This window comes from Accipiter gentilis, chromosome 9 (assembly GCF_929443795.1).
Source record: "Accipiter gentilis chromosome 9, bAccGen1.1, whole genome shotgun sequence".
Lineage (NCBI taxonomy): Eukaryota > Metazoa > Chordata > Aves > Accipitriformes > Accipitridae > Astur > Astur gentilis.
Genome location: NC_064888.1, coordinates 15594481 through 16171196, shown reverse-complemented (window position 1 = coordinate 16171196; position 576716 = coordinate 15594481). Strand labels below are relative to the sequence as shown.

General features: G+C 41.0%; 2 protein-coding genes and 1 long non-coding RNA gene across 21 annotated transcripts; 2 read left to right on the top strand and 1 right to left on the bottom strand.

The window, feature by feature from the left end:
• Positions 1 to 176929: 176929 nt before the first annotated feature.
• Positions 176930 to 539841, top strand: ZMIZ1 (zinc finger MIZ-type containing 1). Of its 17 annotated transcripts, XM_049809831.1 has the most exons (25): positions 203536 to 203754; positions 228460 to 228619; positions 301739 to 301821; positions 318930 to 319075; positions 320013 to 320134; positions 374897 to 375006; positions 392201 to 392314; positions 405183 to 405288; positions 485477 to 485621; positions 501370 to 501484; positions 504343 to 504560; positions 506004 to 506202; positions 507187 to 507477; positions 509620 to 509802; positions 512097 to 512271; positions 513552 to 513738; positions 517104 to 517314; positions 518527 to 518632; positions 519196 to 519356; positions 519678 to 519745; positions 521588 to 521656; positions 522191 to 522438; positions 525475 to 525638; positions 531448 to 531696; positions 535354 to 539841. In XM_049809831.1, exons 6-25 carry the CDS (start codon positions 374947 to 374949, stop codon positions 535459 to 535461), a joined length of 3177 nt encoding a protein of 1058 aa, XP_049665788.1. In that variant the 5' UTR covers positions 203536 to 203754; positions 228460 to 228619; positions 301739 to 301821; positions 318930 to 319075; positions 320013 to 320134; positions 374897 to 374946; the 3' UTR covers positions 535462 to 539841. The 17 variants fall into 17 exon arrangements, 16 of the variants coding, with proteins under 16 accessions (XP_049665787.1, XP_049665803.1, XP_049665788.1 ...); XR_007507221.1 differs by lacking the exons at positions 318930 to 319075; positions 320013 to 320134 and having other exon boundaries at positions 535354 to 537995; positions 539161 to 539841; XM_049809832.1 differs by lacking the exon at positions 318930 to 319075.
• LOC126042579 (uncharacterized) lies at positions 440957 to 442992 on the bottom strand. The gene is made up of 3 exons (XR_007507224.1): positions 442890 to 442992; positions 441901 to 442372; positions 440957 to 441813 (listed from the first exon to the last, which is right to left on the bottom strand). It is a non-coding gene; the product is annotated as an uncharacterized LOC126042579 (long non-coding RNA).
• Positions 539842 to 550250: 10409 nt separating the features above from the next.
• PPIF (peptidylprolyl isomerase F) lies at positions 550251 to 557631 on the top strand. Of its 3 annotated transcripts, XM_049809861.1 has the most exons (7): positions 550426 to 550503; positions 551580 to 551726; positions 552417 to 552819; positions 553710 to 553798; positions 555921 to 556017; positions 556822 to 556897; positions 557325 to 557631. In XM_049809861.1, the coding sequence occupies exons 4-7, from the start codon at positions 553790 to 553792 to the stop codon at positions 557458 to 557460; spliced, it is 318 nt and encodes a 105-aa protein (XP_049665818.1). In that variant the 5' UTR covers positions 550426 to 550503; positions 551580 to 551726; positions 552417 to 552819; positions 553710 to 553789; the 3' UTR covers positions 557461 to 557631. The 3 variants fall into 3 exon arrangements, with proteins under 3 accessions (XP_049665817.1, XP_049665818.1, XP_049665819.1); XM_049809860.1 differs by lacking the exon at positions 551580 to 551726 and having other exon boundaries at positions 550251 to 550503; positions 552789 to 552819; XM_049809862.1 differs by lacking the exon at positions 551580 to 551726.
• The last annotated feature ends 19085 nt before the right edge of the window (positions 557632 to 576716 follow it).

Genomic DNA, 576716 nt, shown 5'->3' with positions numbered 1-576716 from the left:
GAGCTTTAGATCAGCCCTTAAGTAAGCACAACCACCAGCTTTAATATTTTTAAGAACATACCAGCTCAGTTATGAAGAAAAAAGGGCAGTATTATTTGATACATAGAATGCTTTCTGATTTTCTGAGTTACTGGCCAGCTTCTGAAATGTCTCAAACTAACAAGAAGCATGCCTGAACAAAGGAAGCTGTAAGCATTGAGAAAGGAGTAAAGTCAAGACTTAAACACAGACAAGCTGCTTTGGAGTTACTAATACATTTTCCCTATCAAAATGATGTAGCTGCCAGCTTTTTGTGTTTTTCTTGCATAAGCACTACCAAATGGGGAGATGCAGAGATGCCCCATGTACCTTCAGATAAACTGTGCGCATTTGGAAGTAATTGAAATGGAGAGAAGGCAGAGATTCTGTTGGCATTTACTGATAGGTCTGGTTTATATTAGGATGGAATTTCTGAGATTGGGAATATATTACTCTAACAAACAGTGGTTGCTATAGGAAATACATGATCATCTGTATTCTTCATGTACAAAAATGGTATGCATACTGACAATTTCCTGGGATTTGAGTGTGCTGGGGGAAGTTAATGAACTCTAGGAGTGTTATACTTGTAATTTCATATCTTTCATTCGTCGTCTTTACTCTTGTCATTGTAATAATTATGCAAAGTCCTCAGGAATCTGTGTGGGCTGTAAGCTGTCACCAGTATACCATTTTGTATTTTCCATCATCAGTTCCATCTAGGACAAGATGGTGATTGGGAACAGCCAGAACAGATTTACCAAGGGCAAACTGTGCCTGACCAATCTGGTAGGCTACCTACTAGGATGAAATAACTGGTTCTGTGGACTAGGAGAGAAGTGGATGTCTTTTATCCTGACTCTAACAAGGACATAAGGGAAAAAAATTCTGCAGAGAGGTCAAACGAACATCACTGGATATTTGAAGTCTACAGTTTGTTCAGAAAATAATATGGAAAACATCTGTAATGTAAATCTGTAGTCCCTATTAATGTCTGCAGTACCTATTAACAGTTTAGTTTTCCTCAGCCTTTACTTGGGTGTCAGGTGGCAGAAGAGGCTCACTGGGGGAAGGCAGTACCATACAGCTTGCAGTTCTGTCTGTGCCATGAAGATGTGTGGTAGTTGCAGCCTTCTGATACATCAGGCAACGATTGCCATCCTGTTTCCCAAAGACCAGCAGATTTGAGGGGTTTGGCTCCAGCATCAGGTGCATTCAAGCCCCACTTCAAGTTCCCTATCTCAGCAGCTTGTGCTGCATGCCAAGTGCATTCACAAAGTGCTATAATACATTTGATAATATTGTCTCTTGAAGGAATCTGTGTCACTGAGCCAGCATACAGTGACTGCATACACTGAAATGCTCTGTATTTTTCTAGCTCTGTGATATAGATGACAAAAGAAAAAAAGAACAAAAAAAAAAAAGTATAAAGAAACAGGAGAGCCTAGACTCAGGACACTTGCTACTGAAACAGTACAGAAAAACTGAAAATATGCTAGTACAGATAGAGCCTGAGAGTATACAGCATTTGAATTTTGATCATCTTTTCAAACATGCAGCTCTCAAAGTAGCAAGCATATTTATGAGGTTCAGATTGGATTTACTGTCACAGCCATTGTTTCACGGACACACTCCAACCCTTCCCTACCACTGTGCAAAATCAGCTTGTTCTAAGAAGACTCAAAACAGTGCTCAAAGTGTATCGAAGGCCAGTTTTTCTATGCTCGGTGCACCCATAGGCAACTGAAACTGTGACAAAAAGGTGTAGGGTTTGTGAAGTGGAGGTGGTGATGCTGAGCTTCCACTAACATCTGGTCATTAATTTCAGCTTTGGGGACTTCCAAAATGTTGGCAAACACAGCTCCAGCTGGCCTGGGGACTGTTGCTTCTCCATGAGCAGGTAAATAGGCCAGATGGTCTCTAATTTTACTACTGTTTCTAGTATGGATGATGAGTCTTGGTCCCTGCAGAGCAATACGCCTTCCAAACACTGAACATTTTTATTCACCTTTTGACCACATAGAAACAATGTAATTATTAGAAGAGTAGTAAAATGATTAGAGCAGTGGCTAAAAGGAAAGTCTGATTGTGAAAAGCAAAGATAAGGCAGCAATGATCATCTTGCTTTCCTCTTTCCGTTTCAGAATGGCAAAGTCTAGAAATCCATTTTGAACAGCTGCACTTCCATTTGTGTTTGCTATGAAACAAAACTGTTTCACTTGCAGGAAGAAATTGGGGGAAGCTGTTTAGTCTTTGCCATTTCTGTTCCTTTCAGCAGACAACAACAAAAAAAAACCCAAACAAAACCAACCAGGCAACCAAATGAGAACCCCCAAAATCCCATCAAGCAGTCTTTAGATCTGTAGTGGTAAGATATGCATTAGAAAGCTGGGAGAATCCAAATTTAAATGCTTTATCTTCAGTACTTAGTGGAGGGAATTTTTGCCATAGCTGCATGCAGCGTGAAAACTTGTAACAGGGTGGGAGGATGAGATTTGGAGAATCTGGAGGTGGAACCCAAGGCAGTATTCAGGCAATGATTTTGCAATTGTTGCATAATATGGAGAGTGTTTGCATGAATAATCCTATTAACATTAGAGTTTCACAATCAGGCAATTGAACGCTGCACTGTTCAAAATCATCTGCATTGAGGGTGGAAAAATCAGCAAAATCACCATTAAAAAATAGCGGTCTCATAAATATAGTCTTTCTCAGCGGGGGATTAAGAATGTAAGAACATCAGAGGAAAACATTTTCTCAGCTTAGATATAGTAGGAAGGATTAGTTTTAATGGTTTCCCTTGAGAAGGGGAAAAGATGGGGAAAAGGTATGGAAGACTATTACGGGTTGTCGTTAATTGATTTGTTGTGCCAGAGAAGGGCTGTGAACAATGGGATTAACAAAATTGAAAGGAAAGGGGGAAAAAATGTAGCAGTCACCTGAATAATTTGCAACCTTTTTATTTGTATCTAGAAAGTGCCAGAGCCAGCACAGGCAGAAGAACTCATTCCCAAACATTTGACGATCCTTTGTGTTAATGAAGCAGTAACTGGAGCAGCAGGTGCAGCCTCCTCTCCCTCCCAAGTTGCAAGGCCCCTGTGACTGAGAGGAGGCACCCACTCCCGGGGCGCTCGCAGCCCACGCGGGGTGAGGAGCCTGGGCTGCCGGGGGGCTGCTCCTCCGCCTGCTGAAGGTGAGGGCCGAGGGCTTCCTCCGCGAAATGGCGGGCGGCAGCGGTGGCACACGCAAGCAAACCGTAGTGTCCGTGCCACGGCTGGAGAAGTTGCGGCGTCCCTCCATGCTCCCAGTGGGAGCACACAGACGCCGATCCCGTGCTCATGCCAAGGGCAGCCCTGGGCTGGGCTGGGGCTGCGTGGGGGGTGGGTGGGAGCTGTGCTCCTCTGCGAGACCCGCATGCCGCCGCCTGCAACCCTGCCAGCTACAAAGCAGCCGCGCGTTTCTAAGGAACCTCTGCGCAAACACATAGGTGGCAGCAGCAAGGCTGGTGCCAGCGATGCTGTGGAAAACAAGTCATTAAATATCTGATAGATGAAGTTTAAGCTACATGCCAAAGCAGAAATAAACCTCTGTTAGGCTGCCGTTTTTCTTTTTTTTTTTTTTGCAGAAGGTTTAAGGCTACGGAAAATGGGTGGGTCTATAAAGATGCATCTCTAGGCATCATGGACAAGGCAGAGTGACAGCTGAAATTTAACCCGAGTCAGTGTTGCCAGAAAGAATTTGAATGTTTAGGTGCTGATAGCTAAAGAATTTGTATAGTCATCTGTGCAAAAAGACTGAGATAATCTATAGCTGGTTGAGGAAAGTCACTGCTTTTCTCTCATGCCACAGTATTTGAAAAAGTAAATCCAGTGCCCTAGACACCAACAGCTGCAGAACACTGGAGCCTTTCAAAACTAGTTTGCTTCTAGCTGGATTTATTCATTAGCTTTGTAAATCTTTTGACATGCCAGAACTTAGGAGCATTTCCAGACCAAATAGGACTGGTATAAGACAAAGAAAAAAAAATATTTTTACGGTTGTTCCTATGTGACAATCCACGATGAATTCTAGTCTGGAGGATAACTGTTAGGCAATCTTCCCTATTCTGGTTTCTCTTTTCCTGTATGTAAGAGTAGTTGTCTAGTAGTCTTCCATGCTTGTTGGTTTCTTGGATATATGTGGTAGATTTGGCTGCGGCAATAGTCTTGAAGTTTTATTTCTATGGGGAGATACATCTGGAGAATATACTGAAGGCACAGTTCCTTTCTTTGTTAGCCAGCATGCTTTCTTTGTGCTTTCTAGAGTGCAAATGGAGTTCTCAATATGTTCTAGGAAATAAATCGGCAAGAGCTACTAAAGGCGTATCCCTTTGCTTTAAAAACTGTATTTTAGGGTATGGCAGTTAGCATTTTCATTTGGGGGGAGATAACAAAAATTGGTAAGAAGAGGCAAATCTCCACTAACATCAGTGCAGCTGCATTCATTTAAATCAGTTGAGGATCTGATTCACTGTATGACAAAATGTCTCGACTAATATAATTAGCTAAAGCTGCAATCAAAGCCCAGCAGGGATGTGGGCTGTTGCAGCAATGTAAAATAGACAAAAAAGCAAAGCTGAAAGTTTCTAATATATATGAATATGTTCAGCTACATCTAGTGTTCCATTTTTTTGTATTTATTGATGTGATAAGTGGGCTACTGTGCTGGGATGAGAGAAGGCAGCTAGCTAAGTGGGAGAGTTTGCCTCATAATTATGAAAATTACTTTTTCCTTTGCCTTCATTCAAGTAAGAGACATGTACATGTAGACCTGTGGCTGGCTGCTGGATAAGCAGCAGAGAGAGCTGCTATCAGAGCTTACATTATCCATTTTCTTATTCACTGTTTGCAAGGCTCTATGTTTGGCTCACCTTAGGCAAATCATTATCTTCCTCTGTGCTTCAGCGTTCTCATTCCCAGACCTGTCTGGCTAGATTTTTGAGGCAGAGCTTGGTCTCACTCTGTGCCTATCATTGTGCCTCCTGCAATGAAACTAGCCCTCATGTAGGTGATGCTTTCTGCCCCTCTCCAGCAGCACCAATTAGAATGAATGCAGTAATCACCAGGCATAAATGCTTACCAGTATAGCCCAAATCCTCTAACTATTAAGAAGTACAAGCTTGACAAGGACAAAAATTTCCAACCCAGCCTTTGACTCAGTCTATTAAAGTGGACCTTTGCCTCCTATGGTCAATTTTTTCCAGACTATCACAATATCCAGGAGCCTCAGTTTTTCTCTTGGCTGCTGGTCTAAGCGGGAAGGCAGATGAGGAGCATGAAACGCTTTATCACTGCCATTGTAAACAGTTTGTGTATTTGCTGTGGAAATGTGTTTCTATGAGGGGTCAGACTGCAATACCTTGTACCTTGTCAGCAGAAACACGCTTCAGTGCATCCTGCTCCCACTAAACAGGGTTCTTTTTTTACATCCAGTTCTGGGTAAGAAAGAGTACGGTTCTTTTAGTTCTCAGTAGTATGGTGGGTACAAAAAGAAAGCTTCCCCTGGTGATATTTGCACATAAAATACAAACCACCATTCAAAACAATGCATTGCATCTTGGTGTCAGCGAACTATCACCAAAACCTTTCAAACAAAGATCATATTATAATGATGCCATAAGGGACAGATGAATGGATGAATAACGAATGAATGTTTATTATCCGTCTTATTCATTCCTGCTCTCACAACAGAAAGAAACTGTGCAACAGAAGAGACTCCAGAATGGAGGAGTGTGAAAGCAGAACCCCCAGTGCCACAGGGCAGGAGACAGCAACTTCTGCTGGAGTGTGGGTCCTCTTCTTTTCCTCCAGGGTCCAGGTTTGGTTCTCCCAGGGTTCAGATTTCCTGGTAATGGATAGAAATCCATGGCTAATGACAATAATGGTACGTGGGGAAAACTACCCTCCTTAGTTGAACTTTAGAAACTAGGAGGCTGAAAATAAAAATATCAAACCTACAAATTTCGAGACCAAAAAAGTATACCTTGAAATACCATCATAAATATTTCCTGTTTGGAGCAAATTTCTGTCCTAGGAATTCTGGTTGTGGTGACTGAGGGAAATGCCTTAATTTCTCCATAAGTCTATAAGAATATTGGTCTCAAATTTTCTGTTGCTACCATTTCTTAGTTTACTTACTCTCAGGTTCTCTTTGTTCAAAATACCTTAATTCTTTAATGCCTGAGCATCGTATGAAGTACAATCTGCGAATTTCATCTCAGTTTCACATTTAGTAGTATTATTTTTGAGGATGGCTAATGATTTTTCAGATATCACACAGTTTAGGTAAGAATATTAATGGCTAACAGATTGACAAAAAGCAAAAGATAGTACAAAGGTAGGAAATGGTGGAGTACATTGCTCAAAGCTGGCTCTAATATGTTCACCAGGCTTTAAGAAAAACAAGAGAATCTGAGACATTGTCTGGGAGTTACAGGTTTATTGATAGTACAGTTTTCAAGCTATAAGGCTTTAGAACTGTGTGGCTGTTTTCTATCCACCACACACTTGCAACCTGAGCAAAAGTGGACCTTCCACTCTTCCACTTCTTGCTGGCTAAAAAAAAAAGTTAATTTGGTCAGGGATTTGCAAAATTAAACAGTAGCTGGTTTAATTAGTACTGTCTGCTAACATCAGTTGACAGGAAGTTTTTCAGATTAGGTTTTTTGGTTTCATAATTTCAGTAGCAACTTTGTGTCAGTAAAATCACCAGAATAAACTGCACTTTACTGATGTGACAGTGCATTAGAGTCTAATAAAAATTAATTCTTCATGACTAAGTTGTGTAAAAAGTGTATTGCTTCTAATTTACAAAAAGAAAGCAAATACTTTCAATTCTTTGCAGTGTCCCACCCCATAAAAGATTCTTCTTTCCTTCAAACTGCAGATAGGGACATTTAAACACCTTTGTAACAATAATGCTATTTTTTAAGAGCCTGAAAGATAAACTCAGAGAACAAACTTCCACACATGTCAGGTTTTCTGGTTTATTTTAAAGCATTATGTTAAGCAAATGCTTCAGTTCCTGTCTTTGTTCTCCTCAGAGGACTCTCTTGAGTGTGACTGTGTAGTCTAGAATCCAGAAAAACAGGAATACCTGCATTAGAGACAAATCAAACACATGCGTTTTTCTACCAAATATCTGGAGACATTAGCTAGGGCACTTGAAAATATTTTTTTTTTTCATTTCCAAATTAAATGAAAAAATGGTTACGAATGATTCAAAGATCTATATGGATTGAACATCAACTATCTGTCTGTCTAGGATTTTATCTTCACATCTGTTAACTTGGATTTGAGAAAAGGCTAAATTTTATTTTATGCTTGGATGTTGAAACTTTCTTGAGGTGTTAGCTGACAAAGGGTAACAAAGACAAATGGTAATAAATGGTAATAAAAACAAAAGCTGGAAAACTAAGGACAAGTTTCCCAAATGTAGTCTAAGTTGTATTCCTGAAGTAACTGAGATTCAGGTTTCAGAGAAAAGCAAATAGAGCCTCCAATTGTATCCCTGTGGGATGGAATCAACTGTTGAGAAATTTTGACATTCCAGACATAATTTCTGGTTCTAAGTCTGAAAATGTTTGCAAAGAGCAGGTATCTTTAGGTGATGATACCTGTCTTGTGGTGGGGAAGTTAAGAGCCTTTTGAAAGAAAAAGAATTGTCTTGAGACGCTCGTATGCTCTTTAGTGCAAATAACTGTCTTGGAAGTGCCAGGGAATTTTGGCTTCTCTATCAACAAATTGAGAATAGGATTGAGAAGTGCTACATTGTGACTCATCAAATAACAGGGATTTTAGGTGGCTTTTGACCACAGAAAATTAAAGAGAGAAAGTCACTCTGAGGGCTGATCACTCCTTCCCTGGTTTACATTCGCACAAGTATCTAGCATAGGAACGGGGATCACCGCATGGTTGAGGTAGGCAGGGACCTTTTGAGATCATTGGTCCAATACCCCTGTTCAAGCAGGGTCACCTAGATAGAGCAGGTTGCCCATGACTCTGTCCAGTCAGATTTTGAGTATCGTTAAGGATGGAGACTCTGCAGCCTCTCTAGACAACCTGTTCTATCCTCAGGTTGTGGTTTCATGGGGGTTTTAAATTCAGATGGAAATTCATGTGTTTCAGTTTGTGCCCATTGCCTCTTGTTGTGTCTGTGAGCACCACAGACTATTAACTATCAGTCAATAGGTTTTTTGCTAACATTATGCAAAAATAATAGTTTGCCTCACTGGAAATATATTGCAACTCCCATTGCAACTCCAATAGCTTTGAACTGGCCTAAGCAAGACGGGCAACAAGTTCAGCTTTCTAGGGTAGCCCTGCTGACATTTGGTGAAACAAACATCACAAAAAGTATATAAATCTAAAGCAGAAAATCTGTCATTTCAAGACTAACTGTTTTTGTCCAGAACTCAAAGTGTTTTCCAGATGAAATGAGGTCATGCAAAGCTGTGGTCATGCCCAAAGCCAAGGAGCAGCTGACTAGAGCTGAGAACAGCTTTTGCATTAGACCTCCAACCCAAACAAGCCTAGAGTCAAGGGCTGATGTGTTTGTGTAGATTCAGCTATCCTGTTGGAAACATTGCAGACATGAGCCTGCTCTTAGATACCTTAGCTAGCCTTTTCTGCCCTTTCCCTTTGCACAGGTTGGGAACTATTTTCCACAGCGGGTGTAAATCTGTCTGAGCCTATGAGCTCTCTGCATGTGTTTTAATCAGATCCCATACTCCACTATGAATATTCAGCTCTTCATTCTCTGGTTTTACCTTCATGATGGAATACTAAAGGCCAGAGGCAGAAAACTCATAGTGTTGAGTTGATAGCTACCCCTGAAATCAAATCAAGTTAAAGAATAGGCAAGCTCTTACCTTGGAAAATGGATTTGTTATGGGAAGACATCACTTATCAACAAGGTTGTGCACTGAGGTCTGTGCTTGCATTGATATGCTGAGCAAGCTCACTTGATGGCAGACTGGAACATGGCAAAAGGGCAAGAGCCTTCCAGTTCTGGAGGCCAGTTTTACTATTTTATGGTGGAGATATTCCAGGAGCCTCATAAAAAAGGGTGTATCCCTGTCTTTTTGAACTCAGTCAGACTCACTGGATCTCTGAGGGAAATATACGTGAGAGAGAGAACTATTGCATTCAAACTGCTTTTCTAAAAAATCGCTACTTTGAGGCGTCCTCCTCTTTATTTAAAAAGCAAGTTGTCTGGTCAGACTCCTGTGCAAAACATGCATGTGAGGTGAGCTGTGTCTATAATATGCTGACAACTACCTAAAGCTGGCAGTGCTGATCCAAGTCTTTCAAGAAGGGCAATGCAGCACCCTCAGGTGAGGCACTGCTTGGAGACAGTTTGGCTGCTAAGACTAGCCCGAGGCTTGGTCACAGCAGGGTGGACAGTCCTCAGCTGGTCACTGTATAGTAAAGACAGGCCTCCCAAGGCAGGAGCTCTATCTGCTCGCAAAGCCTTTAGGACGCATACACTGGAAAGCTCAGTTGGCAGGTAGAAGCAGGGTATATTTGTATTAGAAAATTAAGATTTGACGTGATCAAACTACCAAACAGAATTTGAACTGTGGGTAAATAATAAGTATATAACATTGTGAAACAGGTGAAGAAGAAAAGAGCTAAGTGCCTACATGAGCTCCAAGATGAATTTTCACTAGAATAATAATTTTTAAAGGCATCTATTTTCCTTACAATCATAAGCTAATCGCATAATATGCTTCTGACAGGTATTATGAAGGTGGAAAATAGCTCCAGTTTTTCAGACTGTCAAACTGACTGATAAGCCATGCCAGTGAGTTCACCAAACCTGTCTTACTTAAAATGCTGTTTCATTGACATATGCTACTTACTGTTACATGTACCTATATTGCTAAATAAAATCAATTATGTATGTATAATCACATATTATTTATTAAGCACTGCAACTGCTTGCATTTTCTGGTAGGCACACTGAGAATCTATTTACTGTAGTATGTCTTTGTGAACAATAGCTGGAGAACTGCTACTGTAGCTATTTATTAGGACAGCGTTAAATGCGAAACTTTTGGGACCAGAGGAAAGATAATATTTATGTTTGTTTAGGTTTGTTACCATGGTACTTAGAATAGTTTCTATGGGAATGAAAACAAATTGGTAAGTTAGCATTACCCACTACTATCAGTTCTACAGGGGGGGTGTTTTTAAAAGCCACTAACCTCAACTTCATTGATTTGCCCAGAACCCTTTTTTCTTGTTTAACTTCTTCCTCTACATTGAAAAGAAGAAAGGAAAAGGTTTCCCTGGTGGAAACCATTATTAGAAGTTATATCTGGATGAAAGCACAGAAAATGACTATAAGATAAGAGAGAAAAATGCTCACAATGATTGATCCAGGTAAAAAAAAAAAAAAATAAATAGAAAATTAGACCAAATAGCATTCACCATCTAGGTTATTCAGGGTTAGGTGTGTGACTGACGTAGTCCTTAAAGACAGGGTCTTTCTGCTGTTTCATTGCCTTGGGAGAGTGCTCAAATGCACACAAACACGTTCTATAGAGTCTATTTCATTTAAGGCTAAGACTGTTCTAGTCTGTTTTCCATATGCCGAATGGCTATCTTCCACTCAATGCAGAATTGCAGTGCGATTATGACAATTCAGATTTCAGAGAGGGATAACTAGAAATACTACAGATGCAGTACAAAATGTAAACACATCAAGCACAATGAAATGCAGGATCATATAAAAGTTAAAAATAAGAGGCCTGATAATATGTATTGTTCCGTCTTGATATTTCTTTGTTGCTCTAAGGTACAAAAGGAAATATTATTTCCATTTATTTTTCTTCCCTGTGATTCCAAATAAACCCATTGCTTGACCAATTTCCAACCTACTTAGAGGTGACCAGCGTGAGAGATATTCTTTTAAATTTGCAGCTCCTGAAAGCATATGGCTACCTGAAAATCTCAACAATTTTTCTTTAACACCACCCACCCACCCACCCTCCCCCCAAGTAATTCTGGGAGTGAATGTCTTCTAACTGGCTCAAAGGAGGGAACAAGGAAAGAGAATTTCATATTTACATTATAAACCATTTTTAAGGCACTCATGAATGTATGTGATTGTTCTTTTTAAATCTCTGATTAAGTGCCACTTATGTGGCATTTTTTTGCTTTTAAAAAAAACAAACAACCTGAAAATCTTCTTCATAAGACTGAGCAAGTAACAAGTGTCAAAGAAAAAGTCTATGGCTGTCATCCCACAGCATCATCCTAACACCTGTCCTGGTCTGCATTAACTTGCTGCTTTTCTTCCTGAATCAATGATTTAAAACATACCACAAGAAATGCTTAGGAGAAATCAGACATTGGGAAATCCCTGACAATGCAGCTCTTGTAACAACCCCACTTTTAAGAGATAAGATTCATCATAGACAGCATGCAATTTAAATGAAACTGCAGAACCTTGTTTTATATATACCATGTGTAGTATAAGTACTCTGTGATGGTCATGTGCAGATTTTAAACAGTAGTTGGTTTTCTGTATCTGCAGTGTGAAATGCATGTGTATCCATTTGCATTATAGATCTCTTGGTCTCCAAATAGATGCATCTAGTTGGTCTTCCTTTTGTATTAGACATTCTTTCATCTCAAATTTTCAGGAAGAATTGCTAACATTAATTAGGTTTTAGAGGCAGCTTCAGCTGATTTGCAGTGTTGCTTCTGAAATTACATGTAAGGTATATTTGGTAAGTTTTAAAAGCAGGACTGGTGGAACTTGCCCTTTCCAAATGAGCTCTTCTTTGAGCTTTTGAAGTCACTTAAATCCATACAGACTGGAATTAAAGCAAACATTCACAGAAAGTGCATAATGAAGGTAGTGGGAGAGTTGAATTTTACGCAACTGGGTTTCTGTTATGAGTTTTACTACAGTCCAGATCCACGAATGCCCAGAGCTGTAAAGGGTCATAACCAGATTAAACTACGCTTGATGTCTTCAGCAATTGGCAATTTTTTTCCTGGATATTTTGTAACACTTTGGTATAAAACTCAAACCTTTTCTTGTTAGGTGTTCCATGTAGGTTTGCAGAATTGCCAGCTTTAGAGATCTTTGTTAACAGCCAGTGGTACTTGGACTAGAGCAGTGCCTTCCAGAAGGGCTCCTCCAGCTCCCAGCTCTGCCAGCACCAGCAAGCCTTGCTTTACAGTAGGACCTCACTTTTCAAACAGAGCTGGCTGCTAATTACACACATACTGTGTCTAATCCTGGGGACAGGAGACAAATTTTGTGCTGAGAATCAGGCCCATGTTCTCAGCTGCCTCAACCAGAGAGAGAAAAACTGAAAAATATGATGGAATTTGAGCCTAAAGTCTCTAAAATCATAGCAAAGAAAGAGTTTCATTATTTGAGAATGAATGTGATTTTTTAAGTTTTCTTTTGTAAGCTTCTTGATATTTGGCATCTAACTTGGGATTTTTGGCTGCATGGGATCAACCGTACACTGAAATTTTATTAATAAACCATCATGGTTTTCCCCAGCCACACTCATCAATCAAAGAGTTAATTTTCTTCTGCTTAAAATGTATTTATTGAAGAGAGTTAATTGCCGCTTCACAGGTTTTATCTTTTCAAAGGAGAATTATGATTCTGCCTGACATCAAAAAAAAAAATTGAGCAAACATCTGAGCTTGTGCTACAATGCAAGTACTCCCAGGGAGAGCACCATTTCTGATCCTCGCACTTGATTCCAGTGGTCTCCAGCAGTGTTTGGGAGGGTTACCTGGTGACCAGCTGCACAAACACTCTACCTGGCCCCTCCAACCAGCAAAACCCTGCCTTTGCAAACCTAAAAGCCTTCTGTATAAACAAACACCACAAATAAATACCAGAGTGGGGACTGTCCCAATTAAACAGCTGTAAAAATAAAAAATAAAAATTAAAAAGTCTTGCCTTATGACCAAGCCGTGAAACCACAAAGAAAGCATCTGCAAGCAGCAGTTAGAACAAATAATACTTTCCATTCAGCTGTACAGGCAAAGTCACTTGCAGGCAAGCATCTAGGATGCTGGTTGTTACATTTAATAGTTACTTGCAAAAACGTACTGTCAAGCTGTCTTCCAGGCTCACTTTCAAACAACAGGCCACCTTAGTCTGAAACATCATTGAAAATACACTTTTTTGGGCTAAGAAGCCTGGTTAATTACTTTAGAATCATAACAAAGTGAAAGGTTTCATATTTAAACAAGGTCTACTTGCTTAAAAGATATAGACCACATAAATTCAGAGTACTTCATCCTGCAAAGAAGAAAACTGCTTTCAAAAATTACTTATACAGTTATCTTGCCCCTGATAGGAGATACAGACTTTGGAGAAGAAACAGTACTTGCTACATGGGGTATGATATTATTAAGCAATAAAGAAGTACAAATTTGCAGGATGTTGATTGTATCTTCTAAGTATAATCCTAGGAATTACTGTGTTTGCTTTTCTTAAAGATTATTGATGTTCATTCTATAGTTTGTATGGAAGAATATGAGAAGTTTAGGCTTGATGTAAGGATGTCAGTTTGTTGTGAGAATTTTTCTGACAGTAAAACACATTTTCTTTTCTTTTATCTTTTTCAACATTCCTTTCTTGAACTACTCATGATGATACTAATTTTCCTCATCATAAATAGGTATCATCAGAGACATTCCTGTTTTAATTCTGAGCATTGCATCCTACTAGGGGTAGGGCTGCCTTTTTAATTAATAGAGTCAGTGTACAAATAATACACTAGAGGTGAATTTTAGGTAGCTCTAAGACTTTCTGCCATCTGACTAGCTTTTGCTCTGGTAATAACTTTTCAGAGATCTTGCCAATGAAGCTTAAGTTATATTGACCTCAGTTATATAGTCTGCCTCTCTACCTGATACTTCCCTTTACTTTCAGCAGAAGGATTTTAGTGCCCATATTTTAACTTTTCAGTAGGAAGTCCAGGGTCTCAGCTGAAAATGTTGGCTGAGGCAGGCAGAGCTGCTGAGCTTTGCAGTGGCACATACGCAGGCACGTGTTCTGCTTCCTTTTCTCCTGTTGCGGCCGTACCTGGAAAATTATATGAAAATGCACAGTAACTCTGCAGCGAGGTGCAGGGGTTCCTCTGCCTGTGCCACTGCTGGCATCTGGAGCCAGCCCAGCTGACTGGCATTTCAGGAGAAACTTCTGCACAAGGTGAAGCATCAACTAAAATGTTGTCCGCTCAACTCTGTGGTCCTTTGGGTTGTTTCAGAAGCGTAAAGCAGCAAAAAAGTAAGTGTGTCTCTCCTCAGTTAGCTGCTCTACTGGAAGTGGGTGTAGACTGCGGGAGGCAGATCCCAAAGGCCAGCACCAAAATTGCCCTATGCCAGGGTGTTCATCGGGGTTAGATTTCTGTCTAATCTGTCAGCCCTTTACTTTGATTTTTTGCTACAGCAAACCACTTGGTGGTATGAAACTGGGTTGTTGCCTGCAGTTTTAAGTGGTTTTATCCTAGTGTTTTCATGGCAAACACATGGTATGGTCCCTATTCATTATTTCTCATTAGTTTCTCTGGGTTTATATGCAATCACCTTTTTTTTCCAGTGAATGCCCTGGTTTTTCATTGTTCAGGCTGGACAGTATCATCCACCCAAAAAAGAGCGGATAACTTCTTGAAATGTAAACTTGAAAATCATTCTGCCTGGCACCTAGTATCCTGAGGCTTTTCCTTGCTGCTTCCATGCTGCTTCAGGATTTGTCTGCCCCAGGCTTTGCATGAGCTCTATTGCCCACGTAGGAGGCTTTTTTTCCGCTTACACTGCAAAACTACAAATTGATTTCAACCTGCTGAATATTTTGGCATACCTTGTATTTTCTCATTTAAAAACCAATAAGCCCCTAAAGGTTTCCTTCGCTAACTGTAGATCTATACTTCAGATGAGGCTGTGAGCTAATTCTTAAACTGCCATCATGTTCAAGATTATCTGGGTTTTCTTATAGTCAAATGACTAGGAGATGAAGGGTTTTGGAAGGGGGTCAGCTTCTCACTCTCTGCAAGCTCTGAGGGCACTGACCCTCACAGAGGAGAGTGGGCTCTGTGCATAGAAGGAGGCACACCTCTCCCTCCTGCTGCCTCCAGGTATTGCATCCAAAGGGGGATCTGTCTGCCCAGACGAGCCTTCTTGTCAGGGATGGGTTTGAGGAACAGCCCAAGTCTCCAGAGCTGGAGTGAGAGCAAATGAAAAGACATAGAGACACGACTTCTGGGCTGCTGCTCTCATTATCGCTAGTGTCTCGTATGTGTGTGTGTATGTACACACACATCTCTGACACCCAAGAAATTAAAAAAAAATGGGTCACTTCTACACTGAGGAAACTTTGGTGGTTCTTTTTGCATCACCTCAGGCCAACTGGCCCGCACGCTGGCTGCACCAGCTACTGCGGTCCAGCCCAGTGACAGGGCTTGTGATCAGACTTAGACCTACATCTGCTTGCTCAGTTATGCACCAGGACACTGCAAAAGATAAACCCAGAGATGTGCCCGGTGCAGGGGAAAAAAAAAAGTCTGCCTAAAACTATCCGAACCTCATTAAACCTTTTTAAGAGATCAGAATTCAGATGCAAGTGGTGTAAATAACTTGTTAGTAAATAGAATCAGAGGCACTGTTCAGGAGGTTTAAACTTGTATACTTCAAAAACAATTAAAAATTCCAAGACATTTCAGCAGATTATACTCTAGGTAACAAACACACTTTGAAGTAATTTTCTGCCTAGATTGGAGTTAGGAACATTCACTCTAAAAAGAAATTACAGTTTAAGAAGGTGTGAGTAGAGCAAAAGACTGGGAAATACACATTAGGAAGTCAAATTTTCTCCTCCCTTGCAATCTCTGTTTAAGAACTTCAATGCCCTTTTCAAACACGGATAAAATAATTTATATGAAATGAAGAAGCATCATGACCACTGGAAGAAATTCAGACACGTAACTGATTTATTTTTCCCATTTCTCCACATGTTGTGAGTCTTAGTGTTCAGACCATCTTACCTTTTCTATGCCATAGGATCACACTTGGCAAAACCATCTGAAAAACTGCAGTGGCTCTTTGATTCTAGCTCTCATAAACAAAAAAGTCATTCTTTATTTGATTGCAGTATTAGGAGGGGTTTTTTAATTTAAACATTAATGTTCCCAGTTTGGGTAAAGAATTTATGATGATGCCTGTAATTCCAAATACATAACAGTAATTGCAATTCTTGGGGTGTTTTTTTCTGCTTATTGTGAATACATAATTTGATCTAGCTTCTTAAAACTGCTTCTGAAATCCAGGCTGCAAGCTCATGCCTGCTGCTTGACTGAACACTACATCTGCTATAAGAACACATACAAGTATTTGTTTGAAGCCTAATGTGGGCACTATAAAATACAAAATTGCCAGCTTCCCGAGACAAAAATTATTTCCCTGGCCCTGTGTGACCCTGGCAAAAGTGGCTAACGACGGATCCTGCCACATTATGCTGTGAGGTGCCCCGCAGCCTCCCTGGGAAGCAGCACAGCACCAGGCAGGATGCAGGGGCAGATCCTGCCCCCCCTCCACAGTTTTTGAGCCAGCATGCTCCAGAAAGGCAGCCTGAGTAGCAGCGGGCAGCATTTTAATACTTCAGCCACACAGGTTTAACCTACCACAAAAATATGTGTCAAAATGCACAGGTTTTCCCCCATAGTAGGGGTACAGTGATGCTGCCTGTCTGCCTGCCTTCGTAAAATTTTCTTTTAAAATTTTGGAGACTTTTCTGAGACGTGGAAAAACCCAAACCATTTCCTATCTGTAATTAAAGGAAAGACAAAGGTTTGGGTTTATGTTAGATTTGAGCTTTTTTATGTGTATAAATAGTGGTCCATGAAAATTAATTGTGGTACTTTAAATGTAACATTTTCCATTAGAAATATTTTCACGTTCAAAACTGAATGTCTGTGAAAAAGCATCAACAAAAAAAAGTTTCTATAGGCACTCTTTTGCCATCTTAGTTGAAATCATATGCAAATGCTAGCAAAATGATCATAGAAGTCCTTACTGTACTGAAAATACAGATTTTTGGCCACAGCAAAGTATTGTTATTTCCATAGTATCTTCAAAACATTAAAACAGTCGCTGTAACTGAATTGCAAAAATGTTAAGAAAGGAAATTTTAAAAGGCATTATTTTTGAACCTTCAATTGAAAGTATCTACATTTTGAACTAAATGTGTTATCTTTTTTGATCATGTTACCTGTTGCATCATTTTTATGCTTTTAAAATCTTGTACAAATATGAGGATAGGCTACAAGATCATGCCCAGGAAAACTGGGGCTTTCCTTATTCCAGCCTTGCCCACTTCCAGGAATAGCTCCCAAAGTCTTGGAATACATTCCATAAATCTTTCTGAAGAAACTCCTCTAAGATCTACCTGGGAATCATGCTGGTGAACAGTTCAACAACAGCTGGTCATATCTGGCAACAATATCCTAAAAATGAGGAGGTCCTTCTGTTAGTGGCATAAATTATCACTGTTTAGAAGTTTGGACAAAAATATTTATTTTCTTAAGAAAACACTTCTTTTCAAAAAGTATTTGAACAAGTCATTCTATATTAAATGTTTTCTTTTAAAACTAATAAATAAGTAAACAGTGATTTGTCCAGCAGAGAGCAAATCTGCATGCTTCTAAAGGTTCACTTTTACAAAGAAAGCCAGATATCTTGCCTGCCCCAATCTGGAGCTAATGTAGAAGATAAGATATCAAGAAAGGGCCAGAAACTCCTTTTAATGAAGGGAAGAAAAATCAGATTAATAACTGTAACACATTTGAGCAACCATTTGTTTGGGCTAGCATCAAGATCACACAAGCCAAGTGCTATTAGGAACTTCACACAGCAATATAGACTGAAGCTGGCGTGGCCAAATACTTGAATGGAGTAGCCTCAAAACTGCTTTGGGAATCAGTTATGTGAGTGCTGGTCTATGTAGTTTGTTTGACTATCACTGTGTTCTACAGGAATATTCAGATTATTTTTTTTCCTTTGTTTTTCTAAAGGCTGGCAACAGAAAATTGAAGATCACCATATTTGATTTAGTTTTTCTTTGTGATTCTTATTAGCTTTTTAACAGATTTTAAAATAAACTGCATTCTGTCATTTTTGCTGTACACATTTTATATCTATTCTAACTTCTGTAAATAACATAAAACATCTTCTTTAATGAGCAGTTGAGTTTACAATTTAAGTTCTATGAAGAGTCATGTGATAAGATAGTATTTTCAGAGAAATTGTCTCATGTTATTTGCAAAGTATTCAACAGGTAAAATATAAAAGGCCATAAAAATAGTTTGAAGAAGAAAGCCACATTACTCCTAATTTAAGATAGGATCCTATATGAAATTCTTGGACCTCTTAGAAATAAATAAAGACAAAGCTTGATTAATCTGATATGAAAGGCAGACAACAAATATCAGACTTTATCTTAATACAGATAATGGTATTCCAAGATAGATGGCACTTACATACAAGAATGTGCTACACAAGCTTTTGGATTCCCTCAAGATCTCTTTATTAGCAGGTATGCTAAAATTGCATATGTAGTAGGATTATAAATATTGTACACAGCCTTGCTTAACCAAAATAAGTTGTCTTATTTACTACTGAAAGTTGACGTGTTGTCTAATAAGCAAGCTGTTGGGAATAACTTGCTTTTTTTTCCCTCCTATAATTATATCTAATGCCTGGTAGTGCAATGACACATCTCAAGAAAATCAAGTTATGTTGATAGAGCAATAAAATAATAAAAATAAACAATAAATAATAAAAAGTTATGACTATGCTTGAAGTTTCACCTGTGACAATAGACAATTCTACAAGAATAAATGTTCCAGCTTCTCTTTGATAATTAACTATGGATAGTGACAAACATAATATTCTGTACTACTAAACCTGGACTGCTCATGAATTTACATTATAAAGTAGTTGTATGGATCAGGCTGTGTAACTTAAACATATACATCAGCAATGTATAACGAAAACTTGTTAGCATTTGGAAACTTCTGTCTCAATCCCTGCATCTCAAGACCTGCATCTGCTACTAGTCAGAAACAGGAAGGCTTTTCTGTCTGTCCTGAATGTCGGCTAGGAGAATAACATAATTGGTTTATACCCTTTGAACTGAAAGATATTGTGTTAGAATATAAGCAGTTCAGGAAAAAAGTTATTAGGAATTGGCCTGACGTTAGCACCGTGGGAACGTCTGGAAAACAATTTTAAGAAATCTGGGAAAGCAGCAGAAACCAAGACTGTCTCTAATCCAAGAAAAAAGTAATGGAAATCTCTCCCCTTTTTCTTAAGGATTCCAATCAGTCAGCTATTTCCTAAAGAAATATTTCTTTACACAGAACTTGCTCTTAGACATCATTAGAAGACCAGGGGCAAATCTCTCATTTCCTGTGCTCAGGCCTACTAATACACATGGTCTTCATTAAGCACTATCAGTTGTTGCTTGGCACATGTGCCTCTGTCCTATCAGCTGTTTTATGGGGGAGTCTTGTTGCTGCATGAGTCTGGTCACAGCAACAGTGTTGTGGTAGCTTTATTCTTCTGAGCAGGTCCGTTACATTCACTGGGACTGCTCTCCTGAGTAAAAATTCCCATGAGTTTATCCTGGCAAGATTGAGTCCTTTATCTGTGTTAGCCTAGCAGACCTTAAACCCGCATGTCTATACCTTTATTTCACAGCATCAGTAAAGACCCAGGCAACAGATGCGTACTTTCAAGCATATGACACAGAACAGACAGCTTTGTTAATACCTGTCCGTGGTATTTTTCAGCTTTTTTCCATCTTTCCTCCTTCTCAGACTGAGCACAGTATTCCTGCCTGCTCCCCAAAAGTCCATAAATATAGTAAGAAATAAAGACCTTTTCAGAGTTGGAAGCAACTTTAGACTACAGATTCAATCCAAAACCTGTGTCTTTGTTACATTCCTCAATTGTTCAGTAAGAGGCTCTGATTTGGAGGAGATGCAGAATAAAATAAGGAACAACTTTGGCTCAAGCTCTAGGCAGTGAGACTATTACTGATCCCTGTGGATGTGGACTACTTGCAACAACTGTGAATGATTTCCCAACTCTTTCTCTTGCTACTGTTGTATGAAAAATATACATAAACATATGTTCTACCACTGAGCATTTCAGGATATGTCAGCTTTCTTTTATTGAAAATCGATCAAGTTTTAAGGGATAGTCCTAATGCACAGAACATCTTGATAAGAACATAGTGAAGAGGGGGGTTTTCCCCTCTCTCTCTAACATTTTTCTCTGTCTCCTGTTTTCAGATTGCTTAATTTAACCATAAGCTTGGCCATCATTTATATTTTAAGTGCTGTATAGCCAGACAAGAGATTCCACAGAAATTAAATTGGGAGGATTTTCCTTCTCAGCTAGTTTTAATATGGAAACTCCTTGATGGAAATGAAAGGATTACTTTTTTCTCCACTCCAGCTATGACCTGAGAACAGTACTCTTGTGTTTTGCACCACAGCTAGTAAAAATGATAGTGCAGACAAATCATCATTGGAAAGGTAGTGAGTTGTGTAATAAAGAGTAAAAGCAGGTCAACCTTTCATCACCACTGCAGTTCCAGAGCTTGATAGAATTTTCCATTCCATTCTACTGACAAATCAATGGCAGCAGAGACTAGAAGTTATAAAATAAAAATTTTTGGTTTTTTTCCAGATAAATTAAATACAGTTACTGAAAAAATGGGAATCACACAACCTCTGATTGACTTCAGTCAACTGTATAGGCGGCAATGGCCTCAGGCTACGCTCAGGAGGAAGCCTTGAGGCTCATATGCGCCTGTGTGGGACAGAGCAGTTTGAACTTGGGGGGAGGGGGAGGCTGGGGTTTATAAATACGAAAATTTAATAGTAAGTCAGCATAGCAAAAGTATAGATTATTTCAAAATCTTGGACATTCTCTAAAATTAAGACTTTTTGAAAGAACAATCTTTGTTCTTAGCTGTATTGTAAAGACAACTGGCTAGCAGGGAACAAGTTTTGTAGGCTGGCAAGATCAGTCTCCACTGAACTCAATAGGAACCTCATTGCTTTTACATGGAAAACTACAGAGCACAGCTCATTGAGCTTTTCCTAATTCATCTATTTTTGTCATTAACTAGTTTGAGAACAGAAGTGGTTTTGAGGTGTAAATAAAAGAATATGATATAAAAATACAATTTTTTAATTGGAATAATGAAAGTAAATATCTGAAAACCTATTTGAAAGTTATGCTGAGTACATATCTGTAAAGATCCCTCTCCCTTAAGCATTTAGTGCTTTCACTCAAAATACTGAATCTGCAGATTCACTAATTAATAAACAAGGTCACCAATCTGTCAGAGAAGCTCATGCCAATGTTGGTGCAATGAAAGGCACAGGCTCTACAGAGGCCATGTCAGGAGTAAAAAGGAATGAGAAGGAAGCCAAGGGAGAGTCCTCACCCCTTGCGGGGAGCTGGGGCCACAGGCACACTGGGGCTGGGGAAACGCTGTGCCTCCTCCTGCCCGCTCCCAGTGCAGCTCGGAGACCTCCTCATGCCCAGCCATGGTGTGCAAACTCTCCCTAGGGCTGGGGAGCAGGGAAGGAGAGTGCTGGGTGCTGCTGCTGCGCTGGGGTGTCTCAGCCCCCTCAACGGCATTTCAAAAGGTATGGCAAGGCTGGCGGGTCTGGCCATCCTCTGGAGCGGAGCTTAGGTCTACCAAAGCCTGCAAGGCGGGGTTGGGTCACCGTTGGCTAGGGAGGTTGTTTTAAGATGTGCTCTAGTAGAACTTCAGTTTTAAAAGAATAATTTGAGCACTGTAATGGTATGGGAACAGCTTAATGCTGTTCTTTGTTTGAATTAAAGGATACAGGAATTGATCTGAGGTAACAGGAACATGTGGGCCGGAAATAGTAAGGTGTGTTCTTGCTGTGATCGGGAAGTGTTTAGTAGCTTCCCTATATTTTTCCTTGTTCTTTTAAAATAACCTTTTTTCCCATTGTAAAATATTCTAATTTCTAAATTGAATATTCATATCATTGGGTCTCATGCTAAAACATCAAAGAAAAATAGTAATTTTCTTATTTTGTTTAACTTCCATAATTTTAGACGATTAATTGATTTTGTTGCTCTGGCAATGTGGTGGCTACAGTGCCTACCCATATGAAATCTATTTGCTTTTTTACTTGCTTATTTAGAGAGTTGTTACTAGCTCACTCTCAATTTATCAAATGGGTTAGTGAAGAAAATGCTTATTGTCAGCATTCTTTACACTCTGTTTGAACTATTGTTTACAAACAAATTATTATCTTAAACCAGCTCTCTCTACTTTTAACAGATATCTTAGCCTCTATATGTTTATTATTTATGTTTATTAAACAGGTCATAAAACGTATTTCTACCTCTGGGCTATTTATAAATTTCTCTTTTTTGGTCGGTCTTATAAGTGAAACAGGTTTGTGTTTCTAGCTTCTGATTTGATCACTCAGACATTTTAAACACTGCGTTACTAATTAAGGAAAGATGCAGTAGCTCTTATGCCATTTTGGGGACCAATTTTTGAATGATTACTTACTTAGAATAAATTAAATTATATTCTGTAGGTTTACAAGATCATCTCAAATAACCCAACAGTTAACTTAATGTCTCACAAATGACAAATAATGAGAAATATAGAAAAGTAGAAAAGTATCTGCTTTGATCTTTTGACTGGCTCCATTTAACACATAAAATGTGAAACAGTTCCTATAAAGGAGAATACTCCATACCCAAAAAAGGAGCTAGTTTATTTTGTTTCAGTTTTTTGGCTCTACTGCAATAAGAAAGCAGCATTTCTCAGATGTTTCTCATTAGTCCCAGTGCTAGCTACTTTCCAGATAATCTGAACTCTCTCTTGAAATTGAGAAAAGCAGTATCATGACTATGAGGCCGCAGAAATAGCTCTCCTGTTGTGAGGAAAAAAAAAAAGAAAACAATCCAAAAAACAGCATTCATATTTGCCTAAAAAGGCAAGGACTCAGCAAAACATTTCAGTATCTATTAAACTTTAAGTATATTCCAATGTGAAACATTGTCCTTACTCAAGGAATGGCAAAAGTTACACTGGCTTCAGGACAAGAGAGACATTCCACCTGAATGTACACTTTGGTGCTTAATTGCTGTGATGAACATAGGGCTGAAGTACCTGGGGTGGAGGTGATCCTTTATTTTAGGTCTCACTTGGATGCTTTTGGATATCTGGACTCCCATGTCTCTGAACAGTTGTTCCCAGCCAGAACAGTACTTTGTGGAGCACATATAATATCCTATGGTATTTTGGAGGAACCTGGCTTGTTGCACTTTTCGTTGGAGAGGTGACACTGCTTATTCAATGGTCACTTTGGGTGAGAGGCTCCTTGTCCAGGCAGTATCAGAAAGAAGGGACTATATCTGAAGAAATAGCCTTATTTCTAAATGACATTGACATCGTAATAAAATGCTCACGTAAGAAGACTAACTACTCATAGTGCCTTGTGTGTAGGATAATTGTTCATGCCCTGTTTCAAGGCAATCGATGTATAGACAAAGTAATGCATACCTAAAATGCATAAAGAAGCATCACTTTATTGAATTTTTCTACTTTCCATTGTCTTTTTTCTCTGCATAGAAATATTTACTAACCTACTGGTAGTTAGATAGCGCTATCTTTTCTCCTTAAAACAGACACGGGTTAATGACCATCTGTTGTTATAAAATTTACTACTCACACAGGATGCTATAAAAACAACCAGTGGAGCATACTGAGAAAGAATTTTTAAAAAATAAGCCCCATTTACTATTTTGCTTTAGGAGGAAGGGAGACCTTTTTAATCGCATTTCTTTTCAGGTGTTTTTGGAGGACAGCACCTCTTTCAATGAGATGGGTTTGATTTTTATAGTATTAGATTGAATGTCCAGGAAGGGAAGCAGCAGTGAAATAAAACTAACTCAATGAGGCCACAAAGTGGTTTCATATCTAAACTCAAAAGCATTACGTGTGCTTTTTGCTCAAGTCATGGTATCTTCACTGCACATAAAATAGTTTCCTTTCCATATCAAAGTACATCCAGAAACACCTGGATTTCACTGCCATTCAGCTTGAGAATGCTGAGCATGGTTTTGGTCTAGATCCTCATGTGGAGTAAATTAGCGTGGCTTTGTCAGCTTCAGTAAAGCTTCAGTAAAGCAGTAGCTATTTACACCAGCTGAAAGATTTGATGCATATTCCTTTCCCTCCCCTTTTTTGGATAGTCTCTTGCTTGAAATCAGTATGAATTGCAACATGGATAAACAATACAGAATTTTTTAATAAAGATAGTTGCGTGTTTAAGATCATGGATACTGGGAGCAAAGTTGAGTGAAATACTATGTACAAATCACTGAAGGGTTTCTGACCTCTTCCAAGTCTCTTTCAGTCTAAAAGCATTTCAGTATTAGCCCTTACACATGCTGCAGGGAACAAATACGTATCACAAGCTAAGCTGCAGCTAAACTTTGAAGTCTTGATGCTTGACCTCTAGGAGTCTGTGAAAAGGTACAGCTAGCCAGATGAGGACAGCAAAAAAGAAATGCATACATTTACTTGTCGATTAGCTTTGAGACAAAAACACATGAAAGTAGAAGAGATTGGATATGCTGGGAAATGCAGGGATAGAGAGTTGTGTGCTTTAAAGTAGATGTATGTTAAGACGTTTTTGAAAATGAATAAGGACATACCTTTCCACATCTTTCCTTTTTGTCCCCTCCTAGAAAACAGCATGAGAAGGGTCCGTGTTTGTAAAACTGAAGCTGTTCTTTATTTAAGAAGCCGTCTGCATCTACCTTTTTAGCCCTTTGCACATGTTCTGATTTCTTGGCAGAGACTCTCCAGACTCCTTTTCCTTGCAAGGTGTGTTCCTCCTTCATATTCCATATAGGATGTTACTACACTTTCCTTGCTTTTTACCTTTTATCCCACCAACTTCTTAAAGGACAGAGATCTCTTATTCCTTCACAGAATAAGTGAATGAATAAAACTCCTTTTGCAGAGCCGGGTACAGCAAAGCTCAACTTTGCACAAGTAGAGAAACATCTCAAAAGAATCCTTGAGCCAAGGACAAACAAAGAAAACTAACTTTTCAAAGAGCAAAAAATGCAACCAAGCAGGATTTTTGCAAGCTAGTTCTAATGGAAAGGGAAAGGAAAGATGAATACGGTCAGTCAGTCATTGGTTGAAGCAGAGGAAAGTTTTACATAAGAACTAGCTCAGTGGTCTGGAGTAGGAAGGTAAGAAGGTGTTTTGCAGAGAAGTGGAAAAAATAGGATGAGAGCAAGCAATAACCACTAGCCATGGGGGTCCTATAAAGACAAAAAAATTATAGGTCAACATTATCACGTGGTGTTGAAGTGATACAAAGCTGGAAAAGAGATGTAGAGATAGTTCAAGATGAGTTTTAAAAACGAGAAACAATTCTAATATGTTTTAAGATATAAGCAAACTGTGGATAAACTGGCAATACCTTGAAGTACATTAGCTAGTCAAGAGTAAATCTCCATGTGAATGTTCTCACAGGGTATTTACTACCATCCCTTTAGAGGAAGACCTGGGAAGCTCAGGCCAGCTCAATAAGCCTTTGGGTTAGAAGAGCAGGAGCAGTGTAGTTTTCCTGCAGGGCTGTGTGTGTGGAATGTGCACATTCTCTGTCTGCTCTGTGCCTTGCTCAACTCATTGTTATTAGTCTGTCTCTTTCAGGAGCAATGCCTTCATATGGAGTACAGACCGTGTAAGAAAAAAAATCAAGCCTTATCTAGGATCGAAAGCACACACATTTTTGCTAAGGCTCCTCTCTATGTGCCCCTTGGATTCTATAACTTTGTCAGCAATCTAAGTCCATACCCATTGCAGATTGCAATTTAAATGAGTTTCAGCAGTACCTGATGTTCCTTTCTTTTAGACTTTCTTTCCCCCGTCCCCTGCCTGCACTGATACATTCAAACAAAGAAGGCACAAGGGCAAAGATAAAACTGAACTTAAACCAGACACCTTCTGCACTCAGATAGCTGTGTCCTTTGTTCACAATTCACTTACAGCCCTCCCCCTGCACTAAGCTGTATTTTTCATTCTCAGCAAATCACAGGACCAGATGCTCCTTTTGACATGTGGAGACAAGTCACAGATTTGGAGGCTTTCTCAATTTGTGTTGGCTAATGTAACAGTTATTATAGCTACATTCTCAATATTGGAGAAACACGCTTCCCTGACTTGCTTTGATTTCTTGTCAAAGTAGTTTACAGAAAATACAAGCAGCTATTACTTATTTTACTCTCTCTTCTGTTAAGTTTATTTTTAAAGTGGCATGAAATTAATTTTTCCACTTTGGGTTATATCTTTTTTATTAGTTTTCAGTGTGAAATGGTTGAATCTGACTTCTTTCTCTAAAAATGAGAAGCTGACAATAGTGAACATACTGCTGGGATGGAAAGTTGATGCACTGACAGTTCCGGAGGCCAAAGGTTATTATTAGTACCATAGTGTGGGTACAGTTTCTGCAGTACACTGTAGCCTCAGTCATGGAGGAGGACGCCGTTGTACCCTGTGTACTGTAGAGACAAGAAGCAAGAATAGACAGTGGCGAGGTAACCTTTGGTAATGAGAGAGTTGTTTAGACTCCAGTGGGCAGCTCGCCTTGACACACAGAGTCAGCACAGAGCTGATGAACAAATGCTGTTTCAGTGTTTTCAGTCAAGGTATTCTCTCTGAACATGGCAGTTCATGAAAACCTAAATGTGTAGTTTTCAGATAAAACTCCATGTTATCATGTTAGCTTCAGCTGAATCTCTGTGGTGGCGATTGTGGCACAGACCTTTTTGGAGGTTAATTTATTCTGATATTTGACTTGAACATTATACAGTTACTCTGAGTAGTAGTAAAGAAGCAAGAGGAGGAGACAATTTCATGTGCATATCAGGGCATGGGTGAATTGTCAGCAGTCTGAAAATCTCTTCACACACAGTGTAGAGAACTAATGTTTAGCGCTGGTATTAACAGTGTTCCTCATTTTTCAGTGCAAAGCATGTGTTCATTCATATTGTAACACACGTATTACAGATCCACCTGTAATATCTATCTGTATATATTTTATTTATCTGTAAATGTATTTTATCAGCCAGATGTAGGTAAATGCACAAATCTGTGGTGTGCAGGTTGCTACATAACACCAGAGGGTGTGAAAATGTGAGCAGGGACCTCAGCTTCTTTCAAATCCATGTAGAACAAGTAGGCCTTCATTTTTAAAGGCCTCAGTCAAAGGACCAGATGTGGTAACTGCGTGGCACTTAATTTTTCTTCCTTGGAACGATGAAGGGCAGAGATGACCTTGTAGTTTCAAGGAGTCTACAGCAGTGATTTCAAACCTGACACTTAGATCAATCACTAAATCATTCCCCTTAGCTGAACTGACTCATTGCTTATTTGCCCACCACTAAAAAAAGAAAAAAGCAAGGTCCTTTAATGCCCCTCTTGTATTTCAAAGCAAGCCACTCCTGTGTAAAACCTGTCCTACACTATATGCTCTCCAGGAATATACCAACCAACCTTTCTAGTACAGAAGCTGCATGTAATTTAATAAATTATTCCAGAAGCAGCAGGATTAATTAACCTACATCTCCTCCACTCAGTAAGCCAGCCCGTGACAGCTCTGCCTACAGTATCTGCAGGTCTTCCCCATAAACCCAGCGGCCCATTTCCTCCCCCTCTCCCCAAGATGCTTACAATTCCCCCCCCCCCCCCATTTCCTGAATCCCTGTCCATACTCTCCATCTCATGTTCCTAAAATCACCCTCTACTGCAATGCCGCACATTCTTCCTTTGCTCCCTGCAGTTCTGTGACCCCTCCCACCCTCTCCCTGTCGTCCCTCTAGATACCTTTTGGTTTTCTGCTGTGACAAGTCAGAAGTACTTATATTTGTGCTGACTGGCACACTGTGCTGATCAGGTAGTCCACACACACATGCAACTACCCAGCTAGCTGCTGCCAAGTGAATGAAGAAAGCCTCCTTTCTCCATGTCTTTTCCTCAGAGAAAGGATTAATATGGTCATTTTCTCTCCTCTACCAACTCTTGATTTTCATTAAACTCCTAGGAGAGGAAGATTTTTGAGACCTCTATCCCGAAGGCATTGTCAGATGTGGTTGAAATTGGCTGGCGGGTTCAAGATCATTAGGGTCAGGACTGACAGACAGGCTGGTAGCACGATTGCATTATTTCTTTCCTTAGAAACCAGGCTAAAAAAAGTGGGTTTGACAGTGTAATTGATACAGAGGTATGTGAGCAAAATAAGCGATACTGACAAAAGTACCTTTAATTTGATACTGGTTTGTCTGTAGTAGGGCTTTTGCTAGTATTTCTTAAATCTCTCAAATGATCATGTCCTCAGTACCAGGAATAATGCACTCTTGGGCTAATTTTGATTAGCAGATAAAATGGCTTCCCAGCAGCAACAGACCACATCGTAGAGAACAAATAAGGGCAATGACTTAATTGGAAATTCTGTGACAGTAAAGTTGTATTATTTCCAATCCAGTCCAGCACACAAAGCACTCAGTGTTCCTTGAAATTTCCTCTTCCCATAACACTCGTCAGGAAATGCTGGATATATGGCATATTGACTGCTGTGGCGAGCATACTCGGTGACGTTCCTCCCTCTGCTCATCATGGAAGGTGCACCCACCCTGAGGTTGATGTGGGCGGGAGAGGGGCATAGGAAAGAGTAGTGAAGAACTCAGTTTCATCACGTGGGAAAAAAAAAGAAACCTTTAACTGCAGAAATGCAGTGCAGTGTGAGAAACTGTGCAGACAGACCAAATGACTTCCTGAGTAACTTTAATCCCGGGTCTGGCAACAATTTAGTTTTCCCTTGGAAGCACTTTTCAACTCGGTATACCTTGGTTATCCTTTCATGAAGCATTCATAGTCTTTACCTGCTTCACATGGGTGTTGTGAAGTTTCATTAGTTAGTACTTGAAGATTCTAAAGTAAGAAAGTGCCATGTAACTACAATGTATTCCTTTTATTAATTCCACATAAGCTATTTTGATCAGACTCTTCAGCTGCAGAGCCATCAGGAGATCTCACAGCAGGCAACTGTGGAGGTAATTTTTCTTTTACTGAATTGAGCCCCTAGGAGTTAATGATTGACTGCTAATAGGTTTATTCCATTAAATAAGGGGAGAAGGAAGGTTTTGCGTGATGTGCAACAGACAAAGAAGGAAAATATCCAAAGCAAAGTGAGCTCTGTTGAATGTAAGTAAGTGACCATCTTATGGCGTGTGTTGGAACTAGATCCCAGGAATGGTAGAAGGTTTATAATATTTCATACAGTCTGAAGGTTTGCAGTGAATTTTGGGCTACACATTGCCTGCTTTCAGTTTGCTATTTAAGAAAGAAACCTCTATAAGAACAAGCAATGAAATCTATCCTATTGCTAGTAGAGAAGTTTTGCAAAGTAAATGTTTATAAACCTTTCATATGAAGTTAATGATGCTTATTAAAATGTTAAAAGCAGTCATTCACAACGACTCCCATTTTTAAGAGCAGTTTTATTATCACACTCTGCTCTCTGAATTAATGGGCAGCTTAGTTACTTATTTGGTTTACAGTAAATGTTGGCCAGATTATACAATTTAGTTCATGAAATATTTAGAGGTTTTTGAAGTTGTAATCATTTATAAAGTCTGCAGTGTCTACAACATCCATGATACTCTGACTTTAGCCCCTGAAATAATTCCTAACAATGATATCCTTTTCTGTACTCACAAGATCCCAGCTTTCCTTACAGAATTACATTTATATTACTTTTTTTCTCTGAAATATAGCTACTTCTAGGTTTGTGAAATTTGCCATTTTATGGCTAGACAGGAGTTCAGGGCTGGAAGCAGGGACATCTCAGGGAATATGTGGCCAGACACACCTTATGCTTCCACAGACTTGATTTGGGCTAGGACACAAGCTATTACATGCCTGAAATTACCATCTGAGTAGGTGAGGAATTAGACCTTTAAACTCTGCGTATTTATGGCTGTGGAAAATGCTAACAGTTAATGTTAATGCCAAATGCTAACAGTTTCGGGTTACTTTGAAAAAGCGTCCCTAACTAAAAACCTCTAATAGTGTATGTAGTATGACTACAATTTCACAAAAAGCATAAGCTCATTGATATCACTAGGCCTTACATATGGGCCTAAGTTTAAACATATGTTGTTTACTGTATAGGAAGAGACTGTTGAATCAGATATGTAAAAAGTGAACAGATAATTTTGGGGAAAAGTACTAAAAAACTGCTAGTAAACACTTCTGGCAGTGTTTCTTTGTCTCTGGTTTTATTTTTAGTTCAGGCTGGTTTTGAGAGGAAGAAGGGGGCAGTTTTCTTTCTTTTCATTCTGCACAACACAGAGAGCATCAGTCCATCCTCTTATCATCCCTACCTTTCCTCTTCTTTCCCCTTCATTTTCTAGAAATCTCTTTGTACAAAACAGTCCACTCATGCACACTTTACTCGTCGGGCAGAGAAATTCTGGGACTTCAGTAGTCTTTAAATAAAGGGACATTGTAAAATATAGAAGTACTTTAGCATTCAGGCTAAACTTTCAGTTATCGATGGCATATTTCCAGGAGAAAAAGCATGAGGAATGAAAATAATTTTCCTTTAACTAAAAGCCCAGAAATTTCCATGGGAATTTTTGCAAGTGGGGATGGTACCAGAAATCCTGTTCTTCCAGTTTTTAATGAAGTTTCTAGTTTGCTGTTAAAAAAGAGATTCCTTACAATTGCTGCATGACAAATTTTCTCCCTCTTTTTTTTTTCCCTCCATGTTCAGTCAGTTAGTATACTCCCAGTGGTCCAAGGTGGGGAGAGGGGGGACATAGAGGACAAAATTGTTTTTAAATAAAGAACAAAAATATGGTTGCAGGCCAAAAACATATCAAGGGATTCTAGGGAAGATATGTCAGCTGAAAATATTTTTATACTAATAAATAATTAATTGGACTTAAAACTAGAAAAGTTTTAAAATTTCAATTGCACTCTTACTGCAGTGCAAAAGCAAGAACAATCTACACTTTTTTGTTCTACACTGTCTGTCGTCCTGACTTCTAGTTTACCTTTCTTTTTTTACTCTCACCCCCACACAAGTGGTGTCCTATCGCTACAGTAGTAATTGAAGAGTAATTTGTTTCCTGAGTTCCTACATCACTTCACACAAGCCGTTAGTGTAAATATATATAATTGTATAAATATTGAACAATTTGCCATTTCATAGTTATTTACACTGTGGTTTTCTACAGAACCAGTGAGGGCAAGACACGTGTTAAAACTGAAAACAAAAAGATGCTTTTGTATTCACTAGCTTTCAGAGTATATGGCTTCAAGACAAATGCTATGTATTACACTGTGTGTGTAAACCACAGTGCTTATAGTACTGCAACTGCGTGATGCAGAGCTGAGAGCAAGGAGCCGTGAGCTATGGAACAGTGTGAATGTTATCCAGCCTTCTTCAGTTTAGTCAGTTAAAGCACCTCACCAGAAATTGAGATCTTATAAAATGCCTTGATATAAACTGTAGAAGGAGGAATCATTTAAAACCAGACAAGGGGAAAGTAAGTTTAGCATTAAGAGAAGTTCTCCAATGCATCTAGAAGATAGTAAATACTATTTATGAAGAACTGCCTTTGTTATTAATTAACTTGCTAGCATGAATATAAATTTTAAAAGATCTAAAAAGTAAAAAGAAAGTGGCCTAAAAGGTATTATGTAAAAACAATAACTGCAAGAGAAAGGGAAGATGCATCTTTACAGTGCAGGTAAGCAAATAGCTAATGGTGTAGGCAGATAAAAACCTTCAATGCCACCTTTTCCATCTTCTCTGAGGTCTATTCTGACCAGATTTTTAACAAAATCATTTTAACATGAGAAGCTGAAGAGAGAGAAAGGACTTTAAAGAATATTTGGCAAGATTTGAGTCAACAGAGGATGTTCCTTCTAGAGTACTTAAGGAAGCTAACCAAAACAATTTCTGAGTAATTTTGCAAACTTTTGGAAGACTGGTAAAGAATGAACACAGAACCTCACTTTCAAAAATAACAAGTGGAAAAATGATTATATGAGTAATTCTAGATCCTTCAATCTCCACAAATATTGTAAAATGATCTGTTTATAAGGAACTATTCTCTTCATGGAAGAAAAAGTACTATCAAAATACAGGTGGATACGTTCATGTGAAAGAAGTGGTATCAAACCAATCCATTTCCCTTCTTTGTCAGACTGTGGTAAGTGATTCAGAGGAAAGTGGTAGATAGGATATATCTTTCATAAAGAATCTGATATTTTCTATCATTGCTTTCTCAAAGGGTATTGGAAAAGTGTAGTCCTGATATGATGACTATGATGGGAATGCACAGCTTGTTAAAGGATTCTCTCAAATACTACGGAATTTCAAGTGGATCTCTACAGGGACCTGTTCTACACTCAGCTCTTTTATTATTTTCACTAGTACCTTGGACAACGAAATACAGAATAACTTACATCACTTGTGGGTGACACCAAAACACAAGGGTTTACTTGCAAGCACTTTGAGAGACAGAATTGTGATTCAAACCCGTCTTGATAAATTGGAGAAATGGTTTGGTGTCAACAAGCCTAAAATCAATAGGTGCAGCCAAAAACAGAGCAGTTACAAAGTTCAGAATACATGATAGGAGTTATAATGGATTACAGTCTAAGTAATAAGCAAGGAACATGATGCTGTTGCAAAAAAAGACAGCTCTTGTTTTGGGGTATACTAGCAGAAGAGTCACATTAGAAATAAGAGGTATCTGTATTGTGCTGATAAGCATGGCAGAGGCTATAGCTGGTACGTATTTCTGGACACCACACTCTACAAAAGATGTATACATTTAAAAAAAATTTGTAAGGGAAGCATCAACAATTATAAGAGGTTTAAGAAGCATAGCATATGAAGAACGTTTGAATAAACACTGCTTAATTATCACAGAAAGTAGAAGACTTACAGGAGATAAAGACCTTTCAAATATTACCCAGATGTTTTTAAATTGAGAATAATTATGCTCAATGGCCTGCAATGTTGGCAAAAATAAATTTGCTTAACTTCTGAATTCTGGGTGTTCAGAAATTGCAATGGTTCACATAGCAACATTCTGGTAAACTTCTTAAGCAGCAATTTTAAGAACAGATTAAATATGTTAGGGATTATTTAAGTATTCTTGAGTCTTCCTCCGTGCAGGGACTTTGACTAAGTGCTCTCTTGAGATCCCTTCTAGTCCTGTGTTTCTGTGATTTTAATTTACATGGAATTCCAAAAAAATCTGGGTCATTCTATTAATTTTTTATACATCAAATGAAAATCTTAGAGACGTGAACAACTCCATAAGCTATGATACAAAAACTTTTTAAAAACTGTCTTGCCATAATCATGAAATGAAAGAAATAGTGTTTTCAAGATACTTACCATTATTTCTTATAGTCCAGGAGCTAAGAATTGTATTTCATTTGGATGCTGGGAAATAATAAGTTATTTCTTACTGTTTACTTAATAAAAATTGCTGGCAGTTGTCAGTTCTCTCTTTTTGCAAATACTGTTTTGTCTAATAATGATTTTTGAGTCTGAGTTGTTTGCTCTGGGTTCACTAGATCATATTTGCTCCAGATAAGAAAGTAAGACAATGGTGACTCCATCTTCACATCAATCAGGAGAAAAAAAAAATCTACTTTCTCATTATACCTTTTACACTTCAGAGTGAAAGTCTCTTGAGTCCTTACAGGAGTCTGACTTGACCTGCTTTTTGAGGGTTTCCTGTAGTCGGAAACACTTTTCTTGTTTCCTCTTGTCATCCACATGAGTAGGACACAGGCCTACTGCCTTCTAGGTAAGTATTGACACTGGAGTTGTTTCTGTTGCTTGTACAAAACAACAGTGTTGTAAGTACATTGAATTTAGTCTTTAAATTGTGGACACAGACAGGAAATCACATGCATAGGTTGTGATTATCCAGTTTGGGAGAGCTCTCTTGGAAACTGCAGACACGAATGAATGTGCCCATTGGTCCATCCATCTTTTCAAAATTATAGGTAAGACTGTACTGTTTGATACTTGCATCCAGACTTTCTGCTGGTAGAAATCAGCATGGATTTCACAAAAGGAAAGACAATTTATACTTAACTGGGTCCAGGATCCTTAGGAAAATGTTCTGTGTTTTTATAGGTGTATAAATCAGAGGAAGAACAACTGAATTTGAACCTTTAAAACCATGCAGTGAAATGGTTAAATCTTTATGTAGCCTTAGACTTCAGTTTAGAAATTACTATTTGTGCTGATTAAAACATGCTAAAAAGCAGCCACTACTGGGCTTTTTCAAGTCTGTATGCTTATTAAAACCAGAGAGCATGTGAAACAATGATATAGTCCCTTAACTAACAGTTTATCTTGCATGAAGGAAAATACCATTATATCAGTCTTGATGAAACCTAATTGCTATTTGACTGTGATCACATTAACTGCTTTGTGCTTCTAGAGTTACATTTTAAAGGTGAATTCCTGGGTGCATTAATAAGCTTAGTTTAGATCAGAGTCTTGTTGAGAAGAAGTATTTTGTAAGTTGTGTTGATCAAACATCATTTTGATCACTTCTACTTGGTATTAGACTTGATTAAATTCTACAGAAGTCATCTTCCTGACAACAACCTTTTTTTCTGCTCACACACAAAAAAAAGAAATCCCTGGATCCCAACTGTGCCTGTAATGAAGGTGAATTGTGTTTAATGACTTAAAGAGTGCTATTTTGTGCTTAACAGTTTACATATTGCAAATTACCCTGTAAATACCCTGTTTCTAGATCAAATTAATTGTATAACAAGTTATGCTGAGAGGTAGTGAATTTTCTTTGCCATTTTAGTTCTCGGAGTCTGGCAGCTTTAAATGGTTTTCTTTAAATACTACTCATAATCTTTATCTTACTACCTTATTGTCCTGGTTTCAGCTGGGATAGAGTTAACTGTCTTCCTAGTAGCTGGTACAGTGCTATGGTTTGAGTTCAGTATGCGAAGAATGTTGATAACACACTGATATTTTCAGTTGTTGCTCAGTAGTGTTTAGACTATAGTCAAGGATTTTTCAGCTTCTCGTGCCCAGCCAGCGAGAAAGCTGGAGGGGCACAAGAAGTTGGCACAGGACGCAACCAGGGCACCTGACCCAAACTGGCCAACGGTGTATTCCATACCATGGGACGTCACATCCAGTATAGGAACTGGGAAGTGGGGGCAGGGAATCGCCGCTGGGGGACTAGCTGGGTGTCGGTTGGTGGGTGGTGAGCAATTGCCCTGCGCATCATTTGTACATTCCAATCCTTTTATTATTGCTGTTGTCATTTTATTAGTGTTATCATTATCATTATTAGTTTCTTCTTTTCTGTTCTCTTAAACCGTTCTTATCTCAACCCAGGAGTTTTACTTTTTTTTCCCGATTTTCTCCCCCATCCCACTGGATGGGGGGGAGTGAGTGAGCGGCTGTGTGGTGCTTAGTTGCTGGCTGGGGTTAAACCACGACACTTGCGAGCACTTGAACACAGACATGGAATCCATGATGGATGCAGATGTTGCCACTTGATATTTAAAACAATAAGCTGGTATGACATTTAGTGGACTTTTACTTGCTTGCCTTTGTTAATAAACCAGTGCACTGGAAATTGCATGGCTTCACATTTTATGCCCATAACTCATTAAATTAACGATAACTGGCAGAGTTAAGCTCACCTGTAATTACTGTGGGCTTACATGGAGTTATCCCTGATTATACCTTGCCAAAATGCAGTTTACTCTTAAAGTGCTTGATCCAAAACATTTTCAACTGTGCCAGAGTCCAACATCAGTCGACTTTGAAATGAACATTCAGACTCAGGGACAAACAAGATGTGAAAGGAAGCAGCAGGGAAGAGGAAGTGATATGCCCATAGTTGGGAAGTGAGTGGCAAGACAGAAATTTTGCTTCCTGAGCCCTTGTCCTCTGCTCATCTACCCACCATTCCTTCTGCTTTAGTAATATGCTTGTGCATTATATATCTTCTCATGGGTCAGTTGCTTCATTTAAAAATAAATAAATAAAATGTATCATAATCAAGATGGTGCCTAGATAAGCATGCAAGGTCAAAAAACAAAGCATGTTTTCATTTCAAAGTATTGCATAAGATACTTTATTTGTCATTAACTTTGAAACTGTACCAATTGTATGAGATTCAACAAGGCCTAGTGCCAGGTCCTGCGCTTGGGTCACAACAACCCCATGCAACACTACAGGCTTGGGGAAGAGTGGCTGGAAAGCTACACAGCAGAAAAGGGCCTGGGGGCATGCTGGTCAACAGCCGGCTGAATATGAGCCAGCAGTGTGCCCAGGTGGCCAAGGCGGCCAACAGCATCCTGGCCTGTATCAGAAATAGTGTGGCCAGCAGGAGCAGGGAGGTGATCGTTCCCCTGTACTCGGCACTGGTGAGGCCGCACCTCAAGTCCTGTGTTCAGTTTTGGGCCCCTCACTACAGGAAAGACATGGAGGTGCTGGAGCATGTCCAGAGAAGGGCAACCAAGTTGGTGAGGGGCCTGGGGCACAAGTCTTATGAGGAGTGGCTGAGGGAGCTGGGGCTGTTTAGTCTGGAGAAAAGGAGGCCGAGGGGAGACCTTATCGCTCTCTACAACTACCTGAAAGGAGGTTGTAACGACGTGGCTGTTGGTGTCTTCTCCCAAGTAACTAGTGATAGGACGAGAGGAAATGGCCTCAAGTTGCACGAGGGTAGGTTAGATTGGGTATTAGGAAAAATTTCTTTACTGAAAGTGTTGTCAGGCATTGCAACAGGCTGCCCAGGGAAGTGGTTGAGCCACTATCCCTGGAGGTATTTAAAAGACGTGTAGATGTGGCACTTAGGGACATGGTTTAGTGGTGGGCTTGGCAGTGTTAGTTTTATGGTTGGACTTGATGATCTTAAAGGTCTTTTCTAACCCAAATGATTCTATGATTCTCTGATTCTATCCCTAATAACAGAGGATATTTCCTCTTTTCCCCATTACCCAAAGGACATTTTCCTGAAAGCTGTTACTGTCTATCTGAGAAGAACCAAGACCAAAGGCAAAGGTGAAAACATTGTTGTGGTACTTAAATGATCATTAAGGAGAAGCTCCAGGCCATTGATTTTGGATCAATATAAAATCACAGAAGTCACTGATGACTAAAGCCAGTCTTCATGTTCAGCAGTAGGGAGGTGAGCTGGGTTCATAGAGGACATGAAATTAATTCATTTGGAAACTATCCCAGAAACCTCTGCAATCTCCTACCTTACTAGCAATTTTTGTGTTCAGCCGTTGGTCTGATTTTCACTGTGCTGTTTTCTGGCAGCCACCCCTTTATCAAGGGCTGTGTCAAATTCATGTCTTAAACATCGTGGCTGAACTGAAGTGCACTATGCTGCAGGTGTATAATGCAATGCCAACCTGAGCTTCTGATCCCATGAGGCTGGAGCTTCCAATGACATCTACTCCAAAAGTACTTGGAACAGGAACACTGTGATTGATATATTGGCAACAGTCTCATATCAGAAAACTGGCTTTAAGAAGAGAATAAAGAAACTATGGGCTCAGGTAGATTTGAGTAAGGCAGTAATGATCAAAGCTAGAAGTGGAACAGCTTGCTTTGAGTACTTTGTGGAAACCTAGTAACTGATGTAAGTGGAGACTTCTGAAAGTAAACCATCTTGCAGGGTGTACACAGAGTCACAACAATCTAGCTCAATTATGCAATGTTTTTAAAATGTATTTTGGTTATGGAAATCCTTACAATAATTTGAACTTTCCTTATAGTGGTCTGAAATAAAAGCTGAGGTGTGAATGCCAAAGAACGTTATATTGGTTGTTGCAGAAGTAATAAAAATACTGAAGGGCACTTTACCACTGTGATGATGTCCAGATAGCAGTTTGCACTAGTTTACCTAAATTGGCATTTAACCTTGCTTTCTCTGTTTGCAAAATAAGAGTGATGCAACAGTAACATTTGGCTCAGTTGAAATTTCACTTTCAGTATTCTGATGGTTAAATGGACTTCTGTGCTTACCACCTTCTGATTTAATTTGTGTACACAGTCAACAAAAGAAGGGAATTAAAAAAAAAAGAATGAAAATATACACATCTTGAACCAGACCAAAAAGTACGGGGTATTTTGTGCTTTACCAATTCTTGTACCACTTTTGCATCTGCAGTCTGGCTCGTTCATTCTCATACCAGGGGCGTGTTGTAAAATTAAAATCCTCTTTGCCAGTGGGACACCTAGATGACAGTGTAATAAGCAAGATAGAACATCCCAGGAGAAAATTAATAATTCTTTACAGCAGGGCTATACTATTATGCTGTGTGTAACACATGGGCCAGATATTGAATAATACAGGAAAAAAAAAAAAAAAAAAAAAAGAACAAATAGCTTCTTGTTAAGTGAACATTGTCTATTTTATGCAGTGAAAGGGGCAGGGGTCCAGGAGAAACAGTTGTATGTGATCATGTAAGTAAAGACTTTATTGTACCATATATCCACAAGAGGACCTCCAAAAAATTGCATAAGCAAATTTAATTTTAGTGTTTTGTAACTTTTAAAGTACTTGGTTTTACAACCTTGAGGATGCCTTTCTAATGTATGCTTTGATATGTAATTTCAATTTTTCAGCCTCTGTGCTCATTTCACATGTTTCTGTTGCTATCTGAAACTGATCCAATCCCTTCTCAAAAAATAGCTGTACTCATTGGCTATAAAATGTATATTTACACTGTATAAATAAGAGCCATACAAAGAATACAAACAAGAAGGGGTTATAACAGTGGTGCTGAGCTACAGCAGTATTGAGATAAAACAGATTGGCTTAATTGCAAGAGCTTTGCATGATGAGGTTCTGGTGGGAGAATATCTTATTGCTTAGCCAGATGTTGTAAGTTTGCCCTGCATGTGAGAGAGATGACACAGCTCATTTGCTGTTCAGAGCCCTGTAGTGTAAGGCAGAGAGTTGGAATACTTTAGTTACCACTATCTTGAAGGTAGGGGTTAATCCTGAACAGATTTCTGTGCTTTTCTCTGTGTGTGCTTTTCTAACACAAACAACAAACTTTACTAAAATATCTAACTTTAATTGGAAACCACTCTGCTGTAGAAGAAGATGGAAGGCTGCTAGGGCTGTAAGTAATCTGTTTTCTAACTATCTCATCAAACTGTTTGTATCAATTGTTTTTTTATTTGGTGCCCTTCCGGTAGGACCAGTGATACGTTTGGCTGTGATACTTATTGTGGAATACTTTATGTTGTCATATGCCTTTTTTTTTTTTTTTTTTTTAAACATGACAGAAATCAAGCTGAGTAAACTGGAAGGCTGTAGAAAGTCCAAGTCTCTTCAATTCTCATCTTAAACTGTTGTTTAGCCTTTAACAGTTGCTTGTTGAACAGTTGCTGTTTGCCCCGTGAGGTGGATGCATTTCAGTGGGAATAGATGTAAACACTTTCTGCTAGAGGCAAAGGTGAGATGTGTAGACTTTTATTGCATATATTTTTGTCCTCCCTTGAGATTCTTACTGACATCAGTAGAAGCACCATGCGCTCTATCAGTGCAGGACATTAAAGCAAGTGATATCATAAGTGGGTGAAAAAAACCCATGTTGACCATAGATTTAGCTAAAACTGGCTAAACTCTTAGTCATAAATAAATTAGATCTCTCTGTTCTTTTATCAGTGACCTCATAGCTTTAATAATAATGTTAGAAGTTAAAATATAGATATGAAAAAGCATTTGCTGATATATTACTGATTCATACAGTACTGATCCTGATGGGGAGCTAGTCTTGCATCACCTCTTCGGGATACGTCTGTAAGAGTGGGCACCAGGATGGTATAGCTGTCTGGACCTCCAGCCATAAGGGCTGATCGTGGAAAAGAGAGCCCAGGACACACAGAACCAAGGGGTGGGTGCATGACTGCTACTGCATCTTCTGCTGATCTTCAGCCTTATGGTTGCTCTCATTCAGATATACAGGTCTTTCCCAGAGCTAGCAAAACTCAGTATTAGCCTCACCTTTTGCAGACATCAGCCTGCAGTGCTCATGGAGCAGTTCTGCTGTGTCCATGCCCATCAGCGCATGTGTTAACCTGGAGTCTGGGCCCACTAGTTCAAACAGCTCTGCTGTGATGCAAGATGGATTTCACTTGTGCAAACTGCAATTTACAGATACTTTAGTGTTACATACAAGAGTAAAATTAATCTTGTGTGCCTTTAGGATTTCAGTTATATTAGTGTCCCTTTACTTCCTCATAACTAAAATTCTCCTTTCTAAACTTGTAAAGCTAGTGTGTTTAGCAATTGGTGTTCTTTCAGGTTAGGAACTGTGGAACATCAGACTTGTAACTTAGAGCTGTCAATTTAGGGAGCAGAGCTCTCTGCTTTCTGTGCTGCCTGGATACTTGTCAGTTGCGTTAGTACCTTTTGCTCTGCGCATAGGCTTTGTCACATGGGTTAATACATCCATTCCTGAATCAATAAAAACTTTCTTAATGACTGACAGCATCTATCTGCATAGTCAGGTAAATGAAAGGTTGGCTATATGCTCTGTAATTTGGGCAGAGCGCGCCACAAGACAATCCAAACATAACTGCCAGTCACATTAAATGTAAATGCAGGCTACCGTTCAGCCAGTGCACTGGGCTAAGATCAAGTACAAATAGTAGAGAAACTGGAATTTAAGGTACCTCCACCACAATATTTTACTAAGCGTAGTACCTCTGATTGAATAAAGCTCTCAAAAAAAAAAATGTAATTACATGTTGAAAAGTCCATGTAAGAAATAAAGTTTTCCTACCTTAAGCTGATAAGGAAAGAGTTAACGTGGTCTCTGCGAGCAGCAGAGGGACTAACTGGCATGTGCTTAGGGGACTGTGAGGGTGGTTGGGTCAGCTGCTGTGAGTCTGCTTCTCTCATCACAGGGTGGTTGGCCAGGACTGGGACCTAGAGTGCCTCTTGGGTAAAATGCAGGTTGCTAAGGCTCACCTGTGGTGGGGTTTTACCTTGCGCTTTTTTTTTTTCTTCTTTTTTTTTCCTGTCTGTGCCACAGTTCAGTGGTGTACAATTCTTTTAGCCTTTCACTTTAAGTTCTGAGGAGATTTATTTTTACTGGTGCTAGATGCCTAGAAAAAGGGAGTCTTCTGGCTGAGTGAGAACTGAAAAGCCAGATGTACGTGATTTGGCTGAGATCTGAGAGTCTGACCACTGCCTTGGAACCTGATACTGGCCCATGTGCCTTTCTCCAAATCCATTCTGCTTTCATCTGAGGGTCTGCAGTGTGCCCCATTGTTTAAGGGAATAAGGGCAGCATCAGTGATCCATCAAGGCCTTCTGTGAGTTTATTACTGCTGGCTGATGCAAATGTTCTTTACAAAAGAATTTGCTTCCTTCTTAAAAGGAAAACAAAGTCAGTCATGCTGCATCCTGTGCTCACTGTGTGTGGCTTCACAGTTTCATAATACGGGTCTCCCTTCCTATTCTGTAGCCGAGCCTCACCTTCCACTCCTCACCCTGCATGATAATGAAGGGTTGTTTCATTATAGCCCTTGCCACTTGAGCGAGGAAATGGAGATGCGGGGCTTGGTGAGACCACAAGGCTGTTGATCTTTTTCAGGGGCTTGCAATTCTGGGTGCTCAGGTTGAGGTTAACTTGCCTGAGATCTGGCAGACCTGAATGCTTTTATTTCCTCGTGGCTCCACTGCCCAGTAATAGTGGATAATGGAAAATCAGCTGCGTCCTCTGTGTGCCAGTACTAAATTTCTGCTTCTGAACAATCCAGACTATCTCCAGGAGCAAATAAAAGATTTGCCTCCAAACTCTTCTGTGTCTGAACTGCCAGATCTTTTGACTACATCCAGAACTCTCTGATGATGAAAACACTTGATTATTTCTTTTTCTTTCCTCCCCAAAGACTTTGGGTGTCTTCGATGCACTCCATAAAACAAAAAAGAAACTGTAATCAAAAGTAAGGGCTGTATTTCTAGTTATAGAACTTGACTCTATTTTACAGGATCATGCTAAAATAGTTTTTTGGAGGGTTTTTGTTTGGTTTTTTGTTGGTTTTGGGTTCGGGGGGCTTTGGGGAGGGTTGGGTTTGGTTTGGGTTTTTTTGTTGTTTTGGGGGGTTGGGTTTGTGAGGGATTGTTTGGGTTCGTTGGTTTGGGGCGGGTGTTTTGTTTGTTTGTTTTGAAAGCAGCCGTTGCTACTGTTAGTCAATTTAGACACAAAACTAGAATGACAATTGGAGAAATTCAACTTTTTTTTAACTGATGTGAAAATGTTTTCCAAGACTAGTATTTAATTACAAGTTTACGGCACTGATTAATGCTTTAGTAATCCATGTTCTTTCACTCTTTGTCCCATTTACCATTTTAATCTTTTCCATCTTCACTGATTGCATAACAATTTATATTAAATTTATATTTTCTGTGGTTTGTGTAATTATGTTCTGTAACTGTGAGATTGCTGTCTCATTGCACCTTATGTTTGTAATTTTTAAAATGTATCCATCTCCAGCATTGTCTGCTATGATTGTCCCTGAGCAAGAGTACAAAGTAAGAGAAATCAAACAGAAACAATCAGAAAGTTTCACGTTTCTCTATCTTCTCTTCTTTCTTCTGTGTAACTATGGTCTGGGAGCAAGGCTAGTGTCCCATCTTCCCTCCCACGCTGTGGCCTCTAAATTTCACTTTCAGATTAGCTGTGCCTCAAAAGAAAATAGGAATTCTTCTATGTGGAACCTGCTCTTAATTTAAAAAAAAAAAAAAATAAATCACCAAACAGTTCCCATACATTTACTGTAATAAAAATGGCCTACTCTTGCAGATGTTAGTCTTAAAGTGTGTTCAGTTTGTTCTAGCTGTTACAGCTTTGCTCAGAAGTGAGAAGCATTGTGGTTTTGCCTCTGAAGTGACTCAGTAGTATGTAAAAATCTGGTATTTCTCAGGTTTTAGATTTCAGTGTTGCAAAGAGGAGGGAACACTACTAAGTCTTCAAACCAAAAGACCTTGTGAACATAATATTTAACAGCTAGTGGAGTTTTCTCAGACCATTAGAAATTAATACTTTTTTTTTCTGAAGAATACACTAAATACCTGCTGAATACAAACATGAGTCAGGCTCTGTACTGACTAGTCCTGACTATTCACTCAGTTCGCCTTTTCATTGCTCCCCTGGTTTTAAATGCACATTTTGGTCCCTTCAATTCTTCTGTCTTGTTCTTTTTTTCATGGCTTCTCTGAACAGTGACTCACTATACACACAATACTGAACCCTGGTTCAGAAGGCGCAAATGAAGGTTTTCTTGCATTGCTTGTTTGTTTGGTAAAGGCAGAGTGAAGTGATAAAGCTTGCTGTGAAAACCAAAAAGCCACAGAGTTTTCAATGTCAGGTCGTGTGTTGGCACAAGAACGTACAAGAGAGGCAAGCATCAGAAAATGTTCCTGATTTACATGGGAGGGGAGGGAATAAGTGAAATAGTATGTAGGTTGGAAACATCTGAGGATACAGGACAAATCACAGACAGCAGTTACCTGAATGAAAACCAGGGATGTAAGTCTCCAGAGTACAAAAAGAAGTGTAATTGACTCCTAGCTCTTGAGGAAACTAAGGGTAGTAGGAGTGGAGAATAGCTTAAGGGTATAAACTGGAGGACCAATTGTTGCTCTTCAAGATGACAGCCACAAAATATTAGTAAACTCTAGCACAAAACTGGCATTATTAGGATGCTTGAACTGTCATCAAATATAAGAATTGCTAAGAACTTGTGATTGCAACAGTGTTGGGTGCTCTGGTAGATTTTCCAGCATAAGCCTACTTGTGATGGCTATGATTTGCTTTGATACACCTTTGCTGGCCACTGTCATGGTGCAATTCCAAAAACTACACAGACCTCAAGTCAGTTGGTTTCTACATTCCTGAGGAAAACTGTCATTATTCCCGGTCACCACTTACTATTCAGTTACTGGTAGGCACTGACTAACAAGTGAAGCAAGGTGTCTGTCCATGCCAGCTTTCATCTAAAACTAATGAATGAAAATACCATTGTATGAAGAGATGCAGAGGATTGTATGGCACCTTCACATTTTGGCCAGAGTGGTAATATCAATAGGGAAAGACATAGGTTATCATTTAGAAGTGCTGTGGCAACAACACATATTTAAATGAAGAAAGGCTTGTGAGTCTCATATCCTGGCATGAGAAGAGATTTTTAAAAAGCGACAGTCCCGCATATATAATACATCCGTAGGAATGGTCTTGTGACCATTGCAGCCATTCATCCCTAGCTGTTTCTTGAAGCCTTTCATGTTTATGTTAGGGACTGCAAAATCACAGCACGTGGGGAAAATCTTTCATTTCTGAGACTCTAGACTTGCAGTTGATTAAGCACTGATCAAAAGCCTGTTGATCGTGATTTAACATTCTCCAGGCATGGACTGAGAGCATCTTTGGATCTGGAGCTCACAGTGAGCTGAGAGCAGACACACCTCGGAGCAGGAGAGTGTAGATCTTGGAGAAACCAAGATGGAGACGCTCTACAAATGGGGGTGGTGTAGACTGCCATGCACAAACCAGGGAGAAAGAATGAGGACTCATTCTGCCTTCTTGCCACCCCACTCTGGACTCACTGCCCAAGAGCAGCAGAAATAAGGAAATCACTAAAATTCTCAGAGGGGAGAGCGCAGCCTTCAGCTGCCTGTGTGCAGTGGCATGAAAAGAGTTTCTTGCTTACTCACCCAACCCATGCCAGGCTGTCTCCCTCAACAGCAGAAGGCTGACATACATGCCCACCAGGATGGATGCTACTAGCTTTAGTGGTGAGAGGATTTAGCTTGGGAACATGTCCTGGTTTCAGCTGGGATGGAGTTAATTGTCTTCCTAGTAGCTGGTACAGTGCTATGGTTTGAGTTCAGTATGCGAAGAATGTTGATAACACACTGATGTTTTCAGTTGTTGCTCAGTAGTGTTTAGACTATAGTCAAGGATTTTTCAGCTTCTCGTGCCCAGCCAGCGAGAAAGCTGGAGGGGCACAAGAAGTTGGCACAAGACACAGCCGAGGCACCTGACCCAAACTGGCCAACGGTGTATTCCATACCGTGGGACGTTACATCTAGTATAGAAACTGGGAAGTGGGGGCTGGGAATCACTGCTCGGGGACTATCTGGGTGTCAATCGGCGGGTGGTGAGCAGTTGCCCTGCGCATCATTTGTACATTCCAATCCTTTTATTAATGCTGTTGTCATTTTATTAGTGTTATCATTATTAGTTTCTTCTGTTCTCTTAAACCATTCTTATCTCAACCCAGGAGTTTTACTTCTTTTCCCGATTTTCTCCCCCATCCCACTGGGTGGCGGGGGAAGTGAGTGAGCAGCTGGGTGGTGCTTAGTTGCTGGCAACAGAACACCAGTCATACTTGCTGAGTAAGCCTGAGTGGGTTTGTTCAGGGCTTAATTAAAGTAAATTGAAGAATTACAAGAAGGGAGGGAAATAAACATTCACAAAAAGAAGATTCACATGTTCAACATTCACATGTTGAAGATGCATTATGTCCCTAGCCTCTTTCCACTAATGGATTTGAATCCTTAATGAAAACAGTTTCACTCAAGAGAAGATGGATCAGAAGTGGAGCATGTGCTGCCCAGCTTAAAGGGGTCACCTGGTCCACGCAATACCCTCTTGTTGGCATGGTGAAAGGGCAACAGCAACTGTGAGAGCAAAGCAAGGGAGAATACTGGAAGTCACTATCAAGTGCTATCAGAGACCCACCATCATGGTGAGGAGCAGCATGTAAGAGCTGATTAGGAATAAAATGGGTAAAGACTGTGTATCCAAACGTGCTGGGAGTTTGGGTGAGGGAATTTGAGATCCAGATGTGAAAAGAGCTATTGGTGACTGACTTTTTAAAGTGGTCTGAATCCAAAACCAGCAAATCAACAGCACCCTGAATACTAAGAGATTTGAAATCCAGGCCAGAACCTTTTGATGTGTCATCCCATTTTTCAGCTCTGGTTGTAAGAAAGAGCAGAAGAAGAAAAGCAGGAAGACCTTTGTTGGCTGCTCATACAGCTACAGAGGATCAGCTGCCAGTTAAAGAGTGGGTGCTGAACTGAGGCTGAAACTGGAAGGGATAAGATTATAAAAGTGCTTCCAATAGGAATGGCAAGTTTAAAAGGGAGCTTTCCATGCACACAGAGTGAAGAAATTGCTGAGGCTGTACTAGAATAAGTCTGATTTTGTGGAGCATGCAAGTCCTTTAAGGATTCCTTACCTTCTGAGCTGACCTGAATAAATGTTGCAAACAAAACCATTTCCCAGGATTCTGTGTCCTTCCTCTGGCTGCCTATGACTTTCCACTCAGTTCACTCTTTTTCCCTTACACAGATGATGGTGGCTCAGCTCCTGGGAGAAAGAGCTGATACTAGTTATCATTTTATCATTGAACACAGCTGCTCTGAATTTTAATAGGTAAGTCTTCCGCATCTGCAAGTAACATATGGCTAGCACAGAGCTGCAGCTTCAAGAGTCTCTTTCTGCTCACATCTCTATCAGGTAGCTGTGGAATGGAAACCTGCCACTTCCACAAAGGCATTTAAAGCAGACAAGCTGTGGGAAGATATACTGTGTAAACATGTTGTAGTTAATGTCAGGTGTCCTAGTGTGTGCTTAATATAATCTTTCTGACTTTGCATTTGTGTGCAGTAATATCCTCTAACACTCTGCTATTAATAGATGAAGTGCTTCCAGGGTGAGGCAATTGATAACACATATGTAGATCTTTAGTTAGCAGGAAAGGTCTTCAGTCAAGCAGGAAAGCTCATCGAAGCCTGCAGCTTCCCCAGAAGGGAAGCATCGTAACTAGAGGGTGTATTTTAGCTGCAGTGACTAGAGCCGTAGGAACTTCATTGTCTCAAAGGCAGCTGAAAATAATACACCTGAAAATGTTATTTACATGGTCTTGCCACTCAGACCCCTGTCCTCCAGGTCTGCCGCCCCCATACTCATGCACCCTGCCCTCCTAGGAAGTGGCTGTTCTTTTTAGAGCGTATTTGCCATTTCAAGCACATCTCTCCGCTATTGCATAAAAAGAGGTATCGAATTGTCTTGCTGTCTCAGAGTAGGAGATCACAACATCCTATGTAGCTGAAAGCAGTACCTCGGATATTTGAAAACAACTACCCGTTGCCTTTAGCAGCATGTGTACAGCTGTGGCTCCAAGAGTCAGAGTCATGGGAGATGTAGGCATGGAGAGAAAGATGATGATTGCTTTTGGGGGGGAGGGAGCGAGGGGTTATTCCTCTAAACTTTGACCACTTACAGTAAATGTTCCTTACCCCATTTATTACAAATTGCAAATGGGACACTTGTCTAGGTAAGCAAAATCTGCATGGATGTACTCCATGTAGGTAGAATAAGATAATACTTGGGTTGACACACTGCATTGCGCTGGCATAATGATATATGGTTATAGCTAGGGTATATCTCTCTCAGTTGTATGTGCTCTGAGGCATAAAGAGGATAAGTGACTTGTACAAGGCCATTCAGCAGATCAGTCATCGAGCAAAAAATGCAGAGGCCTTAAAAGCTAATTATCGGTCAGGAGACAAAATTGTTACTCTGAGAATTTTATTTTTTTTTTTAAATTTGTTGTGGTTTTATTCTAATTTAGAATAATAAGCTGTGTCTTTCAAAGACACAGTGATATCCTCTTTTCCCACCTGCCCTCCCCAGGTAGTTTATACTATGGAATAACTTCAGTTTTTATAATGTCACACTTGAACAATTTCTAAATGACTGTCAAATAAATTGTATAAAGACAAAACACTTCTAGAATGTGGGGGAAATGAAAAAGTCTTTGTTGTGGTCTGGGTTTTGTGGGGTTTTTTTATTGCCACCCCTACCTTGGGTAAATATTTACTGTCCCTGGGGAAAAAAAAACTTTGCATCTCAGTTAAAGAAGAGGTCCACATAGTAACTCTTTTTGCTACAGAATATTTCAACCAGTCCTACTAACTAGACAAATGTCAAAATGGATTTTTAAAATCCAGGTAAATAGGATACTACTTAGTGGTAAGCTACTTTCTGAAGAAACTAACTTTTCAAAGTGTTACATTTACTGTGACTGCCTGACTATGTCACTGCGTTTTCCCAAAACAGCATAGGAAGGGGTGCATTACCTTGTGGTGGAGGTCCACAAAGTCCCTGTACAGTGTAGCAATATTAAACGCACTATTGCTCAGGTATGAATATGACCTTTTCTGAACCAGAATTAAGTGACATGGGTTTGCAGTTAATGTTCTTCTGAACTTTCTTTTTAACTGGATTATTTGACACCCTCTATTTCTCTTTTTTTTTTTTTTTTAATGTACTTTGGTGCCTAACAGCTGAGCAGTAGGAGTGGCACACAGTAGGAGTTCTGAAAGACAAACTGTAATTTCTAGAGTACTGGAAAAGAAACCTACACAGCTGTCAACTGTGAGCTGTAGCATATTTAAACCAATGACTGCATCTATATGAGAGAGAGGGGAAAATAAAAACAAACAAGTTTTTTCTGTCCTAAACCACTTAGAAATCCCATTATAACTGTAATAAGTAAAATGATAAGAACTAACTGTGACCTTCTGGATCCTGTGGAAAAGGCTGCACCAACCAAATGAGTACAAAATGAAATTCAAATGCAAGCAAGAATGATGGAGTATGTTATAGTCCTACTGATCTTTGCAGTAATGGCACAGTTGATCCAAGAAAGCATTCTTAAAGTGCAATGAGCACACAAAGTTAATATCAGTTGAACAACAGAAGTGAGTATATTGTTTCCCCAAGATGTTATGTCATGTGCCACATGGCACCGGTACAGACTGTAGCATATGTGTTTTGGGAAGGGGGGAGATGGAGCTGATAACGAGGTGTGCTTTACAAAGGGAAGGGACAGCAGATGGCTGATGAGAAGAGGGTTTGCTTCCACATATTCCTTTCCTCCCGTGGGGGAAAATGCACTGCCCCTCTTCAGTAGATGTAGAAATCCGCAGTCACTCCACCCTGCACTGCTCACTCTACCAGTACCAATGAGCTCCAGAAGGCATTTTGCTGTCTGAGGAGCTATGCCTTTGCTGCTGTTCCTGGGCATGCATTTTTATACTCCCTCCATGAAGCAATCAAATGCTACCCTGGCCTGTGTGACTCTTCTGCTGAAAAATTCTTAGGTCTAATGTATTGGTCTAACCAGTGACTTCTTTACAACGTATCTTTCAAGTCCAGTGGTTTGGGTTTTCTCTCTGTACATTTGGAAATGTCTGTGGTTTCCCTTCCCCCCAACCCCAGTTAAATGCTGCTTCATCCCTTGCTTGTAAGCTGAGTGAGGTTTCTTACTGGAATAAGCTGTGTCTTTATACAGGATGAATCTAGACTTGTAGCTGGCATAAATCACCACTGCTCTCTTTGCTTCAGTGAAGCTATGCTGATTTGCTGTTGCTGAGTTTCTGCCCTAATGTCTCTTCAGGATGCAAACAGCAGTGAGCTCATCAGTTAGGAGTGGCCAGTTTTCAAGAATAGAGAAAGCTACTGTAGTTCACACAGGGTGGAAAAGAGAGACCTTACAGGCGGGGGATTCCCACACACACACTGGTTTTTTTCCTTCTTTCTTTCATGGAGAGAAAGAGAAACTCTGTTTTTAGTACTGCTACCATGCAAGAATTCAAAGATTAATACAGTGTTTTGGCAAAAGCTGTATTTGTGTCTATGTCCTTTGCAGGCACTAGCATGAGATAAGATGATACCAGTCAGAAACAGGACAACACAAGTTACTAACCAGTCCCGCTCATCACACTTTCCATTTGAAATAACGGCAGTTGCTGGTTAGCACAAGCAGCTTGCATCCAAAAAAATGAAACAAGAGCCTTAAATTTCCTTGGATGGCAAGCAGAGGAAGCAGCAACTTCAGTTGCGCTCTGCTGCAGCGTGACATCCTCTTCTTGAAAGGTCGGCTTCTGCCTGTGCTGAAGAAAGGTATTGAAGAATAGGGAACAGTCTCCCCGACACCAGTGTTGCCATTTCAGGCTCAAGCAATTAGCCCAATAACCTACACATGCCTGTTAAATGGAGAAGGGGAGGATTCTGTGTGCACACCGGGTGTGTACCTCTCGTGTGCCTCTGTTTATTGACCAAAACTAAAGATAGTGTCTTGTGCTCTTGGCTTCCATGTTCACTTTCTCAACCAGTTTCATGCTACAGAGCTGCCCCTCCCTACCCTTCCCTGGGGTCACGCTCGTGGCTACTGCTTTCTCCACATCTCTTTTCTCTTGTTTGTCTCAAACATCCATGGGGGCACCAATACAACTGTAAAAATTCCAAATCTGAAAGCTTTCCAAAATGGCTTTGCCATAGCATCTGTTGTCTTGTATAAGCATCTCCGTTATTTCTAACCCTCTTATTTATTAAAGGGTCTTGGGTTTCCCTCCTGCTTAGAAAGGGAGTATGGAACTCATCCGCCAGCTTTCACCTCCTCTATAGGTGAAAGCTTTTCCTGTTGGAAGCCTTGCTCAAGAGCACCACTTAATGTTGGTCAAGGCATGTTTGTGCATCCCCTTGTAAGAGCTATGGCAGGCTATGAAGAATGTCAGAGTCTCATCAGGATGTGTTTTGACACTTTAACCAAGCTGATGCAATGATGAGTGCTATCAAAATGTGAACTAATGATTAGTACATTGGTGTCCTTGCCCCTTGGCTGGCTGCCATGGCACCAACACTCGGCTGAAGTGGTGGAGGGAGGAAATCTGGCAGAAACCTAATCAAGTTTTCATCTCTTCATTTGGTAGAGTGAGTTTTCTGCCAGTGTAGTGCTCTGAGCAAGTTTGCTGTGGGGTTAGAGGAGTGCAAGGTTTGGCTCAAGCCAAAACGACAGAAATACACGCCAAGGGTGGGGAGCAGGGTGAGGCACATCGTTAGTCTGGCTTGATTGCACGCCGGCACACTGTGCTGCCCCGCCGCTACCCCAGGCTGTGACAGCAGTTGCGATGATCCCTGGAGCTGAGGCCGTGAGGCGTCAGCCTCTCCTGGCGCGGCCGAGGCGGGAGCACGACGGCTCGGACGCGCGTTTGCACCTGCCATGGCTGCACCGCCGTCCGAGATTGCTTGTGATTCATACGCACACCAGCCTGGAGACTGGCCCCAGGTCTTGCGGCTGTGTTTTAATACATAGTACTAATGAGGAACCTTCTATGCCAATAGGAAAGTGTTTTCTTCCTAACACACGGGGTTTAAGGGAGTCCCACCCAGCAGGGAATTCCTGTTTCATCAGGTGCTGGAAGGTTACTAGTGGAAGCGCAGGCATGCCTGTTTCTGGTGTGAGACCACAGCACTCGCTACAACCAGTATACAAATACACCCAAGGTAAATACACTGGAAAGCCAGTCTCTGACTCACAACATGTGGTGCCTTTGAACTCAATCACTTTGTAATTTCTGGCAAATGGAGGAAAGATGACCGGACAAAACAAGTCAAGGGAAGAGTATGTCTTTGCTTTCCACTAACCAATTTCTCCCTCATTATCTGCCAAGAGTAAACTTTAGTTTTCAATAGAAAAATAAATCTAGCTAGACTTTACATACAAAGAATTGTTTTTAAAATGAATTCTTGTTGAAGGAAAACATTGTCTTATTACAGTCATGTTTTTAAGCTATATTAGCAGGAGAAATTAGATCTTTAGAGTAGAGGCAACGGATGAAACACAGGCAAAGAGCAGAAAGGTCTTATTTGGCTAGTGAAGCCCCTGTGTACCCTGTCTTTCAAAGATGAGGATGAATACATAGCTAACTGTAGCAGATTGCTTTAGCTGATGCTCCCCTAGTGAGTTAGCAATGCTAACATTTGAATTAGGCATTTTATCATGTTTCACTGCTTAGCTGGCCCTTCTTAGACTGGGGAAATCTCACACAGGCAGATGAAGTTAGAACCAATCTAGGATAAATCTTTCCCTTCCCTTATACTGAGCCAGATCCAGAACTGTTATAAATTGAGATATCCCATCATGTTCTGCATGTCACAGTACTGCCAACTCTGCTGGGGCTATGGTCTTCTCCTCCACATTGCAGAGGCTGTCACCAGTCAGCTTGTAACCGGTGTGATAACCATTACCCCTTCAGATGGGCCTGCTCTGGGGAAAGTCTTGGGTGCCTTTTGAAGGGAGCAGTGCTTCAGGAGCCAGTGACTGCAAGCTGGCTATTGCTTTGAATTTGGAATTTTCCCTATAGAAGAATACTAGAAAGGCTTTTCTTTCCATTTGCAGTCAGGCAGAATTTAGGCATTCAGTAGCACTACACGTTTTTGGGAGGTTTTTTTACATTTTCCTTCTTGCATATGCAGAGTGAACAAGTTCAGGAAACTGGTTCATCCAAAAAAAACCCATTTTCTCCAAATTCAACCAGATTGCACAGTAAAGTGAACTGAGAAAATCAGCTGCACAAATGGTTGTGCTGGCATCAGAGGGGGGTAACACAGGGGCAGAAATGAATAGCTAGGAGCAGCAATTATATAAACTAGTACAACTATCAAACCACTACTGACTGAATAAAACCCTGTAGTACAAATGGAGCAGGGTGGAAAACTGGCCAAAGAAGATACCCTAAAAGTAAGACTCACTTATAGCTAATGTGGATTGAGGTATTAGAAATTAATGTCCATCATCTTCTTGCCAGTTTACTGCATCAGGCCACCAACTCTCCTGCTGCCCCCAAAACAAAAAAAATTCAGTTGGTCACCTCTAATTCAGAGAGTTGGTGGTAGCCTTTGCTGGCTGCCACTTGCTTAGCAGGCTCTGACAACACTGCTGTCCTAGTTGGAGCATGAGATGTGACTTTATGTCCTGTGAGAAGATGTGTTCCTTTAGAAACCTGAAACATTCGGCTAATAGGGAGGCTGATCAAAGCAATGGGGGCTTATGGTACAGTTATGGAGCAAATATTCACACTGTAAAGGAGAAAGTCTGTGCTGGGGGTTATCTAATAAGCAAAAGTTATACTGAGGATAAAAGAGAAAAATTGTTTTTAAACCATTTATTCAGTCTAATAGATGATGTATTACATAGTGGTTTATTTCTTTATGTTAAAGATTTAACTATACATCATGATGATGATGTGTCTCTGCTTCTTTTTTTAAAGCTGACTTTCTCTGCTTGTATCCTTTATTGGTATTCAAGGAGCTAATCATCCCTTACTGTTCAGTATCATATTTTCCTCACTTCAGCCAGGTGAGCAGTCTTTATTGTTTTACATCTAATTACCAGCTAAGGAGTAACATAGTTCTGAATAAAATGCATGTGAATGATAGGCAGATTTTTATTTTTTTTCAATCTGAAAGACAGAAGCTGCTGACAAAATAAATATGGTCTTTGAAGTCTCTCAATCAGCAGAAATTTCAGAGTAAAAACCAAACTAGTGACCATGATGATATCGGCTTCACTGTCATAGGTAAAACAAATATATGTAACAAAATTTGGCCCCAAATTACTTGAAGACAATGCTGATCTCAAAGTAGAATGTCTTATCTTTTCTGTCTACTTGATGGAAGATTAACTGTCTGTGTAAAATAGTGTGAATAACTTTTGCAGACAGCAGTGTATCTGTTTTCTCTTGAAGGCTTTTTTCATAGTTTTGTTGCTGAGTGTTCAAGCTTGCATTGAGGACTCATACTAAAAGTTTCTTAGGTTTGAGGGGCAGACTCAAATACTCTTGTTCAGGAATGTCTTGTAGAGCACAACTTCACTGTGCATAAGAATACTACACTGTAATGCTCTGCAAGTTTTAGCTATTGAACAGTGTTTTCTGATAGTTCATAGACATTTCCAGCCCAGCAATTCTACAAAGAAATAAAGCTATTACAGAAAAGAAGGCCTGTTGTTACAAGAGTTCCAGGCTCAGTTTTTTAAACATAAGAAAACACAGACAAGGGACTTAATTTGGTGGGGGGGGGGGGGGGGGGGGTTGTTTGTTTTAATGCTGTTGAAGAGGACTCAGTTTTAAAAATCCTTTGAAATACTGGGCATCTGTAAGTTTCTTTGCCTTTTCTGGTTCTTCTATATTAATCTTAATTTGTGTATCAACTGCAAGACTTCAGACATTGTTTTGTCACTTTCATGTCTCTTGAAATCTGCTTTTGCTTACAACACTTTGCACAAAAAGTAATGATTTTACATGTCCATCATGTAAATGCTGAGATCTTGCCAACATCATGAATTTCTACATTCCCCACACCCTTTCCTATTCTATTTAAACCAGCTAGTATCATTTTCAGAACTGTGCAGGGTAAGTGTAAAGGAAGATTGCCACTTCTATCAGTTATAACACACCGCTGTGAGAAAGAAACAGAGTTGGGCTTCAAGGTTCTCTTGTAGATTGAAAGGCTTGACCCTGAATCTTCTAACAATTTCATTAAGATACTTATTTTAGGAATGCTGTTTCTGAGTCAAGGTCTGATAGAAATGATTATAAAAGGTCTGAATAAGTCTATTTTGACTACAGGCTTTCCTTATGCACTGAATCAGGTTTCGTCTTTTGAAAGGTATAGTAATGTTTACAAATTATAGAATATTACAATGGCAAGATTTCTTCAGGTATGTCCTACAGATGGTGGAAAGCATGCAGAATACGGGAGACTGATTTTTCTGCTTGAGCAAATGAGTTTAGCTATATTCTCTATATTACCTATATCACTGAGGACTGAAAAACATTGTAGATGATTATATTGATTTATAGATGAAATTTGGGGTTGGAAGTTCATATCTGTAAAGGAAACATGAGATCTGGATTTCAAAACTTTTTTTTTTTAACCATAGTAATTGAATTGAATAATGGGTTGTATCTAATTACTTTACCTGCAACACACACCAAAAACTGAATAAATATACTCCAGCTCTAACTTTCCCAAAGCAGAACTACACAGTGTTTTGCAGGTTGAATGACCACATAAGCAACCAAGCATAATGACTAATTCTTTTGCAGTAACATTTCATTATTAACTCATTTTCTGTTCAGAATCTCCTCTAACCCGCACACGCCTTTCCAAAGAACTCCCTCTAACTGTTCCTCAGCCTATTCAGGTGAGAGAAAGCAGACAAAAGAGAACTAAGAAATCTTTTGGCAGATTGTCTAGAAGTTGTGAAGTGAAGGATTTTAGTGGCTTAGAGGAAATCTCTGTTCTTTGACAAACCTTTTCCTGGATAAGCAAAACTTCAGTGGTCCTTTCTCATCAAATTTCCTTCAGAACTTGAAATACTTGAATCCAATATACTAGGTCTAGACCGCTTCATGTTTTTATTAGGCACTATTGATTCTAGCAGAGGCAAATTATCCCTAGCCCTGGCCTGCAGCACTCTGTTTGTTAGCAGTTATTTGCCTCCCCTATACAAAGAAGTTGTTAATTCAATTAAAACGTGCCATACTTGTATAACATGTTTACCAGGCAAGGTATTAATTTTAAGGCTGCTAAACCTATTCTGTTTTGTGAAGCCATTTCTGAACTCTTTTCTGTTAGGAGGAAATATTAGTTGATAATTTTAGGTAATGAAGTGAAAATATCTACTAGGGCAATGTTAATTGAGCAGCTTGGCTTGACTTGGACATGAAGGGAAAAGCAAAGCTATTACAGTCGTAACATTGATAAACAAGTACAGCAACATGTCTGGGATACTGGGAAACTACTGAGACTATCCTAGCTAATGGTAATAATGCTTCCCAACCTCAAAAATCTGTGAATGCCTAGAACTACACTCCTCTTATAAACCAGTAGCTCTAACTAGTATAGGACTAGGAGGCCAGTTGTGATAATGGGTTAAAACTGTTTTGCAGCTTAGCAAAACTGAATTCAGTTGCTTGACCTTGCTTCAACTTATTTGTGCTTCAGTACATCCACTTCGCCATTAGTAACATGAAGGAAGTAATTCCTTTTCCCATAGTTTTGCCTGACTGCCCTACTTAGACTGTAAAGTCTTTGGAACAACTGCTGTCTGATCTAATGTGCATGTACGGAGCAGAACACAATGAAGTCCTGATCTCAGCAGGAGCCCCATCTGCTACTGCTGAGATAAATGATCTTTTCAGTACTGGTTGTTTTTTAATCTCTTTAAATTACCATAAATACATTTTTAAAGCCATATGCTTTCATTCTATATCCCACTCTACTGAAGAAATCTGGGTTTCTGTGGAAATATAATTATGTAACCATATAATTAAAGACTGCGTCATACCTCATACATGCCATGGGGCCGAGTTGAGGTCAAGTGCCAGATTGATCTGCCACTTTGTAGGTTTCAAGTACCTAAACTTACTGTAGAAAGGTTGTTTTAAATATATTTTTGTGTATGTAATTTTATACTCTTTCAGGGAAAGAATTTTCTGTCAAATTGCAATTAGTTCAATTAAACTGAAATTGATTTGCAGAAGAAAAAACTGTTATTCTGAAGAGAACCATTAGGTTCTGGGATTGGGTGTCTAGAGTTGGATGCTTGTCAAGGAAATCCAAAGGAAGCTACTCACTTTGTGGGGGGGGAGAGAGAGAGACAGAACTTCATAACAGCATAAGTATCGCCCACAGGATCAGATGTGTCAGAGTGGCCAGAAGTTAGCAGAAGCTTTGGGGTTGCGGGGACATTTTTCATTTCTCTCTCTATCTCTCTCTGCTGCATCAGTGTCCAGGTGTTCCCAGTTTAGCATGTGGCACTGCAGCTACAATGTTTGTTAGGGTTTTGGCTGAATACCCAAAATTTCTAGACTATTGCAAATGCTTAAAAGGAGGTGGCAAAGTTCAAAAGTTAATAACTTATCCAAAGTGGAAGAGGAGTATATAGGCTGAGCAAAGAGCATGTCTCTAACCATAGGTATTTTGTCACTGTCGACTTTTAGCATTTTGTCTTAAGTGGTGGAAATGTTGCAGCCTTTCAGAAAAGACCATAAGTTTCTCTAACAACAGAAATTATTATTCAGCCTGGATGTCACAACTACCACCATTTCCTGTGTAACAACATCTAGGGATAAGGGTCATTATCTCTTGACAGAGCTTTCTCTTTCATGCTTTGAAGAATGAGGGTTACTCTTGTATTACCTGAGCACTGAAACTTGACCTGTTATAAACTGCTGCAGGGGGCACATGCGCAGAAAAGCAGGTGGAGAAAGATTTCTTGAACCAGGCCCTGCAGTATGTGTTTGCATAAACCAGAGACTCAGAATACTGATATTTATTTTGGTATTCCTCCCCCCCGCCCCCGGCCCTGCCTTCCTGAACAGAGAAGCTGTCTACACCTAGAGCTCTTCTGCTTTCATGCAATTTAAGTTAGCTCAGGATTTGTTTTGTCATGGTGGTGTTTTAAGAGTTGTTTATGGTTTCTTGTAGTTCTTCTGCTTTTGTTGTTGTTTTAGGTTTTTTTAACTTCAGGAGAGATTAGAGATTTGCATACAGAAAATCTTTCTTTCCTCAAGAAATCCAACTAACAAAGAATCCTTATAAGCACCAGGTGCAAGAAAACCAAGGTAATTGTCTGTAATTGTGAGATTCTTGCTAACACAATACTTTGCTCAGTTGGATATGTACACAGCATCCATTTCTGCCAATGGAAGTTACATATACAAATTGAGGATAAAATAGGGCCATTTATGTTTAACTTCCTTTACATAAAACGTATTGATTTTTTTTTTCCTTTGGTAGGGGACTGTTTTTTAAACAAAATCAAACATTTACATGTATAAAATGTAACATTCAGAATTTTTCCCAAGTTGTTAAAGTCCAGTTAGGTTTTTGCAATCTGTACTTACTTGGTAGTAAGATAATTTACCATTATCAAAAGAAAATGCATTTGATGAATTTCATATGTAAATTAATTTACTTCATTGAAGAATTAAAAAAAGCTTTGGAAGTTGATGCTTTTGCTAACATCAACATTTGCTTATCTTTGGATGGCTTTTCATAATAACGGAATCTTTGGCACTCCCTTCTGGCCTTCCACCCAGTCTCAAGGTACCTCACAAATATAAGTTGCACAGTTCGATGTCATCCCCATATTGCAGATGGAGCATAGATAAATCTCTGCCTGTGGTCTGATTTAAATTGGATGTTGGCTTCAGTTTCCAGCGATGGTGGCCAGCCAGCTTTTTTTGAGACAACCAGTGTAAACTTCCCAAGAAGCTTTGCCTTGCGCTTGCTGAGCTGCTCCCGCTTTCCAGCAAAAAGGTAAGTTCTGCCAGCATGTGCAGGGTGCTCCCCTGCTTGTGCTGAGGCTTCCGACCTGGTGGGTGCCTCGGTTGCTGACTGTTCAACCCTCACATGAAGCTTCACCACCTACGCAAACAAGATGCCCAGCGTTGTGAAGAGTGGAGGCTAGAGCATCCTTTAGCTGGGCAGGATGTCTTATGCCTTGAGCAGTCAGATAGGCCAAATTGAACTACCTGCTCCTCTGCGAAAACTGATCATTCTTTCATGTTCACTGTTAGCTCCTCTTTGGAGGACAAAAATCCGGATCTTTTTTTTTAATATTTTCAAGCACCCATTAAGAACAGAAAAAAATGAGATTTTGATGATGGGCGATGAACCCTATAAATCTGACCTCATTACTTTGAATAGTGTCTCAGATGTGTTTAAAATTAGCCTACTAAAGTAGGTATGATATTTAACAAAGAAAGAATGAACTGGATTTAGAAATGCTTTTTATTCTGAATAAGGTTCCTCTCCAAATACTTCTTCCAAATTATAAATATTGGACTGTTTTGTTGATATGTTTTATCTTGCAAAAGGGCAAATTACTTTATTTGGTGTGACTAAAATCTCTCTCACAAAATTTTATAGCTATAACTATGGAAAATGAATGTTCACTTCTTTTATATGATCTTCTCTAGGTGATATATGGAACAGGAACATGGGCTGAAGTTATTGAGCTAACAAACTATATCAAAACACTGAAACTTAAAAGAAACAAAATATTCTTTTGTTGTTGTTTCAAAAAACGTGCCAATATAGCACACAATCGTAACATCATCTAATTAAAATTCAGTTATGTGCTTTCAGATGGCTTTAATAGTCCTGTTCACACCTCCTGGTTATTGAGGATTAACAAATCAAGGGAGAGATAAAAGTTTGTATCTCCAGTTTATCTGCCCTAGAAATTTCCACAAGTCATCTTGCCAACCATGTAATTTTAGTATTGCAAAGTGGTTCTTTTAAATCTTTGAAGACTAACTAAAACTTGGCCTGCTTGTTTTAACCAGTGACCAACTTGCATTATCTTTGACTGGTGATGCTGTCTCTGCTTCTTTAATTTGGTTATTTGGTATGGTCGCTTCACTTCCGCATAGTCTAGGACAAAGAAAGAGAAGCTTATTCCTATTCCGACCTATGGGATAGTTGCTGGAAGTCACCCAAGGAAGTCTTCCACGTTGGGGGGGGGGGGGGGGGGGGGGAGCAAGAAGCTGTACCCCATATACCCCATAAGGGATGTCCTGATCTGCCTGGGATAAGACAGAAGGGAAGTTGGAGCAGAAACTGTAGCAGGTGATTTTTGGTGTCTGTCAGTTTGCAACACTGTCTCGAAGGGAAGTACTCACAGTATGAAGTGAAGGGGGAGGTGAGAAACAGAACAAACACAGAAAAAATGCCTGCGGCCACATTACCTCAGGCTGTGATCTTGTGAGGCCTCATGTACTACGTTGGGTTGGGAGATCAGTAGCTGGACTGGAGAGCTTCAGCGGCTGCCCGGGAGCTGGTGGGCATGCTGGAGCACACAGCAGTTGTCTCTCTCTGCATCTGTGTTGAATCAATGTCATAATGTATTACTGCGTCTGTGTGTGTGTGATGCAGCTTTCATGTTATGTGAACGTTGGTTGATTTGTATGCACCTGAGTAGCATGTTGTCCTCTGAATACCACGAAGAGTACTCACATGAGACACTGAGGGAAAGGAGGAGAAATCACAGAGAACTTGTGCATTATCTCTTAATAACTTCATAAGTTACTGCAAGTGCCTGTAAGTGTAATGGGAAATACTAGTTACTGAGTCTAGGCTAAAGCTTCTTTTCTAATTACTAATGACTGTTTTGCATTGCAAAATGCTAGAGGCAATGGGTACACACTACCAGCAATTGAATACAGGGCTTCATTGAAATAGGGCAGCCAGTTTTAGTTATGGTATTGTTTTAAGAAGAGGATAAAACATCTGGAAATGGCCAGAATACTAATTTTTATTCCTCCCATGAAAAAATAAATTACCAACAGGTTTAAATCATCCTGGTATAAATTCATTTCTAGGTTGTGAACTGGCTAAGCCAGTTAAAGTCTGAAGCACTGGTTTGATTCACTTTTCATATACAGCTGAAGAAACACTGACACCTCCCTAGATGCCCCAGGTAGCGTTCCTGCTGTGCTGCACCAATGAATAAAAGACCACGTCCACTTCTTCCATGCACTTCAATATAGTCAAGATGTAATCTGTTTAGATGTCCACACTAGGCTTTCCTGATAAACTGGCCAGAGGAGATACTGGAAAGGTGTAGACAGAAATGGAGGAGAAAACACAGATCCCCTCAGGTTGTAATTGCACTGGTATCTTCATTAGGCTGATTGCTGTGTCTGTGCAGACTTCCATGAAGCCAGACCCCACAGTGCAGATTAGCAGAGCATTCATCTGGCTCAGGTTGCATGTGCCCGGTGACAGGACAGAGGCAATGGGGACAAACTGATGCACGTGAAACTCCATCTGAACACCAAAAAGCACTTCTTTCCTGTGAGGGTGGTCAAACACTGGAATAAGTTGAACAGAGAGGTTGTGGAATTTCCTGCTGTGGAAATATTCAAAACCTGACAACAATGTACTGGGCAACCAGTTCTAGTTGGCCCTGCTTGAGCAGTGGGGTTGGACTAGGTGGTCTCCTGAGGTCCCTGCTAACCCCAACCGTTCTGCGTTCCTGTGCCTTCTTGAAGATCTTCTACTGAAAGCTTAGGTTTCTTTCATTTTGCACACATGCACAACTCCATACAACACCAAAACCCCAACTCTGGCTGCCACCACTCACACCGTTTCCTTTACGCTGCATAATCTAGCAGCAGCAGCCTTTCTTTTTGCCTGCTTTTACTGGCATCAACCATCCACACCAAAGCAGACAAAGGATGCAGAAGGGCCTTGTCGCACACACGCAACGGTCTGTCAAGAGTACCATTAGAAACTCTGAGCTAAACTGTTGGTAAGAACTGACCCCAAGCCGTGGGGCTCCACTGTAGAGCAGTCTGGCCCAGTGACAGGTATGGCCCTGCACATGGGGGTCCAGCGTGGGAGGGGGCAATCCACATGCTTGGGGAGACACCCTGGCTTGGGAGCTCTTGTGGCTAGTGGCTCACTCCTATTTTCTTGGGCCAGTGGGGATAGAGAGGCTTGTCGTCTTCTTAAAGAGCGATCGTTTCAGTGCTCTGGCTTGTATTAATTATTGCGCTGGCGTATGTATAGCAAATTGTAGTGCACAGCAGATGTGACTGTCCAGAGGTGGGAAGGGTGATCCTGTGGCATTAAAAGAGAAGGTATCCTTGAACAACACCTGCCGTGTCACAGTCACCATTTCTTCAGCCGAGGGCAAAAATCTCAATGCAGCGCCCTTGTTTGTTAAAGCCTCTTGCCAAACAGACAGAGCCTGGCATGCTTTCTGTTTTCCCTCTGGCAGAGTGCTCCACCTCGCCAGCTTGTTCCATGCATGGCTGCATAATGGTTATTTTCTCTGGGAGGTGGTTGTGTATGGGTATGTACGTGTACACACACACACACACACACACACACACTTGCACAGAAGGATGTGTTCTCCTGAAAAAGAAAAAACTTTGTCAGCAAATTATCTCATCTTATTTTGGCTATCATAATCCCCTTCAAGCCTCAACAAAACACCCATACATGTTTGATCAAGTCGCTATTAAAGAGAAATATTATGCTATTCTTGCCAACTGGACCACCTACACCTTGGTATCACTATAATTATTGTCAAATATTATTGTTACAAGGGGGCACAAAGTGTGCAGATCTTTCTTTAATATGACAGTGGCCAATTTAATGGAACATTACTGATTAACACAGCCGGCACAGAATATGCTAGCATACCTTTAACAAAACTTTATGTTACAGTTGAATGGATTACAGAACACCTCTTGAATGCCTAGTGGCTGGCGTTGTGCCAGAGCCTTTAAAAAAATTGAAAATGCAGCTTGCTTTCTCCTTTTTCATAAAGAAATCTGAAAGCAGAAGCACTGACCTTGGCAAGCTTCTCGAACTAAGTTTTCCAGTAGGCAAAAGCACTATAAATCAAACCAGAATAATCCTGTGTATGTTTTTGTTTTCACGCAGGCTGCTAGGATTGCACTTAAGGACTTGATTTTTATTACTAGAGGAATGTTTTTAAATCATCAAGACCTAGAGCATGTTGTGAGCTTAGTCCAAATTTCATCATCATCTTTTGCAATTTGCCTAACGCCCTGGCTCTGTGCTCCCATGGAAATACAATTTATTTCTCTTGCAAAAGTCATTACAATCTATGAGCACAAAGAAAGAAACCTGCAGAACTGAAAATGAGCAATAAAATCATGACAAAATCTGCTACCTGGATTCTTTCCCCTAAAGCAGAAAAATAAGATAAACATTGCTTCTCTTTCTCTCTGAGTTATTATTAGTTCAGTAGTATTTATCACACAGCTTGGAAATCTTAAAAGGTTACAGTTTATTCTTCATACATGGCTTTGGGGAGCCTTTTGACTCTGTTGAGAATTTTAACATGACATTGTTTTGGAAATGAAAACTCTGAACAGATTATTTTCCACATTATCTAGATAATAGAGGTGATAGATGGGACAAAGTCTAGCTGGTGTAAGCAGTTGTAACTCATTTGAATTATGGAAATTTGCACCAGCAAAGAACCTGCCCCTGAGGAGGAAAGTCTGGAGGAAATGTTCTAATTTAAATTCCTGTTGCTTTTTTTTTTTTTTTTATGGACATAGCTTGCATTTAGGTTTATAATAAAGAATATTAAAAGCGAACAGAAGTATATGCTAAACCATTAATAGATATGTTCCCTAAGCCTGTTTGCAAGCTTCATCATTCTGTACATCCAGGTCAGCTAAACACCTACTTAGATCAGAAGCGATTGACAAAGTCTCCGTTAACATCAGTGGGACTCACTATGTGTTACAGTAAGCTTTGCTAAATATTGATCATTATAAATGCATATTTAAACTTAAAAGCTATACTGCTTTCCTGACTGTGGGCTTCCAAGCCCTCCTAAAATGTTGTATCTTCAACTTGAACTAATTATATCTCTCTCCATGTACACATGTACATACTTATATGTAATTTTTTAACTTAACGACGTTTAATGGAATTACTAAGCTGTATGTGTGAGCAAGAAGCGTAGGGTATTGTTAGCATTTTCCTTTCTCTTCCTCCTTTTTCTCCAGTTTTTCAATCTGCATTTTTTACATGTTATTTCTGAGTTCCAGCACCAGTTGGCAAGGGCAAGTCCTCAAACCCACCCACAGCTGTTTCTGTCAAAGTTATTGGATCCGTAGGGCTCTGAAGCACACAGTTGAACCATGAGACACAAGTCTGTAGGGAATGGTCTTTTTCCCTTCTAATTTTCTGAATGTGCTGCTGGAGCACTTGCAAAGTTCATTAATAATTACAAGTGTATTGAGTGGGCCTAGTTTACAATGGGCATAGTTTACAATTATCGTTTTTCTTTCTTTTCATGCTATAAGTAAAAGTACCTTGTTTCTACAAGTTCCCAGATGACAAACAAACATATGCTTAAAAGTAGTTGGGGCAGCCACACAACCCTCAGCCTAAGTTTTTTCCTGAAATTCTTTTCTTTCTTTGTGAATCTTCTTTAGCTGGCTTCTTTCCTTTTGTTTCCCACCACCAAAATAAAGGTTTCTACACCCTTATGTACACTGTGAGAAACCACCTGAACCAACACTGCAAGTCATGAAAATAACTGCACTAAGGGCTCTTGTCTACTGCTTCATCGGCTGCATTTTACGTTTTTCCATGGAATTGGTTCAACAGATGTAAATCCCCTAGATTGTACTGTAAGAGTAGCATATTTTACCTTAGCCAAAAACAATTCCTAAGGTATTTGGCTTAAAATAAAAGTATCCATATGGGGTTTTGTTGATTTAACTCTTCTGGTTTCAAAATGTAGTTTTACTTACATCTCTAGAGAAGCAAGCTCTAATTTAAGACCTAGTTTAAAAGCATGTCTAATGGGGGGGGGGGGGGGGGGGGGGACATGGAAGGGGAAATAGTCCTACCCTGAAATTGTCATATATCAAAATGAAATAGCATTCAAAGCCAAGAGCATCTTAGCCAGCTATACTTTCTAGTTTGTATTCACGAGCGTAACAATATGAGGGGGACTTGTTGGGCTGGGGGCGGGAGTGGTGGTTGTGGAGAATATTCTGGTGTATATGATAATAGCAATGTCAGATTACGCCTAGCTAATTTTGGCCAGTTTAAAGCTGACAGGCACCCTGTAACTTCCAAAGATAGATGGTGGTGTAGCTGGGGGCAGGGGTGTTCCTCTCTGCTTATACACCTTCCCACGTCTCTTGGGGTGCAGCATGGGGCAGGGAGCTGTGCCAATTCATGTTGCTGGATATAAATGTGCATTTTCCTGTAAGTGTTCTTGCGTGGTCAGGAAAATTATCATGTACAGAATATCTATGAAGTGTCTTGCCCAAATGCATGCAAAAATGCTTCTGTAGCTTCTGTAAATTATACTGGTCCACAAATGTCTCACTGCCTCACAAATGCCTCAGCACTGCTTGCATACCAAGGTGATAGATGCCTTATAAATACTTAAGCTGATTAGAAATGGCACTGGCTAGATTGCTGCCTCCCATATGCAGAGTTGATAAGCTTTTTTAGTACCCCGTTCCACAGTACTCAGTAATAGCTAGATGGATGCTGTCTACATGTATGCATGTTTTGGTGGGCTGGAGCATCAGCACACAGAGTTTTTATTGGTAAAACACTGCTTAAGGGCTTTATTTAGTAGCACTTCGTGGAGACTGGAACAGCAGCATCAAATCTCTGTCTATGAACACCTGCATGTGGTTATCACCTCGCAGGAAATAGGTGGTCTGGTTCAGTATACAACAGCAGCTCAGCTGACAGCATTCTTATATCTTAATTAAGGGAGCCAAGTTCAGTTCCTACTCCCAGCACACCTGTTGAAATACCATTGATGGTGTTATAGTGGTGGCCGTGAAACATTGAGTAGGTCTCCTGTACTCTGTTTAATATTTTTACGGTGTTTATATCTGTCCAGGGCAATTCCTGAAATGAATGGTAATGATCATGAAAGTGTGGGTGGTTTGAGGTTTTGGTTGGTTGGGTTGGGTTGGGTTTTTTTTAATAAATACACGAACTCTGTGCAGGAGTTCTTAGTAGAGGGCATGTTTAATAAACTACACTTGATGCATGCTATGATAGCATGTCATGTCTCACCAGTATACCATTAATGTCTTCTGCCTTACAGTGTAGATATTTTGGGATGTGGGGTATGAAAGGTCTTGTAACTAAAGCCTACTCTTTTCTACAGAGAATTGTGCCCTTACTGTCAGTCTCATTAAAACATGCACATTTTAGTCATCTTCCATAATTTGGGAACCCCATATTTTTTTACATCCCTGTGGTGTAATTTCCTCATTCAACCCACTGCACTGGTAATCGTTTAAAGACAATATGTTTTCAATAATTTGACAGGCTGCTAGCCTAACCAAGTTGTGCAGTTTATAATTTCAACAACGAGAGACAGGTATAAGTGAAGGACTGGGGGCAGGGGGGACCCAACCCTGCCAAGTCATTAAAGTTTCAACACTAACATTGTACCATTGGACATACAACATTAAATGAATGATATTCAATGTGCAGCTTTTAAACCTGTGCTTACGCTTTTGCTTGCTGAGTTTGTATTAATTGAAATTATTTGGCTTTTGTTTCAGACCTTCAGTGGATATGGTCTAGTACAAATAGGTAGCGACTCCACTTCTAAACACTCATTTAGATCAGAATCATCTGGTTTCTTTAATCTGCCCAGGTTGTAATTTTACGATAATTTCTTTGAAGCTTTCTGTTTCTGTATTCCTTCATCTGGAATTCACTTCCTTTCAATATTTATAATACTTAGTTATATTAAATGTTAAATGTGTTCTTCGAAGACCTGATTAACCACATTGGAAGTGTTCTTCTGGAAACAGTTCTTTTGAAAGGAAAAGAAAAGAGCTAATTAGATTAAGTAAAGGCTATTAAAATGGACCAATAAGACAAGGCAAAAATAGACCATTAACATCCAGAAGGTCAGTCTGGGGTGGAGATGAGCTATATCTGCATGGCATTGGCATGATTACCGTAATAAAATGATGATGGGGAACAGTCTTGCAAAATTGTTATCAGGTGAGCTTCTATTTCCACCAGAGAGTTTGTGCATGGGTCTTCTGAGAAATGCCTTTTTAAATCTACAAGAGATATGATCTTTAAATCTGTGGAGATAACTAAAAGGTATCTAAAATTATTTGACTAATTGTTGAATCTTTTTGCTTTTTTTTAAATAAGCACTGTAAAAAGCAAAACATGAAAAAGGTCATCCTCTACGATTACATGCAGCCAAATCTGAAAATAAATGAGCTGGGATCCGTGCAGAGAATCCTGTACACTTCAGCTAGTTCTCTAAAACATATGTGAAGTTCTTAACATTGCTAATGCTTTAAAATCAAGCTGAGATTCTCACCAAAAATTCAAGAAAGATTTGGCTACAGAGTGCTTCTAAGATTGGCTAAGGCTTCACAGTAATACTGATTTCTTTCTATATTGTATTCTAAAACAGTCTTCACTTCATGAGCCAATCATATATGCCAGAGTGCACAAAAATAGAAATTAATAGTACCTGCTAAGTGTCCTGCACTCTGATGGGAACATGGAAGAGGATGATGATTTTGAAATTTTCAAAGTGACTTAAGAACCAATAACTTGATTAATGCTGATGCTGGTTGAATTCTGAAAAATTTTTGCTGGCTATCTCACCTTTTTCTTCAAGTCATTCTTGACAAGTTCCATGAAAAATTCCTACTTACCCATCTGTGTAAAGCCCTATGAAAGCAAAATTCAATTCTTTACAGAGAATCTGTTATAAACCCACAAAAACAAAGGAACCAAAAACTCAATCTGAGGACTGCATCTGATTCTCCATCCTTAACATGCTGAGATGTGTCTAGAGATTACAGCACATATGGTCTGTAAAATCACCCAGCATTTCAATATGTCTGAAATATATAGTAGTACATGGAGCATCACAAGTTACAAATGAGGTAGAAGAATGGATGTTAGTGTTAAACCTACAGAAATGCAGAATTATACAGTTCAGACTAAATATCTGTTCCTTTGTTCCAACATTGCACCCTTCATTCCTCTGTCAGGCTGAACTGGAAGGGTTCTTCAGGTAGTGGGCGTCTTACCAGCAGCACCAGATGTGCTGCACCACCAGGGCAGAGTCAAGGACAATGTGTGTGTTGGAGGAAAACTTCAGCAAGGAGACTCTGAAATGAGTCATACCAATGGCACTAACTCTCTCAATTTCTTGCTATTCTTAAAAGCCTCTGTAATTTTTTCCTTGAGGATCGCTTTAGGTAGTTATTTGTGTGAGTAGTTTTGCAATACTTTCATGAAATATGATATGCTATTATAACAGTTTAAACCAGTCATCAATATTTCAAGTAGAGAAATGTAAGGATCTTCTCAAAATAGGTACTATTTACTGTACCTACTCAAACAGATGCCCTTCAATGGGAATTACAGAAGCACAGCAATATAAAAATGCTATTCTGATAGTAATACAGATCACAGTCACACTGATGTAAATCTGAGGACAGCTGCACAGTCTTGTTTCCTGCACTGCATATTTGGCAAAATAGAAGACATTTAATTCCTGGTCAGAAGGAGCTAAAAGAGCCAGGTTTTGTCTCTCAATAGTTCAGCAATACTGCTGAAATTGTCTTTACCAACTTGCTTTTAACAGCTCCTCAATCGTTCTTTAATATAAGTGGGACGGGAATCCTGTTATTGATTGAGCTCCTTGCTTTTATCCAGCCTACCTTAAGCTTGAAATAGATCTCTCTTGTCATAGAAATAATAATACAGCTTGCTCATAGTGGAGAAGGGGGTCCTAGGTGCTGTGAGAGTTTTTGTTGCTCACAAAATAAGGCAAATCTGTTTGGATAAGCAATGGCACCAATGCCAGCTTCCACACGGTGACAACTAGTGCTGCACAAATTGATGTGCCACCTTAATGCTACAGGATTGATTGAACATTTCCCTGCTGCTGGTTGGGTTTTTTTTGCTGTTGTCTTTCCTCAAGAGAACAGTGTTCTTAGCATGACCCCTTTTTCTTTGCACGTCAAGTGAAGGAAAATCACCCCTTGCTGTACTTGTGGGGACAGATATTGATCTCTGACACAAGGATGCAAACCAAAAGTAACTACTTGGGAGCTGAAGGAATTGCTCCAAACATTGGCCTGTGGAACTGGGGTCAGACTCCAGCCACTGGCTTCCAAGCTTTATTTCTTGCCTAATGAGAAGCAGTATATCTAATATAGTAGTGCTGCAAAGAGTGCTGAGCCAGGTGGCAGAAGTGAAAATTTATTATTATTTATTATTGATGCTTATAACACAAAACATTGATGTATGTCACAGTCTCAATACGTTTTCTTAATGGTCATATGTATGCCAAATGTATTGATATTTCTGCAACACATTATGAGCAGTAATACCAACATTTGATTTTCATAAAAGCTTTTTTTTTTTTTTTTTTTTTTTAAGGAAATCACATAAAGCCTCATCCCATAACGCAGCTACCACTTACTGTGCAACAGATGTTTATGCTCAGTTTGTCACTTCAACTCTTTTTAGAAAGTGCCAGATATGGACAAAGCTAAACTCAGGTGTGCTGAAATCCCTTCAGCCCTGCCTGTAAACCTTTCTTTGGTTGTATAATATACCCAAGGTGAAAAGGTGGATTAAACTTGAGCTGAGATAAACATCAAAAGTTTGTGCATTTAAAAAAAAGAAAAAATTGGGGAGATAGAGGAGAGACTTAAGAAAGTCTTATCAATTAATGGATGATCTACAGACAGGTGATGTTGTACAAAATATTAGAAGCTATTTTCTCTAGAATTCAAATGGAAAATGCAAGTTCTCATACCAGTCACTGGTGGTTACCTTATTTACAAAAAATTAGAAAATGCAGATCTTCCTTAGTGAAATGCCACAGCAGTGAATTGCCACTGCACTGAATTAGACTATGAGTACACTTTCTGAAATAAAGCTTGAAAAGAATTGCAAAACTTGTAACCAGATTTACCTAGAACCTTTAAAAATCTGAAGCATTGTATTGACGTCTGCTGGCCAGTTGGGCTTTTTTTTTCCCATGAGTGGTTCATACACATAGGAAGATTTTTCTCTATAGAAAAACTACAGAAATACAATCATTACTACCATCAGTTGTCATTAATCCTTTATAGGCAGTCAAGACACTTATAATAAGACCACACAGTCCAAAGAAAAATATTTATTATTACTTAGATCTGTTTTCTGCAGATTCTTGCACTCATTGGAGGTTTAATATTCATAGGAAGCTTTTTAGGTATGCTTTTGTGGCAGAGAAGTGGGTTCCATTACTGCAATGAAGACAAAATAGTAGTTCATGTTAAGGGGGGGGGGGGGGGGGGGGGGGGTGTCATTGTTTTCTTTCAAATCTAGCTCCTTTTGATTTAAAATTAGCTTGCTGATAAACTGTTTTTACAGTTTATCAGTTGTGGTACACCATTGATCAACTAAGGTAGATGATACTTTTCCTTCTTCATGAATAGGAGACAGTTATTGTATTTTTTTTAACAGAAAAATGATGACTGGGGATGGGTGAAAATAAGGAATACATGGTGATCAGCCAGTGCCCATGGTCATAAACAATGAATATATGGGTTTGTGTCCAAGCGAGAGTATCTACAGAGCTAACAGTGATTCCAGACAGGAGTCATACAAATACAATGCTATTTGTGAGTATAAATTTAGAGAGGGACAGAAGGCTGTACAAAGCGAACAACCATTTGCAGTTCAAACATTTTTTCTCAAACACTGTTAGTACAACATTTAACCAGCTTTGCACTTAAAAAGTAATTCAGTGCTGATGCTTTGCCTCTCAGAGGATGGAAAATATTTTTGCTGTCATTTGCCTGAGATGGTACTATTTCCTGGTGCTTTAAAGTAAATAATTTATTGTAGCTTGGGGCTTTCAGTCTAAGACTTTTCATATATGATACACTGCTTACCTTAGCATTCCTGTTTATATATTTACATTGCTCTCATCTCAGTGGTACTCGGGCTCCTATGTACCAACACGTTTTCCACTCCCTGCAGAGGAAGAGTATAAGTCATTAATGCTTCCGTATCCCTGATGATTTTATTAAACGAAGTTTAATTACTTCCACTGCTTTTGTATAACATAATCTAGTGCTCATTTACTCTATTATTAACATTCAGAGGAATTAAAATAGGGTGCATTTGCATCAGTACACATTGAGCATGGTGTAAGGCCAGGTGTAATTAATTTCTCTCACAGCTATGGAGATCGTTAATTTAATTTAAAAAAAAAAAAAAAAAAGCCAATATGTAGGACTTGATTTTTATTTGCATTATGGCTACTTTCTATCACTCTGGAGTTGTAAATCAGCATTTTGGTTAAAAGTGTTCCTATTTCTTTTTCAGCACTGTGTACCAGAGTGCTGTCAAATGGTAAAATGTAACAGTGTAGCTAATTCTTTTTGCTGCAGGGGACAGCAAATGATACTATGCATTCGAAGTTAAATAACTGAACTACAGATCTAGCTCCTCTTATGAATGGCAAAATTTTCACCGGCTTCAAGGACAGAAAGCGTGAGTTGCTCAGTCAGTGATTCCTAACTTTCTGGAGAAGATAAGAAGTTCTACATAGGTACCCAATCAGGTTCAGTCCTCCCCCCACCACTGCGCCAGGGCTTTTACCCCATCCACGGGTCCCATCCTTGTTGGTCCCAAGTCTGTCATCTCCTAGCTCTGGCTGGGGGTTCTGGGAGCTCTACACCTCTCCTGTAATGTGATCACACCTTGCTCATTGGGAACCACTGCCCCGAATGCCATCATTTATAGAACTGCCCGGTTTAGGGAGTTTTAAGTTCTGTTTCACTGGTCCCAGTCTGACAGAAAGCCAGTGACCTATTTCTTTACAGAAAGTGCTGAAAAAATGGTTCTTCTAAAAAAAATAAGTTTCTTTAAAAGCTTGCTAAAATGGGAACCCCAAAACCAAGGAATACCCAAATCCTCGAGCACTTTTTTGAAATATATTGCTTGTGTAAGAAGATTTGCTAACAGAAATTAGACTGATATATGTTACTCTAGTAGCCTTCCCTGACGCTTTGCAAAGAATCATCTGCATGTGTTTGCTCAAGAATTTTTTGGTAGAGAAATGTTGTTGCCTTTCTTATTTAATTCTTTACTGTTTCCACATGGTAGGATGTTAAGAGGTTGCTTTTTCTGTCCCCTGTCGATAAGTGACCTGCCTTAACCAGGCACTCAGAAATGAATCATAACACTTGTCAGCATGTGCGCCAATGATTGCTAAGGAGCTAAGCACTCCGAGGCCATCTGTAGCAGCACTTGCTGTTCATTTCACAGTACAAGGGTTAGTGCGGTTATGTCTTTGGCAGTGAATGTTATTCACGAAAAGTCAGAGATGAGGGAAGTGAGAGAAAAATACTCCATCAGCTGTATCCATTTTGTTATTGCTTCCTGGTCATGAAATCAGAATGCACATAGCAGTACAGAACAGGGATGTAGCAGCTGAGATGGAGGTGGTCCTCTGGGGGCAGGGGGAAGAAATTGGGTAATTTTTTTCAAAAGAGGCTTTAGCAGGTGTTTTGGGAGTATTCTGTTAGTCCCTGACAAACTCAAAATTGAAGACAGAGTGAAGGTAGTCAAAAGAATCCAGGAACATCACCGCTGATGTAAACCATTGCTGTGGACTTTATTTCTAAGGAATTTGGATCCCAAAGTTGTAGATATCATGTACCTGTCTCAAAGATAAAATCTTCTCTAGTTAGTTTTCAAACCCAAAGACAAAGTCAATGGGGGAGCAAGAGGTCTTTTCCCTTTCACACTGAGAAATTCCAAGAAGAGGAGGAAAGAAAAAGGATACAGGGAAAACTTACCCCAGACCATTAAAAATCCTTCTTACATTCCTAGTGAAGGTCTAGTAAATGAGGTACAAGACAGCCACTAAGATCTCTGGTGAAGAGGTACTGATTTCCTGTAAGTGCTGTGTTTAAATTCTTAATTCTCAATCTTGGTTAACTCTGGAGTTACACTGGAATTCCTGGTTTATGCATTGATTTCAGATTTTGGAAGAAGAAATAGTCATTGTGCTTTAAGAGTTTTGCTTGCTGTACTAGAAATGAAGGGTTCAGTCTACTTTCTCTTTGATTTTAGAAAATTGTGATATAATCCTAGGACATTTGATGTAAAGAAAGAAAAAAAAGTTCAGGGGACCTTCCTGAAATGTGATTGAATTAGATCTATTTTGTTAACAATATTTAGCCATGGGCCTCTTCAACATCCTTCAGAACTGGATTAGAGCAGTGAAATAAGTCATACTGTACTGTGAGACTTAGCATGTTAGGGCTTTTGCAATGCACTGTTTTTGAATATATGGATAACTGAACAAAATGGAAAGTTCCACTTGAAAGAATCAGCAGTCTTGTTGTTTCAGTCTATGAAATACATTTTAAATTCCACAGATTTAGTTACTCTCACAAATAACTTGGGAGCCAAGATAAATGGTGTAAGAAATTGTTCTTGAGAAAAGCTCATAATAAAGTATATCAGTACTACTCCTTTTCTTCATGCTCCCAAACCTTGCTAAATGCATTCTTCAGGCCAATAAGTAGTATGCATAGTGTTAAAATTAGATTAATGTTGGATTAATAAAACAGTAACAGGGCAATAGCTTGAAGTTATTGATGGTAAATTTTAATTTGAGGAAATTCAAAAGACTGAAACAGAAATTAATTGTACCTCACCATTTGTTCAACAGACTTGGTAGTACCCATGTATGATAAAACATACAGAAATAGAGTATGGTCAAAGGAAACCTATTGAAAGTGAACGGAATATAGTGGGTCTAGAGCCTGAGTCAAAGCCCATTGAATTTTAAGGAAAGATTATGGGAGTTAATAATCCTTAGGTCATATTTTCTCTCTCTAGCATATTTATGTATGGTCATGAGCATGTGCTTGAAAAGATGATATGCATTAGTAACTTACCCCTCTGAAATCTGATATGGGAAGTTGCAGGGGAAAAATAGCATCATCACAAAAGAAAATTATAAATGTTTCTATATTTCATCACCTATAGTTTTTTTAAAATCAAATTTTATTCAGACTATGCATTTGTTGAAAACAAATGAGTGTTTATTGGAAAATATAGTAGAAAGATGTTAAATAAGGCTATGGGAACATAAGAAAAAGCATTTAAAGCAAGAAAAAGTCATAAAAACCTCTAGAAAAGTTATCGGTACGAATTATGATGTTTGGATGTGTTCTGTCCAATTTAAAAAAAAAAAAATAGACAATATTTTTATCATTACTAATATTTTCCTAATAACAGAAGTTCTGTGTTCAAATTCCAGGATACTGTGTAAATTTGGGGAAAAAAAATGTTTCTGTAACTTCTGCTATGCACAAAGCTTTACCTGAGAGACTGTAAAGTTATGTGAATTATCCTGTCTGCATTTTTCTTCTTGCTGAAAATAATCACTAGCTTTCATCATATCAGAAGGTTTCTTGCAGGCAATACAGTAACGTCTTTCTGTCCAACTTTGATAGGCCACAGAATTTTCAATTTCTTCATTCAAATAAGCATCACTATTGCAATCTTAACCCTTTTTTCATAATAAATTTAATATTCCTAAAAAGAAGGATGTCATAGCTCCAGTTTTTAGTTATGAAATTACACCACCATACAGACAGAGTAGTAGAATCATCTAGATTATCATCTTTTATGTTAAAAATTCCATCCATGCTCAAGAAATTAATCTGTTTTTCATATGGAACATTTCACAACAAATCGAGTAAGCTTTGTGAAGCATCTAAATGAAATGGATGGGCAGTTACAGTCCTTAAACTCCACAGAATTTCCAACAATTAGTGACTGATTAGAACAGCATTTCTAAGTACCTTATACAAAGCAGTTACACTGTCCCCTGAATATCCTTGGCCTGAAGGAGTACATTAGAATGGACCATATCTCTCATCTAGTACAGTAATTCTTGTCTGTACTAACAGAACAAAACAGCGTGAGCAAATTTAGTAGATTCTTCTTCAGTATCTAACTGCAACTACGAGGGATCTGATCCTGTATTCTTCCATGTCTTAAATGTTAATCACTTCCATTTACCCTACTTCCATTTAAAAATTTGAGCTTCTAAAAAGAGTGTTTTCTAGGAATGCAAGAGCCTGAGCAATATTCTTCTGTATTTTTGTTATATAAAATTATTGCTATTCACACTGATACAGAAACTATTGGTTGATACAAGAGTAGAGGTATTGCTTACAGTGTGGGAGTAATACCAGGGATTTCCAGTACAAAACATATGCAAAAAAACCCCATCTTGTTTTAGAAATAACAATGAGGTCATGATCTTTTGCTTTTTTCTCAAAAGAAAGCACATTATAATTATTAATGGTAGGGCTGGTAAGTTGTGGCAACAGACACATGAAGTTTAATGCTTTGTAACATATCAAGAGGAAACTGTTGCTAGGGACTACTTTTAGTAATTTCTAATACCAAGTAATTATTAGTTCATTCCTTCTATCTTGTGTGTCAGGAAGGAGAGGCATTACCTCATCACTTCAGAGTGCTATGTCAGGATCTACCCCTACAGGGGTAGGAACTATCCCTATTAGTGACAAGCAATGGTCCCAGAAGTGTCAGAGAGGAGGAACTACATGCGCATCTGTCTAGGCAGTTATAATGGAATATGAGTTGCCATATAGATAATGTGCACATAAGAAGATTTTACTCAGGCCTTATGTAAAGGGAAAGGATCCCCATTGTATGAACTTTTAGGTCCTTTAGCTGAACGTCTTCACCTCTGCCTTCCTGCTTTGTAATGCCTTCAAAATTCAGGGTGTGATTCTCTCAGAAACACAAGCAGAATACGAAGTCAATGTACTGCCCTTGCATGGCTAGATGCACCCCTTGCAGGAGATGTAGTACAGACCCTCAGGCTTCTCACTCGTGACTTGATACTGTCCTAGTCTTTTCCGAAAGGTCTGATAGTCTTCTCTTTCAGTAACCAAGAAGGACAATACAGGATCAGTTGCTGGTCTCTGCTTGTTGGCCTCCTGCTACCCGCTACTGTCTAGACTAGGTCTCCAGGGCAGCAAGTTAGCGTTGTGCACTGTTTTTCTAAAAGATGTCTTAGTTGGTGTTGAGGCACTTGGTTTAGTTGCTGGATTAATTATACCATATCCTTGGTACAAGTAAAAACTGCTAGATTTGGGGAGGGGGGGGTGGGGGGGGTGAAAAATTAAGTCAGTAAGTATTTTTTCTTTGACTCCACACTGTTGAAACACGTGCAATACAGGTGTCAACCTCAATGGCATCTCTGTCTAGCATCATCAATATCTCACAACTTGAATAGGCCAAGATTAGTGTGTTCATATACTTTCATACATAATTCTAGAAAGTCTCTTGACCAACTATTTGGTTTTGTTTCATTTAATTACGACTGGCCGTAACCTTAATTATATTAACATTGGGGTTTTTTCTTCTCAATAATTTTACACACCTTTGCTTCACCTGCAAATTTTCTCATTCTGAAATAAAGCACATTTTGATAAATGCATCTTCTTTACATTGTCAGAAATAAACCAGTCTTGACAGGGTTTGAGGTGGGGGGGATTTGGGGGAGGGGGTGTCATTCACAGGCTAGTTAGAAGGTATCTGAAACTGTTTTCTATTTTTGTGATTGGAAAACAAGTTTGGTTTGCTGTCTGGTATTAGATCTCTCCAGTTTCCTTCCTGTGATGATTCTTTTCTATACATATGAATTTTCAAGGTGGATTGGTACGTCAGACTCTAATGAAGTTGCAAATGGTTATCCACTGGTAACAGCAGTGTTTAAGCACAAGATCATGGCAGGTAAATCTCTTGATTTGGGCCTACTGGACTGCATGCAGGAGGTCTGCTTTGGGCATTTATATTCTGGAATTTCCCTCCTTCCAGAAGCTACATTTCTCATCTTTTCTGGCCTTATGTGTCTGCAAAGATCCAGGTGGCTTTTTAAGACCTTTGACTTTCTCTTTACAATGAGAAATCTGGCACTCCTCCTAGCTGTGTGACCCAAAGTAAATCCTGAATTCTCTGGCTTTACTCTGGTAATGACCCACTGTCATGATACCAGATGGGATAAGTAAAACCAGCAGTAGATCCCCATTTTTCCTGACCCTTGTTCCTCAACTAAGAACTCGGTAGAGTTCATGAGCCGCTACAGAGCACCCTTGACAGACCCCTTCCTCTTAGGATGGGAGTATCACATCAGTTCCTCCCATTCTTCCTGCATTTTGCTTTTGAGCACCATGCTGCACAAATCCAGCTAAGTGACCTCATCAAAGCAATTTATTCTTACTGGGCTTTTAAAAACATTAATACAGCTGGCTTGGTCTCAGCTTTGCCCAGACTTGTCCAATTTCTTCTCTAGCAATTCAAAGGAACGTATTGGCTGTCAGGGCATTCATGTTTATCCAGAAATACATCTCTGACACCTTTCCCTGTAGCCTCCAACCTGTATTACCATCACGCTAAATAAAGCTACTCAGTGTTGTTAGGAGCTACTCTACATAAACTAGAATAGTCAATAGCTGAAGTTCTTCAGCTGCTAAAGGGATCCTATTGATTCTGCCCTTCAGGGTTCAAATAAACATTCAGCTATCTCGCTTCTGTGAAGAGACAGTTTGACATCTTGCTGTGGTCAAGGGGCAGGGGGAGGAAGACATGGCAGGTATGTGAGCTTATGCAACTTCATGCACACATTGGAGTGGCTGCTTGGATGTGTATAGCTGTCTTTTGAAATTCTGTAGCCCTATCTCACAGCTTCAGCATCTTGTTAGAGTACAGACTATTTCCCCAGGTCTTCAGGGTCCTCAGATAACTGCTCGCCCTACTTTTAGCAAAAGCTCCTTCTGCAGTCGTGACCAAGAACATGTTTTTGCAAGCATTTCACAGACATAAACCTATTAGGAGCACGCATAGCCATCTTGCAATGGTGAGCAATACAAAGACTCAAAGCAGAAGCTATGTTAGCTGTGAAACCAGGAGCAGTTTAGCTATTGATTTTGAGAGTAAGCTAATGAGGGGTTTTTTACAGTGCTTTATCGTGCTGTGAAGATATGTTAGCCTGCACATGTCTTTATTATTGTGCAAGCTGAGTACACGTTGCACGCACACCCTAGCTTAGGATCATCCGAAACTTCTACTTTCTCTGCCAATTGATGAGGTAAAGAGAACATGCAATAGATCATTAGGAAGGCTGAAAGGACAGGTGACTACCTACCTATCACCTTTATCACAGAGCCAAACCCAGCAGAGAAATGCCATCAGTCAGCAGAGGCTCTGTCAGTTCTCCTGACCCCAGGTCATAGACAACCCAAGTAAATTTTCATTTCTCTTTCCTTGGAGTCAGCTTAGAGTCTCTGTGACTGAGATTTGGGGTTGAGAGAGGTGTTCATTTTTGCATTAGTATGCAAAAATAAGAAACTTCTAAAGGCATTAGAGAGCATGCTTCATCTCTAACAAACTCCTCTGTGTTGCAGTGTAAGACCTTGTCCTTTCCCCCCTTCTCCAGGTTTTGGAAGAGAGAAAATCAAATCTGATTCTCTGAAAGAAAGAAGCAGAAGACAAATTAACTGATTGTAATGTTAATGAGATAAAAAAAAATCTTTGAGTTCAAAAACTGTATTTATTCAGAATCCCCTGAAAGACAGAGAATAGCCTGTAACATCTGATGGGGCAAAAAGGAGGTAACAGCTTACTAAGAGAATAATCTGGGTATACATAGAAAAAAGTTACTCTGAGAGGAACCCCTGGGACAATTCCTACAAGTTATAAAACAGCTAATAGTCTAAGATATTTTAAGTGATTTATAAATAGATTGTGGGTTTAAGACAGGCATTATTTTTAGCCATACCTTTTATTTTAAAATTAAAGAATTTATTTTACTAGTAAAAATATTCAAGACACAACTTCTGTTTTTTATAAAATTAAAAAAAAATACAGAACACATGATCAGAGCAGTCAAGATGAAAGCCTTTGACTTACTATAATCCCCTCTTCCATGATCTCAGAGAAGTGATTTTCTCTCTCTAGTTACTTTGAAGAAAGATTGTATTACTTATACATAACATTCATACACTTAAAGATTTCTAAAGGGATAGTGGATGCAGAAAGGGTTTGGAGATCTTGGATTCAGTTTGAAAGTGCTACCAAGTCTACATGGCTGATGTAACAAATGAACCTGGATCTGGTCTCCTGTTTGCAGTAAGAGGGAAATGGTAATGGTGTATTGAGTCGAAGAATAGATAGGACTAATTAGAAGAGCCTCTATGTATTTCAATTCCACCTTTGTTATTTACTTGGACTGTTTGTTTCAATCTCTGTTTTGTGGTTGTCTGTCTTTTAAAATGCATGAGTATTTTTCAATGAAAGGACTGCATAAAATATTTAGAGTCCTATGTTGCCCTGCCTGGTACAACTAGCACCATGGGGATAATATTCTGGGGCACAGTTTATTTTGTTTGTAACATTAAAATTGTCATTAGCTCACAGTTCACAGCTTGTAGTATCATTCTCTTGCTCAGTCATTAGTATTTCTTCCAAAGAGAGGGGAGCCTTTCTTAAATCCTGTGTTAATCTCTCTTCACATTTCTGTCAAGAAAGATGCTGCTAAATACAGCTCCCTACCCAACAGTTTTGCACCTTACCTAATGTCTCAGTACCAAAGCCAGTAATCTCTAATCTGGAACTGAATATCAGATGTTTCTTGAAAATCAAAATTTACAGTGACCAGTATCTGTTCCATGTTTACTGTAGCAGTTATCACTGGAAGGAAAACCTCCTTCTATATTAGTTAAGCTTGTCCTTCCACTGACAATAAACCACTCATGATTGGTAAGTAGGAGGTGGCTTTCAAGGCATTCTTGTATTCAGTCTTGTAAAATTGTCCCCAGCAATTTTCCTGTCCTGCTCAGCTTGCTTCCCTATAACGGAGTTGATGTGCTCTTTGTTTTCCTTTCCTTTTTGAAGTAGGTGTTTTGCGTTTGTCACTTAAGAGTTCTCTAGGGTCTGTTCTGAAATTATCGAAGTTTATAGCACACATTTTCAAATTAACATTCTTAAATATGCCCACAAAATCTGTTGCTGCTCCCCAAATGCATCTTTCTACAATAAACTGCACATTAACACATGTAAATACCCATTTGCATTCCCAGAGAATGTAGAGATAGATGCTCAACAAATTTTGGAAAGATGTTCCATGAAAAGTTTGACAGTTATTTAAGGCAAATGTTTTCTAATCTAATAGCATATGTGTGAACAAAGCCAACAGGATCTTGGTGTAATTTCTGGATTATTATGATGCAGATGACTCTCATAGTTACCTGCTCAGAGAGGACCCTCTAAATGTAAATCTTCCTCTAACTTTAAATCTGGGTGTGGATTTCAGCACTCCAGTAGCACTTTTTTTTCCCTCCAACTATTTTTAGATTTCAAGATCTGTATATATGCAGGGTCTAAAACCACAGTAAGAGCAAAGAGGAAGATTTCTCAAACAACCCTTAAATTAACAGGTATGAAGTATCTTTTTAATGCATGCTCATATTCAAGTTGCTTGTCAGATCCCACTCTATCCCAAAATCCAAGGATTATGGTTTTTTCCATAGATTCTGGCTCTGCAGACTCCATGAAGTATCTAAAAACCAATCTGCTTTCTTTCTGTATTGGAAATTTTTACCAAAAATATTTATCACTTCCAATCTCCATTGATAATTCCTTTGATGTGAAAAGCAGAACAAATTCCACTTTGCAAGTCTGCACTTGTGATTTTTACATGGGACTATCTGTTCTCATCCTAAGACTTCACTCTTAGGCTATTTGATTGAAGAACACCAAGAAAGGGACTTTGCATGTAACATATGTATAATTTTTGCATTGTCATTTTTCAAGTATTTTTCTACTTCATATTCTTTGACGTTCATTTTTCTTAACCAAAAATAATCTGTAAGATGAGAGTGTATAACATCTCACAGTACATTTAAAGTGGGTTTTTTTAATACTAAATATCATTGGTGATGTTATGAAAGGGAAAGAAGTTGTTTGTCGATACGTTCTTCAGACATTCTAACATTTTCACCTTCTGACTATTCCAGAGTCATCGCTAGCAGCATTGATTTCCCCCTGAAGTAACAAGCCCTGTATTTCAAAGCAGAGACTGTTGATCACTTTGATAGCAACCTTTTCAAACATTCAAAAAATCCTGCCCAGTAGAAACCTCCATCCTATATCACTATTCCATACTAAGAAAAATAAGTAGGTACACAGAGTAAGAAGGATTATTATGAAACAGTTGGGGGCTTCTTTCTGAATGCCTCCCTTTTTTCCATATTGCACCTGTATTACAATATGAAGTTTATTTGCAAAATCCCAAAGGTTGCCAGGAATCTCTTTCAAAGAAACATTTATGCTTACATAGAATTTAGTGACTTTTATAAACATTCTTTCTTTTTTTTTTTTTTTTTCCTTTTCTCTCCTCTTTCTTTAGTTCTGTCAGCTTCCTTATCTTTTAGCTTCTAGCTCCCTTAGGACAAAAGAGTCAGATGAACACAGTCTATCTTTGTCAGATAGACAAACTCTACACCTTTTTGAATGTCTGGAAGGTGCCTCATATTTCAAAGTGTGCCCACAAAAGAGCAATAAAAAGTGTGTAGCTGAATTTCTGACTTCAATTTTGAACCAGAAAGAAGCCTGAACTCCACAATCTGAATGCACTTCTGGAGTGCTGAGTTTAACTGTTTCATTTCAGCCTGTCACAGGGAGGTTGAGCTGTGGAGTTCAAGTCCCAAACTGTGATCTGGCTCTGAGCACCTGGAAAGTTCACAGAAGAGTTTGGAGCAGACGCTTCTGCTCTAGTCACGCATTGCATGAGCCCAGACCTTGAAGCAGGACTCAGTCAAGCAGACCAGATTGAACATACCATGTGATGGCACAGAAGTTACTTAAACTGGCTCCTCCCCACCTTTTTTTTTTTTTTTTTTTTTTTCCCTCTCCCCTCTGTCCCCCAGGTTCTCAAAATTTAGCATGAACCTTCGTAAAGACAGCGTCTGAGTTTCTGGTTCGTCACAAAGCTTTGGAACCAGGCAAATTTCCCAGGGTTTGTGGTTTCATTCCAAACATTTCATAGAGCTGTAAATCATATCCAGGAGCTCTCATCTGTGTTTTACAGAGAACAAAAATCACAAATCTGGCTACTTATTGAAATTGTAACTGTTTCATTCACCTATTGAGTACAGTATATTCATCATTTGCAGGCAGCAAACGAATACCTTAACAGATGGGAATTTATATTGTTTCCATGGTTACAATAATAAATACAATGCTGATCTGCCCAGAGTAGCTCTTGTTTTTCAAAAGTCTTTAAATTACTTGCATTTTCCAATGGATTTTAAACTTCTTTTTTATGATGATAATCTAGAAGCTATTTTTTTATCACAACAGTTTACACTAGACACTACTGTTGTTGCAAGACAATGCAATTTCTTATTTCTTTAAAGCATATAATTAGTGGGATGAGTTAAAATAATGCTGCATTCTGTGCTCATTCTAACCATCACTGTCCTGAAACATAGAAAAAATTTTAAACCAGCAGTTGAGTTATTGCAGCATTCTTGAATTTCACCCTTTTGATTCTTATTTATGGGAATTGCAGAAGTTAATTTGCCTCAAGAACTGGTTGAATACTGACAATAGAACTGATGAAAAATCAGTAGGTTCATCTGGAGGGAAAAAAAAATGTTTATTTGTAGGTTCTATGAGACTGACTGTGTTGTTAGATGCATTTGAACAGCACCTCAAATAATAGGCCATGTAGTAGGTACTCTAATCCATGAAGAAATGTTGTCTGAAGCAGTAAAGTCATGTTTATTCACAAACCCATTATTTCAAAATTGATAGGAAAAGATTGCTGAATAAATTGTACATCAACATTATCCATTCTTCAGACCATTCTAGGTGTCATCACTAGAATCTTTGCAATACATTTTGTTACCTAATTGACCTAAAGGTAAACTTCTCTTGAATCTGCCTGTATTGTGATCAAACTCTTTGCAATGGCGATTTTAACAGAAATTATTTATTTCAGTATTTCTCTTACTAAAGACTTTAAAAACTCTCTCTTTCTGAAGGAAGCAGAATTTCTTCATATGTATTTTTTCCCCTTGGAATCAAATGGAGATGCTGTTGACGTACACTGCAACAGTCAATTTGAGCAGGAATTTTGCTTCCTAAAGTAAATAAATACTGTATCCTGCTGAAATGAGAACAGACAGCTTTGGAAGGGAGAATTTCATGAGCTGCACTGAAATATGGCAGATTAGGAAAGGCACCAATACTCCTGGGAACCGGTGCTCCTAATGACCGGAAGCACTCAGCGAGTACACTCAGCAAAGCTCGTACGTCCTAGTAAATTTTTATGGTATCAAACTGAATCCCAGGTTTCATTTGTAAATTCTGGGTTTTAATCCTCTGTTTGGCTGTCTGTGAAAAGCCACTTGGGTATCTTTTTGTTGAAAAACTAGCTAGATTTGGAGGCTGGACGAAGGAGGGGCAGAAGCTGCGAGCTGATGCTAAGACATTGATTTTACTGAGACAGCCTGGCCCAATGCATCACTTATGAAAGACTCAGTAATTATTCTATTGGGTTGCTTCTCCAGGCTCAGGATTCAAATTATGCAGGCTGAATATGTGGCAAAACAGGATTAAAAAATGCATGTAAGGCAAGGTGCTGGCTGGGCTGAATACAGACCCACTGCAACTTGCCAGAAAAACAGCCAGCCAGAGCAGAATTCAAGAGGGAGTCTGCCTCAATTTAAGTGTTGACCAGGCTTTGGGCTCATATATCAGCTGAAGGGCTGCAGAGAGAAGCAGCACATCTCAGGGATCCTTTTTGTTTTGTAAAGATTAGTAACTCCCTAGTGTTCTCTTCAGTGTAAAGATAACCATGCTTAAGAAATTACTTGGCTACACTTGTTTTCCTAGCCTGTCTTCCACATTGATTTTGAGTAATCTTTTCAAACAAGACATGAAATTCAGAGGGAATATATTTTAAGCTGCTGGGTGCTTGAAGGAATAAAGTGCTCGCTGATGATCTGAGGCAGCGACAAGGCAGAGCAGTGCTCCAGCAGAGAACCCTGGGCACTGCTGTGGCCAAAAGCCAGGTCCCAGCCATGCCCAGGTTTGGCTGGGTGTAGGAGCACTGGTATCCCAGTGCAGGGATTTGCTCAGAGTGGTTGGTGTCTCCCTGGAATAGGCTTGCACGACCTTTTGTCACCTACTGTGTGTGAATGATGCCCACAAGTGCAATGGAAAACTCTTGGTAGCGGGCTGTGACCCTATGAATCAAACACAAATCACAGTCTCAAGTCACAAACCCAAAAATTGCAGTAAAGGATTTGGTAATGTTGTGTGTGAATACAGGTAAAATTCTTAATTCTTTACACACATGAATGCTGTCTGTTAATGGTATTGATACTAACACCAGCAATTAGTGTTGTTTTCAAGCAGAGATCGAGGAAGAATCGGAATTCTTGGATGCATGAGGCTCAGACGCTATAATGGAAAAGATAACTGCAGTTGCTCTCCTGGCAACACTTTATTAAGCCTTGGCAGCTTAATAAAGACCAGGACAAAGATTCTTATTCATCCTTCTGAGAGTCTGTTGTTTTACACACTGTTATGACGCTCAGTTTCTCAGACCAGGGTGCATTTCTGAATCTTACTCTTTAAAATGCACCATGCATTCTTGAGAGGCCATAACCTTCGAGGCAGCTTGCAGCATTCAGCCTGCCTCAGCCTGCTCTTTTAGTGCAGGCAGAAGTAACCAAATTTAAGTGACTCTGTGTCTGGTAAACAGCTGTGTACTTGCTTTGTTTGCTTTAGTTTGGTTTTAACTCAAAGATGTAATAAAAAAGAAGCCCCAAGGACTTCAGGAATTACTGAAGAAACTGAAATAGTCGCTTATTAGCTGAAGAATTAATCCTACAAAACAAGATTTTTAAGGAGGTCCATAACAAGATATTAATTTGTATGAATGTGTTCTTGATTAGCAGAATACCCAATAATCACAGGGAAGTTACCAGGACAAATGTTTTTAGCCTTTCTCCTAAAGTCTCTTTTTAAGCACCTGATTATTCTCTGAAAGCGTGCAAGATAAGAAATAATCAAAAAAAGTTGCACGGTAACCACTAAAAATCTTTCTCAGAGCACTGCTAACTTTTTTTATTGATTCCAGAAAGGTCATTATAATTTGGGGATGGGGGAGTGGAGGAGCAGGGACTAGGTAGGTAATTTTACCAGAAAACCAGCTGTGTTGTGCTGTTTAGCATGAAAATATGTGCAAAACATGTTGATGTCTTGATCATTAGGCAAATTTCAAAAGTAACCAGTGTCAGTTAGCATTGATCATTTTAGTAATAGTATTCTGAAATATATGTGTCAACAGGCATTATGAAGATTTGGTAAATTTGAAAGTCTTTTTGTTGGTACATAGTTTTACGTCCTTGGCTACTAGCAGACTTGGTCTCTAATACACATTGTAGCATACAGTTTGGAAGACATAAATGTAAGCCTTCCACTTTTACACATTTATATCTTATTTTCATGCTATTGAAAAGGCAATTACTTTTTTCCTATCCCTTTTATTATCAGTTTTATTATTATCATTTATATGTATTTTATTTAAATTGTCTGTGTTTTCCTAATGGTGAATTTGCAGTTCAGAAGAAAAGTAGTCAGGAGAACTAGAAAACTTTGCTAAAGCAGGTTTTGATGCAGCTCAATAAAAAGCAATTTTCAGTAGGGCCTAAGGTTTGTCGTAGGCCCAGAGCCCAGCCATCACAAGGGCTCAACAATCGCTATTTTGTACTGCTAGTCCATTTAGAGGCTTTGAGGTGCAAGAGTCAAGTCTGAGTGACTAATCTTTATACGACCTACATATGGAGGGAAAACCACTGAAAATGCATAAACATTAACCTAGCTTTACCATGTGATGGGCTCATGTCCTTTTTTTCCACTGAACATGGTCCAAGCACAAGTTATATGGCTCTTGATTTCATTTTCTCTCTAGCTTTTCTAATGTCTCTTTGGCTGACTAAAATACTCTGAAATACTAAATCTTGTGACCTGAGTTATATACACTGGTGAACAGAGATGAAGCGGACAGCGGACTTCTGTGCTAAGGAATATGAAGGATACTGTTCCTTCACTCAATGATCTTTCCTGAACTGCTGCTGTCCTCCAGAATACAGTGTCAACATCTGTAAAGTATTGTAAGCTGATAATTGATGGGTGGGAGAAGTGCTGATGAGCCAGTCCCAAGCTGCAGATCAAGAGCCTGTTTCCTACAGCAAGAATCAAATACAGTAACATAGTGCTTCATTCAGCTTTGACATTAATGCTTTCATTTGCAGTACCATCCAAATAACATCCTTATTTGGTAAACTCTAAGTACAGAATAGCACAAAGTAGTTCTCCTCATTTTTCCATTAAAGAATAATATTGTGCTTTGATGACTTGGAAGAAAAGCTAAGCATTCTTTTTCTTAAGCTACTTATTTCTAAAATAATAATCCCTCTCCAGTGGATATTTTCAGCCTATGGTACACTTTGCTCCTTTGGCACTTCTTTTTTCTTTTTTTATGTAGAGTCTAGATCAGGGACAGATAGTGATAGTTGAAATGTGTTTCACAAGATAGGACATATCTAGGCTCAGATACTCCAACCTGCATTTAAAAAAAAACAAAACAAAACAAAAAAAACCAAACAAACAAACAAAAAAAAACGAAGAAGCAAAACCCCTGGGGAATTCAGGAAGTCATGCTTTGATGACAGGTTCTTCTCCTTTCCCTTCTCCTGTGGATGTAGGTGTATTATTCTTAGTAGGACACTGACACTGTGTGATTTAACTAGTTTTTTGGTTTTAACACTGTGCAGTAAACTGCAGTTTCAAACCAGATGATGTTTGGTGCAGCGGGCCAATAACCAACACAACGGTAACAACTGTCCACACTGCTGTTTCATCACAGCTCAGCTGGGTTGGAAAGGAAACCCTGAAAATGGGAAGTAGCTGGGCCTCTGGGCAGCTCTGCTTTTATCTTTCTTCCATTCTGCAGATTTGTTTTGCAGAAAATATTTTGCTCTACTTAGTATTTTCTCTTCAATATACAAGATAGACTTCTCTCAAAAGAAACATGACAATAGGGATGCAGAGGAGTTCTATGCACTGTGCACAGAGATTAGATGCTGCCCACCAGGGATGGTGGAGGCAACACTTCCTAGACAGTCTTGTGCATTTTACATTTGCAAAGTGAGAGAGATTTATTCCCTTGAAATTTATTCCCCTCCTTGAAACAGAGGAAGCTTTTTGTTTTGAATAAAAGCAGGTCTTTGAGTATAGTCCTATGTATCTTTCTGTGGCCACAGTGGGATGACCCATGGAAAGAGCCACATTTATTGTCCCTTAACATAACCATTCCTGTTGTTACCTAAATCACCATCTATTTGATCTCACTGATGGAATGAAGTAACAAAATTCCCGTGTCATGGCTCCTAAGATGGATATTTTTCTCAGTGACAAAAGCAGCTTGAAGTTCTGGAATGTGCTTTAAGGTTTCATTATCAGTCTCTACTGTCACCACTGATGAGTTACTCCCTTGACTAATTCATCAAGACAGCAAACTTGGATAAGTTCTCACACAACTGTTTCTTTAAGGTACCAAAATATACCTAATATTAAGAAAAAAAAAAGTATATAATATTTCAGTATCTCAATGTTTTAATTTTGATAAATAAATGCAATGGCTGCTGAGGCAGCACACAGAAGTAATTCTCATTTAATTTAGGTGGGGTAGGGATGGGGGGTACTTCAGTATGCGGTGTGAGGTTTCCATGTGGGAAGTACGTCTTTTTGTTCAAAACTGTGATGTTTAACTGTACACCTGTCAAGTTTCCTTTAAAACACTCCAGTTATGCCATTTTGGTTGCAGTCCTGAAAGTGGGTGGTTGTGACTCTCCCTGTTCTGAGCAGAGCCCAGAGCAGTCATATCAGCATTAGGTAATGACACCTTAGAGCTGACAGGCTTCCAAAATGTTTTTTGTCTCACAACTGGTACAAATCTTCATAATTGATTTGGATTGTGGGGCTGGTAATACAGCACTGAGTAGCAATTAATGCTAACATTTTAGTTTCATTTCATTCTGTCAAATACACTTGACACTCTTTTTATGTGCAAGATTGTCAGGTATAAAGCCATGTGTCTCATTATATGCCTATTTGTCACCTCCCTTCAGATCACTGCCACAAGTGATGCAGGTAAAGCCTCCCCTACTCTTAATTCTTTTAACTCACTGGTTTTGCAAGAAGAATTTATAAAAGATGTGCCTATAGATTCCTGTAAATCAGATCAATTGCCACTACTGCCTCATTAGAAGTAAACACACGGAAAAAAATTTTGTACTTCCATTTAAAATAAAAACATATTTTTAAAAAGGCCTAAATAAAGATATTTCCTTTGTTATGGTGCCATTTGGGAACTGAAATATAATTGTGAATTATGTACGCTTCTGCTGTTTTAAAACTCAACAAAGTTATGTCTGTGCAAATTGAGGCTGGCATTGGTACCTGCAGGCCCAGCGAGCCAAGCCTCCCGTACCACCAGCACCAACAGATGTGCCGCAGTACAGTTTACATTTTCCTTGACTGTTTTTGAGTTAGGCTGAGATTCTTTTGACATCACATTAAACCTACTCACAGAGCACCAATTTAATAAAAAATTATCATAAGAAATTTCTCATCCTTCAGCTGTTCCTTTATTTAGTGGATGTATCTTTTGTTTAATTAAGATTTTGTCTTGGTGGCCCAGGATGTACTATAAGGCTTCAGGTTTAGGGCTGCTGGATAGATACTGTAATCATTGGATCACTATGAAACCACTGGTTGTTTCTTTACTGTGAAACTACTGATTCTCTAACAAGTGTTTCCAAGTCGTGGAAAAAAAATTTCATGGCCTATTCAGTGTGGTAATACACGTGTTGACTTTGCTCTTTTTAGCAGTGCTGGGAGTTTTTATGCATATGGTAAAAAATACTGCTCTTGCTATCTGCTCATCTTATACACATCGACTTGGGGATATATCAATGTCAAATAGGACATGACAGTTTCAAAGAGTACTTAAAAGGTAAACCTGTGACATGACAAGTAATGTAAGAATGCCTGATCCAAAAGGCATCACGAAAAGCTTCTAACAAGTGTACGAATCCCTGCTATCCAGATTTCTGTTTCTGCATAATAAGGGTTTGCACACAAGCTGGAAGGCAGCTAACAGGATAAATCCCACCTCGGTTGACAGCTTCATAGGTGCAGGTCCCACAGAAAGCAGCGCTACTGCTTTAGTGAGGAACTCCTTCAACCTCAGAGGAGACTGGGGTACTGCTAGCAGAGGCTCTCCTCCTTTTTTGAATGCTCTAGGCCCCCTTTACTGAGGTTTCAAAGAGACGGCGGGAGGGAGAGCTGCCTGGGGCTGGGCAGCCTTTCCTCACACCCTGCGTCTTCCTCCGAGTCAGTGCATGGGCTGGGCCAGCAGGATTCGTCCTGCTGGTGAGCCTGGTGTTCAGGCGACTTATTAAGCAAATAATCTAAATAGAGATGCCTAAGCAATGGAGAAATTAGCTATGAAGATTTCCCAAGACTTTTCTATCTCAATTTTTAAAAGTTGAGCAAGTTTCAACAGATTTCATCATTTGTTCAACTGTGAAATGCAGTCAGGATTGAGAGTGAGCTTTGGGATTCCTTATGCCCCTTTTTCTGTCTGTCCAGCCATCCATTCTTCCATTTAAAAAGAAGTGGTAAACTGAAAACTCACCATACAAAATTGGAAAAATTGAAAATCTGGAAAAAGTACTGAAATTAAAGAACTAAAAGCCTTTTTCTTTTTTCTTTCTTTTTGTTGTTGTCATCGTTTAAAGCACAAAAGCTGTTCTTTGAAAAATATTAGCTAGCACTATTGTCTCGTATACTTTGAAAGCCGTCAAACTGCAAAAATATTAACTGCGTGTTAAAGAGTTAACTAAGAGTTAATCTTATTGGCTCGGCAGTTTCAGTCTTTCAGTAATTAATAATTCTGTTTCCTCAGGATATGTCATTTCTCTCAGCTTTTTATCCTAGCCTAGTTTGTGCCACGTTGCTTTGCACTTTAAAAAGTGTCTTAAAAAAAAGAAAAAAAAAAATTCTTTCACTGTTACCAAATAACTGAATGTTAGTAGTGGGATCACTAAAGAGAGACCATGAATACTAAGGCCATCGCTTTAGAGCTTTTTGTATTCTACATTTGCCAGGGTTGTCTGTGCAGTATCTTGGACAAGGTGGTTGGTGTCATGGCTTCATTACGACCTCTTAAAGTGTATCATGCAACATGAATGAGTCTTTTGCAAATGTACACAGGCTGAGGCGGGGGGAGATTGAATTAATATATTATTACATAATTTTTAAGTCTCTCTAATCTCTTTCCTTTTTAGGCAAGTTTAGCAATTTTACAAAATCCCGTTTGAGCTAAATCATGTTCGAAGGAGCCTAATAACAGCTTTATTTCTTGGTATTGAATCTTATTTCATTTAAAAAGCAAAAGCACCACAAAAACATTATTAAATAACATTGTGATGCAACTGTGTGGAATTCACCATGCTCTTTCTCTGTGCCATGCAATTGGTACCTGCTTGGAGAACTACTACAATACAAAACAGGTAATAGATGCTCGCAACATCAGCGTGTATATATCTGTATGTGTATGTATCTATAGATGTATACATACTGATGTCATAAGCATATATACATATTGTGGTGTATTACTGTTACAGCATAATCCTCCTAAAAGCAAGATTCTTCTCCCAGATGATCTCCTGCTAGCATTTATCAGTTTTATTCTTTTAATGATTGATACTTTTTTCTATGATGTGCTATTTGGTACATGAGACTTTATGGATTTAACAGTTTTATTAATTTGAGAGGTTTTCTCTGCACAATAAAATGGCTCAGTATGACAAAGGAAGTATCATAAATGAATTGGTTTGTCACCTATCAGAATGTAATCCAGCAGTGATTTCATTATTGTGGTTATTTCCCTTCAATTATCTGCAAACTTAAAATGCTACATAACATCCCTGTATCAACTGACAGAGGAAAAAATGCAAATGTGAATGGGTTTCACAAATGCCCTTCAGATTATTGGTGCTTTGTATTAATTTTTATTCCTGAAGGCACAGGAATATGTGCCTTGAAAGAAACTAAATATTTATTCAAGTATTTTAAGTGAGCTTGGTCTCCCAGGAAAACAACAGATAAGATGTCAAAAAAATACAACAGTATTTGAACATGTAACACTGTTGTTATGGAGGGCTGCATGCATCCAACATGCTACGGTTTCTCTGTAAGACAGACTTCCTCATACCTATCACTAGTGGGGTCATAAAAGAATTGTATAAAATACAAACTGTTCTTATCGCTGTGCATATTTAAAAGGATATAGGGTAAGTTCTTCAGCATACATGACTGGGGTTTTCAAAGGAGTAACCCTGCAGAAATGACATAAAACTGTGATGCTAAATTCTCCCAGGTGTCTTCGAAAGCCCCAACCTAAAACTCTATGGCTTTATTCACGTATTTACCCCTGAAATAGCTGTAGCCATTTAAAAAGATATTCTCCTTTCAACCGCTGTAAAAAGTTAATTTAAGCAATCTTACTTTGTGCTGAGATGGACCTGGAACACTCATGTGATGTGTTACCACAGCTCAGCTATAGGGTGGTGATTTCTTGAACGGTGAATTTTTAATCTTTGAAGTCAAGCGAGTATTGTGAGATGCACTAAATTCTCTGGGATTCTGATTGCCTGAGAGTCTGGTGGAAAGTATGAGAAATGCTGTTGCTGGGGATGCTGCAGCTGATCTTTTTAAATAAAAGTAGCTGATTATACCCTATTACATTAAATTTCTACGTCTCTTCACTAAATGTTGTGCTTCACATAATATTAGTTAGTGTCATTTCTCTAGGACTGCTTGATTTTCAGGTGAAAACAAACCCCAGTAGTGGTCATCAGGATCTGTCACCTCTTTTGTACTGCAGTCATGCCTGGAGGCTGAAGACCAGTTCTGCTGGGCATCTGCCCAATGATACACAAAGAGTTTGTGGCTTCTTGTATAAATATTGAAATAGATGTTAAATGGACACAACTTTCAGGCAGTTTAAAGAAGTATATAAATTCATAACCAGAGGGACAGCACGGTGCTACATTTTGAGTCCCTTTTATTAAATCTCACTCATTAGTGCATTAAGTTCTACTTCACCTGTTAGAGATCTCTTAGCAGGACACCAAATATTGATTTATGGGCTTTGGATATTTGAACATCTACCACATTCCCAGGTAAATCAATCCAATTGTTAATTATCTTGTAAGTTTAAAAGCTCTACTTCTTGTTAGTCGGAATTAGCCAGATTTCAGTTTCTAAATGCTACCTCTCTGTATACCTGTAATGCATACTTATATACTTCAATCATTTTAGCACCTCTTTTCCAAATGGTTTCCAATGGTTTTCAGCATCCTTTTTGAAATGCAGATGCTGGGCCAACACGTCCGGCAGGTTGCCATACAGAGTACACCAATATTTCAGTAGAAGATAAATGGAAGTAGGTGGAGTTTACCCAATTCTAGCCTAAGTAGTAGAAGAGGATTTATCCTGGTCACTTCTAGACTTCTGCCCACTTAGGGTTTTCTTTAATCTAGAGAGTTTAGGAAGCGTATTTTCTTCATTTTTCAGTTTATTTATAAAATTAGCGTCAGGCTATGAGAAAATTATAAGATCATAAGATCATATCTCAGCAGAAGCCATGATTACACAGACACAATTATGAGTTTTAAAATTGAATAGACAGAAACTGAACTAACTTCCTACCCCCATGGTCCCAAGCCAGAGCACTCGATGCAGGGACGATATTCCTAATGTTATACAGAGCTTGAAATGCTGCAGGGGACCAGGGGGAACAGAGAGTTGTGTTTGTTTCTTCTTCAGGGCTGTAGCTTTGCTGCCGTTTGCCAGCTCTCTTAAACCTGAGAGCAAAGGAGTGTCACAGAAGATAGTAAAGAAAAAAAAATTATCTCAAATTATGGTAACAGTTTATTGATATCCCACAGTTTAATCTTTAGAAGCATTGAAAATAACTAAAAGTAAATAAAATATCACAAGTAAAATATAAGAAGGAAAGCATGAGCAGTTCCTTGATTCAGTGTATTCTTTGTGGTTAAGAAACCGGATGGAATTATATAGGAGCACATAGTGCCCAGAGCATTGCACTACAAAGATAACATTTTATCAGACCAGCAGAATACATGACATTTAAAGTCAGAAAGACAGGTGTATTCATGTCGTGTTATTCTTTCTTCCTGGGTTTTGCTTTCACATATTCTATGTGGTTACATCAAATTATTCATGTGCACTAATTCTAGGTTTCATTCATGGGTTTGCAACGTGGAGAGACAGACTCAAACATGGGAAAAATTACTAAACCTGAAATAAACTCAAGGTGAACAAGTATTCCTGCTTTCTACCTTGACTGTTTCATTACCACTCTGACCCATAATCACTAATAAAGGTTTACAGTATGTCTGGCATTAAAATAAGCTAATATGTGCAAAGCATATCTTTCAAATTAATTCTGTGGCAAGAAACGAGTGTCTCCATTAGGCTGTGTTTGCATGGAGGGGAGGCTACAAACGTACCTGCAGTAGGCTAATATGTCGGAAAACTTACAACTAGTGAAAAAATTGGGAAAATATGAAAGTGACTGGAATTTTTCTCAAAATTATTTCATAACCAAACTTTTAAAATTTTTGAAAAGGTTGATGATTATCTTCTGCTTAAATATTTCCATTTTTGCTATGATGAAGACTTTTCTCTGGTCACTCATTTTGCATCTAGTTATGTAATACAATAGTAAGGATACCAAATGGCACAAAAGATTAAGATATATGCTGTATCTAAGTGATCATAGCTCTTCAGGTCAGAATCACCTAAGAACATATCCCATCTTTTTATTTTTTTTTTCTTTTGCATGTGGTTTTTATATTTTTCTTCTATGTTATACAGCAAAGAATTAAGTGGTTTATGGAGATAAAGAAACAGGATCTTTTATTTCTGTGATCTCGTATCACTGAGTACATAATTTTCAAAATAAGATCAAGCAATGTGAATTTCATGAAGGCAAAACTGGGAAAAAAATAAACTGCATGAGTTAGCTTTGTCAGCATCTCAGCTAGAACAATATCTTATTGCTCCCCTTCAACATAACTTTGGCATGCATATCTTTGCAGACAAACTATCTGAAGATACCAAAAGGAAGATCTGAAATGTAAAGTCCAAGCCAAGATAAGTTTTCATTATGAAGAATAATAGCAGCACACTGGTGTCTCATTGTTACAGACCAACAAAAAACCACAAACATGAAAAGAGCAAACTTAATATTGATTAATTCTTTATTCACTCACAACAGCATCAAGATGCAGTTCTGACCTCTGTTATGTCTCAATACAGCCAAATTAACTCGGCAAAATTACACCAATTTTAAGCCACAGTGGGATCAAAATCCCGCCTTTGGTGTTTGTAACAGTAAATTCTAAGCAAAATAATTTCAAAGTACTTCATCCTCATCAATGTATTCTTCTTTTCATTTGTTTGAATAGTCATTTAACATGCTCTTTTTTCAGTTTTAAAAAGCAGTAAGGATTGGTTTATTTTTTCTATTTATGGGACACATTATAGATCATACAAACAAGTAAAAGCAACAGAGAAGAATATAATGAAGAAGAAAAATATCACTCCGGTTGAGATTACATAATCAGTTGTGATGTTCTTTGGTATTCAAGATGTCCAGTTTCTGCATGTTGAATGCAAAAGCTGTTCCAAAGAAACTAAAGGAAACACTGACTAGCCCTTTGATATGAGCTGCAAGTATCAAGAGAGTTGCTTGCCTATAAACATGTCATATTTCATTAGTACTTCTCCAGATCTTAAGGAAATCCTGCGTCATGTAATGGGAAGTGTCTATGGTAAATTATCAGCCATTTACAGAAAAGTATGGCCTGCAAAAAAAGTTTTTTCTAAAAAAAAACAACCCACACCCCACCATTTAATATATTAGGCTTACATTCTTTCAATGTGTAGGATTTTTTTCCTTAAGCACTGAGTAGTACAACAGAACATTAAAACTTTTGAATATAGAAACAAAGTCTTGTCCAACTGATTAAAAAACCTTTGCGGGGTGAGAGCCCAAACTCCTATGGGAAAACTCTCCCCAAATACTCAATTCTAGTTGCTTTAAATTTCTGGGTATGTTTTGTGTAAAAGTAGTTTGATTTAGATATCTCAAGAAACAAAATATGCTGCCATCTACCTTCTCTCCAATAAGACATAGAAGCGGGTGATTATTATTTTTTTCTTCTTAACCATATCGTATTTGCTGAAACTATGATTTCAGGATAACTCATCCCATTTGGAGAATTTACGTTGCACTTGCCAGAAGAATTTGGCTCTTAAAAAATTCTGTGGATGAGCGCCAAAACACAGAGATGGAAGGGATGACAGTAGTGTTATTCTCTCCCTTATGATGAATAAATTACGCAATGGGTTCCTATCCCTGTTCTAGTTAGTGCTAAAGAAATACCCAGAATATTTTATAATGTGTGTGTTTGCATCTTTTCTTGGTAGCTTGGAAGGATGCAATTCAGATGTTTGCTCTGATTTATGTAGGTGCTGGATTTTTAGGCATGTCTCTGAAATCTTGAAGTGACTTGACTACCAGATTATAAGGGGAGTACTTGTCTTTCACTTCTTTTCTCACTAAATGAATATTTAAGAAATCTCCCTATAGTGTTGGACAGCTTGAAGAGAAAATGCTAACAGCAATTAGAATATTTTATAATACATTATTTACAATAGTCTTTTGAAAATGGACTTGTAAACTGAAGTCCTATTTCGCTAACCTGGGTTTCCAGCATCTTTGAGTTGTATTCTACTTCTCCACACGCTTGGGGTACTGAGCACAAGAAGAATTAGAACGCCCCATTCCAGCTCTGTCTTGTGATTGCAGTGTAAAATTAGCCTTTCATTTTCATTTGTATTAATTATATCAGGAGCATCTTTAAGAAAATATTTTTTTTTTCACGCAAAGTTCTTCTGTGTTGAATGAAAGCAAAGTTTTTTAATGCAAAGAAAAACATTTCTTTCTATTCAAAAGTAAACTCGGTTGTTCTTTTTACTGGTCCATCAGATCAAACTGTAAACGGAGATGCTTGCACAGTGGCAGTTAGGGGACCACACTTCACCGCACCCCATGCGGTCCCCAGCACAGGGGTCAAGTGACCGTGTCAAGCCTGCGGGTGTGAGTGGGGATGCATAGGGAAGGCCAGAGGTCAGCCAAAGTCCTCATCACAGGGTGATAAATGTGCTCCTGAGCTGCCAGGCAGCCCGTATTTGTCTATGATCCTTGTCACAATCTCATGGTAAATTTACCACTGGTAGATTATAGTTTTTGGTGCTCTCCACTGTACAGTGAGCAAGTGTCACTACTTGCTCTCCTGTGAGGCGAAGGAGGTAAGTGTCCATGATTAATGATGTGGACACTACCTAGCAGCAGGAGCCCATCAACCTGTGACAACTTTCTATTCCATGGGCATTAAACTCCTAAATGCTGTCACAGTCCTGCAATAGATTGTAACAGACAGCAGGGAACAAGGAACAGGAAGGAGTTTCATAAACCTTTTCTTTTCTCTAAAGTAGATGACTTTTACTAGTAGTTCTTTTTGCCTCCATTATTTTATTAGACCCAAACAAAAGTTTGGAAAAAGGTCAATTTCAGCTGACTCCCAATCTATTTGGCAAATACTGATTCCCTCCTGGCTGTTCCTGCTGGAGTGTGATCATTACCATGTTTTCTGTTTGCTACTTACTTTGTTTGTGAACGTGATCGACAAAGGCCAGCGCTGTTCTGGGATCGGGGCGTTTATGAGCATAATTACTGCAAGAACATACAGCTTTGGTCCTGGCTAGGCTTGATATAAACAGTGGCTAATTCTGTCTCTTCTAAAGTCACAGAATGGGCAGGTATTTTAAAAGACAGAGGGGTTTTCTTTCTTTCTTTCTTTCTGCAGATGATCTTTTTAAATCAAACAGAGCTGGCAAAAAAGAAAGGAGTGGAAACCACTTACAAAAAATCTTGAGGTGTTCGTGTGCTTTGAACAAAATAATCAGAATTTGATCTGTAGTGATCACTCTCACAGCCATACAGCATGAGGAAGCTTAAGAATAACCAAGCGACAATATTAAGAGGAGACTATCTGTGCCTTGTTGGAAATGAGGAGCTGCGAGGGGGGGAAGGCCTGGGGACCCCATCCCCTCTCTGCCCGCCTGCTAAGAGCAGAGCTGCTGCCGCTCACGGTGCCTGGCTGTGCCGGGCCACGGACAGGGGAAAAGTTGGGTGCCACCAGGCCAGCAAAGGCTCCTGTCCCTGAGCATTGCCTGGAGGGAGGGAAGAAAAGACAAGACAGGGGAGGCTTTAGCATCCAGCAGAAGCAGCTGATGGTGAAAGGGCAAGTTTGCTCTGCTCTGGGAAAGGAGGCTGTGAGGGACGCAGGTCTCAGCTCTTTGAGTTCCCCTAGAGAACTGCACTAGGTCTTGAAGATACAAATGAGCCTCAGTAAAGCGCCAGGCACATGCAGCAAAATCTACAACCCCTTCCTCCTGGCCTAAAAAGCAGCGAGGCTGGGGATGCAGCGCAGCTCCTGGGAGCGCTCCCTGCCCTCGCGGTGCTTTCTTTCACATGTGCCATCTTGTGCGTTTCATTTCGAATCACGCAGGTTATAGTCAGCAGTGCAGCATTCTCTGAGAAAGTTAATCTCAAAGCAATAGTTTCTCATGTGCCTAACAGATTATTAGTTTTCCTAAGAGTGCAGCAACCTGTGGTTAGAAAGCTGAATTTTCTTTTAAATCACTGTTTCTTTTTCCCCACACTCTACCTTTCTATTTATGTGGTACAGCTGTGGATGAGCACTGATAGAGAGCATTATATTCTGTCTCAGGTGTGAAAAAACAGCTGCATGAGTTATGAACATGTCATCTTCACTTGAGTATATTGATATGTCCCGTATGTTATTGACTTATGAAATGAATACTGATTATAAAGAAGAAACATAACGAATAAAATAATTCAGGAAGATCCTAGCTGTAAAGTTTGCAAATAAATGTGCATGCTTTTTTCCAAAAGTCAGGGAACACAGTCCCTGATTTTGATATTTTAAATGCAGGAGTCAGCTGCAAAGTTCAGATCCCCAATTCCTGCATTTCACACAGGCTTATGTTCAGGGTTTTTCTACTGACCTACCTCAGAACGTTCATTAAAATACATCGTAGCAGAGAGAGTGGAGAGAAAGGAAGAGATCACATTCCTGTAGCTTGTCATGATTTTTCGCACCTTCAGTAAAGAACTTCAAAGCAGATTCAGAGATCCCAGCACTCCAAAACATCTCTTTGGGCAGGAGCATGGTAAGACAGGCTGGGACTCTGTGAAGAAGTTAAGCATGATATCTGACACATCGCCTACCACAGAGATAAGTAGCACAGGGCCCCTTTGGGAGTTGCACCTGCCAGAAGCTGCCCCAGCCTCTAATCATTTCCTTGATGCGTGAAAAAAAGTGTAAAGAAAGAAAACTTTCTTCTGGTTTTGTGGCATCTCTGACTGGAAGAAACTGTTAGAGATACGTTCTCTGAGGCACTGACTCATTGTTTTGTACCCCGAGGCACTAAAACCCCAAAGACCCTGAAATTGTTCAAATACAATACAAATAAAAAAGCACCAGCTTTTGCCGCCAGAACAATCCTGTGTTTGTGTATATTAAAACTGAAACAGGATCCTTAGATGCTGAGAATTCAAGAACCTGTGTTAGTATATTCCCCGTTATTTAAGAAGTCTTTGACAAAAACAGCTTCTCTCGGAGGTCTGAACAGAGGGTTGAACTTGCTCCAAGGGAAATCTACTGTGACTGGAGTAATTCTCTCACTGCTTCTGGAAGCAGATGCCATTGCTGGTTATTGCTATTTGGACATATTAAGACAATAATAATATCGTACAAAATGTGGACATTGTGAATTTTGAGCATGCAGCACAGTGGATCTCTAACGCTATCTGGACCTTTTGAGGTTAGAGCCAGCAATAATATTGCCATAGTTTAGTAAGGAGGCATCCAGGCTGGACTGCTATTGGTAACAAGAGTCCAGGAGGCTAAGAACTGTGGCCTACCTACAACAGCTACCTCCATCAGCATGAAAAGGGCTTTTAGGAACTTATCCCGGCTGTAATGTGTTAATTGCACCAGCCACAGACCCTGGGTGATGGGTTGGTTTGTTACAGAGGGCACAGGGAGATGGGACCTAGAGACTAGTTCTCACAGCAAAGGCAGCCAGTAGAAGAGAAGTGCTAGAAATTTAGAGTGAGAGACTGTGTGAGGGTGTTAAGCCAGGAATTCCTTTGGTTCTGTCAATCAGTTCCCAAAACAATGTATTTAAATTTCTAAAAATGCAGAAGTGACAGAGGGCCTTTGGGGGGAGGGGAGGAAGCAAAGGCGAATTATATTCCTTCTGCCGCGGTGTAATTCCAGCGTCCTTTCACAGCTGTAAATCTCCCTCAGAAAGCTTTGAAAGTCTTTTTGAGTGTTAAAAGCTTGGGTGGTCAAGGTCAGGTGAGTTCCTTCCTCCCTCTTTCCCCAGACAATGAATACTTTTAAGAGGCCTACCCTTCTAGTTAGGTTTCGTTATCTGCACTTTTTATATCCCTCTCCCTACAGGAAACAAAGAAGCACATACAGCCAGCTAGGGGCTCCACTAGAGGACTGTGTAATTCCTAACACAGATTTAAAAGGGAAAAATCCTTCTTTTCTTTTCTTGCATATTCCCAGAAGACATGATCAATATCTAGTGAACCTATGTAGACACAGATCCATTCACTCCTATACGTTACGATGGTATCTTCTGAGTCATACCTGAGAATATTATGTTGCACAAAAAATAAGCACCAACAAAGAGCTTCCAAAAGAATAAAATGCTCTCCTCTTAAAATACTGAAAGTCTTTCCTGGCCATATTGACATCCTGCTCCATTCACATGCAGAAAATTCTGCATGTGACAATTCTACTTTTTACTCATATATGTCCAGTTCTGAATACCTGCTTTGATTTGTGAAAGAATAGCACACACTGTTGCAGATAATAGGACACATTAGGCATTTTGGCAGAGATCAGCTTGAAAACACTGGCTTGTTCCAACAGCAATTTTAAAGGTACAGGATGATGTTCTGAAAGGAAGTTGTGCCTTCCTTTCCCGTTGGTTACCTTAAAAATCTCTCATATGCCTCTGTAAAAATGCTGCAGATACCTATGTTTCTCAAAGATTAAACTACAGTCTGCAGCATATATGTCACATTAATTCCCTTGACTTTTAAAATTCTTGTCTCCTTCTTATTGTCTTATATCAACAAAATTTCTGTACCTTTGAAAATAGAGGTCTGATTATTAGGACCCTTCCAAGTCAGGTCTTGAGATGCTTGTTGGTATTATGAAATAGGGCCAGGGTTTAATCAGAATTACCTGTTATGCTGAATGTGATTTGCTTAGATCTACACTGACAGGTCAGTTATGGTCATCATTATGTCAAGTCCAAATACAACAAAATTTCGTAATGAAGGCAAGCGCACAGATAGTGAGTTTTAAGAAACAGAGCGCACCGTTTGTTGTACGTGTAAGAAGAGGTGTATCATGGAACTGTGTGTACTGGGCATGTAGAAGGAGATAGTAAAAGCTGTGAGTGTTCAAACCATTTCTGTACTTTATAGCTAAATCCCCATTTAAGACAGAGGCTTTATTATCAGCAGCTCTGTTTTTAAGAGGTGCTATTCTTTCAGTGGGGTACATTTAGAAGCAGGTACATTTGTAACTGCTGGAAGTATCTTCAAAAGGATGAACTTCCAGAAACTGTGTGAGTTTCTGGACCTCTCAGAAAAGACATCACAGCTTTTACAAGAGCTGGAACAGTGCCAGAACTACCTGCCTGCAGGATTAATTCTCAGCTCTCAAGAGAGTCTTACCTTGTAAATCTAAACTGAATTAAGGACTGGATCCTAAATTCCTTTGGTTTCAGCAAGACTTTGGATCTAAATAACCCTATATATCAGGATTTTAGTGTTGGATAATCTAACTTATTGAAGAATCTTGTCATTTATGGCATCATGCCAGTAACTGATCAAATCAAAACCTTCAACTTCTTGCATATATCTACAGAAGAGCCTTTTTTCCTCATTTTTTCCCTTCCAGGAAAGAATCCAGAATACTTACAATACAGATAGTGTTGTTTTTTCCCAGGTCTTTCTTTCATTTTTCAGATGTCAAGATAGTTTCAGCTTGGCCTTGACTTTGTCTCTCGTTAAACCTATGAAGCCTTCCCTCTCTTTATAAGAGCTCAGTTTCTGTATGGGTTGTGATAGTCGAGACAAGCATCTGTTTCTTAAAGCCAGGTTTATCATTTTGGAAGACTAAATCTGAATTTCTGAATGCATGATGCTGGAATGCACATATACCTCCTGATCACAGAACTCCTCACTTACAGTTTATATTTGAACTGGTCTGTGTAATGAAGTTATAAGAACAGGGTCACCACTTCCATAGTTGAAGTCCCCCATTTTATGGATGCTTGCCAGAAAATTAATTTTAATAGATCACTTTCAGGACCTCCTGAAAATGAAGTGCTTCCAGTGGAGAGCAAAAACACAGCAGCGCCCAAATTGACATTTTGGGATGAGAGCAGGGTGCTGAGTGAGAAAAAAGCATGGCATATATAAACAAGTGGGCTAGAAAAACTTGCTATATATTGTCTATGGTTTTTGCTTTTGTCTAAATTTAGGTTTTTCTTACAACCCAGCTGCATGAACACATCCAGTCAGGCGCAATTCCTGCTGTTCTGTTAGGTCTCGTTACCTGCATTTATTAAAAAACATGTATATTATTGTTCTAAATTTACTCTGGCTTTAAGTAGGACTGCTCACAGTAACTATTCTGTCTCCTAAATAGTGTTTCAATAGGATTTAGTCCCAGGCTTAAAGTCAAGCACATATTTCGGTGTTTGAGTGACTCGGACAAAAAACACTGTCTTCCTAAATCAAGGTCAATACTACAACATGATCTATTGGTATGATAACCATTCTGACTTGCCTAAAGCTTAGCCAGCCTCCTGGATTTGCTTGGTTTGACTCTGTGGCTGGCGGTACATGAAAAAGAAGTTACATGGCCAACATCTACCTCATTTCCAGCATGGTGACCGTGGCTGAGCGCAATATCTGCCACGCATGTGGAGCAGGGCCCAAGCTGCTGCCCCTGAGCTGGCTGAGAGCCACCTTTCCCCCTCGCTTGCTCCGCCTCACCCTGCAAACGATGCTCTGCAGGTGCTGCCAGCCCAGTGTGGTCACAGCATTCACCAGCTGGGTCCCCACGGCAGACTCTCCCAGCAGTTCCCATCTTTGATTTCACTGGGAAACTGCCAACATCCTACTGTATTTTCAGTTCATTTCTAATTACTCTAGCACATTTGCAAGGCAATAGAGGCAGATATTTCTGCTCTGGGTGCACAAAAACTACAGAAAGCTTAAGCTGTACAACAGGAAGGTGAATCCAGGTGCTGTCCTGATGGTAGGAGAAAAATGCAAACGTCAGCAAGGCTATTTGAGTGGGAGAAAATAATTATGGGGTTTGCTTGAGATTTTCCGTTTGTTTCTTGTAATTATTTTTTATTTATTCCTTTGAACTATTGAGATGTTGAAGGCAAAGCCTGAGTAATGTCCTTCTCTGTCATACCCAGCAAGACAGTAGGAAAAGACATCACATTTTTAGGATAAAGAATAACCACAGCGGCTCTTAAAGGCTGGTGTCAGGCTAGTAAGTGAACCACACATTAAAAGCTCTGCCTCACTGCCAAAGACAAAACTCATCCACTTTCTGGTATGTCTCTTACACACGAGTCAGAGTGCAAATTCACCACTCATATGTATTGACAGTTAAAAACAGGCTGGCATTTGCATAGGGTGAAGCAAGTATGGAAATTTCAGTATGAACTCTCAGAACATGCTAAAACCAAATGCCCAGTTACAGTAAAAATGTAGATGGCCTAGGCAACCCTGGCCCTAGTGTTGTTAAAACCATTTTTAAACATGTCAGGGAATAATACTTCTACCGCTCCTTTTCCACCCCACATTTCTGTCCCTAGCTTCAAATGTCACCAGCACCTCCAAGTATAAAAAAAACCCTGCCTGTTTCTACTGCTGGCAGTTTCTTCAGTCTGCACAGACGGGGTACTTCTCTCTGAAAAATCATGCCATAAATTGCACAGACAGTCAGCTGTTGTGAATCTGTCCTTGCTGCCCATTTCCCTACTCCCTCTCTGCTGGAGAAGATTCCCCTTTTCTGAAGCAGTGTGCAGAAACTCCTCTATTTCTACCAGAAATAAGAAATAGTGAATTAACTCTCTTTTATGGCTATTTAACAACCTCCTTTAGCCAAAGCCTACTAAACAGCAATGCTGTCTTTCCCACATCCAATCATTCAAAACTTTGGAAAGAGGAAATCTGTCCTGCTGCAGAGGAAGCCTCGTATTTAGCATCCCTCGGAGGAATTACAAACCCAAAAGATGCCTGCTTCATCCAAGAACATGGCTGTCAGTTGAGTGTTTGCTCATAAATGGCATGTGCACGTGCAGAACTATGTTCTAAGACTCTTTGAGCGCTTAGGTTTTTCCACTGCAGCTGAAAACGTCCTGCATGAGGTTTGAGTGTTATTTGTATCTCTTTCTGTGTGTTAGGTAGTGTCTGATAACACACTGGACTGGCCACAAGGGGAAAAGAATAGATCCTCCTGTGACTGTTGATAAGTGACTAAGGTTTTCAGCAAGGGAAGGAATGGATCTGTGGCTCCTGGGAGAGACCATGGACCAGAAACACAGCCAGAGCCCATGTGGGTAGAGGCCGGAGTGACCTTCTCTGTGCTCAAACAGAACTGCTTTTTGCGCACACTCCAAAGGAGCTCAGAGGTGCCAGGGCACGTGCCTGGCCCTCCCGAACACAAGCTTAGGATTGATGAAATTGTCTGTTTCACTCCAATCTGGTTCTGGGAGCTTTGCTTTCTACTTCATTCTCTCATTTAAGTGTCTATATTTAGTACAACTAAGAATTTCTGGATTATCTTTCTCCTAACCATGCATATTACATAATTGTGCCTGCACTTCTGTGACCTTTCTATGGCTTGTTACATTTACTTTTTTCTCTCTCTCTCTTTCTTTGCTAGATTCCCAGGTTGACAAATTAATTGCCTTTTTCAGATTTATGTTTAAATGATATGTGCAACACTTGATTGAAAAAATGTCTTCTCTAGTTCTGAAATGAGATTCAATGCCAGAAATAAATGAATGCTACAATTTCCTTGTCCTTCAAAATGCAATTGGAAAATTGTATGAAACTCCTGCCTTGCTCACACTCAGAAGCTCCCAAAGAGGTGGTTACATTTTCATGTCAATGAACTTTAGGAATAATACTCTCACCAAAAGAGATGCTCTGGGTTAAAGTTAGTTGCCAAAATATTCTTTCCTTTCCATTCCACATCACAGAAGCTTCTACTGCAACCACAATTTTATATAGTTAACTTGTAGTCATGCTAAAAAAAATAAAAATAAAAAATTAAAAAAAAAAATGGAAAACAGAACAGAAGAAAGAGCTCCCTGAAGAATCTCCACTGGGTTTTGAACAAAGGAGAGCGTGTTTTATCACTTTGGTTTGTTTTGGTGATAGGTGATTTCGAAGAAGGGATAGGAGTTTCAGGTAGAAAATCAGGGCAAAATAGATGTATCTGATAAAGTTACTGAGTCTTTGCAATTTTTTTAAGCTGTTAATAATCCAAGATTCACAACTCATAAGTTTTTAAATTATTTCTCTGTATGATACTTGTGTTTTCTGCTGGACTGATGTTTTGGTTAAAGGAATTTGTGAAATTGGTTGTGTTTCTTCATCTAAAAAAACAAATGTTCTCTTCAATTCTTTTTAAAACTGCTACAAACATTCTAATCTGTAAAGGTCTGTTAGTACCGAAAATTCCTATATTAAATTCTAAAGGCTAAAATTTTTAAGAATATTTTGTCCAAGTTTCATGTCTGTACTGAAACCAAAAGTCAGATGTGTTTATTATGCTTATAGATTTCATAGAAAATGACTTGCACAGCTCAATTCTCAAACTTGGATTGTTTAGAGCATATGTTTTTCAACTTGAGATGGATCTTTGTTAATCTGGTGCTAAGGTGAAGTATCATGTGATAGCATTAATATTATGATTTACTGGAGCCCATTAAATCCAATTCATGATCTTAAGTATTTCCATTTCAGATTGTGTGTCTAGTTTCCACTATAGCTTAGTTTTCAAGCATCTTGAAGTACTGGCAAAGCTAAACTACTTGCATACTTTAAATACAGAAACTTTACAAACTTTAAATATATTTTTTTATTATTATTTTCATGATTACTTTGCCTAGGTTGATGGGCAAACTTTCAAAATGGGGCTGAAAAAGAGCTGCCCTTAAGACAATAATAAAGCCTTTAGGTCAGTTCTTTACGAGGTATGAAGAAACTTTCACTGACTATTTGGTACTCTATGATTTTTAGCCTACTCCATCAGGTTTGTCCATGAGAAAATTCCAGCAAAGTAAATTAAATAATCTGTGTGAAACTACAGAGCTAGTGAGAAGTGTTTTATCCAGTTTCATTTGCCATGATTACCTTTAAGTTCAAATAAGATACAAGATGTGAAATGGATATGTGATATTAGAGATTTTTTATTTTAAATACACTTTTAGTGCATGCATTTATAAGAAAAGCATTTATGTGCATTGCAAAAGCCTTAATACAGAGGCTGCAAAGGTAACCATTTAAGTCAGGTCAGCATCTGTCCTCCTCATCTACTCTCAAAATATGTGGTCAGAGAAGGTTAAGTATCCCCAGAAATTCTCATTACACATTCACGAATGAAAGAACGAAACAGCTAATGGACCAGTGTTGGAATTAACATCTATGGTTTAGAACAAGTCAGAGAGATTCATCACTGGAGCCAATTTTTTTGTTGAGCATTTCCATATGTTAATAATAGGAGTAATAGGAATACTTATATTATTATGTGTAAAAAGTAAAATAGAAAATAAATGGAAAATAACATGGATTTTATGCTTTTTTCTTCCCAAAGAATGATAATACTTCTTTGTATGGTTCTAAGGTAAAAATGTTTTTTATCAAATTACTTTTTTCTCTTGTGACTCACAAAGAGAAAGTATGAGGGCTGTTATGAAAAAGCTGCAGGTCTATTAAAATTACATTCATACCAACGTTAGCATTAAAGACTTTGGGACTCATTTCTCATTTGCTACGATGCAAATGTATACCATATTTTACAAACACTTCAAGGCTGTTTTCTACTGCCAGAACTGTGAAAAGTGCCCAGAGGGTAAACAAGAATCAACCATTAGCCTGTAGCCAAAGCCTCCAGCCTCCAGTCTGGATTAGGACCATTGAGAAAATATCTGTAACAAGTCCTTAAGATCACAGTCTTTGCAATGTATTACTCAAAACTTGTATTACTATCAAATTGTCAGGGAGAGAATGGCTGTTTGAGGGTTAGATGTGAAAGTGCCAGTGCTTGCACCTCCTTTTCCATACTTGTAGGTAACTTTCTAAATTTTTGAAAGAGTCCTAACAGGCTTTCTTATATTTTGTTTTATTATTCTACCGTACTTTCGCTGATGGCTTGTACAAATGACCAATAAATTACTCAAGGCGGAACTGGTGGTTGTGCCAGCAGGTTCTGACGTTACCTGTAAGTGCTGCAACTGAAGACAGTGTGCTTTGGTAATAAAAACCTGGGGAATTCTAAGTTTAATAATGAATTTGGTCTAGGTCTACAAGAAATATATTTTCCATACAAAAGATACCCTCCTTCATTCTTGGATAGTGTTTTTATCATTTAAACTCTCCTAGGGCAGCAGAGTTTTCGAGCCCTGTTTTCCCATGTCTCACTTGGCTGTGTCCATCCGTGATATTTGCAAGTCAGAATGAGCATAAATAGCTATTAGCATGCGCTGTGCTTCCCTCCTTGGGAGAATTATAAAGAACAAAGGCAGACACTGACTTGCCAAACGGTTTGCTCTTGATTCCGTACCCAACCCAAACAGCCTTCCTCTGGGGTTATCCGATACTTTGGGAAACACCCAGATTCAAAATCTCTTGTTCCAGACAGAGTTGGGCTGGAGAAGAGATTTCTAGTATCTCTACATCTGGCCACTGAAGATGGCATTTTAACACTTGTGGTTAGTACTATTTGGTCATATCGAGGATTAAAAGATTTAGAAAAACTGCCCAATGCAAAGAGAAACAAAAGGTTGGGGAGGGATTATTTACTTATTCATCTAGGGTTTTCTGTTTTCTTTTTTGAGTAGATTTTTATTGAGAAATTAAAGGAATTAAAGAAAACAAAAAAAATAGTGTTAAAACATGCAGGTCTTACTTTGGCACATGCCTGAAGAAAACAAAACGGTATCCCAGCACAAAAAGCGCATGTTCATTTTGCAGTCAAACCTTCTGAATAATAAAAGCCATAGAACTTGACCAAATAATTGCAGTGAGATATTCTGTAAATTCTCTAGTTCCTGCAAAGTCCTGAATATTGTGGAAGAAAGTAGCAGAAAACAGAGGGCAACTCTGAGCCCTTCACATCTCAGAACAAACTCAGTTCCCACCTACGCTCCTACTCATTTCACCTTTCCCATGCGAGAGATGGAAGCCCCATCAGATGAGAATCAAACCACAAGTTAGTGAGTGAAGTAGCAAATAAGGAAAAAGGACTACATTCCTGTCATTTTCTGTTGCTAAGAACCTTCTCTTCAAGACTGCATCAGATGTGATGTAGAATATACCAGATAGGGCCCTTGTGAGAATAAAGGAATTGAATATTGCAAAGTGGTGCAATGGGAGCTATATATAAATACTAAGATAAATACAGATTTGATAAATTACTAGCAAAGGCACTGGAGGGAACAATACAAGATGATGCAGTCAGGCTTTTTCAACTCTGAGTCTCATGACCCTTAGAGAAGGCATGGGGCTTTCCAGAACTCTGCACCTGAGGCAAGATGTTTTACTCATTTTATAAATAATTACCCCTTGAGACCTCTCAGATTCTAGGATAATAAAATGTAGCTGTAGCTCTTCAAGTGTGCTGATATACAGATGTCCATTTAAGAATACAAAATAGGTCCACATTTCTTAACTCTGATTGCCAGTGCTAAAGGGTGTAAATGTACTGAGAAAGTGTGGTATCTGTACAGACTTACCTTCTGTCCTGGTTTCAGCTGGGATAGAGTTAATTTTCTTCTAGTAGCTGGTACAGTGTGTTTTGGATTTAGTGTGAGAATAATGTTGATAGCACACTGATGTTTTAGTTGTTGCTAAGTAGTGCTTACCCTGAGTTAAGGATTTTTCAGTTTCCCATGCTCTGCCAGCAAGCAGGTGTACAAGAAGCTGGGAGGGAGCATGGCCAGGACAGCTGACCTGAACCAGCCAATATTCCATATTCCATACCATAGAACGTCATGCTCAGTATATAAACGGGGAGAGGGGGTTGGCCGGGAGGGGCAAATCACTGCTTGGGCATCTGTCAGCAGTTGTGAGCAATTACATTGTGCATCACTTTTCTTTTCTTGGGGTTGGTTGGTTGGTTGGGTTTTGTTATATTCCTTTTTGTTACTATTATTATTATGTTTTTAATTATTATTATTGTTAGTATTATGTTTTATTTTACTTTAGTTATTAATCATTCTTATCTCAAAAAAAAACCCAAAACCAAAAACCAAAAAAACACCTTCTTGGCTGCACCTCATGCCCAGCACTGCGAGGGTTTACTCCTAAAGCTTCCAGCATGATGGAAGGAGAGAAATGCAAGTCTTTCAGATTTGCACTGAAGACAGCTCCTATAGAGCTGAGGATTTGTCCCAGCTATCTGTGCTGAGCAGCCATTTACTTTAGCTCTACATATACCAGCACATAAAAGCTAATTCAAAATAAAAGATTTCAAGCAACTAGTGAAAGGACAATAGTAATTTTTGCTCCTGACGTCCTTGTTTCTCAGAGCTGCTAAGCAAAGAGATAATTTGCTGCAGAGGAACTATAGTAAATAGAACACATTTTTACAGGAACATGTTTATTAAGGAATACCTCTATAAGGAAGCATAAATGCATGCACTCTCTGAGAAATGCCATCTTATATGTGTTCTCACAATGGTTCATATTCATGTCTTGTCACTTAACGCCCTCTTAAAGGTCTTTCTTATATCTTCTACAAGATGTTTTGCCTTGCATCACTTTGCCTGACAGAAATATTACTTACACTAAAATCCTTAATGTGAGATGCCCTATAAAGAAGTTGTTTCATTTAATAACATTCATTGTATTAGTTCCCCCTAAAGTAATCACTTTGATGAGAACACACTCTGTGTTCTTTTATTTGATCTGGGAATAAAATTATCTTGTCTTTACCTCAGTATCTCCTTCTTACTTTTTCTAGAATAAATAAACATGAAGCTGTCACTGCAGAGCAGGCACTGCCTCTCCCTGATACAAACCTTTTGATTTCTGCATTGAGAGAATTTTTCTGCACAATGATCCTTTTAGAATATGCTTGAAGCATTACATTTTCTTCCTTTCTTGTTTCCCATGTAGATACATGAGTAATGACAGAGAGTTCCTGCTGTCCCAGTAGATTATACGTCCTATCAAGTCTTCCGTCCTTCTCATAGAACTGGTCAGATTATTTATCATGAAGAAATTATTTAATGTATCAGGCACTAATTTTAGTATAATTGTTATTATAGCAATCAAAGCCACCAGTTGTGAGATCTGAGCCCTTTTATACCAGTAAAACATACTGCAGCCCTCTGTCCCATAAAGTCTTACTTAAAGTGTTTGGCTTACACACTATTCACCTACATGGCCATCACTAGCTGCTAAACCCTTGTTGTGTAGCCGGGCCCTCGGACTTGTCTCCTATACTTTGGTGAGGCCACAACTTCAGCTCTTCTGTAAGTCTTTGTAAGATGGAGGCTTCAGTGCAAAGGCTTTATGGTATGAGCTTTTCTTCTGAAGTGAGAAGACACTGAGGTACGTCTACTTTCTCATTTTCATTAAGTAAAGGCTTGGGTAATTAATATTTACCCAAGCATTTGGGTTAATCAAGTGCTGGGGGATGTTAACGACAATGATTGCACACTGTTTTTTCAGGCCAAAGAAACAGGCACTGTAGTCAGCCTTAGGCAACACCTAACTTCACCACAGCTTCTTTCAGTGTGGAAGGAATGTAGTCTGAAGAATAATGCTGATAACTTATACTACTACATTTTTATTATTATTATTATTATTTGGAGGATCAAACCACAAAACTATTCACGCTAAATCTTGTCACCTTCTTCAGATGGTTATGCCACTGCCTGCCACATTCATCAAGGGGCTGCAACATCCTCTGTGTAAATATTGGAGAACCTGAGTAGAATGCGGTTGCTTCTTGGCAGTACAAGCCACAAGTCAAAAATTATAAAAAAAAAAATCAAAAAACTGTGGAAGAAATGTGTCTGTCATAGACAGATTATTGTTATCTGTTCTACAGCATGGTGATATCACTTTGAATCCCAGCTCAGTATTACATCAACTCACCTCCATGTCTCTTTAACTGTGGACTTTCAAAAAAGCTGTAAACATGGATTACTGTTGTGTATGATAAGCTCTTAATGTACTAAACATCAACAAAATTCTCTACTAGAAAAATAGAAAATCCTGGCTTTATTTACTACAAAAGTATCTATCAAATTGTGAGACATAAATGTTGTATGCTTCTAATTCTTTGCGAACATCAGTAAGAAACACTTGCATGGTTTCTGAAAGTCCAAACCGGTAATCTATTTGAAAGACCACCAGGGCTTCAGGAGGTGTATTTAAATGAAGTGTTATTATTTGCAAGTTTCCTTCTAGCTTAGAAGACACCAAGCTCCTTTTTGCAATGTGTTATGTTGGTGACTGGATAGTTCCAGGGGCTGATGAGGAGATATAAAATCGCAGTGAACCCAGTGACCATTTCAAATCTAATCCAAGTAAGTATTGTTCATTTGATCTTTAATCTGGTATCTAATCGAAGTAGGTGTTGTTCATTTAGTCTTTAATCTGGTAGCTATCTGATAAAGGCATATGAGAAATGAGTTGACTGTGTCACTGCAATTTGCCAGACAGTTGTAAGAAATCATCTTCCAAACTGATGTATTTATTCGGTAGCACCTGTGAAGAAGCTAGCAACTCAACAGGAACAGAAATCTTGTCACCGTTAGTCAAAGGACTGACACAGTTGAAGGAAGAGAATAAATACACTGGGCTTATTTCTGGTTTTCTTGCCTAAATAACAGCACCTCTTTGTTCAAATAACATTTGAGAGCTTAGTTAAGCAGTGGAAAGGAAGTGGCTTTACAGAGCAAAGAGAAATGCAGATGCTAGGCATCTTCAGAGAAGATGGAAACACATTTATCACCCAGGTACACAGCACCCGAGGCCAATTTCAAGCCCTGGGAAAAACAAAATACCAGAGCCTCTAGCACCTCTGCCTCCCCCACCCAGGTTGTCAACAAATAGAGTGCAACTGTGAGGTTAAAAATAAGTGGGCACTAAGATCAGGCTTCTCATTTATCATAAAGAGAACGTTTAATTTTATTTACCTCTAGCTGATTTTCATCACTGTTGAGAGGATCACCATCAGGAAACAGTCAAGCACTCTTCTCACCCTGTGTGAGACTTCAGTGTTTATTTCAGCTTGAACCTTTTGTTGCCATAATTCAGAGACATGTACCTCCATCCCCTTCTTAAAACTGGAAAAGGAGGGTTCATGACTCAATGTGTTTCTTTGGCACCTTAAGAGGTTTTCAGGACCCTGCCCTGTGCACTGCCAGGAGTGGTAGACCCTCTGCCCTGAGATTTGGTGCCCAAGCCCCACACACTGTCACTTGAGCCCCACCAAAGCCAGCCCCCCACCCCACCAGCCCCCCACTGCCCCCCCACCACACTGTCCCACAGGGTGGCTTCGCCCTGGCTGCAAACTTCCCAAGGACTGAAAATACAGCTAAGTGTTGACAGCTCTTTCAGGCTTTTTAGCCCCAAATCATCCAATTCTAGTGAGGGGAGGGCTTGCTTTTTTCTTTTTTTTTTTTTTTTTTTTTTTCCCTCCCTAATTCCCTTTAAATTAGACAAACTGTAAGTGGATTAATATAAACAAAGAGTGAGCAGTCTGTGTAGTATAAGAGCAAACATTATAGATTATGAGCTGAGGGACAGGGCTCAAAAGGCGGCAATTCAGCAGCCAGTCAGAATCACCAACTAAATTTTTCTTTACTTACTTTACGGTTTTTAGTGCCCTCTGGAAGGACATCAACAAGATTTAGACACAAGCATATCACTACTGTAATGAACACTGACAAAAAAATTGAGAAACTGGAACTGGAAATGCATTTGCAATACTCCTTCTTTGGGAATTACTACCATAATTACACCAGTTTAGAAAGCAATACCTTTGTAAGTGCTTTTACCCCATCATGTATCACACTAGGGATTATAGCATTTTAATGACCTTGGTGGCAAAATTGTACAATATCTATAATAGTATGAAATCTAGGAGAATTTTTTGGCCCCATTGAGGCCATAGAAAATCTCCTATTGACTTTGTTACAGCCAGCAAAATCCACCCTAATTTTCCAGGTGTGACCAGTTCCAGTCACAAAAGGGGCTTGTATTTTCCTCATACTCTTAACATATGAGTGAACTGATACTTTTCATATACGTATACTACAAATGCCCTGAATTTTATTTCACGAAAGATGTTATGACATGGAATACACTGTTTCTTCATGAAACATGCACCTTTTAATAGTAGTTACTGAAAGGGTGATATATACATCCCTATTTCCCCTGTCACCAAATAAAATGAAATTCATAGACCTGCTCTTAGCTAACGTGATACACGTTTTATGGCTAAATAAGGCCTTGAAAATGAAAATCTTCTGCCCTTCTCATGAGGTATATAGATCCAAATTAAATGAGCAAGTTACATTAAGGCACCTGCAAACCTTGAAAAGGGTGTATTGGCTTGTTCATTCTTCCTACGGATAATAAACTCACCCGTCAAACATCTTTTAGAGAACAAGCCAAGGAAAGCATATGTCGTCCTGTCTTAGCTTCATTTATATGTTTTCAGTTTTATGAAATCGGGCATATCTTCTGGAAATAGGACTATAAGAGATTGATAGATACCTTAGGATCAGTTTGCACATGAAAAGGTAATAATTGATCCCTGGCCACTCCATGAACCACCATTTAGTGTGTGTTCTGCAATTTCAGAAGTAAATCAGAATAACTAGTTGAAAAATAAAAGGAGGTAAAAAAGCTCACTTTCCTTCAGCTTTAGAAAATATATGTTGTGTTCGAAAAGGTGTTAACTGACAACATGTTTTAACTGACATGGTGATAAATATGACCAAGCACCAATGTTTTCTCCAGTGTGCAAACTGCCTTTGCAAGAGCCTGGAGAGATTCCCGCTGGTCTCTGCAGGATTTGGCTTGAGCTCCTCTGCAGGAATTAGTTCATGCCAGTGGAAGTAAATAGGCCCTTGGGGATGCTGCTGCTGCCACTGAGGTATTTATTTTTATAATAACTTGTTGGCTGGTGCAGAGACGGGAAGTCACAACCACAGCTCCTGCATGCAAAACTCCAGACCAATCATCCTTATCAGTTAGAGCCCTTTGCAAGGACAGAAATGGTTAGAGCCATAAACTTGGGGGCCTGGCTACCAAACCATTCCTGCACCCTGATGACCACTTGCCATGCTTCTGGGAGCAGCTTCTGTCCCGGTGCTCTGCAGTGCCTGCTGGTGCCTTCCAGCAGCAGAAGGCAAAGCCGACCCCTTGAACCATGGGGTAACGTAGGCTGAGGGCATCAGAAGATCACAGGATTTTTCTGATCGTAACAGAGCCGACAAAATGCACTTCTTAGGAAGAAGCCTCCCTCACTGTTCACAATTTCCAGTGGTTGCTCCCACCGTGTTATCACTCAGCAATCCTTTCTCTAGCTTGGCACCTAGGCACCTCCGTGCTAACATAGCCTAGCACCATTTGAGGAGCTCTTCTTGTAGCCTCCAAAACTGTCACCAATTTTCTCTGTTCTTGCTTTCAAATTAGGTAGAAAACAGGAGGGAAGCGCAACTCTCTATCCACCACCTTGAAGGAAAAGAGGGCAGATTAGTCAGTGCCCACATCTCATTAGTCCAAGAAGAAATGAGGTTATTCTCCTCCCCTTGCCAGACTCCAGCACTTGAAGAAAACTGAAATGAAAATAAGACTGAAAGGGCCTTTGATAATGACACAGCACTTTCTCATGACGTGCGCTCTTTTATCAGCACTTACAGACATTTGAGCACAGAGTGGAGCCCTGTAGAATTGGCTTGTTTTCACATTTTTAAGAATTGTTTTCTCACTTTTTTCCTGTTTTCTTAGCAGCAGGCCCAACCACATCCAGAACATAGATAGTAGCTGGCGTTGGTACCTCTGCCAGCTTTGTTTAAGCTCCCTTTTCTCCTCTTTAAACAAGCTGGGAGCTCCACTTACTCCCCTTGTGATACATAACTTAAGCAAAACTTGACTTGAGGCCAACAATATCTAAAAAAGGAGGCAGAAAGCTTGGGCAGAGTAGGACAAACAGGTAATTCTGCTGCTGTTGCAAGTGTTGGAACATAGACAGCATTTTCTAATAACTTTCTCCAGCTGCCAGTTACTTGTTCAAAATGAAACACATATACTGCAGGGGGAAGAAGGTTGATGTGTTTCTAAGTTAAAAGAAATGTTGTCAAACATCTGCGTGCCACCTGGTACCCTTAACCAAAAATTTTCCCTCCTCCCAGCTGTAAGCTTGCCTTGCTATGCCTCCGTTGGTTGCCACGTCCACTCCAGCAGTGGTTGCATTTCAGTGGTTTTGCACCTATAGCATGATCCTTGGTTTGTAGGCTTCGCTTCACTTTCACCAAGTCCAGACTCCCATTGGAGCTCACCTGGGAAAGCAGTCAGTAAAAGTGACCAGGAGCCTCAAAACACGGTTCGGAGCATCGGAGTCCTCTGGGATGCAGCAGGAACGGAACCCCTTCTGCAGCACGTAGCCTCCATGGAGAATCGTGAGCCCCCTCAACACCCACCCAGCCGAACAGGAACGCCTACGTTAGCGTTGGGCAGCCGCAACACCTTCATGGGTTGTGAACAGAAAACATCAAAGGCCACTGAATCTCAGAGTCCTAGCTCCCTCTCCTGGCAGAGCACTGTAGTGGTAATAGACAGGGGGCCGTGCGGGGTGCTCCCCCCGGCACACGCCAGCCTGAACTCCGAGCTGCAGCTCCGCAAAGGGAGGCGCAGGGCAGCCGTGCCCCCAGTGAGCAGTGGCTCCTCGCCCCAAGGAGCCCACTGGTAATAATGCAGATATAGCTCTACCAGCAGATTAATACAGGATTAGCGAAGGCAAAATCTATTCTGGTGAAGAACATCTGCGACATAGCTTTAGCTGCATAAAAAATATGTACTTGAGCACAGATAAAACTTCATTGTTGCGCATTATCTGCAGCCCTTAAGGTTGGGGGTAGTGCAATTTATTCTCTAATACTTTGATACCAGACTGACTCGCGCAACTGTGCCGTGATTCCTCTCCAACACCACAGCCATCTTCTGTTTGCCGTTTTCTGTAAACATGGAGCCTGCAGAGTGCTTCCCCAGACTGCAACTTACTCCTTGAGAAGCACACATCTATCTGGCTAGATATGAACCTGTCACTGCAGCAGGTGATGTACAACACAGGGGCGCTCATTAGTAGTCTCCAGCCCTTCGGAAACATATGTTGCTGTGAAGGCACAGCTATTTGAACCCTACATCCCGAGAAGCATCCACGGCATCCCTGCTTAGCGAAACATCCACTGGCACCAGGTCCTTGGGCGTGACATCTGTGGCAGCACCAGAGATGGAAGCGTGACACCTGCCATCTTGGCCCAAGGCTGAGCCAGGGTCCTTCTCGGCCAGCAGCACGTGCCCCTACTGCTTCAGAGAACAAGCTGGCTCTTAAAGCGGCAAAAGACAGCAGGGGTTCAGCCTGAGCTCACAAGCCACTGAGAGCCACCCGACCTGCAAGTGCTCCACTGCACAGCCCCACAGCCCGGCAGCACTCACCCCTTCCACGCTCAGCACCAGCACGGCGCAGTGGGAGCCCAACTCGGCACTGCTCCTGGTGTATAGAGGTTCAGGCAGTTTGGCCGTCTCAGCCTTTGGCCATTCGCAACTTGGGTTGGATGCATCAGCAGTTTAGTTTTGTAGCGGTTTGATTCAGTTATTCTATGTTTCTGCACCAAGGGTGGCTGAAGTCAACCGAAAGCCTCCCTAGCAAGTGGGTGGGCTCGGACTGCCAGGGATGGGGCCTGTTAGCATCGGACCTTCTCCATTCCTGCTATTTCTGTGGAGAAAGTGGAAACAGGGTTTCCTGTACAAGTCAAACAGCAGCTCTTTTGGCTGTTTCAAGTGGTCTATTTTAGAGGATTAGTCGAGGGCTTTTTCAATTTTTGGCAATGAATTTATAGCTCTTGTTTATGAGGAGCAGGAGGCAGCTCACAGATGTGCATGCTGGTTTCTGTTGTGGTTGTGTTTTCTTCTAGGTTTCGCACCATTGCAATTTTCCCAAGGCGACGGTGTTTTGCAGGTCAGTAGCTTGCTTCAGGAGGCCCCCTGACTCTCCAGCATTGACTACAGCTCCTGCTTAAATCGTAAGGCCTTAAGTACGTTCTTACAGGTCCGTAAAGCAAGGCTAAAGCTGCACAGAAGGCATTTAGTCAAAACGAGACGGTGGCTCATAAAACATCTCATTATAAGTTAACCATCCCGGTTGTAGGAGACTTTCTGTATATTAGTCAGAATTAAATTATTGATTCTTCCTCAGGGAGAGAAAAGGAGATATTGAAGAAGAGAGAGAAAGACAAAGGGGAAAGTACGCTTCTGGATATTGCAAAGATCTCTAAACTTCACTACAAGATTTTTACCAGCTCGCTCATCGATTTCACATTAGGTACCGTAAGCAACTTTACCTTTGCATTAGTATAATGCAAAATTTTCTTAAAGAAACAAAGGTTCCCCTCCTGCAAATGCCCTCACATTTCCTTAGTCAGCCCTCATTCCTACACTCGTCATCAGGCTGCGGTTCTATGCTGTCCTGCAAAGTGCTAGGTTAATTAGTTGCTCAAAACCGACTTCAGTTAAAGATACTGTAAGAAAACCTAAGACTCTTTGTGACCTGAAAAACAGTGGTTTCATTTTCTTCCTTTACCTCTCTGCAGTATTTTGTCCCTAGCAGTTATTATGTTCCTGTGATAAAACCAAAGCTCAACATTAATGTACTATATTCTGGAATATGTCTCACAACCAATCATTAAAGGTTGCCGCTTACTCTGGGCTTACATAGCACTACTAACGTTATATCTAGTTATGTTTGTTCAGTCTGTTTTTCAGACTGAGGATATATTTTCAGACATCTGAATATGCTCATGATTTTTCTCATAGCATTATCTTTTAAAGCTATACCTACTTTTCTCAGTTTGTACATGTTTTCTTAAAGTACAGAAAGAATATTTATGTACTTCAAGTTCTGCTTCCCCACAGTTCAGGATTTGGCCCCTTGTCTGATAGCGTCTCGCGACACAGCTAGCATTGAATGAAGGGGATGTTACACGTAATGCACTTTTCATTTTTATTCATTTATTTTCATCTGCTCTCCAACCAGAGTAGGTAAGCAGTTTAAAATTTGAGAAATAGTTTGTGGTCTCAGGTGGAGAAAGGGAAGATGAGTCAGTAAGCACAAAAGTTTCCAACACTGAAGAGCACTGGATGAAGCGGTGGTGTCAGTCCTTCTGACCAGCAGCAATCCCAGGCTGAGTTCCTCCTCCGAACCTGAAAGTCTGCATTTCCTGAATCAACAGGCCTAGCACAGGGCTTGCTCTCACCGCCATTGCTCGTGTAAGAAGCCCCATTCACATCGCTGACTACACATGTGGTTTATGTCAATACAGAAGATGGCCGATAAGTGTTTTGTAGCCATGAGAACTGTGAGCAGCCAATTTTGCTAAACTTTGTAATTGATCACAAAGGGGTGTGGGAAAGTTCTCCATCAGTCAGAGTCCTTAAATCAGAAACGGTCGTCTCTCAGAAACGGACAGTCCAATTCAGCTAGAAGGGGTTGGGGCTGATACACAAATTATGGGGCAAAATAATTGTATGGCTCTTTTTATGCAGTAGACCAGATTAAATGCTGGTCTTAACCTCACACTTCTTTACCTGAAGAGGATGGTATGTATGCCTATAGGCATACATTGTAGACTGTAACTGGGTACTAACTCTTTTTTTATTATTTTGCAGAGCTGTGCATCTATGGGTAGAGCTGTCATTCTGCCTCCCAAATACCTGTTCGGGAAGAGATCTTAAAATGCATTGTTTCATGTAAAAAACATTCAGTCCTTTGCTTCCAGCAGCAGCTAATGTAGTAGGAAAGGGCTGCCCACCCTTAGTTTACAGATGAGTTTGGCCACACAGCTTGCTAGGTAAGGACAGGCCAGCACGCTCATACTGGTGCCAGGAATATTGCTACTGATTGTGCTCACTGAACCATGTTATATCCGCTGCATCCATGTCAGAGGAGCATGTCCAAGAGTAGTTACAGCTAACAAGGCTCTATTTGAGGGGAAAAATGAGACCAGAGTGAGATTTATGACGATTTCAACTACAGAATAAGCAGTATGAACAGATGAGCCCTGAAGAATGGTAAGGTGCTCTTTACATACAAATATTTTCAGTGGAGAAAAAAAAAAAAAAATAAAAAATTAGACAATAATAGAATAACTATAGCAAACACTTTTTCTAAGTAGATTCTTTCTGCATTTCCCACGGGATTCAGTTGAATGGGGGAAGATAAAAAAAAAAAGGAAGAGCAGAAACTGCTTGCAACACAGAACAAACCTTGAGTGCCAAGAACATGCTCCAGATTTTTTTTAAAGATGCCTGGCCCTTATCTCAGCCCTGATTCATTACAGTTTACTCCCAGAATTACTCAGAATTCAAGGACCTTGCTCCTATGCAGTTAATGGGTTACATTCAGCATTGAAACCCATGACACAAATAGCTGCTTAATTATTCAGTCCAGACTGGTTTTAGTGGTTAATGGAAATAAAAATAGCAACAGGAACAATGACATTGTTTTATATTTTGTAGGTGAAATGATTTTTTCTTTTAGCTGCATAATCCAGGACCGTGCACAGGGAGGAGGGGGTCCATATAAAGGAGGGGTTGTGCTGCTTGTGACACAGAAGATTAGCATGCCCATGACTGAGGAGGAAAAGGAAAACACTGCCATAAAAGTGACAGTAGAGGTGAAGAATTGTGGTGAATGTATAATGCACCACTGAAAAGATGCAGGAGAAAACATACCAAACTGAAAGTCTTATCATATCTATCCTGCTATTCCAAAGCAGGAATTAATTTGAAGGGAAGAAGCTGCTGTTCTCATTGGCTCATATCGCTTGTTCATAAACACAGGCAAGAAAAATGCTAAAGTGATACGATTACCATAATTACTATCTTTGTTCAAAAAAATGTGGTGTTGGTTTTTCCACTCTGAATTTTGTTCAAGCAGCCATTGTGGCTAGTACCAATCAAGAGCTAATGGCACATACTGCAGCTACTCTAGGAGCAAACACAGTAAATCTCACGCTTCAAATGCACCAGCCACACAGCATGTCAATGCATATTACAAACACAGGAGCACTAGAGGTATTAGCCAGTGTTCCTGTTGCAAGGAATTTGTGTGTAGCTAACCAAAGATACAGTGTCAGACCAACCCTGGCAAATGTACGCCACTCTGATAGCAGACAAAGCCAATTTAGAATCAATGGGTCTAAACATAGTGTGTCTGCAAAGGGTCAGACTTAGCATTTAATTAATTGAGCCCTATCTTGAAAGCATGCTGTGGCAGTAGGGTGGAAATAGGCAGGCCAAAGAAATAAACAGGATTATTTAAAGCCCAAATCATCACCAAATGCAAAACTGCTGTGTAAAGAGGATATCAAATGAGGGTACTCATGTCCTGGCCTTATCAGCTTCTTGTCTTGCTGCAGCTGCCCAGGGGATGAGCTACGGACAGGGCTCTCCTGGCTGGAGGAGGCTCTAAAGCCCTGGTTAAACAGGTATCTGTTTGAGTTTGGATAAGGCTTAAAGAAAAGCAGGCTGAATGACTTGTTCCGTTGATGACACTTAGCAGTCCTGGTCACTAGTCTTTTGCCTTCTCACTCTGAGTTGGTGTGGTAACTAGTCTGCTGCAGTAGAAGGAGGGGGGGTTAAGCCAAAACATTTTTTAACTTTAAAAAAAAAAAAAAATCTTTCACCTTGTAAAGCACGCAAGCCAGAGCTATTTAAAAGACTAAGTTTGTGTTCAAGTTCTAAGTCACCTCCAGCTTTCTATTCCTTCCTCCTGCTCCCCTCCCCCCCTGCTTTTTTTTTTTTTTCCATTGTATCATTGAAAAAGAGGGGAGCAAAAGGGGGAGAAAAAAAAAAAAAGAGTAATGGGGAAAATGCTAGAATATCCGTATACTTGTCTTTGCCTCTTTCTTCCAACATTTGAAAAAGTTGGGGTTATTTTTTGAAGTTTTTCTAAAATATAGAAAAAAAAAATTTGGGCTGTATACCTTGCTTTTTTAACCATGGTATTTCATACTGCTAGCTGGTCGGATGAAGGTTAATATTTTGATAAATTGGGAATAAAAGGACAGCAGTGTGTTCTTTGTAGAATTAACATAAAGGCTGCACTGTCAACTTTATGCTGAAGGAAAGCTAGAGTGTGATCATTTTGTGTCCGGCACAGAAGAGAAAGGGTTGCTGCCTGTGTGCCACTAGAAGTAAGGGATTGTTCTGCACATGACAGTGGAGGAAAGGGAGTTTTGTGCTTGTGTCACAGAAGGAAAAGGATTACTGTGCAAATGATGCTCAAGGAAAAGGATTAGACTGCATATGACGTGGAGGAGAGGTCTTTGTACATGCATCACAGAAGGAGCAGTGTAGTCTGACACAGGGCAGAAAGGATTCTTTGACAGTCAGAAAGAAAATGAAAAAGAGAAGATGGACCACAATTGTGCAAGTGTGGCTGGAAGACAAGTTTTCTTATGGGCAAAAATAAGTAAAGCAAGAAAGAAATGGCAGTATTCCTAAGTAAAGAAGTACAGCTTATTCTACAGCCAAGTACCTGCATTTTTGAGACAAAAGAGCACTGTGTAACTCATTAGTTTAAAGCAATACACCATTTTCACAAATACTTTGAACAATAATTTAATAATGGTATCTTAGAGAGATGCTTTGTCATCTTGACCTCAACTCCCCTATAGACAAGGAGTTGGCTCCCTCTTAGAGGTTGGGTGGGTTTTTTTCCTTATCCCTCTAATGAAAACTAAGTGCCTCACAAATCACATATCCTTCTCAAGAAATAAGAGTATTGTTCCCAGAGTAAACCACAGGTGAGACTGGGTGCAACATGCAAGCACTTCAGGACTGCTGGGCATCCAGTGTTTTTTTTCTTAGTTAGAAAACCAAGTCTGCTAGCTCTAAGATAGACGGTTCTTATCTACATATGATTAGAGAAGTAGTGCAAGCCTAGGCAGATGATTTTTTGTTGTTGTTTCCTTTAAAATAAGAAAATTTAAAAATACCTTGCTCCATAAGAAAAATACGTGTGAAACAAAAGGTTTTCACTTTCCTTGTGACACCAGGGAGAAGTGTTCCAGACGTTCTCTCTGTGCAAGTAGAGACCTACATTTCTGCATTGCAGCGTCCACCAAATCCCAACGTTGGCTGTGCTATTGTAAGACGTTGCAGGTAATGGCACACATTTGGGGTTAGGGCTGTGGTGCACTGCATTGGTTTTATACCACAAGAAAGGAGAAAATAGGAATTATTTCTATCTTTATTATGCCAATTTCTGGTTCAAGACTTCCCAGTTATTTGGGGATTTGTTTGTTTTCACATAATGATCCTGACATCCAGTTACTCATAACACGTCGCTCTCAAACGCAGTGCAACACTTTGTACCAGGAACTGCATTTCAGAGAAGGTGAAGCTGGGGTCAAACGCATTCCTGCTAATTGTACCAATTGCAGGAGAGTTATTCCATGATTGAAATTGCTCTCTGATGTTAGATGGGGTAGCTGGTAATTGCTTTTAAGGAGGACCCAGAAAAATGACTGGGAGCTGGACAGTAACTCCCTGTCCAAGCCTGCCGGGTATATGCGCACCTGTGCACACACAAGATAAGCATTGCTAATCTTCTGGGGGAGTGTGGTATGCAAGGAGGGTGTGCAGGTCAAACTATGCGAGGGTTTGGAGGGGGATACACTAACAACCAGTGATGGAAAATGGGTTTCTGTATGTCCATTCATTTTGTACTCTTGGTACTGACCATGTAGAAGAAATCTTCTATATTGATCTGATTTCTTCAAATCTGCCACCAGTGCAGTGGCACAGCCACTGGCTCATTTCTGCAGTGTCCTCAGGCTCCACAAAACCTACATCTACTATTACTATGATCTCACCAGGCAGCATATAGGTTTCCTTCCTGATCTTTTTCATAGAATTTTCTTGTTTATCAAACCTGTAATCAATCTTTGAGTTGAAAAAATCATGCTGAGGGCAAGGAGAGCCACACAAGGTCTAGTTTTTTGCAGAATATCACAGAGCAGTCCTAGCCCATTGATGTGCAGTGTCACAAGGACAACCAAACTCTGCCCCTCCACTGTAATTTATGATATATCAGAGTAAGCCTCATCTCATGATGCTGTTTTAATTATTTCCTTTTTTCCACTTTCCTCAGAAATTCTTGCTCCCAAAACCTTTCCTAGTCAGAGGTCCAAGTTCTGAAAACTGCCTGGAATGGGTATCTTGTTTTGTAAATATTTCTGTTGGCCGAGTCATCCTGCATCCTTATTGCTGAGAATAGTGCTGCCCTGCAGAGAAAAGGTAATTGCCTGGGGTTTCGAAGGTTTGCCAGCCTCCTACACAAGGAAGCATATGGGGAAGATCTAGAAGGATGTACTTGCTGAACTTCCTTGAGCTTGGGCTGAAATTCATGAACTAAGAAACCTGACAGCAACTTGCAACAACCCGAGATCGCTTGGTTTGCAGAGCTCTTACTAGTGGCCACCTTAGGAGATGGAGAAAGCTGCAGTCTACCTTGTTTTAAGAATTATTCTACCCCTGCAGGGGAAAAAAAAGGAGTCTGTAAATAAGATTTCAGCTGACAAAAGCTTTGCTCTGAGTACTTTGGGAAGATGTAGCAAAGCTGTCAGACTGACTTTCTGTATTGAGCTCCAGCTGCCATTTTCCTTTGCTTGCTGTTTCTTGCTGCTGGCTGCAGGCTCCCATTTGAAGCTCTTCGCTTTTGAGAGGGTGCAACTCCTAATGCTCAAGTAGACTGCTGCAAGTATGCTGCTTTCAATATGCCTTCACCGAATGAGACCCTGAAGAAGGAAGGCAATTGCCCTAACAATTGAAGTTTAGCAGGTCTTGTTCACTGCTCAGCGAAGTCAGTGGGAGACTTTCCATTGGCCTCAAGAGGAAGGGAACAGGGCATAAGGACCAACACGAGCAGTGTAACTCTATGCAAAGGAAAAGATAGAGTAACACCAGCTAAGAATCGGAGTCTGAATGATACACGTCAAATTTGAAATGTACTTGTAACAGGTAAAGGTTACATGTGAGTGACTTAAATAAGATTGGCTTCTAAAACTATTCCTTATAAGGGCTCTGCAAAATATCCACAATGCCATTTGCAGCCATTCCCCCATGCCAGTGGGTGGCTTGGGCTCCAGCCTCAGTACGCATTTCCTAGGAGGCAGGTGGTCACTGTGGAGAAAGTTTTGCACTGGAATCGGGAGAAACTTGAAGTTTTCACTTCCAGCTTGTCTAGTTTAGAATGAGTCAATGTTGACTTGAACCTGATATCTATAAGCAAAATCAACATAATCCTCTCAAACGAAAAACGTGATCACCAACCACATGCAAACAGCATCAATGCTGCATTACAAGCAGAGTGACAAACTATCTGAGGCAATGTTTCTGTTGCTACTGCAGGGCACCCATGGCTGGGGCAAAGTGGTTTGCACTGGCCCCATGGAAGCTGTGGTTTGAGGATGAGAATAATTTAGCTTGCCATTAGGTCCAACCCTTATCAACACTTCTTCCCCAGGTAGAAACAGCAAAGACAAGCAGTGATATGGCTGCTTTTCTGTTAGGTAAATGTCTAACAAGGTGTGTTTGCTTGCAAAGGAACCAAGCATGACCTAATTAAAGGTGATCGGGTGGCACAGAGTTCTTCCCTGATTTTGCTTTTCCCACAGGCTGGTATTTTGCAACCCAAGGTTTCAGTTCGGACCCACTGTTCAGAAAGACATTTGAAAGAAGGCAGAGGGAAATAATTTTCTCATTAACTCACCTGTGTTGTGAGGGATTCTGTTTTCTCTGTTAAAGATGATGAAATTGCTAACCCCAGCAGCTCCCTGCCCTTCATTTAGGGATTAGTGACTTCATCAACACAAGCAGAACAAACACAGAGTGCTGAACTTAGATCTTGGCAAGTTCAAGGCCTCCCAGTCTGAGATGAGAAAGCAAGGAAACACAGCAGTGACAGTATTTGAGCCTTTTAACAAATGAAGGGACCTACAAGCTAAGGATAAAGGCTTGGGAGCCAATCGGCCAAGCCCATCCCTGGTGTAAACCTGGTCCTCTTCCAATTCAAACAATGGAAAAGGGGCAAACAAGAAAAAAACCTTGGTAGTAAAGTGATTAGATGAAGCAAACGCAAACAGTAAAGACTCTCCTGTAACTGCAGTTCATCACGCAATTAGTTTCTTAACAGCTTCACCATTCAGACAGCCTCTTCCCTGGCGCAGTGCCATGCCAGCCAAATAAATCAGCTTTACATACACGAGTGTCAATCAGAACTGCAGCTCTGGACCTCTGAAGCTAACCTGGAAGGCTCAATTGAAAGGGAGAAGGAAGAGAGGCCTGAATAGGTAGGTGGAAACAGGGCAATGAGGAAAGGAGGATGTAGCAAAATAGCACTGGACTAATACCTGGAGGTATCCAAGAGCCTCTACAGAATAGAAGGGCTAGTCAAAAGCAGTTTGTAAGCAAAGGCCCTCATATCTCTGGCCCTGTCATTGAGATTAAATGGGATCATTGGCAATAATGGTGAAGCAGAATGCATATTTAATTAGAGAAATCAATGAACCCAAATGATTGGGATGGAGGAAATCATTAAGACCCAGCTCCTGCTGCCCCTACTCAGCAATATTTCAGACTGCTGGCATTGTGAGAGGGTCTGGTGCGTGGTACATCACTAGCAAAGCAGAGTGGACTTCTGTGATTGTTGCTTTGCACATGGAAGCGCTGTGAAGGGAATAGGGAGCAGGCTGCTCTGCTCATGTGAAAGCTACCATCTTCAGAAATGAGGGCAATTGCTACGAAAAAAAAGCGATCACTCAGCTCCGGGCCAAACCTGAAACTATCAGGCTCTAGGGTTAGTCACAAGTGGGCATGGTCACAGCACACAGACATATTGGGCTCTTAAATAGAGCAAGATAAAATAAAAAAACGCTTTTCTTTTTTTTTTCTTTTTTCTTTTTTTTTTTATCCACAGCAGTGTTGCTTTTGGAAGCTAGCTGAACATTATTTGACAGAATCCTTTTTGCCTGTAAACATTATTTTGTCAAAAAAATTTACCACTGCTTATGTCAATTACAGGGGAAAAAAATCACAGTAGAGATTTTTTCTGAAATGTTTTGAGGTTTATTTCAATATTGTCATCTCAGTGTTTATCTTATCTCATATGATTTTAGAAAGGGTAGAGCAATAAAATGAAAGTAAAAATTCGCACCAAACTTCTGACTGAGTCAAAGCAAACAATGCCAATATTTCATTACACTGGGCATTTTCACTTCATTTTCTTTTGGTTTTATTCTATACTGAAATTTTAAAAAAGGATTATTGCTGGACAACCGTGTTACTTAGTGTTCAGGTAACTCTAGGAAAATGTCCCCTGACTTCATACAAGCAGATTTAAAATGGAGGCCAGATTATTTTAGGTGCTTACAGACAGGGAAGCAGAGTTGACATTTTCTGTAACGTATGCAAGAGCTAACTGACAAAACCATGGAGTTTTGCGTTAAGTAACCTTGTAAATATGTTTGGTTTGTGGTTGTGGGGCTTGGGGTGTGGGGCAGAGGGAAATATGAAAACTAAACAATAAAATGCTTCACAAAACTAGTCTATTGATCTGAAACAAGAAGAGAAATTATATAAATTCTTTGGAGAAGCTTGACTATGTAACATGCCTTATAGCTCCCTGAGAACACTGTGGAAAGGAAGGCATTTTCTTGCAACAACATTTTGGGATTAACCGAGCTATTTTGCCTAAGGCATGATTTAAGGTACTTTCTTATTTAATACAATTTGTGTTACTGTTTGCATAAGAAATCCTACTCCGCAACTATTTCTAGTGTAATACCACTGAAGTCAGTGATTTTACACCCAGGATGAATTTGCCCTCATCCTGTTTTCTTCACTTTATTTATTTGCCTTGGAAATGAGAATTACCCACAATTACTTATTTATCAGGTCTAAATATTTGGCACCACTTTGAAAAAGCATTAAAAGCTGATTGCAAGAGCTCCTGCTCAAGTTGATACCTGTCAACCTAAAGCAGTGCAACAGGATCATTTCAATTGATACTTCTAGATGAAATGATCTGGCCTGCAAACCAGCTGAATTAAAAATAAAAAGTAGGATTTGCATAGTAATACCTAATTTCTCCACTTGAATCCATGCAGTGGAACTACCGTTGACTCATAATCCAGATCCTGAAGTACTTCTGATAATACAAGACCTTGTACCCTGTGTTTGGCTTCTGCGCGAATGGCTCGTGGCTTTCTGAAGGCAAGACGCTCACCCTATCTTGTGGCAATTTTTGTTCTTTTGTCTAAAACAAAGGGGTATCTTTTTTAACAAGTGAAAGAGAAAATATATTGGTTTACAAATAAATCTAAAGACTTCAAAAGACTTTTCAGTATTTCAAAGAGGCTGTTAAACTCATCTGTCATCAGATCTAAAGATATTTTAGGATACGTTTAATTTACTGGAAGAAATGGACCTACCCTTTAAAATTGTTCTGTATAACACTGATCATTTTCAGATTATAGCTGATAAAAATATAGTTGTAAATTATTTTTAAATACATGGCTGTATGTTCTTACTTTTAATTATAAATTCCCACATTTTGGCGTGTTCTGACCAGCGATACTGAAACCAAATCCACGGGGAGTTGGAACTCTTCACAGCAGTCCCAACCCAGAATCCATGAAGCCTGATGTTTTGAGGTTTTTTTCTGTATGTACCTAGAAGGCAAAGATATTCATCACAAAAACCAACCACACAGACTGAGATTTCAATCTTATTTACAACAGTATAAATCAAAGTAACTTCACTGAGGCCAAGGGAGTTACTCTGGATTTACTCTCATCAGTGTAACAAATATAAAACATGAATTAGTGCCAGTTAGGGCATTGTTTGATTATTTTTTCACTGAAAACATAATGGAAGATTTTTCATTTGCAATAAAAAAAATTTCTACCCTTTTTTCATGCATCTTCAGTGAAGTATATATTAAATTTTGAACAGAATTCCCATTTTCTATGGAAAAATGGAATTTTATATTTTTACAAGGAATTCCATCTACCTGAAAGCTATGTTCTTTGGGAAAACTGTTCTGATGGAAATTTTCTGACCTGCTTTAAGCTGAACTCATAATTCATAGAAATAAGACGCTGCTCAGCAGATGTTCAGGAAAGAGCAAGCCAGTGAGGAAGCACACATGCATCCCCATGTGGTTACACTTGAGGTTCTTGGTACAGAAAACAGGAAGGATGGGACAGTAGCTGAGGTGGTATGAGAGCTATGAGAGTAATTGGGGTTTAGTTCAGTAGTGCACCTAGTTTTTGCTTCCAGGAAAATAAAACCATACCAAATTTCATTTTGGGTGAAATGACACAGTGCTATTTTGATGCTTAAGAAAACCATCCTGAGCATCCTTTACCTGGGCTGTTGTGAAGTCTAGCTCCTTTTTAAAGGAGAAATGAAAATTTTTAATGTTAGAAAACTTTGAACTGCATAGCTGTAACTATTCATGAAGTTTGAACTGAATTTTGTAGATGCTTTTCCCGGTGAATAAGCCGATTGCATAAGAAAAATCTGAATCTGAAGAAGACTCTCAAACCTTGGCTGAGGATCAGGCTCGCTCTGTGAGTGAGGATAAGTCACCTAGGCCAGACCTTCACCGCTATCTGGCTCCCGGAAAAGCAGTATTTTGAAGATCTCAGCCACAGCGTCTCTGTATTAATTCTACAATGATATCATTGGATAAATATATGAAGGACCAGCTGAATTAAGGTATCTGCACAAATCTAAAGAGCAAGGCCCGGCCTGAAGCAGGGCTTTCTTCACTGGCAGCAGTGCAGGCAACACCCGACAGTGTTTCCCTGTAGACAAACCGCCCTCTTTCTTTCCCCCAAAACACAGGATTTCCTACGGAGTATTTAACCCCCTTATTTTCCCATGTCATGCCCAACTCCCCTCCCATTTTCTAGAGGCAAGGACTGCCACCACATCAGCATTGGAGCCTCGCTTTGCGCGCTGCCGAGGCCAGAGGCCGGGCAGCATTCCCGCCGAAGGGTCGCTGCCTCTCGATGGTGATGGACGGGCTCCGCTCCCGCTCCTCCGCTGCCGCTCCTCCGCTCCCGCTCTGCCCAGCCGCCTCTGACCGCATACGGGAAAGGGCCGGAGCCGCTGAATTTCAGCCGCTGATCCCCTCCCCTCCCTCCTTCCTTCTCTTTCTCCCTCCTTCTTTCCTGCGTCGCCTGAGGGTTCGCCTGGCTGGCCAAGGCGCTCCCTTGCTGTGGGCAGCCTTTGATGGCAGCTCCTGGTGCTGGGGGGAGAGGAGGACGCCGCGAGGGCTGCAGGCTGGTTTGGGTTTACAGCGTGGGCTTTCTGTGAATCGAAGTTGTTAAAATAAAAATTAAAAAATAAAATCCAGCGGCTGTAGCTGCTCTCGGAGCCATTCCATAGTAGCCGAGCGCATCTGCTTTTTCTCACCTCCAAAGCGAATCAATGTGGCTTTAAATGATTTCCCTGATGCCTGGATTTCTTACCTTGTGCTGCTGTTAGCCCAGCCGCGCAATTGCCTGGTCATTCCTGCCTTGCCTTTTCAGTCTCTCTCCCCTGGCTGCTGCTTGTTGCCTTCTCCTAAAAATATGTACAAAATATTCACTGGAGCAGCTCGGGTTTGCTCGTGTGTCTTTTTGTCGCACGCACACTTGCCATCACTTGCAGCCACACACACACTCACCACAGTGCCTTAATACATGCGCTGCCTGACTGTATCTCCATCCCTCTCCCCCATACGCACACGTAATGCCTAGCTGATCGCTGCCTGAGCAACATCTGCTTATCAGGAGTTTTTCTTCTGATGCGGTGGTTGGTGAGGAAGCGTTCATCTTTACTTGCAAGTCCTTCTGTCAAAGATATTAATGCTTAAAAAAAAATTAACAATTAAATAATCTCTTGAGTTCTTGGGGGGGGGGGGGGGGGTGTCTCTCCTATACACCTCCACTCCCCCTTGGGGCAGGCATATTTGAGTGTAAACCTATCACTGTTGCTAAAAATAAAAGACCCCCTCCACACAGATAAACCCATGCTTTGGGGACTGCACCATTTTTCTAGATCCTGCCTAATCTTGGATTTGGGTTGTTCAGAACACGAGGTATCGCTGAGAGCATAAAAAGCTTTCGGAAATGCTTATGCATCATCTGAGTATATTGACGTACAAGTGATATGCTCAAAGAAACCCGCAGTCCGTCAGTGCAGCTGGCTGATGCAGGAGTCCCCTGAATCCCCTTATCACTTCAGTGGTGCACATAAACACATTAGCTGCTTATTCCAGGCAGAACCCTCAGCTTACAAATCCAAACTGCTTTTGCCAGCATCATCACCCTTTTTTTATTTATTTATTTTTACCGTGTATTGCTCTCTCACTAATTTTGCATTTAGAGGTGCTTTCATATGTCTAGTTGCCCACTTCAAGTATCTCGGAGATCATTACTCGCTTCTGATTAGCGCAGTGCATTGGAGTGGCGTGCCAGAGGCAAAAATTTAAAATGTATCAAAATGCAAATATGCCCCTATTGACCTCTGGAAAAATGTGTTACATTGCAAAGTACTTTCAAAGAAAGCCAGAAAGAAAGAGGAGAGAGAGTATGAGTTTGCAGAGGTTTGTGATATTAAAAAATTAATCGCGAATGGTTACTTAGAAGTTTGCGTCCTGCGTAATGCAGAAAGCTTTTTTTTTTTTTCTTAAGAGGGAGTAGAGGAACCAGATGATGATACTTCTGCCCACTTAGTGTCTCACTCTGCTTACTTTGCTAGAAGAACCACTGAAGTGAATGGGGTTGCTTGTGGTGCATATTTTTTCAATCTGCCAAGATTCAAATATGTAGTCTAATACATGGCAATGGCCCAGAATGAGAGACACAGAAATTATTCATGATCCTTCTTTCAGCATGAAAGACTCCTTCTATAACCTCAGCTTAATGACTCTGCATTTAAGAAGTAAATGATTTTCACCAAGAAAAGTGAAAGGCAGCCAAATTTGCCGGGAGAAAATAAGGGTGGTATTCAGACAAGTGACATCCCTGCCGTGAGGTGTGCCTAAGAAATGCATCGGGGAACAAGATGCGGTGTTACCCAAGTTATCTGAGCTGGTTGCTCTTGTAGCCTCACCAGTAACAGTGAATATACTCTTTCACTAGAGAAGACTGCAGCTAGATGTTGGATTATGCTAGGAAAAAATTAGTCCCTCACCCCAAAAAGGAAGCTTATGGCCTGGCCTTAGCCTTAGTCTCCACATGCTTTTCTGCAAATACGTGTTTTCCTGAAGGCATGACTTCTCTCTAATGCCCTGGCACCGAGCCAGAAATGGTGGCATCCTCTCAAAGCAAGTAAAATGCTTTCAAGTAACCTACCCTACCCAAGCAAGAGTTTGTATGAAAGTTTAGTATTAGCTCAGTGTTCAAATTAGTGCTGCTGCTGTAATGAGGGAAGTCGTTAGATCATCCTTTGACCCATCCCCTCACTGCTGCTGTTCAGTGTCTGGGGATGGAAGGAAAACCACATAGAGGAGCACAGCTGCTTCTGACTGCACTCAGTAGCACATATTTTTATTCTTCAGGCCTTAGGAGTATCTAATGTGATAAACACAACAGACCGGCAAAAGGAAAGGAAACAGCCATAGCCGCAATGATTACTAACATATAAAATTCATGCGGAAGAAGAAGCAGCATATGACACACCCCACACCCCCCCCCAAGTCTCCCAATGGTTGTTGTGCCATTGCTTGGCTAGTTTCTCCATCTCTGGCTGTTGCTTCGTTGCACTTGGTCATAAATGAAAGCTATCTAATGCTAATGACCATGGTGCCCACCCTAATCAGGCATTTGAAATATTAATAAAAATAATTTATGTCATGTGACTGCTTTTTAACTAGCTGCTTTCAGGACTTTAGATCAGGATTATAAAAGACGTGCATTTATAAATTATTAGCCTTGAGCACATAAGCACTGCATACTATGGGGAGCACTTTTGTAGCACTTTAAATTAATTTATTGTTATTCATTCCAGCTGTCTGTGATGTAAACCTTTGGCTATAAATTTGTACCATCATCCAACACACCATTAAACTAAAGTGGTGCCCGTGCTGGAGCATATAATAAAACATATGAATAAAATTTCTGTGGGGACACTTTTTTTAAACTCTCTTCTCAGTTAATGACACAAGAAAAGTGAGATAACATAGTCACCCTGTAACTATGCATTCATTAAAATATGTCTGGTGGGGGGAGACTTTTAAATTTGCACTTCTATTGAATTCTGACTCAATGTTTTTCTTTACCAGATTGTTTCAATTCATATCCTATCTCAGGCAAAAGGCTTTGTCTGAAGCCATCATGAAGTCACCAGCTAAGACTGCCAGAGGATTTTTGTTGGACCTGAACTTTTCAGTAGTGGAAATAGCTCCTGACCACTGAATCACAGCAGTACAAGAGCAGAGCAGTTTTACTGTCTTATCTCCTCTGCAGGCAAACATTCTTTCTCCTACAGATCACCATAAGGGTAACAAACCTTATCTGCATGACTAACACCATAATGTCTTAATCCACTTAACGGTATAGACATATTTTGTACCAGCCCGTTGGGATACAATTTCCCAAACTTTAAAGCAGGTTGTGATCATGCAGTGCTCTACCAAGCACAGTTAGACCCCCCCATTGCTTTGCTCTTGCCATATAGATCTCATCTTACTCATGTGCTTGTTAATACTTTTTGTCACTTTTGTGACAGGTGATTTTTATCAAGCCTGTTTGAGGGCAGGCCTGCCCATCTCAGTCTTCCACTGATATCAGTAAGAGTTTGACTGCTAATTTCTCAGATTTAGACTCCTGCTATTGAATATAGCGATATGAAAACAGAGACAAATATTTGAATGTCAGATTCTCAGCTGACATAATATAGCACAACTCCTTTAATTTGTATCGGCTGCTCATATACCCCATGCTTGTCAGGTCTAAAGCTTTCTGAGTTATTCATCCAGTAGCAAGGTTTCTGGAAAATTGGCTGAGAGCAGAAAATGGTATTCCTAAAGATTTTTTATTATAATTAATCTCATTAATATAAAGACTAGTTTGATGGAACAAAGCTTTCTTTTCCTTTTTTTTCTAAATCTATCTGAAATCTCAAGGTTTGGGAAACTGAGTCTCTGGGGATCATCTCTAAACAATCGACAAGCAGGATGTCTGAACTACTTGGCAATACATGTACACCCGTATCTGCTCTTTATATGCAAAAACTAACATTTGATGATAGGAAGATTATATAGCAAGATATTACCTTGCCAGGGAATTTTATTTTGATACAAATATCTAGTTCAACTGTCCAAAATTATTGAAACACATTTAATAGAAACTTCAAAAAGGAGCCTCTAGCACACCCCAGAACTGAATTCTGCTCTAGATGGTTGAACCACATGGGTGCTCTTACAAAAAGATCGGTACTTCTTGGATGAAAGGTACCAAAGTGTAAATAACATATGGACAATCTTTTTGAGTCCCATTTGCATGCCACAGCAAGACCCACCTGTGGAGAGCTGCACAAGAAGGAAAGATAGCGCTGGGGTGGAGCATACAAAAATAACCTAGGCTTTATTTACACTTCGGGGAAAAGTAGGTGAGAGATCAGATTTACCTATTCATGTTATCCTTGCCTCTCCGAACAAAACATAAAGCACTACCAATTTGCACTTTTATGTCACTTCCAATTGAAAGAAAACACAGTTATGTCAATCCTCTGCCTGGTTACAATATGTCTTTCAGCTGCTGCCTAGACATAGGGTCTTCACCTAATAACTAGCAAACAAGGAGTTAATAACAGTTTAAGCTTTCCTGGCAGAGGAGCTTAGGACAAGGGATATAAACCAGGTGCCTGAGATGCAAAAGGATGCTGATTCCTGAGCTAGAGGGTGGGCTTCAGCTGTGAGTCTGAAGACCTGGATGGTTACAGCAGTCAGTGGTGTTTTGGGCTCTCCCTTCCTGCAAAGACTCTCTATGCATAATGCATTGCCTTTGAATGAAGATGTGCCCTGCTACTTCCAGCTGTAGGGTTATTCACCAGCAGTTTTCACATTCTGTCTGAGGGTATATGCAGACTAGCTCCTGGTTTTTTAATGATGGACTGATTTGGAGCCATTTTGCTAAGATAAAATGTTGTTTACTTGATTAACATTTTCTTTTAACTTAGTACAAAAGAAGAAAACTTGGTTGTGTGGGCAAAAAAAATGGTATATAGAGCTTTTCTTTTTATTAATTGATTTATTACTGTCACAATGTGTTTCAAATTACTTAAGGAGAGCTTCCTTTCTTGTTACATGTAGCTTATAATTACTCTGTAACTTAGATGGTCTCAAAGAATGGATTGTGTTGTGTTTAAGTTGCAGCAGCTAACATGATAGTATTCATCTCCCAGCCGCTAATTAATCTGTTCAGTTATCTGTGCCTCCTTTTCCTTACTGATTACATAGAAAGAAGGTGCCTTTCCCTCCCCCCTCCCCTTTTTACTTAATCTGTAATCTTTTAGGAGTTGGCTGTATTGACTTCATTCTACCAAAGTTTGCTCGAAGTCCTCTAAAGGTGCCTTATGGAGGAGAAGAGGTGCTTCCCACTGGTTTCCGTGTTCCCACTGACATTGGAGATACCTGCTGTACGTGCTTTTCCATCAACCCTTCTTTGGTAGGACCAAGCTCCTTAGTCCATTACAGAGCCTAGCAGGTCCAGCCAAGCATGAGGACCTCTGTGTGTGCCAAGCAGTTCAGGAAGCCCCCTTTACCTAAACAGTGCAGCTTGGATATGACAAAAGATAATGGGTATATGCCAAGAGCTAAAGGCAGCAGAAAGGTATAGTGGCTGTACCTCCACGGTTTGATGAAAGTAGTCTCCAAAGTAGCTGGCATGTGAGTGGTAGACTCTATCTTACATCCACACACCTGCCCCAGTCAGCTGTGGAAAGAATGTCTGAGGAGGGCTGGTAGGCTGTCCATCCCCTCGCTGAGCTCACGGACCCGGGGCCTTGTGTACCCGGGAGGGCATTTGCTTCTATCTGAGTCTTTAAAGTGATTGCCATGCCTGCCACATCGCCACCTCACAGACATATGCTAGCATTTGTGGTACTGTCAAAATATGCTTTAATGCCCATTTCAGCAGCAAGCTTGCTTAGATTCCTTGCCAGGAAATGTTAATTACTGTGATGCAGTCTTCTGTTCTTCTGTGGTGCACTAACAATTAATTTACACCATTTGGAAAAACACACTTTTTTTATTAAAAACCAATACAAGCAAATCAATACAGTGTAAAGTATACAATATCAAAATGAAAAACTCTTGTTTTTATACGTGAGCATCCCTAATAAAATTTCATTGTTGATTCAAGCAGCTTGTCTATTCTAATCTAATGAGAAGCTGTCAAGTTTCTTTTTAGCATTTTGGAAATGACTAAAAATGGCTGCCCCAATACATGGCAAAAGAAGGCGATAATTAACCCCCAAGTTGTAAGTCAATATGATGATGCAAATGCTGCTGCATTCATCTCTCTGCATTGCAGCACCTACGCACCTGACAGTCCATGGAATCCATTTTGAATCAGGATGGAGGTTAACTTTTATTTATAGCTGTAATTAGAAAAACACTAGCACTAATGGAGACTGCTCCATTGCTAGAACATGTCACCACACAGTAAATTCCACAGCAATTTTTGCATTTTAACAGGTCAAAGAGTAAAACAAATGAATTGCTTCTTCCTGGGACAACCAGTTTATTCTTTAGTATCTGATGATTTACTGCAACGTTGATTTCAAAGCTTCTTAGAGAAAAATCCCACGGTTGTTTTTTTCTGCCACTGCTCCAACTACGCTAGGTGCTGCAGAGCCTGGGAAGGCAGCTCATACCACTAATCTCATGGTTCCCAGGCTCCCTGCAGCAACGGCTGGGCAAAACCAAAGTTTTCGGGTGGCTTATGTCCCAGCTCTTGCCCCCCCTGCCACTGAGGGGACCGAAGCTCTGGGACTTGCCCAGTGGTGATCCAACCCAGCAGCTCCACCAGGTAAGTGCCCCCTCAGCCCACGGTGGCATGTCCCCAGGTGCTGCGGTGAGGGACACTTTGCCCTTGACAGCACAGTCTCTTTTTTCTGTCACCGTGACCCGCTGCCGTGGCTTGCACGTTTCTGAGTGCATCCACAATGATTATAGCTGAGTTTTAGGAATTGACCAGAACAGAAGGAAACAGGGTAACTTTAATCCTGTGGACGGGCAGATCACGATTTCCTTTCTACAGACAGAACTATCACGGGTTTGAGTTTGATGTGGGGTTTTTTTAACAATGAATTGATAGATGGTCCTTTTAAATAGGTGAAATGATCCAGACATGACAATAGGTTTTTCAAAGCTGTTAGACAACTCTAGTAGCTCATGGCAGCAGGCTGGGAGGCCAAGTGTCACTGAGACAAAAATGCATTAACTAGACCAATTTAAAAGGGATGGAGAACTCGCACAAACCCACCAGAAACTCCTGCTTTGCTACAGTGGTACTGGGAATCTAGACATGATAAGTGAACAACAACAAAAAAAGACTTTGAAATAAAATCAAAGTTTTGCAAATTGGTATGTTTGGTTTGAATTGTCTTTAGAAATTCCAAAGTGTGGCAATCTGTTGCTGAGATACCGCAAAATGTTGTAATCTGTTGTCTGCACATGGCATCTGTGTATGCACCAGCGTTCCCCTCTGCAGCAGGAGCTGTGATGTAACCACCATTCTGTTACCGCGATGAATGAGTCTAAGGTTTCTCTCTACCACAAAAATTTACATTAGTCCTTCCTGCTTTTTGTGTGTGGTGTTACATGCTTTTTAAGTTCTGTTCTCTGTGTGGTAAAATGTAACTGCTCCTGACTGACTTTCTGATGCTTGCTCCAGCTAAGCTAAGACAAGCCCTGCAAAGGTAGGATGATTATTTACATTATATAAGCTTTTCAGACTCTTGAAATATGGGTCTTAGGCATATTATTAACTTCAGACATATTAATAAGTCCCACTGAGGCAAAGAGGATGTGCTTTAGGGCACTGATGACTATCAGTTAAGAAAAAAGCTCAGAAACTTGTTTCCTTCACAAGGGTAATTGATTACTTGTGGAATAACTTCTCTCAGAAACTATCGCTTGATCTGTATTTGAAGTGTATAGGAGTGAGCTTTATGTTAGTAATCTCCTCCTACTGCAGAATTGATGAGTTTCAATAACACTGTAGTATTTTCAAATAGAAACAGATGTTCTGTTGGACATCCTACAACAGAAAATCAATAGTAGGTGAGCCACAAGTAGACCTTCCCTCTGAGAGGGTTCCGCTGTGATAGCTGTGCAGGAATGAACTCACCATTGGGCTGAACTAGCAGAGTGACATTAAGACCAGAAAGTTTTCGGGGCAGGCTTATCAAATTCCTGCTGTTTGGGAATCAGGTAAATTAGATGCTTTGGATGATGTTCTTTAATTACCCTCCAGAGGAACTGTGTACTGTATCCATGTGGAGCTGAAGTAGGCTGCCTTTCAGCTGTTAGCATGTATTTGTCCTGCACTTTTGGATGGATACACCAGGTACAAATGTAGCGGGAGAGGCTCTGGAAACACACAACATAAGGTGGTACCTAGCCCAAAGAGCTTATTGCTCATCTCAACCTGACAAAGGATGGCTAGGGTAAGAGGCAGGGATGAAGTGCTATTTTTGCTTTTGTTCAGAAGCTTATGTAGAATGAGGAGTAGAAGTTGAGTTTTCCAAATGTCATAAACACATAAGCACATTCAAAGATCCTTTGGAATAGAAGATGTTTTCGAGGCTTTAAATATTTCACTAGTCCTCTCAATTGAGGTAACATAGCATGGCAGCACGTGAATGTGTAAGAGAGATTTTCTGATGATACTCCTCTCTTTCTTTTAATGGATGTCATAACACGGAGAGAAATATTAGATGCAAGCAAGCCCTATGGTTTTGATTGTGGTTAGTCTGACAGTTCTGGTTTGCTTTAAGTGGAAGCTGATGAACAATGGTTTAAAAGGAGAAAAGGAAAACAGCCCCAGCACTGAGGTCAGCCAGCCACTTCCTACACCCAGCTGTTTCAGTTTATTTTTTTAATTAAGTTTGGCTTAAATTAATGATGACAGTTTAAAGAGAACTCTTTCACCTATTTAGCTTACTTTACATCTGAAACCAAGTCCCTTCTGTCCAATTGCATTTTGTTAGAAGATTTGCAGTTAGGTTCCTAAAAGTCCCTGGTTTCTCCCCACTTTATTTTGTCATCTCTCTGCTCTGCTATTGCCCTCTGCCCTTTCATGCCCTTTCAAGGGAGGGCTAAAGCTATTGCTGCTGTGGTATGGAAACAAAGTGCCTCCTAATTGATCGTTAATACTGCTGGAGTGTGAGGATGTTGGGAATTGCTAGATCAAGCCCATTTACTCCAGCTTCTGGGTCAGCTCTTCAGATGGTATAAATCAGCGTTCCATCCTGCCTTTCTCACAGCTTAGTGTGGGTTTGCACTGTGGAGGGGCTGGTTCAGTGGCCCTAGTCTGCAGCTCTGCACAAGCACCAGATCCTGCAGGGCTTTTCTCTAGCAAGCCAAAGTATGCTCTCTGCTTCAGAATAGTGGTAGCTTATTTCCAGAAGCCTGGGAATTAACAGCTCCTGAAGTAACTGCTATGATTGTCTGCAATTTAGGTGATGGGGGAAAGAAACAGAAGTCTTAATTTTTCAGAAAGACTAACAAGAAATTTTCTGATCCTGTGAGATGCCAGAGTCACAGGTGTGTGCATGGTCCCGGTGGTCTTTCTAAGCCAGTAGAGTCCCTGCTTTTTTCAACAAACTTCACACTTGCTGTAGAGAAGGAAAGTATCATCTGCCCTAGGGGGTTTGGCTTCATCAACATGGGGATTACTTAAACCCCTCGTAACTATCAATTTAAGCCTTCTCTCCAGGCTTGACTACTTTTCTTTCCTGATTAGAGCAATTTTTTCTTCGATGAGGAGACCTCGCCTTAGTATTTAAGGTAAGAGCTGATGACTCATAACCAAAGCAAGAAATGATGTGCCACTCCTTATACCTCTCCCCATTTGCTAGGAAAGCAATAAGAATTGCATCATCACTCACTGCAGACATAAACATGATTGCTGTGGGTGCAGTCCTCTGTAAACAGTAAAACCTTAAAGATTTCTTAAATTAAAATGAATCCCATGGCCTGAGTGGTACGAAGTTTGGCGAGTCATACAAGACTACCCAGGGAACAGTCCTTAACTGCAGTCTCGAGAAGGCTTTCAAAACCAGACTTGTGGTGGTTTGGTGGTTCGTGAGTTAGAACTAGATTGTGTCTCATCCACTGCGCTCTTCCCAGTGAAAGTGAGCAGAGGTAGGGCTGCACTTACTAATAAGATAACAACAAATCAGTCCCACACCTGATCTGAAGCCCTGACAGAAATCAGTGTGAGCCTGGAAGAATGACAGAGAATGCTCTCCTGGGTGAGTCTTTTGCTTCTTTGCAATACGGTTCCTAAGTTATAGCTCAGCAATGGTTACAAATGTTTTACGATGCCTAATTATAAGAACGTTGTACATTTTTTGCCATCGCATATTCTTACTGAAATGACTGCGTGGCAGGCATGAGATCAAATGCAGTCTGCAGATATCAGGTGAAATCTCCTGTAGAAGTTTCTGGGCCAAATTCAGCTAAGATAATAAATAGCTGTGTATGTGTCATATAAAACTGTCAGGATTGAGATGAATGGCGAAGGGGCACAACTTGCAGCAATTTGCTACTTTATATGTGTACAAGTAAGGATCTAAAAAAAACAAAAGCAGTTGGAAAAAAAGGTCCCTATCTCTGTCTGCTCTCCTTCAAAAGTTCCTAAACCATCCAGTTTATTTTGGCTGTCTTTTTCTTGCTTCATTATGGAGATATTTAACTTGTGTTTTAAACAAAAATAGAAACATTCGAAGAATGTAATCACATGTTGTTTTCTTCCAAGCAAATCTGCAGAACCTACTTCACTGAACTTTGCACAAATTCACAATTAACTTTGACACTGAACTTCACTTTTTTTAATATTCCTCTGTGATAAAAGTCTCTTCTTCACTTGAAAAAATTCTCCAGCTTCCAGCTGTATTTCTGGTCTTTGTCTGAGGTGTTAACAACCAGACACTAGCACCTTGTTTTCAATTTTGCCTCTGTTGGAGACACTACTTTAAATTTAGGCTTTTCTTTTACTGGCAGTAGCTACAATGGTCTAGGCTTTAATCACCAGCAGCTGTAGAAATGAGAATAGGATTGCAAAAGCAAACATCCCCTTGAAGATCTGTTGAATTCACATCTGCATGTGCACTTTTTTCCTAGTATTACGCTCCAATTTAGTAAGGTTTTGTATACCTTGGGAACTGGTTCTTGGCTTTTTTCCCACCTCTGAGTTAAAATCATGCGTAAAATACTTATTGTGCAGGGAATGGTGATGTGAGCTGGGAAGAGTATCTTTTGCCTGGCTTATTTCAAAGTAAAATTATACAGAATTCAGCTTATTGTTTTGCAGAGCCATAAACCTCCACAAAACTCCTCCTGAATCAGCCAGACTAGTCGCACTAGCCAGGCCTAGCGGATGCAGAAGTCTAACAAAAAATCCAGCTCAGTCTGATATTTAATATCCAGCTTTTCACACTGTACCTAGATGGTACACAGAAGGGGATTTGTAGCCTCTGGACCACTGCAAAAGCTGTTGCTTCCTGATGGCCATCCCACCCCTCTGGCAGAAGTTACTGGAGCAGTGGTGGCAGAAGAGGTAGTTTCTATGCTCTTGGGCCATAGCAGTTCACAGCACGGTGTATTAACTCCAACAGCCATTGATTTCAATTTATGTTAACGTGCTGGGCTGTGAGCCACTGCAGGAGGGGGTCTCTGGTTCATGACTCCTGTCGGGTTCAGAAGAGCTGAGGTTATCACCTCGGCAGTAACCTCTTTAGCCACCAAAGTTGAACCCAATTCAATCATGAATCAGCGCCCTTAATTAATTCTCCTTTATAAAAGCCCAAAGCAATCATACTGATGTCAATGAAAAAAGTCCCAGATGAGAGTTTGATTGTTTCCTCAATATAAATAAAAAAAAAAAAGTAGTTAAAAGGATAAAAACCAAATGGCTCCTTGGGGGAATGGATTGGGTCATTAATATATCACATGTGTATTTCAAAAAACTTGTGTGTTAACAATCTAACCCTCACAGCTTCTCAGGACTAAAATAATTACTACTCTGAAAGAATTACCTGCCTTCTCAGTATTCCTTTAAACCAAATTACAGTAGTTTAAATGTAAGAATACATTTTTAGTGAGAAAAATTATGCCTAAGACAATTTCAAATACAGTCCCATATTTTAATGCATTGAGGTTTTCCTTCTTTTAAAAAACAAACAAACAAACAAAAAAAAACCCAAAAAACAACAACAACAAACAAACAACAAAACACTTCACAAGTTGGCCATAAGTAGCTCATAAACATCACGGCTACCTACCAACTCTCCCCAGTTCACATCTAAATAAAAAAAATCAGTCTGAATCGTTTTCTCTAGATCTATGTATAGAATAACCTCTCTTAATACCTGGCTAGATCTCTCCACTCTTGACATAGTCTTATTTATGCTCGATTCTGCATATTTCAGAGCTGTGAAGACATGCAAGCTATAAAGCACTGTTTAAAGTTTTGGTAAAGACTAAATTCTGAAGACTACTGTGGTTAGGTCAACATTGTTTCGCTGTTCAATGCAGACATATCAAAAGAGGTTGGAAAGGAGAAGTGCTGCTCCAGAAAAAAAATCTTTTTACTTTGGTCCTTGGATGTCCTTACATCCTCCTGGCCTCATTAGAATACGTCTGGAAACACTGTTTCAGTGTCTGTGCTGAGTGCAGGAAAGGGCTTATGGAGGTCTAGGTTGGAAGAATCGATCACAACAAGCAGGAAAATGCTCTCACCCCCCCATCCCAAGTGACCACACCAGAGAGGGAAGCCAGGACCACAGGTCAACTGGATTGTGCTGAAGCGTATCCACAATGCTGTGGGCTTCAGTCCTTTGAAGTGGATTGGCCATGTCAAAATACGTAGTTGTAGGCCTCACCGGGCTGTCTGGTGACAACATCAGTGACTTCAGCACGTGCACATAAAAGAGATGTTTCGGTTCAGAGCCCACAATGATGAGAAGCTGCACTGATGGCCACCAGCACGGTACAAATACAGCTTGCTTCCATGGAGGTATGGCGTGCGGCATGCGAAGATGTGGAGGCATTTGAGGGCACAAACCCCACTGAGGGACTCTTTGCCCAGCCTCAGGTTAGGGAACAAACTTTGATATAGTCCAAGTTCTTTCGTCTTTGGTGTGGCGTCTGGGAGTGAAGCATGCTGTCCTGTAGGGATTGGCGCTCGGAAGATCTCGCGATGTACGGAAAGAGAAGGGTTAAAGGAGGCGGGATGACCGACAGACAGTATATAAGGGCGTGACGCAGTTGAATAAACGCCATTTGCAGCATCCTCATATTGGTGTCAGTGCTCGGTGGCCCAGGGTATGATGAACCCTGTGCCGAGTCCCACGGGGTGATCAGACGAATGTCTACACTGTCCACTCTGTATGGGCTTCATCTTCACAAAGGAGTGCAGTAGCAAATGGTGTATGTCACGGTGGGGGAGACTGGAGAAACAGGGTCTAGGAACAAAACAGAGGGCCAAGCAAGTGCATGGCGTAGGTGCACACTCATTCAGCTAGAGCAGCTTCACCATAGTGGGTTGCCTCCCATAAGTATCTGCAGGATCCCTGGCACTGAGCAAGCAAGTGACAGTTAAGCAAGTTAACTGCTGTTTGAAATCTCTGATTTGTAGCTTCTTTTTTCTTTCTTTCTTTTTTTAATAACCGAGCTTTGCCATAGCACCTGGGAATATTTGTCCTGGTAATGATTAGAGAATGAAACCCCTGGCAGTAGGCGTCTGCGGGAGGGAGGTGGGGGCAATCCGTTTCTCATGCAATGGCCCCACAAGCCTGGGTTTCGTATAGCATAGCTAGGTGTTTGAGTGAAAGCAAAAGAATTCTTCAAGTTCAAATTAGGGCATATTGAATCTTCTTTGGAATTAACAACAAAAAATAAGATGGCGTGCTTTTAAAGAGAAATCTAATAGAAGTAGATGAGCACATGCCAGTGAGCCCTGCTGAACTTTGGCCGTGGCTGTGCCCCATGAACGTGTTTCATCCTGGCAGAGCTGCTGGGAGCGTGGCTGTGCACATTACTTGTGAGCAGAGCCCCTGCAGAGCCATAACCGACAGGTTGTGGCAAACGAAGCTAACATGAAAAAGGCTTAACAATGTTTAAACTGGGCAGGGAAAAATCTCCTCTAAAACAACCTCAGCCTGGTCCATCCCTAAGGCAAGCGTGGGTTCATCAGCAGGCTTGTCCCACAGAGGCAGGGCACTGGGACCTGTCTGTGCCACCACCGTTCCACACAGGATTTTTCCCATTTACAGAACTAAAGAAAACTGAAACATTTTTGGCTATTGGCTTCGCACAAGCCTGGGACCTGCCAGACACAGGGCTACCCTGAGCCTGGAGCAGACCCTGCCCAGCTCACGGCTCCGGGCTCATGGGGAGTGATGTCTGGGGGCACCCGCCTCGTGAGATGCAGAGCTGCGGCTGCTTACTGCTGCCCCTGAGCCCAGGAAAGCCCCCAGAGAGAGTCGGCTGGGCTGGCGGTTAGCAAAAGAAAAAGCATCGTTTGGGGTTTTTGCCCTAATTAAATACAAGCTGTTAGAATCTGGCTGGTTTTTTACAGAATGTAGTTGTGTGCACTTACGTTACAGCTGCTTTTTAAGCCGCCGCTTTTGTTGCAGTAAGCCACACCTGAAAACTTGAGTTCAGAACCGGTGCAGAAGGAGCTGTGCCTTGGTCCACCCGTGGGGAGGAGCCGCTCCCTGGAGAGGGGAGACGGGCGCTGCCTCAGAGCACCTCTCGGAATGCCTCTGCGGGACCACTCTAGTGTCCCCATCCGAGCTGGCACGAGGCCGGGGAGCAGCCGCGGCTTTGACGTGACTCAGCTGAGATGCTGAGGTCTAGGGCACCTGGGCTGAAGTGCGAAGAAGTCTGAGGGCAGGACCGTGTCCTAGGCATCCCAGAGCTAAGGACAGCCACGGGCTGCGCCGGGGTCCCGCCGCTTCGGAGATGTGGAGCGCAGGCCCTGTGCTGCTTGCGAGGGGAGCACAGCCCCTGGCTCCGGCCACTTGCCGGTGATGCACGTGTGCGGGTCCTGGCGAGTGGGTCTGGACACCGTGACCTCCAAGTTCCGCTAGCCACATCAGCACAGCAGAGAGCATTTACAAAGCGGGGAGCGGGCTGGATGAAATGGTTCCCTAGATAAACCGCTTTCTCATGGGAAGAGTAGGGGAAGCCATTTGCAAACTGAGATCTGCTAAGCTCCATCTAAGAGAAAAATCATAATGCGAGCTGGGCAATAAGACCCAGACAGGATGCCGGGTTGTGGGTTTTTTTAATGGGTTAAAATGGAGCCAGTTGCAGCAAACAACACTGTAGATTTATTCAGCTGTAGAAGAACTGGCACACAGCAGGTGCCTTGGAGGGACAGAGGGAAGGAGCAGAGGAAAAATGAAAAAGGCTGATGAGAGCGAGCAGCCAGGGAGAAAGCTCTGGAAGGTTCAGGCATGCAGGCGGCTGCACTCATGCTTTATGTCACTGCAGAACATTAAATGAGCACTTAAAAAGGTAATTAGCACCTTTTCATTGGACCAGAAATCAAAGGTGTAATTTACCAGAAGTCAGTGAACAATGTAAGAGATCTAATTTAATCACATTGCGTAGCTTAGCCTGGGTGAGAAATCAGAAGCCTATCTTGGCTGAACGGCTGCACTTGCAGCAAAGCCATTTTTGTTTCCCTGACAGGACAGTGCCACTGTCACCGGACCCACGCCTGGTGCAGGCAGTGAAGCAATACAGGGCATTTGTGCTATTTGAATTCTGCTGCATCATTTTCATTATTTCACAGTAAAAGCAGAGGGTCTGTGATATGTAGAAGAAAATGCTCTTGCCTAGAAGAGGTGGCAATTTGTAGCCAAGGTTTGGCATCGCAGTTCAGATGTTCTCTGTCACAGCCTATACACAGGCTGACAGGATCAGACTACTTCAAAGTTCAGGAAGACGGGGAGGAAACGGAGGTTTTGGTTTAGCCCTTTGTAGATGAAAGGTGATCTTTCAATATTCAGATTTCAGTTTAGACTGTGGACTGTCCAGTCTTGCCTTAAGGATTTGGAATGGGTGATTCAGCTTGCTTCTAGTTTTGGTATCAAATTAAATGTTCAAAAGATCAATAAAAGAAAAAAAAACACTATTAAAGTTTAAGTGCCATATAAAGAAACTAAGCTTTAACTCAGTTATTTTTCAAGCCATAGCTACAGCACAAAGCATATTACTTTTATTGGGATTTCTTAAATAAAAATGTGAACTCTATGTGAGCGCAATTGTAAAATCAAGCTGTTAGCTGACTAACAAAGCTGCAGTACAGCAAATCATGTTCAACATTATACCACCTAATAAGGATTAAACTTTGTCCCCTGAACACTACTGCCTTTCCAAGATTTCTTTTTTTCCTCCCTGCTAAATCTTCATATGTGTTTCTGTGGCAGCTTGGAAAACCTAGAAATCCTAACCACAGTAGTCAAACCTCTAGATTAAAATGGCTAATCATACTGGCCACCTTTTGATAAACACAGGCAGATGCCCTGCCTCATCATCCCTCCGAAGGGCTTCACAGTTGCATCTGAGAATGGAGGCAGCAGGATCCGAACTGCAGAGCAGGACTGTTTGTATCCATAAGCAGTTCTTCTGTTAGTGACCATGGTGTGGCCAGCAGAAGATAACGAACTTGGAGGTGATGTGGCCTCTACTAGACATGTCAAGAGGACAATTTCTGCTGAGTCCTACATGATAGCCCTGGCACAAAGATCTGACCTTGCTTTCTTAGAGCTGTAACCTCAAAAACAACCCCAAAACCCCAACCTGTAATAACCATAACATAATGGGACTACACAAAGCAAAATTTCAAACCCTCAACTTCAACAGTATGTCTAGTTTATCTAAGGTTTAGCTCCTGCAGAAGTGTAGGCGACTGAGATTTGGATAGAGTAAGGAATAGTCCAGACAAACTGTAATCATTCCAGTTCAAGAAAACTGAAAAAGAAGTAATCAAAAAGTAGGTGATCTGGCAATCTCTAAGAAAAATCCAGTTTGCTTAAGGAAAATTCAACAAGCAAGAAGCGTGTCTCTACTGTAAGACGCTCGCTCAACTCAAATAATATATTACTGTGCTCCTAATTATTATATCTAATTATAGATTGTCCTAAGCACATTGGCAAGGGAAATATATTGTAAAATGTATGTTGAAATATTACTGTGCTATTGTTGAGTCAGCTCCTGGGACATGAGGCGTTAAATATCTGAATCTCTGGCTGATTTCAGTGTTTTTATGTTGCTTAACCACACTGTTAAGCTGTATTGTTGCAAACTTCTCCTTGTTGATTAAATTTAGCTTCTCTGTTCTCCAGGTGCAATCTGATACCTCCTAAAGAACCGGCTTTCCCCTTCTCACACTTTTCCTCCACCAGACATTTGTTTCCCCAACCGGCCTTATTTCTTTTATCTTTTTTTTAAAAAAAAACCCTATTCTATAAACATTGATCATTTCAAGTTTCACTGTAAAACTGTGCCATGTGTTGCTTCTTGCTTTGTATTGCAGCCTGGTTTCACTCTCTTGCAAACCCTACTATGCTTGTGCATGCCTTGCACTCTTTGTTAGTGGATGTGATACACTGTCACCTATATTCATCACTAAATAATATCCTACAAACCACTTGAAAGATTTGGACCCTGAGGGTGAGTCCAGATTAAGTGATTTAGGATATTAAGCCATGGGGAAAAGGTATTTGGCTGTAAAGCATGGAAGAGAGAACCCTAGAATGCAAGAATTATTTTTTACTGTATCTGTCCATGAGTGGATAACAAGAGAGAGTCTGACATAGGCACTGTGTTTCAGCACCTACATAAAATATATTATGACTTTTCTTTAAAAAAAAAAAAAAGAATAGCAGTGATTAAATGTTAAAATTAATTGCTCCAGGTTTTTGTTAATAAAATGGGAAAGAGGCCCCTAAATCATTGCCTGTATTAATTTCTAACAACTAATCTTTTAAAGCAATCCCCTTAAAACACCTTTGAAACGCTTAAAAAATCTCCAAGAGAGTTTCAAGCAATTACACAACAAATGATTTCAAATAACCATTGTATAGTTACCTGGTGACCTGCAATACAACTCCTGTTTCTTTGTCTCTTCATGATGATCATGTACTGCACTTGACAACTGTGTTAAAATGTACAGAAGGCCATGCTGCCAGAACAGCCATATACTGTGAATGGTGGCATAAGGATAAGCCAGGAGGCCAAAGATGTGATTGACATGACTAGTTCTTTGGTATAAGCCTTTTTAGGTAATTAACAGACGGAATTTTCAGCAAACATCACAAGCACAGTTGCATATGGAAAGATAACATAGATGGGACAAGGAAATTACAGTACTATTGATGTCCCCAGTCTTGGGACATATGCAGAATAGAGGGTAAAACTATTATTAGAAAGTTAAGAAAACACCTTGATTTTGCTGTTTACACAAACCACACAGATCTGCCATGGCATGACTGCTGGTTTTAGTGAAAAGGAGAATGAAAAGCGAAAGAAAAAAAATCTCTATTAACTTCAGGTTGTTTAGTCTGAATCCCGTGCAAAAAGCTGAGGGAGTGCTGTTCTGTCCTTGGGAAGTCTGCTTTTATCTCTCTGTAAAAACAATGGATCTTTCCATTGTAAAGGACCCTGATGGTGTTTTCTCCTGCCTCAGCTTCATACTAAAATGTCTTGAAGTTCAAATACTCCGTGATGGACTTTAATTGATTTCCAGTCAAGACTTCTTAAATCATGTTTCTGAAAAATCCACTTATTGGCAGGCCATTTCCCCCATTTTCACTAGTCTGTGGTTCTTCAGTTTTACAGCACAGGGAGCAAAATATATTTACATGTAAAAGTTACCTGAGGAAAAAAAAAAACCAGAGAACAAAACCGGTGCACCGGAGCCGGTGTGGTACGGCTATGCTCTGTGAAGTGCTGCAGCCAAAGAGACCAGCAGCTGCTTCTAAATATAGACACGGATATTAAAATGTGAACAGTTCAATACACAGAAAACAAAGTGGGGATAATTATAAGTTTCAAACAGCCCCTTTCTCTTTTTCCCTTGTGCATGCTGCGGCCACAGCAGTCAGACCGCAGGTCTATTTGATATTTATAAAGTTCAATTGAGTCACACACCACAGAAACACCGAAGACAAAAACCCCATGCACAAAACCTGTTAAAATGGTCTGCTGCATGGTACCTAAGGCTGATGAGCATTGCATGTAATGATGGCTTTGGGTCTTCTCCCCTGGGCCTGGGTCAGACCTCTCCTTGTATTCAACAAGAACATTTTCACCAAGTCCATGGTCTGTGAATTGGACCCTTAGATGTTAGTACAGGTAAAACTTTCAAAGGGAAAGGACTCTGGGGAGAAGAGCATTTATTAAACCTCTTCAGTTCTTCACTCTGATAAAGAAAAAATCTTCAATGTAATAAAAAATCATTCAATCTTTTGAAAAGAATTACTGGCACAATCTCACTTACTTAGAAGTTCAATATATTAGCTGTTAAAATGGATTCCAGCAGCCCTCAGTACTTTTGTCCCAAATTTCCAAAACTCACCTGCCCAAGCACAACGTTAAGAAATGTAAATATGCTGTTATATTTTTCTAAGCGGCTAGCAAAAGTTTGTAAACCTAGTTTCCAGAGCGTGCTATTGAACAGAGAACGGTGTGCCCTGTTCAGAAAAAAAACACACCTTGCCTTCTCTTTAACAGAGAAAACTTGGAAAGGGACATGACTTACAGCAAATTTCTTAATCTTTTTAACCATAGTTCCTTTAATTTTCAAGAGGACTTCAAGGCTAGAGCACACCTGCATCCCTGCCTGACAGCCGGGACTGTAGCAGTTAGGAAAGCCCACGTCCCAGCTCTCACGCAGTGTGGTGCCAGAGTGGGCTGCTGCGGTACGGCCAGCGTCTATGCGCGGGGGGGCTGCTCTGTGCCCCACAGGGTAGTGCTGAGATGTGGCCTTTTAACACCTCTGTCTGCACGGGCTCTGGAGTGGCGGAAATCTAGCAGGGATGTGGGGCAGAGCAAACTGCTACACCGCAGTTGTACGGACAGTAGGAGGAAAAGAACCTCTAAAAGTGATCATAGAGGGGGGTGAGAAATAGCCTGTGGAAGTGAATGCTGTTGTCAGAGGGCATAGCAACCTCAGCAACAGATTTGTGCGGGACAGTTCATTTCGATGATGTGGCTCTCCCTTGCAACCAAGTAAAGCTTTGCGCATTCAAATATTTCAGAAGTGTTCGACGTTAGCTTAAATCTAGCACTGACGTAAGGAGTAAAACTTACATTGATTTCCAATTGATTTCATTAATATTTTATCAGAACGTGGCCAAGCACCACCTCGCAGCCTTACATGCTCGTTGCACTCCTGCTCCTTCAAAACCTTATTTTTTAAAAGCACAACCTGCAGAGCAGAGACCACCACTGCTGCCTGAACAGAGGGCATCGCACGTACGATGCGTGCTCCCCAACACATTTAGTAAAGTTCAGGGAGGCACGGCTTCATGGTGTAGACATGCAGGAGACCTCATGCATGACTGGATGCTGAAGAATACATTCAAGAATGCAGACTATGACAGCGTGAACCAAGATTTCTTCTGCAATAGTGTCTTACAGGGCATGATAAGGTCACACTGCACTCACCTCACTTAGATGAAAACTTTTGATCCTGGAATAGATGCAGATAAAACAGACGAGCATTGCCTGCACCAGGTAATGCATGCATTACATCTTCATGATTGTAACACACTTATGGGAGTCTTAGACGTGCTGGTCCAAAATAAACAGAAAATGAGAACAGGACCATCTCTGTTAAAGAGAAGGTAGAGCATTTTCCTGAGCAGGAAATGATGTCCTTACATAAGTGCTAGCCAGAATGAAACTGCAGAATGAAAGCCTTATTTGGGGGATTTTACTTCTTTCCGTAACATCCCAAGGACACCGGATCTCCAAGAAGGCAACCCAAAATTTTCAAAACCGTCTTCCTCACTACCGTTTCTCAACATTTCAGCTAAGCACAAAAATGACAGTTCTTCTGTGAAAGCTGTATCATGTGATTTTTTCTTCTTCTCCGATGAAATGTTTTTCAGTGAAAAAGTGAAACCTGATAGAAATGCAATAGTAAAATGCACATATTTGGATATTAAGTATTTTTTTATTTGAGAATTCTAATTTCATTTACAAATCAGTATTGTTAGTTTTATCAGGTTAAAAAAAAATCAAGTAAACTGTTTCCCAAACTGTATTTGTTTCCTACAAATGCAGACAAATGCTGTGTAAGAACTCCTTAACACTGACATGAAAGCTGTCAGAGGAGACGAACTATCTTGAAATCACAAAATAACTTTTCTTATCTTATCAGACACCACCACACAGAGCCTGTTTGAATTTTATACTGCTGTAATGCTGACAGTTTCCACAGCTGTAGATATTCTGAGTGACGAGTGCAGAGTTAGGCCAAAATTACAAAGCTAGCTGGAAACAAACCTTGATTCCTGGTATCATTTGAAGAAACAAATGGTTTTGGTGCCTAACTCCCAGTGAGTTGACTAGCTATTTAAAGTAGTCTGCACCTCCTGAGGAAAGGATGTGTTAGAAGTTAGCAATCTGCTAATCCTTCTGCGATGACAGGACTGAGTTGAGTAAACAACCATCATAAAAATGTTACAGGTGAAATAAAGGATCTCGCATAGTAGGCCATCCTGGGCAACAGGGAGAGGGAGGTCCAGGTTTCTTTGCTGTATTGGGGAAGTACCAGGTCACAGTGAACGTGAAGTTTTTGCCAGTTTTCCTGCTTTTATTCCGGAGGCTTTTCTTATGCAGCCTCCATTTCACATAGGTACAAATCTTGCTGTGAAGACAATCTGAAGGTGCCCCTTAAAAGAATTTAAAAGGTTCATCCCAGCACCACAGCTCTTTCAGATATGATTGACTTCTACACGCACAAACAGTTATGTATACTGGCATGCTAAAAGAAGGTGACCCTACCCAAAGACATTTAAAATAATTCATGGGCATAGTGGACTCCCACAGAGCATGGCAGATTAATTCTTTGATTTCATAGTTCATATATATATATATATATATATATGCAGCTTATTCATATATTATTTGAGGTTAAATTGTAGTCAATAGGTCAGATCCATACCTATTTACTTCCTTTCTGAATTTGGCCCAGTTACTTTTAAGTACTAAAAATAATGATTCTGATAGTAAGTATTTTCAGAAAAGTTAACATTGTTACTGGGGGAACAAGGCTGAAAGAGGAAGAAATCATTCTGAACAATACCAGCAACTTGATTCACTCAGCAGCCAAAAGGCAAAGAAATGGCAATGTAAACATCTGGGACAGTCACTAAAAAGGAGGAAATTATCCAGAAGACCAAGACGATGCAGGGTTTTTTCTGGTGTACATATCCTTTGCTCCATTTGGTCACGATTGGAGTAAAGTTGGAAAGTGAATGTGGTATAGTCCTTGGGGACAGTATATATCAGCATGGCTTCGCATATAGTGTAATATGCAGAGAACTCACCAGAAAGGCTATTTATTTATTTATATGAAAGAGGCTCCAGTAACAGATGGGTAGCTGAAAATAGTTAAACTTCCAGACATTCAAAAGAGCCCTATAGCCGCAAAGATTTAAAACGAAATACAGAAAATGAACCTACCCATTAATCATTGCAAGCTCCATGACTGTACAGGTAAAATCTCATGCTAGATGACTGTTTGCCTGACTGCAACTGCAATCACTGTAATTTTAACCCTGCAAAGATGCTGGAAGAGTGCAGACCTCTTGCTTTCTTCTTGGAAAAGACCTCTTACAATCTGCATTGCTTTGCGCTTTCCTACTTTGTAAATAACAGTGGTTCCAAAGGCTTTGGAGTAGAGGTACTTGAAAGGTATGCAGAGAGAACCTGAAGTTGCAATTAACTTTGGAACAGAAAAAATTGCCCTCCTTCCTGCCCATAATTGAGCAGGAGCTTTTCTCTGTGTTTCTACTCCTCCATCCCCAAAGGTGGGAGACTGACCCGTGTCCTTCCTTACAAGCCACGCTCAGTCACTGACATGGAGAGCTGGTGGTTGCTGCTTCCCAACAGGCTCTTGATTATTACAGCGGAAGGGGAAAAAAGCGCTGAGCTATGTGATGTTATTGTTCTGTTTATGTGTATTTTAATGGTTTAGAAAGGGAAACTAGAACATGCTGATTTTTATCTATATATCTGTTGTGAAAGGCAGAAGCAGTCATAAGAAGTGATAGGAACTGTGATACTATGGATGAAAGAGTGTATCATAAATGGAGAGTCTAAAACTTTTTTTAACAAGTGAGCTATATAACTCTCCAAAGGCATTGTTTGGGGTGTGGAGGATTGGTAAACGAAGAATGAGAACTGATACCTTCTTCAAAGTACTCTACAAAACTCATTTTTTTCCTCCAGCTTTATAAAGAAAGAGAGGATTAGAACTGACTAGAAAAGGATAATTTTGGGAAAAAAAGACCCAACACTTTTTAGATATTAATTTTCTACAGTAATTTTATCCTTCTACACCTAAAATCATTACGGGTTTCAAAGCGTATTGAAATTCTTCTATATTTTTAATACCCATATTCATGAAAGTATTACAAACTAATATTTTATGGGAAAAAGCAGATAGCCAGGGTCGGCTAAAAATTACCCACAAGGCAGTTAGTGCTTCCATTCCTCCCTTCAGCTGTCCAAGTCTGCTCTGCACCTTCCTTGGCAAAAGGATTATTCTCGTTTTCCTCACAGTCTGCCCATGACACAGCAAATGTTCTGCCAAGAACAAATAACTGCCCAGCGGTGGCTGTTGCTGATGCGCAGGGCAAGTTTGATACAAAACCATTTTTGTTACAGCGATTTGCCATGCTAGCATAAACTTTCGTGTGGAGAACTTTATCTATGCTTAGTGAGATCACGGTAAAGCAGACGTAAGTAAATTAACCGGCACAAGACAAATGTCAGTGAAGTTAGTTTAAGAAATTTAAGCTGATCCAAAATGAAACATGCTCCCTTTGGACTTGCCTGCTGTAGGATATTTGTGTAGCAGATTTGCATCTTAATTTTAAAACCAAACTTAAATGTTACCTCCTATTTGATTTTCCCTTTGTTTTGCCATGGACTTTGGCAGGCGGCAGAGAAACCCCAAGTGGCCATGACCATGCCTTGACCAGGCAGTCAAAGAGTTTGTCCATGCCGGGAGGGCTTTGGCCAGTGTCCTGTCACTTCCACTGAATTGCCTCCTCCTATCTCTTGCACATATGGTGTTTTATCTGCCAGGAAACAGGGGAACCTGGTCACTCTCAGTGTGGTCCATAACAATAATAACAAAAGATATAAATCAGATGAACTTCGTTTGACTTGCAAGGAAAGGGTTATAGTTTTGCTATAAATGTTTATTCAAGCTGAGGCATTCTTCAAGATTACTCTGCCATAAGGGAGTTTACTTTATTTATGGATCTATACTATGAGGCTAGAAATAAAGGCTAGACTGTGGCTTTGCTCCAAGGCCTCAGGATGAGTACTCAGCTGCAATAGAGTAGAAGTAAAACAAAGCACCTTTGGAAGCTCAGAGGAGGAGGACGTGGAAGAAGCAATATTCTATAAGCTCATACTTGTAAACAAAGTCAGATGCCTCCTTCTCTCTTCTTAATCATCTCAGCTGCTCTGACCAGGAAATTTGGGAACTACAATAACATTTCAAATTGTTGTCTCTAGCCAACCCACCTGCCCAGGTCTTACTTCATCTTCTGTTTCTCATAAACTCATATTCTAACAAACACTGGAGCACGTGTCTGCATGTCAGCTGCCCATGCACAGCATCCAACACCACAAAACCTCAAAGATGGTCCATGGAGCAGTTAACTTACTGCAGTGGATTCACAGGCAGCGAGGGGGTGGTTCTGCACAAGGCAGCATGTTCCAGCTCCCGTGTTTGCTCACTATATCCTGTATATTTCTGCTAGAATAAAGTTCCTCTTCATTCCAGGCAGCAGTATGAAATGCCTAGTGGTCAACAAAATCCTTCACAACCTCTGGGATGGCCACCACTGTTACAAGGTGCCTGAGGGTCTGACCTGTCACAGTTTCAGTTAAAAAGGAAAAAAAACCATCTCTTTCTTGTAATGACACTATGAAGGATCCTCCCTTGACGAACTTGGCTTGACGAATTAAGTCTTCTCAGAGTTATGCTGTTTAATGAATGTTTTCCTGTTTATCAATAGCAGCAGTGTTACATTAAGAGCTGTTACGTGCCTTTACAGGCCCAGAAGTAAAAGAATGACATAAAACTCGATGCACTACACCATAGACTTTCTCCTTTCCCAGCATGCAAACTATTGAACTATCAAAGAAATGATGGCATTTATTGTTCCTGTTCCCTTATTAAGTGTGATGTGCTGAAATAGGGCTGACCTTAAGGTCCCTCTGTCAGTTCCAGTTCTGGTTTCTTCTGCCAGACAGGTTACTAAAGTTGTCAATGGGGCCTTAGAAGGCAGGTCTGGTCCTCTCTTTCAGAAAGAACACTCATTTATGACAGCTGCTGCCTTACTCTGTAAAAAAGCAGTGAGTGAGAGGGTCTCGAAGCCTCCAGAAGCCTTGGCCACGCGCAGGCGACTTCTGGGCGATGGGAACAGGAGCGCTCTCTGTGCTGGCTGGAATTTCCTTTTTCAGGAGTTGCAGCTGGCACTCTGGGCCTCCCAAAGATGACTGCAATGAAGTCCGTTTTTGCCAGACTAAATAATCATGCTAATGTAAGCAGCTCTCTCAGAGGCTTGAATATTTTTAACAAGATTCTTTTGATTCGAATCAATTAGGTCTCTTACCTCTCACTCTTCCAGAAGCACAAAAAGGCTTGTGGGACTTCCAGGAAAGCAGTGAGAGGAGAGACTGCTATTTCTTTCTCTCCCGTGATCTCATTCACAAATGTCTTTACCATTTTCTGTGGGTTTGGATGAACCTTCCTGCAAGCTCATTTGTTTAAATGAAAGCCTCACCTACCTCCATATATGAAAGAGATTTTCCTATAGACTTGAGGAAGTTCTGGATCAAGCCTCACACATTTTAAGCGGCCAGTTCTTTAACAGCAAGCTGCACAAGTTGTATTTAAAGTTTTTCCCAAACTATCAAGACTTTCTTCCAAAACATTGGCAAGCACAGGAGCCTCTTGAGGAACTTCAGTGCTACTAAAGGAAAGAGACTTGCTATAAACTATATTAGTGGATGTTAGGTTTTAGTTTTGACCTGCATTGCATCATTTCAGGATCTTCCTCAGTAGCTATTTAATTGAAAAGTGCTCCTCTAGCTGGTAAAGGCTCAGAGATGCCCCTTCTAAGCTATTTCTTCTAGGAGCATCTGTGGATGCAGCTCTTGGATTTCAGCAGAGGGACCTTTCTGACTGAGCCTATGCATTATGTGAAGTAAGAAACACAGTGCAGCTAGATATGCCCTTCTTCAGGTGAGCTGTGAAGCAGACCCACTGGCCACTGTGGGCACTAATTAAGCAAACTATTTGTCACTAGCAAAGTATTTTAAAAGTCTTCAAGGTCTGGCAACTGCTGTAGTACACAGCATCCTAACAGGAATTGAGTAGGAACCAGTAGGTTGGATATAAAAGACGAGTGTAACCATCTTGGTAGCTGATGACCTAAGTACTGCACAGAAACAGTCATAGGACTAAAGTCGTTATTCTCAAATGTTGAAAGTATAAACTGGGTTCTTACCTTCTCAAATTCCTTAAGCATTGTCAAGCACTGGGTTTTTGGGGGTTTTTTCCACACCTCTATTGATAATGTGGTTATGTATCTGCTGCACTGCAGTAAAAGGTAAAGCAATTATCATATATTGTTTATCCTTCTGTTTTGGAGTACTATGAAACTCAATTGAAGGGTAATCTAAATGCATGAAAGACACTACTGACATACAAAATCTTGCTATTACTTTCAGGACAGAAGAAGGACAAAAGACAAGACAGTACATCATTTGTTAAACTCTCTGGCTTCCGTGAAACCTCAAAAGCTTCTTTTCATATTTAGAATTTCTGGTAAGCCATTCCTTAAATCCATACTGTTTAGCAGTTTTGCTTGCATCCCTATATGTTTGCTTCTGTAGTATCCAAAAGAGGCCAGTCTGCACTAACTATGGAAATTTTGTCTTATGCCTTATCATCAGAACCAAAAGAAATGATAGAGAGCCCTTTTGATTCCCTATCCCCATTAGATGTTAAGCAGCATTTCTATGTATTTTGAGTGATGTTAGTGCTGATACTTGGTTTCAGAAGATGAATGCTCACCCGTACACAGGATTCAATTAATGTTCTTTTATGGCTGCATCCATATTATTCTTAACGAGCATACTCCTTGGTGAGAGTGAATATTTACCTCGTGGCATTAAATCCACATTTTTCTACCACAGTCATTAATGATCATACAGCAAATGATCACCCCAACGTGCTGGCTACATTCCAGTTCAAGTAATTATATTCTGCCTCTCTTAATCTCCTTTCAAGAGTAATTGGACCTGATAACAGTCTTCACTTGTTATCCTAAACTGCTCTACAGCCTGACCACATCTCAAAGCTTCAAGGACTTAATCACAGCTCCCAATAGGTGAAATATTGATAGATGATCTCTCTGCTCACCCCATCTTTTTATCACATACAAATCCATTAATTATTGTAACACCAAATTAAGGTATCTACCAAATTCAGCTCTGTAGGTACTGTAGACTATACCATCTGTGTATTGCTAGCTGCCTAGAGACATAAGTCAGGAGCTTAAATGATCTCAGAAACTTATGAACGCAAGGATTTTAGGAAGCTGCTGTATCTTTTATGTGCTTCTAACTTCGTCTATGTTAGCAAGACATTAGGCACAGTAAGAGCAGATCAGTAGGACAGTGTAACTGGCTGTGAGGGCTCTACATCTACAGTGCCTGTCCTGTGATTTGACATTTTACTAGAGATTATATTTAGTTTGATTTACTGGACTGGACATCCCAAATCCACGTGGTTTAAATATATCATCCGATGGATCTCTTTTGTCTCTGCTAGGGCTTGAAGCACCACTGGTGTGCACCTGAAGCAGAACTTCCGCTTTAGTTTTCTCCAAAAAGGAATACAATTCATATGCACCAAATCAGCAAATCAAACCAGTGCAGGATAAATGGGGGGGGGGGAGAGGTTTGCTGCAAAGCTGCTCTACTGTTCTGAATGTTAACATGGCTGGGGATCCACTGTACACTGAAATGGATTGTCATCTATTCAAGGGCTGTTAAGGGACAACAGATCTTAAGACGGGACTGTTTTCTGACCAACCGTGAGACCAGACAATAATAAGGAAACACATAACTGACTCATAATGTTCAAAAGGAAGTTTTTGGGGAGGAGAGAGGAAGAGACAAGCACGCTTCAGCAGCCTGGCAGGGGTGCAGTCTTCAGGAAAAAGACTCTTGAGCCCTAAGGAAACTGCTCCTGATGGTGAAGAATCTGAGACAGACAAAACATGTAGGGTTTATTTGATATGTGCTGGTTTATTTTTCAGTTATTCCAGAGAGACCAGGCGAAGAAGCAGTGGTGTTGTCCTTTTATACTGCAAAGCTGTTAGAACATGGAAGAGTTGTCAGTATGGCAGGAACTGCCACAGCTGTGACAGTGGATGGGGGGCTCCAGAGCCACTCCACCTCACAAACCCAAAATATTGCATCATAGCAATATGAAAACTCTTTAGCATCAGGAGGAAGCAATGAGAAAAGGTTTCTTTCACTTCTCATTTAGTCAAATTCCAGATCCAGATCTACTTTTAAGTTATTTAAACTCAAAATAGTTATGAAAATATTTAATTTTAGCAAACTTTTACCAGAAAGGAAAAGAAAAGCAAAGAGAGGGTGTTACCACTTTGGGTTTTTTTTTTCTCTGTGAAGTTATTGTTGTGGGGGAAAAAAAACCCTGACAAAATAATCTATAGCTTTTTTTCTGCCCTTTTTTTTTTTTTCTTTCCCAGAAAAAGAAATATGTCTATGCAGAGAGATTGATCCAGTCTGGTTTTTAGTTGAAATGTGCCCAGCAGTTCTCTGCGTGCACCATATACCTCAGCAATTTATTACATGATGTGAAAGTCAGTCTCTCAGAAAATAAATAGCTCAGAGCCAGCAGTAGCCAAAGCTGAGGTGTCCTAAAATGAACATTAATCTGGAAGGGAAAAGGTAACTAGTTGGAGATTTGAGAGCTGTGCTGCAGAGACATGTGTGGTTCCTAGGGAAGCGCACGCTCATGTTCTTGTGAAACACGCCATTTGGCACTCGCTGCTCTCCAGTCACATTCTTTCACTTCACTGTTTATACTTACTCACCTTTTTCTGCCTTCTGATCTTTGCCATAGCTTTATAATTTTCAGTTCACTTCACTAACATTAAGTGCAAACAGCATGCAATTGCATAAGACGTGGTCAGGAAAATGACAAGGAACGTGGTGTCCTAGGCCAGGAGTTACCCTGAGGAGCCAGGGAAGATTTAAATTATTTCAGTCATTGTCTCCTCTATATCCCTATGGTGCCCCACACTGAGGACCATGAGAGTGAGCTGAGGCCTTTCCCTGTTACCATATTACCCGATAGGTAACATCTCCCCTACCTGGGGACATGGGACTAGAAGGGGACACCCAAGTCATCCAAAGTGATCCCTGCAATGGTGCGGGAGATACCCAATGACAGGAGCTTCCCTGGAATGATGACTCCACATCCTCAGCCAAGGAAATGCTTCATAACATTCCCCAGGAAAAATAAGACTTCTAGTTAAAAAGGAAAGAAAGGCTATTTATGATGTATCGCAGACAGACGAGAAGGGGATCAGGGGTACCATGAACACCCTCTGTCACTGCAGTAGCAGAGGACTTACTGAATAAAACTTCCCAACCGTTATAGACAGCAACTGTGTCCCGTGTTACAGAAAAAAAGCAAAGGAAAAGCCAGTTTTAAATGGAAGAAAAATTTCTTATCGCCCTGAAAACTACTGATCAGTTTAATTCTGAGGATGTGAGCAGGACACATTGACTGGATACCTTAAAGGATGTAATGCCAGCCATGTCTTGGACCCACTGACTTCTCCTCTGATCCAAACACGTCTGCTATGAGAGAAGGGCAAGGGCAAGCTATCCCATGTGGTATGAAATAACCTGTCCCTTGCCTCAAGAAAGGCAGGGTGAAATAGGGTAACTATATAACAAAATGGTGCTCTATCTGCCCATCTTGCAGTGCGAGGTCTGTTGCCATTACTCCATCAAAATTAGAAAACAAAGGTCTAGGTGCCAGTAGCATTAAAAATATGCTTCTCTCACAAATTATAGGTTGCAGATAACCATGGCAAGTGGCTGCAGTGCTTATTAAGGGTCTTCAGCTCTGTCAGAGACACCTATGCTCAACCAACTGTAGCTGCCCGTTATCGTCTAAGAGCTGTTGAAGTCCTGTTCATATTTACAAGCTTTCAGTAACAAAACTGCGCCTTGCGGTTGGGCATCAGCTGCGTGCTGGAGCTGCTCATTCACAGCACGTAACCCTCTGCGGCGTGGTGGGGTTTGCGACCGGCCCTCTCTGTCACCCTTCTGAGCAGGGGTCAAGCTGTTGCCAAATTGCCACAGTTCTTCCAAAAGATACAGATGAACAGACAAGGGTGAACATGCTGTTTTATAAATCCCACACTGATTATTTTAATGACTGCGGGCCCTTCTGGAAACCTCGTGGGGGGTACAGAACGTCACAGATGTGGCAGGACCCCAGCAGCTGACTAAAAACAGTCCTGGGGGACTCACTTATTCATGGACAGATGCATAAGCTAACAACAGACATCCCATCATCCTTACTGCTATCACAAGTTGTAACTAGGAGGACTCAAGGTAAACCCCTGTAGTATTCAGTCATAATTCCCAGTCAATGGGAATTGTCCCCATTAAACTGAGAGTGCAGCTGATCGAGTATTTGAAACTCCACTTAAAAGTAAATATTGACATGGTTTAAAGGGATTAACTAAGATGACTGGATTCTTGTTAAAAACTTTCTGAGATAAAAAAAGAGCCTTTTTCAAAGTCTTCACAGTGTTTTGAGATGTTATTTCCTGTGATAAAATTTGAAAAAGGGGAAAACTTGCTCTGAAAGTATATGAAAATCTCATGTTCCTAAACACTTCTCTTTAAATGACCAGCTCTTAAAATAATAGCTCTCATAAAACCACACATCAAGTAGCTCTGTGTGTGATTTATTAATGGACAGTAGATGATGTCACACTGGCAGCAAAGAGGTAAATAGATTAAATTTCCCAAACTCATATTCTTTAGCATTAGCAACATGAAGTTGCCGGTCCTGAATTTTAATTCCTTTTATTTCTGCTAAGTGCAGATTACACATTTTACTTCTCTGCATCAGTCGCCCCATGTGTACAATGGGAATAATACCTGTAACATCAGCCACAGAAGAGTTTTACAGGGAGGAAGGGACGGATGGATTGATGGATGGATGGATGGATGGATGGATGGATGGATTAATCAGGGCCTTGCCGCATGTTCCCTCTCTCCGGCAGGAAGACCAAGTTGCCACGCTAGAGCCCGTGACTCAGCTAAAACCTGGGGGCGGCTTTCCCCCGGCTGCATAGTGGGATAACCCCTGCGGCAGCTCTGTGCCTGACCCCGTGCTTATCTCCCAGCAGAGCCGGAGCCTGCTGTTTCCCCACAGCCATCTGCGCATGACAGCGGGTATCAACTTTGCCCAGGCAATGCGATAGCCGGAGCGGGGGAGAAAGAGCATCCCTTGCACTGCCTCACCTCGGGGGCAGCCAGGCACAGCCAGGGTGAAGCCGGCCCTGCCAGCTCCAGACGCATATGCAATAAACCGCAGCACACTCCGGTTGCTGGGGCTGGGGAAGAAGCCTGGGCTATTAAAGAAAGAAAGAACGTGGAGGTAATAATAGATAGATATCAAAATTACAAAAGTCTTTGAAATCAAAACAACCTCAAAAAAAGCTCCCAGTTTTCTCTCCGCAAAAATCCTGGAATTAAATCTTTGGCTTAGTAAACTGTTTCTTTTAGCAAAGCAAATTTAAAAATGCCACAGTGATGAACAATGTAATAAAAAAAGCCATCATATTATTCTTGAATGAGGTTTAATAAAAATCAAATAAAAGCAATTATCTGAATTTTCAAGAGGATCACCTCTTCCTTCCCTGAGGTATGGAAGAGAATGAATTCAGGAAATCATTAGAATCAGAAACTGGCACTGCACAACAGAGCCAGTGTTTGCTGTAAAAAGACAAACAGAAATCTCCTCCCAGGCTAACAGGCTCCTTGCTAAAGCTGTTGGAGTGGAAATTCCACCTATAGGTGAAGAAGGGTAATTAAAGAGGCACAAGAATTTCTTTGTAGTAGGGCTGGCTTTTCTGCTCCAGAGCAGGCTTCGGCTTTTCAAGTATTCATATTCTTCGTTACTCATACAGAAAGAAATTGGATATATCACAATATTCAGAGCTGCCCACGGATCTCTGTAAGCAGGTACATGTGAATTAACACTCATTAACACATACCGTATAGCACTTTCTGCTCTCACGTACTCCTGTGTAAATCCAGAGGGCCCGATTTATCGTTTCCTTCTACTTCCTGCAGCCGTTTAGGTTGATGGAGAGCATAGCATACACTTTTCAGTTGGAAAATGCACTTTGAGTGAAATCCAAATCTTCTGTGAGAATGTGTTGATTTCAATGACATTTTCAAAGGCAGAGAGCAGAAATGCATTATTTTAACATGCTCATTTATTTTGCTAAGAGGAAAACATTTCACGCTGACTCATTTCAGTTGCTTTTGTTTCCAATGTTATGGTATACTAAGTATTGCAATATTGATACAACTGTTTAATATTTTGATGACAGGCATGGTTTTTCAAATTTTCACAAGAAATCTTCAAAGTGCCAACTCTTTTCTTCAGATTCTGAAGGAAAACAAATTCTGAAGTAGAAAAATTACCGTCAAACTAAAATGTATAGCTAGATTAGACATATACCACTTGGCAGTCAGACTCAGAGCAACTCCACTGACTTCAGAGGAGTAGCTTTAGCTTGCAGCATTGTTCCAGGAGAGCAGAAGTATGTCCTCTGTGTTATCAAGCACTTGTGGGTGGTAATAGACCATTTAAAAGGGGCAGATCGTACTCCACTTGGCTGATATTCATAAATGCTCTGACCTCTGTGGAAGGAGGATGGCTCAAGTTGGATGCCACATTTTCACCGTGAATGTCTCATGACTTTGCTATACTCTTGGTCAACTCATTTAGGGCTTGATTGAGTCTTGCAGATCTGCGTCCTTACATATCTCATACAATATAGTCACTTTTTCTATGAGCCTGAATCTTGCTCTGAAGTCAAACACTCCACGGCTGATCTTTGGCAGCCCAACAATTAGCAGAGCGGACACTGATTTAAAATGTGCCAACAATTTTTGCTTTACTTCAGTCAAAACCATTTAAAAAGAAAAAACATAACAATGGAAAAATAAGACCCAAGGAGGTAGATAGACAGGGAGAAAAGAGCCTCTGATCCTAATCTTGCAACAAATTGTATGTAAATGGCGCCTTAGGGAAGCCACTGGGCTGCACAAGTTTCCCTGTTGAGCATTTTGTAGAATTTGGGCCTTAACTTCATGTCACAAAAGCAGACAAGAACCACTGAAATGGAGGGAGCTTTGACTCTGCTGCCATTGGTGCCCTGTGGGATTCATTGTTCAGCTTCTCTGAAAAAACAAGCAACAGCCTTCTTGTTACGTATGTTTTATAATACTCTGAATATAAGTACCATTGGGCCAGACTGCCAGGTTTTTTGGCATACGTTTTCCCCAGAGAAATAGCTAAGTTCTTCAGTAGTCTCAACAGCAAAAAGACTGAGAAATGCAGGCTCTTCAAATTAAAACAGGAAAAATAATCTTACTACAGGTGTCTAAATATTACATGAATTACATGAATTCAGCTCTGGCAAGATGTGTCTTCCACATGCCTATAAAATAGCAAAAAGAATGTTCATATATTTTGAAAAGATCAGAGTCACTTCCCCCTACCCTTTCCTCCAGATCAATTTAAAACAAGATAGGAGAGATGTTTAATATCAGGCTAAGGGAATGTTTTTATCGCTCTTTTGCTTTTTTCCGTCTCCATCATTTGAGAGGCTGGTTGTTCTGCTTGTGTCTTCCCCACTCTGTAGGGCCAGACAAAGTCTCCCTTCAGTCCCTGAGGACTGATTCTAAAATACCACACAAGGAGGCAACACTGACAAGAGGACGGGCTGCGTTAGCGCAGATTGCCCATAACTGGGACTTCTCTCCCCTGTGAAAATGATAGAGCAGTACAGGCAGCACGAGAATTTGTACTTTCTTCTCACTAAGATTGCTTTTAGCAAAGGTGCCTTGTGATTTCAGGACATTGATGAGGGTACCTTTCCTCTACTCATCTAATCTCCAAGTCCTACCAAGCCAGTGTAGGACACAGTGTTGGAGGTGTTATTAATAACCTCTGCACTCCCCATCACAGGAGATTATGGAGTCTGAACAGAAACAATTTTAGTTGCTAGCTTCCATCTACAAGTTTTATTAAGTATTTAAACAAAACCCAATTTTAGTGGCCATACATTGCATGCTGTATATGCTTCCAGATGGGTTTGGGGATTTTCCAGGGTTTTTAAAGGTGAAGTCTCTGTAGTAACAGGTGGTCTTAAAGCCACTTCTACATATTAGGACTATTTTGGCCCCTGCCTGCCAGATAGGGTCTAACTGCTGCATGCCAGCTGCCAAAAGAACAGAAAAATTCCAGAAAGGAAATATGGAAAAGTAGCATTCCAAAAAAAAAAATTCATTAAAAGTCAGGAAGCCATTAATTCAAGTCAAACTTGCTGCATAAGCCTCTGTTTAAAACAAAACACAAAAAAATGTAGAATCATTAACAATAACAGGAAATCAAATGGCTGCTGTTTCAGCATGTATACTGGAAAAACCTGTATGTGTAGAGATTAAATAAAATAAAACCCCACAGCTAAAGAAATGGATTAAATGATTACTTTTCTGCTTTTAAATTTTTGAGGGCAAGGGAAAATGGAACAAGTGTAATTCTGCTTGGAACGATAGCATTATTATTCTTCTTTAAAAGAACAAGCAGAGCAAACAAACAACTGTTAGTATGCTTCCCTTCATAGCCACATACTGTGATACAGCAACTAGGAAATAACTGCCCGCTTTTGGGTCAGGCTAGGGATGAACTTACAGGGCTGCACCTGCTCCACAAAGGGAAAACTCCACAGACAGTTTGTAGCAGGTTAGTAAGGATAGCAAGCTCAGGTGGTTTAAGTTCCATTTAAATGACGATGACTCAACACAGCGATTTAAAATATGCAGACACTGTTGCCGACTTGTTGGAACAAGGCACTTGACAATGCAGCTTCCCTGTCAGGGACAGGTTCAGGTACAGGGACAGGTACAGGTTCTGGTCATGCATCTGCCACTGATTTTTGAGTCAATCGTGATGCCTAGATTTGCAAGAATATCTTCTGTTGCTGGTGTTGGGGTTGCAAATATCCAGTAAAAGATGCCTTCACCACGGACAGGCTTGGAACACCCACGGTTCATATAGTCCAACAGTCCCTACGGAATACCCTGCTGTGTCAGCATTTCTCGTGTGAGGATCTCAGAGCAACCAGTTTGTTTCACAACCACCACCTGTGATGTACATTGATATGCATATATTTGTATTTGCTTAGACCTACTTGTATTTAACAACATTTATTTGTATTTTTCATGCAGGTTAAAAGAATCCCACAGATGTTTAATTTCTAAATCAACTGTTTGCTAACTGCAGATATTTTCCTGTCCAAGCTATCAATTTGAGACACTGTGGACATGATTTTCAGAGAAGTTAACAGTGAAACTCTTTTTGCTAAGGAATGTGAATGTCCGCTGTACCAGCAAACTGCTTTTGCTAACCTGATTAACCAAAACTGTTTTCATAAATTAGGCACTGGCCAGAGGGATGCTTCACAAAAGAAGGTGCTTGCACTGGAGCAGTAAAGAGGGAGCAGGACTAGCACTAAAATATCTACACTGCCTTCTTCTATTGGTCTTCTAGGTGGCTGTGGTCATTTCCCCTTTCGATGATAGATTTTTCCCTCCTGTGAAATGGAGATGCTGGTGCTGACCTCACTGGTAAAAAGATTTTTGAAACATACTGGAAAAGCAACAGTGACATTTAGGCAATATGAAGAGAACAGCTCTGTGTTTGCAGCAGGCCTGGCATCACTAGCATTGCAGCTCACAGCTGGAGTATGAGATACTAAAAGGATATATATGAATAATATTAGTAGATATCACAAATGCCTTCAATTCACTAGTACTTTAAAAAATCCCTAGGGCCCAGACAAATTCATTCTTCTCCTTATGACCTGTAAATCTTCCCCAAACAGAGGTATTAGTTTTTTCCTGCCTATGCAAATGTATGTGGGCAGCATGAGGAGGAGCATCAGGTCCAAGGGACCTTACTGGATTGCAGACTTACTCAGCTTGGGTAGTCCTGATGCTGGAAGCAAGTGTTTATCATACAAGTTGCCGCTAGACATAAACATCCGAAAGACCTTTGGTCCTGCATTAACACAAGTTAAAGCTCAAACTTAGCCTCACAATGCTGCTGTACAACAAAGACAAGCTGAAATAAATTCCCTACAGACACACAGAAAATGTGCTCCAGCTGTAACACAACTCGCCTGCTTTCCATTCATGCCCACAAACCCCATATTCTGTGCTTTTAGACATCCACCATCCATTATCTGAAGAACAGATGGATTTACTGAAAAATTAAAGGAAATTAATACAACAGATCACTGTTGTAGCAATACTTCCCTTTTCTCAGAAAGACTGCATTTGTGTGAAATCCTCTGGACTCCTACAAGATTCTCAATTAAAAAACACTTTACTGCAAATTGAAAAATTTAAAATTACACCTTACCATGTTCAAGCCCCATCAAGCATGAGTGCAGGCATTCTTATTAATATAGGAAATAAAAACTTTGAAAAATATGTCTATTGTTAGAAATAAAGTAGAAAATAGTTTCTGTCCCAGGCAGCTTTTGTTTGATGGAACCCCACCAATTAAAATAAAATTTAAAATAATTTTGCTTTTAAAATAATTTTGTACTAGGTTTGATCAATTTTTATCACATTTATTAGTTAATTTTAGCTTAAAATTTAAAGACTATCGTCAAAATCACATTTTTTTAAAAAAAGCACCTGAATCTCATTACACTTGCTTAGAGCATCAGGAAAAATATGCTATTTCAATTGAACCATAGTTCTAGTCATTTCTTTCCTCTATGTTTTAAGTAAATGCAGAAACATTTATTAGTCCTATTCTCAGAAGCAGGGGTTTGGACATCTGGGAGGAGAAGGGTTTGTTGGGTTTAGGTTGGGTGTTGTTTTTTTTTTTTAAGACAGAAAACAATTGGCAGATTGTACATTCAAAAATGAGTTTAAAAAGCAACAACAAACAGCTCCTGACAGCTCCTCCAGCCCAGGAAGTATTAAAGAGAGAACTAATTATTGCCCCAGCTGTGGCTGAGTTGCCAATTTGAAACATCTGTACTAAAAACACACCTGAAATTAGCAGTGGGGTACACTGTACCGAGCCTCAGGGAAGGGTTTGTAGTACAGGTTTGGAGGCTTGTAGTACAGCCCTATGGGTGTATCAAGGTTGCAGAATGTAGTTTTGTATCTTCTGATACCCTGGAGGAGCCTGTCTTCAGTCCCACACATAAGAAGTGTGGCCGGTGGTGTGCTGGGGTGCAGTAAAGGTAGGTGCTATGAACAGAATGCTCTTTGACCCCTGTATGTAGGGTTAGGTTTAAATAAGTAATGATGTGTGATTATGAGTACTATAAATCTTGTGAAAGCTTTGTTGCAAATCCTGAGGAAGCTCTCTTTTGTGTCTTGGGTTAAGCTATTAGGCCCTGGTGGCTTAAAACTCTTGGCGTTGACTCTCTGTTGAGGTGTCTGCGAGTGAAGATGGGTAGCTGCGTACGAACAAGTGAGACCGCAGCTGCACCGTGGGGACCAACAAGCACCCCCAAAATCAAATGGGGGGTGGTGGTGTAAAGAATATTTCTGCATTAAGTACAAGTCAGGTTGATGCTTTTTAAGGGGTTTAAGTCTTACGAATGCAGATAGTTTTCAGTGACTAAAAAACCAGCACTTGACTTAAGTAATTAAGATCTCAAACAATGTGTTTTGAAACGGAAAGCTTTTCAGTGGGAAATGCTCAGTAGCGCTCTGAATTCAGAGCACCTTCTGTTTCGTTGCTGTGCTTCTTGAACAGCCCCTCGTGCTCCTGGCAAAAGGATAAGGGGATTGTTCTAGGGAGCTGCTCCGGTTTGCTGTCAGAGGCGACTAAAACTACCTAAACAGCTGGACAACGTGTGTCCCTGTTCGTTTTGGTAGGAGGAGACGTACACTGTGTGTTCCTAACGCTGCGATTCCTTCGCACGCCTGAAGTCGTTAAGGAGGAGTTAATTCCCCAAGACCCTAAGGGTCCACGGAGCGCAGGAGCAAAGGCTGTGGCGAGCAGCTGTGCCGTGGCGTGGGGTGGAGGGGAGGAGAGGAACGGGCGGCTCCTGCCTGGTGTGCTGGGGAAGCGCCCGTAGGAAGGTCTGGGTGCTCCCCAAAGGGAACCTGCAAGCTCGCCCCGGAAGACTTGGGGGGGTGGCTGAAGTCTCAGGAGAGGGTAGAAAAGGGGGAAGACGCTGAGGCAAAAGCAACTTGAACCTCCAGTGTACGACTCCTGCGCTAAGGCAGCACGCTGTGCTGGGAGATCGATCCAAATCCAAGCAGCGCCAGGATATTTCCACTGACGTATTCAGTGGAGTGTGATAAGGCCTCTGGGAGAGGAAGCAAACTGGTAATATTAGCAAGTGATCACCACAACGGCAAAAAGAGAGCACAAATTCATTTCTCCTCCTGCCCTTCACTGGCTAAATGGGAAAAGCTGGGACATTAAGTGGAGAAAGTGGGGGAATACATGACCTCTAGTTTTAACCTACCATGAAAAACTCAATGTGTTTGGGGTTTTTTCTAGATTTTTTTTTTTTTTTTTTTTTTAAGTCTGATAAGAGGCTCTGAAAGAAACTGTGCCCAGGCATGACAGCTGTGTTTGATGATGAAGTAGTGTCCTCTATCCACTTATTTATTGAAAAATCTGTGTATTTTACTTAAGAAGCATGTCCTCCTGAGCTTCTTCCTCCTCCCCTTTCCCACTAGGTTACATGACTGACACTTTTGCCATGACAAATCCATGAGTGTCTTAAAAATATACCATGAAAACCCTCGAGCTTTAATTATTGTGCATTTACATAATTAGTGCAAATACATGCAATTACCATGTGTACCTACACAATTACCAGCTACAATGATGTACTAACAATCCTTATTAAACTTTAGTGGGGGAGGGATGCATTGATTGTATGCACAAGCAACATCTGTAGTTTCGTCTTTCTTTTTCTTGCACTTATTTGAAATAGCCGTGAGTGTTTGGGGATGGGGGGGGTTAACACGCTGAAAGCAGTGGCATACTGTAAGTAGGTCAATAAGCTGTCCAAATTAGAGTTCTAGTGAGATGAAAATACAAGACGGATATTCCCAGCAATGTTTCCAGGATGTAGTAGCTTCTGCAGTTAGCGTGATACCGTCAATTCTTGATTACCCGTGGGTTAATTATCCAAATTGTGAGGTAACTGTGCTGCATCAGTATCTACATCCTCTATCGCATCTGTAGTTCACCTGAATGGAATTCCCAAATTTCTATCACACCTGCACTTTTCCTCCAGTTACAAGTGTTCACAAGACTGGAGTCCTTGTGACATGCCCCTTGGCTGCCATGTTTAGCTGAATGTCTACTACTGGGGAAAAACAAGTGTTTCCAAATTACTTAATTTTTTATCTTTCTTAACTCAAAGATTAACTGGGGGGTGGGGAGAAGTTTCAGCTCATGAATGCTCTCTCTTGCAAAACATATGCTTCCTTTCTTATAGAAAGTATTTAATGTAAAAAAAAACACCAACCAGCACCAACAACAAAAAAACACACACCACCAAAACAAGCATTAGGAAGCCTGCTAATTCAGTAGTTCTCTGGGCTCTTCTGATCTCTAGGGATTTCAGTGGCCTTCTACTTCTCTTGGCTCACAGACAATAAAATACAGCAAATGATGCATAAGGGACCACACCTCTTCCTGTTGTCTTCAGTTTTGCACTTATTCTCCTATTCAGCTGTAAGGAATTTGTTGCTCTGTGGTACTTCTGCGAGAGCCTTATTACAAAATTCTTCACTGCTCCCTATGTAGTCCCCCAGAATAGAAAGGAAAATTGTCTGCTGCTTTTTGTTTCTTACACTGCACAGATCACAGTTCAAGCCTTGATGGTCTTTTGTGCCACTTGCACATATGCCTGTGGAGTGTACAGCCACACGGAAGAGCCTGGGTTTTGTTTGGGTTTTTTTACCTCTTCTTAGAGAGTAGAAAACCATACTGTTTAAGGCAGTGAAAAATTGAGAGGCTAATTGTTGCTGCTAAATGCAATAAAATAATACTTTGGGCTCTCAGGCATGTTTTATGACCAATATGGCAATTACTGAATAAAATCCCATGCCCCAGAATGTTTATTTGTGTAAACAACTTATGGTTATTTATTCATATTTTATGAATTTATTTTTTCTTTTTCCAAAATTGTATTAACTATCCCTTGTGGTACAAAATACAGTTGGTTAGGAAAAAAAAAAAAAAATTATGCTGCATGCTAAATGGGAGGCCCTGTTGAGAATCCTAGTCCTAAGTGTGTTTAAGGCTACATTTTATTTAGCATGATTAGCTGCGTTAAGAAGCATTATAATGTTCTGGCAAGCTCTGTCTGATACGAAGCAGTCCTCACTGTCCTTATAATAACATCTTATTTTACTGTTGTTTGCTGTCCTTTCATGTTGTCAGGCTGGCTAGTTTAGACTAAAATCTCTCATGGAAACTCAGACCAGAGTTCAGCCTAAGAGTTCTCTGCTTGGTGCTGGTATTACTGGTTATCTCTGCCTCCTGACTGGGTCAGATAAGAGCTGAAGACAAGGGGAGAAACAGAAGTAGAACTCAGACTTCAACATTCATGCTCCACACACGGCTGCATTTGTTGTTCTTTAAATCTCATTACCTCTCTCCATTAAAATTCAGTGAGGCTAAAAGAAGACCTGTTTACTGTCAAAATCTGGCAGTAGGTAGTCAAGTGATAGAAAGACAGAGTAGTATTTCCTCTACCATCTATGAAACAGGAATCCACGCCACGGACATCTCTGCTAACGTACCAAGTGAAATGCTCTTAAGTCTTGTTTTACATAAGGTTACCCAATTGCATTATTTGGAGCAGATTAAAACTAAGGTCCTGATATTTGCGATCATTCAAAATCCTTGGGTATATTTTTGTAAAAGCATGATGTTGCGCATAGCACTCTGGCCATCTTCCAGCTTTGCTAATTATATTCTGCCTGAATACATTCCCCCGAGTTTAAACTTGGATAAGGTTTTGTTTTCTTTTTCACTTTTTCCTCCTGAAACTGTATGGTGTAGCTAGAAAAGAGTTTAATAACAACAGAAGTGACTAAAGTCCCTATTTGCAAATCTCGGTTGCAATGTTTGGGAGTTATTTGCTTTATGGGCAAGGTTTGCACGAGTCAAGTGACTTTACCCAACCAAATTTTGATTTGAGATTTCTCAAAGTTGAGACGTGCTTGGTTTTTGAATTTGGACTTTGGTTTGGCTGTGACAGGGCAGTGTCTTTATCATCTTTAGAAGGAAAGATTGTATGCACTGGGGTGACTAATATTTATGTCCCCATAAAAGTATACTTTTGGCACTATATAAATAGCATGTTTACAATGCTGCATTTCCTCAGCTCACGTATGTTAAGTTCCTTTTCAGTATGTTATAAGCACATGGCATGCCTTCTCTTCCTACCCTTTCAGCTCTTCTTTGTTTTTAAGCTGTATCCTTGACTCATGAAGGCATACATCCTGGATTTCAGTGCCATCTTCCTACACCATGTTTTTAAAAGCTGTATTCTTTTTGCCAGACCAATCAAATCACCTTGCTTAATCCAGCACGGTGTGCACGTGAAGGCTGAGTACAATGCTGTAAACTACAGGTATCCTTCTGAGCCATGGGTGCAAAGTTGCTCAGTGGTTACTCAAGAGTCATAGTTACTCAGGTCTTGTGTTTGCAAGACTAGAGGCTTGTTCAGTGTATATGCTGCCTTACTGGGGCACCCCAAACAGCCCCTAGAAGAGTTTCAGGCTTCGGAGTACACGGAACAATTTGCAGAAGACTGGCATAAGTAGCAGCTTGGTTCAGAAAGACTGACTGTAAAAGGAGGTGTGAGTGTAAATTCCCATAAAAGACATGCTTCCTTAGTGACTAAAAGATGCCTTGATGCTGCTGCTTTCCTCCCCTGTCATGCTGAAGCTTCCTTGGAGGAATCCAGTCCCTCATCTTAGTCACAAGTGACTATGTGACTTAGGCAGTATAGGTTGAGGAGGACCAAAGAGGGATCAAATTTAAGACCATATGCAAATGTTTTCAGGCCTCAAAAGGAAAAGGGAAGGGGAAAAAAAGAAAAAGTCCAAACCTCCAGCCACTTCTCTCTTAACGTCTCGTAATTGTTTTCAATTTGTTTTTCTTAGTAAAAATTGTTTACTTTTTCCTCTAGGACTCCCGTTGCATAACTGCAAATTTCCTTAATGTCTTTGCATAGCAATTTCATCTCTAATTTAAGAATCCAAATAAACCCTGTTTTCTTTCCCATACTATTAAGGAAAAGATAAAAATGGACATAGTCCTCAATAAACTGTACCAGTTTCTCACTGCGCATAGTGAAATGTGAACAGCCTGGCTGCAGTCTCACTTTCACACTGGTGTAACCTAACTGCACGCAGCAGTATTACTCCCGGCATCCTACGCTGTTCCAAAGTAGGGAAAAGACTTGTTCTCCCTCATTTTGAGGCAGTATTAGCTAAACTTCAGCGTAACTATTGATCTGAGTAAGCATTTGCATGAGATAAGCCCATGGGTTAGGACAGAAGAGTAGATCAGAGATCTGTGTTGATGGATGAACAGTTCCGTGAGGGCTCGGAAGACTTCAAAACGTGTGTTATCTCGGGAGCATCAGGTGTGGCGGTGCCATGCGCGTGACTGACATGACTACTGCAAAGAGCTACAGGAAAAGCAATGCCAATGTCAGACCCTGTTATGAAATCGGCACTGATCATAGGCAGTCTTTTGTGCATGTTGTACACCTGCAGTCCATGTTGAGCTTACTTCAGCTAGCTCTTAAACTAGGCAGCTTAGTTACTAATGGCTGTAGCGCCCAATAGCTCAGTGTGGACTTGCAATCTAAGCACTTACTCCCTTTGGTCTCCACGGTCTGCTCTAAAGCCTATGCTGCAAGAAGCTGCACTGATAGCAGTTACTTGATAAAACTTGTATACAAGTAACCTGGGTATGTCTAGACACAATGTCTACATGCCAGCTCAAGCAATTCCATTTTTATTATGGTACAGTATGACTTATGATAGCAGCAAAACCTAATTTGAACTACAGCTGAAGAGGGTTAGGGGGAGGTGATACTCTGGTTTAACATACAATCCTCTGGAGAAAAGAGTTCAGATCTGTCTTAGGTTATATAACAGAAATGAGGTTAGCAGATTTGGTCTAATCCTTTGTGGACAGGCCCACCACAGAGCGTGGAATAATGTGGATAACTGTCTGTCTGCCTGCTCGCTGACGGCTTTGCTAGTGCAGCAGCAGAACGCTGTTAAGCCATGATAGGAGATCATGCGCTAAAGCTTGCACAGCTTCTGTTTTAAGGCTAGTTACAAGAACTCTCCGTCTCAAAATTGTTCAAGAGCGCTCATTTGCAAAAAGCAGCCTGGTCTCCTAAGACAAACAAAAAGGGCCTAATCCTTGATCATGCTGCAAATACCGCTTTTGCTTTGCTCTGAAATTGCAACGGAGTTGGAAAAGGAGGCTGATCAGCCTAATTGAGCGCTTTCCTTGCAGGGGCTTTCTTGGGACAGCGCTGAATAACCTAAGCCAGCCCTGTCATACACCTAAACTCCTAACCTCTTTTTTTTTTTTTTTTTCAGTCCAAGTGGCCAGTCCACCCTTTATGCCCCAGCAGGTGACTGGCAGTGAACTGGGGCAGCTATAAAAGTGCTTTATTCTTTGTTGTGCATTAGCCCAGTCCCCGGCTGAAAGCAAGCACATCAACATGGGTTAGAGGCACCTTTCTAATTTCATGAATTGTATCAGTGGAGGTCAGAGAAAACTAAGTCCCTCCTAATCTTTAGAGAGTTAAATTTTATTTACAAACTGATAAATATACTAGATAAACTGACTGCTGCAACCACTTTTGGGCCAAAACCGAGCGGGTGACTAACACAGCCTGTGGAGAAAATAAGGAATGTCTCCTGCAGCTGAGAAGGTGGAGGGCTCTATAGGGGCAGGCGTAGCAGTTGGGATCTGGCCTCGACACCAGTTAACGCTTGTTGTCACTGCAAGTGCCGTCTGGTCTCTAATGACCGCAGGCGGCCAAGGCTGTTGCAGTTGCGCACCCCCTCTGGACAGGTATCGCCTCCGGCCCCTTCGGTGCCCCTGAACGGTGTGCGGTAACACCGATTTAAGAGAGACCTGCTCTGAGGGCACAATGGGACCTCCTGCTAAATCACCCAACTTGTTTCCTGCAAGACCTTTATTTTCCTAGCCGTGCACTGATCAAGCCACTTAGTTTCTGAAAGATGGCAGGATGATGCAGCTGGTAAATGCTGCACGATGTGGTGATGTGGAAAGTATTCTCCCGCAAAAGTACGAAAAGCTTGAAAAGGTAAATGTGTTATTACCAATCTGCTTTCTGCCTGGATGACATCAGTGGAAGTTATGCTTAAGTACAGTGGACAGGCTGTGCCCTCGTAATTGCTTTTCTGCACAGAGACATGTTTAATTTTCTAATCTTATATTTCTGTAAGATGGTTTCAAGCGATGAAACATCAGACCTACTGCTCGACTTTGCCTGTGTCCGACAGATGTTTTGACACCTTACCAAGGCGATGCCTTAAAAAAAAAAAATAGTAATTGCAAATTAATTTACTATTAAGGTATGATGCAATGACATCTGTGTGATTATCAGGAAATGACTATATTGCTACAGTGCCATTGTCGGTTACTTAAGAGGCTGGGTTTATTCAGTGCCTGTTTTAATAATGGACAGCAAACGCTGCGCGGGAGTGGGATGAATTGGGGGCCGCACTGACTAAACAGTATCCGCTGTTTTCATCTGGGGGCTGCAATCGCCGGGGCTGGCAGGGCTGGGGCTGGGGGGCAGGGCAGCGCACCGCACCGCAGAAGGGAAGAGGCGCGGGGGTCGCTGCCGGAGCGGCCGAGGGCGGCACCCGGGCCAAACCCGCGGGAGGCACTCGGCTCCTCGCCGCCGGGGCTGCGCCGCTCGGTGATCCCGCGGCCCCGAAGGGCCCCGACCTCTGAAGAAGACGCTCCCCTGGCGGGTAGCAGGGCTCCCACGCGCGGCACCTGGAAGCCGGCCCTGCGGCTCCCGCACCTGCCCCTCGGCCTTGGGCCGCGTCGCCACGACCGCAGCCCGCCCCGCGCCCCCAGACACCGCTGCCGGCCCGCCCTGCCCTGCCCCTCGCGGCCGCGGCCTGCCGCCCCCGCGGGGGCCCGGCCCGGCCCGGCCCGGCGGAGGCCGAGGGCTCCCGCCCGGGCGGCCGCCGCGTCTTTGGGGCAGCTGAGGGGAGCGGTCAGGGGCGGCGGAGGCCAGGCGGCGCCGGGCCGCGCGGGGCACGGCGGGGAGCCGTGACACGGAGGATCGGCGCCGCTCCCCGCCCGGGCGGGCGGTGTGCCCCGCTGCGGGGGGGGGATTGGGGGGGCGTCAAGGGTGGGGGGCGCCCGGTAGAGGCGCCCCCTCCCTTCCCCGGCCGCGGGGGGGCTCGGCGGGGCGGCCCTGCGCCTTTAAGGGGCGGCGGGCGCGCGCGGGGCGGGCTGGCTGGCAGCAGCATTGTTCCCTGACGTCACTGGCAGCCTGTGCGGCGGCGGCGGCGGCGGCTGCTCTCAAACTTGTCTTTGTTATTCGGCGCTCCCCGGCTGACACCGCGGCCGCACGCAAAACGCGGAGCCGGAGCCGCGCCGGAGCGGCGGGAGGCGCCGGCCGCCACCGGCTGACCGCCCCCGCGGGGGTGGGGAGGGCGCTGCTCCCCCCCCCCCCCCCCCAAGCCGCCGCGGTACCGGGGCGGGCGGGCCGCCGCTCTGCCTCCTCGCTGGGGGCGGCGGCGGGGCGCAAGCGCCGGGCCCGCAGGGTCCCCCCTGCACCCCCCGAGGCTAGCGGGGGGGGGGGGGGGGGGGGGGGCGGCTGGCAGAGGAGGGAAGAGCGGCGGGAAGAGTTGCTTTTTTTTTTTTTTTGCCTTTTTTTTTTTCCGGGGAAGCCACGAAAGCGTAAATGAGCGGGGCGGAGGGCCGCGCCGGGGGCGCTGCCCTCGGGGGGGGCCGCGGGAGCGGGCGGGCGGTGCGGCCCCGCTCGCCGCCGTCCCCGCGCCTGAACCGCCCCATGCAAATCAGTACGTAAATCAGCGGCAGCCGTCGGGGGGGGGGGGGGGGGGGAATCGGGGACGGGGGGGGGGAGCGCCCCCGGGGGAGGCCCGCGGGGTTACCGACGTGGAGAGCGACATAAACGCGCGATTCCAGCTGCACGCGTTATTAAAAAAAAAAAAAGAAAAAAGAAAAAAAGAAAAAAATCCTCCCCCCTTCCCCGAGTAATCCGACATCCCTTTAAAGTCCAGATCGTTCTCCTCCTCCAACAACAAGACGAATGTGACCGGCGAAGAGCTGCACAGTGCTGTTTAAATTGCTTATCTTAATTGCATAATCTAACAAGCCCCGTTGGAGCAGGGATGAATATATTAGGCTTATTAACAACTCATCATAAAATATTGATTGTCCTGGAAGTGTTTTATCAAGGGGAAGAGAAGTCGAGGGAGTTGTTTTTTAGCAGATTGGTGCTCGTCATACAAGGACGGTTTCTTGTTATTTTCTCCCTGGAAATCGGGCTGGATTTCCTGAGGAGGGGAGGAAAAAAACCAACCGAAACCCAAAACCCAACAAACCCGCCCTATTGTTAGCGCCGCGGGCCGCGCTCAGGGCGGGGGGGCGGCCTCTGCCGGCTCGGCCCGACCCGGCTCAGCCCCCCCGCCGGCGGGGCCCCCTCCCCGGCCCGGCCCGGCCCGGCGGCTTCCCCGGCAGAGCCCCGCTGGCGGGCGGGGACCCCCGGGAGAACCCCGCTCCTACCTGGGTGGCGGGAGCTCCGGGCTCTGAAAATAACAGCGGCCCCGAGGGGGGCGTCGGTGGCAATAAATGGGGGGGGGGGGGGGGGGGGCCTGGAGTGAAACCCGCGGAGCAGCGGGATGTCTCGGCGTTCCCGTGTGCTCCCCCTGCCCGCCCGGTAGTTCCTCCCATCCCCGTAAAAATTCTCCCGTGAAGGCGATGGAGACGGAGGCACCGCATGCTTGAGAGTATATTGGGTCCGGGGTGGTTTCCCCCTGTTTAATAATACAAAAATACAGACGGGAGGATAGATAATCTCCTGCTTTCGGTTGCCAGAGTGGAAGGGTTTCCGAGTGCCTGGTGTTCGGGAGGACTAAACCGAGAATCCCCGCCTTAAAATAGACTGTAAGACAATATTTGTATTTTAAGTCGTATCCAAGATTTTTAACTTTGCGTGATTTGGGGGGGAGGGGGGCTGCGGGGAGGTGGGAGAGAGGGAAAAGGGAGAGAGGGCGAAGGAAAGAACATCCCTGTAGGAGGCAGCTCCCTTTCAGATAGGAATCTGGGACAGATTTTGCCAGCAGCCACAAAGCATGGCCCTTTGGTAATAGAATAGCCAATGTAATTTGACACTTCAACTTGCTGTGCTCTCTGCTAGTTGATTCACTTACTCACCCACTAACATTGAGCTCCTTTTCACTGTCTGTGGGCAAGGAAAAAAAAAGGGGGGGGGGGGGGAGAAAGAGAAAGAAAGCGGGGGGGGAGAAGGAAGAAAGGGGGGGAATAAACAAAATTATATTTTTGAAAATACGCGAGTAGAGCTGCAAATCAGTTGGGGAGAGAGGATTTTGCCTGCCTTCTTCCTTATTATTTTGCTGCTGCAAGGCTGCTTTGCAATCCGTAGGTAAGTTTCGCGTCTATTTGCGCTCCCTGCTCGCACCTCCCCGTTCGCGGCCGGGCAGGGGTTGCGTCTCGGCGGAGCAGAAACAATGGAGCGGCCACGCTGGGGAAATAGGTGTACGGGGGGGGGGAAGGGGGGGGGGAGGGAGAAAAAGAAAAGAAAAAAAAAAGAAACCAACATATTTATTCTGCGAGGGGAGAAAATGTGCGGAGACTTCTTAAAGGGGCAGGCTGTCCCCGCCGAGGGCGCGGGGCGAGGGCGGGCGGGGAGCCGGGGAGCCGGGCCCGGCGGCGGGGAGGCGGCTCTGCCCGGGAAATGCCCTTCCCGGGCCGGCCGCGGGGCCGCGGGGGGACCCGGCCCGGGTCTTAACTTGCAGCAGCAGCCGCGACGCGAGGCGGGCGGGCGTCGGAGCCGCCGCAAAAAAACAAAGGGGGCTGCGGGGGCCGGGGCGGCGGCTGCCCCCGGCCGGGGCGAGCGCCGTCGGGGCGGGCTGGAGCCCCGCGGCGGGGCCGGGGCCGGGGCCGCGGCTCGGGGCGTGCGTGCCCGGCCGCCCGCCCGGCTGCGTGTGCGTGCCCGGCCGCGCGTGTGGGGCTGGGGAGACGCGTGGGGGAGCTTGCGCCTGTTTTCCGGGCTCCGGGAAGCTTGCCTGGGTGCAAATTCCTTGTGTCTGGGTTTTGGGAGCCAGTTGGGACCGGGGCCTCTCTCGCCAGGCAGGAGGAAGGAGCAGCCCCCCTCCCCCCGGTGCATCTGTCCAGGAAGCCGCCGGGGCGGAGGGGAGGGGGCGCGGGGGCAGAGGGCCGGGGGGGGGGGGGGGAGCCCGGCCCGGCCCGGCCGCCGCTCGCCGCCCGCCCGCCCGCCCGCCTTTGTGCGAGGGGAGCGGGGGAAGCGCTTCCAGGGGCGGCTGGCGGAGCTGCTCGCGGGGAGAGGGGGAATGGCAGTCAGTTAAAAGACACTTCAGGAATGTAAACATAAAAATAGGAGCCATCCAGCCACGCTTTTATTCCCCCCCCCCCCCCCCCGTGCCGCTCGGGATAGCGCTCCGAGCTGGCTCGCGAGCGGGGAAGGAGTAAGGCAGCCTAAGGCAGGGGGAGGAAGTTGTTACTATAATCGGGTTTTTAGGCTGTAAACTTTGTTTTGCACGTGTAAAGTTTAATTTCGGTGCTACCTCGGAGGCTGCGATTAGGGGCACGGGAGCGGGGAGGCGTCTCGGGTTTTCTGCTCCAAGTGCAACCCCCGTCACCATATTTATTAAAGGGGAAATGTGCCCGGCGGTGGAAGCGTGACCCCCGCATCGCGGCGAAACGGCTTTTGTCTGGGGTTGTCGGGGTCCCGCTAAACAGTTACGGCAGCTGCACAAATGATTACAAATTGCAGCCGTATAGGCGGTTTATTGAGACTGAAGCTAACTTAAGGAATAGCCCTGCGTTGCCGTCCGATTGTGCGCGGTGTATGTTTTTGTGCTTCGGTTAATAATCTGCAAACGGCTTAATGGCTCTGTAGAGCCAGAGGAATTGGTTTTCTCCATTTACTTCAGCAGGCCTGAGTGAAGCTGGTGTTCTGACTGCTTTTTTCAATGCATTGACATGAGAGAAGAGGATTTAACTTGGCAGCCTGAACAAATGCTCTATCAAAGGTTTCCTAAGAGACAGTAGGGGAGCGGGGGAGATGAATGACCTGGGGTAGTTTTAGGGTGCTACCTATGCAAGCTTTCTTTTAAATATGAAATGGCCATTTAGGACTCTGAATAAAACTGCGCGCATCAGAAAGGCGACAGGCTTATAAAATTTAAAAGGGCAAAAGCCCATTAATGCTGTGGCAAAGCTTTGGCTCCCAGCTCTGGTTGAGTAGTCCCGGCTGCCTTGAAGTGCCAAAGCTTTTAAGGAATCTTTAGCAACAGCTTCTCTCCAGCTGCAATATGGACCTTGGCCTTGCACACTGGAAGGTTAATGGTGCAGCCTCTCCTCCCCAGGCAGGGGAGCCAAGGCGAGGGCGGCGGGCCTAAGGGCACCAGGGGTAACCGAGAGGTGAAGCAAAACCGGGGGGGGGGGGGGGGGGGAAGAGAGCCTCTCGCTGGGATGTACGGCTAAAACCTCTTACTGGCGGGAACCTGTTCGGGTCGTGATACGGGGGCAGTAACGTGGCACAGTGGCGGAACTTGTAACTCAAAAGTATTACCAGCGCCAGCAGAAAAGTTTCACAGAGGAACAGAGCAAAACTAAACAGTGCTGACTGTCTTTGGGAGAAGGATTCCTCTAACAAACATAGTTGGTCTCGGATTCAAGCCCCCACTTCCTTCTCTGGATTGGGGGAAGTGTATGGTGGCATCAATCTTCTCTCGGCGGGGCCTGGTGCAGGTCTGTGAATGCCAGAAGACTCGCTCTGACCTTTTTCTGTTCAAGTTGAGGATGTTGAAACACCAGCCATCAAACAAAAGACACATTGAAAGCAAGATCTGCAGTGGAGCACGTGTGACTTTGAGGCTAGTTGAGTGCATTTGGTGACTGTTTTCCTCGGAGTTTGGGGGGGGGGGGGGGGAAGGAGAAAGAAAAGGCTGCTCGTTTTTAAAATGAGGCTATGGAAAACATGACTTGAAATCCTCTAAATATCACACAGTCAAGGACCTTTCTTCTTTTTAACTTTACTTTTTAAATGTTGTCTTAAAATGTCTTGATTTCTACTTTTTTTTACATGTGTATCTGTAACTGCCAAATTACAAGAAGAGTATTATTTTTCCCCATGGGTGCGAGGAGGACCAGGAATTTTGCAGAATCTCCCGCATGTAAAAAAAATAAAATACACTCTCCCAAAAGTGTCTTTAGGATTATGTTTTGAAACAATGAAAAATTTCTTTGAATTTAATTGTCAATTATGATTTTTATCTACTCAAGATAACACTACTTCAGAAGGTGGCTGATTTAAAGATTATTCTGTAAATTGTAATGTAAATTTACTTTGGGCTTTCAGAATTCAAAAAGAACGCCCTCAGGACCAGTCGATATAGGTATCTAACCTGCCAATGACATTCATGTCAACATGGACAGATGCTTTTATTGTTTACATTGTTTACAGTCCACAATACCTTAAATAAACGTTGATCATGATTAGAAACAATAATTGAGTCTGTGGCAAAGGATCAATGAAAACTTTGTTTCAGGAAAGAAGTGAGTTGCTCTGTATGTATACAGAGAGTGTTTTGTGCTGTCTGAGATGAAATAAAACTGCAATCTTAATGTGGCATACAATTCTGTTTTTGGAATATTTTAAGAAACCCACAAAAGATAATAGATCAGTTTCTGCAGCCTCTGAAAGATTTGTCCTGATCAGCAGCGGTTACAAGGGGTGGAAAGGAGAGGAGGCTGTGTAGCACGTTTCCATTCATAACTTTTCTTGGGAGTTGCTTGCCCTTTACCCCAGATCTTTTCCACTTTTATAGGCTCCAAAGGTCTTGCGTGGACAAAAAAAACCAAAATGAAACAAATCTCAAACCCTCAGGGATGGCAGTTACATCACTGATACTATAGTTGGAGACAATGTTGCTTGGTTTTTAGCAACTTGTCGTTTGTACTAGTAGCCTGGAAAGCCTGGTTTCTCTCCTGAAAAGGAAGAAAAAGAGATCCCAGAAGGGAAACAAAGTTGGAATTCCTTTTGCCTTCCACAATGTTGTTGATAGGCTTCAGGACAACAGGGATCTAGCCTTTTTCCAGTGGCACAGGAGATAACGTGACTGTGAGAAATGGATGTAGTGGCTGGCCAGGCGCTCGTGGTGCCTGCCGTGCTGCTGTAACAACGTGGGTGATCAAATGCTGCGGAGGGAGCGAGCTGGGATTGTTATGGCTTTACCTGGGAAGCCTGTTTGCCATAAATAAGTAGGACTGCAGTTAATGCCTGTGGTAACAAATTTGACCACTATGCAATTGACTGATTTGTTCACTCCTAGTTAGACCAATTTTTGTGAAATCCTATCCTGTATTACGGCGAAGCGGCAAGAGAATATTGCTGAAGAGTTTAGAGTTGGTTTATGCTTGTTCTTGTCAACTGACTGTTGTGGGATGAGGAAGACAAGCACTCTTTATCCATTTAGGTGTGTTTTATGGGAAAGCACAGTGAACAGTGCATCAATACAGATCACCAGAGATGGGCACTGATACACTCCTGCTCAGATATTGTATGTTTTCCTTTCACTGAATTTAGGGGTATGCAAGCTTTCCTACTGATGATAGGCTGAGGCTGTCAGTGGTATTAGAAATCATTTCTGCTTTAAAGCGGTGTCTTTGGCTTAAAAACAAAAGGTTTTAAATTGAAATGTTGCTTTGTCATATTGATTTATTTTTTCCCCCACTTCTTTTTCTAAAAGCAAAAACTTCTTATGTAGCAATTTTCAATTTCTTTATTTCCATTGGGTTTCACATAATCATTAGCATTCAGCTTGATTAATGTTAGAATATTTTAAACGCGATTCAGGCTGCAAGAGAAATGTCCAGGCATTGGGTTGTAATGGATCTCCACAGCTCGACTGTTGGAGGCAGTAGTGTATTATGAGAGTAGGAGATGGTCTTACACTTGTTACGTGTTATTTTTGGTTCTAATAGTTTAAGATACGCTGAAGTTTACGTTGCCTGCAAAGGTGAGGTTTGCCAGCTTCAGTAATAGTGCCTCTACCCTTCCCTTTATGGAGCAGGGCAAATTTGTGTGGATATTATGTATCTAGTAGAAAAAATAAAGTTGTTCTTAGGCAGACAAAATCACTTTCCATCTAATTTCTTCTTTAAGTGTCAACAGGAGTCGAGTTACTCCACAGGGGATGACTCATTCTTAAGAGAACCTGCCTTTCTGAAGGCCCACATAGGTGATTGTTTGATCCGGGCCACCTATAGTTTTTCAGTTGCTTATACTTTTCAGACCTGTAGCAGAGGATAGAAGTAATTTGTACTCCTCTATTGAATCCTGGAACAGCCAAGCGCCATCCCTTCCAATGGGGAAGGGGTGACGGTTCGCACTTGTTTAAAAAAGATTTAGGATCTAATGAAATATCTAAGCTCAAAAAGAGCCTTCAGTCCTTTCCACAGATAACTCAATAAATCGAGCTGTTTTGTGTTTTGTCTAGTGTATTAATATTGAGGTAGTCGCATACAGGCTATCACGTTAACATTCCATTAAGATAAATGTGGGAAGCGTATCCCTTGGTTGGTAATCCTGCGTTTGTTTTGACTCTACAGAGCAGCTTTGAATTGATTCCCAAAGCGAAGCAGGAAGGCTATTGGCTCAACACGGCAGGGAGGGAGGAAAAGAAATCGCTCAAAAGCCATTAATATGCATGATGCTACAAACCTGTGGAAATTTCATAAAACTGTTGATTTGGATTGCCTCTACTGCTCATTGTTTGTCTTCATAAGGAGTTTGTTATTTGATTATTTTTTTTTTATTTACTTCTCTTATTTTGTTTTTACTGACTTAATATTTATATATCAGTAGATGGTGGAGAGCTGATCTATAAAACTGATGTCCTCATGCTAAGACATCCTTCTTCAGTCCTGTGAAACCTACCCAGGCGATCCTCGGGCTGCCTGATCCATAGGTAGTGGTGTTGTCCTCTCCCTGCAGAGCCATATTCCAGTTTCTTGGTAGTCAGTATTGGCTGTGAGCACAGAGGGACTGTGGTTGCTGTAAGCCTTTTTTTGCTGGAGAAAAGCAGCACTGCTGTGGGTCTGACTTCAGAAAGGGGAACAACTCCAGCCTGTAGATGATACATATGTGTCGTCAAAGATAGCATGAGAATGAAAGCCACAGACTTTGTGCATCTGATAGCGTCATGCAAAACCAGGATGGGAACTGTTTGTTGTCTTTATTTGGTCATCTTCAAATCTTTCTTGGCTCTTTCAGTTGGCTCTGATGTTCTCAACTCTGTCTGGTAACTGGTACACTCTTCTGGTGACTTATTTCAGTAGTCAGCTTGGTTAGGATAGTGTTAACTAGAGAATACTAATTGCTTGATCTGGTGTACAAATGTGGATAAACTCTGCCCCGTTTGTATCGCAGCTCTTTTTACCTGTGAAATATTTGCCATCTTTGCTGATTAGGTAAAAACATGCATGTTTGAGGAGTAAGAGAAAAAGCAGTGTGTCGACAACAAGTTTGTGTTGTCTTTTTGGGTTTGGGTTTTGTTGTTGCTGGGTTTTTTTTATTCCTTTGAGACTTCAGGGCTGCCATGACTGACCAACTTGGCAAAGCGAATTGTATCCATCTCGGAGGTTTCTAGATAGTCTCATAACTAATCAGAAGGGTTTATTTATTGGGGCTGCAGTGTCATAGATACATGGCAGAATAGTAGGGGCTTCAATTGGCTATTTAGTAGCAAAAATGGTTCCCTTGATGAGTATCTGCTTGTTTATTGGCTGTATTCCTCATTCCTTCTGAGAACAGCAGAGCCTTTTAGGCTGCCCTGAAATACACACCTCCTGCATCTCCATCAGTACATTCTGAAGTGCAGGTTTCTCTTCCTCTCTTGTTTTTGAACACCCATTCCAAGAACACATGAACTGATGAAATATAGGCTTACTGTGTAAATGAGGGCATCACGGGATGGGGGAGCAGTGCAAGGCAATGCCGACTTACTGCTGGGCAGCTGGTGCCTGAAAAGGTTTGAAATTGGACTTCCCTGGAAACTGCTTGGTCTCAGGCCAACGCTGAGAAGGGGGATTTCCCCTAGTCTGGTCATGATTTCTACCTCGCCAAAGGTAGAAATTGTCTTAAGCTTGTAAGGTGTTTTTACAACTTTTCTTTTGCTTATCACCGCAGCAGAGACCGTTCCCCTATGTTGTTCTCTGGGGCATGGTTGTTGTCCAACATCCACCCGGTAGATGGGCATCCTCCAGCTCAAAGGTTACCATCTGCTTTTGGTTATTTTAGAGGTGTGAGAGTGTGACGGGGAGGTGGGGAAAGAGTTGAGTGACGGTGAGGAAATGCTCGTGTCTTCAGTTGCAGGACCCCCACGCCTCCAACTACAGCCACTTTCTCAAGGAGGCAAGAGGAACTCGCCAACCTGCTGTCCTGCTGCCCCTGTGCCCAGTTTGAGCGGTACTGCTGTTCGTGCAGCCAGAAGATGGGATGCCCCCATAGATGGTTTGAAAATAAGAAATACCTTACATATCATGGCTTTAACATAAACCTTAGTCTTCCTTAGCACTGCACATATTTCTAAGATTTTGGCTGTTGTAAATGACAAAAAAGCCTTATAAACAGGAAAACTTTCTTGGAGAACGTTTTTGCTTAAAATACATTGTAAAAATACAAGTTCCTGCAGCTAGAATAGTTTGACAAAAAGCACTGTCACTTTTTCATTTTAAAACTATAATGTATTCATAGGTCAACGGAAGACCCATTTGGTTATGTCCCTTCCCCCCCAAAAAAAAAGCAGGAGAAAAGCTTTAAAAAGCAGTTTTAGAGGCTTTGTTGACATTGAATTCTCAGAAGAGCAGTTTGTTTATATATCTATCTATATACGAAAGAGAGAAGGGTTTATTATCCTGCAGGTTTGCAGGGGGGGAAGAAGAATGATGTGGCTGTCAGGCAGTCTACCCAATCTTTTGGTGTCCTTCTTGTAAATTCTGTGTTTAATGCTCTTATAACCCTTTTCCCAGCAGTGGGATCACAGAAGTTAAGTTGTTTACAGCTGGTGTGTAGCTTATGTTGGCCTCCCGTACAGCAACCCAATGCTTCCCCCAAGCCTTTTCAAAGAAAGCTTTTCTTCCCTCTTACACTTAGCACAGGTTGATGCACTTTACATTTGATTAAACAATTTTTTTTAAAGACTGGAATGCTTGTGCTAAAAAGACTCTAGGCCAGTGAACTCTTGTCCTGCACATGCTCTTGGGATCCTGACTATCTGCATGTTCAGTTCGCTGTTCTTCGGGTGCTTTACAAAACCATGAAGTCCCACCTTGCCACTGAGATACAGGTACTCTCTCTCTATTTCACAGAAAATGAAGATGCTACGTTGCAGTGGGCACATATGTGCAAATGTGGGTAGCAATTCTGTGACTGAAAACGTGGACTCAGTGTGTGTTGCGTTAGCAGGGCTGTTGCTCTACAAAGTAGCGTTCAACTTCATCCCATTCACAGATCCCTTCTTTCTTGTTTCTGAGAGATCTACTCTGATAGGTCTCACCTGGCGAGACTTAAAGCAGGTATCAGTCCTTCTTTAAGAAATTTGTTTCAGGAACCATACTTCAGTCCTTTCCTGTCCTCCTCTCAAGTATGAGATTTCTCCCAGAATTTACATCACTGTTTTAAAAAGTATTGGGTTCCAGTCCAGCTGGAGTTTGATACCATTCGACATGGGAGCCTACTAGCTTTCCAACTGAATGCATAGCTTTGGCTTTTGGCACTGTAAAACTCTGACATCTCGCACATTAAAATCATAACAGTATTATGTAAGGAGAAGTTATTTTGGGTCACTAGCGGAGCCTTCTAAGACTTGGTTAAAGCACCCTTGTGAGTTAGAACACTTGGGCTCACGTCCTCTTCCTGCAGCTTTTTGACGGTGTAAGCGTGCGGGTGGTGTGTCCTTTCCCGGTCATCTACCCTCGATGTTGCTCAGGCTGCGGCGATGGCTCCGAACCTGCTTCTGCCGCTGCAGTTCACGCCGCTGTGGGGACCCCTCGGGGAAGGCTCAGCCTTGCTCAGCACTGGCTTTCACCCCCCCAGCTGCTTTGGGGTGGGCCTGGAAGGATTTTCTGAGGGGCTCTCTGACCCAGCTGCTCTGGGCTCTGTGTCAGCTCCTGTGGCAGCGGGGGGACAGGAGTTGCGTGGGCAGGTGGATACCCAGAAGGGCTTCAAAACCTGAGTAAAAAAAGTCCCACCTCTGCAGCGGGTACCTGCTTGTTTACGTGTAACTCGGGAGTCGCTGTTTCAGTTGGCCTTGTTATTCTTTACCAAAGGACAAGTAAAACTATGACAGCAGCTGCTGGTGACCTGCAAGCGATAGAGTGCAGAATAAATCCGGGGCAACCTTTGAAACGTTTGTTAATAACAAATACTTAATCCTGGTGTTTAACAAAGATATAGCTTATACAAGAAGGGTGGCGTACTCGGACTTGTCTGAGTGGTATAAATACTTCCCTTCGAGACCAAACCTTGCATACTGTGTGATCCTCGGGTATGAATTACAAATAAAGGGAAGGCCGTTCAGCCCTTGTTTGTACCTTGGAAGGAATCGGCAACGGGACACAAGATAAATATTTTAAAACACTCGCATGAAATTGCCCTGTCCTCCGACGTCTGTGCGGCAGGGAGCATGGAGGCGATAGGGACCGCGGCCGGTGGCACTGACTGGAGCAGTGCCAGTTGAGAGAGCAGAAAGGCCCCCCCCAGGTGCAGACCAGATGGTGCTCAGCGCGGCACAGGCTTGGGCGAAGCGGCGGCTCTTTCTGCAAAGGCTTTGCGAAGGACAGTGCTGTGGATGGCTAGCAGTTCGGGCCCTTTTTGACTAAAATGGGTCCTGAAAATATTTGCAATCACTTTTATTCTACCTGTATTCGCGGCAGATTGTTGTTTGTAAAGTAATCGGTTGGGAGGTGCGGGGTCTGCAGGGCAGTGGAGGAGGTGGTGGCTGGAGGGCTCAGAGCCTGGGTTTGAGGAACTGGATGGGGGGAGCAGATGGGCACCTTAAGTTCAGGACTCTGCTTGTCTTATCCTTACACAAAATATCAAGGTCATTTTGTGTCTAAATAAATAATAAAAAAAAAGTGTTAAATTTAGGATTTGTCTGAAGTTTCTTTGTTAAGTAATTGATACGTTGAACATCCATTTTGAAGAGTTTGGCATGTTTCCTCTTAGCTAACCCAGAGCATAACCGCTCCCACCGAGCGGCGGTTAGTACGCTGGTTTAGTGCACTAGTTCGTAACCTTTGGATATCAGGCTTCAGCACTACGCTTGGCTGTGGTGGGTCCTCACAAGCCCTACGTGGCACTGGGCTGGTACCCCTCATACAGCTCTCGCATCTGTTTGCCCTATAGCTGGGAGCACTAGACGCACGCAGGTAAACATATTAAGCTGAAATGAGGAGTCAAGTAGACGATAGTCAGGCTGCTATTGTGTGGTGCCCAGGCTCTGCCATGGTGACTGAGATGGGGTGATAGTTTCCTTATTGGCCGCCATCTGTCTGCTCCTCGCTGGCGCCTCTTGGCTGGCGCTTGGCCTTCGGGAGCGGGGGCCAGCGCAGCACCCAGCGCTGGGAGTCTCGGGAGAGGAAGGAGGAGGGGAGGATGCCTAGTAGGTTTCTGGTCACAGCTGCATGATAGTTGTGTCATTAGATTTGTTTAATCACTTTAAAAAATAAAAATTCTGAGACGGCGTTTTCACTTTATTCTAAAAGGTTTTGCATCCTAAATGCATGTATAAATTATTTATTCAATGCATGAACTTTTTGCAAAACCTTTTGTGAAAGAAAGTCTTGTACCAGTGCCTATTTTTAGAATATTAGTGTTTTGAAAATTTCAGCGAAACTTCTAATGTTTCTGGGAGTTTTATGGTGTCATATGATTTGAAATTCAGATTTAAAACTTTGAATTTGGTCACCCAAAAAGAAACAGCATGTCAGTGTAGAGTCTTAGTCCTTTGTCTGAAATTGCAGCTATGGCCCTAAATGCCGCCTCCTCAGTAAAGAGAAATGTAAATCAAAAATACTTGTAATGTTGCCAGCATCTTGTCCTAGCAATATCCCAGCATATTAAATCATAAAATGAAGAAATATAATACATATCTCCTGTCATATGAAAAATATACTTTTAAGTATATCTTTGTTCTATTCACACTACTAAGTGTTCATGAATTTATGCTTTATTTTGCTGTAGGAATTGGTAGCCAACTTTACCTGGTAAACTGTTTATAGAAGAAACAAAAGATTGGGGAGTCAAGCTCCCCTTTTCACTATTACACCCGATTTAAGGATAAATTGTAGGAAATGAAAGATGAATGCACATACGTTAGCCTCTCTTAAAGATTGCCTGGCTTCTTTATTTAATAAGGATAAACCCCCCCAAAAGAAACACCAAAGAGGCAGGACTTCTCTGGCGGTTGATCTATTTGTGGTTTTAATGTAGAATATTTTTAGCCTGAGATACAAAAATACATACTTTTTTATCCAAAGAGACTGTTGTTTTCATTTATTTTAAAACCCTGGATGGGAAACAAGATGTTAGACCTATTATAATGCAACCTGGTAATTAACATACGTTGGCCTGTCTCTGCCAAGGATTTCTTATGAGTAATGCAAGTCACACAAGTAGAGGAGTCGCGTTGTTTGTCAGTGAAGAACCATACATGTACGCATGGGTGATCAGATCCTAAAAAGATCATCCAGGGATAGGATGTGAGTCTGTGTTTGAATCTAAGAGCAATTATAGTTTGAATGTCCTCTCAGCTGTGTTAGGTTTTCAAAAAAGAAAAAAGCCTCCTCCCCCTATTGCCAGTAAAATATTTTCTTGTCCAGCATTAAGAAAAATGAGATAATGATTAATGGACAAGTTTCAAGGTGTTGGTTGTATGGGATTTTTGTGTGTGGTGGTTGTGGGTTTTTTTTGTTTGTTTGTTTTGTTGGGGTTGGGGGGGGGGGGTGATTTTTATTTTTATTTTTATTTTTAATGTTTTTTTAAATGCCCCATTTCCTGAGTGATGAGTGAGGAATCTCAGGGATGCTTTCAACAGTAAGGATCCTCTGTCTCTGATTTTCAGAGACATCTGTGCATTGCAGTCACATCAGGTGAGTGCCAGGTAGTTGGATCTAACTTTACCATTTGGATGGACCTTTCACAGCAGAGGAGTGGAGTGACTTCGTTAAAATGTTTTCTCTGTGATCAAAGCTAATATATGTAAAGCACGTACTGTGTGTGCTCTTTATAGTTATGTTACTTCCACCCAAATATACACATTCTGCAGTTACATTTAGGAAGGGGTTCAGGGGGTAGAGTAAAAGCTGAAATAAAAAAACTAATTTGAAAAGAGTATAAAAACAGAGGTGAATTCAGCTTTTGCATGGTGGATTTTTTTTTATTTTTTTTTCCTAACGAAGTGTGTATGACCACTTCAGACCTATTTTCCTAATAGATGTTATGGAAAGACAAATGGTATATTGTGGATTTAAATGACTGACGTGCATCCTCAGTATAGCCTGAAGGTCATATATTCTTGAACTCTGAAATGTGCTCCAATTAGTGTTCTATTTAAAAGCAGATTTTATTTTTTAACCTCAAAGCAGGCTGTTGCACACCAACTAATGGTTTAATGTGGGCTCACAATTAGTGACTGCTCACTTCTGTGCACTTCTCTCAATGTGACCCCATCATATTGGTTGAAGAGAGTGGAACATGGAGAGATAATAGGATTAATCAATATCTGTATACATTGCAAGTTTTAACAGCTTCCAAACACCAGAGGTTCTTTGGTACTTTATCACAATAGAGTAAAATGCATCATTGTTTTTTCCACTTAGAGAGTTATGTGTTTAATTTGTAGTTTGTATTTTGACACTATCTGTTCAGCTACAAATAAAGCTGAACTATGACAGTGATGGCCTTCAGGCTACCTTTTGACTGTAAATTCACAATTGTTGTTTTTGCCTTGAGTGGCATTTTCAAGCGGTGCACTGTGGATGGTGTTGAAGAAAAGAACTTAAAATACAGAAAGCGAGTTTCGGTGCTTAGAGTACTGATTAGACTGATTTAAGACTGCCAGCCCAAAAATATTTGGCCACCAGAAGCCAGGCCTATAGAACAATTTTAAATAACACTAAACTTGCATTCTTTTGCAAGATCTGCCTTTTAGGGTCTTGTTTAGGGTTCATATTTTCAAGTTTCATTCTGAATCACGAGCACTAGAAACTCATTAAACAAACAGAGATGCTGTTATAATCAGTTGACTTAAGGAGTTGGAGCTTTAGAATACACATGAAGGTAGTATTAGGCTTAGCTCCACGACTCCTTTTTTACTTTCTGTTGTGCTTTCATGCCGTGTTTGGTGGTGGTAGGTCCAGTTCCCACCCAGAGGCTGTTAGCCACCCTCCCTCAAAGCAGGGTGGTACAGTTGGTTATCATGCTTAGTAACAGTGCTTGCTTGTTTTACAAATCATCGAGCATCTTTGGCTCCTTAAAAAGTTAAGGAGGGACTGCAGTGGGTCAGAACTTTTTGATTTGCAAATTTTTAATGTCTAGAAAACACAATGAGATGTTTTAAAAGTGGAGTTGCTGGATGTAAAATCTGCTTCCCCTTCCACTACTGTTATTCTAAAATGGGCAGATTCAGCAGATTTTTAGGAGATGTTGGAAAGCCTGGCTAGTCTAAGGGGAAGATAGCTGGCTAGGAAAAATATGTGGTGAGAAAGGTGTAGCTGGATTTACCACCTTACTGACATCTTGCCCATAGAAGTGAAATTGCTGAATTTGTGTTAATATATCTATTGTGCATTCAAATACCTGTCAGAAGGATTTGTGACCTATGGGTACTATTTTTATCTTCATTTACAAATCAGCAGGTGTTCGCAGGCCTGTTGGACATCCATCCTTTTGAGGCATTTATGAGCAAACATTTCTGGCTGTCATAATTTTGGTTGGTCAAGTCCACATTAATTGCTGCGCTCTGTGCAGTTGTTCTAACATTTAAATACTGCCTGCAAGTAGGTTTGATTAAAATTGCATCTCTAGGTGCACGCTAAATACCTTTGATACCTCACCTACAAACAACTGTAGAATTGTTGGTGAGAATGACAGCTGCAGGCAATAAACGAGGACAGTAATAGAAGTCTCAGTGCTGGAGAGAGCATCATAAATCATGAGGCGAGAGCAGTGTGTGTGCGTTGACAAATCAGTGAGCAGCTGCAAACAGCATTTTCCAGGTAAGAATTATTGCACTTGCTCCTGATAACTGCTCAGAAACCATCTCTTCCTTGTATGTGGGCGACTTCGCCCCTGCACGGGTAGTCATGGTGGTGTAAGCCTTTGAGCTCTAATATTTTGACTAGGAATGGTAAGCGTTTTGCGTGGTGTAAGATACTGTTGTATGCTGGACCTTGGTTTTTATCCAAGGTGTATTCAAGTGCAAGTTTCCTCCTTCTGGGAGGAAAATCCGCATGCTTTTGCAGCTGATGAGTTATTTAGTTTTCTCAGAGACTTTGGAGAAGTGTTCTTGACAGGTGGAGGGAAGGGGATGTATTTGGCTGGTTTTAAACTAGCTTGCTTTGTTCGCCCTTTCGGGGGGGGTGGGGGGTGGAAGGAGGTGCATATGCCTCTTTAATAACTAACTAACCAAATAAATAAATAAATAAATAACCTGGAATGATGCCCTTTAAGTAAAGGAGATGACAATCTAGTCACGCAGAAAACAATCTTACTCTTCTACTGTGAGAGAAATGAAAACTATTTTAACGAAATAATGATAGGAAACAGATGGCAAAGAGCTAGCAACTGAAATATTTTTTGAACACTAAAAAATAAGTGTCAAACACATGTCCTGTACAGTAATTATAGCTAAAAGCATAACATGACAGAATATGTTTTAAAATGTTGAAGTCCTATATATATATAATTCAACCTTAATTTATTGGGTTTTGGTTAATTGACTTTAATCTTGATAAATTAAAGGCTTAGAAGTTTTGACGACCAGAAGTTACTGCCACTTTCCTTAGGCAAGCGAGCGTGAGACCAATGCCACGCTCCAGAAAGCTACTGCAGTTGGCAGGCATTTATAGCTTTAATATGCAATCTTGGAAGGCTACCTGTTTGAATTCATATGCTTTCAGATTGTTTGGGACAGGAGAAAAGTTGCTGACACACATGAGCTTGTTAGAATTGCAGTGTGAGCAAGGCAGCCCCAGCTATGGGGAGCTGGGTGGCTGGTGGAGGTGCGAGGCTCCACCTCGCTCTCTGCCTTGGGGAGCACACAGGTTTAAAATGCAGTGGTCTTGTGTACACCAGGAGATGTAACAAGCACTGCCACTTCTGCAGCTGTAGATGTGATGGCAGTGAAGTGTGCCTGGCAGTGGTATCCCATCCCAGCTGTAAAAGCTGTACTTGAATATCTACAAGGAGTTGAGACGATGCTTTCAGTTTTGCTATACTATGCTTATGGTTAGACTGCAGTTGTCTTCCTCTGGTACATTAAACTGTTTACTTAAATCATACAAATAAAACATTCCTAAGAAATGGTCCTTTAAACAGAATTATTTAAATATGGATTAATTGTGGGTCCCAATTTACATATACACCGCCACTGGGCAGCAGGATCAGGTCACTGATTGAGAGAAGGCTCTTGGTTTTTTAGGATGTTTTTAGTTTTCTTTTGTGTGGCTGGATTTGTTTGTTTGTTTGTTTGTTTTCTTGTTAAGGTTCGTTTTCAGCTGAGTTAGCTATGACTTGTACCATTGTCTGTGTGACCGCCTGGTCTCTGTATCGATGAAAGGCACTGTTGGGAACACCCCAGCTAGGCTGGTGGGAGGGCCAGGACCTCCCCTTGGGCTCAGCTCAACAGGCTTCAGGCTGTCACACTTCCCCCAGGGTCTCCAGCCACCTTGCAGTTCCTCCGAACAACAGTGAGCATTTGCATGCATCTCACAACAGTACACCAGCCTGGTTTTCCAGGAATGCTCTTTTTTTTTTTTTCTTCTACAGAATATTCTTCTGAAGTTGACAAGTGTCCGAGAGAAGTTATTTTTATGTGTTTTTATGTAACATACATAATGTGTTCAAACACACGTTTGTGTGCATTTTTGTCTAAGTCCTGTTGAACAGAACACCTCTTTCCAGCCTCACTTGATTTAATACTGAAATTGCTGAAGGGTACCATTCATCAGCTGGTGGCATGGTGATTTTTAGAAAATAAGCTGGAGTACATGCAACTGCTCAAGCTTTGCTGCTAGCAGCACGGGGCTTTGACTGTGTTGTCCCTGGTGTGGCCTTGGTCCTGCCCTTTCCCAATCACCTCTGCTGACAGGAGCTGCAGAGGGAAGGTGTGTGGGTGTGCTGGGTCCCATCTGTGCCACTTGGCTCTTCTTTAGGAAGATGGTGAGAACTTGCATGTTTCGGAGATGGTGCTGGCCATGGCACCGGCACGGGGTTGATGGGCACCGGGAAAGGTAGGGCAACACAAGAGCAAGGGGCCATCACTACGCCAGGGTGGGTAGCTTGAATATGGGGCAGCATCTCTTACGGTTTTCCTCATTCACTTCTCCTGGCCAGGAATAGAAAATACTATTAATACTGTGGGAGCTGTACCATGATGCCCAGTATAAACATGCTAGTCTGTGAGAAAGATGGACAATCCCTGTTTCCATCCTCAGGCTGTGGTTTCACACTGTCAGGACTACTTAAGCCTCTCGGTTCCCGGCTGCGTGTTATTCCCACCCTTATGCTGCGTTAGTATCAATGTTTGTGCAGGTGCACAATAAATCAGACTGGTGAACTGGTGAAGATGAAAACAAAACCCCCTTTTGTGTCTCTGTATAGGTTCTTCCTTCTTGCCCCCAGCCCCTTGGATCAGTTCCCCACTCTGCTTCCCTGTGCGGCCACACAAATCACCATGCAAGTACTATGTGGGTAGCAGCAGACTGGAAAGCTGAGCTGTGCGGCAGGTGTGGAGGTGGGAAGGAGTACTTTAACTGGCACTCCTGCCTAGCAGAGTCAGATGGATCTACAGCCTCACAATTAGCAGAAAATAATAAACCCAGCTCGTAAATAGATTGGATCAAGTGATTAAAACCACAATATTTTGATTTGCATAAACTCGTTTTCCTATTAGTACCAGAGCATCTGTTGCTGGGGGCAGGTAGATTCTCGCTAAATTAAAACATAAATTGCATGTAACCTTCCCTACATCGGACACCACTTGTCATCTGTTAGTACAGCCCCTGGAACTGGTCAGGAGTCCTGAAAACAAGAACCAAACAAAGAGAGCTCTGCAGGACTGTGCCCCTGCCTGGCTCCAGCTGGTTCCTGCCTAAAGCCCTTCATCGAATGTATGAGCTTGGGAGGCTGGAGGCTTCTGCCATCTCCGGCAGTGCAACCGGGAGAAGTGAAGTGATGCTGGAAGGGCTCAGGCTCCAGCTGTATTGTTGGTCTGCAGCTGAGGGCACCGGGGAAGCGTGGCAGGGCCAGGGCTACCCACCACAGAGAGCAGTCCTCCAGCAGCTTTGTGCCTCCCCATGCCAGGCCAGGCTGTGTAGGAGCATCCTCGTTTTGGTGCTGCCTGGTGCTCTCCTGGGGTTGGGATAGGTAGTTTGGGATCGCTGGAGAATGCGAGCCTTCTGACGCTCCCTTGTACCTCCTGCGAGGTGGGAGGTAGTGTGTGAGCTGGCACTGAAACCAGCTGTGGTCCGACTCATTGGTTAGTTTCTCCAGTTCAGACAAAGTCCCCCACACCATGTGGCTCTTAGAAATGTTTGCAAAGGTGGATCTGGTTTCCGCAGACTGGAAGCCCTGTTGTGGATCTTACGGGATCTTACGTTGGGGGTTTTTTGTTGTTTGGGGGGGGGGGGGGGGGGGGGGAGTGGTTTTTTCTTTGGACAAACTGTGTTTCAAGTGAAATGGGTTATTTCCTTTTCTGTCAACCCGGGTCATGAGAAATTTACACTGTACGATCTGGCAGGAGGTGGCACTAAGCTTGAAGCCCATCCTCCCCTATGGTTGGTGTGGCTAGAGTATACCTCTAGCACGCCCATCGGTGGCGGAAAAAGCCTCAACGTATTGTCACAAAGTGCACGGTGAGATTGAAGACTAAAACCTGGAAGGGGGAGCCAGTCTCCCATTTGCAGCGCTGAAGTATTCCCGCTAGCATCTGCTCTTCCCACCCTTCCTGCGGGTGGTGGGTGACCTCCTCTTGGTGCCCGCGCGGGGCAGGCGGTCCAGCGCAGGCGGCTCCTTTCCGGGAGCCGCGGCCTCTGCCGAGGCCAGCTGGCAGCAGCCCCTGGCTCTGTGCCTCTCCCGCTCCCTGCTCAATTTTGCAGCTTTAGAGCCTCGTTTGGGGGCTGAAGTGCCGCAGAAGGAGCTGTGCCGAAATGGTGCCTTTTGCATGTTGCGCAGTGCCTGGCGCGATGGCAGCCCTGGTTGGTGGCTGGAGCTCCTGAGCACCATGAGGATACAAATAACCCTTATTATTAAACTAAGGGTGTTGTCTAAATGCTGGTTGTGATTTTAAAATATTTTTCCTTATGTTCCCTAAAGACCAGGGCATGCCGTGTTTCTTTGCACTCTGTTTTTAGTTTGTTCTGTTGCTCTGAGCGCGGGGGCTTGAGCTAGCAGATCAGCCCACAAGTGGCTGTATCACCTTGGGGATTGTAGAATAAGTTGCTCTGGACGGCTTGTGGGTGTAGATGAGTTATATCTGTGGGGTGCCTTTCGCTGCTATGGAATTAAATGTCCTCCCTGATTATTTGGCACGTGTTAGTTATTAAAGGATGTTCTCTCTCTTCATGCCTTGTGTGAATGAGGTGCCACAGACCTGTTGAACAGAAACACATAAAACGGTCATCTTCAGCTTTTGGAGAAAATTTCCCCAAATAAAAGCAAGTGAGAACCTTAAACTGGCCTGTATTTGTGTGCATTTAACTGTGGACACTTTAAGCAATCTCAGTGAGGTATTCTCCTGAAACATTCATAATACCTGAAGGTAACAAGTACAAACATAGACAGGTGACCTGGGTCTAGGCTTTGTCCCTATATTGTGAACAGATTTTGAGTAGATTGCTGTTTGGGGTACAACACAACATAAAGATTTTGGTGAAGAAAATCATGTTCTAATCAGAATACAGCTGATAAATTTGTATGCGGATGTTCTGTACTGCCAACCTTTATTGTAAAATCACTTTTAACAGGTCCAGTTACTTTTTTGATTATTTTTTTTAATCAAAATTATTCTCAGACCTCAGCAAAAATAAAATTACTTACTGTTGAAAACAGAAATTGTCAGTGTCCTCGTGCCTTGCCTTCATCTTCTGACAAAATTTTGTTTTTATATAAAACATGAATTCCTGAAAAATGCTTATTTTTATAAAGCAACTGATTCTTGAAAATACCTGAAACAGGCTCTTATTCAATTAAGTGCAATAATGCATGCTATTTCTGAAAATTTGATGTTTTCAAATAATATGAAGTGAGGCATCTAAACATCTCCAAATTCTTTGAAGTTTTTCAAGTTTATAGACCATTTCTAAAGATCAAGGGCACAGATTCATTTTTACAAATGTTTTGCTTTTTCCTTTTGTGGTTGGTACTTTTAATCATATTCCAAACAAATCACCATACTGAAATCTTTCTGTGTGTCAAGATATTAAGAGTAACATAGCATAAGCCCCTTCCATTATTATTCATGGTGATATTTTGTAACTGTATCTGTTGAGCAGCACTGATTGAATTTAGTGAAATTGTACTGTTTAAAATCATTTTCATTAATATATTAAACTCTTATAGCATATTATTGAAATCACTTTGTGTACAGACATTTGATTTTTCCTTCTCTAGCCTTATCCAAGACAAGAGATTGTTTGCATCCATTAATGTCATGTTTGGGAAATTTGGGCTAGAACTTGACGGGATGCTGTGTTCTGGTAGCTGCAAGAACTGTACGGATTTCAGAAATTGATGGTGAGACTTCAGTGTATTACAAATTAACAAAAGGTTCTAAAAGACATTATTTATATTCAAGCACAAAATAAATATTGAATTTGCTTTTAAAGAGAAAATTGTTTGGGGGATTTGGAATGTTGGTGAATCACTCTGCCAGGCTTTGTGGTTTTAAAGCCAGAATGCATATCCTTTAAAGCATTTAATTTTTTTTCTGTCTTATTTCACTATCAAAGGCTCTGCACAAACAGAGGAAACTGGCAGATGAGCTGGTCTACGGGAGGAAATAGTTAAAGTAGCTAAGCACAAGTGCTATCAAATGCATAAACAAACATCTAAAAGTAACATTCATATTAACATCATTAACTTACTGTTTCTAATTGTTTCTTATGACTGATGCTGAAGAAGGAAGAGGCTAGAAAGTATGATGTTTAAACTGACTGAGCCTTGTTTCAACACTGGAAAGTTGAGCTGCATACAACAAATTTATTTTTTTTTCTTTTTTTTTCCCCTTCCTTTTTCCCCCTCTGTATTTGACGAGTTGGTGGGGAAGGCGAAGAGCAGGCTCAGCCCAGCTTCCTGGGAATGAAGTTCTGTGCCTTACTCTGGGGATCCGGGAAGGGTATGCTGCTGCCTATGCTCCCCAAACTTCTTTTTGTATCTTTCCAAGTTTTAATCATTGTGAATAAAACTTAGATTACACTATTTAAAAGTTTTTTTAAAAAACTTTTTTTTTTTTAAAAAAAGGGGTTTTTTTGGGTGGGTTGGGTTTTTTGTTTGTTTGTTGTTTTTTTTTTTGAAATCCTGAAACTCATTTAAACCCCCCTGCCTGTAGAGGTCAAGGGTTTATCTGTGTGCACACCAGGGAAATGGCCACTGAGGCACATGGGCTGCCTTGTTGCTAACTCCTGTGTAAGTTAACTCCTATGTAAGTTTTTGTAGGAAGAGAGTAAAATGGTTTTACAGCATCCATTTAGTACCCTGCTCCAATTAATCTGTGTGAGATTTCAAAATATGTACAGTTATTCACGTTTCAGTCTAGTTCTTTGACAGTGGTTTTGCAGAACGCTCACCACTTAAAAGCAGCTTGGGCTTTTAGGTTTTGGATTTTTATGTTGCTCCTCCTCTGTTTGCAAACCAGGCAATGCAGGATAGGGATAATGTGTGAAACTGAGAAAGCAGCTCGCGTCGTTGACCCCAGCCACTCAAGAACCAGGTGATGTACTGAGCACAAGGGAGGAAAATCAAAGTCACAATCCTGTAAGTATTTATGTACCTAGTTAAGGTTAGACATAAAAATGGTTTTTTGAACTTAGTTGAACTCCTTGTGCATAAAGTTAAGAATGTATGTAAATATTTGCAGTGTGGAACCTATTTCAGGTTTTTAAAATAATTGAAGTACTTTCAAAAATACCTTTTTTTTTTTTTTTAAATACTGCAAGGCCCCGTGCTGCAACAAGATGCATTCAGAGAATGCAAAACTGTCCGCATGGGTAGCTCCTCCCGGCAGCAGCTGGCAAAGTAACAGCTGGCTTACCGACCTGCGGGAGTCTTTTGTCTACATGTTCGGGCTCTCTCTGGCAAGAGTTAAGTGTTCAGTTAGAGGGCAGGAGGCTTGGCTTTGGGTCACTGAACTCGGGGCTGTGGTTGTCTGATTCAGCTAATTCTTCCCCTCCAGACTTCTCAAGTAACTTTGAACAGATTGCTTAGACTCTTGAGAGGGCCTGTGTGTCCCAGTAATAAAATGGGGTTAATTATGCAATCTTCTCTCTTTTGCCTGGACTTCCCAGTTCTTGTGCAGAAGCTAGTTTCACAGTGCTGCTATAAGTAATTTATGAGGTCCCTGGAAGTACAGGTGTTGGGCTACCTGGAATTCAGAAGGATTGCATTTTTGAAGGGTCTCAAAAGCTTAGCATATATCAGTCTTTGTCTTGAGAGCTGTGGTTTTTACTTGTTTTATTAGCTCCTGGTGCAAAGGAAGCGATGTTATCCTAGCAACCTGCTGTCTTCATTTGTCCTTTCAGAGTATTTTTTTGTGCGTGTGTGTATACGTATCTATTTTCTTAGTAGTGAGCGACTGAAAACATGTGCAAGCCAGCCATGTGCTGATGTTGCGCCGACTCCAGCTCTCACCCACCCGCCCACTTTCCTTCCTTCCTTCCTTGGAGAGCTGGCAAACAAATTACAGCCTCAGTGTGTGTGCTGCTCAGGCAACGGCCCGCTGGGGAAATGGATGGGGGAGAACATTTGGATGCCAGATCAGTGTCTCATTAGGCATTTCTTAGTGTTATTTTACAAGTCTGTGGACAAACAGTAGTTAAGAGTCAGATGGAGAAAAATTTATATGCTCCCTGCAGGAAAAGCGGGGCTGGGGAGCCTGCTGGGGATAGGGAGGGGTGTTGCTGCCGCACCCAGGCGGGACCCACATGGCCATCAAAGATGCAGTAGTGTGCCCTAAAAGCTGATGGGCAGGAGAGGGTGGGTGGCTCTCGATGACAAGTTTCAAAATGCCAGGTTAATTCATTGCTTTCTGCTCAGAGACGAGGTTTAACAACAGATCCTGCACAAAATACTGGGGTACGTGTGTGGTGCAAGTGGGAAATTGGGCTGAATCTACCCAAAACCTTCTCAATGAATGGTAATTTGCAAAGTCATGTGGCTGAATCAGATGACTTCAAATGTGTTTTTAAGCGAGGGTTAAAGGAAACATTAAGCTTATGTTTCCTTGTTGCTGTCATTGCTGTTTTACCGTATTAGAGTCTTAATGGGAATGTTTTCCTCTCTTTTTCACAAACAAGATGACCTTGGCAGTTAATGACCTGCTTACAGTCTTTGGCATGGCTCTGTTGGGGAGGGGGCATTCGTCGTGTTTATTCAGTAATTCCACATTATGGAAGGAGATGCTCGACACTGGCTGCAAGGAGGCGGCGAGTGAAGCGGTGTAAAGGGACCTCACATCCAGCAGGAGGAGGGTGCCTCCATTGGGGGGGGTGGGTTACCCCCTCCATTCACGGGATGGAGAAGCTGGGGACAGGGGGGAGGGCTGGAGGGCATGGCATGAGCTGATTTCGGGTGGGTCCACACACGGTGGCGGCAACGCAGCTGCCTGGTGCTGTGGAGGCAGGGAAGAGCAGCTGGTCCCTCGCCAGCGCGCTCGGGTGCTTTTCTGCTGCGCAGCTGGAAGCTGAATGGCTTCGCTTCAGGGGGGGAAAACTCGCCCCTCGGCACCCGTGTAACCACACTGTGCAGACCACCACACAGCAAAGGGGGGGCTGATGGGCGGGATGGGACAAGGGGGGATGTGGGTTGGCAGCCCTGCTGCTGTTTCAGCTGCCCTTCAGCGAAGAAATGGTTAAATGTGGCTGTGCATCCTCTATATATCAAAAAAAACCCATAAATAAGTAGTACCAGGCCTTCCTGGCCCACGTTGTGCTTACTGGCCAGAGAAAGGTTTAGCGTGCTTGGTCTGCAAATACTTGGCGCCATGCTCTCCCTCTGCATACTGCAGCTGCGGTGTACAGTTTGGAACTTAATGAATAAAACTGAAGCTCAAAACTTTTGGGTATAAGGTTTTTTTGTTGTTATTTTTGTGGGGGGAAAGAGGGATAATGAGTTGTCCTTTTTTTCTAATCTGGGATTACCGTACAAAGAGGTGTTATGTGTGAATTGCTGTGCTGGTAATCAAGAAGCTGGTGCCTTGGAAAGAATGTCTGACTTTGGAGCAAGTAGTTTGCTTTTTAAGTTGCTTGGTCGTTTTTTCCTTGGTGTTGCTGTGAGGGAGGCCCGGGTAGGTGAAAAAAATCAGGCAGGTCGGTGGAGGGCTCCTGTTGTTGGTGCTGCTGGCCACCGAGGGGGTGGCGGGGAGGCTGCGACCATGTGAGCAGTAATTTTATTTATGTTGGTCTCCTTTCAAACTGTCACAGTAAATCAATTTTCCTTGTCACTTTGTAAATCATTATATAGGATTAGGCCTTTTACCAGCATTTAAGAATTCTGCAGTCATTTTAAGGACTTTCTCCCTCCCTGGCTCAGCCAAGCGATTCCTATTCTTGCTGGTATTCCTCGCTATTTAAATAATGCCGGGCCTGATTAGGAGGAAACGGTCTCTGGAAGGCAACCGACATTTTCAAAAGCGCTGTTCCACGAAGGAGACTTTGAACTGTGCTAAGACTTTAAAAGTTAAATAATATTTTGAATGTTATAGTTCTAATGTTTTCCTATTGTCATGGGAGACTTGGATCGAGTCCCAGGATTGTGGTTAACTTTGCCTCCACGCTTAGGCCTTATTTATTACCACTGAGGAGATGAACTCAAAGCTACTTCACCTCTCTTTTTTTAACTCTTAAAATTGAGACACACACTGCCCCCCCCCCCCCCTTTTTTTTTTTTTGAAAGGGCTTAAAGCTTGCTCATTTTTTCATGGAGGGATGACAAACACAAGCCATCTCTTGGGGGTGGCAGGGGCTGCAACATGGCTGCTGGTGCCCCAGGCACCCCGCACCCCTCTGAGCTGTGTGGCGAGGGTGTGAGGCTCCCTGCAGTGCCTCCAGAGTGAGAGCAATGGAGGTAATTAAAAAAGTCGTGCGGAAGGATCAGACGCCTTATGTGGAGGTCAAAATTAGGCCCATGAACATGAACACCGAGAGGGCAAAGCGTGCCCTCCTGAGGCGCGGGCTGCTGGGCTGCGCTCACCCTCCTGCCGGCAGCAGGGTTTCGGCGCTGTCTTGGCCAAGGCCTTGATCCTGCGTGCAGCCACCTGCGCTGAGCTGGGCCGACGACATTTGTGGGGTGTCGGGGGCTCTGGATGCCTCAGCCCCGCGGGTGCAAACGGCCCTGCGTTTGCCTCGCCAAGTGAAACAGCAGAAACCTCTAAGCTCTGGCGGGGGGAGGCTGACAGGGCCTTCAAAGGGACATGCGACAGGGACGCAGCTCGGGTTTGTGGTTCTCACAAACGAGTCCCTTTTCGTCCAGGGGCCTACTGGAGGTGTGGTTTAAGGAGTAGTTTCGATGGAACAAGATTTTTTTAGGGAAAAAACTTAATACTTTTTATGCACTTACTAAGCACTCGGAAAGCTGCATGAACTATGATAATAAAATTCACCATGCTGTTACATGCTGGTCAAATCGTGGCCTGCATCGTTAGGCATGGGTTTTTCCTGTCGTCATCACCCCCCCCCCCCGGGGGTTTATTTGGCATAAGGTATGATTTATTTGGCATCACGTAATCTGCATGCGGTAGTCATGAACCCTTGCTTTGAGGACACGGGGTCTAGGGCTGCCGTTGGTCGGTGCAGTCTCCCAGGGCCCATCTTCCATTAGTATGTACTTCCTGCCTGTTCCCAGGAGCCTAATTATTAATATAATAATATGTAATAATGGCTTATCAGACCAGATTACGTTAGTGTAACTTGCTTTTACCATAAGTCAATGTACGTTAAAAGTGTTTGTTTGTTTAAGTTGAAAGCTGGGTATGTTTCTCTGCTGAATAAGGGTTCCTTTCCAGCTTTCAAAATGACAGAAATCCCTTTCTATTTAACAATGTTCAGTGTCTGCTCAATGCAAAATAAAGGTGGTTTCATAGTTGCATTTTTGGCCCAGGTAAAAATGTAATAAATGAAGCATGAGGCAGAGGAAGGGGAAGAACCTAATCAGATGGTAAAGAGACTTCATGAATATTAAGTACTTTCCACTTAAGCAGTCTTTAATAATCTGAAACATTAATAGCCGTATGACTGCCTGCATCTACACCAGCTGTATAAGACAGATAAAAGTCCCAGTTTAACGTGATTTTTATCAGTTTGCTCATGCTAGTGTTCAATCTACAGAAGTCAATTTGCATGTTGGAAAACAGCTTTCTAACAAACAGGAGCGGCTGTATGTGCAAATAAACAGTGTAAGTGTCACTTGGGTTTTGACCTAGGGAATAATGGAGTAACTGATGGTAGTTGAAATACTTCAGGTTTTTTGTCTGCTCCCGCCAAGGTATTCAGCCTTACTGCCTAGAGTTGTACTTAGTGATTCAAGAACAAACTTGTAAATGCATGTTGAGTATTTTCTGGTAACTAATTATAGGAATTGTTTGTTCCCAAGCTAATGAATTCCCTATTAGAGTTGCTTGCATTCAGTCTGTTACATGTATTGCAAAATAATGATTGTGTTGTCTTGGGTTTTTTTAATGTGTGTGTTCTAAATGTAAGCTGGGCTAGTAAAGTAAAAAAGGTTTTGTTGTGACTGTCCTCTAAACTGTCTGTGGATATTTAAATTAATGCTCATTGCCACCAGGAAGATACTTGGAAAGTTCTGTTTCCTCAAACCAATTGTGTTTTCCTGCCTGGTTTGCTTGTTCTTTTGGGTACCCCAAAAGGGAATGCTAACGAAGTACCTGTTACATTTGATGCCAGGTAAAAGCATGGGTGAAAGTTTTATACATGCTTAAGTGGATAACTAGATAGTGTTTAAAAACAAAAAAAAAACCACCACCACAACAACAAAAACCCAACCTGCACTAAACCTCCCGCTTCGGGCTTATCTGTTCGATTTCCTGCTCAGAAGGGCTGGTCTGCTCTACCCCTTCCTCCGACATTTCTGCTCCTGTTCGGGAGCTGCTGAACTGTTTGCTGTACTGAAGTGAACCAGGACACATTTCGTTTGCCCTTCGTGTTTGCAGGCTGTGATCTGTAAGGGATTAATAGCAGCTGAACTGTGTCCCTGTGGCATGCGTCAGGTGGGCAGTCTGGAGCAGAGCTCTACCTCTAAACTTGTGAATCAGAGCACAGTTAGGACTGGGATCCATTTTAGATGATACCGTAAGTAATACAGGTATTCTTCTGTCCAGATATGTTCGCTTTTTGCTTGGGTAGAAGAGCCTGGGAGCAGTCAAAGGTGATTATGTTGCATGCCTCTAAAATAGTGAACTACAAGAAAACAAGAAAAATGGAGCAGCGTTTCCTACCACTTACTGGTGTAAGGTCTGGGCTGCATTACACATCTGGAAGCAGCTTGCTACTCTCGGTGCATTCGCTAGTGATTAGCTTTTTTTTTCTTTTTTTTTCTTTTTTTTCTTTTTTTTCCTGTAGTGCTTGTAATTTGAGATCTCGCTGTGGAGTTAGGGAGGAGTTTCTATAGAAGTAGAGCACAGTACTTCTGTAGCAGGTTTTTTAAAGCATTCATATTGATCCGTTTGAAAATCTATCTCCTCTAATAACTCAAATTCATTTCTTACAAAACTCAAAATCACTAAATTGCTGTTGTCGAGTAAAAGAAGAAAAAAGGTAAATGGGAAAGCATCTCATTCTACTTCTGCAGCAGTTCTTGTTCCATCTGATGTATTCTTCTTGTCACTGTGTTGCAGACCTTGTCTATCGAAATAAGTGAGTAAACCACTGTCAGTGGAAGTGCTTGAAAATATTTTGTTTATGACCTTTGGAAAAATTGAAGTTAAGAGATTAAAAATAGAGAAGGAATATTCTCTATGTATTTCTCTTGCTTTTGGGGGGAGATAGGGAGCCTTAAAATAACTTTTCTTAAAACCATGACAGCATTTATTTGTTCTCTTTCAAACCTAAAATGTGACAAGAATAGTTCTCTGTTAGGTGTCATTGCAAGGCTCGCTGAAAGGAAAAAAAGACATAGTAACTTCGGGGACTTCTGGGAATAGATGCTGGGTATTTCATCAAGATCCTTTTCCAACTGATACTGGAAATTTCAACTTAACGTGTGAATTTAAAATATTTGGTTATGATTCAAAAAAGCCCCTACAAGCTTTATTTGTTGTATTGCATTATTGCATCTTGTTAGTAGCTGTGATAGTCGTTTGGTTTTTTTAACTGAAGAAAGCCTTCTAGGATGAAAAGGACAGACTGAAGTGGGCTATTTGCTGCAAAGAAAATGTGTACTCTATGGTACCTGTGGAAACAATTTTAGTCTATATGTCAATATGTTTTTAAGTTATCTCACACACCCCACCCCCCCAGTGATTTTTATCTAGTGTCAAGAATTTATAAGACTTTGGGAAAACTGCTTTTTTGGGGAGCTGAAGACATCGCGTGTCTGTAGCTTTCTTGGCCAAATTAGTGAATATTAGTGGTGCACTGTTTATCGCACCATAATGTGTAAGCCCTTTTAGTTATGGACCAATAACTCGCGGGTTACACAGTGGTGTCTGAGTGATTTGGAGCTCTCCTGGAGGGAGAACGGAGTGGCATGAAGCTGTGGTAACCATATTTCATCCTAGTGTTTTGTGCATCAGCTGTGTAGCATTTTTAGTTATTGCTAAAATTTGTGGTAGGAAGCTGCCTGAAATGAAATGTGAGGAACTCTGTGTAATAATAAAATCAATTGGACTGTTTCCCCAGTAATTCTAGAGACTGATGCATCATTAATGTTGGTAATACAGTGGCTGTCAGATCACAAACTTCTCAATAAATGTGCAGCTGGCAGGCTTTGATGGAAATTGGAGGCAAGCAGAGAATGAGATTTAGGGCTTTGATATATGGGGTGTCAGCCATGTGATGAAGTTTTTATCAATTTCTGTCACTTCTGTCTCTTATGCTCACTACATATGTGGTCTTCCTTGCAGTTTCTGGTGGTGACTGAAATAACTGCACCTTTTTAATGTTTAGTAATAGAGGTTAAAAGAAGAGCCAACTTCACTTTTAAGTACATTGTTCTGTATATGGTAGCATCACATCAGAAATGCAATACAGTGATCGGCCATTACACAGTTAGTGATTTATTAGCCATGATAATATTTCTGATGGAAACTGGAAGCAGAACTAGTCATCAAGGAACTTGCATGAATACAACAGCAAGGCAGTGGTTTAGTATCCTAATTAACAACCTGTACTGAGGAGTCATCAGGAGAACCAGTCGAGTGGCTTTTCCAGTCTTTCCAACTCTGTTTTTTCATGTTTGTATTTTAAACTGCTTAGTAATTCAGGATTTCTCTATCTCTTTTGATTAACCTGTTTGAAAGACTTCCTAGACCTAGACCTAGAGCAGTTACTTGAAAAAATCAAACTGGTATGTTGCAAATCCCTGTCAACGTTGACTTAGGTCAGAATTACATAAACAGCTGGAAAGTGGCACAAATATCGGCAACATAAAGGAAAAATAAACAAACTAGTTTGCTAAGAGTAAATACTGATAAGGATGTTTGAATTTGAACACAATCCACTTCTGCGTTGTGAGGAACACAAGCTTTCATCATGGGCTACACCAATTTACACGTTCACTAAGTTGGGGTGTGAGTTTTTCTCTTTTCACACTCTTACAACAAAATCAGGTCTCCAGAAACACAAAACAAGCCCTTGCCCATCATGGGGATAAGTTTGTGACTTTGCATCGCATTAACAATAGCTTTGGGTGGCTCTTGGCCAAAGTTGGCTGAAACAGTTTCTCAGTTGTAACTCCTTGCAAGCAGTGTAGGACAAGTGTGTGCACTTTGAGCTGCGCTGTTGCAGAGGAGGGCATGCCCGCTTGCACAGAGTGGTTAATTTCTGATCTCAGCAAACTTTGGGGGAAAATGTTTTTCTTGTTTGGATTTTTTACATGAAAAATGTGAGCATGCAGATGCTTTATACATGAATCTCTAAAGCATAACGATTTCTCCCTTGTCCTACCTCCACCCATTCTTCTAGGGAGGATGTAACTGGTACTTCTCATGCCTGAAATCCCATGGAAATTATTAGTAATGTAATCCTGCATAAAATATATTACAGGAGTTTAGTTAAAAGAAATGCCCTTTAAAAAATTGGTAGGCTGATTTCTCTGTGGGCAGATATCAGACTTAAAGAGGAATTTTTTTCAGCATAACCCAGCTCTTTTTCAGTAGTTCAGAGCTGGCTAATGCCTTATCAACATTCCTGGATTTGCTGCCATTTTAGCTATGATGATTCTTTGGGCTGTGGTCAACTGGCAAAAGTTGGAGCAGAAGTCTTTGGCCCACATTGTCCCCTTGGGATTACTTGCATCTGTACAAAGGCAGTTTTTAGTTCTGGACACCTGCAGAGAAGGCAAAGTAACATGCCTGCTGATTCACTGATGCCCAATGTAGCTTAGTGGTGTTCCTGTAGGTTGTGAATACTTAAGACTGTTTGGGCACACCAGCAGTTTTGGGCAGGGCGAACAGAGGATTCAGTTCTGAGGTCTGACAGGCGTTGCTGCATCTGTAAGCCGTGGATTGAATGCCTCAAATGATTTCGTAATTTATCTGTCCCAGGAATTTGCAGTGCATATTGGTGCCAAGCATCCCACAACACCATAAAATGAAGGATTGTGGTTCATGGACAAAAAAAAAAAAAAAAAAAAAAAAAAGGCCCCCTCCATCCACAAGATTTATTTTTTTTCTCCAGCTATTTTATGAAATCAGTGATATTTGACTGCTCAAGTTGTTTGTTTCCTAGATTATAGGCCAACTGCAGAAGAATTGGAGCAAAAGATTCTGATTTTTATCCTTTCTGCAGTGTGAAATGAGTAATATACGAAGTAAAGGATGCTGGAAACAGTATTTCCTGGGAAGATTTTAATTCCAGTTGTAACTAGTTGACTCAGTGTGTTTTTAACTCTTCCTGTGGTCCTAAACCTATCTGCTCACCTGTCATCTGTTCCCACTCTCCTTAGAGAACTAGAACTGGAAGCTGTATTTAGGTAGACAACTACAATGTAAGCCCAAACTTATCTTGCAAATACATGCATGTGGCTGACTTGCTACTTGTTTTTTTAGACACCATTGCTGGTTTAAATGTAGGTGCCTCTCCTTGTTCTACTCATTGATAACTATTTCCTTAATTTGGGATAACTGGACACATACATGGGGGGGGGTGTGTGTGCGTATATATGTATATAACTTCTCATACCATCTACATATCTGACTTTCTTAAAATGATGCTGTCAGAGGCTTTTTGGTATGGTACAATTTAAAATTTTTTCCTCTCTTTCTCTAACCTTTCAGTTTCTCTCTACACTTTATCCCCTGCAGAGGGTCACCATTTAAGGCTTTGCTTCTGTGAATTTGATTAAAGGTTTGTAAGTACACATTATGTATTTAATGTGAGTAGAATTGCCTAAATAGAGCTCGTTCCACATTAGCCCTTTAGAAGAGCTGCTCTAAACTTGCACATGTGACTTTCCAGGAATTAAAGTTGGAGGGGTATTTTGGTGTTGAAAGTCAAGCTTGTCTTTTATGGGTTAAACAGTCGTGTTTGTGTATGGGTAGACAATATTCATTTTAGTAAAAAGGCTCTGCATCTGGCACATAGTCTCATAGGCAGATGAAATCATGAGGAATAGCTGGTAATGTCAAGTAAAATAGATGATAAAATTATTAAATTATGTAGCATTGTCTAATCTGCTCACACAGCTTTGCCTGTTACAAGTGACAAACTAATATGCCATCAGACTTGACAGCCCTCTTAGTTTATTGTAGAAACTCGACACAAACTGTCGTTCATGTGCTCTAGAAGTGATATGTTTCGGATAACAGGAAATACATTCCTCCAGCACCTTATAAAACTGTACAGCTGGCTGAGTGTTACGTGAAAGAAAACATGGAGTCCAGTTCATAATAACAAATTCAGCTTAGACTGATTATACATGCTTGTCCTCTTGCTTTCCTTTTGTAGGAGTTTGTGGAACTGTTCTTTTAAAATGAATGATTTGGTTAGAAGATATGCAGGAAGTCATTGTATGCAGTCTGTTGCAGAGGTGTAGACCCCAGACCATGTGAAGTTACGCCTCAGCATGGCATGGTAATTTCAGTGGAGATAAAATCTGTCAGTCAAATCTCTGACCTGTACAATACTTGAAGTAGAGGTTTCTTGGGGTTCAAGGCATGCCAGTACAGAGCAGCAGACAGGAGTCTAGGTTTCAACCCTCAGTTGTAATGGTTATATCCAGGTTTCAGTTTCTCAGGATGGGATGAACATCATCCCTTTGAAGTAGATCTAATGAGGAGTGATGCAGAGCATGTATCTCTACTGCCTTGGCCTGTGTTCCTTCATCTGGTTACTTCTATCCATATTAATATACGTCTGGCTTCCTTCCTGGAAATACTGCACGTGGTGCCAAGCCATGTGGTGGTTTTGTAATAGGACTGATGAACATGTGGCTGTTCAGCTGGCTTCCACCAGTCACATCTTGGAAAGAAACTTCTCTTCAGAGGCAAAGTGGTTTGCCACTGCACTGACCCACTGCTACGCTGAGATAATACCAATCAGTTGAGAACATCCTTACATCTTAAAATGTATCCAAGTCAAATTGCTCAGACTAGAGTAAATTTGAAGCTGCTTTTCATGTAGTGGCTGATGGCAGCAGATGAGAGTATGTAATGTGAATACAAAATTTTGCATCTCATTGGGTTGAGTGCATTCTCCACCAGTGAGACAGCCACAACAAATAGACCCATCATGTCAGGAAATACAAATCTGCTCTGATAGAATGTTTATTTCACGGTCTTTTAATTTACCTGTGCTATTCTGTAAACTGCAATTGATTAGAAACCAGGTATAAGAGTAAAGAGGATCTCTTCTGTGTTACTTTGTGCAGTTCTCAAGCGCAGCATCTAAGAAAAGCTGTTACAGTGAGCAGTTTTGTATTGATATGTATTTTTCTCCCTTTCTAAGGTTAAAAGCCAATTTATACACAGAATTCTGAAAGGACTGGAGGTTATCCTCCCAAATTCTCTTTTGGGAAGAAGGCTTCCATCCCTTAAATAAACTCAGCTGCTTTATTTCCATCTGTTTGCTCTCTGGTGCATTGTCACAAGATGATCTGATATTTGAAATTTCTTGCCTTCATAATAAAATTTTGCCAAAAGTGCTGATCCAGATTAGCAAGAACATGACACATCCGTGAAGTATCAGACATGATAAAAATTAGTTTTAACACATAGGATCAGGGCCATTAAGATTCCAAACTAATTAGAGACTGAATTAGCCTTGAATTACAACCAATTTTCATATCTTTTTGAGATGGAAAGACAAAGTAACAAGCAAAGAGATGGAGCTTTTAAAACTTCAGATTTCTCCAAGAAGGAGAATGGCTGGAATAAGATGAAGTTGCCTTTGTCTTATTTCTCTTTTGAAAATATATCATTTAATCATTGTTCTTGGAACTTATCTTTAGTTTTCTCTAGGTGTTTCAGGAATGAGAAACACTGCTAAATGATCATTCTTGATAAGCAGAAGATAACACTGAGGTCTCTAAATTGTTTCACTGAGCTTACTGGCACTGCACAACAATGCTGTTGCCCTCCAGCCACTATGCACTCCCATATGCTATATTTTAAGAAGAATGTGTATGTGTGTATGTCTATACTGTATTTGCAGAAGTCTTTGAGGAGCGCATTAAGGATGTTTCAGTTACAGGCATCTGAAGATACACTGGGCAAGAGTTTAGAATTTATTTCTTTTAATAAGGTCTACTATGATATTAAACCAGTGAAGTGTACCTAACTTCTCTTAAAACTGCTTAGAATAATTTAGGTGGTTGATTGCATTTGTTTCCTGTGGAAGAAACTTCTTACAGATTGCAGCCTTGTGTTGGGTGGGAGGAATGAAGTGAGCATTGTTGCCTTGAGCCATTTGCTTGGAGATAAATCCTCAATATCGGATCGTCTGGGGGGTGTATGCTTCTCTTCAGAAACATTTTTACATTAATGTCAGTAGGGAAAACAGGTGAATGTTGATGGTTATCTATAAAAAAAGACAGGACAGAGTCTTTTGCTTACTCTAAAAACTAAGTATGTAGAAAGAGCTGGAGTGTATTCAAGTCTGTTTTGTGTGACTATTAATTCAGCCAGTTTTGAGTGAAATTTTAAGTCTGAGCTCAAGTTCAGTCAAGCACATGTTAATTTTGTCCTTATTCAGAAAAATGCTTACATTGACCATATGCTTAAATATCATCAGCTGCTGAATTAAACTCTGAAATCCCTCAGGTGTTCTGCTGGCTTGCTTTTATTGCAGCCTCTGTACCTCCTAACAGGAGGTTGGTATAGGAATATCTTTGGTGGCATAAGAATTTTAGGAGCAGAGCAGAATTTTTTAAGAATATCGCGCTATCTTGTTTTGGGCTTAAGGGAAGCCAGGGAACTTGGTCTGCAGCTCTACATCCTTCATGTAGTGACTTAATTACTGGTGAAAATATCGGATCACTGTACAATTCAATATTGAAGTTTTGAAGAGCCCTATAAAAATCTATTCTTTCTTTCTAAAGGTACCACTTGCTATAGTTTTTTCTCAAATATTTGTGCAACTGTTCTTTGGAAGATCCAAAGGTTTAAATTGTAATTGAAAGCCCTTTCCAAACTTGTTGCATTTTTTAAAAACCTCCAGTGCGTTTTACACTGCAAATGCTTTGTTTTCCTCTGATCTGTGCAAGTTCTACATGTTAGTAATAAATTATTATTTACTTTTTTTTAACCTGACACAGTTTTGCCTTCGGGCTCAAGTGTAAGAAGAGGAAGGAAGCTAGAATATTAATTTCGTTAGCTTAGCCGAATAGAAGATTAAGGTGCAGAAAGCTAAGTGCAAACAGCTGCTGACTATGACAAGGGGTACTTGGTGAATGCTGTTTTAATGATGTTAAAGTTAGAAAATATGTTGATGAGTATCTTGAGCAAGATTAATTTATATAACTTGTTATAACTTGCAAGAGGGCTTGAGATTTATATCTAATAAATATTGATGGTTTGTAACTGAGTTTGTTGTGCAGATAAATGCCATCTGACTGTTATTATCAAGCTTGTTCTAACCTTCAGAGATAACTTTTTAGGAGAGAAACGTACTGCAAAAGCTATCTGGCAGAAAGTCAAGAATTGGAGTCTGGTGGTCTACTTACAAATGCTACTTGTTTTGTTTGGGGTTTTGTTTTTTAAATTAATATATATAGTTCTTTAGTGGTTGTTCCACCCAGCAAAGCATTTCCGTGAATCCTTAATTCTGCGGGGAATGCTTAATTTCAGGGAATACCGTCATGGCAGAACACTTCTCTGGATTGTTCATCCAGAGTCATCTGAAATCATATGTAGTACTTCTGTTTAAGTAAGCTAGCTTTTCTTTGGGACCCACAACCTGTTTACTGGTGCTAAAGTGCTGTAACATAACATTCATAGGTGTTTCTGGGCAGGCTTAAGAAGTCTTTTGAAAAGTGTATGCTTTAATTAATACATTACAATGCTTTCTTGACCATAGGCTAGGGATAAATGCCCATAGTAAACGAGTGTGGGGAACACGCAGGTAGTACAAAAGGATTTTTACCCTGGAGCATCCTTCTTGCTTCTACAAGATGTGCTGCTTCTGTTTTCTGCCCTTCTCCCTAGCCCTGATTCAGTTATGGTTATCTGAGCATCTGCTTTCAGGAAAATCTGAAAAGCAGTGGAGGTTACCCAAGTCATAGGTTATGTGCCTCAAAATGCAGTATTTATATCCAAGGCATTACTACATTCTGTCTGGGAGAGTATAAAATGTAGCGCAGGATTCTGACAGAGCCGTTAATATGTATTCTGCCATTAACATTGCACAGATGAATGCAATATGAAGGGAAGCAATGTAGGCAGGACAATAAAGTATGTGCTTGGTTCTGCTACTGACTTCTGGGGTGGCTATTGCAAGTCGTAATGATTAGGTCTCTGCTTTCTTCCTGTGCCTCTCTTTCAATTGAAATCTCTTCAAGAAAGATGCAGTTGCTTGATAGGTTGTGGAATACTGTGAATTAAGGCCTTTATAAAATTGTGATGTGACCTGCTTTCATCAATGGTAGTTCACATGTACATGATGAGACTTTACAGAAATTATTTTTTGATTTGACTATTTGACAATTAGATTAACATTTTCACTGTGTTAAAATTAACAGTTTCTGTTTTCTCTTAAAGTCAGGAATGTCAGAGCATCTTACTTGTGCCTTAAAAGAATGGTATAAGAAAAAAACATAGAGGCTCTGAAAACTATTGATCTGATGCAGCCAACACTTGCAATCTGGGTTCTAGTGAAATCAATGCCAAAAATGTGATTGACTCCAGTACAGCAGGGATTTTGCTTGTGATCTGATACGTTAATTTAAGTGCCTGTGTATTCAACAATGTCAACAGAGTTTCCTTGCAAGGAAAATAAAGCTTGTTTGTATCATCAGGTGTTAAACTGTATTTTTAATTAAAGTTTTTCTCAGGAATGTAAAGTCTTCGTCATTTGAAAGCAAAATGCTTTAGATGAACGGTGAGGAGATACTAGAATTGGGAAAGCATGATAAAGGTTCCAAGTATTTATTACTAGGCTCACATTTTCAAAATTATAAGTTCTGAAATTAGTTTTTAGGGTTGCTAGTCCAGTTACCTTCTGGCTGGTGAGCGAAGTAAGCTTTGCTCACCTTTCTGGATGTGTGGCTATGAATTTTAGCTTGCATATAGAAGCTGTGCTTTGGCTTTAGCATTCTTGCAGTGAGATGCTGATAAGAGTTGTGAGCTTGGTTTTTCTTTGGCATGTGTGAGGCTCTTAGGTTGGAAACATCTTGGAATAAACAGTGGATCTACTGATTTTATTTTTTTTTTAATTTTTAAAAATTTATTTTTAAAAGTGTAACTGCAAAATTTACTTTTATATTTTAAGCATGAAATGGAAAGGAAGGACCTAGGAGTTGTAAGAAGGAATACAATTCCTTATATCTTCTCTATTTTAACCAACCTAATGTTTGCAGAACCTGGTTAGGAACTCTTGATTACTATAATTACATACAATAACAAAACTTAAGTCCTTTGGAGAAACCCAAGGCAATTTCCAGTGGTGTTTGTGGATGGACTAATTATTTTAATACATTTGGAGTAATGCCTCTTTGCTTTCTTTTTTTTTTTTTCTTCAGCATTGCTGTAAACAAAAACTTTCCTTGCAAGAGACTTAATTGGATGTAATTTGTTGGATAGATACAAGCCATTGGGAAAAGGACAACAGAGCTCTATTGGATACAGGTTCTGTCTCGTTTTGATTTACTTAAGCATTTTGGGCTTTCTCCCAGGGCGTTGCTGAAGTTTTAACTTCTGAAAATTTGATCAAGGAAATAGTCCATCTTGTATCTGACTTTGAAATAATATTAGTAATAAAAAGGGCTGGAGCAAGACCACTGCTCCTAGGGGACTGAAAACAGTTTCAGAGGCGTGGATCCTTCAGAGAGATATCAATGCTTACTCTCTGTTTGTGCAGCTAATGTTGCAAGGAGTAGAGGTAGCTTATGAGGCCTCAAGACTGATGGATTAATGGACAGCTGTTAGCATTTGGGATGCTGGGAGCTGACATAAAGGAAAAATGCTGTTGACTTTCTGTTACTAGGTTATTACCTCTAGTAATTTCCACTGCAAGTTCCCCTTTCTCTTGTTTCTGTGTACATGAACAAAACTTAAATTGATGATAACTCCTCTACTCGATACAATGATTTTACAGACTGACATTGGTGGGGTTAGAATGAGTGAAAAGACTTATTTTGATTTTAATTGCAACTGATGGAGCCAACCTACTGGGATGTGCATACACTCAGAATCACTGTATTCATAATGCAGTGACACCTGTTATATCGTATTAAATCAATACACTTCTGTACTTTTTGTCGCTGTTTGGGATCTTTGGCCTAGAGTCTTTGAACCTTGGATTTTGTTCTAGGGTTCCTTAAGAAATGGCCAAATACAAAGCTAAAACACAAAAAACCAGCAGCAATCTGATAATATAAGTCCACTGATGGTAATAGGAGTGAGGATGCCAGCTAGAAGTACTATGTCTTGTTAGTAATTTTAATACTCTTCTAAAGAGGGTCATTTAAGGTAGAAGTAAAAATGTGCTGCTAGAAACTAGACTCTGAGGACCCGTGGGAGATTTAAAAAAAAAAAAAAAAAAAGTCAAAGCTAGGTATCAGCAGAATTTGTCTTGGCTCTTTCAGTTCATGTAGAAACAAAATTTTTGATGTCTACATTAACTGTAGAATTAGTACATCACTATACAGCACATTGATAATGTCATGTCAATTTTTGGAAGAAAAAATAGTCTGAATTTAGTAGTCTACAGTGTAACTTCCTTTTCGTTATCTGCAAGTGTACTTGTTTGAAGCCCCCAAGCAAAACTTTGCCCACCTTTGCCAGAGGGTTCTTGAGCCATTCAGGCAAGTCCCTACAAGTGCTTTTTTGGCAGACTTTCGGTTGAAGTTCAGGTATTTGCACAGTAAGCTCAAAAGGAAACATCAGTGTGTGAAACCATATATACATAAAAAAAAAGAGAGAGGGGAAAAAAGAAAGAAGTTGTAAACCACGATTTGACACAGCTCCAGTCATTACCTACTGCTCATCAGCTCTAATCTGTGCGTAGCAGCTTGTTTCCTCTCTTCTCTTGAGGTTAAACTTGTATCAGCGGGGGAATGTGTTAACATTTGAGATCAGAAGGCTTCCAGAGACTGGCTCAGCAGAGCTGCTAGTGTGTAAAGGCTCGCAGTCTGGGTCTAGAGGGCAGCCACTTTAAATGTGGGTGGGTACAGGGATTGAAAGTGCTTTGTTTGTGTTCTTTTTCCATCTTTGCTGATCTAGAAGTTATTTTATTTGGTGATTGGGAAGATAAAAGCTGATAGGAGAATGGGCTCTGTCAAATCAAGGCTTCTCCCTCCCTTGTCTTCGCGGAGACCTGGGTCAGGAAAATGCTGAGGAAGCGAATGGATGGCTTTGGTGAAAGGTCCCCCGTGCAGATAGGCTGCTGTTGTGAGACAGCAGCAGTTGCACATGTGGAAGCAAGCACAGCCTTCCCAGCACTCATGAGCGGTGAATGTAGCTAAAAAGCTGGAGAGTGGGTCTGCCTTCCGAGAAATGATTGGCAGGGCTGGAACATAACTCATTACAGAAGCAGCAGAAGATTGGGAAACGTTCGTTTATGCCAATTCAAATTGCTCTGGTCCCTAGAGACTTGGCAGTGTGATTCACCACTATGAAATATTCAGGTTTTAATCATCATTGCCTAGTGCAAAAACTGTAACTTGGTCGTTTCTAAAATGTTGAGCTTTTATTCTGCATAAACAAGCATGAATGTATATGGAAAGTGCATGTAAATAGGTACAAAGTATAGCTGTATATTAAACCTTTTAAAAAACATGGATATCTCTAAAATGGATACACATTTATATTCACTTGTCTGCAGACTTAAAAGGGCTGTGGAAGAAATGACCTGTCTGCTGGGAATGATTTCTGTATGTTTTGGTGCATGAAGAGTAGGGCACAGAACTGAGCATCGAGTGTGCTAGCAGATTAGCAGTGGCTCAGTATAAAGGATTTAATGTCTGGTCATATATTTTTCACAGTAACTGAAATATATGTCTGAATTGTTCTTAAGCTTTATTTAAAATACAAAAATCCTGGTTTTGTCAGTGTGTCAAACTGCTGGGTCTGAAGGTGAGTTTCTGTGAAAGCTGATGTTTTTGTTTCAGATTTGCCCAGCTATTCCTCATTGCCAGACTTACTGCTGCAGAACAGTCCACAGCTACAGATCACCCTTTTCCTTCAGCTATTTTCTAGGAATCCCAAACCCTAGTACTCTTCCTTCTGAATCTGGCTACTCATACAGCCTGAAGTCATTATGCTTCCTGTTATCTAAATGAGCCGTCCCCTGATAAACACAGACAAGCCTTTCTGTTCTACCGGATCATTGCATCGTCCCATTTCTGCCCTATCATCAAAGTGTGTGGCACTCCTGGAAACACTGTGTTCCCAGCTCTCCCTCTCCACCTAGTCAACATGGCTTGCTTGCCAATTTATTCTCTTTGAATGTGGGTTTGGTCATTCCTGTACAGCTATGCCAAGAATTACTTAGTAATTGCAACGGGATTTGGAATGACCCTGTAACAGAGGGGAAAACAGATTTGTGTACTTTCTGCTTCTTAAAGACCAGATGAATAAGGGCTCACAGGATTGTTAAAACACAACTTGAATGCTTGGTCTTAACAGATGCCAAAGGCCCTCTGGTCTGCTTGATGATCTGTAGATTTCTGGTTTAATATGATACCAAAGGAGATCTAAGACATGGGCTTTAATTGAACAAAAGGGACATTTAAAAACCTAACCTAAGTATTTTTGTGTGTTTTGTTGGTGTGGTTTTTTTCCCTAAGCACCCCAAAGGTTTTTTGGGGTGGGTTTTTTCCTAAGTTCTTATTAAAGTTTTGACACTCTGCTTTCCCCATGTATACTGTCATAGCTATGTAATTCATACCTCTTAAGAATCCCTGAACTCACCCTGAAAGATAAGAATAGTAGGAAAGAGTGAAATTCCTGATGCTATTAATGCAAAAGTAGTGTGTGTGAGGATGACCTGTATTTTGCTCTAAAATACATAGCTTGTATTTTAATTCCTGTCCCCCAAGCTCGTGTTAAGGTCTTTTCCGCTGAAGTATGAAGTAACATATAGATGATATTAGACCCAAGTTGTTTGTATGTATGTATTTTTCTTCTCAGAATTTCATTGAAAAGGTGAGCTTTGTGTTTTGGCATTTGGAAAGAAGCATAGGGTATATTTTAAATCCCAGGTAAAACTGATTTTCCAGAATTGCAGAATCTGAGGTGTCTTTGTTGGACCATAAGGCATCAGAGCCCTGCTTGTTGCAGCAGGAAGGATTCAAATGCTGTCTGATTTTTCTTACAAGGCTTTAGCTTGTTGATTAGTATTGATTGCTGAAGGAATTGGCCACTTGAGTAGATGCTGAATCAAATAATCCCCTCAGTTCTTGCTTTGCAAATCCATTGTCGTGGAACAAGCTGCTGAGAAGCTTTGCATACGTGCCACAGTGTGATGGGAAATTCTCTCACAGTCCGACTGGTAAAAATTGCACCTTTTTTCTTCTTCTTAAAGTACTATTGACAAGGGATATTTGTGCATAAATTTTAGGGTAATAGTTTGCAGTTACATCTAACAGAATAACAACAAAAGCCCAGGAGTAGCTTTTTGATATATCTAAATGATTTAGACACAGTGAGATTTAGCCTTCTAAATCACATAAGTAGTGTTGAAAAATTTCCCCACATCTTTCTATCTAAAAGCTCTCTACCACTGATTCAGCTTCTGACACATAGGCAGCATAAATGGAGCACCTGTAGCTAATGCAGCTTTTAAATTTTGTATTCTGAACTGGTCTCTGAGATGTTGATGACAAAACCATCAACTGTCCCTGCCCCACTGGCTCAAGACCTTTGCAGTAGTGTGGGGTGTGTGACAGGTATGTCAGGATGCTGTCTGGGGGAGCAGGGAGCAAGCGATACCGTAGAAAACAGCCAGGGATTTTGTATGCAAGTTTCAGAGAAATGCAATGGTTCTGGTCTGTGTTAATTGGAATTCTTAAGAGTATGAACTCCAGCTGATACTTGTAAGAGATTACTGCTGACATGTGAAAGTAAGGATGAACCAAATGGGAGATGCAGGATCATCCACGTAAGTCTTGTTTCTGCTAATTGACTTCTACAGAGCCCAGAGAAGTCAAGCGATTCCTACAGTGGTGCTATTTACAGACTTGGAGCCTCGGTTGGTTGGTTGGTTGGGCCTGACTGCTCTGTTGGTTACCTGTTTCTGTCGTTGATCCTGAATTTCCTCTCTCAACTACTGTGGTTTTGGTTATTGTTCACAGGAAAAGCTCAGCTTCTTACTGGAATCCTATTTCTGTGTTTCACATTAGCTATAGCCATAATTATTGTGAAAATACTTGCTTTAGTTGATAACTTGGGCTAACCAGTTACTACATACTTCTCACTTAATCCTATTCTATTTTAAAGTATTTAAAATTCTTTGATTAGAGGAGGAAATAATTGATGTGGGAAATAGGAGCTGTGGTAAAGCCTCTGAACTTGGAGGGGGAGGTTGAGTATATACTGTAAGTCATGAATTGTATCATATTATATCAGGCATCCACATAGTGCAGCTACACTTTTGTATTACGAATAGCAGAATTGTCAGTAATAAGAGTTTCATTCAGGAGATGATCCTTGTAAAGGGTCCTTTGGAGACAGTCAGTTTGCCCTCTGCTTTGGTTTCTGATTAAATTCCTGAGGCTGAATTTCTTGTAATGAGAAATTAGCTCTTGGATGAATTTCCAGAAGAAGAGTATTGATTAACAGCCATTTGTGACCATCTAAGCTTCAGGACAAGCAGATGTGCTACAGGTGGGAAATACAGCCAAATATATATACACACACTCAAATTGTTATTCACTGATTTTAATTCCTCCTCTGGGAGACTAATATTCAGAGGGTCAACCATTGAGTACTAATAGCAGAAGCCCATCACAAAGGAAAGAAACATCAGAACTGCTGAACAGAACAAGAGAATTCATTTTTTTAAGATGCAAAGAAAATATAAGAAGTAGTTAAAATGTAGGTTATTATTAAAAAATAATATGAAGCATTAATATAATAAATACCTGAAAACACATGTGTAATGTAGAAAATAATAATGAAGTTCCTAGCACCATCTTTGAACATGGCACATGAACAAGTTTCAACTAATAGATGAATGTCTTCCATTCTTGAGGTCTCTGAACTTACTAGACCCTTGGGATCATTAGCAAGTCTTCTGAAAAATGATTGAAATTACCTTCCTAGCAAAAGAAGCAAGTTGATACCAACCGCTAATGCTCTAGTCTCTTCCTCACACCCACCATGCACTGGTTTGGGGGAAGCAGATGACTGAGCACCTGAAGCAGAACTGGTTGTCTTTTGCTGATTTTGCAAACCTAGAGCTAATCCATTGGTTTTAAACAGCTCTTCTGTACTACATATGCAACGCATTGAAATCATAATGCTACTGCACAAGTCTTTACTAGTAGTGATATTGTTGCCAAATGATCTCTGTATATTGATAATTAATTTTCTCTGTTATGCGTGTAACTTTCCCTGGGTTGGCACGAAACTATATCACCGAAATGATTTATGAAATGGAAACCTGTTTGAAAGCTCGTATTAGTGGTGGTTTGACAGTTGTTTGGCTTTGTCATTTTAAGTGACTTTTATCATGGAATCAGTTTATAAAAATAAAGGGGTGCAGGTGGTCTGTATGCCCAGATACTGCTGTGTAAGACCCAAACATCTAGTACAGAAAGGTCCTGTCTCTGAAACTAACAGAAGTCAAATAGTTAAGCCTCAAGTGTGGATCTGTGACAGTTCAGTTAAACATGCAATGCTATACTAGAAGATGCACCTCTCTTCTGTGGTAACATATCCCTTATGAACACTGACAAGAATTTGAAAGGCTTTAACTATTAGTTCAGAGTTGCTTTTCATTAGGCTTAGCTGCGATTGTCATGAGACACATTTGGGGACCTGAGAAAGTTTGTTTTGCAGCCTTTGCTTATGTCTTCTTACACAAGCCTTGCTTTTGGTTAGGAAGGGGAAATGCTGGGGACTTGTACACTCCCACCATGTCTTTTGGCTAGAAATCCAGATTGTGGTGTCAAAATAAAAATTCCAGATAATTTATTGGAAGGCTAATGTGCTTTACAGGCTAGGCAAAATTTAATAGCAATTGTAGCTTCTTGAAACGTGCATTCTTGGGTGGGGGTGGGTGGGGAAGAGATGTGAACTCGATTGGTTTTAGAAAAAAAAAAATGGATTAAGTACTTAAAAAGGTTTGGCAAGAAGGATGTATTAAAAGTAATTAATACTTTTGGACCAAAAAAAAAATAATAATCCAACACATTCTACAGGGAGGTGCTTAAAACCAGTGTCAGAACTCCATGGACTTTCCACAAATGTATCTTGAGGAAGGAAGAGCACAAACCAAAGTAGACCTCTTTCCTTGTCTCACCTCAGAGGCTGATGGTGGTGGGGACAGGATGTCAGCCCTGGTGTGTAGTTGGCTTCTCAGCCTGTGGTTCATTCAGCTGCGGCAGCAGCTTCGTGCAGGCAGCCATGGACCTGGTCCAAGCACCTCACGTCAATGCTGTGATTTCCATTTCCCTTATCTTTGCAGTTAGTGCAGTGGTACACTGCTTACGGCCTGAAGGACAGGCAAGCATCTTCTCTCTGGGGTTGATGCTGGTTCCTGGACCAGTGTGAAAGCTGGTAGTGGTTGTGTGTTACATTAATAATATGGGCTGTTACTCTTATAGTTCTGTATATAGATAAGGATTAATATTATGCTGAAATTGATTGTGAATTACTTAGTTTGTTGATATATCATGAAATCGATTCAGTGATGTAATAGCTTTTGTGTTATTACTTTAAATACTGTATTACCTTCCTTGGGACTCTGTATAATGAGACATAAGGATGTCTTAAATGATTTTTATTTTTTTTTACATTATATAGATTTGCAATAATGATGGTTGGAAAGAAATATCTTTGTATTTTATAACATAATTTTCTGTAAACAATCAGGCTAGAAAATGTTTTTGAGTGACAGCAGCTTTTCCTGGCTACTTTCATATCAACATTTGGCATTATCTGGTTGCTCAGCTCAGTGCATTCTTGAATCGGTTTCAGGAAAAAAAAAACCTCCATAGGACTTAGATTTTAGGAGCAGACAAAGATTCTTTCTGTACTTTGTTTCTAAATCTTTAACATTCATTTTTTTTCTGCATGAACAGAAATATTCTTTGAAATATTCTCCCCACTCTCTTATGCCATCATGGGGAGTGGAACACTTTGGTTATGAGGAGTTTTTCCTGCTAGTACTTTCTAAGTGGACTCTGGGTGCAGGCATGTGTCTTTCGAGCAGTTCTCAGCATTGTGTTTAGCTTTGGATGTGTCTGTACTGTGCTCCAGAGCTATTATTACAGCTCATTTAAACAGACACAAGGTAGTTTAAAACAAATTAATTTGGGTTCCAGTAGCAGGGCTGCTGCAGGGCTAAGGTTTCACTGGCTGAACATCTAGCCAGAGCTGGTGTTTCTGTGTGTTTAATGTTGATGTTTTTATGGCTATGTCTCACCTACAATAGCTGCTCTAGAGGTAGATCAGGTAGGTCTTTGCATGCTGCAATCATACCTACCTTGTTGCTGAAGATTGTGTTCCGTCTTTGCTGCATTTTAAACTAATGAACTTCAATGAAATTGCAGGGCATGAAAGTTGAGAGGTCAGCTTTGTAAGACAGGTCTTAAGGCTGTGCATAAAATGGACAAAAAACGGGATTTTACTTCCCCTCACTGTAGCCGGCATATCACAGCCAGGCAAGGTGCCACCAATTGGCATCTGTCTCCAGATTCCCCATATTGACATGAGTCATTCAGAGCTGATAAAAACATTAGGTCTAGTCATAACTTGCCCCAGTAAAGGTTCACAGTAGCTTCAAGAGACTATCTCAGTCTCCGTCATTTTTCTGAGCTGAGGCTGTCAGTTTGACAGTTGGGGTTTTCTGCACATTATCTGTTTTACTGGCTTGCTAGCTGGTGAGCAGCTTGGGGTGAAATCTTTGTCTTGCTCAAGTTGCTGGATGCTTTACTAGTGACCTCAATGCCCCCCCCCCCCCCCCCAGCCCCCATATGCTGTTGAATTAACATATATTTCAAATAGAGATCAAATTTGTAAACACTGTCAGGGTGGCCATAACTGCTTTAGGCTGTCGGGTGTTGGAGATGATTGACGATGTTGTTACTGGCCCTTACAGGAGATGAGCAGAAGTGGATGGGCCTCGGTCCCTAAAATTGCTGCTCCCTCATATTGCTACCTGTTTACTGCAAAAGACAGAAGCCTCCTTTCAACCATTCTGCTTCATGTTTTAGCCTCTCTCCTGCTGCCAAGAATATTTTAACTCTGCGTCAAGAGAAAATGAATTCATGCCTTCAGGATTTGTACTCCTTGCTCTGTGCTATATGATAGCAACCCAGTGAGATGCACAAGTGGAAACTGCATTAATGATTGATAAAAGCTGAGAGCTGTTTAAATTTTTTTCCTGTTTAATGACTATCAATAATTTAATGCATTTACTGTATGTTTTTAAGAAGTAACACCCATATTGCAGGCTTGGGTTTAATAGGCTAAATGATTCAAGCTTCAAAAAATACAGATTTCCGACATGAAGTGTATCCTCTTTTTAATTAAGAACAAGACAGAAAAATATGAAATCAGGCGTGTAAGATGGAGATAGTTCTTGTGAAACATGTTTCTGCATGCCCCCTCTCCACTCCCCTTACCCTTTGGGCTGTTGTCACGTCAGCACATGGCCCACTGATGGTGGCATGCAGGAGCCCATGCTACCACCCTAGCAGGGAGCCCTGGGAAGGTGCTGCTCTCCAGGATGTGGCCATGCACTTAACTTTCCTGTCCCTTATGTCCTAGGTCCCAAGTCTCACAACAGCACTGTTATTTTAGCTGGTTTGTCAGCATCCCGTCATCTAAGTCACTTGGGGAAGGTTGAGGAGCATGGCTTTTGGAGAAGGAATTGCTTCCTTCAAGATCTAGCTTAAAAGGGAGAAATAAATGTTTTGAAAAATTATTCTCCCTCTGTTTCTTGGTAAGGGATCAAATTTTGAAAGTGATGGGCACCTTCCATTATGCTTGGGTGCGTTGGGTTTGGTCCTCAAGGCTTTGCATATAAAATATAGGATATAAAAATTCTACTTCTGGTACGTATACACCTTTTTTGGTGGTTAAGAGAAAATTAAATATTTTTTTCATTATTGGTGGTTGTTGCAGTTAGACTGGTAAGTAAATGTCATGCATAGGTTGGTTTGTTTTAATAAGCATCTTATCTAAATGCATGCATATGAATAGTGCTTCTGTAACCTTAGGTTTTCACACAGACAAATGTCATTTTGGGAAGAGCTGTTTTCAGGATCCAAAGAAAGCAGATGGGGAAATACAGATAAGTGTAACATTTAAGTTGCAGAAAAGAATTGTGTAAAAACCTCTCAATAAAGATACAGAAATATAATACATTTGGCATTTGAATTAAAGGTAGTTCAAATTAATAAAAATTATGCTTCTTGTTTAGGAGCCTATATTTCATGTAAATAAAGCACAGAGTCTTATATTTAAAGATCTATTGATGGGTAGATCCCATGAGTTCACTAAGACCTGGGCAAATCAAAGGAAAATTTATTTAGGAGATCTGTGTTTTGATTCACTCTTAAAATGTTTTCATCCTTTGTCTGTGCTTCTGCAACAATATTTTGATAACTTTTTCTTGGCTATTTGTAATAGATACTTGAGAAGAGCTTCCTGTCTTTGTGCAGAGACAGTTCTGGGAAAACAGTATTTATGTTTGAAGAAGCTTGTTTCTTCACAAATACCTCCAGTACAGGTGTTTATGGTATAAGTGCTTACCCTGTTCTGTGTGTACAGATACATACACATGCACGCACACATATATGCATGGATAATAAGGATATGCTTTTAATTCATATTAAATTAAATGAGAATTTACTAAATTCTAGCTTGTTCTGTTTATGTTGCTGTAGGAAAGCACTGTGTTGTATGCAAGTTTCATTTCATACTGACTCTGTCCCTGCTGTAGATATTAGAAAATAGGTTGGAGAAGTAACCTCTGCTGCAGGGGGAGGTGAGGTTCCTGCCTTCAAAACACAGGGTTTAGGGTCCTGCCCTGAGAGTTAAGAGCGAGTGCCCAAAATACCTGGGAGGTGCCACTGTCATTAGTGGCAGAGACTACAGGCTAATATATTTTAGTAAGGTATGTGAGAGATACTTCTGGTGCTGTTCTAAGAAACATTTTAACTACAGGTTGTACAAGAATATATATGGAAAAAGGTGTGGTTTTTTTTCCCCCAGTTTCATCACGATGGTTAGGAGTAGGTATTTTAATCTTTTTTTTCTTAACTTGCTTGTTTGTTTTTTTACAATGTGAAATTGAGATTACTACTTCTCTCAATAGATACTAATGGAATAGTTATTTTATTACCTCTCCTAGATCAAAAGGTTGAAAAATAAAGAAAATATTTTTTACTGTGATAGAAACTTGGCCTATTTCGATTAGTGCACAGTGAGTGTGCATATAATTCACCTGAAGAAAAGTAGCCATTTGTTAAACGTAGATTGAAGAACCTTGGGAACACTTTTTTTTTTTCTTTTTTTTTTTTTTTTTTGCCCCTGTAAACTGTGTGATGTCATGATGATGTATTTCCTCCCCTTTTAAACCCTGCTTTGCCTTATGTTATGAACATGGTTTGAGGAGGGGGCTGTTACATATAGCAGCACTCTCATCTAATTCCTTTCTCTAGTTCCTGGCGTAATGGAAGTAATAAGCATTATAGATCAAGAAGAATCCAATAAACTAGAAAATTTCCTAGGTTGGTTGTGTATAATGGAGGCTCCCTTTAACAGAGGAGTTCCCCAAAAGGCTGATGGGAGCTCCTGGTAGCAGTCAGACAGGATAAGGTGAGCAAGCTCTTTGCCAGTTTTGCGGTGCAGACTGGAAGTCAGGGGAGTTACTTTCCCAAAACTCTTTATTTGCTGAATTTAAAAAGTCTCTGGGTCAATTAAATTAAGAACTAGATCCTGGCAAACGTCATGCAGGATCTTTGTGTTTAACTGTGGGAAGTGGGTTAGGTTTGGGTAACACCTGGAAAAAACCCACTGTATTTTCATTGTGCAGCAGGAGGAATAAATCTGGCACTGATCATTTAGAAAAAGGTTAATTTTTAGTCAAGATCACATTTCAGAATCCCTGGTCCAGGTTTCAATCTTCAGCTCAGGTACTGTCCAGAAACAGCATGCATAGTGTGAGATTTAATGAAACCCCAGCTCTAGCTGGTGGAATTGAGGATTATTTTTATTAAGCTTGATATAGGAAAGCAACTCGGCTAAATCCACTGCAGAAGTTGACTCACACACCATCTGAGGGTGTTTGTCTTAACATATGCCTCTTCATTTATCTAATGTTGATGTCAATGATTTGTTGGGTTTCGATACAGTGTTTCCCAGTTTTCTGTTTGTTTCCTTCCTGTAATGGCTGTATATCCAAAACATTTTGACATTTTTCTTATACAAATTATCTCTGGCCCTGCCAGAAATTTAGTCAAGTCTTTTGGTATTGTAAGTCATTTCACTAGGTTTCTCTGCTTAGAGTTTTACTTTTGGGTAATGCATTATTTCACTTAATTTTTTTTATTTTTTTTCCCCCCTTGCCTGAGGATTTGCAAACAGAGCAATCTCACCTTCTCTGGGGCAAGTAATGCTGAGTCAAAGCTAAATCACTAAGTGGCACTTGGGACAGATTTCTGTCCTGAGAATGTTGTTAAAAAACTTTCATATTTTGCACTTTGCCACCTCTTGATTTTATGTTTGATTAAAAATATGCTTCCTCCAACTCTTGTACGTCTGCTTTAAATTATTTCTTCTACCAGTAAGAGGATGGAAGTGTAAAATTTTTGAGCACTTGAAATGTAACCAGTGTATCAATTCTTAGCAGACTTTACCTGGCATGCATGGGGGGGGTGGGGTGTCTTAGCAGGGAGAAAAATGCTGTCTAAAGCATCCATTTGATTTAATGAAAAATGAAAATGAAAAGCAAATTATACCATTTGATTTAGGGATACAAACCCAGTGTGTGGTTGGGGGGCAGACAATCTCCGCCCCCCCCCCTTGTATTTTGCAACCTGCTCTGTGCTGGGCTGCTCAGTATGTATTGATTAGCACTTAGCCTCAGGATGTACACATGTCAGGAGCAATTCACTGAGGGTCATTTCTTTTCCTGACCCCACAATGAGGGCTGTAGCACTCTTTAAATTAAAAAGTATAACAATTTGAGTACTCCAGGTGTTGGCTTAAGTTGCTTGGCATTAATTAGTATAAGAGGGCTGAAATCTAACAAAGCAGAAATGCGACTGAGGGGTGTAAGATAGCGAGGCAGTGGAATTAAACAGTGTGGGAAGGTTTCCCTTTAGGGAGGAGGTTGGGGAAGCAGGTTTTTGAGCAGGTATGGTTTTGTGTCAGGATCCATTCTTTCGCATTGTCAGGTGGTTACGTTCACCCATAAATAGGCCTAGCATAAGGCAGAAAAGGCTTTCAATCACTCGTTAGTGTACTCTCCTTAGCGCACATTTTCTGTGTGTCATCTTCTGTGATCTTTATTTAGTTTTTCATTGTTTATTTACACTGCCACTGTTACTTCATGAATTCTTTAAATCATTGCCTATCTAGAGGGGAATCTGGATAGAATTATTCTTGCAGCTTTAAGTCTTGCTGACAGGAAGAGAGGAGAAGAGAGCTTTTGTTCCCTAGAGAAATGCAGGAACTGTGGCCATTTAGAATTGGACAGACATGGTTGGCTTGGAGGGAGGTGCTGTGATGGGAGTGCTGCCTTTTATTTTGTTTCCTATCTGTTGGGGCTCCTTGTATAAAATCTCTTTCAGGAGAATAGGATCCATATGTGGTTGCATGCTGTTAGCAGATGGGATAATTATCTTTTTGAGGGATGAGAGAGGTGTGTGGGGAAATGTAAGGTAGCATAGACCTTTTTCCTTATTTTAAGAACTTGCGCTCAGATTTTCCATGGGACAAAAAAGGGTAGAGTTTTCTGTATGTATATAAGCCAACAGAATGTGACAGAGAACAGACTGGACGTGTTTCCCTTTGCTCATTCCCCATGGAAAACCTTGATTGCCGTTTCCTCAAATACGTTAATGTCTTGCATGCACCCTTTAAAATAATTTTCCACTTGATTTTCCTGCCTTTCATCAAAGGCAGGTACTGGAGGCAGGGAGGGGCCCATTAAATCTGGGTGTCTGTAAGCCTTTAAATTCACGTTAGGAGTAGGGCGCAGAGAGAGAGAGAGATATGGTCTGAGGTGAGGGATTATGGTTTTATGGGAGTGAAGCTGAATTTCTAAGTGGTATCTTGTTATGGGTTTGTGTGGCGCGGGTTGTTTTTTTTTGTTACCGGCTGGGCTTAAACCACAACATACCTTTAGTCATGAAAAGGCTTTTTGGTTCCCTTTCCCTTCATTCTGATCCTTAATATTTTTTTTCTCTTATTGTTACTGAAAGATGCAATATAGCCGGAATAGGTCATCTTAAGAAAATAGATTGTCTTAAGAAAAAGAGTAGTTGTCTTAGAAATAGAAGTTATGATTAGTTGCATATACCTCATAATTCTAGGTATGATCCTTGCAGGGAAGAGTACATAGGCACTTAAATGTCAGTATATACCTGTATGTTCAGTATGCATGTTGGAATTTGCCTTATGCCAACTATTTTGATAGTAAATGTGGTTCATTTGAATTTTTACAGAAGTGGGTGTGAGCTTGACTGAAGCATATTTACTTAATAGAATGAGTGCTAAAGTATATTTTTGAATGGGACTTTATCCCATTCTAGTGTGAGACTTTATCCCATTCTGACATGAATCCATCTTTGTTTTTCTTAGTAGTAGGTGACTTAACCTTCATATTCCATATTTTGATAAGGTGATGATAGATGGAGAAAATACAGGACACCAAGTTGGTATTTTGGAACTGGAGGAGAGGCACAGTAGCCCTTCCAAGGGGTTGTTGTTACCTGTAGCCTCTTCAAAAAGCATGAAAGCTAATACTTGTTTCTTTCTTTTTTTCTTCTTTTTTTCGGCTCCATAGGAAATACCGTTGTGCTGAGGAAGGAAACGGCTCCCTGCTCTTTCTTTCTTTTTTTTTTCTTTCTTTTTTTTTTTTTTTTTTCTCTCTTTCCCTCTCCTTTCTTCTTGCCTGAATTAGAAGCTCCAGGAATGTGCTAATTGGCAGCGGCCTCTTCAGAAAGGTAAGAGGTAATTGTTATCTGCTTTTTGAGGTGTCTTGCCTGCTCAGCTCCTTCTGGAAAGGAGGGTGATGTTAGAAGAAGCTTGTCTACATAGAGTTTAGACAAGTCTTCTGGTTAATGTGGATTGCCCTTCTAACAGTGTGATGCAAACAGAAGCTTTGTGTACCTCTCCCTTTACTTCTATGTGCAGGATACAGTCCCTTGGAAAAAACTAGAAGATGAGATATATTTTTAAATGCTTGCAGAGAAAAAAATTATGTAACTGTTGTATTGCAGACTAATTAACTAAATCTTTGTATGAGTATCAGTTTAGATGAAAAGACAATAGTTAGGTCTGGAGAAGCCAAATTGAAGAATCGTGTCTCAAAAAGTGCTGCTTTTATTATTGTCATACATGTACATCTAATCAGATAAATACAGATTTTTGGTTGTTTTGTTGCTGGTTTTTGTTCATTTGTTTGTTTGTTTTTAAACATGATTGTCTTCTCTGGGGTTCTTCATGGTTTCATGGCTGCTTGTACCACTGACAGATAAGACAGGAATCAGCTGGAACCCCAGCTGTAGCTCTGGGTAGTGTGTTTTATGAAGAGTTGATAACAGGTGGCAATTCTTCACCTCCAGACTTCTTTTAGTTTTGGGCAGAAGTGCAAAATATGGTAGGTGAGAGTTCAAATGCAGCAGTGCCTTTTTTGTAATACTTCTAAGCAATTAAATTTTGTAGTTATCTGGTGATGTGATCCACATGTAATCCGTGTCCGTCTTTCCACTTCAAGACATTCAATTTATGTGTCAGAATGTATAAAGTACAAAAAATTAGTGCTGTGATTCATAGAGCATCCTGAGTTGCGTGAGTAGACTCAAGTCAGTTGCTAGACAAATTGGATATATATTTTAGTACCAAAACTGAATGTTTAGATTTGTATTTACTTAGGAACTGGCTGCAGTGCTTTGAGATGTCATTTCCCATTCCATCTTTGTGATAGATGTTAATGCTTCTTGTAGTGGAGGCAATATCTTCTGTCTAGACCTCAGCCATTCCAGTTCACAGTTGATGTCTTAACTTAAACCAGCTCTGAGAAGGGGTTTATGCTGACTTGCTAGGCTCTGAATTGGGGAGGCCAATGCATGATATAAATTTTTTCTGCCAGATTTGCTCTGTGGTTCTAACCTTTGTGAAGGTTTTGGGAAGACAGTGCGATGCAATAATGTCTTAAATTGCCCCAGTGAGATTTGTCAGAGTTCATTTGTCAGACCCCTCAGACTGACTAAGTACACTAACTTATCAAGGATAAGCTGCAGACAGGTAATGTGCCTTGGGATGTTCTCTTTCTCATTCTCTATCTCATTCTTGGTGGTGCAGAGGCAAGCTAGGTCTTTATTGAACGGCTGCTACTAGCTGCCTGGCTACCTTCTGCAATAAAGCTAATGACCTAATGGGCAAATGTTTCTTGGAAACCTTCAGCTGAGGCAGAGACAGGGAGAAACATACAGACCAGCTAAAGGGTTCTCGAGGAGTTTGCAGTTTCCCCAGGGCTCCTTGTATGTAATTACCTGTCTATCTCTTTGTCTCCTATCTTTTAATGCAGGAGGAGTGTCAGACTCCAGGCCGCTAATCTTTGTTACTATGGAAAGCCTGGTTACACTCCTCTTCTTGCACTTCAAAAATGGCAATCGCTGGTCCCCAGCTGGTTCCCTGAATCTAACTTAAAAATGGATGATAGCTTTTCTCCTTGGTGCCAGACTAAATAATGCAGCTGCCTGTGCTGTTGCAGGCAGGCATTGCCTCTGCCACTGACACTCTGGCTTGCTGAGAGGAGCCTGCAGAAGCTGCCTTGTGGCATCTGAACCTGTTTTCTCCCAGACAAGTGAAGGCTCTGTAGAATTCCTTTGAAACGCAGAATTTTGGGGCACACTGAGACGTGGGAGGCTTGGCTGAGCTGCAGGTGTGGAGGAAAGTTGCTATTAAGATTCATACCTCCAGCCGAGTTTTTGTACAGTTTCTGAATGCCTTCAATCTCCCTGGGTTGGGGGCTGAGGGAAGCACAAGCTTTGCAAGCTGTTTTGCAGGATCGTGGGCATCAGTTGTTATTGTCTCCCTCCCAGCACGCATCTTACACAGTGATGTGCAGTGGAGCCCAGTGCCTCTGCTTGATTCATAGGGTCAACCGAAACGCTGTGCCCAGCCCACTGCCATTTCCCTCTGGCTGAATGCGTCCATTTGTCCCTCTCACAGAGCACTGGAAATTTGGAGGGGACTCCTTCCTTGCCTGCTGCTCCCCTCCTCCTTCCCCTGAATGTGCTTCCTGAGTTGCAACATGTGAGATGGATCGTCCCTCCAAAGCCGTGGTTTGGGAACGGCTCCAGCACAAACACCTTGTCTCTGTGTGCTCCTTTTTGTCCTCGTGAGGAGAGGGAAACTGTCCCCGTGTTGGACAGGGTCACTTTCCAGCTGCTGCAGCAACTTGCGTGCCCAGGAAATGTATGTTGCTAAACTTCTTTATGGTACCTTTGTAAAACATGCTTGAACTGTCTGCAAACGTGTGGTATTTAAGCAGCAGAGTCTGTATCATCAAATGCAACCACGCAGACTGTATTCCTTGGGGTGAAAAGCTTCAGAGATGAGGCTGGATGTGATAGTGAAATTTGAGAACCAATGAACAGGGAAATTCTTGCCCATGTGTTGGACTAGGGCAGGTTCAGGAAAGGTGGAGGATGGGAAACATATACCCCTTCCCAGATTGGAAAAGTTGAAGGGGGACAGAGGGAAGAGGCAGAGCAGGGACAAGGCCCACAGTTTGCTGGGTTTTGTTCGCTGCCTTTAATGCTGTGCTTTCCTCCCCCATTTCCTCTAACTAAATTTGGGCAAAGATAATTTTCTATATTTTTTGTCCCTGGAAAAAGCAACCATACTTCTGTTCAGATTGTTTCAGAAGTTGTATTTCTTATCAGTGCATCTAGAATGATGATTTTGCACTGATTTTTTTGAAAGCACTTTTATTTCCGTCATTATTTCCCCCTGTTTTCTCCCCTCTCTTATTTGTATCGACCTGAACCATCTCCAAAGAAAAGGTGATACTGCTGCTAGCGAACATTTCAGGTGGGTGACACTGTATATGTTAAGCAGCACGTCTGTAATAACTTGCCTGTCAGTGGGAAGCTTACCCTGTTTGTATTTCTCTTTTCATGTATAAATGAAGTCCATAGCTCTTGAGCATTTGTAGAGCATTTCAACAAGGGTGTTTGTTTCAAGTCTTGGATTTTTTTTCCTCTTGAGTCCTTTGAGATAAGTTTTGGGTTAGGATTTCTCATTCAGTGACTGTATTCAGTAAAATGAAGTGTCTGTCAAAGCTATATTGCACCGTATGAGAAGATGACAGGTTCTTCCAGAGACTTCAGTTTGCAAAGCCTTAACAGTCTCCCAGTTTAAATTAGGACTTTACCACTGCTTAAGGCCTTTAAGTACTTAATTAACTTTATAATGAGCCTGTACTCTCTTGTTTTTTAATGAAACCTTTGATTTTTTCTGATTTTCATTTCATGAAGGTTACGGGTTTTAGTTTTTTATTCTGATATGGACAAGATTTAAATCTCAAAAACTATTGGAGAATAAAAACAATTTCCATTCTAGCAGTGCATTGTTCAGGTCATTTGTACATTTAGAATCTGTTTACTATGTAACGTGTTAAAAAAAAAAATAAATCAGAAAGCTGGATGCTTATATTGTACCTCCAAAAAGATGGTCTTAAACACCTTTGACAGTTTTAAATACACAGAAAGTGGAGAGTTCGGAGCTGAAATTAACTTGGTCTTAATTTTTCTTAGACCTTGTATATGAAAGAAGCAGAGTAAAAAATCTGGCATGTCTAGGCACAAGAAGCTAGGTTAGAAAGATAGTAAGAGCTGTGATTTAGAATGTACTTATACTTTCAGTTGTCTGGGTCAGCTCTTTTCTGAGGGCAGACCCACAGGCCCCACGAAGTAAATAAGCAAAGAGGGTTGCAGGGGAGAGGTGGTGAAAAGGCTGCAAGGGCTTGCCTCAAGGCATCTGCATCTGTGTGGAGGGCGAGAAGGTACTGTCTTCCCCGTCCCCTCTGCAGTGGAGTGTAGCTATGGCAATTACCATTTGTTGTCACTGGGTAAAACCCTTCAGTTCTTTAGTGTTAGCAGAGCTAGCTCTGGGTCGCTTGGCTTTCCTCCAGTTTCAGCAGTTATGATCTGCCTGCCTCAGTTGTCCTTAATGCAGTGGAGTCTTTGGTACTCCTCACGGTCATCATGTTTGAGGTAGATGTGCAGACCTACCTCTGAAGATAAAACTGAGTTTACTTATTTAGAAGCAAGTGCTACATGGAGTGGTGTGTTCCCTTGTGCTGGGGCCTCCTTTCCTCCTCTGACACCCGCTGACGAACTGCAGTTGGGTCATTGGTCGACTGCTCTTTGCATTCACTCCCAGGGGTTGAAGGGATGCTTCTGGAGGCCAGATCTCTGCCCACCATCACCCCTGGTGTGTAAGTAATTGCCCTGAGCATGGAGGTGGCTTCTTACGCGCTCTGGAGCTTTGCAAGCCTGCTAGAAGGAGCTCTGGCTTGAGTGACGTTCAGTGGCTGCTGCAGAGCACTGGGAGTACAAACGGACAGTCTGCAGGGAGGAGTTTTTGGAAAGAGCCTGTGGTGCTAATCCATGATTAGTAGCTGAGAGGAACAAAGTGTAACGCATGGGTGTTAGTGTAGGTGGCAGGTTTTGGTATTTTGCTTTTGCTTATATTACCTGTTAGTCCCTCAAAAAGAAAGCTGGAAGGCCCAAATAAGATTTGAATGCTGTTGTTGAGGTTAGCAATGGAAAAAGACATGGTTTGTTGCCTGATTTCCTTACAAGCAATGACTGTCCTCTTCTGGTAGGGAACAACCCGTCTGGGTGCATACTGCTCCATCCTTCAGCTATGCAAAGATGCCTGTGAATTCCTTTTATGTTTCAACAATTTGCTCATTCAAAAATAATTAATAACAAAAACCAAACCAGCAGAATTTTTCTTCCCTAAAACAAGTATTTTGAAGTGTGAACCCAAAAATCATGAGTTGATGTTTCAAAACCACATTTCCTAGTTTTGTTTGTCTCTTTTCTACTGTGCCTGGTGTACGCATGGTTTAAGGTCTAGAAAATGTGGTACTGCCTGGGGCTTTGGGAGGACTGGGTGCTACTTACTTACAGCTCAGGTGGTGGTGGTGGGGATTGTTCATGGTGGTTCATCCCTTTTGGGCTTACCCCATGGGAATACTCCTGTTCAATTAGCCCAGGCATTATGGTAGAGAGCTGCACTAATGTCTTGTTAGCTGCAGGACAGAAGATATTTGATCCTGCAGGAAGCCTTGTGTTAGGAACAAATTTTGTCTAGAAAATTATGTACCGATTTGAACTGGCTAGGTCAATTTATACTGGGAAGTGCTTTGTAACGTATAGTCTGAAACATTTTTGATCTGGTGCTGATGGTCTTAAAAGCCAGATGAAGTGCATCGGTGACTCATGGTCACTTACTGCCCTGCTGTGTGATGTAAACCAGATCTTCCTTTGGTGCCTTCCCACATACAGCCTTGTCTGGCTGGACCTTGAATTTCAGGCTTGTTCTTATAGTCTAGGGTTCATAACCTAAACACACTCTTCTCTTGAAAGAGACCTCTTAAATTGCTTGTAACATAAATACAAACTCTCTAGTCACTTTGGTAATATCCTACCTATGGCTTACCTTGATTGAACAGAAATTTAGACCTAAATGTTAGGATGACCCAGGAACTTTCATTTCCCCTTCCTGTCACCATCTTCTCCTCCACTCCTCCTTCAGACTATGAATTTGTTACAGTTAGGCCTAATGATCTTTCTGTCCTCTCTCTGGGTATTGTTGCAAAAGAATGGATGCTTAACTTTTCAAGGAGGATAAAGGAAGAAAAAGGGAAGGTGGGTGGGTTGGTGGTTTTGGTTTTTTTTTTTAACTTCCCAAGCACCTTTGGGTATTTGTGGCATTCAAAAAAATCAATTGAATAGAGGTGAACATTGGGTATGTGAAGCAAAGCACTGTTTGCCAGCAAAATGAGCAGCTATGATATATTTCAGTCTTCGGATGCTTGGCTAAAGAATGGTAACATACGTTTTTTGCTGTTAGAAATTGAGATTTTGGCGGTAATATCCAACTGTGAAATCTGTAGGCATATACTGTAGCAGAAGCTGTCTTTATTCATATACAGCACATGGTATTTGGCTTGGAAGAAAGTTCTTAGCTCTCTAAGAAAAGTCAGGTTTTTAGATGGAACTGACTGCTGTTTGTGCTTCCTATTTAAAATTATTTTATTGTGGAAAGACAAATGAGTTTTATGTATTAATGGTACTGTTGTTTTCCCCCAGTTCCCTGCAACACAGTGTATTTCCCTGGCTCGCTCTTCTTTCCATGCTGTTTCTTTCCAAGCTTGTGATCATAATTACAGTGAGAAGTAGATGATACCCATCTGTATATTCCAGCAGGGAAATTGAGCCTTGGATGAGTTTTGGACTGTGGGACCTTTCCTTCCTCACCTCTCTCTATAAAAGCGTTTGTGGTATGCTCAAAAGGTACTGGGGGTGTCAATGCAAATGGCCTAATAAGACACTGTTGGTACAGGGAGAATGGAGAATAAAAGGGAAAGGATGGAAGTATGCAAGTGGTAGTTCACCGGTGTCACATTAATAGAATCCTCAAATCAAGTGCTCATTCATTTTAACCAGAGGTTAATTAGTCAGAGTGAGTAGATCAAATGATAAGCTGCTTTTAATGAAGTGAAGCAGCTTTATTAGCAGTAAGCAAAACGCAAAATATTTGGTCTCTGGCATATGTGGTTTTCACGGGGACTGGTTTGCCACCAGCTTTGGAGCGCACTAGCCTTTTTCTTGCTACACTCTGCAGCCAGTGCGCACTCTGTTTCAGCGTGTGGCCAATTCAGAATGCAGGAGATGGAATCAAATCGGAAGCAGGTGTAACATTTTAAACAGAAGAAATGTTCCTTACAGATCTTTCTCTACGCCAGAGACTAGCATTTGCCAACTTTCATACTTGGGATGCTATTATTTTCCTTTGGAGATAGCAGGCTTTATGCTTACACAGCAAGCAAGCAAACAAAAAACCCTGTGTGGATTTACAGGAGAGTGAAGCTGTTTGAAAGGCAGCAATACAATACTGCCTGGTAACTGGTAACATAGCCTGAAAACAATGAGTAGTTGTCTACCAATTTGCAACTTAGGAACAGAAATGCAACAGGGAGGTGCTACTCGGTATATGTTTAGGTGGAAGGCCAAAGCCAGCATGTCACTGGCCATTAAACTGGAGCAGACTTGCTTACTCTTGTTCAAATGATCTTCTGCCCTCAGCAGTGCATCTATGCCGTTGCGGTGTTCCCCAGTGCCTCTCTTGAAAAGCTGTAGAAGCCATCAGATGTGCTACGATGTACACGGCAATGCAGGGCTATAATAGGAAATAACTAAAAAGTCATAGTCGAAGTGAATGACAAAAAGAACGCACGTGTACGAAGAGGGAAGCTTTGTGGAATGATGAAATCACTTACTCTGGGCTAAATTAAATTTATGTAAACGTCTACATTTTGGCTTGAAATTAACTTCACTTATGACTATGTGTAAAGATCCTTTCTGAAGTAAACTCAAATTAGCAATTTGTTCATAAAAGCCACCTTACAGCAGACTACTTACAAACTAGTGATGTGAGAAGGTTACTGTAGTTCTGTGAACTGGAGAAGCTGAGCTGGTAGATGAACGTGATTTGAGGATAGGATGCTGGCAAGTAAATTGTCTTCCCCCCACCAGCCTTTCCTTAAAAAAGACTGTGCTTCCCGCGGCCATTCAAGTGTAAATCCCTTTGCAACAAAGGGGAGGCTGGCAGCTCCGCAGGTTCAAGAGTATAAGTGATCTCGCTTGCTTCAGTTGAAAGGTTGAATCCCTGAAATGGAGAACCTGCTATAGAGGGAAACTCTCAAAAGGCTGGTGAGAATGGCAGGGAGGGGGGAAAGCTGTTGAGATCCTTGGAAGCACACGGGCAATTTTTGTCTTTACCATAAAATGCCCTAGAGACGAGCTTGCAAAGGGAAAGCTGCTGTTCAGGTGAGGTTGCAATCACCAGCTCTAGGAGCTGAATTTTACTCGCTGTCCCCTTTAGGAGCACAGCATGCTGCTCTACTTGCCAGCACTGTATGTGGTGCCAATATTTTGTCTACAGTATGCATTGAGTCCCTCTTAGTTTTCCTGTTTGTTTTTTTCTTTCTAACAACTTTGTGTTGCGAGTCTCAAAGCTTCAGAATTGTAACTTCTGGGTATGAAAAACAGAGTACGAAATCTTGGACTCTGTCTTTATACTGAAAGGATGAGGTTAATCTAGCACCTTCTAAAAACCTTGTAAATATTTGACTGGCTACTCCGCAACACAGCTGAACTGGTTGAGTTAATGCTTAATGTGAGAGCGGTCCTGAAATGCGTGGCTTAGGGATGGGCCGGGGGTCAGGGGGTGAGCAGTAGTTCCTGGTGAGGGCATCCGTGCTCCCTGCTACCCCCGTCCTGCAGGGCGGCCACCCCCCAGGTCTGCAGGCAGGAGGAGGTGTGAGATAGCTGTGTCCACTGCAGGCAGAGTCAGCGGAGTGTGTTCAGGTGGAAGTGGAATTGGTTTGGGCTGTCCCGCCTGACTTTCTTTGCCTTGATGCTTTTGCTGGTCTAGCAACAGTATGGTAATCTCTGATTTTCAAGTGACGGTGAGCATTGAAGGCTCTGATCTGAGGCTCTCTACAACTACATCTGGATTTGGAAGAAGGCTTTTATGCATATATCAGAATGGCACCACTAGGTGGTTGTTAGTAACTGGTCCCTGGGGAGGAGCAGCCTAGAGATCAGCGACAAATCTGGACCTAAGTGTAAGAAATTGTAGGTTCTGATACCTGTCGTACCTTGATGATTTAAAAATATCCCCTTCTTCTGTCGCTGCAGTGTTTTGAATGAAATGCTTTCTAGTGTTGGAAAGTTAGCACAAAGATTACATGGGAAAATGTTTGCAGCTTTATGAGAAAGTTGAATTAAAATCTACTTGTTTAATGTGAACTAATCATGCAAGACAGCTTTTGCTTTTCTGATGTAAAGAGTGCTCATTTATAACATTGTACCACCTCAGTCTTTCCAAGTGGTAAGAGCCTTAAATGTCAGTGGAAATGGGAGAAGATCCTTTCAGAGAAACTCAGTATCATAATAGAGCTGAAGCATCACTTAAAAATAAGTACATTTTTTTTTTAACTAGCTACTGATTGTTTAGGTGTAATGACTGTACCATAGAGTACTTAAGCCCAATGCTGCTGTTGGTTGAGGATCCTAGCAATCTACTAGTCTGATTTAGAGACAAGCATAGCATAATCCAGTAATTGCATAAAGAAGTAGCACTGCTGTACCTGCTGCTCCAATAGATGGAAATGAGCAAAACTTTGATTATTGAAAAAATAACTTGTTACATGGCATTATAATACTATAGCCCTTTCTATAGCTGTGGGGTTTTTTAACTATTACTTTAAAAAAAAAAAATCCATTTGTTAATTTCTGGCAATAGTTTAGTAAGGACTATACTTAGAGTATTTACTCAATCTAGACAGCTACAGAGGCTCTAAAAATACCGTCAACCATTTTCCAGAGGAACTGCTTGCCAGTATTGGCATTGGTAAATTCAGAAAGGAAGAAAAAAACCCTTTTAGATGGAAGAACAAAGTGCATGTAGCTGTCTCCAGAGCAAATACAATGGATGATGAATGTATCTGAATGGTGTAATTGAGAGTGATGGTATCTCGTCATGTGACATTGTGCTGGTTTTTGGTGACTGCTTGAATTTTTTTGGCTCTTGGGGTTCCCTCAGTGTCTCAGTCAAGGCCTGGCATAGAAGACTGTAAACATCTGTGGTTAGGACTCAAATTTAAGTTGTTTGATACAGTCTTACAGAAGTCCCCAAATTCTTGGTTGGAAAGAAATGAAAATAGTTGCATATGGTGCTTGCAGAATCCAGTTTTGATTATTCCCCCCTCTCACTTAGTATAAGGAATCTGAAAAAGGGCATTTTCTTTCAGACATCAGTGGTCCCCATACACTTAGTGGACCTTAATTAACTGTAGCTACTTTATACCTCATAGCAATAACTTGTTAGCAAGTATCTTTTAATTATTTGTGAAATTACTTTAATTTGAGTTAGTGTAACACCTGCCTAATAACAGATTTCCAAGAAGTAAGTCTTTGCATATGGTTAGTATTTCAGATATAAATTCAAAACTGAAGATTGCTACTGGAACAGTAGTGATGATGTGCAGCTGAATTTGGTGTTTCATCTTGATTTCGAAACCATTCCTCACTCACAATGTGTATGGTTTTGGTTTGGGTTTTTTTACATGCTGAGAAGTTACTTTATATACCCATTTACAGAGAGTGTGGTAGTCTCCATTTTCTTGTCGATAGACAAGAAAGTATCTGTGGCAATTTTGGAAATAAAATATTATTGTATTTTGGCTTATTTGACCAAAATGTCTTGGGAGAAAATAAGTGTTCAAGGAAGCACTTGTGTTGGAAAACGTCTGCTTGACCTTGCATCCTAGAAAGGAGGTTTGCCTTCAAACTGGGGACTCCCTTGGGGAAAGCTCAGTACATTTGACTCCCATGCTCCTAATCCAAACAAGCCATAATGGAAGACACTAGAGATTATAAAGTTTGAGAAAATGGTGTTTTGTCCTGATGCTATGTGACCTGTGATCAGAGCACTTCAAACATAAGTGCTAGTGGGCATACACCTTTGTGGGCACTGAGCATAGTCCCAACTGGCAGGTGTTAGTTTAGGTCCTTTTATAGCAGGACACGGTCCTGGAAAAGAATATCAATCTTTACAACCTATTATCAGATGGGGAATTGAGATCTAGGCAGTGGTTCTTCTGAAGGACTGCAGCTTATCATGAGCTCAACCTGGACACAAGCAAAATCTAGCATTTGCTTCCTGAAAGTGTTCAGCAGATGCCACTGTAAAATGAAAGAGTCTGTTGGGCCACTACAAATGTCAACCCTATATTTCTAGCTGAACACATGGATGCACAGAAAAGCAAAGTTATTTCCCTGCAGTCCCCCGGCAAGTAAATGACATAGCTGGGAATAGAGCGGAGATTTCCTGATGTCCATTCCTCTCTTATAATTACCAAAGAGCGCTTTCTTCTTCTTCATTGTAAACATGAATCAAGCCAAATGGCATGCACAATTACCCTTTTTTCCAGCAAAGCTGAGGGGGGAAGAGGGAAGGAGGAGGGGACCTGAGCAATGAAGGGGGAGGGGAAAGTCATTCAGGGACAACTGTACCTGCTGGGGGCACAATTTAATAACCACACGGAGTGGAAGGAGCAGCCTGTGCTGCAGATGCATTGTTATCTGCAGAGTCCCCGATCTGGGAGACTGCTGCAAAAGGTTTAATGCAAATCTGAGACCTCTGCCATTGTGTGAGACAGATTAGGGCTCATTTGCATTCTTTCTCCTATAATAATTACCTAGCAAGGAGTGCCTGTTACCATTAGCTTCATTCTGTTTGCCTGTGATAACGCCATCAGCAATCTCTTCTCCACGGATTACGGACACTGTGAGGAAGGGCAGTGGGCCAAAAAAAATAAAATAATAAAAAAAAAGAAATCTGTTGGAGAGAGTAGTAGAAAAATGTGAATGCTGAAAAATTAAAATGCAGATAATTAGTAATAACCATTAAATACAGCTGGAGAAATACTGCGAGCTCAAGAGTAAAAGTCAATATTAATCCATAATATTGATGAGGTGTATGGTTTCAAATATCAGTTTAGAAAAGCCAGCACAGGATTTTAACTGAGATTTATCTATAGCGCTTCAGTAGTTTTGTTCTTTTTTCAGAATTGGCTCAGATTGTTCTAAAATTAGCACAACTAGAGATCAGGGTTATCGAGATGTAAATGTTAACAGTCTAAAAATTATGGGATGCGTCAGAATTTCAGGTAAAATTCCGCAAACTTAGTGCAACTTTGGGTCCTGGAACTCAAGGAAAGCAGTTTCCCTGGCTTACAAATAAAGACAGATACATGGGGGTTTTTTTCTGTGGCTTTTTGTTTGTTTTATTAAGATGGGAGGAGTTAAACAGGAGAAAAGGAATGCAACTAAACTGTGGAAGAGCGTGGGTGCTAAAAATCAGCTATTCCCTCTGCACACTAATTGCATATAGAAAGAATATGAAATCCTTGTGACCAACAGTTGCTGTTCTTGTCATTTGCTCTCCTTCCTTTGGTTTTTGCCCTTTGCGTCCTGCCAAAGAAGCCGCTGGGGTCGTTCCACGAGAGGCAGAGAGCCCTGAGGTCCCCTGTCCAGCTATGGTTCCTTGTGGCAGCCCAGCTCGTAGCAGCCAGGCTCCTGTCTCGAAGTCGCAGCCTGGAGCCTGGACTGCAGCAGCGGATTGCAGCTGCTGGGGATAGAGCTGATGACCCATTTTGGGGCCTTGTTGTGTGTGACACCATGGAAGGTCCTCTTTGGATCCTGCTAGCGCAGGATCGAGGGGGGACTCCGTTTGGAAGAAGAAAACATGCCCGATACTCCATACGCACATCAACATCAGGGAGGGAGCAGCGTGTGCCTGGGCAGCCTCCGTTTTGGTTCAAATCCCCCCTGCCAGTATTTTTACAGTGAGGTAATTCCATCTTTCACGGTGGTGGGGTGGGGAAGCAGGAAGCCAGATCAAAGCAATCCTGGCTTTAATCTGCGAGCAGCCATCTTAAATGTATTTAAATATATGTAAACTTATTCCTGATCTGGAGCAGGCTACCAAACTGATGAGTCACATAGTTGTGCGGTTTTGGGTGTTTTTGTTTTTGAAAGTGATTTTTGCGGTCATGCTACCATATTCACCTTGTCATCAATGTGGAAGCAGCAGAATGCCAGGGATGCTTCTTGAAAAGTTGGTCGTGGCTCTGTGGGGGGAGAGTGGTGTGGGGCTGCGAGGGGTTGCGTTGGTGAGCTGTTGGGCAGCTAATGAACTACCAGGAGGAAGCTTGGGTTACTGTGGCTGGCACCATTTCTGCCTGTTACGGATTTGGGAGGGTACTGTGTTGCCTGTAAAACTTGACACAACTCTGAAGAGTTTAGAGTTCCTCGTGTGTGAGCATACTTAGTATACCAAGTTTTCTGGTGTTTTCCTCTCTGTATTGGATTTACATTTTACAAACTAAGGTCTGTTCTCTGCACCCTGCCACCCTCCTGCTTCTGCATCACAATAGGAATACCTTGTTTCTCAATGAGAAAACAAGGGATAGTTATTTCTCTGTGAAATCTAAACAGTTGAAATACAAAGCTAGGAAGGTTCCTTACATTATATGCAGTTATTCTGCCCATCTTTTCTGGCAATGGGCTCCATATAATAAATGTGTTGAATAATAGGAAAATATTCAAGGATGAGCAAGGTTGATGTTTCGTATGTACTTGGACCTTTCCCAGCTAGGGGTGGATTGCAAATGGAGGTACAGGTCTGCAAACAAGTAGCCAGCCTGGCCTTTTGTGAAATCAGTTTTGCATGCTTTTTTTGTTTGTTTGTTTATTTGAGGATTTTCTATAGCTGTGGTAGCAAGAAGAGACATTTGGCAACACTTAAAAATGTCAAGATATATGGATAGGGCTAAGCGCTCCCTTCAATGATATGACTAGATATTTAGTGTTAACCAGAAGTTATATTGCTCTAAATGATTAGAGGGAATGACAGGGAACTGAAAGTGTTGACATATTTCTTAAGTCTGATTTTTTTTTTCCCCTTTTTGTTTTGCCCACTATAATAATGATAGAGATCACAAACATGACAGGTACATAAACATAAAGAGCAATGAAATTTCAAAAAAAAATGTTTGAAAGCACGCATTTCGTAAAGAAAACAGGTACTTGTAATTCTAAGTACAAACTGAAGGATACCAGTATGTTTTATTTAAAAGCAGCAGCTTAAATCTTTTGTTCATCTTGAGACCTTTTTCTAGGAAGAGGAAATACAATTTGGTGCATGGCTAGTTCTATATAAATCATTTACAAGTTGAGCCATCATTACATAGGAATAAAACTGCAGTTGATATAATTGGAAAGGTCTAATGTGTATAGTGTGTGGAGAAGGACAGGGAAGTTTTGAAGTGCTATCATGGAAAATAATGATTATGTACCTCTAAGTGTAAGCTAAAACAGATCAACATATTTTACTGTGTGAATAATTCGTGATAATAATTAAAAAATCTGACTACTTAAGAGATGCTGCAGTATGATATGTGAAGCTGTATGTTTATATATAAAATTTGGAACTTAAAAAATGATGTAAAGATAACATAGCTTCTTATGAGGCTTGTATTATTCTTGCAAATTATTTTTCTCCATATGGCCCTCCTTTAATAATTAATTTTCTATAGTCACCATATGTATTTTCAATCTTTTATTTTGATTCCGTAGTGATGCATTCCAACTCATTTGTATGCTAAACAGTATTTAGCTTTTTTTTCTGTCTTTCTTTAACCCACCATCTGCATGGGTATGTTACTGATACCGAGGCCTCCATAATCTGGGAGAAGTGCATCAGAAATTAGTTCTCAAATCCCCTTCCTTCTTTACAGTTGAACTGGGCTTTGGAGCCCTTTGTTCAAGATGCCCATAAAGGCACGTGAACAGATGTGGTTTTGCTGGAGGAAGTGTCACCATATTCAGCTTGCTATCCTCTCAAGTGAAGAGGTGCCAAAAGCTTTTGCGCTGTGTGAGCTCAACGGCGCCCAGACTGCCGTTGCTCATCCTTCCTAATTGGAGGCAGTGGCCAGTCACACCCAGGACCAAGGAGGCGTTCGTTTGCTCAGGCTACATGTGCTGAGCTATACAAGCTGCTCTGAGTTGTTTTTCAGTATGGCTGCATTTAGATGTAAATTTAAGCTTACCTTATCATTTTGGTGAAATGCATGTCATGTGCTCTACCCCTTAACAGAAGTTCAGATACCTGTTTGGAGGAAGGTGAACGTTGCTGGGCAGATAAGCCGCTCTAGGAAACGGACATCCCAACTTGGTAACATACTGTATCTGAGACCGGCACATTCCAAAAAAAAGAAAAAAGAAAAAAAAAAAAAGAGAGAGAGAGAGAAAAGTAGAGGGGCTTATTTGTGCCACACACTGCTTTAGCAAACAAAAGACCCACAGATTTTCAGTATGTTAAGCTGTCCATCAGATGTAAATGAATCAAAGGAACAGTTGTCTATTCTTTGGTATCATTAGGCTGTCTGTGACCAATTGTCAGGTAATCTTTCCTGTTGTAACAGAGTCCAGATGTGAACCACTTTATAGAAAATGCAAGAGAAGTTACTTTTCTAAATCACCAGTAGCAAGGCCACACAGATCTCAGATGTACTTTCATACCTCACCATGTCTCCTTCCTCTCTCTTCAGCCAGTTTAATAGCATTAGGGTACTAGCTGAAAAACTGGCTTTGTTCACTTTTACCTAACAAAAAGGTTTCACAAGCTTTACACAATATGGCATAGGGATATTTTTCCTAAATACTGAAACAAAATGTGCACACAGAGAGCATAGATATCCACAAAAGCATACTTAAACATATGCTTATAAAGTAATGTGGATACCTAAACTTATATAAGCGTAACCATACACCCACACAACTTACAAGACTAGACTTATTTTCAGCTGCCTTATTATCAAAATTACAATTTATGTAACGCAAATAATATGAGTTAAAGGAATTTATTAAGCAGAATTTCAGAATTGTTTTAACTCTCCTGTTTCTGTAGAAAGTTTCCGTCTTGGTAACTGCAATGATAACTCTTTTGGGGTGGGGTGGGGGGTGTGTGTAAAAATATTTTATGAAAAGGGCTGAAACTTGGAAGCATTACAGAAAGCTATGTTTTAACATTTATTGGAAAGCTAATTGCAAAGTATTTCTTTTAGAGCCAGTCTATTATAATGCTGGTAGCAGTAATCTACAAAGCAAATTATGAAGAGAAACAAAGGATTTGCATGCTGTTGTCCAGTGATACCCAAACTAGCATTGAGTGACAGAATCTGGGTACCCAAAATAAAGCAGCACAGTGTTGTAGGTGCAGGGCTCAGTCAGAGGTAATCGGCTTTCCTGAGTTAAAAAAAAAAAAAAAAGGTCCGTTTCTGGGTGGAGCACCATGCAGATATACCTAAAGACTGCAAACATTAATCTCTTTATGTGGTTTTGTGAACTTGGGTTTGTTTCTTAATTTGTGTACAGCTCTGTTAGGCAAAAACATGGTGTTGCCGCAGAGAGCGCGCACGTGGGCGTACATGTTCTTGGCTCAGCCTCCTTGAGGAGGACTGACACGCAGGAGCTGGGACTTGCGGGATGTTTGTATGTGTTTGAGTGATACAGACAAGTCCTCATCTTCTTTGGACTAACTGCGATAGTAGATTTTTAAAAAATTTTTTATTTCTCCCCCTGCTCAGACCTAACGAAGGGTTTTGTATTCAATCCTTGTGACTGGAGTGTGGCTTTGGTCAAAGATCACGATCTTAAACTGTGAAATTTGAGTGGGTTACAACTCCTGCTGAATAAAGTATGCCAACTTCCCGTGTTCCAGCAGTGCGAAGTTAGCTGGGTATTCGAGTAGAAAGGAGTTCGCCATTATAAAAGCAAGCAATCTGGGGAGAATGAGGAAGCCGAGCACAAGCCTTCGAGCACAGCTTGTGTACATATTTGTTGAAAGCTAATTGGCAACGCAGTCGCCTTTCAAAGTTGTTCTTTCACCTATCAGTAGAGCACAACTCTGGTACTTAATGTACTGTAGATTACGTAAACGCTACCCTGAAATATTTGTACAGGCAATTAACTCTTGTTTTTACACTACTTTGAGCTACAAATGGAATCCTGCTGTAGAGCTTGGAATATTTATGTTATGAGATATATTCCATAATTAGATTAAATAATACTTTCATCAAACTGGCTAGCATTAAGATCAGAAAAACGGGATTGTCAGCTCCTCACAGGATAACCAGTCTTTTAAAATTCAGTATCCAAGAAATACAGATGCTGTTTTTGTACCACATTGTGGAGGACAAACGGTATTTACAAGAATTATATCTGGAACAAATGTATCTGCTCGTGGTTATTATATTTGAAGACTATAAATGCTTGTAACGGTAACACTAGTCTGCATTTTGTGTGCCAAAATGTGGTTACTAATGAAGTTACTTAAGGCATGCGTACAGTGTGGCATTACTGTTACCAGAATGACATCCTCATCTAATGTGGTGTGGATGACTCTAAGGATACTTACATAGATGCGTATTTATTTTTCTCCTTCTTGCTTTTTTCAAACTTAGCTTACAAACATTTTGTCCCTGATGAAATTCAGTCACAGCTCTATGATTTGAGCTGAATAGTAAATCTATTAAAATGTAACCAATTGGTAACAACAGTCTTAAAGCCAGTCCTCCATCCTCTAGAGTTTATTCACAAGCACTTGACCTAATACAACCATGAATTCGAATAAAATGTTAATAGATTTTATTGCAATTTGTAGCATGACTTGCTGCCATGATAATAAAACAACATTTATAACATCAATGGCTGCAGCACTCTGGTGCTCATCAAACTGCTTTGTGCCTGTGTTTAACAGAAGTGTAGATAATATGTTCCCTAGTGGAGTGGCGGGGGACCGGTTAAATGAGTTCGGCGGTATTTTACATAAAATCAAACAGGCTAAAAGAGGTAGAAAATAAAACTAATTCAATCAAAATCCTTCATACCTTTCATAAATCAAGACATCGCAGCTAGATTAATTTGTAGTTGATTAAAAAATAGTTTCTTCCGAAAGAGGAAAGTGTAATATATTGTACAGTAGTGCAAAGGTGTTAATGCTGATATCAAAAGACACACTGGATTTATATTGACGCCATTTTTTTGCAGATGAGAAAAGCTAGACTTGACTGGCATTTCCATTATGAAGGCAGCAGCCCACTTGCAGATTTTGGATTTGTTCTCTTAAATGGTCCAAATCAATTGCTTCTGTAGTCAGATATCTGTCTGTTTTCTCTTGCATTTCTTTTCCCTTCCCCTAATAAGGTCTCCTAGATGGAGAATTCTTTAATTATAAATGCAGGAAATTTCAAGCAATTTACCTGAGACTTGTCTTTTCTCAGTCTTTTGTAGATTGTTGTAATAGATTTTACTTCCCCAGTTCCCTAGCAAAATGTCCTTGACACAGGGAATCACATTTTGGCCTGTTCCTATATCCTTTCATTTACTTAAGAGTTCTTCCAGCTTTATCCAGCTCTTGCAGGCATGGAGACCAGTTATTTGGAGGGAAAGGGTAGGTATGTGAACTGGTTTTTTAAATGCCTGATGTCATATACAACCACTCTTCCTATGTGAGAGAAGGTGCTAATGGTAAATATGGATGAAAACAGAAGACTGTTGCAATTACTGATGATTTTCAGTAGTGTCTACAAGTTTCTCTTGGATTCCTTCAAAGTACCCTGTGGCTATAGGAAATTAAGGATGTTTGAAGCATTACCTTCTTGCCAGATGAAAAGAGACAGGAGCAGTTATAATGCCTCCATCCAGTCACTGTCTTCTTTCGGGGGCTATATTTGTTCATCAAAGTAATGCTAGAAAAAATTAGAAATAAATCACCTTAAGAAACAATTTTGATTTGATGCTTCTCTGCTTTGGAAATTTAAAACTAGTACTTAGTGTAAAAGTGAATAGACAGAGGGATTTCTGTTTAATTGGCAGGACAAGATTTTGGAGGTAGAGGGGTTTTAATTAGGTCAGTTGGTGTAGTTGGAAAAATAAACTTTTGTGGATGTGAACATTTCTTCAGATTTACATTTCATGTTTTGATGGAGCAACTAAGTGTTATTCATTTCAGGTCGACAGTCTAACCTGCGTCAGATTTCTTAATACAAGGTCAGGAGTCATTGGTTCTTAATGAGCGTTGCATTGTGTAAAAAGGCCAGAGAGTTTGTAACCTGATCTTCTGTGACTTTGAAAGAAGTTGAAGCCTATTGTAAAGCCTATTTTTGAATAAATGAATGTGATTGCATCGTAGTGGGAAATATGACATTTTTTTTTTACATGCTTTTTAATTTGATGTATTATTTAATCATGGCTGCTTCTGAAAATGTTGGCTGTTGCTGTAGCGCCGTTTCTTCCTTTCTACAGTATGCCTGTCCTTCTTACCTGGAGAGTTGGCACTGCATACCCTAACTTCAGGCTTTTCTCCTAGTTTCTTTAATAGTTTGTGTTAGGGGGTTGGTAAACTACCATTATTTGAACTTGTAAGACAAATTATATAAATGGATGTGAATCGACTGGAACTTTGATTGTTTATAGTGGCTCTGAATCTGATCTGTAGTTTATCCATTTGAGCTTTCCTTCAGCAGATTATACTGATTTTCAGGCTAGAGTGTCTTTTCGTTGTTTTCATAATGACTGTGGGTAGGAACTAGTGCAATTTGGTGCAGTGTTAGTTCATACACCAAGGTAAGTCAAAGTAGCAAATTTTTGTCTGGCAAACGGTCTTCTCACTGCCTAGCTTCCTTTGTCACTGGTGTCACTAATTCTCATTCTCTCATTTACTTGTCACAAACTGTTTGAGCAAGCAGTGAAGCTTATATGGAGTACCATCTGGATAAAAAAATAAAGTAATTCTAGGTGGTGGTGTTTGACCCACTCTCCTCTTAACAAAGTGGTTGCAATAGTCCTAAAGAGTATCTGTGGCAGGACCTGCCTGTTTTATGCCCATTTACTGTGTTATCACTGTGCTAAGGGACTTAATTGTAACAATTAGCAGACTTTAGGTCAAAGACTATCTGTTAATTATTCTTCTAGCTCTTCACAGAGTATAACTTCCATTAAGCCATAGGAGTTGGCTGAATGAATACTTTTGGAGCTGTGGATGCATGGCTGTTGGGGTGTTTTTCTTAGTAATAATTATGTAATACATACCTACAAGTGAATGGTTAAAAGTTTTACTTTTTTACTTTTTTTTCCCTTTATTTCTCCTATAGAGACAAAATATCTAAAGCACATTAATCTGTGCATCTAACTTCAGGTATGGTGGATTTTAAAACCAGGTAAACGTTAGGGCTCTGTCCCCCCTCCCCTTCTTTCCACCCCCACATTCAGAGAAAGAAGTAACCTAGTATCTGAAGAATGCAAGTTATGCAGATGTTCAAAAGGCCAAATAAAACAAATAGATGGGCTGCAGCTGCTAGAGCAGCATAAAGTAAAGAACATTCGCTGCTGTGATAAGAATGGTGTATTTCAGCATGCCACTAGCTTTTGCTTGTTTGAAGAAAATACCATGGTGAATTAGTTCAACCAGTTTTTATCTTATTTTGATTGTAAATTGTGATTGCTTTCATAATTGTTGAGATTTCAGAAAAAAACCCAGCTTTTTGCTTAATGAGGAAACAGGAGAATAAGAAGCAGTAGTGTCCTTTCATATTAAGGAAAGGGGAGTTGTACAGAAGTACAAATGGTGTGTTTTGTTCCTAATCTTTCAGTGAGAGGTGACTGACGTTCAAGGAAGTACTGGGCAGGGGGGAAATCCCACAACTGGAAGAAGTTAGTATGTTGAAGATGCCTTCAAATACCCTGAAATTAAAATGGGAGACCAGACACTCTGCAGTGCATTAAAGATCAACTTTCCATCAGAAGTTTTGGGGTTGGGGGAACCAAAGAAGGTTCACTGCCCAATATACTCTTCCAAACTGGGTAGCATCTGGAGATAAAAAGGTTAAAAAATTATACCAGACTCGATGGGACCAAAACACTTCTCAGATTGAGTAAATCATTGACATGCAGGTTAGTGAAATGGTTCAGCAGTTGATCTGCTATTTTAGGGCATTCCTAAGCAACACAATGGAGTGCCATAGAGAGATGCCCAAGCAAATACTACCCTCCTCTGGTACATTCACATAGCACAACCTTTTTGCAGAAATATTAGTATTGTCCTGGGAGCAATGTGGGCATGTCACAGCAGTGTAGCCATAACCCTGAGGTCTATAGGAGGAGAACTTGCTTGGCTTCTGACAGCATTTGGTATTGCTACTTCAGCTTTCATAGCGTGGGTAAACACACTTCCCTGACAGGGTCCCATGTGTATCTCATGAACCTGGACAGCTTACTTGTTGTTCATACGTTTTAAGGATAGCATATAGGACAACAAGCAAGATGTGGCACCTTTGTCCTGAGCCTTTGGAATTTGGTCATACTGAAGTGTTGGATTCTACTGTGGAACTGCATAGAGTTTTCTACCTACCTCTCTCCTGGTCAGAGATCCTGCTCAGGGTTTTCCATTTCCTTAATGCTACAAAATCCAGTCTGACAGTAGTTAATAACTTCTGAAGAAAAATTACAAGGTCATGATTTCAAGCATTCATTTGAGTTAGTATTTTGCACTTGCTACATACATGTGCAGCAAGTGCATCATCCAAGAAAATTATCAGCTTCTGTGTATTTGGGAATTTGGTTCTAGGACCGAGCTAGATCCCAATATATTTTTTTTGTAGGGAACCAACAGGACCCTGAATTACCCAGAGCTTTGAGTTGGATATGCTTAGACCTTTTCCTGCAGTGAACTCCTCCAAAAAGATCCAGAAGCTTTTAATCACTGAAAGCAAGATTTTATTTGAATAAGTACTGGAATAATTAACTTTTTAAATCAAAAAAATGCAAAGCAGCTAGATAAGAAAAATGGAAATAAAAAGTTTATGAGCAGCTTGCTGTTTTCTGCTGTGTTTCTGCAGGTGGGTCCTAACCCAAGAGCATATTTTATGCAACTTGGTGAATTTCTGAGTCTCTGTGCAGTCCTGTCTGTCCCTGAAAAAAAAACAACCTCCTTCCATTTCCTCTGAGGCTCAGCTGTGTTTGCACTGTGTTCCTCATTATAATCTGTTCTTGAGCTGTAGGCACCAAGCTGCTTGCTATGACTCTTACCTGCTGCAAACACAGTATTTAAACTTTCTTTTTCTTAAGTATGCTTAAAAGCTCTCCATGAAAATGAACAGTCTTCTTGCATAGGGGTCCACTAATCCAGCCACTTCTGAAAGAAACATAATGTGTAACAGAGAAATTAAATACTATCTTGCATGTCTGTAACTTCTTTAGTTCCTGAATTTCTTGACCGAAGAGGCTGTATGATGTTTTGTGTATTCATGAATATGTGTATATGTATGCGCTTGTACAAATGAATATGGTGTTCATAGAACAGGAATTCCTGTTTTTATGAAGAAATGTACCACAGCATGATTATTTCAACAGGCCACTGATACCTGCTTGCAGATACAGAAACCCTGTCTTTAGAGTATAATTAATGTTTAAAAAGAAATTAGCTATGGGATGTAACAGAACACTTTTGCCCACTTAAAATGGTGTTGAGTCATACCATTAAGGCTTTTAACTTGCTTATTTGCATTGCAAACTTGTTATGAAGTCTATCATTTTCTCTTGTGGAAGTATCTCTTGGGGAAATTGAACTCTATTCTTCACTTGATGACATTTGCACAATATGCTCTTCATGTTTGAGGAGTAGTGGGCGCGATCTTTGAGCTTTACTAGTATGGTAATAGGAGGGAAAAAATGATAGTAAAGACATTTGCATCATGTGATAATACCCACTCTTCTGGTTTTATTTTGTGCTCTTTCTCTAAGAATGACTACAAATTGACCCAGAATGGAGGGCAGCTAAACAGATTGGGAGCAAAGCAAACCATTATGGTGGGCTTGGTCACCTTGTTACTGAATGGTGCTCTGAATCTCCTTACTTAATGGTAGTGGAGGCAAAGCTTCTGTGATAAGATCATTTAACCTCATGAAACAGGGGGTGTGGGTCATTTGTTTGTTTGTTTTTAAACTTTTATTGTATAACTGTCATTATTTAACTGCAATACAATATCTTACTATGTAGTAAAGTTTCTACTGCTTCAGGTTAGGATTTGGGGAGATTTAGTAATATAGTTAGTGGAAGAGAATAAAATGGATGTCTGATTCTTGTGTGATGTTTTGAGGATTTTTGTACCTATAATCGCACATGTGTCTGTACTTGTACTTGTTTGTTCCTGTGAGTCAAATGGTTGCCGTTCAGATACATGCTGTATCTGTTAATCACGTACAACACTTCAATGTATGTACTGTCCTGCTTCCAAATGCTGGAACATGTCTGTGCTCTTAGGTGGTGTCTGCTGTTTGATGCCCTTATAAATACTGATACTAAAAGCCATGGAGTTCTGGTACCTATGTGTTGTTTGCCTCAAAGAGCTGGGACCCAAGTACTTTGTTGTATGAAGGATAGATCACAGCTCCAGTGCTTTAGATGAGAAGACCCTGTTGTAGTTCATTCATTACTAGCAGCATTACAACACTGCTTAATCTTCACCTGAGGGTGGACCCCCACTATGGTAATCACTCTGCTCATTCAAAGCACCAGGCAGTCTGTGCCACAAGACTTCATAGTTTGAGAAATGGGTGCTCACAGGAGACATGATTTGTCCCAAGTCAGGCTGAAGAGAGAAGCGTCAAGGACAGAAAACAGCTCTTGACTCCTGCTCCAGTGCTCTGTCTATTATCTGAACCCACCGAGGCACCTACTCCAGGGTGGATTTCTTTTGGGATGAGCTACTTAACTAATAGTTGTGAGTTAAAATGACAGCGAGCTTTTTTGTGACTCATTATGGTTCTCTCTTTTCCATATTCATGTTAGACTCTTTCCATATTTAGTGTTTGAGATTTTATGGAAATATTGCTAGTCAAGTGCTACACTTGTGAGAAGGTGAAATGAGGACAAAACACAGGGGACAGATCAGAATCTTTACTCTTTGCTGCTGCATGTAATTTATAAAATGTATTAATCTGGTTTCATTCATTTACTGAACCATTTCGCACTCCATGTCTCTACTGCTTTGCCTTCATTTTAACTGGTCCAAAGCCAATGTTGTTTAATGAAAAAGACTCAGTTAGTTAGCATAGCAAGGAGGTTTAGCCCTTGTATCTTTTTGTCTGAGATCTTGAGGGTCTGCCCCCTGAAGTTGTGGGGGAGTGTGAGTAGAGGTGTTAGACTTACACAAATCAATTTCATTGCAGAGCTTTCCCTGTCATAATGATCAGTTTGCAGCACAAATCTCATTGATTTTTCACAGCCCTGTGGAAAAAAAAACACCCCACAGTTGATGAATAGCACTGGGAGAGACTCAGGAGACACTAATTTTGTGGCTGGTGATAGTAGCCATGGCTGTTCCCCACCTTTCTTGCTGGCTTCTCTAAGCCTTTTCCATTAAGCCTGGCCTTTAGTTAGAAGAAGCCTGGCAATTTGGTGGTACTCATGAGAAAGTGTGAGCTCTTGAGAAGACAGAGAAAGAGCAGCACTTATCGTGACAGAGAGAATAATCTTGCTGGTGTGAGCGGTGCCCCATCAGCCAGGGCGTGATCATTACCAGAGCTGCCAGAGAGCCCTGCTCTGGGTGGCAGGGCTGGTGAGAAAGCAGGGCTGTCTCTGCTCCTGCTCACAGCCTGACCCTGATGCTTACCTTTTGTAAACTCAGAGTCAGAATAATTGGTGCATCACAGACTGCCTTCTCCTTTTTTTTTTTTTTTCTTCTCTTCTTTTTTCTTCCTCCCCTGCTACAGATGTTTATAGCTCTTTCCAGGGGCAGAGGGGGGGATATGAACTATAGGTTTCTAGAAAAGACAAAACACCACATGGTATTGGAAAAGCAAGGGTTCTCTCCATAAATGGTGTGTTAATTGTACTTCACATTGAAGCTCTCTGCTTTATTTTTACATTCTGATTCTGGCAGAGTATTTTCCCTGTACTGACCCCTTTTCATCTACTCTTATGCAAGGTGTATTTAAATAGCTGGATTGTAAATCTGATTCTGGAAACCTTCCCACCTCGCCTGCCATTCCCCTTGATACTACTATTCTTGTTTAGCCAATGTGGAGAGTTGCTGCAGTGGTAGTGGGGCTGCCGTGTGCCTTCTGGCAACAGCTTGTGCTGCTTTTGGCTATTGCTTTCTGTCTACTATCGATTATCCACATATGTCAAACTTTTATATGCTCTGAGTTTTTTATGCACTACACTTTCTGAGCCTGACTACATTTTGAAGCCTGATGTATCCATACTGGAAACTCTAGGTACAGGCAATCTGTCACTGGCAATAAGACATGCAATATTGTATGTTGTACAAAGAAAAGCTATAATCCTGGAAGCATAGGAAGATCAACTGGACTGTTGAAATTGGTAGTTGTTCTCAACTAAATATTTGTTGGAATTTTAAAAATCATTGGATTGCCTGTTAGAATGCCATCTTTCATTATTTCAAGTATTTGCTTTTGAAAGATTTGCTTTTCTGCTGAGAGTAAATGTAAAGGATTGTATTCTTGCCAGATGGAAAATGTTTTTCTGATTTTGTTCAACATCATAAAGTTCAAATGCAAGAACATAAAAACATAGGGAAGTTTACAGAAAATAAGAATTTTGATCTGATTTTTGTGATGACTTTTTTTTTCTCCTGCACTCATCTTCTGCATGGTGTTTCCAAGAGTAGGAGCTTCAGTGTACCTAGAGAAATCAGAATCCCTTAAGAATTAATGTGAGGATCTGGCAGGAGACTTTTGTTCAATCAGACTGCAAAGGTCTGAATACTCAGAAAAGAAAACCCTGCGGTGATCTCTAACACGTGTAAAGACCAAGTTTCTGACTGGTTTGGTTAGACTGTGATTTGAAAAAAAAAAATAAAAAAATGTGTAGAAGATAACAGCTGAGATGTCAGCTATTTCAGCAAAGGAAATGGGCAGAATTTGACAGAGTTTAAGAACTGCAGATTAGGAAATTTCAGGTACAAAAAGGCTTTAGCTATTCTAAGTGTATTGGTCTACAGGAGAGGAGTTAAGAGGTTAAAATAACTGCAGAAGAACATATTAATGGTGGGAAGAATATTGTCTGCTTTATTGTCAGTCATTTCACATGACTAAAAATAAGGCACTATTGTGCAAGGTGACATATAAACACCTTAGTTGATGTTCTAATACAGATCTGCACTTTGAGGAGAGGTGTAGGATGGACCAGGTAAAGGCAGCAAACCTACGTCATTTCAGTTCTTATTTATATTTTAGGTAGTAGAAGTACTTCAGCTCAGGGCGAAGGAAAGAGTTGTGGGACGGTGATCTCTTAGCACTTATGAGTGAAATTTTGTAAGGTAGCTGAAGCAGTATAAATACCACCAACTAAGGGGAAGATTGAAGTCCTGCCCCTGCATTTCCACTGCATCCCTTGAGTAGGTTCAGCTCTCTTAGTTGGGTAAGTATTTAGCTACCCATGCTTAACTCTTATTGGGTAGGTAATTAGCTGAATCAGCTCACTAAACTGTCAGAAAAACCCACCCTACTGAGTTGGTTCTTTGCTGAGTTAAAGTGAATAGGTTTCTATAGTCTGTCAAGTGCCAGAGCCAACACGAGGTTGGCAGCAGAAGAGCATGGCCAGGAGTAGGACCAGCTTTTAGGACAGCAGTGAGCTATTTGATTGTCTCATTTGCAAAAACCTCACTCTTTTCAGCTTGATTTTGCATGCAGTGTTAAGAACAGGAGCTTCGCAGTATGCATTCTCCATATTTTCCCATATGTGTGGTATGGTCCTCAGAGGCACGGTTGGCCGTACCACAAAGTGAAGACTGCAGGAGAGTGAAGCACAGATGAGGACATGGAGAAACTCACTTTGTGCAGTGCTCTTCTTCCTGCATTCGCCTTCCCCACAGCCCGCCTGTGGCGGGAGTCTTCTGAATGCTCCCAAATCCTTTCCAGAGGCAGGCAGGTTATTTTAAGCTGCTAGCAGAGTTTAGCTAATTTGTCTGGTTTTGCATGTCTGGCTCGGTACTTGCATTTTCTCTTCCCACAGAAGAGTAGGGGGTCGGTGATCGCTGATCTCCAGCTGATGATTTGTGTTAACTAGGGGCAGCAGCATCTCCAGCTGAGCTGAACGCCGCTGAGGATGGCAGTGTGAGCCCTGGGGGAGGCACACACGGTTATCAGCACACATAGTCCATCAAGGCATAAAGCCCACTCGGGGATGTTAGATGTCTGCTGAGTGTCTGGAGAGCCCTGGCTTGCTGCTTCTGCACCTGCAGGCTGGAAACGGGTTTTATCATCTGCTCAAAGCATGGAGAGGGCTTCGGGAGCCGGATTGCCCGGTCCAAATGCATCCCAGGGCGCTCTCAGTTTCCCCCTCGCACAGTTCAAGGGAGAAGCCAAGTTGCATGTGGTCCCATCTAACGCCTCCTCACTGCGTGAAGGAAACCTCCCTGCACATTTCGCAGCTGCTGCAGGGCTCTCCTGCAACATGGCGGTGTTGTCCGTAAGAAACGATGGATCTGTGGGGATCTGTGGGAGGGGGTTATTCCTGCCTCGTGCAGCTTTGTGTCGTCAGCCTGGAAGGAGCACTGAGTGGCTTCTTGTTGAGGCCAGCAGGCAGATTGAAAAGCAGCCCCATGCAGGGGACTTTTCTGTCCATCTGCTACAAACTGTGCTCTTCACAAGCTGCGTTTGGGGATGAGCTCCCATCACTCAGCTGTTCGTGTGCAGCCAGCTCCTAGACCGGCAGCTACCCTTCCCCGACCTGCTCTGGTACAGGAATGGGGCTAGCTGGTGGTAAAGGACTACACACACGCGTGTGCCCCTGTGTGCATGCGTGGCAGAGGATATATTTGGAAGTGAACTTGTCTTAGAAACGAAGAGATCAGAATACAGTGTCTGGTTTGGCAAGGAGAATGTGAAGATGCGGTATCGATGTCTGTGCCTGTCGTAGGCTGGAGCTAATTGCTGCAAAAAACCCTTGCAGGGCCTCAGTCCCTTTAAATAAAGAGCGTACATGTTAATCCTTGTTATTCCCCGCATCTTTTTAATTGCTTTCTTCCACTAAATGTAAAGGATTTGAAATATACGGTGAGGTACAGCTTTTGGAGACATGAAACCATATGCATTTGTGATGGCTCGCTCTCTTTCGCAATCCAAGCATGCATTTCAAAGGATTATAAAATCTGAGTTGATAATGCACTTCGGCAATACTGCCTTGTCAAAAACGCTACCAGTTCCATGGTAACTATTAATTGTTGGATTTCAAATGGCAGGGAGGTTTGAACACCATATGTGATTGCACATGGTGAGCTCAACTGCTGCTGGGGTGGGAGGATGTCAACTGCTTTGGAAAAGAAGTTCATACTTGGGAATGACTTTGCCACTTACAAAGTTAAGAGAGGAGATTATGCATGTTAAGAATCAAATTTCTGGCCCCATTAAGTTGCTGTAGGAATTTTGCCACTGGCTTCAGTCCATCAGTGATTTCACTAACAAATTTAACATCCAAAAGAAGATCCAGTCAGTGCTCTGAGGAGTTGACAGGAGAGGTGTAAAAGATTGATTAGTAAACGAGAAGAGGTAGATATTCCAGTTGTGTATGTGTGTTTCATTTTTCTGTTGCAAAGAGAAGAAAACTTTCTTAATATTCAGTGTGTGTTTTATTCCTTTCAGAGTTTTCAGATTTCACATGGCTGTTGGGGTACCCTATAGTTTTAACATTGTAATTGTAATAAAATGAGGACATTGGGAAATATGCTGTGACATGAAATGTTACTGCAAAAATTCTTGAAGTTTAAAAGTTCTTTTCACTCTATGATATCTAACAATACTATTATACAATTTGTAATTATACAATGGTATTAAATAGAAATTATTTCCATTAAGGAATATTATTACTTCTGATCAGCAATGTGTATATTCCTATATCTCACATTATAATTCTAAAATATAATTTTAACACCGTCAATAAGCGTGTATCTTTTTACTGACACTTTTTTTTAAAGTAGCCATTATTACAACATCTGTGATAAAGAGAAACAGCAAAAACTTACAATTTATGTTATTCTGTTATCGCAAATTCTTGTTTTCTGGTTCAGGTCATTGACACAGTATTTAATACTGTGATTGGAAATTAGGGTCTGAATTGATGCTTAATGATAAAATATATTTACTTTGTATCTTTTCAAATTGCTTCCAGTTAGAAATAGAAATTTTAGCTAATCCAGAAGGCAATAAGGCAATCTCTCAGGCATTTTTCATGTAAACAATCCTAGGTTTACCACTGTGATTTTTATATTCCAGCAGCTTCAAGATTTCTTTGTCATTCTAGGGGCCATATTGGTACCTGGGAACAGACTGCCTTTACCTGGAGTGCTTACTATCAAAATAAGTCGGGAAGAATATTCAAGGGTTTCATTGCTTTTTTTGCAGATGAATACTGCAAGTACAAAAGCATGCTGTAATTTATGTAATAATGTATGGCAGAGCTAGAGCCTGATGACCCCGTCTCCTGCATCCAGACCGTTTGTTGACTTAGCTTTAAAATTTAGAAATAAATCACTGAACCCCGAACATGTCAGTTCCATTGATCCATGTACCAAAACTGTTCTTCCTCTGCTTCAGCCCTGCACTTCTACACGATTCTGCAACCCACAAATCAGCATGGAGTGGTATAACCACTTGAGCAAATGTATATATCCCACTCATCAGACAAATCAGCATCTTTTAAATGCAGCGCATGGCTGTAGCTTATGGAGTAATGTGCCCGTTGTTGTTTTATGTCTCTAGACTAAAATTTTGAAAATGCACTGAATTTTTGTAGAATAAATTGTGTGGAGAAAATCTGTTTTTAAATCTATAAGCAATCTGCTCTCCCTTGATGAGAATTTAGTCAGTATTCCTTCAGCCATAAACTTACTGAGACTGTTTCTATACCTTGTAGGAGTGTGTCTTGGAAAAAGTTGATATCTAAGCTTTTATCTATTACTTAAGTTTTAAAGTCAGATTATAATCTATTCTTAGTTGGGCTATACAGTCAGCTAAATGTACTGTGTTTTGTAAATACATATTGTCTAAAGTGTTTGTGGCATGTCTTTTCTGTAAATATAATGAAAACCTGTACTTAATTCTTCTGCATTTTGTGTTTTTGAGCGCATTTCAGTGCTATGTTAAATAAAGGGTAGCTGCCAAAATCTTTTATTTTCAGTTAATTTTGCATATTTAAAGTTCCATTGAAGTGCTTTCTGTATCAAGTGGAGGCAAAGAAGTTGGCTTTTATAAATAGCATGCTGCTTTATTTCATATTTTAATCAAGTTCAGAATTAGTGCTGTGCTTTTCAGTATTCTTGGTATTCATGTACAGGAGGGGTGTCAGTGGATTTTATTCCCTATCAGGGTGAAACTGTTTTCAGCAGCTGTATTAACTATGGTACAATAAATTGCTGTTGTAAACGGTGTTTTCTTCTTAGTCCGCTAAGGATGCATTCACGCTTACGCTTAACTTTATGCACTGTTAGGCAGATCCCCCTCAGAGAGTTATGCTGAATTGCACCTTTTCTGGTGCATCAAGTTAGTGTTGTCTATACATGCAGTTCTTCATAGGATTCTCTTTTTATGTTAAATACCTCTTTTCGAACTCCTCAAAGAACATCATCCTCTCAGCTCTCTTACCCACTTAAAAGAAGTCTTCCAAGGTAAATGATTTGTTTTGTCTCTATTGCATTTCTAAGGGGGTAATTTAGCCCATTGTAATGAGAATTTCAATAGGGGCAAACTCTGTAACACCTTCAACAGTAGTAGAGGATTGTATGTTATGACTCGGTACTGGTCATGAAACACGATATGGTTATTGTATGACCATAATGTCTTTTGGTCTGCTATCATGCAGTAAATGTATCTGATGATAGGCATAGAACCACGCCTCAGGCATGGTGCTTACATGCTGCATCCCTGGACATCCTCTCCTGGTCAAGTAGTGGGAGCAGGCTGCAAGTGCCGTTCATGGGAAGGGAATTGCTTTCAGTCAAATAGCAAGAGAAAGGTTTTAGAGCTTTGGAAGAGAAAGTAGAGGTCCAAAATAATTTGCCCATCCTGTGGCAGAGCCTCTGTTGCAGGAAGGATGACAAGAAGGAGTAGACATGAAAGCTGAATCAATTCTTCTGATAGGTCAAGTCTAGATTCTCGCCCTGGAGTTTCTCAAAAGAAAGACCTATATAAGTGGGGAAATAAAAAGGTTTTAAAAAAAAATAGACAGCTAAAGCTTTGATATACATGCTACAACATATTATTCTGTGTACAGAGTGTAGTTTTCAATCCAGGAATCAGGCTGATAGTGACATGAGTCTCTTGCACCTCACCAAATACTCAGTTATCTCTTTCTGTCCAGTTTATTAAAAAAAGCAGATAACTTCATGTCTCTGCATAGCTGAAACACATTCTCTCTCCCACCTCCTCTCCCATTTGAGGGTGTTACTAAGTTTGGTCAGAAAAGTAGTATTTAAAAGTGATTACTCATCTGTTATCAAAAGTGAATATGACTATGCTGGTTTTTCCTCTTTTGCTTTTGAAATACGTAGTGACAAAAATCCAAGGTGCCATAATGATCTTAAATGTCTATCCCTGCCTGTGGAACTAATTTGTCTATCCTGCTATCACCTGCAGGGAGCACAGGGTTTGGGAGTGGTAATGTCTCTAATTAATGCTTTAATAGAAAATTTATGGAGAGCTAAACAGCACTTGCGTACAAAACTAATGTTGGTGGTGCCACCCTTGTTCACTCTTGCTTTAACAGCTGCTTGTGCTGCATGTAGTGCTGGAACCGGGACGAGGTTAGCAACAGCTATGCATTGAAATTGGTGGAAATTCATGAAAATCACACTGACTAAAGTTACCTTCCTCAAGTTATTTGATTTCTCAATTAAACATAATAGGGTTATGAGGAAAGAAAAAAGCTGCTCCTTGCAGGGATGCTCTGCATCACCTCTTGTGCACTGCAGTTCACGTGCTCTCAGCTCACCCTGGGGGTCTGCGCAGTCGGTGGGGATGCGCTTGCGGTTGGGTTCAGCTCTCAGCACGGCACGCCTGCCTGGAGGGATTAGCTGGTACCTGAGGCAGTTCTTCCCTCTGCTTCTGAGAGCTGGCCAGGTTTCCCCCTCGGAAAAGGATAGATCTTTAAATGCTGACAGCTGTTCTTTGAAAGCGGAAGACCAGGATGTTAGCAGGGGCCTAAGCAGAGGAGATGCTGCTGCAGAGTCTGCGTTATACTGGCCTTCAGGTGAAGGGACGAGGGCAGAGGGAACATGCTGAAGTTAAATTTCCAGCTTGCGGCAGAGGGTCTTGTGAGGGTGCATAACCACCCTGAGCTCTCGCTCTGTGTAGTGCCCCTGCCAGATTTTTTGTGGCCAGCAGGTTTCTGCTCTCCCACCTGGTCATTTGGTACCTGGCTGAGTGCTCACAGAGACTAAGAGAGGTTTTCTGCCGAGGACCTGTCCTTTACCCCCACCAGCTCTGCAGCCAGCAGAGCCCACGTGCACAGCCCGGGCCCACGGCCGTTGCCCTTGCTGTCCCAAGTCAGACAAGCGAGGGTGACAGCAGGTAAGGGGCGAGGGACTTTGCTTGGCCTTCTTGTTTCCTTTCCTGGTGGCTCTGGGTGCTGGTCCTTGTGGAGTGACAGCTATAAAATTAGATAATCAGTTAATCACTGGTAAATTAGCCTTGTGTCTTTGCAGAGAACAAATACAGTATTTATGTAAAAGTTGTTAGGAGTTTTTCTCTTTTTAATTAGCAGAAATAGATGCAAAATGAATGATGATTAGGCAGCTGATGAATTCAGTAGTACAATTATGCCTAAAGCTATGCCCCAGTACTTAATGATGGATGCTCTGAGCAATCAAAGCAGCTGATTTATATAATTTATTTATTAAAAAAAGTTAGAAATAAAACAAGACTGTGTATATGACAAGTGTATCAACTTCAGTGCCTGAGAAAGCCTTTCTAAAATTCAGCAATATAAATATTTTTAAATACTTTGTTTAATTTAAAAATAATAAAAAAAGAAATAATAACAAAACTGTTACTGTAGCAATTGTTAAGATTTAGGTTTATATGAAAGGCTGTTCTTTAAAAATAGCTGATCAAATCCTGAGCATTCACTAGAAATGAGTAAAGATTCTCCGTGACACAGGGATTGTAAAAATGAATGTCTTTTTCTTCCTCCTCATTTTGGACAGTCCGAGCTGGAGCAGCAGAGGAAATCAGAGCCCTGGGTGTCTGCTCTGGGAGGCTTTAAGAAAATGCAAGTCATGATGAGCAGCTGCCTTGTATGCAGCCAGTTGGGAAGGCTAAACTGATTAGTCTGTAAACACTAGGAGATGGTAAGTGTTGGTGTCAAAGGGACTGTGACAGTCATCAGATTGTGGTTTATCTCAGGCTGTCGTTTGAATGATAGCTCTCCCCCACAGAAGCAGTTTTATGGCTTTGCAGAGGTATAATCTGAGCCTGGGCTGACGGATCCAGCTCTGCTCTAAGCAGCTTCCCGGTTCGCTGTTTTGCACTACCAACCCCAGGCTTTTCATGAACAAGCCTGTTATTTTCTTTTCACCAACCAGGCATTACAAACATAAAATGTACTAGTCCTAACAGAGTCAAAATTGGCACTTGCCCATTTTCAGAAGAGTATTAAACAGCAACAGAGAGTTGCTTTGGGTAAAAGCATGGGGGCCACTCACAAGAGCAGCAAGCGGGCGCTTCCTCTGCCATGTTTGCCTGGTGCAATAGCAAGGTTACAATTCACCCTTAGTGCTCAGAGATGGGTCACAGGAAAAGGCAATCCTGTAAACAGATGCACTTCTAACCTACCGCAGAGCTGGGCAAGAGCATGAGGTGATCGTTTCTGCTCCAGCTCAGTGATGCTCTCAGGAGGGGATGCGACGTGGTCGGGGAGCATGGCGGTGGGTGGTGGGTACGGTCCCCTCTGTACTGGGTTCATGGCAGGTGTTCTCCAGCAAGGCAGCTGAGGGCACACGCAGCCAGGTATGCAGGAACTATAGTTCATCTCTGATAAGAGTTCAGTAGCTGCACTACTTAGGGGAAGTTGTATATAAAATCCACACTGCTTGTTTGTTCAGTGCTGCAGAGAGGAAAGAAGCCCCTACTCCACTACATGTGGACTTCTTGACTATTGTAAGTTTGGGGTTTTTTTTAGTACCTGTTGATGTGGTCATAGGAGCTTATGCTAAAACGTAGTCCACGTCAATGGGAAGAAAAAGGGATTTACTTGCATGTGGAGGGTATGGGACCTCCTGCAGTCTCATACTTCCCAGTAAGGGCTGCCATTTTCCACAGCAGATACCCTCTATTCTGGGTGATGAGTGAGCCCTTCTTGCTAAAGCTTTTCTGGCAGCCCCTGAGGCACCATGATGTGGACGCTAAATTATTATTATTTTGCTAAGGGTCGGAGGGAGAAGTCTGAAGCTCTAAAAGCCAGCCATGGTGGAGCTCCTCCATGCAGCCCCCACAGTTGCAGATGAGTCGAGATGGAGCTCAGGTGGGCAGAAGACCAGTTTCAGATGCTGTCCACTGCGAGATCCAGGATAGGAGGATAAAGAGTAAATGGAGATAAGCTAGAGAAGGTGAAAAGGTAGCTGTTAATCCCTTTACAGCAGGGAAAATTTTTAAACCAAGCAAAATTGAAGAGTATGGAGGCTGAGGGGATATACAGATGTTACTTATAAAAGTTATTCCTGCTTTTGGAGGTTCTGTAGCAAATAAGGAAATTATTTTAAGCCTTTTTTTTTTTTTTTTTAAATTCAGAACAAGAATTTTTAGGGAAGTTGGCTTGAGCTTTGGAGCAAAGGCTGGAGACTGGAATTTGGATGATTCAGCAGAGGACTGATAGACAAGAAAAGGGAGTTTGTGGAGAAGGCTATGAGATATGTAGAGTACCATGTCTTTTTTTATGTCTTAATTACAGGCGTGGTGTCTCTTCTACTCCTTTTTTTTTGTTTCATGTGAGTTAAAAAATTGTCATATTTAAGACCGTTACATAAATGTGCAGCACCTTTCGCAGCTGGTCCTCTACATATTGTATTTAGAACAGTAATTTTTGCTACTGTCCTTTGAATTGTGTAAGAGCATCTTTCCCTTCCTTCCAGTTCTCGAGAGTAAACCATCCCTAGCACATCCTGATGAGGCAATCAAAATGCTCATATTCCTGGTCTGAGCTGTTTGTTTAATGAGGGCTCGTAATGGTATGTCCATACTTGCTCAATGGAAAAACATATTTTAAGACACAGGCTTTGTTTTAAAAGCTGTTGGCAGCTGCCTTGAAATAGGTGTATTTATCTCCACTTTCCTAGCTGAAGATTTGTATGAAATGTGACAAGTAAGAAACCAGTTTTCCTGTTCTGGATGCAGTGGGCCTTGCTAGTTGATCTGCAAGCTAGGAAGGTGGAGACGTTGGCTACTAGTTTGCAAGGATAAGAGACTATTGATTTCTGGCAAATACATTATGGTGTAAGGCAAACATGCATAAAAGCCACGGAGAGAGCGTAATAATATTCAGCAGTGGAAATAAAAAATGCAATTGATTTACCATGCTGCCATAGAGCAGTACTCCTCCCCTCCCTGCTCGCTCTCCCGCCTGCAGCAGGCTCTTCCCTGCTGCTGTGCCTCTGTCCAGGCACCCACCAGGGAGCCGAGGGCGCCTCTGGCTCTAATTGCCTGGAATTTGGCAGCCCGGAGGGGATGCCACTCGCCTTGGCCTGCCTCGACATTTATAACTTGCAGCTGTGCTGTCCAGGCCTGAACTCAGTGTGGTAAACCCATCTGGCTGGGGAAAGCCAAGTTCCTCTCCCTGTTCCCGAAGGCCCCCTCCCAGCCCACCCTGCCCCGTCCCCTCGCCCCTGGCCCACATGCACCTTCTGCGCCCTCCATTGCGCTGGGGAGGTCAGCAAGAAAATGCATCTTCTGCTGGGGCTGAGGCAGCTGGGAAAAATGAAATCAGGATTTTTTAAAATCTTTTTTTTTGTTGTCCTGCATGAAGATTAAACCATTGCTAGCAGTTGCTTGGTGTATCATGTTTATTTTTAAATTCAGTTCCATGACCGCTTCATAAGGAAGAAGGCAAATATGGCAGTGTTGTGCCAGCGGGATGCTGTTTCAGTTTGCTCTTTGTATACCAGCTAGGGGACTTTCTCCTCCACTTCCATAAGGTTAAGATCAACATTGCATGATTTTGTGGATGTTGGGTGCATTTTTCAGGTCTTCTAAATATTTAAGTGCTAGGTCCAATGGGAGGGAAGGGACTTTTTTTTTTTCCCCCCCAGCCTTTCAGTGAAAACACAGAAACGAACGGATCTGCATATGACTTTGTAAGGTCAGAGGGTCAGAGTTTGAAACACTCGTGCCTGAGATTGGGAGGCAGTAGGTTTTTCCCTTTTTTGCTTTAAAGTAATCTTGCATCATTGGGTCTTCAGGTATTTCCTTACACCTTGCCTTTTAGTGGCACAGGCTTTTAAGTCTAAGCCATGGTGCCAGCATACTTTTTGGTTTTTTCCTTCCCCTTTTCATAAGCAAGCCAGCCTTTTGTGGTCTATCCTGTAGGAGTCGCCCAATCTGCTTCATCTCGTGTGGCGTTTCTGTCAGTTCTGGTTTGTCAGCCTGGCCTGCGAATTAGAGGTGGGGAAACCAGGATCATTATGGGATAAATATCCCTTTCTTCTGTCACAGCCATACTAAAACTTGAAGCTCTCTTACTAGATCATGACGGTGCACTGTTGCGATATAATTGTGTAGTAATGCTTCTTAAGAGTTTTGTGGCTCAGTCTTAGTTTTTATGCAAACTGCCCTGTTGTGTTGTTGCTCTAGCTGGCTGCGTCAGTGTTTTGCAACCTCAGTTACAGTTCTTGCTTCCTCTTCTCTCACAACTGGAAATTATTCAGCTTTTCAACTAGATCTCATTTATTCTGACTTAGAGTACTAAAAGAGATTGCTAGGTGTGGAATTTTGGGACTGTTGTTTTGGTTTTTAAGTATATAACATGATCTAAAAATGGTCAAAGTGTGTGCACGGTAGCTAAAATATTGTATGGCTTCCAATGCACCCTGTTAAAATCTGTGCAGTGTTGCTGTTTGCAGGTAATTAATGTTGTGGTATTATTCCTTATATTAAGTAAATTACTGATGAAGTTTTAATCTATTGAAATACAAAAATAAAGAATTTAATGGTGACCTTTGTATATGAAATTAAGTATAATTATTAGATTTGTAGAATACCTTTTGAATTAGCTAACATGTGCTAACTCATGCTCTCACTTCCCAAGGACTGCTGAGTTGATGTTATTTCCAGTAAGCTTGCTGGAAGTGGAAAGAGAGCATTTACAAGAGGTTTCTGCCATGTCATTAACATATATTTTTATTTGAAAGTGCTGTCTAAAATAAATCCATGCAATTGTGCATAAATGCCCGTAGAGTATTGGTAAAAAAAGTTTCAGAGCTAATTCATAATGAGTAAAGAACTTCATGGTAGGTCAGAGTATACAGTTCTGGAGGTGGCTGTTTTTGTGACTGGGTTGGGGAGAGAGACAGCAAAAGCTTTGTATGCTCAGCTAAAAATACTGGTCTCTCCCTCTTACAGTGACTAGCAGCTTCAAGGATGACAGATTACTTTTTGTTTTTCTTGTATAAAATCTGGCAAGTGAGTTAAATCAGTTTTCCTCAGTTTATGAAAAAGTTCTTAGCTGTGTAACACATCATTAAATGAAGATACAGATTGTCTGCACAGAAAGATAGATCTGTGTCTTCTGAAGGAGCAGTTTTTGTTTTTTTGTCACTACTTCTAACCCTTAAGTTTTTTTTATAAAAATCTTTTTTTCGTGTGTGTGAGCAATTTGCTATACAAGATCCATTTGCCCTCAACTTCCTTGTTTTGCCAACAGTGTCTGGCAAGTGACTCAAAACAAACAAGTAGTGTATTTCTAAATGCTGTGTGGCCGAAAGGTAGAGGTCTCTCCCTCTTCTTATAAAAAAATTACAAAAGCACTTGTTTTGCACTTTTATGTACGTTCTGGTTTTTCAGCTAAATTGTGTCTGTGGCTGCCATGCCTGCTGTGTTGCAGCAGTTGTGCTGAGCTCTTGGATTACAAGGAAGAGGGAAGCATTTGTTCCGTTCTGGGATGCCATGCTGAGCCTGGCCATGTTTCAGGGCAGAGTCCCTCTGTCCCGTTCAGGGTCTGGTTCAGGAGCATCTTTAGTCTAGACTTCCATTCCTGCTACACTTCTGGAAAGCTTACCTTTGCCTTCAGACTTACAGCTTGTAAAGACAGCCGTATCTAGGTGAGGGCTGGTACTAACCTTGCCGCTTGTGCACACGTGGAGCCAGTTGCAAGCTGTTTTCTGCAGAGAGCTTCGACTGCATAAAGGGCTGCCTGCAGCGATGAGATGTGGTCGTGTGAACTGAGCCGTGGGCAAGGTAAAGGGGGAATGGATGAGCACTGATATTGCTGCTACAGAGTCTGGGCACTGCAGAGGCCTGAGCAGTTCCTCTGAGGTCCTCTGGAAATCAGTTGGTGCTGAGAGGACTTGGCACGTTGCTGGAGAGGTTCACTATTTTGAGCTGAACCGGGTAAGAGGACAGCAGCAGTGCTGAGACTCAGTGAGAGCAGAGGACTTGTATGATGTGCTTTATGTTCTGGGTTCTTCTCAGATCACTGGATGAGACCTTTATTCATTTTACCTCCTTTGTATTTCTGTTATCTTCTCTATTTAGGGATTTGCGGTAGTGGCTATTGCTGTATTGCTGCAGGTCTAGCGACACTGGAGCCTCCTGTAGAAGTTGTGCTGCTATCCCTGCCCTCATTTCAGACAGGACAGCTTTAAGAGAATAAAAAAATGTGTAACCTAAGAATCTTCTCAGAAATCACAAATTTCCTAATGTGCCCAGGTCTCTTCTTCCACGTGGCCTCCTCAGATATAATGAGGGTTGCAGATAGTTCCATGTTGTCAGGTGCAGCGGTATATGTTTATGGCAGAAGGTTTTCTAGATCACTTCTCACTTTCTCCCAGTATAGAGGAAAGAGGATAGAAAGCCAGTGTTTGGTAACAGTTGTGCCAATAGTAAGTTTGGGGCACACTTGGCTTCTGTTAGTCGTTTGGGTTTGCTGGTCTGATCTGGAAAATGGCATTTCCAATGGAATTTGGAACTGAATTTCCATTGTCCTCACTGAGAAACAGAGTTATGTTGAGTAAGATCACCTCAAGGGAGGTGGCAGTTGTAGGACTTAGCCCATCGTGTCCTCTTGTTCATTTGCTCCAGGAAGCAATTTTGTAATTCTTACCTCTTCTTAATCAATTTTGCTTGGAATGGATTTAGGTACCAAGTGTTTTGTGTTGGTTGCTCGAATTTGGAAATGGAAATCTTACAGTAGGACTGTCTTGAACATTTGATGCGTGGGAAAGCAGTGCTTGCTTCTGATTTTTAGGATATCTTTGCAGATGCAGCTGAGCTGGTTTGGTGTGAGTGAATCCAGCTTTAGAAATAAAATGTAGCATGGTACAGAGACAGCTGTCTTGGTGCTCTGCAAGCTCGAGCCAGTGGTTAGTATCGCTGTACGTCACAGCTATCTTGTTTTCAGATCTAAGCTAATGGCTTTAGTGCAGTTACCTGCTGGCTAGCATGGCATACCCTTGGAAGGGGGAGATGAGGATGGACCTTCGTTGTGCACAGTGGGGTGGTACAGGTGTTAGAGGTTTTGGGAAGCTTTTCCTGCCGTGTCAATGACTTACATTCAGTAATCCAAAGAGGATATTCGAATATGCGGTTTCCCACTCATCATTGGCTCTGTTTTCCCACAACATCCCTTTTCCAAACATATGTACATAAAGTTGCAGCTTTCTTCAGTTTCAAACAGCCTAAAAATAATTAATCTGATAGCTCTCATCCAAAGAAAAATACAAAGCTTGCAACAACTTTACCAAAACCCATCTGTTGGTCTATTTCTGGCCATTCATACTTTTATAAGTAGCCTTAAAAAAAATGCTATGGGTCTTCTCTCTTTATTCATTGAATTACAAGCTTTTTAAAATAAAGTTCATTTCATGTTCATGCATTTGCACAGTGCGTAGCACAACGGACTTGCGGACTTAGCTGGGCCTATAGTTCTTACTGCAACACAATTGTTTTACACACACATTTCCCCCCCCCCCCCCCCGCCCCCCCCCCCCAAGATCTAATTATGTCCTTTTGCCCCCAAATCCAGCATCCCCTTTAGAGTGTGTATTGTCTTCAGGGTGCAGAATGAGGCTAGCATAGAAAAGGCTTTCAGAAACACGTGCCTTCTCTGTGCCCTCCATGGTGAAAGCGTAGTCTCTCTGACCTGGGTCTATACTGCATGTGAGCTGCATTCTCCCGAGTATAAATACACTGTGTTAAAAAAAGGAAAAGCACTGAGCGCAGCTTGCTTTCTGGTGTATCGATGCTCTTCTTGGAACTGATGGGGCAATTCCTTTCTCCTGAGCTCATCGCTCCTGGATGAGCCCGAGGACAATGTGCCTCCTCCCACCCTTCTCTGCCAGTTGGAGAAATCTGGCTGTGGCACAACAAGCTGACCCCATAGGAGGATCTGCTCTGCCAGGAGGGAGATTCTGGTGAGGTTTGTCATGTTACTCACTGTACATCTTACCTGTCTTGCCGTCTACTTCAAGAGATTTGAGCCTTCCTCCCTCTCACCCTAAAGGAACTTCATTTGTGATAATTTCTGTGATTTGATGTAGCAGCAGAATGGGTACAAGTCTCAGAAGGTGGGAAGGAAGATTACCTTAATTTGTTCAATGCCATGGAAAACCTGTGGGATATGCACATCTCACATGCATAATGTCAGATATTTTTTGGATGTGACAATTTTCATGAAATATTTTAAATCTGGTAGTTGTGTGCAACCTTAGCAGAGGAGCAACATTTAACTGGACAATTTAGGTCACTAGTGCAGTTGTTGGAATAATGTCATGCACACTTTTTCCCTAGTGGATGCTAGAGTAAATGCGACGGGGTTCTTTTCCAGCTAGTTCTCTTATCTTTGTGGTATTTTATTGCCTTTCATCATAGTTAGCATTGGTTAGCAAGTGTCATCAGCTTTGTAAGCTGGCTGTCTCCTTTCTAGTCAAAAAAACCCCATGTGTGGAGATGATGTTGGTATTCATGTGCTTAGGCAAGACAGAGTGTTCTGGTTTGGTTTGCTTTTTGTTCTTCTTTTAAAAAAATAAATATATTTTTCAGAGAAAAAAATAGTTCTAGAACTTGTGGGGTTTTGGACAGAGAAAGTAAAGCTGGCATGATTTACAAGTGTTCAACAAATGTTATCTACCAAATTTTCAATAAATGCAAGGAAATTAATCTCTATGTATATATTTTTTTAATGAAGTTCAGCAGCCAAAACAGGGTGAAACACCATTTCCTTGTTCTCTTTCTTACTGACATAAAACCCAAAACAAGCTCAATTTGGTAAGAAAACATGTCTTGGACACTTACACTGTTTAAAGATTTTTCTTTTTAATGGCATAGAAAAATAAAAATGTTGATTCCTAAAGTACAGATCCACAAAACTGGGGAGGAGTGTGCCTGTGGACAATCTCTTGGTGAATGCAGTAGTCCTGTGGTAAGCAGAAAACCTGCAATCTTTGTTTCCCATGTCTCAGAAGAGCTCCTTATTCTGTAGGCTCCAGGATAGTCTGCAGAGCGTCTCCCTTGATTCCTACTCTTGGGGCTTGTGTTTGGGGCACTTTGGGAAATAAAGAATTTGGCTTATAGCCATTTCACTTAGGTTCTTTCATATAAGCGGGAAACGTGGCAATCGGAGAAATCAAGTATTTTACTCTGAATATCCTAGAGCATGTTAATTAAGGTAGCATTGATTTCAAAATCACAATTTCATAGTATCCAGTGCCCCTTTTCATGTGCAGCTCTGATGTTTATCATTCCAAGACACAGAACAAATCTTGCTGTTGCTGGTTTTAATTTGTTTTACTAGATACTACTTTATAGTACCCCAAAACCACAGCAGATATATCTATGGGAAACGTACAAAAATACTTGTGTTGGGTCAGAAAGTCCGTCAGAAGAAACTTTTGTGTTTAATTTTTGTTAACAAAGATTTTGATTAATTTTTTTCTCTTGAGTGATTATTTTTCTTTCAGAGTCACTTTTCCCTGGGATGGACTTTCTAAAGTGTTTTCAGTAGAGGAAGGTAGAGATAGCACCGAGCTGCTATCTAAGTGTTGAAACCCAGTTCTAGTCAGAAACTGCAGTGAGTGGCTGCCTGTACCTGAAGGCAGCTTAATCCGTTGTTGTTTTGTTGTTTTTTTTTTTAAATTATGGACTTTGTCACTTGGTTTGAAAAGCAAAAATATGGAAACAATTACGATGTAAACTACCCCACTGGTTTTATGACATGGGTTTAAGGTTGTGGTTGAGAGACCTGAGGAGAAGACTGGATTAGTTATAAAAGGTGACCAAGCAGGGTTGTTGCTTGCAAGCCTGTTAAACTTTCAACAGAATTAGTGAAGAATCTATGGCTTGAAAAAGACCAAAACATATTTGTCTGATATAAGGAAGAAGTGAGAAATCATTAAGTGAATGGAATCTTTCTGGATTCCTCTGAAATCTGGAATAAACTGAATTTATGTTCAACGTCATGTGTTGTAGGAATTTTCCATCTTGGATTATAATAGTGCATTTCTTATGTATGTGTTTTGACTTGAGTATTTGGAGATGGAACACATTTGGGTAGTTTATATTTAATGTGCTGTTATTACTATTTTCATTATTACTATTTTACTAGTAATACTGTGTGGTGTGACATAGTTAATGATTGAAGTGTGATTCTTCATCACTATCACAAATAGTCTGTGTCCCTAAAGAGATGGGAATGAAATGTCATAGCGATAGATGGGTGTTCCTGAAAACCTTAAGAATAAAACATTCTTTAAGGAAGAAAACTTCAAGAAATCCTGGTTCTAATCAAATTGGGCTATTCCTTCACGTGAAGTCAGAAAGCCCATGCTAAATGGATAGCCCAGGGCCGTGCACTAGTGTTTTCAACGCGTTAATTTATAACAAGAAGCTGTAGAGCACCAACCTGTGCTGGGTCTCATGGCTACAATCCACACGTTGTATTGCCAAGGATTGTTTGTTTATATGCAGAAATCTCAGTGATAGTGGTGTCTCTTGGCAGCCATTGGAAACTGCTGTTATTAAAACCCCTACGTTTCTCATTAGAACAACTCCATTGTACATATTGTTTAAATATAGATTACTAATGAAATGCCTTTTTATTGCTTTACCAGTGAATACTTTCAGTGTAAAGTTTAATTTGCAGTGTTATGTAAATTCTGTTTAACTTCAATCAAGTTTTTAATTATGTTTTTACCACAGTAATTCCCATTTGATTTGTCATCTCCTGTTAGGTATTTAACACATTGTGTGGGCTGGTTCTACCCCCCCCCCGCCCCCCCCCCGCCTTTTAGTCTTTGATGTCACCTGGAATAGAGCCTCACTCTAAAGCTGGGTGAGTTTGATTTCCTTTCATGCAAGTATGATTTAATGAAGAAGAATTACACAAACCCAATATTGGAAATGCTTTATTGTTATGGTATCGATTAGCAAAAATAAAATTAAACAGACAGAACTGCCACTGAGAAGACATCCAGCTATTTCATTTGTTCCGTTCCTTTCTCCTTTCTTTCAGTTGCTCCAGTTCAGTGAACCTTTGATGTTGACAGCCCTTGGATTTCATTAAAAATGTCAGTTGCTATTTAACACCTGATGACCACTCAGTCTGTGGCCGCCTTGCATAGATACCAATTGTCCTCACAAATGTTTGCTTGCCCACTGAGCAGATAAACGGACCCTTTTTTGGCAAATTGTCAGCACATTAATCACTTGTGAGATAGGACTTGTCAGGCAGCATCTCGGCTCTAGATAGATATTTTCAGCTCTAGATATATATTTTTCAGATCTTTTTCTGATGAAATGAAGTGGAAATAGTTGAAGTGGAGTCTATCTTCAGAGGTCATGGCAAAAAGCCTTCTCCAAAAAGTTGTATGATATTTTGTGTCTCTATGTAGAAATCTTATTATATGCATGTGAAAAAATGAGGATTGGTTTTGTACAATGGTATTTTTTTTAATTAAAATACACAGTCTTTTTTTGCTGAAATGGGGACTTCCTTGAACTCAGTAGTGATTTTTGCTCAAAAGTTGTTCATGCCCAAGTAGAAGCTGTGTAAAGGATTTGTGGCACATTGTGAATTCAGGTACACTTGAAGTAGCTCAGTTGGATACTCAAAATTAGCAGCAAAATTTGAAATCTTTGCTTTCGGAACATACTATAAAATAGAAATTAATTGCTGTCTGAAATTACTTTCAGGGCATTTGCATACTTACAAGTTTATTTCTGGAAGGTTGGGATTATAAAGAACTTAACGATAGCCTAACTGTCCTGCTATTTCAAGCACTCAGGATACTTAGCTACTGCTTTTATTAAAAAATGTGGGTTCGAGTTATTTGCAAAATACTGTTCATAGTATGCTTGTACACTTTTCATCCTCAGTTTGTGGTAGTATTCAAGCGTTGTTCCGGTAATACTATCTCTTTGCCAGGTCTCCTATAGGAACGAAAGGGGGAAAAAATCATCGACTCTCCCTCCTCCAAAATCACATTTTATATGTAACTATTACAAAGCATTTGATTGAGGTGGGAATTGTGTTAGTTTCTCCTGGGAGTTGTTTGAATTTCCACTATTTAAAAATCAATTCAACTCGATGAGCAGTGGATTCAAGCAGTGGAACCCATTAGGATGATTTCATATCGCCACTTGCACCCTATTTAATCTTTCTGTTGGGAGGTAATCAAATTGAACTCATTAATTTGCACAGATATTGAGTGTTTCCATCAAACTTGCCTTTCTCCACCCTCACCTGGCCTCTCTGCCCAGGTGTGTGGCACTACCAGCAGCCCCAATGGGGCGATGCGCAGGTGACTGATCTCCTTGCATGGGGTGTAAACTTAAACTCTTCCTGTAGCCAAGGGGAAGTCTTGGGCTCTGAGCTTTGTGTTAGGTGGGCAGGCATAAAGATGACATTTTTTTCTAATTGCCTGAGCTAGAATGGCTCAATCTTTAATGGCATACCTATATGTGGTAGTTCTCTGAGGGCATTTGTTTTGGTTTCTTTCAACAAGTGTCTGTAAACCCTCAACCTGCTAGATAGATTTCTATGGGCTCTGAATACATTTGGTGCTTTATTGATATGCTGGCAAAGAGATGCTTGCTTTTGGTAAGTGATTTTTCTGAATTGCTTTTGGTGTCTCGGTTTAAATCCCTTTGAAGCAATGATACTTCCTCAAGAGAACTTAAGCTGGTAAAAAGCCCTAGTGTCCAGGGCTGACCATCTATATTTTCTTTTACGTATACAAAAGCCCACAGGAGTCCTCGCTACACCCAAAACAATATTGGTTGTGAGAAGGTGCTTTCTGTTGGCTGTCTAGACATTTTAGGAGAAGGTGCAGCAGCGCCTGGTATGCTCTTCAGTCTCTGATTGCCCTGAGTATCTGATCACTGATGCCTGTGGTATGAGCTCTTCTGTTCATTGTGCACAGCAGAGTCCATCTGGCGGGCAACAGACCCAGAAAAGACCTGAATTTGACTAAAAATGTCTTGGGCTAACAAGGTAGATAAATACTTCTCTGTTTTAGCTCCCTTCTTGTTGGTTACTAAAGAAGTGGTGTGTATTTTGCTGTATTTAGCTAGTTGCTAGTACTCTGGTGCCACAGTTAAATCACAGCTAAGTTTTTCCTTTTTTTCTTGACTTGGCTAATCCAAAATTCTGTTCCAGTTTAGAATCTGAAATTGAAGTCTAGATCCAAGTTCATGTGATGGCATCCAGAATTTACAAAATACACATGCTCCCAAAACCTCCTAAAATTGTTTGATTTGGATTTTGCTGGTGTTGAGTAGATTCTGTTGCAGGGACACATAATTGCTTAGAGAAGAAAAGTCTTTTGGCTGATATTTTTAGTTCTTAGTATCTTATTGGTTGCATGGGTGTTATGAGGAAGGATCGGAAGTGGCAGGGGTGCTGGACCCACCACATTATGCTGGGATGACAACGCAATTAGAGTATAAATCTCAAAAGAAAGAAAATGTGGTTTTCTTCCCTTGAAATTAAGGCAAGGTTTGTACAATTAGGAGACATCACAGCACTGTGGCATACCTCTGCTGGACTGGTAAATCCTTGGGGATATTTCTAATTCACGTGCTTGAAATTGTTCTAGGGCATTTCAAAAATGAAAGAAGTGCACAAAATGCATGCAATACATTACCAGAAAGTAGTTTCTCCAGTAAAATGTCTTCTTGTGGAGATGACAGGTAAACAGTTAGAGATTCCTCTGTTGGTGTTTTCACAACATTACGTTAATTGTTGCTGTATAGGAGATGTAAATGCTTTTTATTTCCTACTTCTTTTCCTTTGAGAAAGGCCTTCATAAAGATGGAAAGAAAATAAACATTTGCCGCCATTTCTTTTTCATACTCCAGAAATAAGAGATACTTGGCTTCTTGGCATATGATCCAAGCTTTCTTGAATCCTTTCCAAAGTGAGTGAAATCTTAGCTAGTTGTGTGGCTATTTTTCCTATTTGTTTAAGTAGTTCAGTCTAGGTGGAGCTGGAAGTGCCTGAATTTTTGAGCTCTTGTGTAAAGTGGAGAGGCGAGGCCAAGCAAAAGGGAATGCCATTGGTACGCAGTGACACCGACAGCAGAGCTATTTAGACAGCTGCACGTGTCATATCGTGTGCTTGGGTCTCGGTCATGCTGCTATTTCTGTCTCATTAGCACAAATCATAGCATCTGCTTTTTGTGAGTGTGTGTGTGTGCTGCTTTGCTTATCTAGGGGCACTTTCTTATTTGAGCAAGAGTTTAAAAGGGATGCTAAAAATTTGAAGTCCAATAACGAGCTGTTCATTTTACTGCAGAGCTCAGGGCAGTGCCACCAAGGCCATGGCTGGCCAGGAATCGGATGCCTTGCCCCTTTGTAGACATTTTGGAATGATACTGTAGTGCTTGTCTAGACTCGGAGAGGCAGCATTGCTTACCAAGCAGTATTACCAATGTAAGATGTTTGTATATAGCAAGTCAAGCTATTGAAATTTTTCGAGAGAGATGTCTAGAAGAAAATCCTCTTGTCTACTGACTGTTGCGGCTTCAGTGGGCACATATTCTAGATACTGTCTAGAAAGGCTAAATATGTGCCTGAAATAGAAAGGCTAAAATAGAAAGGCTAAAAATGTGCCTGAAAACTGAAAAACAGTGAAAGGAGTAGTTTTCAGATAACCACCAAACTCTAGGAGGTGTGAGCATTGCTTACAATGAAACTTAAGGTGAAATTATATGTTTGGTATGATAATTCAAAGCAACTATAACTGGTATTATGCTGCATTAAGGAACTTCAAAGAGGATAAGAACGGGATAGTGCTGGGTTGTGTGTTTGGTGGCATTTTTTTTGTGTTTGGTTTTGTTTTTGTTTTGTTTTTTAAATATTTGCCCATGCTAAGCCATCTTGTTTCTTGCACTTTGACTATATTCGCTGACCCTGAGCTGAATTTTTGTTATTTTCCAAAAAGTTTGTGTTCAGTACAGGAGGCATATGCTGTATTTCATAAAGTAGTAATGTGAAAGTATAAATACTATTTAGCTGTTGTTAACTTGCATTTTAATTAAGGCTTATTACCTGCTCAGCTGCCAACACTCTATTCTTTTTATTACATTCATTTCAAGACTTCCTAAATTCTGCCATTGTTGCTAATGCTATCCTGTGTGTTAGACACAGCTCTAATTATACCTGCAATCATGTGTATGTGTGTACATAGGGAGAAATGAGTCTTTCTGAAGCAAGAGTTCACGTTGGATGCCCAGAAATATATCCCCAGGAATTTTTTATGCTAGTTACAAATATATTTCTTGGTTTATGATTTTGCTATGTGTTTACTGTTAATAACAGCTTACAGCTTTAACAAAGTATGTGGTTCATAAAGGGACATAAGCCAAACATACTCAGTGTATTGATTTAATATTTTTCCTCATATGGATTTTTCTGAAAATCTTTCACTTTGTTCAAAATGAAGGAAATTAGAGTTAAGTTTGTCTGTGTCTGACCATCTGTCTTGTGTTCTGCAGGAACGTATGTCCTGCTTTATTTATGTCCCAGTTTTTAGCATCGGTGTAACTTTTTGTGGTTTAATTATTTTCTCAATAAAGACAGGAAATAGAGGAAGATTTTTTTGGATGAGATGAGGTAAAGCATGCAGGTGAGTTCTAGGAGAAGCTTTCCTAGGAGACAGCAGTTGATGTGGTCATCACAAAGACAATTGCCGTTGCTGGCCTCTGAGCTTCAGCTGTCTGTAGCACGGTGCCTGAATTGTTGACACAATAGTGGCTCCTATATCTGTTGTCCCACTGCCTTCAGGCTTCCTACTTAACTGATGCTAAGGGCGTCTATTTTGCTGTCCAGAAATACTTGATAATGATTTAATCTAGAAAAATTCAGTAATGATATTTCTTGATGACATAGTCAACTGATAATAGGCGCTTTGAACCATGACTTCCTTAATACAGTATTTTAAATTTTTCACACAGTAGCAGTGGTGAACTGAACCAAAGCTGTGTATAGCACGTGTTTTTATTCGCAAAGTGAACTACAGGGGGAAGATGGTTTTGAAGGAATTTATAATTTGTGAAATGAGCTAGGCTGATGTCTTTTGATGTCGCTGCCTTTACTGCTGAAACAGCGATGCCAGCCGCAGGCTATAAATGCAAACTTCCTCTGTCCAGTCCTGTGCTGGTCAGAGAGGTGTGAGAGGGGATGGAGGCAGCAGTGCAGAAAGAAGTCTCCAAAAAGGAGACACAGAACTCCGCTTTTAGTGTGTCTTTTGTGGGGTTGCATGTGTGTACGTGTGTCTTGGCTAGGGAGTCACCGGCAGCCTCAGCGGAAGGGGCCAGCGGTTAGACTCCTTGCGCTCTGCTTATACCACTACATGTTTAATGGGACTAAACAGGAATCCAGTTGCTGTCCTCCTCCTTCACCTGCAAACAAGCAGCGGGGTAGCCATGCCTCATTTACAGGAAGGGTAAGTGGAAACCTCCATAGCTGCTCTGTGTAAGGGATGGAATGGACTAAAACCACTTTGTTCAAGCAATTTGAGGAAGAGCCCTTTCTATGGAAATGGTTGGTTTCACATTTTTGTCTTGGGAACCCCTGAAGCTTCCTGCGGGGTTTAGGTTTCTGTCTTACTACTTGCTGTGCATGCAGGCAATAAGAGCTAGTCTTGCTGCTAATTAGCTGTGATTCATTGTGCCTTTACCCAACAATGTCTAATATTGAATAGATTTGAAACCTTTGATATGTCTTCCTTTGTCATTTTGTTTCCACAACTCACTTCCATTAATTTCCAGGGCTGTAGGGATCTTTGTTTTTACGCTGCTGATGCCGGCCCCCATGCAAACACGCAGCCAGTTACGTCTCTGCCTGCCAGGCTTCAGGGGCAAATTCCTTCTGCACTAGTGTGCAGCTCTCTCGATCTCCCTGCTCCCGTCTGGATTACGGTTTCATTAAGGTCTCATACATATGTGATATTTTAACTCAAATGGGCTATAATAAATTTCATCTGAATAAGCAGTGCCTTTTATGTGTCATAAATTTTGCCTTTTCCTGTCCCCACTAATACGCTTCCCCCCTTAACATTTCAGTTATATACTGATAAACTCCTCGACATTTAAATACTACTGCAGCAGGCTCGAGGTGGAGAAATGGGTCACACAGAGCTATCAAGAGAACCGTGACTTTTATAACTGGCTGAATAGGAAGCTCCCGGCTACTCAGATTTTTGCGAGGATGACTTCCATCGCTGAAAGAAGAGAAATAAAGCGTGCTTTCATTTTAAAAGCACTTTACACGCATGAGTTAACCTTTTCAGTGCTTTGGTGTGAGGTGGGTAAATGTTGTTGCTTCAGGTAGGGAAACTGAGGCAGGAAGCCTGTGTGTCCCGTGCTCCTGCATGGCTGCCGCTGGGTGCTGACCCGCAGGCTTTGCTCTGCCTTGCTGCCCTGCTTGGGCTCGCAGCACAGCTGCGGAGTTACCTGATGCGATAAGGTAAGTTTGGCCCTTTCACTGCTGTACTGCTGTGTCTGAGATCCTGTTAGCATAAAACTTCCAGTGCTGTTACATGGTAGCTGGAGCTGGAAAATGTTAGGTTGTGTATCGGCCGTTTCGAGCTACCTATGCGGGTTTTGGTTGGGTTTTTTGCTGTTGTCTTCTTACCACCCCCCCACCCCACCCCCCGCCCTCCAGGTTTTGGCCCAAAATAGGTCTGCTTGCTGAAAAAATAACTGATGGATTTAGTTTACAGTCCTCCAATGAGAGGTCAGATTTTTTCCACTAGAAAAAGCAAATATTTTCATGTTGTAAAAGAAAAAAACCAAATTTTATTTTCTGTCTGTTTTTCTTAACTCATCTTAGTAGGCTTATAACTACCTATAGTATACATATACTTATAACTGTAACAAGTTTATCAGATCTGTCATGTGCTATATAATCCGAGGGTAGTGACCCTACTGCACTATGGCTCAGAGATCCCTGCAGTACTGAATGATTGTTAGTGGCAGTGGAGAGGTCAGTTTAGAAGGACTGCTGTTATAATCTTTTAGGGCCTTAAAAATGTGTTGAAGTATTTTATGTTTATGCACTTTGATACTAGATTGTTTGGAGATTGTCTTCTGATTCGTCTGTTGAGTGTCTTTGTGGTTTGTGCAAATTTAGCTTTATTTCTTTAAAAAGAAAATTTTCATAGGTCATTCTTCCTTTTGAAATTATGTTACTTAAAAAGCACATATGATCATTACAAGACTTCCTTGCTTAATTTTGCGTGCCAAAGGAAAGCTATAAAGGTCATTTGGTAAGCAATTTTATCTGGGATTTTCTCCTGCTAGTTGAAACCACATGATGTTAATAACTGTTTACATAATCCCTAAAAACTGGTAGGCAAATTGTGCATGTAAAAACATGAAAGGTAGTATAAATAGGCAAGTTGATTTATCCTGAGCTGTGTGTTTTGACTGTAAAGCTGTGTAACAGAAGATTGGAAAAAAGTAGAATTCCTCCATGTTTCTTTTGACTTAAGGAGTTGGTGAATTGTGAGTCCTCTTATAGAAAATAGATTTTTGGGGTTTTTGAGTGAATCTATAAAACCTCTTGAAATTGCTAACTTTTGGCTGTTAGCCAGGTAGTTTAATAAACAAGCTGGATTGATTATCTAAAACAGTTGTGGGTTGGTTTTGGTTTTTTTATGTTAATGTTGGAATTGGGATATATAGTGTCATATAATTCACCTGCGTGTCTTCTAAGTTCAGTCCTGTAAGGTATATTTAATCCTGTACCCACTTCAAAAGCTGAAGAAAACCATATTTTCTGGACATAGGTAGAGCAAACTTAGTTAACAGTAATGAGTCCTGTTGGCATCTTCAAGCAGAAAATAAGCCAAAGTGCGGTGCCTTTCATGAAACTCTAGTGTGTCCTTCAGCAGGGGTCCAAAAAATAAGCAACCAACAAGCAAGCATCATGCCTTTTTTTTTTTTTTTTTTTTTTTTTGTAAAACCTCTCCTTCTTTCACCTCCCACCCAAGTCTAAAATGGTTAGAGAGTATTCCTTTTAGGATGATGAAAAATAACATTTCTGCCTCTTGTTAAAGTAGAGAGTTAAAAAAGTGAACATTACCAAAGGATGGGATAGTTCACAGCAACATAAAGATGGGGGGCAGCGGGGAATTTTATCTAGTTAGCCACTGTATCAATGTTTCTGTCTGTGGACCTGGCTAAACCATCAATCTGTGATTTTTAAAATAGCTTTGTGAATGTTTCCTGCTAATGAGAAGCAACTTCAGTGTAGGGTGGTAAGCTATGTAACCTCTGTTTCGATGGGCAATGTACATTGAAAAGGGACTGAGCAATAGCAGTGGATTTGAAATAATAGTGGGGTTAATTCCCAACTTGGCTCTTGGCCTCGTGATGATAATTTTATTTAAACTGTTACCTTCTGGAGTCAGATGATTGTTTAAACCAAACCGATAAGATTGTTTTCCATTCCTGAAGTTCCTAGCAATGCTAAATCCATGAGAAAGATGGAAAATGTCATCTGAGTATATCAGAAGAGTTTAAAGAACAAATAACATCATTTCATGATTGTCTTGGAAGTTTAGATGGCCGATTGATTATTATTGATCATTTGTGGGTTTAAATGCAGAAATAGCTCGTTACATTTGCTTGATTTTGAGACCTTTAAAATAATAGAAAATTACTACTGCAACTTTTTTCCCACCTACCATGGCATTTGAGAATTAACATGTAGCGTAGTAACAAAACACAGAAAAATATATCGTGCTGCCTCCTTTTTGTATTATTTACTATGTATACATCACGTCATTTGTGCGTTGCTGTCCTCTGTTTTTTCACATATTATGCATTTCATTTGTAAGTAACTGTCTTTCTTCTGGCAGCAGCTACCATGGTATTTTCTGGACGCTGCAGAAAACAAATAATAGTTGTAATTATTTTCAGACTTAGTCAAATTGTGGGCAGTTTCTTTCCTTCCACTTGGAGAACTGTAGCAAAAGCTGTAGTTTTATTTGGGCTTTTTAATTAGAAGTCCTTCTGGGTTGGTTTAAAACCAAACAAACCCCAAAACAAGAACAAAAAAACTCCGCCCACATGCTTCCCCCCCCCCCCCCCAAAAAAAAAAAAAAAAAAAAAATCCCCCAAACCAACCCACCACAGTTATTTACTGGTATGGTTTGTACGATGACCTGAGAACAAAGCCGGCTCCAGTGCCGTGAGACTTTTCATCCTGTATCTCGGAATAACACCCTATGGCTTTTGACAAATTACTTGACCTCTGTTGGCCAAGTTGGCCACCGGCGTGCGTGAGGCTGAATCCTCCCAGGCCTGCGGAAGTGCATCAGGTTATTCCAGTCATTAACTGACTCCTGTAGGTAATATATATTTCTCTCCATCTGTAAAATGGGGATGGTAATACTTTTCTGCCTGCCTCTCAGTGGGATCTGTGAGGATTAGTTATGTCTCTACAGCAGTGTGTAAGTGGTAAGCATGATTACAAAGAACAAGATGTGCAATTACACTGGAGGGGCAGCAAGCTGCGGGTGTCTCGTTACACTTACATAGCAGAGCAGCTGGCTGATGAGCTGTCCTGACCTCTGCAGTCAAACCAGATTTCAGCACAGTTGGCTCATTTGTGGGCTACTCTGATTTCTCTCGTCAGGACCTCTGTTTTCTGAAGGTGGCATTAGGTAGGGAAATAGAGATGACAGCTACCCACTGGAGCTGTGCACTTCTCTCTCACTTGCCAGAGCAATCTTGGGCTTAGTGCATGTGAGCACCTGTAGGTGACCGTCCTTGCCAGAAGGCTCTTCTTTCAGCAGTGTGAGGCTTGATGCTCTGGCCACCTGCTTCTCCCGTGACAGTCTTCACACCTTTGCTGGCATCACCTTCTGCACATGGGACACACTTCCTTATAGGATGTCCCTTTCCCTGCTTGCTCCGCTCGCGTTGCGCCTAATGATTTAATACTTCTGCAGTGTTGGCAAGACGTCAATAATAAGTCATATTTATTTTCTTTTATGGGCTTCCAGGTACACCCCGTCTATTTGATTTTGCTTAGACTGTGAGCTCTTGGGCGGACAGCTTCCTGGGTCTTGCCTCCTGGGCGGCTGCTGCTGCTGCTGCTGCGTTGTCAGCGTCGCAGCAGTGTTAACCCCTGCTGGCACTGTGACAACTCTGTCTTGGGATGCTTGGGACTCCGTTTTTAGTTACCTTAAATTCCTTCAGTGAACAAGATTGAAGGTATAAGTGAAAGGCAGTGCAAGTTCTCTTTCATTTGTACTCTGTGTATGCTTTAAAGCCCTTTGAGCGGTTAAGTTACAGTGACTGCTGAAATTAATGAGTGATAAGAAAGAGGATTTACCTGGGTTTCCATTAGGATCTATTAAGACTAACGTAATCAAATGGGACCAAAATGTTATCACCTTCTGAGGGTCATTGTCAGTAAATGTAACAATAGAGTGATTATTCTAGTGTCTTGCCTTAGGGAAAATTAGAATGACTGGGGAAAAAAAAAATGAGGTCTGAGGCAATGTGTTTAGGTGTGTAACACCCATTTATTTGAAATGGATGTTAAACAGTTTTAGTCCATGTGAAACAACTGTGTCTGGTTTTCACTTTGACTGAAACGTTAACAAAGAACTATGGTGCAAATAAAGGGCTAACATTTTAAATAGAAATAGAGCTATAGAAACTAATAAAATTAATCTTCTCTATTAAAAGTACAGGAATAGGAACTCCAGGTTTGCATTTAGGTGCTGATTTCTGAGTTTGCCAGTTTGCATCTCCTAAAGCTTGATTTTTAAAACCAAGGTGCTGCAGCCCTTCTAACAGACATTAATGGCATTTGAAGTCTGTAATCAGTGCAGCAAATGTACTCTTTGGTGTAAATGGTCCTGCGGGATGTTTATGGAATCAACACTGCGCATGTAAGCAGAGTGAAACAGGTGGAAATCTAAACAGTTTAATATCGTGGCACAGTTCCAGTCAAAAGCAGTAGAGATGAAGTGTTCATTAAAATTACCTGCCTCAGTAAAGGATTTGAGATACATTTTTGTCCTTACTGTTGCTCTGTTCTGCCAGTATCTCTCATAAGCAATGCTATCAGTTAGTGCTGGCAGGATAAAGCCCTAAGGATATTAGAACAGCATGATTTTTATCTTGACTATGTCCTGTTTGATGGGAGCTACTGCTTGTGGCTAAAATGTTCTGCAACACTGTGACTTGATTCATGTCACTTAAGTTTTGCGCTAGGATTAACATCATCTGCCTAAATATCCCACAGATTGACCTGGGAATATACCCCATCATTACAGAAGAATACCATTTTGGAGATTAAGGGGACAAACATTTATCTCCTCTAATAAAGAATAGACTTGTATTTTATCCATTTCAAAGCTGTCAGATATGGTGTTTATCTGTTGAGCAAGGATTAAAGTATTCTGCCATTTGTTTGGTGTACTTTAATTTGTATTTGTTTTATGCATATTGAGCTTTCTCCCACATTTTAAGGAATATTTTTAGAGTGTGGATGAGGGTAAAGTTTTCCTAAATCTTATGTAAATTAATGCTGTAGAGGAAGAAACAAAGCAAACGTCTAATTTCCCCTCCATGGTAATAGGGTAAGTTTGGGGATGCTCGTTCCTACAGAACTTAAGCACCCAAGTATTTTAAATGTGAAAATGACCCAACAAAATCAATAGAAATTCTTAAATTAATGAGCTATTCAGGAATAAGTGATAAAAGCATGTGATCTCTGTGACTTTTTTCCTTTTGACATGCAATTATGAAAAAGGACTTGAGCATGATGGGCGGACAGAGAAGAAAGAAAGCAGTCTGTAAAACTTTGAAAATAAGGTAAGATAGATGGCTCCTGATCACAGTGCTTCTCTGGACATGGCAAGGGTTGAGTGGGAATCTATAGGTTATGATAAAATTGACTTCCAGTTTGCAAAGTCCTTTTTTGGCCATGAGGGGTGTCAAGCTGTTGTCCATGAAGAACATCCAGACAGACAGAAGGTCATACCTTGCTGGTTTGGGAACGGCTGGCTGTGTAGCTGTCATACAAATAAGCTAAAAGGCACAGGAAACTTGCGTGGTAGTGTGACTAGGGTACGACCCAACACTGTCTGAAGCCAATGGGAATCTTTTTTGCACCTTAATGGGAGTTAAATCAGACCCTGTTTTAATTCACACCTTTTTATTTCTTGATCTGCAGTCATTTGAGAATGTGCTGTTACATACATAACAAATCTTTAAGTAATTCTACAATCTGAAGACACTTGCTTGCCCAAGAGTAATTTTTGAAGCTCTGTGCTGCCGTGTCATTTTTTCTGCTTTAATTTTCCTGATGTTACTTGTGTGATAAGTTACACTTACCTGTTAACTCGGAGACATACGTTTGGTGTATTTATTGTTATTTATGTATTATGATGAAAAATTACATTTGGGCTCTGAAGGCCCCGAATCAAACATCAAGCTAAGGTCTGTAGGATACCTTAGCTGCATCTGTGAAATAAATAGCAATTGTACCATAACACTTTGTGCTCCAAATCCCACATGCTTTTCTGGGAACATTCCGTGGTTGTGCTCCTGACTTACTGTGTTTGTCAAGCAAGTTTCTCTACACATAAAATCGAAACTATTTTTCATGTTTTCCTAAAAAGGTTATGGTATGTTAAAACATAGGCTACTTCGGGCAGGAGTAGCTTTTACACTGTTTCTATAGAGAAGGACATTGGACATCTTTGGTGTATCAAAAGGGACATGAGTAGCAGCTGCAACTGTTGTCAGTAGGGTCCTTCCTTGTGTGGGGTGTTCCCTCCTGCCAACCAACGACATGAGTCCTGGGCAGGTAGGATGTGCAAGATCTTTCAGGTTGGTCAGGAGGCTAATCTAAAACATGTGAGCGAATGTCTGATCCCTCTCATTTGCGAGAGTGATTTCCGACTACTTTTTTTTTTTATTATTATTATACATTTTTCTGTTTCATGGGAGAGGATCAGGGTGGTTCCCAGTCTGGTTTTGAGACACAGGAAGCAGCGGTTGTTACATTGATCTTGATCATAAGAAGCATCTCATGCTAGGTGTGCCAAGGATACCGTGACCCCTGGGAAAATGGCCTATTGTGGAAAAGTCCTCAGTTTTATTCCTGATTTCACTTGACCCTTGCTGTTCTGCTGATAGCTCAGGATACTCCCGTCTCGGCCTCACTACATGGAGACTTCTAGAGGTGTCACGGAAACTGGTTAGTTATGGTAAAGTACTTCGTAAATAATAAGCAGAAGTAGAAAAATAATTATAATATTGTTGAAGTATAATTAATTCTTCCAGTAAAACTATGAAGAATTAATTTGCAAATTGAGAACTCAAATCTGGGGTTTTCTGTAAGAATCAAAAGACATTTTTGTGGTCATATTTAATTTGCTGTTTATGAAATAACTTATTTTCATGATGTAAAATTACCTACTACGCAAACTCTCTTCATTGAGTACTTGGAAACAAACGTGGCTTTGTAGTAACTTGTTATTTTCCCTGAAGAATATGTGTGCCCTTTCTTGCACTCTGCATTGTACAGCTTCATGTGGTTTTGTCTTTGGTATACAACCCACTGTGCTGCAGCTCCACACTTGATTAAATGGCATTATGAACTCTCTAATTATAATACCTTTACTTTGTTACACTCAAAAGGGTTCCTTCTGGTGGATGGTAGTATGAACAATGTGTAGTATGAATGCACTATTTTGATCTCCTTATTTATGTTATTCATATATGCATTGTGATCTTGCCTTCTGGTCACCTCATGGAGTTAAATATGATCACGGCACTATACATAATTGAGAGATGGTGCCTTTCACAAATGCTTTACTATCCAACTAATAGTTTATCATTTTATTACAGTGGCAAAGTCTATGCTGAAATAGGTGTCTCTCACATGAATGCAGTATCCAAAATACAAAGTAAAGAGCTGGTTTTCTTTTTTGGATGGATACGAAGCAAGTGTTAAGATACAGCTTTTCAAGCAAGATTTTGCTAGGGAAGAAAAATAGACAATAAGGTGTTGTGTATGGTTTTTGTAGTTAATCTGGATTCTGGAACCATAATGACAAGGAAGTTTGGTGTGGTGTTGGAAGCCTGTCTTTGGTTTTCTTTTGCTTTAACTTAATTAACCTCTTGAACAGTAGCAAAGTTGCTGCAAGGTCATTTGTATTTGTGGATTTGTCACTTATGTACAATTTCTTCAACCAGAAATTGTGGAGGTCCTCAATGGACTTTCGCTTCATTGGTGGTAATGTTAAAGTCTATAAAGGTGTTCACATGGTGCTATCTTTAGACAAGGGACATGTCATTTTAATAGTACAATAGCAACAAGGAGAGTTAATGTCCCTCTTGACTAAAACTCTCTTGGTACAGAAAGTCCACGGAATTTGATCGAAGAGGACAGAACAGGAGTCTGCAGAGGCCAGTCTGGGATGAAGGGTGTAGTCTAGATCCTACCAGGGACAGAGGAAAATTAAGGAAAAATCAAAGTTATGGTAAGGACCTTGCTGAGAAGGAAATAGTGTGTTGGAACTTAGATCCAATAGGATGTAGGGAAAAGAAGAAAAAAGCATAAGAAACAGAAATACAGAAGCATGCTCAGTGGAGGAGTGAGATAAAAGTGGCTGAAGTGCTGAAGAAAATACATACTAAGGAGTCATTGCACCAAAAAGCAAATAATAATAATCACTCTGGGTGCAGGAGGAGTATGGCCTCCTGCTTCTTGAGGGCAAGGGGCTCTCTTCCCTTTTACTCTAGGCAGATGCTCTTGCCCCGTCTTTTGAACACATGCCTCAGGTAGTCCGATGCCAGGTTATGTGATCACTCCTCCTGACACTGCTTTTAGGTAGTGTCCATGCAGCCAAGCTCCAGAAGACCCAGTCCCCTTCCCTCCTTCCCAGAAGCGGTGGTCAGCTGAAGTGGGATGCGCGTTCCAGGTGTGCTGAGGCTGAGCCAGTGTTTTGGAACAGCCAGCATGGGGTTGCTACCTGCACCCATACGCCGTGGTGTGAGTGAAATGCTTTGTATTATCTTAAAATTGAACGACAACATTGAGGTATTGTAAAAAGAAGAAGCAATAATTATTTCCGAGTGCTGCAATTATTTTTTTTTACAAATATGTGGGGCTTTTGCAACCAAAAACCTAGTCAGCTTACTTAAAACCAAAACCAAACCAAAAAAACGAACGACAAACCCAAGCCATTGTGTTTACTTAGCGTCATGTTTAGCCTGATCACGGGGGCATCATCTCTAAGGATATTTTGTGTCCTGCAAATCAGAATTGTGGGCTGCTGTTTTGTGTGTCTGCACCAGTGATTTTGAGGTAGGCTGGCAGAGTCTCTGGGTTGAAACCAAGTGTTGGTGGCTGGCAGGCGTGGCGGCCAGCATGTCTAAGCGCAGTTGGTTATAAAGAGCCCTTGTGCGTGCTCAAAAGCGGTGGGATTATGAATGTGAAACTGTTGAAACCATTCTTCGCCTTTGAGTTTAAAGAAATTCCATTTGTTTTAAAAATGGATTCAATACCTAGGTTTCCTGCTTTAACACAGGTTGATGTATATAGGATCTTGTAGAAGGTGCAGGGGGCTAGTTTTGGAGCAAAGCACATCGTTGGCAGGTTTCGCGTAGAGTATGTGTGCACCAAGTTATTCTTAGCACGAGTGGAGCCCAGTCAAAAGACTTGTGGTTTGGGTCCTATTCGGATGCATTTTAAACTAATGCTGTGCATAACTGGCATTAGTTAAAGGGGAAAAATGTAGTGCTGTTTGCTTACATCATACAAGGTAAAATTAGTGACCAAATTAATAATAACTCATTTTTTCAGGCATGGACTGAAAGCCAGTTGCATGGCAGTACTGTATGGGAAAGAAGCAGCCAGCTCAGTTTTTATATTGTGCTTGTTAATATTTTCCTCTTCCTTCTATCCTTTATGTTGACATTAACGTTAATTAGTTACTTGCAGCAACCAAAAGTATTGATGAAAGCCCATGAACCCAATGTGCTTTTGTAAAATTAGTTTCCTGCTTAAGCAGATATTTCTCTAGTAATTGACACAAACCAGCCTCAGACAGGGACACAGAGGCAAGTTGGTGTGATTAATTCACTGTGTTCTGTGGTTATTTCATGTTTATAGTAAAGAGAAGACTGTAAATATAGGGCCAGATGCTCCACCTGTGTCCTCAGCTGAAGACCTGGCCTGAATAATTTATTAAGGTGCTATCGTTTACATTCTCTTCAACTAGAGGTCTTACCGTAAAAGCACTAGAATTATAAAACCTTCCTCTTGTTTTCCTTTACCTTTGTTAAAATAGTGGAACACTACAGGCAATTCTAATACTGGTACAGAATAACAAACCATACGTGCAAATGCTACAGTATGTATACTGCAATATGGGAAAAATAACCACCCATTTGTAACGGTATTCTCTCAAATGCTTACCAATGGCAGGTGTTAAAGTGACTCATCTAATGTTTTAAGGACACATTGAAGTGGTTGGTTGGCTGGTTTGTTTTAAGATTAATAAATAGGCTCTTTTGTTATCCCACATAACATAGAGATAAGAAAATTGCATCACATAAGAACTGATCCCCAGTAACATTTTTATTTTGAAGGGATAAGTCGTTACCTGGTGTGAACCTTGTGGCTTTAGTGTGATCTCCCAAATAGCGTAGAAGCTTGCTACTTTAAATACTGACTTTCAAACAGCTAGTATTCCCTTCTGTCTCACAGGACAGTTCATCCTCCTGATTTTCCCTCTGTTTTGTTTTCTGATTTTCCTTTTTGTGTAGGAATGTCTAAATACTATAAAAGGTCAGGTGGTTTCTGTCTGAGTAATGGATTGCTCCAGGCTTTAAAAATGATGCCTGTTTATGGTCCTGCCATCTGCAGGAGCAGCAGCCTATCATAAAGTTACTGTATTGATCTGTCACTAGTGCTGTCTTGTCTGCCAAATGAAAAATGGCTTAAACTCATAACCTGGGCCAGCAGTTTTCTTATTGTAAGCCAGACAAAAATGCTATTGATCTTCTTTGCTGAAGTGTTCTTTTCACAGCTTGCCAGCATGAACACACTGTTGTCCTTACTCAGGGCTAATTAGCTAATAATTTAATGCAACTGAGACAGCAGTCTCAGTTTGGTTTAGCAGCAAGGGACTATGCTGTAACTTCAAAAGTATGGGACCTTTTTAAAGCATGGTCAGTGTGTGTCTGAAATTTTACACTCTCGCTTGAAGTTTGATTTCCTCAGCACTAAAGAATAACAGTCTACTTAGATTGAGGTGTGCTGTTGCTTTTAGATTTATAGGAAGCAAAACCTAGATGCCGTGTTGGTATCTGTAGTCTTGTATGGTGCTCTTGGTTATGCACTTGCACTTTAGCTTTATGATCACTTATTGAGCGACATCATCAAATAGTTCATTGAATTAATCATGGAACCCTGTGGTTCCTGAGCTACAGACGAGATAGCTTCAGTCATGTCTGAAAACAGCTGACTATACCTTTTTTGGTTGGTTCATTTTGTTGTATTGGTTTTTTGGTAAAACACTAACCAAACAAAAAATCCACTGCTAGATTATTTTAAATCAAAGTTTATATGATGGATCCTTCTTCCTAAGAGATACGTTTTCTTAATCCTCCTACTGCTATACAGGCCAGCAAGTTGCAAGGAGATTCAGGCTGGAAGCATTGGGAAAGATGTCATCTGCTCACACATGTTGCAAACTCATAGGAGTCTTCCACAAGGTTTTTTGATCTTTTCATGCAAATATTTGGAGAATTAGGTGTATGAATGGAGATAGGTTACTTCCAGGCCCTAGCTACATAAAAGAAGCAACTGGTATAACTTCAGATGGGGGGATGGCTTAATGTCGTTCAGCCCATGTTTAATCTTGTGGGTGGTTCTCCTGGCTTGTCTCATACTCTTGTGGTGGTGAAAGATACAGTCTGTACAGCGTTTCTTTTAGAATAAACAGTAATAAAGGCTTCTGAAATACAATTATAAGCATTTTGCCAAAAAGAGATAGCAGACATCATCTAGCAGTTTTCAGCTGTTAAACGTTTTTTTAAAAGTTCTTGACCAAAGGCAGCTTCTTCTGTATTCTTCGCCCAGCCAGCGTAGGCCACGTCTTAGTTTATATTTCAGAATTATGCGTCATTCAAGTTGTATCTTTGTTCTCTGTTCCACATTGCTGAGCACAGTGTGAGGCACGGTGTACAGGAGGCGGAAGAAAACAGATAATCCCTCAGGGACGTTATTCTTTACATTTCATACATTAATTTCTCTCAAGTGTGGGTGCATATGTTAATTTTGTATATGAAAAAGGAGTTTAATCTATGAGGACACTTAAAATTTGCTTGAAATAAGGGAACTTTTAATCTCTGAAAGCATCCCCAAAGTGCAATTAACTATTCTGATGTCCTGATGACTCAACAGATGCTTCTGTAAACTAGAACACATCTGTCAGATTACAGAATTGATATGCCACTATGTGTGATTTAAAACGACTGCCCATAAATGGATGTATTGTGATAAATATCATCTAGATGGCAAGGATGTCCATCTTTTCAATAGTCCTGTAATAATATTTCACAACGCACTATTCATTGTCACTCTCTGGAGGTTCCTATAGTCATGCGAAATGTCCGACTCTTCCTTCGTATCTTTGTGAACTTATTTGAGTTTTTCTGCATCTTCTTGGCTCCTTTTTAACGCATGCAGGCTATTGAGGGGTATTTTTAATAAAACAGTAGAATGAAAGATTTTTCTAAGCCTTTCTGAAGATTCCCTGTAGCTAATTCAACTGATTTTAGACTGTACTCCATCTGTCTAGGAAAGAAAGAAAATACATTAGTAGTCCACACATGAGCAGCTTATTAGTTCATTTGGTGTGTGCAGTACAGTGATTCAAGACTGATCTAAAATATTCATCCACAATTACTGGTGCAGCACAGTTCAAAGTGCTTCAAATCTGTGGGTTTGACTGAGAAATTTAAGGAAAATAGCTGCAAATTGATTCTGTATGTAATTAATGAAACATTTCATTCTTATGTAAATATTAAATGCTTGGGTATTTTTTTCCCCTTTTCTTCCTTTCCTCTTACTGAGCTCCCCCTCCCTGACCTCCATTATATGTTTGTTTGTTTTATGGGATGGTGGGTGGGCTGGCATGGGGGCATATTCTCTTGGGAGGAAGAATTAATAGCCGAGTCCTGTGACTCATTCACTGAGCAAACAGCTGTTCTCCCTCCAATTCACCCCTCCTCAGATGTCCATCCCACCCCGGGAGAAGAGCTGCCAGAAGGCAATTGTTTGCCTCTGCCTCAGTTGTTGAAACTCTCCGTCCACTTTCTTAACGAAAATGCACTTTCCTGGGCCGAACCACCCCACGCACAAGCAAAAGCGGAGGTGTGGATACGAGCCCCCCCCCCCCCCCCCCCCCCCGGCCAGCTCCATGGTGGGGAGCCCCCTCTCCGTCAGCGGGACGTGGCAGATGGCCAGCGGCAGCCACGTCTCAAAGTGCCTGAGCAAGATTTTGCAGGGCTCACCTCTTACAGAGTAGTGCCGTTGCCACAGCAGTACCTGTTCAGAGCTGGGGCTGGATGCTAGTGGCTTTAATATGGGTTTAGTGGCTTTAATATGGGTGAAAAGCTTTTGGCGTGTTGGAGGGAAAGGGCTTTCAAGGACAGGAGAGAGGCGAGGGGAGGTTTGTGCGGATGTAAGGAGTGAAGTCAGTGAGGCAGGGCTGGGGTTTTGTTTAGGGTCTCTCCCTCCCTCTTTCAGTGTCACAGAAAATTAATCAGAGTTTTACAAATGCTATCAGTGGAAGAGTTTAAGAACAGCCTGCAGTAAAACTTAGGAGATCCCGAGGCAAACTTCAGCTTGTTTTGAAATGACTGTCTTTCCAGCTCAGATGTCCGCCCAGAACACAAATTGTGCAACGTTGCCTGCTCTCGGCTGCCTCTCCGAGCTGCCGATGACCTCGAGTTTCAGCGTGGGCAGCCTGGCAGCGCTTGGCATGGGGGAGGCCCTGGACCCTGCCCTGCAGCCCTCCAGGGGACCAGAAAACCAGGATCCAGGGCTACCAGTTTGGGAGTACTTGCATAACAGCTTGTGTGATAGACGGCAAGGAGCGTTCATCTGCTGCGACCAAATGACTTGCAGGGAAGATGGGGGAAAGACTGCTCTGCTTCTAGCTATCAGATCCCAAGATATGACTCTTCCTCTGAGGCATCTGTGCAATTATTCCTTTCGGTGCTTTTATTTCATTAATTTGCATAAAATGCTTGGATCTCTAAAATTGTGTTTGCCTGCATCTTACTTGGGTTGTGGTGTTGCAGCTTTCCTGCTTTGCGCTTCCCTGGCATGACAGCGCTGCTGACGCAGGAAAAGCAGGCGACAGCCCCCGTGCTACCCCATGTGCGTGTACGCACACATACGTGGCATTTAATCTTACAGAAGAAGATGGTTAGACTATGGTGTGTTCGGTGAGCTGATGTGAGGGCGGTCAAGAAAAAGGACTTGGCAATGGATAGATTTGAATTTGCGTGAAATGCTTAGCTTCCCATTTAGAGAGAGATGCGCTCATCCATAGGTTTTGGCACACCTTCTAGGGACAGTGGCTAAAACCAATGAAATTAGTGTTTGTAATTTTTAATTGATGAGTTGATTGGCAGCAATATAGGATGCTAAAATTACCTTTTTTCCCTTCCACGCACATGAACTTGTTTTCCTTAATGTCGGTCTTTAGCAATCACTTGAGCTGCTTTCTGTTCAAATACCTGTTTACTGGTGAGTTCCATTCTGATTTAACTAAAAGGGGCGAAATACCCTTCTTGTCTCCATTGCCATGAGTGGAAGATAGTGGCAGGAATGGAAATTTGTATATTGATCGAGTTTAAAAGGTTATTAGGCAGGGATGCTAAAAAAATCTGCCCTTGATTTCACAATGCTTACCTTTAAACTTTATTTCAGATAGGAGAATATGGGAGAAGGAGATAGGTTATATATATTTTCTTTAGATACTTCAGTAAGAGCTCTTAGATACTGTTCTTTGCTTTTGAAAATGAATGCACCTAATTTTTAACTTCCTCTGTTTTAAGAAGTTAAACTGGAGGGGTTTTAGCTTTCTGCTGCTAAGGTCAGAGCCCTCTTTTGTCATTGTTATTTGAGGCAAGTGGACAAAGGAAAATTTGGGGGATTTCAGCTAAGTTCTACAAAAGGGTTTTAGTAAATGGGGGGTCTAGTTAAAAAATACAGGACAGAAGTCGGGGGTTACTTTCCACATGAAAAAACTGTTTAAAAAGTACTTTTTAGCTAAGAAGAAACGAAGAGGGTTTTTTCCTTATAAAACCTGGGCACAAAGCTCGGAAAGTGTTTAAGGCTTTGTGGGTTTTTGTTTGTTTGTTTTTAAAGTTTTCTTTAAAAAACATCTTTCCCTCACTTTTGTGCTCCCTTTCTGCATTATGTGTATTGCTGTATATGCAACCCTGTTTCATACTGTATTAGGGCAGAACATTTTCTGACAAAGATGAAACAAAACATTTTGTTTATAAACAAAAGATGTTTAGTGTAATAAAACAAAGTGGAAAACATACACCACCGCCATCACAAGTGTAGCGTTTTAAGTTTCTTTCACCCCAGTATTTTTCCCTTAATGCACGTTTTGGGTTCATCCCCCATCCCTGTCCCCCCCCCCCCAGCAAAAATAATGTGCATGTATTACATTCAGCTCTAAGCCATTTGTTGTGCTACTGTGCTTAAGTAGTAATACCATAAAGATTTAAAATAATACTCTACTGCCAAATAGAAGACATTTGTTAGTCTCGGAGATGATGGCTTAATTTTTAGTATTCCTTGATATTTTCTATCTTGACATTTCTTACGACCTACAATTAAAATTACTTCAGCGAAGTCTAAACTTATATCCAGATTGCTGAGTGTGGTTGAGTGTCTCCAGGGAGAGCCTTGAACTGCTCACTAAATCAATTTGTTCTTTTCTCAAAACAGATTAAATATGTTTTACCACTTTAAATTTAAAAATAAATAACCCCATATGACATAACTGCTACATGTAAAATTAAAAATGTGCTCTGTGCGTGTTGAAGGGTAGTAATTTTGATGCCAATGCTGTGCTGATAGTATTCCGCCAGAGAGAGGACTGAATGGTTAAAAACAAGCATGTCTAATCCTGTCTCGCTGTTCTGCTAGTCTCGTTTGAGAATTAAATTGATGGCACACAACTTGGGTGGGTGCTCACTGCTAGATGTGGCAATAATCTTCTTTAGCAGAGCCTGAGACACTCCTGAGACACCCTGCCTCCACTGCACCGCCTCCTGGAGTTAGAGTTATTTATTTATTTATTTATTTTAAATTCATCTTGTTCATGGATACTGCTTTCTTTTTAGGTCAGCCTTCTCCTACCTATTCCTTTAGCAAGATTAGCTGCAGAACTTGCTTGTGACTCACCTGTACCTAGTTGATGCTTCAAGTATAATTTCAGTAGATGACTCCTGCCTACATTTTATTTTGTATCCAACACACCAGAGAAGCAGAAGGGAAATCAGTAGCTTCTGGTGCTTTGCAAATCTGCGGAGGATATGCAGGCAGCTGTACACAGGGAAAGTCAGATGCACTGGCTATGCCAGAAGCAGCCTTTGTTCCTTCAAATCACTTCCATGGCTGTGCTTGAGTGGGTTATTGTTTAAGGCTGTGTAAGTACAATAGGATATAAGGGAAAGGGAAGGGGAAAATTTTTCTAAAATAGAACAAAACAAACTAAAAAAGTTGCTACGGAAATAGATGGCAAATGGTCTCTAATAATGGGATTTTACAAGAGATGTCCAATTTCCAGAACAATGGTTCAGTTTAAGCCAAGGTTAATAGTGCTCGTTATCCTACGCCTGTGAGTTGGCAACTCGGTCTTCTGCTATAAACACATGCAGTCTAATATGCTGCTGTCTGCTGCGGACTAGGTAGGAGCCGTTCCTACGATGGTCGCTTGTGAAATGATAACGAATTGCAGATTTTAATTGTTTTGGATTCATCTGCTCCTGGGCTGATCTGTGCTATTGCCGGCTGCGGTGCTGCTAGGCTGGAGCAAGCGCTGGAGGAGGAGCAGCCGGGCTGGGAGGAGGGATGCAGAGCTCCGCTGGGCTGACTCCCTTGCACAGTGTAGACGCACAAATCTTTCTTATTTCAGCTCGGGCCAAAGCCACCTGCATCTGGTTACTGTTTCACAGCAAAGCTGTGGCGTGTGTCTTCACAAAGGTGCACCGAAGTGCCCGTCCTCCCAGTCCTGTTTCCCTGTGTCTGCTTACACCCCTTCTTCCATCCTGGTGCTGGATCCCTGATCCAGCCTACTGACTCGATGTGCAGCCCCTTAAATCTGGAGCGTGGGACTGGGAGGGAGGCAGGCAAGGTGCGGCGCTGCCCTGGGAGCTTGAGGGTTTCCAGGGTTGTGGCAGGAGAGCAGACATGGACAACAGCGATGTTGGCCTGGGGGCTTTAGGTGTGCGGAGCCCATCTTAAGTTTACACGCAGCGTGGAGAAGAGAGCCAGACTGAAAAAGCGGTTCTTCTAGCAACGCGGTTTTTGTGGAACAAGTTGAGAGAAGCGAAGGATTTTGTTGTTGTTGTAAACTGAAGATCATGATATTGCTTTCTGCGCCTGTTAGGTCTTATATATGGAGGCTATCACACAAGCCTAACGTTCCCTTCCATCTCAAAGTAAAGAAATTACAACTTCATGGCTTTCTATATCCAAGAAAAAGTGTACTCCAGTTACAGTTGGGTTTTGTGGTTTGGTTTGGGTTTTTGGTTTTTTTTGGTTTTTTTTAAATAATGTGAAATACAATTTTGAGATGGATTAATTTCTGTTTATGCAAAGAAAAAATCAAAGCTAAGTTTTGTTAAAAATCAGGAAAACTAACTGAGGAAATGGTGACTGAATAAACAAAACTTATGCTTCTACTCCAGTGAAAAATGGGGGGGGGGGGGGGGCAACAGGCAAAAAATGAAAATATTTACTACTGCGATTTGTTCTTCTTTTGCTCTACCCTGGTAGCATACTGTCTAACAGGGTGAGCCTGGAAAATGTCCCAGGAGATCACAATGTTATACACCAACCACAGGTTTGATGGCATTTCTAAGCGGCTTTGGCGTTCGGCATGGCGAGCTTCACCGTCGCCCCCCGCAATCTGCCCTGCAAGAACCTGTTTTGGGAACAAACTGCATTGGGAAGAAATGCTGTAGCATGGGAGAGCTGGCCAAGGGTTTGCCTGGGACTTTAAGGGGCACAGAGAGCCCTGGTGGGATGCAGGCAGGGAGCTGATGCCAGGGCTTGCTGGGGCAGGGAGGAGGATGTGTTTGGTGGTGCCAGGTGGGGAACATGGAGGGTTTCAGTACAGCGTGGCCGCTTTCTGTGGCTTCCTGCCGCTTGTTTTTGGAAGGAGCGTTCATCCTTTCTGTTCCATCAGATGAATGTCTGTGTTCTACAACCTTGTGGCTGCTGCATTTTGGTGGGATGTGTTCGTGTGCTTTTGGTTCTCAGATTTTAATAAGGATTACTGAGGACCAAGTCTAGGTGTAGGCAAAGTTGCAAGTTGTCGGTTTGAAGCTGCAGTCCCTCTGCCCCTCTTCCTTCTGCTTCCTTTCCCCCAGATCTTTTCTTCCCAACTTTACTCTCCTTCCTTACCCCGTGTCTGCCCAAGAAAGGAGCACACCAACCTGCTTTGAGCTTAGTCTCTCTCTCTTTCTCCCCCCTGCCACCCCAAACCCCTCGCCTATTTTGCATTGCTTACTTTAGCAACATTTTATTCTTCTTTTTCATATAAAACTAGCAGTCTGCCCCTTTTTTTGGCAGAGGACAACATCCAGTGCTCGTCAGGCATACACTCAGTGTTGATTCCGAGTTGCTTTAGAATTTAAAAAAGCCCAAGCTTCTAAAAACTCCCAAGTTGATAGAAGGCTATGATACCTAACAAGGACTGCATATAATATTTAAACACTCTGCAGAAGTTTGTAAATTTTCCCGCGTAGCAGAAGTACGCCTGTTGACCAGTAAGCTCATTTAGGAAGTGCAGCACTCTCTGTTCTTCACTTGTGACCCAGTTACAGCTCTGGAAAAATGAGAGGTTGGGATTGCCGACACACTGTGGTTTTAAAGGAATTTTGAGTTTGAACATATTCTTTAGTTCAAGGAGAATAATGCTGGAACTTGGAAATAACTTGTAAAAGTGGAAAAATACCCTGAAGCGCACCTGCCTTATGTATTTCCATAAGAAGACTGTACAACATAACTATCTTTGCAGTATTTCTGTTTTCCAAGAATTTCTGTGTGTGTGTGTTTTGTATTTGCTATCTCTTCATTTTTGTTTGGGTATGTAGAGGCCAAGTGGTATTTTGTGTATGGAAACTGAAGGTTTTGCTCTTGGTTACCCTTAGAATTTTATTTATTTACAGTTATTTAAGTCCAGCACAGGCTGAGTGCTGAGGTGTAGACAATGAGATACCCTGGGGTCCCTCTTGCTTTCCTCCGAGGATGAGGCTGAGGAAGATCTGTGATAGTCCAGGAAGATCTCTAATAAACCCATCTCTAAGAATTGGCAGCCACCAGGTGGGACCAGGATGTGATGAGAAACCAGGGAAAGTTGTTTATGCTTGACCCAAGTCCATTGCAATGATAGGGCTGAGACATAGGAGGCCTAAAGATGAACTCTTTGTTGCTTCTCTGTTGGGATTTCTTCCAGTTCCCCCCTTCAGTGTTTCTTACATGCTTTAATTTTAAGACTTGCCGTGATGCACAGTTTGATCTGGGTGTTTCCCTTACGTACTTTGACCTTTTCCATTGATTCATCTTGGCAAAGTCACTAAGAACCAGAGTGCCATGTTAAAAGAAAAATGTTGAAACTGCGTGGTATACTGGGCCTAAATCACTGGGTTTGGTGGCAGGGGCTGCAGGGGTGGAGGGCATCACCTGAGCTGCACTTCAGGAATGCCCCCGAGGGACTGTGGCTGCCCCAGACTGGAGTGAGGGCACCCCTGAGGGACTGCAGCCACCCCAGGCCAGAGCGAGGACATCCTTGAGGGACTGGGACCAGTGGAGGAGGAGTCCAGGCTGGGACAGGGGAGATTGAGTGAAGCAGCAAGGAGCAGTGGAAGGACAAATGAGAAGTGAGGAGGAGCAGACAGAAACCACTGCACCCACAACCCACAGCCTCCTGGGCTGCCTGCTGCCTCACCAAAGGCATTGGGCTGGACCCAGCGTAAGGCATGGCAGAAACAAGGGAGGTTAGAGTAGCGAAGGGGAGGAGAAAAGGTGTTTGGCTGAAGTTGAGCCTTGGGATGGCAGAAGAAAAGAGTTTCCCTCAGTGTTTGCTGAACTGTTTAGTCTCCTTTTTTTTCCCTCAACTCCTGAAACAGTAATTAAAAGTGTGTTAATTGGCAATAAATAAAGTAAAATAAAGTAAAATTCCCTGAGTTGAGATTGTTTTCCTCTGACATACAGAGAAAAAATTTGGGGGATTCTCATACTTCTTTTCCAGTTTTTGAGTCTTTGGGGTTTACCTTAATCACCTTTACAGCTTTGCTTTTGAATTTTGGAGGCCTAGGGATACATCCTTTAAAACAAACAAACAAAAATCTGAAAGCTGAAATTTTTATGTGATGATGAGACTTTGGAGAGCTGACTTCAGGAAAAATTCCTAGTATTGCAGGAGACACGCAAAATCACCAGAGTTGGCAGCCCTGCTGTGCTGCCTCTCCTTCCTCAACTTCTGCAGCCTTCCCTGCTTGTGTTGGTCGTCTCCTTCACCGTATTGATTTTTACGGTGTAATCTACTCGGAGCAAGGGTTTTGTCTATTATGGGCTTGTAATGCACCACATATGCATCATCATAGGAATAATCTTGTACAAAGTGCCTGGGATTTCAAGCATCGAGCGGTTCATAGCCAAAAAAGTATTTGGCCAAAAAACCTGCGTTTTTGTGCTCCCTCTGCTGGATCTGGAAGAGCAGGAAATATTCACCAGCTGGAGTGCTGCCCATTCCGCTCCTCGCTCTTCCCCAATTCCCACCCAGCAGCTCCCTTATTGGGCACCGGTGGGCATTTGTGGGAAGGACTTGGTGCTTTCCAGTATCTGCTCGTGTCGCTGCATCACGGGACGTGAACGGGGTACGAATGTGAAAATGGTGGAGATTGTGCGGCATCAAGTTGTGCCGCGGCGAGGAGGCCGTGGGTTTGCACCTGGAAAGGGTGGCTGATGCCAGGTTTAAGGTGTTTCCAGTTGCCTCCTCTTCCCCACCCATCTATTCTCATTTTCAGGTGTAGCCCACCACCCCCATACTGTGCCAGTGAGGCATCTTCCTAGAAACAGAATGAGAGAACGGGTCAGGCTTTAATAAAGAGCTAATTTTATTTTTAGAAACTGATTCCGGTTCAGAGCAAAACCCCGTGGAGTGTGCTGGCAGGGGCCGGGGCTGGCATGAGGGCACGGGAACAGGCTGGGACGGCGGTGGGGAAGACGGTACAGCCCCTGAAGCAGGTTGCATGGTGAAACCCGGGAGCAGATGCTGATGGGGACAGTGCCAGTGTCCTTAGAATAAGCTTGCACCTGATTTGCCAAAGGGGTGGGTGGTCTGTAATGTGAATTCACAGAAATGTTAATGGGATAGCCCTTTTAAGAAGTGCTTTCTAAAACAAAGTAGGAATTGTGGTGCCAGTTTTACAGACGGGCAGAACTAAAGCACAGAGGAGGGGAGCGAAGCTTTGGCTTCATGTGTTGCAGCAGTGCAGTTTAAGCTGGTTTAAGCAGCTTCTGTTCCTACCCTCTGCCATCAGGGCTGAGCACTCCTGCCCTGTGCCCGTTCCCTGTGTTGCGTTGGCACAGCTGTTTACGAGACCATGCAGCTGCGCAAACGCAGGGTTGGAAGCAAGCATCCAGGAGAGAGAAGTGAGAGGTAAAGTTTAAGCTGCCAAGTAAATGCTACAGCCCAGTTTGCCAAAGTCCCATCCCGTGGCACCTGGACTGGTATCCAGCTCCTGGGGCAGACAGAACAAAAGTTTATCCTTTGAAGGAACAAACTTAGAAGTTGGATAAATAACTAATTCCAACTTCATTAAAGACCCAGTCTGCATTAGCTGAGAAAGTCATGTTAACACATACTAAATCTGAATCAATTAACATGTTTTTCCTGGCTTGTATGAGCAGAACAAAAGCACTGGGGAAAATTTCTGGATGAGAATAAATATGTTCTGGGGGAAAACATTTACAGTTCAATGAGGCCTTAAAAGCCAATCATTCACTCAGGGTGCCTGTCAATATGTAACTTCTCTAAAATTGCTGTTTGTTGTAAGACAAGGAAACCAGCAGAGTTCCTGTCTGAAGCAGACTGGCCCCTTGGTGGCACTGTATGTGTCGGGGTGGGATGACTGTTTCCAACATATGGTTTTCAGGCATGTTTTTATTCTTTGTGAATTATCAGTGAACAGAATAAATATGACTGCAAAACAAATACTGGATGTGACTAACAAGTTATTTGTAATAACTTGAGGTTTTTCTTCTGTGTTTTTTAAGTCACCTGTGACTTTTGCATCATATGAGTTGTTATGGAAGTGTCTGCTCCCACAGCTGGTCCTTGGGGAGCAACCTGGACTGGCTGCAAATTGTGTGCCTTTTTTTTTTTTTTCTGTAATAGTTGCTTTTTCGTGTTTGATGGAAAATTCTTTTGCATGACAGTTATTTGGAAGTTAGTCAAAAGAGAATCAAAGTGTAGTCATAGTGCTCCTTTCTTCAATATTTGCTGAGTTTTGGAGCCTAGTAGTATAAGCTTGTAAGGATACCTTGTCTGCCTGCTAAAACAGCATGCAACAAAATACACTCTGCCCATAAACACTCCCCTGTCTCCCCTTGCAGTCTTTCTTTATAATTAAAATGCATTTCCTAGAAGTCATAGTGCTGTGCCAACGTAATCCATAAACTTGCTTTGTTTTGCTACAGACAGGATGGTGGTTTTGAGGTATTTTGGTGTATGCGCTTAAGCAGAGTTTGGGGTTGGTTTATTTTTTTTAATGGCACTTAGCTCACAACAGTCAGTGAATACCCTTTATAAAGAGAATAAAAGAGACTTCAGCATGACCTTTAACTGAAAAAAAAATTACCATTTGGCTCAGGAAATTTTGATCTATACCTCAGCAGAATGCTTATTCGCTTTTCCTCATCTCATTGTTACAGGCAAGAAAACCGGTAAGACTTAAAGTGCTGGAGTGAGTCTCAAAAGCTTGGAGGTGGCAGAGCTGGGCTTGAACCCCAATCCAGCCTCAGATCTGGTCCTCCAGGCTTGGTCCTGGGACTCCTAAATGCTCTTCATTCATTTCAGATCTGCTCAGTGAGCTTCTTCAAATGCTGCCATGTTTTGCAGGAGAACAGAAGCATGATGTGTCTTTATCTTTATTGCAGGAAAATGAATCTTGTTATGTGAGGGCACTGAGGAAACAGTCCCCAGCTACCAAGAGGAAGAAAGGCCAGTGGGAAATACACAGGTAGGAAAGCTTTATGGACCATCAGGCAGTAAAAACACTTGTGGGCCTTCAGTCTTTTTCCAGGCGCTGCATCGTGTTTTATGCTTTAAGGGCCGATCTGGTCACTATCAAAGTTTATTTGTTGTTTTAAGAAGCAGGCCTGTTTGGTCAATTGATTGCAACAACAAAACCCTGCAAGCAAAGCCCTCAGCATAAACATTCCTCAGGCTATCCCTGGTACAATATCGATCCTGATACAGAATACAAACAAATTATTCGTTGCGTGAGCCATTCGAGCTATAAAACAGAGCAATAATATGTTCTACTTGCTGCCAATAAATGTGCATTTATAATAAACAAAGTAGAAATGCTTGAGTAGAAATGAACAGTAGTTTCAATAATGTGTTCAATAGCTCATGTCCAGCTGTTGTACAGAATTAAAAAAAACACAGGGTGGACACTCCAGGGTTTCTGTCGCCTGCTTAAGAAAAATAATCTTTGCAAACTTGTTCTGTTGCTGCTTTTGCTTTATTTGTTGTTTTTTTAAAATATTTTCAGTATTTTATAAAGCAATAGGTAATCTCATCTTTGTCTTATTTCCAGTGTAGTTCAGAGCTTCTCAAGAATTTGATCTACGTATTAATTTTCTTGTGGACCACCTGCCTTTCCCTACACTGTTATGTGGGTCATTTCCACTTTCACTCCTTGTCATATCCCCGTAGCATTTCCTTATGTTGGGAAATAGCATTAAAGACACTCTCATGTATTTGTAGTTATTTTCAATGCAGCTGAAATTGGGGGTGGAGGAGTCGGTACCCTTGTGCCCATCACCAGTGAGGGTGCACGGATAATAACTGAACCCATTTCCAAAAGGAAAAAAGTTAATGATCATCAGAACATAGATTGTTGTTGTTGTTGTTCTTTTTTTAATGTGTTCTACCATGCTCATATACCTCCTCCTCATCCATATTTTCAGTGCTGCACTTTGATGAGCTACAGACAGTTGACCTGAAGGCATTTCTTGATGAACATTTCTGTCTGCTCTCAGCCTTGAAAAACTCAACCTTTTCACAAGCTGTATGGGAGAAAATTGTGTAAGACTAATATTTATAGGCTGAAAGAGGGGGGAGAGGAAAGACTAAAGTGTAAAACTTGCTTCCAGCAGAAATGCCATCCCTCTTTTACCTCTGATAATTAGAAGCATTTCTGACATGGCTACGAAAGCAAGTTAGTGGTGTGTGCCTGCCATTTGCTGTGCTTCTGTACTGCAGGACTGTTTTCCTTTTTGTATGGTGATGCTTTCTTATTTTCTTTTAAGACAAAACACAAATTTCAACTGATGCTCAACTATTACATTATGATTCATCTACACTCCTACATTTTAAACAATTACTACCAAGTACTTACACATGATTTTTTGTAAAAATGGAAGGTTGTTGAATAACAGTTCACATTTTGAGTACTTTTTCCATAATGTTTAGCAAAGTTCATGTGTATAAATCCTTTCATTAATAGTTCTAACTGAAATCACACTGGAATGCTAGAAGGAGGAGAGGTTTTAACTGCCATAATTTTTGCCGGTAAAAGATCTTGGCTATATTAAGAAATAAAATAGTACTGATTGTAACTCTAACAGGAGATTTAGAGGACATTGCAAATAGTTTTTAGTGGTACTTTAAAGAGGATACTGTATTTTATGACCCCAAATATAGGCTTAAGACTTCCGTCTTTTGTTATAAAAATAATGTGTGCAGGCATAGAAATGCAACAAATAATAATTTAAAAAACCCAAACAAAGCAGAAAACAAAAAAAACCCAAAACCCCCACACCAAGAAACCACCCTGTTTTAAAACTGTGTTCCTGAAAATTTCCTGGAGATGTCTCTAGACTTGGATCCTGGTTTAAAAAAATTAAATAAAAATCACTTTTCTGTTCCATGAAGAAACTTGGGAAAGAAGTTCCTTGCTGTGCCTTCGGGTCACATGGCCTCACTGCTGTAGAGCTGGAATGTTTGCCATGGTATTTCCGGAGGCTTCATAAACACACAGAAAGAACAGGGGGTGGGTTAGGAAGTTTTGGGTTTTTTTTGTTTGGTTGTTGGGTGTTTTTTTAAAATTATTAAATCTTCCCCCCCCTCCCCACCTTCTTTGGCAGCCTAAATTCATTACACTTTAGGTGTTGGGGGTGTTTTAGGAATTCAAAAGAGTTTTTATCTCATCAGTCCAAAGAATTTTAAGAATTCATCTATTTATTTTTTTTAAACAAAGTTAAAAGATACTTCAGTTAAAAGATATTTGGCACTTTTTTAACTACTGCATTTGTCTAGAATTACTTCTTACTTCATGTAATACCTGGCAACCTACACATTAAGTCTGACTCTGCTATTTAGTCGGTCTTAATGGTTTACTTTTGGCATGTGTCACTGTGAGTGGCATTCAGTAATCTGACTTGATAGCTGTCATCTTGCAGGCTAGAGTAATGCAAACAAAAGATGAGCACTCAAACAAGGTTACAGTGAAGAGCCATTTCCGAAGTCCTGCTGTGGTGGTGTAGAATCCCCAAGTCAAATCAGAAAAGCGTGGTATTAGTTCTGGCTCCTGGGATATGAGGGTTAAGATTATGCAAACCTTTTCTTTCTAACTGTAGGAATAGCATGTGCTCCTTTTGAGACTTTGCAAACACCAACTCAAACTGGGACTGCGAGGACCTCTGTGTTAGTCTGTAATGTCATGGATATGTTATGTCTTAGCGGCAAGGTGGGCTGAAGGAGACCCTGCAGTCCCTCTTACACCACTGGGCTGGCAGAGATGCATCTTCTTGTCCTCTTCCTCTTCCTCCTCCTTTCCACTTCCAGCCGAGCTGAGCTGCCTGTTGAACAAGGGTAGAGAACTGACCCATTTTAAAAATAACCCGGCAAAAATGGGGAAGAAGGGAGAGGATGAACAGACTATTTTTAGCTTAACCAACCCCGTTCGCCACACAGTGCCATAAAGCTGTCCTAATGCTACCAGGAGGGGTGGGGAGAGGGCAGTGCAAGGGGAGCTGGTAACAGGCGGCCAGAGGTAGGAACTGCTTGTTCCAGCTTTGCCACAGCAAAAAATCACCCCAGCAATGTGGCTGTGTATTCCATGACGCCGCTCAGGGCATGGTCAGTGGAAGGTTTATAACCATATCAAGATGGGCTTGTTGTTGAGTCAGATTATTCATTACATCAGAAGTTACAAAAAGGCAGTACAGTTTGCCATAGAGCTTTCTGGTAAAATACAGAACAGTAGATTTTTTTTCCCAAGTTCAGGCCCTGAACTGGCATACTGAGGAGGAGCCTCGGTAGATCTGAAGTTGAGCAAGGGCTTGGGTTCTGCACATTGACAGCACTTCCTCGCTCCTTCTTCTCACCCCTACCAAACTTTTTGAAGTCCATGTTTAAGTGTGACTAATTATGTAGTGATATTCTCCTGGTGTGGAAGAGTAGCATCACTTAATTAAAGAAAGACTGCTGTTTTGTTTCAATAAAATACATAAAGTCTGATTGCAACAGGTGCCATATCGTCTGACTCCTGCGGTACCCTCACGCAGCTGCATGGACACAGCAACACAAATGTTGGACAACAGAAGAAGGGAAAGAAGGAACAGAAGGAAAATCATGAATTGAATAGCTGGGAAGGTCTTAGGGTAGGAAGAATAAGGCAAAGACAGAGCAGGAAAAAAGGCTGGAGGTTTGAGGAAGGGAAATTGTCCCTCCCCAAACCAGCTTTGTTGACAGAAATAGATGTAAGAAAATAGGGGCACCTTCCTGTCTAAAAGAAGATGGGAAGAACTGGTTGAGGTGGGTTTAGGGATAATTTTGGAAGTGCTCCTGTGCTATAAGGGTAGGCAGGTGGGGTACAGCAATTGCTGTCTAAGCCACTGATGTTTTTGAGTCGCTTGTTTGCATTTCTGCAATTTCAAATCTGTAAAACTGAGTTGCGGCATGCTTTGAATCTGAAGGTAGTGTCCTGGTTTCGCCTGGGATAGCGTTAATTTTCTTTCTAGTAGCTGGTGTAGTGTTATGTTTTGCATTTAGTATGAGAAGAATGTTGATAACACACTGATGTTTTCAGTTGTTGCTAACTAGTGTTTAGACTAAGTCAAGGATTTTTCAGCTTCTGATGCCCAGCCAGCGAGAAGGCTGGAGGGGCATAAGAAGTTGGGAGGGGACACAGCCAGGGCACCTGACCCAAACTGGCCAAAGGGATATTCCATACCATGTGATGTCATGCCCAGTATATAAACTGGGGGCAATTGGCTGGGGGCTGCAGATCGCTGCTCGGGAACTAACTGGGCATCGTTTGGCGAGTGGTGAGCAATTGCATTGTGCATCACTTGTTTTGTATATTCCAATTCTTTTATTATTATTATTATTATTATTATTGTCATGTTTATTATTGTTATTATTACTATTTTCTTTCTTTCTGTCCTATGAAACTGTTCTTCTCTCAACCCACAAGATTGGGCTTCCCCCCCGGCCTCCCCCACTGGATGGGGGGAGTGAGTGAGCGGTTGCATGGTGCTTAGTTGCTGGCTGGGGTTAAACCACGACAGGTAGCCAGCTAAACTGGTAATGTTCCCACTGTTTTCTGTGTGCTCTGCCCCTTGTCGTGTCAGTATTGGAGCGGGAACTGGAAAATGAAGAGTCCCCGCTGCTTACCTCAGTGGTTATCAGTTGAAAACTCTTGGATCCTGTGACATAAAACACATACTATGATAATTGATCAAAGTCTTTTGGATTGGTCTAGTCTAGAATGGTGGGACCTACTGGTCTGTAGCTAGAGCAGTCGACTGAGAGGGAATGGTATGGAGCTAAGCAGTAGTCCTGAAGCTATTGGACTGCTATATGTGGGGAAAAACATACTGTTTCAATGATCAGCTTAAATATAAATGCTCTAGTATTTATAAGTTATCTTTTGTAAAAGTAAGCCATGATTCAAAGGCAAACTGTGTTTTAACTTACGCTTTATCTGCTTGTTTTTTGGTTTTTTTTTTTCTCTCCAAGTGAACTCATAGAGATGTGGAGAAATACCCAAGAAATCTTGTACAGGATAACTGAGTAAATTGTTGGTAACTTCTTACTTGAGTTGTCTTCAGTGTTGTGCTTTTTAGTAAAATGCTGTAACACCTTAAGTTTCAGGTGAAAAACGGCCACAAATCCACCTCTTTAGGTAGTGGAAATAGTGTGCAAGAGCTTCCTTTTTGGGGAGATGTTCCAGTGTTTTATTTTGTTCCTTAGTATATCTCACTGGTTTGTAGCTTCTGTGCCTTTATGAGAGTGTGCAAAGACTTTTTACAATTTTGCAGTGATAATATGTTTTTCTGAATAATACTTTTCATGCCATCTGGCTTTGCCCCTTGCTATCTAAGACTTCCCAAGCCTTTATAAGGAAACTTTGTTTAGGCAGGCCAATGGGAATCATGGTTGAAACTTGTTCTTAGAAGCTCTGTGTTCTTAATTGCCTTTGACAGTGGTTGGGAAAGATGTCACTTCAGCAGAGTGAAAAGCAACCAAAATAAATTATATTTTTAATGAAGGATTCTCTATCTGGATGAATTGATACTGGCAGGACAGTATTGGTCAAAAATAGAAGAACCTTTTCCAGACACCTTGCAGTTTATCTTGGTTTTATTTTGTCTAAACAAAAAGCAATGTACGCATATGGAGTGTAGAAAGGCCTTTTAGTCTGAGGTACTTCCTTTGGCAGATGGCTTCTGTTTTGTTTTGTTTTTTTAAATTAAGTATTGCTTTGAAGGAAGACCAAATAGAATCAGTATTCAAGTATTGTGTTTATCGTGTGACTGCATGGGAGATTGCTGTATCCTGTACTAAACCTATTTTATGGTGATACGGACAAGATTCTTACAGCCTTATAAAGGATGCTAGCTTACATTCCTCTGTGCAAAGAAGTGTTTCCAAAAGAAATAATACACTGATTGAATATTTATTTTTGTTCAATACAAAAGTATTTGTAGCTAACTGGCAAATATTTTACTTCTCTACCCTCCCTTTTCCCCTTAATCTTGTTTATCTCCTCAGTGTTTTCTTCCACATATCAGAAATGTATTCTTCTAGGGTATTTTAGATCAGCTGCTTTACAAGCCAAGAATTTGTATCTTTTCACTGAAAGCATATGTAAGGAAAGGGACTGAATGGTTGATTTGACTTGTATAGCTTACACATGTATATATTAGATATATTTTAGATATGTGTGTGTAAGTTGAGATCTTGTTTCGGAACAGTCTGTTAATGGTTGATGATTATACATTATATATATTTTTAAATGACTGACAAATTTTAAATAACGTTAAATTAACTTGCAATAATAATACTGTTGTGGATTTTTAAATATGTTTCATATTGAACAATATTTAACTAAATTCCTCTATTTAATCTTATTGAAGTTAGAAAATTCAAGGTACAACGTTTTTTTCATGCATTTTATTAGGCCTTGTTATTTCTGATAGCATAGCTTTCTTTTTCAGGCTTTCAAGTGAGAAAAGAGAAAGGGAAACTTATTTCCTTCTTAATACAAAAGAACAATGCAAGTGTAATCTCAGCTCTCAGTTTTTCTTTTGTCTACAGCTAAGTCCATCTCTTAACCTGGTATGATTAATCCGGTTTGACTTGTTCATGTTTTTAGAAGTTTATGAAAGGACAGGGAAAAGAGAGGAAAAAAATTCCTTTGAAGCACCTATCAGTGATTCAAATGCTGCCTTGAATCGTGAAGATATGTATGACTGAGATCTGTGTTACCAGACTGCGGGAAAGTGTGTGAAATGCCAGCAGGTGTATAGCTCGAACTGATGATCAGGGCCAAGTGTGTAAACTAGTTGTACTCTGCTGAGAACGTGTAGTCTGCACCACAGATCAAACTAAGGCTTTTCAAGGAAAAGATCTTGAGCTCACAAATCACAGAAAACCTCCATATACACAATGTAATCTAAAATCTCACAGGTGAAAATAAACCGAATTGAGCTGCAGAATGCAGAATACTTGCTTATACCTGTCCCATACAGCAGAAAGCTCAAACAGCTGAAAAGTAAAAATACAGCTTTACAAATAGAGTGGGAGGAAGAGAAAAACAGGCATGAACGCCACCTTTCAAAGATACTAGGTGTTTGTCACAGCAACAGTCTGGTTGGCAGAGAACTCAACAAAATAATTACATGCTGAATAAGAAGGTGTTTCCTTTTGTTGCCTTTGAATGGGGCACTTATTTAATTTAATGGAATTTCCTCTTGCTCATGTGCTCTCTTACTGGGTGGGCAGAAGCTCACTAACTTCTGTAGGCTGGTTTCTGTTTAATATAGTTTAGCAGTGACCGTTTTATTATTATTCTTTTAAATGTAAACATTCCCAGTCTCTTCAGGCGCTCTTCTTAGAACATGCTTCCCCCTCACCATGATTTTAATTGCTACCCTTGGATTTTTGTCTCATTTTGCTCTGAATCCGTAAGTTTCTCTTAGAAACTATTGCCAACCACCAGATTATCACTGCTTCTTTAATATAAGCTATTGCATCAGAGGAACTCTGTTTTCTCAGGTCCCAGTTTGATAACAGATTTTCTTCTCTGAGCACATTCCTCTTTTGGACTGTTCAAACGTCCACCAAATGGAGTGGATTCTTCATTGGTTGGTGGGATGGATGTCTGCCCGTGAAGAGAGTCCATTTAACATCATGTATATGGTAATGTGGGGTTTTTTTGGTCATTATTGCCCTGGACCTGATAGAAGCTGGGAAGCTAGAGGTGAAGTGTTCTTTATCAGTTTGTAGAGTCTTGCAGTACTTTGCCCTGCCCTTCCCACCTTTGGCATTTCTGGTGCCTGTCTCTTACCTGGTGCCTAACTCCTGCCTGGTGCCTTTTTCCTCATACTGTCTCTGAAGCGCTCACCTGGAGACCCCCGTTCCCTCCATCTGCTCGCAGACCTCGGGTCCTGTTGGTTTGCAGTCAGAGCATTTTGGGAGTTCTTGTAAAGTGAAACAAGTAGTCCTTTGTGCTAGAGGGGTATACCCCAAGAGAACACGTACCTATACGGTATCTCGTGGGCAGATAGGAGCTTCATCTGCTCATCTTCAGCTGGCCACATTCTGTGTGGAGCCAGACCAGAAGCCCCATATCCATCATTAGCATTGTGTTGAGCTTGAGCTAATAAGCTCAGTCTTTTGGCAGGATGCGTTAGATCAGGCTTACTGCTGTGCTAATTGTGCTTACACAGCTTCCAGTTTGGAGCTGGCTCATTTACAGCTGGCTTGGATGGTGGCCAAGAAGGCTCGCCTCTGCCTGCAGTATGCCATGTAGACATACACACATCCAGCACTTGAACTTGTCTGTCAATAGCAGGAAATTATATTCGGAGGGAGGGAAAAATCTTTGGCCTGGCTGCAAGTGTAAACAAGGGCAATATTAATGAAGAGGAAGTAGGTAACAGTTTTAATAAGGAGAAGTATTGATTATTCCAAATGTAGTCTCACTACCACAAGTTGTTTTCGGCCCCTATATTTGGCCCCATCTTGTTCCTTGTTTACCACTGGTTTTATTGGGTTTGGTTTTTGTTGGTTTTTTGGGTTTTTTTTGGGGTGTGGGGGGTGGGGGTGGGTTGGGTTTTGTTTATTACAATATTTCTTGGGAGTATTTCCCCAATTTAAAAAACTTCATTGTGGAAGTGAGCAGCCTAGTATTTTAACTGGGAAAGAGAAACTAATCTAAACACAACGTTAAAAACAGGCAAAATTTCAGAGGGGAGAAATTTGCCTTTACAGTTAGCTCATCCTCTAGTTTTGTCTTCCTTACTTCATATGTTAGCACACTAGTTTGTACATTGGTTATAATACAGCATGAAGGATCTGCCAATCTTAGTGTTGAAGTGTGATAGTTACATAAAGGTACAAAATACTCACTAGTAACAGGAATTACATGGAAAGAAGAAACCCAGAGCTGTAAAAAGCTGAAGTTTCTTTATTTAGGTTTGGAAAACTAGAGCTCAGAATGACTTGAAAGCCACATCCTCGGCCGACATAGATTGGTTTCATCAGTTACCGACAGTTGTGTTGTTTACTTCAGCAAGAATATGTCCCTCAAATATTATGAAATCTTCTCTCTGTGGAGGCGGGTGGTGGTGGACAGGAACATATGAGTGTGTATATATATAAATATAGAGAAAAACAGACTAGTCTCTTCTTGTATTGTGAAATAATAAAATGATTAATCAGCCACATCACGATGAGCTCTCTTAATATTTGAGCCCATTTTTCTCAAATTATTTTCTTGGTCACAAACATCTATGCATCGCTGCATTAATTTGCTTGACAGTTTAGAGGCCATTTCTCTGTTTGAGCAAGCCTCAGAGAGACAGTACCAACCTTTTAGTTCTAAAATTGCTGTTATTAAAACAACCAGGGGAATGTATCTCTGCAAAAGCAGAGCTGAATAATGATTTAGCTCCCAGAATTAATTTGAAATTTCAGCAGCACTAAGTAATATTTTAGTGGCAGTATAATCCTGTACGTTACATATTAAGTCTGCAGACTGCACTGCCAGTGGAAGAACCCTGCAGTATTTAAATGACACTGTAACACCATGGTATTATATTCAGGTCATTAGGGGGCATTTTACAGGATTGAAGTTATCTGGCAGAGTGTCAAGGGTGAATCGTATAATCTCTGTTTCTTTGCCTCTCCAAATATGTAGATTAAGGGTTTAAAAAAAACAATTACACCTAACTCACCAGTGTTCCTTCTCTGTCTCAGCCCACTATATCACCTGTGCACCGCTTGCACTGTCAACCAATGCTGAGAGCATAACTGAAGGGGAGAAATAGATGTAGATGGCTCAAAGGGCTGATGATGTAAGTGGAGAAAACAGTGTACTGAGGGCTGAGGGGGGTGGTGTCTGTGTGAATAAGAGCAATTGACAGATAAGCATAAACCCAAGTATTTGGCTTTGTGGCAGGTGTCAGCAGGTGTCCAGAATGATGGAAAATGCTGAGGCCCAAGATGAGTGTTTTCCAGAGCAGCCGCCTAATGCTAACCTTCTGAAGAGGCAGGGGCACTCTTGCGATTGTATGTACCAAGGGAGGTGGACACTTCTCTCCCCTTTGTGCCTTAGAAATTCCTTCTAAATTCATGTGTGGCCCATCATAACAATTTTGATACCTCTTTTCAAATGTACTCATCATTCAGACAGCTCTGGTTGAATTTAGAGATAGATATTAGGCTGTAAAAAGCATGTGTCCTCAGCAGCTTATTGCTGCCTTTGGCAGAAGTTACTGCCGTTCAGATCTGCTAGCTACATAGTTCACATGATTATTCTGTGTGCCATTAGAGACAAACTGAGCTGCGTTAGTTTAAACATGTAAATAGTAGCTTTGGATCAGTCTTTCTGCAAGAAATAGATAATCATCACAGAAGTAGCCTAGCTGGCTGATAGACAGTAAATCTCACCACGTGAGTCTTCCCTTGTCTTTCCTTCACTGAATTTTAACTACAGCTTTTGGGGTGATGTGAACCCTTGGAAAAAATAAAAACAATAATAATAATAAAAAAGGATCAATCAAGGCAAGTGGAGATGAAGTGATGTCTAACTTTGGATGGCGAGAACGGCAATGGTGACAGGCTGGTTGGTCAGGTGTTGATAAACTTTTCAACCAGCAGAGTGGCCATCATGTGAATAGGACACATGGCTGTGCCCTTTCAGTGCTCAAAGTGGTTGGGGGGGGGGACCCCAACAACAGTTTGCTTAATTGAAGAGTTTGTTTTCCTCTAGCGTAGAATATGGGCCCAGTTCCCATGTGGTAATTCCTGTTTTCTTCTTGCTGCACTCCATGTGATGAAGAGTCTCCGGGGCAAGAGGTGTGTTTGGCTGCTGCATAGCAGTGCTCGAAGGAGTGCTGAGGGTACTGGAAATTATTTTTACATGTCTTCTTTCCAAAAATAGCCTTAATTTCTTATTAGGGAATGGTGCAGGACTCATATTTGTAGAGAAGCACTGGCTATGTGAATGGGAGAACTGCCTTACTTCGCAGACCTGCTGCCGTAGGAGGTTGTGGACACAGATCAGGAGGTTAAACACAGCTATGGACAACAGGTCCATGAACAGACAGCAAAGAGAGCATATGTTCCCACTAACATCTAACTGTGGATACTGGGGAGTAAAGGCAATGAACTACAAATAATGGCTGGGCTCACGTAACCTGCCTGTATAGTATCTTCAGCTGTCATCCTTGGAGAGGGAATACCGAGCTAGATGGATGACTGGATTAACCCAGTATGGCATGTCTTCTGTTCCTACTGCACTCGGGTATATAACAATACTTAAAAGTATTATTCAGGCTGTATTTTATGTTACATCAAGAACAGCAGAGGCATAGGGTATTCTTCAGTCTTCTACTTTTTTTTTTTTACATGAGAAAAGACTGAACTTTTATGTTAATTTTTTTGTGGGTTTTAGAGATACAGCCTACTTTCACAGAGGATAAAGTTTCAGTGTAGATTTTGAGGACTGTGCATCTGGATGTTGCTTTGCTTGTCACTAGCTTTTGTTTTAAAACGTACAGCAGAAAGCCAGTTCTGCCCCACCATTTCTGTTGGTTGTCCTTTCAAGTTAAAGGCAGTGGGCTTTCCTGAAAAATGTCTGTAGACAAAGAACTCTCCAGAGTGGGTCTCTACTGATCTGTGCAGTTAGTAATTACTCCTATGAGCTGTCATTTTAAAGTAAAAATAGAAAATGTAAAATATTGATTACATATGCAAGTACAAGAAATGTACATCTGTATACTTGCTCTCCAGAAGCTTGTAGATAAAAATAAATTTAATTCACATTTTTCCTTCTAATGTGGCACAACAAGTAATAGTTTTGCTCTTGAGGAAGTATGTCTGAACCCATAAGGCTATGAGCTTGTGGAGAGAGCTTTATTCCAGCTATATCGTTAAATGAAGTAACATTGGAAATCTTCTGGGACTCCTTTTCCTAAATAAGGGACATGTGCTTGTTATCACGGCACAGCGGTGAGCAATACCATGAAGTTCAGGATGGGAGAGATCTTTGTTGTTTATCGAATGCATATTGTACACCAGGTATTTACTGTAGTCTATACACACTAGAAATAGTGGCCTGGCACTTAAGTTACTGTGCCACTTGTACTGCCTTTTCAATGCATTTGTTGAGGCTGCAACACTTTTTTGCACGAAGGTTTAGATAATTCAGCATCTGCCTTTCTCAACTGAAATAACTGTGCTGCTCTCACTGGTGGTACACAGCTAAAGCCTGTTTTCCTCCCAGCTCATGGAAGGCAAACATCCGGAGTCCAGGCTTCACTGTCCTTGGCCATTGCATCCATTGTGACTTTTTGGATGCGATCAGTTTGAACCATTGCCAGGTATGGTTTTGGTCCAGAAACTTGTCAAACCAACTTGTGCCTCTAGCTTCTTATAAGGACTGGTCAGGGAGATAGGAAGATTGTAGGACAATTTACATTATCTTATGAGATGATGTGTATATAATAAGCTCTGAATAATTACACAATAAAGTAATCATCCAGCAAATTATTATGTTCCTCAGTAGGGAACCTCAATAATAGGTCTGGCATAAATAGAACTTTTCTTTTAATAGCCATTGTCAAAGGGCTTTAAGTATTAGCAGTGTTTAGCTGAAGTTGAACTGATAGCAAGTTCACTTTCCACTTCTTTGTGGAATGAAAATTCTTTGCTTAGAGTGAAACTTAATGATGAATTAAAGGTTTTTTAGAAATAGGGTCTGTTGTGGAGTTTCCTTTCAATGTTTATTCCCTTCCTCCAAAGTTTTGCCTTATTAAAGATTCTAAGTAACGAGTAACTACTCTGGTTCTTAAGCTGATAACTTTATGGGTTCATTCACACAACCGGGGAATTGACCAAATTTGCTCGTTTCGTTGCATAAAGACAGTGGGACTTCTGCAAACAGTTTAGTGGATTGGATTCAGTTTTGATATTGGTCAAGAATATACCTGTGACAATATCCAGCATTTTTGGGAAGGTTTTGCCTTTGTCTTCTGTAGCTGGTAAATTTATTTCCTGGGGATAAATACAAGCAAAACCAATTTACTACTTGTAACATGAATGTACTCTGCAAGCTACCAGAATTGTAATATTTATAGAAGTAATATTCTCTGATGGAGATGCTGTTCTTTGCAGTATGTCTGCTTTCTTACTTTTTGCAAGCCTGCAGTTGATTTTTTATTTTTATTTTTTTTTTTTTTTTTTTGGCAGTGTGCTTACACGCACAAAGCGTGTTATCAACCTGAAGCTTCAGGCTAAATGTGTGAGCCCAAGTGTCATATTTCTAATGCCCTTTGCATGAAATGTGAAATAATTGCCCAAGTGTAGAAACTGTACGTATGTTTATGAAACGTGAAGTACAGGCACAGTCTGTGATTTCAAGTGTCTTATGAAATTGTGCGTGTGGTAAGGCCACGCTGTCTTCAAAGCAGACTTTTCATGTTCTTGAACTTTGGACTTCTCGATCTTCAAAAACGGAGTGAATGACAATACCTTAAATACTTCCGTATGTGTTTATATTTAGTAGGTGTAAAACCACTTACACTGAGCTAACTTAGTGCAAAGGAAAAACATCTGCTGAATTAATTTTCATTAATTAAATGGTTCTCCTAAGTTTCTGTGTTGTGAAACTGTGGCCTCCCAGCCAAGAGGGGAAGAAACATACGGGTATAGCGATCTGTTAAATAAATGAAGCAAGTGAATCGTGGGTAAAAAAACATGAGTCAAAAAGAGATAATGAGGGAGAGCAAAAAGCGCTCATATGCAAAGAACAGTGGATGGTGCCTATCTCTCCATCATGGTCCCAAACCCCTAGAAGAATCAAAGGCTTTGCTCTTACTGGAGAGACTGAAAGAAGGTAGAGTTCAAAAAATAGCTTAGCTTTGGGTCAAAAAGGAAGGAGGAGAGGGAGATGGTATAGTCACTGAGATGAGTAACTTCGGATAATGTTTGAGTGTCTGAGATGTCATTGAGAGAACTGCTGCTTATGAAGAGTCCTGCCTTAGCTTATATTTTCAATATAAAGCTACATGAAATCAATACCTGAAATAGGCTGCTCCGGGTGCAGGTTGTCATTATAACCTATTTACTAGTCTCTGTTGATCCTCTTTTTCCATGTGTGTGTTGCTAGGACTTCTGAGGCGACGTGCCTTGGTTGTCTTGTGGTGGTAAGCCAAGCCATTCTATAAATCCTTCCTTATGAATTATGGAGGAAAAAACCTGTCCTGTTCCTTAACTGGTTAAGACTTTTAGGAGGACAGTAAAGGCTTTTGTGTAATTTAACCCTTGTACTTGTCCTTAACTGTGTCCTCACTTACAAAGCTACAAATTGGCATGAATGCTGAACGTACGCTCTAATCCTTACCACCACTGTATCACCTTGAAATCATGACTGAAATTTTTTTGGTAATGCATGGATACAAGAGATGTCAAGACAAACTGCACAGAAAACTGAAGTCAAACCAAGTTTTTCTAATAGAAAAAGTTGTTTTGACTAAAACTTTAGGAAGGAACTATGGCTATATCAATATTGCTGCAAATATTTACACTGTTTCTCTGAACCTTACCAATCTTCTTGCCCTAGGAATAACAGCTGAGTGAGAGCCTGGGTAACTTGTAAGAAATGCATATCCTAGAGGTAAATGTCAGTATGACAGCTCTTGGGACTAGATGTTATGTAAGGATTTTTTTTTTTTTATTATTTTTTTTTATTTATTTAGTAGAACATGACCGGCTAGAAAACATGTATTTCTAGCTGTGCCTTACTATTACACTGTTCAACTCCAATCTGAAAAGCCCCTAGTGGGAGTAAAAGAGTAATTTGATTTCTATGCCATTATTTTTGGCTCCCTCAGGTCTGTCTGCCAGAAAGAGTGCTCGTACGGTGGCACCAAGTCTAGTTGGAGACCAGTAACTAGCAGTGTACCCCTGGATTCAATACTGGCTCCGATACTGGTCAGCATCTCCATTAGCGATGTGGATGATGGAGTAGAGTGTACCCTCAGCAAGCTTACAGATGACACAAAATAGGGAGGAGTGACTGATAACACCAGAGGGTCGTGCTGCCATCCAAAAGGACCTAGACAGGCTGGAGAAGTGAGCTGACAGGAACCTTGATGAAGTTCAGCAAAGGGAAAAGCAAAGTCTTTCACTTGGGGAGAGGAACAGCCCCAGGTACCAGTATTTGCTGGGGGCCAGCCAGCCGGAAAGTGGCTTGGCAGAAAAGGACTTGGGGGTCCCGCTGGACACCAAGTTGAACGTGAGCCTACAATGTGCGCTTGCTGCAAAGAAGGCTAACGGTATCCTGGGCTGCATCAGGCAGAGCATTGTCAGCAGGTCGCGGGAGGTGATCCTTCTCCTCCGCTCAGCACTGGTGAGGCCACACTGGGGAGTGCTGTGTCCAGTGCTGGGCTCCTCAGTACGAGAGAGACAGACCTCCTGGAAAGAGTTCAGTGAAGGGCCACAAAGATGATTAAGGGACTGGAGCACCTCACATATGAGGAAAGGCTGAGAGAGCTGGAGCTGTTCAGCCTGGAGAAGAGAAGGCTCAGGAGGATCTCATAGATGTATATAGATCTCTGAAGGGACAGTGCAAAGATGAAGTCAGGCTCTGTTCAGTGGTGCCCAGTGACAGGAGAAGAGGCAGGAAGCACAAACCTCAAACATTCTGCGATTCTGTAACTCTGGTCATGTTTTCAGTGAGGTGGTTTCTCATGCACCAGGACCTAGACTGAGGTATGCAACTGATTTTTGTGTTAGCTAGGTATGGTTTTTAGTGAACTTGGACATGATAATGTCAAAGATTACCACAGAATGAAGTCTGAGGGAAATTGCATAGTGAGCATCACAAGGCCAGTACCTTTGCTGTGAGATAAGGTACCCTTGTAGGTAGTGTGGCCTGAAGAGTGGGGATTGGGTGGTAAGTGGTGAAGCTTTGTAGCAGGAGAAATGGTTTCTTGTTGCTCAAAGTCCTTTCCTATATGCATTAAAAATAAAAGTGATGGTGGGCTTAATCTCAGACATGTGTACAAGTGTTTTGACTAGATACTCTCTGGATTTAGAAACAGGGTAGGATCTAATATGCCAAGGAGGAAGGGTTTATTTAATTTTTTTAAAAAAGTTTTTACAGATTGAGTCCCTGATAATCTTAGCAGCGGATATCTCAGTTAGATTTTGAGAAGTAAGTGTGTTCTGCAGGCGTCTCAATATTTTAACTATAGTTTCCAAAAAAAATAAAAAAAAAGTGAGGCATAATGCTATCGAATGAGATACAAGAGTCTGAAAACCCCCGCTCAATAAACTGATATGTTCTTCAGGAAATTGATGATATATCAAAAGCTGTTTCTTCAGATAGCAATCACTGGCTTAGCTGCCCAAAATGAATGTGAAATTCAAACACTGAGAGAAGGCTGTGTCTGCTTATAATGGTGCTGGTTTTGTGTACAGAGTTCTGGGCTTATCTTGAAAGGGATTCTGACACAAAACAAAACCAATGAAAACTGTTTCAGCCAGCAGTACTTTCTTCTGACCTTAAGCATTTCTTGGTTTATGTGTATGAGATTAATTCAAAGACTATTTGGTGTTTTCTTTCTTTTTCTTTTTTTTTTTTCTTTTTTTTTTTTTTTTTTTATTTAAATGAGCAAACACACTGCATGAAAACAGGTCCTGCAATTAAACGATATATATATTTAAACTGAGGCATATTCTCCCATACAGGAATGAAACTATGAATGTATGTCTGTCTTTTAAATCTTTGTGTACAGGGCATAGAAGGCTACATCTGTGGTGGTGGCGATGTTTTTTTTCTTTTAGAATAGCTGAATGTTTTCTTCAGTTAATCTTTTTTGTGGCTAATCTGGAAGTCTTTGCCACCACTGAGGAAATGAAGCAGTGTCCGCTGGACCAACTGGTATCTTCCATTTAAGTCTGTAGTAGAAGGAACAGCAAGACACACATGACCCATTTATTGTTTGTGTACAATAGATTGTATCTCTTGAAAATGACCATTCATAAGTTACTTCTGTTAAACTAGAAGTCACTGTTGTAAAGCGTGCTCTTCGTTCACAGGAATGCTCGCGGAGGGAGGCCTGTTGCTGTCCCATTCAGTGGGGCACTAGAGGCCCAGAGGTCAGCTGTGGGCACCGGGCTGCTGAACCTGGGACATCCACTGGGAAATGTGAGAAAGCTTTGGAGTGAAGTTCAGGTTTTGAGATGTGGGTAGATGATGTTTGGTCAGTCAGTGTATTTGTGTTTTTCAGCCCTGTTGGGATGCTCTTTATGTTTAGTGCGGTGAGTAGCATAAATGGGCATTGCTTGCCTGCATTGAGCCACTGCCTAGGTGACCAAATACACAAGTGAGCTGATTTTTTGCACTGAGTAGTTTTTTAACAAGCTGGCATAATTCCTGCTAGTTCCACTTTTCATATCTATCTAAGAAAATGAGTGATCTTTAGTGTTTGCGGATGATGTCTTGGAGCCATTAATTATTTATCTTCATGACTGCATGTGTGTGAGAAGGGGCTTGGTTATCCCCATTTTACAGGAGACAGACAGGGCATGAATTGACTTGTAGACTGTGCCTGCGCTATCGTAGAGTGCTCCTTAGAATGACTCTGCCTTAAAGCTTTTCAAAAGCTGCAAGGAAGGGTGTTTTTCATTATGCTATGCTTTATTTTTAGAGGATTCAAGAGCAAACTGCTGCAATCACCAGACTGGAAGGAATATTGCCTTTGCTTACTTTTTGTTTAATCTCTAAAAGTCCTTATCAAAAATTGTTAGTGTTTCAAAGTCTCATAATAGTTTAAGAGTCTTGTGTCTACTGAAGGAAACCCAAACCAGCTCAATTGTTTCTTTTGAGGGCAAGGTGCAGTGTGTTGTTTGTGCAGCCAGCCTTGGCAATGCCTTCCCCTCCCCAACTTCTTTGTCCCCCTTCTTCCCTTCCCCCGCCTCCCCAATTATTTTTCCAGAGACCTTGGCTTGCTGCTTCTGGGGCAGCAGCAGCAGCTGCTAGTGCTGTCCTGTAATTCTTCCATCTCGGTCACAGGGGACTGGAAGGGGAAAGACGGTCTGTCTCAGCAGCAGTCCACCAGCTGCCGCTACAATCTATAATGCGTAAATTTGCAAAATATAGCTTTTAATTTTGCTTTGCAGACAGAATGAAAAACTAGAGTGCACCACCACTGCCATCATTGATTGATTAATAGAAATTTATGCTCCCTGCTCCCTGGTTCAGGCTCGGACAAAAAGTACTTGGAAGTGGCTAAAAATAAAAGGTAAGAATCCTGACAGACTTTCGCACCGATGCAGTAATTAACAATACAATGTTGTGTATGTATGCTTGAGAATACGGTCTAGATAAAAGCTGTTGAGTAACACAAAAATATTCTACTAAATTATAAAATTATGCTTAGGGTCATAATACTTTCTGAAGTACATGGATAAGCAGGGCTTCTTTGTTACAGTGTCAGTGAATGAGGGAGTTCCACAGATTCCAGCCTGAGTAGTTTTCCTGAAAATGTATATTGAAACATATTTTTAGTTTTGAGGCTTTTTTTGAGGGAGAGAGAAGGGAGGATGAAGGAGAACAGGCAGCGTAGTCACTGTTCTTTCTCTGCTGTCTGTGAAGTTAGAGTAGCAAGTACTGCTTGTTTTGTGTCCAGTCATACACCTTGAGTAAGGAAATAGCACATAGAAAAGGTAAGCAATCCCCAAACTGCCGTTAGAAATGGATTTGTAACCTCTTCAGTGTGTATTTATGAATGACGAATCTTTTTGTTGGACCATTCAAGAACCACCAGCCAAAACATGGCTGGAATTTGTGAAAGAGCTTGTCTGCACTGAATAGTTTGACTCAGTGGGTAGTTCAGAAGACTTGAACTATAAAACACTATTAATCCATAAAAATAATTCATGTGGTTGTGGCGCACACTGTTGGCCAACGAAAGATTGTTGTGTGTATAGCTGAGAGAAGGAATTTTACCACAAGTCAATTTTGCAGCTGATGTCCCTAGAGACCCTGTTGCCATCTTTGTTTTTCTTCAAATGGTCTGAAGTCCTTTGCCATGGATGTTGCATGGGAACTGTAGTGCATGAAGGCTAGCCCAGAAACTTTTGTATGCCAAGTCCTTATGGGGACCATGAGACGGTCTGTGTCCAGGCTTCCTTGCTGGTGGAAGAACTCGTGGCAGCTGGCTATCCGCTTTCCTCAGTTGGTTTCACTGGGGGCAAGGGACTTGGAGAAGCCAGCTGCCATGCTGGCATGCCTGCTAGGGGTTGTGCACGAGGGACATTAGTAGTAGTGTCAGTTGCAGACTGCTGCCCTCCAGCATGTGCTACAGAGTAAATCCAAATCGGAGCAATCACAGATTGCATTTTGACAATGTGTCCACACTTTAACTTTTCTGCTGAACATCTGCAAGTATACTAGCATGCAAGTTGTACTTTTTTTGCTAGTAATTAGAATATGCTGGGTCCCAACCAAAGCTTCAGATGCAAATTTGTCTGGATTTGGGAGAGAGCAGATCCAGACCTTACCTTTGTGGAACAAGCTAACTCTACTGGTAAAGGCACAGTGTAGTCTAGCACCCATCCCCAGAATCACCATTTCAGTCCATCTTATGTGATACTAATGTCAACAATCTTATGTGAAAGCATAAGCATACCCTAATCTCACATGACATACTACTTTCAATAAATGCATTGTACCGACATGCTGGCAGAACTAAACTAAATCTAGATGTGTCTTTGGGACTCCAAAGAAAAATAAAATAGTTTAAAGAATCAACAAAGCATACCGCGTGGATGGTGTGCGCACATTACCTTAAATTTGTTGGAATTTTTTAGCATGTGAAAAATACAGCCCTGAGCGTACACCGTGCCTTCCAGCTCCAGGGCAAATACAGTAAGAAGAAATTATATAGTGACCCATTATTCAGGCACTTGGGAGGTAAGAGAAAGGAAGAGGAGTGCTTTGCCCTGAAGTCCTTCCTCATTATTTATTTTTTTTAAATAAACATGGTATGCTCAAATATTTTATATAACAGTGGTGCTCAGTGGTCTCACTTAATTGGGCAGAGAAGTCAGCGAAGCGCACACACTTTGTGTAGTTTGAATGCAACTATGCTACCCACTCGCTCATAGGCAGGGGATAGAAATTCAACAACAGAGGCTGTTCTCAAGTAAACCAGCAGAATTCTTGGAAATACTACTTTAGCCAAACTTTACAATATTGCATGTTACTAGTTTTTCAAAGTATCAGAACTGACTATTGAAAACAATTTGAGATTTAGACTTCAAAGAAAGACTTGAACTGTGTTTTAAAACTTTAGTGGTAGCAAACCAGATTGAAGCTTGCTAACTTCTGACTAGGTGGCAACAAAGGCCTCTAGGACTTGCAGTGAAGTTGCTAAGAAAGCAAGCTTCCTTTTACAATATGTAATTTCATTTGCCTTCCTATTGTGGTAAAGGCATCTACCATATGCCAGTGTTTTCTGAGCTATGCACTGAATTTTTTTTGAAGATTATTGAATTAGTTTTTTCTTGACTTTTCCTTCCCTTCAAAATTAGTATCTTTTATTGTAACATTATACCAGTCAAACTCCTGAGCACAGCTTCTTCCCTACAGAGATGGTTATCTTGGCACTACAAACAAGACCCTTAGTAGATATTGATACTTACAGCACAGGCTGTTTTCCATCCAGTCTGCAAGGACTGATTTTTGGTGAGAACAGCAGCATTAAATTCTGAATGAGAACCAATCCTTCCTCATTTCTTCCCCTGCGGGGATTTGATCATTCTCTGCAGCTTCCTGCTTAGACATTGTATGCAGGGGATACCACTTTGGGGGCAAAGCTAACCTGGGAATAGCTAAAGGAGTGGTTTTGAGGGAATGCTCTTGCAATTTTCGAACAGCTGCAGTCTCACTGCGTATCTCCCGTGTAACTGTTTACATCAAAGTTAGAAGGTGGCTCTTACCATTGTGTCCTGTCTGTGAAACTTTGGCTTGCAGTAAACCCATAGTCTAACCTGTAGATCCATTCTGGTGCTTAGAACAAAATATTTTGAAAAAAGAAAGATAGGAAATTGATATTAGAAGAAGATGTTTCAGAAAAGGGACCTAAAAGCACACTGCAATCTCCCTGAAAGAATATGATATCTGGACAATGGGAAACTTAATTTCTTAATTCCTCAGCCACAAAACTCCATGGTAGTCAGACCTCTTAAAAATCCGTAGTCCCCCAAATCTTTTAAAGGGAGGGAGAAAGAAAGAGGCAGAAAAAAATACAAGTTCTAAGCTTGCCTAACATGTCACTTGGGATATCATCACTTCTGTTTGCCCTTCGTAAACAGTGCTAGATCAGGAGCCAGAGGATAATCTTTCGCTCTAAATTGTTTTCCTGTAATATCTGAGGCTGCACAGTATAAAAGCAAGAGTGGAGAAGGCTATCCTGAGTCTCTCGCTTTGCCTGCTGATACAAGCATGATTTCATTATACAGACATTTGCTCCATTAATTGTGATTATTCCTAATCCTCCATTTTGCTTAATGGCAAAACATTTCACTGGAGGAAAAAAATTAGATTAAAGTAAAGACTTTTAGACAGTAAAGGCTACTAATTGAAACCTGCAAGGGATACCCCCATCATGGAAATTCAAAATTACAGAAGTTATTACTGAGATAACTGGAGAAGTGATACCTGAAAATCCTCAAACATATACTTTGGATTAAGTTTTTGCATGGTTTAATTCAGTAATTTTTTTCTTGCTCTGTAAACATAAGAGCATAGCTTTAGTAAATATGCACACATGTATGTGTTTGTACAGCATGCATTTTTTTGTCTTCTGATGGGAAGTAGAGGTTTTGGTTGTGCATGTGTGCCCATGTGGACTTCTAAAAGGAGATAAATCACAGATGGGGATGCTATAATGTTTTGGTTGTTTCTCTCTGCTTTTCCTTGTGTTTTTTTCTAGGGCCTGTCTTCTCCTGCAGTAACCTGGCGTTGAGGTCTTGGAATAAAATATTTTTCCTTGTGCAAAGCTTGGGGAGGGGGGCTGGGGTGGGCGTGTTTGTTTTTTCCTTCACAGGCTCTGGTATGCAGCAATGTAGCGGTCTTGTAGTTTTTATTCTCTTGAGGTTGGTAATACTTTAACCAACGGAAAGGAAAAGGAAACCAAAGGAAAACTGAGGCATATGAAGGTTTCCCTACCCCCTCTCCCTCCCACAGCTCCTTTCCTGTATGATAAACCCCCGGCTCGCAAGCACAGTTCACAGATGGGTGTTGAGTGAATAAAAATATGAATGTTGATGCTTGTCTGAGAAGGTCAGCCACATCGTGTGCCTTCACTGAGTGTCTGTACAGTGGTAGGACAGCACTTTATAAATGGATTTTGAGGTTGCGTAGCATTTGTTAAGGCTTTTGAAAGGAAGAAAATAATGTTCGAAAAGACAAGACCTCCCCCAAATATTTGCCAACAATTCCTGTTGCTTTCAGGAGTTTAAACCTATATAGTTCTGGGTCTTTTGAGTTATTTTTTGGTTTCTTGATTTAACACATTTTTGGATGCATAGTGTAGCATGTAGGTTGTATTTGTCATTAAGGAACCCCAGTAAAATACAAATTCATAGGGTTAAAATTACTTTCCCTGAAATGATCTATTTTCTGGGCATTTTCTGTTCTGTGTCTCCCTCCATTCCCCCACCCTCAAGTCCATTAGGCATAAGTCGGATTAGCTGAGTGGCTCTTATCAGACCTCTTTTTCCTGTTACCCCCAGATAAATTTATGCGACTTAGAGTCAACTCCAGGCATAACCTTATTCCTGCTGGGGACAGGAGCTGCATTTGCTGAAGCTCTGTGTTGGTGAATAGTACCCCACTGTGCTCTATATGGGAAAGTGTGTGGGTGGCAATTTACATGGTAAACAAAGGCAAGCAGGGAAGGAAGATACTTAAGCTTCTGTTTCTTCATGCTTTAGATCTCCTTAAAATGTGTCTGTTGAAAATTAGCAGCAACAAATATCACAAAAGCAAGATCAGTGTAGATTTTTCTACTTTTAAATATCAATCTTTAAGTAAAAGGATTTTTACCTATGTTTGTTGTGAAATTAAATTTATGATGTAAAATTAAATTTATTAGTATAATTTGTCCTGATTTTGTGGTAATAGCAAATAAAGACTGTATCTGCAACTATCCCCTTTAAAGATAAATGGAAACCTTTTATTTCATCAGCAAAATAGGCTCATAGTTGTCTGTAGGATCATCCCCCAGCTCCTGCCGCCCTGAACAGGTTCTTTGCTTGTTTGTCATCAAAGGTGTAGGGAGGCAATGTGAATTAGATGGCAGGGGACTAGAGAGAGTGTCAGGAAGTATTGACATCCTTATTTGTGCTGTGTATCTACTATGTGACCTTGGACAAGTCTCTTCACCTATGCCATATCCTGTTATTAGATTATAAATCTCTGCTGGGAGAATGCTTGTCGCAGTTTGCTTTTGTATCTGGCAAAGGGTCTTATAGATATTATTGTAAAACAAATAACAGAAATAAGGCTAGCAAGTTTTTTTTTCTGGAACACTAGCCTTTGATGGAGATAAGGATTTCTTTTTAACCTTGCTCTCCTGCTCTGCTGCCCAATTTAGCTGCAAAAAGGTTCCTTCACTCTGTTGCCTTCCTAGTCTGATTCTTGCCAGCAACATCCCCTCCCCCCCCGCCCTTGAAATTTGCTATTTATTCAGATAAATAAATGTTGTGAGTGACTCTGTCGCCCTTGAAAAGTTTTGGAAATGCATTCTAAAATGCAAAAACCAGCATGTGATTATTTGCAATATTTTCTCCTAGATTAAACTAGGATTTTTCTGTGGCATTGGTGTCTAAATTGTGTATTTAAGTTACGGTCACAATATATGGTTCCTCAGCGGAAGGCTTGTCATTCAGAAGCCGATCAATGTGATAACTGTTACCTACGTACATGCTAACAAGCAAGCTCATGCTGCTTCAGGGAAGTGACTGGCTTATTCCATGTGATGAAACTCCTGTTCCAGTTCACCTCTTGTTTTGAACTGATACCCTTCATGCTTGTGTTGATACTGGAAAGGAACTTCACATGGGAGACTCTCCTTTCCAGTTCACTGACTTGCATCCAGGCCACTTGCTGACGCGGCTGTGCAGAGAAGCTGCTGGTCCGCGTGGAAGGAGAGCTTGTTGTGTAACGCGGCGTGTCACAAGGGTTTTGCCAATGCAGTTGGCCACAGACTGAGCTCTTTCCCTATGCTGAGTTTGATTAGCAGTGCGGTTAATTTGTGGGAATTCAGCTCTGTCTTTTGCAGGGTTTAACAGTAGAAATTTCATGGACTTGCATGTCATTGGAAGGGAAACCTTACTTGCTTCCGATTGCAACTCTGTCAGCTTTTCTCTGGAAAAGCTTACAAATGTGGAGGGGCAGATTTTGTTTTGGTTTGGTGTGTTGTTGTTTTTTTTTCTTTTCCTGTTTAAGGACCTCTGGGGTTTTGGGGGTTTGGGTTTTTGTTTTGGTTTTTTTTGTTTGGTTGGTTTGGTTTGGTTTTAGAAGAGTATTTTTGGGTTTGGGTTGGGTTTTTTTTGTTGCCGTTTTTTGCTTTTATGGCATTCAGGACACTGGAATTATATTTTTCAAGGTTTTTGCTACTAACACACTACCAAATTTTAAGAAGAGAGAGAAATAAGATTTCCAGGTGATAGTCACTTAATTCGAGGACTTGACTCTTTAATTACAAAATAACACTTTAATTCAAAATAACATAAGAAAGATTACTTTTTAATTGTTTTATAATGTCAGAAGGGATAAATATGTCAGTCTAATCTATGCTCCTGCATAGAGGCAAGAGTCTCCTTTCCAGTAATATTTCTGTCAAGCTGTTTAATTTGTTGAAGCTTTTAAAAGATGTCATGTGATGCAGTAATTTAAACAGTAAAAAATTAAGACAGTAGAAAGAGAAGATACGTGACATGAATGCAATGTAATGTGCATGTGGTTCCAGTTGCTTTGAATAATACTCCTATGCTGTCCCTGTTTGTTCCTTGGGCGTGACTTTGCTAATAGCAGTGAGGGTATTGACTAAGGTCTTTACTGATAATTACTTCCTAAATATAATTAAATATGAAGGTGGTGCTAGCAAGATGCTAATTGGCTTACTAACAAACTTGGGATTTTCACCTTCCCCGAACCACTAGATTAGAGCACTTGGTGCAGCCGTTCTTCGACAGTGGAGACTACCTCTCAGGTTGCCAAAGCCAGCAAGTAGGGTGTCTTGTGGTGTCGCGGTGGGGACGGGGGCTTTGTGCTTAAGGCACTGGCAAAATACTGCTTCAGTAGCTGTGGGACCTTAGGGAAGTCACTCAGTCCCACTGTCTGAAAGAGGAGTAATAACACTACCTTTGTTTCTTGTCTGTTTAGATTGTAAGCATAGGTGGGGGGGTATATTTCTAAAGAAAAAGTTGCTCGTTAGCTTACAATGTTGCTGTAATACAGGCAGGCTTAATAATGTGTTTGCCATCGTGCAACAAAACCATCGTGCGTTGCCTGTATTAGTGGGGATATGCCATACTGCAACTACACTGACTTTCAGCTACGATCAGCTGTTTGGAAAGGCCCCAAATGTAGCTTGGACAACCCACCTTATTCTTCCAAAAGCCAAAGCTTTCAGGGCGGCAGTAAGTGTAATTTTCAAAAGCAGGCTGGCATAGGAGCACTATGAGATCCAAAAGACAAAAGGAAATGGAGGCTTTAATGAGCACCTTTGTAAAAGTTAGCATGCAGCTGGTCCCCAGCGAAGCGCGCCGCTGTTCAAATACGCGGTGTTTGTGTTGTGCAAGCGTAACTAATGGCCGCGATTCATGAGGAAGCATGGTTTGGCTTGGGACGGCTGAGCTGATTTCACCTCAAGCTGTCTGGTCCCTTTCTCGGAAGCTTGCTCTACTGCAGCAGGGTTGGCAGAGCTGCTCACCAAGCAGCTGCTGGCCTGCTATGAATGACAGGCTGACATATGAAGGTAAACCAAAAAGCAACGCTGCTGACGGAATAGACTTTGTAGTAGTGGTCTGTCTGTGATACCTTACGCATTAAGCCTTGAACTGAGACTGCTGCAGAAGGATGATGATGCAGTGATGGTTTTCAGTGGGAACGCATTTCGGCAAAAGCTGAAATCATTAGTCTGCTGTGAAGTACTTGTAGACAGTTTAGGAAAAAAAAATACTGAGAGTCATTGGCAGCAAAAGCCTCTATGGCTTTTTTAAAGCAACATATTTTTGCTGAAATTTCCTCTCTTCATGGAAAAAAAAGTTCTTGCATTATTGTTGTTTTGTTACAAAGTCAGAAAAAGTTTAAGTTATCCCCTAATTTCTCAAATACAAGGGGTCTATAGTTGAGGCCAAGCATAGGAACATACATCTGCTGAAATTAGTCGTGATACAGTGAAATTTTTTTGGTCTCAGTTGGTATTATATTGGACATGATTTTAAATGTACTTGTTGCCTCACTTAAGAGTTTTTTCAGACCTTTGGGTTTATCCTGTAACTGCTCTCAAGAGCTGATTTTTATCAAAGTTTCATTATATAAATCTTTTTCAGTCTTGGGAAGATAATGCATCCTTGTGCAAAACCTGCATCTTGCTGAAATCAATGAACAGCAAGGCCAAATTGTTTGCAGGGCAGTGGTATTGTTGCAAGGTTATCAGAAGGTTAAAGGTACAAATCAACTATTGGCTCCAATAACTCCTATGAGGGAAAATATGGAAAAGGATATCTCTTTTTGTAAATGAGATAGCATAGCGTGTGACTCTGCTAGATTCTGACCTTTGCTGTAAGAGGTGCAAGTGCAACAAGATTTTGTGACTCCAGGAACAGGAGATTTAGATGCTCCCATTTGGGCTGTAATGGGAGGTGAACTTTTGCAAAGAGTATTTTACAGCATTTTTTCACGTGCCTCTGAACTGCTGGGTTTGTTTGGAAGAGGAAAGAGAAATACCACAGAAAAGACTATTCTTGAAATATTTGTGACCATTTGGGAATCGGGAAGAATTTAAAATCTCCCAGGATTTCTAGACTAAAGTGATGCTGGTAAGTATGTCAACTTCTGGAAGCCAGCCCAAACCTCCAAGAGTTTGGGGGTTTGCATAGTGCTAGTGGCAATTAATGATGCCCGAAAAAAGATATGTGTTTTGGGTTTTGAAAAAGGAAAACTCACTGTGATATATAAAACATAACATATTTTAAAGCATTTTGAGAACTGAAGAATGATTTTGGTTTCTTCTACTCTGTCTTCCCCCCCTCCCCGTTTCTATTCCCAATAAATCTGCAACACTGAATTTATGGAGGTGATTTAAGAAAAGGAGACTGGGCAACACGCTTCCATGTGAATGGCAGACATATTAAGCATACGATTCTGAAAAGCATTCTGCTCTCTTACTTGAAGAAGCATTTCTTTTAACATTTAACCCCATTAGCACCTCAGCATCGTAAAAGATGACGGTAATCTGTTTAAAACGTTCTGTATGTTTTGATTATTCCCATACACGTTGTCATCCTGTGTTTATAACAGAACACACAGTGAGTTTAAAAACCTTGAAAATTCCTTATTTTGTAATTGAGAAATGTATGAGAAATAGGATTTTTCAGGCGGTCTGAGTTTCCATCGCAACTGAACTAGAAATCCAGTGTCTTTCAAATTTCCTATGAACAAAAAAGTTTTAGAAAAAAATTCCTTTGAAACTGGTGCCTCTTAAATGCAGAATGCTGTCATCTTCCAGCTTCCCCGTAGCTTTGTCTACAGCACCATTCTGTAACAAAAATATTAGTGTACCTGCATTGTTGCTTGAGCTCTGAGGAGCTGCAGTGGAAGGGCAGTCCTGACTGAGACCCTGGCTTATCTTGGTCATTGACTCAAGAGCAAGTCTTGATACTGCTAATTATTAGACCTGTGAAGCTTTTGGTATCTAAGGCAGGGAGCCTTAGTATTTTAAAATATTTCATGTTCAACCTATGTTTTCTGAGGGAACTTCACTTCATTGGGAAAGCCTGTACGAATCATCAATCCTGGGTCCTGATCCAACAGGGAGCTGCACACAAGCAGAAACCTGCCTGCATGGAATTTTCATGTAGGTTCAGTGCCTCTGAGTAGTTTCTAAAAAGTTCGTTCAGAAGTTTAGAGCTAAAGCCATTCAGTTTAGGTTCCTGTAGGACTTTTTTTAACCGTTCTGGAAACATCAGCTTTGTGTGGCCTGACCTTGCTGTGAAAGGGCTCTCCATGCAGGGGTCCTGCAGATCCCAGCAGGTAGGAGGAAAACGGGAGCTCCCCAGAAAGTCACCCCTTACCACACTTTTCCTCTCCTGGGTTTTAAAAGCCGTTTGGCAAGCTTGTTTGCTTTGGCAAGATTTGTAATCGATGAGCAATTTTTAAGAAAAATTTTACTAATTACTTACCAAAAGAAATGTTCCAACTGTTACACCATGTTTTACAGTCACTTTTTGTTTGCTTGTTCATTTTTAAGCTCAAACCATTGAGAGGTAGTATGTGTCTGCAAATTAGCTTGTTCTTCTGTGGAGCTTGCGTTTGAAAACAAACCAAACCCCAAAACATTACTGCTCAAGGAGAGCAGGTGTATCTTCTCTTTTGTTCTATTAGCATTTGTTCTGCTTTTAAGACAGAGAATAAACTGCAATTTTGGAAAGTGCTGTTGTATAATGCTCAGTGATAAAATGTCTGCAAGTTCTGGTCCCTTGTGTATTACCTACAGTTATGAAAAGGGAAACATGCTCATATCTTTATGATAACAAAGAAATCAGTATGCTCTTTTTATATAAAATAACTAAATTTTATGCATTTAAAAGTGCCTAAAATGGTAGTGATTGAAAGAGCTGGTGAAGGTTTTAAGATTTTTGAGCTATAAAAATATTTACTCGTGTCACTGTTAAGACTAGGGTTTGGAAAAGCACATGAACACGTGTTTAACTTTAGTCTTGATGTTATTTTGTGGAGTACTTAGTGTGAAACTAATTACATGTGGTAGTGCAGTCCTGACTCAGAGCTATAATGTCAATCAAATAACTGAAAAAGGACTATTCGTGCCATGGAGCCATTAAGCCAGCTCTAGGAACTCCAAGTGTTGGAGACTTGCAAGTCAAAGGACCTTGGCAAAACTCTCTTTTGTGACAAGAGTTAGAAGTAAGTATTTTTGTGATTGATTGGCCTATTCTGACCAGGATATGTAGGTTCAGTTTGGGCTCTATCAGACTCTTTTTGTGTGATTTTCGGGAAAGCACTGGATCTTTCTGTGACTTAGTGTTTGTCCTACCAAAAGAGGTGAAACTATTTCTCTCCTGACAGTTCACAACCTTGAAAATAAAGCTGAGACCTGTAAAGACTTCAGCAGCAGATGGACTTGGATCTTTTAAATATCTCTGAAAATTATTCAAATGTGGTCTTCCAGCGTCACTGTAATATAAGGAAGACTGTGTTATGCTTTTTTGCATTCCAAAGAAGGTTACAGTTGCACTTGTAACATTCAGAAATAGAACTGGTTCCCCTCATCCCACTATCATGTTGTTGGTAATGGTGCTGTTTTGTCAAAGCAGAAGAGTTGCTTGTGTTAGTGCCAGTCCCACAGGCTAGTGCTGCATACCTTTTCTAACAGAAGGTATTTCCTAACAGTTGGTATATTTTCAATCAAAAGATTTGTTGCAGTCTCCTTAAAAATGAAAACAAAACCGCAGGGATGTCCAAGTTGAAAAAGCTACAATTTGTGGCACTGCTCTGTGTGAATTTTTAATCACATTGGGCAACATCCCAGGGGTGCCACTTTACCATTGCAGCCAGCCACTGACTTAATCTTAAGTAGGATTTTAATGAAGGTCCTGGTGAGGATGTGGGAAAACATCCAATAAGGGTACTAAAAGTTACGTTTTTGTCACTTTCCGCTCCTGTAAGGTAAGAACTCCTTTTTCCAAAAGGTACTTTGGACAGATGAGAATCACAACTCTTAAGGTTTTTTTCTTTCCCTCTCTCCCCACCACTTTTTCTTAGGCTTAAACTGAGACTTATTTTTGTTCGTCAGCTAGTCCAAATCCCCTCCTCAGCCTGAGAACAGTTGCAAATGCTGTCCATTAAGATCAGCTTCATCTGTTTCGCCGTGGAGATGAAAAACTCCTACCCTTTCTCCCTCCCTCCAACAGTGGTTGCCTTCTGTAAACCTGTTTCAAAACCTCCTTGTGCTGAAGAATGTAGTCGGGGATGGAGGAGGCATGGGAGAAGATGCACTGGGGAGGGTAGTGGGGGAAATGAGACTGATTCAGTGTCTGGTTATTGATACATTTCTCTAGATACCCTACAAAGCTTTTAGATCTTCACAAGCTTCCTCCCAAGTGCCTTTGTTCTTTGTATAGCTCACTTGCAAACCTGGCATGTGGAATTGTTTTATTCAAACTTTAGTGAAAGACAGGATGTACCTTAGAATTAGAAATATGATGGGCTGTCAGCTGCTTCCCCAAATTCCATCAGATCTCTATAGTTCTTAATAAATGAACTGACAGCTTATTAACCAGATGGTACAACAGGACCTTCGTTCTGTTGTAAAGTTTTAAATCATGTTGTTCTAACAGATGCAATTTATCTCTACCTCTTCCTCTTTGGGAATGAGAAATGAATAAGAAAAATTCGATCTCTCCACCCCCCTGATTTCTGGCAATATTAGTAAAGAATTTGAGCTATGTGTAAAGTTAAGATTGGATATCCTGAAGAAATACTATCGGGCACTGAGAAGTTAAATTACTCTGCTGCCCACAGTTAAGTGAAACTTGGAGTATTAGAGAAGTTTAATGCTTTTTTGTTTAGTTTTGTGATTCCTGGTAAACAAACAGTGTATCTAACAGCAAAAAATTATCTTTAGTTAGGTAAGCTACCACATCTTAATTAAAGTCTCAGCCAATTAGAGGTCTTAGACTTTTTCATCGTTACATGATTTGCTTGGTAAAATCAGTCTGAGGATAAATCAGTAATGAGTGAGTGCTGTTGCTGGCTGCATATTGTTGTGCAGTTATGCAAAATAGTGTTTTTCGTCCTCAAGTTGTGGAAAATTCTTAACATCGTGGAAATTACCACTGAGAATGATTCCTTTGTTTATCTTTTCACTTGGAAGGTCAGATATGAGTGAAGAGAATTAGGGAGTGCAGTGCTTTATCAGGGACCAGTTCTTTTACAGTAATTAAATAATAAAGTGCAAGAAATGATACTTACGGCTGAAAACTCTGCATGTGATTTTCAGAGAATCGGGTTGGAACAAACTGAGCAGGACTGGAAAGTGTTTAACAATTCATTGAAGGTACTAACCTGTGTGACAGTCTGGGCACACCAAAGGGGAAATCAATCTCCTAAATATTTTTTTTTCTCCGTGAGAAACCATGGAATACTTCACCAGTGAGATTTGAGCTCTGTTGTGTCTGGTGGCCCCCAAACAAGGTTTCTGTTAGTGGGAGATAAGGAGGTGCAGCCTGGTTAAAGCTGCTGTGCCCAGGCTGCCTTGCGCGATGCTGGGGGGGGCCTGACTTGGCAGGGCTGGGGCACAGCCTTGCGTGCGGCATGGGAGGTTACTGGGCAAACTGGCAGCGTTGTTTTGCTTCGTCGTAAGCTGCCGTGTGGTTAATAACCTCTGCAAGTGGATAGGTTATGCTGAACTTTATTAATAAGCATATTCATCTGTTGGATTGTGTCTGTCATCTCTGGCCAGGCTTCACTGAATCTTAGACTAAACTGTTCTTTGGGTGTTATTAGTATGTATGCCAAAATCTTCTCTGGCCAGTATACATGAGGTAAATTTTCTACCTTGCTGCTTTAAATAGGAACATCATTTTCCTCAGTACTGCCTTGATCACAGGCAGCTACTAGTGAGAGCTGAGGTGGCTTGCTTTGCTTTGAGAAACACGAGACTTTATCAGCTCCCTTCCAGCAATAACTGGCTGTAGCCGGGAAGAAAACCATGCGAGAGCTGAAGTGCTGTAAGAGTATTTGTGAGAGTGACAAAAATCAAAGTTTTTTTCTGGCTTTATTCCTCTGGAGGCATGTGCTGTACTGTTGCTGTTTATTCCAAAAAGCGAGAAACGGAAAACACTATGTGCACTTTCATCAAGTATTTTTACTAAGCAGGCTTAGTTTTTTTACCTTGTGTTTTAATCTCACTTAGATTTTTATCAGAACGAAGATGTTTGCATGCACTTGCAACTTTTGAATACAGCTGTGTTCCAGATGCCAAAAATTCCTGCACACGCTTAGGTGGTGTGTCTCAGGGCTTCCTCTTGGTGGGTGAGATGACTGTCCTGGCGTGCAGCATTCCACCATCCATCAGGGGAAGCCTGCTGAGCCCTGGGTTGTCCCTAGCGGCCATGGTGCCAACCAACTACCAAATGCACTTTGATATCTAGGGTTTGAGTTGGCCTGGAGAGAACCAGAAAGCTGCAAAATTGGATGTGATGCCTTCCTTGAAATTTAATTCTGGTTTTTCTTTGTAGGAGACTGTTCAGTATGTGTTAGTTTCCTTAAAGTTGCCATGCTGGCAAATAATTAGAACTGACCTTGGGAAATCAACAGTGAACTAAATTAGTGATTATTATTTTTATTTTTATTTTTTAAGGCAGCTGTCTCCTTGCACAGTTGTTGGCAAAGCTGAATGTTAAGCAGATTACTTCTGGGTTGAAAGTCACAACTGGTGGGAATCTTTGGATGCTGAGGTGGAGGGGTTTTGCTGTGGGGTACAAGAATTTGAGACAGAGAAAGAACAAGATTGGTTTACCAGAGTCAACTGATGCAGAGTTTTGTAGATTTCCTCTGCACCAAAATGTTATTTTCAATAGAGACATTTTGAGTTTCATGTTGAGGCTGTTTGCTGATATCCATATGTTTTGCCTTTAGAAGCAAGTGGTTTTTAGCCTAAGTAAAGCTCTCCTCTCCCCCCTCCTGCTTCCCCCTCTCTCCCTTTGGAAATCTATCATCCAGATGTGAATTATTCCAGCATGTGGAGGCTCTAGTATGGTTCTGGAGTCTGAGCTTATGCCTAACTCCATGTCAGACTAAACATGTTACTATGCTTTGCTGTTGCATCCTTGGGAAGTTTCCTGCTTAAGTGCTGGTCGCTTCAAGTAAGTAATTTGCTGTATATGAATTTCTTCAAGAACCCTTGTAATGTTCCAATGAAATGCAAAATCCTTATTAAACAAGTCCTCTTCCTAAGAAATACAATATTACTTTTTCTGCTATAATAGTAGAAATAGTATTTTTAAAAGTGATTTCTCCAGTTAGATCTTTGGGCTGCATCCCACATCCTGGTCCTTTCACATGGTCCAAACCAAGTTCATGCATTTCTTAGGACAAGCAAAGAAATTCAGTGGAAGTTTTTTCTCTGTGTTAAGTTAGTGATTCCATTTATTATACATGGACACTCACACACATACCTAAATTATAATGTAAATTTATAATTATAATGTAGGTTCAGGGTGTATGGGGTGAGCAAATGGGGAGCACAAGAGAGAACATACACTAGTCATTATGTGTGCTAGGAAAAATTACTACAATTTTAAATATTCCATAAACATACCTTTGAAAATGGAAATTAAAAGCTAATGTAACTTTATTTTTATAACCAGAGGACAGTTGTTTTCTGTGTAGGAGAACAAATGAACCACCATAATTTGGTCAATACTATCAATTAGAAGAGGCTGAAATGTAAGCATCCTTCTGTTTTGAGAATAAGTCTGGGTATTGGACTATGGAAATAATAAATAGACTTTATACTATGGCAATAATAATATATAAGGGAGAAATGACTATTGATTCTGACTTACTAATCAATGTCAAGGTTTGAGTATTGCATAGAAATAATAATTGCTTATGGGTTTTTTTCTTTTCCCTCTCTTCATCTTTCTAACCTCTTTATGTCCTTTACCAGCGTATTTGGTGGATGATAGCAAAGAAAATTACTTGAATGACAGCACATGTGGAAGATCTTAAAACCAAAAATGAAACTCTTGACCACATTGTTCAGTAAAAATATAAATCTCTTCCCTTTTGTGTCAGGAGGAATTTAATCGTAGCGAATTGATAAGTTGCTTTGCACTTCCATGTTCAGATACTGCAAGCCTATTGTTCAGTGCTTTCGGAAGGGATTTCGGTCCCTTGATCTCAAAAACTTCTTTCCAGCATTTCTAATAGAAAAGATTTCACCCGCAACAAAATAAGGCACAGAATAATTAGGCCACTTACCTAACAGCATGTTGTGAGTCAGTGCCACAAACAGGTATTGAACTCAAGAGTCACTGAGTTAATAAATAATAATATATTATAATAATAAATAATAATAATAATAAATGCTCTGAGTTATCCTGTCTTTTACAACAAAGGTGTCAGTGAGATGAGCTTTTTCTGGTAGACCTTAAAATATGCTTGTCTTTTAAAGCTGTGTTTTCTTTAAATACATGAAAAATACTAACTAAAAATCACATAAACTTTTTTTGATCTTGCTATATTGGTTGAATGAGAATAAGAATCCATGTAGGGGGGTAACTATGTCAGTAATACATACACTTTACAAACACTGACCTTAGTCTTTTAATTGGAGGTGGTTTGCTGGAGGTATTCAGAACCAATTTTAGCTGGATGGGTTGGCAAAGTCCTACTGGTTCCTACTGGAATTGGCAAAAAGAGAACATGAACTTGAATGTTGGCGGCTGAGGTCTTTTTTTATGTATTATCCAGGTATTTGGAGATACATAGACATAGTTCGGACACCTCTTAACCAGAGAGAGTTAGCCTTTACATTTCATGATGGTGCAGCACAAGCATATTTTCTATTTCTATTAAAAAACCCCCTCATTTAGTTACATACCTGAAAAAAAAAATGTTACACAAGAAGGTGTGTAAATATCCTTAATGGAAATTTCAACTGGGAGAACTTCCAACCTAAAAAAGCTTCTTTACACTCCATACTAACTGCAAAAGTTCACAGAGCTTTAGTGTGTATTTGTTGGTAAATATCAATATGGAAAATTTTTCAGAAAAGCTGCAGAGTGCAGTATTTTGTCAGTCTTGCCTGAAATATTTTGGGTCGGAAAAGAGATTTTTTTTTTTTATTATTTTTTCTTTTAGTGTTAAATCTCAGTGTACAGCTTCCTTATGGTACCTTGTAGATCATTAATAATATTTTTATGTAACATGTGCAATTAAAGCAATTGCAGATTGTTCACTTATATGAGTAACAGTCTAAAAATTGGATTCATTTGAGTCCCAAAGCAAGACCAAAGAGTACAAAATAGAGTAGAAAGGGTTAAGGTGAGCTTTTTTCCAAACATAACTGCTACAGGGAACCTACTTACCACAGCTTAATTATGCCCATTAAAATCTTAACCCCAAAATTTTTAAAAGGGCAAAAAGATAGTATGTTTAGTACAACAGAACTGTCATGGTGTAACAAGGCCAAATAGTATGTATTGCTATATAGGAGATGTTTACCTGTACTGGGGTCACCAGCGCTAAGAGTCTCCACTTCAGATCAGCTGTTTTTCAGAAGTCACTGATATGCAAGTATTTCAAACTTTCATATCGCTCCCATAAGAGATTCCTTATGAAATAGATTGCAATGAAAGAAATTTCAGTAAATTAATTGTTTGGAAAGTAGTTGATTTTGAAAATGCTTTTAAAGCATTGGTTGTTTTTTAATAGTGATTTACCATTTCCCTGAGGTACTTTATTTGTTGATTAAGATGAAGTAAAAAAAGAAAAATAAAAAATTGTTGAACCTCTTTTTGAAAAAAAAGTTAAAGGTAAGACATTTTAACTCAATCTTAATATGTTTATCAATGGCAAGTAGAGTAGAATTTTTTGAGCAGGTCTGGTCATCTAATGCTGTTGAAGACTGATAAGGGTATATTTTGTCTGATAAGTTGTATATTACTCTTATAGTTTATCCTATTTTTTTTGGTACCCAAATCACTAAGTGTATAAGAGTTTGACTTTTAATAGTCACTCATAAAATTAAGATCTGTGTACTGTTGCCTACCTCCATGGAGGAAGCAGTTAATTCTTACATTGATAAACCATTGACCTAAATGTAGTACTTGGACATCTCTCTCTGAGAAGCTTTCTTAATTGTGTGTAACAAAAACTTGCTGCTCTGGAAACTTTTTAGAAATGCTTCCAAAAGTAAAAATTGATCTTCTCTTCTCCCCTCCTCTCCCTGCCCTTCCCTCCCCCGCCCTCCCCTTCCCTCCCTCCCTCTCTCCCATCATGTTGAAGAAAATGTATCCTGCACATGAACTGAAGTATGACTGTAGGCTGGCTGTTTTAATCAACACATGCTTTTCTGATGGATTCTGCTTATGCTAAAAAGATAAATGGTGCAACAGTTAGAGAAACGTATAGCTTTCCTTTGAATTGGTCTTTTGTAACAGAAGTAAATTATCCAGAAGGTACTCAACCACAACACTTTGATAATACAGGTGTTTAAATGGTAATAGCTATTGGAATTGGAATGGGAGTGAAACAATAAAGTCATTAGGGTGTTACAACATGAAATTAAGCTATCACTATTACCGAGCAATATTATTATCCTAAAGTCTGCAACTCGCAGAGCAAATGAAAACAATGTAATACCCCTCTAACAGTAGTTTACATTAGGACTTAGTTTAGCCATGATGTTTGCTAGTGTTGTAATATCTTTATTAGACAGCACTCATAAGCTGGTGCATGGTATTGTAATGCAGAAGGAATAACATAGAGCTACTGAACATCTACCTTTGTAAATCCCTACAAAAAAAAAAATCTGTTGCTCAAAATTTTCATCATCATGGTGACTCTCATGTTATGGTTAGCAAGAATGTAGAACGTTAAGAACTTTGTGCTTAACATTTAAATTACTTAATTACATAATGAAGACTTAGATCCTGTTGACTTCTCTATGTATCTATATAATTTTAAGGAAAATTCTTGTTGTTTGGTTGAAAATAGCTTCCAATTTGTTTGGTAATTTCTCCTGAGATGAGGAAGAATTTATGATGTGAAAATTACATCTATATTTCTGAATATGATGGGAAAAAAGTACTTCTAATTAATTTTACTTGAACATGTCATATTCTGAGTGTACGTTCAGTAGGCCAGTATTCTCTATTCAGCAATTCATTCTAACAAAACCAGTGCAGGGTGAGCCTAATCATTTAGGGGCTAATCAGCTTGCTTAGAGAGAGTTGGAACTTCTTAAATGAAAACTTTTTTTCGTCTGAATTTAAAAATTCCCTGGCAATTTTTACAACCGTTGTAACTTTGTAAACATTGAATCATCAAATGTGTGCTGCTGCTTCTGTTGTTGTTGCCACTTACTAGTGCGTTAGTGAAAAGAACATATCTATTTTCCCTGTTCAAACTGCGCTGAAACAATTCTTTAAGTTATTTATGATATTATTAGGAGGCACCCCACCTATGATCTGACTGCAGTTTGCTAGTCACTATACATGTATAGATGATAAAAGGAAAAGTAGTTTTAAAAATATAAAGAAAATATTTTCTTTCTGAAGAACCTGCAGTGTTTCAGGACAGATTTAAAAACTACTACTGCTACTTTGGGACAGATCGTAAGCCAATACACATTATCACAGTGTCACAGAAGTAGATGAAACGAGGGCAATAAACAGCTGATAAATTACTTCCTTTCGCTTGTATAAATAAGAATTTTTCAGTTCTCCTGTCGTCTACACCAGGAATTCCCAGCATATCTTTGAGGGGTTCGCTGCCACTTTTCCTGCTAAGCAGCTCTCCATCTTTCCATGTTTTGCTCTGTGCCTTCCTCTGCTGCTGATTCAGATCCAGTGTTTCTGCCTCTCCGTCTCCTGCTGCCAGCCTGGGACTGGGGGCTTCCCCCCCTGCTCCCCTCAGCACAGGGGATGCATCCATAGGCCTTTTACAGAAGCAGCATCACTGCTGAGGAAGGCACAGGCTCATGAATTTGGAGTAAAGAGAGTTAGGAATCTGAAATATCTCAAAGAGCAGCAACCCTACTGTGCCCCATCTTCCAGTGATTCCCCTTCTTGTGCAGGGCATAAGCTAATAAGCCCAGAAGATTTTACGGGCATTTGTTTCCCTTCTCCTCACCTGCTGGCAGCGTGGCTCAGGAAACTCTCACTGGCGCAGAACCCGATGTGCTAACTTTGGCTCAGCAGCTACACTGCAGGCCACAGGGTCCTCAGCTGCCAGAGGGAGGGGTGCTCTGCACATGAGCATGTATTAATTAACTTAGGCTTGTTTGCACCTAAACTAACCCTGTTAGGGGACGTGGTCCTAGCTGCAGGCTGGTGCCATCCCTGTGTCGTGTGGCTGGATGTGCACACGTTGTGTTACAAGCTGCAGAGCCACTTTATCCTCTTCCCCACCCTGCGTGCAAAGACCGAGATGGCTGAACCATGGAGAATAATCCCTTGATGTTCGTGGGATTATTCACATTTACAGTCAGGCCCCTGCAGCACCTCCTGCGCTGGTGTGCTGGTCTGTGTTGAGAGCCTTGAGACGCCAGTGTGGTACAAACACTGACAGGTGATACTGAAGTACACAGCACATTCGTTGCTGAATCTTGTTGAAATTGCCTTTGTTTCTGAGGGAATAGTGCTTACTGCTGCTGCCTTGTCTGTGTGGATTAGCCAGGACATTGTGGATCTAGGAAAAACAGCAAATTTTCCCTTCTGAACCCTTTGCTGTTGCACACTCTGCTCTTCTGGTATGTGTCCTGCTCTTTTACAGCTCTGCCCCACTCACCACTGTTTCTACAGGTTTTGTCTCCAGAGGAGAGAAGAGGAAAGAAAACAAATGAATCCTTCAGTGAATAGTTTGACCTGAATGTAATCGTGAAGTTTACCCCTAATGCTTCAAAAGCTTCAACATAACTTCATTTGCCAGTACAGTTACTCTGTAATACAGTTCTTCATGTGGACCCTGAAATTAAAAAGCTGGTTGTGGTTTTGTAACTTGTAGGGAATACAGAGATTTCTGTAAGAACTGGTGTTATTTCTTACAATACTTTTAAGAAACTTGCATTACTGGGTTTAAACAAAGCTACCCTTCAGTTGGGCTGACATTACAAAATGGGTTTGTCCATCGTTTTAGCTGGGGATTTGTAACCTTGAATCTTGACTTAGTTGGCAGGAGCCAGAGAGCTACGTCTCAAGGTCTGAAGTGACAATGAATCTACATTCAAGCACTCTGGACTGGTCTTGATTTATGTTGCTGTCTTCCTTGCATAAATGATGGCTGGTGTTTTGGTAATCTGACAGTTAGTGAGATCAGTGCAATAGCCAGTCTTCACAATAGAGGTTGGTTGTTTGAAATTAGAAGAGGAAAGTGTGCGTGCGTGTGTGCATGTACAACATATCTGTAGTCGTGCCTTAAAATTCAGTCTTTGTCTCTTCTTGGAGCCCAGTCAGGCTTGGTGACTATGCTTTTGATCTAGACAAAAAAAAAAAAAAGTTAGAAATAAAGACGGGGGGGGGGGGGGGTGGAGGGGAGAAGATAAGGGGTGGAGGGGAGGAACGAGAAAAGGCATGCCAGCTAGTGCAGCTGCAGGTTTTGAGCTTTGTAGGAACTGAAGCAAGGCTGTAGGCTGTCAGCACAAGTGAAGAGCCAGAAAAGATCTGACAGACATAAACATGACTGCTTTCTTCAGCTGTAGAAGTGCAAAGGAACAAACACAGATCTTGACGTATATCTTCCTCCTCCTTGCATAGTGTTACAAAATATATGGGTAGTCACCAAGTTTTATAACCTATCAAAGCCCAGCTCACTTGGATAACAGAGAAATATTAGTTGGCTCTGCCTGCATAAACCTTTTATTTGGGAGATAATTGGAAATATCAGATGTCTTACCGTGGATATCTATGTGGAGAATACTATGCTTTGTTTTCAGGAATTTTAAGCAAGCTGGTGGCACAGCTATTTGAAATCCTGGGACAGTTTGTGTGTCGCAGTGAATGTGCATGATTTTACAAATTGCTGTTATGCAAAGTCTGAAATCACCAAGAACAACCAGGATTTCTCGACTTTGATTCCACAACCCTTCCATGTGTGAGGAGACCCTCCTGTGTATTAAAACAGGCCATTTCCTTACTCCCAGAAATCTTAACTTCAGCAGTGGAAAAAAAACTTGAAGGTAGATAAATGTAGGTCCTGTATCCTTACTCCAGCTTGAGGTTAGTCTTTCTTACTTTGCTATTTAAAAAAAATTACATAAATGTGATTCCTAAAAGAAAAGGAAAAAACTTAGTTCCAAACCCACTCATCTTCTTGGGAGTGGAATAAGGAGGAGATAACCTGATTAAATGAAGGGCATGTCAACTGAAAACACGATGTTTCCTGTTTGAAGGAATTTTAAAACACTGGACTTCATTTGAGTTTGGAAAACTGGCTTTCCCTTCAGGAAGCATTTTCACCCTGCTGCTCTGCAAAAACAGTGGAAAAGAGAAATCTTTTCAAGTCACTGTTTCCACTGTAAATAGAAGAACTTATAATGTCTAGTTTCCATTTTCCTCTTTGTTGTTGTTATTGCCAGGGATCTCAAAAATCCCTATTTTATTTTCTTGAGTGAAGGCCACAAGGGTAACTGGATAAAAAGTCAGAAAAAGGCTTGTGGGAGAGCAAGAGAGAAGGAAGGAGAATAGGGAGAGGGAGGAAATGTCCAGACTTCGTGGAACAAAGGAGTAAGCAAGCTTCTGTGATATATGTTTTTTGGAAATATTTGTGTTTGTAAGAATCTCTGTTCAGTAGTGGCCCTTGGTAACGGTACACAGCAGTAATTGCACGGCAGGCCCCGATGGGCAAGAGGAACAGCTTTTCCCCATGCGCCTTCTTCCCGGAGAGCAGAGCCCTTTCTGCTTCCTCTCTCCTGACACATGCTTAGTTACACTTGGTTTTAGTGTAGCTGAGGTAGGTAGAAAAACTTAGGATATAGAAGTGAAAAGTGAATCATTATCTGTATTCAAAAAAACCTTTCTTTAATAAGTCCGTTCCTTGTTTTTGTGAGTAGCGTGGATCCGCAGCACTGCTGTAGAGGGACCCTCTCCACTTTGCGGATGTAGCCTGTGTGGCCAGTATCCCACACATGAGACGACGCAGAGAAAGTTGTAGCATTGGTAGTTCTGCCTATCGCTGTTCATGAAAATTTGTTTTAAAAACAATCGCATACCCACACATCTTAATTGTGCTTTCAAAGTGCCCCTTTGCTTAAGGAAGGAAGGGGAGAGAGAGAGAAGCTCTTAGGTGTCTTTATTAGCAGGTCAGCAGTGTCCAAATTGCCACTGCGCTAGGAAAAAGTATGAGCAAAATGTTTATTTCTGTATTATTCATGGTGAAGAAGGCCTTAAAGAGTAAAGAAATGCAGTCACGCTGTTGATTAATTTGCCTGGTGCTGTAATTATTGTGAAATATCAATGTAACTTTCTTTCTTTCCCTCTATCAGTCGCACATCGTGGTTTTACTGGTACTACAGAAACCCTGATTATATTACCCTGGCATTCTCAGGGACTGTTAAGCAGGAGTCTTCTCTCTTCTGCTCTAAAACTCATCTAAATGGAAAACACATTGTCTTCATTATATGCCAGTGTTGAATGAACAGAGTTGCCATAGCAACAGCCATCTGAGGCCTTGCTGATTTCAGGCCAGTGAATGGGGTAGACAAACAAAGTACCTTCAAAACCAGAAGGGAACAATTGCTATTCATTCAAGCCAGGTTTAAGATCAGCAAATGTCTTTAGCAAAAGAAATGCAGATAAGAAAGTATCAGACATGGCCAGAGAAGAATAACAGAAAATTATCATAATCTTAAACTTTTCTGCCTGGTGGCGTAGCATGAAAGATGATTCTTAAGGTTAAAAAAAAAAATGTAGAGAGAGCTGAAGAGACACACCACAATTTGCCCACAACCTGGCGTAGCAGTGGAGGTGGTGGGGTTGATGCACAGAGCTTTTGCAGTGCCAGGAGTCATGCGACGGGCACCCGACGGACGGGTTGGCCAGGGCAGGGCAGGTACGGCTGGCGTGCCCGCGGCAGAGGCGGCCGTGCCCCCGCTCAGGAGGCAGGCTCTGCTGCAGCAGCTCACGCTGAGGGGGGAAGGAGCGTCTTGCGTGTCCGAGGTTATTATTGGAGAGCTAAAAGGCATGGCTTTGGTCATGAGCCTCCACAGATTACTCGATGGTGCTTGAAGGTGGTCAGGAGGCCCGATATGTTTGTTTCACCATTTTGTTGCTCGTGAAAGACTGTGATATGCAGCTTTATGCATGACATGGTTGACATACTCAACGTAAAACCCGGTTAGACTTAATATATATTCACATAAAACGCCAAGAAACTGACTGTGAAATGCTTGCCTTGAATTAGAGATGAGGTGCATGTATGTGTGTTTGTCTGGTATGTGTAACTGGTTTTGTTTTTTCTCCTTAGTCCTACACAAAAATTTAAATAATAATTTTATGACTGAAGTGTACAGTTTCTGACCTCAGCGTTTTCTAACGTGTAGAGACACAAATAGGCAGAGGCAAGAAAATGAGCATACGCAGGTCCCGTATTGTGTTGGCAGTGTGCTTGTAAGGTTTCTTTTGAGAGTGGTGGGGCGATGAAAGGCTCTCTCCTGGCCCCTGTGTTGGATTTGACAATAGCCGTCACGTGCAGAGGCTGCACTGCAAACAGCCAGCGCAGCAACGGGAGGAAAAGGGCAGGAGCAGGTTGAAGAGTAGGATTGCTTATGGAAGGCTGTGTCATCTTTTACCAAAGTGAGCACTGTGGCTGGAGGCTACCTCAAGCGATCAGCTGGATCGCTGAATCCCTCTCTGGGAGGTCCTGGAGAAATTCTTCTATGTATTTCTTTTTGTGTGTTAGGTGGCTCAAGAAAAGGAAAGTTGCAACAACACATAAGATGCACAACTTGCTACTGTTTAGGCACATTAGTCAGTGTGATAACATAAACTGTGCTCTGTACCAGCTGGGGAGTTGGAGCCAAGGTGCCCTTGTGACAGAGAGATCAAACCCCTCGCTAATAATAGGAAAATTGTTATCTTGGGAAGCTGGTCTTGAAGACGGATTCTGTCAAACTTCACCTGTTTTCACTCCTATGTTTTATATAGCCTGTGTATGTGAAGGGTTATAATAATTAGTGATCAGTTGCAAATGTCAAGGCAACTCTTTAACAGTGATGTCGTACTGGCAATATGTATCACTGATAATACAGTGTATTTTCAGGCTGTTCACAAAGGCATATTCCTGTGCTAATCATTCTTACAAAATGGGAATGGTGTAACAAGGTGAATTTTTCACCAGTAAAGTTTCTGTTAGTATAACGGGTAGCTTTTTTTTCAGAATGGGGAGAAATACTTGAAGTACAAGGCTGTTTCACCTAGAACTTACATGAATTTGGACTGAGGAAATATTCGTAGGATAAAACTTATTTTCTGGTTGGTTATGAATAGACAGGGTAGTCAAGATTTAAATCCTGGCAACAAAATTATTAGTCAGAAGGATGAAGAGAAATTAAAGACCAACATATTGAGTTTAGAAGACAACTAAATGAGAACGGGGGGTGTGGGGGGTGGGGTGGGTAGAATATGAAGCAATTAATAGCACAGAGGAGAATCAAACACCTTCTAGTCTGTCTTTGTAGCATAAGTACAAAGATGGATTTGCTGAAACTGAAAGGCAAAAGGTAAACACATCTAACACAAGTGGTGAATAACACAGAGAATGCCGTCATTGCACCGCCGAGATGGTAGGCAGGTTCAGAAAATTGCAGTTCATTTTATCTGTGTGTAAATATGCATCTGTGTATTTCATATATATACACAGTTTTAAGATTTCACATGAATTCCATTAATTAGATTTGTCATCATCTTAGTAAAACACATAAATTAATGAAGTTTTATATCTAAACTAGATAGCAAAAACTTCTTCTCACTTCTATAACGGAGGCTATTGCCAGATTGTCGACTGTAGCCTTCAATAGGTGTGCCTCTGCTCTGAAGGTACAATGCTGCAATATCTTCCTTTCTGCTTTTGTTTATGGAAGTTGCCAAGAGGCACATGCAAATTAAGGTTTTTATTTTCTTGTTGGTGATACTACCGTTACTTTGTGAAAGCCCAGTGTATTCTAAGGCTTTGGATCCCCTCTTGTTTTATCAATGCCATAGAGAGTGATCCACAGCTATCTGTGCAGCTTTATAAATGGACCAGGATTTGTTCTCTCTGTCTTTACAATATGATCAATACTGATGAGCATTGTGCCTCATGAGAATTTTTGGGAACTGATAGTGGGCAGTTTGGATGTGTACTTCCAGCTATATTTTCTGAGAAGTTTGAATAGAAATATTTAAGGTTCCTCCACAGTGGTGCTTATACAGCATAGTTAGGGCCTGCCTTTTGTGAAGTCTTCCTCACCCTTCTGTACAAATGACTAATGGCTCAGGACATGGTTCCTGTGTCTTCAGCAGTTCATGCTTTCTACTTGTGTTTTCTGGTGTTGGTACCTCAGTGAGCTTAAGCCTCATCTAATACAGAGGCAGAGTACAAAGAGATAGCGTTATAGGTTGAGCAGCTGGGTAAGATGATGGATGTGTGTGCCTCAGAAGCAGTCATTAGACAGATACTTCATTTTCCTGTGTGAGATCTTGGTTAGATGTGGAGCTTGTAATTCAGTAGCTTCACTGAAAAATTACTTATCTAGATAAAATACTTATGGGCAGCTTTTGAGTATTCTCCTCTTTTTTTTTTCATGTTTTAGTGGGGAATTAGTTACCAGATTTTAGAATGTTCTAATGCTTTGGGTAACGAACAGCAAGAATAGTAAAAAGAATAGTTAACTTGGAGCAGTTCTAAACATTAGAAGTTTCTCCTTTTGCTAAACATGACCTGGAGAATGAAGTCAGTGATTCTTTTTAGCAAGGCATGCTGAGTATGTTCTAAGTGGCACAGCAAGCTAAACAATCCAAAACATGGCAGCAAGATCACTTTTATTTCCTGATTACAGTGAGATCCTGTCTTGTTTGGTTGCCTTACTGCTTCAGTGGGGTTCAGTAGTTTCCATGTTACGTTCCAGTGTGCTCAGTCCTGAGGACACTCAGGAGGAGTGTCCAGAGAGAAGCCCTTTCTGAAGAAGGGGGGCCATGCTAAAGCATCGTCATCAAACTTCTTTGGTTGAAATAGAAGAAAGTTGCTCCTAACTCTTCAAAACAGGCTGCCGTGTCCAGTCCTCAGGAACTTGTAATAGGAAGGGATAATCTGGATCATTGAAACTAGCCTGCTGCAGAAATGGGCAGCCATGTCATGATTCTTGACTCATGGGCATCAGGGGATTTACTTCATGTATTGTATTTGTGTCTGATCCATCACAGAATAAAATGGGAGCCAGCAAACTCTGTTGTTATCTCTGTATGGTGACAGCACTCATGGTTTCACTGCTTATATCTAGGAGGTGACAATGAAGATGTCAACCTGTGGGAACATTTCAATTCTCTTTGCGTATTATCCCAGTAACTTGTGAGTTTATTTTCTAATACAACAGTTAGTAGAGAACCTTAGGATATGTTTTATGTGTTATGAGCATAGGAGGCTTCTCAACAGTTTGTGGCCAGGTTGTGTCTGATAGTCTTAAAATACCAGATTGTTCCTGTTCCCAAAGGGGCAGTCTGAATAAACAAGGTATGGGACTAAAAGAAAAGTATTTCTCCAGGATTATGTTGTAGCCTGGAGATGAAGCTGGAAACAGAGTATATCCATTCAACTGTAGTGAATGTGAATAACTTCCAGACCATAACTTGTTAGGAAGCTACGAGACACATGGATTGTATCACAGAAGTTGAAGGGTAAAGAGATGGAAATTCCTTTCTAACAGAAAGGAAGCTTTTCACCCAGGGAAAACAAAATTAAGTGGTGGCCGAGTGGTAGGTATGGCCTGGGCATAAATGATAATACGCTGTTACTCCACAGTTGACCTATTGGTGGTTATCTGGACAAGCAATGAATAGAGGAGTTGTCTGTTTTCTTGAAATTACCAATTTCATCCTGGAGACTGACACTATCAGAATGAAGGCATTGCCCATTGCTGCTACTTCTCAGTCTTCTTTGAAATGTAGATAGCAATTGGAGATAAATACTTGTCCAAAATATTTTTTTATTTACTGAGACCTCTCCTAACTTACTGTATTGACTCATACCTTTACACCCCATGCACTTTTATGTGTGTGCCTTGCCAAACACAGGTATAATCTATGGCGGACAGTTATTTCCCAGGAACTGCATTACTGTCTTCAAGTGTGATGAAAGAAAATAATGGGAGTAGAATTTGTTTCCTTTCTACCTTAAGAAAATATAGTTTACTTGAGTGGGTGTGTCAGCATTGGGTGAGAATTACATAAGCTGCAATTTAATGTGACTTTGTAAAGAGACTAAAAACAAGTTGCCATGTCCTTCTCTTGTTTGGTTTTTTGTTTGTTTTTTTTTAAAAAGAAACTTTGTGAGTAAGAATTTTTGCTTTGCTTTTTGTTTTAAATATTCATATTAAATAATATTTATGAATTATGGAAAGCATCCAAAAGCATGCTCCAAATAAGACAGTGGTGAGAAACAGTGGGAGTTGCAGGGTAGAAGAGAGCACTCTCGTGTTTCCCAAAGTGGTGTTGAAAGCTGTTGTTATATACTATGACAAGGAGACATATCTGATTTGTGAAAAGCACAGCTTCATGACCGTTGTAATACAGGAATTGTTGGGCAAGCCCGAGTAAGCTCCTCCTCCTTGGACGAACCTCATGCTCATGTTAATGTTCCCAAAGATACGTATGCACATACATGCTCCAAATTGCATAGAGCTCAGATTACCTCTCCTGGCAGGGAGGAAAGCCAAGTTACGATCAGCCCAGAATTTTTCAAAGCTGATGCTTCAAGCTATCTTCTCTGAGCATCTGACATCTTCCTGCTTCATTGTTGACTCCAGCACAACACTTACTGTGAGAATCAAAATAAGGTAATTATCATCTGATTTCAGTGGATCTAAGTCGAAGTAAAAAATATATGTATGTGTAGTGGAAAGAAAAACATTTTGGCCTAAATCTATAAAGTCTTAGCGTTTTGAGATACTGTTAGAAATACAAGTACATAAAGGAATTAAAAATAGGCAGCAGAATAAAAGCTAAGAAGATTTTTTTATTAGTATCAATATAAAGAGTTTAGTTAAGATACCTCTGCTAGCACTCTTGATTTGCAGTTGTCAAATTCTGCAAGAAAAGAAAAAAATACGGATTCCCTTTTGTTTATGATCTCAGTAAAAACCAGCACACCTTTCTAGTGCTGTCACTACCAATCTCAACACTTAAAAGCCCAGGTGGCTTTTCAAGCCTATTGCATGAAACACACTAACACTGTGAAATAGCCGTGGCTGTGGCTGTGTCTGCTACCTGTCAAGCTGGAGGACGTGAACACCTCTGAACATTCAGAAGGTTACTGATACTTAGCAGTGCAGTTGTGTAAGCCCCAGATGTGCATACACTTCTGTGTACCTCCAGCTGATGCTAAAGAAAATGGGAACCAGCCTAATAGCTAAATTTAAATCAAATTATAAATCGTTTTATTCAATTCTGTTTCCATTTAAAAATTAATTTCGTTCAGTGATAGGCATGTGACTGCAAGCCCTGAAGACTGAAATGCTCTTTATCTAGACAGCAAGCACACAGCTGCCTTGACCCTTATCTAGAGGGACTCTTTAATCTATTAATTCAGTTTTTATGCCCATTCAGTTCTTGACCTCTCTGACTCAACTTCCAGTTAGTGACACTCGTGATGGTTGTTTCTGTGATGGAGACACCTGCCCATTAACAATAGGACTGAGCTGAACAACCTTTCTCTTCTCATCTAGGCCACTAAACAGGCAGATGGTGACAACATTTGGTCACCACTGATTGGGCTTGCATTTGAACTCTTGACCTAAAGGTGAAGGCCACTGTATCCTATTAGGAATATGAGCCATCAAATTTAGGTTTAGTTGTGATACCTAGCCTGGGATGTGTGTGAAGTCAAACACTTCACAGATATGTGAAGGAAAGCAAGACATTTCTCCTCCATCTGTTCTTTCTTTTATGGTTATATGTTATAGTTAACTCTGTGAACTCTTATGTTAGCAGCCTCTTGCTTAGAGTGTCTTGTGTTAGTGAAAATTAACTATCAACAAAAACATGCTCCAAGATCCTATCTCGGGAAAAATTCTTCATTTTCCCATTGTAAAATGAAATCTTTCTCACTCTCTTTCTCTTCTGTGTACTCTGCGTACTGTTGCTGTCATTTTTGCTTATGTAATTAGTAAACAGTTTTTCTGAGAGATGGTTTCTCCTATTAAACAGTGACCCCTGCGATTCTGTTACTGTGCTCTCTCTGACTTGCCCACCTACAGCACAACATTACTTTTTCTTCAGTGTTGTTATACCTCTTGGTCTCTTTAAATTTAGTGTGTGCTAGACTATCAGTATCCAGTACTGTGCCACTACTTTCATTATGCCGTGGCCTCGAATACATAATTCGCTCTGTCCCTTTCATCTTTATTTGTAAAACTCTCTATACATTTTTTGAAGGCCAAGAGATTATGGCTTTCCACTTCTTTCTTGAAAACCTGAAACAGGTTGGGGGGGGACGGGGAAGCGCTGCTAATCCCTGACTTCCAAAGTATGAATATGTTTCTATTTAGATGCAACAAAGATGGATATGCAAGCTATTCAGCCCTACAAAGAACTGCCATCATGAGCTGACAAAAAATGGTCTCTAAGTCAGGAAATACCCTAAGGCTTAGACTGCAAGCACTGCTACCAGGCACACTACAAGATTCAGGGTTGCCTTAAGTTGGTGATGGGTCAGCAGTTTTATAGGGTGAAACAACAGGATGCTGAATTTCTCACTCCGCCTGTTTGATCATGTGCACTGCATTTTATCTGCTTAGGTGGTGTCTGGGTCTGTTCATTTAGGTATCATTTCCAGTTTTAGTAGTTCTAGTCTTATGAATATGAACAACAGAATAAAGCTGGTTGAAAGATCAGAGACGAGCATTTCAAAGCATATAAATAAGAGGGCAAATATTGTTAGATGAGTTTGTGTTTGATGTCTGTCTGTTAAACTCTTACTCATGTTAACTACCCCTGTGGCTGAGCCTAGGCATTCCCCGCTACTGAGCAAATAGCCCTTCTGTAGTGCTACAGTGTGTACGTGATGGGACTTTTGCGACTGTGCGTTGGTTCTGGGGTTTCCCTAACCAGCCGGTCAGTGCCAGTTTTCTGGCCCATCAGGGTTGTGTAAACCCACATGGTCTGCTCTTGCTTTCCCGTACGTGATGTTGCATTATGGGAAACATGTTATAGTAGTTATACTCCCAAGAGATCAGACCACCTATGAAGATAAAGAAGTGCTAGCTGACAAATGTTAGTCATACATACATGCTCCCTGTGGAGTCTCACTAGAGGGCACTCCTGGGTTTAGCATTAAAAAGATTCTCCTACTAACTTTATTTTGTTTGCTGGTACTGGGGTAAGCTACCCAAGTGGCTTTGGAGACTCCACCGTGACTATGGAGACTGATGAACCTTTGAAAGAAAATTCTCACAAACAAGAAGGTCTTGGGAGATGCTTTCACAGGAAGAAGAGAATTGAACCTTAAAACATTTTAAGTGTGAATGTATGGAGACATCCTGAGCCGGAGGAGGATTTGGATATGGTATTTTGTGATTCATTCCCCCCCCCCCCCCCCCCCCCCGCCCCAAAATTGAGATCTGGAGTAACTTAACTATACTTGTGATAGAGATGCCTGTAAGGGAAGTGGTAAGGAAATTTTTGCTGACTTCTCACACTGAGCATGCTGTCTGAACTGTTATGTTTGCACTGAGCGAGGACTCAGCCTTCCTACTTCCTTAATAATTACTACACACAGTTAAATGGTAACAGGATTAACCAAAACTTGGTCTTAGTGGGCAGAAATGACATTCGATGAGGAATTTAATATAAGAACAAGACCAAGCTGCTAAATTCTGAAGGGAGCAGACCCAGGTTCGCAGTTCATCTTAAATTGTGTCTAAGGGAAAACAGGGGGTTTAGAGTGCCATTAGTGAATATATGACGTTTTGGAAACAATTTTTGAGCTTTTAAACTCACTAGGAACTGCTAAACAATGCAGCCTTTTTTTTTTGTTTAATAACACTGCTCATCCAGATGTCAATAATTAGGTAAAACAGTGTATCATCTTGATTGCGCAGTGGTTGGTAATCAGTGCAGAGCTAAAGACTGCTTTGTAAACAGCAGTTGGTGTATCACAGGCTGCCTTTGCAGGAGCTGTGAGCCATTTGAAGAGAAAAGATGCAGAAGGACAGCTAACCGGCACAAGCGTTATGTTAGCAAAGGTGAGACGAGGTGGTGGCCTGTCTGTTCCTGGGAATTCATTACATGCCTGCATGTCCCAAGAAGGGTGATAAGGAAGATATGTGTGAGAGATTTGCAATTCTGTTTACTTTCAAAGCTGTAAATCAGTAGCACTCTCCTCCATTAAGGCTATACCAGGGCAAACAAGAATGTGCTAATGGTCTTGCCCAAAGTGTCATGTTCTTCTTGCTCTCTTTAAAAATTTGTGCTAGAATAAACTCTCTGATAAGGACAAAGAGCCTGAGTAATCTCAGAGCCTTATAATTTTTTTTGAAGGTGGTAATACATCATATTGGACTCTAGGCTTGTTTTCTTTCAGGATAATCATCTAAGTGAGCTTTTGTAATTTGGCTTTGTGCATAGCTGAGAGATGTATTTAATTTAAAGAAAACACTTGTATTGCAATATCCTTAATCTAGGTACTTTTATGTTACCTGTGTGATGGGGCTAATTCAGTAGTTCATAATTTTTATGTATCTATTCCCATAACACCCTGGGAAAGTGTATTATCCCTATTGCACTGCTGTTAAGTGCATAAGAAGACCTATGACTTGCCCAGGCTTCCATGGGAAGAATGACAGAGTTGAATGCAGCTTCCCAAATCCCTTGACTAGGACTCCAAATATTGGATAAGTCTTCCCATTTTATTATGTAGGAAAAATATGTACATTTGCACATGTTAGTGTAGAGAATGAGGCTTATATAAATTACTGAATATATTACATAAAATATCCATGTCTTACAAAACTCAAGCCTCTGGAAAGGTCTCTTCACCACATTTAATTTTAGTGACTTTTGGAAGTGAGTATACTTAACATTTTACTAATGGGCAAGTAAAATGTACAGTAACATATCTATATACAATTTACAATAAAATGTAAAATATAGGTCTTGTTAATTATGTAAGAAACTCTTCTAATATTTTTGTAATGAGAAACCAAGGATCATGTAATAATTAAGGACTTTCAGATACTTTTAATTCTACACAAATTAAAATTAATGTGCTTTGTAACATTAGCACACAATTTCAGAAGTATCAAGGAAATAAAGTTTCACTCTCAAAAATGAGGCAGGCACTAAACAGTCTGCATCATCCTCCAAGTCAGGAAGACTCTGGTTTCTTAAGAAATAATCTAGACTTGTTCTATAATCAATGGACAGAAATAGGTATCTCAAGAAAGCAATTTTTTGCCACCCTTTTTTGACATCTGTCTTAGCAAGGGACAAATTGCCTTCTGAAAGTATCATTCCCCATTTACTATTGATGGAACCTGGATGATTAGCTCAAGTAAAGCCTGTCTATGAGTTGGCTAACATTAAGAATCCATACCAAAGTTGTTTCTGAAAATGTGAAAGTAGAGTTGTTGGTCCTTTTGCTAAGGTAGGAGAAAAATCACTAACCAAAGAAAAAAGTTTATTTTCTCTCCCTTCCCCCCTTCTCCCCACCCCCGTGCAGAAATCTCTAAAGAACCTAAGAGGATGAGCCAACCATATAACCATATTCTATTGAAATTAAATTAAATTAATTCTCTCTTTTTTCTTTTTTTTTAAAGCTTTACTTGCTCTTAAAATGTTTTTCACACCACCATATAGAAATGGAAATTCTACCACAGGCTAAAATGTTGAGGAGAATTTGAGCTGTGTTGTTTTTCAATTGTTGTTGGATTTTGGATGTATCATCATAGATTAAAAAAAAACCAAAAACAAATAAACAAAACCTTTTTCAATTCTATAAAACACAAAATGTAGGGATCTATTCTATACCATATACTTTCTAACAATACATGTGTTGGAGATCTGTTCCAAAATAGAAGCCAAATATGATAGATTTGTATGATCTGTAACCCAGTCCCTACAGACCTACATTAATTACGCATCTCAGCAAATACTGACTTTACATACAAAGTTAAATGTCTTGTGGCTGTTTCTGAAGTGGGAGCAAATGCTTTCATTTTTCTTAGCTGTTGTGGTACTCGTGTTTAAGTTTGAAAGTAAAATTACTTTTCCCACTGATTTGTCTTTTTCCTTTTATATTGGACAAAATATTTATTGTTTCCTTTTTCTAGTAGAGCTTGAAATTAATTTTTTAACTACATTTCTTAGTGCAAAATCCGTGACCACAGTGCTTGAAGAAAGAGAACTATTTATTTTTAGCTGAGGCTACAGAGCACGTAAAGGTTTTTACATAGATTTCAGGTTTGTTTTTTTAAAAAGCCACTGGTGCATGTGCATTTTCTTTAATTGCTGTTTTAAAAAGTTTAAGTAACCAGCTCAAACCTTACATAATTATATATATAGCACTCAAATTGCAGTAGCATGAACAGTATGCTATTTTGCTATATTTAAATTTTCAGTAGTACCATATCATTAATTCAATTTTTTTCACTGGAACTTTAATTACTCTGTGTGCATTTTATTTATATTTTAACATCCCTATGATGTTTTATCAACAAAGCTTTAAGAATTTTAAGGAGTGGAAAGCTCTTAGTAGTTTGACTGTCATAATTCTCCTGTAAAAATACAGATTCTTTATTTCTCTCAAATGACTTCAAAGGGAAACTTGCCTAGTCCCTGAGACAGAATTCCAGAGGTGCTGCAAACTCAGTCATGGATTTGGTAATCTGTTGATGTTTCTTTGGAGAGTTAGAGTTTCTTTTTGTTGATGCAGTCTGCCTGGTAATAAAGATTGTGCAGTCGAAACACTGCACAACAGTTGACAGCTCTGTCCCTGATATGTCTCGATTTTTTGCAGAGTTATCAATAGTTAAAGTAGCCTTGCTTTTGTTTTTGTAAGTGAAAACAGCGCCAATGTACAGAGATCAGCTGTGTGCTGAAAAAACATAGACCCTTTGCATAGTAATTTTTCTATCTGTAACTTTATTCAAAGTGGTAGAGTTGCTTTTTATCATGGGTTTTAAAGTGCTCCTTATTGTGGGTTTTATGGTGATAGTTTTAGGAGGAGATACTCCCACCTCTGCTGACTTTTAAATATCACACAAAGAGCATCATTTTGCATCACAGTTATAGCTAGTGGAAGGAAAAAAGATTACAACTTTTGAAGAATCAGTGTCGAATAACAGCAATTCTTGATGAAGAACAGTAAATGTTGGAATACTTCCAAGGGGGGGGGCTTGAAAGCTGAAAAGGAATTCATGACTAAGAGCATCTTTGTAAAAATTAGGTTTTGTATGTCTATTGATCAGAGTAAGCTGGATAGTTCCAGGGATAATTAAACCTGGGACAGAGAGACAGCTTTATGGTATTGTGCCTAGTTCATTTTTCACTAAAAATCATTATTTTAAAAATAAATATTTACTTTTGTGTTCAATACTTCTGTTGGGAAACATAGATCTGTAGTAACAGACTTATTTTGAGACCTGCACAAACAGGAATTGCATTTCCCTGCAAATTTCAGACAGAAACCAGTAGTAAATTATCTGGATATAGGTACTCTATGCAAAGTGTCAGTAATTATGAATCATAAAAGCCTGTAGCTTATGTCTTTGACTGTGGTTTATACTACTGGATGCCTCAGTGTTTAGGTTTTCCGATGGAACAGCTTAAAGAAACGTAATTTCAGAAAGCAGAGCGCACCTGTCTTTTGAGGATGAGTCATGTCAAGAAGCACCAAATTTGGACACTTGAACTTGTTCAATATTTCTAATATTTTGCCCTGATCTGAGCAGCAGTTAGATGTGTACTTAGTTTTAAGAAAATATTTTACCCTGCTAAAATTGCTACAATTTTTTTTAAGGAGGAAAAGTTTAAGCATAATTGTTAGTAGAATCACAATGGGCATTTTTGTAGGCTCCCTTAAGTGCAGACAATGTTTTCTGGTTAATATTTTGAATATTTGATGCAAAAATGTAAATTACTAAAATACTCTGCATCAGGTCTTCCATTTAGCATTATCCTTTCACACTGCAGAGTAAACTAATGAATTACAGCATGATTACATAGCACATAATTAACTTTGTAATTAATATGCAACTGCCACTTAAACTAAAGTACTGCTTATAAAGATGTACGGCAACAGTAAATCACAGGTCAGAAGTAGCACTTTGGAATTTTCAAAAGAATGAGAGTAAATGCAGAATCACTTACAGCAGCAGAGTAAGTTAATTAAAAAGCAGATTAATTGTGAATGTCCTGTTTAATTTTAAATACCTTTGCTGTTTCTTTTCCCTGAAGAAAGAACAAGTTTAAAGCCTAACTCATTCATTGTTTTCTTAGATGACATATTTAAAAATGAGCAGTTGTTTAGCTTTAAACTGTCCTGGTTGTGATTAGGAGTCTGTTAGTATTCCTTTCTTGTCTTGCTGTGTAGAAAGGTAGGGTAAAACCAGCTGCTTTTTACTTTGAATTAATTCCTGCTTTCTGCCATGGTCTTTTTTTTTTTTCACATCAAGTCAGTGAAACAAAGTTAGCCAAACCAACTCCATCCTTTGTCCTTCTGATTTGGTTTTAAGGAAGGTGAGGATTTGTGCTGTGCTATCAGAACCAATGAAGAACGAGGTGTAAGTTCAGTTACTTCAGACAAACTATTTTTTAGAGCAGCTGTCCACAATCACTAGTATTTCCACCAACGGTGCTAATGCTGGAGGCCCTCGTGCAAACAGGCCACACGCTTCTACAGGCATCCAGAGCAATGCATCAGTAAAATTGCATGTCTTGTGTCTTGCTGCAGGTTTACAAAGTAGTAGCCGGAGCCCTGTCCTTTCCCACACCCTTTTCCTTTCCATCGGTCTCCATGGGAAATGCTGTTGACCATGGCAGGGAATTAAAATCCCCAGTGTAAGTGAGGCCATACTGTCTTGGTTCAGACTGCACCTGATCAGTGGAAGGCACCATTTAATAAGGTGCCAAATGTAGTATGCCAAAGGTTTGGGTTTTTTTCAAGTGATGGGAATTTTTAAGCATCTCCACGATTTGTTTTCATGAAATATCGCACAGTGTTAATGCGTACTCTTTCTTTAACAGCCTTAATAAGTATGTGTGGTGTTAGGATCATTAGCGTAGACTAAAACTAGATGAAGTTAGTTCCCTGACTCCTCCAGGTGGCGTTCACAGAAGGGGTTTTAGATACCAACTGACCTCAAGGTCACTCTTTTCTGTACTATGCTAGCCTAGAAGTAGAAATGGACACGCACTGGAGAGCTCTGTACCCAGAGGCCGTGGGAAACTAAGTGTTACAGCTCTTCAACACCTTTCTAAAGGTGATGGAATATGGGAACTAGACCCTGCAAGTGTATCAGATGCTGTTGCATGCTATTCAATACTTCAGCATAGTCTCCTTGGTTGGATTGATCTACTGTTGGGTATATCCTGCTTAGTGTCCGGTTAAAAGAAATTAAACAGGATATATGTCACAATCAGTAGGAAATGGCTACCTAAGCATATAATGCATCTTTTAAAAGCATTAATTTGTTTTGTTAATGTCTCTTTTGTGAACCAAACTAATTTTTTGTGTTCAGCAGTACATGACAAACAGTTCTAACTTTAAAGCTGCTATGTTTCTGAAACACTTTGATTTGTGTATTCAGTATTCATGGTGCTCAGTATATTGTTGGTTGTTTCATCCACATTATGCTATTTTTTTTCTTTTTAAATGGCTAACCGAAACTTCTGACCTGGAACAAAGAGTGATAGATGCTTCACAGTTGCTCTTCATTCTGGATAAATAATCATTCAGGCATAATTATGTGCATCTCTTGGCACTCATGAATACCTACTGCCTGCTTGAATAGCTGGGAGGGAATATACACTGCCCTCACAAATCCTTCAGACTTGGCTTCTTCTTGTATTGTGTTTAGAAAAAAAACCAACAAACAAACCAAAACAAACAACAACAAGAACAAGCAGAAAAACACCCAAACAAAAACCAGAAATCCAGAAATTTTTGTTTTCTGTTTGCTGACATTGGTTTTCTTCATTAGTCAGCTGCTCAACAGGCTAATTCCTATGAAAATTGACATGTAAGAATAAGGATCCTGAGTTATTCTCCAAGAATAAAAAAAATTACGGGAAATGGGGGTATGCACCATAAGTGGAGTCTAAGCTAATGGAACTTGCAGGGAGTTTTGTCATTTTAGTTTCATGTGTCACTTACTGGGTCATAACATGAGAAACAGGTCAGTTTATACTCATCGCATTTTTGCTTTAGTGGCTCAATAGGGAAATGAAGCTTTAGGGACGTGTCTTTTTCTGAAAATGCCATGCAGTACATTCTTGGAGGTTCAGTTCTAGGCATTATGAACAGATGCTTCTGAACTAATCTCACATGTCACATTTCATGCATAAACCCTTGGGGATTAACAATATCAGGATTCCCTGAAAGTATTCCTGGAGATTTAGCTTAATACTCTCTCTCAGGGAAGCATCCCACCTACTAACTTGACGAATACTTCCAGGCCTTCCTGAAGGCCTTCTCTCTAATGCTGATCCAAATAAGGCCAGGGGAGAGATGACAAAAGCAATGAATTGCAAAGCAGTGGAGCTTTGAGATGGCAAGTAAAAATCACGTGGCCTCGAAAAGTTGCAGTGCTCTCAACAGAAGTGATATCATGAGGTGATTTTACATTAAAAATGGAGAGTCATCAACATCTGGTAGAGGAACAGTCACAGCTCCATAATTATGACTGAGTTGTAATAGTTGGAAAAAATGCAGATGATTTAAAATATAAAAAAGTTAATTTCCTGTCCAGCAAATGCCTGCCTTTCTATTTTAAATATTTCAGTGACTATTCAGAAAAGCCTTCATTTAAAAATACATAAACCCAGGAATAATTAAAAAAATCACTCTTGCCCAAAACCAGAGGTGCTTGTGATATATGCTTCGATAAACTTTGTAACTGTAGAGGAATCAAGAGTTATGTTTTTTAACAATTTTTCTCTTGCTTGAAATATATATTACATGTTGGGGTGAGATGAAAAAAATGGGAGAAAATATTTCCCTAAGCCTGTGTTAGAATGAGTTCCTGTCTAAACAGAAGATAAGGGAGGGAGTTTTGCTGCAGTTCTCTTCCCTCTGCACGGATTTTTTTGTGATGAGGTTATAATATATGTTAACATTATGCTGACATGGACAGCTCTAGCCAATAGGTTGAAATTGTTAGGTAGTTTGTCTTTTTGACAGATCTTGTCTCCATGTCTAGCAATTTATATGACCTTCCAACTCTGATATTTTCCTTGCCAGTGCGTGTCCTAAATGGCTCCCTTCTATATACCGGCCCCACTTTGTTCTTAGAGACTGACAAGGCAGCCCATGCTTCGCTGAACCTGCGAAGAGGCCCACTGGGTCATCATCCATGTTAAATGCTGCTTTATTCTGTTGAGTGTTAAACTGCTTGTTCAATCCTTGAACATGTTTTGTTAAATGAATGTTTTAAGCTAATTTAAAAATTCAATTACTTGCGGGTAGGGACATGGCAATATGATACAAAACATATCATATTTCCCATTATTTTCCCTTTATAATTTAGTACATGGGATGATTCATAAAAGCCTAGGCCAAAGCTAGGCACGTTCTGTGTGATATGTGAATTAAACTGCAGAACAAAATCCCCATTTCTGGAACAAATCTGCTAACTATCACTTGTGCAAACTTTTCTGCTGTGTTACGTAACACCTAGAATTTGTTGTTCAATCTGGCAAGAGTTTGCAAGCATTTGGATATATAGTTTCTTCCCTAGCATTTCATCCTGTTGTATCTGCGCATGTGTGCTTATGTATGTATTTGTGTGTGTTAATTTAATCAAAGCCTTATAAATAGCAGCTCAGTTGGTTTTCCCAAAGAAAGAGGCTTATTCAAAAAAATTTCATGCTGGTGAATTATTTTTCACAGGCCAGTCAGAAAGCTCCCAGGAACTTTGCTTCTTGGACCCGTCAGAGGTTTTCTCTCCATAGCTGTGTGATAGCATTGCAGTTGCTGTGCAGTCCATTAGTAATTCTCGACTCTAGAACAGGTGCAATGTATTAAAAGCACTTGCATTATGGTACTGAGGTTTAAAGAAACTTGAGTTGCAGGTAATATAAACCAGTCCTTTCTAGAATTTTGAACAAGTCTCTAAACAGAATCTAAAACAAGGGGGGGGAGCAAACATGGCAACTCTGATACACTGACTCTGGATGGGTGGCAGCAATAAACTAGAGAGACTTGAAAATAAACGAGAGAGTCATCCCAGGAAATGGATATCTAAATTGGTTTTAAACCATTTTAGAGAATGAATCTCTATTCCTTGTATCAGCTAGAAAGAGAATAGGACAACCTACGGATTTTTTAACATGTTCTTCATCTTAGGCTAGGACAGAGAGACTTAGGTGTTAGGACACTGTCTGGGGCTTATGTGAAAAGTTCAAAATTGCCTGTGTTGTCACCTTGGACAAGTCACCTAGAGAACATGCAACTGGGCTCCTGCAATGCATCCCTGCTGTAGAAGAGACCGGACTATCAAAATGGTAGTAAAGAGCAAGGTTGGCTCCCTAAAGTCAACCTTTGAGTGAAATACCTTCCCACTTAACATTTTTGAGAAGTATATAATTTTGTTGCTCAGCAGTGGAAATAGGTCACAACATTGCTATATGATGTCTCATGCATCCCACTAAATTTTTTCAGGCCTGTTGAAGGAAGTAAAAAAGAAATTTGTGTGCAAACTGGGTGCCTTCTCATGGAAAGCAAAATGGGAAGATGCTTGAAAATAGTCAGCTTGTTCAATGGATTTATGATACTTGCAGGTGGTAACGGGTTGTCATTCTGTGCAGCCAGGATCCACAGACTTTTGACTGTTACCTGTAGCATTATGGGATATTTTCAGGGACTGAAGCAATCTTAGGAGGGGCTAAATCATATTATTTTTACAACTACAGAACTGGCATTTTAGGGTTTCCATTTATTTGTTTCTGTTTATTGTTAATAAGCTCAAGATTGAATCAGGGTAGGTGCTTAATAAACACTGATCATTTTACTAAAAATCTTACAAAGATCTTTATAATGCATTAATGATTGCAAAGGAAAGTGATTAATTTTGCTGAACTTACACTCTACAAACTTTGTGGCAGGGTCTTTTTTTTCCTTTATATTTCTTTTTTCCCTTGCTTGCTGATACAAATGACTTTCAATCCACATCACCTTGTGTCTTTCTGGGCAGGCCCAGGTCCCCAGTTCTTCAGATTAGGGTTCTGTCTGCACATAATGTGGCTTACTTCTTGCTTGCACGTACAGCTTCCTTTCTGAACAAAACCTTCTGGAGTCAAGAAAGGGTTCATGCCTTGATATTGTCCTGCCATACAGATGGTCATAATACCTAATATTACAGTAATACCTCTGCACTTGAGTTGGTGGGAAAAAGAGAAGGTGTGTCAAATAATTCTCAATTTTTCTAAAGAAGAGAAGTAGTAGCTGAAAAGAACTGAAAAGTCATGCTTTCTCCCACAATATTTCACAGAAGTAGGAGGAGATTGTATTTTGTCATGTCTTCTATTATAGATATCCTATTTGCCTGTACATCTCTAGTATTTGTGCAAACCTGTAAAAAGTTTAGTGAGTTTTGTTCTCTTAGACTTTTCTTTTAAGATTATTTTTACTTGCCTGCAGCTAACTTAAGGATTTGTTTAATTGTTGCTGCTTTGCTGTTTGCCAATAGCCAAGAAGTCAGCTGTTGGTAGAAGACATTTACGTAGTTGTTTGCCTGCCTCTTCGGCTTTCTACAGTCAGAAAGGTGAAATTATAAGCTGAGAAGTGTAGAGATAGAAGATAAGAGCACTGTATTATTTAGTAGTTTACTGTCTGCCTTTTTGAATACCACCATCACCTTAGGAGGAGGAACTACAACTGCCTTGTAACCAGCTGATAGGCAACATAGAAAGGTAAGAGTAGAAATTTCCTTATCCAGGACTGGTGAGTGTAAGGACAGTAGAGTCAGGTTCAATTTTTGGCCTGTGGAAAAGGTAGGAAAGGATGGCTCAAAGAAGTCCTTAATTTGAAGTAGTGCAAGTTAGTGAGATGTTTTTTTGTTGGGAAGTAAGAGCTGCTGTTTACTACATAACTCCTTCATGGCTTGATTTATGTCAAGAGAAGCAAAATCAGAAAAAATAAAAACTCACATCTGGTACTAACTGTCTGACTCAACTACCTTATCCCAGATGGGACAGGAGCAAGTGGGCTCCTCTGCAGTGCAGCCTCTTTTGTGCTAGCCTGCCTTTTCCTTTTACATCCCTGGTTGTATCAGCCATGCAATAGGCAGGAACCTTTTTAACCCTGTAATGTGGCATAGTGGGCAGCTAGGCTTTTTAAAAAATGAACCATGTTTCAAAAGATATCCCTCCAAATTTCAGATTTAATGAACCCCAGTTACTCAGGGAAAAACAGGTGCCAGAATGCAGCCACTCAAGGATGACAAAAGTCAAGAGCAAAGGACAAGGAGAAGTTGGATAGAAGCAGTTTTATTCTGTGCAAGATTTGAAATTGTCACAACAACATGTCTCTCCTTGAGTTCATCAGAACCTTTTCAAAGGGGATACTTGTTTCCTTTTAGGGGGAGCTGTGCCTTCTTTCAAATAAGACGTTACACCTACTCCTGCCTGCTGAAGGCTTTGCTGCATGGCTGCTCTGCCAGCTTTGTATGTGTGTCGCCAGCACGTCACGTTTGATCAGAATGAAAGTCGCTCCAGAGTACGTCTAATCAGGCAGGGCTTCAGAAAAACTTGAAGGTTGTAAAGCTGACCTCTCGAGTCTGTAGTGTTGCCGTTGGGAACAAAGAAGAAAAGTGCGTAGCTTTTTTAAGGTCTGTCACGCTGTGTCGTAATAGCCATTTAAACAAAAAATAAGAAAGGAAGGGTATGAGTAGAAGAAAAGAAAAAGCCATCTGGACTTAAACTGCTTTTATCCAGGTGTCATCTGGATGTACAGTGTAAATTTATCAGGTTAATTTAATTCTGTATTTGGAAGTCTGGCTGAATGTTGGAAATTTTGTCTTGAAATTGGAGGAAGGGTAGCATTAGATGTTTCATCCTTAACATATACTAGTACATACATTAAAGATTTTATTATATCACTTTTCATTGTTTATGTTAAACTAGCATGTGGTAGCCCCAGTCTGAATTGTGATTTGTGTTAGGCACTTAATGTGTATTTGGTGGAGACAGCATCTACCCTGAGGAGCTCTCGATGTAATTGGAAAGCCAAAGGAGCTGAAGAAGTGAAGTGTTTGGTGGTGGTTAGTCAGGAGAAGAGCTCAGGTGTCTGTTCACAGGACTGACTTTGCCCTGCAGTTATGGGAAAAAGCTTCTGGGCAGATACTTTGTAATAATGACGGTAGTATGAAAAACACAAGACAGTCTAGCTGTCTTAATTTGTGGACTGCACTGTAAATAATTCATTAGCAATAGTGTTTCTGTTTGCATTTTCTGTAATAAAAATTGGGAAGTCTGCCTGCTTCAGTTTGTAAGACAGTTGTCATTCACAAGTTGTCAGGTTCGCTCCTGGTCTGTTCCAGTCGAAACAGCAGTGGTGATGATGGGAATTGTGCCTTCCTCTTCTTAACAGGGTATACTGCATTGATTCCTAGTCTTTCCCATCTCAGTAGCTTTTGCTCAGGTCCAATTTAGCATTTGTTTAGTTGCTGCTTTCAAATACTTGAGAGGATTTTAAAACACCTGCTAGATATCTGTGTTGTATTCTGCCAAATGCCATTTTAGCTTTGCTTGTGCTATCACCTGAGGGTGAGAGATGTAGTGGAGGTACAGCTAACAGAGATCTGTGCTCTCAGAAGAAATGCTGTTGAAATCTGTTCCTGATTATCCCAAGAGGTTTGTGAATTGAGCAGGTGACAGATCTTTTAACCATGGAATTCATCAAACCTTTGAAAACTGAATTGTCTGTTAAGATTCTTGGTAAAATGAAACATGTAATTTTAAGAGTAAAATTCTCTTTATTTGCCTGTAAAGTAGGTCTGGGAGACTGGTGATTCTCAAAGACCAGTTTCTAGATATAAAGGTCCTCTCAAGTGATAGTGAGAAAACATAATGGGGCAGTGCAGATGATCATGGGTGTTTCAGTTAAAATCCCTGAAGGCAGCAGACCTTGCTGTGTAAAGCTCCTGCAGTGTTTTGTGATCTAGGTGTCTAGAAGAATTTCCACCTTACTGGAATTATGGGCACTTAGAAAACAGGAAAGGCAATGACTACATTATGGATAGTCAAATAGTAGGGATGTGTGCAGCTTTGACTTTATTGGAATGAAGGCACTGCAGTTGGAACTGGTTTTTGAATTACATTGTTCTCAAAATCAACTGTAGGATGTCAAAAATATCTCTGGGCTTCTTCAGAAAGTTTCAGTAGCAATGGATCTGTCACTTCGGTTGTGTTTCAGGTTCTTGCATATTAGCTGTTGAGACTAACATAAATAGCAGTTACATTTCAAGCCTCCCAATATATTGTGTTCACACAACGCTTCACTGCGTATGTACAAAAAAGTTTTCCTTGAGGGATACACAATCATTTGTTTTGCTTGTCCAATCCTGGATCATTTTTACCCAGACTGTCAGCAAGGTTTGTTATAATTTAGGATATGGTGGTGACTTGAAATACTGGATTTTGTCTGCAGGACAATTCAGTAAAACTAAATGCCTTGGTTTTTAATGTGTATTCTACAGGTCCAGATGGATTAATATGGATGTATCTCCAATCAGCCACCTTACAATGAAGATGATGATAGACTACAGAGCTCACCAAAACTGTAGTTTTGTTATGTCTAGATGTCCAATATCTTTAGTTTAAATTATTTTAAAGAAATGGCACCCTCCAGCACTGAATTGTCATAATTCAAAGTAAGTGGAGAGTCTGAGAGAAGCCATGTTTGGGTAGCCACCAAAAGCAGTGCAGAAAATACAATTTGGCTGCCAGCAACTACTCTGTTTCTCTGGCTACAAAAATTCACATCCATCCAACTTCTACCTTATTTCTTCAGCTATATTGAGCCTTCACAGGTTTTGCTGGCCCTCCTGGAATTTATCTTCCTTCCATTCTGGGAAGTTGGGTAAATCTTTACTTAAATTTCATCAGAACAGGCCAGGATAATGGCAGATATCAAAGTTATTAGAGGCTGTGTCCCAGAGCAGCTATTCAGTTGCTTTGTTCTCTAGACTTTGTTGATTGAGGCAATGCTGCTTTTCTTCCTCCTCTCCTTCCCTCTCCCAGAGTGATTTTCTCCAAAGGAGTGGCTTACCAGAAATCATTGGTCTTGGGAGCAGTTTCTTAGCTCTTATAGGATGAAAGAAAAGGTGAATAAATCTTATGTTTATGGACTGTAAAGAGAAATTACTGTCTACTTTGACTATATGCTTTCTTCTCAATGCTAAACTTACAGGAAAAAAAGGAGTCCAAATATATCCTCATTCCTTTACTGTGCAGTATAGTTTGGGGATGGGGGATTGTTACGTTCTTTCTGTTGCCACCCGGTACTGAGGAATGTAAGTTGTGATGATACACTATCACGAGAAGAAATCAGCAGACAATTTCCTTCAAATGCTACAGTTCAACTTCCAAAACATGCCTGGTTTCATCAGATAAGTAAGAGGGCATTCAGTGTCAGAATGCAAATCCTTCTCATTTCTAATTCACAGTGGGCTTGAGATGTTTCTTGCTAGGAGCTTTTCTTTGGGCTGGCCCAAGAGGTTTTGACCTCTGTTTGTTATGTAGCAGGCTGTCTGGTTCAAGAAAGATATTATGGGAGCATAGCAAATACAAAATAGCATCTTCACTTTTTGATAGGATATTGTTAAATTGTTAAAAATATTTGCTGCTAGTGCCATCTCTATCTTGTCTCCTGCTTCTGAGTCCGTCTTTGTACAGATCGATTGGGTTGTTCCTGGTTCCTCTGGACCTTTAGAAAATGCTTATATTAGGTTGTCTTCTGTAGCTCATCTTTCAGGTTTTAAGCAAATAACTTGGATGACTATGTCCAAACCAGTTGGCTTTCTTTAGTAGCTGATAGATGTCTAGCAAGAGCAGGAAAAAGTTTACAGTTCATATACATTCTTTGTAGCAACTCTATAGGCTCAGCCCCCAGAATGCATGTGAGCCAGATGATGTTAGCAACACTTTATGCATATTGCAGTATTTGGTAGGCAAACACAAAGAATTTTCAACAAATACTTTACATCTTGCCACAGAACCTCTGAAAGAAATGAGCTTTCATTAGGTAAATAAGCGAGCACCACATGCCAGAATGCAAATCCTGTTCAGTTCTTATGCTCACCTGATTTCCTTTGCAATCCTCCCACTGAGCCCAAAAGGTGGGAAAAGAGGCTAGGTTCTGCCTCGGTTTAGGAATTTGCAATTTATCAGGAAGGGGTTTTTTACACCATTGTTGTATGAGTGATCAGGGACGCTGGTTATCAAATTATTTGAGTGCAACCCTGCAAGCTTTTAGGGATGGCTCATTTGCCTGTAGCTGTCCCGATGAGGATTAGCATTTCTTACCTGCAAGCTACAGTACATTTAATAAACCACTGGATCAGTGGATTCTACTGTGGAACTGTCAATGTTTGTTCTAGCAGATCTGTCTATATTGGAGCGTGCAAAGCCTCTGAGAGCACTACAGCAGGTCTGTCAGCCCTGGCTCCCCAGGAGCACACTTCTACGCACTTTTGCCTTTAATTTTGTGTTATTACCTCTTGCTGTTTTAAACTGCAGTGTCCTTTTCCCTCCTTGCTCTCCCTAAAGATAACAAGCTGACAGAGCTGATGACACTAGGAGCTGGGTGGAATGCAGGGAAACCAACCTTGTAATATAAGCATGCAGCAGTGCAATTACCCGAAACTAGGATCTGCAGATGCTGGTCTCGGTCTGAGGAAACCAGTCATTTCAGCCAGCAGGCTGGAGGTGAGGGCTGCCACTGCAGGAGGCAGTTCATGTGCTTTACGGTTAGTGCTGGCCAGTGACCAACTTGTCCAGGCTCAAATGAGCACTCTCCTTTGCTAGAGAGGTGGTATTTTTATGTCCCTGTGATACCATTCTTATACAGTGGGGGGTTTTTTATATTTTTGTGTCTATACTTTAAGCATAGGTCATATCCCAGTGCCATGTGTGCGCTTCTAGCTAGCCCTACCACCTTTGCTTTTGTAATCGGGCTGCAGATGTGCTTCATGATTGAACAACTTCTGCACACTGCCGCTCCTCCTCCCAGAGGAGTCCAGCAGGCTTGCTTATGCAAGCTGTCATGCTGTCTTTTTTTCAAAAGCATGTGTGGGTTTGCTTTTGTGTGTATCCGGCTGGCTGTTCATGCCTGCATATAATAGGCTCTGTATATAAAAATGTTCCCAAGCACACGGCTGCGGAAACAGCTTCCTTAAATCCGACAAAACTGCCAGCCCATGCAGCTCAAGCCACCATAAATTACAAGAACCCGCTCCCACCTCGCTGAAGCTGTGCCTGCTGGCAGCGCACGCACACACGCACGCTCGCTCGCTCGTTTTCCCCCTCTCACAGTCAAAGATGATAGAAAGTCTTCTGGGGATTACTGCACATTTGTAGAGCAACAATGGAAAGCAGCACAGCACAAATATCTATTCTTCCTCACCCAGCATAACAAATGCTGCTTTGTCTCACATCTGGCCCTTTTTAATAGCTCAAAGCCAACAGCAGTAGCTGTTTAGCAGCCTATGGTAAATAAAGCTTTATTAAAACAACTTCCTTTTTCCAGTGTTTAATGATTAAAATGGCCTTTCACCTGACCTTTGATACTTTTTTTTTTAGTACCTTATCTAGCAGGGGAAATAAAATAGTCGTCATGGATAGATATTAAAACTTTTTCCAGAAAATGATCTTTAAGAGCATCTTTGAAAATTCTTTTACTGAAAAGCAGACTTTAAGACCTTTTACTACCCTGTGAGGACATACGCCTGTGTATCTGTGTCTATATAAATGCATACATGCTGAGCTGCATCGTACCTTTGCATTTTGAGGTCTGCCTACAGGTCTGTGTGTTTGGGGGTTTTTTGCTATGCTGCAGAAGGGCACTAGCCCAATACTGAAAAGGAGAATTAAGGCAATTATATGCAATGAGCAGCGTTCATCTGCGTGTGGACACAGAGGTATATTCTGACAGTTCAAGAAACAACTTCTCGAAAGGATGCGTAACGTTACAGAAAATGTCAAGTGGAGTTAGATGGCTTTTGTCTCGGGACTGCCGCGTTTTGCCACCAGGACCGGGCGCTGGGGCAACTACTGATGTTTCTTAAATTTATCGTTGGAGGTGACAGGCTCCCGAGAGCTGCCGGGCTATTCCTGACCCGTCTCCTCAGGGATGCGTGCCTTCAGGCGACGGAACGCGGCTTTTCCGCCCCGCGGCCCTGCCGCGCTCCCTCAGGGCGGCGGCGGCGGCCGGGCCCAGCGCCCCGCGGCGGGCGGGCGGCGGCGCGGCCCTGCGGCGCCCTCTGCCGGCGCGGCGGGGAGCGAGCTCCGCGGCCCCGGCTTCCCCTCACGGCCCGGGCCGAGCGCCCACCACCTGCCTGCGGCCTGGCTTGGAGCTTCCCGCCCAGCTGGTGGCAGCTCCGCTGCTGTGGGCCCCCCTCGGTCCTGCGGGCCCGTGGTCCCGGCCTCCCTGTCCCGCAGTCTCCCAGAGTCTTTCGTTAGCCAGCGCGATCCTCTCTTGCCCTCGCTCTAGCTTGGCTTGTTTCTTGATCAAAGTCATTTGCTAGATGAAAATTGGCTGCCCTCTCGTACAACCCTCAGCACACTGGAGATGTGCAGGAAGCTACTGGTCTTAGCTGACTGAATAAACAGTATTAAACAACTTCTGTTGTATGGTGGGATGGTCCTGGGAGGGGAAGAGGGGCATTTGAAAACTGCTACGTTGAATTCCTGCGTAGGGAACAGTTTCCGTCTTTTCTTCCTCTCACCTACTTGATCACATTAAAAAAGGAATTTCTTGACCAATAAGGGGTTTTTGTGTGTCTTTTTTTCATGTCCTCCTTCCACTGAGTGGTTTGAAGTGGAAGATCTTAGATTAGATCTTGTTAATTATAGCAGCCACCGTTCCCCAGAGGGTGGCTGGCAGTGTGCTCGTCCCCTGTGGAAACAGAAACCCAGTGTAACTTGGTGCCGCTGGCCCTCAAACACCTCTCACACCAGCTGCCTCGCCTGTCTCCCTGGAAAGTCTGCCTTTCCTTCTCTGCTCTCAAATCGGCTTTCTGGTGAAAAGATTACTCACTAAAGACGTGATTTCTCAAGAAATGGCACGCTCAGGCTCAGCTGAGGGGCGGCTGGCAGCGCTTAGGCTTGGTCAGGCTGTGGGGCCTGCACCACCCTCGGCCGGGCGGCAGGCAATATCTTTCCAGTGGGCTCTGCTCTACTTCTGCCTCTGCCCGGCAGTGAGGGAAGAAAGCGTGCGAGAGGGGAGGAAGAGCAAAAAGCACTGCCTGAGGAGTCTCTCTAAACACGGGGAGAAGGTCAGGCCTGTTTCAGTTGGTGATTCAGGCCTCCCTTGGCCACAGGCGAGCAGGTTTCTGTGGTCCGTTGGTCCTGGTGTGGCAGAGCTCTTGCTGTGGATGGCAGTCCTGGCCGTGAGGAGAGCTCATCCCAGAGCAAAACTGAAACCACACTTACTTTCAAACTGCAGTATGTTTTTAGATATGTCAGTGTTTTGAAGCAGTGGTTGATTTTTCTTTTCTTTCTTTTTTTTTTTTTTTAGAGGCTGTTTAGGCTGCCATAGGAACTGGTGGGGACCATGTTTTACTATATTGTTCTTAAATGCATTACTGGAAGTCTAATTTCTGATACAATAACTAGAAACTCCCGACTTGAACTTTCAACCAACACAGAGCGTAGCAGAAGTTTGTGAAATTCTCTTTTCTTATATCCACTACATAATTTCTTTTTTGTTTTCAGTATTGAAGAGGGTTTTGTAGTAATAGTTTAAGAAAAAAGTTCAGTATGTTTAGGGTTAAAAAAAGTCTAACAGGTCTATACATCTGTTCTTTTAAAAAAAACACATTCTCCATTTTTGAGATGTCATAAATATGTAAATGAGGGCTCTTTAATTACTGCCTAGGGCTATAAACTCGCATGCTAGAGGGGAAGGAAGAAGGAAGGCAAAGAATAATTCACATCATTTTTTTTTTTTTCTTTTTTTTTTTGAGAGAGAAAGAGATTGGGTCTTTACCTCAGAAAAGACAGCAGAAGAACGGGGCTTTTTATTGCTGAATTACCAGAAGGTGCTGGAATCACTTCTTTTTTTGTTTATCCTTTTGGATGGAATTAGCATATAAAGCAGTAGCGTAGGACCTTTCTGGCTAATGTGTGCACCAAACAGAGGGGAACTGTTATGAAGCACCGGGTAAAATTCCTTTCTTTATCCCACTCTGCCAGTACCCTTAATCCTGATCAGCAACATCTCCTGCTGTCTCTCGAGCTGCTCCCAGTACCTGAATCTTAGCATGGTTTCTAAGGCGGGTACACCAGAGGCTAGGGAGGGACCTTGCAAAGTCATTTTCACTTTTGACCTGACAAGTGCTCAGCACTTAACTGAATAGAAGTCTGCTCTTACAGAAAGGCCAGCAGAGCTGAGTATCTTAAAGCACCACTATTTTTAAGTAAGGTGATCTTGTTGCTACTTCTAAAACAGCGTGAAATTAACAGAAAAGGTGGGTTTTTTTTAAATTCAGGATGTGGATGTGCACATGGGGAACTATACCAGTGTACAGCAGTACCTGTGTAGTAGGTGTAGTTACTGGAAATTTCTTCTGCTGGTTTTTTTTCCAGGCAAAATGGTCTGGTGTCAAAATGCTTATTCTGCCTTGGTAAAACTGCAGATCTGTATGATAATTTTCACTTTCCATGTTTAATCTTTTAATTCTTGCTGAGGCCTATGAAAGAATAATTTCCAGATAATAATGGTTTCCGACTAATGAGCTCTGCGTTTTTTATAGCAGAAATGACTTAGAACCAGTATGCTCACTGAAGAAAATTATTCTATTTGATGCTCTTCCGATGTATCTGAGAGAAAGGTAAAAATGAGTCTTGCAGGGCATGAGGCAGGATATTTCAAGTACGAAGTGTTAATGTCATTGTATGTAGTGAGGCTTCATATGTACAATTTTGGCTGTTTGGTTCATGCAACAAATGTTTACTGCCTGAGGGAGTTAGTGGACTGAGTGGCTTCTTCTGACTAGAAGAGAATAAATGAGCTTGGGCTGGTGAAAGTAGCACACTGGCGGTGGTAAAGGGCTGGTGGGTGTCTGTCCATGCAGTGAGGGGGAAAAGGTGGAGGGAGCCTGGCAGGGCAAAGACTGTTTTAGCCAGAGAGCATTAGTGACGTGAGAGCAAGTGGAGTTGAGAATGGAAGTGAAAATACTTCTAGCTACTAGGGCAAGGGTGAGAGTCAGAGACCGCTTTTCAGTGGGAACCATTTGGTGTTAAAAGCTGAACTATTTTTGTGACTGAATTTGCTCAGTTTACAACAGAAATTGTATGGTGCGTCTGTGTAGGAGAGCAGGGGACTGTGTTCCCAGTCCTGCCTCCAAGAGCCCTGTCGGGCCCCTGCTCAGTCATGTGAGTTAGTTCTGTGCACTCTGCCCTCTGCTTTTCCAAACGGGCTTTGAGAAGCTATGCCGTGTGGGAGAAATGACAATTTGGACAAGTACAATAGTAAGCTGTGGTTCAGGTAGCTGATAGCAACCTTCAATTTCATTTGTGGTTAAGTGGAAGGCAGAGAATTGGTGTGGTATTATATGTACAGTTCATAAATCAACATGCAGGATAGTTTCTTGGCATGAGTGACAGCACATGAATGCAAGTTGTTGTCATTGTCTCTGTGAAATCTCTCTGCAGCCTCCCAGCCCTGATGTATATTGCCAGTAACACCAGAGACAGCTACCGATGCCACTAGTATTTTCCTTACTGGTTCATTAAGTAAAAATGTCCTGACTACTTAAAAAAAAAGCTTCAGTTTGCATTTCTCCAAATATTTCAACAAAAATCTATGTGCAGGTATACGCTTGTATTTGTTTTCAGCATGCCCTTCGCTATCTGTCCTGATGTTCAATTAAAATGCAGATAATGTGTCCCAGCTTGTAAGATGGATCACTACTGAAGTGGTGTCATGTCTGGGCTAGCTTATCTCTTGATAAATACCTCTGCTGTCCACTGAGAGATTAAACTTCATGACTACTGAGGTCTGTTTGGGGGTCTTACAGGCGGATAAGACTGCCTTACTCACTTTTAATAAAATGTATCAATTTACATTTGCTAGAGGACCTTTGGATGGTATTTGCTATTGAGAAGGTGGCAGTGGCATAATCAAACGATAATACTTGTATGTGAAACTGGCTTTTCCATTTTAGAAGCATTATAATTTATTGACAGGAGTGCTTTATTGAACCCTCTTGTGTCTAGAGTATGAGACCTCATTTAGCTGTCTAGCAGAAAAAATTTCTTTCCTGGAGTCTAATCCTGCAGGAGCCATGGAGGAACATTATCAGCTAGTCGCAGAAATCTCAGGCGGCTTGGGTGTATGGGATGCACATGGATGCTGTGGTCTGGAGTCTGTCTCACCGTGACAGCCGTTCAGTCAGGGTTCCCACCATGGGGAATACTCTTCTCCTTCTGGGGCTTGAATACAGACAGTGCTGGGCTTGTAGAGGTGCTTTAACTGAGATGTTGAGTCGTGTAGGAGTGGTGAGCGGCCTGCTTCTCTAACCAAACAACTATATGAAAAATTTTCTGTCTCTCATGTGTATGTAGGGAGTGGAAAGGAGTTTTGTCATGGATAGCTCTCTGAATAACAAACTGCTCAGAGCCACTGAAGAGGTTCATGAGGGAGAGGTTTCTGCATGAGTCCAGGACCTTGCTTGTGCTGGTGTAAAGTTTTATGTAAATACAGTGTTTGGTTATGTATTTCTGAATCTGTGCCCACTCCCTGTTTGTGAGTGTGAGGGTACAACTTCTTAGACTGTACTGCTCTGTTGCAGTAAAAGGATATGGGAATTTATAGGCAAGGACTGTTTTCACGTTCCAATGTGCAGTATCTATGGTTTCATTTCCTTTTTAGATGCCATGAAAGTAATTGGAATGGCAGAGTATACATATGTATGTGTGCAACATTTCTGTGCCCCTGAGAAGTGAATTCTAGAAAAAAGAACTTAAAGCTGCTCAGCTTACTAAGTACAGGCTGGAGTCTCATGCAGTTCTACTTAAAACATAAATAAGTAGAAGTCATGATGCAAACCATTTGGTGGACTGAAAACGTTGATGAGTTGTTGGCTTCTGTCTTTATGATCTGCTGTTCTGCATCTATAGGAAAACTACAAGGCAAGACCAGAAAGGGGGAATGCGTGGAAGGGGCCCAGTGAAATGCAAACCATGCCCACACCAGGAGGCTTACTTACGCTTACTTGTGCTTTTAGCGTCTTGCTCTTAGTCCAAGTTTGGGTGGCATTTTGGCCATTCCTGCCTTTCAGATCACTAGAGCTGTTTGTGCTATGGCTAACCCCTTACCCCAGTCTGAATACAGGGGTAAGGGAGAGGTAAATGATGAATTCAGTATGATACGTGCATGCTGATTTAGCACCTACCATTTCCCCCTCTTGCAGGCGTTGTTCTTGATTCCAGACACATACCATTATCTTGACAAAGAGCCACTTATGTGTGATTATGGAGTGTAATGCAAAGCATGGCTCTGAAAGAGTTAACAAATACACAGAGCGGGGCTCATCTTGATGGTACCAGTGTGTACCAAGCTGTATCCACAAACATATATTCAGCATGACGAGCATCACTTGTGGGCTTAGGGGACTGCAAGTTTGCTCTTTAGATCATCATAATTTTTTACCAGTTTTCATTTGATGATTATATAAAGCTGTAGCAACATGAATTAGAACTCTTAACACTACTATGAGCCTTCACTTCCATTTTCTACATTTTTTTACTGTCACGGGGAAGTTTTAACTTGCCTTAAGTTACACAGTTTGTTAGAGATGGGCCTAAAGAGTCCAGGGCATGCTTTTCCCAAAGTAACAAGTAGTTTGTTCAGCTATGGATACCTTGAAGAGCCCAATTTTTTTATAAGGCAGGAGCTGCTGCTCAGCCCTTTGGTCTGAACATCAGGCCTCTTCCATATACCCTACATTGTGCATTTGGAATCATTAGTCATTCTGAAAGTCTTGGTCGAGTTGTGAATCCCAATCTTTAACTCACTGTCATCTCACCCATTTCAAGGGCTCATTAAATAGATCTGCTAGTTGGAAAAGAGCAGCACACCTGTTGCTTTTACTTTCAATACAGAAATCCAGAGTCCTCATAACACACATTTTGTGTTATTTTGGGCCATGTAATTCTGTGCCCTATCCAATTCATTCAATGTTTATGGGAGATATTTTCTCTCAGAAGAAGATTGGGAAGAATCCCCATGCCCTTGTCCTCGCAAAAGCCAGACCATCATTGTTATTGGGATTATTATTATTTTATCTCGCAATGTGCTCTGGGTTTCTTGCAAGTGGGTCTGCTCGATTGTTTAGGTGGTAGAAGTGCATGGACTGTGCTTAGTGATCTTTTCTGTCCTTTTTGTCTTGCAGATCGGGGGATTTTAATGGCTTTCAGGTAGAAGAAAGTGGAGACAATCAAAATGAATTCTATGGACAGGCACATACAGCAGACCAATGACCGGCTGCAGTGCATAAAACAGGTAAGCTGAAGGCGGAGATCATTGCTGCTAGACAAGCATTGTGTATTGTGTGGCAAGGTGTGTTATGCATTATGGTTACCTGTTGCTTAATGAATATCCTTGCCTTTTAGAGGGGAGGAGAGTGGTAGGGATGAGACATTGTTAATCTCATTGAAGAGAAGAGAATCTGCTGCAAGAGCTGGTGTAATAAACCTCAAAAGCCAAGCTTTCCCTTCTGTCTTTCTAAGAAATCTTCACCCTGGAGACTCAACAAATCTGTCTCAGCTGAAAGCAGAGTGGTGGTAGTCCTGCCAGCTCTGTCCTGAAGGTGTCACAGCAGGCAGCCATTGTACTTGTACTCCAAGCACAGTAATCCAAAATTTCGACAGGCCAGTTTTGATTCTAATCCAGTTTCTGACCTGAGACCTGCACTGCCTGGAGACTCGAACTTGGATGGTTGGCATAACTCCAAGTGCTCGGGTTAATCGGTTTGTGTGGAGATGTAAAAACTTCTGTTTGCAAGGTAAAATTTTCAGAAGCATCTGTTTGTGAAGATGAAGGGCCCTTACAATTCACTGAAAGGCAGTGGAATCTAAGTCTCATTTACAGATTTCCCCACTGTAACTGTGCTTGCAAATGCTTTTATAACCAAGTGAAACTACCAAGGGAAGGATGGAATGAGCAAATGCCATCTTCCCCTGCTTCACCTTTCTCAGTGAGCTTTGCTTTCTGGTGTTGCAGGCAGCATGTATCCTCCCCTCACATACGTTCTTCTCTGCATGCAAGAATCCTTACAGAAAATTCATAGCAATGGTCCTTTGTGTAGAGGAGGTGAGCAAGAGAATGGTTTCCTATGTTGATGTTTCCTGTTTTTATGTCTAAACCAATGCATGCATGCAGCAAACAGGTGCATAAATGCAAGCTGCATACAGGTATTTCAAAGGTTAGTTATCCCAGCTGGATCCATGAGATGAGCTCCAAAGTTTATCTCTTCAGAACTGGTTGAAATTTTCTGAATTACATTGAAAAAACAGAAGGACATTATTCTGTGAAATAATGTTCCCAAATCATTTTTCCCTGTTGTCTGAGCAGTTTTCTCTATCAGTTCAGGCCACAGCATGTTTAGAGGCCAGAGTCCTGCTGTTTCAGTTTTATATTTGTATTAACTAAGTTAAAAACCTACCTGCCTACTTTTGCTGTGGGACGTGTGCATATTGCTTCTTGAGGGAGCACAGCATTTCTCTGTTCACAGATTTCTTTGTATCATAGACACAAACACCCTAAATCAAAGGTACTAATAAAAAAATAAGCATGGGGGTAGTACTGGATTGGTCTAGATTTTAAAACTTGTTTTATTTTCTTTTATCTACAACTTCTTCAAGAAAGGCAGCGGAAGGGGAGGTGCTGATCTCTTCTCTCTGGTAACTAGCAATAGGACACAAGGAAATGGAACTGAGGTCTCATCAGAGGAAGTTCAGATTGGACATTAGGAAAAGGTTCCTCACTGAGGGTCAGAGTCACTGGAACAGGCTCCCCAGGGAAGTGGTCACAGCACCAAGCCTGTCAGAGTTCAAGGAGCATCTGGATGATGCTTTTAGTCATATGATTAGTATTAGGTAGTCTGTGAGGAGCAGGGAGTTGGACTTTGATGATCCTTATGAGTCCCTTCCAACTTGAGATATTGTGTGATTCTATGGTTATGTTTCCGTTCTCTTAGTTTCAGCAGTGTCCATCATTGTCTTTGGTCATGTTTGCCTAGATATTAGTAGAAGTTTCTATTTGCTAGAATGTGTAGTAATGCAAAGAACAGAAAATGTGTGTTTATTTGTCAGTCTGGCCATGCACATGCTTTGGGGAATATAAAAAAAGAATAGCGTTTATACCTAAGCCAGCTGATTTTTCTCTCTGTTTCCTGTATAAGAGAGGATTTCAGAATAAATTAAACAAAGCTAGTTTGGAGCAGAAATACGAATCTGTCCCTGCAGAAATGCTGGTCATAATCTAGCCTCGGTCTGTGGTGCCTCTCTCCTTCATCACTCTGTGGAGAAAGTTAATGCATCTCATGGCCCTTTAGAGGTCTGAGGGAAATATGAATTTGGGGATTTCATCCCAGTTTCTTCTCAACAACTATCTGGTTCAGAAAAAATACGCCCTTGACTGGCACAAATTTGTGTCCTTTTTGACCATCCTAGCCCATAGGATGAAGAACGAAGTGACTTGCAGAACAATTTAACCTTCAGCTGTAAGAACAGACTTTTACATAGAGTGGAGACAAGTGGAGGATGCTGCTCAGTTCCTTTTTCTAGAGCTGTCAGCTTCTGTAAAGAATTTGTATTATTTTAATTAGATAAAATAATATCAAATTACACTTATTACAGAATTAAAGAGATATTTTTGCCTATGTAATGAGTACTCTGTCAGTTAAACTACTACTTCATTTGTACGTAGTGCTGGTTTACATATGCAGCTACGATATTTCTTCAGTGATGAAGGCCGAGGGGAAGGGAGGAAGGTCAGACTTCACAGCATTCGTGGAGCATTCTCAGTTTTGTTTGATCCTGTCTGGAAGATAGCTCCGGGTTTTCTGGTGGCCAGGGGCATGCTTGCATAGCTGCTCTGTTCTGTCAGACAGCAAAGGATGCCTGACAAGGAGGTTTCCTACTTGGGCATGCTTGTGAATTCACAGTGCCTTCATTCTGTATAGGCCTGAATAAGAGAATAGGGATGCTTTTGTTTTCAACTGATGAAAATGTGTAGTTAACCCAGACAGTGGCCGAATGCCGGAAATACAAAGCAGAAAGCTTTTTTTGTGGAAGTAGCAATACTTGTGGTTTTGTTGGAGAGGAATGGCTGATTTTTTTTTTTTGTTTTGTTTTGTTGTTGTTGTTGAAGAAGAACTTAGCATAGAGTCTGCTCTTTGCTTTTTCATAGTTCAAAAATCTTGTGCTGTTACCTTTGCCATAGTGGAGCAAGAGACAGAAACCAACTCTGACTAGCTTTTTGGAGGAGACTCGCCTCTCTGGCACAGTGTCATAAATTTCCACCTTGGAGACATTTACCTTGTTCTTTGAGACAGGTCATTAGCTGGCAAAATTAACATGGTACCATAAAGAGTAATTTCCAGTTCGCCCATAGAGAACTGGACTGCACACTCATATGTGCATGTTGGTTTGGGGAGCAAAGCAGTACCTTGTGTGGCTGTATCAATGCATCTTCACCAATTTTGGGGATTAACTGCAGGGTCAGACAAAAATCTGCCTGCCTTTTCTTCCCTGGTCTACAGTCTTTTATCCTTTCTTCCCAGCGTGTGAACAAACAGTACTGCTGTTCTCAAGAGACATGTGCTTTCGGGGTGGTTAACACAGCAGTGGCATGGAAGGTGCACTGCAACAGGGGGAGGAAAACCATCCCTCCTTGGTGCCCAGCATCTGCATGTTTTATAACCTTGCTGGCAGCTCATGCAGCCATACCAAGAGCTGTCTGCTGCCCTCCTTACCCCTCACCCCAGCCCCTGAGAAACACTATAAATGGTAATCCATGTGCCTCTAACTAGATCAGGTTTCAACACAGGGTCAGGACAGGCTTCTTTCTTCCCAGCTCTGTGACTTGTGAGACACCCACAATATCCTTGCTGACTTCTGTTCCAGGATCAAGGCTGTGTTTTACCTTCATCTTTTTTAGCACTTTAAAGCTACAAACCCAAAACTTGTATATGATCAGCTAGTTAGGAAATGAAGTGTGTGTGTTAAGAAGTGTTTCAGAATAGATGAAAGGGCAAACTGAAGAGGTGGCTGTGTATTTATGCTTAAAAAAAACCCCAGACTTCTGTGGAAGGCTGGAACAGCTTGTGTGGTCTCTGTAGCGGATTCCCTCAGTATTTGTTAAGTCTATTTGCTTTAAAATCAAACATAGGGTTTTTTTGATGTACAGTGGAAAAAGCCAAAGAAACAGGCCTCCCTTAACACATGCAATTAGTTTGTCATGACACAGGAGACTCTTCAGGGTACGATGAAGGAGGCTGGATCTTCAGGATGCAGACTTTTTAATTCTTTGCACATACAAACAAAAACCACAAAATTATTTTGTGCTCAGCGAAGGTCTGATAGCTCCTGAGCACTGCCCTATTCAAGGCTGCAGTAATAATCTGTTTATCTGCTGAGTACTTATTGCTTGGGTTGCTCGAATGCATCATCCACCATGGAGCTCTGCAGCAGCCGGAGCTGGGTTGAGCGGGTACAGAGCTGAATTTGAGGGGCCCAGGCACAGCCTTCTGAAGGAGCCAGCTTGGCTCCCACTGGATAGGAAGTCCTGACAGGGAATTGACTGGTTTTCTTAAACTGTTCTTTGTAACAGACCAGAGGTACGGCTTTAATCAAATACTGTCCATTATTTTCCTTATGTGATACAAGCAAATAGCAGGCAGAATCAGTGGTTTGCATGACATCTCCTCTCTACTCTTACCCTGACGGGTCCACTTTAAAAACTTAGAGCTATTTTAAATCTAGGGGCTCGTACCTTTTGTCTCTGCTCTCAGTCAGTTTGTAAGGTTTCTATACATCTCTTCTGAAATTCTTGAAAAATAGAAGATGGAGAAAATCTTTCTATGTTTAAGTTACAAGGAAGTCACCCCTTTCAGAATAGGTGTGTGATATCTTCCTGCCGTGCTGAGAATGGTTGTCAGGGTACATACTAAAGCTGTGCTGAAATTTTAGTAACAGGTTAAAAGGAAGTATGAAAAGACTCTCTGCTATCAAAAGTACTTGACTGTGGTGGGAACAGAGAAGGTTGTTTCTGCTGCTTGTGTCATGGTACATCAGGCCACATTGAACGCTATCATCAAATGATGCTGAATCACTTGGGGAACCCCACTTAATTGGAGGCACACATCACGTAGGTGATTTCTAGAAACAGATTAGCATTGCCCCTCTCTTTCCGTCAAGAAAGCTTGCTGAATTGCTGCAGTTGCAATGCTTTATAATGCCTACCCAGCCATTCAGAAAGATATGCTAAAAGTTGTAATTGCTGTGTGTTTTTGTTGACATTTTCTTGCTCAAATTGGAAACAAGCAGGCCCATTTCTTTCATCATTCAGCAACTGGGTTTTTGGTTGCTTGCAATTCAGAGGAAAATAGAATTCTTTGTATATTTACATAACTGTTAGCATTTAAGCCCTGAAATGTTTGAACTAATTCTTCTTCTCTTCAATGTTACTGTTGCAGACTCATGTAAATGCTCAGCAGTCCTAAACATGTCATTCTTAATATATTTTGGACTGGTTAATATGGATTGGTATGAAATTACAGCTCAAAAGGCTTTAATAAAGCTTCATGAAAATTTCTTTCTTGAAGAACTTTGAAAATGAGAAGTAATCTTAGGAAGGGTGCATTTATTTAGAATACATATTTTTGGTTGTAGCCCATATAAGTGTGACAGGTTTTTTTTAGCAGCTAAATATGTAATAACATATAGCCGTAAGGCTAATGGTGAAAAAGACCTTTCTTTTCCATAAAAAGACATTTGATGAGCCTCAAGTGTTACAGCTTATTGGTTGAATCGCCCATCAATGCCATCTTAGTTGCTATATTTTTTATTTTTTTTTTCTTTTTTTTTTTTTCCTGAGACCCATAGCTGCAAATTCTTTGTCTGTTTTCGTGTTCAGTCTGTTGGAATATTCCTCTGCTAGAGTTAAGTATGTTTAGGAAAAACTGACAGCAGACCAGCTTTCCTGGCTCCTCTGCTCCATTTAGAGACTTGTCAATCAACATTCCTGCCCTGTGAGATCCTGCATCCTGGTAGGGACTGCTCTGGCTCAGGCAGCAAAGCCACAAGGGAACGAGCAAAGAGGCAAAGTGCTAGAAGCGCTTCTGGAGGTGGGGGGATGAAAACACCTTCTAGATGTTCACAGTATTTGGCTGGTATGTTCATCTGAGATGAATAGTGGGCGGAATATAACCCATCATCTTTTAAGGGGAGCTGGTAAAGTTGGTGTGGGTACAGTTCTTTCCTTCCCAGTTCTGCTGCTTGTTTCACTGCAGCACTTGTCCTCAAGAGCCGGGATGTTAGTGTTGTTAACTGTTTTTGAAAAGGAAAATATCCATGTTTTAAACTTACACTTAAAGCTTATAGTATCCATAGTATTTAGAACAATTTTATTCTTTTCTGTGCAACTAATCTGGCCTATTGCTTAAAATTGCCTATTGGTAAATAAGGATGAACATTTGAAAATTCTAGAAATCTGTAAATTGGATCTATGGTGTCATCTTGGTGTCAGATGAGCATGTGAAGTCCTTTTTGTCAGTAGCTGGGTCAAACTCTGCAGTAAACATGTGACATAGCTAGCAACATGTCTCTAGCTTCTGTCATGCAATTTCTTGCTCTTCCTTCATATGTATGCGCTTGCTACTTGAGTTCCTTCTGTTGTGTGCATTAGTGCAACAGCAAATCCACAGCAGGTGTGACTTATACAGCATTTGCACATAAGGACCATTGTGCCTATTTGTAAAAGCAGAAGGTGTTTTTATAAAGGCTCTTTGAAGTGGTGATAGTACTGTTAACACCAAAAGCCTTCAGCTATGCAAACCGCTACCATCATCTACTGAAGGAAAAGTCTCCTCACTGGTGGTATTTGCTCCTTATTGCTTCTGTGTACTACTCAAGAAGAGCTGTTAACATCGTACATAGGCAGGTCACAAAGCACATGCTGTGGGCAGTTTTGTAAGCACATGCAAATGAAAAAGATGTATGGGGAAGCATTTTTTCTTTTGACTTTGAAATATCTCAGTAGTGTCTAGCTGGCTGGTAGGACCTATGAGAATAGGTCATGTGAATTTTACATCTTCTACAGTGGTATCATAGTGGTCATTTTAAATAGTCACCTTGAGATTTTATCTCTGCATAGATTAAGAGATTAAAATAACAAAGATTAAGACAGTTGATTAAAAGTGCTATAAAAACACAATCAGTAAGTAAATTAAGTCAAAAAAATTAATTGGAAAACAAAATATGTCCAACAAATGTGCTGCTGTTTGATAGGGTATGCTGAAGATTATTGGTTATTTTTCAAAATCAGTGCATTTATTCTCCTGAAATTTAGAAAATGAATAAATGGATTTTTTTTTAATGCATTTTTTAAAGTTGGTTCAGTACATAAGTCAGAGGAATTTCAGTCAGTGCCTTCCCCCCCCCCCCCCCCCCCCTTGCCATCAACTCACTTTATGCTCTTGGGTAATGTTATTTCTTTTTAAAGGATGCACTAGTGACAATAATCTTCCAGTAAAGTGATGTTGCAGTACTTCATTAATGTCTTTAAAACACCGCGATATGGTAAGAACTGCATGAAAAAACCCCACTGACCCAAACTTTTCAAAATGCTGTGATATGTACCTCAAATTATTAAATGATTCCCAACACAGAATTATTTATGTAGACACCTCACTTTGCCCATATCCTTCACTTAATCTTCTACTAAAAGACATTATGAAGCTAGATATTTATTTTTTTTTTAAAGAAGGGAGGTATACAGGTCTGGAACAAATAAGCCTATTTAATGAAAACCATTAGCAATTTAAGTAAATATTCAGATCATTATTCTAATAGTGCAACAGTACTCTAAGGGAAAGAGCTTGGGCACGTTGAGATATTTAGGACTGAAACTACTGGCTGAAAATTATGGGGGCATTAGAGAAGAAAGCTCCTATATTGTTACATTGTCTAGTGGAATGATAAAGCTAAAGAAGCCTCAGCATCCTTGCTGTAGTCACATACAGAGACGTCTTATGCTCGCATGTTATAATAGGGAGATACTAATGGAAGATGGCTTGTTTCAGTTGCCAAGAAGAGTGAGTGAACTGGTTAGGCAAACTGATTTCGTAATTCAGTTGAGCTGTAATTGCAAATTTAAGGATAGATTAGAGCCTTGTATCACTGAGCATGGCCTTAGAGAAAGAACAAACAGTTGTACCTTTGTTTCTTCACTTTTTTCCCCCATCAAATCACACTTTGTGAGTGATTAAGGAAATATAATTCAGAGCCCTCCAATTATTTTGAGTCTTTTGTAAACCATGCTGTTCTCAGTGCTCCCAGCTGGCATAATAGCAGTCCAGGTGCTGGTGTTAACGAAGGGTACAAAGATTAGACTGGGCACTCTTGTTCCATCTATTGATAGATTAACAAGAAGATATATTGCCATTAGTGTGCCCCATTTCCATCTTCAGTCAGATCTGGATCACAGCCTTTAGACCCCTAAGTCACAGTTTCCCCTTGGGCAGGGGAAAGTGGGGTGGAAGAGCAGTAGATGGGTTTATGACCAAAGAAGTTTAATTTGCTGCCTGTTCCCTTATATAACACAAAGTTATATCAAAGTATATCATAAATATACTGCAGTTACATAGATACGAAAGGTACAGAGCAGGAAGATGGCAATGTAATTCATCAGCAGAGCTAGGGAGTGATTCTTGGTTTAGCTCTTCTAGCTTCTGTGTATAGTGCTTGAGGATCAGGGTGTTGAACCCACCTCTAACACTTTTGTAAAATTAATGGACAAGCCAAGATTGCAATATTTTTCCTTTCCTCCACCATATGCACGTATAGATGCACAATCTTCCTCGCAGAGATCATGGTATAGGAGACTCGGGCAGCAGAACAAGGCTATTCAATTACCAGGCATTCACCTTTTCTAAAACCAATACTGATTTATACACACACTTTATACTAAAAGTGTATGAGAGAAGCATCTATGGAAATCTGCATTAGTACAGGTTTTGTTCCCTTACAGCTCACAACTGGACAACTTGCTTTTTTGGCAGTTCGGTGATGCTTGTGGTTCTTATTTGTTCTTTTTTCTCATTTGTTTAGCGTGTGATCTTCTGTCTTTAGTGTTCACTCCCCTGCTCATCTTACCCAGTATTTTCATGTAGTTAAAACATCTGATAAAGAGGTAGTGGTCTTTGCTCAGTATTTACTGTTTTCCTTTGAAAAAGAAGCTGCAGTGGACAAATGGGGCAAAGGTGACTCCCCTTCATTCTTTTTTTTATAAGTAGGCATGGCTAACATGGTTTTAATCTCTCTCTCAGTGTATCTAGTGCTTCTCAAAATGTGAGGTTAATAAAATATTTATAAAGCCTCTGATGGAATGAGCCATGTAAGTGCAAGATAATTCTATTAATTAGGGATCTCTCAATCTCACAAACACTAAATTGGGAGGGGGGGATTATCTGAATACAAAATGCACAGCTTGAGCCTTTTAATTTTTTGATAAATAAAACAATCTTTGATATTGAAGGGGACTGCAGAGAATTGAACTATATATAACCATATCCAGATAAACAAAAATCGCACTCCCAAAAGACAGAAAATAGCTCAATACTCCCCCCTATCCTCTTGAAAAAGAAAAAGGCCATTTGTTTTGAATCTTCATTGTGGATGAGTTTTTCATATATTGAGCATAGCTGCCTGTGGATAAGGCCTTTGTATAATCACCCTTGACTCTCAAAAAAAAAAAAAAAAAAAGAGAAAACACTTATTTCAAGTTATGGCATTTTCTGTATTTAAAGCGTATCCTTGGTTAATGTCCTATATTTCTGTAACACTCCCTGAGCTCTGTTACAGCCAGTGGAGGGCACACCAGGGAGAGAGAGAATTCTTGGTCTATGGGGATCTGAAGTAGAGGCCTGTGCATAGGAAGGGGAGAGGGGCTTGTGGTTGGGCTCACTCATGGAGCCTGCTCAGGTTTTAAAGTAATAAAGGCTCTATTAATGTATTACAGCAAATGACCCTTGCTGATTCACAGGTCCTCTACTTCTTGCTTATGGTGCTGAGTGAGCTATCAAATTTAGGTCTAGTGGGAACATAATTGTGTGCTGAGTAATACACAGACCAACCTTCTCTCCCCCTGGTTACCCTGTGTCAAGGGTGTCTGACCAGGAATCCTGTTTACATTCTTTAGATAGGTGATTAGTTTTGATCTGGGAGCTGAACGCCCTTTGCCCAACATGCAGGACCACAGTAATTCTGCTCCTGGGTTGTTTCAGTTTTGAAGGGCATGTAATCTCTTTCTGTTCTCTCTGTCCTTTCCCTTTCCAGGTACCTTTCTTTCCTACTCTCCTCTTCACCCTACTTCAGTACAGCAGTGCATTTTCATTACATCTGATTGCAGGCATGTGTGGATGAATATTAAGATAGAAAAAAAAAAAGTCTGAATTGCCTGGCAGAATCTGCCAAAGCACCTGGACACCAAATCCTGTCTCTCAAGGCTCCTGTCAAGAGCTGGTATGCACCAGAGTTAGAAAAGTCATGTAGGCATAGAAGAGAGTGGGTCAGATCCTTCCTCAACCAGTATCAATTGGTTTAGTTTCAAAAGAACTATCGTTTCTGCATTAATAGTTTTGAGCATCCTTATTTTTATATGCAAAGTTCAATAACTGCTGTATGTCTTGTTTTACTTTTAAATTCCTAGATTTTTACAACTATATGAGAATTTTAACTTCCATTGTTGTGAAGAAAGGCTTGAAAACCTGCATGCCAGCAGCTGAAAATAGCAAGCAGATCATGTGAACTTAAGACTTGTATACATGCATTTCAAATGTCACGAGCTCTACGCAAAATTTATGGCATGCTGAATATCTGGCTCATGATTTGGAAAAAAACGGGTTTGGTACTGGGTTTTATATCACTTGAAATTCTGGACCTGTTGCAAGATTTTGCAGAACTAGTAGATGAATCGGTTGTCTAAACTAGGAGTAACTTGGCTGAAGTCTGAGGATTAACCCCAGAGTAAATATGTACATTATCAGAACACTAAAACTCATTATTTCCTTTTGGCACCTCTCTTTGTATGCATTGTGTTTTATGGAGAATAACGAGGAATATGAATAACAAAGTATTTCTCTGGGTTGAAATAATCGAAAATACCATTCTTTTAAAAAGGGGGGGGGGGGGGGGGGGTGTTGTGAGGCACGAGGAGTATTTATATTGTGAACTTAACTTTGTCTTCCTCTTATGTTGATGGTATAGCTCCACCTTCGGGAGAAGTTTTGTGATGCGTTTCATCCAAAGTGTGGGCTGCTAAGAGCAGAGTCCTGGTACCTTCCCAGCCCTACCGTTTGTTTGCTGCTGCTTTCTTTGAGTCAGGTCTAATGATTGTGTGGTCACGTGGCGAATCTCCCAGTAACTGATGACTGAAAATCAGTGTTTGGGAGGTTAGTTCATGGTCAGAACAGCAAGCATGGTCTGATGCACTGAAAGTGGTGGAAGTATGCGGTTTGGGGAAGAAGCTCCCAGGGGCAGTCTGCCATGATAGCCTAAGCATATAAAGAAAATGTATCCTTAGTTTTAGGTCAACTTTGGTCTAGTATTGGCATGAAAGGATGACGTGCTGTAACCTGTGACTATTCCCATGAGCTCCTGAGTGGCCTGTTGCTGGGGTGGCACACGCTGCTGCTATCTCCCCTGCTAGTGCTAAGGTTCAAGGGGCTGCACTGCATGCCATTTCAGAGAGCCAAGGTAGCTGAAATTGGTAGTATAGGATGAGGCTAGTTCACCATGCAGCCATGTGTCCTCTCGTGCGTGTGCAACAGAGCAGGGAGGAGAAGGCAGAGCCATGGGAGACAGGAACCTTTGAGGGCTGGCAGCCACCAGTGCTTGCATGAGCTGGCAGTGCTTGTGGAACAGCAGCCATAGCTTTCTGTCCTGCAGGAGAGCAGCTGCCTCCTGGATTTAATTTCCTCAATTGGTGTACCAGAAGTTTTGCCAAGCATGCAGCCTTGCCACATGGTGTGCAGGAACAGGTTAATTTCAGAGTGAAGAAAAGGCTACCTACCATCTAGCTGTGTTTTTTCTGTACAGTCAAAAGCTCTGTGTATTGCTAGTGTATTCTGTTGCTAATGTAAAATTCCCAGACTCGTTGATTAGTGAAGCTAGACAGTAGACAGGGTCCAAGTGGCTAACCATGTGAGAAATTCAGTGACTGTAGGCTACTGTTAATTAACCTAGAATCTAGCAACATGGCATAGTGTCTATGTGATAAGTTATATTATCTTCAGCAGCTCAATTAAATCAAGGAGTGAGACGCAGAGCAGACATAACTCGGCAAAATAAACAGACAACTTGAGTCAGCCTTCATAATTTGGTGCGACATCACGTAAATAAATGCAATAACTTGTTTAGCATAGTTAAGCAGTTTGCTACTCAAAAACTTATTTGCATGACATCTCATTTTGAATAGGTTAAGTTGTGGCAAATTAGGCCTGTGCCTTCAGTCTGATGTATTCTGCAGAAAAGAGAGAAACAAATCCTCCACTGGAGATATGTCATTTGTGAATTGAAATTCTACATTTGTTTTCTATAGCAACAAACTGGAACATATGGATTCCATGTTTAAATGAATCACTTTCCATACTATTGCTGTCATGTTAGCATTTCTTGATGTGTGTCTGAGATAGTGTTAACCTTCTGTAATTGCTCTTAATTTTGACTGTTATTCTTCCATTAGTAGACTATTCTAAGATACATGAGTGTACATCTGGGTTGCAGTCTTTTATATTTAGAGGAGATAAGGCTGCTGTCCTTGCCATATTTCAATGTGAATAATTGATTTCTGTCTTTAAAATCATATTGAGTCTTTGGTTGCAGGAAGTGGTGTGCACCCACTTTGGTGTGGGTGGGTAGGCTGAAAGTACTCAATTGCACTGCATTATCTTTAAAAAAGTAAGATCTTTACTACATATGCCTATTTTACTCATAAGGGTCTGAATTCGCATGTGGGATGAAGCTTCTACTTTTGGGCCTATTGAAGAGTTTTATTGCATATCAAGACTTCTTGATCACTGTCTAATTGGAAGGGAGTAACAATTTCAAGAAGTGGCTGTATTTTGAAATGTTTGCACCAAAAATTGCCACATATCAGCTGTTGTGTGTAACTCCCCATGTGAATGCTGTTCCCTCCCACCAGGCAACTACACAGCAGCAAACCATGGAACAGGCACAGAGACAGTTGCTGTGAAAGCTAATGAACTGGGGTCCTAGTGTACCTGCGTCCTCTGCCCATATGTCCACTATAATTTACAAAGATGGTGTGTTCTTTAGGTAAATAAAATGTTTAAGCCAGAGGTGGTCATGAGCAGCACGTAGATGTTTATTCCTGTCTTCCCTGGAATCCAGCCCAAATGTCAGCCCAGTCCTCAGGAAGGGCTTTGCTGGTACAATTCACTCTTGCTGGACATGGTAAAGTGGAGAGCCAAAGTCCTTTAGTGTTTTCTCCATCCCCCCACACCAGACTGTTAATTGAAGTGCTACAAAGAACACAAGATTCCTTCCAAGACCGAGAATAAATCACTCCGAGAGACTGTCTCTTCAAAGCACCACCTGGTGATCCCTGCAATAATGATACACTCACATGCATCAAGTATTTCTGTGGTTTCTGTTCCATTCAGGCTAAGGAAATACTAGCTTTTTGAGTTATAAATGATTATACTGAAAATTTTCTTAGGTTTTGAAATAACAGAAGTTGTCATGTTTCACAAATAGCCTTCTAAAAAGCAGATGATACTGAAAGCAATCTGGTAAATAACCGATTCATTCAGTTCATTGGCTTTGTTCATCTCTGCTCCAGATTTTATTAATACAAATCCTCTCCACTTGTTGAAAACACCATTGCTTGCAAGTATGGTGGTGTTAGGTGACCCTTCGCTAGTAGCTTTGAAGATACACTAAGGTGTGTCATAGCCAGATCTGTTTCATTGTCACTTTTTCCTAAACCATCTACTAATGAGGTGATTTTTTTTTTCCTTGTTTACATGAAGCACAGTTTCAGACTAGACTCTTCAGACACACGCCTTGCTTTTGTCAAAATGCTGCCAATAATTTCAGTTGAAGAGCCATGAATGGGAAATGCTTCACAACAAAGCTGATGGATGGATCTGGCATAAGCTTTGTTTTGTACTTATGTTCTTGGATCGAGAGCTAAGAAAATATCTTTAATTTCTTTTTCAATTAATATAGTAGATGTAACATTCTTCTCAAGCAGGCTTTTTGTTGTGAGGATGTGAATGACATTGGGGCTTTTTGCCCCGGGTGCGGTGTTTAAGCTGTCAGTAAATAAAAAAATCACAGTAGCCATTTGGAATGTCTTCTTGCATAACTGAGGGAAGGAATTGCACCTGCCTTCATGGTTTGGTTCATGCTGGATCTTCTCTTTGTTTTCTGCAAAAGTAACCTTGTCCACTGTAATCTGAAAAAGAAAAATCGGAGGAGAACCTTAATTTAAAACTACTAACAAAGTCAGAAAGCTGTGGACATATGTCTCAGACAGAACTGCGTGTGACACTGCAAGAAGTGTCCCCGGAGGACTACCTTTTATCTTGTCTCAGAAACTACTCAAATCCACTCCACAAAGATGGAAACCACTGGTATTCTGACTTCTTATGGTTTATTTGGGGCTTTTTAGCCTATAATGGAATGAATAGAATTGCTTATCTTGCCCAATGAGTTTCTAAACTAGTTTCAGTTGCATAGTTGCATTTAAGAAGTCAGGATTTCAGCATCTCCTCTGTATTTAAGAAGTGGGTTATGATAGTGTGCCTCAGTGCTCAGGCTCGATGCAGTGAAATAACTTGATGGAAAGTTACAGAACAAACAATTAAGTCATTGAGGCCGCCCCTGCTTTGACACAGGCAAGTAGAAGGAGCCTCTTCTTCCACAGGGAAGTGCAATTTTAATACGTGTTGGACCTTTACTCTAGGAAAGGGATACTGCTTTTCAGTGGTGTCATGGTAAGTAGAAATTGGCATTATGGGCTGCTAAACTGAAAATTAAGCATATGGCTAAGGTCCTGCTGTGGTTTTTATTTGTTAGCCTAAACCTATAAAAATTGTTCTGATTCAAGTATAATGTCTGTTTCTCAATGGGGAAAACCCATTGTAAGTGTTAGTGGAAGATGTCATGTGTGTAGCTGGCAAGTGGCAACACTGGTGAAAATAAGTAGCATCTAGCTCTTATTTAGGGCTTTTCATCAGCAGATCTCAATTCATTTCACAAGGAGGGAACGATTATTAAAGGCTATTTCAAGTATAGAATTGAGTAGTCTTCAGTGAATTTTTCCTTATGTTGTTTCTGTGTGGAAAGGGTTTTGGGTTGTGGGGTTTTTTCCCTACTGAGAGATCCGTGACCTGTGTCCTACATGTGCAGTATGTGTTCAGTATGGTGCAATTTGTTCACCAACTTACGTGCCTTTCTTGCCTTCTGGAAATTGTATATTTGATAGTAGCAGAGCTTACATGTGCTATTGTAGAGGAGCTTGAACCAACTTCTGTTTCCCCTGCAGATGAAAGTGGCATGAAGAAGGACCAATATATACTGAGAGATTTGGTGTCAGGCAATCACTTCTCTGGAGGATTAAATGAAGCCTTCAAAAAGGCATCCTTTTCCCTTTTACTTACAAGATTCATAACCCAAACTGCTGGCTTTGTTCATGGGACTTTTTTTTTTTTTTTTTTACAAGAAGCCTTAAAATACGGCTTCTGGCATTTATTTACTTGGATTCTTCTCTCTAATTTGTATATGCAATAGTTTGACTCCTCCAACAATTAAATGATAAGCTGGCAAAAAAATTTTGTTCTGAAATGCAGCCTAGGTAAAGCTATCAAACTGGATGGTAGTGTGAGCTATAGTCTGTGTTTGTAGAGCAGAGGAAGAAAACTGCATTGCACAATGTCTGCTTTTTCAAATTCTGCTATTGTTCTAAAAATCCGTGCCCCACGTGTCAGTCATCTCTTGTTAAAACAAGGTCTCTGACCAAGAGCCTTTACTGCATAAGAACTACAGTAACATCAACCAAAGCTCACAGACTGGGAACTCCTCAAAACCTGGCATGGGAGGATTTTTTTTTTTTCCTTCGCTTGTCGTAAAGTTAGTATATGGGGCTTCTCGGGCATGAGGAGACGAGGGAAAAAAAAAATAGGTTGTGAACATTATAGTTAATCCAGATGCTTAGAAATGAGCAGTCATGTTTTCCCAAAATATCTAACTGATTCAAAAATAATGATGTGTTTTTAAAATTATGCCTTTGGGTTTTGTGCCTTCCAGATAAAATGCTCATCTCATTTTCATGTTTTTCTCAGCAATCCCAAGAATTACAAAACTACTATTTAAAAAGATACCAGCAGCTCCTAAATAGATTCTTTTCTTCTTGTTTCTGGAGTTTTCATTGAAACATCTAGCATCACCAGAACCGGAGCATTTAGTAGCAATATTATTCATGTAAATTGAATTCCTTCTTTCCTGTGCCCTCCCTCTGCTCCTGCTAAAATGTTGGAATACTTTAGCAATGTAGCACAGTAAGGGATGACAGTGTGAATAATAGTATCAGGTAAGTTTACTAAATGCCTCTAAAAACAGGACTACAGGTTGTTCAGTACAAAGGCAGAGATGAATGTAACAGTTAAAAAATTGCATTGCCCATGCAAATTTCAAAACAAAACTAGATTTTTTTTCTCAAAATTGTGCCAGCCTCTTCAGGAGAGGTAGGATTCCACACTGAAATTTCTGCGTGCTTTCTGTGCATGTGAAAAGATTTTTGGTCATGGCAGTATCCCACCACACTTCAGTCAAGAAATAATCCTCCATTTTTCATCATCCCAAAGTTGATGACCAAAATTGCTCATGATGATACATCATAATGAACAGAAACCAAAACTTCTAGAAAGTATCACTATAGTAAGTGTGCTTTGCTCTGTCATTGGTATTTTCTGGGACTGTCCTGTTTGCCTCCTGGCTGGCAGGCAAAGATTAAAATCTTGATAGTTGGAAGGCATGGCTGTGTGCTGGCATGTCCCGACAATGGGGCATAAGCCCAAGGCAAAGACTTTGAACATAAGACTGAAATTTCCCTCAATTTGGGCTCAGACAGTTTTGATTGCCAAGTAGAAACCATTATAGTTTGCAGGTGGGAGAGGTAATGTTATGGAGGAAGGAATTCAGGGGAGCTCTGGTATTGCAGCTACAGTGCGCCTCTAACTAATGAGTTCATATTAGGAAATTAGAAAATCTGCATAAGTATTAATAAGAATGAAGGAGGATTTTCTGTGTTCACTGTACGATTTAAGGTCTTACTCCAAATTATATGCTGTTCCTAGTTTCCAAACTTTTCATTAATGTGATGTAGAAAAGACTATGTCAGCCCTTGTGTATGTTATTTACCATTTTGCTTTGTCTTCCCTCTCCAGCACTTACAGAACCCTGCAAACTTCCATAATGCAGCAACAGAGCTCCTGGACTGGTGCGGAGACCCCAGAGCCTTCCAGAGACCGTTTGAGCAGAGCCTGATGGGTTGTTTGACGGTATGTCCGCTCTGTCTGTGGTGGTGGTTCCTATCCTCTGTTTTATACTGTATGCAGTCTGTCGTGGCCAAGGGAACTTGATTTTCAGAATCTGCATTTTGTGGTGGGTTTTTTTCCATTTTATCTTAAACAGGTGAAGCCAGATCCTGACAACTGTTTATGTGACTCCATTACTTAACAGGAAGCAAGATGCAGTGACAAGAAGTTAAATCATAAAAGGGAAAAACATTTATAGTTAGATTACTTACAAATGCACAGGCTATGTTACTTGATATGCACATACAATATTTATTTTCATGGTTTGAAATTGCTGAGCGAGCTGTGTTCTTACAGAATTAACGGACTTTTCAGCCATTTGTTTTCCTTTGCTCATTTTTGGTGGGACTGGAGGACTACTTGTCTTCTATACTAAGTATGGTGTATTTCAGCTAAACAGTGTTTCTGACATACCTGTTAGGCTTACTTTGTTACATATATTCACTGCAGGTCTAATCCTGACATGCTAATTCCAACAGTTTTATTGACTTCAGTGCTTTTTCTTTCCATTCACTCTGTATTAAGACCACTGCAGTTCTTAAAGCAACTTCATTATAATGCATTGAAAATATATTTTAGTGTGTACACAACAGCATTTTTTGTTTTGAAAGTTTTATTTCCCATGCACCCGGTAGCAGGATCCAGTCCAAAATTGTTACGTTGAGTCTAGACTCTAGAAGAATTAAATTCTGACTGGAGTAGGAGTGTTCAAAAGCTTCACTGCAATTTGCAGAACAAGTTGATATAAATAGTGACAAAGGAGATAGAAATTTTAAAATTACTACTGAAGAGAGCATCATTGTATTTGTTGGGGGGCAGAAATGTATGGGTTATTGTCATGCACTATGTAGCTGATATATATAAAACAGAGACTAAGACTGAGGTTTAGTTGCCAGAAATCCAAATGTTAAGGAATGGCTCCATCTTAATGTGCTCAAGTGTATAGCATCCCTCAGATTTCTGTGTCAAAAAGTTAGAATAAATCCAATGTTACAAGGAGGTCCATATCATTCTTCCAATCAGAAAAAAAAATTAAAGAAAGTTAGAAATGTTAGTAGAGTCCAAAGATAAGATATCTAACAATTCTGTTTGAAGTAAAAGCTATATATAAGCTTAATTGTGCGGAAAATGTACATAGGATCTGATGTGACCATAAATATATTTTATTTATAGTTTTTTAAAACTTTGGTAGCATTTTCAGGTTAGCGTTTGGGAAAGGAAACATTCAGCTGAAGTATACCTCAGCAGCCTGTGCATAGTATTTCTCTGCAGACCTCTGCTAGTACATTGTAAATCTACCCTGCGACTTCCTTGCTGTTTAAATTTTTTCTTTCTATGGAAGCATATCTGCAGCCCTGCCCAAGTGCAGGGTCAAAATAAGGTCAGATGGCTAGTGATTCACTGTCTTCACAGGACATAGGGAAAGCAAGAAGGAAATGCTCAATGAAAAATAGTGAGGTAAAACACACAACACCTGGTTATCAGAGTTTCTTGGAATGAAAATACTATCTTCTGACACGAAAGAAAGAAAAAAATCCTTATTATCTAAGTACTGTTAGGATTTGAACAGCATGTGTTGCTTTGCTTCATACTCCTCCCTGGAACTGGAACAGGGTGGCATGAAATCCCCCTTTCCCAAGCTTGTTAGGGGAGAGCACTATCTGCAGTGCAGGGCTGACTGGCATTAGCATCTTTATCACATGTTGTAATCTCGTTATATTTCTAACAAGTAAAAAACACAGGAACTTAACCAGTTGGCTTGTTTTGTGTTAGATAAATACACAGGATTTGCAGAAGGCATATAAACTGCAATGAATGTGTTTCTTGTTCCTAATTTTAAAATCTCTCTAAGGAAGGTATTCTTTAACTTCTCACTATGTACATTCCTCTTCCTGCTTTCCATTAAACAGGCTTAACTACATGGCTATAACCCAAGAGGTTGATACTTCCTGTATCTTCCTAATACGTATCGGTACAGTGCGCAAGGTCTCCTCCTGCCCCCCCCCTCCCCCCGCCTTACATAAATTCTTCATATGTGAGCTTGCTTGTATATAACTTCTTTCTAAATAATATTTTCTTCAAAATTTAGCAAAGGTGGATGTTGAGGCTTGTTGTCCTCCTACAGGAAAATGTGATTATCTAACTTTATTGAAAAAACGTGGTAGAACTTCAGTCTGTTTCCAAGGGAATTATTCAGAAAGTTGCAAATAAGTGAAAGGCAGGTGATACACTGGAATATCATGAGTAAATTTAACATTAGCTAGCTTAGCTGCATGTTCTGCGTACTATCAGGAGCCAATTTTTCTTAATGCTGACAAAGTTTATCAATTTTCTTCTTTGTGGCAATTATGCTAAAAGGAAGATGAAAAATCAGTATGAAAGTCTGTTCAACCACTAAAACAGGATTATTGTTTTATTTTGCCAGTCTTTAAAATGACCCTCAAAACCAAATTCCCCTAAAATTTCCATATTTTTTTATATGCTTTTTAAAGCAAGTAGTCTCTACCATCATTACATTTGAGCTGTGTCAATTCCTAAAGGCAAGTGCATTTAATCCAGAAATTCTACAAATACTAAAAATGCTTTCTTATAAGGGTCCTCCTCTGTAGTGTACAGAAGATTTTTTCTTTTATTACATTCTGTTCTGTTAACTCTCTGACCAGGGAAAAAGTGGTATTCTAAACTGTTCGGGAGAACCATCAAAGCATAGGAAACCATCATATCCTACTAGTGGATAGTATGGTATATACTAATCCAAATGGAAACATATTAATATGTCATGACTGCAGAAGGGCAAGCTCTCTCAGGAATGGGCAAACCATCCATTTGTACACTGCAAAGTTTAAATGCATGAGATGTAATGATAGAGCATCAAAACAGATCTGTTGTATTATGAATAGCCGGTTTAATGGTACCCGTGGTATAACAGATTCTTCACATCATTTAAGTCTTATCTATAATATTTTTGCAAAAATTAACCAATTAGATATAGTCTTATTAATAAAAAGGAAAAAAATGTTCGTGCTTTAATATTAAGAAGTGGTTCTTAGAAAGTAGTTCTGTTTATCCTACACACCATCTTCATGTCGGCACTGTCAGTAATATCTGGTTCGCTTTATAACACCAGTGTATTTTTATTCCTGTTGCCTGAATGGACCCTGAATGGATGCAGAAGAATGGTCTTAGAAATATTCTGCTTGGGCATCAGCACAAAAGCTTCCAGCTTCACTTACGGAATCACTGGTTTTGATAATAATATCTAGAATAGGCTGTTACAGAAGGTTTTCTGTGCTTAAATTGTAATGCCAGCACTTACAAAAATCTTAATGACTTGAAAATTTCATAAGTTAGCTAGACAGCATGTGTTGAACATCAACATGTTTCTAGTGTTCATTTTTCCTCGGTGATTTTTTTTCTCTTTTAGAAATGTGTACAGTATACACACTGGCTATTAGCAGTAGTTAATAATTTTGCGTATCAGCAGTACTTGTTGAAATTGCTAATATCAAGTATAACTTGATATTACTGGAGTTATATTTGCTACTGTGGGCTCTGGTGACATTGTATGCAGGAAAATAGGAATGGTTTTCTTATCTCAAGAACAAACTCAGGATTTGGTACAACAGCTGAAATTTTACCAGAGGGGTGTCTAATAAGGCAAGTAAACAGGCTTTGTTTAGCTAGTTAAATACTTTGTGTTTGTTATACAGGATCCTTTAAATTATTGCTCTTTTAGAGGTGAAATAACTTCTGTTTATCATAAAGAACTTAGGCTAATGCTGTCAAGGACTATGAATAAAACTGGAATGTTTCTGTGCAGTGCAAACAGTTGAAGAGAAAAAGCTTAGGGTACATGGCTAAACCTATGGCTTGTGCTATAAAAAGAAAATATATTTTCATGAACTAGGCCCCAAAAGCTGTGCCCTTTCTGGCAAAAATTTGTGTGACTACATGGTATGTTCAAACAGTTCTGGCAGACGCTTGTTCTAGAGCTCACCTTTTTGTGTCACCCATTACAGAAAATCACCGGAGTGAGTGGGTCATACAAGTTTATAAAGAAAATGCATTTCAACAGAGAAATAAAAAGTCAAGGAGGGAGGGCTAAACTTTGAATCTGTTTTCTTCCTTGCAAGCTACAGGCTACAGAAAGGTTCCCTTAAAGAGCTTTGGTGGAAGTCACGCAAACAAATTATCATCTTTCTCAGAGACAATAGACTCTCTTCTAACTTGCCAAGGAAAGCTAGGTGTTATTTTTCAACAGTAGTTATTTTCAAATCAAATAGAACTGTCTGTAGGCCAGAAACTGAATTATAATTGAAATCATTGATTCTATAAATTATTGAAATGGTGTTCTTCGGTATGTAACATTACTTCATGCATAGTGTTATGGGGAGCTGATTAAAATAACTTCCACTTTCCACAAACCAGGTGTAGCTATGTTTTTATTATGATTGAAACAATTTCTGATTCTAGCATTCATAGTTTATAAAGCACTTTGGGACAAGATTATGTTATGGTAAGTCTAATAGTCTTGATAAGTTTAAGAACATCATTCTCTAAAATTGTACTGTATATAGCATTACCTTACCGTCTTCTGAAAGAAACAGCTTTGGTTACTACACAGCAGTTTAAAAAAAAAACCAAAAAAAAACCAAACTAGTTTGGTTGGACAATGTTGTCTCACTCTTTTCTGCCTTTTCTCAGATCCACTTTAGTCTCATCCCATAGGTCTGTTCTTGCCAAGCACATGAAAATTTACATTTTCACATGTAAATGATCTTAAAGAGGCATTGGCTATATTTTGTGTGGGTGCTGCAGCAAAAATGGAAACGAGGGGACAGCTGAGAGCAAAATGCACAGATCTACAGACTTATCTTCAGCGAATGATGGTAAAGGCACTGCTTTGTTCTCTTACTGTGCTTCAGCATTACAAGGTGCCAAGTTCATCTTCAGGGCTCTTCAGTGTGTCCAAAAGAGAAAGAAGAGGTGAGAGAAGCACAGCTGTGTACTGTACCTAGAGGCTTAGTCTAAGAAATTAAAATCCACCACCACAATGGTTTTGGACAGTAAGATGAATTCAGGTTAAGCAGGGTGTGCTTACCTGAACTGACTCTTGGCCAAAGCATTGAATGTAACAGAGCTTCTCCAGTGAAAACTGAGGTCTCTCACCACCGTGGTTAGGATCTGGGTCTGTCTTTCCATGCAAAAGATGGCACTTCCTACCCCAGTTTGTCCACAAAAAGCTATGCTGAAATAGTCATTAAAAATGCACTCCCCCTACCCCCCTGCAGTGTTCTAGATTTCCTCTCCAAATGATGACTGATGACCTCAGTCATCAGATGTGGGAAACTCACCCACGTTTGTTTAAGAAATGCTTCTCTTTAAAAGAATAACAACACACAAAGCTGTAGTCCTAGTCGTACTCTATCGGAAGATTCTGGATTTCATTTAAATCTTTTGTGCTGCTTGTAGCTCTTACTAGATCTGTGTACTGCCGCAATAACAAGCATCTGTGTTAAACCGATGGAAGTATCTGCTTTAGGTTCATGTTTTAGTGATACATGGTACAATAATAGTTTGAATTGCATTACTCCTTGGAAAATCTTGGAATTGAGACTGTTGAGACTTTTTTGGTCATTTAAGAAAAAAGAAGGCTGCTCTCAGTTTCATGATACAGAAATCTATTTTAGTTCATCCAATATGTAATGAAAATTATAATAAATTAAAATATATATATATATTAAAAAAAAAAAAAGACAAGAACAGAATCTTTGAATAATATCAAGTTTCCACAGCAGGATGCCTCAGACAGCAAAAACAACAGGCAAGCTAATGCTAATGGGTTCACAAGGTATCTGCTGCTACATTGCCTTCACGCCTGGCTGGGTTCATTCTATTTAATGCAGAAAACTATGTAATCAAAAATCAACATGTGACATGCAAAAAATAAAATTTCAAGTCAGGTTAGGATCTGAATGTGAGTAATTACAGATGGAAGAGTTGGTTAAGCTTATCTATACCCAGAAAATGGCCGGATGCAGCTGCCCATTAAAGCCCTAGAAATGTTGCATTTTGTCTTTGTATGCAAGACTTCCAGAGCAAAAAGTTCACATGGAAGAAATTCTGCTTCCATCATCCTCTCCATGCATTTGTTAAGCACACAGTTTTATGTGTTTGCAGTGCATCACATCACTCCAGGGCTGTGTACATGCTGTACCATCAGAGTACAGCCAGCAGGCACAGAACACTCTGCTTCAGAGCAGCTCATAGTGCTACCAAATAATTCAGGATTACTGGCTGTCATATGACCTCATGGTGTCTTAAAGCCCTGCTTTAAACTGAATTTCATTAGTCAAGACATGGGTTATTTTACAGCTTTAAAATATTTGTTTGAGATGTGTTGCTGTCCAAATTAAAATGCTTTTGGAATTTCTTTATCACTTTCTTCATATGATGTCTGTATGTTTCATCCATATCATTTTTCAAAGTCTGCCAGGACTCAGGTGGCAACAGTATTGCAATGACCCAGTGATCAGCTGGCTTAATTAGAGCAAAATCCCTGCATCTTTCCCTCTGGGAGAAAATTTCAGGTGGAGAGGGTTGAGTATAGTGACCTTCTCTTCTATGTTTATGGTTGTTAGAGAAATGCAGAGGAGCGGAAGAGGATGTAAAGGAGAAGATATCCTTATGCTGCATGGTTTACTTCACTGTTGCAGGCAGTGTCAAGAAAAGGAGTCGTTGGCAGGGACACTGCTTTATTTTATTTTGAAAATATGGTCCTTATCCACCTAATGGGGTGAGAAATATATTTTAAGAAAACTCTAGTTTGAATGCAAGGGCTCTGTAGACTCTCTTGCATTTGCAGAACCTACTTAATGTCTGTTTTCAAGCATCAAAGGCAAGAAACTAGTTAGTGATAATAACTTCACTCACCTCCTTTGATAGTATTGTTGAGGCAGCCATTCTGCAACTGGAATGTAAGAGTCTCATCAGACCAGGACTTCAGATCACAAAGATTTCCTCTTCCTTATCCCACCCCACCCCCTCCTTTTTTTTTTTCTGTTTGAGGCAGGTCACTATTCATGTTGGAAAATTCCTCAATTTGCTTCCTGTTTATCTGATCTTTGTGTGTTACCGAGGGGGAAAAATTACCATCTACATTGCAGAATTCTAATTACAAAATTTCTGCTGTAGTCTTCAAACTGCATTCAGATAATTTCAAGTATGCACAAGTGGCTGAACACAGAGCTGTCTGAACTAGCAATCAGCTGGCATTTTTAGTTTTGAGCAGCCAGCAAATTGAATTGGTAAAATTCATTCTGATGCCAGCAGGGGGGGGTGCTCTTGACTGCTGTTAGTTAAGAGATTCATTGAAAGTACGACATAATGGGAAGGGAGTTTTGTAATAAGCAGTCATATAGCTCTCTTGATTAACAGGCCTGTTAGGTTAAGAGGTACATTGTTCCAGTACTTCGTGGTGTGATGACAAGAAGGGCAGGGAGTGGAGCTTGCCATGGTGTAGCTCCTTAGCCTTGCAAAAGGAGAAAGGAGAAAAAAAGGGGCGGGGGGGGGGGGGGGAGAATTGCAGTTAAACTCAGCAAAGACAAAAGAAGTTGGTAGCTGAATTTCTCTTTTCATGTTATTAAAACCTCACTCTCATCATTTTCCCCTCACTGTCAATGACCCTGAGGGTTCAGGCATCTGGAACTCCACAGAGCTGTCACAGGCAGCGGATGCAATGTCTCTGTTATGAATGCAATATTTATACAGATTAAAGATTTCAAAGGTTTGGGGTGATCATATTTTCTTATTGGTGGTTAATGTTGCAATAATGTTTGTTTGCAAGTAAGGTATGTGTTCCTTTAAAGACACAGCTTGAAATAGTTGTCAGCACCATATCTAAGTTAAAATAAAAGCTAGGTTTCCTACAAGCACACGTAGGAAATAGGCTAGCTTTTATAAGGTCTAACTGTCTCAACTGTTATTGTAAAATATATTGAAGTGTTGAACCTTGCGCTGGCCAAACACCATTCTCAACTGTGATAAAGGATGATGATCTCAATTTATGATTGTGGTATTACTGGCAACTATGTCCGTTAGGTTTTTTAAATGCACTACTTTTCAATGGAATTTTATGGCATGTATGCTTAGGTCAACTAAGATACATGTGCTTACAGCATTACACAATGAAGTCATGGTTGAACACATGGTGCCTGCCGCCTGCATGTTGTCTGAATTTTTGCTGGTGTGCTCAACTTGAGTTAGCAGTTAGAGAAAGCCTGAGTATGTTTGCAAGTGGTATCATATCACTTAGCCATAACATTGAATGGATAATTGAAACTGTGTTGATGCGATCCCATCTGATCAGCACTGTTATCTGAGTAAGACTGAAATCACAGGAGGTTTCAAACTTGGGGGAGTTCCTGGGACAGGGTTCAGTCTGAGCTGGGTGGCTCCAGTCAGCAGCAGGTGTCTGGAATTGCCAAGATTCAGCTTGAGACAGACCTAAGGGAGTGTGGTGTCTATTCTTTTTCCCCAAGCTGGGATGTTGTATAGGTTCTGTCTGGTCTATTATAAATTCCGTTACTCCCCAAACTCCAGGGATTGATAGGGAGCCTGTTGCAGTTCTTGATGATCTTTAATACCTGGAACATTTTCCCTGTACTTATCCGTAGTCAGTTGTACACTGAGCAGACGAATTCTGCTGTGTTCCTAATTCTCTATTTGGGCATTTGATTTTTCTTTTCCATCTCTAGTATTTTATATGTGTCTTTGTCCTGGTTTTTTAACATTTTTCCAGTTTATAAAGATTATTTTAAACTCTTATCCTGTCCTCTCCAGTGTTTGCAGACTCTTCTGCCTGTTATCATCTAGAAGTTTTGCAGTTTACTCTGTTTCATTGTCCAAGTCACGACTGAATACGTAGAAGTGACCTGTATCCAGGACAAGTCATGATTTGACAGAGAACTATTAATTAATAATCTGAGTAAAATTTATACTACTGTCATCTGGGCTATGTCTCTCTGTTTATGACAGTGTCATATAGGCCAATATCAAAAGGCATATTAGACTTAAGGTATGTTACATCCACTGTCTTCCTTACAAGGCTAGTTAACTCGTCAAAGAAGAAAACTGCACTGTGCTGATGAATTCATGATGATGTTCTGTATTACTCACTTAATACTTGTTTAGTAGTTTGTTTTGTTGTCTGAGTACCCGTAACTTCTGAGATTCACCTTTTTACCATCTTAAAACCAGAGATTTGATGTGCCTCCAAGGTATCTGTCTTGAATGAATTCCTGAAGATAATCATTAGCAGTTGCAAGGTTTGTCCGGGCTGGTTCCTCTGAGGCACTCTAAGGTAAATTTCATCAGGGTCTGCTGACTTGAATATATTAAACTTACCAGATGTCTTGTAGTTAGTTCTTCGTGTTTTCTGGATCATATTCCTATGATGCATTTGTCGTCTTGTTTCTGAGAAATCTCAGTGTTTATTTAAAAGGCCAGGAGGTCCCTTGCATACAGGTTCACTGGTTGAAAGCCTTCCAAGTACCAAGTGAGCAATGTCTGACCTCAGTTGTAGGCAACCTGAAACAGGGTCTTTGGAGGATATATACGATCTATTCTTTTTGAAATAAAAGTAAGTCTTTAGCTGTTGCAGTTGAAAGAAAAACTTTAAACTTTAAATACAGTTAACGCAAAAATTCGTAAGCCTATGAAGAAACTAGAAATAAAAAGTGAACCGCCCTATTTGTGTTGACCAAGGGGCTTGCTGAGGAGTGGTGTACAAAAGCCAAGGGCTGGGGGAGAAGGGCCCAGAGAAATCCCTCTTGAGCACAATTCGACCAGTTTGTTTTACAGAGCCTATTTCTGCATTTAGCAGAGTACATAGAAGAAAAATTTAGGTGGAAAATGACTCTTGGCAAAATGGAAATTTTATTAGAAATGTCTGTTTTCTATTAAGTAGCTGAGGGCTTTGTTGTTCTTTGAGAGGAAGAAGGGGGGTTTGTGCAGTTTGTCGGTGGAAGCACTTTCAGATTTTTTATTTTTTTTTTTAAGCTAAAATTAATTTGCAATTTGTTTTCTCTAACATTTTTCATGAAAAACTTGAGCAACAAGTAATAGTTTGACTGGCTGATTTCTCTAGACTCGCAAGTTCAGATTCTGCCTTCTCATGCTTAGTCTTCTGCTTGCAGTGGTTGCTAATGTATAGCTTCACTTGCTTCAAGGTAGGCTTTAGCAGGACGATGCCATGGCCATCGGGGTGCAGTCAGCATTGGGGCTGTGCACCCTGGCATCTGGAAGCTCTGCTTTTGACCATGGCGAGGTACAGAGCAGTGCTTTCTCTGGCGGAGGAAATTAAGAAAACTGATGTCAAATGAGAGTGTAACACGTTAAACCTCAGCCTGTTGTTAGGACTCGGACTGACCCAGACTTTGCAATCTATTCAGTGAAGACATGGCAATCATAGATTGGCTTTCATGGGCTCAGGGTTTTACAATTCTCCATATATCCTGAGTTACCTTGTAGAATTTTTTCCGTAATTAGCAAGATGTCAGTTGAGAGTAGTGATTTGGCCTCTGGCCAGCAGGGTCTCAGTATTTGTAGCTTCATGTTTTAGAATGAGCCAAGCATATAAGCAGACAATGCTTTTCTTAAGTTGCCATGTGCTCTTATAACTGATGAGCAGTTATATCTGCCTTCTGTTCCTGTCCAGTTTCAAAATAAATAGTTCAATGATGATGTGCTTTTTCAAAACAGAAAATGGGAGGGCCCTTTCTCCTTTATTTTACAGACCTGATTAGCACTCTGAAATGCGTTCCTCTGTGATGGTACAGTAGATGATGCCTAAAGGAGTTTAAATAATGTTTACACATTAATGAGACATAGCCCTCAGGAGCCTTTAACAAGATGGTTTTTTTTAGAGGAGCTTTCTGTCTACTTCCTACTGATCCCTTCCCTAATGTCTGCCTGTCAGTGGCTGAACTATGGTGATACTGGAAGTAGGAAAGGGGAACAGTGTGCTTTCCAAGTGTGTAAGTGTCTTCCAGATCTCATAGCAGCCCACCAGTCTTCACTCCTATTGCATGAAATATGAGATATCTTGTTGTTCTCCTGTTGTTCTTTTGCTTGTGTTTGTTTTTTCTTTATTTTATCTAATTTTTGCAAGTTTGGACCCAGAGTCTTAGCCAAGATATTAACAACAATCAGACTTTTAAGTGTAAAGGGTTACAGGCTGATCTACCAAGCTGGAAATGTTTTTTGATTTATCAAAAATAATTGCATTCTTTCTCACAAATTATTTTTTCTTTCCTATCTAAAACTTACAATTGTAACTGCAAAGAGAAACAGAAGATAAAACAATAGGTGTGTTCTAGGGTTGTGTATTATTGCACTGATTATCCCAAATTCTCATTTCATTTCTCGCTACTCAATTTTGAGGAGTGTTAAAAAAAATTTAGAGAGGGGACACTCCCACCTGATTAAGTCATGTGAATCTGTAATTTCTAAATGAATAGGAACAAACAACAGAAACAAAAATCTACCTGGGAACTTTATCCATGCTAATGCTTTCTTAAGAAAGATATTTGGTTCTTAATTGTTAATTACGAAAAGTCAATATTGGAAAAAGTTCAGAATAATAAGATTCATGTAATAGTGTGGAGTAGGTAGGGCAGAATCATGCATGTGTTTACCATTTGTAGGTTATCACATATGTTGCTTCTTCACTCTGTTCTATACTGTCGCTTTTGGGGGGGAATCAGTCCTGGATGCAGATAATTGGAGTGTCATTAATTTAGAAAGAAGCTTTCAGATGGAGATAGGGGTGGGAAAGGATATTTTCTTCTATTGTAAGCTATTTAGGATAGGCGCTTTCTTTTGCTTCGCACAAGGAAATGCTGTTCTGTTTCTTACGGAGTTCCTTGACCATTGTTTCAATGCAAAGCAGTATGGTTAAGAATAATCTGTTTTATATATGCCTCTGAGTCTGAAGTCATCCTGTGCCACTAGAAGGCAATATAAAAGCTCTGCTGTGTATAACTTTAGCATAGTTTGCCAGAATGACCACAGCATTTTGTTTATACTATGCAGATTTTCATGAGGATACATTCTTGGCTGAAAGCTGAGTTGCTGGCCTGGAGAAACGGTTGACTGCTTTTCATCCTTAACCCCACTCTTTGATTTGCCTAGTTTTGCTAGTACTTCTAGATCAGTCCAAAAAAAAAAACCCACCAAAATCTTCTTTCCCTCTTTAATGTGTTTGGCAAATACTTCTTGCACAGGCCTATTTATCATAAAGCTGTAGTAAATGTGCTTCCCAATATGCTATTGTTGAAATGCAGCAACTGTGACACTGATCACAGCGTAGGAGAACGCTGCCCATCAGTGACGAGGAGGACATTTTAACCTAAAGGACCTGGGCACTGCTCTTGGGAACAGGGCCAGGAACTGCATGTTATGCAGAGACAGAGACTTAGGAACTTCTCATCCTGAAGTCTCAAGTACAGTAAAATGTATTCTGTACAATCTTTGCATACATTTCTCTTGCATTATTTCTTCAGCAAAAGCTTTGTCTCTCCAACTTTATTGGTACTACCAGGCCTTTCTTCTGGCAAGTGGGCAAATAACCAGATCACCGGAAGACTCCTGTGTTCAGTTTGCTGTGCTTGCACTGGAAACTGCTGGAGAGCACTGTCCCATACCATGTTTGTACTGTGGCTATCACAGCAGATTCAGTTGCCTAACACTAGTGCTGATAAGCGAGTTAACTTAACTTTGTAAAGAGCTCAAGTAACCCCTAACAAAGCTTTTTCTCTTTTTCCCTTTGCAGGTGGTTAGTCGAGTGGCAGCTCAGCAAGGATTTGACTTGGATCTTGGATACAGGCTACTGGCAGTATGTGCAGCCAACAGGGACAAATTCACTCCAAAATCAGCTGGTAGGAAAAGACTTGTTTTGGTGTATTACTAACTCTTGGATGGTCATATTCTGAATAAATGCTACCTGTGACTGTCTTGCATTCTTTAAAAAACAAAACAAAACAAATAACCAAACCAAACCAAAAAAACCACAAACAAAACAAACAAACAAACAAAACCAAAACCACAAAACCAAACATGTATTTAATGGCAATAGTGCTGCTGCTTTTAGCATTTCAGTGGCATGCTGTTCTGAGGATACATGACTTTGGAAATTTGTAATTTCCCCAACTAGTGCTGTTCACTGCCCTGTTTGATCTTATAGATGAAATGTTACTTCGAGAAGCATGGATGTTCAGTAATTTCATGGTGGGAATGAACACACTCAGGCCCCTCCATCTTGGTAAACCATTGATTTTCTGTCACGTGTCAGCCTCTAAATCCTTCACGTTCATTCTGCGCTCCCTGATACATCTGTTGCCAAACTTTTATTCCTTGACTGTGTAAGTTTGTGCAAACAAGTACCATGGTTTCTTGTACATGTAGTCATTAGTTTTAGAAATTTGAGCCAAGAGTAGGTGGCAGTGCTATTGGTAGAGTATTAAGTAGTCGGTTTTGCCAGTATTTCATGGCAATAATCTGTTACACGACTCTTACTGAGTAGCAATATTTGATTGTGATATATTGCCATTGCTTCTCTGAATAGTAAATGTAGAAAATGGACTTCAGGGTCTTTCTGCTTCCAACATGTTTGATTTAACTGGAGCGTTTAATTCTGGTTCTCCTTTTCTTAGCTGATTAATGTCAACATAATGTGCACTGGCTTGGAAAACAGGCAGATAACTGTTCCATTCCAGACTGAGCACGGGTAACTTTTCTGCTTAGTACCAAACTGGTATGCAGTCCCCATTTTAGAACATCAGAGAAAGTTACCTTCTTCGAAACAGTGATTTGTAGTCAACTGATTGGGTGTTAACATTTCTTTTCATGTTCCTTTTCAGTTTTTATCAGCCCCAAATTTCTTTACTCAGGGCTACCTTTTGTCCTAAGTGCTCTAAGCAGCTCCTGATGCAAAAGTGGCTTTCGCGTCAAGGCATGTTCATTGGACTTACAGATTTATTTTTTTTGTACGGGAAGGGATCATTAATTTTACTAAATGTTGACTAATCTGTCTGATTTTTATCGGGGAAAACTGTGTGGAAGATAAAATATTCAGTTGACCAGGCACAATCTCCCTTTTTTCTGAATTTCTGGTAAGTTTCTCCAGTAGTTAGCGATCACATCTCTTCTTGATTTTTTTTAATTTTTTTTTTTTTAATTAAAAAGCTTGTCAGATGAGGATTCTGGCTATAAGTGCATTAAGTGAGACATTAAAACTTTATTTCCTTTGAAAATACACCTATTAAAAGTAGTTATATGCCCCCCTCTCTTACCAATTCTTCCTGAGGTGTGTTTCTATCAGTGTGTTAGTGAAGGTGAGGTTCTGAATCTTTGGATCTTTTCATGTTATAGTCCTTTTCTTTTAGGGCTTGGGTGAGGGAATAGTCTTGAAAACCACTGGTTAGTCATCATGTCCTAGAAAAGACCAGTGTCAGTGTTTGATTTCTACCAGTAATTACTTTTTGGGAATACATGCTTTTTTTCCCCAGCTCATTACTCTAGCAATCTGTACAGATTTCAGTCTTTCCATTGTTAATTGATACAATACTGGGAAAGCTGGTAATGGAATCATGTGCTCTCAGTGTATTCTAAAAACCATCTTAGTCCTTTGCTTTGCTTCTTATTTCCCAGTTGCATATTCAACTTATTTATTTCCAGTGATCTTAAATATTTGGTTTCACAACTACTTTAGTTTTACCATGTATACAGTTGTTTCGCCAGTTATTCCAGGGATTTCATCATGCCCATCTACATTGTGTTTTTTAGTGCTCTTACTGTCTGTGTTAAATACTCATATTTTGAGGTATACCATAATGTATTTTGGAAATGTCACACATAGCCCCTACTTCAGGGATGTCACATTCACGTATGATCTGTGAGAGCTATATCATCGAATGGGCAAGTTGTAATCCCAGCCTGTCAGTCTTTAGAGTGTGATGTTGTTTCAGACTGTTCTGACTTTTTTGAAAGGGTTAATTTCCACATCTGAGTGCATTAACATTTTCTTATTTCTAAAGCAACAGTGGTTCTGCTCCATCATTCAGTTTTTGTAAAAAAGTTGAGATTGTCCTTTGCTTTTTTTTTTATACAGTGAGCATCATTGAAATCTGCCTTTCATGATTTGCTTAAGTTGTTGTCAAGGATGCTTGCATGTTTTTTTGAGTAACTCATTCTTTTTTTCCTTTACATCTATTGAAAGACACCTTTAACACTTCTTCCAGTCACTTTCCTACAGAAGTCCCCTGATGTAGATATCAAATAGCATTGTTTTTAATGAATAAGCATTTGTTTTTCCCTTTCTCCAAGCTTAATGGGAATTTACAATGGTTTGAATTCATTCCGCCAAGTATGAATTTAATGCTGCCGAAGGGATCTCTCTGGAAACATTTTTAATCCATATTGTTCAGTGTCTGACATTCTGAAATGTAAGGAGAAAAAAACTTTTCTACTTGAAACACATTTGAGTAAGTGAATATTGGGGAAAATTTTTGGACCAAATCCTTTCCAGGGCCATCCACTATTAGTACCTCTTTACAGCTTAGGACAAGGCTTTTATTGACCAATGTCCTGCAGGCTGGGATACCTGGAGTGACCTGGCAGTGGTGGCTGGGAGGCTTTGCAGCTCTGCTGTGTGGAGCAGGTGAACCACCCTGGCCTGATGTCCCTCAGGTCTACCGGTCTGCAGAGGGATCTGAACCAGTGCAATTGGTAGTCATGCTCCTGTTCTCTGGCGATTCCCAGCCTGAGCTTGCTCGGGGACCTGTACTAGCAGAAGAGCTTTTGCTGGTACAGCTTGTTTTCTGTTTGACTGGCTTCCTGAGCTGGCTCTCTGCAGGGCCCCGGGAGAGGGTCCCCGTGGCAGTGCCCGAGGGTCTTGGTTATCCCTGATGGAAGAGTGATGGAGTCTGAGGCTAGAGGGCAGAGCAGCCAGCTGCCAAACTGGCTCAGCTCTATGGGAAACCCCCACCCCTGGCTCATGCAACTGGCCCTGCACTGTTTCATCCCAGTTGGTTTAAACTGTTTTGGTGGTAGCTACTTGCTGAGCTGAAGAGGTTGAGGAGTGATTACAGGAGCTGCAGATGGTAGATCAGAATACAGGCTAGCGTGGGGGGAAGCAGGGAGAGATGAGAAGCTGGAGCCAGGTGGGACAGCAGCCTTCTCAGGTGGCACAGCCTCAGCCGGCTGGAAGGCAGGGAACAGGCCAAGAGCTGTCAGCTCCTTAGCATTTCTCATCGAGGGCCGATTGCTGTTGCTGAGACAGTGTTCGGTGTTCTGCTTTTTTGTCTCGTTTTACTTGGCCAGTGAGATAGTTAACAATTAGATAACACAAATTGTTTTGGAGAATGCCTTGAGGGGAGACTCGTGTGGCATGAAAAGTATTAAAAAGTTGTCATGTGTGCTTTTAAATAGTAGTGATGATTTAATGACTGTGCCTTTTGTCTCTGCTTTCTGGTGTTTGTACCTGAAATAATAGCTCTGCCTCCTTTTATTCTTCTAGCCCGGGCTGCTGCATCTGGGCTGCTGCCTCAGCAGGAGGTCAAATACAGCATTTCCCAACCTGAAGACAAAAGACAAAGCCTTTAAAAATATACGTCTCTCTTTCGGTGACAGCTGCTCCCCAAACCTTCCACGGCAAATTCCTTTGCCTTGTTGTGACACCTATAGGGAATGGCCCAGCAGGTTAGCTGCCTGCTCATGTGCTTTCAAACTGCAGCAACCTCAGTCGCTCTTAGTATGTGATTGCATGGGTGTTTGCATATTCTGTTTTTAGTTCCTTAAGCCTGAAGAAGACCTTCTTTCTGAATAGTGCTTGCTTGGACCTTTTCTGAGCAGGATACCTGCTGCTTTCGTCCTTCCTGTAGAAGATTTTAAGTGATTTGGTAGCTTTATTTTAAGGTCTGTTGTTCAAGTAAAACAGAGTTCACCTACCAGAGTGTTTATTTAAAAAAAAAAAAAAAAAAAAGAAAAAGAAAAAAAGAGGGAATAATTTTCTGTTCTGAAATATTTTTTAAAAAAATACTTTATTGAGCTACTGAACTTCATTGCTCTTGTAGCTACTTTTGCTTTTGTCAGGAGGCCAAGCTGAGGCCAGACAAGGGGACGACAGGATGAGATCATACAGGGAGCTTTGTCAGAAAAGGGCAGTGTTCTATATCTCTGTAAAGAGAAAGAGAGGGAGAAAGGAGCCTGAGGGCAGAACTGTGCAGAAAAGGTACCTCAGCAATCACTGAGAAGCTACAGAAAACAAATGCTGTGATAGCTTGGATGGGCAACTAAGTGTCAGATGTTCGATAGCAGAGATAGCAACCCCTTTTTGATACTGCTTGTTTTTAGTCCCTTAGGCTCTGCCAGTTGTGCTTTTGTTTTTACTTTTCAAGAGCAGTATTACTTAATAATTGTAATTTTATATGAAGCATAAACTAAAACTTTATGATATTTGAGGACTTTGTTTTGTTTATTTCTTTAGCTTTAATCATTGTAATATAACTGTAAAATAATAGGGCTGTTTTTAGTGGATATCATACCAAAGCTGTGAATAAATTGGACCACGTGTTAACAAAGGTATTTGCAGTGAGAGTACTGTCAAATGGTGGTGTTAAAACATCACTGGACAAGATACTGAGACCAAAGGTATGTCCTGATCAGGGTATATCATCTAACATGTTTTACTGCCTTGTTTCAAAGCAATAGTATAGATTGGGCAAAGTGTATTTTGGTGTATTACTAAATCAAGCTTACAGAAATGAGAGATAAAGAAGAAATGAGGCTGCAATATGGATGAGGAAAAGGTAGAAAGTAAGGATAACCTGGTTTATGGGGGACCATAAGGCAAGATGAACACTTTGCCTAAATTCCCAGTAATAATGCTCACATTATCTGTGGGGACAAGGCAAAGCAAGGTGGCTAAAAGGATTACAAGGGTAGAATAGAAATTACTACAGCCAAGGCTGATGGCATCCCTCCAGCTTGAAGGGACCAAGTGATCGACATGCCTGCATTTGGAAAGAAATAGCATGTGAATTGTCAGTCTCATGCCTCACACCAAAGATTTTCAGTGAATCAGTCAAGTCAAAATGGTCTCACATGACTGGAGAAGAAATACAAATGCTGTACCTGTACTTAGGAAAGTGGCTGATAAGAAGAATGAGTAGGCAGCTTTAAGAGAGGAAGTAGAAGAGCTTGGCTTGGGTTGTTCATGAAATGAAAGCTGAGCAGAGTTATGAAATATATGTAAATACCAACAAACAACTTAGCACAAGAAGAGCTGTGAAGCTACAGGACAGCATTGGCACAAAAACATATAGGTGTAAATTGAATAAATTATTGAAATAAGGGGGAATTCTGAACTATTAGGGCAGTTGCATTTGTTTTCAGTTAGAATGACAGCAGAGAGGGAGGGTGCAGAGGAAAGGAAAACGGAAAATCAAACTGCCTTTTTAAAGATAAAATTCAATAAGCATGTGAAGCTGACTGTATAATGTGGTTCTTGATGTAGTTGCAAGCTGGTTAAGAACCTTTTATCTCTGTAGTCCTAAATTCTTGCTTCATTTCCATGCGGCTGTTTGATCCATTGGTACTTAGAGTTAGTGTCCTAAAACTGTCCACTTGACACTCTTCATTAAAATAAAGGCTTCATTTTCTTTTAGCTGTTACCTTCGAAAACAGCTTTTGATGCAGAAGACTGATTACATTTCAGGTGATCTCTAGGTTCACTTCCCAGCTCTTAGCACAGATTCTCACTGTGTGCCCTTGGCCGCTTTGCTCGCTGTTTTGTAGTTTTATATTTTTGAAGCAAGGGTAATAATACATCTTCCATCTCACTTTTATTTGTCAGGTTTAATTAAATTCAATATTATGCAGAACAGAAACTACCTCTTTCCCTGTAGGTATGTATCCAGTGCAGTAAAGCTATTGTTTCAGCTGGGACACTTACGCTTTGTTATCATACAGATAAAATAAATCTGTTATGGAACATATATTGGCAAGATATGCCTTTGTTGCAACTAAGCCTCTCTTTCCTAAAGATTTCCAGTATGGATACTACAAATAAATGAGTAATTCATTCAGATTATGGGGCTAGTTTCATTAGTTTCTGTTAATGAAGTTGGCACCTCCCCTTGACCAAAGGGAAGCATAGTCAGTACAGTTGCTTAGTGGCAAGCAGCATGTCTGTAGTCTGTGACAGCCACATTTACATTGACTGCAGAAAATGGGATCACAAGGAAGGCACAGTGGACTTTGCCCATTTGTCTTGCCTATGAGTTTACTCAGAACAAAACTCTAAAGAGACCTGCAGTTTGGAAAATTATATCCTGTATCTTGAGCCCTCTGTCAGGTTGGCTTGGCATGCAGCAGACTTGTCAGGAGTCAGCTCTCAAATGTCTTGAGATGGAGCATCTGAAGAGCCTGAAGAATGAGAGATGCTCTGCCCCACTGGGCCTTACTTCTTCAAGCTGTTCCTGTTCTCTTCCTCTGAGATGTCTGCTGCTGATGCATTTGGTCTGCCTTCTACACTTAGAACAAACACGATCATACTCTGTCAGACTTTTATTATCCTTGGGTTGGCAATTCCTCTTCATCTTTAATGTGAGGTTTAGGGCTTCATGACATATCTATGTAGATAGGTATTATTTTGTTGGAATGGAAATTTATTTCCTTTTTGGCATTCACCACTCTGTTGTGCACTTGAATGCCTATGTTTATAAAGGAGGTTGCATGGTCGAGCTGCTGCTGCTTTATTCTGTCTAGCCAAAATATCTGGCCGGTTCTTTTTGACATTTGACAGTTCCTTGTTACCATGGTACCAATTCTGACTTTGAGAGATGTAGCAGTAAAACTGTTGCCAGGTTGGAACATTTTTGCACTAATACCTTTACTGTAGCACTTAGGAAAATTGTAGAGACTCAACTATAGCAACAAGCTAGCTCTGCTGTTTTCTTAGTCTGTGCCTTCGATTTTCATGAGGCTGGTACTTACCTGAGTGCTCGCTTTGCTGTGGATTTGAAGTGTATAGTGAATTAGCTTATCATGCAATTCCTGGGCAGTATCTTTTCCTAGTGTGTGCAACACACTTTCACTTGGACTGGAACTGGCATTCTCCAGAGAAGATTTCTGTTGATTTCTACCACTCTTTCCTGTCTTCTGCTTCAGGGATCCTGTATGTGCCGAGAGCAACTGAAAATTTGGTGATAGAGACAAGACTAGAGCTTGGTCTCAGCGTGAATTTTGATTTTTTTTTTTCTTCTGTTGTTTTGAGTAACATATCTGTCCCTCTGAACATGAGGTAAGTCACAAATGGAAAGTAGTAAGGGAGGCAGCTGTGAAAACTTACATATATTCATGGGAGAGAAGAAAGCAAACTCTTCAGAATGGCATTTGCCCTTTACAAGTTACCTTTTCTCAGCTTACACCATGCAGTCCTGAACGTGTTTCCTTTTGAGCTGCAGTGCGTCCAAATGTACCTCACTGCCAGTGCTCTTTTATCAGCCTGTGTGTCTTGGAGGCATTCAGAGAAGTTCGTGAGCAGTCCAGCTATGAGAACAGTAACATAGCAACTTCCACGGGGATTGGTTGGTTTTTTTGCTGCTGGAGGGCTGAATGACCGAAAGCATAAACTGTGCGAACAGATCAGATCATCAAGCTCCAGGACAGCAAGTTCACTACCTAAATACAATTGAGATTCCACTGGTCAAAATTTCAGATCTGTTCCTAATTCATGCAGGTTCATCTGCAGCATGTAGTCAGCCTGTTAAGAAAAGTTCTTGCTGTGAAAACTTTAGACACGACACTCTGTGAAATGCACTGCTTGGTAGACGAGATGTTTTATGTAGTATTTCTCTTGAAAAAGTGAGATTTCCATACTGAGAAGTCTTACTGAGTAAGTGTGTTAGTTTTTCATCTTTTCTAACGCCCATGGTCAAGTTCACCTGTTAAAGTATGCCGATAGCAAGGTATTTACATAAGTGCTATGTGATAAAATACATTAATTTACATATCAGTTAAAGCATAATCGAAGAATCATAAGGATTTATCATCATAGATTGTTCTAATTTGTATTAGTCTTTGTGCCTCTTCGTGAGAGGGAATTCAAGGAGAAAGACCACAGAATAACATAAGAAGGATTTGAAGAGAGCTGCTAAATAATATAGTCCCAAAACAAATGCAGTATTGTTCCTTATAATGTGTGCTATTTTTCTGAGAAGTTCTGTAGAGGTTAGTATGTTCATGTTTGATAAGGATTCTGGATGGTTTCCTTTTTATGGATTCTTTTTGTCTTAACTTACTTCAGTTTCAAAAACACACATAAAGAAAACCATCAAATTGGCTGTCCTCTGCAGGTTTTCCAGATACTGAGGTAAATACTCCCTTTTTATTTTTTGATAGTCTGACCAAAACTGCAAGGATATTTGTGTCTTGTGAACTTTTATGAATATCCTAATAAATCCATACTTTCCATATTTATTCCTGACACATCTGTATATGCTAAATCGTGCTTTGTAGCGGTTATCAATAGCACCTGACTTGAGGAATATGTGGAAGAAATAAGGTTTCACAAAAAACCAAACAAACAAAAAAAGGAAGTCAAGAAGTTTAGTAGCTTAACAATAATAAAACCCAAAAGGTATGAATCTGAAACTAGAAACTTTAGTTGTTTTGGATCTTAGTTCTGTGACTTAAACCAGGCTTTTAGGAAAGACTGGATGTGAAGTCCAAGAAACAAGTCTATGATGGTCAATGTGACTCTGCTCCTGTAAGATGCCTCCATAGATGTAGTTGTTGTTGGCGCTGGGGCTCACAGATAGGGTTTCCTAATGTGCTGGAAGAAGAAATTACCAAGCATTACAATGCCTAGATATTGTGCCATCCTAAGCAAATTGCTGACTCTTTTATCTGTCTGTATAGTAGGTATCTCTGTTGTACTTATGCTTTGTTGTTGTGAATATTTATTTCTTCTGTGCATTGTTACAAAGAAACAGTGTTTCTTTGTGTTTTGTATGAACTGAGTATCTGCTCGACTTCAGAGATTCACTTTCAGCAAAACTTAAAGTAGTAGCATTTCATACAGAAAGTTAGTTTATATGAAATATGTGATCAAACTAATGGTTAAATGCAAGCCCTTTCAATATATTCCTTATTTTTTTGAGAAATGCCTGCATTTCAAGTGTGCTGGGGTTACTAATTTTAGTGGACAGAACAAGTTACAGATTTTTAAATCCTGCCTGCCTGTGTTGTTGCTTCCCAAAGCCCTCTTTACGGCTCTGTAGATTCGAACCTGCAGCCACAGACACTAATCCCTAGTTTCACGTTTGCAGACTGGTTTAAAATGTGCATCTTCTAAAGCAAGCTTTCACAGGAAACATAAATTTAAACATTTTTAACAGCAAATATTACTGACTTGGCTTTGAACTCAATAATAGAAGGCTGAACAGGGGCTGCTCCTGAGGAGATAAATTGAACACAGAACATCCGCGTACAAAGCAGGGTATTTGTTTCTTGTGCGATAGTCTCCCCTATGATTGTCTGGTCAGACCCAAATGACATTAATCTTGCTCACTCTGGAAGATATTGTCTTTCCGTCATAGAAAAAACAAATGAAATTATTTAGTGTATTTACTACAGAAGCAATTTCAATTAAGGCAAAGAACCAGAGAGACCTCTGGGTTCTCAGTGTGAAAAATGACTCACTGCTGGTCTAAAATGAGATTGGGAGATGTAAATTGTTGGAAATTTATAACAGTTGCTGTCTCCTGCTGGGAACGTTGGAGTGGTCCTAGTGGTCCTTGAAACGCCAGATACCATTGCAAGCAGTAAAGGGGTTTTGCTTTAGAGGTCTTCTAGTATTACAGCCAAATGTGTGCATTTGAAATAATTAGCAGTAACTACAGTAACTGTGACTTGACCAAAGGAAAAGAAACAAGGTACTGGAATTGTGTCACTGTTGTGCTGTCTTGGGAGCAAAAGCAAAGACTTCAGGTAGATTTTTGTTACAACCAAAATTGTGTAAATGTCCTTTCTCTGTTCTGTTACAACATTTAGCATGTTTTACAGGACAGTAAATTGTTCTTAAATTCTGATTTAAAATTTTACTCAATTTATCTAAATATACATCCGATACCTAGGATGAGCATCATTGTGAACTGGAGAAGGGCTAGACTTACATTGTGGTCTAGCAACTGTCAGAACAAAAGAAAGAAAAAATGTTTTTCCAAAAGAGAGATATTCTTTTTTTTCTTTCAGGGTGTGGAAAAATTAATAGGTAAAGACAAAATCTTTGGTTGGAGCAAATTCTGTGTTTGTTTGCTTCTTTGCAGCTAATTACTGCTCCCAGCTTGCAGTGATAGAGAAAGAAGGCAGAAGCTCCTCAGCCAAGGCAGTGGCAGTACAGTATGATACCTGCCGCTCAAGGAGTTCCTGCCTCTGTGCTGCTTTCAGTTATATCAAAACAATTTTGTGAAGCTGTGTGTTTGGCATGGGATCTGGGGACTGATCTGTCTTTTAGAGAATCTTGATAGAGGGGTGGAAAGAAGTGTTGTGTTGCCTGTTTTGTGTAAGCGGGATCAGCCCCCACGCAGAATCATTCAGTGCCTCTAAAGGGACAGAAAGCTGTGATGAGAAACAAGAATAATGTCTGCGAGTAAAGTCCTCAAGCCTTTGACACAAAGCTGGTGGATTATCAAACCACTGCTGGAGACTCAATGGGATCCTTTGGTTATAGAATCATCCAATAGTTTGGGTTGGAAAGGACCTTTAAAATTCATCTAGTCCAACCCCCCTGCAATGAGCAGGGACATCTTCAAGTAGACCAGGTTGCTCAGAGCCCCGTCTAACCTCACCTTGAATGTTTCCAGGGATGGGGCATCTCTCTGGGCCACCTCTTCCAGTGTTTCACCACCCTCATTGTAAAAAATGTCTTCCTTACATCTAGTCTAAATCTACTCTTTTAGTTTAAAACCGTTATCCCTTGTCCTGTCGCAACAGGCCCTGCTAAAAGGTTTGTCCCCATCTTTCTTATAAGCCCCCTTTAAGTATTGAAAGGCAGCAATAAGTTCTCCCTGGAGCCTTCTCTTCTCCATGCTAAACAACCCCAGCTCTCTCAGCCTTTCTTCATAGGAGATAGGAATAATGGTTATCAATTATAAGATATCTCTGACACACACCAAAATTCAAACAATTCAAACTGAGGGAATTTACTGCTAATATGAGAACTTAAACCACGTGTCAGGGCAAAGAAGTCAGCTGAGCAGAGTTCAGCAGCCAGTCTTCCTGTAGAGTCCTTACTAGGAGCTAAGACCTCCGTCCTTATGAAGGAGAGCAGAGTGGTTTTCAGCATCCCTTTAGAACAGCTATATATGCAGAGGTATTTCAGCGTTTTTCTTTTTTTCTTTGTAATGTGTGGCATAGCAAACATTGAAGGTGATGTTAGAAAAACAGAGGGGAAATCCTAACTGTCATGTCTGAATTGGCACAGTCCCCTTTGGTTCAGTCAGCACTACAGACTGCCAGACTTCTGCGGTTGAAAGTATGTTCTGTGTTCCTTATATTTTCTTGATCTGGTAGAATTCAGATCTTTGTGCACCAGTGACAAATATATGCTTTTACTCAGAGAGTGGAAGAGCCAGAGTCTCCAACTCCGGGGAGGGTTATGTTTTCAGATTGAGGGAGGATGGGAAATATACTGGCCCCACATTTCATTAAATCTTAAACTGGTCAATCAGTTAGTTTTAAACTCTACAGAAGGATGATGATGACCTCTAAGTATAGTCTTCAAAAAGCTAACACTGATGATACATGGCTGACAGTCTCTGTGTGATACAAATGATTCTGGATGGAAATTTTGTAGAGAAGAAAATAAAACTAAACTGAGGATCTGGAAGGAATGTGAACATATATGTGAATCTATTGTGAAGTAAATATATTTGGACTGTGGTTTGAAAACATACTGGAAACTTGGAATAGTCAGATATTAATTATATACATTGCCCCATGAAAGGAAACAGTTTATTCTGCAGGTGCCATTTAGTCTACAAAGGTGAAAGAAAAAGTCTGTAAAGGATCATTGTTCTATTGTTGTATTTATTTGCATAGGTGATGTTTTTATCTGCTTTTCATCTCTCTGTCCAAAACTTTCCTTATCATGAGGTCAGTAAAGCTATAAAGGTCGCAGAGAGATTGAAAATATGCTTGAGAAAGCTCACGTATGCAGAAATAGCTGTCTTCTACAGAAAGGTAGGAATTACTTTTTAAGGTTCAGTATCTGGAAGCATTACTTGTCAGTGATGCCTTTTCTGAACTGTAAGTCTCCCCTTCTCTGGAGAGAAAGTCTTGATTGCTGGCTGCACAGGATGGTGGAAAATTGTAGATTTGGTATTTTCAGTGTGCCTAGACCAAACATCATCTGTCCTGAACATTAAACAGTGTCCATTCTTTTGGCAGCTGTTTATAAGTTTTTAAAGCAGTAGAAGAGTAAAGATGACAGAGTTGAAATAGATCTGTTCCTTTTACTGACGCAGCAAAAAGATATGGAGCAAAGAACGGAGAGGTCACAACATGGGAGCAGAGGAAAAGGACAGCATATGCCTGCTCTGCCTGCAAAGCTGGCAGATTCTAGACACATGAGTTAGTATGGGAGAGCCTGAATCCTAGTGTAAAATAGAAATTTTAGGATGAAAAATCTAGATATGTCCAGGGAAACCCAATCATTTGGTAATGCAAAATCCAAAGTAATGGGAATGTGATAATGAAGTTTTATGAGATCTGCAGGTAATAATGCGGTTCTCATTATGGCGTGTGCAAGTTAATAAGCAAGTAATACCCCCATAACTAAAACTACTAGCTAAATGATTTTTTTCCTACATCTCCTTCAACCCAATATGTCAACCTATCTTAACAAACTAAATTGCTTTAAAAGAAGTGTATTGAGTTCTGTCACTTAAAGCATATTGCTTCAGTAATCCAACTGGTATGTTCTTACTCTGTTCTTGTATCTCCATATGCACTCATCAAGTAGATGGAGAGCTGATTTCTTTGTATTCCGGTTTCTCTTCAGTGTAATTTGAGGCTGGACCTTTTAAAACTTTTTCCCAATGTTATTCTGAGAGCAGAACATTAGGTATGTGCCAACAGTTTTTGAGTAGATGAAGGCCGAGCCGTCTCACTATATGCACACAGTTGTAAGTGGGGTTTCTGATGGATATTTTTCAAAGGCTTCTTGGTATTTTAGCTGTGTATTTGCTAGTACAATTAATGCAAACTGCATAACAAATCCTTTGCTGTTCCAGTTGTGTGGCTCAGCTCAGGCACCTGACAGTCATTCTGTTAGTGCAGGGTACACCGCTGTCTTCCCACCCTGTGTTGCAGCGTGATGGTACAGAGGATCAGGGAACCCTGCCATGAGCTTTGTAGATGAGGGTTGTGATAGACGGTAGAGAGTCTTCAAAAGAAGTACTCTTCGGGGTTCCTTGTTTATTTTGAGTAGTAACAATTTCTGTAGTGTTTTCCATAGTGAACTTGCTTCGTGGTTTTCTTTCTGTTTTCCTCTTCCCCCTCTGCTGCTGTATCCTTCCAAATCCACCTTTAACTGTAGAGTGCCTGCAGTTAATAATGGCTGTCATGTATCCCAGGTTTTAAAAGGCCATAAACACAGAAGAATGGGCTGAAGTATCCAAGTTAAAAGGCTTGTTCAAGATGCTATCTCTGTGCTGAATACAATTGCATGGGCATGTTAAAAGACATCAGATTTTCCTCTAGAGGTGTTTAGCAGAGCAGCCTGGCAGGAGTTGGGGCTTTGATCTTGCTGCTTTGCTCTGGTGTGTGAGCTATGGAGGCACCTAGCTGTCTTTTGACCTCTGGGACTTGAACTGTTCTTTTTGTTGTCTGGATGAGTGGTGTTCATGTTCTTGGCATTCTTCACGCAGTTTTGGGTTTGGTGTTTTTTGTTTGTTTGGTTGGGTTTTTTTAAATTTAATGCTTTATTATTTTGTGTTTGTTTTTACATGACTTTAAAATAGCCTGGATATCGGGACCTAAAAGCCATCATCACAAAAGCCTGTCAAAAGACATTCACAGCAGGCTCCTCTGCACTGTAAGAACTAACAGTGAAAAAGGATTGCTACATAAAATTCATTTCTCTATGAAGTAGCTGCTTGCGTGTAAATTTTAATTTATAGTATGTGGAACGCAGGTTTTTGCTCTTTATTTACATAAATGGATAAGATTTTCTGTATTTTAAAAAATATCTGAATTAGAAAAACAAAGATTGGAACATCCAATTTACAGTATGAGTGAAGTAACTCCTCTCTCATCATTCTTCAATCATGAAATTGTCTTTATTCGGGAAAGCACTTAGGTCTATGCTTATTTTTTGAGACATGCTTAGCCCCTTTTTGCATGTTGTGAGTGAAGATGAGTTGTTCAAGTGCATTCCTGAATCAGAACCTTAGCACTAATCCTTCAGTCACGACAAAGAATAAATGAGGGGCAAAGACAAAGGGCCAAATTAAAATCAACGAGATTCTATTCAGATGGGCTCTGCTTCAGCAAGCACATATCTAATTATAAGCACACAAGTAGGCTCACTGACGTCAAAGTTAATTAAACTGCTTAAATTTAGGCACATGCTTAAATTCTTTGCTGAATCAGTATTTTTGAGCCAACAAATAATAGGACAGCATTGCTGGTCAAAAGCATGATTTTGTGGATGGGAAGGAGTTTAAACTCCCCCTTTCCTCCATCAGTTCTTCTGAGGGCTGCCTGCTGGCATTTTATTTTGGTTGCAATGGTGAAGGCATGTGTCAATATGTTAAAGTTTCTTAGAGTATTTGCTAATACCTCAAACATGATAGTTGGATCTCTGGTATTTTTAAGGCACCTTTCCTCCATGTAGTACACTATGCAGTATGGCAGGACTGTGCCCAATGCAGTAATCTTTTCAGCTTTATTGTTCCTGATTACACTCTTACAAAATGAATCCCTTTGTCCAGTCTCTGAAAGCCAAATTACTAACTCATTTTCAAAACAAAACCAGACATGAAGAAAGCATGTAGACAGAAGTGTTAAATTAAGAATGCCTGTCATACAGAAGAAGCTTTGATTCCTTTGGTTTCAGGTGTTATTTTAATTTATGATGTCATAAATAAATAACCCATTATTTGTTGGCCTTGAATCATTAAGGGCCAAAAAAGAATTTCCCCTGTAGGAATACAAAGGACAACATGATACTTCCTACACAGAAACACACATATGGGGATTTCAGCCATGTTTTGTAAACGAGCTGGGGCTGGTTGTGAGCTTTTAACTATGCTCCCTGCCTAAATAACACAGTAAAATTGCCCTGATGTACTAGCAAGGGATTAATCAGGGAGCTGCACTGCAAAAGATCAGATTTCTTCCACTTGGTGAAACTCACGCCACGGGGATTTAGGTGCTGCAAAGGAAGTTAATAAAGTTATCAACAGCAGTAAGTTCAAAAAAGAAAAGCAGGTAAGAAAGCTAAATAAATTAGACTTGTATTTTAAAAGGTACTCAACATTTCGTTCATGTGTACATTATCTCCTAATCACTATTTCCTGGTAATTGCCTGAGTCTAAAGCTTAAATTTAATCACCTTCCTTTAGATACCAGAAAATGACATGTGTTCATTTGTGTATTCATATCTTTGTGGTTTAAAAAAAAAAAAAAAAAAAAAAAAATTGCCTTCTCTCCTGATGACTTCTGCATCAGTTTCACCAGTAGTGACTGAAAGCTTTTGCTTTTGGAAAAGTGCTTGGTTGCCTGTGCAGGCTGCCTTGACGGAGAATGGGTAACCTTGTAGTCAGTATTTGTCTCTATCATGTAATTTATTTCATGCCAGTTAGCAGCTGTGTTCACAGTCTGCAGTAGCATGGTCTAACAGGTGATTTGTAAGTCAAGTCAGAGCTTCAGTTTGACTTGGTTCCCTTTGCTAGGCAAGGTAAGTAAGGAGAGAGCAGCTGTTTGAACAGTGAATGAGAGACCGTTCTCTAACAAGAAAGCTGGGCTACTGTCAGTGACAAAGCATCAGCTTTCCTCTGTTGGGTATCTCCCACATTATCTTCCTCTCTACCATAGCAGCTCAACATCCTGCCACAGGTCAAGAGTATAACCTGTAGAGAGTCAGAGCAGCTACTGCAGCTGCTGAAGTTGTGTGCATGGAGTTAGAGGAAGGAGGCAGCCCATCATGTAAGCAGCTTTCTTGTGAATATACTACAAATCATCTTTTTTGCTGGACATCATCTCAGCCAGCAAAGTAGAAGAAAAACTCAGGCCTGAATGGTGGATTTTTTGACCATCTTTTTTGTAGAGTATTCCTGGACTGCATCCCATGTGTCTCCCTAAAATGATGATTTTAATTAATTTAAACCAGGATATTACTTTACCAATTTTCTTAGATTTTTTTTTTCCCCCAGTCATATCTCCATATTTTGCATACTAAACAGGATTAAAGTGTCAAACTATATTTGAAACACTCATCATGATAACAGACAGATCAAAGTGGAGGCACAGTCATTTTATACATAGAAGTTGTCTAAATGGGTAACAGGTTACAGTAGAACCTGTAATAAAATCACCTGAGTGGGCAGATTTAGTTATGATTAGAGCATGCTACTGGAGGTCTTGAGTTAAAACTGAGGCTTCACTAAAGACTTGTCTCTCTTTTCTTCACAGCCAGCTATCTGGATTTCCATTCTCAGTTACCCTAGATGCTTCAGAGGGATAGCAGGTGGCTGTTAGAGCCATCATGCAATCTCTTGTTTGCATGAGGACTTCGGAATCTTTGTTTGGAAGCATCTCGAATATAAATATTTGAGATTGTGCAGAGGCAATTGATTGAAGAGAGAAAACAGTCATTTGCCGACCACTAGAGAGAGTTCTTTGAGGAGAAAATCCATTTCTCAATCTTCGTACTTGTATGGTCTTTGTTTTCTGGGTTTGCTGTTAAGGGACAGTTAAGAACAAGTGGTACAATCTGTCTTCCATACTCACATTGTGGAGAGCAAGAGCATGAGGCATCCCGTGGACTCTAAGAAACAATGCAAATTTCTTAAGTGCTTGTGGCAAACAACCATCTGAAGCCTACATATACCCAGTGTCTGTGCAGTTTGAAGTACTCCTGCTATCAGTAAATAACTTTTGAATGAGAAAGGCTAATCACATGTTCTTATTAGAGAAGCTAAAGTGGAGTATCTCCAGTAAGTGTTGCTTTCTGACCTTTAAAGCTGTTACCTCCAGGGCAGAGTGAAGCAGGATATGTGCCTCACTATTGACTGTGGCATTTTTGTCCTAAAAGTAGATCACTTACAATCCCTTTCTGGTTCAGAGCGGCACCTTCCACAGGTATATAATATTCACTCAGGTCCTGATTTTCAGAGGTTTTGAGTTGCTGGATATGCCAGACGGAATACTAAAGCCCCCAAACTGGGCCAGTAAGGTGAAAAAAGGGGAAGGAAAGTACATCACTGTTTTCATTTGCTGTAGTACAGAAAATGTTTCCTGTGGAAATCTTTAGCTTAATCTGAGTGTGCTGAGATCAGAGATGATTAATCCACTTAGTGGATCCTTCAGCAATGGAAAGTGGCTGCATGAATCTATGTAAACCAACAGATCTTTTCTATCTCCTCAACTTACATAGTTAAGAGTTGTTATGTTCTTAGCTACAAGCATATGGGGTTATTCTGGACCATAACAAATGTTGTAGCTTAATAGCACTTACTATCAGTACTTTAATCATATAAAATAGATATTAACTCATACTACTTCTATTCTTTGGATGTGTTTTATATGCTAGATGAACTGTTGATTTAGATTTTTATTTTTGTGCATGCAAAAATCAAGCATTTTTATGAATACATTCTATTTCCTGCTAGTTTTGATGACTGTAAAAGGCAGTAAATGTGATTTTACACTGGACTGGTTGAAAAATGTTAATGAAAATGAAAATTTTCATAATATATTTTATTTATTTATTTTCCACCCAATGCTGTTAGTCATCCGAGGCCATGCAAACAAACATACCGATCCTGTTTAGCCAAATCCGTGCTGACCTTCATGTGGTTGAGTTGGTCCTTTGATATTGGTATTAAAAAATAACATATGGGAGCTACTGATCATGGGAATACTGAGAACTAATCTTTACAGCAGAACCACCTCTTTTTTAGTGGGACATAAAGCTTGGGCAAGCTGACATGGTTAGGTAGAGATCGAGTTCTCTCTCACTAAATCTGTTTGCCTACCTACATCTTAGATCACAGGCTAAATCATTTGAGGTCCTGATAAGTCCTTCAGTGTTTTCAAGAAGACTGCATCAGCTTTTGATGTTGGGGAAGACATATTTCCCTTCAGTGCCCTGGGAAAGAACTGGCACATCATTTCAGCTTAGAGTGGCACAAAGATCAGTGTCAGATCCCCTCAAAAGTGCTAAGAAGACACAGTGGCAAGTGGAAACTGTAACAGTACACTTCTTCAGGGGAGATGAAAATTGTATAGGGGAATAGTCATTCATATAGCTCAGGCAGGTAAACACAAGCACTTGTGTTGATCTACCAGTCACCTGCACGGAGGACACTTTTAGTTGAAGATCTATTTGAATTAGCTGTGGGACTAACCTTTTCTGTTTGCTTGTCATCTTGGAGAACTGTTTGCTCTTCTTTTGGGGATGGAGAGAAGGGAGGAAAAATCACTGTGTTAACAAAGAAGATACGCTCATCACTTCAAATCCACCTACTGCTTCTACCCTACTGACCTTTTAGTACACGGAAGTCAAGGAAAGTCTGTAACTTTTTGAGCTGAGGAAACACACTCTTCACATTAATAAGCAATTTCCCACAACAAATAGCAATGGGAACTTCTGGGTTCTTCCATTGGAAAGAATAATACTAATTGTTTTGCCATAATAAAGTGGCTAATAGGAGCTCCTTCCCCACATCCCCCTTTTTGCAGGTCAGTGTGGCACATTCCAATTTATGTTTGCTTCAAGGCACAGGAGGAATCCCTCATGGAGGGGGAGGGTTGTTTTATCACACTTGAGCGCACAAGCAGTAAGCCTTTTGCTTTCTTCAAATACCCCAGCTTCAGAGTAGTTGGGAGGATTCTGGATTTCCCCCCACGCACTCCAAAAATGCAGCATTCTTTGTTTTTCCACCACAAATGAACTGAAACCCATAATCTCTGTACTGAGCAGAAGTGATTAAAATAGTGTGGAACAGATGGTTTAAAAGCTGCCAAAGATTGAATCTTTTGCTATTTTGTTTCTTTGAACAACTACATTAGTTCCTGAGTCAGCTTTGAGTGGGCCATCATAACTCATCAGATACAAGAGAACATACTTGTTTCTCTGTCTTCTGCTGCTCATTAATAGCAATTAATTAATTTAAGTTTTGGGTTTTTTTGTTTGGTTTTTTTTTTGTGTTTTTTTTTTTTTAAAAAAAGATCTGTGTGTGCTACAAATTGAGGTAATGCATCATTTTAATGCAGGACAAAAATTGATGTTTTCCACAAAGCTTTTAACAATATTTTTTTCTTGGAAATTTTGCTACTTGTGTTTGGGTTTGTTCCCTGGAGGGGAAGACCATGCTCCAGTTATAGTACTTATAGAGTAAAGATACCACAGTACTTTGAAATGGTATGCGGTTTTGATGCTCAGGATGTGCAAGTTTGGCAATCCATACACATTGATTTGTACAGAGAAGTTTCTAGACAATCTCATGGTCCAGAGATCTCTCATAAAGCTGTCAGCCTCAGGTGTGCTCTCCCAGCTATTCCAGAGGAACAGATGCCTTCTATGGAGTCTTATCCTCCCCAATGCATGCTGTGAAACAGCATCTTCCTCTTTTGAGCTACCTTTTTTTTTTTTTTTTTTTTTTTTTGTAAGCCATAGTCTGTAGTTTAGCTCAAAGGAAGATTTTTACTATCAAGCCAAAGTATGTCAGCTATGTAAGTGAATGTATGATGGCATAAGACACCACACTGGCCTCTAGTCTTTCATTTCAGCCATGGAGCTGCTCCAGAGGCTTTGTAGATTGCAAATTCTGAAAAGTTCTTTTGATATTCCTAAGTACCAATAGTTTACTAGTGCTGCTTATGGTGTATTTTACATACTGGTTCTCTGCTCTCAGAGAGTAGATCAAAAGGTCTGGCATCCCTTTGAGGAACATTTGTAGAGGTCGATTTTGTGGACTTAGAAAAATATTTATTGTTCACTTATAATTTTTGTGAAACCTTGTGATGTACAAACCTTGCATGAGCTGAGCCATTACCATTTTGTTGTCTTGATCCTAATTAAATTTAAAGTTTTCAAACAGTAATCTTCCTAGCAAAGTAACATTTATTTTTACATATTTGATAATGCAAAAAGCCCCAACTTTCACATTCAAGTTGGGAAATAGAATGCTACTTGTGTATAGCACACTAATAATTGACTTCTAAAAAAGGAGGGTAGCAAAGCCAAGCTGCATTTGTATTTTTATTTAAACACGCTCTTAATTTTGTTCAGGCTTGCAGTTTTAAATTAGAATTTTAGAAATTTAGTAACTCTCTGATTTCTACAGAGGATGCTCTGTTTAAGTAACAGTTTTGAAAAATGCAAGTCTCACTGAATGATCACTGGAACTGAATCTCATGGCCATCTCCTGTCATATTTATTGGAACTGATCTGTTTGGCCACCTCATTTTCCGTTTTCCTTTCCCACTGTAGCAGCTACCCAAACAGAAAAAGCTTAGCTGAATACTCTTTCTTACCTAGGCTTTTCTGTGAAGTAAAGACCCTGGCTTCTGAAAGATGTAACTAGAAATAAGGAGGCAGCCCAGTTGCTCAAGGCTGGGGGTTACCACCAGCAATGCTGTTGCAAGTTAGACTTGGATTCTGGAGAGGCTGTCCCTCAGCTCTTCTTGGTGGAAGTCTTTTGCTGTTGTATATGCTGCAGGTGTAGTTGCTAAACTTGAGTTATTGCAATGCACCTGAGACCCACTAGGACTGAGTACTGTTTCATCTTCTTAATATTTACTCTGTTTTGCTTTGTTTCCCTAAGGGATTAAAGGCTTGATACTAAATTGGTTTTTATTCCCTGTTTTTTTTCCTTTGGGGGATGCAGTGTCTCTTGTTGGTCAAATCTTAGTTACTCAGTTAATGGACTTCATGTGTCCTAAAGTACCAATTTTTTTCTAAGGCAGAGGAAGGCAAATGAGGGGAGAGGAAGGATTTTGAAGGTTCTCTATTGAAACTTCTGGTTTTGTTTATTTTTTTTAATTCTCCTAAATATGCACTCTGGGAAGTGACATAATTGCATATACTTTTAATTTCCTCAAGGCTCTGTGTGGTCTTCATCCAGCTTCTCAGATGTTGGCTACAGATGTTTAAAATCGCTTCTTCCCAATTAAACATCTGCTCTGAAGTGTCAAAGTGTAAGACCACATATGTCTGAAAGGCCAATGTATGCACAAACAGTTTTTTGTTAATAGATATAATGGAAGCTTTTTCCCTTGCCTCGGCTTTTAATGCACAGACGGTGAGAAATTGCTCTGCTTATTGAAATCCATGGGGGAAACAGAGTGCCGGTTTTAAGTACATGTTTAAAAATGTGCTGCTGCTTGTTGATCTGTGTGAATCTTTTGGATGTCTCTTATTCAAGGATGTCACTTGCTCTACTATCTAAGGGTTATTTGCTGTCCTACTTGGGATCTTTTTAGATCAAAAGTAGTGATGTGAGCTGCTGGTGACTTTACTATTTAGTTGGAGGGAGTATGAAAAAACTGTAATTTTTTTTAAACTTGGTGCAGTATGGCAGTCATACCAAATGAGGATTCACATAGCCAGTTTCATCCTATGATCACTCAATGCCTAGTAGTCTTTGCCTGGAGTAGCAGCAGAATAGATGTTTGCAAGAGGAAAACTGACTATGAATAAATGATAATAATGGTACTACGACTGGGAAAAGATTGGAGAAAATGGTATAAATTATTTTGTTTTGGTTGACAGAGGTAGAATATTGAATATTGATGATGTTGGGTAGAGGTAGCAAAAGATTAAAAGAAATGAGTTTCTGAAGACGTCAGAGAAAAATTTTGGGTTTGTTCCACAGGGGAGAAACCAACAAAAAGCAAACAGCCGCAAAGAAAAATCTTTGCTGATGGAAATTCAGCAAGTTAGAATTAAAACATGTCTGGGGAGAATTTGTGTGTGTGTGTGTGTTGTTGACACACTGTGGTGTTAGATAATAACATTCTATAGTGTGTTTTTTCTTTTGTTATGTCTTAGTGTGCAGAAGTGCAAATGGGTTGTAAAAGCATGATGTGCTTTCCTGCATCAGTCCTGCTAAGTAACTATTTTAAGGATTTTTAGTTGGGGGAAAAAAAAAAACCCACTAAGCAAGAAACATTCCAAATTGCAGGTAAGGGATAATGTTTCAGGGATGCAGCCTACTGATTAAGAGCTTATTAAGAATTAGATGACAGATGTAAAGTGAAATGTTTTCAAAAAATGTAACATTTCTCTAAGCGGAATCCCTAAGTTTGAAATTCTCTTGAACTGTAGACAGTTGCAACATGAGCAAAAGATTAGCAAACTTTTAAAAGTAATTTAGGTCTGAACAAATTAACCAGGCAGTACCTGTTTTAAGTCCTTTACTTCTTGATCTTGAAAATAGATTTCAGAGAGGCTGAATTCAAGATAACAAATTTGGCGATGCAGGCATGTGAGCTGAACTGTGACCAGTGCGCTCATTTTGTGTATGCTGCTGAACAGCTACTGATGGTAACAAGATAACCCAGGCCATATCACAACCCAAACCATAGCAAAAGGTCACTTAAGTTAACAAAATCTGGAACTCAGTTGTTACAGTCACATCCTTGATAATAACAACAAGTCTTTTTAAAAGGAAAAAACATATCACTCCTGGCCTTCTTAAATTAATAACATTACCTTTTTAAACAAGTTATTAAAACCTTAGTTCTTGCCTTAAACCATTCATTAGATAGCTAAATATTTGTTATACCAAGTACTGGCTGTAGTCAAAGCACTTTCTGTTCCAAGAAGGTAACCTATCTGCTGGAGTCACCAAAGAAGAAAGTGCAGAACATTTCAAAGGATCTAATGTATGGTTTTTCTGGTGCCCTGATGCAGTGTTGCTTGGTTGTGGTGTTGATGTTACTCACTGGTGCTCTCAAAGGGCCTATATGAGATCAAGACCATTTGCACTAAGAAACTCTGCAAGCAGTTTGAAGGTCCTTTCTTTGAAGAACTTGTAACCAAGATAGGAAAGAGGGTGAAGGAAGGCAAGGGTTGGAGAGGAAGAGGTGGGAACTGAGTTAACCCTGTTAGAGAACTGGGAACTGCTGTCTTGAGTCTCCCAACTGCCTTGATCACAGAGTTGTTTTTCTGCTACTGCCATTTTGGAGAGAGAGGATAAAGAATTTACGGTAGCTGTGAGGCTTCCTGGATTTGACATGTCTTCTTAAAAGTGGTGAACCTCCTGTGGAAATGAACAGTGTTAACTCAGTTACAAGAGCTTTTGGACTAATTGCAATTTACCACTATGACTTCTTGTCTGAAAGCAGTCAGCAACCTGATTTAACCAAACATCTCAGTTTAAGGACTGTGTTTTTATGAGACCTGGTTCAGGGCAATGCAGTCAGTGACAGAAGGGAGACAGTCTTGCTACAGGTGACTGAGGGCTCTGTATCAGTATCCAACACTGCGCCCCTCAGAGCAAGGTGACCTCCTCACCTCCTGCCTATGGGATATGCCAACAGCCCTTCTTGCTCATTTATTCTCTGAAGTGAGGATAGCAGATGAGCAGTGGATTTGCTGTTATGCACTAGTGTAATTGATTATGTTAACGTGTTGAATTCCTCCCAGACAGGGCTCAAATGGCAACACAGTGACTTCTTTCCTTCTTCTCTTCTCTTTACTGTCTTTCTAAATATAACCAGTTGTATTGGGGGTTGGGTACTGCTTTTATTTCCTAAGTTTCTGGGCAACAGTGCCTTCTCTTCTGCGTGTCTGTTTTTTTCATTTACAAACACGTAAAGTGTGCCAGGTTACTTGGGAGAATTTGGTCTAATTTGCAGGAATTCCCAGTGTGGCTGCCTCCCCAAAACATACCTCAATCTTGAAAGCTTTTCCTTCCCCATGCTGCTGCCTCCCAGCTCTGCCCTCCCTGACAGCAGCAGCAGCGGTGGCTGCTCCCCCTGTTTTGGTTGCTGCTCTGGCAGTTAAATGCAAGAGTTAAAAGAATGTATGGATTTTCCTTCAGATTTGCAGTCTGTGTTTGAGCTTACTTGCTAGCTTGCATTACAGTTGATTGACACAGTCATCCTCAGTAATGTTAACTACTGTACAGAAGCGTTGTTTTCCCACACCTTTTTTTCTTACCTTTGCATTCCTCTGCCTGCAGGATGATGCCTGCCCTCAAAAAGCATTGTTACTTAAATATCAGCTCTTTAATCTGATATAATTATTTAGAGAATGTCTTCATGTTTTTGACAAAATCAGATATCTACGTCAATACTTTGTCTGAAAGTAACATAAATATTTTATAAGAATCATGTAAATTATGTTCCACATTTTAGTAGGTTTAGGGTTATTACTTGCTTTCCTCTGACGTTCTATAGGGATTCATGTCTTTTTTTTCTTTTTTTTTCTTGCTGAATGCCCATAAATCATTCGTGTTGTTATATGAGGCAATGTCAAAGTCTTAAGAATTTAGTTGTATTTTTAAAGCTAAAAGTTACCAAATAGTACTGATTGTTTCTGTTATGATGATATTCTAATCCTCCTTGGGTCTCTGGGCAATAGTTTAACTCCAGTGATTAGTCATAGTAATATTAATTGCATTGGACCTGTACATCTCCAGCCTAGCTAATGTCTCCCTGTGGCAGTGGTGATACTGAAGACAAAACAAAATGTTGATTTGGTCAATGTTCCTTTTTTTTTTTTTTTTTTTCCCCTCATCATAAATTAATGGGATTTGTATGCTTACTCCCAGAGTGTAGAAACTACTTGTATGGGCTTTCTTCTTTTGTTTTTAAGTAACTCCAAATTTAAAGGCATTTCATTTTCTTCCTGATTGATCTCTTACTTTATTTTGGAAACCATATTCAGTAATGTAAATTAAGTTACAACAGAAAAAACAAGAATGTGTGTGTATGGGTCAGGGTTTTTTCATACTGGGGCCAGTGTAGAGAGCACAGGTCAATAGAGGTGAATTGGGTTAGAAGTGTTATCATATGTGGTTTCCCCTGGAAGCCAGTAAAAAAATTGAGGCAAGAGTCATCCTCTACTCCCATCCTTCCTAAAATCTTTTCCATAGAGAATTTGCTACCAAAAATGAGGAAAAACTGAAGTAAATGCTGGTTGCTTTCATGGAGAACCCAAGAAAAAGTCTGTTCTCCTCATGCAGAAAAAGAAAACTGTGCTGTGGACTTGAAATAGTTTGCTTATAGTGTACCAGGAGATGGTTTGCAGTCAGTAGCATGTGTTTGGCATGGGACTAGCACAGAAACAATATATTGAGGGTTATTGAGAAACTAGGATTCTCTCTTTCCCATCCTTCCCTTTCCACCAACGTGAAAAAATAGGTGAGGAACCAATTTTGTATTTCCCTCCATCTTTCTCCCCCTTACTCCCAGTAGCGTGAGAAGATTTCCAAGAGCATTAGAAAACATATAAGTCTTCTCAGCTTGCTGAAGCCGTCATTTCTCTCTCTAAATGACGAAGCTGTTGAGGAGCAGTATTGAAGGGTACTCATTAACTTTCTCTACTCCAGTTTTGTAAAGCTGGCTTCCATTTCCCCCCCTCTGATTTTGATATAGGAGTTTATGGCAGACACCTCTGATTCTGATCTGATCGAAGTGAGGAGATTTAGTTCACCGAACTTCGCTCTTTCAGCAGAGATAAGAGCTATCATTAAATCCCAGAAAGAGATGGCAGATTAGAGTGGAGATAGTACTAGAATATAAACCCTAATTTTGTCGGACCTATAAATATTAAAATTACAGGCCTTCACCCAGAAGAATGTCTTCAAAGAAAGTAATGGTGATTCAAAGCAAGAGAAAGGCAATTTGGAGAGGGCATTCTATGCATGAGAAAACAGAAATGGTTTTGATGGGATCTGAGGCACTGTAGGATCTTTGTCTTTCATTCTTGGAAGTAACTGCCTCCTGAAGGTTTAGTATCTCTAATCCCTCATCACAGAAGCTATCTTTTTTCCATTGATGTATATTTCTGCAAATGTGTCTACTATTCCCTTTCCCAAAGTAAAAAGAAATTTAACTTTTGTAACTTCATTTCTCCTACCTTTGGTAAAAGCAATTTGCTTTGAATCTACTAATTTTTCTTTGCAGGCATGAAAGTATATTACATCTTTTTAAGAAAGATTTTGATGTGAGTCATTTTAAAGACTGCACAGCGTTTTCCAGGCAGCAGTCCTCCAGGCCAAGATAAGTGGCCTGCAGAGTAACACTAACGTGTATTAAGCCTTGTTAAATAATCTGCCAGCACTTTTTAATTTAAAATGTTGATGATAAAGGTGCAGTAGTCAGTAAATGGTTTGGAGAGCTGACAGTGACTGTTTGGTCAAAAGTTAAGAGCTGTGGTGATACAGGCCACAATTCCCACAGCAGACTAATGACCTGTGGTTCCTCAGTTCTCGGATGCTCAACTGGAAATATGTTAAAGATGCTTAACATTTAGCTGCAGGAGATTTAGCACTTTTAGAATATCAGACCCAATTATGCTTTCTCAAGTTGAAGTATCCAAAATTTTAATTTCTTTTGAGTGTCTTCTCCAGTCTGTACTTTCTAATTTAAGTCAGTCTCACTATACCCAAACTTTCACTTCAGCTTTTGTAGTTACAGGGGAGATGCTTCAGTGTATATTTTCTAAGTATTTTAAGAAATGAAATGAATTAAGTGATTAAAAATACAGTTGTCTGGTTAAGCTTCCAAATAATATGTTCAGCTCTAACGTTTACTTACCAGTGGATTTAAATATGAAACAAAAAGCAAAACCACGTTTACAGCTTAAGGGAACATGCAAAATTCTTCTGTTTTTACTTTGAAGGCTTCATTAAAAATAGGTCACCATCAAACCTCCCATCCTAAAGCTTTTGTCTTGAACTGTTCAATTCTCTCAATGTTCAATCTTTTGGCTGTGGACAATCGGCCCACCAAGGTAATAAGTTGTATATAGTGGACAGAAAGACTAATCCTATGCATATTGATTAAAAAGAGGGCAGTTCCTATTATTCACAGTGGAAGTGGAAGGATTCTTGACTTGATCAAACTATTTCAAAGCATTCTTGTGGACAAGATTCCTTTCTGGTGCCTGCACATCATTAAAGCACTATTTCTGTGAAACTCTCCATGCAATATTGTAGGAGAGAAGTAAGAATAGTGTTAAATACCGATGGATAGTTTCCAGGTTATGGAAATGTATATTTTCATAGCTATACTATGCAGCTATACTATAGCTGCATATTCTAACAGGATGTAAATTATTTAACAGATGGATGAAGTTATTAAAAAAAATCTTGAAGTGTGAACTTTAGCATTTCCCTGTATTCAGATATAGGAAAAGTGTGTTTTGGGGGCGAGGGTGGAGGTTAAAGCCCCTAATAAGCTTCTTTGCTGTTTCATGAATGCAGAAATTCACTACATTAAAGAATAGAAGCTTCTTAGGTCTTTTGTCAAATTTCCTGTGTAGGATTGTTCCTTATGTTAGATTTCCTATGGCTGTCCATGGCATATTTTTAATCACATCAGGGAGTGGGGGTAATTTTCAGTAGTCATGATAAACCTTCATTTTGGAGAAAACATTGATAATATGTTACCTTCTAATTTTGTCTCCTGCATTGTCTAGTTATTGGAAACTTTACAGTAGCTATAGTTGTTGGAAATACACCGTTCTTTTATTTGATCACTGCGCTGAGAATTAAGGGCTATTTTAGATTATAGTCAGTTTCCTGGAAAGACAGTGTCCATAGTGAAGTTCTGAAAAGCCTCTTTAATTTTGCATTTATATGAAAAGGAGCAGGTCCCACGTGACAGTTGGTGGTTTTTCTCAATCACATAGAAACTTCTACTGAGAGGAGTTTCTGAAGGGAAGGAAAGTAGTTCAGCAGAGATACAGCACAGTGCAGTAGACCCTGAGACTGCGGCAACAAACCTAGCTCTGGATTCAGAAATGGGATAGTCAGTAGTGAGATGCCCAAGCTAATTATCCCTGCCAAGAAGAAGGGTTTACAGTCCCTGGTGTAGTAGTATGATGATAGTCCTATATGGCTTTTAGGACTGAGGTCAACACCACAGGACATGCTTGCTGTGTGGGAGCATATCAACGCCTCCTGGCTCTTTGTAGTTCATATCATTGCAAAGTGTAGACTTGCTCTTAGTCTCAAAGTAGACTAGATCTATGCTAGAAATCCTCTAATAAAATAAGATGTGTTTATATACATGGCAGAAGCCCTCTTTAAGTGAGATCACATAATCCATTGATTGTAAACTTAATTTCAATGGGGAGCCAATAAAGGCAATACAAGACATAGCTTCTTCCCAGTATGAACTGTGTCTATGCTTGGTAGGAGCTGCCAGTATAGCTCTCTTCTATGGTTGTACTGCTAAATATTTCTCAGAGCAGATTAGGTCTAAAAGACTCCCAGCCTCCTTTAAAGAAACATATATACTGCTTTAAACAGAAATACACAGAATTAAGATGGGAAAAAGAAAAATCCAAAATGTGAATGTAGCTTTCTGGTAGGAATGTGCTGGATGTTTACTGATGATCTCAAATTGAGGGATACTTTTGTTTAGTGTGGCAATAATATATTTTGACAACTTCATGTTCAACTGTTCTCAGTTTCTTTAACCCACAAACTGTGATGCTTTAAAATGAATCACAGTTTAAGAAGGATTAAAAGCTCTTCATGAATCCCTCTATATCGAGAGAGAGAGAGAGAGATGTATGGTTATCTATAGTGCATGCCCTTCTGTTTTGTTCTGAGCTATTATATTTTCATTATTTTACTTGAGAAGACGCAGTTGTGCAATCTATACAAGGAAAGTGCTGCTTTAAGTAATGGGCGATGAAGGGTTAAAAATCTGAGGTCCTATTAATGTAGGAAAATGCTGACACAAGTTCTTCAGTCCTTTTACTGACAGAACACCCATCTTTAATTTGCTCATCTCTTTACCCATATAACATTGTATATCTGTCCTTGAAAACAGCTCTTGCAGCATGAGCATAGCCAGTGGAGTCAATTTAGCAAAGGTTGCTGTCTGTGTCCTAGCAATGCAGGCAGACAGCCTGGAGCTACGACTTACAATCAGCTAAACAGGTATATGAATAATTACTAAAGATAGAAGCCTGTGTTAATTGCTGGTTTTAATCTTGTTCTCCTAAATTGTTACAGAATTATTCCCCCACGCCCCCTAGCAACAACATGTCAAAATTAGTATTTTTCTCAGATTCTAAGTAGTCTAGTGGATTTGGGAACATTTTTAGTCTTAAGAAGATCTTTGCTAATGTTTAAGCATACACATACTCCCTGAGAGTCCTTTATAACCACAGCTTTGTTCCACTGCCAACGTGGTGGAAGGAAACATGGCACTGAAAAAGCGTGAGGCCTGAAGTATTTGGAGTTGACTAAGACCAGAGTTTGCCAGTTTGTGAAAGCAAAAACTGATATTAAGCTGTTGTTTCTCTTAAAAAGCAAAAACTGATATTAAGCTGTTGTTTCTCTTAAAATGATTGTCTACCAGAATGTTTCCTTGACGAATCTGAGCAAAACCACTTTATTTTCAGACCATTTCCTTTCTTCTGCAATCACTGTATATTTGACTATCAAACCAGATGAAACAATAAAGGTCCCCCTACTTCTATCTTGTTGCTAATGCAGTAATCCTCCACAGTAAGTGGGAAAAATTAAGGGATGCTTTTAGGGATTGATTAGTGTATGGGGGGAAGAGTGACAGTGACTGCATTTGGTCTTCACCAAGAATGTTTTGCCTTATTAGGCTATTTTGCAAGCTAAACTGTACTTTATCTCACAGTCCACTAAAAATAACTCTGTATGGCTTTCTGGCAGATTGATATAAAAAGTGTATGATGATGGTACATGGATTTGTTTAAATACAAAGCTAGAAGCATGAGCTAGCCTCCAAATGATGAATGTCTTTGTATTCCAGAATGGAAGCTTTCCAAGACAGTGATGCATAGCCACCAATTTGTAACTTTTCTTTTAATTTGTAACTTTGGACTTTTATCTATTTGTTTATTTATATAACTTCTCATATGTTAGATAAGGCGTCACTAAACATCTATATGCACTTTTGATGGTTTTCTAGATCCCACAGTTGTCTTGGAGAAAGTGACATTCAGTATTGTTTTCACAGATTATTTTTTTTAAATTAAAAAAAAATACACTGCATCTCAATTTCCTAATTTGAATGCTCTCACAGTTCACTCATAGCACAGAAAAAGGGCTCTGTCATTAACTTTCCTATGTATAGAGTGTAAATACTGTGGTAATGAAGATATACAGTCTCTTTACATCTTTTCTTATTCAATTTATGTTCCACTCCAGATGTTTGTATCACATATTCCTTCTCACTACTGATATCTTCCATATTTTAGTGGACTGGTTTTAAAAAGTAGTAATAAAAAAAATGATACAAGCAAATAGCCTAGCTTCCTTTCAAAACCATTTTTGGATTAGGGGCAGCTCAGTAAAATAAGACCAACAGGATTATGCAGAGGAGAGGACGACTGAAATTGAGCCAGAGCAGCCCTGCTCACAGCACTGCTTCGAGCAGGGGCTAGAATGAGAATTGTCAACTGGAGATTAATGCATGTACAACCCAGAAGGAAAAATTAAAGGAAAATAGTCACTGGGATTGAGTATTTTCATGGAGTGCTTATTCTTTTGAGAACTTAATGAGGAATATTCATACAACTTATATTTCTGAAGTATATTGCTAACAGTCAAAACAGCACAAACTGGATTTACAATGCTAAGAAAAGTCCAGGAGCCCTAGCAGGGCTTCTACTTTCCAAGCTTCAGTTTCATTTACTCTTCTGCATCCCTTTAGTCCTACACAGCCTCACAAGCTGCTGTTCTGATAGTTCTCTGCCTTCATTCAGTGAGACCTGATTAGGCTGCTGTCTCCAGAGCTGCCTCCTTATCCCCTTAAAACAGTTAAGCAGGGAGAGAGGAAGCTTAGCTGTAATTAACCTACAGCTTGCCAGAGGTGGGGCTTCAGCTACAACGCTCAATGAAAACAAATATTTTGACTGAGAATATAATCTTGAGCATCTAAAACAGAGCAGAAAAGTATGTTTTATTAAAGGGCACAGTACAGCTTTCTTAGAAAGAGAAGTAGTAATCCTTATTGCATTTGAAAGTCTTGGTTCATGTATAACAAAGTTTTTAGTTCTTTGCACAACATGTGAATGCTAAAAGATTAGTTTAGAACCTAAGGAAACAGTTGATCAGATATTCCTCCAAAGTGGTAGCAGGCTAAAAATGTCTAAACTATATGAGGAAAATTGGGCAGTTTGCAAGATGTGGTACAAAAATATTTAATTGAAAGTTAGGGGAAAAATATGGATGTTTTAGAAATCCCGATGATCATGCTGAAAAATTGGGTTTAGTATGGAAAGGGCTTCAGTTAATTTATATTTCTGTCTGATTTGAAAGAAGACATGTCATGAACTTTAGCCTAGGTGCCAAAAGAGGCACTGAAAGTGGAGACGAGCACTGAAGACGTTTGTGCCATGCTCCAGTTTACCAGGGAGTTTGAATGGAAGTATCTAAAAGTTAAGACATCTCTAAAATTTGGAATAACAATAAAGCTCCCATGTCACAAAAAGCAGTTTTTAAAACATTCATTAGTATTTGTAGCAAAATAGATACAGTACAAGAAGGGCAGAGCATCACAGGTGGGGTATGTTCCATCTGTCTTTAGAATTGCCTGATGGACAAGTCGGGGTGGGAGGGGGCAGCAGCAATAGCTCTGCTGCAGGTGAAATAGTGCAGGAGACAATTCTGAACTGATGCTGTCATTGTACAGTGATATTTTTTTTTTCTTTTTTTTCTGTTCTGTAAAGCCTCTCTTCTGACTGTCATCCTGCATTACAGATGTGATTTTTCCTTAGTGTACTTCATTCTTTATTTCTGCATGGTTTGGTTACTTTTGCTTCTTGGTTTTTCTGTAAAAGCATAGCTGTGAAAAGAACGAAAGATACGGACACGATGAATGTGGCTTCACTGTAATTCTGGGGTTTTTTTCCCCATATTTCATTGTAATTTTATAGATCTTTTTGTTTTCCTGCACATGGTGAAGACATTTAATCAAAAGGAGGAAGGAAGGAAAGAAATAGAGATTAGAAAATTGCAACATTGCATCTTATTAGATGGATTTAAGGTAGACCTTCTTTTCCAAAGATGATGGCAATTGATAGAGGTGTTTTTCATTGCTGTGCCTACAGGTCTATCCTGAGCCTCTGCACAGGTTTGAAGGAACAATTTTTCATAATGGGGTCACAAGAACATGAGTATTTCCGTGGTCTTGAAAGTTGAATAGGGCGTTAAGTATGTTTCAGAAGGTTTTGAGTGCTTTGGTACAATTGTTGTGTGCACTCAAAACAGCATTCAGTTTTTCCAGGTGTGTAGTTTTGGCTGGGATAGAGTTAATTTCTTTCTAGTATAGTATAGCTGGTATAGTGTTATGTTTTGGATTTAGTATGAGAAAAATGTTGATAGCACACTGATGTTTTCAGTTGTTGCTAAGTAGTGTTTAGACTAAATCAAGGATCTTTCAGCTTCTCCTGCCCAGCCAGCAGGGAGGCTGGAGGGGCACAAGAAGTTGGCACAGGACACAGCCAGGCCAGCTGACCCAAACTGGCCAAAGAGGTACTCCATACCATGTGACGTCATGCCCAGTATATAAACTGGGGGGAGTTGGCCTGGGGGTGCAGATTGCTGCTCGGGAACTAACTGGGCATCAGTCGGTGAGTGGTGAGCAATTGCATTGTGCATCACTTGGCTTGTATATTCCAATTCTTTTGTTATTGTCATTTTATTATTATTATCATTATTGTCTTCCTTTCTGTTTTATTAAACTGTTATCTCAACCCATGAGTTTTACCTTTTTTTTTTCTTTCTTTTTTTTTCTTTTTTTTTTTTCTTCCCCCAATTCTCTCCCCCCATCCCACTGGGTCGGGGGAAGTGAGTGAGCAGCTGCGTGGTGCTTAGTTGCTGGCTGGAGTTAAACCACAACAGTAGTCCAGATCAGAGGTCTCGCAAAACATTTAGCTACCAAGGGGGCATGCAAATGGTGGTCATGGGCAGCAGGAGAAAAGGAAATGCTGTTTACATTTTGTAGTTTTCCTACCTTTGTTTTATAAAGCTTGACAAAGAAGGGCATGAAAGGGTAAGTACTTTAGTCATAGTAATCTCTGCAATGTAGTAATCTTTGACTTAAACAAGAAGGACTAAACCACATAAAGGAGTCTTTTACTTTGCTTTTTTATGCTGGGTTTTCTTTGCACGCTTCTCTCTGGATGGAGTTGGTTTGATTCTGGAAAAATGGGTTATGCATGAAAGATACTTGATGCAGTCAAAGGGATTTTTTATCCCACCACCCACCCCATCCCCACACGCCCACCCCACCCCCCGAGTACATGGTTGGTTTCTGACTAGGATGCAGCCCTGTGATTTGTAATGACTTCAACTGACTCAACCTACTGTGAAACATTAGGAAAAATCCACAAGGCCACTGATCCATGTATTCTGTGTATTTCAACTACATAATTGTAAGCCTTCTAAAGAGTTTTTTGAATCCTTTGAATCAATAGTGAAATATATACATATCCAGGGGACTAATTCTTGGGCAAATAACCTGCTCTAGACAAATGTTGTAAGGAACTACCCTGCTGTGTTCAGCAGTGCAGCAAAACTCTGATGAATAAAGATTGGTCCCCAAGATAAACCTTTAAATCTTTGGTCATAGAAAATTTGCATTGCTGAAGGGTTATATTATGACTCAGTGGGCAATGACTGGTATTACAGCTACGTGAAGAGAATTTCCCTACCCATTATGTTTTATTCCTCTAAACAACTTTTCTGCCCTTTCCTTTGTGCACCTGTCATAATGAAATTACAGTAGAACATGATGAAGTCCCGCCTTGTACAGTCTACTTGATACTGAAGCATCCAAATGGGGGATTTGATCTCTGCCCCTCTGCAGCCTTTCCATCTTTTCCTGTTGGTGGTGTGTGTGTTTATTACAGGTGTTCATGTATTTGGTTCATTTTTTGCAATACCACCAGAGGGGCAGGGAGGGAGAGAAGCAAGAATTACACCCAAAGGCTACCTCACTTGAACTAGTTGAAGATAAGCATTGCGCCATTTATGTTGAGCAAAGGCACTTGGGCGTACAAATCTGTCCACATCATTATCTTGTTCACCATAAAAATTGGCGTTCCATGGGCGTGCAGGTCTGTTGCACCATCATGACTTAAGGATGGACTTCTGACTTTTTAAAAATACACTCCTTGAGAGAGAAGCATCTTGGCATGGAGAGCAAAGAGCAGTACCATATGGATGTGCTGGTGGTGATTTGTTTCTGTGCCAAGCGGTGACTGACAGGATTAAGATTTGGGAGGATTCTGATCAGTAATACTGCTTGGTGTTGACAACATAGGTTAAACAGACACATGTTGCTTCCTGTTTTGAGGTAAATGGGACTACTTTGAAAATCTTTCAAGTCTTCTCCTTAATCAACTAGAGGTGGCCCAAATAAGTGTCTGCTCTTTCCCCCCTGCAGGACTGAACGATGCCCCGACCCCCTGTCTCCCCTCCCCTGTGGGGCTGAGCATCTCACTGGCCCCACAGGAGAGCGGCCGCTCAGGACGCGAGCAGCCAGGCACACCACCAGACAGCGGGATCCCTGGGGCCTCCATAGAGCCACACAAAGCACGGCCAAAGAGTCTGCTCTCCCACCCCTGCATTTAAAAGGTGCTTCCCAGTATGGACCTGCTTCTCCCAGTAGTAGATGTCTTCAGTGAGTCTTGTTAATACTTATCACTGCCTGAGATAACCTTCTCTGTGATGTAATTTGACATACTGCTGTCAGTGGGGCTTAAACATAGTAATCTTTAAAAATGATTGGGAATTTGCCCTAGAGAAAAAACTGTTATGATTAATTTCTACAAATGATAAACCACTCCTTCTTCAAAATACTGCATGCTATGAAGTGTGATTTAATCCATTTAACTACAGAGCCTGATGCTTCTGACAACTGTGACTCAAATGTCATCACAGAAAGTGATATTTCAAGTGGCAGGGTGGGATTAGAAACCTGCTGAAGATTTGTCAAAGGAGAAGTAAGTACGTAATTTTTAGATAAGCGATTTGTCTACTCTAAACCACTTCCGCTGAAAAGACAGGCAGCTTAAAAGAGAAACTTACACTGTTACACTAGAAAGAGCATTTAATTGCAGAGGAGGGGGGGGGGGGGGAAGGCAATCCTCTTAGTTATGATGGTAGTTAGAAAAACGTAGGATACTGGGAAATATGAGTTTTATATACAGAAAAAAATAAAATTATTTTTTCCCTCAGAAGATAAGATTTCATTGAGGCTTGTATGAGGAAGGAGCCAGTCTTGATATTTGGGACCTCGCAACTGCCTAATATGTTATTCTTGTTGTTGGTTTGTGTGTTTTTTTCGAAATATGAAGTAACACCATGATAGCTTATGAACTGTGTGAAAAATTTGTAAATGCAGTAAAACCTGAAACAAGCACAAAAATGTACATTCTGTGTCTTACCTAGAATTTGTGTAAGGCTACAGTCAATTATAAGTTTCATTCACATCCACCAAGTCTGAACTCAGTGCGGTTACGTTAGTAGGGAATTTGGTCCTTGTTTGGGATTATCGACATACTTCTCTTACTTCTTTGCCAGTCCTCTAAAACCTGTGCTTGCTATTATCTATTCTGCCAGCCCAGCTGTGTAGTTTACAGCTCCTTAAAGCATCCCTCCACTCTGAAAGGCAATAAAACCAGTTGTACGGGGTTCTGTACTTTTCTTTTGTGTGACTGAGTCTCACATTTGATCAACTGCAATGGAAACTACATTCTTGTCTAAGGGTTTGTTGCAGCAGCCCCGTGGGTCTGCCTCTATCTCTGAGGAGGACCTAGCTGAAGGCTTGCCCGTGCTGTACGGGCTATCCGCTATGGATACTGGCCCAGCACTGTGTTTTGTACCACCTGTAGCAGCCATGTTGTTAAGAAATCTTCCTTGGGTCAGGCTTGTGCAGCTCAGAGATTGCAGAAGTATTCCGGAGGGCTTGGTTTGCAGTACCGCTTCATCTGATTGCTGAGGAGAAAAAGCAATAACCCTGTCTGACAGGCTGACCTTGAGCTCGTACGTCAGGAGTGGAAGTTGGGTGAAAAGCACACATACCTTTTACTCGTTTGAAGTGGATTCCCAGGGAAAAAAATGAACACGAAATCTGACAATGCTTTTTTGTGGAATCATCTTTCAGAGAAGAGCTGCTCTTTGATATCTGTGATAGTTTGCTGCTCGGATCTGTCATGTTGCAGACTCTCCCTGCTAAGGTGTTTATGAAGCACAGTTAAGTGACTGTAAGCATGGCAAGGAAAGCTGAGGCCATTTTTTTCGCTGAAAGGAATTTTGCTGGAGAGCCAGTGGGGTTTTTTTTTGTTTAAGTCCCCCTTTTTTGTTGCTTCTATTTTGTTTGCTCTTTCGCTGGAACCTGCAGGCTAGCTTCGCTGCAAAAGGGCCGGGTGCGCCTTTAAGAGGTGGAGGTGCCTTTGTGCAGGTTGTGCCGGGGAAGGAAGTGGCTCCGCACCGCAGGAGGCTGGCCGGAAAAGGCTGGTGCTCGGCTGGCCACAACTTAAACTGCCCGTTTTCCCTCCGAGAAGGAGCAAACAAAAAAAAGTCACATTAGCTTCCTGTTTGGGTTTGTTGATGATGTTGGTTTTTTTTCTTTTTGACACTGTCAGCTGAAACGCTGTCCACCAAAGGCTGCGTTGGGGCACGGTTTGAGATGTGAAACTTGTCTAGAACTCTTTCGCGGGCGGTGCTGAACTCGGAGCGGCGTGGGATAGGGGGATGCCGTTAGGAGCAATGGGCGGCCGTCAGAGGCGGAGGTCTGAACTCTTAAAAAAGACAAACAACTCCCCCCAAGCAAGCAGCCCAGGCAAGGCTGTCCCGCTGGTGACGGCGATGCCAGCTGGCAACCCGCAGCAGCCCCCCCGCCGCCTGCGTGCCTCAGTTTCCCCTCCGCCGCGGAGGCCAAGCGGGAGCGCTGCGCTGGCCGCTGCCGCTGCTCGCCCCGGGGACTACGGCCAGAAGGGCCGCTCCAGCGGCCTGCCCCGCCGGCCGCCCCGCCTCGGGCCCGGCCCGCCCCGCCGCAGCCCCGCCGGTACCTCCCGCCCCGGCGCGGGGGGCGGCGGCCGGTCCGGAAGGAAACTCCCGGCCGCGGGGGCCGCCCGCCCCGGGCGCTGCTCCGCCGCCGAGGCTGCTCCGGACGCTAATTAGCGTGACTAGTTTGATGGATTTAGTCAACAGCATTCAGCAAACAGGGTAAGGGGGATGCAAGTGTGTACGGTTTCCCAAATCTGAAGACGTTTCAGCCCCGTCGCCCTTAATGGTTTGTTGCGCGGACTCGAACAAGTGTTGCTTCCAATTAATTGATCCAGGGGATTTATTTTAGTATTTTGGCTGGGTGCCAGAGACGGAGGCTTTGTCCTAGCGTTTTAAGCACCACCCCTCCTTGCAAGTTTGAAATGTGAGCTGCCTGGGTGTTTTTTTTTTTTTTCCTCCTCTCTTTCTCTCTCTCTTCCTTCTGGCAAAGTGGCTGTGGCTGCGTGTGTGTATGTGTGTGTGTGTGTGCATGAGTATGAGAGAAGGAGGGAGAGGTGTAATGGGAAAGCAAGAGATGGATCACTAGAGACAGAAAAGAAAACCATCAATATCAGTAACATGCAGCTGAGGTGAGATTTTTCTGAGTGTTTGATTTTCTTAAAACCCTTTCAGAAGATTTAAAGCAGCCTTCTGCCATGCTGTATGCTGAAGACGTACTCCTAAGCAATGTCATAGGGATGCTTACATGTATATTGCCGTTTTAGGTCTGTTCGCGTACGTGTGAAGTTTTAAAGCTTAACCTGATTCTCTTTATTGTCTCTAGAGGGTTGTAGCTTGAGCACAAATAGCCTGTTGGCAAGTACGGCATGAGCCCATTAGCAAGACTCCATCTGTGATTGGTTTTGCCTGGAAACCGGGAGACAAGCAATGAATAATTGATGTGTGTTGTGCAGTAGCTGGACAGGCAAAGAGGAGAGAGAGAGAGAGGGAGAAACAGAGCAGGGTGCCCTCAGAGGGGGGAGAGCGAACAAGCTTGAAAATAGCTACTGGCTGCCTTGTGCTGAGATGAAGGCAACCCCGGCTGTCTTTGTTCTGCACTGGCTGGTTTCTGCCTAGAAGTGTTTGCAGACATATGTGGCCTTTCTCTGCAGCAGAAGCGAGGCAGGCAAGCAGAGGAGGGGGAGCAGAGGAAGACTAGGCTTTCTGAATGAAATGTAACTTGTGGGTAAGTTGGGTTCGGGGGGGGGGGGGGGGAGGAGGAAGGGGAGGGGAGGGGGCCGTACGTGTGTAAGCGGGGACGTGCGCGCGCGCGCGCGCTGGCCTCAGCCTGCCTGGGAGTCTCGTGTGTGTGCGCGTGTGCGTGTGCGTGCGCGTGTGTGCGCGCGAGCGGGGTGTGTGGGGGTGTGCGTGGGTGGGGGGGTGGGTGTGTGTGCCAGCGCCAGGGTGCATTGTGGGTAAGGCAGTGCTGTGCTGCGTGTTGTCGGAGGGGATGGCAGGCGGGCTCCGCCGGGAAACTGGGACGGGCTTGCGGACCGCCACCCGTCTGCCTTGGGGTTGCCCCCTGAGAGAGCTGGGGACGCGGGAAGGACGTTCCCGGCCTGCTCATTTAGCTGGACTTCACCGTCTTTTTATTTTAGGGGGTGAGCCGTTCAGATTTTAAAAGGATCTCGCTTATTGTGTCTGCAGTCGTAAAACCAAAAGGCAGCAGCAATTGCCAGTGGTGCTTTCTCCAACTTCAGCCTGTCTGGCACTGTCAAAACGTGATAAGCTGTTCCGCGAACAGCAATGACAATGCTGCTGCCACCATTTCATTTTTGCTGTCTTTGTAAAGACCTTGCCATGCAGAACTCTCATCTGTGGCGAGTGGTTTTAAAGAAGATCCCAAAGAAGTATTAGTATCGATGGCAGTCTCGGGTATTCGAGTTGACAAGTTTTTGCCCCTTGTGTTGGGTAGTAACAAGTGTCTTGTTTACCTCTTTGCCTCTGTAAAAACTAAAAAGATTATTCAATTTGCGTATGATTTATGGAGTTTTCAGAAAGTTTCAAGCTAGCGATGCCGGACTGGAATTTGGGAAGCTGGTTTATTCTTTGGTTTAGTTACTTGGATTAAAGCAAATAATAACTTAAAACTGAATAAAATGGCATAGATTAACGTACAGCAAAAAAAATGCAAGGGATCCGTACAGCTTCAGTGTTTGCAACTCAAACATTGACAGCGTGGTTTGTTGGGGAAGAGACTTGCTATTGTAGATAACAGCTCTTCGATCAGTAAAATCGCTGTGTAAAGTGAAATAGGCTTTGCCTAAAGTAGCATCAGTGATCCTGTGTCCACTGAAGTCACTGTCAAAACAAGTGTTGACTTCAGTCATACAAACTACTTCCACTAAGTTCAGGTGAGCCCATGGTAAGATCTGGCTGAAAATCCCTTAGTATCTGTCCACTTTTGATTAAATAAATGCTCTCTGTAGACAGATCTTGTGGGGTGAACTGGCCAATTTGAACCCCCGTTTATGACAACAACTTATCTTGGCTCATAAAACTACAGAAGATGATGTTTGTTCTGCAAATCTGTAGATTTGGGAGAGGAAAGTTACTGTGGAGACAGTTTCTTTCAAGAAGTCATGTCTCAATCAGGTTAAGCTAACCAGGTCATTAGGTTGGGATGACCTAAGAGAAACAATTAGCATGGCTGAAATCTACCTGGAAATGGAAGTACGTAAAATTAAGATCCAACTAAAATTGCTCTAGGTAACGTAACATTTCCTTTAATTTTCCTTCAAGTTAGAACTTTATTACAGTTATATTGGTAAGGAAAGTAATTATCAACAGCTAATCATGCATAAAAGTAGAAGCTCCTCTTAGCAGAGCAAAAGCATGTTTCCTCTGTGCTGTTAGCGATCTGCTTCGCAGGATTTTGTTCCTCATTTTGCTTAGCACTTAAATCAAGATGGCAGTTAAAATGCAGTTGCACTTGTGAACAAAAGTTGGGGTTTATGTAAATTTACTTCAGAAGAACTCAGTAACGCTTCAGTTTGAGTTTAAGCCAACAGAAAAATGTTGCCAAAGGCTCAGTTTTACATTTATTATTAAAATTTTGATTGAAAAAAATACTTAAGATTAATTTGATTCCCACCCACCCCACTTTTACCCCTTTCTGGAGGAGCCATCAGAAAATCTCTGGGGAAATATGTCTGCAAATACAGTGAAATTTCATGAGTAAAGAAGTAATCTGAATGTGTGAGATACAGTTTCATGGTAGCAATTGAAAATACTGATCACGAGAGGTTTGAAACTTAGTCTTAAACTGTTAATCTTGTGTAGATTGTAGTAGAATGGGTGCAAGTGTCAGATCTGTTTGTGTCAATGTCTCAGTGGTCCTGGCAGAAATATTGCTGTGTTCATACTTCAGTGAAACATATGCAGTCTTATTGGTATTACCTGTGCCAAAAGTAGCATTTAGTCCTGGAACCCTTATGCTGGATGCTCCAGGAACACCCAAGAAAGCTAGTCCCCATGTAGGGTGCAAGGGACAGCTGTTGGTTCCAAAGCAAAGAAGAAATGCGTGCAAACTAACGATGAGAGAATAATAGAGGATACTTTGGGCTCAATTAATAAAGAATTTGTTGTTGTAGTAACAGGTACTGTATTAATCACAGTGAGATAATTTAGAGAGAATGGTCTGGCAAAACAGGCCTTCTGTTGCCATAAAGGTTAGTATAGCAATTAGATTAAGAGAGTCTCTGAATCCAACCCCCCAAAACCCCCCAATTAGAAGATGTGTAACTAAGACAGTAGTGGTTTTCTATGTCACAAAGTAAGCTGAGGACACAGAAGTTCCCATGTTACCCTCAGTTGTCACTGGGGCTGTGACAACGCAAGGCTGCTTTCTCATGACCAAGACACCAGCAAGAGGGATATTACTTATCAACAGCAACGAAAAATCTTACTAGAGTGTACCCAGCAGGAAACTGTCACTCTATGGGATTTTACAACTGTAATTTCTGTTTTCTCTCATGACTAGAGAAAAGACAGAACATTTTATTAAACAGCAAAAGAGCTAACCAGGAGAAAACAAATAAACCCAAAACCTTACTATGTGGAACATTAATAAAATGATGTTCCAGAGATCTCAGTGAAGATGCTCTCCGGTTTTGTTCCTCTCAGCTTGAGAACAGAGACTGCCACAGGAAATACCTTCCTCTGAGGCTGCTCTTGCAAGTGGAACTTCTGTTTTATCTTGGGTGAAACAAGCAGAAGAAGCTGCTCTTAACAGACTGCCATGAAACTGCTTGTAAGCAGCTGGACAGCAAGGCTTTTGCTCAAGGGAAAAAAAAAAGAAAAAGTGGGGAAAAGTGGCTTCCTCCCAGTGCTGCTCAGCTATTACTTCATTGTACTTCAGAGCTATCCAAGCTAGAGCTGGATGATCTAATCTGAGTGTTAGAAGTCTGGCTGGGACATGTGGATAGCTGCGCAGGCTGAGCGGATGGTTTACTACCTCTGATACCTTGCAGGGTACGGCATATGGTTGCAGCATAGACATATCCTGGGGGTTTTAAAAATATTGCTGTAACAAATGACCCCACTGCCTGTCCTCTAAATTTCTTAGTTTGCTGTGGTGGTTTTCCTTATACTGCCTTTCCAGAAGAAATCATAAAGTTCTGTGAAAAAACACTAGACATGGCAGCTGTTTCACTGTACTGTGGAGTTAACTTTACTGACCAAACCAAACAGATCCTTACAAAAAATAGCTAGAAGTTAACACACTGGAAAAAAAAATTTGTGTTAATATCTCTTGACTCCTCTAACAGCAGGATAGGGACAAGAATTCCACCAGGTATACCTGCTTCTAAAATGCTTTAGCAAAAGGATGTTTATGCATATAAAACAGTTCAAGAAGTAACTAAAAATCGACTTCTTAAATATCAGAACAATTTGAAGTTACTGAACAAAACCTTTTAAATGGGAATGTAAAAGGATGAGCTAGCCTTCAAATGAAATGGATGTTTCAGTAATTATCAGAGGTACACCAATGTGCAATAAAGCAAAGCAGTAATAGCTTTTAAGGCATGGTGAAGAGTGCGTATCCGTTCACCATCAATGAGAAAGCAGCCAGCCAGTCTGGCACATACTTGGGCTCTTTCACTGAGGATTCAGTGAGGAGACAAGCCCAGCAAGAACACAGACAGGTTATTTTCCCCATTTTTAATTGGAAGTTCCCTGAAGAATTTTCTCCTTAAAATCAAGACAAGTTACAGTTACAAAATAAAATGAGTGACATTGGGACAGTAACTACTTCAGCAGTGTGGAAGGCTGCTGCTCAGCCTACCTATAATAACTATTAGACATTTCTGCAGTTCTTGACCTGGATCATTCTCAAATGTTTTGCGTTCTCTGGAGTGTGTTAGTAATCCAGATTGTTTGCTTGTTGGGGTTCATTCTGTTGACAGTAATCCAATGCAACCAATGGCAGTTTTACCTATTCCAGAAAAAAAGTTTATTTTGTTCTCAGTTGTCTTTATTAGTACCAATAAAATGTTCAGACACCCAGCTAAGTTCCTAATTCTTGTTGTTTATTATAACTGAAGTACAGCTCTCACCAGTTTGATGAATAACCTTTAATGTTTGTTTATCAACTACTAATCCTCTAACTGAATTTTCTTGTTAGTAGTTGGTGTTCTTTGTACCTCCTCAGTGCCCCTTACATCTCGTAAATCCCTTGAATTTCAGGAGGTAGGCAAGCTGGACTCTTGCCTGTGTTGATATCCTGGAAGCAGACAAAAACCCCCAATTGTTGGTAAATACGATCTCCTTAGAATGCTATTTGAATGTAATGCTGTACCTGGACAGGTTCCTTCTTTCGTGTGCTTATCATTAAAACTATTTGTACTGGATTTTCAAAATCATTCTGGCCTAACTTAGTGACAAATGAAGTAAGCAGAGCTTCAGCAGAAGCAGAACTAGGGCAATGTGCGTTGCTCATTAAAATCACTCCTTTACTTATATTCTTAGGTATCTTCTCTTACTCAAACCCAAGAAGGTAACAGAGAGCACTAATAGGAGATTGTCACGTGACTCTCTTCAGTACACAATTAGCTCTGCTAACCAGTTTTACTGACCTGTTGTTTGTTTTAGTGGTTGAATATATTTAACATTTGATTAATAACCTTATTTCTGCATTAGTAAGAAGTAGGAAAAGAAAAAAATGCTGTGTGGTTTTTTTGCTGCTTATCCATAATCTAGCCAGACTTCAAAGAAGGGTGTTAACAGTACTTTTACTGTCTTATCTACTGACACTATCCAACTGTTTAAGAAAGTTGAGTTGTTCAAGCATAGCCCTAACACCACGGCTTTCAGAGGAGCCTGTCATGATTTACTTATTCATACAGATTGCAGTGGCTTATGTAGTCTTGATCCTGCTTGATCTGCCAGCAGTATTTGCTTCTATTGATCACACGCTGTTATTTGACTGCCTTGAGCAGCTTGTAGGTCTCACTGGTTCTGTTAATGGGGTCTACAACGGATACTTTTCAACGTTCTCATTTTGTTGCTGTCAATAGTTTTACAAGCAACCTTCCCACTCAGATGTGCCACAGGGTGCCACATATATGCCACATGCCCTTTGCATTTTTTTATAAGTTTGGTAATACCTTACTGAACTTTGGTGCTGTAACTGGGGTTCTGTCCTGGTTTGGCTGTTAACTCTGATTTATAATGCATGTTTGGCAGTGTGTCTGGCTGTCATGTTTGGTTTTAAGTGTGCAAAAACTCCTCTCCTAGGTGTAATAAAATGGCATATATTTGGAAGTAAGCACCAGTCCTTCATGTCCCTATGTACCTTTTCATCCATATGCATTCCTACTGTTTTTCTAGCATTAGGGCAATTGAGAGGTTAGTCTGGAAGAAACTTCTAAGCCATGTCATCTTCTTGCATGTAGGCAAGCACTGTTAAATTGTGCTGTTCCAGTCAGCTTTCCAAATGGCTATATATGTTTTCTAACTGTTCCTCAGGGTTGAAATACTGTAATTCCTTAATTGACTGATTTACCTGAAAGGTCCTTCAAGTGACTATCTGAAGTAATTTGTGGCTGTCAAGAAATAAGCTTCATTAGACAGAAGTTGCATCAGAGTCAGGTTAAAAATGGAAACGTTCATGTAAGCTTTTATATGGTGTTAGTCCATTAGAAACCAGGGATTTTGATCTTTTTGCTAAATGACTTTATGGCTTGCAAATATACTTTTAAGCTCTTTGAAAAGTAGAAGCATAGGTGGTCCTTGTGTATTTGTGTTTCTGCTTTTAATATGACGATGACCTTCTTCTGGACATGCAGTTAAGCTTCTTTCTGTTATTTTTTGTGGCTCCTTGTATCATTTTCATAGCAAAATGGCCCAACAGATGGTGTTTGAGTAGAAAGAGGAGATAGCCAGTGACTGGCTTTTTGAAGAAGTATTTGAGATGGAGAATTAAGGGGGGCAAATGGTTTTACTTGTAAAGAACACATTTAATACATGATGATCCACTGTTTTCAGCCTTCCATACAGACATTTTTACGTTTGGTGAGACAAGGATGTTGGCTTTCTGGCTTGCCTGACATTCAGCAAGCTGCTTCTCTGTCTCTACATCTACAAAAAATATCAGGGCGTATTTTTTCTCTCATAGAGAGAGTTTTGGACTTAGAGTTAGTTGATCGCTAGTATGTAATACCCCATAATCTTAGATTATGTATTTTGCAATAAACAGAATAGAAGATACAGTTTATAATTTCTGCTAAGTTAAGAGTAGGTTATACGAGATCAGAAAAAGGAATTTTTAAGGCCCCGTCTTAAATGTTGATTTAAAAGGGCTCAGTTGAAGCACTCACGAATTACGTTGCAAAGGCAAAAATGTCTTTCTTGTTAAATGACTGTAATCTAAAATGTTACAGAGAGCTAAATGATTTATTGATGTCTATTTCCGAGGCATTTACCTGCACCTGTAGCCAGCCCATTCCATTTATTTTGGCTTGCTGACAAATTAGTAAGTTATTTGTATGTCAGATTTGGTCAGTAGTGAAGTCCCTCCTCCTTACATATTGAACAGCTTTTAATTTAATTCTTTGTGGTGTTGGCAATTTATTATCCAGATAGATGTCACTCAGAGGAGCTCTTTTAAAAAAAAAAAAAAGAAAAGAAAAACGTGAAGATCTATTTGTGAATATCCTCATAGTGCCTTATAGAAGAGAGTATGCAGAGCAGCCTTTTTCAAGCCTTGTCCACACACAGAGGCAATGATCTGTGCGATACCTTACTTTCTATTAAATAGTTTGGAATGTGAAATATTAGGTTTTATACTTAATGACTGGAATAAGGTTAACTTTGTGATTACGGCCGTTGTCATTGTATCTAGACGCCTTTAAGGAATGAGCAATCAAAATTACATGTTGGAGTTGCAACTGCATAAATGTGTTGCATAAATACTCTCGGGCACAGTTGAAGTGTGCGTTGCCACCTGCAGTGATTACACCACTGTTCTTGAACAAGTTTTGTGGGGTATTTAAGGCAAAATTATTGTGTCTTCCTAAATTGTTTTAACTGTTGGCTGGGATCCTCATCACCCTGAGGATCTCAGTGTTACTTTTCAAAGTCAGAATGCTATACTGTTACAGAGGCAATGGCAGGTTGCCTGACCTCAGCTGCCAGGATGTCTCTCTCCTGCCCTACTGCTCTGCTGTGGCGCTGCTGCTGCTACTGGCTGCACAGCAGCTGCTGGTGTTTCCCAGCTGAAGAGGACTAGTGAAATCTATTGTATGGGTATGTTTTCTTAACCTTAATTAATCCAGTCTTGCACTTTATGAATTTTAAGTAGCATATGAAATTTGGGCTTTAATATAGCAAAGAGGATTTTCATGTCATGTGAGCATGCCCAGTGCCGGCCATCCCGGCCACCTGATTCTGCTAGGGCTCCCTGGGACTGCAGTTGGTTGAAAGACCCAACTATGTGTTTTCTCCTCTCAAACAGCGCCATGGTTGCTAGTTAACATTGGTGGCACTGTACAGCTTGAAATGTTTTATGGTCTTACATCTACTTAACCTTTAATGTTTTCTGTCAACATCTATCATGACCTGGTGCCCTATGGTTAGTAAAATGTGCCCTTGCAGGCTGCCAGATACTGTAATGGAATTAGGCCTTTAAAATTATCAGACCTGTCAAAGGGGCTTACAATCCAGTGAGAGCTTTTAGTGGTTTCTTACCTCCACTTGAACACATATTTGACCTGTTTGAAGTGTTTTTTCATGCTTGTTTTGATTTTACTTCCTATTAATGCTTTTAAAACTGGGGCGGGGAGGAGGGGGAAGAAAAATTGTTTCCTGGGCATCTTTATGAGGAGTTTTCCTCAGTTCTGTCCCAGATGGTTTTTTTTTGGTTTCTTTTCTCTCTCCTGCACTTGTAGATTAAGCTCTGCAGATATTTCAGTGGGAACTTCTCTTAAGTAAGGGAATAAGGACACTTCATTATATGCATTAGTCAGTGTGCACCGAGGGCTGACACAAGTCAGGAGGGAATGTTAGGCTTGCTTTGGGGATTGGACTCAACATAGTGCTCACATAAGGTGCGGAACTGACACCTCTCGAAACGAATGTCCTCTTGCAGACCAAGTGTGGGAAGGACAGTAACACTGCAGTTATTCATATTTACCACTTTTGTGCTTTATCCTGAGCAGAGGATAGTACTAGAGATGCGAGATGGTTTACCTTTTGCTAGTTAGTTTTCAATTACCGGTGGAAATACTGAAAGTAGTTTGGTAGCACCTTGGTGGTCTCCCTGTGATTATAACACAGTGCTTGGTGGTCATTAAGACTGTGAGAGATTCTGTGATGTTTCTGAACTGAGAGATACTACATGGGTCATATCTGATAGAAATTGAAACTTGCAGTAGTGGAGGTGATTTGACCATGTTGCATACAGCCTGTAGCTGAGTTCGGCAAGTCACCTTATCTGAGTCTGTTTCCCGAGTCCCACTTCAGAGCAGTTTTCTGTCTTTGTGAGGTTGTTGCATTTGAGCTGCTTGCTTCAAATTGCTTCAAGTTGTTAATACTGCTTTTTTTAGTTAAAGGGTGATCCAACTTCGGCTTATGAAGTAGTGCCATGCTGACTCAGTTTCTTACCACCAGCAGGGTGATGCAAGGTGAGGAAAGACAATAAAGCTAATAAAATGCTGCTGTTTGAAAATACATCTTGTTAGAGACCTTATACGTAAGTGATAGAGGTAAATGCACTGCAGCCATTTCATTTGCAAGGAAAAGACCTGCTATTACAGAGACTTTTTTACATCTGCATTGTTTTCATACAGCACAATCAAGCAAGGTAAAAGAAAATGTGGTCCTGCTACTAAACTGTGTGTAGGCATTAGTCTCATAAATAAAACAAATTTTTTTAAAAAGTTTGGGTTGTCTGAGGTGACATTAATTGAGACAGATGCTGGAACAAATTGGCCTCTGATCAAGGAGGACGAATAGACAAACACCCATCCTCCAGGAAAGTAACTCCTGTTTAATGTTTTAGAGCAATTGCACTTAATACTAAACCCTGAGCTGGAACACTGCAAAATGTTGACACTCCTACAGTTACAGGTGTACTCTTTTCTTTGGCATACAAATCTCAAGAATCTCTCAGGGCCCCCACTGCACTAAGCAAGAAGAGATGGAGATGTAGAAATGAAATCAGTCAGCAGGCAGCCCTGGAGAGTGTCATGAGACGGGCTGTCCTTTCTGATCCAAGAGCTTGAGTATATTGATGGCTTATATTTTTACTTCATGACAGTCTAGTGAATGATCTCATCAGCTGTTGCTAGCAGATGCAAAAATGATGAGCTTGTGGTAGCAAGACAGACATGACACTGTTTTCTGTGCTTGTCTTGTGATACGAGTAACAGACTTGTCATCGACAGTTTTCTTTTTGAATAAAATTGTCTGCAGCATTTTGGAAGGGTTCAAAGTAGATTAGAATTAATTGCTTAGTGGAGGGAGAGGAGATGACCCCTCCCAGGCAGTAGCTGCCCATTGGTGAAAATTTGGGATTCTTTCTGGCTCCTGGGAAATGGATGTTTTAAAGGTTGTATAGCTGTGTTAAGAGGAAGTACCTGAACTGTTGCTTTCTATTTTCATGGCAAAGACATGATAACGGCTTGGAAAAAACAGGGAACAATGAATGTCTCCTTTCAGTACTCACTGTTGTTTATTTAGCTGGATCACAAAGACTTCAGATACCTACAATTTCATAGGTTTTTATTAAACAGCAAGGAAAAAGCAGTGTATGCAGTTAGGCAAGCAGCTTTCCGCAGTGGCCAGATTCATCAGTCCTGATTCTCTGCTGTGTTGTTCTTAGTGTCAAGTCAAGCAAAGCTGATGCAGGTCCCTGGAAAATGGAAACTTCTGTCAATGTTTAGGTTATTTTATCCTCAGTGTTGATTCCCAGTTGTGACGGTTTCTGTTACCAGTATGTTTACTTTGAGCTTCCTACTTCTCAATTATTTCTCCTGTAGGCAGCACACATGTGCCTAACCCATATGAACACGCTCAGAGTTTGCCTAAGTCATCCAAAATACTGGGTGACAGATACTTTACTTGAAATGTGCATTTGGTTTTCCAGCCATTTCGTCAGTTTAAGGATGTACAAATTGCAAAAGGTGCCAGGGTGACCCAAAGAAGATTGAAATGCGGGAATTTATTTGAATGAGGCAGAGCCTGATTATAAAATAATTTGTATGAGTTAAACATTTCTTGTTCTAGTGGAGTCCTAAGTAGTAGCCTGAGCATTTCCTCTGCAGCTCAGTTCTGCCTACTTTCAACTCTGTGTTTAATATATAATGGCACTTTCCCCTAACATTGCCTCACTTATTGCTTCTGTGCCTGCATTTGTGCAGTACCCTGTCAAAATGTCTGTCTAACTGCAATATGAAAGTTAATGTCTTAGTGTGAAAGTAATATTTATTATTCATAGTCTTTACACTGAAATGTCTCTGTATTTGTTGATCTTCACAAAGCATGTCAAACAGCTGGTAATTTTTCAAAAATCGCACTTTAGATAGTGCTTGTTACCTTAAACCGAAGGCTAATTGTGGCTCTTGGTTTTCTATCAGTGGAATCACCATAAGCCACCCTTCTAATTTATGCCATTTCAAGCTGTTGTACAGTTTCACTCATAGTGTTTGGCAAATTTTTCAAAGTCTTCTTCAGAGGACTTTAGATTGTTAACAGACTAAGGCATTTTTAAAAATTTTTACCAGTTGTCACCATCTAAAACCGGAGTCTACAGTTGAGTTTTCCCATATGTATTTTCATTGTTTGCATAATCTGTTTTGAGATCAGTTTTGCATGAATCAAGGACCCGGAGCAGGGGGGTAGGCATCTAAGTGGGTCTCTCCAGAAGCTTCTGCTGCAGATCTCATTGATGATTAAGATATTTCTAGCCTGTCCTTAACTCCCCTTTTTCTTCCTGTTACACTAGAGATTGAAGATTGTGTTACATACTGCATGAGTAGTGATATCTACATATACCAGTATTGACTCCAGTGGCAAAATAATACATAATCAGATTTCCTCCAATGATGGTAATTACTCTCTTAAAAGTTGGAAGATGGCTCTACCTGTGTAGGAAATAGAATAGACCTGTGTTCTGGTTTGACAGTACTGTAAGTAAGTGGGGAAAAGAGAAAAAGGAGAGAGGGGAAGAAAAGTTTACCAAACTAACAATTCTTTGGTAATTATGGAATTACTAACATTTTAATTTTAAGTTAAGCTTCGGCTGCAGTAAATTAGCCATCAGGCTGGTAACTTCTGCCCACCTTGTATGACCCCTTCATGTTTTCCTCACAGAGCTGCAAATGCTTCCCTTTTTGTAAGCTGAGCTCTGAAAATTTATCTACTCTCCCCTGAACTGCAGTTTTGCATGACGTGAAAGTCATGCACCTTTCAGGAGATAGTTTGTTACTTGGTTTTAGTGATTTCTCTGAAACCTGGAAGAAAGGCATTAACCTACAGTGATAAGGAGTTTTGTGGTATGGGGATGAGGTCATCTGAAGTGGCATCTACACGTAAAATTTGTGTGAGCATGGAAATGTCATTAAGGACTGTACTTATTTACAGCTCTCAATACAGGCAAAAGTGCTAGGGTAGGTATAGTTCTACAACAAAAATGGCCTTTTGCTGATGCAGCTTGTTTCACTCAAGGAATTAGTATAAGCTATAAGCTAGCAAGATCACTTTGCTGATACAGACTGTATTTGCAATAGGCACGTATATCAAACTTTCTGAGGGTGGTTGTGCTGGCAGAAATGAAACGGTTGGAAGGAATAGAAGAGGCAAGAAACATACTCCTGGAAGTAGCTACATCTCTTACTGCTTATGTGAACTTTCCAACCTTTTCACTAGGCACTGTTTTCTGGGCAATGCTCTGTTGTTATACTGCGTATTGAAACTCAGATTGTGCCTTTAGTTAGTCAGTGTAGTTAGTATGGAAATGTATTGGTAGTTTGTGAAGTCTGTAGGGGCGTATGTTGTAGCAAATTTGTTTCCAAAGACTCTCTCCTGGATATTCTTCAATATCTCCCTCTGAAAGTCCTCTTCCCCATAGCATCATTTTTCTTTGTGTTGTGGATCATCCATGAATAACAGTAAACCTGCCTAGTCTACAAATTCTGTAGGGGAAAAAAAGGCTGGCTTTTAAAGATTGGTATGCAGTTGAACTACACCAAAACGTTATACAGTCATTCATGAGAGTCTTCTCAGCATTATGGAAATCCATAAATAAAGCTTTATGCCTTGAGAGGTGTCTTTAGGATCAGTCTGATGCAGACCTGTATGTAACTCAGAGGTTTCAGTCCAGAAGGGCTTGATCCCACCCTGAGTTTCATTTTGAGTTTCAGATTAAAAGAACTATCGAAGAAATTATGAACTCAGTTTAAGTGGGCTTGGCTTCATTAACAGCAACATCTTCCGTATTCTTCACTGGATTTGCAGTTGCCCAAAACTGTTGACCAAAATGCATCCCAACCCCTCTTGCTCTTTCAGCAACCTCAGCTGTGTTTCCTTTGATAATTTCCTGAAGAAGCAGTTTAGCCTGGTTTCAGTATAAAAATATTCAACTCTAGCTCTCAGTGAAAACTGGTTTTCATATATTTCCAAGGCTGCTTGGTCGGTTTTTTTTTGCTCTTCCATGCAGTGACCTACCCTTTGGAGAGAAATTGGGACTTGCTAGAGCAAGGCATATTTGCAACTTGAGCAACTCCTGTCTAAACCACATCTGTGAGCTTTTTGTAAATGAATTAAAATGCAGTTAGGCCTTTTACACCAAAATTCATGTGGTCCATTTTTTCCAGCCAAATGTTCTTTAACTGTATTTAGAAGATCTGTTCAAAGATAAATATTGCTGCTGGTCGTCTTTTTCCAGTGTTGGTTTGCTTCTGTAGAAATGTGATCGTTTATTTTTTTAATTACCTTTTAGGTTTTCACAAATAAACCAGTATTTGGATCCAATCACAATAACATGGGACAACCTCTCTCTATATGCTGGCAATTTAAGTGTAATAATTATTTCTAGTATTTGATAATAGCTTGTCTGGAATATCATGTTTAGCCACTTTAAACATTTTGTTAATCCAGCACTAATGGACTGTTGATGTTACAGTTAAGTGAATCCAACCCATAAAATGATAATCCAGTGATTGACCAATCCGTTAGCCAAGGTGGGGCTAGAATTCATCCTCATATGGAGCCAGTTTGCAGAGCACTGTACTTTCCCTACCTGGGGAAGCCTGTGCTGAACTCAGAAATGTAACATTTGTCAATTCTGACCTATCCCTGTGCATGTGCGGGCAGGGAGCTACAATGCAAGTTACTTTGGTTATTTTGCTGTAGGTAGTTTTTCCATTTGAAAATTAATCATGTTTTCATCTGCATGCTGGTTACTTCAAATAACAATTTAGAGTAAAAACATATTGTTGATTTGTTTTGGGTTTAATAATTATAGAATTAAGCTGTTTATCATAAACTGAATTCTTTTAATTTCTGTTAATGACTATTAAAAGTTTCTATTTTCATTGGAACAGAAGAAGTGGGAGAATGTAAGTTCAGGCAAACCTTACAGCTGAAGTCCTGCAAAAAGCTCAGGTTAGGTGAAATACACTCAGGACTGGGACATGCTGTGTGCGAATAACCAGCACAGCAGTCCTGATCCACACACACGGCTTCACTGAAAATGGTATGTTCCCCTCCCTGCCCCCTCCCTCCCCCCCTCCTCCATCTCTCCCCCTAGCCCCCAATCTCTCTCTCTCCTCGCTCCCACAACCACCACCACCCACCCCACCCCCTGCCCTTCTGTCTGCAGAAAGATTGGGTCTGTCAGCAAGAAAGAAGTTGTGTGGTCTTTTTGGGCTGCATAACTAAAGGTGCATAACTACATGTAATCCAATTCTAGAATAAAGACAGCTGAATAAACAGTTATAACACCCAAAACATAAGCAGGATAGTTGAAGTCCATGAACATAGGGATAACATAATGCCAATACACAAACCCTGGTAAGCAACACACCTGAATCTGATGTCAGTCAGGGTGGTGAAGAACTCCCCAAGTTAAAGAAGACACTAGGTACAGGTAAGGGGAAAATCAAGTGTCTAATAGCAATATTGAAGTTCAGATGTGCTTTTTGGTTTACAAACTTATACTTGGCATGTGAGAAGTTCAGCTAACAAAACCTTTGAAGAATTGAAGTATGAAGTGATACCAAAATTTTGTCTCCGTTTGAGAACAGGTTTTCAAGATTTCTCTCTTGCTCGGGGAATGGGCTGGCCAATGTTATGGTAGGGCTGTGCGTGCAGGCAGATGGGCAAATGTACCTGCCTGACTTTCCTGCTTGACAGCTGTACACATTAGTCTGCATTTGCTATCTCAGTATCTCTTGTGCCATATGTTCTTTTTCTTTAAATAAACAGGTATATAATAGTTAGGACAGATGTGAATAGCAAAATGGCGTAAGCAGAGGAATGATTTGGAACAAGACTAAAATGATTAATCTTGACACCAGTAGTCTTAACCAGTTTATGATAGAACTGAATTAGTACATGCTGTACAGTTTCTTTCACTGTCCCTGTCAATGGAGGGGTATCTTTAATCAACTTTGTAATTCCATCCTTTTTGAGCTGAGCGCCTTGTATATTGCTTACTAATATGCTTCAGGAGTGTTGCAGATTAGGTGTGTAGATGGTCTAGTCAGTCTCTGCAGCAGAGAGGCTCATGCAACTGTTTTTGTTTTGTTTAACTTAATTTAACCGTTACAGACTCATTGAGGTAAATACTTTTTTGAAATGCCTTGGAAAACAATGGTATTAAAAGCATCAAATATAAACATGAAGGAATTAGCATTAAATTACAGTGAAGTAGCAGCTGGAAATGTAATCGTGTAGACAGCTACTTTATAGCAAGAAATCCAAAAGCAGTTACACCATATATTGTTGAGTTACACAGATTTTATTCAAAAAGATACCAGGAATGTGTCAGAATGTTGGAAAGGGTAGGACATTCCCCTTCATGTATGCAGTGGAGAGGTGTAGTTTCCCCTCTCAGGGAGGAGTTCTTTGATTTCTCTTTTATCCTCTTCTGAAGTCTAGAAGGTAATTTTTTGTTCAGAGAAGGGCTTCTTTGAAAACAGTGTCTACTATTATGAATCTGATCTTTTTCTTCCTTTTCCTTGTCTGCTACTTTTACCATGTCTAGTTATGAACAAATACAGCTCTAAAACATGAATGGGATTCTCATTATTTGCTACCTGCACTTGATTTCTCTTTCTTCCCCAGCCCTTGGTGTTAATGATCATTAGTTCACAATAGTTTCCTATTCTCATAATATGTTTTAAAACAGGCAATCTTGATAAATGAGGAACCTTAAAAAGGCCTTTTTATAGTTGCTTATCAGAGTTTGATTCCCACATTGATAAAGTAAGGTAAGGATTTATGATACAAACAGTTCTAGGCTACGTTCTCTGTGACTGGTTTTGACCTGATTTGTGGCTGCTGCTTGTGTATTTACGCTTCTTTTTAAGGTATTAGGAGGAAAAAGCATATTGTAAATAAAGCATCAGAAAGCAATTTAGTATACACCTTAGCATCTGTTGCTAGGAACACAGAAAAATAGTTCCACTGGCCCGATTCAACACAATTTTGAAAAAGCAATACTGTGTAAGTTTGCTGGGAGAAGGTAGGGAAGTCCCAGATGAGCTGAGAAAACTCTTGAGCGAATTTACTGTGGGATTCTCTTCTTAATAGCCCACTTGGCTTTTCAGGGTGAAGCACGGGGATAAGCTCTGCACCTTGGTTTATCTTCCTCGATGAGCTGCAGTGGTTAAGTGGCCCACTCAAGTCCTCATGCCCACCATGGGAAGCATACGCATGTGGAACTGGGGGTGCAGAAGGGGGGCTGAAAACCTGACACAAAGGTCTGTGCTTCTACTCTGCCCAGAAACCAAAGGGTTGCTTTGTGATGGAGAGGGCAGTGTCAGCATCCTTGGCCCTAGAAAAGTAGTTGGAATTCTACCTAGCAGATAAAATCCCATGCTTGCAGTAGTTGATGTAGGTTTTGCCATTCTCCTGAGCACGGTCAAGACTTTACCAGAGGAGTTTATTTTCCTGTACTTGTTTCTCCCATTCCCCATAAATGAAAGAGAAACTGTTGAATAAATCCTCTCTCTGCAATTCATGTGCGTTTTAGTTTTGACATGATGACTAACGACTCCTGATATGCATTTTATAATTCAACCTTTAAGGTTTAAAGTGCTGCCTCAGATGTGAAAATGAACTAAGCATATTATCAATGAGACCTGCACATACCTCTTGTCTTTTGGACGTATAATCTCTGTGCATCATTGTATTTCCTTCTTCACATGCTATTAATTTTTTATGAGCTTCATCAGAACTGTAAAGCACAAGCTGTTTTCATGTAGATGGTTTTTATGGTGACTAAACATTGGAGAAAGGAAAACAAATAATTGTCCCAATATACATATTGCCTGGGATGAGCAGATTGATTTAAAATGCACTGCTCCAGTGCTTTGTATAGGCAGCAGGCTTGTATGATTCAGTTATTTTCTGGCCTTCAGATTGCTGATCCTGATTTTTCAGCTTGTCATTTTTTGAGCTAAAGCTGTTGCCTTTTTAACAAGAAGTTTATACGTGTTGCTTTCATTGTGGAGGTAAACACTGAATGGAATCATTAGGTAAGAATAATTGCTGGGTCTTTTTTGAAGTTAGTATCCTACATTTCATAAAAAGACTTTTTTTTTTCTTCCACTTTTGATCTTAGATGTCACATGTGACAAATGTATGAAACTTGCTATACTTCTAAGAACAAGAGCAAATGTTTAATGTCCATTTACGTTATTTATCTTTTCTAATGTCAGTGAGCATGTGTACATATTAATGCTTAATTTTATTTTGCATTCCACTGTGTTCCTGGCTTCATAAATACTTTGTAATAGGGATTTCAATGAACTTGACTGTTTGAGCTGTGTGAAGGAGAAAACTAGCTGTAGTAGAAAAAATGTATTCATTTCTGAATACTAGTAACATAATTTTGAAACCTTTTCTGTCAAGTGTATCTTTTCCTTGAAGCTTGATGTTTCTGTATTCCACTTTTTATCAACAATACGGTTTTTTACTGTTTACTCATTCAGGTGTCTCTGTGTTTCTTCAGTCACATTTGCTGATCTCCGAATCTTTTAACTATTTGCTTAGCTTTTTAAGGCAGAGAAACCAAAATTATATGCTAAATTCCATTGAACACTGGGCCTTTGACTTAAGTAGTAATAATTAAAGTATTATTGCCATTTCCTTCTTATGTCCCGTCTTTCTGTTTCTTATCATATATTGATGATTTCATCTAGTTTTTTACAGTGCCATGCCCTTATCCTGAAAGGCTGTACAGGTTTAGAACCCAGCTGATGCAAATGGTCATATTCATGAAAACAAAATGTAATGTGGCATCCATTTGACCATATACTTTTTTTCTTCTTCCCCATCTCGTCTTTTTCTAACCCAGAAATGTGCCAATGCAAATTCTGTCATCTTACTTTCAAACTCTTTTTTCCAAAGACTGGGTGAATACATTAAACACCTTTAATTTTTTTACGTGATTTTGCTCCCCCTCGCATGTTAATCATTTGTTGTATTGAGAACTGTTGGTTCTGTTTGTCTTCCTGTTAAGCAGTTCCAAGCAGATGACAACGCTGTTTGCCACAGATCCCATGACTGCCGAGTTTCTTGATAGTCTACTGCCAGGGGCTTTGTCCAAGGCTCTTCAAAAGGGCAACTGAGTTACATGAACAAGCTTCACTTCAGGCATGTCTTCACTGACACTTTCAAAGAACTGTACTGGTTTACCTCTGTTGTATGTTCTGTTGCGTGTTTCTGGGTATTAAATTAAGGTTGACCTGAAACCCTTTAAACTGGGACTTGGCACCCCTCAGATGTTTCACTGTGAAAGAAAGCAATAGGATTAAATGGCCAGCTAGACTCTGTGCACTATGAAGAAGGACAGTACTTCTTGTTGCTGTTGCTTGCCCTGTTACCAATGCAGAATGTAAGTAATTTATATCCAATGTAATTGTAAGGCATATGGTAAACTGAAGTCTTGGAGCTCGTGTCTGGTGCTGTAACCGTCCATATTAACAAACATCAATTGGTGCACCTCTCCTTGAACTAACTATTCAAATGTCTTGTTCAGAAGACTCAGATTTCATGTCAGCAATAAAAGCCTTTCAGGCAGAGTAATGCAGGGGTTTTGCTGACGTTCTAGTGCAAGTCAGCTGTCTGCCCCTGTGCTCTGTTTTTATAAATATGGTACACGGCCTCACGATCTAGCAGATCAACAAGGTCAGTTTGAGAAAGCAGATAAAGGAGCCAGTATTGTCTGCCTGCTGTTTGCACCATGCTGGATAGATGGGCTCTGCTCATGTTGCCTGGGGGGGATTTTTTTTTTTTTTTTTTTTTTTAAATTCATCATGCTCTACTGTAGTCATTTGTACAAAGGATGCTTTTAAACGAGTAATGAGTGCTTTCCTGTTTGGCAGTTGGTTAAACTGAACTTTGTGTCACAGCTCTTTACGATTCACTCATACAAGACGTAAAATATTCAAGACTGGTAGGGGGGCAAAAAGCTCTGTCTGGCTCATGCTGTTTCTAGGAAAAGGGAGTCTTGAGCGGGGGAACCCTGCAAAGACCTACAAATTATACAGTGTTCTTTCTGTCCATGAATAGTTTCTCTTGTGAGTGAATGGGGCTGCATTTTTGGACTTGCAGACAAAGCAACTTTTGCTACGACTGGCTTTTCTCCAAAGCACACTTTCTGTGCTTATTCTATTTACTTTTATTATTTTAAAAATATAATGATAGACGGCCTGAAAGTGATCTGAGGGCCTGAATCAAACATCCACTGTCCAGTTAGCCTTGTCTGTAGTAGTACTGAAGATCATCTTCTGGGCAGCAAGGCTCCGTTGAGCCTCTCAAGCAGAGAGCCTCTCTGTTTTAGCAGAAACTTTGTTCTCTGGCTTCTCATCTTCCTACTGAGAACTGCCTCATGCTTGCACAGATAGTGAAAAGTTGACACAAATTCAGATTTCAGACTGTTATTCTTTACCTTTTACTGCATCTTGTAAATAATACTAAAAATTGTACAGTTTCACCCTGAATTAAGATCATTAATGTAATACCTGTGCTCGGCTCCTTGAAGTAGATGGCCCTCTGTGACCTCAGAACCTAATTTGAAAGGTCAGTTTGAAATACGTTAATTTTAACTTCTGGAGCTAGTGGAGATCTGGTATAGGGTACCAACTTACTTGGCTTCAATTGTATTTCATCCTACTACTTATTCCAGGTATGAATTCATAACTTTGTGGTTTAGCCTACTTGACTTTCATGTGGGAATAAAACAATTTTGTTGCAGGCTTTGTGAGTATTTATTATTTTTAACTTTAAAAAAGCACATCCAGTAAAATCTAGTAAGATGACAAAATTCACTGGCCTTTATAGAACGCTTCTGATGTAATCTGTTTTTAACTATAGGGCGTTCTAATAGCTATTAAAATAAGTGTGCGTTTATCAATTTCAGTGTGGTTTTACAAGCTTTGCCGATCATTTCTCAAGACATCTGCATTGCAAAGTCCGGTTTCCTGAGCTGTAACAATTAAAAGATGTCTCAAAAAAATCAAAATAACTTGTTAAAAATGAAAATAGCTATCCAACAAGTTGAGGCAACTTTAAAAAAACCAAACATTTTATTACAACTAAGACACCCCTCTTGCACTGTAGTTTAAGAAGCATCTTTTGGTGGCAGCACCGGCAGAGGTAAAACTGAAAATCTTCTCTGGTCAGTGGGTGTCTTTGTAGTTATACTGGTCATGGAGGTGGGAGCAAGTGGTGGGAGGAACAGAATACTGAAAGGTTGCAAGATAGCAGTGCTGTTAAAAGTGTGAAATTACATTCTTGTTTTAACAGCTGTAAGTTTAAGAACTCTACTTGGATGCTTAATAAGGTCCCATCTCTTCTCTGTGTCACTTGTCAAATGCTGAGAGAAGATCACTAGCAGACTAACAGTACAAAGGCTTCACATTCAGGTGCCCATTGACTTACGGCAGGTGTTTGATACCCCCTTTCAAATGAGATGCTGACCTTGTTGCATTGGCAGTGGATGGGGTGTATGGCTTTCAGCTTGATGTGCCGTAACGTAACATCTGGGAACCGTTGTTGGTGCACAAGTAAGGCGACTGGGCTTCAGTGGGTGTGGAGACCCTCAAGGTCTCCAGCGTTGCTGCTCTCTGTGAACTAGGCTGGTGGATTAGTGATCGCATGAGGCAGGAGAAGTCTGTGAGGGGCAGGTTGGTTGGTTTGGATTTCTTCTTGAGCTTTTCTCCAGTTAAATATAGGTTGTCATATCAAGGAACATCACTGCTGCCACTATCATGAATTCCTAAACTTTCATTTGTTAAAAAAAATAAATTAAATCAATTAGTGTTTTTTGCGAGCTGGTGAGGATTGGTGGGAATGTTACCATATTCTATAGCTTGTAGGCACAATCAGAACTTCTCCCATCACTGCCATCACCAGCAAAATGCCTCCCAGGACTTTGTATGGGTTTTTTTGGTGGTTTGGGGTTTTTGTTTGGTTGGGTTTGTTTTGTTTTTATTTTTGGTTGGTTGGTTTGGGGGTTTTGTTCTGTTGTATTGTTTTGTTTTGTTTCAAATGAAGTGTAGTCAGGAAGAGGCTGACCTGACCAAGGACAGACCAAAATAAATAACCAGATAGGAATCTTTATCAAGGTTTTATGCCATATGCTCTAAGTGGTATTGTCGTACCAAAATGATTTCAGCAGTTACAAAGATAATTTCACCACTTGGTCTTTGTGGATTTAAAGTGGTTGTCAGAGCATTTTTTAATTAGTCTTACATGGGCAGGTGATAACATTTGAGCTCAATTTTAGGTATATTTCTAATAAAGGGACGATTGTTAGGGCTCATCATTCCCATCATGAGATTGTTTTGGGGTCCTTATCCTTTTGCTGGGTTTTAACAATTCAGGCTGAAATTTAACAAAGTAGGTATCTGCATCGGAAAGGAAAAGAAAAGAAGGAAAAAATGAGGAAGGAAAGAAGGAATATATGTATGTATAAAAAACTCTGTGTCTATTTCAGAGAACAGGGTAGGCCACTGTTTATGGAAAAAACTTCTATTGGCCTTTTGCTTCTAGATAGTATGTTTCCCATTTGGCAAGATGATGGTCTTTGAGTAGCAAAGCCGTCAGGGGGTTTTTGCCATTAAAAAAAATAAAATCTACCCAGAGTTGGCTAAGTTGATACACAGCTGAATAACTGTGGTTTGCAAGCACTCACAAGGGACCTCCTTGGCTTTAGAAGAAAAAATCTCAGAAGACCTCCTCGTGGCTGACCATGTTTGAACTGCTCCCAGCTTTGACTGCTAACCAGTATGTTCAGGCGCCGGCCCGACTTACCAGCTGAGCAGGCATAGCCAGGCAGCACCAGTGAAGCCAGACTTCTTTGGCAACTATCACGAATCACACTGAAAACAGAAATAGGTCATATTATCAGTGTCTAGTCATAATAGTTTAGATTTCAGAAGCATAATACCATCCATCAGAAAAATTACAGCATTTACACTAGCAGTTGCTTTGTCCTGTGGTGCTTGTCGGGATATTTGCATGTTCTGCTATCAGAAGTATGAGATATTTCCCACCTGAAACAACGCAAAGGCTGAGAGGTTGCTGAGGCGGACCATTTTGGATTTGTTACTGTTGAACTGATCTAATATAAATTGAATACAACTTACTTTACTGTAACTGTGCGAAATGAATACTAATTTGCACGTAGTGGAGTAATACCCAGTGTAAGTGTTCAGGTAATTGATTTTTTATTCTTCATAGTTAATTTTTCTAGTATGAGCAAGCTGTAAAACCTGAAATGGTTTTGATAGCAGTAGAGACATTGGTATTGATTTGAATAACGTGAAACAACATCTCGATTTTTCCTTTAAGGATCAAAAATCTGTGGTGTCATTTATTCCATCAGTTCCTTGTCCACTGCTTGAGTTAGCTGGTTAGAAGCGTGTACAGGGAGGGATGCAACCCCTCACATCCCTCCCTTGTGGCCTGGAGCTCTAGCTGGTATTGTTACACAAGGAATAGGGGTTAGCTCAGATACACCTGTGTTCTGGCTTGACTTCCAGTTACTGAAATGTCAGTTTATTCTAGTGTAGATGGGGTCCATCTGCTTTCTGAACCACAGTAACTGCTTAGAATAAGGGGTGGGGGGAAAACCTTGTATCATCAGCTTTTGGCCTAATATCCAAAGTGTTTGTGTGCTTTTATACATTAGTCTTCTCAAGTTCAGTCATCTCCAGTTAGACTTGAATTTGTTTGTCGCTGAAAATCTGGGTTAATGGTAAATCCTCAAAAAACCTGATATAATTACTTGTTGTATGAAGAAATCACCATAGGTAAATTCTACACATGTAAAAATACTGTGGGCTAATTAAAACAAAATTCTTGCAGTTGGACAGTTAATGTCCTGAATTGTTGCTTTCACTCCTGAGTCAACCCAAGCCTTTTTTTTCAGCCTGCAGCCTGCTGCAGGGGTTAGCAGTCTGGGAATTGGGTGTTCTCCTGTGCCAGGGCCTGTTGAGAGCTCATTCCTTTCTGGTCCTTGGTAGACAAGGGGTTCTCAAATTGGGGCATGACATGTGTGCAGGGGGCTAATGGGAGAGCTCATGAAACATGGGACTGATTTCAATTTCCACTGCCCACCCACCACCACTTCTCTCTCGCTCCCTCAAGCAGATCTGCACATCTGTCTCGTGTACTGTTTCCAAACACAAGTTGAGCAGTGCCCTCCTATTTCTTCTGCTTATTCCTTTCTGGGTTTTTTAGTGCATGGGAATCATGCCCTCACCTACTGTTTCCATCCTTTCTCCCGTTTACTTTTTATGTTTCTTGCACATTGTTTTTGGTTAAGTCTTTGGCTTATCTAGTTGTGTTTACCCTATCTTAAGCAAGGTAAGCTGATTTTTTTTTTCTTGTAGCCAATGTCACTGGTTTCTTCTGTCTTGTTCTGAGTGTACTTTACTGCTAATAGCTAAAGCATTCCTTAATATGGCGTTTTAAACTGAAGAAGGTAACCCCAGAACTGCTGAGTCCCCATGGTGCAAGTTGTCAGCCAGCACATGATAACATAATATTTTTTATGTTTTTTATAGTAATTTAGAATGCTATGTGATTTCACCAGCTTTAGGCACTATCACTCTCAGTATTTCACAGGGCAGGGAGTTTTTTATGATCCTGATTCTTTCCACCATTAAAACATGCCAGTTACAGATATGCTGTTTTATTGAGGTGAAAGCATTTGCCATTATTAGTTATTAATATTTGGTTAGTGCTCATATCTAAATCAGAATGCCCATTGTGCTAAGCTATGTACAAACACATTTGAAGAGACAGTCTCTGCTCCAAAAAGTAGAGCAGATCCATACTTTAGTTCTTTCACCTTACTACTTAATGATGCTTTTTTTGCACTTCAGTTTTGCTTATCTAATGGATCTCTATGCCACTGTGTCCCTCTGTAGTCATAGTAGTGATATTTAGGTAGTCAGTTTTTATCTTGATCATACGCAAGTTCCCAAAGACTTAAAAAGAAATAAATTCCAGTGTATCATCAAATTGGCAGGCAAAGACTTTGAAAAAGCCCAGTGCCCAGTGAAGCACTGCTGCATGGTCCCTTCTAAATAAGGAATGTTTCCTGTATTTTAAAGGTTTATTTAGAATTGGGGATTAATTATAACTTGCCTGCACATGTGTTAGGATTGAGATTGCTGTGTTTTCAGTTCTAGAAGTATGGAAGATTATTATTCGATATTAAATTTCTGAGCTGATGTTGTCTGTCCGAACACTGGAAAGGGCTTCTCTGACCCCTGTAAGGTGCATTTAACTAAGTAAGCAAATTGGAAATACTTTCTCTGTTGCCTAGGACTGACTCCCTGAACTCAAAGAGGCCATTGGTTTGGTCCACTGTAGTTTCTCACCTTTACTAAAAGAGGTCTTTAGTAAAGACCTTATGACTTCCAGTCATATAATGTCTGGAACACAGCAGTATCAGTTGCAAGAGATTACAGCTGTCTTTGTTAATTGCTCTGTTGTTATCTCTCATTAGTGCAGTGACTGTGCTTCGTATCTACTCTTTCTCCTTCACCTCAGTCCATAGAGGTCCAGGTTGTGGGTTTTGCTGGTTGTTTTCTTAATCAGTGTCTATCTGCAGAAACTTGTTAATCAAGAACCTGTCTGATAGAAGATTGTCATTTGTTTCATCATGATACCTACGTTAATGTTTGCTGTAGATCATGTAACATTCTTCCAGTCTTCCCTTATGAAGTCTTTATACCTTTTTTAATGCATCCCTTTTATCTTAGAAAACTGTTCATGTTGTGTTTTGCTATCCTTTTTGATTCCTAGATTTTTCCAGGATGAAATACATTTTTTGCTTTACAAGACTTCCTTAAATATACCTTCTCTATTAGTTTATTCCAGTCTGTAATAGCGGGGGCTTAGTCTGTACTCCATGAAAGCTTTGAGATACTACCTTTTATAAATACTGCAGTGAACTAGACTATTTCACTTCAAAGCTTTGATTGCTTGATCTAGGCTTCAGCTTTGAACCTTCTTTTCTCTATTTAACGTTCTGGCTCAAGTCGCTGGACTGGTGCTGGAGTTCTCTGTGGTTATTGCTCTGGGTGTCAAATAGGCTGCAGAGTCAAGCACTTTCCCAGCATGTGCACGTGCTTGGAAGTCCACTTAAAAAATGAAGATTTTTAGCCTTTGCCACTTTGTTATTATTTATTCTCTAGTGCTCAGTGGCACATTTGCTTGTGCAAGAATTTGCAAAGAGGTTTTAGAATCCCCATTTTATTTCCTGCAACATGCATCTGTGCTTTTTTTCAGCTGCCTTGCAGGAACTCCTCCTGTGAGATTAGCATGGTCTAGTGGTCTGCATCCAGGCTAGGAAAAAAGCCTCTGAGCTCTAATCCCACATCTGATGTTGAGTGCATTGACCCTCTCCTCTTCAGGATGCCATGGATGACTGTGAATGCATGTCCTTAATGACTAGCATTATCTTCCTCCAGAGCAGTTCCTTTCTCCTTTCAAGACCCTGCTCTATAGATGTGAAAATCCTGTTTCTGTGTTGATGTCCAAACCCATTCTCTCCTTCCTTGTCTTTTTGTGAACAGTTACCCAAAAGGTCCATCAGGGAGTGGGGATAGTCTTGGCAGCAGAAATGTATCGGAACGGACAGAAATTTTCACGGACCTACCAGTCCATAGCCTCAGAGTCCCTCACCCTGACAGCAACTAGATGTGATTTCACTGTACCTTTAGACAATAACTATTCTCTCTGGCATTCTAACCTGAGTATTTTCCCAAAGGATTAGTTCACTACCTTAGCCTTCCCTCTTTGTGAAACTGGGATGATGTTCTCTTCACAGGATTAGGTGAAGATTAGCTAGTGTTTATCAGCGACTTGCAGATAAAAAAAGTGCTTTGTTTACATGTATATCTTTTAGACTGCATGGTCTTGATCACATGGCAGTGCTCAACTCTGCCTTTGAAAAACATCTGATTGAGGATCCTGCTACAAAATAATTTTTACAGACCGTTATTAAGATGTACATATTTTTAGAATTGAATCCTGTTTCCCAAAAACTGAAGCATTTTGCAATTTGGAAATATTTTGCCCTATTCTTTTTTATTACCTTTAAAATTTTTGTATTAGGGTTAATCCATCGGATTTTTGTGGTCATGCTGGAAATTTCAATAGCATTTCTGGCCTAATGGCTGTAAGTACTGTGTAAAGGTAGAAGGAAACACAATGCCATCCTTCAAGAGTTACCTTGCTAAACATACAGACAGACAATGTCTGCTGCTACCTTTCCACACCAAATATCCCTAGTTCATGAATTAAAGTATCTGGAACCTGAAATTCCCTATGTTTTTTCTGCTTCTTTTATAATTTCTGAAAATAAATGTTTTGCAGCAGCTGGAATCAGCTAACAGTCTTGTGGAAAATACATCTTGTTCTTCCCTAGCGATACTGGCTCTGTGGGGCTTTCTTAGTAACATGAGAACAGATATGACTCAGAAGACAGAGAGAGAACAACTATGTTGTGTAGGAAGTTAAAAAATGGGGGTTTTACCTTTTTTTTTTTTTTTTTTTTTTTTTGGCCAACACCACAGTCAAGCTGCACTGCCTGCCTTTTTTTATCTTTTTTTTTTTCTCTCCTTTTTTTCCCCCTCCTTCTCCAACCCCCCACTCCCCTTCAGTTTTTTTTGTTGGGTTTTTTTTTTTTTTTTTTACCCTTCTTGACAGCCTTTGGAACTGGAGCTGGTATCCTGAATTGATCTTAACAATTAATGTGAAATCCAAGAGAAAGCAAACCAGATGTTCTCAACAGACAGTTTTATTTCTTTCAAGAGGGTTGTGCTGATGAAGGGGTAGAGGGATGATGTGTGTAGTACACAAGCAGGAGCAATTCCAGTGAACAGCTTTTTCTCAGATGTCAATGAAATGATCTAAACCATGAAATTTTGAAATGATGTAATTTCTAGTTTTCATAGCACCAAACTGCAGGTTGTTAATGCAGATTGATTTATATTGCAATAGAGAAGATTAGATGGGGTATTGATGAAGATGTTACTTGAATTTGGCCAAATTTTAGACAATTTGGCTTTTGAGGGGCTTTGTTCTGTGGGGAGGTACACATACAGGCTCTAAGCAGGAAGAAAATGTAGTAGAAACTTGTTCTCAAGGTAAAATACAGGACCAAAAGTATGCAGGGGGAAAAAAAAAAAATCACACCTTGGAGCCCACGTAATTACCCATTCTCCCTTCTCATTAAACAGCCAGCACCCTCAGGTCTATTCCTTGTTCCCTCCGTCCTTGTTCCCTGGGTTTCTGTTGCTTCTGAGGGTTCTCCTGTCTCTTCCTCCACCCTCGTGTTTTCAAAATTACTTCAGTCTATTCCCCTTAGAGAAAATTTCCTAATACTTGGCTGCAAATGCCTTCTTTCTTTCAAGCCCTTCAAGTAACCAGCTCCTTCCAGAAAACATTCCTGTGTTAATTTCCCTGAGAAATTTTTGCCCATGCCATCTTGTTTTTGAACTTTTATTGCACTTCTTTCAAGTTCCTTATGGAAGGAGCCAGTTCTTACGTGCTTGTGAAAGGCCATTTATATAGTCCCCAGACAGTAAGTAGCCAGGCACAGTCTGTAGGCAATAAATGCATCTCTCTAACCTTTCAGAAACCTTATCTTTCTTTAACATGTTATCTTACCTTTTGCTCTCATTTCTCTTATTTTTGACCCTTTCTTCTAGCCACTTTCCCACATAATCTCTTAGTTTACATTGCTAAAATTAAAATTATCATCTGCTAGACTAACATGAAAGCGCTTAGCAATGTATAAAGAAGAAGTCACATTTTGTAAAGTACACTTAAAATGGTGTATTTTAAAAAAAAAAAAGGAGCAGATTGGTAGAGGTTGTGTAAATGTAATGTAAGAGATTCAGCCTTCCTGCCACTAAAATTGTTTACGGTATTTTCCACCAACTTCAGCAGGAGCAGGAGCTAATCCAAAATGGTTCTGACCAAGAATGGCGAATTTTATTTACCATCTGCTTGGATAGCATCTTACTGTGTGTTTTACAGTAATATTTGGTGTTCTGATGTCCATTTTGATTCTTCATATCCAGATGTTCTGGGAGCATAAAATAGACATGGTTGCTATTTAGATAGGATGTTTGCTCAGTGGTGGTATAAACTGCTGCTTTTCTACAGGCTGTGAAACAGAAACGCTGTCCCTGTGAAAAGCTCTGCAGAATTAACGGGGCTTGAAGTCTTGGGAAATCCTCCGGGTCCCTCGCTGCCCTCCCTCCTCCTTTCTCCTCTTCTCCTCAGTATATGCTCTCTTCAGTTTTAGCTTCCGAAGATGAAAATCTTACCCCTGATAATGTCTTGTGGGTATTACAGTCTTGGATAAACAACATTTTTTGCAGGCTCTATTGGTCATGTCAGGTAGTATTCTAGTCATTTTCCCACAAAATGCCCTGAGGAGTTGCATACAACTCATCTGAAATGGTTTCCTATTTATGTATATTACTAATGCTGTGGAATTGTTTAAGCTTCCAAATTACATATTTTTTTTAATTCTTTTTTTAAAATCATCCTTTTGCACTACTCTAACAGATTTGCTGTAGAAAATTGGTGCTAAAATCTGGTTCCATGTGTCATTAGGACTGTATTATTTTCTCTGTCATCCCAGTCCTCTGCCTGAAATATTCTCAAGAGGCTGGGAAGACTCATGCTTGCTGCAGTTCAGTGCAAGATCGGAAAACTGTTCCAGTGTGTGGCATCCATGCTGTGCTGTCTGTCTCGCTTTCTCACCCGCCCACCCCTCCCCATGGCTGCCTCGCTAGGGCCCATTCGCCTTTTCAGTGGCTGAGATAAGATGTCAATGAGAGGGGAGGGAGGGTTAGCTGAGCTGCTGGAGGAATTGATTCTTGTCTGCCTCTCCGAGCAGTCTGTCTGCGCAGCAGCACATGATACGGTTTTGCACAATACCCCACTAATGCCCTAGTCAGCAGCTTCCAAGGGAAGAACAGTATTGAAAAAAAAATATAAAAATAATAGCAGCCCTACACGAGCTGCAGAGAGTGCATGGACCAGAGCTAAATTTGGAAAGCTAAAGCTTATTTCATGCAAGATTATTAGAGTTATTTGGGTTTCCAAATGCATGCTCACACACATGTACGTATCGCTGGCCAGCTTTTCCACGTGACTCAGCTGGATCCAAATGCAGTTGTTATTTATAGATGGCAAGAGCAGTGATGGCATTATCTTATAGCACTCCACTCCTGAAATTATAGCACTTGTATGCAGGGAGAGGGGGGCCCGATGTTCTTTGTAAGAATTAAGGCAGGCTGCTCTTCTGTAAATGTCCATAGGATGAGGTAGTCACAAATAACCCTTTCCTTCTTCCCCATTTCTTTTTTATTTTCAGACACAGAGAAGGAAGGTATTGAAAAGTCAGTGTAGGCTGTGATTTCTACTGGCTTCTTCCCTAGATGCATGTAAAAAGCAATTAGCCATGTTCAGTTTTTTTACCTCTCCCCTATTCCATAAATAACCTACTTCTACCTATGTAAAACCATAAACATTCCCCTGAAGACAAGGAAACAGCAATTTCTAATCTGTCTAAAACCAATGTTCATACTTAGGCTTTTAAATAAAACAAGTCTCATGTTCAAAACCGCTGGGTGCTTGTAGCTCAGCTAATTGAACTGAGGCATGTACGCGTGCACTGGAGCTGTGTCTTCTGGTATTGCCTGTGCAGAGAAACAGCTGGCTGATTTCCGCCTCTGCAGAGTGCCGTAGCCTTGGTGCTGGGGCCAGACTCTGAGCCGCAGCAGGGAATTCATCTAGCTGGGGGAAGAACACAAAACAAAACCAAATAAATATCAGGGTGGGGAAACAAAAAAACAAAAAACCCCAACCAAACAAAAAAAAACCCAAAACCAGCCAAACAAAAAAAAACAACCCCAGATCAGATTCCTGGTCAGGTTCACAGGGTGGTCATGCAAAGAGATGCTTCAGCACAGCTGGGAGCATGCAAGCCACAGCAGGGCACGGGCACAGACCGCAGAAGACAGGGCTACCTGAAGGTGGTATTGCTGCTGAACATGTTGTATCATGAAAATACAATCAAAATAATCTGAAGATCGGGGTAGGGTTATTTGAATGTTTCTTATTTTACGCCAACTTGATTTTCTATGTGACCCTAATTGTAACAGAGCATAGGTGATTTGCTAGTTTTGCTTTATTGGTAATAAATAAAATAAACATAGTGCACATTGTGTTGTAAAGGTTATCAGAATGCCTTAACAAGATCATCCATGCCTCACAAAGTCTGCTCCTTTAATACAACCATGCTTGAGGTGAGAAATGTCTGTTAGCCCAACAGACACAGCTAGAAGAAACAAACTTTCAGGGTACAGAAGCCCTTCTCTTGCTCAAATTAGTTACCAAGTTCCCAGTGCAGCTTGGGAACAATTATTTGGCATTTAACTTTGGTATGTTAATTGAATGTTAATTAATTAGGCAGTTCTCAAGAAAAGGTGATTGGTACCAGAGGAGCAGAGCAGGTTGCTAGTAAAGGGAAGATAACAGGTTTTGTGGGTTTGGTGGGACACAGAGGGAAAAAGAGAAGTAATGACTTTGTGTCATGGTATAACCTCAGCAGGCAACTAAGCACCAGCCGCTCGCTCACTCCTCTCCCGGGTGGGATGGGGGAGCAGAATTGGAAGGGTAAAAGTGAGAAAACTCATGGGTTGAGATAAAGACATTTTAATAGGTAAAGCAAAAGCCGCACACGCAGGCAAAGCAAAACAAGGAATTCATTCACCGCTTCCCATCGGCAGGCAGGTGTTCAACCATCTCCAGGAAAACAGGACTCCATCAAGTGTAACAGTTGCTTGGGGAGACAAATGCCATCACTCTGAATGTCCCCCCCTTCCTCCTTCTTCCCCCAGCTTTATGTGCTGAGCGTGACGTCATACGGTCTGGAATATCCCTCTGGTCAGTTGGGGTCAGCTGTCCCGGCTGTGTCCCCTCCCAACTCCTTGTGCCCCCCCAGGCTGCTCGCTGGTGGGGTGGGGTGAGGAGCAGAAAAGCCCTTGGCTCTGGGTAAGCGCTGCTCAGCAGTAACCGAAACATCCCTCTGTGTTATCAACACTGCTTCCAGCACAGATCCAAAGCATAGCCCCATACCAGCTACTATGAAGAAAATTAACTCTATCCCAGCCAAAATCATCACACTTTGTTAGAAAACTTAACGCATTAACTGGGCAGTGAGATGGGAAATGTCGCTGCCTTGAAATTGCAGTGCATGTGCATGTCTGTCTGCTCGGCATTGTTCAAACAGAAATAAGTAAGTTAAAAACTCCTGTAGGCTGAGTTTCTCTTTGCTGATGTCCTTAACTGTTTTCATGCTCGGCACATAGAGATTATTTTATACATAGTTGTAATTTTTCTTTCAGAGTGAAAAACAAGATGCAAGGATAGGGTCAAAGTGCTGTCAGCTCAGTTCTGTGCAAGTATGAAGTTTGTATAGTGTGAAAAATGGTCCTGCAACCCCCAACTTCAAAAACTTAACATTTTATTTTTTTCCTTCAGCACTTAAAGAGAAGTTGGCAAAGGCTGTATTACACTAATCGTACAAAAAATAAAAAAATTCTGATGACACCTGATAAAACATTCTTTTCCCATAAAAATGTAAAATAATGTAAAATTAAAGCAAAGAGTGAGACCGCAGAACCAAGAAGCAAAAGTTCCTAAAATAGCTTTTGGTCCTTCTCAGAAGTTCTGAGAATGTTAACTTTGGAAACACGTTTCTGCTATAAATTTTGGTTGTGTGGGTTTTGTAATTTTTTTTTTTTCCTCCTTGAAAGCCTCTCCAGATGTTTTACAGTTGCTGTTTGAAAATGTTCCATGGCAGGCACAGAGACTGCGGGCACAGAGCAGTAACCCCTTGATGTGGTGGTTGTGGTTTTTCCTTGCAAAGAGAGGAAGGTGTATGATCATCTCTGTTCTGGGACTCGTTCTGTCACAAATGGTGTGACCTTCAGCAGCACATCACCTGCTCTTGGTTTCTTTCATCTTCAAAACTTAGCCAGCAAGCCATGTAGCTGGATTGCCACTTCAGCAGTCTCTGCAGGAACACCCCACTCTGTAACTGAGATGTTAAGTATTTTTTACATTTCTTGTCTTTTTGTAATAATTATAAATAGAAGCCAGATTTAAATATTTTTCCGATGCAGGCTGTTTGGTTGAAATTCCTGTGTTCACAATCATAGATTCATTTCATTGTAAAATAGCTCAAAAAGTCATATATGCTATGCTCCCTTGCCTGAAGAAACCCTAATACCATTCTTGCTGGATATTTATCTGACCTTTCCACAGCATCTCCATTCACAGAAACTCTTCAACTTACCCCTTTAGGGTATTTAGGATCATTAGGGTGCTCCTAATACCTAGCCTGTGTCTTTTCTATCTGTTTGTGTATTATATTTTGGTGTTTTTACTGTGTTATATGGATAATGCTTTGTTACTCAGTAGATTGGAATACTGCTGTCAATCTTCCCTCTTCAAAAAAAAACAAACAAAAAAACACCAAACCAAAACCACCAAAAGCCCTACTCCATGCAATCTTTTCTTGCAGGTTATAGTGATACTTTTTTTCCTAATTATTCTGATGACTTCTCTCCCCCTTCTGTGGCTGCACATTGTGGTGGGTTAGAGTGAAAGGAGAACTGTGCATCTTTCAGACTTGGCTTCCACTCATGCGGCTGAGGAGGCTGGTTGAGTTCTCTGCAGCAGCATGTCACGGCTCAGCCACTGCACAGCTACTGCCTTCTGCTCCACTTCCAAGAATTCCTGCCTTCGGAGGTGGTTCTCACCCTGTTGTTGGGAAGGTGGACAGTGTCGTACTTTGTACTTGTCCCGGTTGGACATAGTTTCAGACCATTTCTCCAGCTTTTCAAGATGATGCCAACACCAAATTTCTGCAGTGAACTGATGCTTCTTTCCAGCTTGTGCCATCTGTACCTTGACTAAGAACATATTTTAGCCCTTTATCCATCTGCATCACAGATACCCATAAATGAAGCATTCAGTAATTTCAGATCCAGAACAAGCTCCTGCAAAAACCCATCCGATAATGCTTGTTTCTATTACTGATCATTGGTTTAATAGTTTGGTAAGCTTAAGTTTCCAGCCATTTTGTGTTGTGTTCAGCTAGACTTATTTCCCATGTATATTTGCAAGAATGTCATGTAAAGCAGAACTGAAGCCTCACTAAAATCAAACTAATCTGTTCTCGAGGTCTCTTGTCTGCTAGCATAAAGAAAGTACGGAAGTGGGGTGTAATTTGTTCCTGACAAATCCATTTTGGTTGTTACTCATTTTTTACCTTCCTCTTGGTCCTTTTGAATAGTTTGGGTTATTTTTCCCCAGTAGGAAACTGAACCTCCAGTTCTGCAGTTACTCCTTTCCCTTTTTTGAAGACAACCACTAGATATTCCCTTTTCCAGACTTTCATTGCCATACTGATTTGTTCATGGATTCCCTGTGTTCAAACTCTGGTTAAATGCCTTTGGTATTTTTTTCTAGCACTTTTGGGTGTTAGTGGTAGTGTTAGCTCAGGAGTTGTTTACAGCAGTAATTGGAGGGCTCAGGATGGATTAAGTGAAACTGAGCGTCTCACCTACAGGTCACCAGTTTGAATGTAGGCAAAGATGGGTTAAAGTGAGTTACTTCCATTTTTCAGATGCCTGTATTATGTGTGAAATCTGTTGATGACTAGAACTGGCATTACCAAATAAAAGCATATAGCAGTAATGAAAGACACTGTTGTTTGAAATCTAAGCGCTGAAACCAACAATTGGATGAGTAAGAAAACAAGCAGCCTAATGCTATTGGAGTGCATTTCCTTTGGAAAGCCATATCCAAAATTCACTTGCTGGTGGCCCTTCACCAGCTTTGTCGTCTTTTTTTTAATGGGGCATGTTTTCAGATGTAGCAACATGGGTATAGCTAAGCCTAAATGAGATGCTTACGTATTTTATCTGGATCTGTACAGAGTGTTTTGTGCTTGCCAAATTGAGCCATTGTTGCTATGTTTTGTAATGTATTACTTCAAAGTTAATGTAGTGAATCTGGTAAGATGCTCTGCCAAGTTTTGGCAAGTGTAGAAGGAAATTGGGGAATCCCAGTTCCACTGAAGTCATGGGATGAGGATAGCAGTATTCAAATCCGTGTCTTCAGCCTGTAATATTCCAATTGGCAAGAGCTTTTGGGGAAGCCTATATATATATATGTCTTGAAAGGTATTTGTGGAGAGCTGAAGATATGCCGAGGCAAGCTGGACCCATATTCAAGACCAGACTTGTACATGGTTCACTCCTGTGCAGCATCCTTGAAAGCACATGCTGGATAACTCTCAGGTTTGCAGTAAGGGTTGTATTGAGTAAAACCTCTGTTAATTAATTTGATATTACATTCAGTTTAATTAGGCATTCCCCGTGTTACCTATTTTGCTACAAACCTGTGTGGTGTTTGGCTTTTTAATGATAATACATAACGGCATTATAGATCCTAGTGGGGCAAAGCTGGGTATTTCTGCAGGACACAGCTGTAGCCATAGTAATGAAGGAGGCATTGGTGATAAAGGACATTACTTGGATATTAGTGGTAGAAACACGTATCATACCATTTGACAATGTTGAACCGTGGCTGTTGACTTTGTGTTCCTGTTGCAATTAGCGGGGTGGTTCATGCCTCCCAAAGCAGGGTTTGAGCCAGCCACCCCCTTTGCTCTGCTGGGGAATTCAGTTCCACACAGTTTGCTGTGCAGTCGCTGGGACTAGCACTTTTTACACCTGTGTGCATTTGGAGGTGGTACCAAAGATACAACTTGTTCTCCTCACTGCTCTACTAGTGGAGCAAGTTTGCGTTGGTACTTTCAACTTCATATAAAACCAGTCAGTTTAATTGAGCTTGTTTACTTGGACTGTTTAAGCTAACATCACTGATTTTGCCTGACGGAGAACAGCAAGCAGAGTCCTCAGCTGCTGGAAAAAAAGCAGCCAGCTGGGGTGTAAGCGTCCCGGGACAAGTTGGAGCAAACACCTGGGAGCAAGCCCTGGCTCTGTGCCCTGTGCCCTGTGCCCCTGCTTGAGGAGTGGGCATCTGCTGGCAGCCAGAGGTAGGCCTGGGTGGAGGGGTGGACTCCCTGGGAACCATTGCGAGTCCATCTTGAACAGCCAGGCTGCTGTGAAATGACTACTTCGGCTTTGTAGTTGGTATTATACATACTCCTTTTGTGCTCTCGGCTTTGAGGCAGATACAGAGCAGAAGCTTGTGTAATGACAGGGGTAGGGCTTGCCTGTCACAGGGTTAGGACATGTAGCGGCACCTTGAAAGAACTGAAGAGGAGGGGCAAACACGCATACTCTGAATTTCTCCTAACGGATAGTTACATCCTATTTCCTTTATGGCCTTGCTTTCCTGCCTGGACTGACTGTCCGACAGGCTAGCCAGCCATTGCCAGGCTCTGCTGGAGTGTGTGAGGAGGAGAGCTGCAGGAAAATCAATCCTTGAAACAGTTTGTGGTGACCAGTTTCTCCCTCTCTTTTTTCCCCAGCTCTTTAAAAGCAAAATGGCTTTTAAAACACGAGGAGGACATCCAATTTACTGCTTCCCAAAATTGTGGACAAAGATTCCATCCTTCTAATGCAATTGAAGTTATTTGTCTAATATTACAGCACATTGAGCATTAGGTGGTTAACATTTTTAATATATTTTTCCAAACAATATCTAGTCTCCATTTTTCTGTGTAGAAGGAATAACATTCTTAAATAACCAAGACAATAGTTATTTCCTCTCCTCTCCTTCTCTTCTCTTCGCTGCTTCCCTTCCCGCCCCACCAAATTATCTCACTGGATGATTTATAAAAACTGTATTTAGATTGCAGTCTATACAGAAGAGGATAGAAAGTCCTCGGTAGCTCTGTATACCGCTTATCTGGAATTCTCCATGTAAAAAATACAAATTTGTTTCTAAGAGCAATATAAAATTAATGGATATGATCTGCAAAAAAATGCTGTGTTTTCTTACTTATGCTGTAAATATATTTTCAGCCAAATGATTTTCCTTCTGAGACACAAAACCAAACTAGTGAGACAGTGCTGAATAGATAGGTCTCTGAATCAAACTCCTCCTCTTTTCCTAATATTTTCATTGCAGTGAGTAAGAAATACAGGTCTGCCAGTCTGCCTATTGAACTATCTACTGCAGCTTAACTGCAGCAAGGAAGTGGTAATCCTATTGTGCTCCTCCAGCAGTCTCCCGGGAAGCAGAAGGCATTGAAATTACTGAGCTGTTGTCCTATCCTCTCCTTACCTGTCTTTGTGGCTGTAAATACAGTGTCTGCCTGTAAATAACAGTTTGCTGCACCTTTAAGCACATTCCCTAACAAGAGGCAGCGATTTACTGAGGTGATAAGCTGTAACTAATACTAGGGTATCATAATAGGTAAATAGATTAGCACCGTGCTTCTCTGTATTTTGCTTTCTAGGGAGCCCACTGGCTCATTCACCTGGAGATGCTTACTACGGCACTTTGCACCGCGCCGAGTTAAATCAGTCAGTTAACAGGATTGCAGCTATCGGTGCTGGTGTGGATGCAGCTAATGAAATGCATTAGTGAATCTATGGGGCAGCATTGATCGCTTACCCTGTTTTCCATCCCCTTTCCGTTTCCTGGCCCAAAAGGGATTGTAATGGGCTGTACCAATATTCAATGCTATGGCTATAAACTATCCTTTGAGCTGTGTCCATCAGCATCCATCACGTAATTGTTGCAAGTATACCGGCACCATTTGTTGTCAAGAAGAAAGAAGTGGCGTGGGCAGCCTGGGTATGATCCATGGCTTCCCCCAGCTTGAACTCCTTGGTGTTCCTAATGGAAGGACCTGGCACTTCTTAAGTGGTTGTGATGCTGCTGCTGGGTGACAGGCATGCATGGCTCTGAGGGACAGGAAGGTGCCATGGAGCGGGCAGCAGAGGCCTTTGTTTCTGTACTGCCTGGCAGGTTTTCGGCACAAAAGGGCCCTCGCAGGAAAGAAACAGTACCAGGGGATGTGGCCAGTCCTAATAATTGTGTCACAAATCTTGTGGTATTTGGCACGTTCCTAAAGACCTGGCTCCTAGAGGCAGGGGATTAAATAACAATTGCTTCCTTTCTCTTTCAAGCAAGGCTTAGCTCTGTGGTTGCAGAGAAATGCTTGAAATGTGACTCAGGATGGGGGGGGAGGGGGGAGGGGAGGGGTATCTTTGCCTTCCAGCCCCCTTCTCTCTCCTTGTCCCCAGGATCCCAGTGTGGATACGTTGTGATATCTTACGATTTTTTTCAATGAAAGTGTTTAAAACTATTGGAGGCATCCAGAAAGACGTAAGGTGTGGCCAACTCTGGGTGTGTGGGAGTATTTCTGAGTATTTTAAGGAGAGGTCAGTCACGTTCTGTGCTGAGACACACTCTTGCAACGTCTGGTCCCCTTCAGAGAAAGGAGAAACAAAAATGGGACTGGGTGGCAGCAAGCTGAATATCTCTGAACGGTTTTTTTCTCTTGCTTCCTTAGAGAAACCCCTTGGGCTACTCGCAATTGAAATTTCTCTTATTTTTAAATCTTCCTGTTTTTCTATTTCACAGATGTGAAAGGTGAGACTGCTCATTTCTGTGTTGGTTTCCTAATGCAGTCATTGTTAGCAAATCAGTATTGATTTATTCCTATGAAAATGCATCAACGCTTAAAGTAAAACACAATCCCATTAAGAATGATACAGGTTTTGCAGATGGAAAAAAGTAGGTCAAATACTGCACCAATCATCCCAGAGTGTGTCCCTTTAAGCCAAATAATGTGTGAATACACTTAAATTGTCAGCATGTCATTTGATTGCCATTATTTTGCATCTTTTGGCATGAAATGGCAGAGCCCTGTGACTGAACAGGGGTTGAGCACATCAATTCTGGTGTATTACGCAGGTTGTATTTTACACCTGGGCTGCATACAGGGGCAGAGGGGGGTGCATGTTTAAGGATTTTTCCTTTCTTCCCATTGCAACAGTTGACTTCAACTTTAGCAGGAAAGCCACATCATTATATGCAAGGGACATTGTAGCAATGCAGCACAGGAACACGATTTAAATCTGATCATTAAACTGCCGCAGCAAGAGGCTGCGAGAGACGGTGTGGATGGTCCATCTGCAAAATCTGTGCTCCTGTTGTACAAGGAGGAGGGGCAGAGGGGGGGGAGAAAAAGCAGCTGCTTGGCTGTGCTATGAGAGGGAGAGACTGACTGTTGGCACCATCTGTAGCTGTCCTTTGTGCTTGCTGCTTTATCTGTTCATTATAGTAGGGTACTGAATTTCTCGTGCTTTGAGTGTAAATGAGTTGAGATGCGCCTAATACTGTCAGCATAAAAAGCAGTAACTAAGTACACTAAAGATGAATAGTGTAATCTGTAAATTCATTTTGAGTTTGTTTCATCTTGCTTGAATAGCCCAGGAAGTGATGTTCTCCAGAAGCCAGCTGTACCAGATGTGCGTGTGGGGTATATATTCATCTTACCAAGCGGAGAGCAGAGCAGTGGAGGTGGATGGGGCAGGGGACATGGGAGGCTGCCCCAGCATTTCCAGCAGAGGAGAGCAGATTCCTTTAGAGGGTTCTTGCTCCTGCTGAGCATGATAGAGGGGGACTGGTAACAGCTCTGTTTTCATTCCATGCACAAACACCGACTCAGGGAAAAGAGCAATTATTATACACGGTACATGAGTCGAAATGTTCTGGGGGAGGAAAGGTTAAACCTATCCGTAATGACTGCTGTGATAGGGATGAGTAAATTTGCTACGTTTTATACCTTCAGTCTCTTAGTTTCTAAAAACATGAGTCCTCTCCAGATAACTTGTAGAATGAAACTGTCCAGCTTATCTTCAGGACCTCTTTGTTCTTTAATGGTTTACATTTCACTTTTATAAATGTGTGTATTGGATATTGGTGGTAGTAATAACTCATTAAGATCTTTTCTTATCTTCGCCTCGCCAAAGCAATGCTCTCTCATTGGCATATTCCCTTTCCTGGAGTTCTCTGCTTTTTTCCCAAGCAGGTTTGGCTTTTGTTTGCAGATGCGTGCCCTCAGACCCGTTGGGTTGTTGCTTTTATCTTATTTGTCAAGTGCATATAGGTGTGCAGAAGGAGCAGCACCCTCCTCCCATCAAAGCCTCATTTAAGATGGACGATTTCCATTTGATGCTGTAGTAATTACGCTCAGCTGTGGAAGTGCTCGGCATCCACTATTACTGTGAGACGGCTGCGTTTAGCGTTCAGCAGAATACTTCATGTTTCTCAGAGCTCAAGTGGCCATGGTGTGCGGGAAGAAACCCTACAAGGCAGGGATTTGTATCTCCAGGCGGCTGGAAAAGGGGGAGGGGGGCCTTTGTCACTGGCACATTAGTAATGATATGCCAGGGATAAAAGGTGAGTATAATTTGATCAAATGCTTGTTGACAGATTCCTTGGCTAATAGAGAAGCGGCTTAGACTGACACTCGTTGCTGGAACGTTTCAGAGCTCTGGGGAACGCTTTCTGTAGGCTACATGTGAGGCTGACAATTTCTGAATGACCATATTTAGTTACATAAAGGAGCGGTGTCCCCTTTTCGTCACAGCAGAGCTCTAAAATGCCTCCCTACACACCGCTCTTGACCTTCCACTTGATAAATGCAATGAAATTCCCACCTCTCCTTTGTCCAAATGTGCGACTAGTTCACAAGAATGGCCTGGGCTTTAAGTATTTTACTTGTGTGGCCATTAAATTTGAGAAATTCCAATTGTTTTCTGTACTGAAAAATCATATCTGTGGGTATTCTTGGCAAAGCAGGTTCCTTCTCCCCCGCCCCCCCATATATGACTTTACAATTAGTCTCTTTGGAATTTGTTCTGTGTTAACAGTACCTGTGAGTAGGTACTGTAAAAAGAAGGTGGTGTACTCTGAAATGATAGTTTGCTACTGCTTACGATTATGCTATTTGGTGAAAAGACAACCATTAGAAAAACAAGAACTGAAAAATAAAAGCCTCAAATTGAGAGAATTCTGCACTTGTCTCTTTTAAACCAGCAAGCCTAAAATTACATCTTGAGCTCTCTAACTCTAAACCGCTGCGGCAGCTTGGGTTTTGAGTAGTTTTCTGGTTCTCACCTACTTGTGCAATCTGTTGATTTGTGTTCGGTTCATAAAACCTCAGGAGAGCACTTAGTTAAAAATTAAATACAAAGCATTTTTTGTTCTGAGGGTTTTATAAAGCATTCTTTAAAGAAGGAAAAACCCCAAGCACTTCCACTTGAGAATGTTTCTTCAACTGCAGAATTTTGCAATTAGTTTGCACTTCATTCTGGTGAAACTCTTCACCGTGTCATACCTTGGTGACTTTTTACCAGAGCCACTTCTGATGCTGGAATTAAAAAGGCAGCTCTGAGGCTCTATCGGGTGTTGCTGAAGGCTTCAGTGGGATGTCTTGGCTGAGTGCGCTCATGGGAGCCAGATTTCACCCGCAGTCACTTTCTGGGGCTCTGCTTACTGCAAAGTAGGTGGTTTCTGTAACAGGGTCTGGTGTTTTCTGAGTGTGGGTGCATAAGAGAGAGGCCATGTTTTCAGAGATAATGGCCACTTTCATGTTTTCAGAGGGCATTGCAAGCTTTTCATCTCTCTAGGAAATCTCTGCATCTTCATAGTTTATAAGCGTGATTTTCCTGTAAGCACAGAATTACCCTCATTGACCAGAAGATTAGGCACATAATGGAAATACCCATTTAGGGGCTGTGCTGGATCAAATACAGGCTTAAGTGCCTAACTTTGTATCCATACATCAGTGTGGCCATATTCTCCTGTTTATTCAAAACTGGTAGCTGATAGCAGTTTTGAAAATTAATTTCTGGGCATGGGCTTCTCTTCATGCCTCTCCGATTAATCTTTTGCACAAAAATAGCCAAACAGAAAAGAGATCTTGTTGTTCTTTGCTCCCCTCTGTGAATGATGTCTTCTATATGTTTTTGTTACGTTTCTATTAGTGTGAAATGAGTTCTTCTCTGTCTTTTTTCACTCACAACAGCTATCCCATGTCCTTGTGCCTCATCCATTCTTCATCTCTGTGCCAGTCAGCTCAGACAAGTCCTCTTGTGCCTCCCGGGCTGTGCAGAGTGTTTGTTAACTTGTGTAAAAACATTATAATGATAGTGTAGGGCAATTACAGACTCAGTTTGATAGGATAATAATGTGAATGGTGGTTCGTGGACAAGCTTTTAACTCCTGGGGTTTGTCTGTTCAGATTGTGACTCCTGTTACAGTACTTGCATCTGCATTCAGCTGTGCGGTTCTTCAGTTGTGCACTTACTGTCATTGTGTTCTGTTTGCGCAGCGCTGCTTTCGTCGTGGTGTGAGGAGCTGGGTCGGCTCTTGCTGCTTCGCCACCAGAAAAGCCGGCAGAACGATCCTCCAGGGAAGCTGCCCATGCAACCCCCCATGAACTCTATGAGCTCCATGAAACCTACCCTCTCTCATAGGTGAGTCTCAGCCCAGTCCATAAGAGTGGCAGCCTGTACAGTTGTACCGCATGACAGATTTGTTAATTGAAATGCTTCTTACCGTTGATGGAGGTAGCTACACTGTTTCATGCACTGAACAGCACTACAGACAACAGGGGATCTGTAATTACAGCAAATACTAAATAAACTTGGGTTTTGTCTTCACTATTGCCTGGTGCATAGTGAAGTGAGGCTTCCATCTTCAAATCTGTGCTCAGATCAAGTGGGCTTGCTTTCAAACCTCAAGTTGTGCCCTAGAGATAAACTTCTACATGTCTCTCACCAGACATTTTCCTACTGTTTATTTAAATACAACTGGCTTTTCTTGAGGTTGAAAACATTTCACTGATGTTCTGTTTTTGTAAGTGTGGTTGGAAACGTATTATATACAAAACAATTGGATGGTGAGTGTAGCCACAGATGGGAGAATGTCCTATACCGCCTTACATCAGGTGAGGATCACAAAGCACTTATGTTAATGTAGGGAAAATGTGAGCATTAAAGGACACTAGAAGAAGCTTAAGATGTGAAGCTTTTGATTACCAAATTATGTAGAGGAGCAGTATTTGTATTTCTTGTCTGCAGACCCTAGGTCAAGGCAAAAGCTGAAGAGTAAGTGTAGACAGGATTAAACATTAATTTCATGCTTTATGTTTCTGGGAGTTTTTTTCAAGGCTTTCTTTCCCAATCACAAAGAGTATAAATTGTTTTTAATGTAGGGCACTTGTGTTAGTAAAGGATTGTAAGAGTGCAGGTGAGGCTAAATTCCTTGTACCTAGATTCCATGGTAGCATAAGTAACTTGAACTTTTGTGTTAGAATGGAGTTTAGGGACATCTTTGTACCAGTGCATTTGCATGTGTGAATTCATCTGGAAATCACTTTTGGTTTGAGGTTGGGGTTTTTTTCCTTATTTGTGTCGTAGTTATGGGAAAACCATGCAAATGCTATGCCTTTTATCATAGCCCTTGAGAATAAAGTCCTTTTTTGTAGTATAACTAATATAGTATCACTGACTTTTCAGAGTACCTGGATTGCTTCTTTTCTCAGTTGCTTATGAAATGATTGATTGTAAACACACTTTAAAAAAAACCCAAAACCGAAAACCTGCTGTTCTAAAATAACTTATTTTTATACTTCGGAGAAGCTTTGCAGAAGCCAAGGTGAAATTAGTGGCCAGTCTGCAGAGAAAGTGTGGTGCAGTGTATACACTCTCTTAGGTGTACTTTTGTAGTTTTTAGATGCCTGATTCTCATCCAACCTTTTAGCTTCTGTTCCCCTAGAGTCTATAAAGTAAGGATGAATGCACTGTTCTATCTCACAGGGACTGTGTGCTACATTAGTAGATAAGGTAGGCACAACTCTTTTCTTTCATGGCAGTTTTCCACTGAAACTCTGTCACATGTGAAAAAATAAATACTTTCTTCTGCTAAACCTAAATACCAGCTTTTCTGGCAATACCAGATTACCCAATATTCTACCTAATAGTAGAACATCCTGCCCAGTATCAAACAGTCCCTATAGGTTTCTCTTGAGTATTGCCCTTGAAATGTTTTACTGATGAAGACACTGGGAGTCAGTTCTAAATTACTGCTGTTTACCTATGAGATGCCCCTCTAGAAACATAATTTCTGTGGCATAACTTCTTATCTGTAATAGCTGCAGCAGCCTCTTAGGTATTTGGAATACCTGCATCGCTGCTTCAGTGTGTGCTGTTGTCTCATCTGTAATTTAGCCATAACCATGACTGCTCAAAATCTCTCAGGTGGCACATTAGAATGAGACATCTTGTGGCTTTCCAACTTCTTTTTCCAGCTGGAACTGTTTATTTTCATGGATGTTTTATAATGAGTCTATAAGACAGTAGTGAAGTATGGGTGAAGAATTGAGTTTTCTGTTTGTTTGAATTAAACGAATGATGAAAAGCAATTAAGTACAATCCCAGTGATAAAGCTGTTGATGAAGCAACATTTGTGTTTGCATTAGATTACGTTTGGGTCAAAAGCTTAGTATTAAAGTTCACAGGATCTCTAATTGACAAGGTTTTTGTGTGAATTCAAACCAACAAACAAAAAGTATGCTTTGCATTTCCTACAAGAAATTAATGTAGCTGGCTACTTCAAGTTTTATAAAAGAGTTAGATACTAAATTAGAACAACCAAGAGCATATTCAAGAACCTTATGTAGCTTAACAGAGGGAGTACAAGATACATGTCAGCTGCTGAATATCACTAGACAAAAAAGCAACAAACCCTTCCCCTGTTCACACAGAGCTTTTTCTGCTGTTGCTTTTACTAGGAACAAAATTACCCAGAACTCTAGTCAGGGACTAGAATCCCAATGTACCTGGCACTACAGAAACACAGCTGCTTAGTCTCAAAGTTGAAACAAGGCTCGGCTATTTAAAATAAATTCTGACTCAAGAATAGTCAAGAATCTAAATCTAAGGATTCATATTTAAGAAACTGTCTTCACATACACTGGAGGGAATTCAGGTCTGGCCTATTTTTAAGGACAACCTTTTATTTTTAAAAAGTTAATTGAGTTGTGGGAGAAAACTGAAGTAGACAGATCAAGGAGGGCTTTGATATTGATACTGTTGGTCAAATGGACTTACAGAGAGCAGAATATAAGCCATACAAGGATGTGTGCACATGCAACAAGTGCTTTCAGAGTAAGGACTCTATCATGCTAATTTCTTTCTAAATTTAGTTTTTCACTAACAGAATGATTGACTGTTGCATATAGAACAAAAATTCAGCTAAATACCTACTTCCTAATGTAGGGTGGTCAATTGGACTGCAAACTCCTGTGCTTTATGAACAGCATGACCACTGGATTCTCAAAAAAACCAAACAACCCCTCAACTTTTTTTTTTTTTTTTTTAAATCAGTATATTGTAATAATAGGTTAAACTTGAGAGTGAGATTTGTTGATATTATTATTAGACTTTTTTACTGATTCTTGTGGGTAAACTTCACTCCTGTACTGAAGGACCAATATGAGACCTATCCACCTCCTTAATCCTGTATAACTTCTAATTTAAGTCCAGCTTAAAGGATTTATGGGGGACTTATGGAGAGCTGGTAGTCTTTGGGCTGGCCCTTCTGCATAGGAGTGAAATTTCGTGCTTTATAGCTTGCAGGGAGTAATGTAACTTTCTTGTGTCGTAGTTTTCTGATCTGGCATAATGTCTGTAGTAACAGATGCTACTCAAGGTGGCTGATTTTTTTTACTTTTAAATGAATATAAGGTCTTTGGCAAATGCTGTTATGCAAATATAAATTATTGTCATTGTATACCTTCCTTTGCTTTGATCAAGTTCCTGCTTAACACTTCATTGCATTACGTGGTGGACCTTTACATGTGGATCAAATTGAATCTTCCTTGAAATGGGTACATTTTCCATCAGTCCCAGCGGAAATTACACCCTAGTTTAAGGTGGATCTGACCTATGCAAGCCCTAGGAGGCTTCTCATTTCTTGCATAGCTTGTAGCAAAGCTTACTTTGTCAACAAAACCACCTGAAAATAGACAGCTGTTGGTTGCAGTTTGGTATATTATCATGAGCATTCGTCAAGTTCTTATTGTCTTCTCCCTCGCTCCAAATTTTGGCTGCTAAGTTAATTGCCAGCTGTCTTGAAGTTAGTGACCAAAGGGTAGTTATGTCTGTATAGGGCAGTCAAGATTGATGAAAAATATGAAGTTAAAATTATTTTTATCACAAATTACTTAGTGCTAGAGGTTTTGAGAAAATTAAACAGTAGATCAAATTAAGTAGTAATTCAATATTACAGTAGGTGGTTTATTTATTATCATTACTGTTTTATGTTCAGACAATTGCCATAAATACCCTTTATTGGTTAGACTTGCTTTACAAGGGTGCTTATTTTAGTGTTTGTTTTGTCCCTTTTTTTCTTCCAATTCAAACTTTACTAAGAGCTGAACTTTCAACATTGGTAGGAGCTCTTGGAAAAGAATGGCAGTTCTGTGTCTGCATTTTTACTGGGTGGTTAGGATTGGCTTTTACATAGTTTGTTAAGAATCAGGAGTGATCTGGCTATAACATACTAGTAGAAACAGTGTTAGAGTTGCTGCAAAGGTTGCTGCCTTTTCCATTTTGCCATCATAGGCGGTTTTGACAGTGATAGGCACTTTAAAAATGTCTGGGTGAGAGAAATGGTTAAAGTGAAAGGTCAGGTGCAGCATATACACACTTCTGTGAAAACAGGCATGTTGTGCATGTTTTAGACATCAATCTGAAGTCGGGGTTCACTTCGTTGCTCCATGTGGCTGTGGTGTACAGGAGCAATCTTTGCGAAAGAACTCAAAACTCTTCAGGTGAAAGATAAGATTGTTTCAAAGCGTTTTCATCTTTCTGTTTGTGAAGTTGTGAAATAAATATAATTAGGAGCTGAACAGATGGTAAATCCTAATATAAGAGAATATACCCAGTAAAGCAACCTGTATTACTCCTAATTCTGCAAGAGCAGCCTCTCTTTTTCTTCTGTCTTCCTTTGTCAACAAATGTTAAAATCCACCATCAGGAGAAAATGAGGGAGAAGTTCAGAATCCAAAAATGTTTCCGCAGAAGTGCCATTTCTTAAAGAAAAAAAACCTCAAGGTTTGTTCAGAACAGTATTAAGTAAGGCCCCCGATGCTCTAAGCATTGTAAAGACAAAACTAATTGCTCGAAAGTACTGTCCCAAAATTTGTTTGCCTGTCTTGTCCTCTGAGTGAAACCACTGATAACTAGTTTTAGCGCATACGCTTATTATGGGGAGGAGATGGAAGAAAACCTTGAAAGAACGTTGAAGCTAAGAGCAAATTATTAGTACTCTCTAGCTGCAAACTGGTAATGTGTAACTCTTAGCTGTAAATCTGTAATATTTTAATGTGAAAAATCTGCATTTCATTCTAGGTGAGATAATTTTGTGGTCTATTCTTGTGGTAACAGGAGAGACTGAGACACAATCTCTGAAAACACTAACGGGCAGCTTAACGTCTCTTCAAATATATATTCTTCACATGCTTGGTAAAAGGTATAGGATAAGGATCGTCTTTTATTGTGTGTACAGCTCCTTACAAAGATGTGACAGTAGGGCTTCTGTATTGATTAGAGGGTCAAAGTGAGTGCTATTGCATTAAGAATAATATGTAGCAGCACAATTACTATACTTTGGTGACTTTTTTTCTGATAAGTACATGTAAGTGTTATGTACTCTACATTTTTTCCTCTAAGCATTGTATATACTAGATGAAAAGTTTGGGGTTTTTGTTTTGTGATTTTTTAAAAATTATTTTTACTTTTCATTAAAAAGTGTCAGCTGGTATTTTTAAAAATCCTGGTAAAGGCTGGGCAAATAGTATTTAAGGTACATCTGCTGACTGAGGCAAAACCTGACCTTCTCAGGCTTTGCCCTGTCTATGCTGGTTTTTAAAATATGGTAACTAACACCTTTGAAAAGGCAGCTATCGTTCTAGTGTTTGGGCCATATTGAACATCCAGTTCCTGAAAATGTTTAAGTGATTGCAATTTGCTGTTTAGTGATAATCACAGTAGTATCATGCTCTTTGCATGAGGGCTGCTCTCAAAAGCAGATGAATCTAGGTGATTTTCTTCTTCCAGTGTGTTGGGAAGGTTCCCTCTGTCACTTGTTCTCAATGAAACCAACTCATTTCTGATGGCACTGGAGTTAAAAATCATTCAGCTGCGGCAACACCCGTAGTTTTTACCAATTTTGACTGTCAGCATGATAACCGCATGGTGACACTGAAAGCTATACTTTGCCTAGCTCTTTGATGCAAAACTCATTAAAATCATCGGGAGTCTTTTAACTGGATTGAGTACCTTTGGATAGGGAACATCAGAACAAAGTCAACAGTGCCCTCCAACCACTGCAGCGTCAGGTCCCCGTGTGAGGTTTAGCAGTCCTTTCCATGCACAGAAGGGCTGGAGGAGGGACAGCCCCTGGTTCGCACAGGGCGAGTTCAGTGAGTAGCTGTTTGCTGGGTACCCACGCTGTTAGCATCGCGCTCCAGCCTGCCTGCCAGGAGGTGACATGGCTTCTAAGCAGGGAGGGAGTTTTACAGTCTGGCGACGTTTTCAATTTTCAGTGGAGTGAAGAAAAAAAATTACTGGCATAAATGATGGAAAATACCTTGTCTTTTTTCAAGATTTTTTTTCTTTTGGGATAATTTGGCAGTGGGAACACAGATGTGTATTTTGTCTAAACCCTGATATTTTTCTTGATGCCTTTTCTTTACATGTATCTGACATTCCTTCACTTAGATGAAAATGTGACCCTCCACAGGATTTCCCTGTAAATACATTACAAAAGGAGTGAATCCCTGATATATGCTTTTGTCATTTTTAAATTCCTGCTATGCCCATACGCTTGGGTTCTCGAGTCTCTTTATTACCGCAGTGGGAAGAAAAGGAAATAGTCATTGCTATTTGCAGTGATGGAGGGCTTTTCTAATGGTTTCACTAAAATAAACTGGGTTAGAAATTCTTGCTAAAAAATTCCTGACCGGTTTTCACTGGAGATGACAACAAAGCCTGCTCAACAGACAGACCACAGCAACAACCTGTGCAGATGGGTCGGTGACATTAATTAGATACCGACAGTGCCTTTAGCAGGAATCGGTGGTTTCTTCCCGTGAAGGGGCTGTGCAGGAATGAGGAATAGCACACACCAGCCGGGGCATCTTCTCGAATGTCCTCATCTCCGCCAAGCTGAGTATGCGGGGAAGGTACCACAGTCGGTTTACGCTCTCCGTTCCCACTTACCACGTCAGGGGCGATGCGATGTGATGGTTTGTTTGCCCGTGTCACTGTGTCAGCAACAGCATTCCAAACAACTTTGACAGGCAGAGTGTCGGAGGCGGCTCGGGGAGACGTTTCTCAGACCTGCCCTGTACGCGCCTCGAAGCGCAGCCGTCCCTCGCCGGCGAAGTCCTTCGCCCGGGCTCCCCTGCCCTGCCCTGCCCTGCCCTGCCCTGCCCTGCCGCGCCCCGCCCGGCCCGCTCCGGCCGCCGCCGCCGCACGGAGAAGGGGCTGCTCGGCGGCTGCCCCCCTCCGCCCCTCGCCCCGGCAGCCGGCGCCCGGCCCGGTCCGGCCCGACCCGACCCGGCTCGGCTCGGCCCGCCGGTTTCAGCCCGGTCGCGCCTGCCGCGCTGCGGGAGCCGCTGCCGCCCTCTCCCTGGCCGCTGCCCGCGGCAGGCTGCTGGCCGGCGGCGCGGCTCGGCGCGGCTCGGCTCGGCTCGGCTCGGCGGGGCTCGCCCCCGGCGCCCCCGCTCCCCGCTCCTCGGTCAGCCCCGGAGCCCCCAGCCCGGCTGGCTTCCAGTGAGTTGCGGTGGTGCTGTGCTGCCCCCCCTCCCCTCCCTCCCTTCCTTCCCGCCGCGCCTCTTGAAGAAAGCGGTTTTTTCTGTTGTCGGGGAGCGTAAATCAGCTTCATCTAAAATCTCGGAAGTGCAAGTCCATCAAATCTTCCTCCTAGCCGCCTGCTACACCTTGCGTGAGTCAGACTGCAGAGCTCCCAGTGCCCTTCTCGCTGTGCGGGGCTGCTCGTGTTTCCCCCTGTCTCAGAGGCAAAAGCAGAAGTGGAATCTGCTCACGCTTTCAGCGGTTCCTTCCCCGGTTGTTGTAGCAGTCGCTGACCTCCAGGCACTATGAATAAACAGCAAAGCTGGGAACAAAAGGAGTCTTCTGGCTGCCATTATCTCACATTAACATAGCAGACGCGCTGCGGTGTGAACAATGCGAGTCTCATTCGCCGATAATCAGCGAGTACCCAGGCATTTGGATTACCAAGGCAACAGGCAATGGTAGAATACTGGGTGGGTGTGTTTTTTATTGTAAAGGAGCAGTCGGATATGGAAACCCAGGTATATTGATAAAGCAGAGCAGAAGGAATGCCTGGTGGCAGGGGGGGACTGAGGGCTCGGGGTTGCATTCCGACACACGTGAGATAAATAAGACATGGATGAAGCAGGTCTGTGCTGTGAGATGCAATAAAGATTAAACTGCATTTGTCAAGCTGAAAACGATCATAAGATAATTTCAGCATTTTGAAAAAGGTAACAGGTGGCATGTTAATAACAGGGCTGTTACCGGTGCATTTTGTAACTGTAATCTGGGCTGTAGGAATGCGTTGCATGGTCTACTTGTGTGACAATAGAACTGGGTGTGATGCTTTAATCTTTTTTTCCTTTGATCAGATGGATGCTGTAGTCCCATAATGTCAGACGATGGTAACCCTTTCTGCTTCTTCCGAGGCAGGAGCCGGTCTCAGTAGGATTTTTGTTTCTTACCTGCATAGCTGTGATCGTTTTTTCCACATGGAGAGAAATAAGTTGCGTTATCTCTGTGTCTTTGCGTGCGTGCGCACACACGTGTGCGTGGACATATATGAAATGTATAACGTAGCAGGACTGTGTGTGTATGCAGGGGGGGGTGGGTGTTTGCAGGTTCAGAAACTTATGAATTAATCTCAATATTTGGCCTGATGCATTTTTCTCATTTCAGGGGTTAGATTTAGATGCACTAACTCTTGCTGAGCAGCATGGTACTTTGTAGGCATGGCTCTAACTGATGAGACTGTGTGTAGTAGAGTAAGGCGCCAGGAAGCAGCAGCAGCAAGCATGTCACAGCCTGACCTGTAGCAACCCAATGTGAAATGAAGGCAGCGTTCCCACCTCGCGCAGTCATAAGTCATCCAGGCCTCACAGGCCTTGTCAGGACTATAAAGAAAAAGTAAAGGGCTTTCGGCTTCCAGAGGTACTTCGCATCACCTGCTGAACCGCGGTTTTGCCATCTCAGTCTCCATGCAAGCGGCTGTATTGCGCGTATGTGTGTGGCTGCATGAGTGGTTATTGTAAATGTGTGTGTTGATATTTAAAAGAGCAGAGGCAGGGGGTGATAGCCACCTGCTAGCTGCAGGTGCTGTCCAAAACACCGAGCTGATAAATGGCTTGCTGCTTTCACCTTTTGACTGCTTCACCTGCATCTCTCACCTAGAACGGCTTCAGAATGCTTCTGTGTTTTCAAACGGTTTGCCAGAAAACAGCCTTTCTTCCTTTTACAGCGAATGATGAAATTTCTAACCACTTTCAGTCCTCTTCAGTTTACATTGCTCATAGCCTGGTACAGGCAACGTCCAGTACTGAAACAACACTTGAGGTAATTCTTTCTTGATAGGGAAGGACTAGGTATGGATCCTCTGTGCGTTTGGAGAATTGAAGCTTTCCAAAGGGTTAGAGAATGTATTCATCTAGTTGGAAAGAGTGGAGGGAAACAACAGACTTGAGAAATTGTGGGGGGATAATTTTTGGAGTTGTATATTTTCTCTGTAAGATCTGAATGTTTGGAGTCACGCCATTAAGAAGTAGAGGGAAATAAAGTCTTGCAGAATGCTTCCAAATTGGCTTTTTTTCACTTTTGCATTACATAAAACCACCCAGTGATTCGGATGGGACTCTGTCTTATGTGTTTGTTTAGTGAAATACACGATGGAGCCTTAATTTATGCCAATAGAATTTAAACTTCTTCAAACAATAACACTAAATAGAGGAGTGTATTTGAGGAAGGTATGCATCACATAGATGGCATCAGTCAAAAGTAAATTACTGTTAGCCATCCAAAGCCAGTATTAGTATACAAACTTCCTAAACCATCCTCTTTTTTTTTCCTCATCTTTACCGTAAACACCTCAGGATACCTGTATACAACATCGACTTTTAGTTTGCTTCATGTCAGCGTGTGATGTACAGAGGTAGTTATTCTTTGTTTTCTTTACAATTTGTCTTCATATTTCCTTGCTGACTGTAAGTGGTCCTCATGTTCTTTCTACACGGGTGTTTCCTTGCTCTGCCATATTCCTCCATGTGAACAGAGAATGGATTGTGTAGAGCGATTTCTGCGGTCTACAGAAAACACAGCACAAAAGGTTAAGGAATAACTTGGTTAAATTTTGTTATGAAGTTTTTTTAACGGTAATGTGGTTTAATATCTGTCAACTAGACTAAAAACTAATTTTAACAGTTTAAGTTGAAACACTTTGGCCCAGCACTTTAGCCATATGAAGATGGTGCATGTATCTCTGCTGGTGAGGCATTGGTTTTGTTCCCCTGAAAAAAGTCTTGATGAAAAATAAGAAGTTAGTTGTTTCCTTCTAAATGTCCAGGGTTTTTAAAAAGAAGACAAAAGCAGATCTCTGAAATGTTTTTGATTGCCAGTAAGTGGAAACAAATTTTGGCTTTCAGGTGTCACGTTGTTTTTTGCAAATAGGTAGTCAAGGCCAAGGATATTTTCAGTGGAAATTTGACATACCCCCCCAAAAAAAAGCAGCCATTTGATCCGTTATTTATTAATAGATTGCCAGGGATTCCTAGCTTATCAAATTGGGAAAAAATTAGTTGAAGTCCTTCCTGGAGCATTTTAGTGTTGCAGGAAACCGCTAATAGTATTCCATCTGTTCTTGTGATTTTATTTTTAAAGAAGTTGTTAGGTTTTGTTTATACTGATACAAAAAATGCTAAAAATGTGGTGAAATTCATGCTTGTTCCATAACGTGAACACAGGAAAAAGGCGGTTCAAATTCAGTATTTGCATTGCACTATGCAAAACAGCCTTTTTTCTTAAATAAGAGTATGGTTAAAATAAGTTTATGGTGGTGCCCTAATCAAGAAGGATTGCTAACTGAATCCATATTAATAATTAAAATGATGTGAGTGGTGTTCATTCGAGAAATCCAAATAAAACAAAAAATAAACCCGAATGAAAGAAGCTAAGCTGCCTGACTTGTGAGACAATAAGGGCATGAAATGCATGTATTGGTGCTACAGTTAGCCAGGGTGTTATTTCCTGTTCTGATTGTGGGATTTGTGGTATTTTCCACTGCAGACAGATGAGCTTTTAGGGGGGGAAAAGAAGGGTGAGGCAGGAGCAAGGAGCCTTGTTTGGAAATTGTTATGTTTTAGTTTGTATTAAAGTAGTGTCACCTAGAGGCTCCAACCAAGAATACAGCCAAGGGGTGCTGGGCACCCTGAGCACACACGTGCCCAGAGGCAGTTGCAGAGGTAGAGCAAGGTGCAAGATACAGAGAGGTGCCAGAGGGCAAGAACAGATCAGGAGCTCCAGTTTTGGGCTGTGTTTGGACTGTTCTGGTTTTTGACTGTGTGTAACTGCAAAGGAGTGTTTGGCCTGGGTAGATCTCTGACACCTCGCTCCTCGTCGTCAGATGGTCTCCTCTCTAGGTGTCCACCAGTGACAAAAGAAGACATGGGAGAAATGACAGTCAGTGTTACACTGGCAATTACCTGCTCATCTGGGCATCAGCTGAAGAAGGTATGATAGGGTCAGTAGATTTAAAGGACTGTGTGGACTCTGTGTCAGCTACCAGTCAGGTGGGATGACTGCTTCAGAAACATTAAAGACCCGTGCAAAACTGTAAAGCTAGCTTGAGGGTAAGCAACAGAAACTAGCCACTCAAAGCCCAGCTGTGGGAAACTTGGTGCCAGTGCTTGGAGTGAAAAGTTTTTTTGAGAAAGCCAACACCTGGTGCTTTTCTGCAGTAGTTGATAGATTTTCAGTGTTTAAAACGGAGATAGCTGCTTTGTAAAGGTAGTGTTTTAGACACCTGGCCTTCTCAACAAGCGATCTGGAAAATCACTGGGAAGGTATAATTCCAGTTTTTACACTCCTCCACAACATGCAAAGTACCAATGCTCTAGGGATGTGCACTTCACTAAACCATCTGAATCTCTCCTTCCTCAATCAATGAAGACATGTAAACAGAGTATCAGATACACATACAACTGCTTTAATGACAACATAAACATATTTAAAATACAGCGTTTTCAAACAATGCCACAAAGCATGTATAAATTACAGTCATTCACTAGTATTAATTTACTATGTGGAGCTCACTTTTTACTAGGCAACTTTTATTAGAATTAACTAACAGTCTGTGTCTGACATGAAGTCTGTAACTATTCCAAAGAGGGTGGGTATCTGCCTGGTTCTGTTTTCATAGTACTGGGATTAAGAGAAGCTGTTTAGACCCGAGTACCAACATACATATCTGACATGAGTGGTGGTGTATTACCAGTGGTTTCAGTACATTTGCCAGCAGCTAAGAAATCCTTCCTCTTTATTCCTTGATTGCAGTTTCACTACATCATAGTTTGAGAATTAATTTCCCTCCATCTCTTCCTCTTCGCTCTGTGGCTTCCTCTGCTGTTTGGCCTTTAATGCTGACCAGTAGTATGTATAGGTTCATTAACACTATTATAAATTTAGTCAATACTCTTTTAGTGGACTCCAGCTGAGCCCAAACTGACTCACTGCCCTCCAGGGTGTAGTGAGAGATTTAATTACCCTTGTACTGTTCAACAGGAACAATGTCGTGGGCAGCATTTCGCTGTGGCTGGAGAGGTTGAGGCTTCTTTCTCTATTGGCTGCCATTTTAAAGTTTAAAGAAAGGGATTTCAGGATAAATCACAGCTCTGTATAATAACAGCGGAAAGCCACTGCTCTTTTGCAAATGAGAATTGGATTGGTCACATTTCATTACAGTACTTACATGGATTTTTCTTTGATGACGGGAGTATTCCTTTGGGTTGTCTAAGGACAGAAACGCAAGTTGAAAGAGTGAAGTGGAGGGACAAGTAATCCTTTAGTTGAGTGGCAGGTGTTTCAGCATCTCCTACTGCTTGAAACCAAAGAAGCCTTCATGCGATGGACGACGGGTGGGTATTGTACTCACTATGGCAGAAGTCATAGTCAAACATGCATACAATTGGTGATGGGCCAGAGTATCATGCTGAGGAATGCAATGATGATGCAATGAGAATGATGTGTATTTCTCATTGGGGTAACTAAAGTGAAGCTTGAGTGAAGTGAGGTCTAGCACAGTAAGTGTATATTAGGGTGTATAAGTTATGCTCTGCAAGGCACATCTGTCACTATTTTAGTGTCTGTGATTTAAAGCTAGGTGCTGTGTTGGATAATGTGATAGTCATGTGATTCAGTGTGCACAATGAGTATTTCTCAACAAATCTGTACCTGGTCTCTTTTTCTGGCTTTCATGTGTTATGGTGGGTCCTGTGCTGGAGGCTTTCATCATATGTCAACGGTGTGGTTTCTTGAGGTGTCACCTGTTTTAACTGTAATACAGTAAAAATGGAGTCGTTTAGTCTTCTTTGTAATTAGGTTAAGTGATAGTGTAATCTTTGAGAACCCGGTGCAGCCTTCCACTAAACAAATGCTCTGACTCTACCATTGGTGTAGATGAATAATACACGAAATCTTTTCCTTGTACTGTAAAGGAGAGGAATGGGTAAGAGAAACATGCTTTGGAGGCAAATAAAGTGAAGAAATAGTTTTAACTTCTTAACAGCAGGCTTAGGCATTGCTAGCTCAAAGTTTGAGTATGTGTATAAACCATACGGCGTATTTGCATTAGAAGAACCTTCAGTGACTCTGTGGTTTGATTCCTGCCAGTCATTACTCTTCTTATTTACTCATACACTGCAAAACATTTGCCTTGTCCCTGAGGTTTTATTACTTGGCCACAGCACATCAGTGGGGAATAGAGAGGAATGGCTTCAGTGCGTCCTTTCACTGCTTATGTCATAGAGAGAGCTTCTTTGTAGTCATTGAAGTATACAAACACTCATGTGTGCCGTAAATAGCCAAAAAAATCACAGCAGACATCATCAAAAACAGCCAGAGAAGGAAGTAAAGTAGGAGGCATCATTCAGAGCAGGAAAAAAGAGGAAGGCTTCATAGCAGTCACAAATTCTGGGTTAGTCATCATTTGTCTCCATGTTGGTGGAGAGGACTTGCTGAAGCAGTGTCACTTGCAAACATTAGTCACTGAAGCCATTGTCTGAGCTTCTGAATGAGAGTGGCAAGATTTTCAGCCTTCTAAGAGAAAATATTTTAAAGAAAAATGGACTAGGGGGACTTACTAATTGCAAGGTGTTAAATATGCCCTTACTCATACATTGTTTTATATGTATGCTATCAACGTAAACTTCACATGTCAAGCATCTTATAGAGAATTACTGTTTTCCGTTCATTTTCCCTTATTATTTGTTAGGGGAAATTATTCTTTTCCCTAATTTAATTAATTTTAATTTTTTTGGTGATTTTATTGCTTAATTCAATTTGGGTATTTTGAAACAATAGGTCAGATCAAATTCACAGTTATGTTCTAATACAGTGCTGTTGTGCTGGCACAGCATTATGGAATTTGTTTGAAATTTCCTAGTTGTTTGTAAAATTTATTCACTGTTTTCATTTTAACTTACACAGTTGCTGTTGCTGTCATTAGATTATTTTTTACTTGGGACATAGGCAGTTTTTATCACATGGGTGCGCACTACTTTATGCAATGCAATTCCTATTCTTAAATGATTTTACACTAGGTGTTATGAGCAGGCTAAAGAATGAACACGTAGGTAGTCCTTGGTTTTGGCTCACAGTGCAAAAGGAAGGAGAAGTGGTCCAAGCCTCGAGTACCCTCTAGGGACATGGGAGAGTCAGCTCCCTGGTCTGCCACAGAGCCCATTTTAGGACTTCGGCAGGTTGGTTGTCTCACCATGTCTTGTATGAGTTAACTGTGTGGCGCTTCATGGTGCAGGCTTTGAAGCGTGTGGATAAAGTGCTTGTAGAGCTTCTATGGATTCTTTAAGCAAGGTAGCCCTGTATAGAATTCCAGTGATAGCTGATGGTCTAGGCAAAAATGCAGTTCTTGATATAAAATACAAGTCAATGGTGTTTGAAAATGAAAGGGCAATGTGTGTGTATTAAATGGTATGTATATCTAGATGAGGAAAGATCATGTGTGTAAGTGTACATACACGCAAATAGAAATCTAATTTACAAGTTAATAGTATGAGAACGAGCAAATTTCAAGTGCAATATATTTTACAGTTATGGGATTAATAGTTACTTTCACCGGATTTAACGTATTTCATTAATTACACTAGATGCGTACCTATCCAGTGTTCATTTTGAAACCACCAATGCTTTCATATGAAAAGAACAGTAAGAAATGTTTGCTTGTATCTGTGGATAAAGCTAATGGAAAAACCCAATCCTCTCATCCACATATTTATCTGAAAGATGTGTTGTATATCTGCAGTTGATTTTCTAGAATGCTGATTAGCTAATACTGTTTTTGGCATGCAACTTATCCATCGTGTGGGAGAATACTATCTGAATTTCAATTTACTTTTCAAAATGATGTTGAACTGCTATTCCTTTAAAGGCTTTTCTGGCCATTTGGGGACCCAGTGCAGACAGTGGAGCTGCAGTCTGGTCTCAAAATCTAATTGAATTGATACAAGGCAACTGAAGCAGTGGTTGTTGAAGAGCTTGAGATGGATGGCAAAAAATAAGTGCTTCTGAGCAACTTGCTTAGTGTCCTTGTTTGAAACTCTGCCCCTGAGTTTTACTTTCATTGGTAACAGACCTTTATGCTAAAAGCCCTGTGCTTCAATACAGTTAAGGAATTCATTAGTTCTGTGTGGTTTTGATATGATCATGTTGCTGTTAAAGAAACTATGCCTCTGAGAGTATTAGGCTAATAATGGAAGAATGGAAGGATGAGTGGAGAGTTAAGGTAATGTCCGGTGTTAATCCCTTTGTCCCTGCCAGCAACTTGCCACTGTTTAAAATTCAAAAATCTTACCCTCCTAAACATTTGTTTTTGCAGTGATGGGTCTTTCCCTTATGATTCTGTTCCCTGGCAGCAAAATACCAACCAGCCTCCAGGCTCTTTATCAGTGGTCACCACAGTATGGGGTGTGACTAACACCTCTCAAAGCCAGGTAAGCTTCGTTTTTATGCCCTCCCACCCCCCCACCCCCGCTTAGATACGGGTTTTCACTAATGTTTGCAAAATGGAAAGCTTTTTGGAAAATCCTCTTGAGATAGATAAGGGTGTCTGCATTCTCTTTGTTGTACATGGTGCATTTTTTTTTCCCAGTCCTGTCCTCTTTGGTGGCATCGGAAAGCTGTCTGAAAGCTTGAGTCAGTAACTCCTTTAGCTGCATGCAAATGTCAGGCTTGGGTTTAGCACATATTTTGGACTGTATGGTTTCAACACCAAAAGCATGATTTTGGGGTGATCCGAAACCTCTTGGGAATTTCAGATTGAATTTAAGGAATTGTTTTATTAAAAAAAAAAAATCTAGCTAGGTTTATCAAACAACAGTTATTGTTGATTTTATCTGGGGTTGTGTCATACTTGTGGGCTAGTGAAATCCAGTGCCAAGTCTACCCCCATGCTGAGGTGCTAACTACCAGCTATAGTCTGTGCTCTTTTCAACCTCTCCTGTTAATACTGCCTTACTTTGCAAAAATATTTCAATATGCATTGGAGCAAAAGCATGAGCTCCTGGCTTCCAGGTGAGAGATATAGTTACTGGATTTTCATTTGGTTTTCTCTGCTCTTACCTCTCTTTTTCTTCTGCAATTTATATTGAATTATGCTATACAAAAAGAAGCAGCTTTAATGAAGGAGATGCCAATTATGTGTGACAGGGTGCTCTCCAAGGGATGTGGCACAAATCAAGCTCTCAGACAGTCTAGTCTTTTCTTACATCAGGACAACCATAGATGAAGTGCTCTAAACACATCACCGTCTTTAATGATTGCAAATGGTACATAAATCTAACCTGTCTTTTCTACCTTGTTCAAATCAATTGACATTAGATCCCATACAAAATTTTCTGTGGATTTTTTTTAATTATTTTAATTTTGGTCAGAAAATGAAAAACAAAATTGTTACAGATTGAGCTATTTGAAAAATGAATTATTCAGGGGCAAAGTCATATAGATAATTACATGGCAGTTGTGTAAGAACTGGTTTTGGCAAAATTTTTCTTCAAAAAATAAAGAGAGGAAGCAGTTACAGGATCTATAACATGATTTGTTATTACTGATTTCTTTTTAACACCTTAAAAGAAAAGGTATCCCATCTGGGAGAGAAATGCCTGAGTAAACACATAGGTCTATGCATTGGCCAGAAAATTGAAATACAGTTTCTTGTGGAAATCTTTCACACTTAAAAAGGCAAAAATAAGGGGGGGGGGGGGGGGAGGCTCAGAGTTTTGTTCTGTCATAAGAACACTGTAATGTTACTTGAACTCTTCATGATACTTCAGAGGAATGTGCAATAAAAGAAAAAAAGGGCTTTGGTAAAAAGAAGAAAATGCTTCTTCAGAATCACTTCAAGGGAAGAGTGAAACTCTGGAATGTGAAGATTGGCTATAGCTATTCAGAGCACATTGAAATGAATGACAGGGTTTCCCATAAGTCTTCATGCTCCCCAAGGGAAAGGAGTGAGCCGGGCTCACCGATTCCCTTACACACATTCCCAAAGCTTGGTCTTCTGCAAAAATCATGACCACTGAATTTCTTCCCAAGTAGGAGACAGATTTCCATGCTGGCAATCCATGAACAGCCATACTTGGATCTCAATGGAAATCATAGCAATTTTGGTTCAGTTGGAAAAAAAAAAAAAAAAGCTTCAAACAAGCAAACCAAGTCCTTTGAAGAACAGAACAGAGGACTTTTTTTTTTTTCTAAGAAGCAATAAAAACAACCATCAGACTTCTGTACACTTTAGAGAGAATTACATTCAAGAACAGGTTAAGCCACTGAAATATATTCTTTAACAGTTTTTGCATCTATAGTACTGTTTGCAGTATGCCAGTGGGACTGAATATTTGCAAGTTATTTCAAAGTCCTACATCAGAAAAAAAAAAGAAGCATGTACTTTCTCTTAATCAGATGAATTTGTCACCTACAGAGCATAGTTCTAGCAGGTCTTTGTCGTAACTTTTTTCATAAGCATGTTAGTTTGGGTTCCATCTAGTTAAAAATCTTCTGCGAAGGATAATTAGAGATCAGAAAGCCTTGTTTCGAAGTGGCAAAAGGAGAAATCAGCAGGAATGTGCACCCAGACATTGACGCTGTGAAAAGCCGAAATCAGGACTCAGTAGTCAAAAGACTATTAAGGAGGTATCCTTTATTGCAGCGCTGGGCTCACAGGGGATTTCTCCTCCTATTGTGTGCACCTGATCAGGTTAATGGCATAGTTTATATACGGGTTCTATATACATATTCATTAGGTTTCTGAGAAAAGTTTTACATATTCATTAGTTTTCCAAGAAGTCATTCTCATATGCTATTGTCCCTTGCAAAGATGCATTCGAGGTCTCTGGTGGTCTTCAGGAGTCTTCTGGTGGTCTTCTATAGTCTTCCTCACTTGTCCGCTGTTTGACCCTTCTTGGATGATTCTGCACAGTGTGATCTTCTACATGTTTTGATACATCTTATCCTAAAGAATGCTCGTTAGTCCCTCTATTATCTATGTCTACATTAATGATGCAGTTCTCCAGACACTGCAAGGCCATCCAAAAGCAGTTTTTTCTTTGGTGTCTTATACATTGTGCAGCGTACAGAGCTCTGATCTACTACTGGTCAGCAAATAATTGGATAAAGAAATAGCAAGACCATTGTGTTCAGAAAAACATCTTGTATCAACATCAACAAGGTGTATGTTCATTAGAGTTCAGAGTACAGGGTGCTTATATTTTAATTTATCAATGACAGCAAATCAACTTAATTTGCTTAATGTAGTTCAAGGTACAGCCCCTTATTCTCATGTTTCTACTCACAGGTGCTGGGAAATCCAATGGCAAATGCTAACAACCCTATGAACCCAGCAGGAAATCCCATGGCTTCTGGGATGACTACCAGCAACCCTGGAATCAACTCCCCTCAATTTGCTGGACAGCAGCAACAATTTTCAGCCAAGGCAGGCTCCACTCAGCCGTACATACAGCAGGGCATGTATGGACGGCCCAATTATCCTGGAAGTGGAGGCTTTGGTGGCAGGTAAGATTTACTTGTGTGAGGTGGAAAATGGATGTAAATAGTTGATGAAGCTTGTTGTAGTGACCTGGCAGAAGTGTCATGGGCTTATTTTAATTATATAAAGTCTCAGTAGCTATTTTATGCTGGTTAACTGAAGTGCATACTGCTTTTACAGCTTCCGAAATCAGCTACGCAAATTGCAATGAAATTCATCACGGTAAATGGAAGTGGCTTAGGTCAATCAATTAGCTCTAATAAACCCCCAAAATAAAGTTTTAATTAAGAGAGATTGTTAAACAGGCCACAGGCTTAGGAATGATTAACATTTAATAAGACCAAGATGTGAAAGGTATTGATGGTATAATTTCTACGTGTGTATGGAGGAATAAGCTTGAGTATTAGGCAAAGTAGGTTCCTGTGCAATGGGATATTTCTGCCCAAAGACTTACTCCATATCAGGAATTTGAAAAGAATTGGGGGTGAAGATGTTTGTTAAGAGAGGTGGTCAAGCTGTGTATTTATTTTGGGGAAGTAAATGCTGCATTAGTGAAATAAGCCAAAACTAATAGCCCATGTTTTGTTACATTTTGACTTTCTGTGTCTGTGCTTTGTAAACAAGGGTGGTAAGTGCACTTAACTGAAACCACTATTTATGGTCCTTCTGCAAAGCCTGCTGAAAAGGTTGTTAGCATAGTCAGTGTAGTGTGAAGAATACAAGCCTGGGACTCGGGGAACTTATCTCTCCTTTCGTCTCTGCCACCAATATACTGAGTGACCTTGAACAAGTCAGAAGGTTTCTTTAGCTTTGTATTAACACCTCGAAAATGGGCGCAGTACACTGGCCTATATTTATAAAGATAGTTGATGTCTTGGAGTAGGAAAGGTGTGGTTTAGCTTAATATATCTTATGATCAATGGGAGAGCCAGGTAGGAACTGCAAAATACGTTGTGTGGGATCCAGTAGAGCTGATTGCATTGGGTCTCTCCTGGCCTTTCTGCTAAGGTTCAGGGAAGAATGTTTTTACAATATTGGGAACACTTGGTGTAATTCACCACTGAGGCAGATGAACGTGCTGTAGAGGAGGAAGCTCTCTGTTCATGCTGCTGTGCAATCTGCCCCTACACTACTGGGAAACGGAGCATGCATTAACTTCCAGGATTTCAACTCAACTTCGCAGTAAGCTACAGAGCTGCAAAGCAGTCCCCTGCCCCTGAAACAACTGACCGTGGTGCCTTGCAGTCCCAGAGGCAGCCCTGTGACTGTTGCACCTCAGCAACACTTGTATCTCATGTGCACACCTAATTCCCTGTCCTGCTGGCTTTCATTAGGCATTGATATGTGGTTTTGGAACAGTTCCAGATGAGGATCACACCAATGTTCAAAAGAAAATCCACCAGGCATGTCTTAATTCTCTCCTCCTTTTTTTCCTTCTTTCTTTCTTGCTTTCTTTTCTTCCCCATTAGTTACCCTGGAGGCCCAAATACCCCTGCAGGAATGGGGATCCCCCCCCACACGAGGCCACCAGCTGATTTCACCCAGCCAGCTGCAGCTGCTGCTGCTGCTGCTGTTGCAGCTGCAGCTGCTACAGCAACAGCTACAGCTACAGCCACTGTGGCAGCCCTTCAGGAAACACAGAATAAGGACATGAACCAGTATGGACCGGTAAGAGAGTAACCCTTATGTCTTCATATCTGCCTGATCTGGACCATTACAGGGAATTGGGCTGTCCTTCTTACTTTTTTTTTTTTTTTTGGTGCATGAGCATGGTTATAAATGCTTATGAGAAACTGCTGGAATGTGTGTATGTAGGTATGAGTCGGTCTCCTGTGTTTTTCCCGATAAATCTTGCCTAAGAATATTTTGTAGTTTGGAGGTTGCCCCTTAAAAAAATTGAAGATTACCCAAAGTTACGGCTGCATCCGACATGATAATATATTATTGCTGCCTTTGCCAGCCCTGTGAACCTCTAAATTTGAGTAGCCAGTGAAATGTTCCAGAATCTTGGAATAGGTTTTATACCACTTGAGTAATTGTTTATTTTGCCAACTACAGTTGGTTGATTGGGGTTTTTTCCCTTCAAATAAGGAAACAACAGTAGAAAAGAGATTTGCTTTTTAATAATGTTGTCTATGAGAACAGCAATGTGAGACATGCATTTCTGGTGATCCATAGCCTCCAGCATGTCATGACTTAATGTAATAATTTTTTCTTAAAATTAACAAGGGTTTGATCAATTCAGGTTTTTTCCTCCTTAGCTTTTTTACCTCTCTAAGTTTTGAAGTATATGGGCCCATATGCCAGGTGATGTAAAGAAGCATGTTGTCTTAGAAATTGTAGTGTTGTGCTGTAATTACACAGCCAACTTCCTAGCCTGTTACCTTACAGTAATAGAGTAGCCAATTTAAATGATTTAATTGCTCACCTTAGACTTATGTCTGTCTTTCTCTCTTATGCCTTCTACACTTCTAATTGAATTTTTATTATAAATAACATCACCGCCCATCAAATGTTGGAGAACATTGAAGGAAAATGCGACATAGATCTTCCCCTTCTTCCCTCCCCCAAAAGCATGCTCAGCTCCCTCCTCCCATTTTAAATGCATGTCGCATTTTATTCTTTTTTTTTTTTCTTCTTCTTCCGTTGAAGGTGTGTTCCTCTTTCCAGATGGGTCCAACTCAGGCTTACAACAACCAGTTTATGAACCAGCCTGGTCCTCGTGGCCCTGCTTCTATGCCAGGCAACATGAACCCAGCAAGCATGGGAGCAGGAATGACGCCTTCCAGCATGAGTGGGCCACCCATGGGCATGAACCAGCCTCGGCCTCCTGGAATGAGTCCCTTCAGCACCCATGGGCAGAGGATGCCTCAGCAAGCCTACCCAGGCCCACGCCCCCAGTCTTTGCCTATACAGGGCATAAAGAGACCCTACCCAGGAGAGGTAATAAATGATATTTTGCGTACACTGTTATTTTGACTGAAAGTTGCAGCATGCTGTGTAATGTGTACTGTGCATCCATGTATGATAGGTACGTCTTTGTTCCAGCCTTGGTAGGAATACTGCCATTAAAATATGAGCAGCAGCAGCTATTCCTTTTTAGCTTCTAAAGTATTCAGGTTGGCTTTTGCTATGTTAGTCAAGATGACAGTCATTAAAACCAAGAAAGGCCCAAAAACTGGCTGAGCCCTCAAAATGTCACTTTGAGATTCTCATGCTAGATGGTGAATTCATAGACCTTAAGCAGACTTCCTTCACAGGAGTGGATTTATTTAAGGTGACAACTTAAAAGAGGTGTTGAAAGTGAAATACTTCATTTGAGCCCAATACATGTGATCTGCATTTTCTTGGATGGTTTTGTTGTTCTAAAGCAATACAGGGCATACATTGTATAAACACCAATAGTAATAACATTTATTTTAAAGACCAATTGCTTTACAAACTTCTTGAAGCTTGATTTTCGTAGACAATGAGATGAATATAAATCGTGTTGAACTCCAATCCCTCTGTGTCAGTATTTATTTAATACAAGTTCATCTGGAGTGTGGTATTTCTATGTAAATTCCCGTGCTGTTATATGAGATCTGAGTGGCTTTGTAGACAAAATTACATCGCCATTGACTTGTATTATGACCTTGGGCAAAACACTTAGGGTCAAAATTTTAAAGAGATTTAGACACCTAAAGATGTAGACAGACAAGCTTTTGTTTTTTTAAAAAGCACCAATGCGTTTTACTAGTCAAATTGGTGTGAATTGGGTAGTAGATGCTTTTGAGAATCTCACCAACTCTCAGCATCTATACGCACCTAAATGTCTTTAACAAATCTAGCCACCAGTGACTAGCTTCAAAGATAATTTCCTGGTAAAATTCTGAATTAAACTGAGACAACAGCAAGAGCTATAACTCCAGGTGTTGAATATTATGGTATTGACCTGACTATAACAGTGGTAGTAAGAGTTTATAGAAAACATACAGCAGAGAGTACCATGGTATGCAGAAAATATAGCAAACATTTATTATTGAGCTACCTTTCTTTCCTGATCTGCAAACTTTTTAATAAAAAAAAAAATCAGAAATTAAAAAAGTTATGTGCTTTTGCAGGAGATGCTTCTCTGGGAAGGCTTTTCACTCTAAATACTGGCACTTACTCTACAATTAAGTTAAGAAAACATAGAATGTGGCTTGTTCAGATAATTCTTGTCTTCCATTTTCATATTTTAAGGAAGACTGTAAATCCCTTTTTGCTGCTTCAGAAGCAGGTTGTTCATTCTAAGTGAATATGATCATGTTCCCAAGAAGTCAATACTGAACAGTCCCCTAAATGTTACATGCTTGCTGGTCTGGAATTCTGCAGATCCCGTAGGTGCTATTTGCTTGTTGGTTTTTGAAAGCTTCATTTATGGAAACTTCTTATTAACTAGTTTTTTTTTTTCAAATTGTCATTTTATTACCTTTAAAGTTCCGGTTTTCGTGACTTTGCTTCCAAAACTGCAGCACAGTACTAGGTAGCACTAGCAAGGTGTTTATGGCTAGTAATAGCTTCTGTTTAGTTGTTAGGGTATTGCTAAACACTCTAGCACAGAGCTAGCATAGTAGTTGTGTTGAGAAGACAGACATGGACAACACAGCTTCTATTCTCTGCCCATTCCAGGATAATTTTTTTTACGTTAATTTTTCTTTTTGTGCTTTCATTCTCCATCTGGAAAAGGAGCCCCAGGAATGGGGCTGGTAGCACTTGCGAAAACACAAGAGATTCTGTGAACATTACATCTGGTTGTAATTCTGGTTTCTTCAAGCACAGTGCCGTTTGACAGCACTGCAAGACTGAGTGTATGTGTGTGTTAAGGTACATGGTTATTCTTATCCCACTTTGGCGTGCAGGACTTTTATGCTTTTGAGTGAGTATTCACCTCCAGCCATCAGGGCCCTGGTTTAGGCATGAGTGGCACTAAGTTGAGGAGTACTTAACCTGGAGAGTTTTGTTTGTTTTGATTCCACTGTTGAATTTATGCTAATACTCAATTCAAGACAGCTGCTTGCGTGAAACAGATCTTTGTCTTCTTTCATCTCTGTCATGAAATAGCCAAATTATGGAAACCAGCAGTATGGACCAAATAGCCAGTTTCCAAACCAGCCTGGTCAGTACCCCACTCCTAACCCTCCAAGACCCCTTACGTCTCCCAACTATCCTGGACAGAGGATGCCAAGCCAGCAAAACACAGGGCAGTACCCTCCTCCAACGGTCAACATGGGGCAGTATTACAAGGTAAGAATTTTTAGATTATCTTGTTGCATTCTGGTAGACATTTATGAATTAAGTCACATTAATGACTTCATAGATACTACTTTTACGTAATTAAAGAGAGAAAAAAGCACAGTGTTTTTACTAATGTTTTGGATATCAGAATCAAGTCAATCAGCCAAGCTGCACTGTAACTTCAGAGCAGTTCATTAAGAAAATTGAATGTTACTGCAGCTCATTAGAGGCTTTCACAAGAAAATGTTGGGTTCACTTTAAAAAATAGCATGTAAAAAGAAGTACCTAATGGGATTCAGGTGTAATAGTTTCACCTATTCATGATGCCCTGCAGGAATACAGCTTTGGAAATTTGTAATAAACAAGTTCCACATTGCAACATCCTAATTTCAGACCTCCAGTGGTCACTGTTGGATTAAGCCAGCCCAAACTCAAAAGCTGTTCCAGCTGTAGAATTCATCGGTGAACTGAAGTCTGCATTATGTTCTTCAGCCTCTCCCTCCCCTTTTCTCCTTTTCCCTCTGTGCTGATTGTTTTGGGCAAGAATTAGAATTGTTAAAATGTTGCCTAAAACCTGTTTAATGGATACATCTTGAGCACTTTGTATTCTCCAAACTGAGTTTGTACTGAGGGCCTGCTGAGGTTTGACGTCTTTGAAGTGCACACAAAAGTGATCTTTTGCATGCAGGTACTCCAGTGAGTATAAAAATGGGGAGGACCATCGATGGTCTGACCTGCTTTTAAAGCATTAGCTGTTGGAGTCTCTGGACTACGTTCTGATTTTGAATGGAGGCTGAAAGAATCTAAGTTGCACATTGGTGTTGCATTGGAATTGTTCTGGTATGACACAGAAAACACCACTGAAGAAAAAGGGAAAACAAAACCCTTTACTTTAGAGCATCTGTTCTACGTGCAACCAAGCTGTCCACTGTGGTACCCAAAGGAATGCCTGTTGCATCATGGCAGCTCTTGCAGTACACTGCCAGGAATAACACGAGGAGGGGACAGATCCTCAACTACTGTAATTCCAGTGCAGTCACTTATGCTAAAATGACACCAGAAGATCACTGTGAAGTTTTTAAGTGACAGATTTTTTAAGACATTTTACATGTATTTATTTTAGACAGTGTTTGTTTTTTGTTTACAGGATAGTTCTAACAGGGAATCTGTGGCCTTTCCAATGCATCCCCTATTTTGTATTCAAGTATCAACTGTTCTAGAAACAAAAAATAAGAGACCTTGTTAAGAAGGGAGATTATCCTGGCTAGGGGAAAAATTCCAGCTTGCAACAGACATGACCTGAACATTTGGATTGTAGTGGTTGTGGAGATAGTAACTGTACGTGTTAAAGAAAATAGCAAAGATGGTTGGAAATGTAAATGCTTAAGGTTTCAGAATGCAGCTTTCTTCTTATGTACTTTAGACTATCCTAGGCTAGCAGTGCAGTATTTAGCTACAGAATCAGATTTGATGTCCTGATACTTTGGCTGTCTGTAAAGATTTTCATCTTCTGACACTCGCATGTGTATGTGTTTATAGTACACGAGCTATTACAATAGAGTGCCATGCAATTGCAGTTTTGTTTAATGTCAGCTTTCTTTGCATCATTGTTATTGGTTTATTCTGTTAACTGCAACTATCCCCTTAATTACAAGAAACAAAACCAATAGTGTCTTAATACTATAGCTACCATTTATACTTATCTCCTTTTTCTCTTAGTTTGTCTTATTCAGCAGCAAACTAAGAACAGAATCAAATTGTAGGTACACAGAATAAAAGACATCCCCTGACCCCCAGAGCTTTCATTCTGAGTAGATGAGTTGGATAGGGGTTGAAGAAAGGATAGATGGAAGTAAAAGGAACACAGACATTCTAATTGCGTGTCTTTGGATTTTTTTTTCATGTAGGCTTTTGTGCACTGGGGCTATTTTGGGAGGAAGCCAAAGAGATACAAAGGGCTGGGTGGGTTGTGGTGGTGTGGAAAAACTGAAGTGAATGGCTGGTTGGTTTTGGAAAGAGACCGTTCAGAGGAACGTGATAAGCTTCTTGGCAGCCTTGCTTGTATCTGGTCATTGCCTGAATTAAGCTGGCTGGTCTGCTGGTTTCAGTTCCTGCTTTTCTTTCCTAGTCTGCCTCTTCCCCAAAGGCCTCATGGGACATCCTGTGGTTTCTTGCCCTTCTGGAGACAAAGGGGCCTCCCTACCTTGTTTGTAGTCTTTGGTGTTTGATAACAGTGCAGTTCACAAGGCTTATTATTCTTATTTTCAGACTGCAATAACAATGTGGTGTTATTTATTTTCTAGCCATCAAGGCCTGTACCTGTGGCAAATTACCCTCATTCACCTGTTCCAGGAAACCCCACGCCACCTATGACTCCAGGGAGCAATATTCCTCCATACCTGTCACCTAACCAGGATGTCAAGCCACCATTCCCACCTGACATTAAACCAAATATCAATGCTTTACCACCACCTCCAAGTGAGTAGCAAACAGAATGCCCCCACAGTCATTCATCGTCCCTCTGTTCTCTGTCACGTACATTTCAGAGTCTGGAAACTAGCTCTGATTGCTGCTCTGGGAGAGGCATGGCTTGCTAAGTTGTTATAGGTTTAGTGCATGCTGCAGGCTCGCTCACTAAAGCAGGTGGACAGGAAAGAAAAAGATTACTATCCCCTCCTAAAACAGAGTATCAGAAAAGTTCTTCCAGGTTAAACTTGCAAGGATTTTACTCCTGAAGTACTCCTTTGATATGCTTCTTGAAGATAAAACACTTGATTTTGGGTTGCGTTATGTGTGCTTGGTAGGCTTGTTTATTGTATGAACTTTCATTGTGATCTGTTCTGTTCAAGGGCAAAGCCATTCATTGAACATCACTGCAGAATAGCGTAAAATGTGAATATTTATAGCGGTGTCTCTATTGTGATCCATACAGGCTTCTTAAGAATAGTCAGTAGTATGAATATTTCCTTTCAAAGCCACTCAACATCACGGTTGTTTGGCTGGGAACAGGGCAGGAATAACAAGATCTCGCTGGCTGTATACTAGCACAAGATATTTGAGGTCTTGAAGTGACTGATGAGCAATAGGAGAAATCATTTACTAGGGAACTGGGAGAACCTTTATGTTTTCTGTAAAAAAACTGCTGCTGCATTAGCACTTTGCAACTGGTGTTTGGAGTTCAGGATAGCTGAAAAATGAAGTATAGGAAGGTGGCCTGCAGTATTATTTGGGCAAGAACACAGCATTTAAAGACATATGACTTCATAGATTAGCTGTAAGCTACCACAAAACCTTTTATGAGATCAGGTAGTAACTGAATACCAGTGTCTTTGTTCATTGGTTAGTTTCAGCTGATGAAACTGTTGGAACTAATTGGGTAATGTTGATCCCAGTTCAAAGTGAGGAAAATAAGCATTATCACAGTTTGCCATAATTAAGAGATTTGTTGTCAGTCTTCTGCCAACAGAGTAAGCCTCAATACAGAACCTATCCAATAATAAAAAACAGGAATTATTGCCATGTCTGGTTTCTTTTTGTGGCTGGAATGCCAAGGTCCTAATGTTAAGTGTGGGAGAATAGAAGACTTTGATTTGCCATCACTGTCAGTTTAAGCCCTGTCACTTGTATCAGTTAGGTGATGTAGTTACTTGTAATTTTCTTTTCTGTGTGTATGAACCTGCTAAGTTAGACCCAGTAGCAGATCACTGTGCCATTTGTTACTATTTTGTATAAATATACACATTATTATTGCACTGCAGATGCTAAAGGGAAAGTTCACGCTTTCTCTCCCTCTTCGATCCCAGCCAACCACAATGATGAGCTGCGTCTGACATTTCCCGTGAGAGATGGTGTTGTACTGGAGCCCTTCCGGCTGGAACACAACCTGGCAGTCAGTAACCATGTCTTTCACTTACGGCCAACTGTTCATCAGACACTGATGTGGAGGTAAGCTCAGCCTTGCTGTGAGGAGGTCTTGCACTCAGTGGTGGAGGAGTGGCAGGCCAGATGAACTTCATTTAGGTTTGCCATGAATTTAGCTTTAAAAATTGTGGCCTAGATAGGAAAAATGCCCTTTAGACTCACAGATACTCTCACTCACTTTCCAGAGACAACACATTCTAAAATGCTTCCTGATCTGTGTTGCGTCTCCTTGCTGATAGCATATGGCAGGTAGTATTTGAAAAATCACTGCAACTGTTCCGTCATTTCTGCTCTGGGTGTAACGGGTGCGGGACATGCACAACCAATGCCGTTACAAACTTCCATTTAGGAGACTCTGAAGTCCTAGGTGCTTTGTGGCCTGTGAAATGTTAGCTGCAGGAGTAACTATGCAGGGCTGTTACAGTTTATGCTTAAATTAAATGGTGCAGAGTATCTGATAATGAAAGATAACACACTAATGAAGGACCTGATTTGGAGGCTTCGTAAAATCATTTGGAAAGACAAGTGCTTAAATCCTCCAAACTTTAGAAACTAAGTTCTGAAATTCCCCCTCTCCTGTGACTCCATAAGTAAGGACAGGTCAGAAATATCGGAGCATAGCTTTCCACATACAAAGGCTTCTGGTTTTCACTTACAGCAAGTACTACTTTCCAGCACAGAGGAATAGTTTTCCTAGGTGGTACCTTCCTGCATTTAATGTAGATCTGCGTAAGTGATTCCAGGTTATGTCCTGATTCCACCATGCTCGTGGAAGGGCTTTAGATGAAATGACAAATCAGACCCTTAATTTTTTTTATATATATATTTTCAAATACCACAGAATAATTTTGTCTCCTTGTTCTGTTTTTCTCAGAAAGCATCTCAGTGTTTATCCTGGCTGCTGATGACATTGTTTGAGCCTGTCTCTGTGCACTGTGGGGGGCTGGTTAGTTGCTCAGGATCTTGTATGGAGGTTGTTTCACAGGTGTAGCAGCTGAGATGGTAAAATGCAGCATCTTAAGCACATTTTCTGTTACGCCTGCCTCACTTTCAGTTTCTTCCTGAGCCTGGACCACGTACGCCCTGACCTTAATGGAAGTGATAACTTGTAGCTTCAGCTTCTTTTCCTGTTAGGATCTTCCTCCCATTCACTGGAATCCACTTGAGACTTCTATTTCCATGGTGTGGAAGGCATGAGGTGGGCAGAGAGGTGCGCTCAGTTCCCTGCTCCAGGGGCAAACTCTGGCTCTAAAGCCTAAGCTTGATGTGGGATGCAGAATTCCTTGATGCCACGGTGCCCCCCCCCTACCCTGAGGTAGCCTGGGATTTGGAAGGGAGAGAGATTGCAGGCAGACCACATCCAATAATTAACACCTAACTTTGAGGTCAGTTATTGCTTACTTGCATTTCATTATCATGGAGTACTCGCAGCAGAGGGAGTTTTGGCAGTTATTTGTCGGTTCTTATTAATAAGTAATCACTACTGGGGATTGTGCTGGCTCATTCAGTAGATTTATAGTGCTGCACTGAGGCATGAGGCTGTTTCTTAATATCTGTTCTTTCTTTCTTTCTTCCTTAGCTCACCAAACACATAGCCTTTATTTAAACTTATTTTAATGAAGACTCATAGGTAAACTGTGCTCAGGTCTGCTGTTTTGAAAAGCTTGTTAATAGTGGGGAGAACGGATGGTCCTGTAATGAAGTCATTTCACATTTAACTCAGGGCTGGATGGATTCCAGAAAAATGAATTAGTCACATGTGTGGATGGATTTTGGTTTTATAGAGAATGGTGGAATCGAGCCAATTCTTAGTATTTTTCTGCCAGTTAAAATATTCGGCAAAACGTCTCACATGTACACACATAATAAATAGCAATGCAACTATTTTTCTTCCCGCTGGGAGCTTTTCATGGTTACGAGAAACAGAAAGGTCGAAGGCAGGGAAAATGTTGCCTTGAAGCTGGTTCAGTCTTAGCACTGCTCAGTTATTAATAGCATCCCATGGTGGAGACACTGCATGCTAAGAACAAGAGGGTCTCCTGAGCTCTGTCACTGCTCTGTGACATTCAGCAGGCCTGCTCAGAGTCCTTGGGAGCACACATAATCTGCTTGGTTTTTATATCAGAGGTACCAAACCTTGCTTCACTCTGGGTTTGGGTGACTGCAGTGTGTTCTTGTGAGGTGAGAATCTCCAGTGGATCTTGCAGACAGAGCTTTCAAAAAATTCTTAATAAAATACTGAAAAAAACCACCTGGAAAGACTTAATATAGATGGATTATGTTGAAAGGTCAGGTAATTTGTATTCTATACCTTTCTTTTTAAAAAAATCCACGTTTTTATCAGTGCTAAATCTTGATGTCTTGAAATCCAGAAAAGGCGATGTTAAGTCAGAATTGAAATCTCTGGTTTTGGGTAAGGAAAATGGCAGTTAAGGTGATGATCTCCTGAATGAGTTGTTCCTCATGGATCATACAGCAATATCTTCCTCCAGGTGAGATGAAGAAATGAGGACCTAGATTTTCAAGCATAAAAGATAAACATTTAGCTGTCTTTTGCTGTCATGAACAGCAGTATCCTGACATTTCAGTTCAGTTCTTCATGTTCTTTTAAATTTCTTCTTTAAATTACTCATTCCTAACACAAGTTTAACATCCATGTATGAAACTGAAGTCATAGTCTCTACCCACTTAATTTGTGATTAACTTAATCTCAGCCTCTTCCTTTTTTGGAGGTGTTACAAAACTAATTTTTGATGAGCTAAATAGCATGTGGAAGTTATTATTAGAGAGGTGGGAGGAATTCATGCTCTGAAAGAAGGTCTAAATTGGGTAGATTTAATCCACAGCTGTGTTAATTTGGAATCACAGAAACAAAGGGGGTGAGATACAAAGGTCATTTTATTTTAGTTGATTTACCTGTTCCAAGGCAGAATTAGCTGTACCTGTATTTTGTCTGACAAGTGTTCATTCAAGTGTTCTTTTAAATGCTCTAAAGTAGTGAAGAACCCACAGTCTTCCAGCACAACCCACTGCAGCGTATCACTTTCTTGTTCTTAACTCTTAACACACAGGAAGGACCTACCTGATGATAAAATTTTTCTTTCTGCAGGATCATTCCGTGGTCTAGTTTTGCAAAGTGGTTTGAGATGTTCCCTTGGGAAGTCCTTCATGAGTGTAAAACATTAACAACAACTTTGTGGCATGCTTGCATCATTAATTCATCATGACTTACTTCTGTTAAGGGCTTTTATGAAGAAAGTATGTTATGTAATTCACTGGCAATAATTCTAGAAAAATAATCTGATTGATAAAGTGTTCCTAGCATCAAAACAATCTCCCTCTGCAATGTGGAAGCAAAGTTAAAGGACAATTTATTGGTTTTTGTACAGGTCTGACTTGGAATTACAGTTCAAGTGCTATCACCATGAAGACAGACAAATGAACACAAACTGGCCAGCTTCAGTCCAGGTCAGCGTTAATGCAACCCCACTTACCATTGAACGTGGTGACAACAAGACATCTCATAAACCTCTGCACCTAAAGCACGTCTGCCAGCCAGGAAGAAACACGATTCAAATTACAGTCACAGCATGTTGTTGTGTAAGTACACTGAGCTCATGGCTGCAGCTGCTGATGCTGAGTTTGCTATTTAGTACAGTTTGCAAATGTTGCCTTAGCTGAAAGAGCCTTACTCTCATTTTTTCCATGCATTTTTCTGGTAAGGTGCTTGTTTGATGATGTTGACACAGTCAGAGTGCTAATATGGAAATTTTTGCTGCTGAATTATTGCAGAATATAGTGGTGTCTTGGTGATGTCTCTGAAAAGACTTGTGGTCTAGGGGAGGAAGGAAGTTTGATCTCCTGCCTATTTAGCATGTGCCTGTGTAACAAGGCAGCTAAAGTGTATTAATGTAGAAGTAGGTTATTGTGATGCAGACTGTTGTCTGGTAATAATTTCATTTACTTAGGCTATTAAACTGTGTTTGGTTTGACATGAGAACATCAACACCATAATTGATGGTGGTGATGATTTTTTCAAATAGCTTTTCAGATGAAAAAATTCGTATTCCGTGATGCAGTCTAGACCATGCAACTTTCCCCTTTCTCCTTTTCCATGGTTTAGTTACTCTCAGAGACAAGTACTGTATTTTTAATGCAGACTGTTGCATACACACAGTCTAAGCTTTTGACTCTTCTGTTGTCACTGACAAGAAAGAGAGCTGCTACCTCTCCCAAGGTCACAGTGTGAAGCACTTTGACAAGAGGCCATCCACCCATTTTGCTTTACTTCGCACTGATGTTTCTCCGCATAATGTCATTTATCTGGTGGCTAAGAGCAGGGGCAGCATCCTGTGAATCCACAACGAGCTCTGTGTTGGGGAAGAAGATTCAGTTGGTTCCAGACACATCAGTAGCAAATCGTTTTTGCAACTTCCAATGTGCTCTGAGGGCAGGCAGGTAGGCTAGACTGCGTCAAAGAATCCAGAGTTTTAAAAATAAACCCTGATGTCAGAGAATAGTATGTCAGCTCTATGTATTCTGAATAGTAAGGAGGGAGAAAATGCAGAAAAACTTTGCTTTTTTTAAAGCCCTTGTATACATTATGCTCCTGGAGCACAGAATAACACACTGCACAGTGTGCAGAATATCCCTAAGGGAGTGCATGTGTGCAGCAGAGCAGAACTGGCTTTCGTATTTAAGCATCAGGCTCTTATGGAAGCCATGTGTCCAAGGGAAGAATGCAGCTCTGTTCAGCAGTGTATTTACCATGTGCGGTTGGTTCTCTTGGTAATGAAATGCATTTTCTTTCAGTCACACTTGTTCGTGTTGCAGTTAGTACACCGGCCATCAGTTCGCTCCGTACTTCAAGGTCTACTAAAGAAACGCCTCCTCCCAGCAGAGCATTGTATCACTAAGAGTGAGTTTTCATTTTGTGTGGGTGATGAATTTCCAGAATGCCTATGTTCATTTGTGATACGGTATTTCTACACAAGATTTACTTGCTTATTGAAAACCTTAAGCCTGTACTTGTCAGGAATTTCCAGAACATCATGCGCATAGACTAAATCCTCAGTATCCTCAAATGTTGAGGGCTATTTGGGTGGGAGTAACAAAATACCAAGGACATAAGCTTAGTTCCCAATGAGGACTCTCCCATTCCAGGAGAATCTCTCTGGCTTTTTCCCCATATTTGTTTTTGACTTACCTAAAAGCCCCCCGTATAAGGATTATTCTGTATTTATTTAGGGCTGCTTTAACTGCTTGTATGGCACTTTATTTTGTTGAGGGTATAGCTGATACACATGTGTGTGATTGTTTGTTCAGGAGAATGTTCTAAATTACACAGAACACACCTATGTGGATAAATTGTCCATTAAATTGGCCCTTAAATGTTGAAGTGTTGGTCTTTCAGATTTCTATGTTAGAATTTACAGTACACTTGTGTTTTCTCACACATACACATACCCTCTTCCTAAACAGTAAAGAGGAACTTCAGTAGTGTAGCAGCTTCCTCTGGCAATGCGACACTAAATGGGGAAGACGGAGTAGAGCAAACTGCTATTAAAGTGTCTCTGAAGTGTCCGATCACATTCCGGCGGATTCAGCTTCCAGCAAGGGGTCACGATTGCAAGCATGTACAAGTGAGTAGATGCCAGTGGCCTGTTAGTATTCCCTCAGCCATGTGTTGCTACCAAACCTTTAGCTTGGTTATTGTATGAGAGAGCCTAATGAAAAGGGATTTCTTTGTGTCTATCAACCTATATAATTAACTATATATATGTTTAATGTAGAGGGAGAAAGTAAGCTATTTGGTTTAGTTTTCAGTGCTAGTAGGCTTTTTTCATGGCAGTTTTACTTTTGTCCAACTGATTCAGTTAATACAGTATTTTCCCTCGATTTCCTCTTTCCCCCCATCCCCCCCCCACCCCCACCCCACTTCTTTATTTCTTTTTGATATCTAGTGCTTTGATCTGGAATCTTACTTGCAACTGAACTGTGAAAGAGGAACTTGGAGGTGTCCGGTATGCAAGTAAGTGCAACCATACTACATGAAATGCAGTTGTACATAATTTGACCAAATTCAGATCATATTTAAGGTTATGGAGGGGAGAAAAAGGAAGTGCTAGCATTAAGACCAATGAGATTTCTGCGATATTTCATAAATTGAAGAAACACCCTGGATTATTAGAAATTTAAAAGCCGATAACGAGATATTTTCTAACAAAATACATAATCTGTGAGCTCTTGTTACAGGCTATCAATGGGTTGTGCAGAGTTCAAAAGAAGCTCAAATATTTACATTGATAAGACAGAGATCTATATAAAAGAATGAACTGCGAGTTTGTCTTCTCCTAGATTATGAAATACAAGCAACTACCAGACAACAACAAGCTATGGCAAAAGAATGGATAATCTATTCTAGAGTTATTCTTGTGTAATTTTAATGTTGTAATGCCCACATTACTGAAATTCGAATATGTAGATACTAAAGTGTTCAGCATCCAGCTGAACATTAAGTAAGGATGCCAAATAAGTGTCTCGGGTACTGTGCTTCGAGTCACGGATACGCAGTTAATGGCAGTGTTCGAGGAGAAGGGGAATTTTGGAGATTGCAACATTACCCAGTAATTAGGTAGCAATGACGTTGGATCCTCCAAGGTCAAAGTCAACATCAAGTGCAAATTAAAGTGAGAGCAGAAAGCAGGAAGAATTCTAGTGCAGAATAAGGCTGATTTTAAAAAAAGGTAAAAGATTTCTAAGGAGCAAAAGTTTGGAGTGATTGCTTAAAGGAAAAGAGGGATACCTTGGCATACTTTCAAGCTTATGCTTTGACCAGAGAGCTGGTATACTGCAGAAGAAATGGAACAAAAAGCTTGGAAGTGGTTACAGACTGCCCGTTCTTACATGTAAATGGGCAGAAAGAATCGCAGAACGTCTGTAGGCCAGTTCAGTGTCTGTAACCTACTGTGCTCAGCCCACAGGGTTACGAGTTTGTTGCAGCCTCAGCTGAGGAGCCAGGACTCTTTGGCTCAAGCAGCTGTAGCTGTATCAGCTTGTGCTTCAGCTCTGCAAGTCTCCAGTTCAATCCCTGCTGCACCAGCTGATGTTTGGTATAAACAGGAGTGGAGATTGGCCATTCTATCTGCTTCTGTTGACACTGCAGGCTTGAGATGAGCTTGTTTCAATGACTATCCATGATTGATACATATCCTAAAGTGCAGGTGATTTCTCTGAACTGCCTGAATCTTACCTGTCTTCTAAGTCAGGCTAAAAATATGACAAGAACCAGATGCCTTGTTTCTTAATTTATGTATTCATGCATCCAGGCCAAAATTTTTGTCCTGTTTCTCTGAGTCTGAGCACCTACATTCAGACCCAAGTGCCTATGTAACTAACTCATTTCCACATTTGTTTTGTTCTGTCCCCATCTGTGCTGATCTTAAGTAAAATGGCTATAAGATGTAGTTACTTTGAAGCTGTGTTACTGTGTAGCTAAAAAAAAAAAAAGATCTAATTTGAAAACCCAGTGCTAGCTGATGTTCACAGGAGAGATGTGCTATGTTTGAAAAGCCTTTAAATTCACAGTATATTTTACTAAAAAAATTATTTAAAGGATGTGAACAGCTTGTGGACACACACAAGTAGACATATCCTTATCTCATTTGTTTGATGTAGAACGCTGTTATCCTGGTAATCCAAATGTAGAACCAAAACTGTTTGCCCCAAATCATTCCTAAATTATGTATTACAGATAGTAAGTTGCTGGGTTCCGGTCTGCTGATTTCATCACTAACCTATCCTTCTTCCATCCCTATCTTACACATGTGTAGCGATATTCTAACATGAGGTTTGGGGTTTTTTTCCTTTCTAGTAAAACCGCTCTGCTAGAGGGCTTGGAGGTTGACCAGTACATGTGGGGTATTCTGAACGCTATACAAAAGTAAGTGAACTTACTTATTTCTGATATCCAAGACTAAGCAACTAGGAGATATGTTAATGAGTACTGAGATAGTCACACCAAAGTAAGTCTTAGTGATTGAACTTGAATATTCTATTTCATGGCTCCTTGGTGGAGTTAGTGATACAGTGAATGAGTTTCCATCTACTTAATAGATCTTTTTTTTGCGTTATCTCTTGATGGCAGCCTCACCAATGAGGCAGAGGCAAGAGTGGGAATGGAGAATTGAATGATTTCTCATATTTACAAGTAGTCCTTCTGAGTCATATGTGGCAGACCCCATGGATATGTTTGGATTTTGTTGTGTGGATAAACAGAGAAATGTGCTCTCATAGTTGCCTTTTTTAAAACTGGCGTTCGGCACATACTTGAGGACTGAAAGATCTTGAGGTTGTATTATACTAGAGCATTTCAGAACATTTGTTACCATGCATATTCTTATGGAAACTTCAGCAGAATTGATTAAGAAAAAATAATAATAAATTAATTTGCTAAAATTTTCACATTATTTTACAGCTCAGAGTTTGAAGAAGTTACCATTGATCCAACTTGCAGTTGGAGGCCAGTTCCTATAAAGTCAGATATTCACATCAAAGATGACCCAGATGGCATTCCCTCAAAGAGGTTTAAGACCATGAGTCCAAGCCAGATGATCATGCCAAATGTGATGGAGATGATTGCAGCTTTGGGTCCTGGCCCGTCACCTTACCCATCCCTACCCCCTCCTCCAGGAGGCAACAGTTCCACTGAATATGGTAACCAAGGTTAGTTTTACAGCTTTGTGCACCCAGGCGGTCACTCTAGAAGTCAGTGGTTCAGTCAGTTTTGTTATTCAGGTATGTCAGTGCATCTTCTCAGAAAGATGCATAAGGAAAGCAAATTGTATGGCTGCAATTCTGAAATTGTGCATCAGTCTTTTCATTTAAGGTTCATCTGTTTAGAGGAAAATATATTTTAGTAAGGAAATTGGTGCTTGTCACATTTATTGCCATGCAGCCCTCCCTGAATCCACATTGTATGTTACCCTATGTATTCATGGCCTGCCACAATATACATCTTTCCTCATTTTTTCTGTCCATTTTCCTTCTGTTCCAATCTCATTCAAGTGAAGGCTCCTAGTGCTACAGAAGTGACAAAGTAGAGAACCTGACCCATTAACACTGCTACTTGGGCCACTAAGTTTAACTTGTGGCCGAGTGGGTGACATTTGGTAGGCCACCCAGAAAGTGGATGACTTTTAATTGCTTTGCAAACACGTTTGCATTAGAAAATTACTTTTGAGTTTCTCTACCCATGTGCTGCCAGATTGTATTTAGTTCCCTGTTTCTCCAGCAGCGGAGATACATTTTCAAATGACTGGTATATTGTGAATAACTTAATTATGGTGACAATTCTGAAAATAGGAAACCAGAGACTGTTTCTTTTGCAAGTAATATGATATGACTCAGTTCAGCTTTGGGAAAAGACCAACTGTTCACACCATCAGAATCCCCAAATTGATTACAAGGTGATATATGTGCTTTTTGCAGGCATTTGAAGAAAAATATAGATTGCACGCAAAATATGGTTAATTTGCTCCAATGACTGCAAAACTGATGACAGATGATAAAACTTTTTCGGTTTTCAGACAGATGAATGATTACTATAACAAAGCCAAGAGCACTGAATCACAAATTTTTCACTCGTTTAGTAGGAGTGAAGTGCAGTCAGAGCATGAGAACAGAGCCATCTATTCTTCTTCATCTTTCTAGCTTATAATTGGGAATGGACAGGGTAGTCACATGAAGTGGAGTTTAGGGTTTGTGTAACGACTGCTGCCTAGACTGTTACTTCCCTGCCTTCCCCTGTGGATCCTGTAGCAGAGGTAGTCATTGCTTCTCGGAGCCCTGACTCATGAACGGCAGGTGGAACCCACGCTCTCCTATTTCCCCTGCAGTAAGCATATCAATCCAGAGCACCAGATTATCCTAAATGTCTTTAGAGGTCTGTCCCTCAGCATGGGGCAAAACTCTTCCTCCAGAGGAGGGCATGCTGCTGCATGGCTGTAACTCCCTGTGCATACTGCCTTGCGTCTTTATTCTCCATCAATATGTGCAATGAAAGTTAGTGTTTAGAATTAGGTAATGTCCTCTGATTAACAGTACTCTAGAGTAAAGTAGTAGTAGTAGTAGTAGTATTACTGCTGTCATTCATGTTTGTTTATTTGGGTTTTACAGTAAGCATACTGGAGTTTAATTTGCAAATATAACAAGTACTCAGTAACACAAGACCTTATTCCAGCTCACTGCTATTAAATATTTCCTGAGAAGCAAGGCAAGACCAGCTATAGTCTGTGAGACTCATCCCGTTTGCAGATTAACAAAATGAGAATTAGTAAGGCTCTGCAGTATTTACATGATAGATCAAAGTCCTGACTTCTTTGAGACATGGCTAATGACTTCTATTCCTCTGAGATTAAACTTCTGCTTGTGAAGCTGTGCTAAAGAGCAAATGATGCAGCTACTTCAGTTTGTCAAACTCCCTTCTTGACTTGAACATTTAAAGCTGCTGTACTTCAGCTGATGAACTGCAGCCTCTCTGTGCAAGCTCCAAAGCTATTCTATTATTTCCAGAGCTCAGTATCATCCAACTCAGTTGCTTATACAAAATAGCTGAATGGCTTTAGTTCAATTTTTGCTGTTCATAGCAAATAAGCCACCAGAGTTGGTATCTCAGTTGGAATTGTTAACAGAGGGATCTGGACAGAAAAAATATGGAGAGTAAAATCCCTGTGTTGGGATACATGCTTGCTTTAGAATTCAAGTGAAGATCACTGGGCTGAGGTGGGACGGATCAAAACATACCAATGATGGTTATACAGTACTTGTCCTGCAGATCAGCAGGGGACTCCAGGCTTGTTACTAGATGGTAGGTGTGTGGGGGTAAGTCCAGATCATTTATTCTGAATTGGTGTGAAATTTTTGTGCTTTGGAGAACATTCTTTCAGACTGAAGTTAGGTGAATTTCATAAATTCACTAGTTTTTCATTACGAGCATACATATCCACATGCTGAAACACAGGCTACAGGCAGCCAGTTTGTAACTCTGAAAATGAGACGAGTAGATCCAAGAGGGGAAAATCGATGTTATATTTGCAGACAGTCAAGTGAATTTTATTAGGTTTTGAGGGAGCAAGGAGAATTACATCACAAACCCCAGTTAGACATGAAGGCCTCTTTTGTGTAATCTTAATGGAAGTTGCCTGTTTATACTGCAGAAGAAGAGATAAAAGAGATGCTATGCTATGAACTGGTACTATGGCATCTTCCTGATACAGTTCTGTCAATTAGCTTCATCAGAAACTGAAGCGATGCTACAATCTTACTGAGTACATAGAAGCATAGACATAAATAACACAGGTATCCTATAAATAATTTTGGACTTGGGCAGTCAGTCTCAGTTGCACTAAGATGCTTCCAGATTGCAAATATTCCATAGAAAAAAATATCCCTTTCACTTCTCAATTTGGTTATGTGGTGGCTTGACAGTGGTTTTTCAAAATGCCAGCAGTTTTCAATTAGTTACAACATGTACCTGAATTATTATAGCAGCCAGTATTTGAAAGCTGAGTGATGTTTTTTCCTCCCTATTCCTCCAGTTCACTCCAGCAGTAGGGAGCCCAGTGTTGTCACATTCAGCATGGCAGTTGCCCTGTGCTGTGCAGGGAGGATACCATGCCACACAGCTTTTGCAAGATACTCTGAGAGATCAATGTTGGGAAACAAATGGTTTCTTTCATGTCACATCTGTTTCTCTTTTAGGCAACAGTTACCAAGGTCATGGCAATTTTGACTTCCCGCACGGGAATCCTGGTGGCACGTCTATGAATGACTTCATGCATGGGCCACAGCTGTCACATCCCCCAGACATGCCAAGCAGCATGGCAGCTCTCGACAAACCTCTCAGTCACCCCATGCAGGAATCTGTAAGTAATGGTGCTGTGGATATAGATTGTCCTTTGTGGGTGTAAGGAGCTCTCATCTAGCTAACGGACTTGCCTTGTGAACTGCTTTTACTCTTTGTGGATTCCTCACTTTGGAAGCTTGTGAAACAGAGTAGTCCTGAGAAATGCAAAAAATGCCATTTTTAGTTTCTGGCCTTTTCGAGTTTCTGGAGAAGCATTTCTGAGCTTTTCAAATTGTCATTTAAGTTTGTTTATCTGAAAGAGACAACCTGGCTTGGTGTGCTTGTGTTAATCATTGTGCTTTGCTCTGACACCTGAAAAAAACTAGACTTCATTCCCTAGGCCAGCAGGGTCTGTGAATATCCATCTTCAGCAGACAGCTTGTTATAGCAAGACATTGACTGACTTCAAAGCAGGGACAATATCTTCCCTGGCTTTGTCCCTGAGGGCAAAATTTGCATCAAAGCATTTTGAGAGGGAATTCTACCCAAGTAGCATGAAAGGCACCTGTAAGCTGTTGGGAATAGGACAAGCCTGTAGATTACAAGGAGGGACGCTGCCAGTGGTCTGAGAGTGTATCAGTATAAGAGACTACAAAATGGAGGTTTCTCAGGCCTCAGATGGAGAGGCAGAACTGTGCATTGGAAAAGCAGCTTGCTTAGAGCACTGGGTTATATATACAGAACTTTATATATCTCCAGAAAATGCAGTACTGCAGCAGCTAGGTGATAGAGAAGCTACCAGCAGCATTTTAGCTCTTGGGCACGGCTAGTCATCTATTTTAACTCGGGGTGGGGTGGGGTGTATACATCCTTTTATATTCATTTAAGTTACAGGGCAGGGGCTTTATAGTGTGCTGTTACTGCACAGGAAGGATGTTTAACTTGACAAGTCATCTGTGCCGTGTCTTTAGTGAATACTAGAAAGTACAATTTCAGAATGTAATGAGGAAATGTGGTAGCAGATGCTCAGCAAAAGCCTGCTCAGTCAATGTCTCCTCTAACTGGCAGTGGGTTTTCCAAGGAGGATGGTGAGAAATAGGAAGAGAGTGGAGAGAGAGTTCTTGGTATAGCTTGGAGAGAGCCCAAGTAACAAGACTGTCTGCAAAGGAAGAGTCCAGAAACATAACGATTTTAACACTTCACAGGCTATAAAGGATAGAATAAACATGCTGTAAACTTAATTTTACATTGGCAAATTCCACGTACTGAGCTTAAAGAGCAGTCTGAATTATCTGCATCAAAACCAACCATATGGTATTAGAATATAGTAGTGAGGGGAGCTACTACCAACCTGAACCACTCATAGCTGCTTTCCTTTGAATCAAAGCCACAGGGAATTATTCTTTGCCTCCCATTACTTGACACCTACCTCTTGACTTCGTTAGTTAACAGCTATACCTTTGCTATAGTAGTTGTCCCGGTGAAATCTCTGAAGTGGTAGGGATATGAAGTGGTTGAATATGAAAGTGAAGAATCTGTGGCTTTCTGAAAATGGGACTGGTTACAGATGATAGCAAAGGTGAAAGTTGCTCAAGGCTATGCATGTTCCAGAGCTGTGGGAGGGTGTTTGTGCAAATGTTAATAGATTTTTGGTTCTGTGGGCCAGTCTGTAGCAAATCTGATACTTGCTTATGATAGCTGGCAATTAAAGTAAACCTTTGCCTCGCTTCTCCCTCATCTGTCATGATATGCAAGCTATACTGTTTGGGAATGGGAAGCAGTGCTAAAGCAGGTTCCATCTAGTTTATGTCAGTGGCTGATTTTCTCTAATGAGGATCTGTTTTCAGGTCTATTAGCACAAGGGAATTAGAGTGACCTTGTCAATGTAGGCACGTAGTCTTCAGGCCACATTTGAGGACTGTTAGTGCTCCCACACAGCTGCTTCAGTGTTACAAAGTCTCTGTTTTTCTTTCTCTCTTTTTCTCCTTCTTCCTTTCTTCTCTCTCAAAAATGAACAACTGTTTGTCTGTAGCAGACACTCAGGAAAGGCAGCTTTAAAATTACTGCTTTTGGAGAAATGCATGCCATTAACACATTCCTAAATTGTGTAGTTGAATGTCTTTGGACAGACATCTCTGTATGAAAATAACTATAAATCGCATTGCGTAATTGAACTAAGGTTTTAAGATATTGCCTGTACTCTTGTCTGGCTTTCGGTTTTTCCTTTTTACACATTTAATGTGTATTTTATTTTAATCTGCTACTCATTTTGACCATTTTGTGTTTACAAGGTGAGTCGAGACCCGAGGTCTATCTCTAACTGGAGCTGAATGCTGCTGAGGAAGCTCCTAATTTTCCTATTATGAAGATTTATGTGGTGGCCCTTATATAATGGTAGGCAGAGAAAGTTGACCCCTCCAGACATACTCTGTAGGCCACTCCAGGAAATGCAGATGTGTTTGCCCAGTGTAGGTAGGGCTGGGTAACCAGGGCTGGATCATGAGAACTACCTTCTCTCAACACTGCTGTTCCACTCCTGTGGAAGAAGAAAAAATCAAGACCTGAAACATGGCTAGAAGTAATACATCTTCTACAGTGTAAAGTGTTGTGGGAACTGTAGAACAGATGCTTCTATGTCAGTGCAAGATTGCTACAAAATAGCTGCCAAAATCACATCATGTTTGTTTTCAGAAATTGTAAACAAGTTTTAGACAAAGGTGAATTCAGAGTTAGCTCTAGCTTAGTGCTTACTGCAGACAGTGTAAAGGAGTGGTACATGGCAGAGCAATGGATGGTCACACTACAGTTTCATGTACACAGGGAGGTGGTATGAGCTGGTGCCACTGTAAAAAGTCATTGGTCTTGTTTCTATTTTCACTTTTCTTCTCTCTCACACCAGCACAAGTGTTATTTGAGCCATGAAGTGATCTGGATCCAGGTACTGATGTGATTGAAAACTACTTCAGAGGGGTGGGGGTGGGGAAGTTGAGCTTTGGTCCATGTCTGCTCCTCAGTTGAGTTCACTGCATGTCTGCAAAGATGCACCCAATGACAGACATGGATGGGAAATTCAGAGGCCAGGAACAGCAGCAGGCAGGATGGCATCTTTCAGTGGTTCTGCCAGCTAACCCGGAAAAAGAGTTGGTAAAACTATGACCCCAGTAATGGAGAGAGATATAAACCTTTGACTTAATCTGCTGATCTTTTTTTTCACTATCAGTTTTATCCTGAGATAAAAGGAACATTGTTCTGCAGCTGGCAGGTCCTGTTGCTCTACAGCTATACATCTCTGCACTCCTAGAGGTCACTGTTGGGCTCATAAAGAGTTCTGTTGGTTTGTGCTATTAAGCTGAAGACGTAGTTGTGTCTGCTATAAGCTTTTCTTTTACAGATTGTAAATGTTTTAAGAGTGCCAAAGTTTATGCTCCTAAACACAACTCTGGAATTACTTTGCTATGGAAACAAAGGCAACTTTGTTAGACTCCGCGTTCGTAGTGTGGGTTAGTGTTTTTAAAATGAAATGATGGAAGTTGCAGACACAAGCTGCTCATGCACAAAATTTATTGCTTAGAATCTTTTTGCACCACGGCAAACTTGTCATTAGTTAGCTGAATGCAAATAGAAAAAGGTTGAAGTCCTGAGCATTTTGCTTTCTCACAGGTAAGATGGTAGAGTCTGTTGCCTAAGTCAGGTGGATTTTGAACCTGCGATGGCTGTTTAAGATTATGGTGGCCCTCAGTCTTACAATGAACAATTACTCCCTACCCAACAGTTACTTCAGGGCCCAAGATACTGTAGCCTTATCAACTAAATATTTATATATAAAAAATGCTTGTCTGTACAAACATAATGTAGAATTTCTAACCTGCTTATTTGTTTTGAAATATGTCTGAGAATGTATTAATGCCTCTTGGTTTAAATAATTATTGATATAAACATGCCAGTATGACTCTTGCTTTGTGCATTCAGGGATAAATTTAAGATACTATCCAAGATAATCCTGTTTTGTTTTGTTTTGTTTTCCGGAAACTGCTTTCCCACTTTAGCAACACTGTCCTAAATTGCTTTTTACTTTTTGTTATTAGTAAGCTTTCTTAATTTCCACACTTTGTTGCACGTGTCCTCAATGAATGAAGAAGGAAACAGTACTATTTGGATAGACATCTACTTTCACTTGGACTTCTGCAAAGTTTTTAGGCTGCAGATTCAGTTACATTAAGGTGTGGTCTGTGAGCAGATTTTGTACAAGTTTACCCCTAAGGTAACAATAATAATATTACAGAATACTTTCCAAGTAGTCAAACTGTGACCCTAATGGAGAGAAGAGTGTGTAGCAGTACTTTTTAACGGTTACTTTAAATGCTTATATGGGAAAAGAGGCCCAAATGTGGTGTCGCAGATAGAATCCTGCTCGTTTCCACCAACCTTCATACTACCAAAGTACTGAAAAGGACCTCCATGTAGCTGAGTATGACTGTCCCAATGGATCAGTATGCAGGTTTCAGTTTTCGTAAGAGTGGTGAAATGTATTTTTTTAAAATGCTTGGGTTTTTAATTTTTTTTAACTTTGTGGGAACATTTTAATTAAGTTAAGTTTTGCTTTCCAAAACTGAAGACTAAGGTTAAAATAACCTTGCAGTTTACTGTGATATGAAAGGGTCAATGCTGACATAGCATTTTGCTGGTTTCTGTTGGCTTGGCTGGATGAATTTCATGCTGTTGTTGTATGTATCTGTTCTTTTATTTCAGCTCCACTTTGTGGCAATATGTAGCATTCCTCAAAAAATGTTTACATTTTTTGCTTCTCCATATACCCAATTAGCATGAGACATCTGATTCTGAAGCACTCAGACACTTCTTTCTCATGGCACCAAGGTCAAGCCCCAGAGAATCCACTAGTGTTAAATGTGACATGCAGCAGAAGGAAGAATTGGGCTTGTGTGCGTTTGTTGCTTCTCTGTCATGTGAGAAAGACTTTTTCCCCCATTCTTCCATAATAGGGTTTGGAAGATGCATGTGGTTTGGTAGTTTATTCCCCTACAGAAAACATAAAAAATACTAAGCTTTCGCTAGAGAACTTATCCATGGCATGAATACAAAACAGAAGGGTGATCGTTAGCTTAGTTTAAGCTAATGCATTGTGCTTAGCAGTCAGGAGGTGTGCAGCCACCTACAGCAGCTCTGCTGATGGGTGGGGAGCTCTCTAGCTGAGCTGACTTGGGTTTTTGTCAACCATCAGAAACCATGAATATCAGCAAGGAAAATCTTAAGCCCTTAGAAGGGTTGTTGCATTCTGAAGAAAAAAGGAGGGGCGGAGTGGGGCAGGGCTGGTGTTTGCAAGATGTTTGTCATGAGCCGACACACAAATAGGCAACGGTGTCAGGAAGCTACCCGATAAGGGAGCTGAGCAGAAATTACGCATTTTCTCGGTTAATTGTTTTCCTGGCATAGGGACGTTATTCAACACATTCTCCATTCATTCATGGAATTTTTTTAGGGCAAAAGCATCTGCCATGCTAATGCTAAGCAGCACCCATAAGCCTCCTTCCCTCCTCTTTGGGGTTTGTTATTTTGCGTCTTCAAGCGCAGTTTCCCACATCACAAGGAAGCAAGCCAACAGCACAAATCCAATGTGTTTATCTCCCCCTTGCAGATAACATTCAAAAAGCTGAAACACTTCCTCCAGCATTGGGATATGGAGTTTTCTTTTCCGATTGTGCTTTTTTATTTCTTTCTTTGGGGTTCTTTTGTGGTTTTTTTGTTGTGTGTGTCTTTTTTTAATTCATTTAAGTTATTTCCTTTTGTAACATGCGGTTACAGAGTCAGGCACCGCGAGCACTGTACCTTGTGGCCTCACTTTCTTTTCCTGCTTTTTTCCTCCTCCGCAGATCCCTCATCCCGGCAGCACTGATCAGTCCCATACTTCCATGCAGCAAGGTTTGCACGTCCCTCACCCCAGCAGCCAGTCAGGGCAGCCATTACATCACAGCGGGCCTCCTACCCAGCAGTCCCGGCAGCCGCCCCCGGCCGCTTCTAGCAACCATCCACACAGTGACCTGACCTTTAATCCCTCCTCAGCCTTAGAGGGTCAGGCTGGTGGACAGGGAGCACCCGACATGCCGGAGCCCTCGCTGGATGTAAGTCTGTGTCATACTATCATCTGCCTGCCATAGCGTGTGCTTCGCATCGCGGCGGGAGGGCGGGGAGGGCACGGGGACGGGGAGCCGCTTCCACAGCACATGCCATCCCTTCATGCTTTGGTACATGGGCACAGGTGCTGCAGCCGAAGTGACAGGGTGCTCCTGGCTTGCTGGGAGAACGGTTCTGGTTTGAGCAGCTGCGTGGTGTGTGAGCCATAGCCTCTTCCTAGCACCAAGGCAGGCATTTCTTCAGACGGCGGTTCAGGCACCAGGCTGGGAGCCATCTCCTCCCGTCCCGCGATGAGGGGGACGGGAGCTCCTGCGTGCTCATCTAGACCCTGAAGCCATCGCGGTGCCTGCATAAGAGGAAGGACACAGCTGTGTGTGGTTTCGGACCGTGGCAGAGCTGTGCCAAGCAAGCTGCAGGCTGAGCCCTGCAGCATCCCCTGGCCAGTGGGAGGGGGATCTGTGCTGGCCCACCCTTTGGCACCGGCCCGGCTCCCTGTGGCCAAATCCAGGCTGTGCCCACGCATACCTGCTCGTGCGGGTAGCTCAGCAGCACAAGTTCTTCCTCCCAGTACGCCACATAGGAAGATAAACAGCAAGGATGTCTTTTGCCTCCTTAGCCACTATGGGAGGCACCTCACAACTAAACAAAGACAAACCTAGTTTTAAGGCCAAAAGTAATCTTCTGTCTCTTACCATCCATTCAGTGGAGCCGGAAGTGAATTATCTGAGGTATCTCTCTGGTTAACCACCTACCTCCTGAAATATAAATTCCTTAGCACTAGGATCGGATCTTCATTTGAGTTGTGTGTTCCCGTATGTGTATCTTCTGTCTGTTCCAAAGTCTGCTGCTGCACAGTGTAATTTTCTGAGAGAAATGTTCGCCTCTGTGCCTTGGATTTATATTTGTATTTACTGTTGCTGTATACTTAACGTCTTCCCTGTCACACACAAGCACTGTGCCAGCAGGTAGCCTCGCAAAGGGGAGGGAAGGGGTTATGGGAGGGATAGATGCTCCAGTTACAGGAACAGTGCTCAGTGGAGTAACTTCTATCTGAACCAGACTGCTGCTGTTTCACACAACACAGTCACATGCACGTCCTTTGGGAGCGGTAGTTCATATGGCAGTTAGAGTTCTGAACCCTTAAGGACCCCGTATGAGCACTGTTAATAGGTGAAATAAAAATGTCTTTTTTTTTTTTTTCTTCAAATATTTAAGCAACATGAAGTAAGTTGTTATGGGTCAGGCAGTCATTCCTTGGTGAAAGCAAAGTAGAAGAACCTCTACATTTATCACAGTACTGTGGTTATCACTGATGGAGGCATGCTGGATTCTTAATGGGAGGCTGAAATTACCTTAGCTAAATGAGAAGCCAGGTGCTATATAGTGTGGGCAACATAGTTTTTTGAAATATGAGCAGATGGATTATTTTAATGGGTTTACCTTTCAGTGGCTGTGTTGTGGAACCAGGCTGAATAAAGTCCCATGCAGCAAACGGAACAGGGGACTGTACCATGGACAACTTGGTCTGCTCCCTACTGACACGGTCACATTAATTCTTTAGGACTTAAATGTGATGCAGTCTGTTTAACCTGGGTTAAAGGGTACATCTCATACAGATACAGGTGACCTGCACTTGTACCTCAAACAGCAGAGGCATCGAGAGTCCAATGACTGGTTAAACCTCTCAAGTATTCGCTTCAGGAGCACTGGGCGCACCTCTCCAGATTCTGCCTCTAAGTCTAGCACATTCCCGCAGCTTCTGCCCCCTTCCCCCCCACAGCCCCCAGCGCTTCTCCGTCTCTTACCTCTGCTCCAGCACAGCACCCTCAACGCCCAGCAAGTCCTTTCTGAGGTCTCTGGTTTTCACACCAGCTGGGCAGCCAAGGCAAGCCGAAGTCACCCTCAAAACTTAGAAGACTTCATTTTCAGAGATACTGAGTATATTGTTTAAAACATTCACCTTTCTAAAAAAATTTTTTAAAAAATCCCCTGTATACAAGAATGAGTCTCAGAGATGTTATGTTAAATTTTTAAGAATTGATTTGTAAAATCATAGGACAAATTCAACCATTTTTTACTTTCTACATGTTTGGTGGGGCTGCAGTTTTATTTTGGGCTTCTGTACTAGGTATTCATAAAAAATTATGATAGCAGGTGAAATACATTTAAAGGCCTTATATCTTCAGTCTAGTACTATGACAATAGTATTTCTACCATGAATAAAAGGAAGCGGTATTTTAAGAAAAGCATTTCTTCTGGGAGATTCTGTTTATGTAAACTTGACATTGCATTTTTTTCTAAATGCTTAGGAAGTAATAAACTTTTTTCTGCATTTCATGTTTAGCTTATTGAAAAATATGTTCATCCATATAACATTAGAAGACGAAGCTGCATTTACACAAGAGTAATAGAAGCACATAAATATAATATTTGCATGCTAAATGTGATGCAGTCGTGATGCAGTCAAGCTTTTAGTCTTATAGTACTTGAAAACATAGAATGGCTTAAAATTAATTTCTCATCCCTACTGTTGAGCTTGTTAAAGCAGTCCATATTTTTCTGTCTTTCTTTTAATACAACCCTGAATATAAAGGGAGTTTATTACAAACTCTTCCCTGCTGTTTTTTATATATTATGACACTTTTACTCTTGACTAGGATATGGTGAGATGCAGAATAAAGCAGAAAACATTGCCTGGTACACAATCCAGTAGTTATGATTTGCTTGTTATCTGTCAGATCAAAAACAATCTGAGTGATGGTTGGAAAGACAAAATTTTGTATTTGAAACACAGTATTAATAAAAATATAAATAAAAGCCCCACAACTATTCCTTTTGATATTTTAAAACTTTGTGGAGGTCAGTGCCTCTTCTGCTGGATGGGGTGTTATGCTCCTGACCCTTGAAAACGTCTGGAATTGCATGTAATGCTGTAGTTGAGAAGTACTTCCAACCACCGCAAACTCACTGCCACAGAAAGGAAGAGGACTCGCCCACCTGCCTTGCCACTCCCCTCCCCAGGCCTTCCTTTCAGTTGGTGTTTTTCCCTCTTTTTTTTTTTCCTTTCTCGGCTAGTTTTAACCCTGGGTGAGTTCCCTGCTCCAGCTCACTGCCTCAGAGCTTACATCAGCGCACAGAGGCATTAGGGGTGGCTGAGGGGTGAGGAAAGGGTGCAGGCTTTGAGCGACCATCTCACTGACATGTGCAAGTCAGGTAGACCAGTCTCTGTTGATTTATCTTAAAGCTCAAATGTGTATTACTCAAACTGCATGTTTCAGGTTTTTAATTCAGTCTTCTATATGAAACTAACATACATAATGAGCATTTATCGAGAAGTTTCTGTCAGCATCACTAGCCAAGAAATATACTTTGTTCATGGATGAACTTTATGATGGGGAGGTTGATTGAGAAACCCTAATTGAGATGGTCATGTAATTCACAGGTGAAAACTGAATAATAGAGACTTTCACGAACAAGTGGATAATGCATCATCTTAGGGTATTAGGTTTGTGTCGCTGCCTTCTGATTTATTTGGATATATACATATGAAAGCCAGTTTCCAGGAATGTGTGGTCTTTAATCCCTTCTTTTCTCAATTGTGTTTCTGTTATCTGTAATTTTCCTTTTATCTCTATATTTTATAGCTGCTTCCAGAACTCACAAATCCAGATGAGCTGCTTTCGTACCTGGATCCTCCTGATTTGCCAAGCAATAGCAATGATGACCTTCTCTCTCTCTTTGAGAACAACTGAAACCATATGTATTCTCCCTTTCCTTTCACTTGTTCACACGTGTGTGGCTGCACAGCGAGGAATCTTAACACTCCTTTTCCACAAGAGAAGAAAAAGAACTCACAACTTGATCCAATGGTGCACTCCCTGCTTTCTTCATCTCAGAACTGCTTTTGTCAGCTTCAAAGACTGCGAAAGTGACGGGAGAAAAAAATTAAAAAAATAAATAAATGCAGTAATCTCCGAGTCTGCCGTGCTACACGTGACAAAGAAGCATAGACAGTTGTGCAGCTATTGGAAACCCCATTTGTTGTTCATCCTCTAGAGAGAGAGTTCTGTGATAAAACATAGTGTGAAGTATCTTGGCAAAAATGAATCTTGGCAAGGGAAGAAAAGGCAACAAAATGGAACTGTCTTTAACTGACCCATCTCAGAGTGTCCTTCCAACGCGTGTTCTTCCATTTTTTTGAAACTGTATCTCCCTCCACCCCACCTCCCCTCTGTCCCCCTCCAACCACAGGTTTGCGTTGGAGCGGTTGTCCTGGCCACACACAAAAGAAAAACAAAAACATGTACAAAGCTCAGAAAAGCACAAATCCTACAGTGAAGTGGCAAAGATAGGGAAGACCTACAGGCCCATCAGAGCGAGCCAGCAGTTTAGCTAATGCGACTTCAGTGAGTCCTGAGAATCTCCAGGCTGCAGCTGTGGGTGTTGGTATTTCTGCAAGTGCAGGAATCTTAACCACCTCTTTGCAGAGGATTCCTCTGGCCAAACACACAGATTGGAAACACCCAGGAAAAATAGTAATAAAAGTTTGCCATGTTTAGGGATTTTTTTGTGGTTTTGGTTTCAAATCAGTACTGTTTGTGGCTGCGTTAACATCCAGCTGCTGAGGTTGCTGCAATAGATCTTTTTGCCATGTACGCCATACAGAATGGAAAAGAGAGGGAGGTGGGATGCAAACCAAACTGTTCCTGATTATTACCTACAGCCTTCGGTGCCCCGAGTGTTTGTGTCACTGTCTGTACTGCACAATACATACATAGTAAGACAAGCTGGGTTGAAGGCAGCCAGGAAGTCATTGCAGGATGGAGGGAGAGTAACATCACTATCTGCATAATTATTTTTAATAATCAGCTTGAGAAGGGGCATTGACATTGGACAGACATCTTGCAACTTCATTTTTGTTTTGCTTTGCGTTCCGTTTTCGTGACTGTTACAGATAATTCAGCCTTTTTCTTTTCTCCTCCTTCAGTTTCTTTTTTTAAAACTTTGGCTGCCGGGATGAGCTCTTTCTCCTGAAGGACCGGGCATGGGGAGAATAAGTAACTTGGTAGATTGCTACTGCCCTCAAGAGACCCTGCTGCCACAATCACTGTCTTGCCCCTGTGATCTGTGCTTCTCGTGTGGTTGCTGCTCCTGCATGAGCTTCCTATTGCTTCTGTGCCCATTTCTGTGTTCTTCGTCTCTCTCTCTCTCTCTCTCTCTCTTTCTTATAAATGATGTACAGTAGCTGTGTAAGAAGTGCATGTGTGCCAACTTTGCCCTTGTGGTGCAACATTTCAGCTTTTGCCCACTGTACAGTTATTGGTTTCGTTTCTTTTTATTACTAAAGCAAATTTGACCCTACTCCTTTTCCTCATCCCAAATCCAATCAAACACCCTTCGTTTGCTCGCCACAATACGTTTTAAACTGAAGTGCCAGGCAAAATTTTGTTTGTTCCTGTCGGTTTGACTAGATAGCTTCCTAGCCCTCTGTGTTTAGTTTGCAATGCTGTAAATGGCATGCTCTGTGCTTACAACTCTGGATTTGCTTTCCTCACCAAAGTCATATTTGTAAATTCTTTGCGGTTTTTGTTTTATTTTGCTCTTTTTGTTAACGTTTCCCACTACTGCTGTACATGCGTCATGATATATATATGCTAGTCAGCAGCACCTTGCTGTAGATATTAAAGGAAATGGCGGTTTAGTTCTTTTATTTTCCAGTAGGAGTATTGAATCTGTCAAACATATTATGTAGAGATGGTCCCACACTTATATTTTTCCTGTTTCAAGTTTTTTTAAGAAAGGCGCTGTTCATTATGCAAAATCAATTATTTTAAGAATTGCTATTGTAAATATCTTTGTGAATATTTTAGTATCGTCTTTGATAATATTCAACATTTTCATGATCTGGTTATACTTTTGCTGGTGTTTTTAAATACCTTGTCTGAAGATAAATATGGGTCCTTTTTTAAAAAAGAAAATTGAGGGTTCTTTAACAGAATAAGGGAGTTGTGTTTTTTTCTTTTTTTCCCCTGTTTTATTTTGATGAATTAGCCAAAATTTCATATCCATTTGTGTGATGAATGAATTGATACATCAGGCAGTACCTGGACAATCAGGGCCCAGCTCTGTCGTGGAAACATAATAATAAGTGATTGCCTAGGGAAAAAAAAAACAAACAACTGACCGACCGATATTCATGGACTGTGGTGACTGTGGGCTGGTCATGGCAGAGATTTTGTTCGTTTGCCCAAGTGAGCGGAACACCTAGCACCAGCTGTCCGAACAGGTAAAGATGCACTAAGGCAAGCAGCAAGTATGTAAGGTACCATATTTATATCACTATACTGGTGCTCCGGTCTCTGAAACTGGGGCATGGTAACACTTAGGGATGTTGGTGGGTGGGGGAGGGAAACAGTATAGTATATTTTATTCTGCTTAGAAGTGTCTTTCTTTCTTATGTAGGCTTGACAACCTGTAGAGGTTCTCTGCAGAATATTAATGATACCTTGGTGTAATACATGGTAATATGGTTGTGGTGTGGTGCTGCTATCACACAATTCCTAGGAAGACCATTCTTCAGTTACAGATGTGGTTTTGTAGCCATTTTACTGTAGTGATTTCCCCCTGTATTTCTGCTGCGTTGTTTATATAGGTATTGAAGTCATTTGCAGGGGTGGCTAATGATAAACTGACTTTATGCCCTTAGAGTTTGGGGTTTTTGTTCGGGGGGGGGGGGGGGGGGGGGGGGGGGATGTTTCTTAAGCCATAGGTTTGGGAATAAAGAAGATTTCTCACTATTGGTTGGAACTGGTTGCTCAGGTTTTTTTGATTGATTCTATTTAATGTTCCACCCTCCATTGATTCCTGAGCAGCTAAGTTAAGTCACCTGAAATTATTTTTCTCTTAAACACAACATTAATATTTTAAACCAGGTATGTTAAGGATTGACCTTTTGCTAACTGGTAGTATTTAAAATACATCATTTAAAAGTACCTGTTGGAAAGCATAAAGGGGAAAAAAAAATACCCCACTATAGATATTAGCAATATGTTTGGAGCAGCGTTTGCATCTGCTTTGTACAGTAATAGAGAATTAAAGTGGACGGTTGACATTTTTAAGCTTACAGAAACGTTTGGTTTCTAAGCAGAACTTGAGAGAAAATACATTTTTTACCCATCACCCAAATGTTGGACATTTGAGACAGTTTTAAAACTTATCTGTCAGCTAAAATCAGGTACTGTATAGTGGAGTCAGTATGAAAAAGCTTCTAAATGAAAATTTAGTTATTTTTTTATCTGTTCACTGCCGTATTAAAGTTTAGAGAAAAAAACCTAGCAAATAGGGTAATCACAGTCATTTCTTTTAAAGCTTAATTATTATATGGAATTCCAGTAGTATTTTTATTCTTCTTTTTTTTGTTTGTTTACTTTTTAATTGTTTCCCTATGGAAGTTCATCTGGGAAAGAACCCACAGAGATCTACAGTTCTGCTGCCAAGACATTATTATAGGACTGACAGATACACGCCAATGTCTGCAGCGGAGACTCAAGGGACAGCTGTACATATGTAAATGACAAATAGAGACATGTTAACAGAAATGCATTCATTTTCCTTGGAATGTGCATTGTTTTTATTTCGCAGGAAAAAAAAAGCTTGAAGCTCCATCTTATGTGGAAAATGAATCCTGTTTGTTAGCGTTTGTGGAGTCTCAGCATTTGTTTCACTTTCACTTCTGTAATATACTCTGATCCTTTGTTTTGTTTTGTTTTATCTACATGTAATATTTAGCTTACGTGTACTAGTCTATCACCTGTGTATTTTTAGGGTGCTACAGAAATAATGAAGAAAAATAAGGGGATTAAAAAAAATTGTAACCAAATTCATACTTTGTACAATTTTTGATATCACGATCAGAGAAGAATTAAAAAAAAAAAAGTACAATCTGAAGTAACATGCAAAAATGGCCATTGTCTTTGTTTGTACATTGTATGTACAGTACAATGCAATCATTTCATACTTTAAACTGGTCAGAAAAAATAATTGTGATTTTTAGTCTTGCAAAACTGTATGTAGTTAGATGATGTGACAACCTAATATTTATCTAATAAATATGTATTCAGATGAAACCTGTATATTAGGTGTTCATGTGGTTATTTTGTATTTAAAGATCAAATTATTTGACTATTGCTAGACATTTATATACTCTGTTGTAACACTGAAGTATTCTCATTTGCTCATGTTAATTTTTTTTTTCCTAAATAAATCTACAAAATTAAGGTCTGGCTAGTTGGCAGCTGCTTTGTAAATTTTGAGTTTCTTTTTGAAATAACCAACTTCCCCTTTGCCCTCCCTGGTCTGTGTTAATGTGGAAGTCAGTTGGGGAGGATGGACCTTTTCAGGGACCAGGACTTGCTGCAGGAAGGGAAAGGGGCGAACGCCCTGGAAGAGGCACAGAATAAAAGATTATGAATGCAAATTTACTGATAGGCATGGGATCACGTAGAAAAAAGTCCCTGCCGAGCAAGATATTGGCGACTTGCAGTTCAGTACGCAGGGCACCTGCATATCACGTAAACAAGTAGTACTTAAAAATCGGCCATGGCATGCACAGGTCATGTCCCGGCGGAGTTCTGCGCCCATACTTAGCCATGGCCACAGATGGCAGTCACTTTGCATCTGAGAACTTGTTTTAATAGAGAATTACTGAGTATCTCTGCATTTGTATATGGCATTTGTGGAAGTGTTTAGTCTAAACCCACCTTTGAAATGCATTCAAATACATGGGAACAACCTAACCATTTCAGAATATCAGTATCTATATAAGTATATAATTGAGATACAGCAATTACTCTACAGCTCCACAAGCACACAAGTCCTTACTGTTTGTTGAGATACACACAAGTATATATACAGATAAATATATTTTTTAAAAAAAAAAATCTAGACTAGAGATTCATTGTCTTGAAACTAGGAAAAATCATTTGTTTCTGACTCTCAACTTCAGCCTTCCTTGCTGGCCCTACCCATTACAATGGCCTTTTAGGACACCATAATAAAACTGAGTTACAGGGCACTCGGTAGTGAAACAGAAAAGATATTTATCCATGCCAGCCATTAATTAATGAATATTTTGGTTTTGGTGTTCTGTTTTCCTGGAAGCTCCCAAGAAGTGTCGGCGAGATATAGTGCAAACCCGCTTCGGCACTGTACAGATGGAGAAAAGTACGAAGAGCTCGAGTGATGTCCTTAAGCTCTGTACATTTTTCAAGCTTACGTTGAAGGCTGAGGAGGCTATGACAACTCTGAAAGTGGAGTTTCTCCCAGATGTCGCCCAAGGAAGGATCCCAGGATAGGTACGATATGTGTATCCAGTTGATGCTGATGTCTCCCGTCCCACGCTCTGGCAGTGTGTCTGTGCCAGACAGGCAGCCACCTACATGAGTATCTGTCTGTGACTTCTCTGCTTATCAGTGTGCTTACCAGTTGTCGAACAACTTCAGAACACTCTTACTTCCCTACATTTTTTCTCTACTCTTCCTATTCAGTATGGATCTCTGAATCACATTATTTTGATTGTGCACTTCATGTTCTGCTGCCATGCGCTTCATCATGCGTTTTACAGGAGCAAGAGACTGAAAACAATTAGAAACATGGAAGCAGGAGCCGCTGTTTGTTTTCTGCTTGGATGATGGGGATGGGAGTCCTGTGTGTAGATATTGCAGCTTGCTTTCCTTTAAAGAAGTAAGCTAGACAGCATATAAAACAGTTGTACAACTCTCACCTGATATGCTATATATAATGCTGTTATTTGTTATCCTTCTCCATTTCCCTTTAAAACTAATTAACGTATTCTTACATTCATGTACCTAGTCTTTATTTATATGCATGTTTAGCCAGAACCTACTTCTCTCTTACTGCGAAAGTTCCAAGTCTGTACAAATCTTCCTGTATTGTGAACTTCCAGTCATGAATGATTACCTTTCTTTTTTACATTTTGAATTATTACCAGCAAGTCACTTTATTACAGTTTTCCACCTTCTATGTTGCTGAAATCCTACCGACTCTATGCAGGATATTACTCCTAATGCCTGCCTTTCTGTCAATGCGCTATTCACATTTGTTGTCTCTAAAAGAAACACAGGATTTTTCTTGTATCAGATAGACCTCCGAAATCTTCTGCTGAGTTATCTTGTCTCTATCAGTCTACAGGATTTTCCGGGGGAATGTAAAAATAGTCCACAGGGAACCTAATCAATTATTCAATTTTATTTATAAAGCGAGCAGACAGCAATTACGTCATTACTCCTACAGGAGTTAGCATACAGCATGGTACAGATGGACTTACTGGTTTGTTTGCTACATAGTTCATCTGCATTTCCAGAAACTCCTTGCCTAAATCATAATAATTGGTTTTCTGCTATTTAAATCTATCCTTCTGTTACAAACATTCTCTTTTCGAAGTGTGTGGACTAGACGAGATTAAGCTATTTTCCCTGTTTATTGAATATGTCTGCTTGGTTTGTCCAATTACTAACTCACTATATTTATTGATAGATCCAGTTACAGTAAAGTTAGCTTCTCTAGAAACACTAGTATCTACCACTTTAAAATACACAGGTTTTTTGACACTTTTTGGGCTTTATTAGACATTCTAAGAGTTTGGGGATTATCAGTTCTGGTTTTCCCCTAGGTCAGAGTTTTGACCAATTACATTTTTAATTGAATTTTACAATCTAGACTTTCCTGTTTGTCCATAGTTGTTTCATGATGTTGGGTTTTTGGATTTTGTTGAACTATTCTGGAACATTTAATTTCATTTGTCACCTTCTTCATGTATCAACACATCGATTATTGTGAACACAGAGACAGGTTGTTAGTTTTAATAAATTTTAACTGGTCAAACACTAGAAAAATAGAAATATTTTTAAAAATATTTGGTCTGTTGTTAAGGTTGTATTCTTTTTTTGTTGTCTTCATTTGGTTTGCAAAAACTATTGAAATATCCCACACTTATTAAATGAAGTGCTGGAGTTGAAGTCTTATTGGGGCTTTAATGCATATTTAAATTTATTCAGATTTTTACCAACTGTTCTTATGTTTCAAATTTATAATCAATCCTTATTTTTTCCTGGTTTGTTACTTCTGTATTTCTTAGAATGTACATTTTTAAGACATGCAAAATCAGTGAATTTGGGGCTTACCCATGTACCCATCTGATTAGCTGTCCTAGTTAGTGACTGTTGAAAATACCCTCTTCATAAAGTTATGCAGAATGTGTTGCTTCACAAGAAATCCTATTTGGCTAGCAGTTTTTCCTTCTAAATTAAGAGCGATGGTCCCTCTGGGAAGAAGCATTACTTTCATATTGCCACTATCGAACTGATGGCGAAATGTGCAGGAGCGACACTGAGATGGAATCAAAAGTTTAGGAAAACTAGACTCCTAACTCCTCTGAATGCTAATAGAAATTCTTACCCTGAGCTTTTAAGTATTTCACCAAACATTTCATTATCCAAAAATGATGTTCTTCAGTTGTAAATGTGACACATGTTAATTTGCATCTGACAACTTGTTAGCTCAGATGGTGGGACATTGTGTATTCAGATGATTGTCACATGCGATTATGTCATATGTCATAAACGTTCCATGCTAGCTAACGCAGTAATGCTGTTATATGCTGATGGTAAGCAATCCGTTCTGTAGTGAAATAGCAAAAAAAGCAGAAAGGAATTGGAGAGATTCTGTATTGCAAGGTTGGTTCCAGCAGAATTGTTAATTAGAAAAACTGGTGGAATTTTTTTTAGTCTTGCTACATCTGTGAAGCTTTTAATTTCTGGGCGATTCTTGTTCAAACTGATGCTATCTGGCCATTTTTAGCTTTCAGCTCCTGTTGTGAAGTTGTACAACTAAAAAACATGTCTCAAAACTATGATTATTGTTAGAATTAGTTTAGTGCAGACAGGATAATTCTTCTTGTACAGGGTACAGAGGCAGCTGTTACCTCAAAGAGTCATCATTCAGATTTACACACAAGACAAATTCAAGGAAAACCCAAGGCTTTACCAGGCAGCTGATTAAAGGAGAGCTCTTGAGAAACAGCGTGGAGAAGGAAGGTCATGAAAACATGACAATGTAAGGAAAATAACTGTGTAGAAAGCTGCTAAATATTGGGGAGGGGAAAAGATCAGAAAGGGGACCAAATTGAACCAAAGGCCCATAAGAAAGTAATTTTTAAAAATCAAGTACTGTAGCAGGGATGGGGAATGAAGAACATATAGTTGGGAATCTGGAGTTCTGCTGGTGGCGTGCTGCACAGGACCATGCCTCCCATGCCTCTGTGAACACTGCAACCATTTCCCACTTGAGTTGCAAGTAAAATTATCTTCTAAAAGGCACTTCAGCCTAGGATGTCATATTACCACTTTGTCAGTCTTAAAATGCTAAATGTATGATGTTCTTCCCCTTTCTTTCACCTGGCTGCATTTTCTAGTGTTCTTGACAGTGATTATAAGAAGTGTCAGTACTCTGTTTTTGGTTTTATCAGTTATGTGTTTGTTACATCACAGAAACAAGACCTGGTCAACGGAGTCACACACTGAGAGAAAAGATGAGGCACGGCAGGAGCAGGTAGTGGTGAGAGAACCGATGTAGGTTTCCATGCAAGCGGGTGTTGCAACAGCCTCTCGGGATGGGATGGGGAGCAATGCGGTGCTGACTTCCACTCCCGGGGAGGGAGCTGCTAGGAGTCTCCTCTAATGAGTAATTCCTGGGCAATTCCATTTCCAGTAGGATCATCCCAAGCTCCAGACTTACCTTACTCATACAAGATGAAGTAGCATGACTAATCAATTCTAAAAGTATTTCTGATACGATTACCTTGTTCCTCAGACCAGGGGTGGTACTTCACAGGTAAATAAACTGAACTGATTCCTATAAATTTCAAGTCCTGTTATAACTGAAACATCTGTGGTTTAGAATATAGAAGGGCTCCCGTAACTTTTGCTGTATCTTAATGCTGTTTTGTAAGTGTGCAAAGCATCTCCTCACCCACCCACAGACAAACCACCTATCTAGACGTCCTGAAGCTTTATAAATCCACTGGGATCAATAGCTGCATTTTTCTTGTAGCCTAAAAATATGCATTTAAAATGTCCTACATGCCTCATCAGGCTGTTGTGATCTCTCTGTAAACATTCATGGACCAGCTGTAGTGGTGTACGGACAATCTTCTGGGAAACTGCAGGCAGCTCCAAGGTGCCCTGGGCACTGCTTAAAGGCGCTGTGTAATCCAACATATTAGCAGTGAGTTTCCATACATTATGCAGGGAGATTGAGTAATGAATTCCAAGCAAGCAATGTCACTCAGAACTTCTGAAACGAAAATGCTAATCACAGCTGTAAAGAGCATGAGTGGATTGAGGTTTTTCTTGTATGACTATTTGTAGGTAATTAGTATGAAGTCATGTGGGGAAACTCCTCCTTTACATATAGTGTGTGCCGGAGAGAAGGTTCATGTTGTGAGCTGGGTTACTACAAGTTTCTAAGAGGAAACCTTGATTGGGGGAAATATTTATTAGCATTTTTTCCTCTAATCTGTAAACGTACCTGTGTGGCTACTCTGTGCCCCTTGAGCTCTTGTACGATTTAATTTCACACTGCAATCACTTAGTATAATGGAAAGGTCTTTCACCATCTCCCCCACTCTAGTCCCCATTCATAAATAAATGCATATCACAGATACAGATCACAGAAATCCTTTCCAGGTCTCAACTCATCTTCTAGTTTAGCCAAAACCTTGAAGAAAAAATTACGCTGAGTGTTTTGAAGTGCAGCACATTGAGCTCTGCAGGTGGAGGGTGGGAATGCGCACTGCAAGTTCCTGCTCTCCCCATTTAAAATCAAGCCAAGTCCCTGTATGACCTCTGCCTCTACTAACAGTCCAGATTAGCAGAGTCCTTGAGATAACTAGGTCCCAGATGTGCAAGGGTTCTTAAAATCAATGTTGAAATCAATACCATGGGAATTGCCTGTATCACAGTATCAAGTGATGTCCATGTGAAATCCACTTAATGGTAGATGGCTGCAGTCTATATATTATTTGCATGGTGTAAGCATACAGCCCCATGAAGAGCATATCAGTGTGCCACAAAGATGAGTTGCAGGTTCTTGCATTCTTGCAGCTGGTATGTTGCAAAATGTGATCCTGCCACAGCTGCCAAGATCAATCCAACAGCAGCAATCCAAGATTGAATAATACAGTTAACCTACATTCCTGTGTCACAAACAAGTAGGCATGCAGTCGGACATGTCACCTTTTTATCAGTGCAGTGTCGGTCTGCTGGGAGGTAACACCATTTCAAGCCCCTCAGAATGAAAATCCCCCAATTTAGGTCATGTTTCAAGCATTTAGTCCTTCTGTTTCTTTAGAAGTGTCACTTCAACTGCTGTTGTTTCCTGTCCATCTTGGCACAATAGCAGTAATATTTACTCAGTTACTTCAGTCTTGTTTATGAAGACTTTTAAGTTGTAAGCAATGTATTAATATGAAATACTGTTATCATATCATTTAAGGTTATTTTTCCTATGCAGGAATTTCTCTGCTAGGACCTAAGAAGGGTCCTTTAATAGGTATGTTTCTAAAAATACCTATTTAGAAACTTGTATCAAAAGGGTCCTCCTTGTTTATCTGTCTGTAACTTCTGTATTGTCTTTTGAGATTGGGGGAAGGGAGAGAGAATGATGAAATCTGTAGGGTGGGTACCCATCTTCCTGACAGCTCTGCTGAAGCATCTATCTTGACTTTTGTCTGTGCTGCCACATTCTGTTGCCTATCTTGTATAGCACAGGGACGCCAGGTGCGCTTGTTTTCTAGCCAAATGTACTTATCTCCTAGCCAGATGTTGAAGAACTACAACAATGAACATATCTTCCAACAGATGTGTTCAAAGCTCCTCTAAAATCGTTTCAGTTTGCTGAGCTAGCTCTGTGCCTCATTTGGTAGTGATCTAGGGTGGTCTTTGACAGAGTTGCTGGAGCATTTTTTCTGTCCTTCTTGGAGAGTGACCTCTATCTCACAAGTTCCTAGTCATACTTTCTGCATGAGCTTTAATTCATCTGACTGTGCAGAGGTAGACCATAACGAGTGATTTAGTAGCTTTATTGCATAAGCCTAGAGATAATAATTCAGTCCATATTCCCAAATAAAGAAATCGCCACCGTGAAAGAAAGCGAGTTGTTCTGCCTTCTCACCAAGGCCTGCAAATGAGAACTGCATTGTTTGCTCTACCAAAGACATGTGTGAACTCTTAGCAAAAGAGTTCAAAGCTGTTCTGCCAGTGTTCCCCAAGTGTGAAATAAGATGGTATTTTCTTTTGCTCTTCTTTTGTCTTGTTCATTAAATAATACATCCTTCAGGGCCAGAACTGTCTGTTGTTACAGGTGTGCACAGAACTTCACACGCAAGTACTTATTTTGGTTTGGGCACCTAGTGGCTACTGCAATTAAAACAACATTAAAAAGAGCGTGAGGGTTTTTTATGGTCACTAGAGAATAAGCAGATTGGTGATTAGATTAGGTGAAGTTATTATTTCCCAAAAAGGGACTTGAAGCTGAGACGATACAAAGTAACTAGAAAATGCATACTGATTTAGCTACTATTAAAAAAAAAAAAATTGCCTTTAGATTAGTAAAGGAATAGAAAACACCAGCATGGCACTGTATGTATAAAGTTGCTGTTCACCCCAATCTTGGATACTGTGCAAAGATCCCTTCATCTCAAAAAATCCATAAAAGTGGAAACAGCTCAGAGAAGGGCAGTAAAGATGATCCCAAAGACATGGAACAGGTTTCTTATAAATAATAATAATAATAGAGTTGGCTGTGACTTTTTAGTCTGGAAAAAAAAAGACTGAGAGGAGAAAAGATGTAGGTCTAAAATCACACACAGTGACAAAGATGGATACCAATCAATTTGTCTCCTCCAATAAAGAGGTAGGTCACATCACATGAAGCTAATGGGAGCAATATTCAAAACAAACAGATTCTCGATGCGCTGAGCAGCAGGCCTGTGGAAGGGCAGCTTCCAAGTCATTGCCAAGGAAGCTGCTGATGCTAAGAGTTAAGACAGGTTCAATGAGTGGATAAGTACACAGGAAAAAAAAAAAAAAAAAAAAAAGATTACTATATACCAAAGCCACATCCAACTTGGGAAGTTCTATGAAGTGGAAGCAGTAGGAAGTTGAAAGCATACTGGCCTATAACACACCCCTCCCATTTTTACTCTTCCATAGGCATTCCTTCAGAGACAGGGTTTGGGACAAGATGGACCCTTTGGCATAGCCTGATGCGGTTCTGTAGTTACAAAGCATGGTACATGCTGTAGTCATCCCTGCAATACTGCCAGCTGTTGAACTCCTGTCTCAAAACTCTGTAACTTGCTAAATTTATGCCTGATGTCCTTCCACTTAATGGGCATGAAGTATGGGTCTCTCTGGAGCGTGCCTGAAAAACAGTGTTCATCTAGGATTTCTCATTTGTCTATAATTGTCAGTTATATTTCTGCCCTGAACTCTGTGTTGGGGGTAGTGCTTTGATTGACAGCTTTCTGACGATTCAGTGAATGTCACTGATGAAGTCACTTTTAGCTGCTTGACAACAAAGAACTTAGGCAGGATTGAAAGTTTACTATTCCTCATGTAGGGGCTGTCTTTGTGTGATTCTGTGATATTGTATCACATGGTTGCATTAATCTAACCTTCATTAGAATAACTTAATTTGTAGTACAAGGAACGTGAAAATTACAGGTGCATAACTACTAGAATCATCCTTTGCTTTCTTTTTTTTTTTTTGAAGAATCACTTTAGGAGCTATTTTTCCATATTCAAGGGATATAATTTTTAACAAGGGTAGGCTGCAATACTATGGATTAATGCTATTTAGGTTTAGTGACTTACTGCCTTAAAATAATCTGTATGAAACCATGCATCCTTTTCAGAAATGTCTTAAAGAGAAATCCTGTTTCCATCTGGGAAGCTGAAAGAGCAGAGCAAGCAGACAATGTCACGTCTGTGCAGAGCTCATTTTGTGGAGTCTCAGCGGTCCAGTTGCGTCCCATTAACTGCAAGGTTTATCGTAAATGAAAAGCATCAGGCGTCCTGAGTGTCCTTTGCTTCGGATTTTATGGGGCAGAACACCATTGGTGTAGCACACTTGCATGAGCTTGTTGTGGAGAACAGAACTTCTTTTCCTGTTTGTTTTCAATGGAAACAAATAATTGGTCTCTCATACCGGTGGCTTTGCATTAGCGATACGACTGCTGGTTGAAGAAGTGCTGATACAGTAACGGTGGGTTGTGGTTCACCTAGCAGTGTGGAACTGCACCATTAATTATTTGGATGAAATAAAATGTATGCACATTGTAAAATATCCCAACAGGACTAGTTTTTGAGAGACAATGTATACTGGTGTATGAGAGGAGTCGTCTTGCTGCTGGTATGCTGATGGAAGAGCTTTCTTTGGCCTCACAGACCAGGACTAAACCAAAGATGTTTTGTGGCATTAAGAATTTGGAAAACTCTTGGAAGTTCTTATATACAGAAGCAGGACGGCAACTGGAGAGGATTTCAAAATAGTATCTGAATATGACTGAAATAGGTAACTTCGATCTAAGTTACTAAGTTGGGAAAACTAAAATGATAAATGTTGTTATTTTCATATAAATAATATTTCCCTTTGCAAGCTATTTAACCTGGACTACTACTCCTCACTTTTGTAGTCTCTCAAGCAGGTTTCCTGGCAAAGCCAAGCTCAGGCTACGAAATGATGTCACGGGCACGCATCTCCCGGGGCTCTGCGACGCCAGGGTGACACCGCAGGTGTGTGCTCAGGGTCACCTATCTTTTTCGTCCTGTGTCATGGCGTAACTCCCGGGTGCTCTCGGTGAGTAACGCTGCACGGGCAGCCCGTGACTCCCACTTCTCTGCTGCGCCCAATTATCCCGCACGTGTGATGGCGGTGGCCCGGCCCGGCTTTTCCCGCTGAGGTGCTCGCCTGGGGCCCGCGGGACAAGCCCAAAGGCATTGCATGGAATTACGAAATTTTAGACACTTCCCCTCGCCGCTGATCTCTGGGGTGAGGGGCTGTGAGGAAACGTGAAAAAAAACTACCCCCAAAAAAGAGGCTGTGAGGAAACGTGAAAAAAAAAAAACCACAAAACCCCCCCCAAAAAAGAACCCAAACCAAAACCAACAGCAACCCACCACAATCAAACGTAAAACCCCAAACCAACGGCCCCCTACCCACCGTTGCGAAACGGATGGTGGGCTGCGAGAGGGCGGCACGGGCCCTGCTCAGCAGCAGCGAGGGCTGCCGGAGCTGCAGCGGCCCAGCTCTGGGCGGAGAGCGCCGCCTCCCTCCCGCCGGCAGCCGGCGGGCTCCGCCGCCCCAGCCCGCCTCGCCCCACAGCGCCCCCGCCGCCATTTTGCCCGGCGGAGCCGCCCCCAGCGGGCGCTGTGGCGCCGCGGCGGAGCCCATAAAAGGCCGCGGCGGCAGCGGCCGCGTGTCTCTGCGGGTGCCGGTGTGCGTCCGGACGCCCGCCCGCCCGGGTCATGCTGGCGCTGAGTGCCGCCCGCCGCCTGCTTCGCCCGGCCGGCGACCTGCTGCCGCCGTCGGGGCTCGCCTGCCTGTGGGCGGCCGGCGCCCGCCGTTGCTGCGCGGCCGGCGCCGGCCCGCCGAACCCGGTGGTGTACTTGGACGTGGGCGCCGACAACCAGCCGCTGGGACGCGTCGTGCTGGAGGTAGGGGCGCGGGGGCTGCCGGCGGCTCCCCTGGCGGCGGGGCCCGGGGGAGGGTGCCCGAGGAGCCGAGGGCGGCGGGGCGCCCGGGCACGGCGGTCGGTGAGCGGCAAGGTCAGGGCAGGCCCGGGGACGGGACGGGACACGGGTGGCGCGGCCACCAGCGCCGGCTCCTGGGGCCGCCCCCGTTGTGGGCGTGAGAGGGGCCCGGGGGATGGCGGCCCTCGCCGGGCTGCCGGAGCCGCTGCCCGGCCGCCCTCGGGGCTCTGCTCGCTGGGCGAGAGGGCGGTGAGGTGGCTCCCTCCCGGGTGGAGGCGAGCGGGGGTCGGGAGGGGGCTGGAGTGGGCACCCGTCTTCGGTTTGCGGCGGTGATTCCCGCTGGCCTGTGTCGGCAGTCGGTAACCGAAGCCGTCCTCCCTGGGGGACGGGTCTGTGGGGCTCGGTGCTGGCGGGCGGCTGCGGCCCCTGAGGTGGAGGTCGGGCCGTACTGCGGCGGGGAGCCTCAGCGGGGGAAAACTTTGACCCGCGGTATGAAAGCTGAAATACTAAACGAGAGTAAACTTAACTACTGAAGCGTACCGCTCGCTCGAGAGAAACGAGCACGGTTCCAGCAGCGAGAAAGTGCCCGCAGCCCCAGCGCGGCTCCGGGGCTCCGGCGCTGTCCGTGGGCGGTGGGGCCCTCGCCTGCTGCTCAGGGCTTGGCGTGCTCCTGGGGCGGCGCGCCCGCAGGGGTCTTCAGCCGCTCTTCCAGCTTCCTCCTGTTTCGTCGTCTCCCCCACCCCCCCCCACCCCCCCCCAGCCCCCGGGTGCTTATCGTTTGATTCTTCGTCTTTGGTTTTCTGAGGTGCTGCCTCTTTGAGCTTCCAGCTTCGTGTGCATTGAAAGGTTTGCACAGCTCTGTTTGAACTGGCAGCTAGCTCAACAGCCAGCTCGCAACCAGCTTTATCATTAAAAATTCAAGTCTCTGAAATAGCTGCCGTTTAAAGAAGGCCTGAACAGGAAAACTGTGGTACGCGCTGCTCTTACGAAAAGCATGATAAGCGCTGAGACTTTAATTGTGGCATACGACGTTTCCTTAGGGCCGGGCACGTGCCTCTGAATAAATGTGTTGTGTACGGGAAGGAAGGCGCTCCAGAACGTTGCGCTGGAGAGGGAATGCTGCTCTTACGAATTGCTGCCTGCTGAGGGAATTCAGTGTGGCCTTCTGCCTCCAGCACCCACGTTGGGTCTGTATCGATGGTTTTGTTTTTTTTTTTTAAATGTGGTTCATAAGGGTTCTCTCAAAAGGGTTTCCCTGGAGGCTAGAGCCCAATTCATTGAAAGTGTCAGCATCTAAATTGATTGGACACTACCAGCTCTCGTGTTCTCAGGAGGTAGTAGCATCTTGAGGGAGTTGTTGTAAACATAGTGCTGTGCAAATTCCTTATTCCGTCGGTGAGATTTAGTGAACGGTTGGATGGTATTGTAAAAAATAGCATTAATGTTACTATATTTCTTTTGGCAGCATTTAATTTCCACATTAAAGATTTTTAGTGTGCCCAGTTTACAAAATATCGGAATGTGTTGCAGCATCGCCTTGAATCTTTGGCTAAGTTGTGGTTAGATTCAGCTGCTAGTTATAGGCATCTGAGGAGAGCATCCTAGGGGAAGGAGTGTCAACTTCTTGCCAGCGCCATGCTGTTTCTAGGTGTCTGCTGCTGGCCACTGTTGGGATGAGCGACTAGATAAAACTTGGGCTTGGCTGGTTTTGTGTCACTTTTTCTAGGCAATTATAATACCATACATTTTTAAGATTAGTAAAAAGATGCATACCAATCAAAATCAGAAATTTTTGTTGGTGAAAAACGTGTATGTAACATCATGAGTCAATTCTGATGTACAGTTTCTGCTCTTCTTTTTCTTTGCCTTTTCTGCAGATTTCAACGGATGGCTCTGTGCTCGGGAGACTTCGATCTCTCCAGTTATATCCAAACTGGATTTGATCCTTTGGGTCCATCATAAAGATTCTTCTCTGTTACTGCTAAATTATTGTGTTGATCAATGAAATCGTTAGGCACTGCTCAAGTTGCTCTTCATTAATTTGCCAAAAGTTGCATCGAGGGGATGTTTTTAATTACTAGCCAAATGCTTTGAAAGTCTTAAGGTGTTCTTGGAATTTTGGGTGGCTCGTGATGTCAGATAGCTCATCGTCTTGGGAAGAGCATTCAGTTGTACCAGCCTCCCATGTAGAAGTTTTTCTTGTGTATGGAAAAAGCTGACTTCTTAATTTGTTTATTTTTCTTTCACAGCTGAAAGCTGACGTGGTTCCAAAGACAGCAGGTAAGGCAGCATCTCCAGAATTTCTTACTTAAATATTTAAGGCTTAGATTGTGATTTTTCAGGAACAAGAACACTTTGTTACCTTTTGGAAACTATTTCCGTTTTCCATCCCCATTTGTTAAATAGAGAAATACGGTAAGAACTTTGTCAGAACAGTGCTAGCGAGGATTTATAATTTGTTGTCATTCCAAATAGTTTCATTTTGTAATTTGTGCCGAGACAGTACAGTCCATATGTTTGGTTATCAGTGGTGAATAAATATGTTTAAAAAACACATTAGTTTGCATTAAAATCAAATCCCAAAGCAAATGGGAAAGGATAAACCAAAGGGATGGTGTCTCTTAAGAGTTTCCAAAGAGCATATAGGGTTTTGTTTTCCTTGTCACTAGCTGATCAGTGGATTCATGTTACAGGGGTTTTGTGTTTTTATCATGTGCTTCCTTCCTCATCTGTTTATGTAGTGGTTGTGAAAAACTTGTACTTGTCTTTCAGTTTCCACTAGATTAATTTTTTTTTTTATAAAAAAGCATCATGTTCCCAATTACTATAGAGAAGAAAAGGCGTAAAAGTCAGAAAATGAAATCTTTGACTCCAGAGTGGTGGGTTTGGGGAGGCTGGGGGGTTGGAGTTAAGGTATAACAGCAAAATAAAAGGGAGATGAGATTGAAAAGGGTTGTGTTTGTACCCTGTTCTGAGGCTAAACAAGCTTTGTTTCCTTAGCTTTATAACCGAGGGTTTTTAAAGCATGGAAACAGCTAATAAGTCGATAATATACCTTAAAGATACTATAAAATTTTTGAAGTGTATAAACTTAGGACAGAGTTAATCTAGTCGTGTTTATATTATGTATCGCATATGGCAACATAATACTTTATGCTTTCTTTTCACAGAAAACTTTAGAGCTCTTTGTACTGGTGAAAAAGGATTTGGGTATAAAGGATCCACTTTTCACAGAGTGATTCCTTCATTTATGTGCCAGGTAATGTTTCTTTTTTTACTTTTGCTATTAAATTTATCTGTATGTTAGTAATATATTTTTAGAACCAGTTAGACTAGTAGTAACATTTTAAGTGGCTCTGCTCTAACCTTTGCTAACTACAGAATAAAGAAGTGACAGTGTGACTTGCATTGCTGGTCTTTTTGCTATGGCTATTGCTTAGTGCATCTTTTGTACAAATAAATGTAAATTATGTGTAGACTGTCTTAAACTGGTTTAAGGCTTTCTGCTTTTGTGTAGCAGTGTGCTTTAGTGTGGGGCGTATTTGGTAAAATTGCTTGGGAGAAGCATTTGTGAGTAGAATAACAATCAACCTTGTGTTCCAAGTGAGCCAAGAAAACAATGTGTCCTTCTTTATTCCTAGTAGAATAATCTGTTCATAATGTGTTTTTTACAAAAATTTTTTTTCTTTTTTCTGAACATCTCCTTAATAGGGAGGGGAGGAGGGAACCAAAAGGGTATGTTGGGGTAGATTTTGGAATGACGCACCTGAAATGGATGTTGTTTTTGATTTAAAGGATGAATCTTTCAAAATTGTGAATTAAAGTCCATGCATGTTAGTAATGTTTACTTAAACAGCAGCAACAAGAACGACAACAAACAAAAACAAACGGAAAAAGCCTTTTTGAGAGCCTTTTTTTCTACTCTGCTTGGCAGATGAGCAGGATTTCAGCTGTTGTAGTGCACTGGATTGTATGATTCCTGGTGGTCCTCTCTTCCCTTAAAAGAAGCTATGTTTCAACAAGATTGCATCGTAGAATGGCTCTGTAAAAAATTGGAGATTAAGGTTATAGTAACTGTCCTTTATTTATTAATTGATGACTGTAATGGTTCCCTCTTCTTGCGGGACAAGCGTGCTGTAAAGGACCTATTTTCTTGCCTTTGAAATGCAAACTAAGATTTTTTGTGATACTGACAAAGGGATAAAGTTTTGAAGTCTTGGTCGCATCAGAAGTACATAAGTATAAGAAAAATAGAAATCCTACTCTCAGTTCTACCACTGATTTGTCAAGTTCTGTGTAAGTCTTCTCCTTGCCTCCCCGTTTTGTCCAAAAAAATCCCCAAAATGAGGATACTAGGTGGTTGATGCCATGGTATGGTAGGATGATGAATTAATGTTTAGGAATTACTTGTTATTTGTTACCAAAGTGGAAATACTGTCATAGGTTTCAAATATTTAAGGAGAGAGGAAACAGTAGAGGCCTTTCCACTTGTTGAGATGGAGTGTTACGATGATTCAGGCAATTGGTATAGCCTAATTGGAGGTCATTATACCCAGGACTTGGCAATTCAGATGCCTCTGCATGGCATGCAGCATGGAGAACATACTTCTGGGACTGCGTAGGAGTAGCTGTAACACCACCTGTAATAGATTGCTCAAGGTGAAAATGGAAAGATGAACATCACATGAAATACTTGTTAGGTACGAGTTCTTTGCCGGCATGGGTGGTGTCGCTTCCGGGAGAGGACATGGCAGATTGCTGGAAGCAGTGTGTAGTAGCCAACTCTGGGAGCTGCTGTGGCTGGTTTTTTTGTTTGTTGGGTTTTGTGTGTCTAACCTAAGACAGGTGGTCACATCTGTCCTAGCAAACAGCATGTAGCTGAGGAAAGTTTAAAATAGCTCAGGTGTAACGCTTAAACAGCAAAACCTAGAAACAGCAAATAGTAATAATGGAGATCCCGACCAGTATTTATACCTGTTGGGAGAAGGAAGGGGAGAAAAGAAGAGTTCTCAGATCTTGCCTGTGGTAATGAATTTGGGTGATTTTGTTTTGAGGTCTTTGAGGTGTTTCTTAAAACTACTGCTATTTGTTGCATCATGGAGCAGGGGTGGTAACTTAGGAAGGGCATTGTTGGAGTTATGGTTGTCAGTTGGAGAATATCAGCAATATCTGGAGCAGAAATTTACTTTTAGCTTGATGGTATCTTCATCTAGTTGCATGGTTTTAAATCCTCATGTGACCATACTCATTCTTAACTTGAAGAAAATTTGCTGATTTTATTAGTTTTAAGTTAGAGCAAGTGAGTATATTTTCAATAGCATCACTTCTCATGTAAAATAACGCCTGTGTGCTAGTGAAGTTAACAGCCATTTCTGTTTTAGGGTGGTGACTTTACAAATCATAATGGAACTGGTGGAAAATCCATTTATGGCAGTAGATTTCCAGATGAAAATTTCACACTTAAGCACGTAGGACCTGGTAAATAAACATATTCTTTCTACCTTCTGATGACTATAATGAAGCATTGTTTATGAAGATGTATTTTTAAAAAGTAAGGTTTTTTAGATGTGTGGGGCACGTGGTAGTTACAGAAATATCAAGGAAGTTTAACGATGCATTGTCACAGGCATGTGTTTATTTGTGTAGACTGCGGTACAAATATAAGTCAGCCTGTAATGGGTGACATTGCCACTCTTGCCCTTTCTATAAAAGGGACTGTGCAAAATAGTGTTGCGCTTTTTTGTATTTTACTTAGAATTCTACAAAGGTGAAATTACTGCTTTTATTTTTCTCTTTTGTAAGTCATAGACTTGAATTTTCACTTAGATGATTACTACAGTAGCGAAACAAAGCAATCTGGGATTTCTTATTTACTTACACAGGCACGTCCTTTTAAGCTCAAATTAAATCAAGAAAAAATAAAGGAAAAGCCATACATAAGAACATCTAATTGAATTCTGTAGTCTCTTTCTCGGGTTGTTACTTCCTCATCACAGGAGACTCCTGCTGCTGTTGAACCGCAGTAGAGGTTACCTGATGTTAATCACATTCAGGATGTGTACAACTAATTACATTACTAACATTCTTGCTGTGGAAAGAAGGGAGGCTGGGCCTGAGGGAATAGTCAAAAGACAAGAAGTTGGCATTAGAAATCATTTGGAGACAAAGTGAGACCATCACATCTTCTGTCTGTCCATCTTTAGTCTAAATGTGCAGAGGAAAATTGTCTTCTCCGCTGCATACTTGTTAAACCAATCTAACAAGCTGCTACTGTTGTTCTAGGTGTTCTTTCAATGGCCAATGCGGGACCCAATACAAATGGATCTCAGTTCTTCATTTGCACTGCAAAAACCGAGTGGTAGGTTCTCAGCCCTGCATATTAACCTGATGAATAGATGCCTGGATTCAGAGGGTTTGAGATTTTCTTAGGGAGTTTTTGTTGTTGTTTGTGGGTTGATGGGGTTGTGTTCGTTTGTTTTGGTTTAGGGGTTTTGTTTTTCTTTCTAATTTCCAAATTACTTGACTCACAATGGAAAATAAATTGGTTTGTGCTACCTGGGGGAGGAAGGGCTGTGAGGGTAACAAGGCTGCTATCCCTCATAATGCTTCTAAGGTCCAGAGCTAAAAGTATTTTGTGTCCCTTGTAGAGGAGTTGTGCCTTTGCCATAGAGTTGATCAGCAGGTGAGAGCTATGAAGATCTGCTAGACATCCTTTCACCGAGCTTAGTTTGGTTCAGTCTTTATGTTGCTTTAAGTAAAACTGCCCTTGTTTATTTGTTTTACAGGCTAGATGGAAAACATGTTGTTTTTGGCCATGTAAAGGAAGGAATGGATGTCGTGAAAAAAATTGAGAGCTTTGGTTCCAAGAGTGGAAAGACCTCCAAAAAGATTGTCATTACTGACTGTGGTCAGCTGTCCTAGCCTTTTGCCCTACCATTCAGGACAACTTCGATGCTGTGAAAAGTGAATCATAAAAAACCCCAGACATTTCTGATCCCATGAGTAGCACCTATGGAACCATAGTTTCTATTTAACTTGGTCCAACTTTTATTCTTACATTGAATGATATTGATTAAAAGCACAAAATGATAATTGAAACGTGTTTTAACTGAGGTACTGTGGTAGTCACACTGATTTGCTAGAGTCCCATTGCGTTTTGAAAGAAGTAGTACAGTCACTCAGCATATCTGACTGCAGTGTTGATCCTGTTCTTAGTATTTGGGTGTTCCAGGTGTTAGAATAGGTGGTGGAGTTGACAACTAAATGTTCTATACCTGGGGGGTTAGATACAAATTGAGAAATACCTTGTTTCCTTTGGTGCTAATAAACGCCTGTTCTGTTGTTCGTCTAATAATTTTGAAAAAATAATGCTAACTAGTGCTCTCAAGGCTGTCTGCAACATGACTGTCAGACATCATCTTTCTGTGTCTCAGTTTAAGTCTATCCAGTAGAACTAATGTGTGGTTGTAGGTTTTTTAAAATTAATTCTGTTTTAATATTTTCTTTTTTTGTAGTCTCAGACCGCTGTTTTAAACTGAACTCTATCTTACCTTGCTTCAATGGAGCAATTTGACTTTTGGGTTAAGTAAATTGCTTTAGGTTGAATTAGCCTACTACTAGAGCTCTACCTGGGCAATAAGACCACAAATTAGCCAGAAGATCATGGGACTTTTTTTATTATGCAACTGTGAACTTGCTTGAAGTGCAGTTCTGCTCTGAGACCTGGTTCTGTGAGGAATACAGCACAGTTCTCAAAAGAGAGCCTATTTTTGCACTTTGAGAATATAATCAGAGTATAGTAAGCTTTCTTGAGTGAGAAAGAGGTTTCATTGCTTTTTTTGTCCTGTTGGTCCTGCAAAGTCAGCCCACCTTGGGTATTACCTGGATTATGATTTCTTCTCGTACATCATCATCAGAAGTCAAAATCGGTCACCACAAAATCGTAAGGCCTAATTGGTGCAGCAAAATCGTTACTGTTGGGGTTGATGTACGAGAAGGAAAGAATTCAGCTGATCAGATAAACACATTTCGTTTGTATAAACTGGTATGCTTTATGTGGAGTGCTTGAGCAGTAACAAATGTTGGAACCTCACAACATGACTTTCAGAATCACTAAAGCTGTAAAGTAGTAATGCTTGGGGAAAAAAGCACTTGACTGTTTTTGTGCAATAATCTTGTTACTGAAGAGAAAAATAAAATGTGATGGCTGTCTTCAAATGTGAATTTACTTCCATTGCATTCTGATAATATGTGGGTTTAAAACTATTTTGCACTGGATTTTTTTTCCACTGAGGGCTGCATTCTTGTGTGTATGAGGTAGTAGTCAGAGTGTAATTTTGCAGAAAATGGAATTGAAAAGCTTTTTATTCTTTCCACTCTGTTTCATGTTTCTTAGTAGGATTTTTTAAATACTAATTTCTGCTTGTTTGGCTTATTTCAGTTTGATAGAATAATGATTTTTTTGTTGTTGTTATCTTAATTTCTATATGAAAAATAATTAAAAACAGTTTGGCCACAAAAAAGTCTGTTCCTTTCTTAAATATGACTTTGCACACTTACTTTAAAGCAGGAGCGTGAGGAGCTGAAACCTGTTGTGTTTACTTGGGCTATTCTGTCCACTTTGCGATGTGTCTGATCTAGCGGTATTCAGAAGACATGCTGTTGCGCAGAGGTACAGTCAGCAAGAGATGGGGTAATGGTGCCATGCTTTGCCTCTTGCTAGTGAATCTAAAATATCTGGTGTATGGATAGTGGTTCAGGTTTTGAGACTCTTGTCTGATTTATTCTATCAATTTTCAGAGATAATATCTGATTTCCTTTTCAAAAAGTTGGTAGTTCCAGCTTTTTGCTGGACAGTTGAGGAAAAGCTCCTTCCTTGCTGTGTTATCAGAGATGACCTTAGGAATTTAGCATCCGCCTGTAGCGTCAGCGGTATTTGTAGACTGGAAAGCCCAATGGAAGGTGCTTTGCCACAAAGCAGTCCATTTTCTCAGAACTGTGTTAAGCCTTAAATAAGTAATAGTATTACGCATGTTATTATGATGTTATTACGTATGGCTGTGGCTTTTACAGGCACAGTTTTGCCCTAACTTTGGAAATGTAAAACGCAGTATTTTCCATCAAGGCTCACAGTCTTGACTAGAAGATACATATGTAAGACCTGCAGAATCCCTTTGATTAGTAACACGGGTTGCAGTGTCTCCATGGGGCTGGCTTTGGTTTCCAGATACCAGTCCTCTGCATACTTCTGTCTGCCAGAAGAAAGTCTTTGCTGCTTGGGTGCTTACAGCAGTGTAATATGAGTCTTAAAGTTTTGACAAACTAAACTGGTCAATCTCTTAAAGTTTTCTTCTATAAAGTATCTTCCTCAAAATGAATCTTTCTGGGGTGCTGTTCTTCCTGTTTTTACTTTCTTTTTCCTCCCTGCGCTGCTTCCCGTTGTTTAAAAAGAAAAGGCACAGAGCTCTATTCCAGTATACATCTTGCACCCCGCAGCATTGCAGCAGTGTTCCTATACTGACACTACACAACTACAGCTTGTACTAAGTATCCCAGAGCTAATGTTAAGAGGCAGTTGTGGCACCCAGTATGCCCCGCAGCAAGGGTTTCGCTGGATGGCTGGCACTAGCCCTCTGTGGTCCTGTGGCTGTCAGTCTTGGGTAGCTTGTCCGCTTCTGTACGCAGCCCGAAGTCGGGATTGCAGTTGATGGGTAAGTACAGGGAAATTGGCCTTTGCTAGTAATTGTCTGCCAGGATCTAATTTTCTGCAGGATCCGAAGTGCCCATCTCTCTCCTGTTAGCCCTCGTGTATTGCAAACAGTGACTAGAAGAGGGTTCTCCTTTTGCAGCCTTGCTTGATGGTTTTGTCAGCTTCAAAAGCATGGGCTAGAATAGGAGGAGTGAGGCAGCGCCAGGAATTCTGTGACCCCCTTCCTCCAGGATTTTGGACCCCTTTATAGCGAAATGATAGGTGTTATGACGATAAACTCGGCTTCGCAGCCCTGTCATGTACAGAAAAGGACTTTGACTTCTAAAGTTAACCCACTTCAACTGTGAGGTAGGAAACTGCCCAAAATTATTTTTTTAACACCTTTAGATGTTAAATGGATATGCTTTCCTTGTCCTCTGCCGGTAAAAAGCATTGCTCTTAGAGCAGTTCAGAGCACGGTTTATTTAAAGGCAGGCGAGTGATCCCAGAGTGACCGACGTTATTCAGGTGTATGTTAAAAATGTGAGAAGTCGCTGCCGTACCCGCTGCAGAACGGTGCGGCTTTTCCACGCCCTGCCCGGCGCTCTGTTACTTCAGTGCTGCTTCTGGCGCAGCAGCTCCGGGGCAGAGCCGTGCCCTCCGGAGGCTCCAGCGCGGCAGAGGGTTGGCTCCAACCTTCGCTCTTCTGTTCTAAGAAATACCTCTCCCCCACCGAGCGGTCGCCGCGGCAGCCGCTTCTCCCCCGGCGTGTCGGACCGCGGTTGTCCGCTTCGGACCGACCCTCGGCTCCGCTCGCGGGGCCGGGTGGTTCGGCGGCGGGTGGAGCAATTCGCGAGGGGCCGCTGGCGGCCGAGGGGTGCCGGCGGTGGGCTCCCCCCCGGCCTTCCCGCCTCTCCCCGCCGGGGAACGGCCTCCCGCGGAGGCCTCGCCCCGCAGCCCGCCTTCGGGCCGGCGGGGGGCGGGGGGACTCGCCGTTCGTTGCCCCGCTCCCCGCGAGGTGGCACCAGGCGACCGCTCGTGGCGTCCTTCGGCGGCGCCTTTTCCTTCGTGACCGCGGCGAAGGAGCTAGGGGCCAGCAGGCACCGCTGCGTTCAGGTGAGCAGCGGGTGGGATTACAGCAGCGTTGGTAACACGCTGGCCCGCAGGTCCCTTTCGGCCGCGCGGACCCGAGGTGAGCTGCGCTGCGCTGCGCTGCCCTGCGCTGCGCTGCCCTGCGCTGCGCTGCGCTGCGCTGCGCTGCGCTGCGCTGCTGCTCGGGTGCCAAAAGCTGCAGTTGCGCGTCTTGCCGGGTGTGAACCCTGCGACCCCTGGAGGGGGTCCTTGACCCTTCAGCTCCTGCGGGACGAGAATCCGTAAAGTCGCGTCTTTCCCAACCGCAACCGCGCATTGCCGTGATCTGTGGCTTGCTGGGGTGCGATGGAAGGCGTTAAAATGGAGGGTATGGTCTGCAACGGTGTTGGGGGAGACGACTGGTTAGAAATCCTGCACAGACAGCTCTAACAGATCACAGGAGAGAGGGAAAGGCGTTCCCTGTGGAGCTGCGGCCTTGAGAGGAGCTGCAGTGTGCTACTGCAGGATTTCACCTGGGTGCCTAGAGCGAAAGTCTGCGCTCAGCTGGGAGAGGGGTTGGCCCATCCAGGCTGCCTCTGGGGCGAGGCACGGGCACGCCGGGAAAAGAGCCTGCAGAGCGAGCTCCGTGGTGGCTACCGCTGACGTGCTTCCAAATGCAACACAAGTAAGAAATAGCACGCTCGGAGGGCACCCTTAGGTACAGTGAAAATAAATATACACAGAAAAAAAATGAGTTTATATTTCAAAGTTGTTTCAACAAACTCACAAATGTTTTTGTTTAGTCTCATGTTTTAATTATTTGTTCCAGACTCTCTGCTTACATAAATTGCTTTCTTTGGTGCTAGACTGAGGCTATGTCTCTTTGTTTATAAAGTTTAAACGCTTTGAAGTCAAGACAGTCGAGGTACAAAATGTTGCTCTCTTTTGTAATGCTGTATACTCTGCTGGTAGCGATATATCAACAGTCAGAACCTCAAAGAAGTGAATTACTTAGAGTACAAATCATGTTACGTGACATTTCAAGGACAATCTGGATGTCCTGCTGCTAGCTGAGGATTTGTAGTTGGACGCTTTCTACCCAATTTAGAAGTAACCAGGCTGAAAAGACATTGACAATCCAGTGAAAAACTTTCAAATCTTGAACTGCAGGTTTTTGTACTGAGTCTGACTCTGTTTAAAGACATTGTATGAACCAGCTGATCACAGGTGAATTTTGGCCCAAAATCTTCACAGCCGAAAACATCAATTTGTTGCACCGTCAAACTGAAAACTGAACTTTGGCAACAGTTGTCCTGGGCCTTGACGTTCCTTCTCCAGTTCCCAGCTCTGATTTTTCCACAACAGCTCTGGATACGCCTTTTCCATGCTCTCCTGCCTCCATGCAGACCCTACGTCTGCCAGGGGATGCTGCTTGGGGTGCTGCGGCCACCCAGAGCCTGTATCCTGCGTTAGGCGTGAGTGAGCTGCCAGATGGTGGGAGAGAAAAGAGCCGTAGCAGTGTGAAAGCACGAGTACCTCTCCCATGTAACCTCTTTCCCCTTGCACTGGTTGAGGCCTGGGAGCCCCACGTCAGGGCCGTGCCGTGCTGTGCCGCCGACTGGCTGAGCCCCTGCCTCGCTCCCCTGTACGTAATGGGGACTGCGTACAGGTTGCTTCATGTGAGCCAAACTGCTTTCCCAGCGGTACCCAGCTGAGTGAGGGCAGACAGATGGAGATCAGCAGTGGTTTTCTCTTCTCCTGAAAACCTCCAAGAGAAGGAGCTCCCGCTCCTGCACAAGGTGACCCGTTGTGCCCTGGCGTGGCGGAGAGGGGGGCTTGGGCTTGGTGGAGCTGTTGGACAGAAAGGAGTGGGGAAGCAGGTGGCTCACTGCTTTGGGAGGCAAACAGCAGCAAAGAGGTGGTTTTCTTCTCTTGTCAGAGCTGAGGCCAAGAGTCTCGAGGGCTGGCAAGGGCATGATTTAAGAGCTGGGGTGCAGGAGGACCTTCACGGCAAGCTATAAATGGTGGGAGATGAAGGGACTTGAGGCAACTGCCCGAGGCTGGAGAGCTCACTGTGGCGGGAGAGAGAGGTGTTTCTGTTACAGGGGATCTGAACGAGGACAAGCTTGTTTGACTTCAGATGCTGTACCTAGGTGGAGAAGGGTTTGAGGGACCTCGCTGCAGAAGGTCGTGAGTACCTGCTGCCTGTTCTGTCGGTGGTGAAGGAGATGCCCTGGGACGTAGTTGGAAATAAATGTTGCTGGTGTTTTTGACTTGATTTCAGTGCAACAGTATCAGAGATTAACGCCAACTCCAAATTACTTGTTATTTATTAGCTGGTTAAGTGAACAAAACCCTAAAATTCAGTCATCATTGGGACTGATGAAGTTTGAGAAGAAAGGAGGAAAACTTGCTCAGCAGCACACCTTGTCATCTCTCAGGAATTCAGCAAAACGTTCAGGTCCCAAGGGCCGCGGGGAAGGGCAGCATCAATGAGCAGGTAAGCGGACTTCAAGCTCTAAAACTGCTGCTCTGGTCTACCTGTCCCCATTGAGGGGACCATTCTTCATCTGGTTTGATAGCATGCCATGCACTTTGCTTGATGTTACCCTGTGCTCACTACGCATATATATTTTTGAGCTTTAAAATACAGGTTATAGCCTGTGTGTAAGTAAATGTCAGCGTACCTCCAACTGAACTGCAGCCTTTGCTATGAGTGCTTCAATGTGTGTGTGTTTCAGCACAGCACCTGCTTAACCGCAGGGCTCAGAGAGGGTTTCCTCCAGTCGTCCTCCCCACATCATCTCCAAATGTGGCTACTGCAGCTGCGAGCGAGCGGGCGTAGGGTGAGGGGACAGGCACAGCGACCGCTCCTCAGGGCCACCTCCACGCAGAGGCAGGGCATTGCTGAGGTCCATCCCGGCACATGCTGGAGAGAAACCATCCCTCGCCAGGCAGGAAGGAGCAATGGTTTCACAGCATTTATTATTTATTAGGAAGCTACGTTTCTTTTTGCATCCATATCCCGGACCTGGAGGTCTGAGGTGCAGGATTGGACTAGGGGTGCTGGTGCGGCTCCATCCTCCTCCAGTAGGTCACTATTTTTAACCACCCTCGAGAAACGTTGGTGTGAATTCCCGGTTCTTTTTACCAGCCAGGACAAAACCCACGTAACTGGAGAAAATAACTGACTGTGTCTTTAAGATGGGTCAGGGAGAAGTTAAAAATGTGCAGATACAGAGATTTGGGGGGGAAAAACTCTGTCACCGTTCTCATTTTCACTCACCTCCTACTTAAAATTTATCCAGGAAGGTAGGCAGAGGAACACAACAGCTGCTAAAATTACTAGGTGGAAATCATTTTTAGCAGGCGCAAGTGTCTTGTGGTTTTCCTGCTCACTCTCCCCCACTGCTCCTACCTCATCCCCGGCTGGCTGCAGTTTCCTCCAGAGAGGCTTTCGTTGTCGCTGGTGTCTCTCTAATAACAACCGCTGTCACAGCCGAGCCAAAGGCGATCTGTTAGCGATGTGCGGCAGCTGCAACGCCAGCCTCCGCTGGGACCCTGGCCCCGAGGAGGAGCCCTGGGCCGGGCTCGCATGGCTCTCCAAGGACTCGCTGCTCCGACCCCACCACTGGCACAGCTGACACAAGGTGGTCCTCGGAGATGCAGAGGAGTGTGAGGAGGAGGAGGCGGCAGCTGCTAGTATTTAGGCTTTGCTGGAGCAATAAATTTTGCATTAGTACTAAACAGTGCACGCTCCAAATGATGCAGTGTCTTAGGGTTTTTTTTCTTTTCCCTGCCAAAAGTCAGCGTTTGGTTAGGATTTTATTTTTTTGGAAGCGGTGTAGCTATTAACTTGATGGTTGCCAAGGCCAAACAAAGTGCAAAGTGTCCTTGGAGAAAGCTGCGTGATTCTGTACATTAAAAACTGGGGGATGCCAGCACGCAGTCTCGGCCTCGCAGCCTGTCACATGCTTTGCTTATGTCGCCAGGATCCTATAAACGCTTTTGCTGCAATTTTAAAGACCGTTTTCTTGCTTAAACTGGAGAAGCTCAAGCTTTGCATTTTTTGGTCTGATTCTTTTTTGGTACGGGGTTGTACAGCTTGTGGGAGGAGCGTGCAGCGGAGCCAAGGCAGGCTGGCTGGGCAGGGGTGAAAGGGTTATAGCTTGGGGCCAGCATGCAGTTACACCCAAACACGGAGCTACAGCCCATGTCCCCCACCCTGAGCACAGCATGACGTTACGTAGCTGTTAACCCACTAACCCTTGGCCCCTTGACTCACTGGCGTATGCAAACAATAGGCTGGCCCTGCGCAATGGGGAAACAATGCAGATTGCTGCCCCGACAGGCGCCGCGAGCATTAATTACCTGTGGCTGACAAGGGAGGTCTTTAAGATTGCTGTTGGGTCTGTGGCAGCGCCTCGGATCGAGAGCTGGGGCCGACTTTGCAGGGCACGGTGTACGTACGCCAGGTCAAGCAGCTCCCGGCCCAAAGCCGCCTGACAAAATAGCCCTTTGGCTCGGATGCCTCCCTCCTTGCTGTTGCCATCACCCGCTCTCCTCTGTGCACAGCCGGTGATGTCAGGCAACGGAGAGTTCAGAGCTGCAGAGAGAACTCTTCCTTGGCTCCTGATACGAGGCCGTGCAGCTCAGTCCCCCGAGATGCCTACTCCCTCCACCCCACAGAGGAAACCTGAAGGAAGCTGCAATTTGGCCCACTGCCAGAAGATTTGGCCGCGACCGTGGCACCCCTGGGTCAGCAGGGTGCAGGCAGAGCTTTGTCGTGCCCCGTGAGGAGGGAGCGTGCTCGGCCCCTGCGCGGCAGAGCTCCCCGGCGCGAGATCCGCTCTCCGAAAGCGCGGCCGTCCTCCCCACCTCCTCTCGACACAGCAGCGCGCTCGCAGCTGCTGTGGCACCGACAGCCGCGAGGCTCGGAAGGTAGGGCTGGATTCGGGGCTGCAGGCTTGGCGGTGGGGCCGGGCAGCGTGGCGTGGGCAGGGGGACGTGACGGCGGCACCGCCGCCGCCGGGAGCGGGCGCAGCCGGGCAGTTGTCGCAGGGCACCGTGAACACACGTGCTGCTGCTTGCGCTTTCCTTACGCAGGCATGTGGGTGCTGAAGATGCACTCCCTCTAATGTCCAGCTGGATCTCGCCCTGTGCTAAAGCGACTCCCCCAGACTGCAGCGAGAGCACGCCGTTCCCTCGATTGCCTGTGAGTCACCCGCCTGAAATCACGCCTTAATACCATCGTCTTTCCAGTAAACCTACCAGTGAAGGCAAGATGTTGACTGGGAAACCGAACTCCAGGCGTGTGCGGTGTTTGCTGATCATCGCCAGTGTGTGCCCCTCACGTCCAGCTGTGCCTCCGGCGGGGGAGGACGAGGCGGGGCTCGGGGCATCTGCCTTCAGCCTGCGCTGCTCCCGCCCGCCCGTACAGGGCAGGGGTCTCCCAGCAGGGCTGCAGCTCTTGGGCTCTTGTCACTGACCCACCTCTGGAGGACGAAGGTGGACGCGGCTGCCTTGGCTCCAAGCAGTGCTCCTGCATCCCTTTGGGCTGCAGACTCGTCCCTCTGGGAAATCCGGCCTGAAAGCATCAATCCCAAATCGCTGAAGCTAAAAGAGGTGCAAGGATTTAAGATTCAGGATAAAAACCCCGCTCCCCGTTAAATGCTTTCCTTTGACTGCAGGGTGAACAGGATCACACAGAGCTTGAGGGCTCAAACCACGAGACAGCAAAAGGGGAGATCACCAGTGGATTGGCCACCTCTGGGGCAGCTGTTGTTACAAACCGCTTGCTGGAACTGGCTGCGTCACGTTGGGTCAAGGCAAAGCAGTTCATTTTTCCAGTGCTTTTATTCTGTTTCTTTTCCAGTTGTTTTGAAACTACTGGAAAAGCGGTTCGATGCCCCTGGATTTTGGAAAATAGTATTCATGCACGCAGATGCGGGAGGGCATAAAGAAGGAACGCTAGATGCTTCTTTTAGTTGTAACAGTGACTTCATTTCTGGGGTGAACTGGAGGATTATATGATGGTTAGTTACAAAATGCATAGAAATTGGTGTGGAACAGTGGGGAAGATAATTATGTCTTGCTCTTCTCCACCTTTTCAGCACCGCTTGCTTCATGCCGAAATGAAAGGAAATGCTTTTTTCCCTTCACAATAATATGAAATAATTTTCCAGAAACCATCCTGGCCCAGATCGCCTTAAGCAGAGTTATAAAACCGCATCTGGTTCAGCACACAATTCACAAGAGAGGGCGGCCAAACTGTACCCTGATGGCTGGATGACATGCCCTTCCTGTGGGGTCCTGCGGCATGCAAACCCAAAAGCTGTGGCTGGCCCCTAATTTTACAACCCCGCTTCTTTGGCCATGCTCAAAAATGTGACTTCTTGGAGTTTGCAGCTAACGCTTCTCTCTGCCATTAAGATCTGATTCCTGAGAAAGGTGGAGGAGGCGGCGGGTGTGGGGGGCAGCTGGGGGCTGGTTACCTTCACCTGCAGGCAGCACAGCAGCATTTCCCAGCTGCTCCTGATATTTTTACTCCCATTTAATTACTGCCCCAGTTAATGAGGTTTATATCTTCTCCTTCCATAGCTGTTTCAGAGGGCACCTGAGGAGCAGGGTGGCAGGGGGCACCTCCACCCACCAGCAGCAGAGGAATGTCCCTTGCTGCCAATGTCACACCTGAGGTGCAACAGTAGCATCCTGCATTGCGGGGACAGGATAACGTATTCCTTCCACTTTCTATTCTTTTTTTTTTTTTCCCCCCCTTTCTAAACTCAGAACACAGGTGAAAGAGCAAGGGTGAGAGATTGAAGAGAGACTAAGCTGCGGTAACATGTAGCAAAGTGCCACGTGGATCAGTGAAACAGAAACCAGTCTGAAACCAGAACAGCATGGACGCAGTACATTAGAATACAGAAGAAAAGAGTATTTTATATCTATAGGAGAGGAGTCAAGACCATATTTCAGAAGAAAATTGAGGTAAATCGATGTATTTTAGGAGCCACAAAATTGAAAAGATGAGAGCACTAATATGTTAGCTGGGAAATCAGCTGTGTATCTGAGCCTGCAGCTGGGGAGGAGATACGAACAGGGCACACAGCTCCCTGCAAGTGCTGCAGGGCTGCAGAGTTTCCTGTCCCCATGTCCCCGTTCCTCCTGCCAGCGCTGGCTCAGGGGTTTCTTCACGTTGCCTGAACCTGAGCCATCCCGTTTGCCCACGGCAAGGGGCTCTGCGGACCCGGCGGGTGGGAGCCTTTCCATCCCTCCTGCCTGGCTGGAGCTGGGACGAAGCCCCAGGGACGAGGATTTTCCAGCAGGGCTGGGGGTCACCCTGGGAGCTGGGCTGGTGGTTCCTGTCCAGCTGACAGGCTTCTGCAGAAATAATTAGCATGTGGCAGCATTGCCTCCTAATCCTTTAAATATAACCTAAACTTACAGCCTAAGAGCTCTGCCTTGCTTTCAGTGGGAGTTTGCAGCTGCAGTCATTATTATCCCGCCTAAGAGAACTCAGTTCCTTTTTTCACCCCTTTTGGGGCATTTGCAGCACAGCCCGTGCCAGCTTCGTCTGCCCAGAAGCTGCCTCAGTTCCTCAGGAATGAAGCTGACAGTTTTTCAATGGCTGCTAACAGCCCGCAGATAACGTAGGTTTGTTCCCTGTTGTTCTTCTTCGAGAGCAGGGCCCCTCAAAGAGCAGACTGAACTCTGTATCAAGGAGTCAAAGGGTTAAAATAATATTGCCCCAGTGTGTCGTTGCTGACTAAGGTCCTGAGCTTAACAAGACCCCAAATTGTTCCTGTTCCACTGATGTAATTTGTTATCCTGAATTTCCCCCTATTTTATTATTTCAGCGTTCCAGTCTCTCAAGTCATAGCTTCAACATGTATTCTTCAGTCACTCTCTCAAAACCTGGCAGAAATATGAGTCTGGATGATAAACTAGATCTGATCTTGTCTGTATTTGACATTGTTCACCTGGCGAGCTGGTTCCCTGCTGACAGGGGTGCTGAGGCTGATTCTGTCCCCACCCCACATGTCTCTGGCTCGTTCCTTGCTGTTTAGTCACGTAAGCGGGATGTGGTGGGAAATAGTAGTGGTCCCCAAAGGGGGATAAACACAGGGAAAAATGACTTGGTCCTATGTGGTGCGATCCTCAAGCTGATACAGATCTTCAATAATCAGTGCAATTTTTACCCAATTTCAAACCAGTGCAATTTATTAGGACAAGACTCTTTCCTCCCGTGGAAACAATTTATATCCAGTTATTTCTTAGCTTTTTTCTATAGTCTTATAGCTGGGGCATCTCAGTGTTAGGGTCCCAGTGTTGAGGTGGCTTCGTTGCTACCAGCAGACCATCAGCATAAATGAGGACAGACAGTATTTTACAAGTATTTTGTACTAGCTGGCACCAAGCAATGGAAAGCTGGAAAAAAAACAAAACCACAGACTATAGAGCAGAATGAATAAAAACAAAAGGTCCTTTATTTTTGGAAACTCTCCAACAACCTCTACTATGCATTAGTGAGATATCAACTTTCTGCCTTGCAGAATGAACTATAAAATATTATATCTTTAGCCCTGCACATTTTCAAGTTCCTTGTCCTTTATTACAGCCACTGGTTTATTAAAACTGGTAATGGACCTAGACCAAACCTCTGCCTATGTCTGAATGGAAGCATCCAAACCCTGCAGCTTTTGAAAACTAGTCTCTGATGTTTAAAACAAAACCAAGCCCAACACAACAGCAAACCACTTCTCATTTCTCCTCCCATAGTTCCCTACCTGAACAAAAATCCTCGCACCTGAATGTACAAAGGTATTAGGTTCATGGGGTAGCTCCTTGCCTACTAATGTTGAAGGCAAAATGCCCAGTGTGGTTAGCAGTGTCTGAGGATTTAAACTCAATCCCCCTTGAAACTCTTCCCAAGCATATATGATCAATGATGAGTTTGAAAGTATATTATTTTTATTTTTTTTTAAGTCCATTGATGTGATTTGTTCTGTTTGTAAGACTAACTGGCAGTAAAAAGTATTAATTTCCTATCACTTTGTTCCAAATTGTCCTTCCCTTGTCCTTGTGTTTTATGGTCTCCATTAAGGAATGTTGTCCTCTAGATCGTTTTTATTGGCTTTGCTTTTTAATAATCAGCATTCGTGCTTAATACAGCAGTTTTTTGGTAACAAAATTCATAGCTTAAAAAAACCAAAGCATCCCCTCTTTCCCTTGGACAGATTTGAAATGCGATTACTTTTATAAGTTATAAATAAAGACCTGGTAGTTGATGTTTAGTGGGAAACTCTCCCAGTATATTTCAGAGCCCTGTTTTTCAGCCTCCTCCGATAAGAAAACTGCTGACTTGACATTTCTGGGAGTGGTGTTTTCTGCTTTTTGTTGCTGCTGTGGCTGCCAGGGGTTAGCAAACCTCCGGGCTGCAACATGGCCAAACCAGGAGCTGCCTGCGCTGCTGCGCTCCCTGTTAACCGTAACGCCACACTAGTGGGTGCTGGGTTTTGCCCGCGAGCTGCTGGATCAGAATGAGCTTTGGGCCATCACGTTGCTGTCCCCAGGGTCTTGCTCTTGGTGACACCTCCAGCAAGACCTGGGAGGGGGTCTGTGGCAGCCCTTACCCCCACCTGAGCACCACCGCTCATACCAGCCCACTGCAGTTTACCCTCACCAAGAGGTGAGAGATGGTCATCTGGGACAACACATAAAGATGGCTGCTTTTTATGTTTACAACTCCTGCAGAGAGAGTTTCTTTAGAAAGAGTAACATGTCTCCCCACTGTTTATATGTTGCCATTTTTTTCCCATGGTAAGACGCTCGGTTAAGTCTCGGGCTTGGAGGATGCAGCCCCATCGCTCCGCAGGCTACTGATGCGGTGGTAGTTTGGGGAGAGATAGGAATCTCTAGTGATAAATGAATGGCTTCAACTAAAAGCAGCTACTGACAGATACGGCTGAATTACTGCATGGGTTTTGTAAAGCAAGGGGAAGGGTTTGCAGTGATTAAAATGATACCTATAAGCCTTGATTTGCCAGAATGATGTTTTGTCTTGACCTCATTTAGTGAGATCCTTTTGTAACAAAGATGGACCAAGGAGCATTCATGCACCCAGAGGTTTTCTGAAGGGTTTGTAATTTGGCAAAGCGGTCTCTAAATGGCCTGGCAGAAGTGCTTGGTTTTGAGGAAAATGTGCTGGTCTGTTACTGGGGTTCCCTGCCAGCTCCAGCAGTTCAGCATAGGAAAGTTCAAGGGGGAAGTAACCCTTGTCAGGAAAAAAAAAAAAAAAAAGCCGTAAAAGCAATCTTTCTGATGCTAGTGGGTGAGGGCCCAGTAAAAGAGATTATGATCCAGTAACAAAAAAACACCCCAAACCTAGTATTTAAAATGGAATTAATTTTCTCTTTGGATTGCAGTCAGGTTGGAATGAAGTTTCATTCCTTCAAGCTATGCTTTCCCTCAAACACCATTAGTTTTTAGAAGCTTTCCTAGGAGAAGTACATTTGTCTTAGAGCACATCGTGCCGCTGGACTTTGTCTCGGTGGAGGAGGAAGGCTGGGCTGTAACTGCAGTCGCTCTAGTGAACTCATACTTGTCACATATCCAGGATTAGATGGGCTTGTCTGCCCCTCGTACCCACCCAAAATATCGCTGTGTCCCAGGGAGATGACCTCCACCCTGGGTCCTGCAAGGACTAGGCGAGCTGTGGTACGCACAGGCTGATGCATCCCTGCCCAGGGACCGCCGGGATGTACAGCTCTGGTGCCACTGCCAGAGAGAGATACAGGAGAGAAGAAACAGCTCAGCTTTCCCTTCCTACAGTCCCAAAGGAGCACGGAGACTGCGGCTGCACTGCGAAGTATATAGGGAGCGTGTTACTGCAGGCAGCTGCTTGTCCCTCCCCAGGTGGAACAGGCAGCAGGAGGGACAGGAGCCTGTGACAGGCTCCCAAAGACAGGATATTTTTTCCCAATAGCTCATACACCCATGCAAATGACAAGCACGATGAATTAGAAATGCTCATTAACAGCAGAAGTATGATATAGTTGGCAAAACTGAACCTTAGAGCATGATTTTCTTGCCTGAAATGTCGGTGCCTCCCGCAATAGCCTGCTTGGGCTGGCAGGGCAGCGTCAGAGAAGTGGCAGGCGGTGCTTTGTGAGAGGGACCTGTGACTTACCTGTGAGACAGGAGACCTCCATGTCAGGGCTATCTCTAGCTGTCACGTTTAGGCAGTCCTGTCCTGGTGTGCGCAGAAGACAGAGAGCGAGGCCCTCATTTCAGAAGTGGCAGATGCAATGGCTCAGGCTGCGCAGCCCGGCGTGACTCCTGAACTCCTGAACTCCCTGACCCCCACCCCATCCATACTGCCACTGCAGCACCGAAAACCTGGGGGATCCGGGCTGTGGTCATGGATGAGATTATAGAATCAAGGGTATGACATAACGTGCTTCACCTTCAATGCCACACATGACTTAGGACATCATGGCTTTCTGATTTAAGAAAAAAATAATTTTCACATCAGTAAAGCACCTGAGAGGTGAATTGGAATTTGATACCTGATAGCTCTCCTGAAGAAGTCACCAAATGCAGGGGGTGTGTGTAGTTAGTGGCATTTCACGAGGACTGGGACTTCTAAACAGATTCCTGATCAATGCTTTTCACCAATATAAAATCACTGCTGGTAAAACTTATGGACAGAATGACGATAAACAGATAATAATGACACTAGGAAAGTCAGGCACAGCAATGGGAGTGACTTGACAGGTTCAGGTCTACAAAAGTGTTTTTATATAGCCAACTACAAAGCTGTACTTCTGAGAACACGGAGGCAGCATGTATCGATAGAGTGAGTATTGCATCCTAAAACCTGCACCTGAAGGTGTTAAGAGCTGCAGTGGATGCAAAACTCAGCACGAACTTCCATTACAATGCTGTGGGAAAAGGGCCACTGTGATTGCTGGGGGTAAGAAGTAGATCTTTCTATCTTTAAAAAGGAGAGAAAAACCACCATGCTCTGTGTGGTTCAGGGACCGCTTACAGAAGACATTGAAAAGCTAAGCAAGCCGCTGAAAAGAGCCTCAGAAATTATTTGGACTGAAAGATAATCCCTTATAAGAAGACACTTTTAATCTTAAATGAAAATTAAAAAAAAGGGGGAGGGAGGGGACAGAGGAAAGGACTGAGAGTGACTTAATTACACTATATAAGTGGAATGTGGAAAAAAATACCAGGTACTAAATTTACCATATGAAAGCACAAAAAGACACAACACCTAGAATCTGAGGTATGCAAATTAATATGGGAAATGGGGATCAACATCTGACCAGTGAGGATGATTAGCTTTGGACCAAGCCACCAATTGATGTGGGTCTTCCATTCAGGATGAAATGTCTCTCTCCGAAGATGTGCCTGAAGGGTTATTAGGCTAAATATGAGAGTAACTGGCTGAGATTTAATGACTTGTAGCATACAGGCAGTCAGAATAGATGCTTTAATGCTCCCTTTTGGCCTCTGACTGCATTCAAACCCCTCTTTCCTGATGTGAATCTTGGCTTCCCAGCACTCCTTATCATTTCTTTCTACTCTTGTTCTCAGTCTGTTCTTGGAGGAGTTTCTCTCTCTCTCTCTCCCCCCCTCCTTTTATTATGCCACTGCAGACAAAAACTGGGGTTTTTGAAGGTCCTGAAGGGAGTTAGACTCCCAGCTTCATCTGAATTCAAAGGGAACTGGGTGACAAATGCAGATCTTGTGAAAGCCTCAACCCAGAGCCCTGAAATTTGGTGTAGCTTTGAAAACCTCATAAAAAGCAAGCTTGCTGATAGTGGGCTGTCTTGAGTTTTATTCCATCAACTTAAGCATTTTTCTGATGGGGGTTCTATAAATATACACAATGATGACTAGAAATAAGAGAGTACATGTCTGGCTGTCACATATGAATTTTCTGCAAGGAAAATCACCACACTTATTTTACTGGCTGGTTATCTCAAAGCAGCAAGTATCCAGACGGTTGTCTCCAACTGTTGTTATTAAATTCAGCAGGAAATCCATCCTGTCCAAAAGAATTATTAGTTTCCATTGCTCCTGGAGATGTCCGGAGATGTTAATTTGTGCGTGTTTGTGTTGCACAAGTAGCCGGCCAGTGAGCAGGGCTGTGGTTTGGTCTCATCTCCAAGCTCTGGGAGCTGGGTGGCAGCTGTAAAACTGATGTCAGCGTCTAGGCCAGGGGGTTATTTATGAAGGCAAGTCTTCCCCAAACACCCCAATTGCTCCAACTATAAATATGTTTCACATCACAGGGCAGCATTTGAAATTAGTAGTTTAACATCTCAAAGTGGGGCCCAGATGCCATTAGTGGCAGTCTTCACCATGAAGAAGCTGATATTTGTCAGCTATTTCTGCCCAGAGGTGTGTGAGATACCACAGTTTCCCCTTTTACTCACAAGAGGAAATAACTGTGGTGGCAATCTGGTCTTTGTCAGTGCTGTAGACGCTCAACCACAAAGCAGTGGTCCCTTATTTATACCATAAGGCCTGTCGGGGGTGGGAATCACGTACCAAAGGCAGCGGGGAGCCAAAGAAGGACCGCGGAGGATTTTGCCTCAGCCGACTGCCCGGAGGAGGGTCACCCCTCGCCAGCCTCACCTCAGTGCTGGTGAGGAGGGACCACCCGGGGGACCTGACCCCTGGCTGTCGGGGGACCTGGGCGGCAGGGACCCCAGCAGCCCCCAGGGGTTTTGGGCGAGCCCTCGCCCACCACCAGGGATGCTGTGCTTCCAGCCACCCTCGTCGCTGCCGTGACCACCAGGAAGGTGAAAAGATTGCGAGGCGCCCATCAAAGGTAGTTCCCGGGGCTCTGCCAGTCTGCAGCGTACAGGTTTCTCTCTCCTCCTCTCTACAGCACAGGAGAGTTTCAACAAGACCCCTGACTTCCCCACTGGACCTCTTTCCTTGGCCAGCGGACGGCTTATGGGGGGGGAGAAACCGGCTTGCTCAGCCTTGGCCTGACCTCGCGCTGCAGCGTTACTTCTCTGGTCCCGTCGGCTGTACTGAAATGATAATGATAGATGTTATCCTGGCGTAAGCCTGGCAGCCCGTCAGTGTAATTGCAGCACTCGGCCACCAGCCCCCATTTGTTTTGCAGGAAGAAAAGCTCTAATGTGTTTAGAAAAGTTCAGATTTGTCTTTAAAATTCTGGTTCAGCTTGAAAATCATTGTGTTTCTGGCGAACTAAATACATGCATGTTTTTAAGGGGATGTCTGCATCAGGTCTCCGTTTAGCTCTCAGTAACACCACAGCCACGTATAGCCGTCTGGCAAAAGTCTTCTAGAGAAACACAACAGCACAGAAACCATCTGCTGCAGCCTTGAGAAAATAACCGTGCAGCACAGACGTTGTTCAGATGTTTGATTTTATAAAAGATACTTCTGGACACAAAAAAACCAAGCCTCGGTGAGGACATACACGCGTGGCAGGGCTCACTGTCGGCGCTGCAGCGTAACGCTGCAGTGAATGAACGCCGCGGTTGGTGGTGCGGGGTGTCCCGCGGCATGGCCGGCTGGAATGAGGCTTGGAAGGGCCACCGGCCAGGTAGCACTGCGGCCCCCTGGCACTGGCACAAGCTGCTGGCACAGTCTGGAAGGGTTTGGGACTTGTGGGAATTGCTCTGGGTGCGTGGCAGGGAGTTGCGCCTAAGCCAGAAGGCGAATCCCTGGCCTGGCCATGGAGGCGGCAGGCAGAGTTTCTCAGAAGCTATCAGCATTTCACTGTGTCTTTTCCGTCTCGTCCCGGGTGCACGACGGCATACCCAAGGAGCAGTCAGCCTGGATGGGTTCACCCTGATGTCGGTGAAATCTGAAGAGCCTCCTTTCCAGCATAGGACTGCTCCACGGGACTTAGAAATAGGGGCTGTACCTGCCCTTCACCTGGAGAAAACAGTTGATGGCCAACAAGGCTTGATGCGCTGAGGTTTTAGCTGCACTGAACCCGGCCATCTCATTTATTTTTAAGGAACGGTTTCAACTACATGTGTAACTTCAGAAGGGCAGTGGGTTGTTATGCTGCAGTCAGCCTCACACTTGCTTTATAAATCATTAATAAATGTATGGCAAACCCTGCAAGGCTTTGGCTTTTATCTGTTGTGCTTTACTTTCACCACTCTTTAGGGCCGGGATGCCTGTGTCAGCCAAGGAGCACTCCTCCTAAGGCTAGTAAAAACTATCTTCTGATCCTCTGCAGATGGTCAGGGCATGTTCCCAGGTGCTGCCCAAATACCCCCACGGTCACCAGGCTGCCTGCAGCTCTTGCTTTTCTCTATACTATGCTGCCAGGTAAATGGAGCTGGCACTAAAACAAAGCAAATGGTTATTTAGTAAGCCTTCAGGTCAAGGTTTTCTAGAAAATAGG

Excerpts from the sequence above, each read along its gene's own strand:
- ZMIZ1 (XM_049809830.1), top strand. The coding sequence starts at position 374,947 with ATGAATTCTATGGACAGGCACATACAGCAGACCAATGACCGGCTGCAG. Across the intron at positions 375,007-392,200 it reads GGCTGCAGTGCATAAAACAG|CACTTACAGAACCCTGCAAA; the intron begins GTAAGCTGAAGG and ends TTCCCTCTCCAG. Across the intron at positions 504,561-506,003 it reads AGTGGAGGCTTTGGTGGCAG|TTACCCTGGAGGCCCAAATA; the intron begins GTAAGATTTACT and ends CTTCCCCATTAG.
- PPIF (XM_049809860.1), top strand. The coding sequence starts at position 550,315 with ATGCTGGCGCTGAGTGCCGCCCGCCGCCTGCTTCGCCCGGCCGGCGAC. Across the intron at positions 550,504-552,788 it reads TGGGACGCGTCGTGCTGGAG|CTGAAAGCTGACGTGGTTCC; the intron begins GTAGGGGCGCGG and ends TTTCTTTCACAG. Across the intron at positions 552,820-553,709 it reads CGTGGTTCCAAAGACAGCAG|AAAACTTTAGAGCTCTTTGT; the intron begins GTAAGGCAGCAT and ends TTCTTTTCACAG.